The 576,716-nt window shown below is 46.0% G+C and overlaps 3 protein-coding genes and 2 pseudogenes across 8 annotated transcripts in view; 3 read left to right on the top strand and 2 right to left on the bottom strand.

Moving 5' to 3' along the window:
* PARD3B (par-3 family cell polarity regulator beta) overlaps positions 1-62,552 on the top strand; it is a 616,930-nt gene extending 554,378 nt beyond the window's left edge. For both annotated transcript variants that reach the window (XM_083705169.1, XM_083705170.1), the window contains 2 exons: positions 7,069-7,148; positions 56,793-62,552. In XM_083705169.1, the coding sequence (XP_083561295.1) occupies positions 7,069-7,148; positions 56,793-57,156 (444 nt within the window). In that variant the 3' untranslated portion in view covers positions 57,157-62,552. The remainder of the gene's footprint in view (positions 1-7,068; positions 7,149-56,792) is intronic.
* A 20,955-nt stretch (positions 62,553-83,507) lies between these two features.
* Positions 83,508-84,450, bottom strand: LOC310840356 (transmembrane protein 11, mitochondrial pseudogene; annotated as a pseudogene). Its single transcript has 2 exons — positions 84,124-84,450; positions 83,508-83,729 (listed from the first exon to the last, which is right to left on the bottom strand). The product of its transcript is annotated as a transmembrane protein 11, mitochondrial pseudogene (transcript).
* Positions 84,451-114,992: 30,542 nt separating this feature from the next.
* Positions 114,993-116,625, top strand: LOC310840934 (large ribosomal subunit protein eL32 pseudogene; annotated as a pseudogene). Its single transcript has 2 exons — positions 114,993-115,033; positions 116,177-116,625. The product of its transcript is annotated as a large ribosomal subunit protein eL32 pseudogene (transcript).
* Positions 116,626-148,930: 32,305 nt separating this feature from the next.
* NRP2 (neuropilin 2) lies at positions 148,931-398,344 on the top strand. 2 transcript variants are annotated; one of them, XM_083706659.1, is made up of 17 exons: positions 149,146-150,214; positions 199,670-199,847; positions 247,147-247,328; positions 256,711-256,941; positions 259,525-259,680; positions 261,243-261,412; positions 264,074-264,229; positions 285,078-285,222; positions 287,874-288,223; positions 292,028-292,172; positions 299,509-299,625; positions 303,224-303,376; positions 327,628-327,887; positions 331,269-331,365; positions 343,053-343,097; positions 386,944-387,012; positions 393,621-398,344. In XM_083706659.1, exons 1-17 carry the CDS (start codon positions 150,142-150,144, stop codon positions 393,926-393,928), a joined length of 2,835 nt encoding a protein of 944 aa, XP_083562785.1. In that variant the 5' UTR covers positions 149,146-150,141; the 3' UTR covers positions 393,929-398,344. The 2 variants fall into 2 exon arrangements, with proteins under 2 accessions (XP_083562786.1, XP_083562785.1); XM_083706660.1 differs by lacking the exons at positions 386,944-387,012; positions 393,621-398,344 and adding an exon at positions 356,604-359,781 and having other exon boundaries at positions 148,931-150,214.
* Positions 398,345-569,661: 171,317 nt separating this feature from the next.
* Positions 569,662-576,716, bottom strand: part of INO80D (INO80 complex subunit D) — a 44,328-nt gene continuing 37,273 nt past the window's right edge. For both annotated transcript variants that reach the window (XM_083706226.1, XM_083706225.1), the window contains exon 11: positions 569,662-573,110. In XM_083706226.1, coding sequence (XP_083562352.1) covers positions 571,939-573,110 — 1,172 coding nt within the window. In that variant the 3' untranslated portion in view covers positions 569,662-571,938. The remainder of the gene's footprint in view (positions 573,111-576,716) is intronic.

The raw sequence follows: 576,716 nt of genomic DNA on the forward strand, positions 1-576,716 counted from the left end.
ATTCCCCCCCCCCAAAAAAAAAGTAGTCTGGCCCCCCACAAGGTCTGAGGGACAGTGGACTGAAAAAGTTTTCAGACCCCCGGACTAGATGATCCACAGAGTCCCTCACAACTCTATTATTCTAACCTATGTCACAGGCTGTTGTGAGGGTATAATGTAAGCCACCTTGATCTTCTTCTCAAAATGATGGATAATAAATAATGGTATAAAAATAGTGTCATCTCATGGTGGAGTACACCTTGATCATCAAAGCGATAAAGGACTCCTAAACACTCCTTGGAGAGGTTTGGATGTGTGGAGCGTACTTTTTATAGTGAAAGAATAACTCCATAGTAACTCCATCGCGCTTGTCCAAACCCTGTAGAATGCAATCAGATTTCTTAACAAACTCCTATTGCCATGCCTTCTGGTGTCATCGTTCCATGACATAACCATAAATTCAAAGATGGAACATCACAAGGTCCTGAAATGCAGGTTCTTGGTTGCATATCTCCAAAGCAACAGCCAGGGCTGCTGGGAATTGTGAAATGCAAGGAATTAAATGAATGGATGGAATGTGGCTTGGATAACAAGACTGACTGAATCGGAGCAAAGGTTTGATAACTCTGTTACCCCTAATCCTGATGCATTTTTTGTCTCGGAGACTTCTGAGGAAGGAGGTCCCAAGCGTCTCCTCTTGCATCTCTATTTCCTGGGCTCTTTGCAGCCCCACATATGGGAATGTACCTTGACGGAACTTCCTTGCAAGTTCTACAACAGCGGTTCTCAACCTGTGGCTCCCCAGATGTTGTTGGACTACAACTCCCATCATCCCTGAGCTCTGGCTTTGCTAGCTAGGGGTGATGGGAGTTGTAGTTCAACAACATCTGGGGACCCACAGGTTGAGAAAGGCTGTTCTACAAGGAGAAAAGATGCTCCCCTCCCTGATCATTGTTGTCCTGGACTTGTGTGGGAAGCAGCGGAGCCTCGGCCTTCCATCTCAGTACTTTGGGAATTTGGCTAGCAGAGACTGTCGGGATTCACAGAATGCTGTGTGAGATACTAAGCCTGCAGGCTTGAGGTTTGCTAGCTGATGCAACTGGCTGATGTAATCAGCCTGCAATACTTTCTGGGGAAGTGATGGGTCAGAATGATGCAGTAGTAATGTGCTGTCAGTTGATTGGCTGTCATCGGTTTAAAAGAGAAATCTTGTCTAGCAGTAAGTGTGTGGTGTAGAGGAGTGTGGTCAGAAAGAGAGAGTTAGAGGTCTTCCTGTTTGCCTTAAGGTGCAGCCAGGTACTCTGATTGACTGTATGAACTGGTCGTGTATTATAGTCTGTAGATACAGTGGTAACTCGGGTTACATACACTTCAGGTACCACTTCATAGTACCATGGGTTAAGAACTTTGCTTCAGGATGAGAACAGAAATCATGCTCCGGCGGTGCAGCAGCAGGAGGAGGCCCCATTAGCTAAAGTAGTGCTTCAGGTTAAGAACAGTTTCAGGTTAAGAACGGACCTCCGGAACGAATTAAGTACTTAACCCGAGGTACCACTGTATTTGTATATATAAGGTAAAGGGACCCCTGACCGTTAGGTCCAGTCGTGACCGACTCTGGGGTTGTGGTGCTCATCTCGCTTTATCGGCCAAGGGACCCGGCATACAGCTTCCGGGTCATGTGGCCAGCATGACTAAGCCGCTTCTGGCGAACCAGAGCAGCGCACAGAAATGCTGTTTACTTTCCCGCCAGAGCAGTACCTATTTATCTACTTGCACTAGTGTGCTTTCGAACTTCTAGGTTGGCAGGAGCAGGGACCAAGCAACGGGAGCTCACCCTGTCGCGGAGATTTGAACCACCGACCTTCTGATCAGCAAGTCCTAGGCTCTGATTTGTATATATAGCTCAAAATAAATATACTTCACTGAAGAACCTGGAACTCTGAGAATTTCTGCTAAAGCACCGCGGAGAATTCATGACAGAGACTCCTCCTATTGTTCCATTTCCCAAAAACATTTCCTTCAGATATTGCAATTACTGTAAATTATTATGAGGCGTACCAGATGAGACATTTGTTATCCTTTATCGGGGACAGGCAGGAAGGTCGGTGGGTCCAGCTGACTTTATTTCCAGCTCCTAGCCCATCCATATGTGAAAAAAATATATTAAATCTAGTTTAACTCACCAACACACTATCATACAGGCAGACTTTCAGGTGTGGAAAAGGCAAAAGGGAAACATTAGTATCGAGACTCACACCACTTATTTCCCTGCAGAGTCAGCCAAAGTTTTACAATAAAGTTAGGCAATCCTACTTTTAAGCAACATCATCTGTTTTGACTGTGACATTTCTACACTGCGGCACAACCTCTGTGGTGTGATATGTGGCAAATACAGCTGAAAGACATGGGTGAAAATATGGGAAATGCTTTCATACAAATCCACCTCTACTAGTATTTTAGAATTAATGTTGAAAACCATGCAAAAATGGTATCTTAACCCCAGTAAAATTATTATGTATTCATAGGGATGATCAGGTAACCTGATGATGGGATGTTGTTGTTTGTTGTTGTTTAGTCATTTAGTTGTGTCCGACTCTTTGTGACACCCTGGACCAGAGCACGCCAGGAACTCCTGTCTTCCACAGCCTCCCGCAGTTTGGTCAGACTCATGTTTGTAGCTTCGAGAACACTGTCCAACCATCTCGTCCTCTGTCATCCCCTTCTCCTTGCGCCCTCCATCTATCCCAACATCAGGGTCTTTTCCAGGGAGTCTTCTCTTCTCATGAGGTGGCCAAAGAATTGGAGCCTCAGCTTCAGGATCTGTCATTCCAGTGAGCACTCAGGGCTGATTTCCTTCAGAATGGAGATGATGGGATAGAGGTAGCTATAAACATATCTGGTGGATGTGCCCCAAGTTGTCAGTGTTCTGGGATCATATATTTGGAGAAATAATCAAAATCACCCACCGATCTGTTTAAGAAGACTCCTGGATTTGCTTTGCTATACTTGTTCATGAATGACAATATTGAGCTGACAAATAAAGCTTCGATTAGCTATCTATTCGTAGTAGCACAGATGACAGTAGCCGCATTTCAGAAGGTTCTTAAAGCAGCTACTTTGATGTTATGGAACAAGAGGGTATGGCAGAAAGCTTTAATAGAAATACTTTCCTGTAAACTGTGTTTAGCTACAGGAAATAAACACAGAGACACATATGTTACCTATCCAAATGTTTCAGAAACAAAAGGGAAGTCCCTCAGGTATACTCCCAATTTATGGTTGTTATGAAACTTCATTTTTTCTTGAAGCTTTTGTTTTTATTTCTGTGCTGGAAGTGACTTCTGCATGGTTCAGAATTGGATGTCTCTTTTGGTACCGTTCTTGGTAGTTTTGATTTGAATTTTGCACCATCTTGCTTTTCTTCTATATATGGCTAAACACATGTTTCCGAAACCTATGAAAAATAATAACAAATAACTATATATATTTTAAAAGATGTTACAGTTACAGTAATTTTTATCACAAAGGCAAAATACAAGCTTCAGCATAACACAACTATCCTCAAGCAGCTATTCTTCAAGCAGGGCAGGGAGGCTGCAGGATACCCTTCTAAATTTTCCACAGTAGTGTTCTGGAGAGTGGTAGAAAATTAAAGCAGAAGTTAGACCAAGCCAACAAGTTTTCACAGGCCAGATTTGTTTTTCAAAATGAAAACGGCCCAGGGCAGGAATCAGCAGGGAGTAATATTAGATGTATACCTCACATCAAACTCTTTTGACAGGGGACAGACTTCCTGTGGTATCATAGTGATACAACCATTATGGGGTGGGACTTCCCGTGATGTCACATGATGTCAGCTGTCAAGCAGAGTTTGATATGTGCTATACACCACATGTCAGGTTCTGTTTTGTGAGCCAAATCACAATGTACTTTGCTCATAATCATTTCACCGTTGTGAATGAACGTCGTTTGTGAACGCATAAGCACACTCAGAGAAATAGGGCAGCCCTGGTGTCTTAGGGCTGTTGTTTCTTCCCCACAGGTTTGACCCAAAGTTTGGGAAGCACTCCTTTAATATAATAATATTGGTCAAGTTAGGGTGTTGTCCAGGGAAACGTGCCCGGAGAGTTTATGCACAAAACATTTGCATACAATGGTACCTCGGGTTACATACGCTTCAGGTTACATACGCTTCAGGTTACAGACTCCGCTAACCCAGAAATAGTGCTTCAGGTTAAGAACTTTGCTTCAGGATGAGAACAGAAATCGGGCTCCGGCGGCAGCGGGATGCCCTATTAGCTAAAGTGGTGCTTCAGGTTAAGAACAGCTTCAGGTTAAGAACGGACCTCCGGAACGAATTAAGTACTTAACCCAAGGTACCACTGTACAGAGGAACAAACCTTTGTGCAGTTTGTTTCACACAGCCTTTCTGTCACAGCAGCTCGTCTTCAGCAAAACGTGACACGCTATGCATAAATTGCAGGACTGGAAGAAGTGCAGTTTAAGCTGTAGAATCGTAGAATCCTGAAGAACATGCTAATTTTAGATTGTGTGTGCATTATGCATTATATGCAGAGACAAAATGAACACAATATAAAAATAAGTTTACATAAATTGTTAACAATGTTTCAAAAAGACATTAAATCCTGTCCCCTTTCTCTTCCGTTAATCTGCGCTGGAGGAAGGAGTGGAAGTAATAGAAAAAATATTTCAAATGGCCTCTTAGTACATTGCTTTATAAAAGTGCTGATTCAAGCGGTAGCAGGATGGGAACACATGCTAATGTAAGAAACAGGGAATCCAGCCACAGCAGCTCCTGCGTTTGCTAGAGAATTACAAGTACATTTGAAGAAGCCTCTTAATACTTTGAGTCATCAGCAGACATTGATCTCGTCCAGTCGTAATGGCAAACTATGGCAAACTCATACTTCACCTATCTTTTAAATTAACCATGGTTTATCCTTATTTCAATGCTTGAAATCATCATTCATTTTTATTAACAGCTTTCCTCCAACCTGGTGTCCTCCAGATTGATTGATTGATTGATTGATTGATTGGCTACAACTCCCATCAGCCTTGGCCAAGCCACTGGGGCTGATGGAGTCAGAATTCAACAACTTCTAGAGAGCACCAGGTTGGCAAAAGCAGGTGTAAGGAGCCAAACCAATATTGTATGCCATAATTTCAAATGGGGTGGTTACCTGGGAATCACATGCATTCTGTCGAGAGTCCCATGGCAAGTTATAAATGTAGGAAACGTGCTCTGTGGAGGACTGCCCTTGAGGTTGACTCAATGTATTGGTCATGACTTATCAAGTCCCGAATGACCTGGGACTTTAAAAACTTGAATGCCTCTCTAAATATAGTCCTGCCTGGGGGTGTGTTAAGATCAGCTAGGGAGGCTCAGACTTGCATTCTGCCATCGGGTGTCAAACATCATGCAGTGATCTGAGAGGGTCTTCTCTCTCTTTCCCATTTACATGCCAGGAGAAAGCATGACTAAATCACTCCGGCCTTTGGAAAGTTTTCATGTTCAGCTAGAATTTGTAGGCATTTGCATTTTGATGATTGATTGAAATATGAATTTTATTCTGCACTTAACGTGTTGTAGATTGGCGTTTTGAAGTGTAATTTCACTGTTCTTTGTCCTGAGATCTTTGCAGGGGAAGGTAGACTATTAATATGTCAATAAATAAATAACATCTGGGTTCAGCCATACCAAGTAACTGCCATTAACTTAAAATGGAAGCAAAAGCTTGTGTCATTGTGGCCCTGGCGAGGGGTGGGGAGGGAGGTAGTGATCAAGAGCCCAAATTTTATTCACATTAATAAGGCAATTGGATCAGTGTAGATAGCATGTCCACCCACAGTTGAGAATTGACAGGTCATGCTTTGAGATCAGCCAGCAAACCAGAATCAGAAATGATGGCTACAAAAAGGTTTTCAAACCATGGTGTGTGCTAACGTATGCTTTTCATTGCGTCTGAGTTGACAAACTATAGTTGTAGCTGGATGCTGCTGCTGCCTTGTAAAAAAATGGGAGCGATAAGGAGGTGGAAAGTGAACGCAGATGTGGGTTCTGAGCTATTTCAGTTAATGATTATTCCTTCCCAGTATACTTTGGGGGTGCAAAATATTTTAACACTAATTTATGTTGTCACCCTAACAATATTCCCATTTGTAAATTGGAGAACTGAGTTGGGGAGACTTGTGCACCCTATTGATTGCATGCATCGCAGTTCAGATATACCGTATTTTTTGCTCTATAAGACGCACTTTCCCCCTCCTAAAAAGTAAGGGGAAATGTGTGTGCGTCTTATGGAGCGAATGCAGGCTCCATGGCTTCAGCGAAAGCAACATGAAACCTCTGGAGTCCTCGGGAGCTCCTGTTGTGCTCTGGAGGCTTCACATTGCTTTCGCTGAAGCCAGGAGAGCAAGAGAGGTTGGTGCGCACCAATCCCTCTTGCTCTCCTGGTTTTGCTTCGCTGGAGAGGCGCAGTGCAGCTTTCCCTCTCTGCGCAGTGCCCCTTCAGCGAAGCCGGAGGAGAAATGGAAGGGGCTCCGTTCCTCCTGCCGCTTCACTGAAGGGGCGCTGAGCAGAGAGGGAGAGATTTTTTTTTTCTTGTTCTCCTCTAAAACTAGGTGTGTCTTATGGTCTGGTGCATCTTATGGAGCGAAAAATACAGTAGCTATCTTGGGCCAAGTCCTAAGATGGTCCAGAATGAACAATGGCTGCTTTCACTTCATCCAATATTATTCTTGATTCTTTTTCTTATTTTTTTATGGACTGTAGGATACAGAACATCTTTTTCTGTTGCCCCATGTTATGTACAAATTGATGGCATCTCTTCTGGACTGCAAAAAGAATGGCAAAACAAGGGAAACAAGCACTCTTTTGTCCTATGTATATATTTAATGTTAATAATAGTGGTAAGATTAATGTGGGTTCCCCTTGAGCCTCAGCGTTTTTTCTTTGTTGATTTTGGCATGCTGGCGCCTCATTTGTTCTCTGATTATCATTTTGAGAAACATTGTCAGTAACTGGGTTGAATAATTGATCGTCATCTCTAATTATGCTGTTCTCCACAGGTGCCTGGAAAAACTCCAGATGGGACTTCACAACATCTCCAGTTTGAGGGAAGAGAAAGACAGTATGCCTCCTTACCCAGGTAACTTCTGTTTTAGATTTACATACTCTCACTCTCTTGTATATACATACATGTATAAGCACACACAGGCACCCTGCTTCCGCAGGCGGGTTTTCTACTATTGTCGCACTGTTTAGCAAAATCTGCATCAAACAGACATCTGGCAACGAAATGAGAGATTATTCTGCAATTTTGTCGTGCTGCCCTTTTCCTGATGATTTAGTGCCATCTTTATAGCTGTGTTAATAATTTAGCAAGCCAATTTGGAGGGGGGGGAGGAAGAGTAAAGTCTCTCTCAATGAACATGTCAGCAAGAGTCATGATCTGCCGAAGAAGAATATGACATAGAGGGAGCTTATTCCACAAGAGTTATAGCAGGTCTTAGCAGAGCCTGAGACAGAATTTACAATGGAAAAAAAATCATAGCTAGCAAAGACAGAATTGTGCTGTGAAAAGTTCAGCAGTGCAGCCGTTTGTGGCTTCAGAGGTGAGTGAAAATAACTTGGTTTCTGGTTTGCTTCTCCCAATACACTAAGGTTGCAATCCTTTACACACTTACCTGGGAATAAGTCCCACAGAACTTAATAGGACAAACATCTGAGCACAGGATTGTAACTCTGCTCTATGACTAAAGAACATTGGAAGTGAGGAGAATTTTTAGAACTTCTCTTGATTATGGGGTGTGTGTAGTAAACCTGTAATCTTCAGGTGAAGGGCAGTATAGAAATTTAATTAAGAAGAAGAAGAGTTGCGTTCCTAATCAAAACTCTGCTCCTTTATTTTTAGAAGGTTACACAACCACTCCGTTCCTTCTCAGATTTGCAAAATCAGAACCAAAGATGCCCTAGGCACAGTGTGTGTTACTCATCACCAAACACCTGTTGGGTAGTACCTGCGACTTTCACACCTATGGGGTTGCTTCTCCTTTCCCTGCATAATCCCTAGACAGGTACAGAACCGTGAAAATCAGATTTGACCAGAGATCACAGTGACACACACCACATTGATGTGTGTGTCCTCTAAGTGGTGACAGCTCCACAGTACATCCTTCAAGTATCTGTAAACTTCCTGCATAGTTAACTCCATATCCATGGTCATGCGGAGAGCAAGTCAGCAGCCATTTGTTCTCCTCCCTCCCCATCCCTGCTACTGGCTTCCTGAGCTCACTGTGGCAAGGCAGGGCCTGGTGAGCAGAGTTCGGCCGAGCCCAGGTCAAATTCCAGGAAGACAGGTCCACAAACATGAATGCGGATGGTGAGTTCAGGTTCCAGGATGGCTAGCAAGGGGCAGGTTCCACAAACAAGGTAACAAGTGGAGGTCAGGTCTTGGAAAAGGATGTGGTTAGCACTACTGAATGGATGTGAAAAGGATGTGGTTAGCACCACTGAAGAAGTGTGCATGCACACGAAAGCTCATACCAAGAACTAACTTAGCTGGTCTTTAAGGTGCTACTGGAAGGAATTTTTTTGTTTTGACTATGGCAGACCAACACGGCTACCTATCTGTAGTTAGCACCACGGACAGCTCCCAGTGGGCCTGGAAACCAGAGAAGCCTTACTTGAATGCTGCTTAACAGCTAGCAATCTCTGAGGGAACGTTGAGTAGGTTTCCAGTTTCCTCTAGGTAGCCAGTGGCGTTCCGTGATGAATGAGGTCCCCACCTTAAAAGGGACCTGCTTCCTTCAGGAGCCTTTGCTTGTGACGACACAGAAGTGACCGCGGCTTTGGAAGCAGAGTGTGAAGGCAGTAATGTTTCCTCTTCAGACTGTATCACATTCTTTGAAATTCTAGCCACTTGATGAGCAAACAATGGTTTGTCTGAGTCAGGGAAAAAGAAATACTTCCATTTGACGTGTCACAACCCTCTCCTCAGGGACGCCTGGCACCAACTTGGTCATCATTTTGGAACCAAGAAAATATCTTTTCCTTCTCCCAGGCATTTGGGATTGGATGTTTTTATACTGGTTGTGGTTTTAATATGTATTTTCATTGTGGTGTTTTTCTTCTGGTTGTAAATCACTTTGGGACTATTGGTAGTGGAAAACGATAAATATCCTTAATAAACCTGACTCAGTCAGTGAAGCATGAGACTCTTAATCTCAGAGACATGGGTTTGAGCCCCATGTTGGGCAAAAGATTCCTGTATTTAAAGCCCTAAATGGCCTCGGTCCAGTATACCTGAAGGAGCATCTCCACCTCCATCATTCTGCCCGGACACTGAGGTCCAGTGCCGAGGGCCTTCTGGCGGTTCCCTCACTGCGAGAAGCCAAGTCACAGGGAAACAGGCAGAGGGCCTTCTTGGTAGTGGCACCCGCCCTGTGGAACGCCCTCCCACCAGATGTCAAAGAGAAAAATAACTACCAAACTTTTAGAAGACATCTAAAGGCAGCCCTGCTTAGGGAAGCTTTTAATGTTTAATAGGTTATTGTATTTTAGTATTTTGTTGGAAGCTGCCCAGGGTAGCTGGGGGGACCCAGCCAGATGGGTGGGGTACAAATAAATTGTTGTTGTTGTTGTTGTTGTTGTTGCAGGGGGTTGGCCTATATGGTCCTTGTTGTCCCTATCAACTCTACAAATCTTTGATTCTATTATTCTGTTTGATGGGCACCTGTCATGGATGCTTGAGTTGTGATTCCTGCATTGCAGGGAGTTGAACTAAATGACTCTTGGCTTCCCTGGCAGCTCTACAGTTCGATGATTCTATGTAACCGGTGCCTTTCTCTTAGTACACGGACAGCCAGCATGGTGCCTGCCAGATGTTATTGGACTACAACTCCCAACATCCCTGACAATTCGCTAAACTGGCTGGGGCTACAATTGGTGTTGTGGCCCATATCTACATGACACCATGTCGGCTATCCCTGTCTTAGTACTTCACCTTGAGAAGGATGGGTTCTGGTTAAAGATGCTTTGCTGGCTCCCTTGAGCAGTCCTACAAAACTGTTCAAAGATCTGGCGTCTGCTAAACGGCAGTGTGCCTCCAAACTTCTCCCTATTTTCCTGGCCGCCCATGTTTTTACTCAAGGAATCCTGTCAGTATATTTTTACAAGAAAGTGTTGCACTCTTAAGAGACTGGGTGTTACTCAACTATGCTTTGCTCAGAGTGGGCGCACTAAAATCAACGGCTCTAATGGAGCAATTTTCATCCATTTTAGTGGGTCTACTTTGAATAAAACTTAGTTGAATGCCACTCACTGTGTTCATGCCATGCTTTCATTGATGCAGTATAACAGGGCAGAATCCCAATAAAGGGAATTGGCATCTTAATTTCACTCCCCCTAGTATTTTGAATAGTGAGCAATCTGGGACATGAGCACCTTTCAGAAGTAATGCAAAAATGCTCTAAATCTAAGAGGTAGCCATCTATGTACAGCATTATTTTAGTTCTGTTTTGCATTATGTTTCCTAAAGGCTGTGGCTTATATTAAACAGTATTAAGAATATCAGTCTGGATTTATTGGGTCACTCCTGTAAGAAAAGTTTTCCCAGGCTTTAACTTTCTTTGACTATACACTAAGAACTGTTAATAATGTTCTCCAGTTTAAAGGGGATTTTTATATTTCAGACTATCTCTTTAATTCACATCTGTGACTAATATGGGCCGTAATTTGCTAACTTAGTATCAGAGGAGCTATCTTCCTTAAAAGTTTAGTTTGGCTCCCCACTGTTTTCCTGCATGCCTCAGGTAATGAGATATTTTCAAGATCCGTTTTTAATCTTCGGAAATTCTTCTCCGCTACTGTCCATTTGCGCTGTGAGTCCCACTGGCAGGTTATATATTGCAGAAAGTTACTAAAGTTTCCATAAAGGAGCAGCTTAAAAGGCTGAGCCAAACATACCCCTCCGCCCAGGTCTGTCCTTCCGTCCTTTGATTGCATCCTTCCACTCATTTCCTCTCTCTAACAGATCTATTCCATTCCTTCTGCGCCTTCAACTTCAAGTCATTTCTAGGCCTGCAGCCACTTCTGTCTTCCATCTCATCTCCAAATCCCCTCTATTTCTTTTACATCTGCTCTGTAATAGATCATCAGAACTGAATATAGTACCCAGCTGTGCATGTACTATTGATTTATATTACATAGGAGCTTTTTCAATATCATTTTCCATTCAGTTCTCCTCCACCTCAACATCTTGTTTACTACTTTGACTGCAGCTTCTGCGGGGAGTTTAGCAGATTTACATTGTTCACACGAACACAAAGATCTCCTTTCCTGATCGATTCTAAGTCTAAATCAAGCCATTAATCTTACTCTCTGCTTTTCCAAACTTCAGTTTTTATCTCTGTTCTGGATATGTATTTGGAAAAGGTTTAAGAAGCAATCAAGATGTTCCATAGCCTTTGCGTTTCTGAGGGCAGAAGGGGTTTCATTTTTGCTTAGTCAGTTGGAAGATTAGAGGCTGGGGCAGTTGTGGCAGCCTCTAGTTTAAGTAAGAATATCTGGAATGCCATCCTTTAAATAACATAAGCAAATTTAGATTATTATTTCTGAAAATTGATATTTCAGCTGGTACAAGATGTGAGGTTTTATATTTGATTTTATTTTTGTTTGAGAATTGTGTGGCAACAGGCAAATATTTCAGAATAAATGCAGAGCAGTTGAGTTACTCCTGCTGCTCCCTTGAAATAGCTTAGCAAATAAGGGGAGGAGAGGGGGGAAAGGCATGTTGCGTGAGGAAAAAGCCTCGCTCGGGTGGCGCTGTGGGTTAAACCACAGAGCCTAGGGCTTGCTGATCAGAAGGTCGGTGGTTCAAATCCCCGCGAAGGGGTGAGCCCCCGTTGCTCGGTCCTTGCTCCTGCCAACCTAGCAGTTCAAAAGCGCATCAAAGTGCAAGTAGATAAATAGGTACCGCTCTGGCGGGAAGGTAAACGGTGTTTCCGTGCGCTGCTCTGGTTTGCCAGAAGCGGCTTAGTCATGCTGGCCACATGACCTGGAAGCTGTATGCCGGCTCCCTTGGCCAGTAAAGCGAGATGAGCACCGCAACCCCAGAGTCGACCACGACTGGACCTAACGGTCAGGGGTCCCTTTACCTTTGCTTTACTCATACATTCCACAGTTAGCACTACCTTGAATTCCACCCCAATGCTTTGCTTTAGATTTACCTGCCAGGGACGGGAAGAGGCAGACTGAACCTCACTTGTCCACTCACCAGGAATACTTGGCAGATACCAGTTGAGAGTGAATCGGACAATGTTGGGCTTTGGCTTGACACCGATGATCCTCAAGTCTGAGTATCAATTACTCAGTTTGGTGGGGCTCTGCAAACTTAGGGTATTTGCTGAAAAACAGGCTATTGGACTATTGGCTAACCTTGGCAACAGCTTGGAGTGAATCAGACAAGGTTGCGTTTGGGGGTGATACCTATGACCTTCAGTTTCAGTTCAAATGACTCAGTTGGGGGGGCTGAAAATTGTGGAGTTTTCGCTGCAAAACTGTTGCCGAACTTTGGCACTGGTTTGAAGTGATTTGGACACTGTTGGGTTTTGGGGTGTTAACTACAAACCCTAGTTTGATGGATCAATTTCTGTTTTGGGGAGCTGCAAAATGACTGCAATATTTTGGCACGGGTTGGGAGGGAATCCCAGATTTTGTCTTTCATTAGCATCCAGGGACTGTCAGGAATGCAGGTTCACCCACAGGTCAGGCAAAGATGACATGAATGGCAATCGGCTTTTGTTCACAATACAGTGGTACCTCAGGTTACATACGCTTCAGGTTACAGACTCCGCTCACCCAGAAATATTACCTCGGGTTAAGAATTTTGTTTCAGGTTGAGAACAGAAATCGTGCAGTGGTGGCACAGCAGCAGCAGGAGGAAGCCCCATTAGCTAAAGTGGTGCTTCAGGTTAAGTACAGTTTCAGGTTAAGAACGGACTTCCGAAACGAATTAAGTACTTAACCCGAGGTACCACTGTAGTAAAAACACAATGGAGTTCATCTAGGCGAGTCTGCCCTAGTTGAAGGTGTTGCTGGAGCTGGCGTTTGGTCCCTGTGTCCATCTCTAGCCCTCTCCTTCTGGACTCATCCCAACCAGCCGTAGACTCTGTCGAAGGAGAGGGATTCCCCCCCCCCAGTGCCGGATTTATGTATAAGCCAAACAAGCTATAGCTTAGGGCCCCACCCTCTTGAGCCCCCCCCCAAAAAAAAATTAAAGGAAAAAAACCTGTATTAATTGTATATCAAACAATTACTTTGATAAAATACCGTATTTTTTGCTCTATAAGACGCACCAGACCACAAGACGCACCTAGTTTTTGGAGGAGGAAAACAAGAAAAAAAATATTCTGAATCTCAGAAGCCAGAACAGCAAGAGGGATCTCTGTGCAGTGAAAGTAGCAATCCCTCTTGCTGTTCTGGCTTCTGGGATAGCTGCGCAGCCTGCATTCGCTCCATAAGACGCACACGCATTTCCCCTTACCTTTTAGGAGGGAAAAAGTGAGTCTTATAGAGCAAAAAATATGGTACATATTTCGTTATGGGCAAATGGCTTTAGATACCTATTAGGTCCACAAATTACCATATAGCATATATTCAACACAAAAAACAGCGGCAATTTGTTGTTGACAAAGGACGGCTGGGCATATAAAGGGCCCCATTACCTTCAGTAGCTTAGGGCCTCATCAGACCTAAATCTGGTCCTGGGTCCTCCTCTGGGCAATGTGCAAAGCTCTTCATGATCTGGGTGTCAGTGGAGGAGGAGAGCCAGCTGAAGAGAGGCTGAAGCAGTTGCTGGCTCCCCTCTGCCAAAGTATGAACTCACCTTGACCATTGGCAATCAGCCCTGACCTGCTACCTTCACCTCCCAACTTTTCCCTTCCACTGACCTGGGTCTTAATCCTCTGTGAGACTTAGCCCACAGCGCCCACGACTCTTTGCCTTCCAGCCTGCCGCTGACACATAGTTAATAAGCCTGATGAAGGATTATCCTTAGCTATGAAAGGGGCTGGTGGAGATATGCAGTCATACCCTATTAAAGTGGGCGGGAATGTAGTGAAGCCAAAATCCACTGGCAATGCCATTTGTGCAGCCTGGTGGTATTTCTATGCAAAGATAACAAGTATACCAGATGTGCTCCGTGACAGTTTGCAGCACACTAATCAGCAAGATTGCTATCCCAGTTTAATACCAATGGTTGGGTGGCAGGGAGCAGGAAGGTAGGAGAAGCCTGCCTCTTCCTAAGCAAATAAACATGCTGATTAATTCAGTTAGCTGTTTTGCTTTGGAGGTTCTGCTTGTTAAATAACGTTGACTTTTTAAATAAGCATCAGTGTTAATGGAACATGAGTCCTAAGGTGGCATGGGTTCTCTGTTATGAAAAGCTGTAAAGGAAAATAACCAAGAGTCAAATCAAATCAAACGTGTCTTTTTTATTTTATTTTTAAAAACCCCAATACTAATAAAAATTTACAGTCATAATTTGGCAACCTAGTATGGGAAACTTTCTGCTAAGTCAGACCTTCCCAAGGGCTCAGGAGTGATGGATACTTATTCTTATACCGGATTGTGTTATTTAATCTCCAGAAGGGAAGGAAAAGCGTAAAAGGCAAAGCCAAGGATTTGCAGGAAAGATAAGAGATCTTCACACTCGCTAGTTGCTCTAGGGCTCTAAGGTGAATAGAGCAATGTTACTCAGCAATGTTAAAGCTTCCCACTTAGGAAGAAAATACCATGATTCTTGCCAGACATGCAGTGCTTTTTTGGTACCGTGAATTTAACCATAAGGCAAGGTAATGTTAATATACCTGAAAATCTTCCCCCTTTCCCCTCCAAACTGTTTTCTGGTTCCATTTGTGACATGTAAATACGTTGAATGGTTTCCATTTAATGGACATTATCCATTGTCGCTCATACTCAAGAGTAGACCCATTGAAATCAATGGACTTCAGTTATTTAAGTTTTGCTTTCACTGGGTGTACTTTGAGTATGACTGATGTTGAATATCACCCAGCCTTTATCTCTAGTTAAAATTAGCCTGCTTCATGATTTTGGCTCCACTGCAGCCTCCTTCTATACAAGGGATAATTAGGAGCATTCCAAGTTAGAGAACTGTTGGTGCCTTTAGATGTGAAAAGTTTCTCCTTTTGGACCCAGAAATAGACTCTTAACCAGAAGTAGAGGTCAGTCACTGGGACCTTTAATGATCGGTATTAATATGATGTATCTCCTGCACCTTGGCCACCTTTCTAGCAAGAAATGCTGATTCTTACAAAATCAATGTTTCGATTCTTCTCAGCCCTTGTGTTGGTTCAAGAACAACATTTTGTACCATAAAGGACACTGGAAAGACTAAAGGGTGAGATCTCATTGTGAAAATAACTTCTGGAGCAGTGAAGAAAATGGGTGAGGGGAGTTACTATGACGTTCCCATCTTCACAGGCTCATTAAAGTTTAAGATGGGCCTTATAAAGGACATCTAGACTTATCTCAGATAAATAGTTTGTCTTGCAGTAGCTCATGCCTTTGACATTCAGGACCTGCCATGGCTGCTATAGTTTCCCCCGGCTACTAAATAAGTGAAATATCCCAAGGGACTAGAGGCTTCCCTGCAGCATAATTTGTTACAGTAATTTAAGAGGAGCGAATCAAATAATAACTTGACAAAGAGGGGAGTCAACACTATTATACAACTGCTGTATTTGCATAAATTCGACATCCTTGCCAAACCTTGAAAGAATGCATTAATTCATGTCCATAATCACCCTGAGATTTCTTAGATTCATGTTCTTTCTTTTACACATTCACCCTTCCCATCCAGCCTCTCCCATGCCATTGTGCAAAATTAATCTGCTCAGTAGAAGGCATTTGTCTTCTGGAGTCACCTTACCATTTTGAATATTCCCCTTGAGGTTGAAGCAAGATGCAGAGTTTGCAATTACTTTTTTTTTTTTTTTTTTTGCAAGGTTACGTGCAGATGTAAGCTTCCGATAACAGCCACCAGTCTGAGTGTTTCATTGCCATCGCCAAACTGACGGATCTGTTATATATCTTCCTTAGCAATTTTTTGCTTGTTTGTTTGGCTTGATATATAACAGTGCAGTAAATTTATATTTGCTCAGCTTCTTTTCACCCCAGTAAATGCTGGGTCCCCAGTTTGAAACCGATGCTTATTGACTTTGTGGGCTGTATCAAACTAAGATTATGGTTGCCAGATGTCCCCGCTTCCCAGGGACAGTTCCTGGATTTACAAATCTGTCCCTGGACAAAATCCGTCCCCGGAATATCCCCGGATTTCATTTAATGTCCCCGGATTTATATTTTAAGTGTTGTGGATTTATTAGTAGGGAATGAATGTTGCATGATTGGTTCAATGGCACAAGACACATCATATGGGGATATCTGGCGAGGCAAAATGGCGGGCGCCATGGCAGCAAGCAACTCCTGAAGCCAGCCAGAGCCAACTGCACTACCAGGCTGGCTCCGGGCTGCTGAGACTGCTGCTACCACTGCCACTGCCGAAGGGGAACCAGGGATACCCAGCATGTCAACTGGGGGAACCGCTGAGCCCCCCCCCCCATGAGCCAAATTGAGCCAGGAGCGAGAGCACCCAGCCACCCGGCCGACTGCCCAGCAGCGCTCTGTGGCCAGTAAAACGCCAGAGCTGACGCAGGGAGAAGGAGGACAGGAGAAGGAGAAGGAAGAGAGTGAAAGAGGAAGGAGAAAAAAGAGGGGAGCCCCAACCTTGCCTCGCTGCTGCCGCCGCTGAGGAGGAGAGGTAGGAGAGCACCAGGAGGGCAAGGACATGTGGCCCGGCCCGAGCCTACTCCATGGCAGATAGTGTTCCAAGAGATCAGGCTGGGGCCCAGAGGAAGGCCGCATGAGAGAGGAGACCACAGAAGAGAAGATATTACTTCTTAATTTTCTTAAAAAATATTTGTTTTGAAATAACTTTATTTTCTCTCTTTTTTAAAAAAAAGTGTCCCCGGATTCTTTGAAAAAAAATCTGGTAACCTTAAACTAAGTCGTTCTGCTAGTGCAAGTACTTTGGGCTGTGTGGCAGAATGTCCTCTCCCTCTCTCTATGTGCCTCCCATATACCTCCTAAATGTGTTGTGGGTTTTCCCCTAGCCCTCCAGATCAGATTTAGGGAAAGGGAGGGGGAAGTTGTGTCGCGCAGCCAAAAGTACTTGGCACCAGTGAAATTGTTTGGATCCCACCACTGAGCCTCATGCTGACAGTCCAGTTCCGAGTTTCTCTGTTTAATTGAAGGCAGATTCCTGTTAGAGTGACATCTAAGACACTTCTGACCAACATCTGGGCCAGGGCTAGCTGTGACTGGCTGAAGGGAATGCTTGCCAGACGTTTGCCCTCACCCTCTGCTTGTTGGAAAAGGACTCAATGGAAGAGCTTGTGCTTTGCATGCAAAAACTCCCAGGTTCAGCCCCTGATGTCTCTCAGTCGGACTGTAGAATGCTGCTATCAGAAACTCTGGAGAGGCAGTCCCAGCCAGTGAAGATGATATGGAGCTATAACCTGACTTGATATAAAGCAGCTTCCTATTATTTCCCTATACTCACATAATGGGGAACATCTGCACAGTTCATGGGACTGAGCTGTCATCATTAAATCACATTCTTAACCAAGTCATTTCAACAGTGCTATGAGAAGGTGTTGCAGTCCAACCACAGCTTTCCATGTCATTGTTTTTCCACATAGGTCAAATTTACTAGCTCAAAGACAGTTTGATTTTGCTTACACTAGGATGTTGCATTCATCATATTGGGCATACCACACTGTTTCTTTTGTGTGTGTGTGCCTTTTTTGTTGAACCTTTGTCTCTTAAACTGAGTGCAAGGGATGGAAGCCAACATCCGTATTATGTTCCATCTGCTTGCAAAAACTTGGTCCAGGATGGAAAGAACAGCAATTGCTGTTGAAAGGAATGTAAAGATCTAGGGCCAGAACTGTGGCAGAGTTGCTAAGCAAGCTAGAAGGAACTGGAAGCAATCTAGACCAGTTTTAGAGATGTGGTCATGGGTTAGGACACCAGAGGTGGTTGTTGCCCATTGGTGCTGGTGAAGGAAGAAGCAAGGAGCACAGCAGTAGGGATGAGCCAGAGAGACAATGCCAGACAGAGTCGACTTCTGCTGAGTTTTGCAAGGGCAACAGTGAGGCGGAGGAGGGACAGGCTGACAGCCAGAGCCACCCTATGGACTGGTTAGTAGGGTGAAATGCAGTCGCCTCCAGATCAGTCATGGTTTGTGAGCTACCCCTAGGTAAAGGTAAAGGGACCCCTGACCATTAGGTCCAGTCGTGGATGACTCTGGGGTTGCAGCGCTCATCTCGCTTTATTGGCCGAGGGAGCAGGCGTACAGTTTCCGGGTCATGTGGCCAGCAGGACTAAGCCGCTTCTGGCAAACCAGAGCAGCGCACGGAAACGCCGTTTACCTTCCCGCCAGAGTGGTACCTATTTATCTACTTGCACTTTGACGTGCTTTCGAACTGCTAGGTTGGCAGGAGCAGGGACCGGGGCAACGGGAGCTCACCCCATCGCGGGGATTCAAACCGCCAACCTTCTGGTCGTCAAGTCCTAGGCTCTGTGGTTTAACCCACAGCGCCACCCGCATCCCTGTGAGCTACCCCTACCTAACCCCAAATTACTTTGAGATGAAGAAGGGAGGCTCTCCACTGTGGAGCAATTTGGTGCCCTCTGTGATGGGATGAAAGTTGTGAGCAAGCATTTAGTACAAGTGCAAAACTGACAGGAATGCCAGACCTAAGTGAGGCCGAAAGACCCTCTGGGGTTCCTCATATGTGCACCCCTTTCCATAAGATCCATCTTGCACAGCTTCCCATTTTTCTCTCCACAAACTGCACCTGACTAATTGTGTGAACCCATGCCTAAGTTTTAAAAAGTTTAAATGGCAGCTGCAAAGCTTGCCAGTCAGGATCAGGCCTGCGGCACACTGGGAGTGGGGCTCAACCCTTTACCCACCATGGCCTAGGCAAAGGAATATCCCTCCCCCTCTCCCCTCCCAAGAGCAAGATTTATTATTGAAATGAAATGTTTTTTGAGAGTGGTGGTTTTCATTCTGACCACAAGGTGTGGGGATGGTTAATAATAATAATAATAATAATAATAATAATAATAATAATAATTTATTATTTATACCCCGCCCATCTGGCTGGGCTTCCCCAGCCACTCTGGGTGGCTTCAAAAAAAAAAAATTAAAATACTATAATACATCAAACATTAAAAGCTTCCCTAAACAGGGCTGCCTTCAGATGTCTTCTAAAAGTTGTGTTGTTCTTTATCTCAACATCTGATGGGAGGGCGTTCCACAGGGTGGACGCCACTACCGAGAAGGCCCTCTGCCTGGTTCCTTGTAACTTGGCTTCTCTCAGGGAGGGAACCGCCAGATGGCCCTCAGTGCTGGCCCTCAGTGTCCGGGTAGAACAATAGAGGTGGAGACGCTCCTTCAGATATACTGGACCAAGGCCATTTAGGGCTTTAAAGGTCAGCACCAACACTTTGAATTGTGCTCGGAAACGTACTGGGTGCTCGGAAATGTACTGGGAGTTAAAAACTGCTGTACGCTGTAGTCCCAGTCCTGACACCACCACTACCTGTCTGATATGTCAAGTTTTTTAAATTGTTGCATTCACACAAGTAACTTTGTGTCTAGTTTGGTCACCACTGCTATGGGCTGTACTCTTTACAGCCTTTTAAACAGCATCCAGCTGTACCACAACATGCTTTTGTAAGTACAGAAGTGGCCTGGATTTGTGACCAAACTCTCTGGCTTCTCCTGTAAGGAAGTTCCCTTAGATCAAGGTATTCAGCTCAAACATAAAACAGGGAAAGACACTTATTGAATACGGACACCTCCATGCATAGATTGTCAGGTGTGTTTGCATCTGAAATCCGAAAGACTTTCTCTTTTAAGGGGAAGTAGAAATTTGATACAACCTACAAGAACAAAAAAGGGAAAAGGCTTGACGCCGATAATGGAAGGGGAATAATTTGTGCTTCCTTAATGTAAAGTGGAGCAAAGCCTGTAATTAACAAGTTGCCATTTTTTCTGAAAGCTGAATTGGGTCTTTTATACTGAAAGGCATTCTTTTTGAAGGAAGTCAAGGAGGTCACAAGGTCAAAGCATCAAGTCATGGAGTGCAGCTGTTCAACCAGATCTGTAATCTCCAAGGGAGTAACTAAAGAAATTTCAACTTGCGGGAGGGGCAGTGGTGTCCTGGTATCAATGAGGACATTTTCTTTTAAAAACCGAAACAAAACAAACCTCCCTGAACCCTTTAAAACCAGTTGTTCCAGAATAATACTTTGGAGATGTAGACTAAGATCAGAAAGGGAGGGGGAGAGAGAGAGAGAGTTGGATTTTGTCCGTTGCTCTCTTAATGGCTCTCTTAATGGGACACAGGTGGCGCTGTGGGTTAAACCACAGAGCCTAGGACTTGCCGATCAGAAGGTCGGCGGTTCGAATCCCCGCCATGGGGTGAGCTCCCGTTGCTCAGTCCCTGCTCCTGCCAACCTAGCAGTTTGAAAGCACGTCAAAGTGCAAGTAGATAAATAGGTACTACTCTGGTGGGAAGGTAAACGGTATTTCCGTGCACTGCTCTGGTTCGCCAGAAGTGGCTTAGTCATGCTGGCCACATGACCCGAAAGCTGTACGCTGGCTCCCTTGGCCAATAAAGCGAGATGAGCACCGCAACCCCAGAGTCGGCCACGACTGGACCTAATGGTCAGGGGTCCCTTTACCTTTTAATGGCTCTCGACTCATCCTCAGAAAGAGCCCGTTGATATAAATGAGATGGTTTAGAAGTCGGTTGGTTCCTTGTAACTAAACAGTTGAATAAATAGAAAAGGAGACAAATGTTGAAAATGGTTCCCTAAGTAGTACATTTGTACAAAGTGAAATTCTTGGGGGAACGGTTTTGTCTATCTTGGCATATGGCCCTCATGGCCTCAGAGCTAACTCTTAAGCATAGGTAGGGGAAAAGATCAGCCCTGAAAAGATCTAGGAAAAGAGCGCTCTCCACAGAAAGGCATGCTAGTACATATAAATAGAGAAATTATAGAAGTATTAAACCATTAAGAAAAGGATAGCATGTAACCACAGAAGTACAGCAGCAAAAATTATTTCTGAAAACAAACCATTTATGGTAGAGAAAGAAACACAAAATTTTAATGGAATATGCTTTTAGTCAAAAGGAAGGATTTTGCTCTCTCTCTCTAAAAAAAAAAAAAGAAAATTGGATGCAGATTAAAAAGAGAAAGATCAAATTAAAAAATAAAAGCGTTTGTCCCATAGAATACATCAAGAGGTTGGTGTGTGGAGAATACAGAGCTGTGCTGCAAAGCACAACCTTGGCATTGATAGCGCAGATACTGAAATCACTCAGGAGATGGGAGATTGAGAAGCTCAGCTGGCCGGCTTGAAGGGAATGTGCAAAAGTGGAAGTGGAGTGAAACAGCTATCTCGAGTGTTGTGGTGTAGGGGTTGAGGGTTGAATGCAGGAGACCTGGTTTCATGTTCCCCTTTATGTCAAAAGGGACCAAAGGTTGTGCATTGGGTCAGTGTGGCAACCAATCAGTGAGGCAAATCAGGGTAAACTGGGGGTCTTCCTTCCCCCTGAGTTGAAACATGACAGTGCCAGATTGCCAAAAGGCAAAGAAAGCACCAGCCTATAGGGGCCCCAAAACAACAGATCAAAATAATATTGATTTGCTCTTGAAAGAAAATTACAAAAACGTATTAGGAGATACCGTATTTTTTGCACCATAACACTCACTTTTTTCCTCCTAAAAAGTAAGGGGAAATGTCTGTGCGTGTTATGGAGGGAATGCCTACGGGTGGCATGCCTACGGATTTTCTTCCTCTAAAAACTACGTGCGTGTTATGGTCGGGTGCGTGTTATATTTTTTTTCCATTTTTTTTTAAACATTTTTTTATTGCTTTTTTTAAAAGTACAGAAATACAGAAAAAAGAATAAAGAGTGGTTATAAGAAAGAGAGATATAAATAACAAATTTCCATATTCTTTTTCCATCTAACCTATAGGACTTCCCCACATCCTCCGAACCCTGCGTTCTCTGTCTTATAAAGCATCAGCAATTTGTTAACTTATTTCAAAACTTATTGTAACTTCCATTTTATCATGTTCCCTATTTTCAATTTTACTGTCGCTCAATTCTTATATGTTTTATATTAAACACAATAAAGTTATTTCATTATTTTACCTCTGAATTCTTGTGTCTTAATTTTCATTCCAATAACTTACATTTGCTGAAGCTAGAATTTCCTGAAAGGTGCATTTTTTTTTTTAACATTCATACAACTTATAGTGTTTTTTCAAATAGTCCTTAAACTTTTCCCAATCCTCCTCAGTTGTTTCTTCTCCCGCGTCTCGGATTCTGCCAGTCATTTCAGCCAGTTCCATATAGTCCATCAACTGCGATTGCCATTCCTCCAGCGTGGGTAAATCTTGTGTCTTCCAGTATTTTGCAATCAGGATCCTTGCTGCTGTGGTAGCATAAGGATCCTTGCTGCTGTGGTAGCATAAAAAAGGTTCTGTCCTTCTTAAGCACTCTCTGGTCCACCATGCCCAGAAGGAAGGCCTCTGGTTTTTTAGGTAAGGTAAATCTCAATACCTTTTTTAGTTCATTATGGATCATTTCCCAGAAGGCCTTCACTTTCGGGCAGGTCCACCAGAGATGAAAGAATGTCCCTTCCGCCTCTCCACATTTCCAACATTTGTTGTCAGACAGATGATATATCTTGGCTAACTTGACTGGGGTCATGTACCACCGGTATACCATTTTCATAATATTTTCCTTCAAGGCAGTACATGCCGTGAATTTCAAACCGGTGTTCCATAACCTTTCCCAGTCTGCAAACATAATGTTATGCCCCACATCCTGAGCCCATTTTATCATAGCGGATTTGACTGTCTCATCCTGTGTATTCCACTTAAGCAGCAAGTTATACATTCTCGAAAGTAGTTTACTTTTTGGCTCTAACAATTCAGTCTCTAGTTTCGATTTTTCCACCTGGAATCCAACTTTTTTATCTATTTTAAATACCTCTTGAATTTGCGCATAGTGCAACCAATCTCGTACCTTAGTTTTCAATTTCTCCAAACTTAGCAACCTCCAATTGTCTCCAGTTTTTTCAATTATTTCCCAATATTTAGGCCAGTGGGCCTCCATGTTGGGTCTCTTACGTGCCTTGGCCTCCACCGGTGAGAGCCACCTCGGAGTTTTACTCTCCAATAAGTCTTTGTATTTTATCCAGACCCTCCAAATTGCTCTTCTGACAATATGGTTTTTAAACAATTTGTGCACTTTGGCCTTGTCATACCACAAATATGCATGCCACCCAAACGCATTGTCAAACCCTTCCAGATCCAGGACATCAGTGTTCTCCAATAAAATCCAATCTTTCAACCAGCAGAAGGCTGCAGATTCATAATATAGCCTCAAGTCTGGCAGGGCAAATCCCCCTCTTTCTTTCGCATCAGTTAATATTTTAAACTTTATTCGGGGCTTTTTGCCCTGCCAAACAAACTTAGAAATATCCTTCTGCCACTTTCCAAAACATTCCACCTTGTCCACGATCTGTAGGGCCTGAAACAAAAATAACATTTTCGGCAATACATTCATCTTTACAGCAGCTATTCGGCCTAACAAGGAAAGTTTCAGTCTTGACCATATATCCAAGTCTCTTTTGATTTCTGACCAGCATTTCTCATAATTATCTTTAAACAAATTCAAATTTTTGGAGGTCAAGTACACCCCTAGGTATTTTACTTTTTTAACCACATTCAACTCCGTTTCTTTGGAGAACTCATCTGTTTCTGTAGCTGTCAAATTTTTTGCTAAAACCTTGGTTTTTTGCTTATTTAACTTAAACCCCGCCACCCGACCAAAATCAGAAATTAATTCTAACACTCTTTTAGTGCTGGAGACTGGTTCCTGAAGTGTTAATACCAAGTCATCTGCAAATGCTTTCAATTTATATTGTTTCACTCCGACCTCAATTCCCTGGACCAACCGGTCCTTTCTAATCATATTTAGCAACACCTCCAGGACTGAAATAAACAATAGGGGGGATAGAGGGCACCCCTGGCGTGTCCCTTTTTCAATTTTAAACTCCTCTGTCACCACATTGTTTACTATCAATTTAGCTTTTTGTTCTGTGTAGATTGCTTCTATACCATTTTCGAACCCCCGCCCCACTCCCATCCCTTCCAAATTTTTCTTCATAAACATCCAAGAAATATTATCAAAGGCCTTCTCTGCATCAACAAAAATCAAAACCGCTCTGGTATTCAGATTTGTTTGTAGAAGTTCCAAGATGTCAATAATGTTTCTTGTGTTGTCAAACAAATGCCTACCAGGGAGAAAGCCAGCCTGGTCTTTGTGAATCACTTCATTTAGTACTTTTTTAAGTCTATTTGCCAAAATATCTGCAAAAATTTTATAATCCACATTTAGGAGTGAGATGGGGCGGTAGTTCTTAAGTTGGGTCTTTTCAGTCTCTGATTTAGGTACCAATGTGATGAAAGCTTCTTTCCACGTTTCCGGTGCCCTCCCTCCCTCCATTATCTGGTTGCAAACCTCCATCAAAGGTTGTATCAAATAGTCCTTTAAAACTTTATAATATTTGGAGGTTAAGCCGTCCGGGCCTGGGGACTTGCCAAGTTGAAGATTTTGAATGGCACTTTCAATTTCTTGCTGTGTAATATTACAGTTCAGGTTTGTTCTCATTTCCAGGGGTATTTTTTGTAATCCATTAGTTTTTAGAAATTGATCCACCTCTGAGGCTTTTTGCGGCCCTTGTGTATAAAGTTCTTTGAAGTACCTCTGGAAGCACTTTCTGATTTCCTCGGGTTTCTGAACCATTCTCCCTTCGATCTCTAGATTTGTAACCGTATTAAGCTTTTGTCTCTTTTTCAACTGCCAAGCTAGCAGTTTCCCACACTTATTCGCCGATTCGAAGGATCTTTGTTTCATTTGTTTAATTTTCCATTCCACCTCTTGATTTATCAGTTTTGAATATTGCGCCTGGAAGAATTTCACTTCTCTTAACACGTCCTTCGACTTAGGCCTAGATCTTAATTTTTTCTCACCTTCTCTTATTCTCTCCAATATCTTCTCCTTCTTTTCATTCCAGAGCCTTTTCTTAATCGTGTTTTGTTGTATTAGAAACCCTCTCATGACTGCCTTACTTGCGTCCCAGATTGTTCTTTTTTCCACAGTAGTATTCAAGTTTATCTCAAAATAGTCCTTTAGAGTTTTTTGGGCCTTCTTGACAATCTCCTGATCTCTTAGAATAGTGTCATTCATTTTCCATCTAAAGGATCCGGTTGTATTTAGTCTCAATTCCACTTTCAAAGCATTATGGTCGGAGCAGGTTTTTGGGCAGATTTCCACTTTTCTAGTCTTAGGTGCCAGTCCTCTAGTTGTCCAGATTTGGTCGATTCGTGTATGGTCGGGTGCGTGTTATAGAGCGAAAAATACGGTAATTTGCAATGGGGGGGAGCAAGATTTTGACTGCCTAGGGGCACTCCACAGGGTTTAATCCAGCACTGAACCATGATGTCAAGATTAAGGTTACCAGATTTTTTTTTTCAATGAATCTGGGGACACTTTAAATAAATAAATAAATACTACACGTTCGGAACGTTGATGCTGCAGCGATGGCGATGGCAGAGGGGCGGCGACCGCCTTGACCTCAACCACCATGTTTCCCCTTCCTCCAAGGCTTCTGTCTCCTTTCTCCATGAGCCTGGGCTGCCCCTGAGTTGTTCTTCGGTGGTGGTGGTGGGGAAGTGGTGTGCGGTGGGTCAGGCATGGAAGGCGGAGAAGGAGGGCCGAGAGCGGCAGCAAAGCTCAGGCAGCGCGATGCCTCCCTTCCCATTGGAGCAGCCCCAATGCCATTCCTACTTGCATGCAAGTAGGAGGGGCGAAAGGGACACGGGTGGCGCTGTGGGTTAAACCACTGAGCCTAGGACTTGGCAATCAGAAGATCGGCGGTTCGAATCCCCATGACTGGGTGAGCTCCCGTTGCTCGGTCCCTGCTCCTGCCAACCTAGGAGTTCAAAAGCATGTCAAAGTGCAAGTAGATAAATAGGTCCCACTCTGGCGGGAAGGTAAACGGCGTTTCTGTGCACTGCTCTGGTTTGCCAGAAATGGCTTGGTCATGCTGGCCACATGACCCGGAAGCTGGACGCCGGCTCCCTCGGCCAATAAAGCGAGATGAGCGCCGCAACCCCAGAGTCAGCCATGACTGGACCTAATGGTCAGGGGTCCCTTTACCTTTAGGAGGGGGCGAGGATCCCTCAGCTGGGAAGTGAGGCTTCACACTGTCTTTCGGAATAGCCCCATCCCAACTCCCACTTGCGTGCAAGCAGGAGGGGGTGGAGGTCCCTCAGCTGGGAAGGAAGGCTTCCCGTTGCCTAACTGAGAGATCCCTTCCCCCTCCTGCTTGCACGCAAGCTCTATAGGCAGCGTGAAGCCTCCCTTCGCAGCTTAGTTGCTGGGGTCAGGGAAGGTGGAGGCAGCCCGGAAGCTGCATCTTAGAGCCCCTGCACCACCATCATATGGGGACTTCTGAGCAGCTCCTAAAGCCAGCCAGAGCCAACTTCTCCGGGCTGCTGAAACTGCCGCTGCTGCATTTCCCGGGGACATTAGATGAAATCCGGGGACATTCCAGGGATGGAATTTGTCCAGGGACTTCCTCGCAAATCTGGGGACTGTCCCCGGGAAACAGGGATGTCTGTTAACCCTAGTCAAGATCCATTACCCTCAAGAACTTTACAAGACTTTAGTTTATGGTTGCCATTAATTTTGATTTTAATTCATTTTTATAATGTTTTATAATGTTGTACTGTTTTAGTGTTGTTAGCCGCCCTGAGCCCGGCTTTGGCTGGGGAGGGCGGGATATAAATAAAATTTATTATTATTATTATTAAGGACACAAAGCTCTCTGATGCTTTGTTTTTTCCTGTATAGTGGTACCTCGGGTTAAGTACTTAATTCGTTCCAGATGTCCGTTCTTAACCTGAAACTGTTCTTAACCTGAAGCACCACTTTAGCTAATGGGGCCTCCTGCTGCCGCCCCGCTTCCAGAGCACGATTTCTGTTCTCATCCTGAAGCAAAGTTCTTAACCCGAGGTACTATTTCTGGGTTAGCGGAGTCTGTAACCTGAAGCGTATGTAACCTGAAGCGTATGTAACCCGAGGTACCACTGTACTTTCTGTACAGAATAGCATATATTTCTCTAGGTTCATGGGCTTTGCAAGAAGGAGACAGTCTACAGTGTTTTCTGTGGAGCACTGCTTGCTGTTAAACACAACACCGAGGGGAATAAGTGGGTCTTCTAACCAATCTCAGCACGCTTAACAACTCTGCAGCCCCCAGAATTCTTCAAGAAAACCCATAACTGTTTCAAGTTATGCTGTAATGTGTTAAAAGTACCGTATTCTTCAGTGTATAAGACGCCCCATGTATAAGACGACCCCTATTTTTTTGGACTGCAACAAAAACTTGGGGGGGTTGCTGGAGGGGGGGATTGCCCAGAGTTGTTAAGCTTTTGGGGGGGTCACCACCACCAATCGCTCTACAGCCTGTCCGCCAATGAAAATCATACGCATCGCCTCAGCCGCCAATTGTCTGCACTCTTGTATTATACACAGAAAGATACGGTATAGTGGGAATGTGGCCGAAGAGGTTTACCCTGCGTGATGTGACGTTATCATCCAAAAGAATACTTTGAAATTTTTTGGGAGGGTGAAGATTCAGGACAATATCAGTCCACATGGTTAAATCAATGGAGAAGGGGCATCAAGGCAACACACACACACACACACACACACACACAGAGAGAGAGAGAGAGAGAGAGAGAGAGAGAGAGAGAGAGTTGAATCTTTTAATGAATTGAGATACATGGAGAAACAGTTCACAAAAATAACACTTACTTTGACACCTGTTTGGCAAATGTTTCTGTGATTCCAGTGTTATTGGACCCATTTCGTCTCTGTTTCAAAGATCACCTGAGTCAAACCTGAATGCCAAGTGCTGCATTTATGATACGTTTTTCAGCATGCATGTGCTGTTGCGCACTGCTTTCAATTTCACTGTCCCCTTTTTTTAAAGCCATTTTCCTAACGAAAGGTAGAAATTAATAAACGCTTGAGAGCTTGCAACGGTGCCAGGAGTATGATCTTGTGCTGAAAAGCTTTAGGTGACGTGTAACTAAATTAAAGTGCGACTTTATCCTGTTGTGTGCATGCTTAACGAAGTTCTTGCTGCTTAACTTTCATCTCTTAATAGTGATGTGCGTCTCGCATTACTAGGCTTTTCGCTCCTTCTTTTGCCCTCAGAAGACTGAAATGCATGCAATCCTGGGAGACCCTTGGACAAATGTTAGTTTAAAAAGAGTTAATCCCCTCTGAACCAGTAAAATAAAAGGGGGAAAGGGAAGTCAGGAAGCCCTGACTCAAGAGGAGTCCAGGAGGCATGAATTTAAATGGCAAGGCGTTTGATAGGGAGGTGAGAAGTAATGTTAAACGGAGAGACGTTATTCAGGTCAGCATCCTTCGTGAGCAAAGTAATTGATATCCGGTGTTTTTGCAACAGCTGAAAAAACAGCATAACATGCTCTACACGACTTAACAGCCGTAGGAAGTGAGAGGAAGGAGGGTGTTACCCTTGAAGGAAAGTGAGTTACCTACCAGTTTTGTTCCACTTCAAAGTTAATTTAGTATGGAGAATGCAAAATGCACATTCAGCTATCTGTTAGGCCGTGTTCTAGAAATGGGCTCGGCATAATCTACGGAGCCGAGGAAGGCAAAAGCTAGTGTGTATTAATTCCGATTGGCTCCTGATGGAGAAAAGGGCTTGGGGGAGCACCCAGGGAATCGGGGGTGTATCATGAGAAATTAAATGGAAGCTTTTTGCTTTCACTCAGAACCTTTGCTTTCTGGGCGAAACAAGGTGTGATCTGTAGAGCGAGCGGCTATAGATAGCAACAACATTTGGCAAGAGTAGGCAATCTCAGTGGAATTTCACAGTTGAAACTCGGTGCAAATGACTTTTTACTTGGATCAAGGTGCCACAGCAACTGTATTATATGACAGCATTTGACATTTTAGTTATCCATTTTCATTTTTTTTAAAAAAAATAAAGTAGAGGGCTTTTTTATTGAAGTAGCAGGAAAACAAACATGAAAAAGGTATGTTGCGCAATTTGATGTGAATAACCTAGTGAAAAGAAGGAAATCCACATCTCATTTATGGGCAATATTTTCTGTTGCTTAATAAAACTCTCTCTTTTTTAGAAACACAGAGAATTCAAATAATATCACCTGACATTTATATAGAAGCGTCTTTCTAAACATCCTGGAATAGCCAAATACAGGCTGTGTTTCCATGAGAGCTGAGGTGTGTCTGTAACGTACATCTCTTACGTACTGTCAGCCCTCAAGACATCTGGAAATCGGCATTAGGACAGTGAAAAAGTTGTACCGTTTTGAAGAAAGAAAGATCCCTTCAAAAGAAGCCAAACTGTGCAGTCAGAAACCCTGAGACTGTTGTTAGTGAGCAGAGCCGATTGTGTCCTTGTATGCTTTTATGGAGCAGGCAGACAAAATATTATGAACGCTTCTAGGCTAGAATCAGATTTCAAAGTCTTTGTGTCTCACACAGATGTCTAGTAGCTGAGAGAGAGTTGGGAATGTTTCTTTCTGTTTTGCTTATTTTTCATAGATTCTACTGTTCCAATATGACCCATTTCTGCTGCAAAACAAGCTGGCATAGCTCAGTCAGTGGAGCATGAGACTCTTAATATAAGGGCCGTGGGTTCGAGCATCGCGTTGGAGGGGTTGATTAGATGACCCTTGTGCTCTCTTCCAATTTTATTTTATTAAGACACTTTAGGAGTGTGACAAACGGGGGAAACACTCCCCATGCTTCTCACAGCGAAGACATTGTTCCTCTCCGACATGTAGTCTTGCAAAAAGAAATGTCTGTTTGTAAAGAGAGCATGCAAAGTTTCAGGTAGCAAGCCAGTAATAACAGCAGCAGCAGAATAATCAAAGCACATTGAAGGGGTGCTGGGCTGAAATGTTTTGCCAAGTGATTTTCATAGAGGTTTTTGGAGGCTGGGATTTTTATGGATTTCCCGGACTCGGGATAAAGTGGGGCTTCTCTGATAGATAGGTAAAGGTAAAGGGACCCCTGACCATTAGGTCCAGTCGTGACCAACTCTGGGGTTGCGGCACTCATCTCGCTTTATTGGCCGAGGGAGCCGGCGTACAGCTTCCAGGTCATGTGGCCAGCATGACTAAGCCACTTCTGGCGAACCAGGGCAGTGCACGGAAACGTCGTTTACCTTCCCGCTGGAGTGGTACCTATTTATCTACTTGCACTTTGACATGCTTTCGAACTGCTAGGTTGGCAGGAGCAGGGACCGACCAACAAGAGCTCACCCCGCCATGGGGATTCGAACTGCCAGTCTTCTGATCGGCAAGTCCTAGGCTCTGGGGTTTAACCCACAGCGCCACCCGCATCCCTCTCTCTGATAGATACAAGATGGCAATAGGTTTCCGTCCTTTAATTGTTAAAAAATAATAATAATAAATAAATGATAGCAAGCATTATCCACACAGCATTCCTCATTGAGGATAACTTATTGGGAATGATACCATGTCGTGGCATGGTGTGTTCCCTACGCGATTTGCTAAATATTTTAAACAGTTGAAAGAGAAACTAACTAAAACCCCTTTCCCCCTCGATGAACCTATTTGCCTTCTTAAACCAACAGTTGCACAAATACAGTGGTACCTTGGGGTTAAGAACGTAATTCGTTCTGGAGGCCCATTCTTAACCTGAAACCTTTCTTAACCTGAAGCACCACTTTGGCTAATGGGCCCTCTGGAACCACATTCAAAAGATACTGGTAAAACAAAACCATTCCTCACCTTATTTTTTTCATACCAATGCAGTTTCCCTATTGTTTGAAGCCACCCAGAGTGGCTGGGGTAATCAAGTCAGATGGGCGGCTTATAAATTTATTATTATAATTATTATAATTATAATTATAATTATTATTATTATTATTATTATTATTAGTTCCTGGTTGTTCTGCAGCACCCTCTGGTGTCAAACTTTAATAACACATTATTAACGTTTCAAGCAAAGCATAATGTGTCCATCTACGTTATGAAAATCATTCCTTAACCCTTCCTTAACGTTATAAACCACGAGTGTAGATCTGCCCCAAGATTCATACCAAGATTTTTAAAAAAAACCCTCAGATTATGGCATAGCAACTATTTATATGTAAATCAGCAAGGAAACTTGCCAACTGTGTGTCAGGGTTATAAAGAATCAAATCTGTCCAGTGTTTTATGTAGCAGGGATCATAATATTGGGACCTTGATCCTCTCTGGTCTAGTTTCTAAATAGGAGGACATCAGGGCAGGTTTTAGAGGGAAAGGACTGAAATTTGGAGGCAGTCCTTTGAAGGGAGTGTATCAATGCATGTCCCTTCACTCATCCTCAATGCCTCTACACACACACAGGCACACACAGAGATATTTCCTGCTTAGAAACAGGAGACAGCAGGAAAGAGCAGCAGTTGCAACACAGTATATATGGGGGCGGGACACACAATAAAGGCAGATGCAGTCGTACCTATTTTTTTCCCCTTTTATTTTGACTGTGTCAGACCAACACGGTTACCTACCTGAATCTAGAACAGTGGTACATTGGTTCTCAAACTTAATCCGTTTACTGTTGGGAGATGTAAAAACGGCTGTAACTTCTCCACCCCGTTTTGACAGAAGCAGATAAAATTTGCAGGCATATGTGCCCCTTCAAAGTAGGCAAAGCCTGCCAAACTACAGGCAAGTACAGTGGTACCTTGGTTCTCAAACTTTATCCATTCTGGAAGTCCATTTCAAAACCAAAGCGTTCCAAAACCAAGGCACGCTTTCCCATAGAAAGTAATGCAAAATTGATTAATCCGTTCCAGGCTTTTAAAAACAACCCCTAAAACAGCAATTTAACATGAATTTTACTATCTAACGAGACCATTGACCCATAAAATGAAAGTGATAAACAATGTACTGCAGTCACACACACAATCAGTAGCTGAAGAGTGCTCCACACAGTCACAAAAAGAGCTGCAAAAACAAAAAAGCAAAATAAATAGCAAAGACAGACAGATCTCAGCGTAACACTCAAAACGGAAGTGTGGCACTCAAATCAGAAGCATAACACTCAAAACGGAGCACATTCGGCTTCGTAAAAAAGTTCGCTAACCGGAACACTTACTTCCAGGTTTGCATGTTTGGGTTCCAAGTTGTTTAAGTCCCAAGGCATTTGAGAACCAAGGGACCAGTGTGGTGTAGTGGTTAAGAGCGGTGGACTTGTAGTCTGGCGAACTGGGTTCGATTCCCTGCTCCAGATGCAGCTGCTGGGTGACCTTGGGCCAGTCACACTTCTCTGAAGTCTCTCAGCATCACTCACCTCACAGAGTGTTTGTTGTGGGGGAGGAAGGGAAAAGGAGATTGTTAGCTGCTTTGAGACTCCTTAAGGGGAGTGAAAGGCGGGATATCAAGTCCAAACTACTACTACTACTACTACTACTACTACTACTACTACTACTCTTCTTCTTCTTCTTCTTCTTCTTCTTTCTGGTTTGTGGTGAACATTGTACCTTGTAGCACTAACCACACAATCAAAGTCAACAGCAACAAAAAATCCCACGTCCCAACTCTGGAGATATCTTCACCCTTGTAATTTCTACGTAATAATGGCACACCTCTCTAGAAATAGGAGGAAAAGGATACAGAAATAAATTATCATGAAATGCATATATTAGTGTAAACTCTGGCAATATATGGATTTCCTGATAACTGGTTTTCTTTCTTTCCCCTTTATTTTGCTGGAGTGTGGTACCTGTCCCCAGTAAGGTTCACCATGTGCAAAAATATCTCATGTTTTGTTCCTCTTGCTAGCCATAACTTTCATGTTAGCTTTTCAGTGAGGGCTGCTTTTTCTCCAAAACACACTTATGCAACACATTTCATGATACACCAGCAAGTTCTAGAGGCCAAAATTACCACCTCGTTAACTATAGGTACCTCACCTTTTGAAAAATTGCTCAAAGCAGCTTACAGAAATTCTAACCAGTGTAAAACAACGAGAGTCTCTGCTTTCTCAGGAAGCCTCCAGCTGTGTTCTCTGGTTAGTGCAAAGATGCATATTGATGACCAAAGTGGTTAAATGTACCAATCACGAATCACTGGTGCACTTAATGCTTCTTGATTGTCGTTATTAACATTGGTATATCGTTGCTAATTAATGCAATCAGTTTTCTTTTAACAAATTAAGCTCTGTAAATATCAGTGAATTATCAAAGGTGAATGGGCTCCCTCTCTTCAACGCTACCATCTTAATTTTGCCTGATTGCGGGGGGGCGGGGGAGATTGGGAACCTACTCTTTGGTTGCTTTAGCCGTGAAACCGTTTCTGGTGTGAGAGTAGAAGAGAAGTATGAGAATCGTAGTTCTGATGGACAAAGGAGGGATGCTGGCAAACAGTGGTTGCGTGTCGAGATCCCCAAGCCACCCCTCAAAATAATTCACAATTCACACATAAGTTTTATTTAAGGTTTTTGGCATAATTTTGGCCACAACTTTATTAAAATACATAATCTGTAAGTGGTTGCTTAGGCATTGGTTAAGACTATCTGTCCCCCGACCTGGGACAGAACTGACTTCCGAATTCCCTCAGAAGCCAGTGAAGAGAAAACAACATTGGGGAGCAATGGAGCTGAGTCACAGGCCCTCACCGCTCACCCAACCTGCTCCCCAGGGCTTGCCGGCCCTGGTCCCATTTCAGGGATTGGACGAAATCGTGGCAAGCCCCTGAATTCCTTTAACGGAATTCCCTTCCACACCACCATTGGAGGGGCAGGCCCAGCCTATCCTTACCCCTCCTCCAACCAATTTTTATAACCAATGCCTAACTGCAACCTTACAAGTTGTGACTAATTGCTAAGTAGTAGGCAAAAACCAAATGGCACCAGCCAATCAGCCAAATGGACAAAATTCCTACTAGGCCCCTGCCCCAATGGCAGACGACCCCATGACAGGCATAGCAAGGTCAACCAGAACTCAGGGCGGGTGGGCGGGTGAATTTAAAGCCTCTGGTCCCACCCACCACATTGCAACATGCAATTTGCCCCAGCAACCCGGCTATCCAATCGTTGCCCCAGGCCAGCTCACTTTTACCTGCCTGACAATAGAGGGTTGGCTTGGCAGACCCCACCGCAACACGTGCTCTCATTTCAGGGAGAACATGCTTTGCTTTCAGTAGATGCTTAGAGCAACATTAGTTTGGCTTTCATTGGAACTGCTTTCTCTTGAATTATGGGGGGAGAGCTGGTTACTAGATTGGTGGACTGTTCAGGTATCTACAAGAATGTGTTGGAATACCAGAAAAATGGCTGTATAACGCTTAGAGAGTGCTGTTACACCTTCATATATAGGTGTGTCTGAAGATAGGAATGACATGCTAACTAGCAGAAATAGAAACATGATTAATTGTTTGTGTTACCTGTTTAAGGGCACAGCTGTACACTTGAGGTCTAGGCAAAAGCATGAACGGTAATATCTAAATAAAAGCAATGACAAAACTTTTTTTAAAAAAAGATTGTGAACTTACTTTGAGCTTAAACTGTTTTCTTTTACCGCGTAGATGAAAAAATAAAAAGGCACATTTTAGTGAGTTCAATTGAGTTACTATATCTAGAAATAAAATAATAAAGCAGAAGGGAAATACAATCTGTTCTGGCTCTGTATCTTTGTAATTTATTGAGGCGTATTTCTTTTAATCACAGAATATAGCTAAGGAGGGAGAATACTGACAGCAAGGAGGGAAAACAGAGGGAAAATGCTTTGATTTAGATGAAAGATAATGTTAAAAATAAGAGTTGTGTAATAGCATTAATAACCTGCTCTCGTGCTGCTTTACGCAGCCCCTAAATATCAGGCTGCGTATTAATAGTAATCCAATATTTGAATAGCTAGAACCTCTGCACCAGTTGTTATTACTTAAGGAGACTCTCTAATGGCTTCTATTATTTCTTGAAAATCATTTTAACAATGTGGCTGAATGTTCATTGTGCTTTAAATTCGTTTCATGTGTGGAATGAGAACTGATTAAAATGTGTTTTTTTATGTGACTTTCAAAGTGCTTTATAGAAAGATTTGGATACTTGCAATGTAGTGAATGCACAGGCAAAGGGAAGAATTATTACATACATTGCGTAGCTCTTCATCAGTCTCATTCCTTAGGCCCAGGGTTGTTCATTTCCTTCGTATGTGAGAGGATGGTTTTCGTCAGCACACCAGCAGTGCTCGTCTTAAATACAGAAGCAACATCCCCTTGGAATCTTGGCAAATCCCAGCATGCAGTTTCCTGATCTGTTGGACTTGCTTGCTGTCATCTGCTTCTATTTAATGTGAGGTGTAACACAGCTTGTCCTTCTAGTTATATCTTTTCTGGTCAGGTGTTTAGTTACTCAGGACTGCCATAGGTCTGGATTTCCCTGAACACATCTGGGAATTGGACAACATTTTGATGTCTGGGTGGATTTTTGTGAAATCTGCAAAAATTATCCGGGGAAACCTGGACATATGGCAAGGGGGATAAATATTTTTTTCATTAAACAAAAACTAAAAAAATATGTTTAAAGTCACCAAAGTTAATTTTTTGCCATGTCCCCCCCCCCAAAAAAAAGCTCCACAACCCTAAATTACTGGACTAGGAGATATACAGCAAGGGAATACATTTCACTTCATTTTGGTGCAGGAGAATCTTGCATTCTCCCATGTTAGACCTGTAAGTAAAAGGTAAGGGGACCCCTGACCATTAGGTCCAGCCGTGACCAACTTTCGGGTTGTGGCGCTCATCTCCCTTTACTGGCCGAGGGAGCCATGTGGCCAGCATGACTAAGCCGCTTCTGGCGAACCAGAGCAGCTCACGGAAACGCCGTTTATGTTCCCGCCGGAGTGGTACCTATTTATCTACATGCACTTTGACGAGCTTTAGAACTGCTAGGTTGGCAGGAGCAGGGACAGAGGAACGGGAGCTCACCCTGTCGCGGGGATTCAAACCGTCAGCCTTCTGACTGACAAGTCCTAGGCTCTGTAGTTTAACCCACAGCGCCACCCGCGTCCAAAAAAAGAATATTTTGTACCTACTTTTCCCATCAAGAACAGGGGTCAGCAACCTTTTTTTAGCCATGGGCCGGTCCACCGTCCCTTAGACCATGTGGTGGGCTGGACTATATTTTGGGGCAGAGAGAACAAATTCCTATGCCCCCAAAATAACCCGGAGATGCATTTTAAATAAAAGCACACATTCTACTCATGCAAAAACAAGCTGATTCCTGGACCGTCCGCGGGCCGGATTTAGAAGGCGATTGGGCCGCATCCAGCCCCCAGGCCTTAGGTTGCCTACTCCTGGTCAAGAACAATACTGCGTGATGAGAACATGCCCAGTGAATTTTATCAGCATCCCCCTTGGGATCAAGGTCCCAACAAGTTGATACCATCTCCTTGCCTATTACTTACAATTTCATGTTCATAAACATGGTACCCAAAGGTAGGTTCCAGGCAAGAGTTGCTCCAGTTAGCAGCCAAAGAATTTTCGCCGCCCAAACACGACGCAGAAAAATGCCTTCCCTTTAGCTAAAAGGTATTGGGTAAGATTTCTCTAGCAGGCTGAGCGGAAAGGTTAATTCAATGAGATGCAAAGCACCCTTTTCACAAGACTGGGTGTTTTTCTCTACATAAAGATCTCAGCCTCTGCTGATCCAAGGAACAAAAGGCCAGAGACCCCAAATCCTAATCCCGGGGCTCTTTAAACAGGGGCTGCAACACAAAAGGCATGAATAGTTAGTATGGAGACAGGAGCCGGTGGTGCCAAGAGGTTAATGACTCTCAAGGTATTACACAGGGCGGAATAATGTGCAACATACAAAATGACACATGTTGTTAATTTAAGTAGCCAGCCATTACAATCTGCTTTTGCCCCCTTTTGCTTTTGAAAAAGTCTCAAAATAGCTTCACGTTGCTCAATGGGTTCTTTAATTCCACGCAGCCTCCCGGCATTGCTTGAGATGATCTGTAGGCTAAGGAAGGTAAGCAGAGCGCTCACTTTCTCTTGTGTCCAGAGTCTATGCAAATCTCATTATTGCCTTTGTGTCAAGGAGGGTGACAGTAGAACACCAGCCACCATCTTGAGCAGCTCAAACACAGGGAAGGGGTTGTCAGTGTTAAGTAAAAGGTGTCTTTCTGACTTCCTGGGCTTGATCAGAAGAAGAAGAAGAGTTTGGATTTGATATCCCGCTTTATCACTACCCAAAGGAGTCTCAAAGTGGCTAACATTCTCCTTTCCCTTCCTCCCCCACAACAAACACTCTGTGAGGTGAGTGGGGCTGAGAGACTTCAGAGAAGTGTGACTGGCCCAAGGTCACCCAGCAGCTGCACGTGGAGGAGCGGAGACGTGAACCCGGTTCCCCAGATTACGAGACTACCGCTCTTAACCACTACACCAAACTGGCTCTCAATCACTCAATCACTCACTTGTGTTGAGGTGTTATAGGGAAGAGAAGGGGTTTTGAGAGGGCGGGAGACCTTTCCTACATTTTCGCTCCAACCCGGTTCAGAAGGAAGCTGCATTTTGTTCAACAAATAAGACTGAAAAGCTTTCCCCGGCACTTGCAGTATTTTAAATCTAAGAATATAGGAAACTGCATTATGGTCTGTCAAACCATTGACCTACCTTGTGCATGCGCTCTACCGCTAAGCTATGGTCCTTTCTAATCTGATTCTACTCACCCAGTGAAGACTTCTGAGCCTCAACTATATGTGGCAAGTGCTCTTAATACAACCGGTTCACACTCCTTTCCATCTCCCTCGATTTTCACATTTTGGAATGGCATTCTCACACGGGTAAAAAATGACTGCCCCACATGACGCGAGGCACCTTAGACAACCATGTCACCACGGCAGGACAGAAGTAGGTTACAATTAAATCTAAGAACCGTCTGTGCCGTTACTTTAATGTTTGTTCCCCGGGGATACCACTGCTTGGTTTTCCCAGTTGAAAACACATTTGATTTAGTGTAAAACTACTCCGAAGAATTGATGCTTTTGAATTATGGTGCTGGTGGAGACTCTTGAGAGTCCCATGGACTGCAAGAAGATCCAACCTCTCCATTCTTAAGGAAATCAGTCCTGAGTGCTCACTGGAAGGACAGATCATGAAGCTGAGGCTCCAATACTTTGGCCACCTCATGAGAAGAGAAGACTCCCTGGAAAATGGGGAAATCTCATAGGCTTGTGGGGGCGAACTCACTAAAGATTATAAAGCACTTTGCAAATTAAAAATAATATGGAAATGATAAATGGTGGCTGCTCGGTTCAGAACTACTTGCCCATCTTCTCTTTGTGCAGAGGCTGGAAAAGATGCAAAAATGCAAACAGCCTATGTGCCACAAATGCTTTCACCACGAGGTTATATACATGTGACATTTGTTTCTTGGCACAATCAAGAACTACGCTTATAAAACCACTTGTCTAACCATCAGGTGAGAGTTTGTGCCTTAAAACTTAGGACTAGTTCCTACCCACTGAAGCGTACGAGTTGTTTCGCTTCACCTCCTGAAGGAGACTCACCTAAGGGCACGATCCTTCACACAAAAATGTGTCAGGTTTTTATTTTTAAGCTGCCTATATTCTCACAAACCTAGACAGCATCTTAAAAAGTAGAGACATCACCTTGCCAACAAAGGTCCGTATAGTAAAAGCCATGGTTTTCCCAGTAGTAATGTATGGAAGTGAGAGCTGGACCATAAAGAAGGCTGATCGCCGAAGAATTAATACTTTTGAATTATGGTGCTGGTGGAGACTCTTGAGAGTCCCATGGACTGCAAGAAGATCCAACCTCTCCATTCTTAAGGAAATCAGCCCTGAGTGCTCACTGGAAGGACAGATCCTGAAGCTGAGGCTCCAATACTTTGGCCACCTCATGAGAAGAGAAGACTCCCTGGAAAAGAACCTGATGTTGGGAAAGATGGAGAGCACAAGGAGAAGGGGATGACAGAGGACGAGGTGGTTGAATAGTGTTCACAAAGCTACCAGCATGAGTTTGACCAAACTGCGGGAAGCAGTGGAAGACAGGAGTGCCTGGCATACTCTGGTCCAGGGGGTCACAAAGAGTCAGACACGACTAAACAGTCAGTCACGTGAGTTGCACTTGCAGTTAAAAGGTTACTACCCTAATAAGAACAGGATCTCAGATTAAGTACCGCTTGCAATTTGCAAACTAGTTCCGAATTCTTCCTTACACTGCACAAAATTGCTAAAGTAATGGCAGTTACGGACATTTAGGGAGGAAGCCAGTGTTCCTCTACTTGAAAATGGGGTTTTGGCTAAATAACTCCCCCCCCCCCCCCCGCCGTCCCCAGAATGGAAAAAGGTGAGCAAGGCCTACAATAAACAAGTATCTCCCCACACTATCCATACTCAGCAGAAATCAGGCAAATTGTGCAACCTTGCAGAGTGAGGAGATGGTTCCACGCAGTTCATAAGAATATCCATGCACATGCCGAAATTCTGGCTCAGGCAAAATATCTTAGGAATTCTGAAGTAACTTAGAAAGGAACATTATCCTACCTAAATTGGCAGTTTCCAGATGTTTCAGTGCAGAACGCATTGGTTAGATGTATAGTATTATATATTATATTATTTGCTCAAATAACCCCAAGTTCATAAGTGTGTGTTTGGGGGAAGGAACTTGTGGGCGGGGGGGGGGGGGGAGAGGCCTGTTTCTAGAGCACAGATTTCCCGATAGTGGGGTAGAACCTGCCAGAAGGTTGCGAAATCCTTGCCAGACCTCTGCTAATTCACGTTGAAGAACACAAGCCCGGAGTTTAAAGGAGCTTTCTTCTGAATGAGGGGGTTGTATTGGCAGGTTGAACCTGAACAAAAAGAAAATTTCTGTGGGTGAATCGTCTCGGTAAGAAGAAAGGGAGTCTCCGATGTGTGTGTAGGGAAAAGACTGTTGGCCACAGCTCATTAAAATCAATTTTGTAACCCAAGAAGTCTCTGATACTGGCCTGCTATTCATCAAGTGCTCTTTGTTTTAGTAATTTTAAAACAACATTTACAGAACAAAGGGGCATGCTTTTTGCATTTTTAAAAATTGCAGGAACACAAACGGACTCGCCGTGCTAAAAGGAAAACGTGTTCTGCGATGCCCTGTTCTTTTTGCTACTGCTGATGTCGAAGAAAGACTACAAAACAGATTTCCAGCACATGCCACACACGTATTATTTATAGGCTGCTCTGGTAAAGGTGCTTTCTTCTCCTGCACTTTATCAACAACGAGTGGCTAACTTCCCCTACCCGATAATGTAAACTAATGCAATCCCAGGGCTCTCACACAACACAGGCCTGGCTGCAGGGGAGCTGTTTTCAGTCTGAGGATTGCAATCGGAATTCCTAGCGTGTCAGATTTCCAGTTACCAGACCCGAAATCCTGGTCCCAGGCACGACTGTGGTTGAGCAGGATTAGTGGACCACTCTGCAACGTTATGTATTACATAGCTCTGCCTTCTTTAGGCTTTACACATCCATAAAAAATAATGGTCATTTGATGACCTAAGCACTGAGTGGAAAACAAATAGTGAAAGAGAAAAAGGTATTACATATGCTACCTGCTTTGGGTTGCATGGAGCTGAAGTTCCCTCACTATTTGCCAGCGGTGTAATTAATTCAAGCAAGGACACATTTTTAGCCAAGCTGATCGATAAAGTGGTGGACTCCCAATTGACAAAACTGCACTTAGCTGCAGCTCCACGGCCATCCCTAACACACTCTCGGTGTGAAAAAACATCTCAGCTCCAAAATACTTTGCATCATTTTCTTGTTCCTGACTACAGAAAGAAAACAAGCTGAAAAACTTCCACTGTGCTGGCTGGCTGGGAATAGTCAGTGCCTGATTAGAACTTACTGAAATGGGAAGCTGAACCTCCAGTGACAACCCTTCGTATTAAGGGCTGTCAAATAAAAATCAACCAGTGCAGCTGTTTTAGCTGGTTGGCACGTAGGATTTGAAAACTCAATGCTAACCAACTTCAGAACGCGGAAGAAGACTCTGCTCTGGTAGTGTAATGAGATGCAAAGAAGAACCAAGGCTCCTGTGAGTGTAATAGTCATCTAGAAGAGAGATGCTCCCTTTTTCACACAGCTGCTGTTATTAAGCCATCAGAGCTGTTTGTCAGCACCTGCTTACCCTGTGCTCCAGAGCAGTTCTGGAAAGACATATTGTGCCTTTTGTGTGCATGCAATGCAAGCAGGTATTGGGCAGCGTACTTTGCAACTGGTTTACTGCTGGAACTAACGAGTTCTGTTGCCACTTTAGTGCACTCCAGGAGTTGTTGTTGTTTAGTCGTGTCCGACTCTTCGTGATAATTCAAAATTCTAGATGAATGCATTAGTGGAAATGGCTTTTAAGGTGCCTGAGCCACTGTTTCCTTTTACAGTCATACCTCGGGTTACAGACACTTCAAGTTGCTCATTTTCGGGTTGTGCACCGCGCAGAACCCGGAATGGGTTACTTCCAGGTTTCGGCGCATGTGCAGAAGCGCTAAATTGCTCTTTGCACTTGCGCAGAAGCACCAAATCACAACCCGCGCATGAGCAGATGCGGTGCTGAGGGTTGCGAACGCTGCGGGTTGCGAACGTGCCTCCCGCATGGATCACGTTCGCAACCCGAGTGTCCACTGTATTTGGTTTTACAACTTACAATCTTGCGGTGTTTGGGAAGATTCACATGACAGTTTCACATGGTACTGAATGATCCCCCCCCTCCTGAAAAAAAAACCCCACCACAAGTTGTGAATGCTGTAATGTACATTGGAGAACATGGCTTACCATTTTAATTGAACTGATTTTTGAAAATACCTTAAAGCGTTGTTTTTTTCAAATTTGGGACCCACCTTTAATCCAAACATGCATTTGGGGACCCATGTCTTAACTTTTTGCAATATATATATTTTTAGTGGTGATGCTAATGTTGTGACTTACCTTAGATCAGACGGTGACCAGCAGTGGCTCCTGACTCACCAGCCTTGAAGATTTTTTCGAATTCTGTTTGAGAAAAGGGCTGGTTGAGATCTCAGTTCTTGCTGGTGCATTCACAAGAGCAGTCATTCTCTCTTTCCCATGTGCATTCGCACAAACACACACAAATGGGCATTTCACTTCATTAAAATAAATGGTGGCTGAATCAGGCCAAATCAGGCTTTTCCAGCTAGGCTTCTTCCTCCAGAAACAGCAGTTCTTGGTTATTATTGTTTGTATGTTTGATTAATTTATGAGTTGCTTCTTATGAAAAACATCCTGAAGAACCTTGACAACAAAAGCATATATTGGAAACCATTTCAAGTCCAATACAGAGACGTGCTGTGTTAAAAACCTCCTCTTAAAAGGTTTGTTGGTTAAGGGTGGTTTTCAATAGGCACCGAGAAGTTAATACCGAAAGCATCATGTTATCTCCATGTTGTTTAAAGCCCAGCCTACTAAAACCTTTCATAGGAAGGAAGATCATTGAGCATAGGATTAGCAGTTTTCCCTTTGTGTTTTTATCGCTGTGGGATTCATGTGTTGGAGGGAAGAGTATTAAACCCAAAGCTATTACCACCAATGGAAAAAATTGCTACAGGATTTTTGGGGATTAGTCCTTTGCATATGTGAATAATCTCAAAGTTACAGGCGGATCCTCAGATCAGTCAGTCATCTGCCGCCCTTCTGATGCTTTTGGTCGCAGCACGATTCTTTCCCCCATTTCGCCAGAGTGTTTGGGGAGCTGCACCTGTAAATTTCTACCCGCACATCTCTGTTGGGTGCGAGGGGCAAACCTTTGTTGCCACAGAACAGTGTGAAGCCCCAGGTGGCTCAGACCAGGGACTCGGGGGGGGGGGGTTGTGTGGAGAGATTCTCTTCCTTTAAATTCCTGGGCATTTACCTTAGTGAAGACCTCACTTGGAAAAACAATATAACTCGGGTGGTTAAAAAGGTAAAGGGACCCCTGACCATTAGGTCCAGTCATGGCCGACTCTGGGGTCATGGCGCTCATCTCGCTTTATTGGCCAAGGGAGCCGGCGTACAGCTTCCGGGTCATGTGGCCAGCATGACTAAGCCGCTTCTGGCGAACCAGAGCAGTGCACGGAACCGCCGCTTACCTTCCCGCCGGAGCGGTACCTATTTATCTACTTGCACTTTGACGTGCTTTCGAACTGCTAGGTTGGCAGGAACAGGGACGAAGCAATGGGAGCTCACCCCATCGTGGGGATTTGAACCACCGACCGTCTGATCGGCAAGTCCTAGGCTCTGTGATTTAACCCACAGCACAACCCGCGTCCCACTCAGGTGGTTAGGAAGGCCCAATAGAGACTCCCATTTCCTCAGGGTCTTGCGAAACAACAATGTTAAACAATTGATGACCTCCTTCTACTGTCCTCTCATATTGTATCACAGTGTTGTACATTGGCTTGACAGCCACGGACAGAAAGTCTTTACAGAGGGTGGTGAACACAGCACATGATATCATGGGCTGTCCCCTGAGCCCGCTAGATGACATCGCATGGGATCAATGCCTTAGGAGAGTGAGAAAAATTATCAGGGGCGATTCACACCCCGGCCAGCACCTCTTTCATCTTCTACCCTCGGGCAGGAGATATAGAAGCATAATCAGTCGTAAAGGTAAAGGTAAAGGTACCCCTGCCCGTACGGGCCAGTCTTGACAGACTCTGGGGTTGTGCGCCCATCTCACTCAAGAGGCCAGGGGCCAGCGCTGTCCGGAGACACTTCCGGGTCACGTGGCCAGCGTGACATCGCTGCTCTGGCGAGCCAGAGCCGCACACGGAAACGCCGTTTACCTTCCCGCTGGTAAGCGGTCCCTATTTATCTACTTGCACCCGGAGGTGCTTTCGAACTGCTAGGTTGGCAGGCGCTGGGACCGAGCAGCGGGAGCGCACCCCGCCGCAGGGATTCGAACCGCCGACCTTTCGATCGGCAAGTCCTAGGCGCTGAGGCTTTAACCCACAGCGCCACCTGCGTCCCATATAATCAGTCGTACCAACAGGCTAAAAAACAGTTTCTATCCGTGGGCTGTTAGGCTGCTGAACGGAGAATAACATAGGGCAACTGACATTTGGGGTTGGTGTGTTGTGCGACAAGCACACAGAGTGCAATGAGATTGAGTGTTTGGGGGGGAGGGAGGCTCTGTTAATTTCATTATATACGGGTTGTACATTGACAATAAAGGTATTATTATAATTATCATAATCATCATCATCACATCCAGGCATGGGTGGTCACATCCAAACACCATACTTTCAAGGCACATGGCTTCCCCCAAAGTAGCCTAGGCACTTTAGTTTGTTAAAGATGCTGGGAACAGCTCCGTCGGTAAAGAATGAGACTCTTAATCTCAGGGCTGTGGGCTTGAGCCCCACATCGGTCAACAGATTCCTGCATTGCAGGGGGTTGAACTAGTTGACCCTCACGATCCCTTCCAAATCCACAATTCTAAAGGGTTGACTGCGGTTCCCACAACTGAGGGAAGCATTGTGCTTAAGGTGTGTGGCATGAATGTAACCTTTGTCTTTCCGCCACAGTTTTAGCTGGCTCCTTGATCTCAGAAACCCGTTCAATCACTGCCAGCCTGCTTAGTGCAACTGCTAGCTTAACTCTATACAGTGGTACCTCTAGTTACGAACTTAATTCATTTCAGAGGTCTGTTCTTAACCTGAAAGTGTTCTTAACGTGAGGCGCGCTTTCACTCATGGGGCTTCTTGCTGCCGCTGCGCCGCAGGCACACGATTTCCGTTCTCAACCTGGGGCAAAGTTCTCAACTCGAGGTAACTCTTCCAGGTTAGCGGAGTTTGTAACCTGAAGCGTTTGTCACCTGAGGCGTTTGTAACTCTAGGTACCACTGTATTGCCAGCCTGACAGACAAGTGATTCTATGGTTGTTGTTGTTGTTGAGTCGTTTAGTCGTGTCCGACTCTTCGTGACCCCATGGACCAGAGCACGCCAGGCACTCCTGTCTTCCACTGCCTCCCACAATTTAGTCAAACTCATGTCAGTAGCTTTGAGAACACTGTCCAACTATCTCGTCCTCTGTCGTCCCCTTTTCCTTGTGACTTCAATCTTTCCCAACATCAGGGTCTTTTCCAGGGAGTCTTCTCTTCTCATGAGGTGGCCAAAGTACTGGAGCCTCAGCTTCAGGATCTGTCCTTCCAGTGAGCACTCAGGGCTGATTTCCTTAAGAATTGATAGGGTTGATCTTCTTGCAGTCCATGGGACTCTCGAGAGTCTCCTCCAGCACCATAATTCAAAAGCATCAATTCTTTGGCGATCAGCCTTCTTTATGGTCCAGATTCTATGGTTATAACCATCTAATTGGAAGAGCCTAGCAGTTTTCAAGCCATTCATCTGGGAAGTCAAACCCACAATGGTGTTGGGGCCCATGCTCTTCATGCATAAAGGTGCCATGATCAATCCTAGCATCTGAGCAAAGGAAAGGACAAGAATTTCTGCCTGAGACCCTGGATGGAATGACCATACCGATTCTGTATAAGACAGCTTTCTATCTTCCTATGTCCTCTTTGGCTTGCATCCAGTCCCTTTCCACGCTTTAGCTAAGGAAATCGAAGAAGGACAGACACTTCTCGTCATTTCCTACTACAGATAACGTTCCTCACATGCCTTCTGGAGTGGATGGGCTTGAAGCAGCCAGGTTGGATGTGGCCCGGAGGTCACAAATTTTCCACTTCTCAATGGTGGCCTGGCAGACATGTGTACCCTCCAAATCATGGGTCACTGGAGAGGCATGAACCAAGCATCTGAACTCTGAGCTCCCCAGGAGCCAACGAAAACAAAAAGTGGGGGCAAAATTCATTAGGACTTCCTCAGACAGAGGATGCAGTCCATGTTTTATCAATCATTGGAATGGTGGTGACCAAAGCATGCACATGAACTGTGTGCGAGTGTGTGATTAGTTAGGCTTTTTAGAAAGAAAACAAGTAACAATTTAGGCTTTTTCCAAGGCCAAGTAGGATCCTGTTATCGCTTTTGACCGGGGTGGGTGGGGATTGCTTGTAAATCTCCCCTAGCGCTTCCCCTGTTTTCAGTGGAGTCTGATCTCAATTTTCTGTTTGATATCAGAGGTCAGGACTACACTGCAGGCCACACACAAACTGAAACAGCAGCAGAAAACGATGTCCCCCTATTGCATGGGTAGGCAAACTAAGGCCTGGGGACTGGATCCGGCCCAATTACCTTCTAAACCTGGCCTGCAGACGGTCTGGGAATCAGCATGTTTTTACATGAGTAGAATGTGCCCTTTTATTTAAAATACATCTCTGGGTTATTTGTGGGGCCTGCCTAGTGTTTTTACTTGAGTAGAATGTGTCCTTTTATTTAAAATGCATCTCTGGGTTATTTGTGGGGCATAGGAATTTGTTTATTACCCCCCCAATATAGTCCGGCCCCCCACAAGGTCTGAGGAACAGTGGACCAGCCCCCTGCTGAAAAAGTTTGCTGACCCCTACAGTGTTACCTCAGGTTAAGTACTTAATTCATTCTGGAGGTCCGTTCTTAACCTGAAACTGTTCTTAACCTGAAGCACCACTTTAGCTAATGGGACCTCCTGCTGCAGCTGCACCACTAGAGCCCGATTTCTGTACTTATCCTGAAGCAAAGTTTTTAACCTGAAGCACTATTTCTGGGTTAGCAGAGTGTAACCCGAGGTACCACTGTATTGTGTTTCCTTTTGAAATGGACAGAAAGAGGGTTCTGCTACGGCATGTCCTGATGTCATCAGTAGGACATGATGAGAGAGTTGGCGATCCACCCCAGGCACAGATTTTAACAGTTTCAACTTCATGACCTTCCCAGAAGCCATAGCAGAGCATTGGGTTTGCAGCGCTGTGCAAAAATAAGTGATTTTGAAAGTAAAAGTACAGGGAGGGTATAGAACTGTCACCATGTGGATTTTTGCTCACGTAATCCAGCTCTGCGTTTGCCATAGAGGGCTGCTTTGCCATAGCCCCTCGGTTGTGTTGAATTTAGCATCCTGCAAATCATCTGTTTTCACTTTTAAAAAAGAGGAAGATATACTGCAAATATATACAAAAAAAGCAGAGAAAAGGCTGGGCAGTATTTGGGGTCAGGGAGTGTACCGTGTAGTGCTTTGTGTCTTCCTACATCTAAGAGAAATAATGTTATGCCCAAAAAAAGGGTTTTAATAAAAAAAAAATTATATCCTCTCCTTTTTCTACACAGAGTGCACTCAAAACTACTCACACTTGAAGTGCATTTTAATAGCATTGCGGTGCAATTAAAAACAGGCAGAATTTATACCAGTCAACTTTGGTGCAGAATTTAAGAGCGAATGCCTATACAGTGACCGCCATGGCCTTCGTAAGGGTCAGTAGCACATGTGGCTGAAATTCAATGCAATCATGGTTTGGGGGCTCCAAGCAGTCACTTCCTTATCCTAGCCAGTGATTTCGTTATTCTCTCGGGGGTCTGTGAGAAGTATGTTGCGTTATCTGTGCTCAAGGAGTCAGCCAGAATTAAGATTTCCTGTGATGTCACAGTCCTCTAGAAAACGCATTTATAACAGCAGTGACATTCCCAATCCCTCCCAAGCAGCAAAGGTTAATAGATCCACTTCCTGCCCAAATTAGCTCAGGTGGACACTTGACACTGGGCCTTATTTATGGTCCCAGAGAGAAATAAAAACAAGTAGGTCGTTCTGGATCTCCAGGGCCATGATGAGATTTTGATCAAACCACTCAAGAGAAGGATTGCAAAGTCTATCCTGGGAACCTTCCTACTCTCAGTAGGCTTAAATAGACTTCCTTGCTCTATTTCATAAAAACACACACACACACAACCCAGGGTCAATGTTCATGTTTCACGTTTATAACCACAAGCCCCGTTAAACCAGCTGCCTAGTTTTTTGTCATCTACCTGATTAGACTAGTGGGACTTTGTACTCTCCCTCCACCGTCCCCCCCCCAAAAAAACCCCTCTTGTTTGCCTTTGCACAGAATGTAAAGGTAAAGGTAAAGGGGACCCCTGACCATTAGGTCCAGTCGTGACCGACTCTGGGGTTGCGGCGCTCATCTCGTTTTATTGGCCGAGGAAGCCTGTGTATAGCTTCCGGGTCATGTGGCCAGCATGACTAAGCCGCTTCCGGCGAACCAGAGCAGCGCACGGAAACGCCGTTTACCTTGCCGCCAGAGTGGTACCTATTTATCTACTTGCACTTTGACGTGCTTTCGAACTGCTAGGTTGGCAGGAGCAGGGACCGAGCAACGGGAGCTCACCCCGTCGCAGGGATTTGAACCACCAACCTTCTGATCAGCAAGTCCTAGGCTGGTTTAACCCACAGCGCCACCCGCGTCCCATTTGCACAGAATGTAGTTTACTGCAAAAACACAATCTCAGTGACCTCTGATTTGAGAGGACAATTATGAGGCAGTCGTATTGCCATTTAGATAAATTGCTCTTGGAGCTGAGCACTTTGTGGACTTAAAAATATTCCGTAGTTGACAACATAATAATTTTAAGAAAAGGAAAATTGTTGGTTGTTCCCTGTTTTTTGCCCTCCACTGTCTGTCTTGTTTGTGTAGTAATGTGCTGCCCCTGCCACACATACACACACCTCTGAGTGTACTATAATCTAACCTGTGCCCCCGTCTCACTGAGAATTGTTTGGCACAAAGTGAAACGTAAGGTGCATTTTTCCGCTGCCCCGCTCACTTAAGTCCACAGGACGGATCACCGATGTAGGCAATGTACCAACATTATCTGCCTTGAAATGAACCTACAGCTCTCCCCCTGGAATTGCTTTGTGCAAACGTTTCCTGTTTAAAGTGGAATAAGAGAGAGGCGAAGAATTCCAGGCCTTGGACTTTCAGGACCCTTGTCCTTCCCCAGAGATTTTTCACTTTAAAAACAGAATGTTACAGAAGACAGGCCCTCCCAGCACTGAATGAGAAACTCCAGACAAAGTGCTGAAGGACTCTGAACCCACCCTCGGTGATACCGAAAGGACGCTGAAGCCACACTTTGTGGAGACCAGTAGAAAAAAGACAGTCACAGAACCGAAAACGTACACAAAACCAATGAAATACCATGAAAATCCCTGAAACGATCAGTCTTTAACATCAGCAGTAACATCTAGACCAGTGTTTTCCAACCTTGGGCCTCCAGCTGTTTTTGGACTACAACTCCCATCATCCCTAGCTAGCAAGACCAGTGGTCAGGGATGATGGGAATTGTAGTCTGAAAACAGCTGGAGGCCCAAGGTTGGGAAACACTGATCTAGACCATAGGAGCGTTTCAGCCCTGTTCTTGAGTTTGTTTAAACTCTAAAACAGCTTATCATGTATTCCTTTCTTTGAATTTGTGCTATGTATGGTAGGTTTTTGAAACCTTTTTGTAAAGGCAATACTAGAGTTTTCACAGCCGAGTCCTCAACTCCTTATTACCACTGTTTGGCTTTCTTTAAATAGGGCTGTTTCTAAAACTTGCCATTTAAGTTTTCAAACCTTTTTTGTAAACTCAGGGGAGCGTTTCAGCCCTTTTCTTGAGTTTGTTTAAAATCATTTAAGGTTTATGATTTCTCTATTTCCTTCTGAGGAAACTGAATAGTTCAGTGAAATGAGGTTTGTAGCCGGCATTCCGTTAAGGCTTTGTTCAATTCTAGGTTTTTCTAATTTTTTCCCTTAAACTTTTTGCTTTTTGTTATTTAGTTTAATTCTATAAGATAATATTTCTAGCTGATTACTTCTCATTTCCGGGATTTTCACGGAATTTCATTGGTTTTGTGTAAACACTTTGTTGAGACAGCTACTATCACTGCTTGCTCTACCAGGGCCAGCTACAAAACCCACATTTCAGCAGCAGGGGTGGGACATTATTTTATTTCTATTGCATACCGAAGGTGGACAAAACCAGTAATATTGTCCAGTCATATTCTTTTCATTAAAATGAGGAAGCTTATGTTTTAGCTGCAAGAAAAGGAACGGCTCTTCCACACTGGCATACAAAATAATGGGAGATGCTGTAGTGCAGTACTCCCAGCTAACGTGGGGAGCCAGATCAGATGCAACAGACTTGATAATACAGTATAAGCCACGGTTTATCAGACTGAGTACTAGTGTTGTAAGGAACGCGGGTGGCGCTGTGGTCTAAACCACTGAACCTCTTGGACTTGCCAATCAGAAGGACGGTGGTTCAAGTCCCCGTGGCGGGGTGAGCTCCCTTTGCTTGGTCCCAGCTCCTGCCAACCCAGCAGTTTGAAACCACACCAAAAATACAAGTAGATAAATGGGTACCGCTCCGGCGGGAAGGTAAATGGCGTTTCCATGTGCTGCTCTGGTGTTGCCAGAAGCGGCTCAGTCATGCTGGCCACATGACCCAGAAAAACTGTCTGTGGACAAACGCCAGCTCCCTCAGCCAGTAAATCGAGATGAGTGCCGCAACCCCAGAGTCAGCTGCGACTAGATGTAACTGTCAGGGGTCCTTTACCTTTTTACTAGTGTTGTTGTCAAATGGGTTGATCTGGTTTTGTAGTCTGATTAAACCAAAGCTTCCCATTTCAGATGTGAGAAACTATGGTCTAACAAACCTTCTAAGTACTGATTTAAGGCTTGGTAGGAAAAGGAGGAGGGACCATGAGGGAACAAAGCTCATTCTGGTCTAATATCTGGAGTTATTGCTGCTAAATATATATTTTGGTGGAAGGATCCAGACAGGTTCAGTCAATGCTCATGTTGGCTTTTCACCAGATAAGTGTTTTTCTAAGAGATTAATGGAAGAGGGGAAGTTAACTTTCTTATCTGGAGATGCTTGCTGCATCTAGATTAGGGCTGCCATACATCACTAAAATTTTGAAGTCGGAATTGACAGGGGGAATTTCCTTTAAAAAGCTCAACAACTTCTGGGGTGTCCTGGTGTTTACTTTTTGAAATATGGCAGCCCTAAGGATATTCTGGGTCAGGGACTAGAGCACAATCTTAGGCATATTTACTGTGAGATCTTGCAGAGTTCACTACGATTTGCTCCTTAGGATTGCAAGCCAAAACAGTAAGCAACTCCTCCCACCCCCAAACCAAAACAGTTTCTGCACTTTGAAGCAACATGTGCTTCTCATAGTGTGATGGAAATACTTTGCCCCCAATTTGATAACAAATTTAAACCACTGTTGCCAATGACCCCTTTGTGGTAACTGAATGACCCCACAATATTATATCCACATCTGGAAGCACCCTTGAAGGCAGCCCCACGTGGAGCAGGGAGGCTGTGAATCATCTCAATTCTCTCTTCTTCTGTGTGTCCCTTCCAGCCTAGGGATCTGTAGCCATCTGCCCACAACATTCCCCTTCCAGAGAAACTAGTGGCCAGCCCCGGAGAGCGGGGTATTCATTCCATGCATTTATTTGATAAGAGTTGAGCTGCTGCTGAAGTTTAGACTTTTGCCCACAAAAATGGGTGACACAAGAGCACCAACCACTGCTGGGAAACCATCCAGGTGCGCCATTATTACTAAATCGGTTTTATGCGCTTTTTCTATTCAACTGCTGGGCTCATAAGGCTTTGGGGCAAGTGGGTCTTTGTGGCCATTTCAGGAACAGGTCACCACAAACCATGGTATTGCATGTCACGTTGGTGCAGCTTCGGCAGAGATGGGCCGGGGGCTGTTTGAGGTTGCTAAAAAGGCAAAGCCCTTGTCAGCCAGGCCTGCCTTAATTTTGGTGTTATCAGGTCATGTTGACTCTGGAATCTTGACTGTATGGCCTTGACAGTAAGAGCTTTTTCCGACAGTAAGAGCTGTTGGACAGTGGAACAGAGATGGTAGACTCTCCTTCCTTGGAGGTTTCTAAGCAGAGGTTGGATGGCCATCTGTCATGGATGTTTAGCTGAGATTCCTGCATTGCAGGGGGTTGAATTCGATGGCCCCTGGGGTCCCTTCCAACTGATGCTATCATCCCTGGAGGACTTGGAGGGGTGATAGTGATACCATGTGCCTCAATTGGGCATGCAAAGAGGAAAATAGGGAAATCCAAGTTGCCTTTGCAGGTCTTTAGGGTGATGCCCACCATCAACAATGGTGATCACACACTTGGGGTGGTTTGTGTCACTGGGTTCCACTCATCTCGGTTCCACACATTGATGCTGAGCTGGCCAAGAGGATTAGCAAGGCAGCTACAGCAATGGCTCACCTCTCCAAAACAGTAAAAGAGAATGAGTTGCTAATGTTCACTACGAAGATGAAGGCCTACGAGGCTTGCATGTTGAGCATGCTGCTTTTGGGAAGTGAGTGGTGGACCACATACAACTGTCAGGAGCGACGCCTCAAAACTTTCCACATGCTCTGCAACAGGGAAATTTTGAGTAATACATGGCAGAACAGTTTCAAACAGAGCTTGCTTTTGGTAGAGTAACAGGAGAAAGGGCTAACCAGAGAGCTTGTGCCTCCACACACACAAACAAATATGAAGCAGTCTCATCATCAAGGCTGACCCAATACATTTTGGCACCTGAGGCAAACCACAAAATGGTGTCTCCTCACCAGGACCGAGAGTCTACTGTTGAGGCTGTATTTGTGGGGTGGCTGCCAAGGAGGCAGCAGATGCAGTCTCTGGAGGCATGTCCCACAGCTTCCCTGCTACTGCTGCCTCTGTGGATCCTGCCGCCTGAGGCACTCACCCTGTATTGCCTCATAAGTGAGCCGGCCCTGCTTATCTTGAGCTTTGTTTATTTGTCATTCCATGGGGTTATGAAAAATGTCAATGACTGGCATGGCTGTAATCGTAATCATCCGAGCTCCCTATTTAGTCTTTGGTGACTGAGCTCCTTTGCAAAGTCCCTCTTACGGGCTTCCTTGAGAGACAATAGGAAGGATTCGTTTTGGCCCGAGAGCACATTTGCTTCACTGGCGAAGGAGCCCATCTCATTCCTCCTTGACAGTTTATGAATAAAACCACTGAGGTGTTAAATAATAGGATGATGTGCTTTCCCCTGATATTCTGAATGCCAGGCGGACAGTTCTCTGCTCCAACCAATTGATACTATTTTGAGACTTTGCCCTCCATAGGCACAGGGACACACATCCATTCTTATTTACAGCATCTCTGGCTCTGTTGGGTGACCAGACTCAGATCTGTCAAGTAAAAGCTGTCGCTTTAGTGATGACTAAACCTGAGCCAGGAGTTTGCAGGGGTGAGTGGGTGGATGTTCAGCCTTATTTCTCACTGTAGTCTGCTGCTGGAATTGCAAAAGAAAGAGCAGCAACAGTACATTGGCTTTGCCCGCTGTGCTTTGATACCAGCAGGCCTGTGAGGTGGAAGTAGATAGTACCACAAGCTGAATTGCATCAAATCGCGAGTCTACAGTGTTTTATTTTCTGCCTTGCTGTCATGTGGGTTTTTTTTCTCACCAGTAAAACTTGTGCTACTCAGATCTCAATGGCCAGCGCCTAATGAAGATGACTGAAAACTGGATTAGTCCAAGCACTATTCCTGATGGGCAAAGGACTCAATTTCCTCACTGCAGTCTCTGCAGCATTTAGAGAAGCAAATCACTAGGAACAGGAGATGTATAATACTTGTGGTACCCAAGGGATGCCAGTTCACATATATGAGCTCTTAATTTTCCATTGGACGCGGGTGGTGCTGTGGGTTAAACCACAGAGCCTAGGACTTGCTGATCAGAAGGTTGGCGGTTCAAATCCCTGCGACGGGGTGAGCTCCCGTTGCTCAATCCCTGCTCCTGCCAACCTAGCAGTTCGAAAGCACAAGTGCAAGTAGATAAATAGGTACTGCTCCGGCGGGAAGGTAAACAGCGTTTCCGTGTGCTGCTCTGGTTCGCCAGAAGCGGCTTCGTCATGCTGGCCACATGACTCAGAAGCTGTACGCCGGCTCTCTTGGCCAATAAAGCGAGATGAGCGCCACAACCCCAGAGTTGGTCACGACTGGACCTAATGGTCAGGGGTCCCTTTACCTTTAATTTTCCATTATGTCTTACTTCACAAGCTGGAAGCACAACTGTCCTTTTTCAGTTAAGTGTATTCCTTGTGTAACCAAGTTAAAATGAGCTGGAGATGAATCAGCGAAATCAGCAACATTTCACAGTTCTTTTCTTTCCATTTACACCGGTACTTTCAAAACATTTTATCAGTATCTGTAAAAGGGCCATGGGTGTCCACAGCAAATGTGTTCTTCTGGGTCCATATATATCCTGGTGGTGATTTGCTGTGGTTTCTTTGCTTCCTGGGCTAGTATTTGCTGCTGTTCTCCTATTAGAAAACATAAGTGTTATCTGCAGGAATTGAAATTGGGGTGGGATTGAATTTTCAGAAGAGTGAAGGCTCTTCTCCACAAGGGCTCAGGTTGTATGGCAGAATGATGAAAGGAAAAGAAAAAAGTTTCACCAACTGTCTGATCAAGCAGGACTCTTCTTAGATTCTTTCTAGGTGAAAACTTTTTAAATTTCCCACACCTCTTGAATCTGCTGGCTTTTCCTTTCCTTTTGTGGATTTAGGTTGCCGTTGTGTAAATCTTTATTGCTCACTCTTACCAATTTTACTTGATACTAATATGATGTTAAAGGGATGTGGGTGGTGCCCACAGAGCCTAGGACTTGCCGATCAGAAGGTTGGCGGTTCAAATCCCCGCGATGGGGTGAGCTCCCGTTGCTCGGTCCCTGCTCCTGCCAACCTAGCAGTTCAAAAGCACAAAGTGCAAGTAGATAAATATGTAGCACTCCAGCGGGAAGGTAAACAGTGTTTCCGTGCGCTGCTCTGGTTCGCCAGAAGCGGCTTAGTCATGCTGGCCACATGACCCAGAAGCCGTCTGCGGACGAACACCGGCTCCCTCGGCCAGTAAAGCGAGATGAGCACCGCAACCCCAGCGTCATTTGCAACTGGACCTAACGGTCAGAGGTCCCTTTACCTTTACCTTTTATATGATTTTAAATGGTCGTATGCTGCACCTTGGGTTCCTCTGGGTTTTTCTGTTTTGTTTTTGATGATCTTCCATAAATGCACAAGGAGCAAGGTCGGTCCAGGGATCTGTCGCTGTCTGAGCTCTGCTTTCCGGTTGTGTGTGTTATATCTTGTGCGGCATTTCAGAAGGTACAAGTTTTTCCACAATTGGCCTGAACAACAATGACCAAAAATATCTCCCTGGCTAGAGTCTTGCCTCTCCTTCTTCTTATTGGAGGCTGCCTCCAATTTGCTTGTAATTGGCATCCGTGTATCGGAGTTTCCATGTGCCGAGATTGCTTAAGGTGGAAGATAAGCTTGGTTTGTTCCAAGGTTCCCCACGTTTTTCTGGGAAGCTGGAGCAGATTTATGGGGGAGAGGAGAAGGGGTGGGATTGCAGAGATTCAGCATTTGCTTTTGTTTTGTTTTAAATGACACATTAAAAAAATAGAAGCCAGATCACTGCAGGTCCAAAAAAGAAAGCGTATATGTGTGTGGGGGGGGGGGGAATATTCAGCACTGCATTGCAGGGTGGTGTCTGGTCTGCAAAAACCAACACACTCCAGAAAGCATGGTATCTATTTTTGCATCTGAAAAAATGTTGCCGTCAACAGTTCTCTTCAGAGCTAGTCAGCATTCTTTCTGTAACCGAAGAAATATTTTAGCCTTGAAGAGAACAATCTCTAATCACACAGAGGTTTTTTGTGTGTGTGTGTATGTGTGGCTTCTGGGTTGACATCTACATAAAACAGTTATTTATTCCCTGTAACACTTATCCCGGCTTTACCCTTAATAGGGAGAATCCCTTCATTAATGTAAATCCTGGAATTAAGACAGAGAAAACTACAGAAATTACTCCATAATTGGCATTGGCATTACATGGTCACACATGTTGCTTTTCACATGCACCAGAGCTTGTCAAATCCTTATTGATGCAGACACGTTGCAGATTTAGGCCCTCCTACTCACACCCATGTGTGTTTGAGTCTGTTCTTTTCCACTGAAACAGTGTTGGCAGCTAGCCCACTAAATGCAGATACAATATCCTCATATCCGTACTGTTTTCTTCTGGGAGTTCCAGGCTTTCCAACTGCGAGGCTTGGAGAGTTTTTATGGACTGACATGTCTGAGACAAGAAAATTGGCGAAACAGCTTTGAGGTGTGAATATTGGTGTTCGTGAGCCTTGTGGGGCTCGCCAGGATACAGACCCAACTCATCTGTTTATCCTCAGGCTAGATAAGACACAGTCCGACGCACATCATTGAAAGGGCTCTTTGTTTTCCATTATTGCAAGAGGATCGTGAGGAGCTCGCATTGTGAGGCGGAGGATTCCAGTGGTGCCTTTTTCTAAAGGAGCTGCGATGTGCGCTGGACCTTTGCGCCAGCTTCCGGTGTGTGTTTCACCAATCTAGCAGCATGCATCTGCCAGGAAGTCTTTATTCTGTCTTGACTCACGTTGGCCGGTCGCTAGAGCTTGGTGGCTTTTCTTGTCCCAAACAAATGGAGAACTTCAAATGGAAGCTTTCTATTTACAGCTCTCTTCTTTTCTTTCCCTCCCAGGCATGGACCCATAGAACCCATGGAGTATATAGCAGGACAACGGGTGATGTACAAAGACAGAGATCTTCCTTACTATCAAGCTGGCCACCCACCAGCACATCCCTCCAAAGGGAGCTATGCTCTGCCACAAGATGGCCCGAGGGCAACAGAGATATGGTATCCTCAGTGTGGTCTCCCACAACAACCAGTAGGCCAGCACAAACGACCCCTCCGCCAAGATGTGCCACCCTCCCCGCCTCAAGGCCACAGGGGGCTGCCTTATCATGAAATGGGCAGACCCGCTCATCGCCGAGCCGGACCCGATCAGTACCAATACAGGCATCAAGATCCTAGGCAGAAGGACCCCATGACTGCGGCCGTATAGCCTAAAGCCGGACTCCTGTCGACATCTCACCTTGCAGCCGTTACCACTGATCTTGCCTACCCCAGGGGAGAGATGTCGTTTCAGCCTGTCCAGTTTGCACCCAGGACACATTCGTGAACATAACTGCGAGCTCGCAAAAAGCGGTACAGTGACTTTTGGGCACCACCAGTGTATCGGAGTGTGTGTTTTAACGCTTCCTCAAACGTAGAAGGCGGGAGGCGAAGAGTAAGCAGAATTTCCTCTAAGCACGCCTTAAAAGTGCTACTCAGGGCTGTTTGCAACAAACTACACAAGCACATGCTAGATGCCCACATTGCAGGGAACTATTTTGGACATTGTTTCAGAAAGAGTATTCCATGGGTGCCACTGTGTGTGCCCCCAGTATGGCAGACCCTTCTTTTCTATGACCTCTGATTGGAGAATTATTTTAAGAGTGGAGATGGGCTCACGGTGTGACCTGACATTTCTCTCTGTTGTCCTAGGGAAATACTGTTTTGCTCTCATCCCGGTCATATTTTTTAATTGCCCCTTCAGATATTCACTGTTTCTGTCCCCCTCTTCAGTTTTTGTCACATGGAGACCCTTTGGAGAATCTTATTTGCTCTCCCCAGTTGCCAACTCAGAGACGAAAGGGTTGTAGGGAGGGTGGCAGTGGCTGTGTAAGACAACTCGCCCCCAGGACCCAATTTTGCAGGAGTGATAGCGGGAGTCTGCCCCTCCCGTACAAACAGTTGCTGGCCAGACAGGCACAGCACCCGGCTATCCTTGCGTTGGTTTTTGACTTCAAAGTGTCTCTTGTGAAGGCTATTCTTCTTCAGATCCCACCCCAGGAAGGAAGGTCAGGGGATACCAGGGCCCCTGTTGTCTGGCAGAAATTCTGCAGGGCTGCAGCACTCAGGGCTTGGTGAACCTGTAGCAAAGGAGGCTCCTTCTGTTTTAAAATGGTGGATTATCAGATGGTCATTTTAAGAGAGAAGACAAAAACACAGTGAAAGGAGGAAGCTCAAGTGGTCCCTGGTGTTCCTCTAGTTTGCATTTCTGAGGGAGATGGTCCTGTTTGCAGGTTATTGACTGCGGGGGACGTGGAGGGTCTTTTTGGTTCCGTTTATTTTTACTTGCCACCCTGTCTAACAAAGCCTCTGAAACTTTGATGAGCTAGGAATTCTGAGCATCTCCAGTATCATTTTTTTAAAACACCCCCCTTTTTAAAAAAATTAAAATAAAAAAAATAATCCTTTCCTTTGAATGGCTTTCAAGGCTATTTATTCCATAGCCTTTTTCCTTTCAAGGAAAAGACCTTGGGGCCTGGCCACAGAAGGAGCTGTTGGTTTCCTTTTGGTATGCAGCAAATTAACAGGATTCATTACACAGGTCGTCTCATAATTATTATATATTGCACAGAGGGGTCATCTACCAGGCACAGCCATTTATCATTTGCCCTTTCTGAAATGGCTTCATTATACCCACTGGCCCCTGGAGACTTGGCGCTTAGTGAATCTGTCACACACACAAATTTGTGTTGCTGCGTTTGAAAGGACGAGCTCCTCCATTGCCCATGAAAGCTTCTATGGTGTCGCATTGAACCACTGGCCTAACATTGTTGTCCCAAGTATTAATATTCATATAAGTAATTGATTTTTTTGTTTGTTTGTTTAATATGAAAAGGAACAAAACCCAAACCTAACAGCCTCAGATTCAAAGTAGCAAATAGCAGGGTTGGGATCCACGGTTGTGTGTCTCATAGCCTTCTCTAGGTCATTTACTCTCTAGGCAGGACTAAGCAGGAAACAGTTTTGCGAGGACAGTTGTGTTTCTACCATTAATTCCAGCAAGAAATCGTCACCAGGGAGTGACTTTTCCCTGTAATTATTCTCAGACAGCTTGTTCCTAAAATGGCAAATACATATTATAGCCATGTAAAAGGCCAATATATATTTCCACCAGATGAATTTCAAGTGGCTGTGAATAAGTAAGCTGAGAGGCTGATATTTTTGGGAAATGTATCTGTATAAAATACCCTTAAATTTTGTCCAGTCCACTTTTAAATGGGCAGCTAAGTCCCTCCCAGTAAGTGCAGTCGTGTCTTCCTTAACATTTGCAGGCTTAAGTAGAGTGTGAACGTCGAATTGTTTACTCCTTGCTAAGCCTAAGTTCCTGTTGAATATCTTGTTTCATATCTGAACCAAGGTAAGATACCACACAGAAGACAGGAAATAATGGCCTGTTGTTATCACTGGTGTAGTGACTGGTCATCCAAACTAGATCAATCATGTTAAAATGTTACTTTCATTCTTCCGTCCTGGTTTGGTGGAGGGAGGACAAAGCTCTTCCTTGTTTCTCAAACTTGGGTCCCCAACTGTTGTTGGACTACAATTCCCTTCTCCCTGACGGCAGGTCCTGCTAGCTAGGGATGATGGAAGGTGTAGTCCAACAACAGCTGGGCACCCAAGTTTGAGAAACACTGGGTGGAGTTCATTATGAAAAAAGAGATTGCTTTCTATCTTCTGTGGCCCTGTAGTCTGTACCAGCCATTTTGCTGGTATTTACAGCTTCACCTGCAACAGTGGAAGTTACCCCAAATGTGTGACGTTTTTCAAGTCACTTGGAGTGCCTGGTGGCTCCCGAACAATATGACCCGATCCCCCAGCCTGTGGGGGAATTCTCTGTGATGAAATTCTTCGGCTTTATCCCTTGCCTTGTGAACTCTTTTGAAGAGTATGGAGGTGGACCTTTGTCTCAGGTGCATGCAGGCAATCATTTAATTGAGATAAGCTTCAACTTTGGATCTGAAGCAAGACTGATACTGAGAAGGCCACTCTCAAACAACCACCCCATTCATTTCCCCTTTGGGGCGTAGTACTAGTGCTTCCCCCTCAAAGATTTCTGTAAATAGACCATATGTAAGACAGATGAAGATAGGCAGATGTTCCAGGAGTGCAGAAAGGCCACTAGGAGTGAGGTGAACATTTTAAAATGCACTTTGTACAAATATAACCTACGATACGTTGGATCCTCCAATAGAAGAAGCTAATGTTGATGACAGTGGCTTTATTCTCTAGCCTGATCACAATTAAGGGGAGCTTTGGAAGATAAGCTCCTGCCTTATAAATCACCTGCCTCCTAACCCCTTTCTGGTGCCATTTCACTCCCATTCACAGAGATAACTGACAGCATTTCAGGAGCTAGGGATAAATCCAAATTGAATGGAAAGAGCCTGTCTGGATTATTTATGGCCTTTGAAGCTCGTGCTCAGTTGTTTTCCATGTAACATGAAACACCCTTCTAAAACTCCCATTGACTGCAGCGGCTCCATTTGGTAGGACAAGGCAGGTCAAGAGACGACCCTTCTCAGCTGTTAATCTTAGCCAATGGGGTATTCAACTATGCTTCTGATTTCAAAGCTATAGGAGACTTTTGCTCCTTTTGGTTTAAAAAAAATAGATGCAGTGCTATATAGATGCTTCATGCTTTGCTGAAAGGAGCAAAAACTCCTGGCCTGGTTTTGGGGGGACAGGAGCAAAGGAAACTGAATTTCATTCCCATCAGTCTGAAATGCCCCCATGCTTCTAATGGGGAGGGAGAGCAGTTGGCTGATTTAAGTGACTCACAGAAGAGTGTGGGTGTGGGTGTGTGCACACACGCATGTATATGTATATATATCCTGCTTCTCTGGAATAACGCAAAACAAACTATCGGCACCATATTGCAGACAAATGTGTAGCGCACACACATATCATAAGGTGCTGTAGCTGGTGGATCAAAATATGTATCACTTGCACGCAAAACAATTCCACACGAGCCATTAAGAAAACAAGTTGCTCTTTTCTCGCATGCACCCGTATGTTTGCGAATATTAATGGATCTGAGAGGGTTCTTTGCTATTCACAAAGGCCTCACGTGCTAAATGTCCGTACCAATCCGACAGAAGCCATCGCAAGTGAATTTGGGTGGCTCTGATCTGCCCCTGTGGGATGCATTTTCACACGCAAGTTCAAAAATGGGCATCAGTGTGCTTGTTGATTAGGTTTGCTGTGTCGGCCCCACCCTGTGAAGAAGACAGGTGCCTCCGACTGCAGTCCCAATTTCCCCTTGCTTGAGAGATGAAGATCAGGCCAACAGATATGGATGGATGACCAGATTCATGCCCGTATCCTGACAAGAGGTAGGGAGAACGTGTCCTATCATAAAGCACAAATATGAGCTGCACAAGCCATCTATACCTTCCCACCTTAACCCCCCAAATGGCTAAGAAGGAGCACATTGCAGTCGCTAGCCAACTCTGTGATGTGCTCTCTTCAAAGGCTGCATCTTCAAAGGATAAGGCTCCCTTGCGAAGAGGGGCAAAGGTTTTGCGCATGCCAGCAGGGAAATCGTAAGGACAGCACAAGGGATGGGGGCTGCATAACACTGGTTTCAGACCAAGCAGTCAAAACGGCTAGATACAGCTTTGTACATTTATTCCCCGAGTGCTGAGCTGGCTTAGGTTTTGCATTTGGAACAGAAGCCTGGCTGAAAGCCCACTGAACTTACTGGAAACATCAGTGTACTTTGGAGCAAATTCCTGTTGCATTTTTAAATTTTATTTTATTTTTGTTACGAAAACTAGATTTGACGCATTAACTGTTGAGTGACTGGGTGCTCCGTGCAGACACCCAACAGTTCCCTGAACCATCTGTTGACATTATTAGCTGGTGGGATGGAGGATCAACTCTGGCTGCAGCAACTGAAAAGGGCGAGTAGTCCAAAAAACAAGGAGAGGCCGTGGAAAGTCAGCTTTCCAGATTCTCTACAAAACCCCAACATTCCAAGTGCTACCCTTAGCCAGATATAAAGCTTCACATGCTGCCTAATCTTTGTATACTGTTGAAACGCTACCTCCTTCCTTTCTGCCTTTTTAAAAACACTAGACGTTCCATGGTAGATGTGCTCTGGGGTGAACATATCCTCTCCCTTGTGGGAGCTAAGATGCACGGACAGCAGCTTTCCCAGATCAGGCTCTCGCGTATAACTTTTTGCAAGAGCATTCTAGCCATCTGTGCACTTACTTGAGAGACGTTTGCCTCTCAGTGCAGAAACCAGAACCTTTTTCTTATACATACGTATTTTTAAGCCTTCATTCACAAGACAACAATTTAAGATTATTTCTGGCGCAATCCCACAAATGGTAATGGGAATTGCTCGTTTGCACACCGCTGTCCTTTTCTATTCTTTCTTGTTGCGCATATGCGCCTATATTTGTGTGTGCTTTTTTAAAATTGTTTAAAAGTTTGGGAAATTTATTGGGGGGGGGGTTAAGAGATCATCTGGTACCACTGTTTCACTTTTTGTTTGTTGCATATCACAATATAAATGCTAAACAGTTTTATTTTGCATTAAAATAAAGGCTTTAAGAACAAGTGCCAGGGGCTCTTTTTGTGTGATCTTTTGATCCCCATCAACTGTGGTCAGCCCTCAACAGAGACGCTCTTTGAGAAGAAACATAATGGGGGGGGGGATGCAGGCAGTTGCGACAATGGCTAGTTTCCTTCTTGCCATTGTTTTGCACACCACAAACCTCCAGGCTGCATTCATCCAGCAGCAGGATTAGCTCAAAACAGCTTCATTAAAGTGTGACCCCGAAATTCCAGATCTCCCCCCAAAATAAAAACCTGATGCCAAAGTTCAGTACCATTTTTGTGCCGCGAACCCTGAGTTTTTTGCCACCACACCACCCCAAACCAGGTAACCGACACAGCAAATTTGGGTCCCCAAATCCAACCTTGTCACATGTTAACGAAGCTGCTCAAAACTGCTTTTGTGAATGTCACAGATACCAAGCAAATCTAAGCATACCAGATTCAACTGAAGCCAGTGGTGCCTTATTTATAGGGATTTTCTAGTCCCTGTTCCTGGTATATGTATAAACACCAATTTAGGAAGAAGAAGAGAAGAAGAAAAGTTTGGATTTGATATCCCGCTTTATCACTATTCTAAGGAGTCTCAAAGCGGCTTACAATCTCCTTTTTCCCTTCCTCCCCCACAACAAAAACTCTGTGAGGTGAGTGGGGCTGAGAGACTTCAGAGAAGTGTGACTAGCCCAAGGTCACCCAGCAGCTGCATGTGGAGGAGCAGGGAATCGAACCCAGTTCACCAGATTACAAGTGCATTGCTCTTAACCACTACACCACACTGGCTCTCCAATTGCTACCATTTGAATTAATTGCTACCATTTAAATAGACATACAGTACATCTCAGCATAGGGCAGAAGACTAACCTGATGAGCAGCTTTCCCTGTTCCAGGATGGTTCTTCAATCCAGTCTTGGAACAGATGACTATCCTCTGTGGAATTGGGCAAACAGCTACCCGGTACTTCTGCATTATAGGCACTGCATCTCTGAATACCAGCCTCCTAGAAACAAGTGCAAGAAATGGCTTAAGTAGGACAATGGCTTAAGCACAGGACATTAATTGCTATGGCACCATTAGCCCAAATGTACAAATATGTTAAGGTACGCGGGTGGTGCTGTGGATTAAACCACAGAGCCTAGGACTTGCCGATCAGAAGGTCGGTGGTTCGAATCCCCGCAACGGGGTGAGCTCCCATTGCTCTGTCCCTGCTTCTGCCAACCTAGCAGTTTGAAAGCACGTCAAAGTGCAAGTAGATAAATAGGTACCACTCCAGTGGGAAGGTAAATGGTGTTTCCGTGTGCTGCTCTGGTTCGTCAGAAGCAGCTTAGTCATGCTGGCCACATGACCCGGAAACTGTACGCCGGCTCCCTCGGCCAATAAAGCGAGATGAGCACCGCAACCCCAGAGTCGGCCACAACTGGACCTAATGGTCAGGGGTCCCTTTACCTTTACAAATATGTTACTTGGGCTGACCCATAATATTGCAGGTTGGATGGAAAACAGAGCACCATATGCAGTGCTTTTTTTTCTGGGGGCACACATACCCCTAAACATTCTGTGAATCTTAAATTTGGCCTCATTGAGGGGCAGTATTTCAATAAGAGTAGGAAAATGAGAGTACCCCTAAACATTTTTTTTAGGGGGGGCAGGCACTGACCGTATGTAACAGTAAATGTTGCAGAATATGTTCGAGATGCTTCTGTTCTTTAAGGACAACCAAATAAATTGGGGAAAGAGAGGTTTTTAAGTATTGGAGGGGTTTTGTTTTTTACAAAAGTGAAAGCACGGTCAATTTACAGATATCAGAGTTGCAGAATAAGCAGCAAGCAATGTGCAATAGGGACACAGGTGGCACTGTGAATTAAACCACGGAGCCTAGGACTTGCCAATCAGAAGGTTGCGGTTTGAATCCCCGCAATGGGGTGAGCTCCCATTGCTCGGTCCCTGCTCCTGCCAACCTAGCAGTTCGAAAGCACCTCAAAGCACAAGTAGATAAATAGATACCGCTCTGGTAGGAAGGTAAAGGGCGTTTCTGTGCACTGCTCTGGTTCGCCAGAAGCGGCTTAGTCATGTTGGCCACATGACCTGGAAGCTGTACGCCGGCTCCCTCAGCCAATAAAGTGAGATGAGCGCCGCAACCCCACAGTCGGTCACGACTGGACTTAATGGTCAGGCGTCCCTTTACTTTTAATGTGCAATAGGAGTTCAGTGGGTTGGGAGGGTAATCAGGCAAAGAGAAAAAGGGTGACAGAAATGCACACGAGCTTGTCACTGTTTTCAGTGTTCAGAAGATACATTTTCCTTCTGCATAAAATACCATGCATCGTTTCCAAACCGCCACTTCACTCTTCAGAAATATGGAATGGGCTTAAGCATGTGACAGAGACATTGCATTCTAACATGAGTGGCTGCCAAGTTTAGCTCTCTTAACCTAAGCCTCTGTCACTTTTTACAGGAGTTTAGATGTGGTCTGGCATCGTCCAGCCTGGGACTGCTTTTTATCTGCCCAAATCCCTCATGTAGTCTCAGTTACATATAGATTACTTCCCTTCTGGTCTTGTAAGCTTCTGCTCTGTGGTTTGTAATCAGTAAACCCACCAAGCGAGGTTGTGGATGTTTTAAAAGTAGATACAGGGGGGGAAAGGGGACAGATTTCACACTAAAGAGAAGCAGTCAAGACAGATGTCAAAAGAATATATAATACAGGTCCACATCTTTGAACAGTTAGAGCCACTATTTGAGATGTTGCGGCCTGGCAAAAGCACCTCAAAGAAGCAGAAAAGAAAACGGAATCCTCTGTAGCAGTCAGTAAAGAGATTATTCCCACACTAAATAAAGCCTTTCTTCCTTTATGATATTCAGCGAACAAACTGAAGGATGGCGAAACCTCAACCCTGGAACATGAGGAGGTCTTCAAATCTATCCAGGTTGTGACTGGATTCATTAAAACATATTCAGTGCTCAAGAAAATCCAGGACATATATATGCAGAGTTTGACATTTATACCCAAGGCACAGGCAACATTAAGTTGGTTTTAGCACATATTAAATGATAATCCGTGTAGACAGCAATGTTGAAGGGGATTTCTGTCAAGTGTGTTGCACTTTTAGCTAAATCTACATAGGTAGATAAAGCTCTAATGCTTTAATTCCCCTTCTCCCCACCCCCACCCCCGCTAATGATATAAACAGATGAATCAAGAGAACAGGAAACAAAAGAAGTCTTTTAAGCACAAAGAACCTGGTGACTGTGCTTTTTTTCCTTTTTAAGCTGCTCTTAAATCTGCTGTACTCCATGCTGCCGCTACACACAAAAACAGAAGCTTGGATGCTGAGATAAGTTAACAAGAACTTTGAGAGAAGAAAAGTTCCTGTCCCCTGCACAGGGGTCAAAGTGTCCCCTTGAACAATGTGAATGGCGGATGCTAAGGAAAGAAAATCCTTGAAAATTGCCTTCGCTTCAGCAGCAAGCTAAGGGTTGCGTTAAGAATCCCAGCCAAAAAAAAAAATGACAGCAAATCAGTGCACCGTGTAATCGTTGCACAGTGAGCACTCGTGCCATTTTCACACGTGATTGTGCACAAAGTTTTGGTTTGGATAATCTCTCTTGTGCAGCCAGAAACAGAAGGATTTAGTGAGACATTCAGTCTGAAGTGGTATGACCCAGGACTTGCAAACTCAGTAAGAGATAGGCAGTATACCGTATTTTTTGCTCTATAAGACTCACTTTTTCCCAGAACAGCAAGAGGGATTGCTGCTTTCACTGCGCAGTGATCTCTCTTGCTGTTCTGGCTTCTGAGATTCAGAATATATTTTTTCTTGTTTTCCTCCTCCAAAAACTAGGTGCGTCTTGTGGTCTGATGCGTCTTATAGAGCGAAAAATACGGTATCTCCCTGGGCATTATACAGATAGTGTGTTGCCAACTCACCTTAATTACATGGTGAGGGAGCATAATATAATCAGACCAGAAGGTGGACTGATGCTCTCTCATACCAGAATGCAGGGACAATACAAGTGGGATTGAACTTGAGGAGATGGAGATAGAGGCTGACAGATGAGCCCAGATGACTCAGCCAACATGCAGCTTCTGAGAGGCTGAGTTGTTGTTTTTCCCCAATCATGTTAATATACTGGCCTTTGTTGTTGTTTAGTCGTTTAGTCGTGTCTGACTCTTTGTGACCCCATGGACCAGAGCACGCCAGGCACTCCTGTCTTCCACTGCCTCCCGCAGTTTGGTCAGACTCATGCTGGTAGCTTTGAGAACACTATTCAACCATCTCGTCCTCTGTCGTCCCCTTCTCCTTGTGCCCTCCATCTTTCCCAGCATCAGGGTCATTTCCAGGGAGTCTTCTCTTCTCATGAGGTGGCCAAAGTATTGGAGCCTCAGCTTCAGGATCTGTCCTTCCAATGAGCACTCAGGGCTGATTTCCTTCAGAATGGAGAGGTTTGATCTTCTTGCAGTCCATGGGACTCTCAAGAGTCTTCTCCAGCACCAGAATTCAAAAGCATCAATTCTTCGGCGATCAGCTTTCTTTATGGTCCAGCTCTCACTTCCATACATCACTACGGGGAAAACCATAGCTTTAACTATACGGACCTTTGTTGGCAAGGTGATGTCTCTGCTCTTTAAGATGCTGTCTAGGTTGGTCATTGCTTTTCTCCCAAGAAGCAGGCGTCTTTTAATTTTGTGGCTGCTGTCACCATCTGCAGTGATCATGGAGCCCAAGAAAGTAAAATCTCTCACTGCCTCCATTTCTTCCCCTTCTATTTGCCAGGAGGTGATGGGACCAGTGGCCATGATCTATGCCCTATGTTTTAAATATAACAAGATGTCATTGGTAGAAAGGTGAGCAACTTCTAGAGTACTGTTCTGACTGAGCCCTTGGCCCATGCTATAAGAAAAATGCCAACATGCATAGGGCCTGGAAGAAGACAAGAGTGGGATCACCAACAAAAAAATTTGTTCCAATAGCTGGAAAAGGAAACCGATGGAGTCTACCTATCCTGTTATACCCTGAGCACACTAGTTTGAATTATACTCTATAGACATAGAACTTTGTAAAAAGTTATTTGGCATGGCAGATCGAGTTGAATTGCGTGTGTCAGTGGCCGGAAGAGTTTCTACAATCTAGATTAATGTTGGTTTTTATTCGAAACAGTTCTCGAACATAGAAATACAAATTTCTTGAAAAAGTTGCAGCCCGTGGGACACAGCTACAGCTGGAGTGGCACAAACCTCTAGTGGCAATTATAAGGAGACCAGAAGCCAGAACAATTCCAACTTTGTTGTGCAGTTGCCGTAGGTGTTAGATTGCGCTACTAAAATCAAAGAGCGAGCACTAGATTGGTATGATTTTTAGAAGGGATTCCACTATACACCCTCTGATCAAGCAGAAACAGACTATGGACCACAATTTGTCCAGTCATGAACAACCTAAAACTACAGGGACCCACCTCATAATAGCTCCTCATTTATCTCCTATGTCCTTAGGGAGAGAGCCGAGAGCTTTTAGCTGGAATTAGTTGAAACCTGGGGGCACAGACTGGAGGGCTGGCCAGCTTGCTCTCTGGGGGGCCTTGAAGGGAGGAATGCTTGATGGCTCTCCACGGATGTCCTACTTAACTACTGTTCAGGGCTCTGCACCAGCCACAAAGTTCAGTGTTTTGGGAAACAGTCTGCATTAGGTGCTCTGCAAGCTGCCTGATTCAGCTTGGGGTTCATTTGAGTTCAGAATGTCCCTCTTTACTCTTAAGAGATTTTTAAACAGCTGTAACTTCCCCACCCCGTTTTGACAGAAGTGGAGTGCCCTATCTGGGTGGATGGAGCAGCCAAGTAATTCTGTTGTCCCTGAGAGGGGGCAATGACAATAAAGATATTATTATTATTATTATTATTATTATTATTATTATTATTATTATTATTATTATTAAATTTGCAGGCATATGTACCCCTTCAAAGTAGGCAAAGCCTGCCAAATTACAAGCAAGTACAGTGGAACCTTGGTTCTCAAACTTTATCTGTTCTGGAAGTCCATGCCAAAACCAAAGCGTTCCAAAACCAAGGCACAGTTTCCCATAGAAAGTAATGCAAAATGGATTAATCCGTTCCAGACTTTTAAAAACAACCCCTAAAACAGCAATTTAACATGAATGTTACTATCAAACGAGACCATTGATCCATAAAATGAAAGCGATAAACAATGTACTACAAACAATGTACTACAACCAATCAATCAGTAGCTGAACTGGGTTCCACACAGTCACAAAAACAAAACAAAAAAGAAGCAAAAACGCAAAAACTTTTTTAGCAAAAAGAGACAGATCTCAGCGTAACACTCAAAACAGAAGTGTGGCACTCAAATCGGAAGCGTAACACATGGAGTGGAGCACATTCGGCTTCCAAAAAGAGTTTGCAAACTGGAACACTTACTTCTGAGTTTGCAGTGTTTGGGGTCAAAGTTGTTTGAGTACCAAGGTGTTTGAGAACCAAGGTACCACTGTAGGCAAAGGGCCTTTTATGCTAGACATCGTTACAGTTTGATTTTAAAGAGGGGGGAGCTTGTTTAACTTTATTATTAAAAACTAGGTGTATTTGGATAAAATTCAATGGCAAGGTTGCCATTTGTAAGGTGGTGAATCCTGCCAAAGTCAAGAAGGGTGGGGAGAACGAGAAAGGATCTGCTTCCCAGGTAAAATCATTCTGGTTAAAAGGGACCATGGAGTTCTCCCTTTCACTACTCTAAATTGTCTGTTGTCCCTTCCTCCATCACCCCAACCAGTTATGGTAAGCTTAAAGACACTGCTTTTGCTTGTAGCTGATGACTGTCTCCAGCATTTGCTGAAAATATCTGGATCACTGAGGATCACACAAACCGCTTCAGGAGTCCCCACTTCTACTTCCCCCTTGTACTGATCCTGCTTCACTTAAAACAAGCCAAGAAATCCCTCAGAGGCATCCCACTTCACATTGGTTCTTGGAATTCATTCAAATATTGAGGCAGATCATCAAGCAAATGTTTGAGATATGCTATAAGCTTCCAGTTCATTCTCAGCCAATGAAAACCAAACGCATATCGTGCTTGTGGGATAAATATCAACCTCATATAACCAGCATGCTTAGCACTAGTTAATGCATGAAAGAGTTAAGACCATAGAGTAAGCAGTTCTGCCAAATGTAGCTAGGTCACACACCCCTCAGTTTGGGAGTAATGTTTGTCAAAAGCCTTTGTTCACTCTCTTCCACCATATGAAGCCAACCAGAAAAGATGTCTGGGCTGGTCACTCTAAGCCCAGACCATGTGGCTTTAGCAAGTCATATTTGTGTTTCTATACAAATAATTTAGAAACCTTTACCGATTTTGAAACGTAAGTTTTGCTGCCTATGTTTTCTTGCTGTTGTATGGAAAAGCACAGGAATATGACTTTGAGAGTTTGTAAGTAAACCACTATTAACATTTACCAAACATCGGTCTCTTTTGGTACCAAGGGAATTAAGGGAAAGATTTGGAAATAAATTTAGAAGGGGGTGTTTTAAAGATCTAACAGTCTATATGCCCATGCTTTACTTTGCTGCATGTTTTGTGATTTTAAATCTTTGTTGGGACTCTCACCAAAAAGTACTTGCCCCAAACCTGAATCGAGGCATACAGGGAATTCTCCTTTTATTCTCATTAACCAAACACCCCAAACCAACAGTGCTTCCATTCGAACTTCTCACTGCTTGGGGAACTGCAAAGCTGAGAAGAATTCTTTTCAATCAACTTCCTCTTTTCTGCTTATCTTCAATCTGAGCTTCCTGTACATAATTCTCAGGAGCCTGGTTGCATTATTTTGTATTTTCCTTCTCTTCCTGGGCTCTCCACTCCACTGGCACCAAATTTGTTAATTAAACCAAAGACCAGGATATCTTTACTACCGGACATTCGCCTTCCTCCTCTGTTATCAAATGCATACACTTCCCTAAGACACCTCTCTTCCTTTGCACCGCCCCCCCACCAGCTGTTCCTGTCTAACCCTTCTTCCTTTCCCCTTTCCTCCATCTTGTGTCATTAATTAGACTGTAAACCTGTAGGCAGGGGCTGCCGTATTCCTTGAAAAGTATGGTATATGCCTTTGCAGTTCAAACTCCTGGTGGAGATTGATGTCTGAAATAGGAAGGGGGCCCAGGAGCGGTGGGGTGGAATCAGAAAAAGAAACATACAAAGTATTCAAGTATAGCCATATATCAAGGGTAAGAATGTAGAGACTCTTGGATTTTCTTCCCCCTTTAGTGGAATGGGGTGTCCCACCAACTGTCTGTTCCAAAGGTTCAGTTGTATGGCATATGCTCTTGCAGATTTGAAATCCAGCAGAAAAGGAATTCAAGAATCTTACCTGCTGTAAAATAAAATAAAAACTACACATTGAGAGGAGAGGAGCACCATAGCAAAAGGCAAAATGTATATACAATGAGTGAGGTACACAGAATGCTACTGGAAGAAGCAAAGAACACCAGCGTTGAAGCAATGATTCTTCAACATCAACTTCGTTGGACTGGTCATGTTGTGCGGATGCCTGACTATCACCTTCCAAAGCAACTACTCTATTCCGAACTTAAAAATGGAAAGCGTAATTGTCAGGGGTTCAGAAGGAGAGACACAGGAGGGGGAGCAAATGGAGAGTGAGGAGGAGGAGTACGAGGGGGGCGCAGGCAGTGACAGTGGCCAGAGTTATTCCACAAGCCTCTCTAGCGAATCGGAGGACTCACAGAAGGGAGCGCCGGTGGCCAGAGCAAGGGAGATTCCAAGGGAGAAACCTCAAGAGGGAGGGGCCAGCGGGGAGTCCCTGAACAGCAGCTGGAGATCAGGGCCAGCGTCTCCACCAGAGCGCAGTGGGGAGGGGGAGTCCCAGGAGTCGGGACCAGTGTCCTCACCACCAGAGGGAGGAGAGGAGTCAGGTTTGGCAACACCCACATCAGGAAGCGGGGAAACGGTCAGAAGGAAAGTCACCGGCTGGGCGCGCGCGCCAAGTTCAAATGTACAGGAGCGCGGCACAGCGGGGAGCCCGGGAAGGGAGCCAGGTCCTAAAGCCCGCCGGAGGGAGGGGCAAGACTCAGGAGGCTCCGCGTCAGAGGAGTCCAGGAAGGAGGGAACCCCAGAGGGCAGAAGGACCCAACGCAGGAAAGAGCAGCACAAGAGGTGGAGCCGGGCTAGAATCTTAAACTGGTGTGGGTGGAGCAGTGAGTCAGAGGGGACTTAGCCGGTCTAGCGTTAAGACGTGGGCCTGCGCGCCCAGAGCTTGGAAATGGAAACTAAACTTCAATAAAGACTTTTGTATATAATATCCACTGGGCGTTGGTCCTCTGTGAGCTGGGACCTAGCGGCAGTCCTGACAGTAAGTCCCCTCTCCATTTTCACCAATTTTGCAACCTCGTGGAGTGCGGGAAAGCAGCGAGGGGTGAAGATTGGTGCTTCGCGAGCTCACGAAAAACAGGGAAATGACTACCGAAGAGAGGATAGCGAGTTTGCAAAACGCAGTGACGCAGTTGACTGCAGAAATTGCGGCTTCCAGAAAGAAAGAACAGGAAGCAGCTGCTGCCTGCCAGGATCTGCGAACCAGGTTAGAAGTGCTAAGTACACAGAGGCTACCCGCCACCAGACCAGAAGGGATTGGGCTGGGAAACAGAGGAGGGAGCCTGGTATCTCACTTCAATGGGGACCTGCAGGAGTATCCTAACTTCAGAGCAGATGTGATTTATGCATTGCAGCTGCTTGACAAAGACTTTAAAAATGAGGAAGAGCGAGTGGGATTTATTATTTCGCATTTACGGGGGGAGGCAAAATCGTGGCTGCGCAATCTATGGAGAGACAAGGATCCAGCCCTCCAAAATGCGACTGCCTTCATTAAAGTGATGGATGCGTGTTTTTTGTCTGAGATTGATGTGGATATCGCTAGGAGGGAGATTCACGGACTAAGACAAGGTAAAGCCACTGTGAGGCAATATCATTCACGTTTTTTCGGATTGGTGAATGTACTAGCCTGGGAGAAAGAATCGCCTGCCGTCAGAGACCTGTTCTGGGAGGGGTTGAGCGGAGCTGTGAAAGACGAGATCGCAAGGGGGGGAAGACCCCAAACCACCAAGGAAGTGGTGGAACGGGCACTCTCCATTGGGGTTCGGTTGGAAGGACGCCCTTGGGGCAGGGAGGAAGGGCATTTGGGACGCACGCCAGCGAGAGGACTGCCTCCCTTCCCCAAGGAGGCGGCGCGCGCTCGATCCATGCCTCCGCTGGGAGGGGGAGAGGAGCCGATGGAGATAGGTGGTGCTAAGGCTCACTCCACAGTCGGAGCCCTAACTCCGGGAGCAGTCAAGATGAAGCCTCCTAGAGGAACCAGGAAGTGCTACATCTGCGACAGTGCTCAGCATATGGCAAAAGAGTGTCCCCAGCGGTTTCACAAGCATACTGCAGCCGCAGCGACAGTAACAGACGCAATTCAGCAGAGGGAGTCGCAGCAGGAAAACTCCACTGTCTGGCTGGAGATGGCGTCTCTGGGGACCAGCCAGACAAGTCAGTGAAGCAATCCCCAGGGATCTTACAGCCCACCGACCCCCTCCCACCCAAACCAGTAGTGCAGCTCACCGCATCCCTTCAGCTCCCCAATGGGCTACTTGTGGAAATTCCCATCACCATCGACTCGGGGAGCAATGCAGATTTTATAGACATGCAGTTCCTCCAGCAACATGGCATAGCCCTTCTGCCAGCGGCGGTACCTCTGAAAGTCGTCACAGTGGACGGCAGGGAGCTACTGGGAGGGCAAGTGCTACAGCAGACGCCGCCAATGGTGATGCGCATTGGAAACCACCGTGAGGTCATCAGCTTCAACGTCACCCGCCTGTCAGACACGCCCATAGTGTTGGGAATGAGTTGGCTGGATAGGCACAGCCCGGCATTAGCTTGGTACCAGCGGCAACTGACCTTCGGCTCCTCTTACTGCGCAGAACACTGCATCCTGGCGGACTTGGAAGATGAGGGGTACGAGGATGGACCACAGCTGAACTTGGGCATGTTGCAAGCGGTGCCTAACAAATACAAGGAGTTTTTGGAGGTCTTCTGCGAGAAAGAGGCGGATAAGCTGCCACCCCACAGACCCTACGACTGCAAGATCGACCTCCTGCCCGGGGCGACGCTCCCGACGGGGAAACTGTACTCCATGTCTGAGGATGAATTGCAAGAGCTCAGGGAGTTCATAGATCACAACCTGAAGCGGGGATTCATCCGGGAGTCCAAGGCGGCAGGAGGCAGTCCAGTGTTCTTTGTAAAGAAGCGGGACACGCCCCAAAAGAGGCTGGTCGTTGATTTCCGCTTCTTGAACCTCAAGACCAAGCCCTCAGCCTTCCCTATGCCCAAGATCGATGACCTGCTGGCGACGGTGAGGAAGGGTCGCATCTTTACCAAGTTGGATCTGCGCGGAGCGTACAATCTCATTCGCGTACGGGAAGGCGACGAGTGGAAAACAACCATGTTTACGCCGCTGGGCACTTATGAATACAGAGTTATGCCTTTTGGATTAAAAAATGGTTCTCACTGCTTTCAAGCCTTCATGCATCATGTCTTGGCGGGTCTCCTCTACAAGAAGTGCGTCTGCTTCCTGGATGACATCCTAATCTTCTCGGAATCGCCGGAGGCTCACGTGAGAGATGTTAGGGAAGTTCTGCAGAGGCTGCGGGAGCACAGGCTGTACGCCAAGCTGGAGAAGTGCCAGTTCGACTAGACGGAGGTGGATTTCTTGGGCTACAAACTGTCCGACAAGGGACTGGCTATGGACGGTGCCAAGGTACGTGCAGTACTGGATTGGAAGAGCCCACGCAATAGGAAGGAAGTACAGAGGTTTGTCGGTTTTGCCAACTTTTATCGCAAGTTCATCAAGGGTTTCGCCATGCAGACAGCGGCCATCACCGACACCCTCAGTTCCAAGAAGAAGAGGTTCATCTGGACGGAGCAGGCAGAGCAGTCCTTTCAGAAGCTCAAGCAGCTCTTCGCTTCCGAAGAGAACCTACTGCACGTAAATCCCAGCAGGCCCATGAGAGTGGAGACGGACGCCTCAGACAGGGCTGTGGGAGCCGTTCTGTTGCAGCAAGACCACCAGGGGGACTGGAAGCCGTGCGCTTTCTACTCCAGAAAACTCAGCAAAGCGGAGCAGAACTACACCATTTGGGACAGGGAGTTGCTGGCCATACATGCAGCCTTCAAGGCGTGGCGGCACTTCCTCGTCGGAGCCAAGCACACGGTGCAGGTCCGCACAGACCATAAGAACTTGGAGTACTGGCGCACGGCGAGGTTCCTGAACCAGCGACACATCCGCTGGGCGGAGTTCTTTGCAGATTTCGACTTCAGAATTGAGTACATCCCAGGAAACAGCAACGTCTTGGCGGACGCGCTGTCCAGAAAACCGCAGTATCTGGAGGCAGAGGCACCGGCGGCGGCCAAGCACATTTTCACACCACAGGCGTGGGCATGCGCGTCAGCCACGGTGGACCTGGACGCGGTGCGCCGCGCGCTGCAAACGGACTCGTTCGCCCGAGCCAAGATGGAGGAGGTGTGCAGTGGCAAGGCGAGGGGCGATGAATTCCAAGTGCGCGACGGCCTGCTCCTACGCAAGGGAGTCCTCTACGTACCAGGAGACAGCCTCCGCGCGAAGGTCCTGCAACAGCTGCACGACGCGCCCAGCGCGGGGCACTTCGGCAAGGAGAAGACGGTGGACTTAGTAGCCAGAGACTTTTGGTGGCCTAAGATGCGGGGGGATGTCGCGGACTATGTCAATAGGTGCGACACCTGCCAAAGGGCTAAGCCTGTGCACCAGCCGCTGGCGGGCCTGTTGGAACCGCTACAGACACCGTTCGTACCGTGGGAGAGGGTGGCCCTGGACTTTGTCACAGATCTACCCAGCTCAAGGGGCAAGACGGCAGTGCTCGTGGTAGTGGACCTGTTCACCAAGATGGCCCACTTCATTCCGTGCGCGAAGGTGGCCACGGCCGAGCAGACTGCTAAGATGTTCATAGACCACGTGTTCAAGGTGCACGGCCTACCACGGTCTATTTTGTCCGACCGGGGGCGCCAGTTCATCTCCAACTTCTGGCAAAAGCTGATGGGATTCCTGAACGTCAAGGTCAGCCTGGCGTCGGCGAGACACCCGCAAACTAACGGGCAGGCGGAAAGGGTCAACGCCATCATGCAGCAGTACCTGAGATGCTACGCGAACCAGCAGCCATCGACCTGGGTGGACTATCTACCGTTGGCCGAGTTTGCCTACAACAACACGAAGCACGGGTCCACGGGGGTGACCCCATTTTTCGCCAACTACGGGAGGCATCCCAGAACCTTCCCGGGTCTGGACACAGTGCGGGAGGGGGAGCCACAGGGAGCAGAGGAAGTGGCAGCGGAGTTGCAGGAGATCCACGAGCAGCTCAGGAGGCAGTTAGAGTTGGCAAAACAGGCTTACAAAGTGCAGGCAGATCGACACAGGAGGGTTGGGGAGGACATCCAGGTGGGAGACTGGGTCTGGTTGGCAGCACAAGCAGTTCCAGCCAGATCGTTAGCCAAGAAGAAACTAGGGCACAAGCAGCTAGGGCCTTACCAAGCAGAGGCGCAGATCAACCCAGTGGCCTTCCGGTTGACACTCCCGGAGGGTTCCAGAATGCACCCGGTCTTTCATAGATCAGTGCTCACGCCCTACAGAGAGCCCCACAGGTTTCAAGCACCGGGGAAGGCGCCAGACCCGCTCAGAGAAGCGCCCAAAAAAGGGGGGTCGCCGAAAGGGGAGCCACTTAATGAAGCCACTGAGATTTTAGACTCAAGGTGGGGGGAGGACGGGATTGAATATCTTCTCGCCACAGAGGACACCCCGGCCAGCGCCAACAGGTGGGTGCCGGATTACGCAGTGGAAGAGCAGTTGCTCAAGGAAGAATTCCACACACTTTTCCCGCACAAGCCTATGCCGGCGGGCTTTTTCGAGGATTGTTTGTTCACACCCACACTCTCAGCCAGCACTTTCCGGGGTTTCTCGTCAGCTGAGGACTCGGCTCCGGGAGGCAGCTCTCCGGAGGGATCACTTTCAGGTTTTGGCACGGGGGGATCTTATTGGTGGGAGGACCAACCCGAAGTGGGCTGGCGCAGAGACATGCCGAAGGGGCCCTGGGAGGTGGACCCCCATCAAGCAACAGGGGGAGGAGGGCTCTTGGGTGATTTGGGGTCGAGCGCAGATTTCGAGCACACCGCGCAGGAGATGGAAGCGGAGGAGGTCGTCGTCGACGAGCCCATGGGGGACTTCCCGGACTTATCTCGATGGTTGCAAGCCTCAGGGGACGAGCTGTATCCTGGACTCACCCCTACAACAATGGAGCACCCGGAACCCGCACCGGAAGAGGGGGAGGGGGGAAGGGGGGGCTTCGAGGGGGGGATGGATGTCAGGGGTTCAGAAGGAGAGACACAGGAGGGGGAGCAAATGGAGAGTGAGGAGGAGGAGTACGAGGGGGGCGCAGGCAGTGACAGTGGCCAGAGTTATTCCACAAGCCTCTCTAGCGAATCGGAGGACTCACAGAAGGGAGCGCCGGTGGCCAGAGCAAGGGAGATTCCAAGGGAGAAACCTCAAGAGGGAGGGGCCAGCGGGGAGTCCCTGAACAGCAGCTGGAGATCAGGGCCAGCGTCTCCACCAGAGCGCAGTGGGGAGGGGGAGTCCCAGGAGTCGGGACCAGTGTCCTCACCACCAGAGGGAGGAGAGGAGTCAGGTTTGGCAACACCCACATCAGGAAGCGGGGAAACGGTCAGAAGGAAAGTCACCGGCTGGGCGCGCGCGCCAAGTTCAAATGTACAGGAGCGCGGCACAGCGGGGAGCCCGGGAAGGGAGCCAGGTCCTAAAGCCCGCCGGAGGGAGGGGCAAGACTCAGGAGGCTCCGCGTCAGAGGAGTCCAGGAAGGAGGGAACCCCAGAGGGCAGAAGGACCCAACGCAGGAAAGAGCAGCGCAAGAGGTGGAGCCGGGCTAGAATCTTAAACTGGTGTGGGTGGAGCAGTGAGTCAGAGGGGACTTAGCCGGTCTAGCGTTAAGACGTGGGCCTGCGCGCCCAGAGCTTGGAAATGGAAACTAAACTTCAATAAAGACTTTTGTATATAATATCCACTGGGCGTTGGTCCTCTGTGAGCTGGGACCTAGCGGCAGTCCTGACAGTAATGCTGCTGGTCAACAAAAGAGGTTTAAAGACTGTCTCAAGGCAAATCTTTAAAAATGTAGTATAAGCACCAACAACTGGGAAACAGTGGCCTACGAGCGCTCCAATTGGAGAACAGCCTTTACCAAAGGTGTCATGGGCTTTGAAGATGCTTGAACTCAAGAAGCAAGGGAGAAACTTGCTAAGAGGAAGGCGTGCTTGACAAATCCACACCATGATCAACTCCCACCCGGAAACCCATGTCCCCACTGTGGAAGGACGTGTGGATCCAGAATTGGCCTCCACAGTCACTTACGGACTCATCGTTAAAACTGTGTTTATGGAAGATAATCCTACTTGGCTACAAGTGATCGCCAAAGAAGAAGAAAGAAGAAACATAGAATTCACATTTTGGCTTTCCTTTGTTCTTCAAAAGACACAAGGTCCAAATCCAGGAGACAGAGAATACAGTATATTTCGGAAGTCAAACGGAATCCGTTCGGGTAGTCTGTTTGGCTTCCAAAACGTTCAAAAGCCACGGAAGCCACGTCGGACGTTTGGAAGAAGAAGAGTAGAAGAGTTTGGATTTGATATCCCGCCTTTCATTCCCTTTAAGGAGTCTCAAAGCGGCTAACATTCTCCTTTCCCTTCCTCCCCCACAGCAAACACTCTGTGGGGTGAGTGGGACTGAGAGACTTCAAAGAAGTGTGACTGGCCCAAGATCACCCAGCAGCTGCATGTGGAGGAGCGGAGACGCAAACCCGGTTCCCCAGATTACGAGACTACCGCTCTTAACCACTACACCAAATTGGCTCTCAGGGTTCCAGAGAACGTTCGGAAACCAGAACACTCACTTCTGGGTTTGCGGCATTTGGGAGCCAAAACGTTCAACTCGCAAGGCGTTCGGGATCCAAGGTACAACTCTGCCTACCTATTGTAAATATACATTGTAGAGGGCATGCAAAGTACATGCAAAGCCAACTTTGAATGGTGTGGTTTACTGCTGGCTTGCTCTTTGACATGTGACATGAAGTCTGGCAACATCAACCCCACTGTGTGAGAATCCCTTGCAGATTACCACGGTGTGTGGAGACGGGTAGTCAGGGAGGAGTGCAGAGAGAAGAAATGTCGGGGTGCATGTGCACTGAGAGAACTCTTCCATTGTCTCCCAAGACAGAGGGATGCCAACCAGGAAGTTCCATCTGACATGGGGCTTATAAGAGCAAGTCAACAGCAGGCTGAAGGGAGAGAGAGCTCTTGCCATTGGCTCTGCCTCCTTAACTTGCCACAGTGCCCCGCCCTCTTCTCTCAGAGTCTCCAGGGACCTGGTAACCCTCCGTAGAAACTTATAACTCCCGCTCCCAGGAGAACATCTGCATCTGAAAGAAAATAAATTTCTTAGGGAATCTGCGCCGTCAAATGAAAATGCAAAATCAGACACTCAGGGTAGATGCTATATAAAACCATGCCCTTTGCCTCCAACACACAATGAATAATAATAAAAAAATGATATAAAGAAGCAATGAACATTCAATGTTTCATATTTAAAATATGTTTTTGTGAGGGAAAACAATGAGGCATAGAAATGGAGCTGAAAGGTTCTCAAAGGATAATGCCAGCTACTGCAAGATGTTAGCGGCATTGTCATCCAGGTTTCAAGGCAGGTTTTTAATTTTCTCTTATGAATTGCAGCGGCTGGGGCGAACGCCGCCATGAAAATTCATTAGAAAAAGGGGGAAGTAAACTTGCACTAAGTTCCGCTCCACTCTTTGAAAACTTTCTGCACTTGTTTTTAGGGGAGAGCGAGGTGGTCTGATCGCCGAAGAATTGATACTTTTGAATTATGGTGCTGGAGGAGACTCTTGAGAGTCCCATGGACTGCAAGAAGATCAACCCTATCAATTCTGAAGGAAATCAGCCCTGAGTGCTCACTGGAAGGACAGATCCTGAAGCTGAGGCTCCAATACTTTGGCCACCTCATGAGAAGAGAAGACTCCCTGGAAAAGACCCTGATGTTGGGAAAGGTGGAGGGCACAGGGAGAAGGGGACAACAGAGGACGAGATGGTCGGACAGTGTTCTCGAAGCTACCAGCATGAGTCTGACCAAACTGCAGGAGGCAGTGGAAGACAGGAGTGCCTGGCGTGCTCTGGTCCATGGGGTCACGAAGAGTCAGACACGACTAAACGACTAAACAACAACAACAACAACAAGGTGGTCTTCCTGCCAAGCTTCACCTGCGTCAAGTGATAATCTACCCAGAAATGCTGCGAAATCAGGAGCTTCTTCTGTTTCATAGCAGCCCCCAGAGGGTATTTCTCCTCCTCTAGAAACAGGAAAGTGATTAGAAAAGATGGCTTTGAAAATAATAAGAGAAATAAAATTCTCACTGCATATTTCTCACTCGGAGCCTTAATTGTTGGCTTATCCAGGCAGAACAAGTGGGGCAGAAGCAGGCGACAGCGGTAGCGGCTCCTTTTCTCGCTGAATCAGAGCATCCTGTTTAGCACTGATGTAATTTCTACCGTATTGAGTAAGTGGGAAAGTGATGTAATTTGCCTGGTTTATGGCCTGCTGTGAAGCGCAGGGGGTCCATTTTTCCAGCATGAACATCCTCAAAACCCAAGCAAAGAACCACCTTTACAAGCTAGGGAAGACCAGACCAGTTGAAATTTGTTCCATGGCCCCAATAGGTCCATTCCAATGGGGTTTTTCCCCTGAAGACTTTTCAAAAAGAATACGCGTGCACACACATACACACAATTATCTAAATTGTATGCACTCTTCCTATAAAATAGCAGTTTTCAGGTGTTTCCATGCATTTCACCCTATAGCGGGGTGGGGGGTTGCACACATTTTTAACTTAAAATACACATCTTTGGGCACATTTTTGGGACCAAACTAGCATCTCGAAATCCGGAGAAATGCTTAATCCAACCGATAGCTGGGTGCCAATCCACAAACATGTCCAGGAATGTCAAATTGGCAATTAGGCAAGCACCATCACTATAGATACCTGTCTGTTTTGGTGTGCCTGTCCAGACTCTTCTTCTTGTTGTTGTTGTTACACCTGTTCTTAAATCTGTTTTAGACATTTTGTTGTTTTTAGATGCTTTAAACAGTTTTTAAATGTTTCAATAATGGTTTCTTTACTTTATATTTAAATTGTATTCATTGCAGAAGTGTTTGCCACCCTGGTCTGTTGCAAAATGTGGGGCCGAAGAATTACTCCTGTAATTCGCTGCCTGTAGCAGTTTCCCCTGACCTGTTGCCTTCCAGATCTCGTTGGGCTCTCAGCTCCCATCAACCTCAACCAGCTTGGCAGATGGTCAGGATGGGAACTGGAGCTCAACAACATCAGGACAGCACCTATGGGATGGGGGATACCCTGCCCAGACCTTAGAGAAGTAACGGTCGCTCAGCAAAAGGGCTCTCAACAGAATTTCTGGTTGGAAGAACAGGGGGAATAGAAGGCATCTTTTATTTCAAGTGTATCCTGACCGAGCAACTGTGTGGGTAGATGAAAAAAAAAGGAGTCCTCTTTATCCTGAAAATAAGATACCTGCACCAAATGAAAGAAATGGCAATGCTGGCATATGAAGCCCTTCCTATTATTGTGAAGGAAATTATATATAATATATACCAATATACTTTAAATTCTTTAACTGAAATGCTTCAGCAGCCAGCCATTTCTTAGGAGATGCAGGGAGTGTCAATTCTTTTATTGTAAATGGAGCTTTACACTATCTAAAAAAGGTAAAGGACCGCTGACAGTTAAGTCCAGTCGCAGACGACTCTGGGGTTGCGGCGCTCATCTTGCTTTATTGGCTGAGGGAGCTTCCGGATCATGTGGCCAGCATGACTAAGCAGCTTCTGGCGAAACCAGAGCAGGGCACGGAAACTCCGTTTACCTTCCTGCCGGAGTGGTATCTATTTATCTACTTGCACTTTGACGTGCTTTCGAACTGCTAGGTTGGCAGGAGCAGGGACCGAACAACAGGAGCTCACCCCGTCACGGGGATTCGAACCGCCGACCTTGGCAAGGCCAAGAGGCTCAGTGGTTTAGACCAGTGTTTCCCAACCTTGTGCCTCCAGATGTTTTTGGCCTACAACTCCCATCATCCCTAGCTAGCAAGACCAGTGGTCAGGGATGATGGGAGTTGTAGGCCAAAAACATCTGGAGGCACAAGGTTGGGAAACACTGGTTTAGACCACAGCGTCACTGTCTACTCAGAAGTAAGTCCCATGGTATTCAGTGGAACTTACTCCCAGGTAACTGGGCAGCCTTATGCTGCAATTTTAAGCATCTTACTCAGAAGTAAGTCCCACTGAGTTCAATAAAATTTACACTCTACTACTGTATGTCCCTGAGCATTGTCACAGATATTATTATTATTATTATTATTATTATTATTATTATTATTATTATATTGTACCTTCTTCCCTGACATGGAACTCAAGGCAGCTTACAGCTAAATTTTTATTTCATTCTATTTATGTGTGGATGGTGTTCTACACAATCCCTTTCCTCACAATTTTTTTTACAACAATCCTGTGAGGTAGTTTCAGTGGAGAGGTTGCAATTGACTCAAAGTGACTGGCAAATGTGCATATCAAATGTGTGTGGCAAGATCAAAAGCGGGGGAATCTTCCTAATGTCCCTATTTTCATCAGATAAATGTTGGAGGGTATGGCATATAAACAATAAAGGGGGGAAAACCTGCCCCTTCATAATACCCTGCTGTGGAATTTCAGTGGTAAAAAGGTAAGCTCTTGACTGGTGAAAATGCTAACTACTGATTACATTTGCAGGTCATTGAAAGGATCTGCTGTGGCCAATACACACCCAAAAAACCCACACAAATTGTAGTGCCTTCTTTCCTCACAGATACCAGACCCATTAACTACAAACTCCCAAATTCGGGATCCTCGCCAAACCCATGCCTAAGTTTTGCAGTTTTTTGGGTGGGCTTTGGTAATATGGTGATTTGGTGCGCACCTCCTAATATTTCTTATTTTTGCAATAATTCATTTGCTTTTTTATGGATCTTCTCAGTAGGTACCCATATCAATATAGATATTAATTAATAAAATAATAATAATAATAATAATAATAATAATAATTCATTTGCTTTTTTATGGATCTTCTCAGTAGGTACCCATATCAATATAGGTATTAATTAATAATAAAATAAAATAAAATAAAATAAAATAAAATAAAATAAAATAAAATAAAATAATAATAATAATAATAATAATAATAATAATAATAATAATAATAATAATAATAATAATAATATTTTGGTCCCCCTAGGCTCAGCACCATGCTCAGGGCATTGGGCAAGATTCAATCAGCCCCAACCTGGGCACTACCAAAAGGCTCTCACACAGACACAAGTGGTTGTTTGTTTGTTTGTTTGTTTGTTTGTTTGAAATTCTCATCCTTTAATGAACGGTCAGTGATAACTTTGAGCTGGTTCTGTAGAATACAATTAAACAATATACTTAAAGGTTTCTTCCCTCTTAGGTTTCTTTCCATTCATTGACATTCCATTATTGACTTCCTTTTCACTGCAGATCCATGTCTGAGATGCAAGAAAACTGAAAATTCCCTCGTCATGTTACCTTTGTTCTAAAATTAACAAAATATACATATATATGAATAAACCAAACTGCTTCCCAGGCACCACTTCAAGAAGAGAAGTTGAATGTCACTGTAGGAGTTTTAATACACACCCCCTTGGGGGGGGGGGTCTTTGCAGATTTCTTCTTCCTCTGCCGCAATCATACGACATAAAGTTCATAAATCTTCTTTATGCAGTACAACAGAACAGCGAGTGCTATCGTGTTATGCCATCTTTTTTTGTGCATGTTGTCCTTCCTCAACAAAACCACGGGAGTGAAGGAGGCGAGTGTGTGCAGGAGCAGGCCAAAGATCGTACTCCACTTGGTACTTGCAGCAGGGGTCGAATTGCCAAGAGATCTCATAGAGCAGGCATAGGCAAACTTGGCCTTCCAGATGTTTTGGGACTACAACTCCCATCATCCCTAGCTAACAGGACCAGTGGTCAGGGATGATGGGGATTGTAGTCCCAAAACAGCTGGAGGGCCAAGTTTGGCCATGCCTGCCACAAAGGGTCAGCAGGCTATGCTGAGGACGCCGGCAGGCAAAGAGATGTACAGCGGTACCTCTGGTTACGTACTTAATTCGTTCTGGAGGTCCGTTCTTAGCTGAAACTATTCTTCACCTGAAGTACCACTTTAGCTAATGGGGCCTCCCGCTGCTGCCGCACGGCCACCGCGTGATTTCTGTTCTCATCCTGAAGCAAAGTTCTTAACCCGAGGTACTATTTCTGGGTTAGCCGAGTCTGTAACCTGAAGCGTATGTAACCTGAGGTACCACTGTAATGGGAGTAATCGACGGGAACAGCTGGGGTGTGTGTGAAAAGGCAGGCTGTGCAGCAGGCAGTCTCGTTCCCCAATATGCATGGGTTAAATCACAATGTATTTGTACTGAGCCTCCAAGGCCTGCTCCAGCTTCCATTCAAACAGGTCCACAGCATTCTTGTCATTGTAGATTTTGCAAACAACGTAACAGTCAGTGGCAGAAAAGGTGACCCTCTCCCTCCCGCTGGCCTTGCTGGGGACCATGTGCCTCCTTCCCCATGCAGCCATCTTGGAGAGAGTCACTTCGGAAAAATCCCATATACGTGGTTTAAAACTGTTTTTAATATTGTGTTTTCATGTTGGAAACCACCCAGGGACCTTAGGGCAAAGGGCAGGTACATTAATTGTTATTGTTTAGTCATTTAGTCATGTCCGACTCTTCGTGACCCCATGGACCAGAGCACGCCAGGCACTCCTGTCTTCCACTGCCTCCCGCAGTTTGGTCAAACTCATGCTGGTAGCTTCGAGAACACTGTCCAACCATCTCATCCTCTGTCGTCCCCTTCTCCTTGTGCCCTCCATCTTTCCCAACATCAGGGTCTTTTCCAGGGAGTCTTCTCTCCTCATGAGGTGGCCAAAGTATTGGAGCCTCAGCTTCAGGATCTGTCCTTCCAGTGAGCACTCAGAGCTGATTTCCTTAAGAATGGAGAGGTTTGATCTTCTTGCAGTCCATGGGACTCTCAAGAGTCTCCTCCAGCACCATAATTCAAAAGCATCAATTCTTCGGCGATCAGCCTTCTTTAAATTAATAATAATAAATAAATAATATGGGGGCTGCATCTCCTGCTGGCGGGATGTCATCGCAAACCAGAGGCAGCCTCACCCTGATAACAAGCCCCATTAATTTCAATGGCAAAAAAGGAAGTCTCTGTGGGGCTTTAATGACAGGAACACGCTTAATTTCTTCTGTAAAGCAACAAGGACTCATGAAATGAGCTTAGCTCCTGGAGCCTCAGTAATGAGAAGGCCTTTCTCTAGGCTTGCCTTTCCTACTTGTCATAGGAGAGATGATAACAAGAGTCCTCCTTAATCCCTTGACTTCCTTTGAAGACATTACAGAGTTGCTCTTCACTCCTGAATTAACCAGCTCAAAACAAAGGTCTTTTGTACCCACTTGCAGAGGGAGTGGCACCCGTTGCCAGAGCCTGAGTTTTCCAAGGAACCTGGAAGAACACACTAGTAAAAATCAGACAGATATCCCGGTACAGTCCTCAGTTACTTGGAGGTGACTTCTAATTAAAAAAGTGGCATATGGTTAACCTTTCTCCAGCAATTCCCCCACCGTCTACCGCAATAAAAATGACTCTGATATCATAAAGCATTACGGCTTCATTTTCAGCCCCAGCACAAAGTGGCCGTAGAGATGTAAAACCTAAGATAGTGAAACAATTTCCATCAGCGACTCTCCCTTTATATCTTGGTTTTATTATAGCTCAAAGTACTGACGCAAGGGGGGGGAGGGAAATGGACTTGTTAGCAAATTATATGTTCGGTCTCAGTACAGATCCCATATTACACATCTTTAATGTCCATAACTAGCTGTAATGGACCTGACTGGTGCAGGGCTATCAGGGGCCCAGGAGATACTTTATAATGGGCGAAAAAATGAACTGGGAACATCAAAGGGCAAACTCCACTCTGTCGTGTATCTCGCTTGGTGACCTTGGTCCAGTCTCTACCTCCCAGCCAAACCTGCGCCACCTGGTTATTGGGATAAACTCAGAGTGAAGGGGCGATAACCCCATTTCCTCTGCCCTGAGATCCTTGTGATAAGATCATCATCATCATAATTTATTATTTATACCCCGCCCATTTGGCTGGGCTTCCCCAGCCACTCTGGGCGGCTTCCAACAAAATATTAAAATACAGTACAGTGGTACCTCGGGTTAAGTACTTAATTCATTCCGGAGGTCTGTTCTTAACCTGAAGCTGTTCTTAACCTGGGTCCTCCTGCTGCCGCTGCACTGCTGCTGCACGATTTCTGTTCTCATCCTGAAGCAAAGTTCTTTAACCCGAGGTACTATTGCTGGGTTAGTGGAGTCTGTAACCTGAAGTGTATGTAACCTGAAGCGTATGTAACCCGAGGTACCACTGTAATCCATCAAACATTAAAAGCTTCCCTAAACAGGGCTGCCTTCAGATGTCTTCTAAAAGTCTGGTAGTTGTTGTTCTCTTTGACATCTGGTGGGAGGGTGTTCCACAGGGAGGGAGCCACTACCAAGAAGGCCCTCTGCCTGATTCTCTGTAACTTGGCTTCTTGCAGTGAGGGAACCGCCAGAAGGCCCTCGGCGCCGGACCTCAGCATCCGGGCAGAATGATGGGGGTGGAGACACTCCTTCAGGTATACTGGACCGAGGCCGTTTAGGGCTTTAAAGGTCAGCACCAACACTTTGAATTGTGCTTGGAAACATACTGGAAGCCAATGTATGGATATCCCCTGTGGTAGCTCATAATCTGAAAAGAGGCCTTTAAGAAGTACCTGCCTCTATAACTGGCATAGGGTGGGTTGGTGGAGGAAAAGATTTCAGGCTTGTGCCATCTGATTTTGTGTTTTAGCAAAACCCTGAGATCCACCAGTCACAACCAAGTGCAAAGGACAGAATTATGAAACAACATGTTGCTGCTGCACATGGGGATTTATTTCTGTGTTACACTGTGTCAACAAAAATCCATTCCTGGTTACCTCTGCCTTTCTTCATCTCAGCAGCCCTACTGAGGTAGAGACCTAGTTATTGTTGCTATTGTTAAAGATCTATTGTTAAAGATGCTATTGACCTTGCCAATCTACTGCAAATCACCCAGAGACCTATCAGAAGATCCAGATCTACCTTTTCTACAGCCCTGGCATAAAGCAGCAAGCTTGCTATGTGATGTCCTCCGAATGCACTATTTGCATGGAAAGGAAACCCGCCAACCCATAGTCATCAACTTCAGAGGGAAAATATTCGTCAGGAGGACAGCAGGGGAGGAAAGGGTTAAGCCCCCTCTCCCCTGCTGTGATCCTGATGGTTACATACTGTTCGTCTCAGGATTGCATGAATATTGTTTGTTACTGGGTACTGGTGGCACTGTGGTGCAAACCACAGAGCCTAAGGCTTGCCGAAGGTTGGTGGTTCGAATCCCCGCAACGGGGTGAGCTCCCGTTGCTCGGTTCCTGCTCATGACAACCTAGCAGTTCAAAAGCACGTCAAAGTGCAAGTAGATAAATAGGTACCACTCCAGCGGGAAGGTAAACGGCCTTTCCGTGCACTGCTTTGGTACACCAGGAGCAGTTTAGCCATGCCAGCCACATGACCCGAAAAAACTGTCTGCGGACAAACGTCTGCGCCCTCGGTCAGTAAAGCGAGATGAGCGCCGCAACCCCAGAGTCGTCTGTGACTAGACTTAACGGTCAGGGATCCCTTTACCTTTTACTGGTGCTATACTGCCTTCTCCACTTTTTCTGCATGCTTGGTGGTTCTTAAAATTGTTAGTGCAAAAGCAACCCTCAAAATGCCCCCAGAAAGTTCTGCAGTTCACAGACAAGTTCTTTCCTTGAAGGAAGGAAATATTAACAATGCTGGAGCAGACAACATGAACTTTGCATGATGACTACTGAAGCTTCTGACCTGAAGTCACTGTTTCCTTGGAGATACCATACTTTTCTGTGTATAAGACTATGTTTTTTCCTTTAAAAAGTGGGGGTCGTCTTATACACAGGGTGGACGTTTGATTGGCTGTTGCTGAGGCTGTCAGCGGCTATTGTGTGTGTTATTGGTTGCTGCATCAATGGGTGATGTTGATTGGCTGACGCTGTGGCAGTTGGGCAGGCGATTGGCAGCTTCTGGTGGCGATGGGACAGATGGGAGGTGGATTTAGTGACACATAAAGGTAAAAGTAAAGGGACCCCTGACCATTAGGTCCAGTTGTGTCCGACTCTGGGGTTGCGGCGCTCATCTCGCTTTATTGGCGAGGGAGCCAGCGTACAGCTTCTGGGTCATGTGGCCAGCATGACTAAACCACTTCTGCCGAACCAGAGCAGCACACGGAAATGCTGTTTACCTTCCCGCTGGAGCGGTACCTATTTATCTACTTGCACTTTGACGTTCTTTTGAACTGCTAGGTTGGCAGGAGCAGGGACCGAGCAACGGGAGCTCACCCCGTTGCGGGGATTCGAACCGCCGACCGTCTGATCAGCAAGTCCTAGGCTCTGTGGTTTAACCCACAGCGCCACCCATGTCCCTATTTGCGACACATACGGGTCAGCAATTTTCGACAATCCCCCCTAAAAAAACTCAACAACACTGTGCCATCGCCCCCTATTTTCTTACATTTGAGTCCCCAAAAATAGGGGTCGTCTTATATATGGGGTCATCTTATAGACGGAAAAGTACGGTAACTTTTCTATTAATAAAAAATAAAAATGCCGCCCCATTCTCATTTTATACAGACAAAATATTGGTAGCTATTGGGTTAGATTCATCCCAAGGCATGTGAGCACAACCATAAAATTGTTTCCATGACAGCAATGGCTATCCCAACTGCCACAGGGAAAGTCCAAGCACATTTACAGACTTAATTTGAAACTGTATGTCACAGGCTCAGGTTAAAGGTAAAGGTAAAGGGACCCCTGACCATTAGGTCCAGTCGTGACCGACTCTGGGATTGCGGCGCTCATCTCACTTTATTGGCCGAGGGAGGCGGCGTACAGCTTCTGGGTCATGTGGCCAGCATGACTAAGCCGCTTCTGGCGAACCAGAGCAGCGCACGGAAACGCTGTTTACCTTCCCGCTGGAGCGGTACCTATTTATCTACTTGCACTTTGACGTTCTTTTGAACTGCTAGGTTGGCAGGAGCAGGGACCGAGCAACGGGAGCTCACCCCGTTGCGGGGATTCGAACCGCCGACCGTCTGATCAGCAAGTCCTAGGCTCTGTGGTTTAACCCAGAGTGCCACCCATGTCCCTATTTGCGACACATACGGGTCAGCAATTTTCGGCAATCCCCCCTAAAAAAAACTCAACAACACTGTGCCATCGCCCCCTATTTTCTTACATTTGAGTCCCCAAAAATAGGGGTTGTCTTATATATGGGGTCATCTTATAGACGGAAAAGGTAACTTTTCTATTAATAAAAAATAAAAATGCCGCCCCATTCTCATTTTATACAGACAAAATATTGGTAGCTATTGGGTTAGATTCATCCCAAGGCATGTGAGCACAACCATAAAATTGTTTCCATGACAGCAATGGCTATCCCAACTGCCACAGGGAAAGTCCAAGCACATTTACAGACTTAATTTGAAACTGTATGTCACAGGCTCAGGTTAAAGGTAAAGGTAAAGGGACCCCTGACCATTAGGTCCAGTCGTGACCGACTCTGGGATTGCGGCGCTCATCTCACTTTATTGGCCGAGGGAGCCGGCGTACAGCTTCTGGGTCATGTGGCCAGCATGACTAAGCCGCTTCTGGCGAACCAGAGCAGCGCACGGAAACGCCGTTTACCTTCCTGCTGGAGAGGTACCTATTTATCTACTTGCACTTTGACATGCTTTCGAACTGCTAGGTTGGCAGGAGCAGGGACCGAGCAACGGGAGCTCACCCCGTCGCGGGGATTTGAACTGCCGACCTTCTGATCGGCAAGTCCAAGCACATTTACGGACTTAATTCGAAACTGTATGTCACAGGCTCAGGTTAGACAACAGCGATACGGGTTAGACAACAGCAAACAAAGTAAGTCTCTTCTACCAGCTTCGGGGCTCTCAGGTTTTGCCACAATGGTTTGTTTTTTTCCCCTTCCTTATCTAGGCAACATACGTGGCTGCCTGATACATCCAAAACAAATCAAAGACATGACAGACATTTCTAAGATTAGTACAGTGGTACCTCTGGTTACATACGCTTCAGGTTACAGACTCCGCTAACCCAGAAATAGTGCTTCAGGTTATGAACTTTGCTTCAGGATGAGAACAGAAATCATGCTCCGGCGGCGCGGCAGCAGCAGGAGGCCCCATTAGCTAAAGTGGTGCTTCAGGTTAAGAACAGTTTCAGGTTAAGAACAGACCTCCGGAACAAATTAAGTACTTAACCCGAGGTACCACTGTAATTGCATTCCAATGAAAAGAGGCAACAATCAAGCTGTGTTTTTGAATGCAGGGGCTTTCAAATGTGTATGCTGAGGGCAGAGGCTGCAGCCAAAGTCCTGTGTGGTCACCACCACTATGCTGCTGCTCCCTGTTCTACCTGTTGGGCTGGTCTCATTTGTTAGGTAAAGTAAAGGGGACCCCTTACCATGAGGTCCAGTCGTGACCAACTCTGGGGTTGCAGCGCTCATCTCGCTTTACTGGCCAAGGGAGCTGGCGTACAGCTTCCGAGTCATTTGGCCAGCATGACTAAGCCACTTCTGGCAAACCAGAGCAGCACACGGAAACACCGTTTACCTTCCCGCTGGAGCGGTACCTATTTATCTACTTGCACTTTGACGTGCTTTCGAACTGCTAGGTTGGCAGGAGCAGGGACCGAGCAACGGGAGCTCACCCCGTCGCGGGGATTCGAACCGCCGACCTTCTGATCGGCAAGCCCTAGGCTCTGTGGTTTAACCCGCATCCCCATTTGTTAGGTAGGACAAGGCATTGTCCTTGAGGCAACAGATTTCATAGTTGGGGGGAGCATCAATCCCTTTGGGAGTTTTGCTTGGAGTCACAGAATATCCTGAGCTGCCTCTTCAACCTTTCCTTCTTCATCGCTTCCAAACTTTTGCCTTTCTCCTCTCCCATTTTGACACCTCCTGTGGCAAGTGCTATTATTGGATGCAGCTAGAGCCCGTTTCCTTTAGCTGAATGCATTGTGCACCCCCAAGCCCAGTCCTCCCCCCTCTCTCCAGGCACAGGGACCTCTAACACCCATGCTGTGTTCCTCGAACAAATTTTGTAGTCCATTCCCCTGGCCTCTCCAAAAGCTATGAAATGCATTTGCAGAATAACTAAAAGACCAGCATTTTTTTTAAAATATAAGAAATGTTTCAAAGCATGTTAGGGCATGGATGTGCATATATTGGGCATTTTGAATTGGGAACAACATACGAGACTTTTCTCCAACTGCCTTTGTTGTTTGTTGCAACACATTTGTGTGTGTGTGTGTGTGTGTGTGTGTGTGTGTGTGTGTGCTGCTTTGATGGCTCACTTGGGTGTGAGATTCCCTCCCCCCAGCTTTCTCAAACCAAGAGATTTTGTGTCGTCCTTATCATCCAGCGCATAAACATCACATTGTGGGACTGTAAACACAGGAAAAGTTCAAGACAGAAATGAATTCAGGATGGTGCTGTTTTTGCCAGGACATTTTTGTTCCTAACAGGATATAGCCTTATAAATCTTTAGGCACGTGCATATTAAAACCATTTAAAATGTCACTGGGCAATCTGGGAACTGAAAACTCAGGGTGCAAGGCCATACAGTGCCAGATAAGGCAATGCTAAATTCACTGGAAACAAAACAAGTATGAGTTCAGAAGATAAATGTTTGGCTTGTGGGCTCAAAGTATGCTGTGCTAACGAGCCATGTTGAATTATTATTGCTTTAAAAACTCTGTATTTATCTGGGGAAAGGTTTATAAGACTGCAGAGAAAAGGAGAGGGGGAGATGGAGGTCGCTCAGGTTGAAGATGTTATTCTCAGCCTCTTTGTTATAAGAATTTTAAGGTCTTATATATATATAAAGTAAATGTTCATAAATGTACCAAGCAAGCGCATACATAAATGTATAGACCACATGACTGAGACCCACAGAAAAAGTCCTGAAACCATTTGTCTCTTCCAAATAGACCTCAAATATTTCTCTGCAAGGTCGAAGGAAATGGGGCGCTTCCTCATTGTCTCTTTGCTCACAAATCCTGTTTCAAGGGCACAGTTAAGATATGAATAGGCTGAGCCTGTGACCTGTGACCTGGATTCAGGAATTGAGTAGTTATCATAACAAAATAGTGGCCAGGATGCCCAGGTAATCCAGTCGGGTAACCTGGCAGGCAGAATAAAATCAATGCACTCAGATTTCTGTTGTAGTCTGCCCCTTCTCTGATGTACGGATGGTGTATTGGAGGGTAGTCTTGGGCTAAACACCTTCTGTGATGTATGTATGCTGTATGGAGGGGTGGTCTTGGGCTCCAGGGTGGGCAGTTCAAAAGTCTATATTTGTTGTTGTTTAGTCGTTTAGTCGTGTCCGACTCTTCGTGACCCCATGGACCAGAGCATGCTGGGCACTCCTGTCTTCTACTTCTACTTCTGCCTCCCGCAGTTTGGTCAAACTCATGCTGGTAGCTTCAAGAACACTGTCCAACCATCTCGTTCTCTGTCGTCCCCTTCTCCTTGTGCCCTCCATCTTTCCCAACATCAGGGTCTTTTCCAGGGAGTCTTCTCCTCTCATGAAGTGGCCAAAGTATTGGAGCCTCAGCTTCAGGATCTGTCCTTCCAGTGAGCACTCAGGGCTGATTCCCTTCAGAATGGATCGGTTTGATCTTCTTGCAGTCCATGGGACTCTCAAGAGTCTCCTCCAGCACCGTAATTCAAAAGCATCAATTCTTCGGCAATCAGCCTTCTTTATGGTCCAGCTCTCACTTCCATACATCACTACTGGGAAAACCATAGCTTTTACTATACGGACCTTTGTTGGCAAGGTGATGTCTCTGCTTTTTAAGATGCTGTCTAGGTTTGTCATTGCTTTTCTCCCAAAAAGGGTATGTAAGGGCTTGCAAACCTTTGTCTGGGGTCCCTCCTGCGTTCTGCGTGTGGCAGTGAGCACCCTATTGCAACAATTAATAAAGATCAGGCTTTTGTATATCCTGGTCTGGTCTCTGTTCATTTCGTGACCGGTTTGAACATTAAAAGGTACGCTCTCTCCGAAGGTCCAGTCTTCCTTAAGGTGCTGAACCCCTTGAAGGGACCCCTCAATATTCTTGTTTCACCATTACTTACAAAGAAATTATGGGGGGGGGGTGGAATGGCATATGCAAGATGAACAAGTGAAATCTGTAATGATTGAATGGGCCAGGGATGTGGGGCACAATATCATGATGGTGGATTGGGGGAAATAGTGGAAAAAAGGAATTAAATTTACAGCTTGTAATGTATTAACAGAAAATTTGATGAAGATGATGTATAGATGGTATTTAACACCAGTGAAGTTAGCAAAACAGGCCCCCTCTATCTGCACTTTTTGGAAATTTTCTAGATTTTTTTTTACTCTAAGAAGGCTTCTCAGCTGGATGAATAGGTCTCTACTGTGGGTGTCTACTTGGTAATTGTTTTTTTAACTGCTGCAATTTTCTGTATCATTTTAAACCCCTTTTCTCCCCTCATTGCATTCTGTACATTGCCTTGAGACTTGCCTGGAAGATGAATTAATAAATACAGTGGTACCTTGGAAGTCAAACGGAATCCATTCCGGAAGTCTGTTCGACTTCCAAAACGTTTGGAAACCAAGGCTCAGCTTCCAATTGGCTGCAGGAAACTGGAATAATCACTTCCAGTTTTCAATCGTTTGGGAGCGAAAACATTCGACTCCCAAGGCATTTGAAAACCAAGTGTCAGGGAACTGCCATTGGAGCCAGATGCGGAGGGAAGGCTCCAGAGGGATGCCGGAGAGGGTCCCAGTAGGGAGAGAGGCAGCCCATCTGCTGGGGAAGGAAATCAGCGTAACACCAGTGGAGAAGGGGGGCAGATGGGGGAATCGGAGAGGAGGCTCCAGGACTCCTCACCGGAGACCAGCGGGGAGAGCACGGGTTCTCCGCTGCCCACACCCACCCTGCGCAGAAGACTTCCGCGCAGGGAGAGTAGGAGGAGACTTGGCGCCAAAGAACTTCTTTGCTGGAAGAAGTTCAAGAAACGCCCACTGACGGATTCTGCCAGTGACTGAGACGGCCACGGATGAGAGGCTGTCCAGACAGAAAGGGTTCAACCAGGTAACCTAGCCAGGAGTGGCAGCAACTTACGCATGAGCAACCCCTAGAACCCTTACACCAAGGTACGACTGTAAATGAACTAGCTTATAGGGTAGGGCTGCACCTTCTTTGCCCTCCCTTTTGGGGGAACATCTTGCTTCCCAACAGCTTCCCAACAGAGGACTGGGAGAACTGAAGCAAGGTAGCCTAAGCATTGTTCCTTTGTGTTGCTTTGAAGTGGCTAACTGCTTTCAGGGTATCGCATGTTCAGACCCAGAGATCTCCCCCCTAAATAAAGACACATTTGACTCAAATTTTAGTTTTGGTTTTTGGCAGAATTTAGGCCACAACTTTATTGATTACAGAAAAGTGTGTGGCTGCATAGGCTCTGGTTCGACTAGTCCCCTACACCCTTGCAGGTAGCGCTGACCCAGAGCTCTATCATAGGTCAGCCAAGGGTGAACACCTGAGCAGGTGAAAAGCCTGGGAACAGACTCTGTTCACTGCCCAGATACTCCCCTGGACTCAGGCATAGGCACAACCCCCTTTCGGGGGTTGACCAAACCAAGTTGAGTCCCTGGATTCCTGGATTCGGAATACCCTTCACATAGGGATGGCGAGAGCGTTCTCCCATCCCTATCACATGAACCAATGCCTGTCCACAACCTTACAAGTAGTGACGAATTGCTACGCGGCAGGCGAAACCCAAATGGCAACAGCCAATCAGCCAAGTGGGGGAATTCCTGCCCCTGTCCCAATGACAGATGACACACGACGGCATAGCAAGGTCAATCGCAAAAGGCTCTAAAATTAGGGAGAGGTGGGCAATGTTCCGATGCACGAGCCAAAAGAGGAAGCTCTGGGTCACGTGCATGGGTTTATATAGGTCCCTCGATCTGTTTAGACTGCACCCCATTGGCCAGATCAAACCCAGCAACGAGGGACCTATCAATCGGGAGTTGTGGCCATCCAATAGACCCACCCACAACCAGGAGGTCAGTCTCCAGCTCTCACCGCAACACGTGCCCTCTTTTAGGTAGGACACAATTTATTATTATTATTATATCAGATTGTACCACCTGCATATTCATTCCCATCCCACAACTGCCTGCCAAATCTCAGCAGGGAAGACAACAGAAAAACAATAGGAAGGTTTGGACATAAGTCTTATCTTAAATCAATACTAGGGGGCTCACAGTGGGATCCTTTGTGACTACAATGCTTTCTGGAGGAGGCTGCTGCTGTTGTTTTTCCCCAGCAGCTGCTGATCTTGCAACCCTCCTCAGCAGAGGACAGGAAAAGTGCTGCTCCCTCAATACAGAAGGAGGAGGAGGAGAAGAAGAAGAAGAAGAAGAAGAAGAAGAAGAAGAAGAAGAAGAAGAAGAAGAAGAACTACTTCAGGCAAATATCTCAGAGCACAGAGCAATGCCAGTGTCAGTTCAAAGGTTTTTCAGTCCAGACTAGAGGGGTTGTGGGGTGTTTGACTTGCCCCAGGGGCAGCTGCTTCTCCATTTCTGACTCCCCAGTAGGTAGTTTTGGAATGCAATGCAATTTTTTTGCAGCTGTGACGTTCCTGCAGGACTTGAAACCCAAGAGAAGCAAGGTGGGCTCTTGCATGTAACTTGGATGAGAAAAAGGGAGAAGCAAGGGTGGCCTGTGCTTCCTCTGTTGGCACAGCTGGTGTAATGTCAAAACTAAGCTATCAGGAATGGATGTGCATGCCTTGGAGGCAGAAAGGAGTTCACACATCTCTCCCAGGAACTCTGCTGCATCAGTCACAGGCAGACAGAAAGCTCAACCCATTCACTCCCTTGCATAGGCACACACCCTTGGAAGACATTTGTCTTTGAATCAATCCCTGCTTAAAATGCTTTGATTATCTATTAGGAGCTACACAAAACTCTTCCTCGGGATGAGAATTTCAAGCTAAACTTGTCTCTGTAATGTACCTGGCCATTCTTGGTTGGCCATGAATCCAAATGGGTAGATGCTGGCCAACTCATGCCTCTCCTTTTTCACATAATTCATGCATTGACAAGATGATCTCATGCTTAGGGTGGCTCCAGACAGTCACTATTTTGTGGGAGGGATTCAATCACACTCCAGAACTTTAAAGGTAAAGGGTAAGGGGACCCCAGTTGTGGCTGACTCTGGGGTTGCGGTGCTCATCTCCCTTTATTGGCTGAGGGAGCTTGCGTACAGCTTCTGGGTCATGTGGCCAGCAAGACCAAGCCGCTTCTAGCGAACCAGAGCAGCGCCGTTTACCTTCCCGCCGGAACGGTACTTATTTATCTACTTGCACTTTGATGTGCTTTCAAACTGCTAGGTTGGCAGGAGCTGGGACCGAGCAACGGGAGCTCACCCCGTCGCAGGGATTCGAACCGCCGACCTTCTGATTGGCAAGCCCAAGGCTCTGTGGTTTAACCCACAGCACCACCAGCGCCCCTTTCCAGAACTTTAGGCTTGCTCAATTACAATGGATGAAAGCACTCGGTTGCCCTACTGCAACAAATCCACTTTAAAAAAAATAAATGTACTTTCTGCTGTTTAAGAAAGTGATAAGGAAATTTTTGGGGAAAACAAATTAATAACAGTAAGACCTGTACACAAGCAAATCAGAATGAACTATCATTGTCATGCAACCATCCCATAAACAAATCACAATGAGTGCTCAATAAAAATCAGATATAGTCAAACGACTGGGTAAGCAGATCAGGATGGATGCAAAAAGGAAAAAGGAGGAAGACAAAGAAAAAAGGAAGAGCCAGGAATAGCACCACAAATGCACACCCTCCTTTGTCCTCTCACATCTTACTTCCAGACTACTTGTTTTATTTCAAATTCACCACGATTAGTTTGCACAACTTGGCTGTTTATTCTGCTTTTTTTTAAAAAAAAAAATATTTATTAAGAGTTTAAAGAATGAAAAAAAAGAATTAAACAAATCAATATAGTACAATACAAAAACAAAAGCAAAAACACTACATAAAACATTGAATTAACAAAACAAAACAAAACCAATTAAAAACACTTCCAATATTTTCAATCTTAACTTTCATTCACTTGTTTCATTGCCTTCCTCACGCCTCCCTTTTTGTATTCCACTTCAATTACGGTAACTATTTCAGCAATTCCTTTCCATCTTCCTCTATTTTCTGTCCTGTAATTAATCTTAACATATTCTAACCTTGTTTTTATTCTGCATTCATTCTGATTTGTTTGCAGGGAGGTTATACAAGGTCACGTCAATCCATTGTTAGCTCACGCTTTCCCGACTGCAGAAATTTGGGGTTGTCTTTTTTAAAAAATAACAACAATAATAAAAGCAGGTTTGTTGCACAACAGCAACAAAACTACTTCAGATGTGCAACCCAAATTTGCTGGTAATTGAATCCCACCTTAAAAATCGGAACTTAATAGCTGAACTATACCCCATATATTTAGAGACATCACCTTGCCAACAAAGGTCCGTATAGTAAAACCTATGGTTTTCCCAGTAGTGATGTATGGAAGTGAGAGCTGGACCATAAAGAAGGCTGATTGCCGAAGAATTGATGCTTTTGAATTCTGGTGCTGGAGGAGACTCTTGAGAGTCCCATGGACTGCAAGAAGATCAAACCTCTCCATTCTGAAGGAAATCAGCCCTGAGTGCTCACTGGAAGGACAGATCCTGAAGCTGAGGCTCCAATACTTTGGCCACCTCATGAGAAGAGAAGACTCCCTGGAAAAGACCCTGATGCTGGGAAAGATGGAGGGCACAAGGAGAAGGGGACAACAGAGGACGAGCTGGTTGGACAGTGTTCTCGAAGCTACCAGCATGAGTTTGACCAAACTGCGGGAGGCAGTGGAAGACAGGAGTGCCTGGCGTGCTCTGGTCCATGGGGTTGTGAAGAGTCGGACACGACTGAATGACTAAACAACAACAACAACATCCCAATATATTGGTGGGGGTGGCAATATTGGGAGGGGGGAAGATTTCCCAGTCACCTGCAATGTAAAACAGAGCCAAGAGACTCGGGTTTCCACTCAAATGCTTCAAGGGAAAGCAACATTTACCCTTGATAAAAGGGTGGGTGGGTGGAGGCCTCAAGATGGGAACATACCACTGGGTGAAAGCTGGAACGAGAAGTCGAGATGCTTCACAGGAGCTTTGAACAGCCATTATACCCCGCTTCACATTCCTGCAGATTTGACAATAATACGGTTTTGCAGTACAGCTGCACTTTGCCTGCCCAGCTCCCCACTGAACCGCCTGCACGTCCCCTTTCTGAAATCTCCCACAGATGCAGCTTTTGGCTTTCCAGCATCTGACACTGAAGCATCCCCTGTGAAGTTCCTTCCTGGCGGGCGCCCTCTGTTTCCAGGGCATTGCAAAGTGCTCTCCCTGCTTCTGAAGTTAATTCATCTATGTCTCCATGAAAACAAGCACGGCTAAAGAGGCTCCTTTCATCCACTCATTATCCCTTTACCGTAATAACCTCAAACAGGGAGACTTCAAAGTGGCCTGGCCAAGTTTGATTCTAATTTGCTACCAGATTGGAGGCAAGGCAAAAGCAGACCGGAGGGTGCTTTCTCTCCCACCTCCGAGAGGGCTTCAGTCATCTGTTCATCGCAAGACACAGTCTGGTGTTTTCTTTCTGATTTGTTGGTTCCTTCTCATTCAAGACCCCCTCCTGCCTGCCCCCACGCAAAAACAACAAAGGTTGAATCCCCCCCTCCATCACTCCATCTTGGTCTAGTGACAATCCTCTTGCCAGCAGCCCATTTCCAACTATTCCTCCAAGAATCTCTGCAGAGGTCCACTTTGTTAACAACCGGCCTCTGCTGTTCACCTCCATTAATTGGAGCAATAATTAACAGAGTTGAGGTCTAGGCTGGAAAGGGCTAGGGGAGCATAAAAGCCCTTTGGTGTCAAATCTACTATCATGAGCCTGAGGCAAAATTCTTTTAAAGGGACCCAAATCCTGCCATTGGAATAAATTAACAAGACAAAACAAGCATGCAGGAAATCATCTACATGCTGCCTTAAGAAAAACAACCCCTTCCCCCCCAATTTTCCTTTGCCAAGACAACAGAAATGCGGGGGACAAATGCTTATCCACCCCCCCCCATTATTGCCCTCCCCATCAAAAAGCTGGTTTAAGAGCCTGGTTGGGAAAAAGACTTAACATTCATCTGTTTTCTTTTGCATTGATATCCAAGTTGCTCAGCACAGCATACCTGGTGGTCTGCTGTGTTTTGTTCTCAAAACGACCTTCTGAGGTATGACTGACTCAAGTCACCTGTTGAGCTCCATGACCGAGCATGGATTTGAATGTGGGCCTCCCTAGTCCAGAATAGGGACACGGGTGGCGCTGTGGGTTAAACCACAGAGCCTAGGGCTTGCTGATCAGAAGGTCAGTGGTTCAAATCCCTGCAACGGGGTGAGATCCCATTGCTTGGTCCCTGCTCCTGCCAACCTAGCAGTCCAAAAGCATGTCAAAGTACAAGTAGATAAATAGGTACCGCTCTGGCGGGAAGGTGAACGGCGTTTCCGTGCACTGCTCTGGTTCGCCAGAAGCGGCTTAGTCATGCTGGCCGCATGACCTGGAAGCTGTACGCCGGCTGCCTCGGCCAATAAAGCGAGATGAGCGCCGCAACCCCAGAGTTGGTCACGACTGGACCTAATGGTCAGGGGTCCCTTTACCTTAACTTCCCTAGTCCAACAACAACAATAATCACCACACACTCCGGCTCCCAAATTGGGAGACATTTGCAGGGGTGAAATGGTGGAGGTGGGGGTTAAGCGCCTTCAGGCCGCACTTCTCTCCTGCAGATGATCCCCACTCCTCAATCTCATATGGGGAAAATATGGGTTGGAAAGTTAGGAATCAAAAGGACACTGGGAAACACTGGGAGCTGGCACTGAAAATTTCTTCTCTGAGGCCAGGGTGAACTTTGACCAAGACACTCCTGCAATAACAAACCTGTCGTCTCAGCTGTCCTGTGCTATTGTTTGCTATCCATTTAGTTCAGGCATGTCCAAAGTCTATTTCGGGGGCCTAATCCGGCCCCTGTGGCAATATATTTTCTGAGGTAAAATCCTAAAAACCTCAACAACTTCAATCCTAAAAGAAGCTCAACAACTCCAACCCCAAAAATAAAAGCTCAGCAACTTCAGTCCTAAAAAAAAGCTCAGCTAAGGGGGTAAAATCCTAAAAAAAAGCTCAAGAATTTCAATCCTAAAAAAGGGTCATCAACTTTGGTCGGCCCTTTGGTCGGCCCTTCACTTCATCGAATCTGGCCCTCTTTGAAAAAAGTTTGGACATCACTGATTTAGGCCTTGTGGGAATTTCTTGTGCAAGAGCCATTCCACGAATTGTTGCCAAAATTTCAGCCAGAGCTTGGGGTTAGATACAGGACAGAAAATCTAAATAGTTAGGTAGGCAAACCTGGCCAACAGGAGAGCAGTTTGAGATGGGGCAAGGCTGGCTTTAGGGTTGTGGGTGCTTTCAGTCCACCTCATGGGTGCTGACCACCCTCTTATTCATAGGCAGGTGAGCTGTTCCTGCTTTGCTCCCCTTCGTCCCCATTGCTGCCAAGCTGACAATTTGCCTGAAGGCTGATGGCTTCATCCCTGCACACCATTGCTTAAAAGTACCACACAAACTACACTGGCTGCCAATTAAGTTTCCAGACCTAATTCAAAGTGCAGTTTTTGACCTATAAAGCCTTAAACTGCTCAAGAGCGCAAAACCTCATGGGCCACCTCTCCCCATATGAACCTACTCAGCGTAGGTGCCAACTCCCGGAGCCCTGGGTGCCCGAGCACCCACAAATTTCCCCATGAAGAGGCCGTGCACCCCCAAATTTCGGAGCCAGGGCCATGCACGCTGCATGGCACCCATGGTCGCAGGGCCAATTTGGCATTCCTGCTACTCAGACCCCAAGATAATCCTCTGAGGCCCCTTTTTGTGTGCCTCTTCGACAAGAGGTCCAGAGCAGGCATAGGCAACCTCGGCCCTCCAGATATTTTGGGACTACAATTCCCATCATCCCTGACCACTGGTCCTGTTAGCTAGGGATAATGGGAGTTGTAGTCCCAAAACGTCTGGAGAGCCGAGGTTGCCTATGCCTGGTCCAGAGGGTGGCAACATGAAAAGGGGCCTTTTTTCCCAGTGGCTCCCCATTCGTGGAATGCTCTCCCAGGGGAGGTTTGTCTGGTGCCTTCACCTTTAGGCACCAAGCAAAGACGTTCCTCTTCAACCAGGCTTTTGGCTGAATAATACCTTATACCCCTTCTGTCAGGGAACTGCCATCGGAGCCAGAGGGAGAGAGAGGGCTCCAGAGGGATTCTGGAGAGCGTCCCGGGATGGGGAGAAGCAGCCCATCTTCTGGGGAAGGAAATCAGCGTAGCACCAGTGGAGAAGGGGGGCAGATGGGGGAATTGGCGAGGCGGTCCCATGACTCCTCGCCGGGGACCAGCGGGGAGAGCACGGGTCCTCCGCTGCCCACCCCCTCCTTGCGCAGAAGGCTTCCACGCAGGGAGAGTAGGCGGAGACTAGGCGTCAAAGAGCTTCTTTGCTGGAAGAAGTTCAAGAAACGCCCACTGACGGATTCTGCCAGCGATTGAGACAGCCACGGGCGAGTGGCTGTCCGGACGGAAAAGGTTCACTCAGGGAACCCAGCCAGGTGTGGCACCAGTTTACACACAAGCAACCCCTAGAACCATTACACCTTCTAAATGTGTTTAGGGAGGGGTTGGTTTGTGTATTTTGTTCTTGTTTTTTTATTATTTTATTATGTATTTTGTGTTTTTATCTTGGATTTTAATATTGTGAACCGCAGTTAGAACTACAGGTGTAGGTATAGAAATTTGAAGAAGAAGAAGAAGAAGAAGAAGAAGAAGAAGAAGAAGAAGAAGAAGAAGAAGAAGAAGAAGAAGTAAACACCACAGAGCTCAGTCAGGATTTCCTCCTGAGTTAAGTTGCATAAATCAGATGGGGCTATAAAAACACAACTCCCAAAGCCCCCCCCCCCACCACACACACATTCACACACTCCTAACAGTACTGACAATGTCTCTCTCACACAGGATTAAGCTGCCCAGATCATGTTGTAGGGTTTCTGTCCCAATGGTGGAGTTTTTTTGAAGCCATTAGGCAATGATGGTGAGGGGGTATGCCCAATTCCAAAGAGACCAATAGAGAGGCCTAAGAGGAGCTGCATTGGGGCCTGAGGTTCTCCACTTCTGGTGCAGAGGGAGCTTGCAGTGCCCACTTGAGACTGGGCTGTTCACCTGCTTGATCCCTCCAGCCCAGGGGTGGGCAACTTAAGGCCCATGGGCCAAAAGCAGCCCACGGGGGTCGTTTAACCAGCCCATGAGCCCCCCTGAACCTAGCTGCCCGCTCTGCAAGTCCCTGCGCACTGCGCTAAACTAGCTCAGCACAGGAACTCGCTTCTGCTGTGACGAAAATTGCGTCTGCGCAGGCACAGATGCTGAAAATCAGATCTGCGCAGACACAGACGCCGAAAATTGTGGGGTGGCCACGCGCGATCCAGCCCACAGAGGGATCTCCGCTGGAGTGAACCAGCCCAGGTGAGATAAACCTTGCCAACCCCTGCTCCAGCCCCACCTACAAGGGAGGGTTTGCGAGTGTTAGCAAATGACCAGCCAGCCATTTCCACCCTAAATTGATTGCCAGCATCACCACATCTCATCTTGGTCCGCAAAAAACAGCAACAACAAAAACTCTTGCATTTGGGGTTGGCAAGCAGGTCACAGCTATTAGAACTTTGACCCTGTGCTCTCCCTATTACCCCTTCTGGCACTCTTGTCAGTGGCAGACGAAGAGGAGTGCGGAGGGAGCACTGCGTGATCCCAGGGGGGGCCATCGCGGCTCTTCCCTGCCCGCGCTGGTGCCACACCCCCATAGGTGCCATGCCATGCCCCCAGGATGCACGCCAGCCCCACCCCCACCTGCTCTCCGCCCCCTTCTTCGGTGTTGGAGCATGAAGCTCCACCGCTGACTCTTGGATAGTTTGAAAGTCCTAATTGTCTTGCATTGTTGCATCGATGCAACACTGGAAAAGGTACTATGATGCATATATGGTGGAACTGTTTAAACATCAAACAATTTTGGGAAACGATATATAACGAAATGGAAAAAATGTTCAGATATTCATTTAGGAAAACACCAGAAGGTTTTCTGTTGGGAATAGTACCAGGAAGTCTAAAGGAAGAAGACAAGACATTATATTTATACGCAACAGTAACCGCAAGGCTATTGACTGCGAAAAATTGGAAAAGTGGTATTATACCGACAAAAACAGAGGGGCTTGCCAAATTATTGGAGTATTACAATATATCCAAAACAATGGGAGAATTGGAAGGATCTCAAAAGAGAAGATAGACAGGGACTGGAAGTTGTTTAAAAGATACTTGCAAAACCATATTGAAAAATCAGAATTCCTATTAGAATAAACAAGTTCCGTTTTAAATACTGAAATACTAAGTAAGATGGATAACAATGTGTAATAGAAAAAAGGAGCATGGAATTAGGTTAAAGGTGTGTGAAAGAAAGTAATAGAAGTGGAAAGAAACTGCAATTGAGTTGATTGGAAGTCTAACACAAAGGTGGGGTGAGGGGTGGTGGATGGTGATGGGAAAAGGAATTATCTGTGGGACTGAGTGTAGGTATGTTTGAACACTTTTAAGGATTGTATGAAATGTATGTTTGTACGCTTGTAATATGTGTGCATTAATGCTGAATTATTTTAATAATAAAAACTTTATTTTTTTTAAAAAAGTCCTAATCGTCTCATGAGAAACAACCTTTCAGATGGCAATGTGAATGATTTCATTGACTCTGGAGTGGGGTTAAACCACCTGCTCTTAGGCCTATTATTATTATTATTATTATTATTATTATTATTATTATTATTGCCCCAGCCACTCTGGGCAGCTTCCAACACACATAGAAACATACTATGTCCCACAATGGCACCACTGAACCAGGGAAAAGCCTACCTTGATCACCTAGACTCTTCTTTCTGTGCCATTTTAAGGGTTCTCTTGCTGGGGTCCCCAAAGAGTGAAGGATCTGGAGCTGCCCAAATCTCCAGAAGCCAAAGGGGTTTCCTTTCCTGTTTTTACAGCTTCCCTGTCTCCACACCTGAAGCCAATAGCTCAGAGCAGGTCCTCCCACCAACCTGATCAGCTGTGCTTAAACTCCCCTTCCTATTTCCTGCTGTAGTTTGACAAGACAGCAAGATTTCCTTTGGCCCATGAAAACCCTAAACCCAAAGAAAAGGAGAGAGGGAGGGAGGGTTCAAGGAGAGATGCTTTCCCTGAAATATGAAACAGCTGGTCAGGCTGCTGATCTGGTCACCACCACCCCTGGGAATTTTCAAGCACTTACTTGTCAGAAAGCCTTTTAAAAAGTTGGGTGGATGCTACCGATTTCCAGACAACCAGCTTTGTTCCCTCCTCCCCCTCCTCCTCTCTCTCCCCCCCCCCCCACTTGCCTCTTTTTTGGGGGGGGGATGTTGTTTTGAATCAAATCCACATGGCACCGAAATCCTGGCTTCCCTTTACACGTGGCACCAGAACGCGTTCTGGAATTTAATTTCCCTCTGACTGATGGAAAAGAAATTGGGGGTGGGGGTGGGGGTGGGTAGCAGGGAGCGGTACAGAAGGACTGAGAGCTGAGGTGGGTTGCAAAGCAGAGAGCCAAGAAGCAATTCCGTTGCCGTGTTTGAAAATAAATAAATAACAACAGAAGCAGAAGTCCAGGTGCAGTTTTCCCATTGCAGCGACTGTGAGCCTTTCAAGCAGATGTCTTTATGTAAAGCTCACAGTGCCACCCTGTTCGCTTTGTGAGCCGGTGCACCGAGGGCTAGAATGAAAAACAATATAAATTAATATCTATTGGAATGACAGCTGTTTATGTGTTTTGCACAGCCAGGGACACGTGCCTTAGAACTAAAATTGAATTCTGGTAAGGCTGGCGTGGGATATTTTGTGATTTACTGCAGAAAAGGGAAAAAAAACAAGCCTTTTATTTTTTCCTTTAGTTTTCCTTCCTAGCAAGGGGATGGCATCCTAAGCCAAGAAAAAATGATGGTACATATTTGTTGTGCAAACTCTTCAAAGGCTTTCTAGGCTGGTTTTCAGATGTGCTGGGAACCAGCCATTTCTGATGGAGTCCACGGTTCTTTGATGCAATCAGCACCTTTGAAAGTCATTGTTGCTTTATCTCTGGCGATGCGACACAACAGTGGGAGGGAATCAGATTCAAGCATGGAAGACAAAAAGCCGAAACAAGATCTGATTAGCTGTTGCTTCTTAATGTACAAGTATGTAACCATGCAGGGGAAAAACACACAACAGCAACCTGATTGTACCTACAGCCATAAAGAGATTTTTAATTTTGTTTTGTCTCTAATTGTCTTTTTCTCCCTAGTAAAGCAATAAGGCACTTGTCAGATGAGTGTCCAATTAGTAGCCATAATGAGTTACAGTAATATGACGGCAGCTTCCATTCCAATTCCTTAGCAACTGTAATTGCAGAGACAGATTGCATGATTCTTTTGCCCTAAGAATAAGTTGAGTTATTCCGAGTGGTATTTTTTAATGAAAATACTAATGGGCTAAACAGTAATGTTCAGCTGGTCAGTGACCCCGCAACAACAGTCTGCACTAGCAACCAGTCACTGATGCTCAGAAAATTCCCTTTTAATAGCAGTGATTCAGAAAGATAAATCTTTAGCTGCCTTTCGACCATGGAAATAAATAGCGAAGGACTTGGATGTGTAACCCATTCCCACTTCCACTCTAAAGAATGGGTTGCCCCACTAGCCCCAACTTTGCATATCAGGTTATGCAAAGCCTCCCTCAAGCCTAGAGCCAGGACATTTCAATACTGTAATAAGAATCTAAAGTGACAATTGTTCTTGTTTAGTCGTTTAGTCATGTCCGACTCTTCGTGACCCCATGGACCACATCACGCAAGGCACTCCTGTCTTCCACTGCCTCCTGCAGTTTGGTCAAACTCATGCTGGTAGCTTCGAGAACACTGTCCAACCATTTCATCCTCTGTCGTCCCCTTCTCCTTCTGCCCTCCATCTTTCCCAACGTCAGGGTCTTTTCCAGGGAGTCTTCTCTTCTCATGAGGTGGCCAAAGTATTGGAGCCTCAGCTTCAGGATCTGTCCTTCCAGTGAGCACTCAGGGCTCATTTCCTTCAGAATGGATAGGTTTGATCTTCTTGCAGTCCATGGGACTTTCAAGAGTCTCCTCCAGCACCATAATTCAAAAGCATCAATTCTTCAGCGATCAGCCTTCTTTATGGTCCAGCTCTCACTTCCATACATCACTACTGGGAAAACCATAGCTTTAACCATACGGACCTTTGTCGGCAAGGTGATGTCTCTGCTCTTTAAGATGCTGTCTAGATTTGTCATTGCTTTTCTCCCAAGAAGCAGGCGTCTTTTAATTTCGTGGCTGCTGTCACCATCTGCAGTGATCATGGAGCCCAAGAAAGTAAAATCTCTCACTGCCTCCATTTCTTCCCCTTCTATTTGCCAGGAGGTGATGGGACCAGTGGCCATGATCTTAGCTTTTTTGATGTTGAGCTTTCAAAAGCTCTAGCTCCCCCCAAAAATATGAAATAAAGTCAAACCATTTTTGCAGGCAAATAAATAAATTTCAATTAGGGGGGGGGGCATGACAAGAAATTTTCCGCTCCGGGTACCACCTGACCTTGCTACGCCACTGTCACTATACCCAAGCTGAAGGTGGCCATTGTAGTCCTCCACACTTTTCCAGGAAGATTAAACAAGGGCCCAATGCCATCAATTCCTGCCTCCTTCAGCTGCGCTCTCCCCCCTGTTTGGGCTCCACACAAAACACCAGTGTGGTATAGTGGTTAAGAGCGGTAGTCTCGTAATCTGGTGAACCGGGTTCGCATCTCCGCTTCTCCACCTGCAGCTGCTGGGTGACCTTGGGCCAGTCACACTTCTCTGAAGTCTCTCAGCATCACTCACCTCACAGAGTGTTTGTTGTGGGGGAGGAAGGGAAAGGAAAATGTTAGCCGCTTTGAGATTCCTTCGGGTAGTGATAAAGCGGGATATCAAAACCAAACTCTTCTCTTCTTCTTCTTTTCACACTTGTGTCTTATGGTCTGAAACACAGGGTGTGGAAGGATGGCCCTCCAAAAATGGCGCCTTCCTAATCTTTCCTGTCAGGTTTTCTCCCCTGGTTTCCCTTCGCTCCCCACGCCTTATCTCCTTTGTTCTCCACACACCTCCCTGAAATCCTCCTTCTTTTCCTGCTCCTTGGTACTTCGGGATCCCTGTGGCTCAGAGACCGGCTCAGAGCAATCTATCTAAATTTCTCTCTCTTTGTTTAGGCAGTGGCCAGTCACTGTTTTCTCTGCTTCCTTGCTTCTGCCAGTCACCCATGACACTACCTTGAACTTGCCCTCCTTCGCCCAGCCTCTTCTTCGCAGCTGCAGCTGCTGCCTCGCTCTAAACCCCTGGTCCCAAACTCTCCACAACAACAGTTTCAGGAATGATGAGGCAATTAATATGCATGCTTTCAATAGAGCAGTAGAACAACAAAATGTTTTTACAGCTACTCTCCAGCCAGAGCCGCTTTCACTATTGTGAAGCAGAAAACCCTAAGAAATGGCAGCTGTAAAATATATTATAAAGTGTTTTATTCATTCCTCTCACAATGTGGCAAAAGACACTAAATACAGCTTTTCGTTTGTTTTACCAAAAGCTGCCATTCCACAGTCTCTTTAATGGTAATGATCCTCCGGCTTACAATTGAACCAGCGCGCGCACACACACACACACACACACACACACAAACTTCAGATTTTATACCAACTTTGCCTGGTGAAATATTGATGGCTGGATCCCACTAAGGCAGCACTTTGACAAGAAAGCAGAATGCTTTGCATTCTCCTGCTAGATATGTTGAAGTAATGAAGCACAAAAATGAAACGGACCTGCTTTCCTATGTTGTTGGGACCTCTCCATCTCAAGAGACAATGGAGTGCACAAGAGCCAGTGTGGTGTAGTGGTTAGGAGAGATAGACTCGTAATCTGGGGAACCGGGTTCGCTTCCCCACTCCTCCACATGCAGCTGCTGGGTGACCTTGGGCTAGTCACACTTCTCTGAAGTCTCCCAGCCCCACTCACCTCACAGAGTGTTTGTTGTGGGGGAGGAAGGGAAAGGAGAATGTTAGCCGCTTTGAGACTCCTTAAGGGGAGTGAAAGGCGGGATATCAAATCCAAACTCTTCTTCTTCTTCTCCTGGGGTGAAGCCAGACCTCTGCGTCAGCAGCACCAAAGTGACCTCCTCAGGGTGCAAGCCTGGGCTGGAGGTCCTGGGCTGTCCAGATGAGAAGACCCCCCCCCCTCGGCCTCGCTGATGTGGTCCAAAGGAAAGCAGAGTAACATGTTTGGCACCAGCTTGGCTGCAGGAGTTGCCAGAAGGAGGTGTACAAGGAGCCACCCAACCATCTTGGGGACTCCACTCTGGATTTGTGGAGGGTTTACTCCTTATGCTCTTCTTCTCCTGAAGATATCCTGCAAGGCAGCAGAGATTTAGGATCAGAGTTTCCTAGGCCCTTCACGGCCTAGGACCCTCGTACCTACGGGACCGCCTCTCCCGGTATGCCCCACGGAGGACCTTAAGGTCCATACATATCAACACTCTAGAGGTGCCGAGCCCTAAGGAAGTCAGATTAGCCTCAACCAGAGCCAGGGCCTTTTCTTTTATATATATATATATATATATATATATATATGCTTTCGTAGATTTTCACAACACCAAAACCTGCATATATATATATATATATATATATGCAGGTTTTGGTGTCCTCGGGTGTCTTCCCGTGTAAAAGTTGGGGTGTCTAGGCGACGTTTCGACGAGGTCTCACTCGTCATCTTCAGGCTGGTGCTTTCGGCTTCTTGTTACTGGAACAGAGCGGGATCTCAATGTTTGAGTTCCTATAAATACTGTAGAGGGGGTGTGGTGTCTAGCCTCCAATGTTCTGGGCAGAGAGGAAGTTCCCAGGCTAGTGTGCCTTTTCTTCTTTTGTTCCTTAATTACTTGAGAGATACCTTGAGTGATTTCTTGAGTGATATCCTGAGTATCACTTAGGTGGGTCATTAGGTGTGGATTAGTTGCTAAAGTCTTTGTGTCTTGACCTCTTGAACTTTGTGAAGAGTTTTCAAGAAATCACTCAAGGTATCTCTCAAGTAATTAAGGAACAAAAGAAGAAAAGGCACACTAGCCTGGGAACTTCCTCTCTGCCCAGAACATTGGAGGCTAGACACCACACCCCCTCTACAGTATTTATAGGAACTCAAACATTGAGATCCCGCTCTGTTCCAGTAACAAGAAGCCGAAAGCACCAGCCTGAAGATGACGAGTGAGACCTCGTCGAAACGTCGCCTAGACACCCCAACTTTTACACGGGAAGACACCCGAGGACACCAAAACCTGCATTCCTGTACCCGTGAAAATCTACGAAAGCATATATATATATAATTTTTTATTAATTTTCCAATTTTTAACACAAAACAACAACAACATACAAACATCAACAAATACAAACAAACACAAAAATATCATTTCTTAACCTCATTTTCATACGCCTCTTTTCTCGGAGTTCCCCATACCTCACCCTTTTTGCATCCTTATTTTACAGAGCCAGGGCCTTTTCAATACTGACTCCCACCTGGTGGAACGCTCTGTCTCATGAGACCAGGGCCCTGCGGGATCTGATTTCTTTCCGCAGGGCCTGTAAGACAGAGTTGTTCTGCCTGGCCTTCGGCTTGGAATCAATTTGATTCCCTCCCTCTCTTCTTTTCCTTTCTGCTCCTGTGATGGAACTCCTATTTGGGGACTTCCCTGGCTTTTTTCTGGCCCATGTAGGACCAATCTGGAAAGTTAGCCTTGTTGAAGACTTGACGTTTTCATCCCCCAAAAGGTTTTTGATTTGAGTTTCCATTGAAATGAGGCTGTATTTTAATGTTTTAATGTTGTATTTTAATCTTGTTTTTAAGTTGTATTTCCATCAATTTGTTTTTAATATCGGGTGTTAGCCGCCCTGAGCCCAGTCTTGGCTGGGGAGGGTGGGATATAAATAAAATTTCTTCTTCTTTTTTTATAATGATATTTTATTAGAATTTTCAGAATAAGACAATAACTGGAAAAAACACAGGATAAAATACAAAAGCACAAAAATACAAAAAATACAAAAAAACAAACAATTAACATAATAGACAGAAAAAAAGAATAAAAAGAAAAAAGAATGACAAAGAAAACACTCTTTTTTTTTAATCTCTCTTCTTTGGTTAACTTATTTTCCTGACTTCCTCACGCCTCCCTTTTTTGTATTCCACTTAGAGACTTGGTTCAGCAAATTCATCCTATTGGTCTATCCTTAATTATTTTTTCTCACATATTTAACTTTAAACTTTCATCTAATATCAATCCACTCTTGCATAATCTTTTACCTTATTACTAGAACCCCTTCATTTCATTCCAATGTCATCAACATTCAAAAATTTTACAATGTTTCTGTAAGTAGATTTTAAATTTCCTCCAATCTTCTTCTACCGACTCTTCTCCCTGGTCTCGAATTCTGCCAGTCATTTCCGATAAAATTTCTTCTTCTTCTTCTTCTTCTTCTTCTTCTTCTTCTTCTTCTTCTTCTTCTTCTTCTTCTCCTCCTCCTCCTCCTCCTCCTCCTCCTCCTCCTCCTCCTCCTCCTCCTCCTCGATGGGCTACCTTCCCAAGTTGACGAGTCCCATCTGTCCCTCACATGCAGAAACTGATTTCTTGACGGTTGGACCCAATATTGGTCTCATTTACTCAGTCTGCTGGAGCCTGTCTTCGCATGCAGGGCAAGTCCCTAACTCACTGAGGGCTTGAGACCCATTGGCTACCCTCCTTTGGGCACTGTAAGATTGACTGTAAGCCTTGCCCAAGAAAGATGGCACCAGGACTGTCAGAAATGGGCACTCCTGATGCTAAAGGCAATCAGGTTGTGGCCACTGATCACGCCAAGGGCCACTTGCTGCCAACGAAAACGGCCCTCGTGTTTGAAACCTGCTGCCCATAGGAATTCTCCCACTTAGAGCAGGGTTGGGAACCTGTGGCCTCCCAGATTGCTGCTGAACTCCAACCACCAGCAGCCCCAGACAGCATGGTCAATGGCCAGCGATGGTAGGAGTTGTGGGTCCACCGCTGAGTTAGAGTCTCCACATCATTTACCATGCGATTGTGGCTGTCACTGAGATTAGGGCGACCCACACATAATGAGCAGCTTTCACTTGTCGCAGCCTCCCCTCTGCTCCCCACAAAGAACTTGCCCGATGGAAGCATTTTAGCCGCCTTGGTTTGGCAGCCAACAGCATTTGAATCGGCTCCTAAGCCTGACGCGCAGTCCTCTGGCAACTAGCCACTTGGGCGTTTTGGTTTCCTTTCCCTGGGTTGGACAAGGCGTCATAAAATCTCGTTCCCAAATGACTATTTCCTGCACTTCCTTCTACAAATGCACCGCTTGGTAGTTGGAACCTCTGTTCCTGGTAAGGCTACTGTGTGTTTAACAGCTTTGTGACTTGCAGGGATTCAAGTGGTAGAGATTTCCCCAGAATGTAGGTATGGGGACAGGCTTCACCTCCTGAACTTCTGCCTGGCATGGAAACAGGTAAAGAAAGGCACAGTAGGCCTGCTTTTTTGGAGGGGGTGTTAAACCTTTACCTGGTATCATAGAATCATAGAGTTGGAAGAGACCACAAGGGCCATTGAGTCCAACCCCCTGCCAAGCAGGAAACACCATCAGAGCACTCCTGACATATGGTTGTCAAGCCTCTGCTTAAAGACCTTCAAAGAAGGAGACTCCACCACACTCCTTGGCAGCAAATTCCACTGTTGAACAGCTCTTACTGTCAGGAAGTTCTTCCTAAGGTTTAGGTGGAATCTTCTTTCTTGTAGTTTGGATCCATTGCTCCGTGTCCGCTTCTCTGGAGCAGCAGAAAACAACCTTTCTCCCTCCTCTATGTGACATCCTTTTATATATTTGAACATGGCTATCATATCACCCCTTAACCTCCTCTTCTCCAGGCTAAACATGCCCAGTTCCCTTAGCCGTTCCTCATAAGGCATCGTTTCCAGGCTTTTGACCATTTTGGTTGCCCTCCTCTGGACACGTTCCAGTTTGTCAGTGTCCTTCTTGAACTGTGGTGCCCAGAACTGGACACAGTACTCCAGGTGAGGTCTAACCAGAGCAGAATACAGTGGCACTATTACTTCCCTTGATCTAGATGCTATACTCCTATTGATGCAGCCCAGAATTGCATTGGCTTTTTTAGCTGCTGCGTCACACTGTTGGCTCATGTCAAGTTTGTGGTCAACCAATCAATTTTCTCAGTCATTGGCAACTGAACCCTAATGTACCTACTGCTACCAGGACCTTTTCCTTCCTGTTGTATGATGCTGGCGGATTGTGAAAGGTTAGGACCTTTTGTCCAAGCAGTCAGGGACTCCCAAAGAGGCCCATCGAGTCACCTAGAGTGTCCTCCGTCGTCAGATCATATGCCATAGGTACTCCCAAGTTACTTATGGGATTCCACTGAATTTCTGAGGAAACGCCACTGACAACCTCCGAGAAAACACCATCCTGGTTATTTTGAGTTTTGAGGCCCTTTTTCCCGCCATTCCCCACAAAGGTGAACTGTAGGCCACCCAGAATATCACCCCTGATTGTGCTGCCCGCGTATTTAGCTGCCAAACTCCACCACTTCTTTATCATCTGCAATTGCTTCAGCTTTGGGGAGAGAACATGTATCTTCAGATCAGGGGCATGACTCCACAGGAGGTGAGCATCTTCACGGCCAGCTCTCGTCCTACCACACACTGTTCTGTGCCTCCCCAGAGCCAACAGAGGGGGGACATGGGGTACAGAAGGAGGAGAGAGGGGAACCCTTTGTTGCACTAGCTGGAGCCCCTGCACTGGTTTCTGCTAGTGGTACCCATAAGTTGAATTTCACCCTACAAGTGTTAATTGGTTTACCAATGCCAGAATGCCTGCATTATCAACACAAGTGGAGTGAGTGGGTGCCATATCATAGGGTTGCTATCCGGATGCAAAAGTTGTTGGACTTCTTTTTTCTTGGCACAGTAAGGTAAAGGTAAAGGGGCCCCTGACTATTAGGTCCAGTTGCGGCCAACTCTGGGGTAGCGGCGCTCATCTCGTTTTATTGGCCAAGGGATCCGGCGTACAGCTTCTGGGTCATGTGGCCAGCATGACTAAGCCACTTCTGGTGAACCAGAGCAGCGCATGGAAACACTGTTTACCTTCCCACTGGAGTGGTACCTATTTATCTACTTGCACTTTGACGTGCTTTCGAACTGCTAGGTTGGCAGGAGCAGGGACCGAGCAACGGGGGCTCACCCCATCACGGGGATTCGAACCACCGACCTTCTGATCGGCAAGTCCTAGGCTCTGTGGTTTAACCCACAGCGCCACCCGCATCCCTTTTTGGCACAGTAGTTGAGCTCAAAAATCTCAAAAAAGAAAACTTTGAGCTATTTCTAAGGAAATTCGCCAAAATCTATTGCGATTCGTCCGGACTTTCCTGAACATTTCAGCGATTTTCACCCGGACACTTTCTGACAACCGAATCCTGACTATGTCCAGGAAATTCCGGACACATGGCAACACTACACTATTTGTGCTTTTCTGCATTTCCTTTCCTTCCTTCCCAATCCCCTCTCCACGCCCCTTGTAACTCAGGCTAACCCTTTATGCATCTTATAAAGTTCACACAAAAAGCTCATGCCGCAACAAGTCACCTGTCTTCACAGCGCCAACAAACTGCCGGGGGCTAACACAGCTACCCTTCCAGAAACCAGTAGTAACAGTTGTGTGAGACCATTTTGTGGCGGAAATGACTGGCAGAATCCGAGACCAGGGAGAAGAGTTGGTAGAAGAAGACTGGAAGAAATTTAAAGACTATTTACAGAAACACTGTAAAATTAAGGAATGTTAGAGGGATGTTGGCATGAAGCTATGTGGTTTTAGCAATAATGTTATTAAGGGGTATGTAAAAATGGATTGTTAACAGGTGAAAATGTAAAGTTACAATATATTAAGATAAAAAATTAAGATAAAAGCAAAAAGGGTAAGGACTTGCTGAAACAACTATTAAACAAGAATATAAAAAAGGGAGGTGTGAGGAAGTCAGGGAAATAAGCAAATGAAGGACAAGACATGGAAAGACTGATTTATTTTCAATGGTTTCCCCCCCCTCTTTTTTCCTATTTTTTATTTTTATGTATTTTGTATCTTTTGCTTTTTTTCTTCTCTTTTTTTCTCATTTTTTTCTTTCTCATTTTTGTAACCTTTTTGAAACTTTAATAAATATTATTAAAAAAAAAAAAGAGTGAAACCATTTTGCTCTACCTGTTGTGGCAGGGACCCTCCAAGATCTCCAGCTGAGAAAGGAGGTTCTGCCTCCTGAGAGTCGTTTAACTGGAAGCAAAGCCGGGCCGTTCTGTATGCGGTGCATGCCTGCACTCTACCACTGAACCATGGCCCCTCCCCAAGACGATCTAATAGGATGGTTAATGTATTATATTGAAGACCGACTGCATACTAAAGCTTTCCTAACCCTCAGAGGTGTTTAAATTGGGGTCTGAATTGAGCTCTTTCCTCTAAACGTAATTTGAAAGAGCAACCTCCTGATTCCCCTTAGGCTGGCAGAAGCAAAGTGTTTCATCTTAGTTTTCCTTTCAAGCTGATTCATGAAACATTTCTGCGGTGGGGCGATGGGGCTTCCCAGGCACCAGGTAGTGATAGTGATTAGCTTTCAATCCACGGCTAAGTGGCCACTCGGCCAGTTGCCCACCATGAGGCTCCACAGCAGGCGTTGCTCAACCCACTTCGGCAGGTGGGTGAGGGAAGAGAGGGAGGGAAAAGAGGCTGTGTTTTTCATTCCTGGGATGGCTGTTTTCACCAGCCATGCCCTCAGGAGCCTTTGGAAAGACAGAGCTGCCCAAATAACTGTAAGGGAGGTTTCTGACATTCTGAGTTCATCATATAAAAGTGTCATGGGGCTGGGGGAGAAAGTTGCAAACCCTCCAAGGACCATAGCTGTCAACTTGCAGCCTTGAAAATAAGGGACCAGCAGCCAAAATAAGGGACCTGCAGCCTCACCTGTTTCAGGCACTCCAGTCTTCCTGTCCTCCTACAGTCTGGTCAAACTCATGCTGGGTAGCTTCGAGAATACTGTCCAACCAACTTTGTAACCAGAGGTTCAACTGAATAGAATCTGAATCACATGCACCACAAGGCCTATGCAGCCTCAACTTAAGATGGCTCCCCGGCCTGGCTTTGCACTGCAAAGTTTGCAGCAGCACATGCAACAGAATGGCGTCCAGCATTCAAAAAACCCCTCAGCTTGCATTAACTAGCCACACACAAGGCATGCAAGCTCCACCCCCCAGTCGTTCTTAGACTTCTTATTGGGTGAGCAACACAGCCAAGCAACACAGTTGGAGCCTCCCTCCTCCCTGGCTGGCGGGGGGGGGGGAGAGGAGCTGCTTCCTTTGAAATTTAAGGGACATCCATCAATAAGGGACAGCGGCGGGACATGGCGCTGGAATAAGGGACTGCCCCTTCAAATAAGGGACACTTGACAGCTATGCCAAGGACAGTCCCAGATTTACAGAAGCTGTTCTGGTTTCTGATTTGATCTCAGAATGTCCCGCTTTTTGGCTCTTTCTCTCTGCGCTCCCTCCCTGCATGGGTGCCGCCATTCTCCAGCAGACACTATGCCAGCCCTCAGTGTTATGTACTGAAGTTCTCACCCTGGGCCAGCAGGGGGGTACTGTAGATAGTTTTCACTCAGGTCCACATATGCAAATAAGGAATCGAAAGTGACGTTCAGTGATTGGATAGTTACAGAAAGTTGTTACTGTTGCTTTGTAGTGGAGCTCCATATAAGCAGGTTGGCTGAACCCTTCAGCCCAGTTCTGTTCTGGGCCTGTGAATAAACAAGAGCTCTTTGAAGAATCGCTGTGTCGCCTGATAGGTTCACCCACAACTTAACACTCAGACCCCTCAGCAAGCCTAAGATCGTCAAGAAGAGGACCAAGAAGTTCATCCGCCATCAATCTGATTGCTATGTCAAAATTAAGCGTAACTGGCAGAAGCCTAGAGGTATTGACAACAGAGTCCGCAGAAGCTTCAAGGGCCAAATCTTGATGCCCAGCATTGGGTATGGTAGCAGTAAGAAGACAACGCACATGTTGCCTTCAGGATTCAGAAAGTTCCTTGTCCACAACATCAAAGAGCTGGAGGTGCTGATGATGTCCTATTGTGCAGAGATTGCTCACAATGTTTCATCCAAGAATCGGAAGGTAATTGTGGAAAGAGCAGCTCAGCTTGCTATCAAAGGCACCAATCGAAATGCCAGACTGCGCAGTGAGGAAAATGAATAAATAGTTGCTCTTGTACAACTGTATTTAATAAAAAGGAAAAACAACAACAATGTCCCGCTTTTCCTTAGGACGTTTCTATCTTCATCAGAGAAAATGCATGGAGTCATGCAACCTCTGGGCCAAGGAGATAAGGAACTTTGAAACCTTTAGAAGACATCTGAAGGCAGCCCTGTATAGGGAAGTTGTTTAAAGTTTAATGTTTTATCATGCTTTTATATATGGTGGAAGCCACCCAGAGTGGTGGCGCAACCCAGTCTGACGGGCGGGGTAGAAATAATACAATTATGATGGTGGTGATTATGGAATAGGATGTCCTTATTTTCATCGGAGAAATGTTCGAGGGTATGGAGTTGCTAGTTAATACTGTCACTAGCTTTAGGGTTCCTTTGGGATATTAATTGGCCTGTTGGTAAGCTTCATGCTCACTTAATTTTCTTTTATATATTTTAAATGGCTTGTTAATTGTTGAACTGCAGTGAAAGTAAAATACTAAACTGAATTACATATCACGGTTGTTGTATCATTGCATTTTAGAGTGTCATTTTTGGCAAACCGTTTTGAGCACCACTCTGCTGGAAATGTGGTATCCTGTATAGCTGAACTGGATTAGAGGAGCTCCAAAAACGATCTCTCTCGACTGGGTGGCATGGGATTGGGGTGGGTGGGATAGGTATTAAAATGGTAAATGTGACTCAGTGCAGACCCTCTACGTGTCCCTATTTTCCAGCCATGGTCCTGGATTTACAGAAGCCATTCCGGGTTCTGATTTGATCAGAAATCAATGTGATTATAATTTTTATTGAATTTTCTGTTTTACAGTTTAAGATTTTACATCCTTAAGATATCAGTGACTTCCCTTCTTCTGTTCCCATGGTTCATTCTACATAATATAAATCCCTGCATATTTTACAAAAAAAAAAACCCTATACCATTCATTATTGCATTATTGCATCCATCAAAACTTCTTCGCACTGTTGAATTTATCTTAATGCTGCCAGCGTTTTCAACTGTACACAATTATTTCCCTATATTCAATAAACATTTTCCAATCTTCTTTAAATGTATGTCCTTCTTGTTCTCTTATTCTACCCAGAATGTGATTTTCCTGTTTTCATCAGAGAAATGTTGAAATGTATGGAATAGGACATCCCTACTTCTTGGGAGAAAAGCAATGACAAACCTAGACAGCATCTTAAAAAGTAGAAACATCACCTTGCCAACAAAGGTCCGTATAGTAAAAGCTATGGTTTTCCCAGTAGTGATGTATGAAAGTGAGAGCTGGACCATAAAGAAGGCTGATCGCCGAAGAATTGATGCTTTTGAATTCTGGTGCTGGAGGAGACTCTTGAGAGTCCCATGGACAGCAAGAAGATCAAACCTCTCCATTCTGAAGGAAATCAGGCCTGAGTGCTCATTGGAAGGACAGATCCTGAAGCTGAGGCTCCAATACTTTGGCCACCTCATGAGAAGAGAAGACTCCCTGGAAAAGACCCTGATGTTGGGAAAGATGGAGGGCACAAGGAGAAGGGGACGACAGAGGATGAGATGGTTGGACAGTGTTCTCAAAGCTACCAGCATGAGTTTGACCAAACTGTGGGAGGCAGTGGAAGACAGGAGTGCCTGGCGTGCTCTGGTCCAGGGGGTCATGAAGAGTCGGACACAACTAAATGACTAAACAACAACAACAACAACATGCTCAGACCAGTGTTGAAATGCTGTTTTCAGCTGAGATCATCACAGCTCCAAAAAGGTTATTGTAGAGCTGGAAATTTTTCAGAAAAGGGCAACCATGGGACTAGAATTCCCCTGTGAGTCAAGGGACGTTTTTAGCACAGAAAAATGGTGAGTAAGGCAGGGGGGGGGGCTAGAGAGGAGTTTCTCTTTCTCTCTCGTTTCTTTCTCTAGAGCCCGGGGTCATCCAGAGAACCTGCATGTTCACCCGGTTTGGAAAGATGCAGAATAGGCACATAGGTAAAGATAAAGGTAAAGGGACCCCTGACCATTAGGTCCAGTCATGGCTGACTCTAAGGTTGAGGCGCTCATCTCACTTTATTGGCCGAGGGAGCCGGCGTACAGCTTCCGGGTCATGTGGCCAGCATGACTAAGCCGCTTCTGGCAAACCAGAGCAGCACACAGAAACGCCATTCACCTTCCCACCGGAACGGTACCTATTTACCTACTTGCACTTTGATGTGCTTTCGAACTGCTGGGTGGGCAGGAGCAGGGACCGAGCTCACCCCGTTGCGGGGATTCGAACTGCCAACCTTCTTATCGGCAAGTCCTAGGCTCTGTGGTTTAACCCCCAGCGCCACCCACGTCCCATAGGCACATAGTTAAACCATCGCATTTGCTGCCGCTAGGTTCAATGACGGTAATCAACGTAGGAGCCAACTTCTAGAGGCCAAAGTCCCTTTGCCTGCCCCCCAATAATATATTTGAGGGGGGCCCCAAGTTGATAGACATTGCCATTCCAATGGTGTGAGTGTACCATGTCATGTGATCGATTGTGCCAGGCAGGTTTACCTGGGCCCTCCCAATATTTTATTCAAGTTGGCAGCGGCACCCCTGGTCACCAACTTGGATGACTTTAAAGGAGATCTGGACCTTAATCATGGCCTCTTGACCATACTGCTAGCAATGCTGAAGTGGTGGCAGTAGGCATCTAAATGAAACAGATGAAAAGAAGAAGCCTTCACGCTTTGCTTGCAAGCTCCCGAGAAGTATCTGTTGGGCTAGATACACCTTTGCAATGACGCAGCGTGGCTACGTTTATTTTCCTCAGTTGTATTCAAAGGGTTGTGATGGCACTTTCTTTCTGACCACAGATCGTGGCTCACAAGGCTGACCTTGGCCATTATTATTATTATTATTATTATTATTATTATTATTATTATTATTATTTTATTTATTCAACTTACACACCGCCCTATACCAGGAGGTCTCAGGGTGGTTCACAACAAGACCATAATGTATAAAATCAAACCCAAAGTGTTGGATGCCAATAAGACCAACCAAAAAGGTAAAGGTAAAGGGACCCCTGATCGTTGTGGCCAACTCTGGGGCTGCAGCGCTCATCTCACTTTATTGGCTGAGGGAGCCGGCGTGCAGCTTCCAGGTCATGTGGCCAGCATGACTAAGCCGCTTCTGGAGAACCAGAGCAGTGCACAGAAATGCCGTTTACCTTCCCGCCAGAGTGGTACCTATTTATCTACTTGCACTTTGACGTGCTTTCGAACTGCTAGGTTGGCAGGAGCAGGGACCGAGCAATGGGAGCTCACCCCGTCGCGGAGATTCGAACTGCTGACCTTCTAATCAGCAAGTCCTAGGCTCTGTGGTTTAACCCACAGTGCCACCCGTGTCCCTTAAGATCAACCAAAGGCCTGGTTAAAAAGGAACGTTTTTGTCTGGCGCTTAAAGGTGTATGATCCCATTCAACACTTAACAAATAAGGAATAGGTGCTGTTATGTGCTAAGCTTGGATCCTAGAACAATAGGCAAGTAGGATCCTAGAATGCAACAACTGATTGGCTTGCAGGAAAAGACCAATCAGGCTCCAGGAGGAAGTTAATCAGCCTATTAGGCTGGTAGGATACTAGAATGCAATGACTGACTGGCCTGCAGGAAAAGACCAATCAGACTCCAGGAGGGAAGCTGAATCAGCCAATCAGACAGGACTCATTGTGTAGATAATGTATATAAAAGCCTGAGGTTTGGGGGCGCAATGCAATCACTGTTTTAGAAGCTGCAATAAAGAGCATGAAATCACTACAGGACTCAGAGTATATTTCAGGTGCACAGTCCAAACTAAACTATGGGTCCAGTTCACACACAGACACACATGGACGGAGACACAACAATTTTCAGAAAACACACACACCATTTCAAGATCCGAATGTGACAATTTCCCCCTTGGCTTGCAGAGCAATATGGATTTGGAGGTTAGTGTTTCAACATTGATTTGGCCAACTTTGGTATGGCATCCCACAGGAGTAGCTAATTTGCTTTGTTCGGAAGCATACAACAGACCTCCTGTTAGCGTACTGCAAAACAAGCACATTTGTTTGTAACGTATTTTAGTGTATGTGTGTGTGTGTGATGACCCTTTCTGTTTTCAAGCATAAATATCTATAGTGTTTTCTTGAATTTGAACAGCTCCCTCCGGGGACCCTTTGCTTTCTTCCCCTCTTTTCACACTTAGTTTGTGACATTGTGTTTAATGCTGAGAAATTGCCTCCAAACAAGATGGATCAAGAAATCCTTAAATGTATTATCTGAGTGACTGTGAAAGTGAAGATGTCACTTAGCATCCTGCCTTCCCCCAGAGATAACAAGCAGGGGTGGCATTTCAGATCGGGGAATTGTTCTTGCTTAGGCAATGCATCCAATGTGGTGTAGTGGTTAAGAGCGGTGGACTCGTAATCTGGTGAACCGGGTTCGCTTCCCCGCTCCTCCACATGCAGCTGCTGGGTGACCTTGGGCCAGTCACACTTCTCTGAAGTCTCTCAGCCCCACTCACCTCACAGAGTGTTTGTTGTGGGGGAGGAAGGGAAAAGGAGGTTGTTAGCCGCTTTGAGACTCCTTAGGGTAGTGATAAAGCAGGATATCAAACCCAAATCCAATGGCCCTGTGCCCTGAAACTGGGGAAAGTGTTTCACAGCCTCTTGTAGTAACACGAATGGAGTTAATTTCTACTAACGGCCATGCATTATCTGAGTGTGGTAGGATGAAAATATACTCCAAAATGTGTGCAAATATTGGGGAGATGTGGGGCGCAAACGAAAACATAGCAAAATTGGAACGAGGTGGGGGGGGGAAAGAGAGATGAAGAGAAGGTCGTTGAAATATATGTAGATATTATTGCCAGGGCCCATCAAATGGAGAGTCAAAAGACTGCAAATCACACTTTTTTAAAAAGCAGGGGTGGGGTGGGGGATGGAGGAGAAGAAAGATGGGGGGAGTAGGGGAGGGGAATCACTTCTGGCCCGGTAATTTATTTGCTAAGTTTCAGACAGGAGGGAGATGAAATATCCCTCTGATAATTTGGTTTAGGGATCTGTTTTTTATGGCAGTGTTTATAACAGGGCTGCTGGCAGAAAAATAAATATAAAATAAAATACTGCACAGACCTTCTGACACTTAGTTCTCTGCCCCTGGACTCTGAAATGAGGAGGGTGGCCTCCTGGAATGCCGCGAAGAGACGTGAAATGCAGCTAGGAGCACAGCTAAATCAAAGGCAGCCTGTTCCTTCTAAGAACAGTAGCAGGAACTGCTGCAGAAAATGAAAGGCTATTTATAAAAGTGAATATGGTGTGTGTGTGTTTTTTGAAAAAAGAATCTTTACAGCTACTGGCTATGTTTCTGTGCCTGTACTGCTTTGTGCTTGAATTTCTGTATTCCCTGCTTTCAGGAGTGTGGAGCACAAACAGTTTAGGTATCATTCATTCAACCACCTGATAGGTCTTCACTCAACCACAGCTTCCTCTCTCTGTCTGTCTGTCTGTCCATCTTCATCCCACCCAGATCATTCCCAGGGCCCATACTTTTTAAAAGGAGTTTTATACAAAGGGAAGAAGAAGAAGAAGAAGAGTTTGGATTTGATATCCCGCCTTTCACGCCCTTGAAGGAGTCTCAAAGCAGCTAACATTCTCCTTTCCCTTCCTCCCCCACAGCAAACACTCTGTGAGGTGAGTGGGGCTGAGAGACTTCAGAGAAGTGTGACTGGCCCAAGGTCACCCAGCAGCTGCCTGTGGAGGAGCGGAGACGCGAACCCGGTTCCCCAGATTACTATCGCTCTTAACCACTACACCACACTGGTGGATATTGGCTTGTTTTTGCCGGATTTTGTATTTTTCTGTTGTGAACTGCCTGGGATCCTTGGATGAAGGTTGGTATACAAATTTAATAATAATAATAATAATAATAATAATAATAATAATAATAATACCTCAAAATGAGTCCAGTGGATGTTCACATGGCCATTGACCACACTCAGTGGTCAAGAAGTTCCCTATTAATGCAGATGTTTAGCTTGGAAAAGAGGGGACCGAGACAGCCATTTTCAAATATCTTACGGGCTGTCACATGCAGGATGGAGCAAGAAGATGAAGAAGAAGAGGTTGGATTTGATACCCCGCCTTTCACTCCCCTTCAGGAGTCTCAAAGCGGCTAACAATCTCCTTTTTCCCTTCCTCCCCCACAACAAAAACTCTGTGAGGTGAGTGGGGCTGAGAGACTTCAGAGAAGTGTGACTGGCCCAAGGTCACCCAGCAGCTGCATGTGGAGGAGCGGGGAAGCGAACCCGGTTCACCAGATTACGAGACTACCGCTCTTAACCACTACACCACACTGGCTCTCTTGCAAGCTTGTTTTCTCCTGCTCTGGAGGGTAGGACCGAAAGCAACGACTTCAAGTTTCAAGAAAGGAGGTTCCAGCTAAACATCAGGAAGAATGGACTCTTAAGTGAGATGGTGGACTCTCCTTCCTTGGAGGTCTCTAAGCAGAGATTGGATGGCCATCTGTCATGGATGCTATAGGTGAGATTCCTGCATTGCAGGGGGTTGGAATGGATGACCCCTGGGTCCCTTCCAACTCTATGATTCTGTGACATATTTTTAAAGGGTTTTAATGTTACATACAATCATAGATTACTTCCTGTTCTACGGTGTTTTCACAACGTTATCACAAGGGGAGCCACATGCTCACGTCCTGAGCAATACTTCTCCTTTTTGACTGTGTAGTTGGAATTCCCTGTTGATGGGAACTCTGCGTGATGGGGCCCTCGCTCTGGTCAGTATTGATGGCAAGGCAGCCTGCAGGACATATATAGAAGAAAAGCAGGTTCCGTACTGGGCAATGCTCGCAATAAACCACTGAGCTTATTGGGCTTGCCGATCAGATGGTCGGCAGTTGGAATCCACGCAACGGGATGAGTTCCTGTTGCTCTGTCCCAGCTCCTGCCAACCAAGCAGTTCAAAAGCATACCAGTGCAAGTAGATAAGTAGGTACCGCTTTGGCAGGGAGGTAAACGGTATTTCTGTGTGCTCTGGTTTCCATCACGGTGTCCCATTGCACCAGTAGCAGCTTAGTCCTGCCTGGCCACATGACCCGGAAAGCTTTCTGTGGACAAACGCCAGCTCCCTCAGCCTGAAAGCGAGATGAGCACTGCAACCCCATAGTTGCCTTTGGCTGGACTTAACCATCCAGGGGTCCTTTACCTTTTACCCATCGCCTTTGCAATTAGAAGTTGTTGTATTTTTAATTACTATTTTTTAAAAAAAACCAAAAACCTATGGTTGCAGATTTGGTAAACCCTGCTGAGTGCTGGTGACAAAGATGTCAAACCCAAAGTCTCATTAAAGGTGCACTGGATGTCAAAGCTACAGTGTAGTTTTCTTCCTTTTCTTTTCCTTTTCTTTTGAATTCTGGTGCTGGAGGAGACTCTTGAGAGTCCCATGGACTGCAAGAAGATCAAACCTATCCATTTTGAAGGAAATCAGCCCTGAATACGCACTGGAAGGACAGATCCTGAAGCTGAGACTCCAATACTTGGGCCACCTCATGAGAAGAGAAGACTCCCTGGAAAAGACCCTGATGTTGGGAAAGATGGAGGGCAGAAGGAGAAGGGGACGACAGAGGACAAGATGGTTGGACAGTGTTCTCGAAGCTACCAGCATGAGTCTGACCAAACTGCGGGAGGCAGTGAAAGACAGGAGTGCCTGGCGTGCTCTGGTCCATGGGGTCACGAAGAGTCGGACACGACTAAACAACTAAACAACAACAAGTTTTCTTCCTATTCTAGTCAACAAGAATAAAGAGCATACATTCAAAGATTTTAGTGATTAATTTAGGTACCAATTTGTAAACCCCCATTCTGCTTGTTGACAGTATGGGGTAATGGTTAGAATGCAGAACTGGGTGAGGGTTGCATTATAATCTGCACTCAGCCCTGATGCATACTGGGTGACCTTGAGCTCGTTCAGATGCCAGGAACCTTTTCAACCTGAGGTTCATGCCTGCTGAGGTTCACCCAGTGCTTTTTTTCTAGGGGGACGCATACCCCTAAACATTTTGTGAACCTTTGTACTTTTGTGCATTTACTGTATTTATTTATTCTGATTTGAACTATAAAATGGCGATTTTCTTGAGTCAAAATGGGAGTACCCCTAAACATTTTTCTAGGGGAAAAAAGCATTGGTTACACCTGCATTGTACTCTGCTTTACTCTCAGGTAAGAGCCTCTGCTGCTATGTCTGGGGCAGGAGCCTCGACAACTTGCTTACTATGGTTTATCAGGGGTCCTGATTTGTTGTTCCTTAATGCACCAGAACTTAAGGCCAGCGTGCAATCCTGCCTTCTTAGGGAACAGCAATTTGTTTGTTTATTTAATAACATTTATACAGTGCTTATGGGACGCAGGTGGCGCTGTGGGTAAAAGCCTCAGCGCCTAGGGCTTGCCGATCGAAAGGTCGGCGGTTCGAATCCCTGCGGCGGGGTGCGCTCCCGCTGCTCGGTCCCAGCGCCTGCCAACCTAGCAGTTCGAAAGCACCTCCGGGTGCAAGTAGATAAATAGGGACCGCTTAGCAGCGGGAAGGTAAACGGCGTTTCTGTGTGCGGCTCTGGCTCGCCAGAGCAGCGATGTCACGCTGGCCACGTGACCCGGAAGTGTCTCTGGACAGCGCTGGCCCCTGGCCTCTTGAGTGAGATGGGCGCACAACCCCAGAGTCTGTCAAGACTGGCCCGTACGGGCAGGGGTACCTTTACCTTTACCTTTACCTTTTATACAGTGCTTGATTGGAAAAAAATTCTCAAAGCAGTTTACGAAAACGAAACAAAAACATGCTACTGAGTTTGGTTGTCATGGGAAGCCAAGCTTACCGTATTTTTCGCCCTACAGGACGCACTTTTTTCCCTCCAAAAATGAAGGGGAAATCTGGGTGCGTCCTATAGGGCGAATTCAGGCTTTTGCTGAAGCTTGGAGAGCGAGAGGGGTCGGTGCGCACCTACCTCTCTCGCTCTCCAGGCTTCAGGAACACATCCGCAGCCTAAGCAGCCCTGCGGGAGTTCCCGCAGGGCTGTCTAGGCTGCGGATAGCAGTCTGCTTCCCGGAGCGCTGGGCGCCCTGAAAGCAGAGCGCCTGGCGCTTCGGGAACACATCCGCAGCCAAGGCAGCCCTGTGGGAGGTCCCCGCAGGGCTCCCCACGCTGCGGATAGCAGCCTGCCGCCCGGCGCAAGGGGCGCCCTGAAGCAGAGCGCTCCGGATAGACATCCGCAGCGTGGGGAGCCCTGTGGGAGTTCCCACAGGGCACCCTACACTGTGGATAGCAGCCTGCCGCCGGGCGCGAAGGGCGCCCTGAAGCAGAGCACCCCACCCGCCAGACAGACATCGGCCAGCCCCACAAGCTCGGGGGACAGCAAGGAGGCGTAGTGCCGCCTTCCTGCTGTTCCTCAACCTGGTTTGGTTTCTCCGACCTGGTTTTCGGGGGGAAATAAAGGGGGGAAATTTCCTTTATTCCCCCCCCCCAAAAAAACTAGGTGCGTCCTATGGGATGGAGCGTCCTATGGGACGAAAAATACGGTAACTGTATCTTCCTATATACATATAAATATAAGGCTGTTGCCACGTAGCCCCCATTGGAGGATTTCAATTACCACACCAAAATCCTGGATTTGAATGAAGAAAAACCCAAGGGGCCATGAAGAGCATACCTAATAACTGCATGGGGTGGAAAGGCGAAGTTTAGGGAGCTAATGTTGGGGGGGGGGAATTATTTTTATATTATTTGTTGTATTTATATACCTAGAGGTCCCTATACCAGAGGTCTCCGGACAGTTCACATAGCAGCAGGGTTGGTTGGTGGAGTGCAGCCCCTAGCATACAGGCAACCCCCATTTGAGGCGCGAAAAATATGTGCACAATCGCACACAGCACCAAACCCAGAAGTGACCTGGAAACGTCATAAAAAATATGTCACTAAAAGGGAGGGACGGGGAGGGGGAGAGGAAACGGGGTATTTCAATTGCACGTGATTTTGCACAAGTCTACAATGCCCCGGAACACAACCCCCTAGCGCAAACCAGGGGTTGCTTGCTTACATAACTATAAAAGCTAAAGGGACCGCTGACCATTAGGTCCAGTCGTGGCCGACTCTGGGGTTGCGGTGCTCATCTCGCTTTATTGACGGAGGGAGCCAGTGTACAACTTCCAGGTTATGTGGCCAGCATGGCGAACCAGAGCAGCGCACGGAAATGCCATTTACCTTCCCGCCAGAGCGGTACCTATTTATCTACTTGCACTTTGAGGTGCTTTTGAACTGCTAGGTTGGCAGGAGCAGGGACCGAACAACAGGAGCTCACCCTGTCGTGGGCATTCGAACCGCGGACCTTCTGATCAGCAAGTCCTAGGCTCTGTGGTTTAACCCACAGCGCCACCTGCGTCCCTATATGACTATAGGTGGCTAGAAATGTGAGGGGACTAATTTGCCCATCCCGCCAATCCTTTAGATTTCAGGCCTTCCTTGTAGGAATGCAGTGAGTTTTGCACACAAGAGGAAAACCCACACCTTCTCTCCCAATCTCTGCAAGAAGAAAGTCGAGGAAGCCCAGTCAGACAAAGCTTTGAGGCCGCAGCTGCTGCATAATAATAATAATAAGTGGAACTGGAAGGGAAATACCATCCATTGAGATTCCTTATCACAAAGAGGTCGGTGGCAGACTGCCTAGCGAGTCTCTTCCTTCTGTAGAATCCAGTTTTTTAAAGATTCTCCCGTTCAGTTACATCTCCAATCCCCAGGGCTGCGTCTTCCTAAGGGTCTGGGGCCTTGTTTTGCGGACCATAATTAATAGCTCCTGGAGGATCCCATCTCCTGTCCTCCAAGACCCCTTTTCTCTCCCCCTCCCAACCCGCCCATGCGTTCCATTTCCCCGGTGTAAAACATCCGTTTACAATCATCCCACAGAGGGTTTTTCTCTGCCTAATGTAGCCACCCAGTAGGGAATCCCCGTAAACATGAAAGCGGCTGAAGGGAGCCTTTAATGAAGTTAACCTGCTGGAACCAAGAGAGGGCTTGGGATGAAGTACATCTTGAAAGCTTCAGATTATACAGCAGCTGCCTTGAAAAAGAAAAAAAGGGAAAAGAAAAGAAAAGAAAGATCCATCGCCTCCTTTTAAACTGCTGAGGTATTGAGAGAAATAACACGGGCACCTTTCTTATTCAGCCCTATTGAGCCAGCTTGCTAAGGTGGGAAAGCTTTTATTATTATTATTAACTCCCCACTCCACCCTCTCGAAAGACTTAAGCCTCCCCAGTTCAGCTGTGCTCAATTCCTTTCCTCTCATATGATTGCATATTTCACCCTGATTAATTCAGAGGGTTCCCCCCCCCCAATTTGCCTCTTATTAATTTGTTGCTGTTTTTTTCATTCCGTTGTATTTATGCCACTTTTCTCTTTCCTTCTCCACCTCCTCTTTCTGTAGATATTCCCTGTACTTTTAATATATATAACTTTATCCCATGTTTCTCTCTTTTAATACTTCATTCTGTCCTCTTTTTTCTTACTTATTCCCTCCCCCCCCCCCCACTCCATTACTCTGGCTGTGCTCTTTTCTGGTCACAGCTGCCCCCTAATGGTTCCTGGGCACATTACAGTTTCAAAGCCCTGGAATGGGGGTGGGGGAGAGAAAAACAAGAAACTATATTTAATATGGACTTCTAATAATGCTAATTCGTCTGAAGTGGAGGTAGGGAGCATTGCATTCAGATGCACTTAAAAAAAAAAGTTGCTTTCTTTCATTGCAAACATTACTATAAAGAAAGAAAGTGAATACACACCTGACCTGATGTGACTTCCAGGAGCCAGAGGTTTTCTGGGCACCCAGAACCCAATAAGTCAGAACTAACTAGCATGATAAATGCGAGTCCAAGTTCCTAGTCCGCTGCAAAGTGAAGACTGGAGGCAGCATGCTGGTTAAGGAGGAGATCGTTCTTTCAGCACCAGGTGGCCTCAGGGAAACCACTGGCTTTCTGCAATGTCAATGTAATAATATTGGCCAAACTGACAGAAAGGTGGTAAGGATTGCAAGAAGGCCTGGATACGATGCCTTATGAGGAACGGCTAAGGGAGCTGGGCATGTTTAGCCTGGAGAAGAGGAGGTTAAGGGATGATATGATAGCCATGTTCAAATATATAAAAGGAGGTCACATAGAGGAGGGAGAAAGGTTGTTTTCTGCTGTTCCAGAGAAGCGGACACGGAGCAATGGATCCAAACTACAAGGAAGAAGATTCCACCTAAACCTTAGGAAGAACTTCCTGACAGTAAGAGCTGTTCGACAGTGGAATTTGCTGCCAAGGAGTGTGGTGGAGTCTCCTTCTTTGGAGGTCTTTAAGCAGAGGCTTGACAACCATATGTCAGGAGTGCTCTGATGGTGTTTCCTGCTTGGCAGGGGGTTGGACTCGATGGCCCTTGTGGTCTCTTCCAACTCTATGATTCTATGATTCTAAGGCAATTCGTTCAAAGTGCTTCCTACAAATCATTACGTACTCTATAAATGACCTAATAGACAAAGAAAATAGGTGTTTTTAGTGAACTGTGCCACAATGAAATAAGCCTCAAAATGCAGATTTTTTAAAGGATCCCATAGTGCTATATGTGATCTAAATCAAACTGTCAGTTACCAACCATAGCATGGGTAGGCAAACTAAGGACCAGGGGCTGGATCCGGCCCAATCGCCTTTTAAATCCGGTCCACAGACAGTCCAGGAATCAGCGTGTTTTTACATGAGTAGAATGTGTCCATTTATTTAAAATGCATCTCTGGGTTATTTGTGGGGCCTGCCTGGTGTTTTTACAAGAGTAGAATGTGTGCTTTTATTTAAAATGCATCTCTGGGTTATTTGTGGGGCATAGGAATCCGTTCATTTTTTTTCCTCCTTCAAAATATAGTCCGGCCCCCACAAGGTCTGAGGGACAGTGGACCGGCTCCCTGCTGAAAAAGTTTGCTGACCCCTTAAATGAACAACTGAATTACACGGCCCCTGAAATAATAGTATCAAATGGGATTATCCTGGAGAAGCACAATAAAGGGCGATGAATTGAAAAGCTGTCCCAACTCGCTGGCATGCAAAGTAAAAGGGATTTCTGTCCCTCCAAAGAAGCCCTGCCCCAACTGCATAGCTGTCAACTTTTCCCTGTTTTTAAGGGAAATCCTATTCGGAATAAGGGAATTTCCCTTAAAAAAGGGGAAACGTTGACAGCTATGCCCAACTGTGACCTTTGACTGACATCTCTGCAAACAGTGTAGGAGTAAAGACTACATTGGCTATTGGTTTGGCCCACTCAGAAGGCTCTTCAGGACCAAAAAAGTCATTTCCCCTCTATCCTTCTCTCCTCATCTCCCCGCTCTTGTTCCCCTTACTCCAGCCTCGAAGCTATTGATTTCACACTGGAACAATGGCTAATTAAGCTAACAACAGTTCGCAAGTTTAGGAGGAAAGCAAGTCAGAACCAGGTATTGAGCAACATTCTGTGTGTGTATGCATCTGTCTTTATACAGTGGTACCTCGGGTTACATATGCTTCGGGTTACATACGCTTCAGGTTACAGACTCCGCTAACCCAGAAATATTACCTCGGGTTAAGAACGTTGCTTCAGGATGAGAACAGAAATCGTGCTCTGGCGGCGTGGCGACAGTGGGAGGCCCCATTAGCTAAAGTGGGACTTCAGGTTAAGAACAGTTTCAGGTTAAGAACGGCCCTCCGGAACGAATTAAGTACATAACCCAAGGTACCACTGTATTTACATTTCCCCAAGAAATCAGGCCTGGTTTAAATAGGAATTTGATGGAGGTGATCTGTCATTTTAACTTTCAACATGGCTGTGCAATTGGCCAGGAAAACAGCTTGTTATCTATCATCACTTGCCCATAGTCCCACAGATCCAGGGATAGTTGCTAGAGCGTGAGACTCTTAATCTTAAGGTTGTGGGTTTGAGTCCCACGTTGGGGAAAAGATTCCAGTATCGCAGGGGGGGTTGGACTAGATGACCCTCAGGGTTCTCCTTATGAAATTTACATTCTTCAAAGAACTTACGGTGACTCACATCGCCCCCCTTCCCTTGTGTCCTCACAACAACCCTGTGAAGTAGGTTAGGCCGAGAGAGAGCAGCCGAGAGTTTCATGATCACGTGGCTGTTTGAACTTGGGTCTTCCCAGTCCTATTCCACCAGCTCTAACCACCTCAAACCAGACCAGCAGCAGATGGTAATTCCAAATAACTAATGTTTAGCCTTCCAATTGGATCAGCCACAGAGGGTGAACAGAATCGGGCAGCCTTCCCTGAGCCTGATTTATAATTGGCCCATTTAAACTGAGCTTAATTAAGAGGTCACCTGCTGAGCACCCGAAATTAATTTCTTTTTTTAAAACGAGCCTGTTACAAATTGGCAACGGCTCTGGGCCCCAGTTGTATCCTAACAATGCCAGGCAAGCCAGGCACTTCTGACTCCCCCAAGTCGCATTTCAGAAAATTTGGTGTGTTACTAGTTGTTGTAAAGAGTGCTGTATTTTAAAATTGTGAACAACTCTTCGTTGGAAGATTTCCATTTGCCTTGCAGTTTACCAAATGGCCAGGCAGCATTGATAAGCATTTTCAGTCCTTATTTGGTGTGTTTATGTTGGTATATGTTTGTGGGTCTGTGTACTGGTGTCTTACTTTTCTGCTATGATACTTTGAGTTCTTCCAGCAACACTGCATTATGATGTACAGTATTTTTTGCTCTATGAGACTCACTTTTTCCCTCCTAAAAAGTAAGGGGAAATGTGTGTGCGTCTTATGGAGCGAATGCAGGCTGCGCAGCTATCACAGAAGCCAGAAGAGCAAGAGGGATTGCTGCTTTCACTGTGCAGCGATCCCTCTTGCTGTTCTGGCTTCTGATATTCAGAATATTTTTTTTCTTGTTTTCCTCCTCCAAAAACTAGGTGCGTCTTGTGGTCTGGTGCATCTTACAGAGCGAAAAATACAGTATACAGTCTTAGAGGGGGAACTTGGTTCCCTTAGATCTGGTTTCCTAAGCTGAGGCTGTTGATACTTAAGCTCACATAATGGACTCAAGGTTAGACGATGACTTGAAACCCATAATTTTGCCATTGGCTCCTTGCCTTGTGCTCTCACTGCTACGTTGCTTCTGGTTCCTTGCCAGAGGGAGAAGTTTCAGCTCTGCACATTTTTGTGGCCAAGCGAATCTTGTGTTTGGCTTTCGGTCGCGCTAATCTCAGCCCTGCCATTTTGTTTGCTGCTTTGGAATGGTGTCAAGGGTCTGTGATAGAAACAAGATGTGGTGTGACATAACAGCGGCTTATCTGGGCTCTGTGGCCTCAAAAGCATGACGTAGTCCTGATTTCTATAAGGAACTTATTTTGCATGTGAGCCTTCAAGCAACTCTGATATCCACAGAGAAATGTCGGGATATCAAAATAACAAACATAAGAATGCAAGTTTCCCCACAAGTTTCAGTTCCTTGTCCTATCCCAGAATTCTTCAACTTGGCACCCTCCAGATGTTACTAAACTACAGCTCCCATCATCCCCCACTCTCTTCCATGCTGGCTGTGACTGATGGGAGTCTCTGGAGACCAACATTGGAAGGGAACCAGGTTTGGGGAAAACCGCTCTATACTTCCAAGCCAACTCTTTCCCTCCCTTCAGGGTCTCTGTTTGCAGTGGCGTTGTGGGGGGGGAGCACAGGGGCAGTTGCCCCGGGTGCAAAATTGTTAGGTAAAGGGACCCCTGACCATTAGGTCCAGTCGTGACCGACTCTGGGGTTGCGGTCATCTCGCTTTATTGAATGAGGGAGCCGGCATACAGCTTCCGGGTCATGTGGCCAGCATGACTAAGCCGCTTCTGGCGAACCAAAGCAGCACATGGAAATGCTGTTTACCTTCACGCCGGAGCGGTACCTACCGTATTTTTCGCCCTATAGGACACACTTTCCCCCCTCCAAAAATGAAGGGGAAATGTGTGTGTGTCCTATGGGGCGAATGCAGGCTTTCGCTGAAGCCTGGAGAGCGAGAGGGGTCAGTGCGCATAGGAGGTCTTGCGGAAAGCAGCCTGTTCTGGGGGCTGGGGTCGGGGGAAGCTCGGGCTTCCCCCGCCCCAGCCCTGTGCCTGGGGGGGGGAAATAATTTTTTTTCTTTATCCCCCCCAAAAAAACTAGGTGCGCCCTATGGGCCGGTGCGCACTTTGGGGCGAAAAATACGGTATTTATCTACTTGCACTTTGACGTGCTTTCAAACTGCTAGGTTGGCAGGAGCTGGGACCGAGCAACGGGAGCTCACCCCGTCGCGGGGATTCAAACCGCTGATCTTCTATCAGCAAGTCCTAGGCTCTGTGGTTTAACCCACAGCGCCACCCGTGTCCCCTGCAAAATTGTTAGGGTCACAAAAATTCAACACCCAACACTGCCTTAATACAGCTGTGTGCTTCTGTTGCTGCACTCCGTTGAAAATGGCTTCTCCATGCGAACCAGGAAGTGACCTCTCCAGACAACAGAAAGACTCTTCTTTTCTTATCTCTGCAGCTGCAATCTCCTGAATACACATGTGTACTCTGTCCATTTCCCTTCCTCTGCACAGCCCTGGGCTCTGGCAACCCATGCTATGCCACTGCCTGTTTGGGCAGGCAGTGAAACCATTGCCACTCCCCTTAGGGGTGTTCTGGGGCATTATACCCCACACTGCATTTCCCAGAACCTTCTCCCAAGCTGCTGTTTGCCACCATTGCGATGTAAAGGGATTATTTGGGAGCAAAGGCCTTCTGTAAGGAACTTGTCCCATGTGGCGGCAGGCAATGCAGCCTTTATTGCCTAGATCACCACAGCCACATAGACTGAGCATGGGAGGGAAGACTTGTGTCCCATACTGACCCGGACACTGTCTGTCTTGCTTGGGTCCTACACTGATATGGACAATTTACAGCAAAGTCCATCTCTTGGCAATTCCATAGGGTAACCAGCCTGTTTTAGGTTGGGTATATGAAAGTGACACCTTCCCAGATGTTCGACTGCATATCCCATGATATCCACTTACCGTTGGCTGTGCTGAGAACAGGAGTCTGACAACATCTGGAGAGCCAGAGGTTCCCAATCTCTGTTTTAGCCATATAGACACAAAATATAAGTCCCGGAGCCAGTTTCTATGAATGCAATTTTTCTGTCTTCTATCAAGTGAGGTCACAGAGTGGCATGGCACCATTCAGAGAGAAAACTTTCTCACCGCAACTTCTTAAGAGACAGGAAGAAAGGAAAGGTGAGATGCTGGAAGAGGAAATCCTTTCTCTCAGGACAGGAATAGAGAATAATGGGGGAAAATAGGTTCCATACTTGAAGAAGCCTTGCCGCCGCCCCCACCCCTTCAGTGAGAGGAAATTCCATCCCATGCAAACTGCAGCCAGCACTTCATCTGTGAAATTCTTCCAACCAAATTTAATGCAGATGGCGAAGTAAACAAACTATTAAAGAGCAATTAAATTACAGATTGTCCTATTTTCAGTGAGGTTTCGTGGATGTTTCTCATATACTGGGTTGCAGAAGGGAGACTTCAGCTTCCAATAGTGCACTGATAACATTTGCTGAGCCTCTGCATTCCAGTGGAAATAACATGAAGGGACTAGAACTCCTCTAGCCTTTGTAAGCGGAGCTCTTGCTGAAGTCAGTGGAAAAGCAGAATCCGGGACCAGATTAAGACCGGTTGCCCTGAACAGCCACCTCCACAGCTGGATTCCATTTGATACATCCGTAGCCATTGATTCCAAGGCAAAACTGGTACCTACTGGAAGCCAACAAAGGGTCTTTAGCTCTGTGCAGCCAACAAAGGGAAAGTAAACCAGATACATGCCTAACGCAGATAGAGATCTCTTCTCTTCTATAGCTGTAGATAATGTCCTACAGCAACAGCTGTTCTTTTTTCTGTGGCTCCTCTTGCATGGAATCCCATGTGGGATCTGGCACAGAAGTGAGATTCCAGAGGATCTTAATTCTCATTCATTAAAGACAACGTTAAGATTCTCATGGTTGTGGAGAGAGAGATATCTGGGAGGGTGCTGGGCGGGGGGGGGGGGAGAGAGGGAAAAATGCTGGCGGCTGTAACATTGGGGGAGAAACAGAGCATCTGTATTGCTGGCACCCACTTAGAGGACCTGCCAATCTGTACCTACCCCACACCTCCAGCAGTAGATGCCTTCAGCCACCCCTGTGGTATTCCAGGCTTCCTGCCCCCTAAATTCTGCCAAAGGGGGGGGGGAATAAGGTGGTTGGTTTTTTAAATAAAATAAAAATAAAAAGCACACCTAAGTACAAATGGTTGTTGAATGGTTTTGGTTGTTGAACGGAAAACATTTCTTTAATTGTATGGGGTGGGGAATCACTTGAGTTATATATGTGCAGTCAGCTGCAGTGGGAAATCTAATCGAGAGCCACTGTCAGTCAGATCTACTGGTCTGATTGCGGAGCGTCCCGGGTAGATTGTGGTCGACAGCTTTGGGTTTTCCTGCCCCCCCCCCCAAACCCTCAAGACAATGGGTAGATCACTGCCAGGTTTGGTTTGGTGGGAGTAGTCTCTTGGAAGTTGGACATCTCTGGAGTAGACAATGTTGTTGTTGTTTAGTCGTTTAGTCGGGTCCGACTCCTCGTGACCCCATGGACCAGAGCACGCCAGGCACTTCTGTCTTCCACTGCCTCCCGCAGTTTGGTCAAACTCATGCTGGTAGCTTCGAGAACACTGTCCAACCATTTCATCCTCTGTCGTCCCCTTCTCCTTGTGCCCTCCATCTTTCCCAACGTCAGGGTCTTTTCCAGGGAGTCTTCTCTTCTCATGAGGTGGCCAAAGTATTGGAGCCTCAGCTTCAGGATCTGTCCTTCCAGTGAGCACTCAGGGCTGATTTCCTTAAGAATGGATAGGTTTGATCTTCTTGCAGTCCATAGGACTCTCAAGAGTCTCCTCCAGCACCATAATTCAAAAGCATCCATTCTTCGGCGATCAGCCTTCTTTATGGTCCAGCTCTCCCTTCCATGCATCATTACTGGGAAAACCATAGCTTTTACTATACGGACCTTTGTCAGCAAGGTGATGTCTCTGCTTTTTAAAGTAGACAATACTGAGCTGGATAGACCAACGCTCTAACTTGGTTGGAGGCAGCATTCATATGAATAGTTCTCATTAGCACATGGTCAATTTAAAGGAACAAATGGCTGCATTGTGGCTCATTAAAATCCGGTTGTTTCGTGGCTGCCACCAATGGTGAGCTGTTGATATATTGTAGGAGTGAGGAACCTGCCTTTTGGTCTCCTGCAACTCTACAATTCTATGACCATCAGTGGCCATTGGCCTTGCTGGCTGAGGTTCTTGAGAGTTGAGGGTCCAACAACATCTGGAGGGCCCTGAAATATATTTATTTACTTTTATTTATGAGGTTTCTTACTTGCCCTTTGCCAAAAAATTCCCAGGGCATGCTACAACAATACAATGTACAAGTATAAAAAGAAATGAAACAGCTACAATTAAAGGAACAATGTTTCAGCCACAGAAGAACATATGTGTTCTATATGTGTTTTGTTAACACCACAGTGACATGGTGTCTGTCTAACCATAGTTTCCAAGAACAGCTACCAACTAGAGGAGAACACTGGATATCAACTAATAACTTCTGTTTTAGCTACTGATTACCTGCTTTAGCAGATGCATCATGTTGCTCTAGCTAAATTTATGTACGTGCCTTTCTAATCACATAGTAACGCTCCCATTGCAGTTGAGGTATTTATTTTGCCAGCCTGTTGGAAATACTTGGAGATCGTGCCAATATGTTTCAGACTCGATTCCCTTCATTTTAGTGCCACGTTCTCTTTTCGCCAGCACATCTGTATCCAAATAGGGATTTCGAAGGTTGTGCAATTATATAGAACATATAGAACACACAAGCAGCTCTGTTATGGTTTCCAGGAGTGATTTATATACTAAAATAAACCAGCCTCTTGACTAGTTTGATAGTTGTTTAGCCATAAGCTAGCCATTAAAAAGTCACACGTTTCCATCCTGAAAATTTGGTGAATAAAGGACCTGATTATGCTCCAAATTTTATTAATGGTGGCCAGTGAAACAGTCCCAAACTGAAGCGTCTGTAGGAATCCGAGTAGAAAAATACCACTGAGCCAAGTTAAAAATTATAATTATCTCACAAATTGGGCCTAAGCAATCCCTTGACTTCAACATGAAGCAAAGCCTGTATGTTAGAAACAGAAAGATACCTTCTGTTTATGGTGGCTCATGGCAGTATCTGGATATTATTAACTTGAATAAACCAACAAAATTCACAACCTTTGTCCATCAATCCAAACAAATGCCGATAACTTTAGTCTAGGCATGTATTTCTGAAGCTACTTTGTAGAACATGAGCGCTCACACCTTTCTTGTGGGCACCCTTTGCGGGACTGCGCGCAGCAATGCGGCCCCTCAGGACCCACCAGCTGACTGGGCTGGCCTCCCTCCCTCCCTGTGTTAGTCATTGGAGGTTCCTGACAAACCTCAGTTAACCATTCAGACCTGCAGGGAGGCGGGGCCAGCTGCTTAAATAGGAGGCGGAGCCAGCTCTGGAGCTTCACCCACCCACCCACCCACCCCTCCCTCCCTTTGTTTAATGCTTTTTTGCAGGTTAACCATTTTCTCTCCTGTTTAGCGGGCGCTGCTACGGTCTTTTGATGATTGCCGCTGAAGAACCGGGAAGGAATTTCCCTGCATTGGCAGGTTTCGTCTTCCCCGTAGCAATTTGCCACAACTTTGGCGGTTATGGCCTTGGGTGGAATCCTTTAGTCTTTTCTTACCTATATGGGGGGGGGGGTGAAGTGGTGATTTACCACCACCACCACGGCGGCAATTCCAGGGTCCCCTCTTAAAGGGGTTTGTAAAATGGGAGTCACTGACCATGCACGGAAAGATTGTCAGTGAACTCCCCTGCGTTGCGGGGATATGGGGTGGGCTGCCAGTGTACACAAATTGTCTTGCTGTGCACCCGCCCATATTCCATTCACCCTGAGGATCCACAGTTCCCCTGGCTGGGGGGCTGGGAGGGGTTCACGCCCAATGCCTAAGCCAAGGTCTTCCTACATCTGAAAAATTTAATAAAGTTGTGAGCTCCCGTTGCGCGGTCTCTGCTCCTGCCAACCTAGCAGTTGAAAGCACGTCAAAATGCAAGTAGATAAATAGGTACCACTCCAGCAGGAAGGTAAACGGCGTTTCCGTGCACTGCTCTGGTTCGCCAGAAGCGGTTTAGTCATGCTGGCTACATGACCCGGAAGCTGTACGCTGGCTCCCTCGGCTAATAAAGCGAGATGAGCACCGCAACCCCAGAGTCAGTCACGACTGGACCTAACGGTCAGGGGTCCCTTTACCTTTTTAATTTTTAATTCCATAACACGTTGTCACGAGTCATTATTCCTTCTGGTGGTTTCTCGGCACAGGGGGGGTCTCCACCTGGTATAGCCGTCAACTTTCAGATTTGAAAATAAGGGATCAGCAGCCTCACCTGTCCCGGGGACTGTCTACGGGATATCTAACAATCCGGGATAGCAGCGGGAAGCAGCGGGAAACGGTGCTGGAATAAGGGAAATTCCCACAAAAATAGGGAAGGTTGACAGCTATGCCGCCTGGCACTCAAAAATTGTAAGCTGGTTGATTCTCCTCTTTCCAGGTCAGTGGCGTAACGTGGGGGGGGGGTGCAGGGGGGCCCGGCTGCACCGGGCGCAACATCTGGGGGTTAGGGTTAGGGTGCGCAAATCCACGAGTTAGGGGGCGCAAATTACTTGCCTTGCCCCGGGTGCTGACAGCCCACGCTACGCCACTGTTCCAGGTGCACCGTACCTGGTTGTGAACAGACTTTGAGACAGGGGTAGCTACCCTATGGCCTACCAGGTGTTGTTAGACTACAACTCCCATCATCCCTGACCCTACTGGTTTGGAGCTGAAGTCCAGCAACATCTGGAGGACCACAGCGCCCCCCCTGAAAAGAACTAAAAATATCTCAGCCACCAAGGAATCCATGATTTGGATCCATATCACCACAGAGCTTCCAGGTCTCTCAGACTTCTTGCTACTCGTGGGCAAAAAGTAGCATGTGACCCATCTTGAGACACAGCAGATTTCGTTATATTAATGGCTGAGAAACTTCCTCCGTGTCCCCACCATTCCCCAGTTCTTCCTGGTTTTCAAAATGCGAACAAAATTGGCCATTGCGATGTATTAAAAATTATCCTTAGACATCTGTGACCGACTAAATAAAGTTTCCATTTTTTTTAGAATTTTGTGAGCAGGTGTAGATTGTAATGAAGACAAAAATATGCCCTATCAGATGTTATACTTTAGGGAAATACTTGCAACAAATAACTCTACTGACAATGGGCCCAATCCACTGGAAAGTTATTCTGTTCAAAGGCCTGTATTCTTTCTGCCTAGATGCAAGTCCCAAAGTAGTCCACTGAGATGCTTCCACCAGACTTAGAAATTGCCTACCAAACTCTCACTGCTTGAACCAACTGCAAGAGACCCGGGCAGCGATTCTAAACACACTTACCTATGAGTAAATGTCACTGGACTCAATGGGATTATGCTGGCAATTAAATTTGGTCACAGATTTTTTTTAAAACGCGGGCACTAATTTAATTCACGTTCATGTTCAGCTGACCTCACCTCTTACAGCCATAGCTGTCAACTTTTCCCTTTTCTTGCGCGGAATCCTATTCGGAATAAGGGAATTTCCCTTTTAAAAAGGGAAATGTTGGCAGCTATGCTTACAGCGTGATTTTTCTCAACTTGCAGACTAGCTGAACTGATCCCCTGTGATCTCATGAATATCTCAGAGAGGTAGCCATGCCAGTCTGTGCCCGCAAACATAAAGTTTACTGTGGCATCTTAAAGATAAGAAAAATGACAGTGTGACCCTGTGCATGTTTACTCAGAAGCAAGTTCTCATTAAGCTCAATGAGACTTCCTCCCAGGTATGCGTTATAGGATTGCAGCCTTATTGCAACATAAGCTTTATTGTGACACCATCAATCTGGTGCTTTTAAGTTGCCATAGGATTCTTCATGAGATGTTTAGGTAAGAGATCCCATGCCTATAACATCTCATTCATTATATTGTGCCTGGAGCTGGTTTCAGTGTGAGCAAGCCCTTTAAATACTCTACAGTGCTGTATAAATGCTAAGTGTTCTTACCGCAACACTCTTCCTGATATATTCCTACCGATTTCAAATGTTATATTATCCCAGTAAGTAAGGGTAAAGGTAAAGGTACCCCTGACCATTAGGTCCAGTTGTGACCGACTCTGGGGTTGCGGTGCTCATCTCACTCTATAGGCTGAGGGAGCTGGCGTTTGTCCACAAACAGCTTCCGGGTCATGTGGCCAGCATGACAAAGCCACTTCTGGCGAAGCAGAGCAGCGCACGGAAATGCCATTTACCTTCTCACCGGAGCGGTACCTATTTATCTACTTGCACTAGTGTGCTTTCGAACTGCTAAGTTGGCAGGAGCAGGGACCGAGCAATGGGAGCTCACCCCGTCGCGCGGATTTGAACCACCGACCTTCTGATCGGCAAGTCCTAGGCTCTGTGGTTTAACCCACGGCGCCACCCGCGTCCCTTATCCCAGTAAGTAGCCGGCCTCTATTGTTGATTTCCTTTCTTGCACTCAGGGAGGGCAGTGGCTTCGAGAAGAGCGGGCTGCCCATGCTACTGATTCTTTGGCTGTGAAACTGAAGACCTCTTAATTCATAGTTTTAGCTGCTGTTGTGCACCAGACTGTATTGGTAGTACATTGGCGAGAGTAGGACGCCACCTTACAGCCTTGGTCCATCAAAGCCAGCACTCCCCACATCGACAGGCAGCAGAGGTTTGCAGGGTTTCAGGCAGGAGCCTTTCCAAGCTCCTACCTGGAGTTGCCAGGATCCGACCCTGGGACCCTGTGTGCAGTGGAGATGCTCCGCCAATGAGCTACGGTTCTCCACCGGCATACTAATTCAAACAGGCGGCCTAAGTATATCTCCTGCTACAGGCTGCAGACCCATTGCACCCCAGATGGTACGCCTATAAAAACAACCTAACATGTTTTGAGTGAGAAGAAAATGGCTGCGTGGGATCTGAGGAGAGAGGCAGGAAAGGAGATGAAACTGGCAGGAGGGGAGGGGAGCTGGGTCCACTCAGGGCTGGATTTAGGTCTGATGAGGCCCTAAGCTACTGAAGGTATTGAGGCCCTTTATATGTCCAGCTGTCCTTTGTCAACAACAAATCATTGCTGTTTTTTTGTGTTGAATATATGCTATATGGTAGTTTATGGACCATTTGCACATAACAAAAGATGTATTTTATCAAAGTAATACACAACACAAAACACTGTTGCTGTATATAGGTTTTGTTTTATTTTATTTGTTTTTTATCTTATATTTTGCAAATGTACCGTACATCCAGGTGGTTTTTTCCTTTACATTCTTTGGGGCCCTCAGTAGAGTGGGGCCCTAAGCTATAAAGCTTGTTTAGCTTATACGTAAATCTGGCACTGAGTCCACTGTATGCTCGAGGGAGGTGGGCAGTATATCTGAACTTCCAGTGATTAAAAATAGATAAAAATAAATTCAGGAATACCAAGAGCTTGGCTTTTATCAGCACAAACATTCACTCTTGCCTCTTTCCTGGAGGTGTGTGTGTGTGTGTGTCTGTCTGTCTGTGTGTGTATGATGATAACATCCAGTGCAATTAGTAATTACCACTGAGAGATCTGAAAGTGTCCTCGTTAAGGAAGAAGCACCAGACAAAGGCCTGAGCCCTACAGTTGTGGAATTCAAAATAACAACTTTCCCAAGAAGACTAGGTAAAGGTAAAGGGACCCCTGACCATTAGGTCCAGTCGTGGCCGACTCTGGGGTTGCGGCACTCATCTCGTTTTACTGGCCGAGGGAGCCGGCGTACAGCTTCCGGGTCATGTGGCTAGCATGACTAAGCCGCTTCTGGCGAACCAGAGCAGCACACAGAAACGCCGTTTACCTTCCTGCCGGAGTGGTACCTATTTATCTACTTGCACTTTGACGTGCTTTTGAACTGCTAGTTTGGCAGGAGCAGGGATCGAGCAACGGGAGCTCACCCTGTTGTGGGGATTCGAACCGGCGACCTTCTGATCGGCCAGTCCTAGGCTCTGTGGTTTAACCCGCAGCGCCACCCGTGTACCGAGAAGACTACCTGCTTCTAAAACAAGGAGGGGAGCTCTAACAGCTGCCCTACCTGCCTTGCAGCGCCAGATGTTGATATTGGTACTGTGCTTTTCCTAAGTGAACAAAGCACTTCACACACATTATCTTGGAAATCCTTATCACCCCCCATTTTTAGGTGAATGGTCTACGGATCAAAGATAAGGGAAGGTGTGGGAGAAGTGAGGACTTGACTGTGATGAAGACTGGAGGAAAAAGGGGAGAATCACATTCTCCTTGGAAGAGCACGTTTTACAGGTTGTCCCTGAAAGATGGAAGATGGATGAGGAGGAGCAATTCATTCTCTTCCACCTTTACGGTCTAAAACAATGACACTTGAATTAAAATCAGATGCAATTCCTTCTGGGGAGGGGAAAATAAAAATTTGATGCGCAGAATATAAACGCCCTACCTATTCTTTCAGAAGTAGTAACCTGGTAGGGGGTGTGTGTGTGCATTTTGGATTCTCTGGAGCTGCCCTACCAAGGTTTGACATGGTCCGATCCGTCAGGTGGACATTTGGGGACAAATCCAAGTGTCTTGCCTTTATTCACAACTAGGGAAGGCTGCACAGTCCCCTTTAGACAACAGTTCCAGCTATATCTGCTGGTCTTCACAGTAGAGGAAATTCGAAGCTCATGCCTACCTCCCAGAACAGAGAGCGGGGCCTATTCGGCTCCTTGTTCCTGATTGCTTCTGCTGCCACGGCCAAGCCTCCCAGCTGACCAATAGGGCCGGCTGGTGGGCGGGGCTAAATGCGTTTAAACAGCCGCGGCAGCGCTCTGCTCCCAGTCTGTTCCTGCTTTCTTCGGATCTCCCTCCCTCTTAGGTCAGCTTCTTTTTGCGTATTGACCTTGCTATGGACTTCGGTTGGTTGCCTTGGTTGCCCAAGGGGCCTGGTAGGACTTTTTTATCCATTTGGCAAATTGGCACCAGCCTCTTGGTTTTTTCGCCTACCTCGTAGCAATTCGTCACAACTTTCTGGTATTGGCGGTCAGGCATTGGAATATGTGTGCTGTGTTGGAGGATTGGGTACGCACCATCATCTACCCCTCCTTTTTTGGGTATTCCATTAAAGGAATCCAGCGGTCGTGGATCCTGTCCGATGCCCTGCTGGTGGCTGCGGCAGCTAGACTAGTGACTGGGAGTGGCCGCTGGGACCACATAACACCGGTTCTGAGAGATCTGCATTGGCTCCCAGTACGTTTCCAGCACAATTCAAAGTGTTGGTGCTGACCTTTAAAGCCCTAAACGGCTTCGATCCTGTCTACCTGAAGGAGCGTCTCCACCCCCCATTGTTCAGCCCGGACACTGAGATCCAGCGCCGAGGGCCTTCTGGCGGTTCCCTCATTGTGAGAAGTGAGGTTACAGGGAACCAGGCAGAGGGCCTTCTCGGTAGTGGCGCCCGCCCTGTGGAACGCCCTCCCACCAGATGTCAAAGAGATAAACAACTACCTGACATTCAGAAGAAATCTGAAGGCAGCCCTGTTCAGGGAAGTTTTTAATATGTAATGCTGTACTGTTTTTAACACTTGATTGGGAGCCCCCCAGAGTGGCTGGGGAAACTCAGCCAGATGGGCGGGGTATAAATAAATTATTATTATTATTATTATTATTATTATTATTATTATTATCCGTGTGTTTTATTATAATCCTATGCGGATAGAGGGTCCTCGACTCACAATGGTAACTCTGCAAGAAGTAAACTACAGGGCCTAGAATTAGGAAGAGACGTGCTTTGAATGTGCTGTTAAGGCATAGCGTGTACACAATCTCAGTATTTATGTCTGTCTGTTGCAGCAAGACTGCTGGGAACCCGCAAGTCTCGCTTCGGTATTCAGAGGGGAAGCTGAAGTGTTTTCCAATCTGTTAGCCCTGGGTCTCTGTGTGAACTTGTGAAATGTACACATGCACCCACACAGTTTAAAAATACTTGGTAGGTACAAGCTGTCTATCTTTGGAATACCATATCACCATAAAAAAATATATTAAAGGAGAGTTTCTCTCACATTTCTATTTCACCCTCCTCTACCCGTATTTATTTCTTTCTGAGTTAGCTGCATTCCTTTTTCCTTCAGATTAATGGTATCGTTTTATATTGTTCCACTGAGAGCCAACCCAAATCTTGGCTTGGCAAAGGTATCCTTTTCTTCCCCAAGCATATGTTTAAGCGCACACACACACACACACACACACACACAGAGAGAGAGAGAGAGAGAGAGAGAGCGCGAGCGTGAGAGAGCACAGCATGCAACAGTAAGTTATTTATTAAATTTATATCCTAGCAATCCTCCCAAAGGACTCTAGGGCAGCAGTGAATCAATGCATGTCCTTATCACAATAACAAACAAGGTTTTAATTATGTGGCTCATTAGTATTAAATGCTGCTGTGTTACCTTTCGCTTCAAAGGGCAAAGAAACTGATCTGAGTCGCTGCGAGTGAGCCCAAGTCAGGGAGGTCCCTTGGATGGAAAGAGATTGACTGTTAAGCAACTCTGAGCTTTGCATCTTTGGGAGGGGATTAAGGGTCTCCTAACAGCTCTCATCATGGGACGCTGGTGGCACTGTGGGTTAAACCACAGAGCCTAGGACTTGCCGATGAGAAGGTCGCTGGTTCGAATCCCCGCCACAGGGTGAGCTCCCTTTGCTCGGTCCCTGCTCCTGCCAACCTAGCAGTTCAAAAGCACATCAAAGTGCAAGTAGATAAATAGGTACCACTCTGGCGGGAAGGTAAACGGCGTTTCTGTGCTCTGCTCTGGTTCACCAGAAGCGGCTTAGTCATACTGGTCACATGACCCATCAACGCTGTCTCCCAAAATTTTTACACATCACTTGGGAAGACAGGCGAACTAATACCAGTGTACTGGAAGAAGAAAAGATCACCAGTGTCGAAGCAATGATTCTTCAACATCAACTTCGTTGGACTGGTCATGTTGTGCGGATGCCTGATTATTGCCTTCCAAAGCGACTACTCTATTCTGAACTTAAAAATGGAAAGCGTAATGCTGGTGGTCAACAAAAGAGGTTTAAAGACTGCCTCAAGGCAAATCTTAAAAAATGTAATTTAAACATCAACAACTGGGAAACACTGGCCAGCGAGTGCTCCAACTGGAGAACAGCCTTTACCAAAGGCTTTGAAGACTCTCGAACTCAGGACGCAAGGGAGAAATGTGCTAAGAGGAAGGCAGACTTGGCAAATCCACACCGTGATCAACTCCCGCCCGGAAACCAATGTCCCCACTGTGGAAGGACGTGTGGATCCAGAATTGGCCTCCACAATCACTTACGGACTCATCGTTAAAACTGTGTTTATGGAAGGCAATCTTACGCCCTCCCAGCAGATGTCAAGGCAATAAACAACTATTTTACTTTTAAAAGACAACTGAAGGCAGCCCTGTTTAGGGAGATTTTTAATGTCTGACGCTGTATTGTTTTTAATATTCGGTTGGAAGCCGCCCAGAGTGGCTGGGGAAACCCAGCCAGATGGGTGGGGTATAAATAAATTATTATTATTATTATTATTATTATTATTATTACTCGGCTACGAGTGATTGCCAAAGAAGAAGAAAGATAGATGGTGCCTCTGAGCTGCCCTCATCACCCCAGGTTATAGGAGGATGGGTCTATTCCCACATCTTGGACCCAGCGCAGCACCCCTTAAGCACATGTGAAGCCCGGGCTTATCCATATTTATTCAGAAGTGAGTCCCACTGAGTTCAACAGAGTTTCTTCCCCAGAAAGGGCATTCAGAATTGCCTGTTTGTTGTTGTTTAGTCGTTTAGTCGTGTCCGACTCTTCATGACCCCATGGACCAGAGCACACCAGGCACTCCTGTCTTCCCCCGCCTCCCGCAGTTTGGTCAAACTCAGGCTGGTAGCTTCGAGAACACTGTCCAACCATCTCGTCCTCTGTCGTCCCCTTCTCCTTGTGCCCTCCATGTTTCCCAACATCAGGGTCTTTCCCAGGGAGTCTTCTCTTCTCATGAGGTGGCCAAAGTATTGGAGCCTCAGCTTCAGGATCTGTCCTTCCAGTGAGCACTCAGGGCTGATTTCCTTCAGAATGGAGAGGTTTGATCTTCTTGCAGTTCATGGGACTCTCAAGAGTCTCCTCCAGCACCATAATTCAAAAGCATCAATTCTTCAGCAATCAGCCTTCTTTATGGTCCAGCTCTCACTTCCATACATCACTACTGGGAAAACCATAGCTTTAACTATACAGACCTTTGTTGGCAAGGTGATTTGTGCCTAAATGTCCATTCACAGGCTCTCTGTGCCTCTGATGATGTATGATCAGCAAGCACAACCACATACTGATTTGAACACTCGGCCCCTAGGAAGTATTTTGGTGGTGTGCAAAAGCATTGCCACTGCTGACATTAATTGCTCATGTTACCATTTCACAAGGAGAATTACGGAGGGACTCCTGATAGAAACTGAGCGGGTCCAAGGACAAGTTCTTATCACAATCTCAGGAATGGTAGCTACAGTCAGGGTCGGCCCACCCATGAGGCAAGGTCAGGCAACTGCCTCGGGCAGCAGGATCTACAGGGGCAGCTGATCTTTATTCCACCCCTGTTCCTGATGTAGAGCTTCACTCACCCCTTCTTCCCTGGTGACGAGGGTGTGGGGGTGCCATTTTGTGGTTTGCCTCAGGTGCCAGAATGTCTTTAGCTGATATGGAAGCATGGGAAAGATTGTGGAATACGGATATAAAATTTATAGCATGTTACGGCTTAAGAGAAAATTACGTGAAAATGATGTATCGATGGTATTGAACACCAAGTAAATTGGCAAAAATGTGTAAATTTAAATCAAGGGTTGGAAACGTAAAGAGAAAGGAGGTTCTTTTTATCATATGTGGTGGTCTTATAGTAAGGTTAAAGCTTATTGGGAAATGATATATAATGAAATGAAAAAGATGTTTAAAAACCAGAAGCATTTGTTTTGGGAATAATAGAGACAGAACTACCTAAATGGTATAGAAATTTATTTATATATGCTACTACAGCAGCAAGAATGTTACTTGCCCCTAAACGGAAAGAAGAAGTCCCAGTAAAGGAAGAATGGATACAAAAACTCATGGAATGTGCAGAAATGGTGAAACTTACCGGAAGAATAAGAAATCAAGCTAACAAACTTTTACTAAAGGAATGGAAATGGTTTATTGAATATTTACAAATAAGTTGTAAACAGATAAAAACATTAGCAGGATTAATATAATAACCTGCAGTTTTATATGAGTATATATCTACAGTAGATAAACAAATGAGTAAGTTAAATGAAATTGGATAGAAAAAATGAATTTAAGGAACTGCAGAAAGAGGGGGAAGGAAGTCAAATTTTGAAATGTTAAATGGATTGTAAAAACTAACGAAATGTATAAATTTGAAAACATTAAAAACAAAAACAAAAAACAGAATGTCTTGGGCTGGAGCTGGCTACAGTGCATGCTAAATTCCATCCGCCAGCGCCATATGTGGAAGAGCTTATGTGTCTGGCTGATGGCGCACACTGCTTTTGGGGACGCAGCCAGGTGCTCCTAAAGCACAGAGGGACCTGCTAAAAGTCAGCCTGCCTCACGTGATCCCTTCAGCACCAGCACTTCACTGACATAGGTGCCTTCAGTGTCAGATGTGGTTATGGGAATCAGCCTCCCAAGTCAAGGCTGGGGAAATCTGTTGTCCTGCAAGAGACTCCTGACTCCCATCAGCTCCAGACAGCATAGCCAATGGCCCAGTATGATGGGAGTTATAGTCCAACAACATCTGAGGGGTCACGGGTTCCGTAAAGGTAAAGGGACCCCTGACCATTAGGTCCAGTCGTGAACGACTCTGGGGTTGCGGCGCTCATCTCGCTTTATTGGCCAAGGGAGCCGGCGTACAGCTTCCGGGTCACGTGGCCAGCATGACTAAGCCGCTTCTGGCGAAGGTAAATGGAAACGCCGTTTACCTTCCTGCCGGAGTGGTACCTATTTATCTACTTGCACTTGTGCTTTCGAACTGCTAGGTTGGCAGGAGCAGGGACCGAGCAACGGGAGCTCACCCCGCTGTGGGGATTCGAACCACCGACCTTATGATCGGCAAGCCCTAGGATCTGTGGTTTAACCCACAGCGCCACCCATGTCCCTTTCATGGGTTCCTTAGTCCTCCTTTAAGTTCTACCAGTTATGACTAGGTGTTAATTGCAGGTCAATGGCTCTGAGGATTGTGGAAGGAATGGGAGATAGATAAAGCCACTTCACTGAGACCTAGGCATAAGAATGCACGCATTTCCATATTACACTGAGGTTTTCATGCTAGCTCAGTCGGGAGGGGAGACTCTTAATCTCAGGGTTGCGGGTTTGAGCCTCACACCGGGCGTTGCAAAGGAGGGTGGACTCACTAGATCCTCGTGGCCCCTTCCAATTCTATGGTTCCGTTCTGCCTGATGAAGAGTTCTGTGCAACAGGAAAGCCTGCGCAGTGTTACCCTTTAACAGCCTCCTGGTGCGTTGCAGTTTTCTTCCTTTACCATGCAGACTCTGTCTCAATCTCTTTATAAGGCTGAGTCTTTACATACTTGGCCTTATCCCAGAGGTAAATTTATTTATTGAGCTGCTGCTGGCAAGTTTTAAGTAAAAACCCTTCCACGGTGTTATAGCAAATAACGTGTCTCCTGCCAGCCTCTTAAGTGTTATTTGTGTGTCTCACTCCGTGTGGGCGGGTGTTTGGAGCTCAAGGCTTCGCATTTTTGCATTCCAGCGCGATCACCTCGCCCCTTCTCTCCCTCCTGCAGCCCCGTTTCCCGGCCGTAAAAATAATGTGCTCTTAAAAATAATCCCAGCTACATAATAACGTGTCATACGCAGATCCAAGCCACGATAACCAGGGTAGCCCTGCAAGAATCGCCCAACAGCCGCCGCCAATATAAAGCTACCTACGCAGCGCAGGATGCTGTAGTGTGTGTGTTTGTGTGCAAAGCGAGAGGAGCATTTGCCCTGGACTTGTTGCTCCTGCCAAGGGCGAGGCGCGGATTGCAGCCGGGAGCGCAGGAGTTGGGGGGGGGGGAGCACACTCCAGTTTCTGCCGCCACCGCCGCTTTGATCTTGCAAGGGAATCCAGAAGAGCTCTGCTGCCTCGGCTCTTCCTCTCTCCACCCTCCCTTTTCCTCTCCTTCTCCTTTTTCGCTGGATCGCGGCCGAGTTGCGAGCGTGGCCTGCTCGGCGTTCCCGGGGCTCTGCCTCCTTCTCCCCCTTCCCCTCTCGGCGCGTCGGGCTTAAATGAGAAACATCGAAGGGGCGGGCCCTGCGAGAGCGTGTAATCGGAGAGCTCTGCCTTTCTGTCTGACATGCACATGCCGCTCTGCCTGAAAAGGCGGCGAGCGAGCCGAGAGGCAGGCAAAGCGAGGCGACAGGGCGCCGGCAACGCTCAGCTCCGGAGGGGGAAAGCCGCGCAAAGCCCAGGAGGAGGAAGGAGCTGCAGCAGGAGAAGCAAGGCGGCGGCGGCTTGGAGCAAAACTCGAGCGCCAGCCCGGGGATTTCTGCATCTGGAAGGCGGCGGCTGCAACAGCAGCAGCAGCAAGCAGCACTTTCTCCTTCCTTCCCTGAGCTGCATCCGGAAAACGCCTCTAGCGTGAAACTGACCACCACCAGCAGCAGCAGCCCTTGAGCGCAAAGGGGCAGCAGGCGGCGAGGAGGGACAAGGGACATCGCCGGACTTCGGGGCGATGCTTCAGCAGCATTGGCCAGAACCCGTTACCATCTCGCTCCGGATTGTGTGCGTGTGGACGTCCATCTGAGGCTGAGCCCGGCTGCTGGCGATGCCCAGGCGGCACCTTTCTGTCGGCGGAGCGTTGGCAGCGCCGCCGCGCTAAAGGGAACGCCACTTTGAAGAACTGGCGCGCTCTCCCTCTCCTGCGTAAAGGCGTGCGCGCGTGCGTCTCCGCCTTGATCCCCAGCGCCGTGTGCCATTCGGGCGGGTGCGCGCGGCTTCCCGAGCAGCTGCCTGCGCCTCCTTCCTCTGGCGAATGTGAGGAGTTTCCCTCCGGCGTCCTGATCCTTTTTGGAAGTGGGTTTTGCGCGCGCGCGTGCGTGTGTGTTTAAATCAGCGAGCGGCGCGCAGGGAGCACCGAAGGGGACTCGAAGTCTTGGCGAAGGGGAGTCTCCGGCTCGGTGTCCCTTCGGAGAGGAAGAGGACGAGAAGGGAGTTGCGAACACCTCGCTCCCCCCCCCCCCCGTATCCACTCGCGTCGCCGAGCCCACGCCGCTTGGGAGGAATCGCCCTTCTGCCGCCGAACATTTCCTCCCCAAAATGGATACGTTTCCTCTCCTCTGGGCACTTCTGCTTCTACACCTGGTCGGATCCGGAGTCACGGGGCAAGCAGGTAAGGCAAACCAGAGTATTCCCAACGTTCCTGTCAACGATTTCGTATTTGAGGGGTGTGGGTTGGGGGTGAGGGGGAGCGAGCGAGCCCCCTTTGCGCCGCCAAATTTATCCAGTGGATCTGCTGACACCCACGAACCCAGAACTCTTCTCCTTCCCCCAGATCCAACTTTCACCTCCAGTAGAGTTGGCTGTAGCGGGGATGGTACGCCTTGCAATAGGCAGGAGGAGGGCTGTTTAGGATTTCCCTTTTATAATGCTGTTGTCACATATGGAATAAATCAAAGGTCTGAAAATACTACAAAGTCTCCTCGACTTGCAATTTTTCCGGGGGCGGAGGCAAGACTCTTTTTCTCCCACCCCACCCCCTCGTCACTCCGCTTATGCGGAGCGTAATTCCCCGGAGAGCTGCCCAGAAGAGCTCTCTATCTTTGAGCAGAAAGACATAATAAATCATTTATATGTTTGGGATGCGTTTCGCAGATTCCCCACGTTTTCATCTCATGCAAATGAAAAGGGGGAACCAGCGGGCTTCCAGAAGTCGGAAAGCTGGTGGCGTTTTCTGAATACAGTTGAGGAGGGGAGTGTAAGAACATCACACCTTTTTCGCCTGGTATCTGACAGCTGCAGTAACTGGGGAAAGTGCTGGTGTCTCCCAGCCCCTACAAACACCCGGTCCTGTGGCTTTGCTTACAGGGGGAGAGAGAAGCAGAAAAGAGCCCGCTAAAGAGAAATCATTATCAGCAAAGCACAGACAAACAGGCAACAGGACAACCTTGCAAAGTAGGATGTAAACTTTTCTTGGTGGAGCTGACCAACGCCCCCCCCCCAAAAAAAAACCAACAGGCGGAGGTGGAAGGAGAAATAAGTAAGGCAAGGCCATGCAGAGATAAGGAGAGACTGCTTCCCCCAACCCAAACCGCAATGAATTATTATTACCAAAAGTAAAACGGTCTTGTTTCTTTAAAAACAAAAACAAAAAAACCTCCTCCAGTCTTGTTACTGAAAAAGGAGTCTGGAGCTAATCCCCGCTTACTGGCGAAGAGGGCGCACTAAACCCGTCCGCCTTAATTACTCCATCGGAGAGCTGACACTCATTTCCTCCGAATTAGCCACCGAGCAGGCAGTGAAAACTCAGATAAGGCAGATTAGAAGCAAAACAACAGGATTTGGGAGAGGGAGGGAAGACGAGCGAGGCAGTACCAGCCTTGGAGAGGCGCTCAGAAGGCAAGGGAACGATGCTCGTAGCCCGCGCTATCCCTGCAGCTTGGGGCGAGTGGTCGGCATCCCCGCCGCGCGATTCTTCCAGGCTTGTCTTCTTAGAAGCCAGCCCCGCTCTGTTCATTGGGGTTTCCTGGCGAGTAAGCTTGCTAAGGATCTCAGCGGCGCTTGCCTGCGCACGGTTACGCGCAAGCAAGCCTCTCCGACCTCTGTGGGGCTGGCGGACCCCCAGGTAAACTGCGCCCACCACGGTGCCAAGCGTAACCTCAGCCGGTCATCCTCGCGCGAATCCTGGCGAGGGGTACGCGTGTTTAATTTTGCTTTAAAAAACAGACGCGGAAACCATTTTGCTGGTGAGGAAACTAGGGTGTAGTTTGAGCCGGGGATCTCCAGGCCCCGGAAAATCAAGTCGTAGGGAGCGGCCCTGAGCATAAGCAGAGTGCCTTTCTCGCAGAGCACCTCGGCCCACGCAACTAGAGGCGGAGAGCGCGCGGTCTCCGCCTCAGAGGCTGGGCTTCTTAAGTCGGTTTGAGCCCCGGGCCCTCTCCGAGACAAGGAAGGCATGGCGGAAAACCAGAGAGAAAACCCCACTAGGCGAGATCTGAACCCATGCCGCAAATCGCAGGCGGCGGCGGTTCCAAAGTGTTAAACTGGACAGCTTTGGCACCCGGTGGGTGTTTGTCTGGCCACAGAAACCCCTGCCAGCATTCAAGGGCGGCGGCAGCCGATTGCAGCAAGCGAAGCGTTTTATTGGTGGGTGGGCGGACGCCCTGTTCTAAATGCAAGCTGTATATTATACCCCCCCACACACTTATTTTTCTCTTTGTATTACTGGACGTTCTCTCCCCCCCCCCTCACTCGTTTCACGCCTAGCTGCAAAGCCTCCGGCCGGTCCCTTGGCCAGGGCCGCTTGCGTAAAACGCCCGGCGCCGAGCGAGCGCGCTCTTCCCGGGTCTCTCCCGGCGGCGGTGGCGCTTGGTGCGGCGGGCGCAAAGCGTGCTGCACGCCGCCAGCAGCAGCAGATTCTCCCTTTTGGCAAGGCTTGAACCTTGCGGCAGTGCCCGCCTCTCCTCGGCTGGGCGGCGTGTAAACAAATGCATCAAGTCCCGTCAGGAGAAGCTGGCTTTGCCAGGCTGCTTTTGCTTCCTTCCAGCCTCTCTCTCTCTCCACCCCCCTCTCCACGCCAGCCGCTCTACCATCACTCCGCCCCTCGCTTAAAAACAACCCCGCAGCTTTCCTTTGCAAAAACAACGCCTTTAGGAGAAGTTACCAGCTCACTTGCTGAAGGCAGGGTTGCGCACCTCCGCCTCCCCTCGCAGGGCGAGAGGTTTGCCGGCTTGATCTTTACCCCTGCTAGGGCGAGAGAGAATGGATGGCTGGAATGCCCGCCTGGCCTGCCATGTTTTTTCTCCCTTGTGTGTGGCTAGCTGCAAACTCCGCTCTCGTCGCTGTAAAGACCAGCTACTACAGTATATAGAGAAGGGAGCCTTCTCTATAGATGAATTAAATGATCTATGAAACAGGCGAGATGAGAATGGACTGGCCGAAGAGACCCAGTTGTGGTCCAGGATGAGGGATGGCTACATTGCTTTGGTTCCCAAAAAAGGAAAGCATAAAACTGCTTGAAACATCCCCAAGCCTCCACACCCAGCAACCAGCCAACCCAAACAACATCTAGAGGGTAGAGTGTGAAGCATAAGTGTTGGCAGAAGGGTTCAGGGGAGGGAGACTCAGTTCGGATTCTTGTTTCTGCCTTCGGTTATCCCTTAAGGGTGCTCTTAACTTGCTTCAGTGGCTCATTTGTTCAGAGAGTAAACCAGGGCACCAAAGGAATGGAAGGGAGGGAAATAGGCCGGGAGCAGAAAGGGGCTCTGCTCTCCCATTTGGACTGGGCATATGGGGTAAAAGTGATGCGGGATAATGAAACACGCTTCCTTGCTCTCCGGAGCTGTTGGCCCTAGCAATCACCTCGGTTTAGCATGCCTGCCTGAAGTCACCTCTGAAAAGCTGATGTGCACATTCCCAAGAGCTGCTCCAGAGTGGATTTTTGACTCCTGGGGATAAGCAAGGTGGTTGCCGGGAGCTGTATTTTCCCTTGCAAAACCCCCTCTCCTCTAAGTAGATTATGAGCCATCTCATCGCCACTGTTCTGTGGAATCCCTCCAGGGGATCCGCTCCTCTCCCCCCACCCCGCCAGATGATTTAAGTGAAAACGGCAGGGGAAGCAGAAACATGTGATTGAAGTAATGGAGGCGGGGGGGGGGTGGCGAAGAAAAGGGGAAGCGGTAGTAAAATACAAGCTTGTCCCTGGATTCCTGGCACTCGTGCTGTGCTGCGGAGATGGCTCCTGTCTTGGAGACTGCAGTGGAACCTCTGTTTGGCAGCCACCAGGAACCTAACAAGCCACTTTCCCAGAGGCCCAGCACACACAGGCAGGCTGAAGTAAGGGGGTGGAGAGGGCTGGGGGTGTCAGGTGAAGATTTGCAGGCAGTAGTAGTACCCTTGCCTCCCTGCCCAGCTGTTGAGCCCTGGAGAGTACCCATTTAGGCAGAGCGCAACAGCTGCCGAGCATGGAGGAGCCTCATCGGAGCTGCCTGCCCCCTTCCTGCTTGACTCTCTGGGGCAGGCCCCAGAGCTCTTCGTGGGCAGGATCTGTAAGCATGTGTGGGGCAAGCATGGCTGGCGAGAACTGGAAATTGTGGCAAGGGGTATCTTGGCGGGTTAATCTGCCACAGCACAAACTTGCTTTCGGCAAGTCAGGTGTTGCTTGTCCAGTCCGTGTTGTGCCCTGTGAACCTCAACAGAAGATTGTGGCATATATTTTGTTGGATTCATGGAATCGTAGAATTGCCAGAGACCCCAAGGGTCATCTAGTCCACCCCCCTGTAATGCCGGAATCTCGACACGCCGTCCCCCCACCCGATTAGAAACCATTAAAGAAACCATTTGCTTTGCAAATAAAAACGTAATTGCATACCAAAAAATGTGATTTTTCTGGGTTTTGAGCATGTGGATGGCTTGCTAGGGCTGCCTGCAGCAGATGTACCTGCTTATGGCTCACTGCGGGTTGCAGAGATGTGCGGGGGGGGGGGTAGGGGGAGAAGGTGAGGTTGCTGAATGGAGGCTCAGGATTGGCCGAAGCAGCCTTTGGAGTCCCTCCCAGCGCTTATGATTCTGTGAATAAGAAGCATCTCCGTTTGGGCTCTGCAGCTGTGGTGTTCAGAGAGCCCTCTCTGGCGCACGTGGAGAGATTTGCTGGCAGAAATGCAGGTGTCAGGATTCCATCCCCCGCCGCAGTGCAATGATGTAACTTTTTCTCCCAGCCGCTCTGGGGGGATTTTCTGTATGCTTAAGTTCCAGCTAACGCTTGATGCAAACCAAATGGCATTGCGAACAAGAGTTAGGGAGAGGTGTAAGAACAGGTGGCTTGGATTCTTCGTGGCGGCTGCTGGAGAAGACAAGAGCTAACTTTGCTTCCCACGTTGTTCGTGGGTCGAAATGTATCGGCACATAAAGACTGGCGTGTGGTTCAGGGGTTTTCTTGTGCTTAGTCCAGTCCTTGTGACTGACTCTCCTTTCGGGCAGGGAGGGCTGCTGTCCCTGTTTGTAGCGAAGAACAATCTCTTTTTACCACTTGGCATTGATTTGCTTAGGCCGCTGAAGCGGAAACAAAACCCAGGCAATCCATAAAAATTCTATTAAGACAAAGATTACCCACCCAAACAAAATAGAAGAACACGGGTAAGACAAATCAGCTCAGAGTCCCTAAGTGGTACCTTCTAATGGGCTTCCCATACAGGATTGAGGCTTATTATGGCTAGGGGAGCTGTAAAGGGTTGGAACAGCAAAGTTGGAATGCAGGAAAGAAGACTAGCGATTGTTCAGCCGCAGTAGCTGAGCTGAGAGTTCTAACATCATATAAGAAGGATTTCTTAATTTTAATAAGACGGGGGTGTCCTGTGCGAATGTGCCTGGGCAGCATCTGTGTTTGCTGTCCAAAGTTATTGCTGGCTTGTTTGCAGCCTACGAAATGCTGCTGCTGCTTTTAGGGAAACTTTCCTTGCACCAATTTTGATTGGACTGCCTAGTCCTCAAGGTTTCAGAGATAAATTAGATGCTGCTGGCAAACAGATGTGAAAGCTTTCAGATTCCAGTATGCAAGTAAAAACAAAAGAAGCCTGCCGCCTTTAGGTTTCCGAACTTTCAGCTTCGTAGATTAGAAGACATATTAAGACTTTTCAAGGACTGCTGCAAGATTTCTCCCCCGCCCCCCCAGTGGAGCTTCAGATCAAGAATCTGTGCAACATGTCCACCAACTGTAGTTTAGCATCTGCCGTGTTTGTGAAAACGATATGCAGATTGCATTAATTAGATGTAACGATGGTGTGCGGCTCTCCGGCTTACGATATGCTTTCACCATGGCCTTCGGTTCTGCTCAGCAAATTCCCAGCCCTGGCTTTCAGTGTAAGTGTAAGGGGGGCTTAGGAACCCAAGGAAGGGGGGGCGATGTATTGCAAAGGAAACTCCCTCATTCTTGGAGCTGAACCGTTCTCGATCTCTCGCCACCCTCAGGAACAATTTCAGTTGCAAATGAACCTCTGCCTGTTGTTCCTTTTCCCACGTGAGGAGGAAATTGTGGCTAATGCTTCATTTCAGCTGATTGATTTCTCCTTAATACCGGCATAAAGTTAATAGAGGGGAGCAGAGCTGTGATTAAGCTATATCGCCCCAGCCGCTTGACTTAGTTTGATTGAATCTCTGTTCTTTACAAATATAATCAAAGAGGCCCAAAACTTGCTTTGGATGAGCAAAGCTGTTAATGATAAGGAGGAGGAGGAGGAGGAGGAGGAGGAGAAAGGGAGCAGCTTGTAGGTCAACCTGGTGTAATACGGTAGACATCAGTGGAACTACTCCTGTGTAAAAGTTACTTGGCAAGGCGCCCCCCCCAAGGGGTGCAGATTCAAGATAATCGAATGTGCTTGAGGATTATATCCTTTAAGGCAGTGCATTCACTCTTTCAGACTTGCATGGGGGTAGTTTTAGGTGGGACTCCCAGCTAGTTTCAATGCCCGTAAATCTAATACGGTTCTTTATTTGTGAATACAGAATTGGCAGGGTAGCGATGGCAACTCCTCTGTGGCTTAGCTATAACTGTAAGTAAAAGGCTTCAAAGTCGACCTCCCTGCTTAAGCAAATGTGAAAACTCATAACCCAGGAGAATAGCATGCTTATTTATTTGATTAATTTAATTTAAATATTTATAAATCCACACACTTATAAAGCGTTACACACACACGCATTATGTAAATGTATATGTATATGTATATGTATATGTATATAGGCACCTTTCACCCTACAAGCTAGGCATTGGAGGTCCTTTGTTGCTGGTGGAGATTTGTCTTTGCAGCAATTTGCGTTTAGTGTTTATTGAAAGCGGTCTGATTGATAGTCCTGGAAGGTGAAGCCCAACCTCCCCGCCTGCTGCTCCTCCCCTCCCCTGCTTCTTTCTGCTCTCTTCAGAAGGAAGTCGGTGGCTTTCTTTTATTGCCCTGGTCCTGACCCAGGCAGACCACATCTGAAGGCGGTGGTGGTGGGAGTTTTGTCTCCAGGGCTGTTTATCCCTTGCCCTTTTGGCTCACACTTCCAATGTAGCTCTCGTAGCAAAGAGGCCATCTGCTGGTTTAGGAATCGGGTGCAGACTCGGAGGAGTTTTCAGTTCGGGGAGATTGCCTGTGCGGTGCTGGCCTTCAAGCTCCAGAACTTGAGCCCGGACTACTCAATTGACTGAAGATAAAGAAACGTCTCGTAACTCGGAAGCTCCCTGCCTTTAGAAAAGCATGCGACCTACATTAAATCCACAAGGGAAGCAAAGTGCAGGGGCTGTGACGGCCTGGTCCTGTCCCTGTTGCGTCTCCGATTACTACAATTTGAAGAGATGAAAAGCTACCGTTTGGCCAACCCCCTTGTTACAAGGCAAGCCCACGTGGCCACCTGTGGCTCTGAATCTCAACCCTGCAGCGTGCTCCGGTCAAGAGAGGAGAAAGTGGAGAAAAGTGACTAAAGGGCAGAAAAATGTTTGCATGACATAGCCGTGTGCTGCAATGGGAAAGCAAAACCGAAGCCCTGTTGTGGCGCTCATCTCACTTTATTGGCCGAGAGTACAGCTTCCGGGTCATGTGGCCAGAATGACTAAGCCGCTTCTGGCGAACCAGAGCAGCACATGGAAACGCCGTTTACCTTCCCGCCGGAGTGGTACCTATTTATCTACTTGCACTTTGATGTGATTTCGAACTGCTAGGTTGGCAGGAGCTGCAGGCCTAGTCACGCATTAATTTGCGGGGAGCGAGGCTGTGGTTTTAATCTCATCACTGCTGTTGGGTGATAATATTCCTGCAACAGCAGCATGTGAGGTGCAGTTTCTGGCAGAGAAATTCACACTCACAAGCACTCTGGTGTAGGACTGTTCCAATTGCACAGCACTGCGATGTATGAGAAGGTGTAGGCAGCCATTTTTGTTGAAGGAGGAGGACCAAGTGATGAAGGCCAGGCCAACAATGTGGCCCGACTTGTCAGTCAGCACAGATATCTCTAGGGGTGATGTAACTTGGGGAAGTTCCTTCCCTACTCCAGTTACTCCTCCAGAATGACCAAAAATGCTTAAAACATACTTTTTTTTATTCCACTGGTTAAATTTGTAGACCACCCTTCGCAGCATCAGAGTGATGCTCTTCCATCACTATCAAAACACACACAACAGATATATCAAATACACAACAGCAATTAAAATAATCAATTAGCGAAACTACCAATAGGACCAACAGCGTGAGAGCGCTTAACACCAGTGGGTGGTCTTACTGATTTCCTACAGAAGACTGGGAGAATGAGATTGATGGATTTCCGCCAGCAAATGAAAACAAAGCTTCCATCATCCATTCTGCCATTTTGGACTTTAGATACAGTGACAATTCCATAGTTGTGGGGCCACAACAAAGAAGGCTCTTGAACATGTCGCTATGTAGCAGCCCAAGACCACTGACGGGACAACAATAAGAGTTGTCCCTACTGATCACGTGACCCAGAATGGATGGTAGGGGAGAAAGTGCTTCACCGAATACCTGGAACCCCGGGCCATGCGGGACTTTAAATACCAACACTTAATTTGGGCCTGGGACACGGGTGGCGCTGTGGGTTAAACCACAGAGCCTAGGGCTTGCTGATCGGAAGGTCGGTGGTTCGAATCCCCGCAACGGGCTGACTTCCTGTTGCTCAGTCCAACCTAGCAGTCCTGTTGCTCCTGCCAACCTAGCAGTTCAAAAGCACGTCAAAGTGCAAGTAGATAAATAGGTATCGCTCCGGCGGGAAGGTAAATGGTGTTTCCATGCGCTGCTCTGGTTCGCCAGAAGCGGCTTAGTCATGCTGGCCACATGACCTGGAAGCTGTACGCCGGCTCCCTTGGCCAATAAAGCGAGATGAACGCCGCAACCCCAGAGTCAGTCACAACTGGGCCTAATGGTCAGGGGTCCCTTTACCTTATTATATGAAGCAGGCCCTGTGCCCCGTTCCCCGTTTTGTTTCATTCAAATAGGAGGCGAGGGAGGAGGGTATGTTTGTATTTGAGACCAGGCAGGTGTGGCCTCGGCTTTGAATCCCATGGCCTTGTTAGGTGGCTTCAGCAATAATCCTTCTCTTTCAGCCTCAGTTCCCCATCTATCATATGGGAATAATAATGGCTAGTCTTGCTGAAATGCATGGGGTATGGAAGGGAGTGATAACGATGATGCATTTTGCACAGTAAAAACGTTACATCGGATGATGATTATTAATAACTAGAAACCAATGGCTGGTTGGAATCAATACATGAAATTCTGCACTCCTTTATTTCCTCCGCATCCCGTCTTTAACCAGCGCTCTGTTCAGCAGTCTTGTTGCTGTGTATAAATAGCTGCTTCTTTGTGTCGGGTGGAGAAGAATGAGACATCTGCATTCTAACCCACCTCCCACCAAACCCCCAAGGGCAAAATCTGGAGTATGAGACTCTTAATCTCTTTTTTATACTTTATTTTTGGGTTTTCGAGTTTACAAACAATCACAAAGGAATAATCAATAAATTCCCTCCTCCACTCATCTAAACCTTTCCTCCTGCATCTCACCTGTTACTTCAGTTCTATCAAATCTTTAATTAATCTATAAATGAGACTCTTAATCTCAGGGTCATGGGTCCGAGCCACACATCGGACGAAAAATTCCTGTATTGCAGGGGTTGGACTAGATGATTCTAATGGTCCCTTCCAGTTCTATAAGCCTGTCATTCTGCACTCAGTGTACATCCCTGGAGCCGGCGTACAGCTTCCGGGTCATGTGGCCAGCATGACTAAGCTGCTTCTGGCGAACCAGAACAGCGCACGGAAATGCTGTTTACCTTCCAGCCGGAGCGGTACCTATTTATCTACTTGTACTTTTGACGTGCTTTCGAACTGCTAGTTTGGCAGGAGCAGGGACCGAGCAACGGGAGCTCACCCCGTCGTGCGGATTCGAACCGCCGACCTTCTGATCCGCAAGTCCTAGGCTCTGTGGTTTAGCCCACAGCGGCACCTGCGTCCCTTCCCACAGCGCCACCAAACTATTTAACCAGCAATAAATTGTAATGTGGGAAGTTGGATTTTTCCAAATTCAGACATGCCTGTTAGATTTTTTTATTGGGGGGGGGGGATATTAACTTTTTAGTGATGTTTCATGGATGGAGTCCTTGATATTGTTGGATATGCACCTGTAAGGTGATTGAGTTTTCCAAATATTGAGGATACTCTGGTCTCAGAAATGCCCAATGTCTTTCTGAAAAAGGATGGGAGAAATTCAGAAACTGTTGACTCTTTAAAAAAAGGAGGGGGGGGGCCAAAAGTTGAGAAGCTGTTAATAATGCAATCCCAGAAGGCCCAAACGTATTACTATATAATTCCAAGAAATTGGAATGTATATATTAGAAAACGCACAGCTCCCTCGTGCTGTTTCCCTTGAGTCCTCCTCTCTCCCATTCCAACCCTGCAGTTAAGCAACATTTATAAGCACAACACATTACTGCATGAAAGGTTCAGTATATTTTACAAGAACAAATGTAAACATTCCCAGCAAATCTACTTCAAGTAGCTTTCTTTGCCAAGTGCCGCTGCCTCACTGTGGGAATGAGTGAATAGTTACATTTAAATAAATAGGAAACCAAAAGGAAGCAGGCCTCGCTTCCTTGGCTTGCCAGCACACGGGTGTGCAAGGCAGGAAACGGTGGGAGCCTGTTTGGTGGTGCGATGAGGATGTGATTCAAAACCAATCAGCTTGGAATCAAGTTCCATCGAAATCAGTGTGACTTTTTAGAGTAGTCCTGTTGGTCATGGCAGAATCGCAGTGTACACCTAAGGATGTTTGAAGCATTGGCAAATGCAACGAGATTTGCTCTACTTAAGTCTGTAAGCAGAGGTTGGATGGTCAACGGTCATGGATGATCTAGTTGAGATTTCTGCAGTCCATTCCAACTCAGTTCTGTTAAAGAAATAACTACAGTGGTACCTCGGAAGCTGAACGCAATCTGTTCCGGAAGGATGTTTGACTTCCGAAACATTCCATTTCCAAGGCGTGGCTTCTGATTGGCTCTTGCAATCGGAAGAGCCAATCAGAAGCCTCTTGTCTGCCACGCTGGATATTCAGCTTCCGAAAAACGTTTGAAAATGGGAACACTTACTTATGGGTTTTCTACGTTTGGGAGCTGAAACATTCGGCAACAGAGACGATCGAAAACCGAGGTTTGACTGTAGAACAGACTGGAGACAATCTCTTTGCAAAATACAGCAAGGATCTTTGCCCAGTGAAAGCAGAATTGTGTCTAGAACTCATAGAATTGCAGGCTTCCGTTACAGTTTTGCAGCCGGTCACATTCCATTAAAGGTAAAGGGACCCCTGACCATTAGGTCCTTTTGTGGACGATTCTGGGGTTGTAGTGTTCACCTCGCTTTATTGGCCAAGGGAGCCGGCGTACAGCTTCCGGGTCATGTAGCCAGCATGACTAAGCCACTTCTGGCGAACCAGAGCAGCGCACAGAAACACTGTTTACCTTCCCGCCAGAGCTGTACCTATTTATCTACTTGCACTGATGTGCTTTCGAACTGCTAGGGTGGCAGGAGCATGTTCCATTAGGAAGAGGCAAAGTTTATGAAGGTTGCAAACCTAGACGAGCAGAGGAGAGGGTAGCAGCCTTAGGTTATTGAGAGAAGAGGAGTCCTGGGTGGAATTCGTGACTAGATAGGAACAGGAAGTGGAATTGCTTCAGTTTGCTATCTGCTGTCTCATCACATGGTACCTTATTAATGAAATCACTTCCCATGTTCAGCTGTGAGTCATCTGGTTTTCAGTCATTTGTGGGCTGGTGAATGTGGGGCTTCCTGTTTTGTCTTCCTTCTGAACTGTGGCCCTATTTCTCACCCACTGCTATGCCATTTTTTTTTCTTGGGCCCCTGCCAGTCTCCTGTTATTTGAAATAAAGGGGGGCGGGAGGTCTTGACCTAGTGCTGGATCTGGTAATTAAATCCTAATCCTGTTTATATCGGTCGGGCTCCATCATCAAAGAAATGAGTGTGATATCCGAGATACTGTAATGTGACTTCGCTACATAATCTAGCAGGAGATAAAGATAAATTGTGACAAGGAGGAAGCCCTGACTTCACCACAGATGGCTTTGGTAATTAGCAAAGCAGAGTAAGAAAACATGCTGGAGGTAGATAAATTTATGTCAAAATCTGGTGTATTTGAAAGCTTTCCTCCATTATGAAAGCCTGTCTCAGCTCCCCAAAGGGATGTAAGATGAGAAGAGGAAAGAGTTTTAAATAGACAATAATATGGTAATGTACATCAAGAGAAAAATGCCTTCTGCAATTTTATATACGTAAAAAAAAAAACCTTTTAAAAAAACGAGGTAAACAGTTCAGCTGCCAATTTGTATGTAGTCAAGCAAACAGTTAGGACATCGGTTTAAGGCAGCCCGTTGGAGATGAAGGATAAAATCAGGTGTTTGGACACAACTGGGTGTTTTTGTCATCTCTCTGGGCTAGTTAGAAAAAGGAAGGGGAGGGTGGAAAACTGGGTGACCACAGCAGAGATATTGTTTATGCAGCTCTGAGCAATGTGCACTCATAAAGACTTCGAAATGTTTTGCTAAAAGCTAGTATTTTTAGAAATGGCCTCCACTAAATCTAGCAGAACATATTGCTGCAGAGAGGCAGGCAGGCCTGCAGCAAATATTTTGTACACACTAACTGGTAAGTTTGGTTCTGCGGCTTCTGAAATCTTTGTACGGAGGGGATTTGCTTTTTTTAAAAAATGGGAAAAGAGGAATCGCAACAGGAAATGGACAGCTGTCGGAAGCACCGTTGAAACAGCCTAGCCTGCCTTTAATTAAGAATGTTAATCAACTTTATTAAGTCAGCGATATTAGCTTTGTTAACTTCCCTGGAGTAGGGATAGCTGCAAAAGCAAGGAGACGGAATTCCCCATATGGTTTAAAATGGGCTTGGCCCTGATTTGGAAACTCCTGATAGTGCCTTTTGTTTAGATTTGTCACCTTCCTTGTACCCCAGAAACTCTGTCCACGCTTGAACAGCTCTTTGAATAGCTGGCAAATATGCTTTTTTAAAGCTGTCCAGGCTTCCACAGGAGAGCATAACCAGCCCTTTTTTTCTGGGAGTCCCCATGGGTAGGCAGTGCCGGTACCCACCCCAAAAAATAATATTAAATATGTGGCACTTACTGTAGTAACTTCATGGTGAGTACTTTCCTCCAAAACACTTGTAGGACCTGAGAGAGTTGGGTGTGCCTGCATAAATCGCTCTCATTGGAAATAAGTGAATTTTTAAAGAAGTGCTTTAACTGTGACTGTCTTGCGCCCCAATTTCATAAGGTGTGCATAATAAAAGTTGTGTAGGAAAAACAGCATCACTCAATGCGTTTCTCAGGGAAGGCGCCTTAATACTGGAAACCGCTGCTAGAGTTTTGCCAAAGGAGTGCCTTTTAGGAGAGATGGACGTAGGCAGCTGCCTTATAACCCCTGAGTGGATTATGCATGTTAAACCCTTTTCTGTATTATATTTACAACATGTTTAAGATATGGGAGTGAGTTTTCTCACACCCACACACCCACGTGGCGTTGGAACAGCTCTCGGTGGCAGCCCCATCTGGTCAGCAGTAGGCAAAGAAGAGTAAAGGAGCTCATGGAAATCTCCTGCACGACAGTAAACTACTTCTGAGTAGACATGGCTGGGATTGTGCTGTAATTCAGCCTTTTCTCGTCGTGAAGGGGAGTGTCGATACACAAAAGAGCTGTGTAGATTTTGCTCCCATATTTTGTCAGGCATGGCCTGTGCACTTTCAGCTTTTGCAGGGCTAGACACTTGCACTCTCTCTCAAAACTTTTTTTTTAAAAGAAAACCTTGCTATTACAGTGGTACCTCAGATTAAGTACTTAATTCGTTCCGGAGGTCCGTACTTAACCTGAAACTGTTCTTAACCTGAAGCACCACTTCGGCTAATGGGGCCTCCTGCTGCCGCCGCGCCACCGGAGCCCGATTTCTGTTCTCATCCTGAAGCAAAGTCCTTAACCTGAAGCCCTATTTCTGGGTTAGCGGAGTCTGTAACCTGAAGCGTATGTAACCTGAAGTGTATGTAACCTGAGGTACCACTGTATAGATGAATTCCACATACAGTGGTACCCCGCAAGACGAACGCCTCGGAAGACGAAAAACTCGTTGGATGAAGGAGTTTTTCGTTTTCTTAGCCGCTTCGCAAGACGCATTTCCCTATGGGCTTGCTTCGCAAAACGAAGCTTGCCCCGCAAGCTCCGGGGATAGCAGGGAACCGCAGCGCGTCTTCCCCGCTGTCCCCGGACCTCTTTTGAAGCAAGGGGCGGTAGGGAGAAGATCGCTTCTCCCTGTTGCCAGCCCTGCAATCTCCGGGGAAAGCGCGCGCCTTCCCCTCTCTCCCCGGACCCCTTTTGAACCAAGGGGCGGCAACGGGGAGAAGCGATCTTCTCCCCTCCGCCCCTTGCTTCAAAAGAGGGGACAGAGGGGAAGGCGTGCGGCGCTTCCCCTCTGTCCCCGGACGGTCTCCATAGGAACGCATTGATTGATTTTCAATGCATTCCTATGGGAAACCGTGCTTCGCAAGACGGAAAAACTCGCAAGAAGAAAAAACTTGTGGAACGAATTAATTTCGTCTTGCGGGGCACCACTGTAATTCTACCACCGTGTGCTTTGGGTGTGTGGCTAAGGCCATAGGGATATTATAGATCAACCTCAAGACTTCACCCAGAAGCCACTTCCCTCTCTAGAAGACAGCCATTGTGTACGCGTACATAAATTAAAGAAATGAATAAGAATAAGGAGGAATTTGCTTTGGTTTCCTAACAGGATTCCAGAGCAGTTGAGTTTCAGGACACAGCGGCCTTGTTCCGCCGATAGCCTTAGAGGATAAAGTATCCTTCATAGGGTTTAGGAAGCTGTCAGGTTCAGATAAGCCTGGGATCCTATCCTGTGGGACCCCCAGTAGTATTAATAAGGAAAAATTAATTTTTAACAACTGGGATGGCTGCCAAATCATGTGACCTTTAGGCAGACCAGCAGCGGTATGAAAACAAATTGCAGATCTCTAAGAACCTGGGGGTGGGAATGCAGGGGGTTTGGGGGGGGGACGGAGAAGGACCGCATCTCAAAGCAGACAATTTATCTCTTATGATAGAGGATGGGTGCAGTTCTGTCCTAAAGAAGAGAGAGAGAGAGAGAGAGAGAGAGGAAAAACACCACCAACAAACTGGAAATCTGCTAAAGCCTCTCTTTCTCTCCCTGCTCAGTGCATCCCCCTTGAGGTCCCAGATTACAGTAGTCTAATCCGGAAAGTGTGGCTCGATGACAGCCAAGGCACGCCCAAGGGAGAGAGGGGGCAATAACCAATTTCAGTTTTCCCCTCACCCTCGCCGCAGCCCTTTGACACTTCTAATTAATATACTTGCAAGCCAAAGGAAAATTGGGTTCTTTGCAAAAGCAACATCAACCCTCAAAAACAACTTTTTTAAAAAAACAACACACCAACAACTCTGCTTTCCCCACATCCTGGATTCCTGCTAGCCATGATCGGCTATTGTAAATCACTGCAACTCCTGTCATGGTTTTAATACTGGCGCTTAGCAGAAGCAAAATTCTTCTAGTCACCATGTTGTAAAATAAAGGGCAGAGACCCTTTGAAGTCAAAGTCAAATCGAACCCTCAAAGGACCGGCTCCAATGTCCTTGTGCTTCTTGATGTGTAATTACAGACAGAAAAACCACACACACACACACACACACACCCCTGAGTGAGGTAGGAGTTTGCCTTAATCAAGTCTTCTGGAATGGGCTGGCATACATCAGTGTATACTTTCAAATACAAGGTTCTTATCCTGTTTTTGTTTCTCCTCTATCAAAGTCTCTCCCGGTGCGGGAGACGTTTTTTTCTCTGAATCGTGAACTCTCAGCATCATGCTCTTACAATGGTTTCCTCCCCAAACACTTTATGATCCTTCAAAACTGCTATCTCCAAGCTCAGATAAGAGGCTGGCCCACATATTGGGTAAGTGGGATAAGGGGCCCAACACACTGTGGGTGCCCAATGTCTGCAAGCACTGCGCCGCACTGTAATGACATCGTGAGGGCACAGCGCATATGCTCTGATGCTGCAGCTAAACTGGGGCCTGCACCTCCACTGTTGGGCCCGCATGGTGGAGGTGCAGGCCCCCATCTAGTTGAGCCCATGGCAATAAAATGGGGGTGCCTGGGACCCCAGGGCCCCCTGGAGGTGGCACCGGTAAGAGGGAATCTTGTCCCTTGTCCCAGACTCATCGTCAGCCGGGTGGCACTGCTGCCGTTGCCATTCGTTGCATTTCTAGGATCCTTCGCCAGTATTGGGGTGCAAGGGAAAGAAAGGTTCTCTGTGGTTGCTAGGAAACTACGATAGACAAGCCAATTCTCCAGCTTTGATCACCAAACTCCTGATTTTTAGGTGAAACCGCTGCCCTCCCCTTCTATCTTCCATTTCCTTGCAGGGCCTAGGCCAGGGCATTTTGCTGCCTGAGGTGGAGCAGAAAATGGTGGCCCCCCCAACCCTAATCCAAGGTGCAAAGTACCCATGGTGGGTCAAGTGATTTTGGCACCCGAGGCACAAAATTATATAAAAAAATCTCCCCTTCCCTGGCGGTAAAAATGCAATAAGGACAACTGTTATTTCTAAAATTTGCAGTTCTTTCACGACGTCCAAAATCAAGTTGCTTCCTCGCTCCGCCTAATGGGAGGGCTGGCCCCGATTTCTTGGCACGCTTGCCGTTGTCTGCGGACATGATCTCCTGCCGAAGATTGCCAAAGGGTTTGGATTGGGACCTGAACATTTAGGCAGACTGTGAGCTAAGCGATTGGGAGGAGTGATGGTGCTCTGGCCAGAACTCAGGCTTTTGGTGGTGTCGAGGTTCTGGGCCCAAAGCCACTTTTGTAATATTTTAAAACCTTTCTGGCTCTTGAGGAAAAGGCCTAGGATGGGGGTAGCCAAAGTGGTGGCTTCCAGATGTTGATGGATTCCAACACTCATCAGCGCCAGCTGATCCTATGCTCCCAACACTGTGACCACACCATACTGAACTCCCCACTGCCTTGCCTTTCCCCTTTTTCGCATGGCGGCCATGGGCAGCATTGAGAAGGCCAGGAGACCAACACATCCTCACCTGCCTAGGTCTGCTGGCTACTACAATTGTAGCTTGGTCCTCAAACGCTTTGGTAGTCAAACAACTTGGAATCCAAACACTGCAAGCCACTTTTTGGGGAGCTGAACATGCTCCATTTTGAGTGCCACACTTCCGTTTTGAGTGTTACGCTGAGGTCTGTTTGTTTTAGTGCCTCCAGCTACGAACTTAATTTGTTCCAGAGGTCTGTCCTTAGCTGAAACTGTTCTTATCCTGAGGTGTGCTTTCACTAATGGGGTTTTCCACTGCATGTGCGCATCTCTGCCATGCAATTTCCACTCACATCCTGGGGCAAAGTTCGCTTCCAGGAGCAACTACTTCCGGGTTAGCGAAGCGCGTTGCCCAAAGCGTTCGCAAGGAGGTTGGTATGTAACCAGAGGTACTACTGGACTTTGAGTTTTTTGTTTCTCTGGCTCTTTTTTTTGTTTTTGTGACTGTGTGGAACCCAGTTCAGCTACTGATTGATTGACTGTGTGATTGCAGTACATTGTTTATTGCTTTCATTTTATGGATCACTGGTTTCGTCAGATAGTAAAATTCATGTTAAATTGCTGTTTTAGGGGTTGTTTTTAAAAGTCTGGAACGGATTAATCCATTTTGCATTACTTTCTATGGGAAAGTGCGCCTTGGTTTTGGAACGCTTTGGTTTTGGAACTGACTTCCGGAACGGATTAAGTTTGAGAACCAAGGTACCACTGTACTGATCAGGGATGTCTGGGCAAGGCAGTGTTAGAAACTCAGATATATAAGCTAGGTGCCAAATGGCTCCTTAGACCAGGGTTGCAGTTGCCAAAATACAATGCCTAGTTGCCATTTGGGGGCTAAATGAAAGTTGTATTTTTCAGTACGGCTTTTGGGTTCCTGAATGAAATTCATTCCAATTCTGCAGATGAAATATGATGGATAGAATTCTACAGGAAGCGATGCTGGCATTCGAAAACTGTCACGATCTGAGGATCCCCAGGGATGCACCTCCAGAGGGTGGAGACGTCAGGCGCCATCCTGGCACCCGGGCATCTTCGCTCTGTCACAAGTGGCTGATAGTCGGGTGCAAAATGCGCCTGATGAATTTTGGACACTTGTCCAAGGGACTAGATCCCCCAGCTTGGTTGTGCAGCAGTTTGCAATCGTTTTCAGAAGTAGTTTGCAGTGATAATGGCATTAAAGTAAAGGTAAAGGGACCCCTGACCATTAGGTCCAGTCATGACCGACTCTGGGGTTGCGACGCTCATCTTGCTTTATTGGCCGAGGGAGCTGGCGTACAGCTTCCGGGTCATGTGGCCAGCATGACTAAGCCGCTTCTGGCGAACCAGAGCGGCGCAGGGAAACGCCATTTACCTTCCCGCTGGAGCGGTACCTATTTATCTACTTGCACTTTGACGTGCCTTCGAACTGCTAGGTGGGCAGGAGCAGGGACCGAGCAACGGGAGCTCACCCCATCGTGGGGATTCGAACCGCCGACCTTCTGACCTGCAAGACCTAGGCTCTGTGGTTTAACCCACAGCGCCACCCACGTCCCAATAATGGCATTACCCAGATCTTAAAGACCTATGGCTGGTTGCCACACATGTTTGAGCTGATATGCACCCGCTGACTTAGGAGTAAGTCCCACTGAGTTCTGCGGGACTTACTTCCGAGTAAACATGTTATAAGATGGCCCGGTGAGATAAATCCTGCAGGCAGTAGTTCATCCCCCAAACAACCATCGAGGAACCATGGAGAGAGGCTTGTGAACGTGCATCCATGGATGAGCAAAAATCCCCTTCCTTTTCCCGGTTCCCTTTTCGTCCTGATTTTCCTATTTCCTTCCTGTTACTGCGAGTTTGCTCAGTGGGAAGCGGTGTGTTTAAGGCAGAATGTGTAATAAAGTCTGCTGCGGCATTGAGGCTCCGAGCAATAGCTGAATTGGAGAAAGTCATCATAAAAGACAAAATAGCTCTCTGCCCAGCAAGGCTCTTAATAATCCGTTCTCCTCCTGTGTCTCCACAGAAAAGCCCCAATCTCTTCCAGCAGAGTTGGGGTGGGGGATGGGGGAAACAAAGATGGCTACAGGGAGCATCTCCATAGTGGCACATTAGCACATTGCTGATCTGCCTGCTGGACAGCCTCCTGCCAAATGCTCAACAAGAAGTGTGTAAGTTGCTGGTCCTCCCATTATAGCAATTCTCAAATTCTCAGAGTCTTGGGTTTTTTCTTTTGACATGCCAGTGTTTCTGAGTAATAATAATAATAATAATAAATTTTATTTATATCCCGCCTTCCCCAGCTGAAGCTGGGCTCAGAGCGGCTAACGACAGTAAAATGATAAAACATTATAAAATCATGTCATTATAAAATTAATTCCAATCAGATTAATGGCAACCATTGGGCTAGAGTTCTGTGAGGATTGCCAAAGGAGGGGGTCAGGCTGTGCCCTGGCCAAAGGCCCGGTGGAACAGCTCCGTCTTGCAGGCCCTGCGGAAAGAGGTCAAGTCCCGCAGGGCCCTAGTCTCTTGTGACAGAGCGTTCCACCAGATCGGAGCCACTGCCGAAAAAGCCCTGGCTCCGGTTGAGGCCAGCCTAACCTTCCTGTGGCCTGGGACCTCCAAGAAGTTTTTGTTTGAAGACTGTAAGTTCCTCTGTGGGACATACCAGGAGAGGCGGTCCCGTAGGTATGAGGGTCCTAGGCCATATAGGGCTTTGAAGGTTAAAACCAGCACCTTAAACCTGATCCTGTACTCCATTGGGAGCCAGTGCAGCTGGTATAGCACTGGGTGAATGTGATCTCGCAGCGAGGACCCCGTAAGGAGTAGCGCAGCAGCAGATAATTCTGGGCTTGGAGCAGAGAGCTCTGGGTTCAAGATGCTCAAGACATGAAGTTTGTTGGGCTATTCCAAATATCAACTCACCTGGACTTCCTTGGGAGAGGGTGGGATACGCCTGTGACGAATAAGAACAGAGTCACGCTATAATAGGCGAGGTTTTCAAAAATCCAACAATGCATAAACCTTCAAGGGTTATCGTAGAGTTGGAAGGGGCCCCGAGGGTCATCTAGTCCAACCCCCTGCAATGCAGGAATTTTGCAGACCTGGGATGGCATGCGCACCTAGAATACTGTTGGCACACAACATCTGTTTACTAGTGGGGAGGACTGGGCCAATGCCAAAGAAACCAGGTTCAGCAAAATCTTGCTTTCTTCCCTGTATGTTTCTAGCTCTCGTGGTGGTCAGGTTCAGTGGGCAGAGTGTTCCGCAAAATTGCTTCTAGTTATATGTGCTACTGCTTCTCCAGTTGGCTGATTCGGACATTATTATATTTCGGGGTACAGTCATACTTCATGTTACATTCTTTCAGGTTACATCCCACGGCGACCCAGAAGTACCGGAAAGGGTTACTTCTGGGTTTCGCCACTCGCGCATGCACAGAAGCGCTAAATCGTGCTGCGCACAAGCCCCAAATTGCGCTGTGCACCAGCACATATATGGCACTTCAGGTTGCGCTCTTTTCTTGTTGTGAACGGGCCTCCGGAACGGATCCCGTTCGCAACCAGAGGTAGCACTGTATGTTATATTACTTAGGCATGGACACTTGCAGTGTGCCCTTTTTGAATGGTGTGAGTGTGTCTGGAATTAAAAGTTATGGCTGATGTATGTTCGTAGAGGAAAAGCAGACACTCCACATTCTCTCTCTCTCTCTTGTAAAAAATGCTTGACATGGCAACATGGTCTGGTGAGTTTCTCCACCCCCACAAGAGAAGAGAGAGGAATGAGTGTGGCCACCACTTCAGGCAGCAGCCAAAAGTCCGCTGCAAAATGTGCTTCTAGCCTAAGTGACTGGGTTTCCCTGCAACAAATCCCGAAACAGCAGGCCAAAGCCCTGTTTCCACAGATGTCGTGGGATAATTCGAACAGTTGCACAGTGCACCTGCACCAGTCACAGCTGATGCCTTGCCAGCACATGTAATTTGTACTCGCGCATCCGTATCAAAGTACCAAACGTGCAGTGTGTATTGGCCCATATCAGTGAAGTGGGCCATCTGCTATGGAGTTTAAATCCTCGGATCTAGAAGTCGTTACAAAGCAAGTTCATGTATATTAAGCAAGTCAATGCAAGGCAGGTAGATTTGCATGCATTCTATTGATTTTTATAGTTTGTTTCAAGCATGGTATATCAGCTTCCTTGGCAGAGAATTTGTGTTTCCTTTGGAAAGTGCACTTATATTGGCACAGCCTCCGTACATTGTTGTATATACTGAACTGGAGTCGATCCAGGATCCAGGAGCTTTATCCTGTGCTTGCAAACCTTGACGATGTGCAACCCTAAAGCATATGGCAGAATCATATGTTAAAAGCTGAACAAAGACAGGAGGGGTTTCTTAGTAGCATTCGCGTTTCTCTCGAATTGGGATCAACGTTGCTGATTAGATTGTTGGCATTACCTGCCCAGATGTTGTGGTTCTGGACTGGAGGAACGAGCAAACTTTGGTGTGACAGTATTTCTTGATGAGAATCAGGATTGTGGAGTTGGAAGAGACCTTGAGTCATCTGATCCAACCCCTTGCAAATGCAAGAATGTGTATAAGTTCTGAACACAGAATATTGGGAAAAATCAGGTCCTTGTTATGAGTCAGTACAGGATCTATAGAAAGTGCTGTGTATAATATGTGAAAGGTTGTTGTTTAGTCGTTTAGTCGTGTCCGACTCTTCGTGACCCCAAAGACCAGAGCACACCAGGCACTCCTGTCTTCCACTGCCTCCCGCAGTTTGGTCCAACTCATGCTGGTAGCTTCGAGAACACTATCCAACCATCTCGTCCTCTGTCGTCCCCTTCTCCTTCTGCCCTCCATCTTTCCCAACATCAGGGTCTTTTCCAGGGAGTCTTCTCTTCTCATGAGGTGGCCAAAGGATTGGAGCCTCAGCTTCAGGATCTGTCCTTCCAGTGAGCACTCAGGGCTGATTTCCTTAAGAACGGATAGGTTTGATCTTCTTGTAGTCCATGGGACTCTCAAGAGTCTCCTCCAGCACCATAATTCAAAAGCATCAATTCTTCGGCGATCAGCCTTCTTTATGGTCCAGCTCTCACTTCCATATATCACTACTGAGAAAACCATAGCTTTTACCATACGGACCTTTGTTGGCAAGGTGATATCTCTACTTCTTAAGATGCTATCTAGGTTTGTCATTGCTTTTCTCCCAAGAAGCAAGCGTCTTTTAATTTTGTGGCTGCTGTCACCATCGGCAGTGATCATGGAGCCCAAGAAAGTAAAATCTCTCACTGCCTCCATTTCTTCCCCTTCTATTTGCCAGGAGGTGATGGGCCCAGTGGCCATGATCTTCGTTTTTTTGATGTTGTGATTCAGACCGTATTTGGTGAAAGGTAGAAAGTGCTTTTATTCCAAGGGTGGAGAACTTGTGACCTTCCAGATGTTACTGAACTTTTCCAAGTCCTCAACATCCCTGACCACTGACTGGTGGCTGGAGCTGATGGAAGTTGGAGTCCAGTAACATATGAAGGACTCCATTTTCCTCATCCCTGCCTGACACTATCCTGATGTCCACACCTGTGTCTTAGTAAGCCAGGACAGGTCATGTGGAAATGGTGATATCCCTGCTCTTTTTAGAGAAGCGATGTGTGTCGCCTCAACTGCCTCGGAAGTTTTGCTGAGCACCCCAGCGCAAAGGTGTAACACTCTAAATGCAAACTGAATTGCGCAACGTGATCCTGAGCGTGTTTACTGCGAAGTCAGTCCCATTTTGTTCAGCTACTAGTGTTTCAGATTGCACTGTCAAGATGCTGGCTACCAGATAACCTATAACCCAAATGCAGGCCACAAATGGCACCGAGAAGCATATCTCAGTATGGGGAGAAGAGGTTATAATTAGCACAGCATCATAAACGGCCTCGGTGCAATATACCTGAAGGAGCGTCTCCACCCCCATCATTCTGCCTGGACACTGGGGTCCAGTGCTGAGGGCCTTCTGGCAGTTCCCTCGCTGCGAGAAGCCAAGTTACAGGGAACCAGGCAGAGGGCCTTCTCGGTATTGTATTTTAATATTGTGTTGGAAGCCGCCCAGAGTGGCTGGGGAAACCCAGCCAGATGGGCCGGGTATAAATAATAAATTATTATTATTATTATTATTATTATTATTATTATTATTATTACAGCAAAGAATAAATTTGTATGTGGCTTTGATTGTATCTTTTCACAAGTGAATCGCAGGTGAACACAAAATGCAGGAGATTTCATTTGCTGTTTCTGAACTGTCCATTTCTATTGCACACCTGAGGTTGTATTCAAAGTTGTGCTGAGTAATGCGTCCCCTAAGGGCAAGAGGACTTCCCTCCTCTCCTCTCCCCCTGCCCCAAATCTGTTCTACGGGTTTCCCGCAACCCACTGGAGCAAAATTTAGGAAAGCAACTCTGGATTCAGCATCACCCATGTTGGTGAAGCTGTAAGTATGTGAACTCTGAGAGCTGAAATTGTGCAGGGCATCAGAGCTGCTCTGTGTTAAGGCAGAACCAATGATTGATGGTTGTCAGGACTGCCGCTAGGTCCCAGCTCACAGAGGACCAACGCCCAGTGGATATTATATACAAAAGTCTTTATTGAAGTTTAGTTTCCATTTCCAAGCTCTGGGCGCGCAGGCCCACGTCTTAACGCTAGACCGGCTAAGTCCCCTCTGACTCACTGCTCCACCCACACCAGTTTAAGATTCTAGCCTGGCTCCACCTCTTGCGCTGCTCTTTCCTGCGTTGGGTCCTTCTGCCCTCTGGGGTTCCCTCCTTCCTGGACTCCTCTGACGCGGAGCCTCCTGAGTCTTGCCCCTCCCTCCGGCGGGCTTTAGGACCTGGCTCCCTTCCCGGGCTCCCCGCTGTGCCGCGCTCCTGTACATTTGAACTTGGCGCGCGCGCCCAGCCGGTGACTTTCCTTCTGACCGTTTCCCCGCTTCCTGATGTGGGTGTTGCCAAACCTGACTCCTCTCCTCCCTCTGGTGGTGAGGACACTGGTCCCGACTCCTGGGACTCCCCCTCCCCACTGCGCTCTGGTGGAGACGCTGGCCCTGATCTCCAGCTGCTGTTCAGAGACTCCCCGCTGGCCCCTCCCTCTTGAGGTTTCTCCCTTGGAATCTCCCTTGCTCTGGCCACCGGCGCTCCCTTCTGTGAGTCCTCCGATTCGCTAGAGAGGCTTGTGGAATAACTCTGGCCACTGTCACTGCCTGCGCCCCCCTCGTACTCCTCCTCCTCACTCTCCATTTGCTCCCCCTCCTGTGTCTCTCCTTCTGAACCCCTGACATCCATCCCCCCCTCGAAGCCCCCCCTTCCCCCCTCCCCCTCTTCCGGTGCGGGTTCCGGGTGCTCCATTGTTGTAGGGGTGAGTCCAGGATACAGCTCGTCCCCTGAGGCTTGCAACCATCGAGATAAGTCCGGGAAGTCCCCCATGGGCTCGTCGACGACGACCTCCTCCGCTTCCATCTCCTGCGCGGTGTGCTCGAAATCTGCGCTCGACCCCAAATCACCCAAGAGCCCTCCTCCCCCTGTTGTTTGATGGGGGTCCACCTCCCAGGGCCCCTTCGGCATGTCTCTGCGCCAGCCCACCTCGGGTTGGTCCTCCCACCAATAAGATCCCCCCGTGCTAAAACCTGAAAGTGATCCCTCCGGAGAGCTGCCTCCCGGAGCCGAGTCCTCAGCTGACGAGAAACCCCGGAAAGTGCTGGCCGAGAGTGTGGGTGTGAACAAACAATCCTCGAAAAAGCCCGCCGGCATAGGCTTGTGCGGGAAAAGTGTGTGGAATTCTTCCTTGAGCAACTGCTCTTCCACTGCGTAATCCGGCACCCACCTGTTGGCGCTGGCCGGGGTGTCCTCCGTGGCGAGAAGATATTCAATCCCGTCCTCCCCCCACCTTGAGTCTAAAATCTCAGTGGCTTCATTAAGTGGCTCCCCTTTCGGCGACCCCCCTTTTTTGGGCGCTTCTCTGAGCGGGTCTGGCGCCTTCCCCGGTGCTTGAAACCTGTGGGGCTCTCTGTAGGGCGTGAGCACTGATCTATGAAAGACCGGGTGCATTCTGGAACCCTCCGGGAGTGTCAACCGGAAGGCCACTGGGTTGATCTGCGCCTCTACTTGGTAAGGCCCTAGCTGCTTGTGCCCTAGTTTCTTCTTGGCTAACGATCTGGCTGGAACTGCTTGTGCTGCCAACCAGACCCAGTCTCCCACCTGGATGTCCTCCCCAACCCTCCTGTGTCGATCTGCCTGCACTTTGTAAGCCTGTTTTGCCAACTCTAACTGCCTCCTGAGCTGCTCGTGGATCTCCTGCAACTCCGCTGCCACTTCCTCTGCTCCCTGTGGCTCCCCCTCCCGCACTGTGTCCAGACCCGGGAAGGTTCTGGGATGCCTCCCGTAGTTGGCAAAAAATGGGGTCACCCCCGTGGACCCGTGCTTCGTGTTGTTGTAGGCAAACTCGGCCAACGGTAGATAGTCCACCCAGGTCGATGGCTGCTGGTTCGCGTAGCATCTCAGGTACTGCTGCATGATGGCGTTGACCCTTTCCGCCTGCCCGTTAGTTTGCGGGTGTCTCGCCGACGCCAGGCTGACCTTGACGTTCAGGAATCCCATCAGCTTTTGCCAGAAGTTGGAGATGAACTGGCGCCCCCGGTCGGACAAAATAGACCGTGGTAGGCCGTGCACCTTGAACACGTGGTCTATGAACATCTTAGCGGTCTGCTCGGCCGTGGCCACCTTCGCGCACGGAATGAAGTGGGCCATCTTGGTGAACAGGTCCACTACCACGAGCACTGCCGTCTTGCCCCTTGAGCTGGGTAGATCTGTGACAAAGTCCAGGGCTACCCTCTCCCACGGTACGAACGGTGTCTGTAGCGGTTCCAACAGGCCCGCCGGCGGCTGGTGCACAGGCTTAGCCCTTTGGCAGGTGTCGCACCTATTGACATAGTCCGCGACATCCCCCCGCATCTTAGGCCACCAAAAGTCTCTGGCTACTAAGTCCACCGTCTTCTCCTTGCCGAAGTGCCCCGCGCTGGGCGCGTCGTGCAGCTGTTGCAGGACCTTCGCGCGGAGGCTGTCTCCTGGTACGTAGAGGACTCCCTTGCGTAGGAGCAGGCCGTCTCGCACTTGGAATTCGTCGCCCCTCGCCTTGCCACTGCACACCTCCTCCATCTTGGCTCGGGCGAACGAGTCTGTTCGCAGCGCGCGGCGCACCGCGTCCAGGTCCACCGTGGCTGACGCGCATGCCCACGCCTGTGGTGTGAAAATGTGCTTGGCCGCCGCCGGTGCCTCTGCCTCCAGATACTGCGGTTTTCTGGACAGCGCGTCCGCCAAGACGTTGCTGTTTCCTGGGATGTACTCAATTCTGAAGTCGAAATCTGCAAAGAACTCCGCCCAGCGGATGTGTCGCTGGTTCAGGAACCTCGCCGTGCGCCAGTACTCCAAGTTCTTATGGTCTGTGCGGACCTGCACCGTGTGCTTGGCTCCGACGAGGAAGTGCCGCCACGCCTTGAAGGCTGCATGTATGGCCAGCAACTCCCTGTCCCAAATGGTGTAGTTCTGCTCCGCTTTGCTGAGTTTTCTGGAGTAGAAAGCGCACGGCCTCCAGTCCCCCTGGTGGTCTTGCTGCAACAGAACGGCTCCCACGGCCCTGTCTGAGGCGTCCGTCTCCACTCTCATGGGCCTGCTGGGATTTACGTGCAGTAGGTTCTCTTCGGAAGCGAAGAGCTGCTTGAGCTTCTGAAAGGACTGCTCTGCCTGCTCCGTCCAGATGAACCTCTTCTTCTTGGAACTGAGGGTGTCGGTGATGGCCGCTGTCTGCATGGCGAAACCCTTGATGAACTTGCGATAAAAGTTGGCAAAACCGACAAACCTCTGTACTTCCTTCCTATTGCGTGGGCTCTTCCAATCCAGTACTGCACGTACCTTGGCACCGTCCATAGCCAGTCCCTTGTCGGACAGTTTGTAGCCCAAGAAATCCACCTCCGTCTTGTCGAACTGGCACTTCTCCAGCTTGGCGTACAGCCTGTGCTCCCGCAGCCTCTGCAGAACTTCCCTAACATCTCTCTCGTGAGCCTCCGGCGATTCCGAGAAGATTAGGATGTCATCCAGGAAGCAGACGCACTTCTTGTAGAGGAGACCCGCCAAGACATGATGCATGAAGGCTTGAAAGCAGTGGGAACCATTTTTTAATCCAAAAGGCATAACTCTGTATTCATAAGTGCCCAGCGGCGTAAACATGGTTGTTTTCCACTCGTCGCCTTCCCGTACGCGAATGAGATTGTACGCTCCGCGCAGATCCAACTTGGTAAAGATGCGACCCTTCCTCACCGTCGCCAGCAGGTCATCGATCTTGGGCATAGGGAATGCTGAGGGCTTGGTCTTGAGGTTCAAGAAGCGGAAATCAACGACCAGCCTCTTTTGGGGCGTGTCCCGCTTCTTTACAAAGAACACGGGACTGCCTCCTGCCGCCTTGGACTCCCGGATGAATCCCCGCTTCAGGTTGTGATCTATGAACTCCCTGAGCTCTTGCAATTCATCCTCAGACATGGAGTACAGTTTCCCCGTCGGGAGCGTCGCCCCGGGCAGGAGGTCGATCTTGCAGTCGTAGGGTCTGTGGGGTGGCAGCTTATCCGCCTCTTTCTCGCAGAAGACCTCCAAAAACTCCTTGTATTTGTTAGGCACCGCTTGCAACATGCCCAAGTTCAGCTGTGGTCCATCCTCGTGCCCCTCATCTTCCAAGTCCGCCAGGATGCAGTGTTCTGCGCAGTAAGAGGAGCCGAAGGTCAGTTGCCGCTGGTACCAAGCTAATGCTGGGCTGTGCCTATCCAGCCAACTCATTCCCAACACTATGGGCGTGTCTGACAGGCGGGTGACGTTGAAGCTGATGACCTCACGGTGGTTTCCAATGCGCATCACCATTGGCGGCGTCTGCTGTAGCACTTGCCCTCCCAGTAGCTCCCTGCCGTCCACTGTGACGACTTTCAGAGGTACCGCCGCTGGCAGAAGGGCTATGCCATGTTGCTGGAGGAACTGCATGTCTATAAAATCTGCATTGCTCCCCGAGTCTACGGTGATGGGAATTTCCACCAGTAGCCCATTGGGGAGCTGAAGGGATGCGGTGAGCTGCACTACTGGTTTGGGTGGGAGGGGGTCGGTGGGCTGTAAGATCCCTGGGGATTGCTTCACTGACTTGTCTGGCTGGTCCCCAGAGATGCCATCTCCAGCCAGACAGTGGAGTTTTCCTGCTGCGACTCCCTCTGCTGAATTGCGTCTGTTACTGTCGCTGCGGCTGCAGTATGCTTGTGAAACCGCTGGGGACACTCTTTTGCCATATGCTGAGCACTGTCGCAGATGTAGCACTTCCTGGTTCCTCTAGGAGGCTTCATCTTGACTGCTCCCGGAGTTAGGGCTCCGACTGTGGAGTGAGCCTTAGCACCACCTATCTCCATCGGCTCCTCTCCCCCTCCCAGCGGAGGCATGGATCGAGCGCGCGCCGCCTCCTTGGGGAAGGGAGGCAGTCCTTTCGCTGGCGTGCGTCCCAAATGCCCTTCCTCCCTGCCCCAAGGGCGTCCTTCCAACCGAACCCCAATGGAGAGTGCCCGTTCCACCACTTCCTTGGTGGTTTGGGGTCTTCCCCCCCTTGCGATCTCATCTTTCACAGCTCCGCTCAACCCCTCCCAGAACAGGTCTCTGACGGCAGGCGATTCTTTCTCCCAGGCTAGTACATTCACCAATCCGAAAAAACGTGCATGATATTGCCTCACAGTGGCTTTACCTTGTCTTAGTCCGTGAATCTCCCTCCTAGCGATATCCACATCAATCTCAGATAAAAAACACGCATCCATCACTTTAATGAAGGCAGCCGCATTTTGGAGGGCTGGATCCTTGTCTCTCCATAGATTGCGCAGCCACGATTTTGCCTCCCCCCGCAAATGCGAAATAATAAATCCCACTTTCTCTCCCTCATTTTTAAAGTCTTTGTCAAGCAGCTGCAATGTATAAATCACATCTGCTCTGAAGTTAGGATACTCCTGCAGGTCCCCATTGAAGTGAGATACCAGGCTCCCTCCTCTGTTTCCCAGCCCAATCCCTTCTGGTCTGGTGGCTGGGAGCCTCTGTGTACTTAGCACTTCTAACCTGGTTCGCAGATCCTGGCAGGCAGCAGCTGCTTCCTGTTCTTTCTTTCTGGAAGCCGCAATTTCTGCAGTCAACTGCGTCACTGCGTTTTGCAAACTCGCTATCCTCTCTTCGGTAGTCATTTCCCTGTTTTTCGTGAGCTCGCGAAGCACCAATCTTCACCCCTCGCTGCTTTCCCGCACTCCACGAGGTTGCAAAATTGGTGAAAATTGAGAGGGGACTTACTGTCAGGACTGCCGCTAGGTCCCAGCTCACAGAGGACCAACGCCCAGTGGATATTATATACAAAAGTCTTTATTGAAGTTTAGTTTCCATTTCCAAGCTCTGGGCGCGCAGGCCCACGTCTTAACGCTAGACCGGCTAAGTCCCCTCTGACTCACTGCTCCACCCACACCAGTTTAAGATTCTAGCCTGGCTCCACCTCTTGCGCTGCTCTTTCCTGCGTTGGGTCCTTCTGCCCTCTGGGGTTCCCTCCTTCCTGGACTCCTCTGACGCGGAGCCTCCTGAGTCTTGCCCCTCCCTCCGGCGGGCTTTAGGACCTGGCTCCCTTCCCGGGCTCCCCGCTGTGCCGCGCTCCTGTACATTTGAACTTGGCGCGCGCGCCCAGCCGGTGACTTTCCTTCTGACCGTTTCCCCGCTTCCTGATGTGGGTGTTGCCAAACCTGACTCCTCTCCTCCCTCTGGTGGTGAGGACACTGGTCCCGACTCCTGGGACTCCCCCTCCCCACTGCGCTCTGGTGGAGACGCTGGCCCTGATCTCCAGCTGCTGTTCAGAGACTCCCCGCTGGCCCCTCCCTCTTGAGGTTTCTCCCTTGGAATCTCCCTTGCTCTGGCCACCGGCGCTCCCTTCTGTGAGTCCTCCGATTCGCTAGAGAGGCTTGTGGAATAACTCTGGCCACTGTCACTGCCTGCGCCCCCCTCGTACTCCTCCTCCTCACTCTCCATTTGCTCCCCCTCCTGTGTCTCTCCTTCTGAACCCCTGACAATGGTGTTGATACAAATTGTAATTCCAGAACTATCAGCAATGGCCCCAGAATTGCATTTGCAGTAATGCTTGGGCAATAGTGGACACAAATACAAATTAACACTTACGAAATCACATGTTCTATTGGAATTACATTTGTTTATGATATAAGATGACAGGTAACGATGTTAGCGTAGGTGGCATTGTGGGTAACTCAGGATGTGAAATCGCATCGGTTACATTTGTTAAAAAGCAAAATGTGAATATTAAAAGATAAATTATGGGTTATCTCTCTAGCTTCCTGCAAATGGCTTTACGCCATTGACTTCCGTAATGGCCAACCTACACATTATACACAAGTATATCGAGCCGCACAACTCTCAGCAGCTTTCTAAAAATTCGGTGAATAGAAGATTCGGAAGAAGGAACATTTAAAAGTGTGGAAGCAAGAGAATACTTAACTCTTTCTCTGCCTTGGTCCTCCCCCCACTGCATATTACGCTTCCCAGTAGCTTTCTACCCTGGGAGGTTCAAAAGGCTTGTTTGTTGTTGCCAGTGCATGGATGGAAGTCTCCGGAGTTGAGAAATTGGGGAGAGATTTGGAGAACAAAAATGGCTTTTTGGCAGGTGGGGAGGAAAGGGAAAGTATTCCTCTATTCCACTATTCCACTATTCTTCCCAAATAAGGCTTTTTTTATTAAATAAACATATGGCCATTGAAGCGTTCTTGCACAGGTTCACACCTCAGATTACGGGTTGCAGGTGTGCTTTGTAGATGTAGCCAGCGAGAAGTTTCTTGCTTAGGTGTCCGTTTGCTGAAAGTTGCAAGTCGTGTGTGTGTGTGTGTGTGTGTGTGTGTGTAGGCACTCACTTGTCCGAACAAGAAATTCCAAATACAGTATGCTGATGCGTCAGCGTAGAATGCTAGCTACTATCAGGGCCAGATTTAGGTTTGATGAGGCCCTAAGCTACTGAAGGTAATGGGGCCCTCTATATGTCCAGCTGTCCTTTGTCAACAACAAATTGTCACTGTTTTTTTTGTTTGTTTGTTGAATATATGCTATATGGTAATCTATGGACCTACTAGGTACCTAAAGCCATTTGCACATGCAGAATGTAGGCACCCTATATATAGAAAGGAGCAAACCAGTGATATTTTAGGGAGCAGGCTAGCAGGCTGCTATTACTTACATCATAGGAGCCTACACAACACAAAACACTGTTGCTGTATGTCGGTTTTATTTTATTTATTTTTTTATCTTATATTTTGGAAATGTACATCCATTTTTTTTCCTTTACATTTTTTTGGTGGGACCCTAAGCTATAGCTTGTTTAGCTTATACGTAAATCCGGCACTGGCTACTATACAGATGTATACTTACAGATGTAGGGCAAAAGATAAAATGAACTCCCTTCTCAGAGTTGGAAGGGGACTCTAGGGTCATCTAGTCCAACCCCAGGCAATGTAAGAATCTCAAGTATCCATGACAGATGACCATCCAATCTCTGCTTAGAAACCTTCAAGGAGTCTACCACTTTCTGAGGGAGTCTGCTCCACGACCGAACAGCTCTTTCCGTCAAAAAGTTCTTCCTGATGCTGAGTTCGAATCTCCGTTGTCGTAGCTTGAAGCCATTGGTTCAGGTCCTTTCTCTCCAGAACAGGAGCAAACAAGCTTGCTCCATCATTGGGAAATATCCCTCCCAGGATTGTAATTCTTTCTCAGATCTGGGAGGAAGATGAATTTCCCTTGTTGATATTATTCTTAATCATATTTGTACTCCATCCATTGGTATGACGTACGCTGGGTGATTTGGGGCCAATCTCACCTCGAAAGTTTATGTAAACATCGTGAAGTTTGGGATGAAAACGAATACATTCATACTTTGAACTCTGGTTGAAATAAGCATTCCCAAGTCTTTGTAAGAATGGGATATTAAATTCGTAAGAAAATGTGGCTTGTGTTTTGTTTTTTTATAAAAAAAAGAGAGTTCTTTCTATCTTTGTTTTGGAAAAGAAGATTTAAGTTGATTCCAGTTCTTGAAAGCTTCCAGGAAAAATAAAGCCATATGCTGAGGTTTCAGGGAGTTCATTTACACCCCCCGCTATCTTGTGCTATAAAATGAATATATTATACCCCTTCCTAGATTGCCTTAGGAAGTGGTCAAACGGCCACATTTTTGTTCTGATAGATTGGCTCCTCTCCTCTCCCCAAATCCCAGACATGGCATTTATGAGGTTGTCTTGTGACAGACTGAAGTCATTTTGAATAAAACAGAATCCCACTTCAGACTGGAAGGAAAGGAATACCCTTTAAAATCAGCTTAGCTGTGTCCCTAGCATGAAATTAAGTTAAAAATCTGTCTGAAGGATTTATTAGCAATACGGGTTGGATTTCTAGTTTATAAGCTGCTAATGGAAAGTTGTGTTTCTATATATGCTGCCTTGCATTCTGATTTGGTTACAAAAGGCCTGTGACTTTGTGACATTGGTAAAGTGTAACACGTTTGGGAGTATTTCTTTTTCTTTATTCCACCCCCCCCCCATGTTATTAATTTGTTTCAGCAGTCTCTTAAAAACTACCCCACAGCTCAAATTAAACCAGCGCGACACATCTCTTAAAAATGACCTTTGCCATCAAGCCTGAAACTGTCTTTTCTCTACCTTATTAGTGACTCCTGTCTTGGGTGTCATTCTTTGATAAATTACTTTCATAAGCGCTGTTGTTTAAATCAGAGGATGTCAAATTTACATTATTCGATCCCTGTTCATGCCTCTAGGCTGCAATTCTCTGTTGGGATTTTGTCTCTGTGATCTTTAGAATATTTTTGCCTCTGATACTTCTAAGTGAATGTACAGAAACCTAGATCACCAGTTCCTACATCTTGTCACAGCATCGCGGGAGATGCCTTAGAACAAGGCAAATGATTTATTTAGCATTTAGTTTAATAAAGGGAATGTGGCTAATTCACCCCAAGATTCCTTACCTTGGTGAGCAACCCCAAGATGGCCTTGTTGAAATCCAAAGATTTCAGAAAATTTAGCAACAATAACAACAATAATTTTATTATTTATGCCCTGCCCATCTTTATGCCCAGCTTCCCAAAGCATAATATAACATTGTACATTAAAAACCTCCTGATACAGGGCTGCCTTCAGATGTCTCCTAAAAGTTGCACAGTTCTTTATCTCCTTGACATCTTACGGGAGGGTGCCACTGCCGAGAAGGCCCTCTGCCTGGTTCCCTGTAGCTTAGTACCTTTTATATCTCGCCATTCTTCCGTCAAGGAATTCAAGGCAAGTGTGTATCTATGGGACAGATTCCAACCAAACGGAATAGGCACGCTTCACATTTGCAGAGTGGCTGCTACCCGTCTCTTCAGATTTCGTTGTACCCTTTCCATAGCTGTCAACTTACAGATTTGAAAATAAGGGACCAGCAGCCTTGAAAATAAGGGATCAGCAGCCAAAATAAGGGATTTTCCGAACACAGGTATGTTCAACTTCTGAGCCCCTCCCAGCCAAAGGCAGAAAACCCAGCCAGCAGCCAAACGAAGCCTCAAGCGGTGGTTCCCACAGCGCAGCAACCCGTCAAAGGGGATGCAGTGAGGAAAACCACCGTCAGCTCTCCGCTGGGAAGCGCTGAGCAAAGGCGAGTCCCCAGGCAACGCGGCCGATTTGATCGGCACAAGGCATGCAAGCTCCACCCCCCAGTCGTTCTTAGACTCCTTATTGGGTGAGCAACGCAGCCAAGCAACACAGTTGGAGCCTCCCTCCTCCCTGGGAGGGAGGGAGAGGAGCTGCTTCCTTTGAAACCCGGGAAATTTAAGGGACATCGTCAATAAGGGACAGCAGTGGGAAACGGCACTGGGATAAGGGAGTTTTCCGCCAAATAAGGGTCGGTTGACAGCTATGACCCTGTCTGCTGCAGCAAAAACAGCAGACAAGTTTTGCGGCACCTTAAAGGCCAGCAAGTTCATGGTAGCATCAGTTTACGTGGACCAGAGCACACTTTCTGGGATACCTGCAGTGTTTACCTTCAGTTGAGGGTCATCTACATAAATCTCTATCACGTACAGACAGAGAGATAGTCAATAGCTTGGTTGTCGAACGCCTTGGGAGTCGAATGTTTCGGCTCCTGAACGATCGAAACCCGGAAGTGAGTGTTCCGGTTTGTGAACTTTTTTTGGAAGCCGAACGTCCGATGCGGCTTCCACAGCTTCTGATTGGCTGCAGGAGCTTCCTGCAGCCAATCAGAAGCAGCGCTTTGGTTTCTGAACGTTTTGGAAGTTGAACGGACTTCCGGAATGGATTCCGTTCGACTTCCGAGGTACGACTGTACTAGAGGAAGATGACTCTGAAAGCGTCCGAGAGAGGAGTCTTTATTCCACAACAAACTTGCTAAATCTTTAAGGTGCTAGTTATCTTTAAAAAAAGACCCCTTCCCAAGTTACGGGTTTAGCACATCTCTTCAGTAACGCTTGAATGGTGTTTCCATCTCTGAAAGTTGTGGCTTCAAGTGTGCATATGCTCCCTGTGTGGTTTCGTACCTCCAAATACCCTCCAGACATGGAAAAATCTGCGGTCAAGCCGCATCTTCGCTGTGACATACAGATTGCCCATGAGCAAATAGGTGCTTAAGTGCCGTGCAGAACAGTGCTGGGGGATTGAGATTTTAAGCTACTGATTCACAGAGCTTTAAGCACACTTCTATGCATCTGTGATTTCTGAGCTGTGGTAGGAAAGTTCATGGTTTGCAAAAGGGAAGGGTGTTGGAAGGCCTGATCAGGTTGGGGTGCTGGTCACTTTCCAGCCTCACTGCCAGCCTGGAGAGTTGTTTTTTTTGTGTGTGTGTTTTTGCACGAGGCACTCAGCCTTAACTGGATGAAGTCTATAGTGAGCTATAAATGGACACCCGTGCTGGTGTAGAAATCTGCCTTCGGGAAATCTTCCCGCTCTGTGCTGAATTGCGATGAGCAGAAAATCTCCTTTTTGCTTGGGAGGCAAGCAGGAGCTGAGTGTGAACCCGAATGTGCGTGGCATTTAGAAAAGAGTAAATAAGGAATTCAGCTTAAGGGGTTGGAGCTCTGGCTGCTCAGAAATTCTGCTTTCTGTACTTTTTCTTCCTTTGCAATTACACTCCGAGCATTTGGACAGAGCATCCTCGGTAGCCTGTATTTCTCGCCATAATTTCTAGGAGAGGTGTTTTTTTTTGGGGGGGGGTCTTATACCAAGCTTTAAACCAATAAATCTTAATTGCACATTTGGCTATTGTTTCTTTTCTTTTAGGTCGGCTGGTATGTGCATTTTATGGGAATGGGTGGAGCTGCACCTGGGATCTGAATCTCCAGCCCCACACCTGGGCAAATCTTTGCTGTTTAACAGATGCTCTCTAGTTAGTTGCAAGGAGCTTTAAATCCATTATCCAATTCACCCTCCTCCGAAACAATAACACAAAAATCATCTAGTAGTTTTATGTCTCCAATTACTGGGAGCCCTTTCAAGTAAGGCTGTGAGATTCAAGGGAAAAGACTTTCTATTCAATAGGTCTTGTGCATGTTAATACTATTTTTTTAATGTGTGTGATTTTTGCTGGGGATTCTCATGTAGAAATGCACCAAGAATGTGCTAGTTTTCCAATCTAGTAGGAAAAGAAAACCCACTCATCTTAGAAGTGCTGCTAATCCAATGCAATCTCTTCTTTTTCCTCTATTTTTGCATAGGATTCTGTATTGGTTGTTCGTTGACATGGTTATAAACGTCTCTTGTTTTAACAAGTTCTGTAACTTTTGGAATTGGTACGTTTGGAGGAAAGGGATGTGGGTGGCGCTGTGGGTTAAACCACAGAGCCTAGGACTTGCCGATCAGAAGGTCGGCAGTTCGAATCCCCGCAACGGGGTGAGCTCCCATTGCTCAGTCCCTGCTCCTGCCAGCCTAGCAGTTCGAAAGCACGTCAAAGTGCAAGTAGATAAATAGGTACCGCTCCGGTGGGAAGGTAAACGGCGTTTCCGTGCGCTGCTCTGGTTCGCCAGAAGCGGCTTAATCATGACCCGGAAGCTGTACGCCGGCTCCCTCGGCCAGTAAAGCGAGATGAGCGCCACAACCCCAGAGTCGGTCACGACTGGACCTAATGGTCAGGGGTCCCTTTACCTTTATGTCTGGAGGAAAAGAAAACAACTTCTCTTAGAAGCACTTAGAATATGTTTGTTCTTAGTATAAGAAACACTTGATGACTTGTGGAGCAGATGAGCCAGACCATTTTGTTTTGCGCTTAGCAGCACTCTTGGCTGTCTGGTTGCTCAGACCAGATAGCACAGGGTGACTCAGGCACACAGGGAGTTACAGAGAATCTCATTGGACGTTGGCTACATCCACAAGGAGCCTTGCATGCCTGTGGTATCTTCTCCCAAAACCCTGTGGTCATGACTGTGCAGAGTCTTTCCCTGGCCTTGCATTCCTAGGTGCCCTGATATAAGATCTGCTTTCAATGTGTTTCCCATCTGTGAGAGTCTGACTGCGGCTGATGAGTTTTGACTAGCTATTGCCTTCATTTCCCATGTATGTGGCCCACAGGGCTTGATCTGCCAGATATCTTTTCCAGGTATCTGGAAACTTGCAGCACTTCTGTGTCCACCTGGGACCAAAGTGAAATGCTCATTTCAGAAGCTCCAGCTCCAGGTTTGGGGGTGTTATGATCATCCTACTCTTGTGTAGGACCCTGGCAGAGACACATGCCCAACTGGCATGTTCTCTCCCTCCTGGTCAATCATTCGGGAGCTTCAAAAGCTTTATTCTGCCTGAACATCACAGCGACTGATGCCCACGGACATCAACACACTCGGGGATCCGCAGAGTTTTTGCAATTGGCGTAACAGACCTCAGCAACTCAGCATTTTGGCTAATCTACGTTTATTTACATATAATACACTCGGAGCATTCTAACTTGGCTCCTCCCTCTTTCTCACCAGACAGCAAAGAGAGAGAACAAAGGACAACAATCCCATTTCATGGAACATAGTAACACAAACATCCTGTCTCCGTCACTTCCCACACTGTGGAATGAAAACCTATACAGTCATGTGATGGAGAACAATCTCATGACTGCAGACACGGGGGACTGAATCTCCAACAGGGGGTTCCTTTGGCAAAGCGCCATTTGTACACCCTGTGTGGATGTGTTGATGATTGGTTTATCTGGTGGCAGTGGAAGTGGTAGGGATCCAGAATGCCGTGGTTTTGGGGGGCATTGAGGGAAGTTTTAAATGGCGGCTCATAGCCAACCATTGCTGGAGACCCAGGGCAGGGATCAGTGGTGCTGAGCCCGGCCAAGTCACTGGGGCCCCTGGCATCTGCCTGTGCTTCCCAAGCTATCCACGTTTTTAAAATGGGTAGAACATGGAGGTCCAGTCCGTCAGGGATAAGAGCACATCATTTGTCAGGATCAATGTCCATCAGTTAATGGGTCTTCGGTCGCAATGCTGGGAACAACTCAACCTGGAGCCATGAGCAAGGGCTTCTCTTGCTTCTCAGAGGAGGCCAAACTGGGATAGAAGTATCTGAGGTCTGACTTGGTAAAGGACAATTTCATACGGTCTCTGCCTTTTGTTTTGCACCCTGTTAAAAAACGGGATCACACTTCATTGTGAGATTCATGTTCCAGTACAGGCTCTACGCAATCAGTGGCGCTTAATATAATGGTTGATCCAGTCCTGTGCTGATGTATTGTAGAGAGGGCCATTCTTTGGTCCAACATCAGCATGGAATCTGGGGACGTGGGGTGGGTGGACAGAATGCTCTAATACCGTGTATAAGACCGTGTTTTTTTATTCCAAAATCGTGTTCAAAATTAGGGGTCGTCTTATACATGGGTGGGACGCGGGTGGCGCTGTGGGTTAAACCACAGAGCCTAAGACTTACTGATCAGAAGGTCAGCGGTTCGAATCCCCGCAACGGGGTGAGCTCCCGTTGCTTGGTCCCTGCTCCTGCCAACATAGCAGTTCGAAAGCACATCAAAGTGCAAGTAGATAAATAGGTACCGCTCCGGCGGGAAGGTAAACGGTGTTTCCGTGTGCTGCTCTGGTTCGCTAGAAGCGGCTTAGTCATGCTGGCCACATGACCCGGAAGCTGTACGCCGGCTCCCTCGGCCAATAAAGCGAGATGAGCGCCACAACCCCAGAGTCGGCCACGACTGGACCTAATGGTCAGGGGTCCCTTTACACTTTACTTTTACCTATGCTGATGGGACAGAGGATAGTTTGCTATGGTGAGACGTGCGAGTGGCATTGTTGGTGGTCTAAAAAAAGCTCAACATCTCTTTCTCTCCCCCCGCCCAAAAAGCTCAACAACTGTGGGCAAAAGCCCCCCCCCATTTTCTTAATTTTGAGTCCCCAAAAATAGGAAATAGGGGGAAAGTACGAAGTTCCCAGGACACAAGCATGAAACGCAGCAAAGCATATATCTGCAAAACTATGTGCACATTGTGCTCTCCCCACAATGGAATGTTCATCTGATCTAATCTTGACCCTAGTACAGAGGTAGCCAATGTGTTGCTATCCAGACGATAATTGGAATTCTAACTCCCATTGTTCCTCACTGTTGGTAATGCTCACTGGGGCCAATGGGAGTCAGCTTGTGGAAAGTGCCATATTGGCTGCTATTGACTTAGCTGCTTAGCAGTAGGCAGTGCTTTTTTTCCCCCTCCCCATGCCCACGCCACCCTATAATAAGTTGGTACGGGATAAATTTCAAGCAATTTAGCTCCTCCATAAACCTTGCCTGAATTGTTAGGCAGCGTGGGCCTTTGACTCTTCTTCTTTTTCTTCTTTTTTGGTCTCTTAAACAGTCCTCAAATAACCCTAGCCATCTGGGCATTTACAAGAGAGAGTTTCGCAAGTTTGATGGCACGTATGGGTTCAAATATATATGTTTTAATGAAATGTGTGACACCCAGAAAATATGTACAGATTTGTGATAGTTAAAATGTAAGCTTTTTGGGTTGCAGGAGGTTTGAGAAGTGCTGAAGGGAATACTGCTAAGGTCACGTAGGGGAAGGATTATGCCCTCTGAAGCAGTTTGCATATTTTACTCATTAGATTTGTTATTCACTAACATACTGAAATCTTTTCTTCACGCCATGAAAGGGGTGGTGGTGAAAGTTCTTTCAAAAATGCTTTAGGTAGCCGAAACACTTTTGTTAATACATTTGAAATAGAGTGGTACCTTGGGTTACAGACGCTTCAGGTTACAGAAATAGTACCTCAAGTTAAGAACTTTGCTTCAGGATGAGAACAGAAATCGTGCGCTGGTGGCACAGCGGCAGCGGGAGGCCCCATTAGCTAAAGTGGTACCTCAGGGTAAGAACAGTTTCAGGTTAAGAACAGACCTCCAGGACGAATTAAGTTCTTAACCTGAGGTACCACTGTAAAAGGCCAGAATTAAAATGCCCCGTCTCCCATTTTCCATACTTTTAACTTCTTTGTGGGAACGGCAATATAGTTAATGAGGTGGTTAGAGCATGGGTGGCTATAATTTTGGGCCAAGGGCCACGTTGACCTGTGGTCAGCATTTCAGGGGCCGAAGGGTAAAAGTGACTGTGGTCAAAGTGCAAAAGTTTTCATGGTCCAAGACCATCCTATTGTTGGGTAGAGTGAAGAAAGGCCATAGCTTAGTGGTAGGGTAAGCTATGAACATGTTCGGTCCCTGGTATTCCAGGTAGATGGGACGCAGTGGCGCTGTGATCTAAACCACAGAGCCTCACGGGCTTGCCGATCGGAAGGTTGGTGGTTCGAATCCGCATGACGGGGTGAGCTCCCGTTGCACTGTCCTAGCTCCTGCCAACCTAGCAGTTTGAATGCACACCAGTGCAAGTAGATAAATAGGTACCGCTACGGCGGGAAGGTAAATGGTGTTTCTGTGCGCTCTGGCTTCCGTCACAGTATCCTGTTTCATCAGAATTAGTTTAGTCATGCTGGCCACATGACCTGGAAAGCTGTCTGTGGACAAACACCAGCTCCCTTGGCCTGAAAGCGAGATGAGCGCCACAACCCCATAGTCGCCTTTGGCTAGACTTAACCGTCCAGGAGTCCTTTACCTTTACCTATCCCAGGTATGGGCCAGGAGAGTCTTCCAGTCTTAAACTATGGAGAACCACTGACAGGTAATATAGAGCAATGATCTGATTCAGCATAAACAGCTTCCTCACACAACAGATGAGGGGACCAGTGATATCAGACTCTCCAAGTGCCTCTGTTTTCCAGGGACAGTCCTGGATTTACAGAAGCTGTCCTGGTTTCTAATCTGAACCCGGAATGTTTTGCTTTTCCTTAGACGTCCTTGTTGTCATCAGAGAAAGCTTGGAGGGCATGGCGACCCCTGAGCCAAGGAGATAATTATACAACCTTTAGAAGACCCCTGAAGGCAGCCCTGTATGGGGAAGTTTTTATTTTAATGTTTAATGTTTTTATATATGTTGGAAGCCACCTAGAGGGGCTGGGGCCACCCCCTTGCATGCAGGCAACAAAACGTCTTGGGCCAGCCCTATGTGCTCTCCTTATAAAAGTGTGGTTTCACTTCCCCATGTAGCTATGTCATAAAATCATGTATTTCCTCCGCTACGCGACTGACTATTTTTGGAGGGGAATGCCCGATTTTGCGACGTCATGTTATGAGTAAGTGACACTCCGTGTCACAAGGAGAGGGGAGAATGTTTTTTTTCCTCTCCCAGAGTGTAGCCACCCCATGTCTGCTAAAAGCCATAGTTTGTCTCCTGAGTCGACTGCTGGAACACACTCTCAATTATGGAGATGGTAATAAAATAAACAATGCAGAATCCTGCGTATTCTATTTATGGTGACCATTGTCTTTGGGCTATGCTCAGTCCTTTCTCCTGGCACCTGGGTCATCAGGTTCATTTGTCTTGAGCAGAACCTGGAATTTGACACGCATCCCCAAACTTTTCCAACGCACATCAAGTGGCCACATGTACAACTATAGGTGCTGAGGTGCCGATCAAGTCCTCTTCAAACAGTACAACTTTAGAGGTACAGTCATGCCTCGGGTTACAGATGCTATAGGTTGCGTTTTTTCAGTTTACAGACACGCCGAAACCCGGAAGTACCGGAACGGGTTACTTCTGGGTTTCAGCGGTTGCGCATGCGCAGAAGTGCCAAATCGCAACCTGCGCGTGCGCAGACGTGCTGCTGCGGGTTGTGAACGTACATCCCGCACGGATCACGTTAACAACCCGAGCATCCATTGTATATCAAATATGGTTTTAAGTACAGGCCACAACTGTTTTCCACAAGGGTTTTGTTCCCTGACCCTGTGTGTGTCTGTGTAGCACATATAAGCCCGTTGTGCCCCCTTTTCTAACCACTTCTGGGTTGCAGCAATGCACACGTGCATGGTCGCACATTTATTGAATGCCTGTATAACAACTAAAAATGTAAACTTTGGATGCAGCAGTCGTGTTGTTTCTGGTCATGACTAGAGATCAAAGGGTCTGTCGTTTTTGGCTCTCTCCATTTCTCGTTTTTCCAATCATAAATTCAATTTCCAATTTGCAAGTTTTTGGTTTTTTTAAAAACTCACATTTTATGAATTTATTCCAATAATACATTTTATATGCAGTCTTGACTAATGTGCACATTTTTGCAGGCAAATTCCTTTGAATGCAATTGTGTGTGCTATTTTTTTTTTTTATTTCATTTCTATACTGCTTTATGTTTTCACCAATATATCCATTTTTAGCCACACTTTCCTTTGTATGTGCATTTTTGTAACATTGGTTTGAGAACTGCCTAACAAAATTCCCATAACTGCAGATTTCAAAGGAAAGCTGTGTTTCAGTTTACACATGGTTTCAGAAAATGTGGATTTCGTAGATTCAGTTTTTCATGAGACCTGAATTAAATTCCTCTCCCATTTCTAGTTCATACTGTTATACAGATAAGCTTCTTAAGGAGTCAAGATTTATTGCCTATGCTTGTTGAGGGTATAATCTTGAATAACCTTTTGTGGAATGTCTGAATCACCCTAAATGCTTTAGGGAAAAAACCTGATGAATCTTGAATTCTTATAGCCCAGTGGCGAAGGAAGTAATCAGAACTGCTTAGGAATAAGTGGTTTGGAGTTTCAGGCCGACCTGTGACAGGGAAGATACTTTTCAGACTTTTGTTGTTATTGTTGTTGTTTAGTCGTTTCTGACTCTTCATGATCCCATGGACCAGAGCATGCCAGGCACTCCTGTCTTCCACTGCCTCCCGCAGTTTGGTCAAACTTTTGTTGGTAGCTTCGAGAACACTGTCCAACCATCTCGTCCTCTGTCGTCCCCTTCTCCTTGTGCCCTCCATCTTTCCCAACATCAGGGTCTTTTCCAGGGAGTCTTCTCTTCTCATGAGGTGGCCAAAGTATTGGAGCCTCAGCTTCACAATCTGTCCTTCCAGTGAGCACTCAGGGCTGAGTCCCTCAAGAATGGATAGGTTTGATCTTCTTGCAGTCCATGGGACTCTCAAGAGAGTCCTCCAGCACCAGAATTCAAAAGCACTTTTCAGACTTACTTTTTCATATTCTAAGAGTACGTGAGAATCCTGTTATGACCTTGTGAGGGATGATGGAGTGTTGAAAGTGCAAACACTTTGCCCGAAGCCTTTGCCTTGTTCCAAGCAAAACATAAAACGCTGTGTGAATGTTTTTCTTGGAAGGCTTTCTTGCTTGTGCAAATAGAAAGTGATTGTTTTTACGAGGAGGGTGCAAACGTGTGTACAGGACGGAGGTGTAAATTGCATATACATCTGCACCCTTCGAGTTAGCTGAAAGATGGGCGTGTAGCTTTTCTGCGTTAAATCTAAACTGACACGCAGACACGTTTGTGTGTTTTGCTTTGCAAGCGAAGGGAAGAGATTTTGGTCAGAACGGTGGGTTTGTATAAAAAAATGTTTCTGCCTTGAGAAAGTTCTCTCTGTGGAACAAAAGCAGATGTTTTTATAAGTTCTTAGTACTTAAATACTTTCTCGTGATTTCTGTAGAATTAATCTCCACCTCTTTCCTGAAAGGGGAAGGTCGTGTCAGTTTTTTATTATTATTATTATTGCAATGGCATGTGAAGAGGAGAAAGTATTCAAACAACCGAGTGTTTTAGAACAAAGCAACACACACACATGCAAAGGAAGACCGGCTTTATTTGTGAAAGATAAAAATAGTCATTTCTGGGATAGGAAGTGATGACTCCCTGGCGAGGCGGACAGAGGGAGGGAGCCTCCTGCGATGCTGTTTCCTGTTGCCATTGTTCCCTTCCGCAGCTTCTGTGCAAAGCGGGGTGCCTTTCTCTTAGGAAGGGGGGTGATTTTTCTCCTAGAGATCCCTTGCAGGGATGGGGAGGGGCAGGTGGGGAGAAGCAAAGCAGTTTGTAAAGTTTAAAGAGCTTTTCAGGCCCTGCTGGCTCCCTTTCCTGAGGGTGTTGGCGTCTGGCTTTGCTGTTCCCCTTGGTCTCGCCATGGCATGCGGGATGTTGACTCCAGGGTCGCGGGTTCCCTGCCAGCTTTTTTTGCAGAGGAGCATACAAATTGGAAAATTACACCCTCTGCAGCTTGAAAGCCAGCTGGCACCTCCTTGTTGGGTTACACCTGGAAGGGCCAGCAGATCCCGATTGAGTGAAGTCAGTGTGTGGCTCGGAAGCCAGCGGAGGTGTTTTGGCCTTGCCATTCTTCTGTGGTTTCAGAAACACACCCTTTCTGGTATTCAGGGGAGAGTGCCCAGGCAAAAAAGAAATATAATTTGGTTTTGCTTGCAACCTGTGGTGGATTTGAGGGAGGGGGGCGGTCAGAGGCAGCATGAAGAGAAAGGGAGCTTGGTTGATCAGAAGTGGGGTGATTTGCAAGGAGCTAATTATCTCTTGATATCTCTGCCATTGTGTTAGAAGCGGTGTAATTGTAAATCTGTGCCAGAGAGCAGACTCCCTTCTGTGCGTAGGGGAATGTGTTCACCCATTAAAGGCGATGGCCTGATTTTGTTGTGTGACTTAGTAGGCAGCTTAGTTTACCACCTTCTCAGCTTTATAGTGAGGCTGGGCCACAAGAAAGTGGAGAGGTTTGTGGTACCCAGAGCCCATCTTTTCCCTTTCCCTCTTGCATCTTGACCCCCTCAGCACCAGACCCTGGAAACGCTGGAGGCAATCACTCTCTCAGGGTTTTTTTTGGGGGGCGGCGGCGAGTGAAATGGCACCTATAGAGAAGAAACCCCCCCCCCCCGGTCCTCCTATTGAGAGGTGGCTGCTGAGAAGTAATATATAATTCACAAGGCCATGCTGTTTCACGCAGATGGTGATATTCAAGCATGACTGACGTTAAGAGGAGCAAAACCTCTGAAGCCTTTCTTTTCTTCACCCTTTCTCCTTCCTCTCCTCGCTGCGGTCCGCTGAAGCTCTCGACGTTAAAAATTGCCCAAACCTGGGCACTTCAGGCACTGCATAATTGTACAGTAGCTTCTGCGAGGCTCCAATTTCAGACGTCTATCCAGCCGAAGCGACGTTTCTCCCCCCCCCCCCCACACACACACTCTGAAAATATATATATATATTTCATCCTTATTTTGTGTCTGGAGGGCCATGAGGTCACCCGATGTATTTGGGTAATCAGAGGTTTGGGAAAGTGGGACTGTTATTTTTGCAGGGCTGTGCTGGGAAAGCAGAATGCAGGGAACGTGCAATTAAGCTTTTCTTGGTGCTCCTTGTTTTAAAATATATTCCTTATTCTAGAATGCTGTGTCTTTGTGGAACTAGAGCCATTGCCAGAGAGAGATTGGGTGGGAAAGGTAGAGCTCATAAGCAGTGTTAGAAACTGAAAGAGGAAAACTGGAGCAAAATGGCACCTTGAACCTGGTTTATGGGCACAACAACAGAATGTCTAGGCACCCTTTTTAAATAACAATAATACAAAGCTGAAAATGAATGAAAATATTACGTTCATTTTCCACATGGTCTTGTCATTCCCCTGCACACACCCCTAATATTCTTAAGTGGGTCTCTTCTCCAGAGACTAGAGACTCTAGTTTTTTGTTATGTACTGAAGTTCTCACCCTGGGCCAGCAGGGGGATACTGTAGATAGTTATGCAAATAAGGGATCGAAAGTGACGTTCAAAGATTGGATAGTTTTAGAAAATTGTTACAGTTACGTTGTACTGGAGCTCTATATAAGCAGGCTGACTGAACCCTTCAGTTCAGTTCTGTTCTGGCCTGTGAATAAACAAGAGCTGTTTGAAGAATCGCTGTGTCGTCTGATATGTTCACAGGCCCAGAACAGAACTGAACTGAAGGGTTCAGCCAGCCTGCTTATATAGAGCTCCACTACAACGCAACAGTAACAACTTTCTGTAACTAGCCAATCACTGAACGTCACTTTCAATTCCTTATTTGCATTTGTGGATTTGAGTGAAAACGAGAACTTCAGTACATAACAATGGGTGTAGCCAAAGGGGGCCAGGGAGGGGCAGCTGTCCCCCCCAAATCAATAAAAATACATAACTAACTGAGGTTTGCTCTCTCCCCCCCCCCAACAAAAGGCCTGCACCCCCCCAAACAAAAATCCTAGCTGTGCCCATGAGGCAAGCTGAGGTGTACAAGGAGAAGGGACAAGCTCTTTCGAAACCTTTCGTTGCTTTTCAGACTAGGGAGGTGGTGCTCGAAGGGTCTGTAGCGGGAGCAGAAAAGCCCCACAAGAGCCTGGCTCTTTACATCTTAGGCCTAGCCCAGAAGTGGTTTCGGGGTGGGGCGGGTGCAACAACAAACGCGGTGAGAGGGTGCCGAATTTTCGCAAAAAATGATTTGCAGAAAAGAATTAGTCGAGCCTGCCTGTAATAATAATAATAATAATAATAATAATAATAATAATAATAATTCTTTTATTTATACCCCACCCATCTGTCTGGGTTTCCCTAGCCGCTCAAGGGGGACCCCAGCAGAACACTAAAAACAGAATAAAACTCCAAACATTAAAAACTTCCCTATACAGGGCTGCCATCAGATGTCTTCTAAAAGTCAGGTACAGTGGTACCTTGGGTTACATACGCTTCAGGTTACAGACTCTGCTAGCCCAGAAATAGTGCTTCAGGTTAAGAACTTTGCTTCAGGATGTTAACAGAAATCGTGCTCCGGCGGCGCGGCAGCAGTGGGAGGCCCCATTAGCTAAAGTGGTGCTTCAGGTTAAGAGCAGTTTCAGGATAAGAACGGACCTCCGGAACGAATTAAGTACTTAACCCAAGGTACCGCTGTAGTTGTTTATTTCCTTGACATCTGATGGGAGGGCGTTCCACAGGGCAGGTGCCACCACCAAGAAGGCCCTCTGCCTGGTTCTATGTAACCTCACTGAATGATGGGGTGGAGATGCTCCTTCAGGTATACAGGGCCGAGGCCATTCTGGGCTTTAAAGGTCAGCACCAAAACTTGGAATTGTGCTTGGAAACGTAGATCACTCTCGACTCTTAGGTGACTGTATTTCTCAAGGACCACCTAGGCAGACGTTCCGTTATCCCTAGCCATGAGGCCTATCATGAAAGTAGGAAGACTAAGGACCATCTAAGGACCTCAACAGGTTGCTTACAAGGGCCTGTTGGCTGTGGTGCAGTCAAGACCCAGTGAAAATGAAAGCAACCTGCCATACAGATGGACGTTCTGTGGGAAAAGGGAGAGAAGAGAAGGGGCATTGTTGGGATTCTTTAGTATGTTATCAATTGTGTATATGATGCAGATTCCCTCCCCCGTCCCTTAGCCAGTAATGAAATAGTAAATCAGATTTGTGGCATTCGTAAGATGAAATGTTTACTTGAAGATGAAATCGCCCTCCTGGGTCTCTTGTTATAACCAAGGGCTGAAAGTGCTTCGCTCGCTCGAGATGTAATTGTTACCAGGCTCTTTTGTGGGCCTGCACCACAAAAACCACCACTGTTGATTATTGCAGTCTTTTAATTCCAACTGCTTAGCTTGGCTTGGAACGTTGGAGGAGGCAGGGAGGAGATGGAGGCAAAGCTGAGAGGGAGAGGGAGATTTGGAAAGGAGGCAGATACGGGTGTGCAAACTCAGTCTTGTGGTTGGAACAGAAATGAGGGATGCCGTAATGCGATCTGGAAGCCATTTTTTCAGTGGTGCCAGAAGCTGCCTGTGTGGGCCCACCTACGTGAGACATGCACACCATCTCACAGACAAAGCCCTAATGTTGGACGGGGCGGAGGCTGCTTTGCAAAGGGCCACCATGTGGTTTAGTAATTGCTTGGGTTGCTTCTCAGTCAGTTCAAAGTTTGCAGGGGCAGCGTTTGTCTCAAACCACACATGATTATTCAATGGGTGGAGAACCTTCATTTCTTGTTCCATTCAGGCCTACGTCTGGCCTTAGAAACTGAACAGGCCAATATTATTTGGTAGAATGGCCAAGAGCCGTTGGTCTGTAATGGTTGTTGGAGTGTTGGACTAGGAATAGGGAGGACCTGAATTTGACTTCCCATTTGACCAGGTTGTTAATGGTGTCAACGTTGATCCAACATACCTAGTGGTGTTTTCTTGAGGGTAAAATGGGGAGCCCTGTAAACTGTAATGCATTCTTGGAAGAAATGGAGGGATAAAAATGAAATCCTTTTGGGTCTCTCTCTCTCTCTCTCTCTCTCTCTCTCTCTCTGTGTGTGTGTGTGTGTGTTTTAAAAGGAAGACTGTTCAATCTGTGCCGATCACATTGCTGTAATCATTTAAAAAAAAAATCACATGCCATTTTGCAATCTTTCTATAGAAATTTCTTTGTCCTCCCATCTTGAATCTTCAAGCATTTAGATCAGGGGTGACTAATCCCTGGCCTAGGGGCCTGATCCAGTTCCTCAAACATTTTCCCCCCACCAATTTGGGCTATGGCAAAAAGGAAAGGAAAAAATACTGAGAGCAAGCCTACTCCTCCTGGTGGGATCAGGACCCTGATGGGGATGGGGGATTGCCTTCTCAGACATTGGATCGATTGATTGGGGGAGGCTGGATTCGCACAGATGAACTAAAGAAGGGAGACTAGTTCAAGAAGGACACTGACAAACTGGAACGTGTCCAGAGGAGGGCAACCAAAATGGTCAAAGGCCTGGAAACGATGCCTTATGAGGAACGGCTAAGGGAGCTGGGCATGTTTAGCCTGGAGAAGAGGAGGTTAAGGGGTGATATGATAGCCATGTTCAAATATATAAAAGGATGTCACATAGAGGAGGGAGAAAGGTTGTTTTCTGCTGCTCCAGAGAAGCGGACACGGAGCAATGGATCCAAACTACAAGAAAGAAGATTCCACCTAAACATTAGGAAGAACTTCCTGACAGTAAGAGCTGTTCGACAGTGGAATTTGCTGCCAAGGAGTGTGGTGGAGTCTCCTTCTTTGGAGGTCTTTAAGCAGAGGCTTGACAACCATATGTCAGGAGTGCTCTGATGGTGTTTCCTGCTTGGCAGGGGGTTGGACTCGATGGCCTTTGTGGTCTCTTCCAACTCTATGATTCTATGATTCTATAGAGACTGGTTTTCTTGGGTGTCCTAGCCATGGGTGCTTGTGAGAGTACAGAGTGGCTGCACCCAGCTGGCAGGTGGTCCACAGAAGGTCGGTTGATGATGAAGGTTAGTAGACTCTTCAGTGCTAGGGAACCACGGGAGAGACCCCTTTCTTAAGCAAATGGCAGCACTGAAGCATGGAAGTGACTGCTATGTGAGGGGTACCCAATTATGTGCTGTCACGTAACTCAGGGAAGGGAACAGGCAGGCGCTGGAGTTTGGAAGACAGGGACAGGCATCAAACGTACTGTACATCGGTTAGACTAGCTTCTTCACATGACTGTCCTTGTTTTGCAAGGATGGGATTCTCTTTCGTATTTTGCTAGAGCAGCGCTGAGCTTGGGTCTAGCAATGTTTGTGAGGTGCTGTTAGGGTAACAGTGGAAGAATGCCACAGGAATGCTTGTAGAAGAGTTAGCGGAAGGGAGGATGTAAAGGCAGTTCACTCTGTTTCCAAATAATCTGATGTCTGTGTTCTCTCTTTTTAAAACAAAACAGTAGTTTGGGCCCATTTATAGCTGTTCTCCTCTCCCCACACCCCTTTTCTGGTCTGTCTGAGCAGCGGTATGTGCTTGTGTGTGGGGAAGACTGTGGTGTGTTGTAATCACCTTCCAGAGATTTGTTTTGTACTTGGGAGATTTACATGGTTGTAATATACATGTCTGTTAAAAAAACACACACACTTTTTTCTCCCTTAATGCAGCCCAGAACCTAGGCATCTTCTGGTACAAACCCAGAAGAATAAGCCATAAATGTGTTTGAAATTCAGTGCCTGTTCTTACGTTAGGTTTTGTTTTCTATTTGTTTGTAGCGCAACCATGTGGGGGCCGCCTGAATTCCAAAGATGCTGGCTACGTGACTTCACCTGGGTATCCGCAAGACTACCCCTCCCACCAGAACTGTGAGTGGATCATTTATGCTCCGGAACCCAACCAGAAGATTTTCCTGAACTTCAACCCTCACTTTGAAATTGAAAAACATGACTGCAAGTAAGAGATTACCCCACATCCTCTTTCTCTTCTCTCTTTACTCCCTGCCCCCCACCACTCACCACCACTCCTATATATATATATATATATATATATATATATATATATATACACACACACACACACACACACCGTATTTTATGCTCTATAGGAATCACTTTTTCCCTCCTAGAAAATAAGGGGAAATGTGTGCGCATCTTATGGAGCGAATGCAGGCTGCGCAGCTGTCACAGAAGCCAGAACAGCTTTCGCTGCGCAGTGATACCTCTTGCTGTTCTGGCTTCTGGGATTCAGAATATTTTTTTTCTTGTTTTCCTCCTCCAAAAACTAGGTGTGTCTTGTCGTCTGGTGCGTCTTATAGATTAAATACCATCTTATAGATTAAATACGGTGTGTGTGTGTGTGTGTGTGTGTGTGTACATATATATATATATATATATATATTGCTGTTGGGACTTTTTGCTGTCTTTAATCTTGCAGTACAAGGAGTACTGTGCTACCCATAAAAACTGGAGTAAACGTGTGTGTGAGGTTGGAACTGAAATGGGAGTTTCCTGTAATATATCACATATGGTGCACTGTTAAAAATACGCGCAGGGGTGTCTGATGAGCCATTATTATATCTCATCAGCCTCTTCCGCAACACACGCTCAAGCTGTAAACTCCAGCGCTGCATTTGCAACCCAAGATTGCATTTCTGCTCTGCAGGAGGATGGAGATTAAAGGGAAATGTGTGGGACCGCATTCTGCGTTCAGAAATGCCGGCGCCCCTTAAACGCTCGTTTTTGCTTTTGTCCAACTAAGCGCTTGTGTCTAGAAGGCCTCAAATTGCCCACGTTCGGCGAACGTTATCGGCACTTCCAGTTTTCTCATGGCTGGGAACCGGCTGTTCAACAGATGTCAGAAGGGAGAAGCCACTTTCTTCTGAGCTGTAGGGAAATATAAGCGGCTCAGGATAGAGCAGGAGTGGGGAAGCATTTGCCTCTCCAGATGTTGCTGAACAGCCACTCCCATCTGCCCTAGCAATCATGGCCATGGGCTAGAGATGATGGGAGTTCAGCAGTATCTGGTGTTCCCTGCAGCTGGTGTAGAATCTCATCATAGCAAGGGCCCTAATTTGGTTGGAAGCCCTATTGTTGAAGCATGGTGTTTGTTTGTTTGTTTGTTTAAAAATATATACTCTGATCCAGGGGTCAGCAAACCTTTTCAGCAGGGGGTCGGTCCACTGTCCCTCAGACCTTGTGGGGAGCCGGACTATTTTTTTGGGGGGGGGAGAATGAATTCCTATGCCCCACAAATAACCCAGAGATGCATTTTAAATAAAAGCACACATTCTACTCATGTAAAAACACACTGATTCCCGGACCATCTGCAGGCCGGATTTAGAAGGCGACTGGGCTGCATCCAGCCCCCGGTCCTTAGTTTGCCTACCCATGCTTTGATCCTAAGCAGCAATTCAGGAGTAAATCCTGTGGAGTTCAGCAGAGCTGAATACCATGCTTTGAATAATTTCGTTCACATAATGTACTGCAGTCACTCAATCAATCAATCAATCAATCAATCAATCAATCAGTAGCTGAACTGGGTTCCACACAGTCACACACACACACACACACACCGCCTCCCTGCAAAAATAAAAACGCAAAAGAAATAGCAAAGCCAGGCAGACCTCTATGTTAACACTCAAAACGGAGCACATTAGTCTTCCAAAAAAAGTTCACAAACCAGAACACTTACTTCCAGGTTCGCAGTGTTTGGGTTCCAAGTTGTTCAAGTAGCAAGGCGTTTGAGAACCAAGGTACCACTGTATTGTATGGACTTCTAACTTTGAGGTAGCCAATGCTGCTCCCTTCAGATGTTACTGGGCTACTTTTTTCATGACCCATGGCTACTGCCCATGTCGGCTGGAGGTGTTGGTGGCTGGAGTCCTTTGGCTACCCCTGCTGTAACTCTTCGCTGCAACAATCAGATTCTGGCAGGGTTTACCAAATGCACAGAGCGTTATTGTTATTTTTTAAAGCAAGTGCTTCTTGTCATTCAGGAGTGAGAAAAGCTGCAGTTGCCAAGATTTCTTCTTCTAAACCCAAAATTCAGGAGCTCTGCTCGTCCCGTCCCCCGCTGCTTGTAGATTCTGCTGCTATAATGTGCATTCCCCTAAGAAGACAAGGTGTTTCCTCTTTTCTATCGCAAATACGACAGATTCTGCTGCATTTGGTGAAATGTAAGACTGGGAAGCTGGATGTCCAAGAAAAACAATTAGCAGCTAGTAAGAAATAATTAACAGCTTCAGTGAGCACCATTAAAAGCATGAATTAATGAGGTAGTCCCTTGGGTCTGTTAGAACGTCTGTGGTCGAGAGGCTGTCTAAAATGTTCAGCTTTTCTTGTGCATCTACAACTGGGTGTTATCTTGCAGTCTTTTCTATGTGGTTTTGCATACTGTTTTTCTTAAAGGAGTGGGAAATAGTAATTGATGGGCAGGCTACACCAATACTCTCTCTCTCTCTCTCTCTCTCTCTCTCTCTCTCTCTCTCTCATCTTCCAATCCAAATATGAAACAGTGCAATGGTTGCAGAAAACCTGGCTCTGGTCCATAGTGTCCTGATCTCTGTTCTAAAACTAGTTGTTGTTGTTGTTTAGTCGTTTAGTCGTGTCTGACTCTTCGTGACCCCATGGACCAGAGCACGCCAGGCACTTCTGTCTTCCACTGCCTCCCGCAGTTTGGTCAGACTCATGCTGGTAGCTTTGAGAACACTGTCCAACCATCTCGTCCTCTGTCGTCCCCTTCTCCTTGTGCCCTCCATCTTTCCCAACATAAGGGTGTTTCCAGGGAGTCTTCTCTTCTCATGAGGTGGCCAAAGTATTGGAGCCTCAGCTTCACGATCTGTCCTTCCAGTGAGTACTCGGGGCTGATTTCCTTCAAAATGGATCGGTTTGTTCTTCTTGCAGTCCATGGGACTCTCAAGAGTCTCCTCCAGCACCATAATTCAAAAGCATCAATTCTTCGGCGATCTGCCTTCTTTATGGTCCAGCTCTCACTTCCATACATCACTACTGGGAAAACCATAGCTTTTACTATACGGACCTTTCTAAAACTAGTAGGAACCACCAAAGGCAATTCAAGTAAAAACAGCAGGGGGGGGGGGTTCTTCTACATGGCAAGAACATGGGTTTATTTCAGACATCAAGTCATGGTTTCTGCTAACCATAAACCAGGGGTCAGTGAGCTTTTAAAGCCGTGGGCCGGTCCATCGTCCCTCAGACCATGTGGTGGGCCGGACTATATTTTGGGGGGAAAAATAAAAAATGAACAAATTCCTATGCCCCACAAATAACCCAGAGATGCATTTTAAATAAAAGGACACATTCTACTCCTGTAAAAACACGCTGATTCCTGGACTGTCCATGGGCCGGATTTAGAAGGCGATTGGGCCGCATCTGGCCCCCGGGCCTTAGGTTGCCTACCCCTGCCATAAACCAACACAAAGCATGATTTAAAGCTGTTCAGCACTCTCCTTTCAACGAATCAAAAGCTTGTTGAGGCAGCACAGCAGCCATAACTATGATATAGTTCACACATGTCAAATTATAGTTGCTCCAAACTGTGGTGTACAAGCCAGTTTCAAGCCATGGTTTCTCATTGTGGTGGATCACAAACCATGGTTTGTCAATTCAGACAAACTCCAGTTAAGATTTGGACTGATAAACCTCTGGCAGCATCCTATCCCTCTTACAGTTCCAAGTATAGCTTTGCTGCTAGGGTGCTGTTCCCCATTTCAGAACAAAGAATAATGGGAGATCTACACTCTGGCACTAAAGAAAGAAATGACATGGCTTAAAAGACAACTAAATTTAAAACGTAATGCAAGAGGAAGCTCATGAAATGGTGGGAGAATGTCTGTTGGGAGAGGATGGTGTGATCCTAGTGGGAAGAGAAGCTTATTACAGCAGGTCTGTCTAACGTATCTGGGTTTAATGTGGTCAGCATAAACCTGTGGCCTTTCAACTTTGTTAAATGCACTTTGCGGCTCTTTCACATGGCTATTTCTTGAGAATTTGGTGCTGCTCATGGATGCAGATTTGGCGCCGTGTTTCCACAGTGTTACCTTAATCAAAATGCCAGACAGTGTAATTTTCTCATATAATCTAGTTTTACTATTTCCTTTGAAAATTCGAGAGGTAAAAAACAACAACAACAAACCAATGGAAACAGTAAATCCAAATGCGGGTGGTGGTGGTGGAATAGGAGATGACATTTTGATAAGGCAGATGTCGTGTGGGCACTGCAAGATTTCATGTTGCTTCGGTAGTGCCCTTGTTTACCTTTTCAAAACACATATGCAAAGTGGTTAAAAAGCACACCTGTGTCTTAACTGCACTGTAAGTTGCTGTTAAACTTTATCTGATGCTGTTTGCGGTGCTATGATGAGGGACTCATTCGCTTGTGGAAATGTTAATTGGCCTTCCTGCGTTGGGGCTGCAATGTGATTGCGTGTAATTAGTATATTCATAGAATAAAGCTATTAATCCTTCAAAGACAGATGCTTGTAATCAGATATTACAAGATATTCAAAGTGCTGGTGCTGACCTTTATAGCCCTAAATGGCCTCGGCCCTGTAGACTTGAAGGAACGTCTCCACCCCCATCGTTCAGCCCGGACACTGAGGTCCAGCTCCCTCACTGCGAGAAGTGAAGTTACAGGGAACCAAGCAGAGGGCCTTCTCGGTGGTGGCACCTGCCCTGTGGAGCGTCCTCCCGTCAAGGAAATAAACAACTATCTGACTTTTAGAAGACATCTGAAGGCAGCCCTGTTTAGGGAAGTTTTAAATGACTGATGTTTTAATGTATTTTAAATCTTTTGTTGGAAGTCGCCCAAAGTGGCTGGGGAAACCCAGCCAGATGGGTGGGTGGGAAATAAATAGATAAGGAAGTAAACAAGCAAGCAAGCAAGCAAGCAAGCAAGCAAGCAAACAAATAAATAAATAAATAAATAAATAAATAAAGTAATGTAGTTTTCATTATGGCTAAATAGAAAATGGCTTCATATTTTCAGCAAAGTGTTTAGTTTAATGCCCTTAATCTCAAGCAACCTCATGTCCCAGGTGACATCAAAACTAATTCGCTTGGTAGCGTATTGTGATGTTAGCCCGGTTCTCTGTATGATCCCTGATTTGGTGGCATAAGCTGTGTGACTAATTCAGAAAGAGGAAATTAGTAGCAGCCATCGGAAGAAAATGCCGGTGAAGTAGCTGAGGTCAAATTGTACTGAACAAAACGGCAAACCTCTACCCCGTCAAAATGGCTTAATGGTTTCCACAGATTGAGAAATAGTTGGCACAGGTCTAGTTTTGCATTCTCTGCAGACAAAGGTGTGATTTGCACGACTGCCATGGCAGGTTCAATCGAGTGTGCTATTCACGTTCCCCTTTGGGTCCACTTTTTTATGGGGGCACATTTCATTCATTCATTCAAACGGTTAATCTCGGAGGGGAGGGTTCTCTCTTAGGAAAAGACTCTTGCCTTCCCCTTCCCCACCATGAATGGAATCAACTTGGCACAATCAAAGCAACTTTCACCCCCACGGCTTCCATTTCTGCTCCAGGAAAGCTCCTTAGTTTTGGAAAGCACTTCAAAAACCCAGAAAATTGGCTTCCTCCTGTTCTTGTGCCCTGTGTGTGTTCGCGATCGGCGCAGCCGGGACCCTTAATACTTTGCAGGATGGGCACTTTTCTCAAATGAAGGCTGGAAGCTGAGCCATTGTCTGCACTGCTGCCCTTCAGAAGCAATGACACAGCAGTAAACCAAGAGCAAAAGGGGAAAGAGGGGGGGAACAGAAGCTCTGATTAGAGGCGTGCCAAACTATTCGGAAATAACTGTAATAGCCCCCGTCTGCTTGCCATTTCTCCCTGCGAGTGCAGCTGCCGTTTTCCTACGGCTGCTCTTCAGCCCCCTCCGTGCCGTGGGGATTGGGTATCTGCTATTTGAACCGGGAGTTTGAAAAGAGCATTCTGCTCCTTTAAAAGGTTGCCATTCTGTCACGTTACATCGGGCAAAAAAGCCCTGCTGCCCTGCCCATGCCAAGGTTTATTTTTGATCTCGGGAGAGACTCGGGCAAGCCTCTCTGGAGAAGGGTGAGGGGGACGGCGGCGACTTATTTGCCCCCCTTTCGCAAAAGAAAGACCCGCTTGGTCATGTAGCTGTCTTGCCTAGTCTTCTATGATCGCTGCTTCTTGGTCCATTGCCTGCTGCCAGCGTTGGAAAATCTGACTCTGAAACCTCATCCGTATGTGAATCACTGCACAGAAAGGGCCCACCTTTTCCATTCCCTCGCTCCTTCCCACAGCATCTTTCAAATTCAAAGTTTCGCTTTGGCATTCATGTGTGTGCATCATCGCTCCTCTCAGCCCACCTCCCCGCCTGTCCAATTTCTGAATTAATGTTGCCGAAACGTGCCACCCACTGTTCCACACTAGGATTGTATTGGGTGTTCAGTGGGCTTTGCATCCCAAGTCAGCCTTGCATAAACATATTCATGCCACATCACAGCGGAACAGTCTCTCTCTCAATCTCTCTCTCTGCAAACAAAGACATTTCGAAGAATGGATCCATTAAAAAAAACAAAAAACACACAGCCCAGCGTGTTTTTCCCCCGTCATCATTTACCGAACATGACATTCAATTGAGTTATGAGCAATCCAGCATCCACCCTGCCTCTGGAATTCTCCTACTCACATGTGTAGCTTGCAGCCCCACCTGGTGGTAACATGCCAAAAGAGGACACATGATCTCTTGGGACCGTATGTTTCCCCAAAGGGCTGTTGAGAATGGGTGGCTATAGCCAAAGGGATGTTATGAGATGAAAAGTTGGTGACTTCCGTCGGGAATTCCAGACAGGAGTGTTCACCTCAAAGAGAAGTGTGCTTTTGTTAAAAACAAAAACAAAGGACCAGGAGGAAAATTATGTTGCACATCATCCTGCTGTCTAGTGACCAAATCTTTGAAAGTCTAGTAGTGTTGAGGCTTGAGAAAGCAGACTTTGAATGTAGCCTGCACTACGCATATTATGCATTGTTCTTTAAAACTGCTGTCTTCATCCTGGAAAATAGATCAGCTGCCTCCAGAGTATATTAACAGCATTGATTTAAAACCCAATCTCTTTCTTCTTTCAGTGTGTTAATGTTGCTGCTTAATTATTCCATCCCAGCTTGTTTTAAGGGCCCGTATATTGTAGATAGTGTGCAGGAAGAGGCATTCTGTGGCCGTCATTTTTTGGGCATTCTTTTGGACCCTATCCACTAGACCAGGGATTGCAAATCGGTGGCTCTCTATATGCCGCTGCCCTCTAATTCCAATCAGGTCCAGGCAAGCATGTCCAGTGGTCAGGGATGATAGGAGTTGTAGTCCAGAAATAGCTAGAGGACCACAGGTTCTCCATTGCTGCACTAAAGGTAAAGGACCATTAGGTCCAGTCATGACCGACTCTGAGGTTGCGGCGATCATCTCGCTTTACTGGCCGAGGGAGCCGGCGTACAGTTTCCGGGTCATGTGGCCAGCATGACTAAGCCGCTTCTGGCAAACCAGAGCAGCGCACGGAAATGCCGTTTACCTTCCCGCTGGAGCGGTACCTATTTATCTACTTGCACTTTGACGTGCTTTTGAACTGCTAGGTTGGCAGGAGCTGGAACCGAGCAACGGGAGCTCACCCTGTGGCGGGGATTCGAACCGCCAACCTTCTGATTGACAAGTCCCAGGCTCTGTGGTTTACCCCACAGCGCCACCCACGTCCCATCGCTGCACTAGATTGCATCTTATTATGGCTCTGTATCCGATTCTCTCACAACATCCAGTCTTCACAGTTTGCCAACACATCACAACTGAGTTACACAGTGTTGCCGCCCAAGGTTTATACATGGGAAAAATGAATCCAATGAGGCAGGCTGCTGTTTATAAAGAGAAAGAGAGAGGGTGCAATTCTCAGCATTTTAATTTGGAAGTGAGTCAGACTGAAGTCGGTGAGGTCTACTCCAAGAAACATGTCCAGCTCTTAGGTATATAAATGACTTCTTCAAGATTCCTGTTGAAGCCTCTGACTGAACCAACTGAGCTATAACAGCTTTCTGGAAGCCATTTCTTCAAATGCCCTCCTTGATATGATAAAGTCCTACTGCTCGCTTTGATTTCACTAGCAGATGTTATCGGCATAGGGCAGGAAATCGTTGAGAGTACTGTTACCATATAGTCACTGAGCTACATGTTCTGTCTCAACCCACATATCTCCAAATGCGTGTTACTGCTTCTCCAAGGCAGCTGGGAGAGCGCCGCTCATTCATTTATACATACAAGCAAACATTCATATCTTACATTTCCCCTCTGAAAGGATGCACCCAAAGTTGCTAACAAACCACAAAAAATAATTTTAAAAAGGGCCGTACTCAGTGTCTGGCAAGTAGCTGGTAGCTCCCACAGCAGATCTTTAACTTTGCACCACAGTAAAAGGTAAAGGGACCCCTGACCATTAGGTCCAGTCGTGGCTGACTCTGGGGTTGCAGCACTCATTTCGCTTTATTGGCCGAGGGAGCCGGTGTACAGCTTCTGGGTCATGTGGTCAGCATGACTAAGCCGCTTCTGGTGAACCAGAGCAGCACACGGAAACGCCGTTTACCTTCCCGCCGGAGTGGTACCTATTTATCTACTTGCACTTTGATGTGCTTTTGAACTGCTAGGTTGGCAGGAGCTGGGACCGAGCAACGGGAGCTCACCCCATTGCAGGGATTCGGACTGCCAACCTTTTGATCGGCAAGCCCTAGGCTCTGTGGTTTAAACCACAGCGTCACCCGCGTCCCACAGAGGTTGGAGGTATCTTGCTGCTGCAGAGTGCCACATTCTTGTCCCTGATTTTGGGCCAATTCCCTCTCCCCTCTGCTGCAGCCCTGTACGACATAGCTCACAACATTGGATAGTTCACCCTGATCCTCTGGAGTTTAATTTTTGGAGGGTGGGGGAGTTCAGAGGACTGCAGAGGGGGGAGGGAACGATCCATTGCCCAAGCTTTCCTTCCCATAATTAAGAACAAAAAGAGCATTTAATATGGGGCCTTATAGACCAAGGCGAGCTGTTAATAAAATTAAGCAGCAACCAAATCAAAGGCTTGTTTAAACAGAGAAGTTGTCAAATGCTGGCAAAACACAGATAAAAGAATTCCCATCCTTTTTTGTCTCCCACTGTTTCTCTGCAGCTCCTCTCCCCAGGTGATTTTTCACCGGTACGGGATCCAGTCTTGCAACAGTAGTTTTTTCAGGTCCAGTATTATAAGGCTCTGCCAGCCTTTAAGGTAGTGTGACTCCCCAGTGAAGGGAAGGGGGAGGCTGCAGAGGAATCGCTTGTACGAGGTACCCCAAAGTGAATTACACTACAATAACATACATCAAACAGTTGCATATACAGTGGTACCTCTGGTTCATAGCTGTCAACTTACAGATTTGAAAATAAGGGACCAGCAGCCAAAATAAGGGATTTGCAAATCACAGGTATGTTCAACTTCTGAGCCCCTCCGAGCCAAAGACAGAAAGCCCAGCCAGCAGCCAAACGAAGCCTCAAGCGGTGGTTCCTACAGCGCAGCAACCCAGCAAAGGGGATGCAGCAAGGAAAACCACCGTCACCTCTCCGCTGGGAAGCGCTGAGCAAAGGCGAGTCCCCAGGCAATGCGGCTGGGCACAAGGCATGCAAGCTCCACCCCCCTGTCGTTCTTAGACACCTTATTGGGTGAGCAACGCAGCTAAGCAACACAGTTGGAGCCTCCCTCCTCCCTGGCCGGCAGGGAGGGAGGGAGAGGAGCTGCTTCCTTTGAAACCCAGGAAATTTAAGGGACATCATCAATAAGGGACAGCAGTGGGACATGGCGCTGGGATAAGGGACTTTCACGCCAAATAAGGGATGGTTGACAGCTATGCTCGGGTTACAGACGCTTCAGATTACAAAAGCTTCAGGTTACAGACTCCACTAACCCAGAAATAGTACCTCGGGTTAAGAACTTTGCTTCAGGATGAGAACAGAAATTGTGCGGCAGCAGTGCAGCAGCAGCAGGAGGCCCCATTAGCTAAAGTGGTGCTTCAGGTTAAGAACAGTTTCAGGTTAAGAACGGACCTCCGGAACGAATTAAGTTCTTAACCCAAGGTACCACTGTATAAAAACAGCTAAAACAATTTCAGATATAAAAACAATTATAAATATATAAAAACATAGAAACAGTTCAAAACACCCAATAGCACATACATAAAATTGATTCAAATCTAACACAGATACCAGATGGTATAAATTTTTTAGAAGCCTTACTCAAAGAGGACTGTCGTTTGCAAGCTCTGAGAAGTCAATAGAATAGGCTCTAGAGAATCCATACCTTTCGCCGAAAACTAACAGAAACTGGTGAATGCCTTAGCAATTTGCACTGGCATTACTTAAAAGTAATGAGGTGACGATTTTCTGACTGCCCACGTCTGCAAAATGTTCTCTCCGAAAGAATGGCATAACTGATTTCCAGATGTTGTAACCTCTTCCAGTTGCTGACAAATGTTGAAATTGCTTTGGAGCCTATTTATGCCATTTTCTTCTGTTTGAGGGGTAGTTTGACACAAGGACATGGGTGGTGCTATGGGCTAAACCACAGAGCCTAGGACTTGCTGATCAGGAGGTCGGTGGTTCGAATCCCCACGATGGGGTGAGCTCCCGTTGCTCGGTCCCAGCTCCTGCCAACCTAGCAGTTCGAAAGCACGTCAAAGTGCAAGTAGATAAATAGGTACCGCTCCGGCGGGAAGGTAAACGGCATTTCCATGCGCTGCTCTGGTTCACCAGAAGCGGCTTAGTCATGCTGGCCACATGACCCGGAAGCTGTACGCCGGCTCCCTCGGCCAATAAAGCGAGATGAGTGCCGCAACCCCAGAGTCGGCCACGACTGGACCTAATGGTCAGGGGTCCCTTTACCTTTACTTTGACACACACAAAGTGCTAGTAGCGGGCTCCCTCCCCCATCATCATTGCAATGAGAGGCATATATTTCATGTCTAAGGTGAGAAAACTGTAACAAGAGAGGTGTAATGAACTCACGAAGTGAACTAAAGTAATTATCTCCCAGCCTTACTTTTCTGCGATATGGAGTTGGCCTATTTTACAGGATTGTTGTGATTGTTGGAAGTGAGAGCTGGACCATAAAGAAGGCTGATCGCCGAAGAATTGATGCTTTTGAATTATGGTGTTGGAGGAGACTCTTGAGAGTCCCATGGACTGCAAGAAGATCAATCCTATCCATTCTGAAGGAAATCAGCCCTGAGTGCTCACTGGAAGGACAGATCCTGAAGCTGAGGCTCCAGTACTTTGGCCACCTCATGAGAAGAGAAGACTCCCTGGAAAAGACCCTGATGTTGGGAAAGATGGAGGGCACAAGGAGAAGGGGACGACAGAGGACAAGATGGTTGGACAGTGTTTTCGAGGTTACCAGCATGAGTTTGACCAAACTGCGGGAGGCAGTGGAGGACAGGCGTGCCTGGCGTTCTCTGGCCCATGGGGTCACGAAGAGTCGGACACGACTAAACGACTAAACAACAACAACAACAGGATTGTTGTAAGAATTGCTAAGATACTATTGATTGTAGGCAGCGAAGTTGTCCAGTTTGCAATGGGACTTCCACTTCCACAACATATCTTCTCTCTCCTCCCTTTGCACACAACTCCCCCTTCCCAACCCTCTGGAGCTGATTGAGGGGCTCCGAGGAGGACATATGAAGAGAGGAAGTCCTGGTATACCAATTTTGTAACATGGCTGTGGGTGCATCTTATGTGAATCTGGATTTTGTTTTTTGTTACCCTTTTTACGTTGCTTAAATGGAAGGAAGCGGAAGATAAAATAGTGAGTCAGAGAAGTATGGTTATGAGTTGACGACACACACACATACCCAGACATCAGCTGATGATTATAATTTCAGACCATCCAGCGTTTGCTGGATCCTTTCTACACAAGAATGCACTGTTGCAAACGGTTTTCTTTCCAGCAGCTCAGGTCAAAGAGCAGTTGAGGCAGTAATTACTGGTGGATAATTAGTCCCTGTTTTGGAAATTGATGAATAATTAGCTGATGTGTAAACATTTGGGAAACAATACAAATTCATCTCTAGAAATGGAACTGCTGCTAGAAATATAAACCATACAACTGAAGATGAGATGAGTTTTCTTCCTGCTTTAAAGAAAACATCTGGCTTGTTATATATATACTCTGTGTGTGTGTGTTTTCCAAACTTAAACAAATTGTTTTGATGTGACATAGAACTTTTTGTTCTTATAAATTTGGTGGAAACTGGTTTGTGTCCCCCCGCCCCACCAGATCTTGTTCATGTAAATATTAAGTGTATAATTTGTAAAATTGCTGCTGTTGATAGAAAGTGGTTTTTGCTTTGTTACTGTTGTTGGAAGAACAAAAGTTTGTTCTGAAATCAAGTTAGAAAAGTGCATGAATACTTTTTGTTAAATTATTTAACCGAGTTTGGCGGGAATGTAATTTGTGATGCAAACAAAGCCTTTTATTCATATATTTGCTTACTTCAATAAGTAACATAAATAGAATGAACAAAACTTAATATATAAAATTGAAGACTTAGGATGGTATCCACCTAAGTCATATTCAGAGAGGACCAACCGAGTTCTTAGTCTGAGAATGAATAATATTGGATATCAGCCATAGAATTTATATAGAATTAGAAAGTTGTTTCTAAAATCTCCAATGAACTAGAGCTATGTTTTAAGTACGTAGAGTCAACACATACAGAACTGCAAAAGCATTGAGCTTAGTCAAACAAAAATTATTTGAAAATGGAATCAAAGCGGAAAATATCTAGCTCAATATATTTATTACCAAAGAATGAAAAAAGACTGTTTCACGCTACGAGAAATTGTAAGATGCAGAGGCCAATGCAGAATAATGAAAAAAATGATCATTGGTTCTTTTTTTTTTTGGTTTTGTTTTTTTTAAAAAATAGAGATCTGTATCTATCTAATACTACTGATATAAGAAATATTAGAAGCTTTCCCCCATCCTAGATTAAATAATATTAATAAATGCTTCTTATATTTAATTTTAGTTGAGGCAGAGGTCTCTGACCATTCTAAAGCTGAAAGCAATATACTATAACTTATGAATTGGTTGGCTTGCTTTGTGAATATTCTTAAACCTTTTCTGATACAGTGGTACCTCAGGTTAGGAACTTAATTCATTCTGGAGGTCTGTTCTTAACCTGAGGTACCACTTTAGCTAATGGGGCCTCCTGCTGCTGCCACACCGCCGGAGCACGATTTCTGTTCTCATCCTGAAGCAAAGTTCTTAACCTGAAGCACTATTTCTGGGTTTGTGTAGTCTGTAACCTGAAGCGTCTGTAACCTGAAGCGTCTGTAACCTGAGGTACCACTGTACTTTGAATCAACCACCAACAAAACTCCATACAAATGTTTGGAGAGATTCAGCACTCTGAAATGATGTTAAGAAGAACTATGTTTTTACACAGACCAGAGAAAGACCCTAACACATATATAAATTTCACTTTTACGTCCGGATTATAGTATATCTTGCTGTAGGCTAATGTGTTAAACAATATACATAACTGGTAATAATGGGTATTAGGAGCAATCTGGCTTTGAGGGCTACAATTATCAGCCGACACTAGAAGAGGCCGATCAATAATTAACCAATGCAAGGAGACAAAGGAAGTTGCTGCATTGAGGTTCATTGATGCAGAAAAAGCTTTCAACAGGGTGAAGTGGCAAGCTCCTTTTGCCACACTGCAGAGTTTTGGAATAGAGAAATAATCCCTAGAATATAAATCTTGGGCAAAATGGTTAATTAATGGATAACACTCCAAACATTTGTCTACAAGCTGCACCTATCAAGGATACCCTTCAACCATATTGTTCCTGATTCATTTGGACAAGTGGATGAAACTGAACATATTATGGTTTAGCCGCGTTGCCACTATTAAAATGAACATGTTCCAAAATCTTTTATTTGTTAATTGAAAATGCACCATTTAAGTAGCAACCAGCCGCTGAAATCTTAGCAGAATATTCCTCTCCCCTAATTTTATTGGAAAATATAACTAAACAAGTACCGTATTTTTTGCTCTATAAGACTCACTTTTTCCCTCCTAAAAAGTAAGGGGAAATGTGTGTGCGTCTTATGGAGCGAATGCAGGCTGAGCAGCTATCCCAGAAGCCAGAACAGCAAGAGGGATTGCTGCTTTCACTGTGCAGCGATCCCTCTTGCTGTTCTGGCTTCTGAGATTCAGAATTTTTTCCCCTTATTTTCCTCCTCCAAAAACTAGGTGCGTTTTGTGGTCTGGTGCGTCTTATAGAGCGAAAAATACGGTATATCTGGGGCTAACCTGCTAAATCCTAAACATAAAGAGGTTGTCAACCTTCTTAAACTGGCTTGCGTATCACTATGCTACTAAATTAACATGTATATATATTTAAATTTGCAAGTTCCACATTATAGCATAGAATAGGACTGCAGTAAAACGCCCTTCTGTGGTGGTGTTGTTTTAAAACCTGCATTTCTATCCTCATAGCAACATGGTTGAGAATCCATATTTCCTGATACTGTCATGGGATGTGCATGCTGTACTGAAAGCAACTATATCTGGATTGAGTTCTCTGTGTGTAACTGCTGCATTTGAGAAACTACCTGAAGCTGGTTACATGTAAAATACCTGCAAGATTTCTCTGTGTGTGACATGACATGACTCTTGAGGGTTGTGCCTTGTGTTTCTTTTTCTTATACAGATTTTTAAGGCCAGGCTTATGGATAGTAGAGTCACAACTGCCAGTGTGGTGTAGTGGTTAAGAGCGGTAGTCTCATAATCCTGGGTAACCGGCTTTGCGACTCCGCTCCTCCACATGCAGCTGCTGGGTGACCTTGGGCCAGTCACACTTCCTTGAAGTCTCTCAGCCCCACTCACCTCACAGAGTGTTTGTTGTGGGGGAGGAAGGGAAAGGAGAATGTTAGCCGCTTTGAGACTCCTTAAAGGGAGTGAAAGGCGGGATATCAACTCAAACTCTTCTTCTTCTTCTTCTGATAGCAGTGATGTGTTGTCTCTTTTCTTACCCCCAGTAATTTGAATATAAGGGACCAGCAGCCTCGAAAATAAGGGATCAGCAGCCAAAATAAGGGATTTTCCAAGCACAGCTATGTTCAGCTTCTGAGCCCCTCCCAGCCAAAGGCAGAAAGCCCAGCCAGCAGCCAAACAAAGCCTCAAGCGGTGGTTCCCACAGCGCAGCAACCCTACAAAAGGGATGCAGCAAGGAAAACCACTGTCACCTCTCCGCTGGGAAGCGCTGAGCAAAGGCGAGTCCCCAGGCAATGCGGCCAATTTGATCGGCACAAGGCATGCAAGCTCCACCCCCCAGTCGTTCTTAGACTCCTTATTGGGTGAGCAACGCAGCGAAGCAACACAGTTGGAGCCTCCCTCCTCCCTGGCCGGCAGAGAGGGAGGGAGAGGAGTTGCTTCCTTGAAACCCGGGAAATTTAAAGGACATCATCAATAAGGGATAGCAGCGGGACACAGCGCTGGGATAAGGGACTTTCCCGCCAAATAAGGGACAGTTGACAGCTATGGCACCATCATGTTGCAGGTTTCTCTTCCCTATTACCACTAACCAGTGAAGTAAAGCAGATATGGTGAAACTTGGAACACAGTGATGTCATCACACATTTTGCATTACTAAATACTGCCGGGAGGTGAGCAAAATAAGACGTGAAGCTGCTGTTTTTGCCAGTAGCCTGTCAGTTACCATTTTAGCAACTCGTTCTGGACTAAGATGTGTAGAAATGATCAGGCAATGCAAATCTTTGTAATTCATCAGATATCATCATCATCATCATCAATCTTTATTACGGTCCAGAGACCCAACAAATCATTACAAAGCAATACACAATTCACACAGCCTACCTCCAGGTTAAACAAGCATTTTGTTCAGAATATAGGGATTATTTGTTCTTGCAACCACCGATAAAAACTTTGCCACTGCTAATGTTCTAGCATTTGTCCAGTCTTCCAATAGGAACCTGACATAGTGAGCCTCTGATTTTCCTGGGAAAGGTACCAGGAAGGGTAGTATCAGTTCAGCCCTGGCTTGCTCATATTTTGCACAATGCAACAAAATATGTTTTATGGAATCGATGTCTTGAGCACACGAGCAAAGTCTGTCCTGGTAGGGAACTCCTCTCAACCTGCCATCCAACACTGCAGAAGGAAAGACGTTTAGTCTGGCTTTGGTGAAAAGCCTTCGATAGTTTGGTACTGTCAGGTTTTTAATGTAAGATGTTAACTTAAAGACATACCCATATTGTACTCCTACTGCCAGCGGACTACAGAGTGCGTGTGAATCGCAAGTCACTGTGTGCCTTATCCCATAATCTTTGCTTTAACATCTTTTGGGCGCATCAGATATCAAACATGCGGGGGAGGGGGAGTCTAGTTTTGATTACACAAACAAACCCCAGATTAAACAGGCAGCGACAGAAATCCAAATATTTCACTGTAAGAAATATCTAAGATGTGCAGTCTTAGATGTGGCAACCCTGTAACAATCTGTGACCAATTACTGAGATTATTCAATACCACTAGAGAAATTTGCCAGTCTTTATGGCAGTTGTTGGTGTCTATTCTCTACTGCGTGTAAGAGGGAACATTCTGGTAATAATAGAATTATTTCTCAGCTAATCCTAGCACACTGCTCTTTTCTAGCTACTTGAGGATTAAGTGGCGTTAACTCAAGAAGCTTTCTAAATATTGGCATGGAGATTATTATCTTTCAGATGCCTGCTCCCTTCTGCAGTTTGCAACCCTAGGACAAGTTGATGGAACCTATAAAATTCTGTGGTTCTCCTCTTTTGGTGGGATTTTCTATGTGGGATTTGTGGGTGCATGTGAAAAGTCAGCAGATAGCAGCATGTGTACTTTTCTTGCGATAGTTTCACAGTATTTTTGGGGGGAATTGGGAATTGGCTCTGTGCTAAAAGCACATTATGCTAGGAGCAACGTTGGCCCTGTGTTTCGAAAAAGAAGTATGAATAGTTGCTGAGTTCACTTTGCACCGTTGGTAGCAAGGGGATGTTCATGTAAGACTAAAGAGATATCAAAGCACAGTCGTGTGGCAGATAAGTCACTGCTTACTGGGAAGTGTAGGAGCAATGCAGCAGTAACCTACCTCTGTGTGGTGGAAACACACAAATGGAGTCCATTTGGTCTTCCTGCTGCCGTGTTTGCTCAGTGCTGCCTCAGTCCTCCCTGTAAGCAGCAGCGACTCACCTGCTGGGAGGTCAGGTAAGCTGCCTCTGCCCCATCATGTTGCCTGCTGCCGCCGAAACATCAGCAGCGTATGGAGGAGGAATAGAGAGCAGAGAGAAACCAATTAAGGAAGAGGCAGCTTCAGTGATTCTCGAAAGAAATTAGTACCTTGGATCCCGAACGCCTTGCAAGTCTAACGTTTTGGCTCCCGAACACCGCAAACCTGGAAGTGAGTGTTCCGGTTTGCGAACAACCCAAACGTCTGACATGGCTTCTGATTGGCTGCAGGAGCTTCTTGCAGCCAGTTGGAACCCGTGCCTTAGTTTTGGCAGGACTGTTATGTACTGAAGTTCTCACCCTGGGCCAGCAGGGGGATACTGTAGATAGTTATGCAAATGAAGGATCGAAAGTGACATTCAGTGATTGGATAGTTTGCATGCAAATGAAGGATCGAAAGTGACGTTCAGTGATTGGCTAGTTACAGAAAATGGTTACTGTTGCATTCTAGTGGAGCTCTATATAAGCAGGCTGACTGAGCTCCTCAGTTCAGTTCTGTTCCAGCTTACAAATAAAGAGCTGCTTTGGAAGAATCACTGTGTCGTTTGATATGTTCGCCCACAACTTAACAAGGACGTTTTTCTCTCTCCCACACACTCCAGTATTAAGTGAAACAGCAGGAGTAAATTCCCAGCTGTCTCCCGGCCATCCAAAAAACGAATCCATCCCGAGTCTGGATTGGCTTCCTAGGCTCTAACATTGCCTTGGTCCAGGGCCTGAGAGAGGTTGAGGCTTAGAACTTTCAGGATGTGAATTGGGGCTCCTACCTTACTCCCTGGAATGCGGGTGGCGCTCTGGGTTAAACCACAGAGCCTAGGACTTGCCGATCAGAAGGTCGGCGGTTCAAATCCCCGTGATGGAGTGAGCGCCCGTTGCTCGGTCCCTGCTCCTGCCCACCTAGCAGTTCGAAAGCACGTCAAAGTGCAAGTAGATAAAAAGGTACCACTCTGGCGGGAAGGTAAGCGGCATTTCCATGCGCTGCTCTGGTTTGCCAGAAGCAGTTTCGTCATGCTGGCCACATGACCCGGAAGCTGTATGCCGGCTCCCTTGGCCAGTAAAGTGAGATGAGCGCCGCAACCCCAGAGTCGTCCGCGACTGGACCTAATGGTCAGGGGTCCCTTTACCTTACCTTACTCCCTCTTTCATGTTAGTTACTGAAGGCTCTGCAGCTGCAGCCCAAGACCCTGATGCTACCTTAATTTGTGAATGGGAGCCCTTCTTATTGCCTCCTGAAAAATGGCATGAAGCAGTAAGGAGAGATGCTGACACTGGGGGCTCAGTTGCATATGATCGCCTTAGCAATTTTTATAGATATTTTCTTTTTTTCGTTTCTTTTTAAACTCCCCAATAAACATTTATACATCATTTATACAGCGCTCTCTGTTTCGTTTGTAACAAAAAAGAAATTGATAGCAACTGAAGCAAAGATACTTTGTATACCTCACAATACACATGACACTACAATTTATGAAAAAGTGAAAAAGTAAAATAAATAAAATAAATAAAAATAAAGAAGAAGAAAAAGTAGTTGAGACTTCCAAACATTCTCATTGTACGTTATCTGTTAAATACACTTTTACCACACAGTTACTTATTTCTTCTATTTTTTATCGTATTTCTATGTAAATTGTCAATTACCTTTATATACTACAAGGCTCAGTCTAAGTCTGCCAGGAGATTACCATTTATACCATGGTTCATCAAATATTCTTTAAATATTCTCCATTTTTATGGATGTTTTTGTGAGGAGGCTCCTATCTTGAGTTCAGAGCTGGGTGTTTTAAATAGCAGATGACCCAGGAAAGTATGGGCACTTTGCGTATTTTAAATATGGTATTTCCTGTGATGTCTAACCATTCAGGAGGAGGTCTTTCTTCTGAACCTGGGATCGTCTTCCTCACCTCCCCCTTTCATCTGTAATCTCAAGAAGCGCTAGAGTTGTAAGAGGGTTTCCGCACGGCGGAGGGAGTAATTGATTTCTGTCACACACATAGATATAGAGACAAAGGCAGAGAGGCAGACAGGTCAGACTGACAGACACACAGGCGCAGAAAGAAAACGTTTGCATTAGAATTATTTTGCCTTTGGTGGCAGTGGATCTGAACCAGACGTAAGGGGGGGGGGAGACATCTGGGAAGTGAAACAAAGCATTGCTTTTTACATAAAAATAGGAAGCTACCACTAAACAAGGCACTGTCAGGATTCCTTTATTGTGAGCTAGAGAGTGAGGAGCTAGAGAGTGAGATGCTTGCCTTGTGCAGCGGAAGGCTCCAAACCTCCCTTAGTTACAGAGCACTGTTAACGGAGAAATCTGAGGGCTCCCTTGGACGAAAAACAAGGACACCAGCCAGGAATACCAGAGCAAAACAGCAGCCAGTAGGCTTGGTTTTTATTGAAGACTGTCGCCAAAGGACTCCCACCTGCCACAAGGTGGAACAAGATGGAAGCCCCGAACAAAAGAGCCCCCAAACTTTTATTAGCTGCTAATCCCCATGTTAGGTAAAGGTAAAGGGACCCCTGACCATTAGGTCCAGTCATGACCGACTCTGGGGTTCATCTCATCTCGCTTTACTGGCGCTCATCTCGCTTTACTGGCCAAGGGAGCCAGCGTACATCTTCTGGGTCATGTGGCCAGCATGACTAAGCCGCTTCTGGCGAACCAGAGTAGCACACGGAAACGCCGTTTACCTTCCCGCCAGAGTGGTACCTATTTATCTACTTGCACTGGTGTGCTTTCGAACTGCTAGTTGGCAGGAGCAGGGAATGAGCAAACTTCCCAATAAAACTTTAGAGTGATTATTGGTTTGTAACAAGAATTGTCCTGCAGGGTGCCATGTGTTTCCATCGTATTCCTCAAACTTTTAACACATAAAGCTGCCTTATAGTGAGGTAGGGTCTTGGTCCATCTAGCCCAGTTTTCCCACCTTGTCTGGCAGCAGAGCTCTCCACAGAGAGGGATATACTTCGCAATATGCTTTTAAATGGGGTTGCCTGGGATAAAACTTTCTATATGCAAAGCTCTATCGCTGTGCTGGGACGTGGGTGGCGCTGTGGGTTAAACCACAGAGCCTAGGACTTGCCGATCAGAAAGTTGGCAGTTTGAATCCCTGCGATGGGGTGGACTTCCGGAGGCGGCGCGAAACAGCAATGGCGGTCCTCTTTGCGTTGTGAAGAGGGGCTCCGCGAAAAAGGGTCGTCCGCTGCGGCAAAGCGGAGACCCATTAAGAAAAACCGCAGGCAGAGCGAGCCTGCGGCCGTGGGACTCGGCGGGCGCCTGGAGCCCCCCCAGAAGCGGGGAAGGAGCCTCGTAAGAGGCTCCGGAACGTGAAAGGGGGAGCGGCGCTGTGAGTTCATCGCTCTTTTCGTGGAAGCAAAGCCGCGCTGCTGCTGCTGATGAGCGCTGACCTTTCTTCTTGAAATTATCGGATTTGGAGCAACATACCCGTGAGTAAGGGACCTAAATTTTCTAACTTAAATTGAAGAAATTCGGCTGAAAGCGGGAGGCGAGTAACAGGAAGTCCGCCTCCCGACTCTGCTAATCAGATCAAAGCAAGGGCTCGGAAACGAGCTGAAGTATTTAAAAAGGGATTGTAAAAGTGGAAAAAAGGGTGCATTGAGAGACTCTGCATTTTGAAGATAAAAAGGAAAGAACTGTGGGTTGTATAGACTTTTTTTTCTTTAGAACCATCCTCCAATTTCTGGGCTAAACGGGGCTGAAAGAGATAACCCCGTCATCGGGCTGCCAGTGTATAGAAAAAGAACTGTCAAACTGCTGTCAAACTGACGACATTGTTGCAGAGACCGAAATTGTCGCATAGACTGAGATACTAACATTAAACATTGTTGCATGGACCTGTATCGATACTTTATGGCTGGATTTTAAGAGATTAGAAGTTCTGGAAACCTTCCTTTTGTGTTTGGGAATTATAAAACTCAATATGGCGAATTGAGGAACTTCAATGGCGGAAAATAGTTCCTTTCTTTTTTGAAACTTTGAAATACTCCCCCTATAGGACTGTGGAAATATAGTTGCATGGGAACTGAGCTTTATTGAAACTTTTTGTGGTTCTTTTTATTTATATTTGGGACTTGTTTTTCCCATGGGACAAAAGACCATTTGACCTTGAACAGAGGCAGGTGTGGAATGAGCGGCACAGGGAGAACAAGAGCAGCTAAAGCTAAAGATAAAGAAAAAGAGAAAAAATCTGGGCAACTTTTGCAAAAGAAAGACAAGCCCAGAGACTGTTTGGTTGCTCTGAGATCAAGAGAAGAAAGGGATAAGATATTAGGCCTACATTTTAAGAAATCTTTGGAGGTAGAAGGCAAAAGGGCCGAAATTTACAGAGATATACCCAAATATCTCTTGGAACTTAGGACTACCTATATAGATTTGACCAAATTGTTGAGACATAACGGAATTCCTTACAGGTGGGAGTTTCCACAAGGACTTTCATTTACTTACAAAGGAAGGAAAATAAAGATTAAATCACCTGAAGACCAGCAGAAGTTCCTACACGACCACGAGGAGGACCTGCAAAAAGGAGCTGCAGCTTCTTGGCCTCCACCACCACCGGGACCATCTCCAAGAGTTATACCACCAGGATCAGGACCAGCATTACCTCCCCCGGGATCGGGAGGAAGCTTAGATACCCCATTGTAGAACCCGTCAATTGATTCAGGATGTCTCTACAGCTTCTTAGTTGGAATATAAATGGCGGAAATTCCCCGGAAAAAAGAAGGAAAGTCTTTCACATCATGAAAAAGGAACAACTGGACGTTATCTGCCTACAGGAAACACATGTGACAAGGCTCCATAGAAAAGTGTTAATTAACAAAAGACTAGGCCAAGAATTTATTTCTTCGGACAAAGTTAAGAAGAGAGGAGTGGTGATTTACGCAAAGGAGAGCCTGTCACCGAAATTTTTATTCAAAGATGAATATGGCCGAATTTTGGCGATTGAAATACAGGCGCAAGGAGAAAAAAATTTGATATTAGGAATGTATGCTCCAAATGAGGGAAAGTCAGAATTCTTTAGGAAGCTGCATGAGACTATGCCGGATTATTTGGACTATAGTAACATCATTATGCTGGGTGATATGAATGGGGTTGTGTCTGTAAATATGGATAAGTCACAAAGTGCCAACATATCGAAAGACGGCAGACTACCCAAAACTTTTTTTGAAATGACAGACAATATGGACTTAGTAGACATTTGGAGGGTTAAGAACCCTCTAGGGAAAGAAGGGACTTTCTTTTCTGAAGCTCATCTGACATGGACACGAATCGACCAAATCTGGACAACTAGAGGACTGGCACCTAAGACTAGAAAAGTGGAAATCTGCCCAAAAACCTGCTCCGACCATAGTGCTTTGAAAGTGGAATTGAGACTAAACACAACCGGCTCTTTTAGATGGAAAATGAATGACACTTTATTAAGAGATCAGGAGATTGTGAAGAAGGCCCAAAAAACTTTAAAGGACTATTTTGAGATAAATTTGAATACTACTGTGGAAAAAAGAACAATCTGGGACGCAAGTAAAGCAGTCATGAGAGGGTTTCTAATACAACAAAACACGATTAAGAAAAGGCTCTGGAATGAAAAGAAGGAGAAGATATTGGAGAAAATAAGAGAAGGAGAGAAAAAACTAAGATCTAGGCCTAAGTCGAAGGACGTGTTAAGAGAAGTGAAATTCTTCCAGGCGCAATATTCAAAACTGATAAACCAAGAGGTGGAATGGAAAATTAAACAAATGAAACAAAGATCCTTCGAATCGGCTAATAAGTGTGGGAAACTGCTAGCTTGGCAGTTGAAAAAGAGACAAAAGCTTAATACGGTTACAAATCTAGAGATTGAAGGGAGAATGGTTCAGAAACCCGAGGAAATCAGAAAGTGCTTCCAGAGGTACTTCAAAGAACTTTATACACAAGGGCCGCAAAAAGCCTCAGAGGTGGATCAATTTCTTAAAACTAATGGATTACAAAAAATACCCCCGGAAATGAGAACAAACCTGAACTGTAATATTACACAGCAAGAAATTGAAAGTGCCATTCAAAATCTTCAACTTGGCAAGTCCCCAGGCCCGGACGGTCTAACCTCCAAATATTATAAAGTTTTAAAGGACTATTTGATACAACCTTTGATGGAGGTTTGCAACCAGATAATGGAGGGAAGGAGGGCACCGGAAACGTGGAAAGAAGCTTTCATCACATTGATACCTAAATCAGAGACTGAAAAGACCCAACTTAAGAACTACCGCCCCATTTCACTCCTAAATGTGGATTACAAAATTTTTGCTGAAATCTTGGCAAATAGACTTAAAAAAGTACTAAATGAAGTGATTCACAAGGACCAGGCTGGCTTTCTCCCTGGTAGGCATTTGTTTGATAACACAAGAAACATCATTGACATTTTGGAACTTCTACAAACAAATCTGAACACGAGAGCGGTTTTGATCTTTGTTGATGCAGAGAAGGCCTTTGATAATATTTCTTGGATGTTTATGAAGAAAAATTTGGAAGGGATGGGAGTGGGGCGGGGGTTCGAAAATGGTATAGAAGCAATCTATACAGAACAAAAAGCTAAATTGATAGTAAACAATGTGGTGACAGAGGAGTTTAAAATTGAAAAAGGGACACGCCAGGGGTGCCCTCTATCCCCCCTATTGTTTATTTCAGTTCTGGAGGTGTTGCTAAATATGATTAGAAAGGACCGGTTGGTCCAGGGAATTGAGGTCGGAGTGAAACAATATAAACTGAAAGCATTTGCAGATGACTTGGTATTAACACTTCAGGAACCAGTCTCCAGCACTAAAAGAGTGTTAGAATTAATTTCTGATTTTGGTCGGGTGGCGGGGTTTAAGTTAAATAAGCAAAAAACCAAGGTTTTAGCAAAAAATTTGACAGTTACAGAAACAGATGAGTTCTCCAAAGAAACGGAGCTGAATGTGGTTAAAAAAGTAAAATACCTAGGGGTGTACTTGACCTCCAAAAATTTGAATTTGTTTAAAGATAATTATGAGAAATGCTGGTCAGAAATCAAAAGAGATTTGGAAATATGGTCAAGATTGAAACTCTCCTTGTTAGGCCGAATAGCCGCTGTAAAGATGAATGTATTGCCGAAAATGTTATTTTTGTTTCAGGCCCTACAGATCGTGGACAAGGTGGAATGTTTTGGAAAGTGGCAGAAGGATATTTCTAAGTTTGTTTGGCAGGGCAAAAAGCCCCGAATAAAGTTTAAAATACTAACTGATGCGAAAGAAAGAGGGGGATTTGCCCTGCCAGACTTGAGGCTATATTATGAATCTGCAGCCTTCTGCTGGCTGAAAGATTGGATTTTATTGGAGAACACTGACGTCCTGGATCTGGAAGGGTTTGACAATGCGTTTGGGTGGCATGCATATTTGTGGTATGACAAGGCTAAAGTGCACAAATTGTTTAAAAACCATATTGTCAGAAGAGCAATCTGGAGGGTCTGGATAAAATACAAAGACTTATTGGAGAGTAAAACTCCGAGGTGGCTCTCACCGGTGGAGGCCAAGGCACGTAAGAGACCCAACATGGAGGCCCATTGGCCTAAATATTGGGAAATAATTGAAAAAACTGGAGACAATTGGAGGTTGCTAAGCTTGGAGAAATTGAAAACTAAGGTACGAGATTGGCTGCACTATGCGCAAATTCAAGAGGTATTTAAAATAGATAAAAAAGTTGGATTCCAGGTGGAAAAATCGAAACTAGAGACTGAATTGTTAGAGCCAAAAAGTAAATTACTTTCGAGAATGTATAACTTGCTGCTCAAGTGGAATACACAGGATGAGACAGTTAAATCCGCTATGATAAAATGGGCTCAGGATGTGGGGCATAACATTATGTTTGCAGACTGGGAAAGGTTATGGAACACCGGTTTGAAATTCACGGCATGCACTGCCTTGAAGGAAAATATTATGAAAATGATATACCGGTGGTACATGACCCCAGTCAAGTTAGCCAAGATAGATCATCTGTCTGACAACAAATGTTGGAAATGTGGAGAGGCGGAAGGGACATTCTTTCATCTCTGGTGGACCTGCCCGAAAGTGAAGGCCTTCTGGGAAATGATCCATAATGAACTAAAAAAGGTATTGAGATTTACCTTACCTAAAAAACCAGAGGCCTTCCTTCTGGGCATGGTGGACCAGAGAGTGCTTAAGAAGGACAGAACCTTTTTCATGTATGCTACCACAGCAGCAAGGATCCTGATTGCAAAATACTGGAAGACACAAGATTTACCCACGCTGGAGGAATGGCAATTGCAGTTGATGGACTATATGGAACTGGCTGAAATGACTGGCAGAATCCGAGACGTGGGAGAAGAAACAACTGAGGAGGACTGGGAAAAGTTTAAGGACTATTTGAAAAAACACTATAAGCTGTATGAATGTTAAAAAAAATGCACCTTTCAGGAAATTCTAGCTTCAGCAAATGTAAGTTAATGAAATGAAAATTAAGACACAAGAAATTCAGAGGTAAAATAATGAAATAACTTTATTGGGTTTAATATAAAACATATAAGAATTGAGCGATAGTAAAATTGAAAATAGGGAACATGATAAAATGGAAGCTACAATAAGTTTTGAAATAAGTTAACAAATTGCTGATGCTTTACAAGACAGAGAACGCAGGGTTCGGAGGATGTGGGGAAGTCCTATAGGTTAGATGGAAAAAGAATATGGAAATTTGCTATTTATATCTTTTTATTCTTATAACCACTCTTTATTCTTTTTGCTGTATTTCTGTATCTTTAAAAAGCAATAAAAAATGTTAAAAAAAAAAATGAATCCCTGCGATGGGGTGAGCTCCCGGTGCTCGGTCCCTGCTCCTGCCAACCTAGCAGTTCGAAAGCACGTCAAAGTGCAAGTAGATAAATAGGTACCACTCCGGTGGGAAGGTAAATGGCATTTCCGTGCGCTGCTCTGGTTCGCCAGAAGCGGCTTAGTCATGCTGGCCACATGACCCGAAAGCTGTACGCCGGCTCCCTCAGCCGATAAAGTGAGATGAGCACCACAATCCCAGAGTCAGTCACAACTGGACCTAATGGTCAGGGGTCCTTATCGCTGTGCTACACTTCGTCCCTTCCACACCTGTGATCATCAGCATAAGACTAGGATAGGCCATTTGGCAGGTTGGGGTGAGGTATTCTGGTTGCCCTCGACTGTCTTTTTCAGCTGTAGCTGGTGATGGACAGGATGAGGCCAGGTAAGGTGGAAATGTTGACGCTGCAGGTCCATTTTGATAGTGTCGCAGTTGTGTTTTCACTGTTCGCTTTGCTGATGCTAGCTGTTTGTCTTGCGGAATAGTTTCATGAGAATTTATTTCAGTTCATACGTTACTACTTGATTTATGCTGCAATCCACTAGTGGTAGGTTAATAGAGCATGATTTTTAATGCTAAAACAATTGTTCACCTTCTGCCGTAAACTTACAGGATGTTCTTAAGCCCATCTGCAATGTGGGGAAAATTAATAATGATGCTTTGCTAAACTGTTGTAAGGAATGCTGAGATAATGAGGGAAGTTTTGAACTTTCCAAAAGTTGAAAATAATACCCAGTGGTGTTATTAGTAACTCTGCAGTTAAAAAAGGTTTCTCGTGGCTGATTAAATTTCTGCATTGGGTGAAACCACCCAATAACCATTCCCTGCCTTGCCAGGGACATTGGGTTGTTATGCATGACTGACAAGTCTATTCTGCTCCCTCCATAGCTGCCAACTGTCCCTTATTTGGCGGGAAAGTCCCTTATCCCAGCGCTGTGTCCCGCTGCTGTCCCTTATTGATGATGTCCCGTAAATTTCCCTGGTTTCAAAGGAAACAGCTCCCTGCCGGCCAGGGAGGAGGGAGGCTCCAACTGTGTTGCTTGGCTGCGTTGCTCACCAAATAAGGAGTCTAAGAACAACTGGGGGTTGGAGCTTGCATGCCTTGTGCCGATCAAATCGGCCGCGTTGCCTGGGGACTCGGCTTTGCTCAGCGCTTCCCAGCGGAGAGGGGACGTTGTTTTTCCTTGCTGCATCCCCTTTGCCGGGTTGCTGCGCTGTGGGAACCACCGCTTGAGGCTTCGTTTGGCTGATGGCTGGGTTTTCTGCCTTTGGCTCGGAAGGGCTCAGAAGTCAAACATAGCTGTGCTGGGAAAATCCCTTATTTTGGCTGCTGATCCCTTATTTTTGAGACTGCTGGTCCCTTATTTTCAAATCTGTAAGTTGACAGCTATGTATGGTCAATAATCTGGAAATTGTACCACTAATAGGAGGTGCCACTGTTTTATTCAACAAAACAGATCAACATTGTCCTCTTCCACTCCCTGACTTCTAGCCTGTGCTTGGGCTGTGTTTGACATTTAGACCCTCTGCCTAAATCAGGCAGAAATGCAGACAATGTATAGCCAGAATGCATTCCGCAGATATGTTAGTCATTTTGTGTTTGTATCTCTGCAGCCCAGCTATATTTTGATTGACTGAGATGGTCAGGATATTTTCCTGTTTTTAAGTAATACGTGTTTAAATGTTAGAGATGTGATTCTATTTTATTTATTTATTGGGGGGGGGGGAGAGAATACAATAAGCGATCTGAACAATAGAAGAAACTATTTACTGTATTCTACTGCTTGAAGTCCAACCAGTCTCCAACCCTCCCTAGGGCCTGGGAGGGGAAAAAATTAAATCTCCAGCCCAGTATTATTGTGTCAAGACTGCCTTTTATACCCAGCCAGAACAATGTCTTCATAATTCATCCGGCAAAGGAGGTGCCAAGAGTGCAAACAGTAAGAGAGCAAAGAAATTACTGAACGCGAAAGAAGCTATCTCTTCAAACCAGCCACTGGGAGATGCCTCGCACCCTTTTCACTGCCCTGCCACTAAAGAGAAAAAAGAGAAACAAACTGTTCCGACAATGAAGGCATCGTGGGGAGTTTCATGGTTCCCTTTTAGAGGATATTTAATTGTTTATTTATAGGCTTACTTACTGCACAGTAAACAGACCATGTAGGCAGTGGGCATAATGCACCCATAAAAGAGCATTAAAAATACTTAGTCAACTTCTGGACGGTGGTACACAACAATCGATGGTTGAGCTTTACATCAGAAAAGGCCTGTGGAAACAGAAGAGCCTTAAGCGGGCATCTGAAATACAATACTGATGGTGCTTGCTTAATGGTAGTAGGAAAAGGAGTTCCACAACATTTAGTTCTGCACTAAAAGCCTTCCATCTTGTGGAAAAAAGGTGTCTCAGCAGTGCCTCTCCAGTTTAAAGTAAACCTTGGGAAATTGCCTTACTAAGTTTGCAGAAGGCACTCACAGCCACTGGTGATGAACCCAGAAGAACCCCAAGGCTGTGAACCTGCTCCATCGGAGGGCGTTTGACCCCCCCAACCAAAACAGACCACCTTCCCATCTTCTGGACGCAGGAACCACTTACCCACAACACCTGTGTCTGACCGGGACTCAAAATTTATATTGGTACTCAGTGATAATTTTAGTGTAAGTTAAGCTGTATAAAGAGAAGTTGCTGAATTACAACTTATCACTAAACTGAAAGCTATGGAGAGACCTGGTCTTAATAGAGATATTGGAATCCTGTCTCATTTCATATGCTAATCATCTGCATATTATCCCTTGCTTTTCCCTGTAGGACTAATTGCAGTCATTAATAGTCGTCAACAGGTTTACCATACCCATTGAGTCAATCACCCATCTCCTACTACCCTATATATATATAAGGGTCTGGTGACTTCTGTTTCAGTGTATCTGAAGAAGTGTGCATGCACACGAAAGCTTATACCAAGAACAAACTTAGTTGGTCTCTAAGGTGCTGCTGGACAATTTTTTTTATATATTTTGACTGCGTCAGACCAACACGGCTACATTGCATAGAATAAGATGGTCGGCCTATTAAGGGCTAGGATTTGGGGCTATGCCAGTTCCAGCAGTTGGGGGTGTTACGAATATCTTATTGATTGTTTTAATCCATTGCATAGCAAAGCCAAGAACATTTTGAGGGGGAAGGTGACACATTTGTTACTGAGTCAAGAGGGTACATAATTACATCTCCATCAATAGTCAAAATGTATTTGCTCTTCTTATATAGTGGTACCTTGGGTTACATACGCTTCAGGTTACATACGCTTCAGGTTACAGACTCCCTAACCCAGAAATAGTACCTCGGGTTAAGAACTTTGCTTCAGGATGAGAACAGAAATTGTGCTCCAGCGGTGCGGCAGCTGTGGAGGCCCCATTAGCTAAAGTGGTGCTTCAGGTTAAGAACAGTTTCAGATTAAGAACGGACCTCCAGAACGAATTAAGTACTTAACCCGAGGTACCACTGTAACAGCCATTATTTTCTGGGTGTGTTCTGACGAGATTTGATTATATTAATAGCCCTCCTTTCTTCCAAGGGAGCTCGAGGCAGCCTTGGTGGTTCTGTTATCTCCACTGTAGTCTCGTAGAAACTCTGTGAGGCATATTAGGCTGAAAGATAGTGGCTGGTGCAAGCGGAGCTTCGACGGTGAGTGGGATTTTGAACCTGGACTTTTCCAGTCTGTTAGAATTCTCTGAGTGTGTCAACAAGCATATAGATTAGGGCTGCCATATCTTGAAGAGCAAAAAAAGAGGACAGCCCGATCTGGGGAAGGGGGTGTGTGGGTATGTGGGGCTGCCACCGTGCTCGTGGGGCTGCTTCTTTTGCTGGCTCGGGCTGGCAGCATCCACGGCACATGGAGCAGCCTGAGCCCAAGCCCCCAAAACCTGGACATTTCCTTTAAAATGTAAAAAAATCCACCCAGATGGGCATGTTGGCTCTCCAAAAGAGGACATGTCTGGGATTTCCCAAACATATGGCAACCCTGATGTAGGTACTATCACAGGAATCCTTGCCGGTTGTGTTTGTGACCACCCTGTTCACATTTGCTGAGGAGGGTCAAGGAAGCACAGCAAAAACATGTTGTGCAGTTTAGGCTGTGGAAGTGGAGAATATTCTGTGAAAGGGTAAAAGGCAAAGGACCCCTGATAGTTAAGTCCAGTCGCAAACGGCTCTGGGGTTGCGGCGCTGACCGAGGGAGCTGACGTTTGTCCTCAGACAGTTTTTCTGGGTCATGTGGCCAGCATGACTAAGCCGCTTCTGGCGAAACCAGAGCAGTGCTCAGAAACGCCGTTTACCGTCCCGCCAGAGCGGTACCTACTTATCTACTTGCACTTTGACGTGCTTTCGAACTGCTAGGCTGGCAGGAGCTGGGACCGAACAACGGGAGCTCACCCTGTCACAGGGATTCGAACCGCCGACCTTCCGATCAGCAAGCCCAAGAGGCTCAGTGGTTTAGACCACAGCGCCACCCGCACTCTGTGAAAGTGTGCCGACTGCTAAAAGTCCTCTGGTGCTGTAAAGTTCTCTTCTGAATTAAAGTCTCCCTGTTCCTCCGAAGTGTTCTGTGACGGGGAACTGGGCCTGTATATGATGAGGACGTTATTTTGAACTGGCCTGTCATCGATCCGTTTGCCTTGGTACTGTTCAGAGGTGAACATTATATAATATTTTATTGTGGGTTTTCCCCCCTCCCCATCTTTTCAGTGATCAAGTGCTACTGAGCAGTGACAGTGCAATGAAATAGAAAGCAAAGTCCAATTTTCTCCACAAATGGATTGCAGTAGCACTAGGAAGGTGCAAATATGGTTTCTTGAGGCGCCATATCACTCTGAGAGTTGCGTTTTCAAATGTGACTAGAGGATGGTGCCTGTTCTTTTTTTATGTTACAGAATGCAGAATAATGTGGAAATAGCAGCGTTCTGTGAAGTATATTGGATTTGTTTTATTACAAGCTCTTAGTTTTGGCCCAGTTCGGTTCCTGAATAGTTCTTGTAAGGAAAGAGCACTTTCGTGGGTTCTATGGATGCAAATAGCATTACCCAGCCATGTATTACTCAGGAATGACAAGTTGCAGAAAACCCTGAAGACGTGTGGTATTGTACCATGTCTCCATATACCGCATTGCTGAACTGTTTCCCAAATGTGTCCCATGTGAGGGAGAAGAGCAGTCTTTTCCTCTTTTGCCCAACTCTGTAGGATTTTGGCAGCAGTGCCCCTGGAGCACAGCCTAAGAGGGATGGAGGGAATTTGGAAGGAAAGTAATCAGCCGCAAAGGAAAAATGAAAGAGGAGCTATTCCTTCCCTCCCTCTCTCTCTCTCTAAACTGAATTGAAAATGAAATTTCATGAGACAAAATTAAAGCGATGTTTAATGAAGCCCTCGTTCTGATTTCTATCATGCCCATGTGCTGCCTTCTTTAAATCTGCACATGAATAGGTCTGATTCCACATGCCTTGTGGGTGGATTCTGTTTACAGTGGTACCTCAGGTTACAGATGCTTCAGGTTACAGACTCCACTAACCCAGAAATAATACCTCGGGTTAAGAACTTTGATTCAGGGTGAGAATAGAAATCGCAGGGCGGCAGCGGGAGGCCCCATTAGCTAAAGTGGTACCTCAGGTTAAGAACAGTTTCAGGTTAAGAATGGACCTCCAGAACGAATTAAGTTCTTAACCCAAGATACCCATGTACTACAATTTGCCACAATTGCTGTCTTGAGTCAACAGGGGGATTTTACTGCTTCTCCAGATTTCTAGCCAGGTGCAAAAAAATGTGGCAAAACTCACCATTTTGCAGGGTGATAAATAGAGGGACTGGTATACCAAGTGGCTACAGAGATGCATCATGGTCAGTTGTTCCCTGGTTAACAGCTATTTGCCATTGCTTCAACAACTCAAAACTTCTGATAACTTCACAGTAAACTGAAAGAATGATGGTAAGGTTGAATTCATCATGTTTATGGTGAGTTTTCACAGAGCTGCCTTCAGCTGGCTCGGGGGTCTGATAACGCCATACCCTCCAACATTTCTCTGATGGAAATGGGGACGTCCTAAGGAAAAGCGGGACATTCCAAAGTCAAATCAGAAACTGGAACAGCTTCTGTAAATCTGGGACCGTCCCTGGAAAATTGGGACACTTGGAGGGTCTGTTGGGATACCCTTACTCTCTTGTCTTGCCCTAGATTACGAAAAAGAAGGGCTCTACACATACCTGTGTAATCGTCGGAGGTCATATGTGTATTAGAGACTGCCTCTTCTCCACCCAGAGGTCAGAATATGGATGTTCTCTCATGTGATGTGGCGTTGGGGAAATGCTGGATAGTACAGAAATGTAAGTGGTGCTGCATTACCTATATAGCTTAGGGGACAGAACCAGGCATCCTGTTTTACTCTGATACGGTATTAACAGGATTAAGAGGAGGATATTCCCAGGTCTCCTCCTTTCACTAAAAAAGCCATGGGTGCATTCATTTTCCACTCAGAGCCTGCATAAAGGTAAAGGTAAAGGGACCCCTGACCATTAGGTTCATTCGTGGCCAACTCTGGGGTTGCGGTGCTCATCTCAGTTTATTGGCCAAGGGAGCCGGCGTACAGCTTCTGGGTCATGTAGCCAGCATGACTAAGCTGCTTCTGGCAAACCAGAGCAGCACACGGAAACGCCGTTTACCTTTCCGCCAGAGCGGTAACTATTTATCTACTTGCCTTTAGACGTGCTTTCAAACTGCTAGGTTGGCAGGAGCAGGGACTGAGCAACGGGAGCTCACCCCGTCACAGGGATTCAAACCGCCGACCTTCTGATCGGCAAGTCCTAGGCTCTGTGGTTTAACCCACAGGTGTATCTGGGTGGGGATACTGGATGGCGTCTCCCGTATCTTGCGCTCCTTGACGGAGGATAGACGGTGACTGGATGGGGAGATGGGAGGAGCGCAAAGTCGCACCATAAAGAATATGGTGCGCATGTCCGTGAACATGTATTCTAAGAGGTGATGTGGGAGAACAGTGCTGGATGTTTTGCCCTGTGAGGTCCCTTCACGCACAGATGCCTCACCTACATGTGTAAAGAAGACTGTGCCTCAGATCTTTCGTCAAAACATGTTGCATTCTGAAGACTGAATTGTATGCATATTTACTGAATTCTCCATAATTCATTTTGCTATGGGCACAACCAAAACCCAACCCTGACCACTTGACGTTCTTCTGGCCACTGGTTGAGGAAGAGGGGTAAGGGGGCAGCATACCGCCCCCGGCAGCGCAATCCTGGTGGGGTGCCATCGTGGCTGCCCCCCCCCGCTCTGGGCGCCACGCCCCTGCAGGCGGCATGCCATGCCCCCAGGATGCACCCCACCCCCACCTGCTCTTTGCCCCCCGGTGCTGGAACATGAAGCTCCTCCACTGCTTCTGGCTTCTGAAATCTGAGAGGGTATTGCCCCATGTACTGGCCTGTGGGCTAGAAGTTTACTTTAAAAAAAGGAAGCCCTGAGATATTTCACGATCCTGGCTACTGCCTACTTCTGTGCTGGCACAGTACTGTACAAAAGCGCAGAACACACACCACACTCTTGGAGTGTGGCACTATCACATGTTTTGATGCCCTTTGATCCAGCTCCGACTGCAGAATTGAGAAGTGCAAACAGTTATCAGAAACTTGCAAGATTAAGGTTTAACTGGTACCTAGTACCTTAATCTTTCTGTTTTCTGTTGCTTATCTGACACGGGCTTAGTCTCCCACAATATATGTCAGAACAAATCTCTGCTCTATTTCAGTCTCTCTTGCAAACTTCCTGCATGACCTTGGGCGAAATACTGACCCCGTCTTCTTTCCTCCCTCGACAGGGGTCTTGCGAGGATAAACTCGCTCTCATGTTTGCCGTGGGCTCAGTTAAGGCAGCGACAAGTGCCACAGAAATAAATGTTTGCTGATAAAAGTAATAACAATAAATGGCTGGAAAAGTTGGGATACACATTTGTGTGGCTTGCTCCCTTCCACGAGATAACAAGGCTATGTAATTTCTGGAGACAGGGTAACTGAAATAATAGGGCATATCTTATCTCATTTCTCCTCCTGCATGTGAGCAGTAAACTGTGAAGCACTAGGAAAGGCTATATTTCATGGGAGATCTTTAGCAGCAGGTTGGCTTTTTTATACTTTTACCAGCGAAGACGGATGGGATGCGTTAAGGAAGAATGGGTTAAGGCAGACTTTCAGAAAGCTGATGCAAGCAAGTCCTGATTTTCCTACGGCTGTGTTTTCAAAAGTGAAGGCCAAGGGTGAGGATCTGGAGGTAGAGAAGATGCGAAGAGGGTTGTTAAACTTCTCATTTTTGTCTAAGCAGTGTGAGTTCGGTGTGTCAACCCACTCCCGTGTAGGAGCTTCTTCTTTAAAAATAAAATAAAATGGCTGGTGGTTCAGTTTTAATTTTCCGTTGAGCAGCGTTTTCAGCTGGAGCAGCTGGTAGATTAGGAGAGGAATCTGACTCGCCTTTGCCTCCGACCAAGCACCTTTTGCGGAGAGCAGAAAAGGGATCCACATGATGCCATTTTTGATGTTGTCAATAACACCTGGTATTCCAGATTTATCATTGTGCAGGCAATATGATCTGCCTATAAATATGGTTTCTTTATTGTGAACCACTTTGACAATTGTTACGGTTGAAAACTGCTTTACAAGTATGGTAAAATAAGCAGATAAAGGACCCCTAGTTGTTCTCTCTGTTGAATGACATTTAATTATGCAAGCTGGCAGTTTGGTTCAAGACAGGTTGTTGCGTTCATTGCACATTCTTTACATGGACTGAGTTTCCAAAATTGTTTTTAGGGTTGTTACATCAGATTTATCTTTATCTTATGTTTGGTTGTACCAGAAAAGAACCAAGGGAGCCGTTTTTCAGATTACAGTTGGGGTTCAAAGACCTGCTTTCCAACATAGAATATTAAATTCTATATGCATTTTGTGTTTTCTTTTCATGTGGTCAGTTATCCTGAAGTGGAATGAAGTTGAGAAAAGAGGCCCATGGGTTCCTCTCTCAACTTCCAAGTTCTGATTTCCATTTGGACTATGTGGCACCATAGCAAAGATCTGAAGACAACAGTTTAGCCATTGTGCTTGGCTACATAATTCTTGCCAATAAGCCCTGAATGTGTGGGAAAGATTTCAGTTCATTTGCAAGAGAATAGTGTGTTTCTTTTTATTTTGCTTGGGTGATGCGCTAGAACCAAGCTGAAATGAAGTGACGGGTTTTCTCCTGAGTGCTATAAACTGGAGCAACAAATAAATGGCTTTGTTTGTTTGTTTCCTTTATTTTTGCCTAGAATGTTTTCAGGGCTAATGGAGAAAACAGAGGAATGAATTTCTGGGAAATGGATAAGTGTTAGCCACAAGAGATGGAAGAGACATTAGAAGTGGCTTGCTCTGAATAAGAAGAAAACAGAGTATCAGAATTATTTTCTCTGAGGAGAATGTCTGTGTAATAAAATTGGGATGTGGATATGCTTTCCTAGATAAAAGCATGAGAGACGTTGGGTTCTGTTCTTCAAGAGCCCACTGTGAACGTGTGTCCATGGAGGAATATTGCATTGTCTTTCACTGTGTGACCTCTTCTCCAGAATATTTTTTTGGGAGGTGTTTTTCCCTTCAAAGAAAAAAGTAGTTGATAAAGGCAGCCTTGTAAATAAGCCTAAAGAAGTTACTAGCCTGCAGCATTTTTTTTTTTTTTTACCAGTCTGCATTTCCATGATGGCTGCAAAAGAGGAGACACTTCTTTCAGGATAAAGGTAAAGGGACTCCTGACCGTTAGGTCCAGTCATGACTGACTCTGGGGTTGCGGCGCTCATCTCGCTTTATTGGCCGAGGGAGGCGGCATACAGCTTCCGGGTCATGTGGCCAGCATGACTAAGCCGCTTCCGGCGAACCAGAGCAGCGCACGGAAACGCCGTTAACCTTCCCGCCGGAGTGGTACCTATTTATCTACTTGCACTTTGACATGCTTTTGAACTGCAAGGTTGGCAGGAGCTGCGACCGAGCAACAGTCATTGCAGTCAGGATTTGATCTCAGCTGATCTCAGTGCTTTGTATTGTTACGGCTAAAATCTGGGTGCGAGGCTGCTCTGCCACCCAGCTCATCGGACTAAGTCCGTGGGTCCCTGCGGAGGAAAATGAGCTCAGCCGTAGACAGGAGCAAACTGCAGAAGATCCAAGCTTATTGCGCAACAGGTTCAAGGCGAGATTGAACAGCGAGAAAGGGGTGACATGAGTTTTTGAAACTCCCTCCATGTCCCAGAATACAGTGCAAAACACGTCATGAATACATTAAAGAGAGGTTTGGTTACACAGATTACATCATGAATATATTAAAGGGAGGTTGGGTTACACAGATTAACATATGGAGGAGGGAGGGGGGAATATGCAGAGCTGGAGATATGCACAGATAAACCATTCCTGGGGATGAGAAAACAATGGTCTCAAATATGCATAGTCTGCCACCTGACATTGCCTGGAGGAAAGGCTGATCAGAGCGATTTGACAGGATTAGGGTCTTAACACCTTGCTTGAGGGATTATGCTGGACAGGGGAGGTGTGATGGAGTCCTAGAGAAATTGAGCAAACTGGCACGTTGATTTTCTATGAATTTTATAGATTTTAGTCCCTTTTGACATTGACAATTGGAAATAAATTGATATATTGTAGCAAAGAAGAAGGTGAAGAAGACATGCCCCCCCCCCTTCCGTAACAGTATCTTGGTCCTATCAGTCACAGAGTGGAACATATTCCATAATTGCTGCCCAGGCAGAGTCTTTCCTGCTGTGGGTTAGCTGTGATTTGTTTTTTTGTTTGTTTGTTTTTTTGCTTCATGTTTTGACCAGAGTTCTTCTGAGCACACCTGTTATGTACTGAGTTGAATAGGGTCCAAAATGCAGCAGTCTGATTGGTCCTAGAACAATAGGATCCAGAATGCAGCAGTCTGATTGGTCCACAGGAGCCACCCAATCCAGCTCCAGATAGAAGTGAATCCGCAACTTGATTGGCCTACAGGAGAATCCCGGAATTAGCCAATCACTTGGGGCCCCTTGTGTAAATAATGTATATAAAGCAGACATTTTGGGGGAACTTCCATTCCTCCTCACCACTATGAGCTGAATAAAGAGCATGAAATCCACTCTAGACTCTGAGTATATTTCAACACCCTCCTAATTGCTGAGAAATCACAGCTATTCACCTTCCAGCTGGAGGAGGAGCAGTAGGTGAAGAAGAATAGCTCCAGGCAAGCTTGAATCTCTTGCACTCTTTACTTTGAAAAGTAAGCACCGGTTTTAACCAATGGCTCTGTAGTTTTTTCTTGAATTGAGCTGTCTCGTGATTGGCTGAGATAGCTCTGGATCCCATCATAGAACAAAGTTACTCCACCCAGCAATGGGTGAACTGAATCATAGTTTTTTTGAAAACGGAAAATAAAATAAAAGTAGTTCCCTCTCCTTTGCAGACTGAGAAATGAAAACAAAACCATATGAGCACTAGGAAAAACCCTTTGTTGATGTGGTTTTGCAGAGTGACATCAGTGTGTGTGTGTTTGTAAAAGCTAAAACACGAAGCAGCAATCATTGCATGTTGAAAACAAACTGGGATATTTCCCCAGGCTTTGGGAATTAAAGGGTTCTTTCTTCCTTCTCCCCATTTTTTTTCCTCCTGGAGGAAACACACATAATCTCTACCCAGGTGCCAGACAGCATCCTCTGTCAGCAGTAATTTCATGACAGAGGCTGTCTCTCACCATGCAGATCTCTTTAGGAGTGTGTTAAAAATATATATTGAAGAATTTTGAGCGAATGAAGACTGGAGGAGCTGGACAAAAAAAAGGGAGAGAAAATGGAACTGTGTTTACATAAATGCCACATTTGGTATATATTGGACATTGAGATCATTATCCACCCCCCACCCCCCATCTCATCTCTCTGATATATTTAGCTTTTCACATACTCATATTTTTTTTTAAGGAAGGTAGGAGGAAGCCTGCTTCACCAGGCCCCACACTTCCTGTCCTGAGGGTCCTTTTTCCCCACATTTGCAGGAGATTTGCCTCCTGCCTATGCAATGGAAGTGAGTCACAATATCCTCTAGGCTTCAGTTCCATTTTTTAAAAGGATGGTACAAATTAGTGGTGATTAATTTAAACCCCACTGAAACCATTGGGACTTCACTTTACAGTGGTACCTCAGGATGCGAACGGGATCCGTTCCGGAGCCCTGTTCGCATCCTGAACAGAACGTAAGACGCAACAGCGCATCAGCGGGTTGCGTTTTGCTTCCTCCGCGCATGACGTCATTTTGACTGTGCATGCACTAGCAGTGAAACCCAGAAGTAACACACTCTGTTACTTCCGGGTCTCCGCAGAGCACAACCCGAAAGCGCTCAACCTGAAGCGTATTTATCCCGAGGTATAAGGCCCGAAAAAGACCCAATATGGAGGCTAAATGGCCAAAATATTGGGAAATATTAGAAAAAGACGGAGATAATTGGAAATTGCAGAGTTTGGAGAAAATGAAGGATAAAGTGCGAGACTGGTTACATTACGCTCAGATTAAAGAAGTCTTTAAAAACGACAAAAAGCTAGGGTTCCAGGTGGAGAAATCGAAGTTGGAAACAGAACTGTTAGAACCAAAGACTAAGGTACTTTCAAGAATGTATAACTTGCTGCTAAAATGGAACACACAAGATGAAATGGTTAAATCAGCTATGATAAAGTGGGCACAGGACATTGGGTATAATATTATGTTCGAGGACTGGGAAAGGTTGTGGACCACTGGGTTGAACTTCACTGCATGTAATGCTTTGAAGGAAAATGTAATGAAAATGATATATAGATGGTACATGACCCCAGTTAAACTTGCTAAGATATACCATTTGTCTGATAATAAATGTTGGAAATGTAAAGAAAATGAAGGAACATTCTTTCACCTCTGGTGGACCTGCCCTAGGGTGAAGGCCTTCTGGGAAATGATATATAATGAGCTGAAAAAGGTATTTAAGTATACCTTCACTAAGAAACCAGAGGCCTTCCTTTTGGGCATTGTCGGCCAGAAGGTGTTAAAGAGGGACCGAACATTTTTCATGTACGCAACAACGGCAGCAAGGATACTTATCGCTAAGAATTGGAAAACTCAAGATCTACCCACGCTGGAAGAATGGCAGATGCAACTGATGGACTATATGGAACTAGCTGAGATGACTGGCAGAATCCGAGACCTGGGAGAGGAGAGGGTCGAAGAAGATTGGAAGAAATTCAAGACTTATTTAAAAAAACACTGTAATTTGGTTGAATGTTAAGAAAGGATGCTAGATCATAAATAATTGTGCACCACTAAATTAGATGGAATTAAGAGGATAAGTAAGTTTGAGGAAAATTTATAAATCTATTGGAGAACTAACAGATTATATTTAAATGAACCTGACACAAGACTGTAAAACAAGATGATAAATTGCGGGCAAGAATTGACAACGATGCAAATGGGAGCGGGAGGTGTGAGGGAGTCCAAAGATGTTAAGAAAGTATGTTATGATATATGTTATTCTGTTTCTTTATCTTTGCATTTTTATTCAAAAAATTTAATAAAATATTTATAATATATATATATATATATATATCCCGAGGTATGACTGTAGTTAAGGGAAGCAGGTGGCGCTGTGGGTTAAACCACACAGCCTAGGACTTGCCGATCAGAAGGTCGGCAGTTCGAATCCCCGCAACGGGGTGAGCTCCCATTGCTCAGTCCCTGCTCCTGCCAGCCTAGCAGTTCGAAAGCACGACAAAGTGCAAGTAGATGAATAGGTACCGCTCCGGCGGGAAGGTAAACAGCGTTTCCGTGCACTGCTCTGGTTCACCAGAAACGGCTTAGTCATGCTGGCTACATGACCCGGAAGCTGTACGCCGGCTCCCTCAGCCAATAAAACGACTGGACCTAATGGTCAGGGGTCCCTTTACCTTACCTGTGATTGTAGTTGGTTTGGAGGCCCTGTGTTTTGTTGATTGCTCCCCAAATCTCCCCTGTTGTTGTTGAATACAGTGGTACCTCGGGTTAAGAACTTAATTCGTTCTGGAGGTCTGTTCTTAACCTGAAACTGTCCTTAACCTGAAGCACCACTTTAGCTAATGGGCCCCCCTGCTGCCGCTGCACGATTTCTCTTCTCACCCTGAAGCAAAGTTCTTAACCCGAGGTACTATTTCTGGGTTAGCGGAGTCTTTAACCTGAAGCGTATGTAACCTGAAGCATATGTAACCCGAGGTACAACTCTACTTTGTGTGTTGCTGGCCTGAGCTGTGGTATGAATACTGGTTTTTGGGACCCTTCTGCATATTAATTTCCGTTTGTTGTTGAGAATCGGCTGCTCTGCAGTAGGAGGGATGTGAGGATGGAGTCAGTGTATAATCTAGCTATGTAGCAAATCGATGATAAAATCTGGCTCTCCTTCTGCGTGTAAACTGTCAATCAGCAGATTTTCAAAATCTTAATGTTTCAATTAGAATGGGGGGTGGGGAGTCTAAATCATGCCTTCTGCTGGTTTTGAGGTTTGTTGACAAATGTGGAAAGCACATACAAATAATCAAAATAGTCGGAAGATCAAGCAGATGGCTTTGTCTTACCAGTGCTAATAGCATCACCACCAAAAACAACAACTTCACATTCCCAAAACGCACCCAGTATCTGAAGGCCTTTTTTTTTTAAAAAAACGTAGCTAACAAAAACACACAATAAATGACAAACCATGTGTTTACCGTGGAGTCTACCATCCCCTCCTGGCAAATAGAAGGGGAAGAAATGGAGGCAGTGAGAGATTTTACTTTCTTGGGCTCCATGATCACTGCAGATGGTGCCAGCAGCCACGAAATTAAAAGACGCCTGCTTCTTGGGAGAAAAGCAATGACAAACCTAGACAGCATCTTAAAGAGCAGAGACATCACCTTGCCAACAAAGGTTCGTATAGTTAAAGCTATGGTTTTCCCAGTAGTGATGTATGGAAGTGAAAGCTGGACCATAAAGAAGGCTGGTCACTGAAGAATTGATGCTTTTGAATTCTGGTGCTGGAGGAGACTCTTGAGAGTCCCATGGACTGCAAGAAGATCAAAGCTCTCCATTCTGAAGGAAATCAGCCCTGAGTGCTCACTGGAAGGACAGATCCTGAAGCTGAGGCTCCAATACTTTGGCCACCTCATGAGAAGAGAAGACTCCCTGGAAAAGACCCTGATGTTGGGAAAGATGGAGGGCAGAAGGAGAAGGGGACGACAGAGGATGAGATGGTTGGATAGTGTTCTCGAAGCTACCAGCATGAGTTTGACCAAACTGCGGGAGGCAGTGGAAGACAGGCATGCCTGGCGTGCTCTGGTCCAGGGGGTCACGAAGAGTTGGACACAACTAAATGACTAAACAACAACAGCAACATTTCAATAGGAGTAGGAAAATGAGAGTACCCCTAAACATTTTTAAAGGGAAAAAGCACTGGTCCTATCGTGGGAGCTGCTCCATGGATACAGCAGTTGTGAGGTTTGGTTTTAGGTTCCTAGTGCTGATGTGAGGATACATATATCATCACCTCATGTCATCATGAGGACACCCCCCCCCCTCACTCAGCGCTTGCAGAGCAGCAGCTATCACCATTCCATAGAGAAACCAGATAAGGGATGACTCTCCTCCTTTTTTTGGAGAGGATTCTTGATTATAGATTGGCAGCAGTTTCAAGTCTGCATTAGCTTGGGGGAGGGTTCCTTCCACATGCTGTACTTTAGATCTAATAGTAAGTAGCTAGTGCATTTTGTTACTTTACTCTGAGACCAGTGTCTGATTGTCCCTAATGAGCACTTCCAGATTGTATGGCAGGAAATTTAGTACTTCCTTAAAAAGGTACTTAAGTCTTAGTACACTCTCCTCTATGATTTCTGGACAGCCAAGAGGCTGTATGTTGTCTTCCCTCTTGCCTGCACCACCACACCAAACCATAGCTGTCAACTTACAGATTTGAAAATAAGGCACCAGCAGCCTCGAAAATAAGGGACCAGCAGCCAAAATAAGGGATTTTCCGGGCACAGGTATGTTCAACTTCTGAGCCCCTCCGAGCCAAAGGCAGAAAGCCCAGCCAGCAGCCAAACAAAGCCTCAAGCGGTGGTTCCCACAGCGTAGCAACCCGGCAAAGGGGATGCAGCAAGGAAAACCACCGTCACTTCTCTGCTGGGAAGCGCTGAGCAAAAGTGAGTCCCCAGGCAACGCGGCCAATTTGATCGGCACAAGGCATGGAAGCTCCACCCCCCCAGTAGTTCTTAGACTCCTTATTGGGTGAGCAACACAGTTGGAGCCTCCCTCCTCCCTGGCCGGCAGGGAGGGAGGGAGAGGAGCTGCTTCCTTTGAAACCCGGGAAATTTAAGGGACATCATCAATAAGGGACAGCAGCGGGACACGGCGCTGGGATAAGGGAGTTTCCAGCCAAATAAGGGACGGTTGACAGCTCTGCACCAAACCTGTTTACAAAATGAATTTGCTCGGTTATCACTATTACTTATTTTCAAGAAGGATCCTTAGGATTCCAGAGAGTGCCCCGAGGCCAGCCCCCAAACTAAAGCAAGGTTGCCTGCCTGAATGAGGCCTGTGATTTAGCAGCAGGGCATCCTTCCAGAGTAGAGAAACTCTTTTATGTTCAGGAGCAGCTTCATGTTGACTCTTAATGGCAGGTAATGCACACTTCCTGAACTTAACTACTACTACTACTGTTGTTGTTGTTGTTGTTTAGTCGTTTAGTCATGTCCGACTCTTCATGACCCCATGGACCAGAGCACGCCAGGCACTCCTGTCTTCCACTGCCTCCCGCAGTTTGGTCAAACTCATGTTGGTAGCTTTGAGAACACTGTCCAACCATCTCGCCCTCTGTTCTCCCCTTCTCCTTGTGCCCTCCATCTTTCCCAGCATCAGGCTCTTTTCCGGTGAGTCTTCTCTTCTCATGAGGTGGCCTAAGTACTGGAGCCTCAGCTTCAGGATCTGTCCTTCCAGTGAGCACTCAGGGCTGATTTCCTTCGAAATGGATAGGTTTGATCTTCTTGCAGTCCATGGGACTCTCAAGAGTCTCCTCCAGCACCAACTTAACTACTTGTGTTGCAGAATTGGAGCAGTTAGGTCATTTTAGATTCTGGACTTAAGGGTCTTAGTGAGGTCAGGGTGGACTTTTCCCCATGGTTATGTGCATTACTCTGGTAACTTCCAAATCTTGCAAGCCAGCTCTGCTGCATTTGGTCCCATTCTACCGTTGGGGTATCTGGACGTCTGCCCCAAAGTGTTGTCCTGCTGTCTCACATCCTTTCTAGAGAGCCAGCATGGTGTAGTGGTTAAGAGCGGTAGACTCGTAATCTGGTGAACCGGGTTCGCTTCCCAGCTCCTCCACATGCAGCTGCTGGGTGACCTTGAGCTAGTCACACTTCTATGAAGTCTCACAGCCCCACTCACCTCACAGAGTGTTTGCTGTGGGGGAGGAAGGGAAAAAGGAGATTGTTAGCTGCTTTGAGACTTCTTCGGGTAGTGATAAAGCGGGATATCAAATCCAAACTCTTCTTCTTCTTTCTGGTAGCTTCCCATCTTAAGTGTGCCACTCAACTGAGGGCCATCCCTTGTAACGTAGAGCAGACTGCCCTTCTTCACCCTTCAGGGACATACCTTTTAGGCCCCTATCCTGGCTGGTGCGTTGGGAAGGAGGAAGATCTAATGTATCTAATGCTGGGAGATGTTTGCCACTCCAAAGGGTGACCTCTTCTGTCTCTACAGGCTCAGAGCCCAAGTCCTGGGTGAGGATACTTCCTGCTATTGACCAAGCCAGCAATTTCAGAAGATAAATCTCTTAGCGGAGTGTGTGGATTTAACCTATAGACAGAGAGTATATTTGCCTCAGGCATTTGTTTCTGGAGTGAAGCCTGATTAACTCCCAGAAAGGACTGAAATGAGGACTACTCCGTCGGCCAGCCTTTCTGGTAGCACATTGAGTCCCTGCAAGTTTGTTTAGAGTGGTTGTTTGGCATTGTGTGTCTTGCAGGAAAAGGAATGAGTCACATGAGATTTGTTTCTTGTCCAGCAAGCTATTTTTCCTTTCAACTCTCGATTTGCAGATAGAGGATCTTGTGACAAAGCCAGAATCCTGGCAGTGTATCACTTTTCTTTCCGCCTCTGCCCCTTTGAGGAGCAGATTGGTAACATGCTGTTTTAAACAGGTCAACACAATGCAAATAAATACAGGAAGGGAGACTGGCCTTCTCCTGCAAATGGTGTTATTGTGAGTGCAAAAGTGCTTACAATATGTATTCATGTTAGTACAAATTGGAGGGAGGTGAGAGAAGTTTATGTCAGAGAGTACACTAGATGAAAGTACATGGTATTCAGATGAACTGGGGAAAAAATCCAGAGAGTACATGGTATTCAGATGAACTGGAAAAAATAGCCAGCAAACTGGTCGTGCCTTCACACATGAAAATCCACAGTCTACTCCTTTATTTTGAGGAGAATATCCTCTTTTATCCTCTTGTCATGGATAGTAGAGGAAAATTGATTGATTGTGATCCCAGAAGCCTTCTCACTAGCGCTTTGCTTAGTTTAAAATGAACTTTGTAATTATCGTTGCCTACACAGCTTGCCCAATAACCTTTGCTCCATGATTGAATTGTTGCCTACAGTTTTGCAGAAATATTAAGCGAGAGGTTGAAAATATGAGTTACACCCACTCTCATATCAACCTTGATATAGCTAACCAGTCCTATAGGCTTTTTCACCTTGTGCTTTATCTGCTAGTTGCTTTCTGTTATCTCAGTATTTTCTAATCAACACCTGCCAAAATCATTTGTTCACCTGCATTTCACTTGTTGTATTGCTGTCTCTGGAAGTGTAAAGAAAGACTTAAAAAGACCTGGTTAAGCTTATATTGTTGTTACAGTGGCACCTTGGGTTACATACGCTTCAGGTTACATACGCTTCACGATGAGAAGAGAAATCGTGCAGCGGCGGTGGCGCAGCAGCAGCAGGAGGCCCCATTAGCTAAAGTGGTGCTTCAGGTTAAGAATAGTTTCAGGTTAAGAACGGACCTCCGGAACGAATTAAGTACTTAACCCGAGGTACCACTGTATTAGCTTCTTAATGCAGCTTAGTGACACCCGCCCCCACCCCGGGATTGGATTGTACCATAAGTTTTTACATAAGTTTTTTCTCAAATAATTATATTGATACGTTAGTGTCTGTACAATACCTGTTAAGGACACACACAAAATGCAAGTGTATGTGAGTAATCTTGCACATTCTGGTTAACACAAGGAACTTGGGGTTTGCCTAGCTGCTGGGATATGGTAACTTATCTGTAAGAAGCATATGGCAACACTCTTCAAATCCAGAACCCCACCATGGGCTTCCTGGAGAAATTTGCGCAAGACCACAGTGAGTGACAACATGATGAGCAGTTGAACGTGGCCCAGGAAAGATCAGTTGTGTGCTTGGAGCAGAGAACAAAGGCACAGCAAGGGAAGAGAGATCTTCATGATGAGGAGGAAGGAGATCTCAGCTCATCCCGGCCAGGATGGAAACTGAGGGGAGGGGAGGGCAGAGAAGCAATTTCTCCTCCTCTGTGCCAGGTCCCAGGCATTGAAGAGGCTCATATTAGGCTTGCTGTTGTCACATGATGGCAGCAGCACTGGCTCAGGATTCAGTAGATACTGTCTTCTCTTAAAAAGGTAAAGGACCCCTGACAGTTAAGTCCAGTCACGAACGACTCTGGGTTTGCGGCGCTCATCTATGGGCTGAGGGAGCTGGCGTTTGTCCGCAGACAGTTTTTCCGGGTCATGTAGCCAGCATCACTAAGCCGCTTCTGGCGAAACCAGAGCAACGCACGGAAATGCCGTTTACCTTCCCGCCGGAGTGGTACCTATTTATCTACTTGCACTTGGACGTGCTTTCGAACTGCTAGGTTGGCAGGAGCTGGGACTGAGCAACAGGAGCTCACCGGATAGTGGGGATTCGAACCGCCGACCTTCCGATCGGCAAGTCCTAGGCTCAGTGGTTCAGACCACAGCGCCAACCCCAAAACCCCACACTCAGTTGGGGAGTTTTCCCTGGCCACCATTAGATTGGCATTAATGGTTATAGCCTGCCTTGGCACTTGCAGGTGAAGGGCTGGCAATTTACTGAATAATTATACCACCCGGGATGTTGCCAGTGCTAGCTTGATGATCCTCACCGGTGGGGCTGGCAGGGCAGGGCAAGAGTGCCTCCTCCCCATCAAAACTCTTTCCAGGGCATTGACAGAGTATGAGTTTTGGGTTGCTCTCTATACTATAAACTGCTCTGCTCAAATCGAGCCTCAAAAATGTGCTCACTAGTTTCCTGCAGCAAGTTCTGAACATGTCTTTACAGCCACAGTGCTTGAAAATGTGATTTTTAAAATTTTATTTTTAATGAACGACAAGCTTCTATGGCGGATTATGAATGTTGCACGCAAAGATTCGGCAAAGACAAGCAGCTTGGATTATAAATAAGGGGTGGGGAGCGGTTTTTATAGATAAGTAAATAGCAAGGCCAAAGATTTATGAACTGTAGGAAGAGCGAGAGATCTCTCTGGCTCTGTATGTTTTACAGATTATGATGGCTATAAAACTTTATTCATCACAATAGCTCGTTGGGCATCTAAAACATTCAGATAATGAAATGTTTTGAATACAATGAGTAGAAGTGCAGATTTCTCAAAGTTTTGTTGCTTTCAAGCTATTTGGAAGAAACAATGTGAATTCTGATCAGCATATACTGATTGCAGGAGGTCAGATGTGAAATAGCGTGATAACTTATTAATTAGAATACAATGCTTTTTGCTTAATGTGTAAAGAAATACCTATAAAGAAACATTTTATAGAGCTGTGACTGGCATGACAGATGAGATAAATCAACATGTTCAAAGTATAAGCCATCTGTAAAATAGAACTATATTTTCATGGTAGATTTTTCTCTTAATTGTTTCTTGCTTTGTTTTCTCCACCCACTGACAGATACGATTTTATTGAGATTCGGGATGGAGACAGTGAATCAGCTGACCTTCTGGGCAAGCACTGTGGGAACATTGCTCCACCTACCATCACATCATCAGGCCCTTCTCTCTATATTAAATTCACCTCAGACTATGCACGCCAAGGTGCTGGCTTCTCTCTACGCTATGAGATCTACAAGACAGGTCAGTACCTAACTGTTCAGGAAAACCATAGCTGTCAAGTGTCCCTTATTTGAAGGGACAGTCCCTTATTCCAGCGCCATGTCCCGCTGCTGTCCCTTATTGATGGATGTCCCTTAAATGTCCCTTAAATGATGTCCCTTAAATTTCAAAGGAAGCAGCTCCTCTCCCTCCCTCCCTGCCGGCCAGGGAGGAGGGAGGCTCCAACTGTGTTGCTTGGCTGCGTTGCTCACCCAATAAGGAGTCTAAGAATGACGGGGGGGGGTGGAGCTTGCATGCCTTGTGTGTGGCTAGTTAATGCAAGCTGAGGGGTTTTTTGAATGCTGGATGCCATTTTGTTGCATGTGCTGCTGCAAACTTTGCAGTGCAAAGCCAGGCCGGGGAGCCATCTTAAGTTGAGGCTGCATAGGCCTTGTGGTGCATGTGATTCAGATTCTATTCAGTTGAACCTCTGGTTACAAAGTTGGTTGGACAGTGTTCTCAAAGCTACCAGCATGAGTTTGACCAGACTGCAGGAGGACAGGAAGACTGGAGTGCCTGCAGGTCCCTTATTTTCAAATCTGTAAGTTGACAGCTATGCAGGAAAACACCAAACTTCTTGATGCCCCTCAACCAAGTTGTTACATGTGCCTTGATTGAGCCAAGTTGTCTTCTCCTCATTGTATGTTGATTGACAGAACTGGTGCCCAATGGAACAGCTTCTAGGGCATGGTCTGAGGGCATATGATAAAGCAGCCTTGCTGGAGCTTAGCAGATCCAGTTCTGGTCAGCGCCTGGGGGTGTGTGTGTGGCTGCAGTGGAACCCTATGTACACTGCTGTCCAAACCACTGAGGGTCTTGGGCTTGCCAATCAGAAGGTCGGCGGTTCGAATCCCTGTGACGGAGTGAGCTCCCATCGCTCAGTCCCAGCTTCTGCCAACCTAGCAGTTTGAAAGCACACCAGTGCAAGTAGCTAAATAGGTACCGCTGCAGCGGGAAGGTAAACAGCATGTCCATGTGCTCTGGTTTCCGTCATGGTATCCAGTTGCACCAGAAGCAGTTTAGTCCTTCTGGCCACATGACCCGGAAAAGCTGTCTGTGGACAAACGCCTGCTCCCTGCAACCCCCTAGTCGCCTTTGACTGGACTTAACCATCCAGGGGTCCTTTAACTTTTCTACATTTACTTGAATATCCTGATGGAACAAGCTGTGGTTTTAATGTGGGGGGGGGGGGGACCAAAATGTTCCTCCCCCACCACGTTTTTGTCCAGAATGATTTGCTTTCCTGGAAAAGGCCTAAAACATGTAACAGGCTAAGGTAGCTTTATTTAAATATATAATCTACTTTATAGTATCCTGGAAAGCATGAGTCATTCTTTGCACCTCACTCAGCCCAGTGAGCTGCTAATGTAAACACAGAAAGGGAGTATGACTTTTATTCATTTATTTTATGCGGAAATTTATAAACTGCTCAGTCATGAAATATCCAAGCGGTGAACAAACATGTACAGAATGGGGTACTTTGATCCTTCGTAGATTCACAGAGACAAAGTTTGAGAGTCCTTAAAATAGCCATATAGGCCATATCAGCACAGTCTTTTTTAAGTTTCCCTCATCCCTTCCCTTATCTGTTTCCACAACATTTCCAAGGATGTAAAATATTTTAGCAACGCGCGGTATTAACGATGTGTTTTTATTTTTTACCATGACATGGAAAGCCAGCTTCTTCATTAAATTATCCCGTATGGTCTAGAACTACAAACAGTATATCTTTTCTCTGTGGCATATATTAAAAAGCTCGTTAAAGTCAAGGCTAAGCGAGAGTGGTCCTCTCTTAGATCTGCAGTGAGGTCTCTCCCCCACCCCTCTCCTGTGAATATGTGATTCAAGCACAGATCAATAGCCTTGTGTTTTCTCTTTTCAAGAAGCCAAGGGTTTTGCAACTGGTTGTAACACTGGCTGAAACGGGCTGCTGTTGGCAGTGCCATCAAGGGAGCAAGACGGGCGCCTCTTGAGCTCCGTATAAGAGGAACTATTCATCATGCCTTTCTAATACAAAACTATTCTTGGAGAAAGTGAAAAGCTAATCAGAGGCCTTTTAAAATTGGCTCTGTCTAAATATTTGTCAGATGGGTGGGTGTGGGGATGAGACTTTTGGAGAATTAAAAATAGTCTTGTGTTGTGCCTGCAAGCGTGGGTGAGGCGATGTTTTTAAGTGATCAAGGAGAGGCCTGGCTGTGTCTTGAAGAAGGATAGCGAGGGCTCTGGGTGGGCAGACATTCCGTTCCTAGCATCTTGCATGGGAGGTTTATGTCACAAGTAGAACATCAAGAAACTCTCCCTCACACACACAGAGAGAGAGAGAGATAAGGGGGGGGGGGGCAAACAAGCTTCCTAATCTTACTCAGAAACCTTAACAAATGGTGGAAGCATAAATTCAGAGACACACAAGAGATTCCGCTGTGTGGTCCATGCATAAAAAAAGGTAAAGGAACCCCTGACCATTAGGTCCAGTCGTGACCGATTCTGGGGTTGCGGCGCTCATCTCGCTTTATTGGCCAAGGGAGCTGGCGTTTGTCCACAGACAGCTTCCGGGTCATGTGGCCAGCATGACTAAGCCGCTTCTGGCGAACCAGAGCAGCGCACGGAAACGCCGTTTACCTCCCCCCCCCCCCCCGGAGTGGCACCTATTTATCTACTTGCACTTTGATGTGCTTTCAAACTGCTAGGTTGCCAGGAGCAGGGACCAAGCAATGGGAGCTCACCCCATTGCAGGGATTCGAACCGCCAACCTTCTGATCGGCAAGTCCTAGGCTCTGTGGTTTAACCCACAGTGCCACTAAACTTCAGCTAGTTCAGAATGAAACTTAAAGCTTCTGAGCAACTCCTTTTGGCTGTGCCAGAGGAAGGGGAGTGCAATCAAGGCTCATTCATGTATTGATAATCCATAGTTTATTGTTAGGTGAGTCTGCTCATGTGTGATGTTATAGTTCTGGGATCAGTTTTGTAGGTGTACCTGATACCTTTGCAAAACCCCTGAGTTATATATTTAAATACATTTCTTAATTGCATTTGTAACCTGCTCTTCATCCAACATGGACCATAAAGAAGGCTGATTGCTGAAGAATTTATGCTTTTGAATTATGGTGCTGGAAGAGACTCTTGAGAGTCCCATGGACTGCAAGAAGATCAAACCGATCCATTCTGAAGGAAATCAGCCCTGAGTGCTCACTGGAAGGACAGATCCTGAAGCTGAGGCCCCAATACTTTGGCCACCTCATGAGAAGAGAAGACTCCCTGGAAAAGACCCTGATGTTGGGAAAGATTGAGGGCACAAGGAGAAGGGGAGGACAGAGGACGAGATGGTTGGATAGTGTTCTCGAAGCTACCAGCATGAGTTTGACCAAACTGCGGGAGGCAGTGGAAGACAGGAGTGCCTGGTGTGCTCTGGTCCATGGGGTCACGAAGAGTTGGACACGACTAAACGACTAAACAACAACAACTTCATCCAACAAGCTCAGTAGCATAAGTGATGGTTTCCTCCATTCATTCTCATGACAGCAATGAGATAGAGAGGCCATCCCATTGCCACCCGTTGAACTTGACAGATGAATGAAGATTTGAACTTGGGCCTTCCTGGTCTTGTTTGAACTTGAGTTTCCCTTCCAACTCTAATCCATGAAGTTCAGGCTTCAGCACTGTTTTAAGTGCTGTAAATAGATTTTCCCATAAAGGCAATTCAGAAGGTTCAACTACTGTAAATTGCTGCCGTGCATTTCCTTGAAGATGTGAGTCAGCACATGCATATTCAACTAGTATTGTTACAGCTGCACTGGCCTTCGGGATGCTTCTGGGTTCAATTTGAGTAGTTGGCACTTAGCTAAGAAGTCACTGGGCCCTGCTGTATGCAAAGGGAAGATGATTGTGGGAAGGTCTTTATACCACTTGGCCACAAGGCTGCGAAATGAACTCACCTCCCAAGATCTGCGGTTCCTTCCTCTTTATTAGCCTTATTGAGGGGAGGAGTGCCAAATGCATATTTTTTGTTCCATCTCCAGTTCAGCTGGCAACTTTAATTTGTATTTGTTTTTCTGTTTGTGGACTGCTGTTCATGTTGTTTATTTATTGTCCCTGTGCACCGACTGGAGTGCTAGTGCATGAGTTTAATAAAACCAGCATGTCTGGACTTCTGGTTCGATTTGGGGAGGCTTGAACAATATCTTTCGTGACATGGAGAAATTCGCTGTTTGGTTTCTCCTGTATCAACTGTGCCTCCTCCTCTGGAATGCAGCTCGCTGGGGGAAATGTTAGCATGGGCTGAGCTCTTGGCAGATTCCTCCACCGCAATTCCCATTTGCAGGAATTGCAGGAAATGGTTGTGTGGCTAGGAAGACGTGGTATTGTGATTGTGGAACTGTTGAAAGCTGTCTTCATTTTACACTAGTCGGGATTGCACTCTTTGGCTAATTAACTGATTAGTTTAACTGCTCAAAACTGCTTTTGGTCAGTTAAACAAAAGTGCATTCAAATCTTCAGGCACCAGAGTTTCATGTAAAATTACATTACTTTCAAAGTATTTGTAAAAAACTGTAAGGTGAAACATGCCCCTTCATGTAGCAGGTTCTGTCACGAGGAAGGGGGTGCCTCATCAAAGATGGCGCCTTTGTCATGTATGCCTGCCATCATCTAAAAATAGAGTGTTTGTTTCCAACTGTTTGTTTTATTTATATGCAAATTTATGCAGTTTTAATCAATACTTAATTAAAAACCCCTATGACTAATCAACCAAGATTTATTCAACTGGGTTCCAGCCCTAACACAAATATTGCTTCCTAGCATTTGCAGATACATGTGTAGCTAATTGTATATTGAGGAAAACAAATGTGAACCAACTACAAAGAGAAGCTGGCAGGCTAGCATTTTTAATGTTGTATTTCAAATTGTTCTAACCTGCCCTGGGACCTCAGGGTGAAAGGTCGGATAATAAATTAAAATAATAATAATACCCATTTCAATTCTGTAGGTGTGAGAAACCCCCAGAACAACCTTTCCAGCTACTTATTTATTACACTTTAACCTTACTGTTAGTGGCTTATATCCTCATTGTTTCATGTTAGACAGGTCCAGCCCTAGTTAGCTTTAGCAATAGAACTGAGTCATGTGGCTTCATAATGGCCTTTGGTTTCCTCCAATTACTTTTGGACTCCTTTGTTACATTTGCCAAGGATGTTCTGCAGTTGATCAGGAAGGAAGTCTTTGCCGAGTCTCATTTTCCAAGAATTGTTCTGCTACTTTCCTCTCACCTAAGATTATGTCCAAAGTGCTTTTATGTCTGAAATAATGATGGAGCTGGTTTTCAACTTTGTGATATATCACCAGCTAAACATCACGATATACTGACATATCACAGTGTCTGAAATATGGATGGAGCTATGTATATGGTTTGAAGCTCAACATCAAAAAAACGAAGATCATGGCCACTGGGCCCATCACCTCCTGGCAAATAGAAGGGGAAGAAGTGGAGGCAGTGAGAGATTTTACTTTCTTGGGCTCCATGATCACTGCAGATGGTGACAGCAGCCACAAAATTAAAAGACGCCTGCTTCTTGGGAGAAAAGCAATGACAAACCTAGACAGCATCTTAAAAAGCAGAGACATCACCTTGCCAACAAAGGTCCGCATAGTTAAAGCTATGGTTTTCCCAGTAGTGATGGACTATAAAGAAGGCTGATCGCCGAAGAATTGATGCTTTTGAATTATGGTGCTGGAGGAGACTCTTGAGAGTCCCATGGACTGCAAGGAGATCAAACCGATCCATTCTTATGGAAATCAGCCCTGAGTGCTCACTGGAGGGAAAGATCCTGAAGCTGAGGCTCCAATACTTTGGCCACCTCATGAGAAGAGAAGACTCCCTGGAAAAGACTCTGATGTTGGGAAAGATGGAGGGCACAAGGAGAAGGGGACGACAGAGGACGAGATGGTTGGACAGCTTTCTTGAAGCTACCAGCATGAGTCTGACCAAACTGCGGGAGGCAGTGGAAGACAGGAGTGCCTGGCGTGCTCTGGTCCATGGGGTCATGAAGAGTCGGACACGAGTAAACGACTAAACAACAACAAACAACAAATGTAGAGCTGGGCGCAGCAACCTAAGGCCCATGGGCCGGAAGGGGCCCCCGGAGGTTGCTTGACCGGCCCACGAGCTGCCCCCAAGTTGCCTCTCTTACACGGCGCCGAAAATCGCGTCCTCTCGGACGCCGAAAATCGCAGGCGTGCGCGATTCGGCCCAAGGAGGGATCTCCGCAGGACCCATCCGGCCCCGGCAAGATAAACCTTGCTGACCCCTGATATAGAGGCATTGGCTGGCATTATAGTGTCCCCCGCAATTTTGAGTCACAATATAATACTGCCAGATCAAAATGATGAAACAAATATCATTTTTTAAAAAAATTATTTAATCGTTTTTTCAACGCAAACAACAACAGAAAAATATACAACAAAAACCACAATAACACTATTAACACAATTTAACAATTCAGATTTGAGTACTGATATACCTCTAACTACACCTTTTTAACAATATTTCCCCACCTCTCCTCCCCCTACTTCCCACCACTGTCCGTCTTATCGCTTAAGTATTCCTTCCAGATTTCTTCGTATTTATCCATTCTTAATTTGTGTCTATATGCAATTCGTTCGTAGGTAACTAGTCTGTCCATAGTGTCAATCCATGTGCTCAATGGGATCTTTTTGCGGCTCTTCCAATTCACCAAGACAAGTTTTTTTGCTTCTAGTATGGCGCGATACATCCATTTTTTTTGACCCCTTGTAATCTCCCACATTTCTGGTATATAATTTAGAATTAAATTCAAATCCCCTAAATAACAATTTCTTTTTATTACTCTTGCTATATATATATATATATATATATATATATATATATATATATATATATATCCTCACCTCCCACCAAAATGATGTTATTATTGGGCAGTTACTCATCATATGTAAGTTCACATTTTTACTTACACATATCCAGCATGAAGCCAGTATCATGATTTGGACTTCAATCTGGATTTGGATGATATACCACCCAGTTCTAACACACATCATTATTTACAATATATGGACTTTAAACTAGTTATGGGTGATATATCAATATATTGCCCAGCCCTAGCGGTGTTGTGTTCTTAGCGATCATGACTTCATAGGGAAAACAACTCATTTTGAAAAGGGCATTGGCTGCCTGGGACACAACTGAGAAATTCAAATGCACTCGGTCACCCGGTAGTTTACTAGAGAGTCATTCAGTGACTGGGATAATATCCCAAGTTTTATTCTTCAATATCCCAGACAGTCTCTATCTCCCCCCCCCCACCCCGCACCCCCCCCTCTCTCTCCTCCCTCACTCCCAGCTTTTCTCAATCTTGGATTCCCAGATGTTGGACTATAATTTCCAACCACCCTAGCTAGCAAGACTGTGGTCAGGGATGATGGGAACTGTAGTCCAACAACATCTGGGGACCCAACTTTGAGAAAGGTTACTTCACACTGTGGAATCCAATATCTATACACACATAAAGAAATCTTTTTTTAAAAAATTTTTTATTCAAAATTAAAACAAAACATATTATCCAGAAACATATCGTCCTTATTTCCACCCCCATTTTCCCTCCCTCCCCTCCCTCCCCCCACACAACCCACCCCCACCCCCCGTTTCCCTCAGTTCCAGTCTTTGATTTCTCTAAAAATGCTGTTTTCTGCATGTTACACAGTTGTATAGATCCTCAAACTATTTAGCTGATAATTATCAATAAAAAGTTTGTGAATGTTTATTCAAAACCAGCCAAGGAGTCCAGTTCGCTTTGTTGTGTCTTCAAATACTTTGTAAAGGGTTCCCATTCATCTTTAAAGTCACAGTTATCCTTGTCCCGTAGCTTATATGTCAGTTTTGCCAGTTCTGCTCAGTCCATCAATTTTTCTTGCCATGATTCTTTAGTTGGGGTTTCTTCAGTCTTCCATCCTTGTGCTACCAGAACTCTCGCTGCCGTTGTCATATACATGAAGATGTTTTTCAGCTTTTTTGGCAGATCTTTCCCTACAATCCCTAATAAAAATGCTTCAGGTTTTTTTAACAAATGTTAAATGGAACACATAAAGAAATCAAAACAACAACTCCTCCTCTTAGGAATACAAAATGTTATTTAAATATCAAAGCACTTTATCTCTGAATTACATATTCAAAGTATATACAGGTCGTGCAGGGTCTTCTGTTCTGTGCCCTTTAGTAATGGTTTTGAAATGAAAGGAGAATGGGAAGAAACCTATTACGTGTGGTCTGTTGTGTTAGCAAATCTGGCGATTTGTTTTCAGATGCCTATATCTAAGCTGGTCAACTAGAGTCTACATTGCCAGGCAATCCAATTAAGACCCACTCATTTTGGAAGTCATCTGATTAAATTAATTTACATAGCCATTAGTTTAACATTGCCATTGTCCATCTTTCATCTCCCTTAAAGGGGCCGAATCTTTTTTTCTCTCTCTTCTAAAATATAGCACAAACGCACACCCATGCAGCTCTGTTGCGGTGGTTGTTAGCAGTGTGTTAGGAATTGCTCACAGTTGGAGTTGTGCGTTTTTCTGAGCAAAGTCTGTGTAATAAAACAAAAGACGGAACAGTTGTGAAAGTTAATCCTCTGTTAAAGCAGTGGAACCTCGGGGTCTTGTAAAATTCCTTGTTCCAACCCCTCCCCTCCCAGTGACCCGTGGGCTGGAGAATTCAATTGTTAATTGTCTGGTCCCTACAGAGCGATAGTTTCTATGCAGTCATAGCCTGAACAGAATGCAACCCCTTTCTCCCCCAAGGCACCTTGGGTCAGCAAGAAATAGAAGGCACTTAGCCGGCTGGGGCACAATGGAGGGCAGTGTTGGGTTCACCGCTAAATAAGTGGTAATATTGTCTGTGCTGCTGGCAGTCTGAAAGCGTTCCATAAGGATGCAAATAACTTGCATTTCTGGCGGTTAGCATGGACAAGTGAGAAAGGCGGTTCTGTTTGTCCTCTTGACCAAATCCCTCATTCCTACCCCCAAAAAACGTTTAAAGCTAAGCCACTGTGCAAGCTGCGACTTATTTATTTTCCATTTTTATAGTGCTTAAGACGCAGGATTTCAGGTGTCACCTCAGTAAGGCTGCTTTGCTAATTGCCACTCTGATGGAAAATAAAACGGGGACAGCAATATTAATAATTAATACTTTTGCAAGGCTGTAGCAATTTTCCGCATGAGGGATTTAAGTGCTTTTTAAAAAAAAAAAAAAAAAACCACACACACAATTATGAATTACGCCTCTCAGCTTGGCTACTGTTAATGTTGATGCGGTATGTTAATGTCCCCTTGTTTCTCGCTATAGGCTCTGAAGATTGTTCCAGAAATTTCACCACTTCGAACGGAACTATTGAATCCCCGGGTTTCCCCGATAAGTATCCTCACAATTTGGACTGTGCTTTCACCATCATGGCCAAGCCAAAGATGGAGATCATCCTTCAGTTTCTAACCTTTGACCTGGAGCACGACCCCTTGCAAGTCGGGGAGGGAGATTGCAAGTATGATTGGCTGGACATCTGGGACGGTATTCCTCAAGGTAAGGATTAAAGTGATGTATCGCCAACGCTCTCTTCCGTGTCTGGCTACTGTCACACTAACAGCATCAATTTTGAGTCTGCGGAATTCCATAAAGGTCATAAATTGCTAACACTTTACGGCTCCATCCAATCTCACATGTTGTTGCCCTGTCCTTAGCAGGGACCAGAGCATAAATTGAACAGTGATAGAGTTGCTTTCTATTTCCTGTGCCGGCATGGCACCCTTACTGGTTCAGTGTAACTTCAGGTGATGTTAAAAATACATTAAGGCCTTAAAACAACCTGATTCATATAATCAGACCATTAAGTTCAGAAGTTGCCATATTTGAGAGTTCTCTGAAGTACTCTGGTCTCAGAGGTTCCCTTAGCCAGAAAGTGTAGAATAGACCATTTTCTACATTGATTGCATACAGAAAAGTTTTGTACGACACCCTGAGCACGATTTTTATGAAAAAGTTGCCAAGAAATGTTATCCATCAATCGATCAGTCACCGTTTTTCCTGCTAGCGAAACAACGTATGCACTAAAAGTGAAAATACCTGAAGGTTAGGCTTTTCAGTGGCGTGAACATGTATGATTACTTGCGTTGAATAAGAATCTCCACCAGGGGACCAGGCAGGAGAGCTCTCTATACCAGTGTTTCCCAACCTTGGGCCTCCAGCTGTTTTTGAACTACAATTCCCATCATCCCTGACCACTGGTCTTGCTAGCTAGGGATGATGGGAGTTGTAGGCCAAAAACATCTGGAGGCCCAAGGTTGGGAAACACTGCTCTATACAGTGGTACCTCGGGTTACATATGCTTCAGGTTACATACACTTCAGGTTACAGACTCCGCTAACCTAGAAATAGTACCTCGGGTTAAGAACTTTGCTTCAGGATGAGAACAGAAACCGTGCTCTGGCAGCGCGGCGGCAACAGGAGGCCCCATTAGCTAAAGTGGTGCTTCAGGTTAAGAACAGTTTCAGGTTAAGAACGGACCTCCGGAACGAATTAAGTACTTAACCCAAGGTACCACTGTATGTGATTTCTTTATTGCATAATCCCAGACATGTCTGCTCAGAAGTAAGCACCATTGAGTTCAATTGAAAGTACTCCCAGGTCAGTGAGTGGAGCACTGCAGCTGTAATCATTCATGGCCCCCCCCAAAAAATGGACCTTTACTGACCTATGCACAAAACCTGCTGCAGGCAGCATTTTACGCAACAGCCACTAAACTTAAGCATCTGTTTAGGCTGCTATGTTTTCAGAGAAGAGCTGTTGCAAATCTGGGGTACGGAGACACCCTTGTGGAAATTAATTGAAACAAGACATGTTTTCTATGCCACATCAATCAGTCTGCCAAGCACCCACAAAAGATGATGATTTGGGGATGCTTGTTATTATGGTGTCAGAAGCTGACAGCCAATAGAAGGAATCAGAATCATAGAATCCTAGAGTTGGAAGAGACCACAAGGGCCATCGAGTCCAACCCCCTGCCAAGCAGGAAACACCATCAGAGCACTCCTGACATATGGTTGTCAAGCCTCTGCTTAAAGACCTCCAAAGAAGGAGACTCCACCACACTCCTGGGCAGCAAATTCCACTGTCAAACAGCTCTTACTGTCAGGAAGTTCTTCCTAATGTTTAGGTGGAATCTTCTTTCTTGTAGTTTGGATCCATTGCTCCGTGTCCGCTTCTCTGGAGCAGCAGAAAACAACCTTTCTCCCTCCTCTATGTGACATCCTTTTATATATTTGAACATGGCTATCATATCACCCCTTAACCTCCTCTTCTCCAGGCTTAACATGCCCAGCTCCCTTAGCCGTTCCTCATAAGGCATCGTTTCCAGGCCTTTGACCATTTTGGTTGCCCTCCTCTGGACACGTTCCAGTTTGTCAGTGTCCTTCTTGAACTAGTCTCCCTTCTTTAGTTCATCCAAGTGAGGTCTGACCAGAGCAGAATACAGTGGCACTATTACTTCTCTCGCAACAATATATTGAGGTTCTACGAAAGAGAGTTATTCCAGAGCTGGAAAGGAGTCATTCTGACGGTACTGGGATACTGTAGCAGGACCTAGCCCCTGTCACACATCGAAAGCGGTGAAGAAATTCATAACAGAGCAGCAAATACAGATACTTGATTGGCCAGGGAATTCCCCGAACGTAAATCCCATTGCGAATTTGTGGGCTATTTGCAAAAGTCGCCTCCGTGCTGTAGACTGTACGACTATAGAGAGGCTCATTCAGGCACTGATTCAAGTGCAGTACAGGCATCCAAAAATCAACAGTGACGGTTCGAAACGAGTAGACTCCATGCCAAACCGTGTTCAAATCCTGTTTAAAAATAGCGGAGGTCATATCCATTACTAATGCACGTATATGTGAGTTTTGTACAATAAACTACTGTACTAAATTCATTGTTTGTTTCAATTAATTTGCACATGCGAGGGGTTTTCATCCCTGCATGTTTTGATTTTCATCTTGTAGCCTCTGATAATATGGATGGCTTATTCGTGCCTTCAAACCTTACCAAGCAAGGTAGGCAAGATGGCGACAAGTTTATCTAACTGAGAGTTGTGCTTTTCTTCTGTTTCTGTTGCAGTTGGCCCCTTGATTGGCAGGTACTGTGGAACTAAAACTCCTTCGGATATCCACTCGACTACTGGCATCTTGTCACTCACGTTCCACACAGATTTGGCAGTGGCCAAGGATGGTTTTTCTGCTCGCTATTACTTAGTTCCGCAGGAAGTGCCAGAGAGTAAGTTGGCATCTTGTTCTGTTCGAGGGTTCGCCAGTATTCCTCTAGTTCCAGATTCTGCACTGGGGAGCCTGAATAAAACAAACATGTAGCCACGTGTGGGTAACTTTTCTGAATTCCCCATCGGAATAATTTTTAGTTTTGCCATTTTAATTTCATGGCAGAGCTCAAAATTTGGTCATCTGGAGCCTCTCTTATTTGTTTTGTTATCTTTGCTCACTGCTAGCACCCAAGCTTCCGCGGCAGATTTAGAAATTGCTATGGAAACCCAAAACTCAAGATTAAAATGTCAAAATTTTGTGAAATACATTTGTTCAGAAATGTTTCAGATTGGAGTTTGGGGTATGCTCTGCATAGGAGAAGGAAGGAAGGAAGGAAGGAAGGAAGGAAGGAAGGAAGGAAGGAGAGAGAGAGAGAGAGAGAGAGAGAGAGAGAGAGAGAGAGAAAGGCACTTGAAGCCATATTGAAAAAGCATGGATCTGAACCATTAAAATGTTTAACAGTTGTCTCTTCCTCTAGTGCAGGGCTCAGCAGCAAGGCTTACCGGCCATGGGCTGGATCCCTCCCACGGAGATCCTCTGTGGGCTGGGCCGGTGCAGCACGACGCCAGAAATCGTGTCTGCACATGCCCAGACGCCGGAAATTGCACCTGCGCAGAAGCTATTTTCAGCGCCGGGCATGCGCAGAAGAGATTTCCGGTATCTGCGCGTGCACAGACGTGATTTCTGGCACCGCTTGGTGAGTCGCCGCACTGCACCGGTTTAGCACAGTGCGCGGGGGACTCGCTGAGCGGGCGGCTTGGTTCAGAGGTGGCTCGTGGGCTGGTAAAACGTCCTTCGTGGGCCGCATCTGGCCCATGGGCCGCACGTTGCCGACCCCTGCTCTAGTGTGTGACGTCATATCTAGGTTTTTTAAAAATCTCCTTTTTATGTCATGGGTTCAGAGCTTGTGCTACTTCAGAAGTTGTTGGACTATAAATCCCATCACAATCCCTGACCATTGAGCATGCTGGCTGGGACTGATGAGCGTTGGGAGTTCACCACATCTGGAGGGCCACAGGTTGTCCACCCCTGTTGCAGGGCAACAACAGCATAAGAAAACTGTAAATGCTGCAGACAACACCTAAGTTTAGAGATGATTTGGAAATTAGCTATGCACAGCTGCAATATATTTAATTACACTTGGAAAATTGAGGGCTTTCTTCAGGCTTTTAGTGAAGAATTCCAGTTTTCCTTGCACTTTGCAGGAGATTGCCAGGCAAGAACGTTCCTCACCTGCCATAGTTGCAGCCCTTTGATGCAGATGAGAAGGGATTTGATAGAGCTCCAGATGTGAGCTCTTCCCTGGCTGTTTCTGAACATTAATATTTCATCAGCTTTTCATAGGTGCATGGAGACAATTCTATTTTGTGCTCATTTTTGCAGACACATGTTTTTTTAATTCTTATTTCATTTGATAGGATGTTACGAGGCCATTAGCGGCGTTTCCCTTAGCGGAGCTGCACAGATTTTTTTGGGGGGGGGCACGCGTTTCTCTTCTAATCCACTCTCCACCTGCTGTAGACTTTCAGTGCAACAGCCCTTTGGGGATGGAAACCGGCCGAATCTCCAACGAGCAGATCACGGCCTCCTCTACTTACTCGGATGGCAGGTGGACCCCACAGCAGAGCCGGCTCAATAGTGATGACAATGGGTGGACTCCTAATGTAGATAACAACAAGGAATTTCTGCAGGTATGTATGCCCTAGCTCCAAGAGAGCAATCGGCAGAGGATAAGCGGTACTTGGTAACTAAGGAGGGAAAGCAGCACGATTCAGAAAGGCTGGTACCGAAACCATAATATCCGGCTTAGCAACAGTTGAATTGCCAGGCAACTGGTGAGATCTGATGTTCAAGCCTTTGTCATCAAACACATGGCCAGCGAGAGTCCCCAGCTAGCATTCTCCTCTATGAAAAGCTTGGCTTGGCATGGGCTGGCATGCTGTGTGTCCATGGGAGCAGGCTTGGCAGGGTGATGTGAGGGAAACAAGTGTCTTTGTTTAGACACATGGTTTGTCTTGGCAGGGAGTTGCCACTGCCCTCTGGACTTTCAGGTCACACACACACAAACAAACACACACACACTTTCTCCTTAAACCAAACTGATTGCCATGCTGTCAAATTGACTCCAGTACATGAAGCTTGTAGAATCTCCTTGTTGCATGCTGGGAATCAGCAGGAGGGCATTGAGCTGCTGTTTGGCAAAGGCGGCGTGACTCTTGCCTTCATGAACTGAAGGCAGCACTGTTAGGCCATTAACATTCCTACAAAAGTCTCGGCTTGACCTGGTGGCCCCTGAACCTTGATGGGCTTTTTCCAGAGGGCTAAGAGGAGAGAACATGCTGCCGCTTACATGCCCCGTCGACTCTGCGACAGATCGAAAGGAGCGGGGCTTTCCCGCATGTGCTAGGCGAGTACAGCTAGAACAATATTTATTCTGCTGGGGAATCTCAGTGCATACCAGCAGCTGGGAAAACCAACAGGAACGTACAGGAGGAAGGCTTTAGCAGGGGCTGCACAGAACCAGTTCATGGCAGCAAAAATGTTATATAGATTGGATGGTGGTGGGGTGTGCTAAAGGGCATTCAACACGGGAAGTACTGGAGCAAATGGAGCAACTGTCTGAATCTTCATGGCGCAGTTATTAAGCCAGCACGTCTCGATAAGCTGCTGTATCACTAAAAATCTCCAAAAAGAACGAATTGGGCACCACGACTTAATTTTACATGTGAAAAGGCATGGCCCCCCCCCAAAAAAAACACCAATGCATGTTGACCTCTTTTCCACTGCTTCACTTAATCTGGGTGAAGATTCTCTAGTTTGAGCTTTGATTTTATTTGGGTTTTAAGAACCTCAAAGCCAAAGTTCTTTATTCAGCTTAGGTTGCTCCCAACACAATACTAGCACATGCCTTGCCTGAACCAGAAAAATGCTTTTTCACTCCTGAAATCTGTCGGCATTTGCTTGCAACAGACTTAGCAAGGCATGGGGGGGCGGTCCCACTCTGTATGATTAATGACATAATGGTAAAGGGGCACACAGCCTGTTTTTGCTCAAATTACTTCCACTCCAATGCATAATTTTCATCATGGCTTGCAACTGAGGCTGGTACACAGTTGTGCTGGGCATTTTTTAAGAGACATAGTAAAGATTTCATCCCAGAGATGTTTACCGTTCAATCTGACGAAGCAACGGGAAGTGGGCGGGGGGGGGGGCACTTTCAAAATGTGCTTCCCTCCCTCAATTATGACCCTTGCAACAAAACTAGGCAGGCTGAAAACATTTCCTTCTATGGCTCACGGGCTGCCACATCTAGGGATGTTAACTCAGCTGGTCTGAAAATTGATCCTATTAAGTTCTTATACTGGAACAGAGCTCAGACAGAATAGGCAACTCTAAACATGGCCAGTGGCAAAAGCTACAGCTGCGTCACAGTGATCTACTAGAAATGAAATACCGCCATGCTAATTTATACCAGCTGAGCACCCGATCCTCAGGTCTACATTCAAACATAGCCTTCTTGAAGCAGCTGCAGCCCAACGTGGCGAGTCCTGAAGAATGCCTTTAGTAAAACACACTACTATTGTATGCTGTTGGTGGCCCTGAGATCCATTGTGGCTCATGATTCCATTTGTATAAGGTAAAGGTAAAGGGACCCCTGACCATTAGGTCCAGTCATGACTGACTCTGGGGTCGTGGCGTTCATCTCGCTTTATTGGCCAAGGGAGCCGGCGTACAGCTTCCGGGTCATGTGGCCAGCACGACTAAGCCACTTCTGGCGAACCAGAGCAGCGCACGGAAACGCCATTTACCTTCCCACCGGAGCGGTACCTATTTATCTACTTGTACTTTGACGTGCTTTCAAACTGCTAGGTTGGCAGGAGCAGGGACTGAGCAATGGGAGCTCACCCCGTTGCGGGGTTTCGAACCGCCGACCTTCTCATCGGCAAGTCCTAGGCTCTGTGGTTTAACCCACAGCACCACCCATTTGTATAGCCTGCCTTTATTGGCACCCAAGGCTGTGTACATGGGATCATGTCCATCGATCCAGGCATTGACCTGTCCCAGACCTGCTTCAGAACAGTGGTGGCCTCATGTGCCTTCAGAACAAACCCATATGTCTTCACGACTGCTGTCGAAGGATGTGCTCACTGCAAGTTCTGTGTCGTTGGGTTCCTCGTTCTCACCCTCTTGATCTGCAGTTTTGTCTCATCTGGCATCTGCAGACGCTGCTTCAGGAAGGTTGTATCTGCCAATGTTTCAAGCAGAGCAGGTCTACCTTATTACTGCTGAACTTAGGAAGCTCCTGTCGTTCTTCCTTCGCCCTCCTCCCCTCTCCTCCCCCCCCCCCACAGGTGGACCTCCGCTTTCTGACTGTCCTGACAGCCATTGCTACTCAGGGTGCCATCTCCCGGGAAACCCAGAATGGCTACTATGTCCGGTCGTACAAACTGGAGGTCAGCACAAATGGGGAGGACTGGATGATGTACCGTCACGGGAAAAACCACAAGGTAAGCGCTTCCTCTTCCCCACAACCCCCTCCCCCCAAAATACTGTATTTTTTGTTCTATAAGACTCACTTTTTCCCTGCTAAAAAGTAAGGGGAAATGTGTGTGCGTCTTATGGAGCGAATGCAGGCTGCACAGCTATCCCAGAAGCCAGAACAGCAAGAGGGATTGCTGCTTTCGCTGCGCAGCAATCCCTCTTGCTGTTCTGGCTTCTGAGATTCAGAATATTTTTTTTCTTGTTTTCCTCCTCCAAAAACTAGGTGTGTCTCGTGGTCTGGTGCGTCTTATAGAGCGAAAAATACAGTAATAATTCCAGAATGCAAAGGATTCTGTTGATGGTCGAATGGAAGGTCTAAATTAACTTGAGTTGTTGCTTTTCTTGCTGCCTTTTTTTGTTCGCTTACTGCCAAGATGCAAAACATGGAACTGTCCTCCCCTCCCCAAGTAATCTTTATTATCTCTTGAGGGTTGAGGAAACAGTGTTCCTCCTTGACGGTGGGGGGGATCTGGCTGCTGTTGTGCCTTTCTCAGTGGAGAGAGCCTGTGGTACGTCTGTGGACTGCAAATGAAGGGGGAAATGCTTCTGCATCCCGTGTTTTGCCATAGAAGATTCATTGAGCATTTATGGCCCGAGCCCCATCCACATGCTGGGTTAACAATCACAAAACCGCATGAAACTGCAGTTCAGGAGTTATTGAGGCTTAGAAAATGAAAGGGCACAAATCCAGAGAGGGGATCCCAGTGTCCTAGAGAATAAAGCCCGGCGATAAATAACGAGGAGCAATTCGGTTTGTCAGGGATAGGGGATCTGCAGCGGCGGCGGCAGCCGTTGGTTGGCAGTGATGCATTGACCTCTCTCTGCTTGTGCCTCCTCTGTCTATAAATATGGCTGTGTTGACCCTTGCTGATCCCTCAACCTCCGAATGCTTAGTGTTTGCTCAGTGGGGGGGAGAGAAGGCACTTACTTTGTGCTTTGGGCAGGTGTGCGAGAGAGCAGGCCGCATGGAGTGCAGCTGTTTATAATAAAGCTGTCTCTGCTCCTGGGATGGCATGGAGCTGTCATTCATCTTTGCCTTTGTTGTGGAGGCGCTTCTGAACTGACCCTCAGTGCTCTCCGCTGCAGAATACTGTAGAACATGAATTCAAACTTTGCCAGAGAAAACCCACCTTAAGCTAAGAGGGAGGGAAGCTTCTCGAAGATCCAGCGATTGCTAGCTAGGAGCGATAGAAGCTTCGGCTTGGCTGCTGCCAAGGGGAAGGTTTGGCGCACCTCTTTTATTCCCTCTTCATTTGTCTGTGATCCCGAGACAAGCAATTCCGCCCAAACCAAGCAGCAAGTAATTTCACCCAGAACCCAGCACCTTCAAACTCCCTCCCGTCTAATTTTGTAATCCAGAGCTGGGGGTTCAAGTGGGACTGTTTTTGTGGATCGCTATAGGGAAGATTGCTGTATTGTTTTCTTGGGCTGGGTGATACCTGGTTATCAACATCGCAATATAACACCAGCTGAACATTGCGATGTATCAATATACCACAATGTCTAAAATAAGGATGGAGCTGGTTTTCAACTTGGTGATATATCACCACTAGACATTGTAATACAGTGGTACCTCGGGTTACATACGCTTCAGGTTACAGACTCCGCTAACCCAGAAATAGTACCACGGGTTAAGAACTTTGCTTCAGGATGAGAACAGAAATCGTGCTCCGGCGGCGCGGCGGCAGCAGGAGACCCCATTAGCTAAAGTGGTGCTTCAGGTTAAGAACAGTTTCAGGTTAACTCCGGACCTCCGGAATGAATTAAGTACTTAACTGTATACTGATATACCACAGTGTTTGAAATAAGGATGGAACTAAGTAAAGGCATTGGCTGGCTTCATGGTTTTCCCCACATTGTGATTTTTGTATAGCATCATATAATGATCAAAGATTATGAAACCTATATCACGAAATGGATTTCCAAACCAGTTTTGGATGCTCAGTTTTCGATATTCTGCCCAGCCCTAATTGTTACCCTTCCTTGGAGTAACAGGTTAGGTTTCCCAAGCAACACACTGCAATTATCAGAGGTGATGTTTTGGCCTCCATAGAAAGGCCCAGGTGTGGCTTGAGGATGTGAGACCTTTCAGAGGTGTTCTGAGTGCTGCTCTGCCTCTTGTCTTTCAATGGCTGCAGATTTCCCTCTGCTCCAGTGCATGCTTTCTTTCTTCTGGGCTCCACGATTTAAAGCACCTACGATGCCCAAGTGGCTTTCAGTGGGATGTGGTCCTTCCCTCCTTCCTTTAATGCCCACCCACCGAACCTACCTGCCTTTGTTTTATCTTAGTTACATTTAAGGTAAAGGTAAAGGGACCCCTGACCATTGGGTCCAGTCGTGGCCGACTCTGGGGTTGTGGCGCTCATCTTGCTTTATTGGCCGAGGGAGCCGGCGTACAGCTTCCGGGTCATGTGGCCAGCATGACTAAGCCACTTCTGGCGAACCAGAGCAGCGCATGGAAACGCCGTTTACCTTCCTGCCAGAGCAGTACCTATTTATCTACTTGCACTTTGATGTGCTTTTGAACTGCTAGGTTGGCAGGAGCAGGGACTGAGCAACAGGAGCTCACCCCGTTGCGGGGATTCGAACCGCCAACCTTCTGATCGGCAAGTCCTAGGCTCTGTGGTTTAACCCACAGCGCCACCCGTGTCCCTGGTTACATTTAAGATACCCAGATATATATATATATATATATATGTATATGCTCCCATGCAGATCTCGTTAAAGGAAGGGAAATAATCCTTAGAGTTTTCATCATCAGCCCTTTGGATGAACCTGAGCCAAGGTTAACCTTCTGGCAGGATTTGGAGGGAGATGATTCATGCGAGATTATATCTGAAGCATTCACAGATCTGGAGAACTAGTTAAAAATCATGCTCGGGAAGAAAGGGCCATAAATTACTCGAGATTGTCACTTGTAGGAAATTTGCCGTTCACAGCAAAGGGAGTTGTGAGGTGGGTTTTGATAAGTCTTTCTTGTCACATCTGGTTCTCTGCTTCTTCTTAGCCCATTTAGTATGGTAAGCCTTGGTTGCTCTCATCTGGAGCAAATAGGGTGGAGCCAGTGACTTCGAAAGCTGATTTGTCCCAGCTGAGCAACCCCATCGTTTGATATTAATCCACTAATCTAATTTCCTTCAAAGCTATTCCCTCCCTACCCACCAAACTCAAGATTCCCCCCCCCCCATTTTAAACAAAATATACCCCTATTTTAAACTGGCCTCAGGCTGGCCTTTGACAGCAAATGTGGAATCGTGGGCAGGGCAGTGTGATGTTCGGGGGAAGGGGGAAAGAAAAGTTGACATGGGATCTGCAGGAGAGAAAGGTCAGGCAGGAGGGACAACACCTAAGTCTGCTCCCCACCTTCTGTCGATGGTCCTCTTTAGTTCCTTCTTCCAGTCCCTTTTCCCTGCTAAATTGAAAAACCTGGTCCAGCTGGGTGGGGACAGAGACTTGGGTGGATTGTGAAGAAGAAGAGTTTGGATTTGATATCCCGCTTTATCACTACCCGAAGGAGCTTCAAAGCGGCTAACATTCTCCTTTTTCCCTTCCTCCCCCACAACAAACACTCTGTGAAGTGAGTGGGGCTGAGAGACTTCAGAGAAGTGTGACTGGCCCAAGGTCACCCAGCAGCTGCATGTGGAGGAGCGGGGAATCGAACCTGGTTCACCAGATTACGAGTCTACCACTCTAAACCACTACAACACTCTGGCCGAAGGGGTTGCAGAGGAAAAGCAGCCTTCAGGGAAAGGATTAAGGCCCCCATCCCAAGTTGTGCTGATTACAGTGGTACCTCGGGTTACATACGCTTCAGGTTACAGACTCCGCTAACCCAGAAATAGTACCTCGGGTTAAGAACTTTACCTTAGGATGAGAACAGAAATCGTGCTCCAGCGGTGTGGCAGCAGTGGGAGGCCCCATTAGCTAAAGTGGTGCTTCAGGTTAAGAACAGTTTCAGGTTAAGAACGAACCTCCGGAACAAATTAATACTTAACCCGAGGTACCACTGTACATTGTTCCCCACCCCTGTTTAGCAGCTAGCCTCAGATTAGTTCAGCAGTTGCAGGCTGAATGTGGCAGAAGCTGGTCTGGAAGTAGTATTTTCAAGCCCCATTATGTGGCGGCAAGGGAGCTCAGTTTTACAACAACCGCATTACCAGACACAATTCAAAGCCTTGGTCAGACTACACCTGGAATACTGCGTCCAATTCTGGGCACCACAATTTAGGGAGGATGTTGACAAACTGGAACGTGTGCAGAGGAGGGCAACCAAGATGATCGAGGGTTTGGAAACTAAGCCTTATGAGGAGCTGGTTAGCCTGGAAAAGAGGAAACTGAGTGGAGATATGATAGCCATCTCCAAATACTTTTAAGGGCCGTCACATGGAAGAGGGAGCATGCTTGTTTTCTTCTGCTCTGGAGGATAGGACTCGAGGCAATGGCTTCAAGTTGCAAGAAAGGAGATGCGGGGAAAACTTTCAGACAGTAAGAGCTGTTCGGCAGTGCAACCGACTCCAACGAGAGGTGGTGGAATCACCTTCCTTGGAGGTTTCTAAGCAGAGGTTGGATGGGCATCTGTTATGATTTCAGCTGAGATGCCTTCATTGCAGGGGGTTGTTTGAGATGACCCATGGGGCCCCTTCCAATCTTTAATAAAGTGTTGGTCATTACCTTTAAAGCCATATATGGCTGTTGCCTAGGATATCTGAAGGACTGTCTCGTTCTGTCAGCACCTGCCCCTTTCATGAAGATCTACTCAAGTGGTTTTACTTGGTGTCCTTTGGGTGGTCAAGACGCAACTGGATGGACCATGGGAGTGGGCCTCCTCTGTGACTATGCCTAGTTTTTGAGACTCCCTCCCTCTTTAGTTCTGTCTTCTGCACCCTTGTCTTCTGCCCAAGACATTATTGTTCTGGCAAGCGTGTGACCTGCCAGGTCGATGGTCTTCTGGTGACCAAACCCATTGACTTTGGATTGCTTTGATTTGTTGCACCTACCTCTGTTTTTATTATTTTTGTTACGGTTTAATCCTTTCTCTCGCCCCCATTTTATTATTTTAAAATTGTTCTGGGAATACAGTGGAAGGGTGAGATGGAAATCTTTCAAATAAATAAACCCAGAGGGAGTTGACTCTTGTATGAAATGTGGGATAGAGAGAGCAGAGGTAGAGCAAAATGCTCATTTTGTGCCACTGCGGGTTTCATATTTGATGTTCAGGTACAGGGAAGGAAGAAGCTGGCTTAAGTGAAAATGGCCTGAATGTGTTGTTCGCTGATTGCACAACCTCTCTCTCTCTCTCTCTCTTCCTCTCTCTTCCAGGGTACTTTCCTCTCCTGTCAGGAAGCCCCCAAAGTTCTGAACTGAATGCACAGATTCCATGCTGGGTTTCTTTTGTGGTGCCTCAGTGCCGCACTCTGCATGGTTCAAATTGAAATAGCTACGCCATGCCAAATAGATTTGTCAATTCTGCCGCAGTGTGATTTGGTGCCATGGAGTGCAGGGAAAGAGAAGAGAGGAGGACTCTGTCAAATTTTGCTTATGCATGTACAGTATATATGTGCACATACATACATACATACATACATGTGTGTCTCTGTGCTAGCAGTGAGTCCCTTCTCTGCTCAATCTGTAAGTTGGGCTCAGAGCCAAATTTAACTGGTGCTACTGACAGGTCGACCAACATCGACATCTTCATAAAAGAAATTGAGACAGAGCCAAAGAGGCAGGGGGAGCTGCATGAAGCAAAGCTGGGAAAGAAAGATTCTATTTCCCCCAGAAAGTAAGAGAGCAACCCCCCGCCTTCAGTCATCGCTGGTACCAAGGGAGGCGAAAAGAACTGGTGTTGTTGGGGATTTCTATAAGCTGTGAAGACCAGTACACTTCCAATTCCCTGGCAGTCTTGATGCAGTGTGCCAAAGGCGGGGGACTAGGGATAAGTTGAATAAAGAGGAGGGAAAACAAGATTAGCAAGAGCTTTCAGCAGAAGGGGATGGTCGTGTTGTTTTTCATAAAGAGCAGCATTGCTTTCGGGGAGAAGGAGGGACGGAGTGGGGTGGAAAGGGATTTGCACACCTGATACCTGAGCTGAACTGATTGAATTCTCCAAACCTCACCTCTGCCATCAGCATCACTGAACGATCTTCGGGTCCTTCAGGAAGAGGAGAGTGTTTTCACCCGCAAAAAAATACTGGTCTGCCCATCTTGGCAAAGTCCCCCCCCCCTTTTAAAATCGGTGTGGAATAAACCACAGAGCCTAGGACTTGCCGATCAGAAGGTCGGCGGTTCGAATCCCCGAGACGGGGTGAGCTCCCGTTGCTCGGTCCCTGCTCCTGCCAACCTAGCAGTTCGAAAGCACGTCAAAGTGCAAGTAGATAAATAGGTACCGCTCTGGCGGGAAGGTAAATGGTGTTTCCGTGCACTGCTCTGGTTCGCCAGAAGCGGCTTAGTCATGCTGGCCACATGACCCGGAAGCTGTATGCCGGCTCCCTCCGCCAGTAAAGCGAAATGAGCGCCACAACCCCAGAGTCGGGCATGACTGGACCTAATGGTCAGGGGTCCCTTTACCCTTACTTAAATTATTAGTGCCATGCCTTGAGAGCTGCATGAAGCATATTCAAATACATTGCAGCAAGTGGGATCTGATGGGGGACAAAGAGGAGGAAATCTTCTATTTTTTCCCTTAATCTCCCCACCCCTAGAACTGGATTCGAGGACAGCCACTACCTTTGCAGCCCCTCAACTCAAGCCAGGAAGTGCCTAAGATGAGCAAGGAGGCGGTGGTCAGTTCCCCAAGCCGTCCTCCTTCTCAGCTTGGAAGTGTTTTTCTGTCAGCAAGGGATGGGTGAATCCACCAATTTCAAAAAGCAGATGAGGTGGAATGGCTTTGGCACATCTCCCACTCCCAAATAACCTCCAAATTCCAAAGGGGTGGCAGCTATCCTACCACTCCCTTCCAACTTTGTCTGACCATGGCTGCCCAGGCAAATCTTTTGTTCCAGAAAGGAGAGCAGGCATTGGAACCATAGCCAATGGGATCTGGCTATACATCTGCCACTGCTCCCATCCTTATTGCCAGCCCTCGGCTGGCTGATGGCCCACCCTGCTTGGTCCCTGTGACCTTTGATGTTTGGGAAGTGGGGTGTGTGTGTGTCTTTAAAAATGTTTTTATGTATGCGTCGGGGGACCCCAATGTCCCTGGCTGAAGGAACCATCTCCTGTAGGTCCAGAACTGGAATATACCAAAGCGCTTTATAGGGGACCAGCAGAAATAATTGGACTTGGCTTTGTTCATCTTTCTGAGAGACATTTTGTAAATGTCTGTCCACAGTGATCCATGCAATGGTCACCTCCAGACTTGACTACTGTAATTTGCTCTACACGGGGCTGCCCTTTAAGCTGTCCCAGAAACTCCAGCGGGTGCAGAATGCTGCAGTGAAGCTCCTCACAGGGTCTCTGCTATAGGACCATATTCACCCAGTGCTTTTCCAGCTGCACTGGCTCCCGGTAGAGTACAGGGTCAGATTTAAGGTTCTGGTTTTGACCTTTAAAACCCTTCACAGCCTAAGACCCTAGTACCTACTGGACCGCCTCTCCCGGTATGCCCCAGGGAGAGCCTCAAGGTCCATAAATAGCAACACCCTAGAGGTCCCGGGCCCTAAGGAAGTTAGATTGGCTTCAACCAGAGTCAGGGCCTTTTCAGCACTGGCTCCAGCCTGGTGGAACGCTCTGTCTCATGAGACCAGGGCCCTGCGGGATCTGATTTCTTTCCGCAGGGCCTGCAAGACAGAGTTGTTCCACCTGGCCTTTGGCTTGGAGCCAATTTGATTCCCTCCCCCTCTTTCTTTTTCCTTTCTCCTCCTGTGATGAGGCTGCATTTTAACGTTTTAATGTTTCAATATTTTAATGTTGTATTTTAATCTTGTTTTTAAGTTGTATTCATTCAACTTGTTTTTATTATTGCATGTTAGCCACCCTGAGCCTGGCCTTGGCTGGGGAGGGCGGGGTATAAATAAAAATTATTATTATTATTATTATTATTATTATTATTATTATTATTAAAAGTTCAGAGGCGCATCTCAGCAATGTCCAGTATCTGGACTTTCACTGCCAGGCAGAGTGACACAACCTTGCAGACTTTACGTACAGTTCATTTGCCTTGCTTACACTGCACTGTTTAATATGCAACAAACCAAATTACGTAAACAGCCTAAAAGTCAGGGCTTTAATTTTGTTTTTCATTTGAGAGGGGTCTATTTAATTTATTTGAGTTCTTAAAATATTTACATTCCACACTTCTGGTGCAAAATCCCCAGCCAGGGTGGCTTGGATTAAAATCACAATATCGCAGAACAACCACCCAAAAAGGAGGAGACAGGAGAAGCAGTAAAAACAAAGCATAAAAAAAAACATTATCTGTAGAAATTCACCAGGATGAAATAAAGTGCTCAGTAAAAAAATGAAAAACCTGGAAGAAGGGAGCCAAGTGTGCTAGGTGTAGCTGCTGAAAAGACACCCCCCCCCCCTCAATATATATACTGTTTTCCCTTTCATGGGTTTCACAGTCTCTGTGCAAATTAACATTTTGGCATTTAGCAACCATCCAGGCCTGTGTAGTGCACAGGGAACTAGAGTGACATTTCCAAGGCCAGAAGGTACATTGGTGCTCGCTGTGGCTTAGGCTGAATTAGTTGGTTCGCTCTGTGCCTCAGTTCCTTGTGCTAAGAGATGAGGCAAAGATACCCTTCCCACGAGCTTCGAAATATATTGGAGAACAGCAGCAAAGTGGTACTGACAGGCTCCTGAACGGTGTGCCTTTCTTAACACTCCGGGAGGCTGCGAATATACAGCTGGCAGATTGTGCTTGGCTTGGTGGTGCAGGCCTGTTCTGGCTGCTACTCCACATTGGATCAGTGATATAAATACTGCTATAGTGGACATCTGGAAGTTAACGTCTCCCTGTGATTGCTTAATGTACAGGACAATAGGCAGGGAGCTAAGGAAGAGAGCATGTGATTTCCAGTTACAGTGGTACCTCGGGTTAAGTACTTAATTCGTTCCGGAGGTCCGTTCTTAACCTGAAACTGTTCTTAACCTGAAGCACCACTTTAGCTAATGGGGCCTCCTGTTGCTGCCGTGCCACCAGAGCACGATTTCTGTTCTCATCCTGAAGCAAAGTTCTTAACCTGAAGCACTATTTCTGGGTTAGTGGAGTCTGTAACCTGAAGCATATGTAACCTGGAGCATATGTAACCTGAAGCATATGTAACCTGAAGCGTATGTAACCCGAGGTACCACTGTAAATCTGTCGAACCTCTACAAAGGGCCAAATGAGAGCTGAAGAGGACAGCCATGTTGGTTGTTCATGTGTCTTCCCTATTCACATGTAGAGGGGTGTTACACAAAAGTGTGGGTGGGAGCAAGGTTACAGCGGACTGGATGACTTAGTTAATTATTGTTTAATTCTGTTATATTATTTAATTGGTTAGGCGTGAAAAGTTCATACGAATTGGGGATATTACTATTACAGTGGTACCTCGGATTACATACACTTCAGGTTACAGACTCTGCTAACCCAGAAATACTGCTTCAGATTAAGAACTTTGCTTCAGGATGAGAACAGAAATCGTGCTCCGGCAGTGCAGCAGCTGTGGGAGGCCCCATTAGCTAAAGTGGTGCTTCAGGTTAAGAACAGTTTCAGGTTAAGTACGGACCTCCGGAACGAATTAAGTGCTTAACCCGAGGTACCACTGTATTAGATAAATGCATTTTATTGCACGTCATCTTGATATGGCTGCATTTATTGTTTTAGTCCATGCCATAAGCCACTTTCTGTGTTGTTTGGAGAAGAAAATTGAGCTATAAATATTAAAGAAAAGAAAAAACATAGACACACAAACACACACAGCTTTACCTTCCTTGATTTTCTCTGTCACTTCAATCCCTTTTCAGGAGGACAGGACAGGACAGGAGTAAAGAATTTGGAGACAGCTGAACGCAGGGAGCCTCCCTCACCCCTTGCTTTAGATGCGAATGGGGTAGACATTTGGTGTTACCATTGTCAGTGCCCAGAGGGGCATAGCTGTCAGCTTTTCTTGTGAGGAATCCTATTCGGAATAAGGGAATTTCCCTTTTAAAAAAGGCAACTGTTGACAGCTATGCAGAGGGGACTGGTCATGTGAGCGTGATCTTAAATTGCTTGCAAGTGCAGGATTGTGCTTCCAGTGCAGGATTCCCCAAACTGGAGTCTCCAGCTACTTTTGGACTACAATTCCCATAATCCCTGACCCATAATCCTGCCAACTAGGGATGATGGGAGCTGTAGTCCAAAAACAGCTGGAGACCCGAGTTTGGGAAACACTGTTAGTGGATAAGGGCTGATTCAGACACTCGTCGAACTGTGCCTGGCCTGTTCTAAAGACCGGTGGAAGGGGAATCCCTGTAAAATCTGAGACCAGTTGCAGGAAGTCTGTACAGTGGTACCTCGGGTTAAGTACTTAAATCATTTCGGAGGTCCGTTCTTAATAATAATAATAATAATAATAATAAATAATAATAATAAATTTTATTTATATCCCACCCTCCCCAGCCGAAGCTGGGCTCAGGGCGGCTAACAACAAACCTGAAACTGTTAAGAGTTAAGATAAATGAATGAGGGCAAGGATTTGCTGATTTGATTATGTAAATAGGATACAAAAAGGGGAGGTGAGAGGAGGTCAAGGAAACAAGCAAATGAGTTTAAAGTTATAAAAAACGGATTTGTTTTTAATTTTTTCTTATTTTCTTTTTTTCTTTTGTATGTTGTATTTTTATTTTTTTATATTTTTTCATGTATTTTTGTACTTATGCTTTTGTAAAACTTTAATAAATATTTCTTTTAAAAAAAGAAAGAAACTGTTCTTAACCTGAAGCACCACTTTAGCTAATGGGGCCTCTTGCTGCTGCCGCATCGCCGGAGCACGATTTCTGTTCTCATCCTGAAGCAAAGTTCTTAACCCGAGGTACTATTTCTGGGTTAGTGGGGTCTGTAACCTGAAGCGTATGTAACCCGAGGTACCACTGTATGCATGGAAGTTTGTATGGTCTATCATGTACAGTCATTTCTCATGTAAGTGCATCACTCATGTTGAAGTGTTAAGCGGTCGGATCTACACCCATATATAATGAAAGCCAGGCCAGTTCCTTGCTCCTCTTCCTTCTGAGTCGTTGCATGCCTGATGTTTCCCTGCTCTCCACCCAAAGCCCTGTCTCTCTGTAGCAGAAAGATAATCTCCACAGACTTCCCTCCTTCATTCTTCTCCCTCTGAAGTCCTGAACCCCCTAATCCTGTTAGTGTTTTTTGTCTCCACGGGGGGGGGGGGGGGGTTAACTTAATCCAAGTGGTCCAGGGAGACAGGCCGAAGCACGCACGAATTATGCACGGGAACTTTCTCCCAAACTCTGGTCCCCTCCCAGAAAACACAAACCCCTCTCCCTTTTAATGGCCTCAGAAACTCTTGACGAGAAAACCAGAAGGAAAAATAAATAAGGCGAAGGGTCTTTGGGATCATAAACTGCTTCTTGGATGTAATGTGTACTCAACCCACCTGGTTTGTTTGTTTTTTGTTTTGTTTTGTTTTGCTTTGCTTTCCCTGCTGATGCTGTCGCGGGCAGGGCTCCTCCCACACCCACTGGAACTGAAAAAACACACACTCCCCAAACTGACAGTGGGACATTTTAACATTGGAAGAGCAGCCTGGCCATGAAATCCAGTAGAGGGGTATTGGGGGGGGGGAGAGAAGGGAACGGGGGGGGGGGGGAATAAAGGCCCTTCATCCGGCCATGTCATTCTGCGCACTCCCTTGGTGTCTTAAAGCAAATTAATTATGTAGGTCAGATCTTTATTGACTATCGATACATGTCGACCCGCCGGATAGCGAGAACCAGCGGGAAATGTTAAGTATATGCATGAGGTGAAAGGCAGGTGTATGTATGTCTTGGGGGGGGGGCAGTAGCAGTGAAAAAAGGAAAGGGGGCGGGTAAAGCCGTTCATTTGAGTTAAAAGCTACAAATTGGGAAAACTACAAATCGAAATACAGTGGTACCTCGGGTTACATACACTTTAGGTTACATACGCTTCAGGTTAGAGACTCCGCTAACCCAGAAATAGTGCTTCAGGTTAAGAACTTTGCTTCAGGATGAGAACAGAAATCGTGCTCCGGCGGTGCGGCAACAGCGGGTGGCCCCATTAGCTAAAGTGGTGCTTCAGGTTAAGAACAGTTTCAGGTTAAGAACGGACCTCCGGAACGAATTAAGTACTTAACCCGAGGTACCACTGTAGTTGTTTATTATGTACCGTTTACGACTCTGCTGCTCCACCAACACACCTTCACAACCCAAACCCCACAGACAGCATCCAGAAAATGTTCCTTTTGGTCCTCCTCTCCAATCCTGGGATTTTTGTTGTTGTGTGGCTTCAACCCCTCCTTTCTTGGTCACCATATGCAGAAAGAGAAGAGGCTTGCAAGGGCAATTCTCTATACCTCCGGTTTCCTTGCATGCATAAGCTGCGATCAGGATCTGACAAGCAGACAGCAGCCCTCCCAGGATTCCTGTTTTAGCTGGTTTCCTGGGACAGCAGGAAACATGGTAGTCCAGGCCACAGGAAGTGGTTGGGAAGACTGGGGTTGGCTTGATGGAGCACAAGATCTGTAGATCCTGCACCACAATATGAGCTTCTTTCAATTCCATCTGCCGCCTTGAACTAAAGCATTATTTAAATTGCTTGAGAGTTGCATTCGGCTCATGATGGCTCTTACTAGGCCACTCGCCTCTTGAGAGTGGCTCATTGCTAAAGTCTTATTGTGCCCCCTACCACCTTACATTGATGTATACTGGGCGTGGAAAATAGTTTTGAGGCAGCTAAGGATCTGAAATGGCAGAGTATAGCTGGGATGAAAAATGTGAAACATGGACGAGCATGTGAAGTTAAGTTCAAATAATAATAATAATAATAATAATAATAATAATAATAATAATTTTATTATTTATACCCCGCCCATCTGGCTGAGTTTCCCCAGCCACTCTGGGCGACCCCCAATCGAGTGTTAAAAAGCCACTCCCGAGCTCAGGAGGGGGTGGTTGCGGGGCTCACTCCCTCAACCCACGTTCTCGCGGAGCTGCATCAGCTCTGCGTGACTTCAGGGATTCCCCCTAGCGCCCGCCCAACCACAACAATACCAGCCAATGGGCTGGGACCATGGGCGGGCTCAACTGGGGGCACTTAAGGTCGGGGCAGCCCGGTCTCGCTCCTCTTTCCTTTTCTCCAGCAGCGAGGTTTCCCCGCCCACCCGCCCTTTTAGGTTTGCTCTCAGACTTTGCTATGGGCTTCGGCTGATCGCCGCAAGGGGCCTGGTAGGAGTTTTTCCATTTGGCTAATTGGCTGATTTTGGAAGCCACTTGGTTTTTTTCGCCTACCTCGTAGCAAAACGTCACAACTCCTTGATTTTGGCGGTAGGCATCGGCAGGGGCATTGTCATGCAAATGAGGTTGGGGGGGAGGTTCGCCATCACCTCCCCCAATTTATGAAGGGTAGTTCGTTAAAGGACTCCGGGGGGCGTAGCCTCGTCCGAAACCGACGGAGGCTAGGGCCTAAAGCGCGCCCCCGAGCGGTAACCCCTCAGGGAGCGCTCAGGGATGTGCATCTCGAGGGCTCCCCCTGTTGGTGATTAACCCTTCCCGGTTAGACCGGATAGTCCGTTAGGGCCGATGCCTATAGCCAATACCGCTCTTACCTGTAATCAATAAAGTTGTGGCCATTTACGCCCATTAAACTTAATTCTGTTGTCCTGTGTCTTTATTGCTCCATCTGTGGGTGGGGGCGGGTATTGCCGCGCAAACAATACAGCATTAAATATTAAAAACTTCCCTGAACAGGGCTGCCTTCAGATGTCTTTTAAAGATAGGATAGCTGCTTATTTCCTTCACATCTGAAGAGAGGGTGTTCCACAGGGCGGGCGCCACTACCGAGAAGGCCCTCTGTCTGGGTTCCCTGTAACCTCACTTCTCGCAATGAGGGAACCGCCAGAAGGCCCTCGGCGCTGGATCTCAGTGTCAGGGCTGAACGATGGGGGTGGAGACGCTCCTTCAGGTATACAGGACCGAGGCCGTTTAGGGCTTTAAAGGTCAGCACCAACACTTTGAATTGTGCTCAGAAATGTACTGGGAGCCAATGCAGATCTCTCAGGACCGGTGTTATGTGGTCCCAGCGGCCACTCCCAGTCACCAGTCTAGCTGCCGCATTCTGGATTAATTGCAGTTTCAAACTTTTTATGCTTGTGAGACGACAACGAAAATGTTATTTTCTAGAAGCTCTGAGCGTTGCATGTTTTCCATTAATAATACATTGTGGTGTTATTTTATGCCTTGGGAAGCTGCCTGTTTGCATTTAGTTCCAATAAAAACGAGGAGGTTTGCCTCGCAGTGTGCTCTCAGCAGTAGATTTAAGTGCAAAGATTTCCCAGGGAAAAACCAGAAGTTGAGTTTTTCAGACGTGCTTTGCTTTTGAGGGAAAGTCTGAAGAGACTTGAAACAGTTGTGGTGTCCTGAGTGCACTGAGCAGTAAGAACAAATCCGGATACCAAACACTCCGAATTACAAGCAACTTGCTTCATTGTTGTTTAATTAATTTCTCTCCCTTCAGGAAGGGATACTCAAACCAGTCAGAGGGGCAGATGTTATTCACATCTGTATTTTTGTACCAGGGAAAATAGTGGAGCTGCCATTTTGCAGTCTAGGCATTTACATTGGCTGCCCTCATAGGTAGTTTCTTATGGGCTACTTGAATGAGAATAATTTGACAAAGGACACGGTCTAGTCCTTTTGTGCAACACAGGGCAGCTAGGAGTTTGAGGTACTCCAAACCCATAATACCCAACAGTTGGAAGAAGGCCATCAGACTGGAAGTGTCCTTTGTCGAGGAGGCTAAACATCAAGGAGAGTGATATGTGAAGCAATCTGTATCTTGAATTTAGGAAGTAGACTTAGGGCAGTAGAGGATGTGATCAAGATAATGTCTGGGGGGCTTTCAGTGGCAATAGTTCATGAGAAAGGCACTGTTATGCGGAACAACAAAGGTACTGGAGCTTTATAGAATTTAAGAGATAATTTTGTTACCGTTAAAAGCCCTCAGAAGAAATACCACAAGTAATTCACTTTGGACTCTGTGTGCAGGTAGCAGGGACTGTTATTGCACAGGAAAGAGTGAAGCCCTGGATAACAGCGGTTGCTCCCTGGCCTTTGAAATGACACAGCCTGTTTCGGAGCGCTCTGTTTGATTTTTATTGCAAGTTATGCATACCTAAATCCTGCCATTTCTGGAGGTAAGGCCAGGCTAAGAGGAATTCCAAAATCTTTAGGCCTGCCCATCTGTTTGGAATTAGACACCTGGCTGAATCTAATGAATGAATGTAGCCTGAAGTTGTGATGCAGCAGCTAAGGTTGTTAACACTATATTTTCCCCCTTCCCTCTTTGAAATAAGAGGCTGTACCTAAAGGCTGTTTATCAGCGTTCCAGAAAGGATTGATAAAGATGGTGAAGCCATAAAAAGAGAAGGGTGTAAACGAGGAAGTGAGAGTTGCTAAAGTTATTGGCAGCAACCCACTGCTTCAGACAAAGCATTGCCCCCTATAACTTTCACACTGCAAAGGAGGTTTGGAAAATAAAATAAAATTGGTGTGCAGACTGAAGAAACAAGACAGAATTAGAAGTGATCACCATATGGAACAAATCAGGGAAGAAGGTGGCTGAAAGGGGGAAAAGATAAATAAATTTCAGAGACACCTAGATACGTGTTTGGAGAAGGAAGGTTTTGCAGCAGAAGTTGTGAAAGCAGCAGAAGTAGGATTAGGAGGGAAATTGAAATAAGGGCAGGCGTGGGGGGCAGATGGGGTCCCTCTTGTCTTAGGTTCTTCGATGACATGCTGCAGATCGGCTTTGTGGGTTGACACAAAGCTACAGGCTTCAGCTTCAGTGGCGAAATATATCCTGGCACACAGAATCTTGGATATTGGCACACATGAAGGCCACTCACAGCAGACGCTGATGTTTCCAGGCCTCCTGCTGAAGAAAGGGTATTCTGCGACTGCTGAGCAGGCGAAGGGATAGGAGGAAGGAGGGGTCTGCTGGGATAAAAGTAGGATATTAAAAACACATCAACCACGCTGTGTTTCTAAACGGTACCAGCGTGATCCATATTCTCTGGATTAGCATTTCTGTTCAACTCTAAACCTGCTCCAGATCCCAATTACCAGCACAGATTTTTGCAGGCAAAGACTTCCTTGCTATACATCTCGCTTGACTTTGCTGTCCTAAAGACGGGAATCCACCACCGCACATACTTGTTTCGACTGTGGGACAGTTGTTGCTGATGAAAAAGGGCTCACGGATTTAGCAAGGAGTTTATTCAGCTCCTCATAGCACAATCTCCATTTACTGGCGTGCCAGAATCCCGAGAGAGATGCACTGCTGAGTTGTCTCTATAGGCTTTTAAGTATTTTAAAGTTTCAGATGCGGTAGTAGTAAGAACAATAATAAGATGTAATAGGAGCAATAAGCAACTCATCCGAACATGCCCTACCAATGGTGTCTCCCATTATAATAGTTTCTGTGGATGGCCATTCTGGGGATGGTCAGAGTCGAGCATTTATATTTCATTTCACTTTTCATTTGTGTACCACTTTCCATATTACTATACACAAGTCTTTTTACAAGCTGAAAAAAATAGAACAAAATAGACAACAATGATCACATACCTATTAACAATCTGATCCAATACAAAAAAGTCATAATAAAAACCTCACTTTAAAATAAACAACTTATATCAAATAAAGACGTATTAAAAAATCTATTACAATATAATAGTGAACAGTAAAATTAAATAATCCCACAATAATAATTAAACATCTTAACAATTGCAATGAAGAATTACTAAACTATAATGGCAAGTCACAATGCATAAATTACCACAAAACATGCAAAACCGTGTGAAAGGATCAAATTGAGAAACAATTGAATAAGAGGCACATCGTCACTCCTCACCGCTATCTTCCTTGCGCATCAACAGCCATTTACTTGGTGAGATCTATAGAGGTGGGTCTCATAAATAAGTCCCAGGAACGCTTACAGGGAAGGGTGCTCTGTAAACTCCCCTTAATGTAAGGCTTTTTTGAGGCTCCTCATGGTTGTGCATATGGGACGCGGGTGGCGCTGTGGGTTAAACCACAGAGCCTAGGACTTGCCAATCAGAAGGTCGGCGGTTCGAATCCCCGCGACGGGGTGAGCTCCCGTTGCTCGGTCCCTGCTCCTGCCAACCTAGCAGTTCAAAAGCACGTCAAAGTGCAAGTAGATAAATAGGTACCGCTCTGGCGGGGAGGTAAACGGCGTATCTGTGCGCTGCTCTGGTTCGCCAGAAGCGGCTTAGTCATGCTGGCCACATGACCCGGAAGCTGTACGCCGGCTCCCTCGGCCAATAAAGCGAAATGAGCGCCACAACCCCATAGTCGGCCATGACTGGACCTAATGGTCAGGGGTCCCTTTACCTTTACCTTTACTTAACTACAAATATCAGAAAATGATGCTTTGTCTGTTGTGTTTTACACGTGACTGTCTTCTTACAGCTAAGTCACTGGGGTCTCTTTTGATTCTTACATGGGTTCTTGTGCACCTTGAACAGAATCAAGAGTCAAAAAGTGTGCCCAACTCAGTTTGTGCTCCCTTTTCAGCGTGGTTCTGAAAAGCCAAGCTGTAGGCCGTCTCTCCACTGGGCATACCTTACTGAACTGTAATCAGATTAAAATAGCCTGCATAGCAGCTTCACAGGTTGACCCCAGAGTCGGCCACGACTGGACCTAACGGTCAGGGGTCCCTTTACCCTTTACCTTTATGGTTGTGCAGAGATAACATAATACCGAGGAGCAGTTTGGGACTGGGAAATGATATATAATGAAATGAAAAGGATGTTTAAAATAATGTTTGTAAAAAAAAACAACCCAGAAGTTTTTCTTTTGGGAATTATAGGGACAGAACTACCTAAAATGTATAGAAACTTATTCACGTATGCTACTACAGTGGCTAGAATGTTACTTGCCCCAAAATGGAAAGAAGCAGAAATCCCAGCAAAGGAAGAATGGATACAAAAACTTACGGAATATGCAGAAATGGCGAAACTTACCGAAAGAATAAGAAATTAAGATAACATTTTTAATATATATATATAAAAGAATGGAAATGGTTTATTGAATATTTACAGATAAATTATAAACAGATTAAAACAGTAGCAGGATTATTGTAATAACCTGCAGTTGTAAAGAAGATGAATAAATGAGCAAATTAAATTAATTTGGATATGCAGAAGATATTAAAAATGAATTTAAGGAACTGCAGAAAGAGGGGGAAGGAAGTCAAGTTTTGAAATGTCAAAAATGTATAATCTTGAAAAGTAAAAAATAAAAATACATTTTTTTTTTATTAAAAAAAAGGGTAGTTTTGGGACTAGGAGGGCCCACTGAGGGCCTTTTGCTGAAAGACCCACCAGGACTCCATCTCCATGTTGTGAACATTCATGGTTTGCATCCAGGCTTCTCTTCCCAGGCTTGATGCTGTGGGAACGACTGCCCCTTGCGTTCCTGCAGGGAGCAAGTTCACATAGAGGACACCACTGCAGTTGTGATACATGGACTCTGGCAAACTATTTCTGCCCCAAGATGATTAAAGTTGATTGTTACAAACCCAGGAAACATCTGCATTATCCCTTTAATGCTGGTTCCCCTGGAATATTAGTTGGATCTTCAAAAAAAGAGCCTTTTCTTGAATCCCTGGACTCTAAAGATTAAGTGATTTAGCTTCTCAGTGCTAGTCCCATTCAATTCTGCTTAATCCAGCATCGAAGCCACAAGCAAGGTCAGTGGAGATTTGCACACCTACCGAAGCTCACAAAAGGAAAAAACTTGGATTCTCTGGCCCGAAACAGATGAGAGTTCATCCATGAGGAGCCCTCGGATTCTGGCATGCAGGGAGTGTGTGTCCCAGGATGGCCGTAGCAGTTTTCTTTTTCAAACATCTCTTTTGTCTTTTTTCTCCCCACGTAGAAGATGAAGCCCCCAAAGAAAATTTGCTGACACTTACACAGGTTATTAAAATAGCAGAAGGGGTGGTGATGGTGGTGGAATAGTCCATATGGTAATTATCGATTCGGACCATCTGGTAAGACAGCCGTTTGTTTGAATAATACCGCAACATGCCTTGTACCAAATAAAGGTCTTCTTTTTTAAAAAAAGTTTTTATTTTATTTCTGGTGTTTGTACGTGTGCATTGAAGTGACTGACATGCTTTTATTCAGAGAGGTTGCTACTTCTATGGAGGAAACGAATGCGTTCCAATGGCAGCATCCATTAATGGGCTGGTTTTGAATCGGCAATGCTTACAAAAGAGAATTATGATGATTATTACGCCCACTTTGTAAATATTGAAGCTGAAGAACGAGTGGGTAAAGTCAGTAGTTCAACTGATAACGCTAATTGTTGCTCTATTTCAGGCAAGTGGGCTGTAGATTTGAACATCTTGCTCTCCTGGGAATTGCGCCAAAGTGTTTCAGGCTTGTCCATCTGAAATCAGAAGCTCTTTTTTATTTAATTGGTTTGTCTGGGTTTGCATTTCAGCTGTTGTCATAACAGAATAGGATAGAACTGAGGTACCAACTGACACGGAGAAAATTATCTTGGGCTATTCTTTTTTCCTTTAAAAGTTAGAAGATAGGATTAGGCGAAGATGTTCATGCCATGGAGTTAAACGTTTGTTGTTGTTGTTTAGTCGTGTCCGACTCTTCGTGACCCCCTGGACCAGAGCACGCCAGGCATTCCTGTCTTCCACTGCCTCCCGCAGTTTGGTCAAACTCATGCTGGTAGCTTCGCGAACACTATCTAACCATCTCGTCCTCTGTTGCTCCCTTCTCCTTGTGCCCTCCATCTTTCCCAACATCAGGGTCTTTTCCAGGGAGTCTTCTCATTTCATGAGGTGGCCAGAGTATTGGAGCCTCAGCTTCAAGATCTGTCCTTCCAGTGAGCACTCAGGGCTGATTTCCTTAAGAATGGAGAGGTTTGATCTTCTTGCAGTCCATGGGACTCTCAAGAGTCGCCTCCAGCACCATAATTCAAAAGCATCAATTCTTCAGCAATCAGCCTTCTTTATGGTCCAGCTTTCACTTTCATACATCACTACTGGGAAAACCATAGCTTTTACTATACAGACTTTTGTTGGCAAGGTGATGTCTCTGTGTTTTAAGATGCTGTCCAGGTTTGTCATTGCTTTTCTCCCAAGAAGCAGGTGTCTTTTAATTTTGTGGCTGCTGCCACCATCTGCAGTGATCATGGAGCCCAAGAAAGTAAAATCTCTCACTGCCTCCATTTCTTCCCCTTCTTTTTGCCAGGAGGTGATGGGACCATTGGCCATGATCTTCGTTTTTTTGATGTTGAGCTTCAAACCATATTTTGCACTCTCCTCTTTCACCCTCATTGAAAGGTTCTTTAATTCAAGACAACAGGAGTTAAACATAACCATTGGCAAACACCGAATGTGCAGGTTAGGTTGTTGTTAGAGGCAAAGAAATAGAGACTAACTGAAACTTTGACAACCTTCGCCCTAGCCAGTTATCCTCACTGGCATTTTGTGCAACCATTCAGGCAGTTATCTTTATTTCTCATTTTTCTCCTTTCACATTCCAGGCTTTCTTGTTCTGATGAATAGGAAAGGATAACACTAAATTTGCGCTTTCTCCTTTCCAGGTATTCCAGGCCAACACCGATGCCTCGGAAGTGGTTCTGAACAAGATTCATGCTCCAGTGCTGACTCGGTTTGTCAGGATCCGCCCCCAGGTTTGGCACAGCGGAATTGCACTTCGTTTGGAACTGTATGGCTGTCGGATCACAGGTTTGCGTTTTTAGTTGTCCTTTCCTGAGTACAGGGATGGAGGAAAATCTCACTTGGCCTGCATTTTTAGTTGTTCTGACTTAAGTCACACCTCCTAGACTATAATGTGTGGATCAAAACATAATTATTCTTTAGATTTTGCACTTCTTCAAATCCTGTTATATAGGTTTTTGGCTCAAAACATGTACCAAAATCCATAAACAAATGCATGCTTTGGGATAAAATTCCCTTAAATATGCATACCCTGAGATAAAATTTGTCCGGCTTGCGCATTGTAACACAATAAAAAAAAAATTGCCAGTTGTTTGCATGGATTAGAACAACAACAACAGAACTGGGATGGAATGAAATTGTTAATAAGCATGTGCACAATCGACACAGACCAGAAATAGACTGATCTGGGGAACAAGACTGCTGCGTGTGACAGAAGAGAGATCACCAGCTGTGGATTACCTAAATGTAGAATTTGACCCCCTGCAACCACTGTCACAACAGCCTCCTGTGCAGAGACACCTGGAATGCTTGTGGGAGTAATTCAGCTAGACTCAGGGGTGGCCAACTGCCAAGACACTGCAATCTATTCACAGAGTTAAAAACTGGCAGTGATCTACTCCCTTGGGGGGGGTCAGGTCTAAGTTGTTGAGCTTTTTTGCCCAGTTTTGGGGGGGTCAGGTCAAGGTTGTACAGCTTTCTTTAGGAAGGAGGAAGGCCCGTTTTTGGGGGGTGCAGGACAAGAATATTGGGCTTTTTTTAGAGGAGCAAAAGTTGTTCAGCTTCTGTGGGGGGAGCCAGTGATCTACCACTGACGTCCAGTTGATCTACCTGTTGGACATGCCTCAGCTACCTTATTCTGTAGAATTAAAGACTTGGGAGCTAACCAAGCAGCAACTAGCCTGAGGCCATAGTTCACAAACTGTGTGTAGTCCACAAATATCTTTCATCTGGATGGAAGCTCCCCCCACTCCCAGAAGGGAAGATGGTGGACGATCCTGACTATGGGGTGTTTGCTTAATGGAATTTGCCCTCGCTCTCCCTGTGCACCCTGAAATCTGTACTGGGGACCCCATCAACCCTCTGGAGCAGGGGGGAAGAGGGAGACACAAGGGTTGGAAGTTGTGCAAGCAGCTGTTCTCGTGCTAATAGGATGATTTCGTTGGGTGTGAGCCGGAAAGTGCCAGGTTCAGAACATGCCTCAAAACAGAAGCGACGCTTGTTGCTTTGCCCTTGCATAGTTGTTCTGTTCTTTCTTGAACAGGCAGCAGTGAGGGTAATGGGGTAGCAAGAGAGGCTTGGTTTGGTATCATGCCAGGGAAATGGGAGGCTTAAAGCACTTGGCCTCCACCACATTCCTGATCACCACAACTGCAGTTCACGATGTTGCCAGTCCTGCGCTAAAGCAGGATTCTCTACATCTCAACAGCCCAGACTTATTCTCCTCTGCTACCCAGATTATGCGATGTCACTTACGGAAGTCCACCTTCTTCAGTCATCAGCTGGGATGGCTCTGCTAATGGACCCTGCAAATCTAAAATTTGTAGATCTCTCCCATATATAAAAACATCAAAGCGGTGCACAGCAAAATATGCAACGACAACCAAAAAATGAAATGCCATTAAACAGTGCAAAATACAAAAGTATTTTCTAAAACAGGGCAGTGCTGGATGATGAAATGGAAGAGAAACATGACTGCCAAAAGATCTCCTGAAAGGAGTGAAAGAGAATATTCTAAATGCATTTGTGGATGTTCAGTTTCTCAGTGCTTGGCGCCTCTTAGTTTAAACCGGAATGTTTAAACTGAGGCCATTAAGAAGAGGGGATTATGGAAGTTATTTAGATAACTTTTTGTTCCATCCAGTCATTTGGTTGGTTGTCCAGGCAGCACCTCGGATGGAGGGAGACTTGTAACAAAAGAGGGACAACTCACAGGGAAACGACCCAGCTTCCCATTCTGTCTGTTGGTGATCTGTGATGATGCCTTGTCCGACATAAAATTCAATTCATTATTTGATGGTGACGGGACTCCTAAACGTTCTGACATGCAAAGTTTGCCCAAGCATCTCTTCTTAGCTCAATGCACATGTTACCTTCATGTATGGAAACTTCTGGGCCATGAACCGTAACTCAGATTGTAGCCTCGGTGGAGTGTATTCAGGACTGCTTCTTCCCTACATTAGGGGTTGTGGTTCCAGTGGTATTTTATTGCCACATAAAAAAAAAAAGCATTATGAGCCAGGCCGTCAGCCAAACTGTTTAATATTACTGTCTCCAGTTGCAGTTTATCTCTTGTTCGAATGGCCTTAACTGATATTTATTTTTTTAAGAGGACTAGAGCAGCAGCCAGGATGCTGTTAGTGGATGCGATTTCTACTGACTTTGGGAGGTTGGGGGCTGGGAAGGCAAGGCTGGCTAGCAAGCGAGAGCAATTTGGATGAAGATTGTAATAGCAGGGGTGTGCTGAGGATCTGTTGAAGGGCTCCTGCGGGCTGTGATGGCTGTTATAAAGCAAAGCATAGCAGGCTTAAGTGTTTTGACATTTCGGTACCTAGCAGTTAGTCGCGGTGGGATGTTTCTCCTCCTGTGCTTATATCACAAACTTGCTTTTTTGCCTGTGTTGCTTCATTCTGCCCCCTTCCCTGTTTCTTTGGACACAGATTCACCCTGTTCCAACATGCTGGGGATGCTCTCTGGGCTCATTCCGGACTCCCAGATCTCAGCCTCCTCTACCAGAGAATATCACTGGGTTCCCAGTGCAGCACGCCTGGTCAGCAGCCGCTCAGGGTGGTTCCCTCGCATCCCTCAAGCGCAGCCCGGGGAGGAGTGGCTGCAGGTCGACCTGGGCGTCCCCAAGAATGTGAAAGGCGTGATTATCCAAGGGGCCCGAGGTGGGGACAGCATCAACGTGGCAGAGGCTCGAGCCTTCGTGAAGAAGTTCAAAGTCAGCTACAGCATGAACAGGAAGGACTGGGAATTTATACAGGACTCCAAAACGCTGCAGCCTAAGGTAGGACCTTTCAGTGGAAATGCCGCAAGGGGTACAAAACAGTTGCATGCCCGTTTCTTAGCTGTTTCGTGCCCTCCTTGTTTTTGTTTCTTGTGGTGTAGTGGTTAAGAGTGGTGGACTCGTAATCTGGTGAACCGGGTTTGCGTCTCTGCTCCTCCACATGCAGCTGCTGCGTGACCTTGGGCCAGTCACACTTCTCTGAAGTCTCTCAGCCCCACTCGCCTCACAGAGTTTTTGTTGTGGGGGAGGAAGGGAAAAAGGAGAAGGTTAGCCGCTTTGAGACTCCTTAGGGCAGTGTTCCCCAACCTTGGGCCTCCAGCTGTTTTTGGACTACAATTCCCATCATCCTTGACCACTGGTCTTGCTAGCGAGGGATGATGGGAGTTGTAGTCCAAAAACAGCTGGAGGCCCAAGGTTGGGGAACACTGCATTAGGGGAGTGATAAAACGGGATATCAAGTCCAAACTCCTCCTCCTCCTCCTCCTCCTCTTCTTCTTCTTCTTGAAGTTTACTGTTGGTTGGACACATCCTAGTGAGAGAATGATGATGATGATGATGATGATGATGATTACTTATACCCCACCCACTGACTGGCCCTCTCCAGCCACCCTGGGCAGCTCCCAACAGAATACTACTACTACTACTACTACTAATAATAATAATAAAGCGATAAAACATCAAACATTTAAAAACTTCCCTAAACAGGGCTGCCTTCAGATGTCTTCTAAAAGTCAGATAATTGTTTATTTCCTTGACATCTGATGGGAGGGCGTTCCACAGGGCGGGCGCCACTACCAAGAAGGCCCTCTGCCTGGTTCCCTGTAGCTTCACTTCTCGCAGTGAGGGAACAGCCAGAAGGCCCTCGGATCTGGACCTCAGTGAATGATGGGGGTGGAGACATCCCTTCAGGTATTCTGGGCTGAGGCCATTTAGGGCTTTAAAGGTCAGCACCAACACTTTGAATTGTGCTCGGTAACGTACTGGGAGCCAATGTAGGTCTTTCAGGACCGGTGTTATATGGTATCGGTGGCTGCTCCCAGTCCCCAGTCTAGCTGCCGCATTCTGGATTAGTTGTAGTTTCCGGATCACCTTCAAAGGTAGCCCCACGCAGAGTGCATTGCAGTGGTCCAAGCGGGAGATAACCAGAGCTTGCACCACTGGTGAGACAGTCCATGCTTTAGGAGGGAAGGCAGGATCCCTTGTCTTCACTGTGAGTGCTTCACGGTGCCATCACGCAATGGAAAGAAATTTCCACACCTTGGAAAGGATTTTTGGTTGAATCTAGTTCTTTGTACAGCCCAGACGCAGGTTCATGGTGCAGGTGGTGGTGGAGGTGAGGAGGCAATGAGACCTAAGGCTGCAAGCAAGGAATATAATATTTTCTTTTTCCTTACAGGGAAATGGAAAGATTAACGTGTAAAATGTGTCAAAATGGCACATACTGATGTATGCAGGGTATGTTCAGTAAGCTAGGATAGTCCAGTAATTTTACCCATACTTGTAAATCATCCAGATTTACTGTTTCCTCTTTATTATGGGGAACCTTCGAAATCTGAAGCATTCTTGCATCCCTTGGCTTCATCTGTTTTCCGTGATGATGTTGAGGTAAAGGGAGAAAAGTTACTTCCTTAAAACAAGATTTCTGGTAGCAGATGAGGAGCCTGCAAAGAAACAGGACTGTTAGGTGAGTGCAGAAGGACAAATATTTCTTGGTGAGCAGCCATGTCTTCACACAAATTAAGACACTTGACCGTGTTATCATGCTGTGCTCTTTCTTAAGTAACACCTTGTCCAATGGGAAAATGTTTTAGGTACCGCATGTGAGGGAATGCTTGAGGATATTGAAGAGGTTCTGCTTAATTTCCACCCCTTACCCCCCAGTCCCCTTGAGCAATGTTCTTATCTGTAGAGGATTTGAAATATCTGAACTTTTGCACCATTGTAATAACCTTAATCCGAAGGACCCGGAGATCTGATTCCTACAGAAACAGAATTCCTTCTTTCTTGACTTAGTACATATGGCTTCAAAGGGAGACGGAGTGCTCTGGAAGTGTGGTGGGAAAGGCCCATTAAAAAACAGAGAGTCAAAAGCCAATCGTATTTACACAAGATGTCAGTAGAGCTATACCAGATTTGAGTCAGTGTATCTGGGATCAGGATCTGGCTAGGAGGACGTATGTTTCGTGCCAAAGCATGCTGTGTGGTTTTGTCAGATGGACTGCATAGTTGGCAACGGCATATGTTTCTCTTGTATAAAACTAAGTTGGCCACAACCTCTGGTAGGGTTGGGGTGAGAGGGAGGAAGGAGGAGGAGAGACACTGCTTAATCCTTATTCAAAGTTACACCGATGTAGTTCGACAGTCTAGGCTGTCTCTAAAATGCATGCCTTCCAGATCAAAGTTATTTTAATATAACCTTTTGGGCACAACACTGTGAGGTTCTAACCCTAACTACAAATGGGACGCGGGTGGTGCTGTGGGTTAAACCACAGAGCCTAGGACTTGCCGATCAGAAGGTCGGCGGTTCAAATCCCCAAAACGGGGTGAGCTCCCGTTGCTCGGTCTCTGCTCCTGCCAACATAGCAGTTCAAAAGCACCTCAAAGTGCAAGTAGATAAATAGGTACCGCTCCGGCGGGAAGGTAAACGGCGTTTCTGTGTGCTGCTCTGGTTTGCCAGAAGCAGCTTAGTCATGCTGGCCACATGACCCGGAAGCTGTATGCTGCCTCCCTCGGCCAATAAAGCGAGATGAGTGCCACAACCCCAGAGTCGGCCACAACTGGACCTAATGGTCGGGGTCCCTTTACCTTTACTTAACTACAAATATCAGAAAATGATGCTTTCTCTGTTGTGTTTTACACGTGACTCTCTTCTCACAGCTAAGTCACTGGGGTCTCTTTTGTTTCTTACATGGGTCCTTGCACACCTTGAACAGAATCAAGAGACAAAAAGTGTCCCCAACTCAGTTTGTGCTCCCTTTTCAGCGTGGTTCTGAAAACCCAAGCTGTAGGCCGTCTCTCCACTGGGCATACCTTACTGAACTGTAATCAGATTAAAATAGCCTGCATAGCACCTTCACAGGTTGATACAGTTCAAGGAAATGTTTGTCATTCACCTTGTCGCCTGCAACAGCCAGGTTCAGCTTTAAAAATCCCCAGCAAGGAGATGGTACAGCCTTCCTAGGTAGCTTGGCTCCATTGTTCATCCCTTTACCTACAGGTAAAGGAAATGTTCTTGATCATTCTAGCCAACCTCGGTAGAGCTTGCAACCTCTGCTTTTTGACCTCAGAGGCGATAGTAAATAACTATACTGTTTCTTCTTTATAGTCATGATTTAGATGCTTTAAAAAAAATCAAAAATCTGCTCTCATGCCATCTCCTGTCCTCAGATCAACTTGAAAATGCTCCAAGCCTGGATGTGTAAATAAGGCAGACTCCAGGGCTGTTTGTTTTTGGTCTGAAAATGCCTATGTTTGATGGAGAGCTTTTGTACAATGTTAAAAGCTAACAGAGAAGGGGTTTTGTGTTTTTAAATAAAGCAAATAGAGTTGGAACTGTTAACTGGTTGTTGTTTTTAAAGCATTCTCACATTTTCTCTTCCCAGTGATGGTTTTGTAACCGCATGCGTTCTGCAGGTTGTCTTGATTTATTACAGTAGACATTGCTGTTGCTCAATAAAACATAAAAGTTCAAATGAGCGGCCGCTGTCCCAGAATGCAGTGGCTCCTTTCAGTGCACCGGCGATTTGTTTTGTGTGGCTAGCGGCCAAGGAGGTTCTTGCTTAACCTTTTGTTTCTCTCTCGAAGATCTTTGAAGGAAACATGCACTACGATACTCCAGAGGTTCGAAGGTTTGATCCTGTTCCTGCACAGTACATCAGGGTTCACCCAGAAAGGTGGTCTCCCGCAGGGATCGGGATGCGATTGGAGGTGCTGGGGTGTGATTGGACCGGTAAGGATCCTGTGAATATACCTATATAATTAACTGACTGCTGCAGCTGTTTTGATCACAAGAACGTATGACTCTGTGGTCCACCTCCTCCCAGAATCCACCAGTGAACTTACAGCAGCACGAGCCTTATTGATGATGAGAGACAAATCCATGCAGAAGAAAAGGGTTCCTTAGGGAAGGAAGCATAGGGGAAACCATTCTGATGCTATAAGGCAGGCACCCCCAAACTCGGCCCTCCAGCTGTTTTGGGACTACAACTCCCATCATCCCTAGCTAACAGGACCCAGTGGTCAGGGATGATGGGAACTGTAGTCCCAACACATCTGAAGGGCTGAGTTTGGGGGTGCCTGCTGTAAGGGCTGTGGGGGCCATGTCAAGGATGCTCCCCCAAACGAGCACTCCTTTGTGAACGATCTCTTTGTGAACAAGAGCCAGTGTGGTGTAGTGGTTAAGAGCAGTGGACTCGTAATCTGGTGAACTGGGTTCGCTTCCCTGCTCCTCCACATGCAGCTGCTGGGTCACCTTGGGCCAGTCACACTTCTCTGAAGTCTCTCAGCCCCACTCACCTCACAGAGTGTTTGTTGTGGGGGAGGAAGGGAAAGGAGAATGTGAGCCGCTTTGAGACTCCTTAAAGGGAGTGAAAGGCGGGATATCAAATCCAAACTCCTCTTCTTCTTCTCTGCTCAATTCATAATTAGTAGAACTACTTGCCACACTGTTTTCTGAAGACACGCTAGCCCTTTGTGTCCGTATGGAGGGATGGGCAGAGCTTCACACACTCACCAGTCCCTCTCCTAGGGTCCCTGTTGGCTGCAGCCTCAGGCCTGGCACGTTCGGTGCCTGAGGTCTGAATGGGAATTCTTTGGACGTTTGACTGGAAGATCCATCCTACTGTTGGGATCTGCGATTGCAGGGGCGTTTCTGATTACAAGGAGAATTTAGCCAAGTGCACCAGTTCATCTCCCATAAGACCTTCCTGGTCAATACAGGAAGAGTTGGCACCGGCAGTGATAGGATGTTGGTGTTCGGGTGCTGCTCTCCATGCCTTCTTTGAATATATGGAAGAATAATACCCAAGCAGAGTTGGTATGGTTAACCTCTACTGCTACTCTATGCTCCTCACCATCATGATTTTTTTGGTTTATTTTTTTTTGGGGGGGGGAGGCAGGAAGATAGGTCAGGATCTACAGTGTGTCCTTTCCCCTGACAAGAGTTGCCAGCCAGCTAGCCCTGCTTTGCAGGATACCCCAATCCTTCTTCCATTTCCGTTTTTATTTTTCAGCTGATCCTCGACTTTCCATGGCTTGCTGGCCATGTGGTCCAGATCATGTTGGCAAGCTGGATGGTTTTGGTTTCGCCGCCTTAGACTTCGAAAATATATTTCTTTGTGCTTTTGCATTTCCTTGAAAGTGCCGATTCCTTCTTCCTGTTTCCCTGTGGCCCAACATGGACTCCATTTCTGCAGTTTGGTCAAACTCATGCTGGTAGCTTCGAGAACACTGTCCCACCATCTCGCCCTCTGTTGTCCCCTTCTCCTTGCGCCCTCCATCTTTCCCAACATCAGGGTCTTTTCCAGGGAGTCTTCTCTTCTCGTGAGGTGGCCAAAGTATTGGAGCCTCAGCTTCAGGATCTGTCCTTCCAGTGAGCACTCAGGGCTGATTTCCTTCAGAATGGATCCGTTTGATCTTCTTGCAATCCATGGGACTCTCAAGAGTCTCCTCCAGCACCATAATTCAAAAGCATCGATTCTTCGGCGATCAGCCTTCTTTATGGTCCAGCTGTCACTTCCGAAAGTTCTTGAGCTTCAATTATTTTTCCATCCATTAGATTCTTTAAAAATAAAAGAACTGTTCATCTTTACCTTTCGATATGTGCAGTTATAACCCATGAGAGCTGTCAGCTGAATTTAGCTCTCTAGCTTCCACCGCTTATCTGAAATGACCAAAAATAAGCACAATATACCAATGACAACAAAATCTTTTGTTGTTGTTGTTGTTGCTGCTGAATGTTAGGGCTGGAAAGTTGTTATTTCTCCTTTATTTTGTTAAGATGCGTCGTAACGTTCAATCTGCTTTCCAGATGTCACTGGTAAAAGAGGCTTGATTTCCATTTAGAAACCACATCTGTAAAAAGCGTTTTTGCATGGGCTGCTTCTGCAAGAAGCTCAAACGGAAGAGTCCATGCCTAGCCCTTCACTCAGTTGCTATTACCCTTTCAATAATTAAGCTGTACAAGATAACATACTGCAAGCATTCATCATCAAATTATAACACACACCAAAAAAAACAAAAAAACGGGAGACTTAAAAGCTTTAAACACAAATTGATAAGCTGCCTGGAGAGGGATTTCAGAAGGTTAACCTCCCTCTTTGTACATCTCACAATCACGTTACTGGGACAAGTCTCCTTGACCGTTTTTATCTATGCTACAGGAAATGGCTGCACCACAACCCTAAAATGGCTTAACATCATAGCATGCCCCTTCTTGCTCAGGAATTTTTGTGGGCATCTCCCACGCTGCCCTGATAGAGAGAAGTGTGGTCCTACCTATAAACACATTGCCAACACTTTATGAATGGGGGGGGTGGTGGTTTGGGGCAGTTGCCTCACAAGCTTCAAAATATGTAAATAAAGCCTTAAGATATAACGAGGACAGGCAGAGTTCCTGGCTGGGCTTGTCATGAGACCATGAAGGTTAGGCAGAATAAAAAAAGAAGAGGAATAAAGCTTGCTTGTTTTAAGATTATTGGATGGAGGACTCTGGTGGAGCAAAGACTTGGGGTGGGGGTGAGGGAAAATGCTGCTGTTCAGCCCCCCCCCCCCCCCCGCGCTGGCAAACGATGCTGGCATATGATTGTTGTTGTTGTTTAGTCGTTTAGTCGTGTCCGACTCTTTGTGACCCCATGGACCAGAGCATGCCAGGCACTTCTGTCCTCCACTGCCTCCCACAGTTTGGTCAAACTCATGCTGGTAGCTTTGAGAACACCATCCAACCATCTCTTCCTCTGTCGTCCCCTTCTCCTTGTGCCCTCCATCTTTCCCAACATCAGGGTCTTTTCCAGGGAGTCTTCTCTTCTCATGAGGTGGCCAAAGTATTGGAGCCTCAGCTTCAGGATCTGTCCTTCCAGTGAGCACTCAGGGCTGATTTCCTTCAGAATGGATAGGTTTGATCTTCTTGCAATCCATGGGACTCTCAAGAGTCTCCTCCAGCACCAGAATTCAAAAGCATCAATTCTTTGGCGATCAGCCTTCTTTATAGTCCAGCTCTCACTTCCATCCATCACTACTGGGAAAACCATAGCTTTAACTATACGGACCTTTGTTGGCAAGGTGATGTCTCTACTTTTATGATACAGCCTCCTATTTCAGCTTTGTTCTCACTGGAGTGGACTGTACCACTTCAGGCATCAGATTGGGACCAAATGGTCCTCTATTAAACCTTTGTCTCACCCCCAAACATGGAAAACGAGATGTACTAGCGATATGAGTTTTATGTGGAGCAAGTCAGTCGAGCAGCAGCCTGAAGCGGTACAGCCCAGCCACAGGTTTACCAACACCGTTAGTACTATGCCCTTGTACAGAGAAGTGGTCATCTGCCTTCTGGTTTAATGAAGCTGCACCCCGAGTGGAGTCACCGAGTAGAGACCTCGTACTTTGCCTTTCGGTCACCCATACCTACCCCTCACATTATGAGGCCTGTTAACCGACTTAACCAACCCCTGCAAAAATCAATTGTGAATTCCAAATATCAGCGCTTTGATATCTACTACAACAGTATATGTGCAGCACAGTGCTAGGTGTGGAGCAGGCACCCCTAAACTCGGCCCTCCACCTGTTTGGGGACTACAATGCCCATCATCCCTAGCTAACAGGACCAGAGGTCATGGATGATGGGCAATGTAGTCCCAAAACAGCTGGAGGGCCAAGTTTGGGGGTGCCTGGTGTTGAGGAACATGGCAATACTCGGGCCTCGTTTTTGCCGCCAAAGACAAGTAGTACTCATTGATTCAGTTACGCAATAAATGACCACTTCAAAGATGTGAATTTGCACAGGCACTTGTTCGCGAGGACAAGAAGTAATAGCTGAAGTAGCTCCAGTAGAGAACCTGCAGTCCAGGACCTAATTCACTGGCTGGTACTGGGGGGTGGAATTGAAGCAGTAGGCCAACAGCTGGCTTGCTTCAAGGACCTGCCAACATTTCCCCCCTCTGAAGATTGACGAACACGAGCTCGTGACTGGTCTTCCCTCCTTTGAACTTCCAAACATCTGGTTCCCATTGCTACAGAACTTTGTAACACGATCCACAGATGCCTTTTGCAAGCACACACACTGCACGGCAGGAGAGAGGCCACCTTTCCCTCACTTTTCATTCCTAGAGCCTGTTGCCTGTCCTGCTGCTGGAGCAAGTTTGCTTTATTCTGCCGTGAAACCTGTACAGCTCTATTGACCATGCAATACACTGGAGCGACTCTAAAATTACAGCGGCAGAGGATGCCAGCACAGTGTGTGGCTTTTCCTGTTCAAAGATCTCTCACACAGTTGTGCTCCTACTGTAAATCAGTGCACAAGGGGAAACGGTTTACTGTATCTGACTCAGCTTTGGACTTATTGCTTTCCCTGGGAGTTTTCAGTACTCAAATGCTTCAATTCCTTGCATGTAACCTGTTCTCAGATGCCTTTGGAGTTTGATGGCACTGTAAGAGATTTGACCTTGTAATTTTGGCAAGTTTGTAGTTGCACAGTATTCTGCCCAAAGCCAGAGGAGATGGTTGAAGGTTATTTGGAAGGTTATTTAGCGGCGAAGGTCTAGAATCTCCAAGCTAAAGGAAAGGTGTTTAAAGCAATTTTCTTCAGCTTTCAATTTTATTTAACGATAACCTGAAATTAGTAGTGAAATGTTTGCCAGCTTCTTTCATGCTGACTCCCATGAAAAGTGTTTTATCTGCCGCCGGATTTTGATGCTTCCATTTTTTAAAAAACAAGCAATCCCAGATTTCTTATATTTCATGGTGGTGGATATACATGTGAAAATGTGCAGGCAATATCTGATAATGGCTTCAATGTTCAAGGAACAAAACGTCAGTGTATTGTTTATCTCCCCCTGGTTTCCAGTCATAGGACGTATTCACACAACCTTTTGCATATACTTGGGCAAAGTAGACCTGACACTCATCTCATGTGCTGAGCTGTTGGACATGCCATGAAGCAATGAGATGGGTGCTTTACTAACACATGTCTGCAATGCACTCTCTCACTTGACCCACATGACAGCATGTGCAAAGGCTCATGTGTACTGGTCCATGTGTATTCTCTTCTCCTTAAAGTCCACCTGCCTCTGACTTACCCATACGTCTCTCTCCCTTTCATCAGTCCCAAAACCAATGCAAAAGCTCAGTTAATTGATAAAAGCCTTGAACGCATTTATGCAAAGCAATGAAACTCTTACCAGGCACATTGATTTCCACAGTCTATTTCTTTCACAGAATTTGTGTTTCCTTAGTTCAGAATTCCTGTTTCCATATCACAACATCTTTGATGTTTGTTTTGGCATTGCATTTGAACAGTCATGTATCACACCAACTTCCTCTAAGCTTGGGAGCATAATGAGATTCTTCAAAATGCTCTTCCAGCCTAATTCTCTCCTTAAGTGAAGCAGTAAGTGCCTGTAATATAAGTTACTGTTGATCTTAACTTCATTCATTTGTGGCTTCAGTTGCCCATGACACCTGCCATTAGGTAGTTTCATGGGGTCTTTTTTTCAAAGTTGCGGTGGGATAAAGTTCACAATTGAAGTGTGAAGCCAGATGCTTTTCGGCAAAGAGTCACAGAAATTCTTTTGCTCCCTTCTGTAGCTGCATCATTCCTGGTGTTGAGTGACTTGTTCCTTTACATTGCCATGTTCGGGGTGTTTATGTGGGTGCCGGTCTTTTCCACGTCTCATTTCTGTAAAGAAGGGAAAATAATGTGTTGCCTTGTGATCTCAATTTTCACGAAGCTGTAGCAAACCTCCTTGCTTTTTAAAACCCAAACCAAAATCAGTAGGAACCTAAGTACAAAGGAGATTGTTGTCCACTGGAGTCCAAACATGAAAGAATTCTTTATTTCCTCTACATCCATAAATCAAGCTTTACAAGGGACTTGAGCCATGTTGACATCTGTGGCATGTGAGAAACTTTTCTTCCCTCACCTTATTACGCTGCACATAAGGAAGCTTTTCTGTTAAGTTTCGTGACTCGAGTGCTGTGAGTCTGAATCCATTATTCTGATGGTTAAAATTTAGTTCTGGTCTATTTCCACGGTGTGCTTCCTGTGCTTGAGATCAACATCACTCCTTTTGTTGATATCCTTCCAGAATCCTAGCGTTGACTGCTTTGTTCTGTCTGCATAGAATCATGGCCACCTCAGTTCTTGGCAACTTGTCCTCTAAATATCTACCGTATTTTTCGCTCTATAAGATGCACCAGACCACAAGACGCACCTAGTTTTTGGAGGAGGAAAACAAGAAAAAAAAAATTCTGAATCTCAGAAGCCAGAACAGCAAGAGGGATCGCTGCGCAGTGAAAGCAGCAATCCCTCTTGCTGTTCTGGCTTCTGGGATAGCTATGCAGCCTGCATTCGCTCCATAAGACGCACACACATTTCCCCTTACTTTATAGGAGGGAAAAAGTGGGTCTTATAGAGCAAAAAATACGGTACCTCTTTCTCTTCCCATTGCTTCATACCTCGCATGAGTGCAACAGTTCTTGCCAATATACTGTCTCAGGATGCTTGAGATGCAAATTGCCATAAGGAAATAAGGTTTCAAGGATTGGGGTGTTGACAGAAGCAGAGAGCAGCTGGTGGTTAGGTGCATAGCAACTGACTGGTCTTGGGCTTTACCTCCAGGACAGCAAATTAGGGCCCTGAGGCTCGCTGGCTGGCAATCCAATTAAGCAAAACTGATCTTTTCCCAACTCCCTGTGTAAGGTAAGACTTTTCCTCAAAGGTAAACCACATCAACCCTTTTACTGTAGAACCCTCTGATTGCATCGTCCACCCACAGGCAGAAAGCGAAGATGAACTTTGCGCTCCATACAACAAAGGTTTTCTGAGGAACAGTTTAGCATAACGATCCGGTGTATGACTGTGTAATTAAGAACTTTACAAATACAGAGGGTTTTTTGTTCTGTAAACAAAAGGCCTCATGACTGGGGTTTGGACACATTCCCTTCTGCATTCTCTCAAGTGAGTGAAACCGCGTGCTGTGTTGCTAGCCTGTCTGCTTTCTTCTTTCCGAATCCAGTGAAATGATCACTCTTTGTCTCCTCTCTCCTCCCCCGCCTTCTTTTAAATGCAGATGTCAAGTCCACTGCGGAGACCCTGAAGCCCACCTTGAGGAGCGAGGAGACCACCACTCAGTTTCCCACAGACGAAGAAGCAACCGACTGTGGTGATGGCTGTTTGGAGAACGCAGGTATTTTCTGGGCCAATATTATTCTCCTACGTTGAAAAGGATGCGCAGGGGCCCCAAGCAAAAAAGCCGCAGACGAAAAAAATGTCTGTTTGGCCAAGAGCCACAACTTGCCCCTTGCGAAGGTTTCAAACATTGTTCTCAGCCTGAGCATTCGTACTCCAAGGGAAGCAGAAAGAATGACCTCAGCAGAAGCGGTTACTTCGCCATTCCTCTTGGGAGCTCTCTCTTGCAGCCTGCAGCAACTTAGATGAAGAAATGGTCTTTATAATTAATGCTGGAATTTCACCTTTCTCACCATAAAGTCAGGAGACAACTTTGGGTTTCTTGGGCCCCTTCTTCCTCCCTCCTCCCCACCTCTTCCATCCATTTCCTGTATAGTGAGCACAGATTCTTGGCCTGCTGCCTCGCACCTCTTTCTCACCCATCCCATAATTCCTGCACAGCTCAGTTTGGGAGTCTCTTGCTCCCCATCCTCCACTGACCCAGGTCATATTTCCAAGGAAGATACAGTCTTCCTGACAAGAACTATCACCAATATGTCTTGCCACGTTCCCTCTTCGGAGCTTGCCCAGTCCTAGCGCCAGGACACATGCTACTTTTGTCATGCCAGGGCCATGAGGAATGGCACCCGTATACCACGCACCTGCCCTCACCCATGCCCTGGCGGCTATAAAATGTACCATGTTCCCTGGCTCCTGCCCTACCCTCTCCTTGGCTGGGATAGAGCAAATTGTTTTGTGAACTATTCCTTCCTCAAGTTGGGTAGGAGTCAGGTTCGAACCTCTTGAGAGCACAGCTAAGCCCTGAGCTTCAGTCTGGCCATTCCAGTTATATTGTTGTCAATAATGAGTTTGCTGCTAAGTGATCCTTGTTGTTTTTCCTCGAGCTTCTTAGCCAGGAAAGCTGAAGATTGCGGGATGATATTACTAGTGACAGTTGAAGCTCTAGAGAAGTCTGATCTTATTTAATGGCAAGGAGTGAGTGACTTCACAAAATGCTGCATTGATTTACTGTATTGTTAAGGGTTGCTTAAAAAAATAAAAAAAAAGATGACTGATGTATTTATGTTCAACCTATATCGACCAGAGCTTATCCAGAGATTGCCTTGAGTAGCTTCTGAGAGAATGCTCCCTTCCAATCTCATTTATCAAATTGTCTGGGAGCATCCACATTATTTGGGTAATTTACATTGACATGTTTCAGCCTAACCTTCTCCTTGGCGTGCTAGTGTTCTACATGCAGGGATTTGTTTATTTGTTTGTCTATTTATCTATCTATTTATTTAGAGCAGAGAGGCAGCAGGTAGATGATAGATAGATAGATAGATGATAGATAGATAGATGATAGATAGATAGATGATAGATAGATAGATAGATAGATAGATAGTTGATAGATAGATAGATGATAGATAAAGTTAAAGGGACACCTGACCATTAGGTCCAGTTGTGACCGACTCTGGGGTTGTGGCGCTCATCTCACTTTATTGGCCAAGGGAGCTTGTGTACAGCTTCCGGGAGTAATGGGAGCTCACCCCATCACAGGGATTCGAACCGCCAACCTTCTGATCGGCAAATCCTAGGCTCTGTGGTTTAACCCACAGCGCCACCCACGTCCCAGATAGATAGATAGTCTTTTACAATAAAGACTCTCAGTGCCTTCTCTCCATCCTGTGCCTTCTCTCCCTTCGTTCCATCATTCCTTTATTTTATTTTACTTTTTAGCAATAGTAGATACCTTTCCGCTATGCAGCCATTTTATACATTCAATATAAAATTAGAGTTGTGTATGGTGTCCAGCAAAGCAAACTCTTGAGTTGGAAGGATTTCATTTCTTGCACTAGGTAGGCATTGCACCTCATTTTCTGTGTTTGGTGTGGTCCGTGATTTCTAGTGTTGGAGGGCTATTTGCTTTGCTGCAAGCATGGCCTAGTAGAACTCTTATTTGTCCTTTCCAAGTAGCCTGCAGCTACAACTTGTGTTTCTCACTCAGATTCTCATTGAGAAGGCAGCCATTGTAAGGGGAGGTGTTTCTCTTCACTCCCCCTCTGAGATTGGAACGGAAAAGAAGTCCCCGTTGGTATAAATGAGGACTTTCCCCTCTAAGACTCCAAGCCCCATGGTGGGGAAGATCTCCTTCAGTTCCACTGTCTACACAGTGAGAATTGGAGTCCTCTACCCCTGTTATTTATTAAGGAAAAATGCAGCATCTGCTGTCTGCTACATAACAAGAACACATCTGGTTTGGCCTTCAGTTCTATCCTTCATGGGAGGGCCAGTTCTGAAGGATGGCTTTCTATCCCGTATCTGATCACTTCTGCAAGTCATCCTGCCATATACACAGGCAAACACCTTGCAGAAGTGCTGACGCAGATAAAACAGATGTTCTGCTTAACCAAGGAGCACTGAACCAGCCTGAAATCTGTAGAGGATCAAGTCATTTCCATTTCTCACTCATGTAAGACATACCTTCATATGTTGGGCTTCAGCGAACTCTTTCACGTATTCTGGAGAGGTCAGGATTCTGCCAGTGCTCGGTTTATCCTTACCCATTGCACACTTTAAGCAATCTTCTTTAGTGCGGAACCTGATAATCTTCACTATAAAGGCCCTCAGGTGAATCATTCAGTGATGTCAGGAGCTCACAGAGAAGATTGCTAGAGTTCCCTTCTTCTCCTTGCTCCTGAACCCCCAAGTTCTGAAATTGTTCCTAATACTTGGCTTGAGAGCAGTGTTATGTGCCTGTAGGTTTTTTTGTGGCCTCCGTTTTACTGGCCCCCATGTCCTCTCCACCATATCAGTTGTTTAACCTGTTCACCAAGTCCTGCAGATTTGACGCAGACACCTTAATCAGCAATAGTTTGCAAAAGTGCCACTGCATCATCTTGCAAGGTCTCTGAATGCATAGCCCTCTTCACAGTCTGACTAGCTGTCTCTTAGTCCTGCTCTGCGTACTTGATTTGTGGACTAAGAAGACCGGAACGCAGAAACAGAAACAGCAAAGGCAGTTCTGAAATCAAATAAACAAATAATGAGCAGAAATGACTGAACATTCGCCCCCAAGAAAGGATCCTGTACCGAGGATGTAAGAAGGATTCTAGCGCTCCAAAAATTGCTACTGTTCAGGCTACCATCTTGGGCTGGAATCTTAGTGTTTTGATCATTATTCAGTAATCAGAAATACTGAGGCTTATTGCTGTTCCTTTCTTCTCTCTTTCTCTCTCTCTCTCTCTCTTTCTCCTCCACAATAGAGTGGTGGAGGGCAGCTGGAGAACAGCCTTGACATTTGGAAGGGGGTATGGTTTTCTGGAGGATAAGAAGAGAATGGAAACATTTGGTGCTTTTTCTTATATTTACTTAGCTGAGGGATGTGGGCATGTACATTTTGATGATTTGGAACAGAAGACTGATTCCCAAAGCTGCCGAAACATGAGACATGTTAAAAGTATCATGAGAGAGACAGCATGCAAGCACACATGGCAGAGACTTTATACTTCCTCAGCTATTTATGGTTTGCCAACTATGTTAGTTATTAAATAGCATTTCTCTGTGACTGGCCTTCCTTTAATCCTGTTTTTATGTTGTTCTGTTCTCGTTACCAGATTTCCAGATCCCTGTGGGATTCAACTGCAACTTTGATCTTCCTGGAGATATTTGTGGTTGGACTCACGATACATCTACAGGATTTACATGGATTCCTCATTCGAGAAACACCTGGACTGGCCATTCAGGACCAGGCATTGGGGCCTATCCGGGTAAGCCAATTCACATAATCCCAAAAGGAAGAAATGCATGACGCACAAACTATGGAACAAAATAATAAGTTCCTGAAATATGACATACCTTTAAAATTCTATGAATAGGCATTCTGAGTTATTATGCGGTTGAAGAGATGCCACACTGATTTCAGACAGAGATTACCATTCAGTTTTATATGTTGGTGGGGGGGGGGAGGAAATACATAGTACAGCCCTCCCAGGAAATCACATTAGTGAATACAGACACATGGGCAAATTTGCTGCAAGTTAAGTCATTGCATGTCAAAGAGATGACTGTGATATATGTAAGCCGTCCACATACATGGTGCTTTTGTCATCAAGCAGTATTCAATTTAATATAATATGCAATCTTTCCCGACCTGGCGTGTTGAATGGTGGTATTCTCCTAACTAAAGAAGCTGAAATGGCTCTGGAAAAGCTTTGAGCTGGAATATCTCACTCTGAATTTCCCAATATTTAGAAGAGTTTGCAACTCTGGCCCGTACTTTCTAACTCAGGCCACAGGACTTGGCATGGTTATTTGAACTCCTTTAGTATCTTCTCTCCAGCTATAGTTGCTAAATTGGAATCGGGCAGCTTTTCTGCTATGTGATTGTACATTTATCCCCAAGCCTGGAATTCAACATGGGCCTGTAAGTGGGGGGCAGGGGGCGGACTAAACTCCTGAAATTAGCATTAGATATTATGCTTTTTCTAAGACAGAGGCACGGGCTCATGGGCAAAAGAACTGAAGTACTGGGTTGTTGTTTGTAGTAAGGCCATTGCAATATGAGTTCTAGCGCAATGAGGAAAACCCAGGTTTGCCAAGAGATACCATTTCTCGCACTAGACTAGACGGATGCTCCCCTGTTCCGCAAACTTCCAGAATGGGACTGCGAAAGAACAGGAGAGGTTTGCTAGCTTCAAATAAATGCTTGCCCGGACTTGCTTAGTTTCCATAAACATGCATCAAGATTTTACACCACGGATCCAAGGATACTAGGAGTGGGCCTGCTGTTTAGGGAAATCCTTCACACTGCTTAATTTCACACCACACACACACCCCACCAGCTGCCTGCAGACACTAGTACTGATCATTGTAACATCTGTATGTGATGAGCGCGGGAATTTGATGAACCCAATTCATTCCCCTCAGTTTTCCAGTGGATCTTTCTTGACTAAAAAGGCAGCATTTTTGAAAACCAGACTGATGTTTCTTCTTGATTGCTGTTTGTTGGTGGAGATAACAAGACTGGTTTTTGAAAGGGAGGATAGCAAATGCCTCCTGCTTGGCGGATCAGAAATAAGGGAACGTGTGTTTTGTATATAAAGGAGAGCGCTTCTGATTAATTTGACTTCTGGCTGGTTAGGCTGTTTTGTTTGCAGCAGTGCGTTTCAAACTTTCTGTTTTCAAGGAACACTTTTCATGCGACATTTCTGGTGCACGAGCTCTTAAGTATCTGCCAAAGAACCCCAGTGCATTCGAAGAAGGTTTTGAAGGTTCTGGGGGACTGGCCTTGGACTGTTGGGCCTCTTATCTTCTCCCCTCGTGAACATGCCCCAAACCCCCTGTGTTCAGTGATGGCAAGATATTTCTCAGAAAAGCTTGTCTGACCTTCTCGTTGAGTAACTCCTAACCGGAACACAGCTTGACATGCCACTGAGCACAGAATTCCCTTTCATGGTGGTTGAAGGAAAGATTTGTTTTCTAACTAAATCCCCACTGCTTCTGGGTGATCGACTTTCCAGGTGAATCTGGGATCTGGGTTCTGGAGATCTTGGGGGGGAGGGCAGAATTGAATGTGTTGAATTGAAATACCAGAGCCTTGGGCAAGGGGGGGAGGAGAGAGAACTCTATACAGACTTCTGTTCCAGTCCTTTCCAACTTAACCTTTTCCCGGAGATTTTTCTAAGGCTCATGCCTGTCAAAATATGTCATACAAAATTATCACCCATCCAATACATTGGTAGAGAAAACTGAATAATTGGGATTTGGGGACAGTTGCCACCTATGTCTTTTCTATGAAAAGATTTATACAAAGAACCAATTTGCGCAACATGGCTTTATGTCCATGTGTGTTTTTATATATGCCGCTATAAAGCTATGGTTTTCCCAGTAGTGATGTATGGAAGTGAGAGCTGGACCATAAAGAAGGCTGATCGCCGAAGAATTGATGCCTTTGAATTCTGGTGCTGGAGGAGACTCTTGAGAGTCCCATGGACTGCAAGAAGACCAAACTGATCCATTCTGAAGGAAATCAGCCCTGAGTGCTCACTGGAAGGACAGATCCTGAAGCTGAGGCTCCAATACTTTGGCCACCTCATGAGAAGAGAAGACTCCCTGGAAAAGACCTTGATGTTGGGAAAGATGGAGGGCACAAGGAGAAGGGGACGACAGAGGACGAGATGGTTGGACAGTGTTCTCGAAGCTACCAGCATGAGTTTGACCAAACTGTGGGAGGCAGTGGAAGACAGGAGTGCCTGGCGTGCTCTGGTCCAGGGGGTCACAAAGAGTCGGACTCGACTGAACGACTAAACAACAACAACAAAAATGCTTACTGCTCTGTATGCTTCAAAATGTCACATGGAGATGGGTCCCTTACAAACTTCATGAAGGGTGAAACCCTTCATATGCTTGTGGGGGAGGTGTACTACTTTTAACACTAAATGAAGTGTGTGCAGTGGAAAGGAGTGAAATTTGCTTCCCCCCCCCCAATCCTCCATGCCCTGCTTCTTAAAGACCCCCACCCCAGTAGTTTCAGAGCTCGGCTTGGAGAGGGGTGTTAAGTACCAGAATGCGGGGAGGTCGGTGTGTGTCCTTTGCACAGTTTATTTGGTGGTAAAAGTATTATTCCACCCCTGCTTCATAGTCCCCCGTCCCCACCCTCTTGATAGCAAAACCGTTGAGTATGTGTGTAACAAAACACACACATTCCTGGCTTGGCCTTGACTCTTGCACTGTTGTTGTTGCTGCTGCTGCTGCGCCTTGAAGCAATCGTATCACTTAAAGAATAACCTGGTTTAGAGAGAAGCACAGGATGTCTGGGCATTTAGCAAATATCTCGGGTTGACACAGGGTCACTGTGTCTATAGCTGTGGGGGTAGGGGGTCGGAGAACCATTTTCATATTTCAAGTGTTTATCTCTTCAGCATTTAGAGTACTTTAGAAGATTAATATCTGAGGATGACTGGGGCCTCAGGCAACAGGAGAGAACAGTTACTGCCAACCCCAAGACTTCATAACCCTCCCCAACTCATTCGCTGTAATAATGTTTATTTAATATAATAAGCCTCCTGCAAGGTCGCCAAAATTACTTATTTTTATAACTCAGAGTCAATTTTTCAATCCATTTCCTCTCCCCAGACACTTTTTATAATTAATTATTTTCCCTCTCCCCACCCCTTTAAGCATTTATGTCTGCATATGTTGGGTAAAGAAGCAATTTGCTTTAGATTACTCTGGTACAGATTATTATTATTCTGTATGCTTAGTTAGAAGGTTCTCCTTATGCATCTCAGCCTTTGAGTGATACACCAAAACCCTTTCCAGCACATTGCAGCGCATGGGATCTATGTTGGGGGAGACACTAACCACACTGCTACTCATCCATCCAATTCTATTCCATTTTTTATTTTTTAAAACGTCTGCTATATCCAGTGTAAAATTTCCCAGAGACTTCTGAGATTTTTCTTTTTCTCATCACTTCCCACCACCAGGCCAGATCTTTGTGGAATTTTCTCACAATATGGTCTACCATTTTTTGTGGCATATTTTTCCTGGAGCAATTTATTGGGCCACTTGCTTTTGGTGGTTGTAGGGCACGGGTAGGCTACCTAAGGCCTGTGTGCTGGATGCAGCCCAATCACTTTCACCATCCGGCCCGCGGATGGTCTGGGAATCAGCGTGTTTTTACATGAATAGAAAGTTTGCTGATCCCTGTTTAAGAGTCTCAGAGCAATATCACAAGATTGGGACTTTATTAGATTTGCATCAGAACAGTCTCTCTCTGGCAAGGGACACATCATAATGGGTCACGCCAGCACCATCAAATTCTGAGTCTTCACACCCCTGATGCATGTTCCTTTTGGTGGACAACCTGCAGACCCAAAGGCTGCGACCCTCAGCCTAATTTCATGCGGGTGGCAAGGAGGAGGAAAGGAGAGGGGGAAATGGGCAGCAGAAAAGGGAAGAGATGGGATCTCCTGCCCACATCAGGCCCCACTCGCCAGATGCCCTACGACCTTTTTCAGCCGTGGGCCGGTCCACCGTCCCTCAGACCATGTGGTGGGTTGCTAGGTTGTCAGTGTTATTCTAAAGCAGCAATGCTGCAGCAAGCAAAGGCTCTAGCAGCTCAGTCTGCTGCTTGTGGCTGGAAAGCCAAACAGGAAGTATGTGACTGTTGCCATGAAAACGAAGGGGCAGTCCATTCTCCTTATTGAGCACAGGATGTGAGCTCAGGATGTGTCATATGACCTGTACAGGATGTACGTGGGTGGAGTTAGGAGTTTCTCTCTGTTTGTTGAAGAGAGCAGACATCTTTTACTGTATGACTGCTAAAGACAGGAATAAAAGAATGTAGTTACATTTCTGTCTGTGTCTGATTCCCCTCCCTGGGGATATGCAGGGAGCAGGGAGGAGGAGAAGCAGTTGGTGTGTTTTTCTCACAGCCTGAGGAAAATCGCCGGAACGGACCTCGTATGTTTTTCCTGCCGGGAGTCGCCGGAGGGAGGTCAAAGGAATTCAGCCGGTGCCTGAACAGATAGGCACATACCTCTGACCGGGCTAGAATTCCAACAGTCAGGAGCTGGGACAGAACAACAGGAGCTCACTCCATTGTGGGAATTCAACCTCTGACCTTCCAATCAGCAAACCCAAGAGGCTCAGTGGTTTAGACCACAGCGCCACCCGGGTCCCTTCATGTTGTAATAACATGATGCTGTGGGCTGCACACATCATATTTTGCTTGGAGGGTGCAAGGTGCCAAGGTGAAAGGCCGTTCGTTTTAAGAAACGGTAGGCAGAAGGCTTTCCTATTTACATTGCAACTATTAGATCATTTTTGCAGATTTTTTTTAGAAAGGCAATGTGCCTTTCTGCTCCCTCAGGTTATAAAAAGAACCTCTTGTACTATGCTAGCTGGAAGAAGAATAGTCATATTGTCTAGTTCACACTCTCACATATTTCAGAGGCTTTTCTGGGTGCCCCCTTTCCATGCCTATAAAACCAGCATCAGGCCCCAGGCAAGAAAGGATGAAAAAGTTCTTTCTGGTTGGAGAGTTCTTGAAATCTTGTAACCCCCACTTCCCCCTCTCTCCCTCCTTCCCTGCTAAGCCATTGGGCAAAGGACAGCAGCTGTTTTCAGTCCATGCCCAGGCCAGATGCTGTGGTTCTGAAGTGTTAAAGGTCCTCCTTCTATTAAGGGTCAAAGGTCCTGCAGTTGCAGGTTACAGCTCTTCTAAACTCTTCTTTAACTCTGTTAAAAAGTAGACACATCACCTTACCAACAAAGGTCTGTATAGTAAAAGCTATGGTTTTCCCAGTAGTGATGTATGGAAGTGAGAGCTGGACCATCAAGAAGGCTGATCGCCGAAGAATGGATGCTTTTGAATTCTGGTGCTGGAGGAGACTCTCGAGAGTCCCATGGACTGCAAGAAGATCAAACCTATCCACCCTGAAGGAAATTAGCCCTGAGTGCTCACTGGAAGGACAGGTCCTGAAGCTGAGGCTCCAATACTTTGGCCACCTCATGAGAAGAGAAGACTCCCTGGGAAAGACCCTGATGTTGGGAAAGATGGAGGGCACAAGGAGAAGGGGACGACAGAGGACAAGATGGTTGGATAGTGTTCTCGAAGCTACCAGCTTGAGTTTGACCAAACTGTGGGAGGCAATGGAAGACAGGAGTGCCTGGCGTGCTCTGGTCCATGGGGTCACGAAGAGTCGGACACGACTAAACAAAAACAACAACAACAAACTCTGTAGGCACATGGTCCGCTTCTAAGAGGCACTCAGACAGTGCTCTGGATTCTTCACAGCCAGCGATACGAAACAAGTATCTGCTTTAAAAGAAATAAAAGGGAGAGTAGGCAGCTCATACCAAACGCAGATGAGGTGTGGAGAGATGGAGAAGGGAAAATTTGTGCCGCAATTGTCATTTGACTAGTGAAGTCTATAGAAGAGAGCTTTCAGCCTACCTATGTCCTTTGGTTTCCATTTCATGCGTACGTGTGCATCTCCAGCTCTCCTTTGACATTGGGGATGACTCCTCGAGACACACGCTGCTTCCATTCCATTTTTTCCAAGATAGTCTTTCAGGCGGCTTCATGTTTCCTTTTTTAGCCCCCCATTCCTTGTACCTCCAGCTTCACAGATTATCTCCATGCCATCCTCCTGAAAGCTCCTGTTACAAATTCTGGGACCCCTGTTGGTGAAAAGGGAGCCAGGCAGGTCATTCATACATTCATATCCGCCCCCACCCCACCCCCGTCTCCCTCCCACCCCCAACACCCTATCAGAGCTCCAGCTGTTATCCAAGGCAATAGAATATGCAACCTTCAGTCCTCACGCCACCAGGAGGGATTGCAAACATTTTCTCCCTATGGATTTTCACATGCTTTCCGTAGGCAAACAGATTCCACTCTTAGTTGTAATGAAAGAGTGCCTAGTGGAATCGAAGTTGGTCTCTCAAAGTCCGCAATTCTCCTTGTGAAGTAGAAGAGCTCTATGTGGTATATCAATTCAAGAAGAAGAAGAAGAAGAAGAAGAAGAAGAAGAAGAAGAAGAAGAAGAAGAAGAAGCCGCCAATCAAGGAGGATACTGGGAATTAGATTGTATTACCATTTAATAGTTAGGCAGAATTTTGTGGGAAATGGAGTGTGACCTCAAAACGAATGGTACTGGTATTATTAGTATCGTCATTTGGGGGATTAGTTTCAGTGGTAGAACACGCTTTGTATGGCCTTGGGTTCAATCCTTGGAATTTTCAAGTGGGGCAGGACAGGAATCCCATCTGAGACCCTGGGTTGCTGCTGCCAATCTGTGGAAACAGTACTGAGTTAGATGGATGCCAGCTTGCTGTGTTGGTGTTGGCATCTGTCTGCCTTGAGAGGCAATGGAGTGCGCCTTCAGGGGTGAAGTCAAACCGCTGCGTTAGCAGCAACAAAGTGACCTCCCTGGGGCACAAGCCTGGGCAGTGTGTATGGAGGTCCTGGGCTTCCCAGATGACAAGACCATCATCTCAGCCTCACTGACGTGGTCCATCTCCAAAGGAAAACAGAGCAATACATTTGGCACCAGCTTGGCTGCAGGACTTGCCGGAAGGAGGCGTACAAGGCGCCATCCAACCGTCTTGGGGACTCCACTCTGGATTTGTGGAGGGTTTACTCCTTAGCGGGACTCAGGTGGCACTGTGGGTTAAACCACAGAGCCTAGGACTTGCTGATCAGAAGGTCAGCAGTTCGAATCCCCGCGACAGGGTGAGCTCCCATCGCTCGGTCCCTGCTCCTGCCAACCTAGCAGTTCGAAAGGACGTCAAAGTGCAAGTAGATAAATAGGTACCACTCCGGCAGGAAGGTAAACGGCGTTTCCATGCGCTGTTCTGGTTCGCCAGAAGCGGCTTAGTCATGCTGGCCACATGACCCGGAAGCTGTACGCCGGCTCCCTCGGTCAATAAAGCGAGATGAGCGCCACAACCCCAGAGTCGGCCACGACTGGACCTAATGGTCAGGGGTCCATTTACCTTTACCTTACTCCTTGGCCTTTTCTTCTCCCAAAGCTATGTAGTAGTAGTAGTAATAGCAACAGCAAGAACTATCGGTATTATTAGAATTGGCATTTATAGTGTACTTAGAGGGGTTCAGAGGGGTTTGTATGCATCATTGCAATATTGTTTATAATAATTTTGTAAGGTAGATCTTATCTTCAAGTTGCATTGCACAGCATGGGGTGCAAGGAGTTTGGTAAGGGCGTAGGGAGAGACTGGCTTGCCTAATGCCATCTAGTTCATGGCTGAATCAATATTTGAGCCAAGGACTTTCTGGCTCCCATTCCTAGCCATTACTGTAAAGTACATTGCAGAGCTGAGGTTCTTCCTCTGCATTAGGTAATTAGATGTTTTACAACTGGGGATGACAGTAAAAAAAATACTAGGCACAGAGCTCTCCGTAGCTATATGCAGTGGCATAGCGTGGGTTGTCAGCACCTGGGGCAAGGCAGGTAATTTGCGCCCCCTAACCCATGGATTTGCGCCCCCTAACCCTAACCCCCAGATGTTGCGCCCGGTGCGGCCGGCCCCCCCTGCACCCCCCACGCTACGCCACTGGCTATATGGGACCCATGGCATTCTTTAGTGTGTCCTGCCCATGTTCTTCCATGCCTTCTGGTTTTGGGAACATAACCTCTTCCAGGTGATCAGCACACATGCTATTAATAACTGTCTTATCCCAGCTGGTTTTTCATCTCATCCCAGTCCTCCCCACTTACCCTCGCAGAGGGAGGACAGCTTGCATTTAGTGTGAACATCACACAACAAGGGATGTTAGCCTGAGCTTTCAGGTATTGGAATAAGTTGTGGTAACAGAAGGACCACAGCTAAACTTAGTGGGAGCTGCAGTTGCCGGTCAGAGAAAGCAAGCTTAATTAAAAGTGATTGAAGCGATGGGCCTGATCATCTTACTGGCTCCCCTAAATTAGATTAAGGGCTTGATTTTGTGCCGACTTGCAGTGCTGTAAGTCTTCATTGATTTGCCTGATAGATGGATTTTTATTTAGAAAATAAAATGGTGATGACTTGGCAAGTAAATTAACAGGTAACTGAATTGAGAAGGTTTTCCCTGTGAGGCAAGATGCCCACCTGGTATAAATATCACATTTATTGATGACTGATCCATCTTTATCCAAGGAAGGTTACTGCAGGTTAAGAAGGATGCCACACAGACAGAAAAGGTAAAACTTTTAAAGCACCAGCTTAAGTTGGCCTTGTTGTGTATTTATTGTTTTGTAAGATCATTAAAACCATTCAGGGATTTCAGCCAGAATCCATGAGTTGTGGATCTGTTGTCCTCATTTTGAAGATCAGAGGAAGGAGTTGAGGAACGGTGGATCCTTGGACCTTCTCTCTGTAATATTAGCATCGGCTGGAGGGTAGACTTCTTCCTCCTTCTGCCCGAACAATTAAAAAATGTGTCTAAATTGTGGAGCAGCAGTTCAAAAACAGCTTTAGAGTCCTGTGTAAAAATGCCCCCCCCCCCCAAGACTTTACCTGGCCGGAACAGACACTGAGCCCACCGATCAAACACTTCTGTTACGTTGCACGAGATAAAGTCCAGCCACTTGTATTTCATAAGGGTCAGCCAGTCGATCTACTATATCTTTAAGAAAGTGCTTTGTCCAGATCAGGGGTCAGCAAACTACGGCCCGGGGGCCAGATGCGGCCCAGCAAGCTCGTAAATCCAGACCACTGACCCTGCCACCCACTTGGTCAGTCCTCGCTGATCTAAACCAGCGCGGCACAGCGTTTCTTTGAAAAGAAGCAGCGGATGCCTTGCTGCGCGGGGACAGACTTCCGCGATGCTGCACGGCTTTGGATTGGCCGCAGGAAGCTCCTGCAGCCAATCCAAAGCTGCAGATGCTTCTGGGCGGGCGGCTGACGCAACTTCCGATTGGCTGCAGGAAGCTCCTGCAGCCAATCTGTTGTTGTTTTTTAAATAATTTTTTATTGATTTACATCGAAAAAACAAAAAACATATTAGTTTCACATCAAATTTTTCGCAACTTATTTCTTTTTTGGACTTCCTTCAGCTTTTCCGTAAATCATCCATAGTTATTATTTATATTACGCATTTCTCAAATTTATATTGACATTGTTTATATCTTTCTATTCCCTTTAGACAATACTTCTTAATTTTTCACAGTGCTTCTTTAAATCCCTTTAGCGTTATCTGTCCCTCACTTATATGTTCCAGATATCCCACAAATATCCCCCAGTCCTCGATGAACTTTTGCTCTCTTAACTATCTGATCTTCCCTGTCAGTTTATCTAGCTCCGCATAGTCTAACAGTTTCATTCTCCATTCTTCCACAGTCGGTATTTCCTGTTGTTTCCATTTCTGGGCCAGTAACACTCTTGCTGCTGTTACTGCATATTGAAAAAATTTACAGTCCTTTCTTTTTATCTCATTTCCTAATATTCCTAACAGAAAGACTTTCCTAACAGAAAGCTGCAGATGCTTCTGGGCGGGCAGCTGACGCAACTTCCGATTGGCTGCAGGAAGCTCCTGCAGGCAATCTGAAGACTTGCCGCCTGCGCACTGAGGTAAAGCCGGTGCGGCTATGGAAGGAGAGTCCGGCGGGCGGGCAGCAGGTCTGGGCTGTGCCATGGGCATCGTGATGGGCGCGTTGCGGGGCTTCAGCCGGAGCTTGGCACGCCTGCTGATGCCCGGCTCGGTGCTGCTGCTGGTGGTGCGCTCGGCGGCCACGCTGGAGCAGCTGGAGGGTGATCTGTGTGCCGCCTGTCCGCTAACCTGGCCTTGGACGACGGGCCGCAGCACATGGTGCATGCCGCCTGGGAGCTCCGTGGGGACGGGCCAATGGAGCGGCTGCTGCTCGTGAACAATGCTGGTGAGCAGGCGGCACCAAGACGCACTCCTGAGCGCGTGCAGAGTGCGTTCCTCCCCCAGCTCCGGAGGCAGCTGCGGGACCAGCTTGCAGGGTATTTATATTTTTCAAAATATAGTCCGGCCCCCCACAAGGTGTGAGGGACAGTGGACCGGCCCCTGATTAAAAAGTTTGCTGACCCCTGGTCCAGATGCTCCCATCAATCTCCATATGAAGCTGTAGCTTGCAGAAGCAGGCAGAAAATCTGAGACTGGTTTGCCCTCAGTTCCTAGGATCACCCTTTTGAACACTGGGTGCCAGTTCAGTGGAAGCTTTTGCTATCTCTTTACTAAGAACAGATACCTTTTAAAACCAAAGAGTCAGCCGAGGGCTAAAATGTGCTACTGATCCCAGAGGTATTGATCAGAAACTTGCTGCAAAAATGCTTTCTTCAAATGGTTCGGTGTCAGGTAGGTTTTTTAAAAAAGTAATAATCTCCCACATCCCCTCAATTCAGGTACCTCCTTCCCTTTGGTGCCGATCACTATCTTTCCGTTTGCTGTGTCAAAAAAATATGAATTACTGGAATGGCTTGGCTGAGGCAAGCTGCTTTGGCAATTAGCTCTGCGGCCGGTCTTGTTTATTTGGCCACAAGGCTTTCATTAGATTCCTCCAGTCATTCGAGAGACCCGCCAATTTAATACTTAAAATTACACGAGAGCAGGTAATACCTGCTGCCTGTTCTGTACTCACCTCTCCAAAGTATATTCTGAAGCTCAGAAACACAGTGAACCAGATCCGCAGCTGTGTACAGATTCCCCTTGTCTTCCCCAAAGAATAAGCGTCTGCCCATCAAAGCAAGTCAAAATCAATCATTTTAGGGGAGAAAGAAACACATTCTCTCTCTTGTTTACTGACCATATGATATCTTTTTGTGATAGGTGTACATCTGTATTTAAGGTTAGTTGCAATCCCTGTGGCTGCCCTTAGATATTCTTTTGCCCCCTTTTCCCCTTCCTTAATGCCACAGGTGCCTCCCCAGTTCCAAATACTCTATATCCCACATGCTTGGCCTTGTCTCATCTGACTGTTCTAGGAATGGAGCTTTGAAATTCAGGTACAGTGTGAGTGTATAGTAAGGGTGGTGGGTGGCGCTGTGGGTTAAACCACAGAGCCTAGGACTTGCTGATCAGAAGGTTGGCGGTTCGAATCCCCGCGACGGGGTGAGCTCCCATTGCTCGGTCCCTGCTCCTGCCAACCTAGCAGTTCGAAAGCACGTCAAAGTGCAAGTAGATAAATAGGTACCGCTCTGGCGGGAAGGTAAACGGCGTTCCCGTGTGCTGCTATGGTTCGCCAGAAGCAGCTTAGTCATGCTGGCCACATGACCCAGAAGCTGTACGCCGGCTCCCTCGGCCAGTAAAGCGAGATGAGCGCCGCAACCCCAGAGTCGGTCACGACTGGACCTAATGGTCAGGGGTCCCTCTATCTTTATAGTAAGGAGAACTTCAGTCCGATGCTGCAGAACTATACTGGAAGAGAAGCACGCCCACTAAAATTCTCCCCTTTGTGCAACTTTTAAAAGTGCAGCAACATTTCCTCTTCAGATTGTTCAACACTTAGGATACAAGTCAGACACACTATCTTACCATGCTTGAGCTCTGCTTAGTGCCCCAGCATTGATGGAGGAAACACTGGTTATCCTAGCAGCTGTCCAGTGAACTCATCATCTAGTGAATTGTTAGAAGGGGTTAACACAACCACCAAGTCTTCCTGCCAGCGACACAGTAATTGCAGGACAGTAAGGAAAAGGAAAAGTTCTATTGGGGCAAATTTCCTCCTCCCTTCTACTTTCTCCTGATCAGGGACGCGGGTGGCGCTGTGGGTTAAACCACAGAGCCTAGGACTTGCCGATCAGAAGGTCGGCGGTTCGAATCCCCGCCATGGGGTGAGCTCCCGTTGCTCAGTCCCTGCTCCTGCCAAGCTAGCAGTTTGAAAGCACGTCAAAGTGCAAGTAGATGAATAGGTACCGCTCCAGCGGGAAGGTAAACGGTATTTCCGTGCACTGCTCTGGTTTGCCAGAAGCGGCTTAGTCATGCTGGCCACATGACCCGGAAGCTGTACGCCGGCTCCCTCAGCCAATAAAGCGAGATGAGCGCCGCAACCCCAGAGTCGGTCACGACTGGACCTAATGGTCAGGGATCCCTTTACCTTTTATCTACTTTCTGCATGCTGAATTGCTCTACATATGATGGCTGGCAGCTGGATATATGAAATCTACTGAGCAGTTTTGTGTCTAGTGATACCAAAGTTCTTTCTGAGGTATTCTATCTGCATTCACATAAGTTGCTTAATGGTCCAGCCATCAAGTAATGAACGTGTGGATCTCAGAAATTGTGAGATGATGCTGGATTGTTTTTCGCAGCAATTCGCGATGAGTTAATTTTCCTCCAAAAGGTGACAACGTGAGAATTATATAAGTTTTGCTAAGCGCTCTACAGAATGTTGGACTCTGCTGCAGGAAGCTAACAGTCTGGCTTGACTAATCTTCATTGAATTGCAGATAGCTTTTAAAGCTTCGGAGCAAGGAAACGAAGATATGACTAGATAGTGGATTTAAGAAAAAACATAGCATAGCATTTCAAAATTTGTGTCTTGCTTGGCAAAGCAGTTTTGTACTCGAGGTAACCATAAGATTGCTGCTTGGTTTTTTATTATTTTTGTTTTAATCATTCCTTAGGAAGGCTGATATTCTATCTTAAAATAAAAGAGACTTGCACTGCAAAGCTGGAAGGGACAATCACCCACCCTCCACTACTGCGGATCTCGTGCCATTTCTAGGTTTCAACATATGGTTTATAATCATTAATCTTCTTTAGATGCCTATTTGGACATATGGGCTGCCTATATCACTATGTTTGAATTAGGATTGATAGAACGTTCATAATAATAATAATAATAATAATAATAATAATAATAATAATTTATTATTTATACCCCGCCCATCTGGCTGGGCCTCCCCAGCCACTCTGGGTGGCTTCCATAGAAACCAAAAATACAGTAAAATCACACGTTAAAAACTTCCCTGAACAGGGCTGCCTTAAGATGTCTTCTGAATGTCAGGTAGTTGTTTATCGCTTTGACATCTGGTGGGAGGGCATTCCACAGGGCGGGCGCCACTACCGAGAAGGCCCTCTGCCTGGTTCCCTGTAGCTTTGCTTCTCGCAATGAGGGAACCGCCAGAAGGCCCTCGGCGCTGGACCTCAGTGTCCGGGTAGAAAGATGGGGGTGGAGACGCTCCTTCAGGTATATTGGACCGAGGCCATTTAGGGCTTTAAAGATCAGCACCAACACTTTGAATTGTGCTCGGAAACGTACTGGGAGCCAGTGTAGGTCTTTCAACACCAGTGTTATATGGTCTTATGGTTAATGTCAGCGGTCAATGGTTTGGTTTTATTTTTTCTTTCCTTTCGTTGCAAAAAAAGTACAATAAGAAGCAAGCTACAACTGATTCTTGCTTCCTCAGCTGATGCTCTGCCCAGGAATCTTTGTCTCACTGCAACATTTTGCAATCTGAATGAGTAAAGAGTGTATTCAGATGACATTTCCTACTCCTCTGGTACACATAGAAAGCAACACCCAAATTGAAAGGTGTCTGAGCCTTCAGCAGAGCCTGCTAAAAAATTCAATACAGGAGGAGCCTAATATGCACTCCTGATGCCTCCATGCAAGAGTTGACTTGGGATCTGCTTGACCAAAGAATTGGGCAAAGTGGTCAAAGCATCTTGGGCAAAGTGGTCAAAAGTTCTTCGATCTGCTGAACTTTAACCTGAAGCGGGTGATGGCCTAAGACACTATTGACCAATGGTTTTCAGTGTACAACGCAAGCATCGTTGGAGTTTTGTTTTTGTTGTTTAGTCGTGTCTGACTCTTCATGACCCCATGGACCAGAGCACACCAGGCACTCCTGTCTTCCACTGCCTCCTGCAGTTTGGTCAAACTCCTGCTGGTAGCTTTGAGAACACTGTCCAACCATCTTGTCCTCTGTCGTCCCCTTCTCCTTGTGCCCTCCATCTTTCCCAACATCAGGGTCTTTTCCAGGGAGTCTTCTCTTCCCATGAGGTGGCCAAAGTCTTAGAGCCTCAGCTTCACGATCTGTCCTTCCAGTGAGCACTCAGGGCTGATTTCCTTCAGAATGGAGAGGTTTGATCTTCTTGCAGTCTATGGGACTCTCAAGAGTCTCCTCCAGCACCAGAATTCAAAAGCATAAATTCTTCAGCGACCAGCCTTCTTTTTGTTCCAGCTCTCACTTCCGTACATCACTACTGGGAAAACCATAGCTTTTACTATACGGACCTTTGTTGGCAAGGACCTTTGTTGGAGCTTTACCCTCATAATCATTTATCAAGGGGCTCTTCCCTGACTCCTCATGCCTCAGTTCCGTCAGGAGATGGCCAGTTTGCTGTGTCCTCACCCTTTTTCCATTTTCCTTTTATCCGTACTGTGATCTGTTTGGCCGCTCAGTTGTGTTAGGTAATATAATGGGGAGATCAGTGGGGATTAAGCAGGCATCTTTTTAAAAATAATAATAATAATATTTATTAAAGTTTTAAGGGTTACAAAAAGCAAAAGTAAAAACACCATATTAAACAAAAGCAAGTCAACACATCACAATGAGTAAAAAAGAAAAGGAAAAAATGAAGGAAAAAAAGAACAGAAAAATACAAACAATTAAAAAGCACAGCAACTCTTCCCATAACTTATCTTTCATTAGCTTGTTTCCTTGACCTCCTCACACCTCCCTTTTTTGTATTCTAGTTCGGTTAGCTATTTCAGCAAATCCTTCCCATCTTTTCCAATTTTTGTCCTGTAATTTATCTTAATATTAATGTAACTTTACTTTCCCTCCACCAATTAACAGCCTGTTTTTTCCTAAACCTTTGTAACATTTCTGCTAAAACCACATAAATTCGTTCCAACATCATTCTAACATTCATTAATTTTACAATGTTTCTGTAAATAGTCTTTAAATTTCTTCCAATCTTCCGCCGACTCTTCTCCCTGGTCTCGGATTCTGCCAGTCATTTCTGCCAGTTCCATGTAGTCCATCACCTTCATCTGCCATTCTTCCTGGGTGGGTAGATCCTGTGTCTTTCAGTACTTTGCAATAAGTATTCTTGCTGCTGTTGTAGCATACATAAAGAAAGTTCTATCCTTCTTTGGCACCAATTGGCCGACCATGCCCAGGAGAAAGGCCTCTGGTTTCTTCAGAAAGGTATATTTAAATACCTTTTTCATTTCATTATAGATCATCTCCCAGAAAGCCTTAATCCTTGGGCATGTCCACCAAAGGTGAAAGAATGTACCTTCAGTCTCTTTGCATTTCCAACATTTATTATCAGGCAAATGATAAATTTTTGCAAGCTTGACTGGTGTCATGTACCATCTGTAAATCATTTTCATTATATTTTCTCTTAAGGCATTACATGCTGTGAACTTCATACCTGTGGTGGGATTAAGCAGGCATCTGTACCCTGGGGATGCTACATATGACAAAAGGCAAAACCACCCCTGTGTTGTCCATGTTTATTTCTACTTGAGAAAGCCTTTTTAAGTTGGGCAAATGTGTCCCATAGGCTACATGTGACCGAGTAGCAGAATTCTGTGCATTCCTTTAGTGTGTTTCACTGCTTCTGGGTTTGAAGGATATACACCTTGCATTCTCACAGGTCCTGCATAGGCCCTAAATAGATGTTAACCCACACAATCTGGGAAATGTCTGTGCAGTTTGATCTATGGGGTTGTAGCCAAAGGAGCACTAGTCGTGTTCCACTGATGCAACAGCACTTTGTTTCCTCTCCTACCCTGTGCTGCCCCCCCCCCCAATCTTCTCCAAAGGACCCCCCCAACCCTCTGGAGGGGGTTATGGGGAGGTGCAGTGGGCTGTAGAAGAGAGTTGGGGGAAATGTTGGGTACCACCCATGGACTTTTTAGGCACTGTGCAAATGTTAACACCCAATGTTTGAGTGTTTAGCAAGGCCAGAGACAAGATACAGTGGTACCTCGTGTTACAGACGGGATCCATTCCAGAGGCCCGTCCGTAATAACATGAAATGCCCACAACTCGAAGCGCTGTGTCTGCACAGGCGTGTGGCACGATTTAGTGCTTCTGCGCATGTGCGAGCGGCGAAACCCGGAAGTAATCTGTTCCGGTACTTCCGGGTTGCTGTAGGACGTAACGCAAAAAGACGCAACATGAAGCGGATGCAACATGAGGTATGACTGTAGATACGGTCAGTGGGCATAGTGTTGTTGTTGTTTAGTCGTTTAGTCGTGTCCGACTTTTCGCGACCCCATGGACCAGAGCACACCAGGCACTCCTGTCTTCCGCTGCCTCCCGCAGTTTGGTCAAACTCATGCTGGTAGCTTCGAGAACACTGTCCAACCATCTCGTCCTCTGTCGTTCCCCTTCTCCTTGTGCCCTCCATCTTTCCCAACATGAGGGTCTTTTCCAGGGAGTCTTCTCTTCTCATGAGGTGGCCAAAGTATTGGAGTCTCAGCTTCACGATCTGTGGGCATAGTAGACAAGCATAATACAATTTCTCTGTAGCACATAGCTTCTACAGAGAAACACTTTGGGGGATGGTCTCCTGTTCCACTACTGCACAGCTGCTCTAATCTCCTGGAAGTGTTTCCCTCCTATTGGTCATACTGGCAGGAAATTCAGAAGTGGTGGAGAGTCTTGACAAATTTCATTTGATTCCCTTGATACGGCTCCTCTAAATCCAGTGACACTTTGATTACATGTTTTTAATGAAGAGGGCTACATTATGATACTAGTTGCGTGGATGTAGAATTTTTTGATGCCAGAGTGACACTCGAGTGTCTGACACCTATTAATTTCATTGGAAGATAAGTGCCTAAGAGCCTTTGAAAAATGTACTTCTTGGTATCTGAGCTCTCATCAGCCTAGACGTCACTCACTTTTGAAGGCAGGGAATTATGAAAAATAGCTTGAGTCAAGTCAAAATCTACCATGAGCTATCCAGCTTATTGAACTAGGTAAGGGTACATAGAATCAGCTTCTTCTGGATATGAATTCAACCCTAGTTGAAGTAAGTTGCGTATTTGGATGACTTAACAGTGTTTGGGTGACTTAACCTCTCATCATATGGTGATTATTTGGATTCAAATGTCTTAACAACTTAACAATTATTATTTTTAGTTCCCACATGGTGGGTTCCAGTTTGCCTTGCTGAAGATCTAGATTGTTGACAACATGAGTACCAGGCATTGAACACATTAACGCGGTTCCTCTTAGTTCCATCTTACTAAGCATCAATCACAAAAAGAAATAAAATCCATCTCATTAAGAAAATTTGTTGTCTGAAATTCACCTGCAGATGAGTTGGAGTGAAAATAATATAATAAGAAAACGAAGTTATCAAAAGACACCATAGCCTTTAGAATGCATGGCAAGCATCTGAAGGATGGCTTGAAGGAGTCAAGCGAGTCTCACTCAGCATTGTTGTTGTTTAGTTGTTTAGTCATGTCCGACTCTCCGTGACCCCATGGACCAGAGCACGCCAGGCACTCCTGTCTTCCGCTGCCTCCCGCAGTTTGGTCAAACTCCTGCTGGTAGCTTTGAGAACACTGTCCAACCATCTTGTCCTCTGTCGTCCCCTTCTCCTTGTGCCCTCCATCTTTCCCAACATCAGGGTCTTTTCCAGGGAGTCTTCTCTTCTCATGAGGTGGCCAGAGTATTGGAGCCTCAGCTTCAGGATCTGTCCTTCCAGTGAGCACTCAGGGCTGATCTCCTTAAGAATGGATACGTTTGATCGTCTTGCAGTCCATGGGACTCTCAAGAGTTTCCTCCAGCACCATAATTCAAAAGCATCAATTCTTTGGCGATCAGCCTTCTTTACTGTCCAGCTTTCAGCATAGTGGGACATTAAAACAAAAATGTCTCTGAATCTGGTTATGGTTCTGTAGCATATAGCCAATTCATTTAAATATTATGCATTTTTTGTTTTTATGCTGTAAGCCACCCTGCGATCTTCAGATGAAATTTTAATAATAATAATAATAATAATAATAATAATAATAATAATATAAGGACAGTGTTTATTTGCCTGCTTAGCAGAGGCATAGCATTTAAGACCAAACTTTCCGAGGTTCAACACTAGCCAATTGGCAGCCCTGAAAAGAAGATAGTTCAAGATGTGACAACTCCATCCCAACACCAAGTTAGTTAGTTGTCCTTGATCCAATTGATTCGAACTTACTTGTTGTTGTTGTTGTTTAGTTGTTTAGTCGTGTCCGACTCTTCGTGGACACGACCAGAGCACACCAGGGACTCCTGTCTTCTGCTGCCTCCCGCAGTTTGGTCAAACTCATGGTAATAGCTTCGAGAACACTATCCAACCAGCTCGTCCTCTGTCGTCCCCTTCTCCTTGTGCCCTCCATCTTTCCCAACATCAGGGTCTTTTCCAGGGAGTCTTCTCTTCTCATGAGGTGGCCAAAGTATTGGAGTCTCAGCTTCAGGATCTGACCTTCCAGTGAGCACTCAGGGCTGATTTCCTTCAGAATGGAGAGGTTTGATCTTCTTGCAGTCCATGGGACTCTCAAGAATATCCTCCAGCACCATAATTCAAAAGCATCCATTCTTCGATGATCAGCCTTCTTTATGGTCTAGCTCTCACTTCCATACATCACTACTGGGAAGACCATAGCTTGAACTATATGGATCTTTGTTGGCAAGGTGATGTCTCTACTTTTTAAGATGCTGTCTAGGTTTGTCATTGCTTTTCAAACTTGCTTAAGCACACCTAATTTTGTACTAGATTGTGTCCAGTGTGCATACAAGGTCAACAATTGAGGGGGACACACACTCCTTTTAATTGTAATAGCAGTTTCAGTAATGCAAAGAGTCTCTGCTGCCCCAGGCTCAACTGCACGATCGGCTCCTATTCCTATTTCAAACGTTGACAAGTCAAATTCAAATTACTTTCAGTCGGTCCACCATGTAGACGTGCTTCCTCAAATCTCCTCACCTAGGGTTGCTATCTTGTTTTCTGGCAGGACTTTGGGGCAGAAGTTCAGCAATACACACCTCCCATGTTACCAGGCCTCTGCCTACTTATTTTTTTAAGGGACGCTGTGGAGAAACGATGGCCAACTAGCCATGGCTACTAGAGGGGGCAGAGTTGTTTTACCTAAAAACAGCCCCGTTTCGCCCTGAACCCCTGCATCACCTGATTGAATCACCTTTACTTAGATCAAAGATGGCAACGCCTTCGCCACACTGTTTATGCTTCGGGGTGGCCAGTCATCTGTGATATGAAGAAGTGGGGAGATAGAGAAAGGGAAAGATGAGGAGCTTCATTCTCCCTCGTGTATCATCAGTGAAATTGTCAGCCAGGCTCTGATTGCAAAGTATTTGCTGCTGGTGATGGGAGTGGGTTGGGGGGAGACCAGAAGTGGCAGGGAGAGGTCCCCTCCTCCCAGCTTGCCTTCCTCGTTCTTGCAATGTTGGCAAGGGGTCGGGATCAGCTTCTGACTCGTAAGCGGAGCAAATTTGAGGCAGAATAAATATGAGCACCCCCACCACCAATGTCATGATTACAGAGTCAATTTCCCCCTGCCGATTACAGCACTTTCACTTGTCCTAATTATGTCAATCTTTTGCCTTAAGCTTTTCGGTGTCTTAATCAGCCGACTTCCATGCTTATGGCTGCTGGTGAAATAGACGTTCTCCTTACTGATCTGTCTCAGTCAATGTAATCTGCCGCCTTTCCGTACACCCAGTGGATATTCTTGAGACTAGTCTCTCCCTATACTGGCTTGTGCAAGATATAAAACAAACAAAAAGGATTCATAACCCACAGGCAAGACATTTATGACGGCCGCCTTAGTAGTGGTGCCCACCCTGTGGAATGCCCTCCCATCAGATGTTAAGGAGATAACATTTAGGAGACATCTGGAGGCGGCCCTGTATAGGGAAGCTTTTTAAGGTTTAATGTTTTGCTATGTGTTTATATATGCTGGAAGCCGCCCAGAGTGGATGGGGCAACCCAATCAGATGGGCGGGGGGGGGGTTACAAATTATTATTATTATTATTATTATTATTATTATTATTATTATTATTATTATTATTTTAACCAACAGGTTGGGTTCAAACCGAAAGTCATATGCAAGTTACCAACTAGGTTTTAGTATGTTTGATTCTCAAATTTTTAAATTAAATTATTACAAATTATTACAAAAACAAGTTGAGGTCATTCAGAATGGTGTGAAGTACAGTGGTACCTCTGGTTAAGAACCTAATTCGTTCTGGAGGTCTGTTCTTTACCTGAAACTGTTCTTATGCCAGAGCACGATTTCTGTTCTCACCCTGAAGCAAAGTTCTTAACCCAAGGTACTATTTCTGGGTTAGCGGAGTCTGTAACCTGAAGCATATGTAACCTGAAGCGTCTGTAACCCGAGGTACCACTGTATAAGCAACAGGAGGAGGGAGGGAAAATACAGAAAATAATCTAAGCCCTTGAGATGCAAGATTCCAATCTTGGGGGAATAGAAGCAGGATTTGGTGGCCCATTTTCTTTTGGATATTAAGAGAGAGGGACAGACGAGAAACATTTGAACTTGGCAGGCTTAGAGATGCGATTTTATTGCAAGATATGGGACCCTTTGCACAAAGTCCTCCGCGCAAAGTATTAGCGACCATTTTGAAGGGTTCTTTTTCCATGTATTTGATAATAATTTAATGTACCAGGTTAGAGAGTCATAAATAGTAAATATGTAATTAATAAACTTGAATAAATTAAGATCAACATATGCATCATAATTTGTGTGATACACATATCTCAATTTCTTCCATTAATTATAATGACATATTCTGTGCCATATTTTCTGGAGGCCATATTTTCTCAAAACACTGATGTTTTCAAAAATTGAAGACTGGTGTTTTTTTACAGCCTGATCCTATGTATATCTACTTGCTCTGTCTAAGGATTTTTTTTTCAGTCAGTTCTAGCATGTAGAATCGCATGCAGAATCTGTTTCCCTTGCAAGGTTTCCATGTCTTTAATATCTGTGCAATAAGCAGAAACTGACTAGGTGAACTTTTCCGCATGTGCAAATGGAGTGATGGAGAAAGCTTCGGAAACCGAATTTCTGCTTGTTGCACACCTGTTAAAGATATAGGAACCTTGGACGGACCTATTACAATGTAAGTAATCCTTTGCTTTTGGAGGGAAGCGGGTGGTGCTGTGGGTTAAACCACAGAGCCTAGGACTTGCTGATCAGAAGGTCGGCGGTTCGAATCCCCGTGATGGGGTGAGCTCCCGTTGCTCGGTCCCTGCTCCTGCCAACCTAGCAGTTCGAAAGCACGTCAAAGTGCAAGTAGATAAATAGGTACTGCTCCAGCGGGAAGGTAAATGGCTTTTCCATGCACTGCTCTGGTTCGCCAGAAGCGGCTTAGTCATGCTGGCCACATGACCCGGAAGCTGTACGCTGGCTCCCTCGGCCAATAAAGCGAGATGAGCGCCACAACCCCAGAGTCGGTCACGACTGGACCTAATGGTCAGGGGTCCCTTTACCCTTTACCTAATCCTTTGCTTTAGCAGAGGTGTAGGTAGGCTTGTAGGATTTGGCTTCCAGCTGCCAGATATTGCCAACTCCTTTGGTGCTGGAAGATGCAGGAAAGCCCCAAGGAGTTTTGTTGCTGGTCAAGAAGGTTAGAAACCAATTTTGCATTAATAATAATTAATAATTAGTGTGCCGTGTTGAGTGCAGGAGCTTGAGGCAGTGTGTTACAATGCCACACTGCTGTTTCAAAGGAGAATAGGGTTTGTGGACTTTTAATGGTTGTTTAGAAGAGGGAATGTTAAAAGGTATAGCGTTTTGAATCCCTGCATGACAAATAAAAAGGGAAAGGGACCCCTGACCATTAGGTCCAGTCGTGACCGACTCTGGGGTTGCGGTGCTCATCTCACTCTATAGGCCGAGGGAGCCGGCGTTTGTCCGCAGATAGCTTCCGGGTCATGTGGCCAGCATGACAAAGCCGCTTCTGGCGAACCAGAGCAGCGCACGGAAACGCCGTTTACCTTCCCGCCAGAGTGGTACCTATTTATCTACTTGCACTTTGACGTGCTTTCGAACTGCTAGGTTGACAGGAGCAGGGACCGAGCAACGGGAGCTCACCCCATGGCGGGGATTCGAACCGCCGACCTTCTGATCGGCAAGTCCTCGGCTCTGTGGTTTAACCCACAGCGCCACCCGTGTCCCTTTTGCATGACAAATGTATCCTGTTAAAATCTCCTCTTTTGCACAGCTGCTGCAGGAACTCTTTCCTCCTGTAGATCACCCCATAGATAGGATCTTAGGTACAACAGGAGTCTGCATTGTAACTGTAGGCGACACGACACACCTTGATAGGAATCAAGAGCAGCACAACAAAATAGGAGGCGAGTCCCTGGCTTCAAGGAGGCAAATGACAATGTGCTGAAGTAGCATGTTTCACTCTGACCTTGTTTTTGCAGTGTGCTAGCTATTTGGTCCAAGTATGCTGAGACTATCTCCCTTTTTATGCTCTTGTGTCTCTTCTGGTTCATGTCAACCGTGAAATCCTCCATATTTTGTCTCATAATGAGCGATGGATTCTTTCTTTCCTGCTTTGTGGGCTTTCCGTGTTCTACCTCGTTTGCAGCCCGCTCCTCCTTCCTTCCCCAGTGATAAGTGGGCTGCTCTTAGTGGCGTTATTTTTGTAAGCTGTGGTTAATATGCTCTCCTCGATGCGCTACTGACTTTGCTGTGGTTTGCAATATCTGGACAAGGATAGATGTGGGGCTTTTAAGGACATCTTTGTAAGGGGCTACGTGCAAAGTTAGGAACAGGTCTTGAATAAGTGAATACAGTGGTACCTTTGTTTACAACCATAATCTGTTCCAGAGGTCCATTTGTAAACCAAAACAGGTTGTAACCCAATGCGCGCTTTCGCCAATGGGGCCTCCCAAAAAAATTTGTTCGTAATAATAATAATAAAAGGTTGTAATCCAAAAAATAGGTTGCAAAACGGGACACACACTTCCGTGTTTGACATGTTTGTAATCCAAAACTGTTAAATTGTGGGTGAACATATCAGACAACACAGCGATTCTTCAAACAGCTCTTGTTTATTCAAAGGCCAGAACAGAACTAAACTGAAGGGCTCAGCCTGCTTATATAGAGCTCCAGTACCATGTTACTGTAGCAACTTTCTAAAACTATCTAATCACTGAATGTCACTTTCGATCCTTCATTTGCATAAAAACTATCCAATCATTGAACGTCACTTTCAATCCTTCATTTGCATAACTATCTACAGTATCCCCCTGCTGGCCCAGGGTGAGAACTTCAGTACATAACACCAACGTATGCAAACCAAGGTACCACTGTATTGGTGTACGGAACAGAAGGTGAGGACAATCAGTCAATAGTTTGTTTGCTTTTAAAATTGATTTTTTTAAAAAAAAAAACCTTCCCAAAAAAATGAAAGAAAAGAGGTCCACAATGGGAGGAGTTGTGAACCGTAGAGATTGCTCCTGTTATCAAAGGGAACACGGTAAGCTAGTTACCACTTTGGTTTAGGTAGTTTATTATCAACCTCCTCCTTCAACAGATGGCAAGAATTATTTGCAACTGCAGAGCAGTGCAAGGAGAGAAAAGCAACACGCCCGTCTCATCAGCCCCAGGGTCTTCTTGCCCAGGAGTGCCGTGTGCATGATGTTCCGATACCAGGTATCCGGCCTCGGAGCGATGCTTCAGGTGCGTCGGGAAGCCATTCATGAGATCAAGCCACTGTGGATCATCCGGGAAGACCAAGGGGACGAGTGGCGAGAAGGTCGGATCCTTCTGCCCAGCTACGATATGGCATATCAGGTGAGCTTGGAGATTTTGGTTCAAGTGGGTATTTCTGCTGTGCTCTCATTTCATGCACTTCAACAGAACCCATTTCATTCATCATTAGAGAACATTGTTGAGCAGGGCCTTTTCTTCTTCATTGTGTTTTTCCATGTTGCTATAGTAACTAAATGACACTGTATTTGTTATTCAGAATTTGCCTATTTTATACATAGATTTAGGTCTTTGTTCATACGGTTGCCTTTTATGTTCCTAAAATCTCTCCTCTGCAAATATTTTCCACCCACCCACTTTCTCTTAGATGATTATCAGGTAGTCCTGTCAGGGAACTGGAAAACTCATGTGGGATAAGCACAAATGCATCGTGCAGATAGGAAAAGGGCTGTGTAAGAGCTTGTCTATGCTGTTTTGAGGGCTGTTGTTTTTTAAAGAGGGGGAGAGCTGTTTTGGAGGAAGGATGGAAGCAATTAGCACTTCCTCGGTTTGGGGCGTAGGGTTGTGCGAAATGAGCTTCTACTGCTCAGACGCCTTATATGACAGCAGAAGCCGAGTACAAATAAATAATTTAGGAAAGAAAACTAAAACACTGTCTCTGCTTCTTATATTCAAAATCCAACACGGAAATTGAGTTCCAGAGCTGATTTGAACATTTATTAAGAAAATCTGCTTAGGGTGATTGAAATATTTGTGGCCCTTTCTATGTGACAAATTTAAATCTGTTTTATATACCGCATTTTTCGCTCTATAAGACGCACCGGACCATAAGACACACCCAGTTTTTGGAGAAGGAAAACAAGAAAAAATAATATGCTGAATCTCAGAAGCCAGAACAGCAAGAGGTATCGCTGCGCAGTGAAAGCAGCAATCCCTCTGGCTTCTGGGATAGCTGTGCAACCTGTATTCACTCCATAACACACACACACACACACACACACACACACACACACACATTGCCCCTTACTTTTTGGGAGGGGAAAAGTGAGTCTTATAGAGGAAAAAATACGTTACTACTTTAACAATCATGGTTCTCCCTTCCAGAGATTCCTAGAATTTATGGTTTATGAGGATGCTTTGAATCATCTGCTAGAGATCTCTAGCACCACCTTCAGAGAACTACAATTTCCAGGGTTTCCTGGGAACAGAATAGTTATAAACAGTTTAAGTCTGAACAGTGGATCTGAGCTGAGGAAACATCAGACGTATCTGGATCATGCATGGGTCAGACCTACGGTGTCCACCACGGTTGTCTGCCTGTACCACACTGCTTCACACATGTTATCCTTGCCCCTTTCCCTTACTGCCTCCCGTTTACCCAGATTGTCTTTCTGTTCCTCGCACTGCTACTTGCCAGAAAATCCCGTAAAAACGCCAATTATCAGCTTGAGAATAAAGCATGGAAATTAAACCTGACAAGCGCATTTGCATACATTGCAGTGAGTTGCATAATTTAGCCGGGGCATGGAATTAATTTTGTTTCACTCTACCCCCCCCACCCCCCACCCCCCGCTTCATGCCAAGTTTGCATTTCCACATACAGTACCAGAATTTGGATTTGTGTAGCATGGAGACGCGGGTGGCACTGTGGGACCCGGGTGGCGCTGTGGTTAAACCACAGAGCGATCAGAAGGTTGGCGGTTCGAATCCCCGTGACGGGGCGAGCTCCCGTTGCTCGGTCCCTGCTCCTGCCAACCTAGCAGTTTGAAAGCACGTCAAAGTGCAAGTAGATAAATAGGTACCGCTCCAGCGGGAAGGTAAACAGTGTTTCTGTGCGCTGCTCTGGTTTGCCAGAAGTGGCTTAGTCATGCTGGCCACATGACCCGGAAGCTGTACGCCAGCTCCCTAGGCCAATAAAGCGAGATGAGCGTCGCAACCCCAGAGTCGGTCACAACTGGATCTAATGGTCAGGGGTCCCTTTACCTTTACCTAGCATGGAGTTCAAACAGGTCTGCTTCTTAGTAGTCAATGAGGATTGCTAAGAGATGGCCCTGGCCCCAGGCAAGACATTCTAGGTCTGATTTGGCAACTGTCCATAAGTGGGGAATGTCCTCAGGTGGTCCTCAGTGCAGTATTCTGGGTCTCGGGGAAATGAAAGCTACAGCTGAGTAACAAAGCAGGCCATGCCAGGCTTCCCAGTGGGAGCAAGCTGCTCTTATCACTTATGTAGCCAATGCCTCCTGCCACTGCCCAAAACGAAACAGAATTCAGCCCTAGGACTACCATTGTTGCACTCCCAATTGACTTGGTTGGGAGAGGTACCGAGACAGTAGAGGAAAGGAAAGGCAAGATGGAACACAAAGGCAAAAATAAACTGAATAATCTGGCGTCAACTTCTTGTTGTTTAGTCTTATCTGACTCTTCGTGACCCCATGGACCACATCACGCCAGGCACTCCTGTCTTCCACTGCCTCCCGCAGTTTGGTCAAACTCATTCTGGTAGCTTTGAGAACACTGTCCAACCATCTTGTCCTCTGTCGTCCCCTTCTCCTTGCGCCCTCCATCTTTCCCAACATCAGAGTCTTTTCCAGGGAATCTTCTCTTCTCATGAGGTGGCCAAAGTATTGGAGCCTCAGCTTCAGGATCTGTCCTTCCAGTGAGCACTCAGGGCTGATTTCCTTCAGAATGGATAGGTTTGATCTTCTTGCAGTCCATGGGACTCTCAAGAGTCTCCTCCAGCACCATAATTCAAAAGCATGAATTCTTCGGCGATCAGTCTTCTTTATGGTCCAGCTCTCCATACATCACTACTGGGAAAACCATAGCTTTTACTATATGGACCTTTGTTGGCAAGGTGATGTCTTTTTAAGATGCTGTCTAGGTTTGTCATTGCTTTTCTCCCAAGAAGCTGGCGTCTTTTAATTTTGTGACTGCATCATCTTACCAAGCTTATATTCAAGGTTCCCGTGCATTTGGCCGGCTCTTTGGTGCAAAATCAACAAGTGGGGCTGCTTGTGTATCGGAGGAAAGATGCAACATGGAATTTTCAGTCATTATACATTATGTCCTCTATAAGTGTTGTAAGGGTAAGAAAGGGAAAGAGTTGGTGACTAAGCATGTTGTAGACACCTAGTAACTGTTGAGTGTGCTTCTCAGACACTTGCAGGTCAAATCCAGAAGTAACTGGGAGTGGATCTTAAGACAGCTGAGCAACTAAACTGCTTTCCCCATTTCAACTGTGGCTGTTTTGGGAGTGAAGGCAGAATAAGTTGTGGGTTTTTTGCAGAAAATATTGTATAAAGTGGTGCAACTTCCATTGCCACTTGGAAGCTGGCTAAATAAAGGCAAAAACTGCACAAAGGGGATTCAGTATATTTTACCATATATCCTAAAAAAAAAAAAAGATTCAACAGCTGTTTGGACTGGATGTATAACAATCACTGTTCTGTTTGAATTCACTCCTAGATTGTGTTCGAGGGAATTATAAGCAAAGGACATTCGGGTGAGATTGCCATCGATGATGTCCGGATAGTCACTGATACCTCCTTGGAGAACTGTATGGGTAAGTCAACATGCATTGCATCTATAGCGGTTTGATAGGAGGAAGCAAAAAAACTCATTTCTGTGCAGGAGGCTAGGCAAGTTTAAAAGGCAACCATTGGTACTGAGGCTTTTACAATGGCATGTCTTGTTGCGCATAACCAGCATGGATGGCGCCAAGTGATGGGTGATGGTGCATGCAACCATCAAGCCTACAGGTCATGGCACTTCTGTTGTTGGGTTATATTCTTGTGGGTGCTCTATGTCATAGGTCCACTTCATACAAAGCAAAACAGCTGTTGTGTGGAGGCTATTTTGGTGACTGCTGCACATGCCAAACCATTTGTATATGTACAGATTGACCACGGGTGTGCACTGTTTTCTGTTATGGCAAATGCCAGCTGGAGTGTTTGGTGGAAGTATGGAGAGATCTGCACGGCAAGCTTCTCGCTTCAAATAACAGCCGCAACACTGATGCAAATGCTTGCTTTTTTTGGGTGCCAATTTAAAAAAATAATAATTACTGAGTTGCAAAAGCAGTTAGCTGTTCCTGTTCCTCTCCCCCAGTAAATACCATCGCAGGCCATGATAGCGATAACCCACAATTCACTCTCTCAATCAAAACTGGCAATCCTGGCTTCCGGAGTGCAAAAACAGGAGTCTGGGTTCTGACCAACATTGCACTACCTGTGCAAAAACTGTTCATTCACACAAATGGCATATTGGGGGTAGAAACCACTTTTGGTGAGGAGATTTCATGGCTGAGCATTCCACATGAGGCTAGTGGAGGTGAAAGTTGCACATATAAGCCTTGTCTATATGTAAGGAAAGGGACGCGGGTGGCGCTGTGGGGTAAACCACAGAGCCGAGGACTTGCCCATCAGAAGGTTTGCGGTTCAAATCTCCGCGACGGGGTGAGCTCCCGTTGCTCGGTCCCTGCTCCTGCCAACCTAGCAGTTTGAAAGCACATCAAAGTGCAAGTAGATAAATAGGTACCACACCAGTGGGAAGGTAAACGGCGTTTCCGTGCACTGCTCTGGTTCGCCAGAAGCGGCTAAGTCATGCTGGCCACATGACCTGGAAGCTGTACGCCGGCTCTCTCGGCCAGTAAAGCAAGATGAGCGCCGCAACCCCAGAGTCGGTCACAACTGGACCTCATGGTCAGGGGTCCCTTTACTTTATATGTAGGGGGGCTTTTGACTTCTCTTCTTATTTACATATGGTGTTCAGTCTCATACAGTCCCCACCCCTCTGGCGGTCTGATGCAGCCCATAAACAGAAAACCAGAAGTCTAACCAGAAGTGGGCAGAGGTAGCAGTGGCACACCTTATCTACCCCCCCCCCCCAATATCTCTTTGGTCCTGGGTTCAAACGCAGAGGCCCACTTTGTCTGCAAGATACATATCACTGCCTTCCATTGCATCAGTAAGTAGAGGACAGCGGTGGGATAGAATAAATGGGAATAGCTTTTCCCGTGGCAAATAGCAACTGAATAGTTAATATGTGGGAAGCACTGTAGTGCATCAGCGGCGAATAGACCACAAAGCAGCTTTCCTTGTTGGCAGTCGCTTTTTGAAGTTGCTAAGCAGACAGAGCCCCTGGCCTGCATTGTGGTAAGTTTCAGGAATTTGCTTAGCTTGTCTGTTGCTTCCCGAAGGAAGTCAGGGAGAAGGAGTGCCCAGGGAGCAGATATTGATGGTTTTGCTATCAACTCATTGAGAAAACACCGTGAGTCTCTGTGACGGCAGGCGATGGCCAGAGGAATAGGTAGGGGGACACCAAGGAAAAACATACGAAAGGAAAAGCACTTGAGGGAGGAAAACAGCTGTCGGTTAGCATTACATACTCAGAAAGGCTGATCAAACCACCGCCAGCCTTTAATTAATAGGAATAACCAGTGAGGACGTCTTCGAGCATTATTAATAATAACAAAACAGTTTCCTGCACTGGACTGGAATTTATCAGTCTCCGAGCTGGGACAGCAGCCAGACTGGACACTTTTATTGCAAGCATCAAGCAGTGATTTTATTTGAAATTGAATACCTCACAAATGAATTAAAATGTTGACGCGAGAACGTTCCTTCTCCTTTGCCGTCAGCCTGCCTTGTTCTTCTCCAGTTCCTTGTGTATATGGAGATGATCAGTGGCCGTAGCTTTTTATTTAAATATTGCTTTTGTGTTCCCTCACTTCCCCCAAGCAGCTTAGGGTGACATGCTTGTGACTGTGCCAATTATATCCTTGCAACAGCTCTGTGGTGAATGCTAGACTGAGCAATGGGGACCAGTTCAAGGTCCACCAGGGAAGGTCAGCAATGAAGGAGGATTTTGACCTCGGTATCTCTCAGCAAAGTCTGGTGCTCTGTTCACTGCAACACACCGGCCTCAGTTAACCAATTCAACCACCACAAAGCCATTTCTGACCTGGGAGGAGAGGGGGTTGCGGGCTAACCCCACACATGCGGGGGCTGGCCTTTTGCCCCCGCGTGAACAGGGAATCCCCGGGCGTGTCTTCGACCCTGCCCGCCAATCAGTGGGCCGGGGAGGCGGGGCCTAGCCTATTTAAGGCCAGGCATGCCCGGGGACCGCCTTCTTTCCCCTTTCCAGCTGAGCGGTTTTCCCATCCCACCCACCCTTTAGGCTTAGCTAGCTATGACCTTGCTATGGACTTTGGTTGGTCGCCACAAGGGGCCTGGTAGGAATTTTTCCAATTTGGCGCACTTCTAGCCTTTTGGTTTTTTCGCCTACCCTGTAGCAAACGCCACAACTTCCGCGGTATTGGCAGTTAGGCATTGGCAGGGGTTAATTGTTATGCAAATGAATGGGGGGAAGGAAGCGCCATCACCTTCCCCCAATGAAAAGGGTAGTCCGGTAGAGGACTCCGGGGGGCGTTGCCTTGTCCGAAACCTAGGGAGGTAAGGGCCTCCGGCACGCCCCCAAGCGGTGACACCCATGGGATCCTAGTTGGCGTACTTCAACAGGACTCCCACGGCTTGTGGATAACCCTTCCCGGTCTCCATGCCGGGTAGCCGATAGGAGCCAATGCCTAAGGCCAATACCTTTCAATTCTGTAATCAATAAAGTTGTGGCCTTTTTATGCCCATTAACCTTAAATAATGTGTCCAGTGTCTTCATTTCACATGGGGGAGGGGACTTGCCACGCAATACCCATTGCTATGGATTTTAACATTGCAGCAGCAGTCCTTCTCTGCTGCTTCCAAGAGACCATGGAAGGAGGTTGACTCCTCTTTTAAGTCTAGGAGAATTGCCATTGCTATACTTTGTACCTGTCTAATTACCATAAGCAGTGGCATTCTTCCCACTGACCTCAGAGGAATTGCTTCACACCCAAGACCTGCAGAGTGTTAGCAAGTCAATGAGCCAGACTGAAAAGCAGTGTATTTCCTCTCCAGTGGAAGTTATAAACTGTGCAAATGGGCCCTCCCTTCCAGCACATTTCCAAAGCGAAGCAAGATAATTCCATCACAGTAACTCAGCCTTTGCTCGTCTAGGAAAAGCGGCTGCCAGGCTAGGTTTTAGATTTTGGCTCTTTGAACTCCGCTGGCTACTGTGGATCTTTAATTTGTTAAATGCTCCATATGTTAAAATATTATGTGTCTGCATTTGACAAATAGTTTTAATCTCTCCACTGCCCCACCATAACACGATGAATAAGATCACCCCACAATTTTACAGTATTTTCAAAGGAGAAAATCTGAAATGTACAAAACAAATACCCAGTGCATATATTATTAAAAAGAACCCCTGATAGTTCTTGCTGTTGCTACTACTACTACTACTACTACTACATAGCTTTCGGAGAAGAAAAGGCCAAGGAGTAAGGTAAAGGTAAATGGATCCCTGACCATCAGGTCCAGTTGTGGCCGACTCTGGGGTTGCGGCGCTCATCTTGCTTTATTGGCCGAGGGAGCCAGCGTACAGCTTCCGGGTCATGTGGCCAGCATGACTTAGCCGCTTCTGGCGAACTAGAGCAGTGCACGGAAAAGCCATTTACCTTCCTGCCAGAGTGGTACCTATTTATCTACTTGCACTTTGACGTGCTTTCAAACTGCTAGGTTGGCAGGAACAGGGACCGAGCAACGGGAGCTCACTCCATCGCGGGGATTCGAACGACTGACCTTCTGATCAGCAAGTCCTAGGCTCTGTGGTTTAACCCACAGCGCCACCCGCGTCCCTGCATATATTATTAGGGGTGTCATATTTGGTAGAAAAGCAGCTACACAAACACACACATACATTTCTAATGGACAGAGGTGCTATTATTATTCCTGAAATAACTTGGTAGCAGAGCATATGTTTCACAAGGTCCCAGGTTCAGTTCCTGGCATCTCCCGTTAGAAGGATCGCGTAAGGAGTGCTGGGCAAGACCCTTGCTGATGCTGTCAGTCAGAGTAGACAGTACTAGGCTAGATGGACAAATAGTCTGATCTGCTAGAGGACAGCTCCCAGTATTGCTATGAACCACAGCTCTTCAAGGCTTCACCTTGGGATCTGCTTCCATAATTTCCCAAGAACTAACTATGAATGTTGTGGAGCACATGAACAATACCTTTTCTTCACCAAATAATTGCAACTAGTTGCCATATGTGATGAAAACCAAAGGTCCAAAACTCTGTTTCTTTAAGAAAACTCATCGTCTACCAGTCAAAACATAGGGTGATGATGATGATTTATTTGTACCCCGCCCATCTGACTGGTTTGCCCCAGACATTCTGGGCAGCTTCCGGCATATATCGAGAGAACCAGTGTGATGTAGTGGTTAAGAGCAGTGGACTCGTAATCTGGTGAACCGGGTTCGCTTCCCCGCTCCTCCACATGCAGCTGCTGGGTGACCTTGGGCTAGTCACACTTCTCTGAAGTCTCTCAGCCTCACTCACCTCAGAGAATGTTTGTTGTGGGGGAGGAAGGGAAAGGATATTGTTAGCCGCTTTTCATAGTAAAACATTAAACCTTAAAAAGCTTTCCTATACAGGGCTGCCTTCAGATGTTTCCTAAATGTTACATAATTACTCATCTCCTTAACATCTGATGGGAGAGCATTCCACAGGGTGGGCACCACTACCGAGAAGGCCCTCCACCTGGTTCTCAATAACAATAATTTAGGTGCTTATAGGCCAGGCATAGGCAAACTTGGCCCTCCAGATGTTTTTGAGACTACAGTTCCCATCATCCCTGACCACTGGTCCTGTTAGCTAGGGATCATGGGAGTTGTAGGCCAGAAACATCAGGAGGGCCAAGTTTGCCTACGCCTGTATAGGCCCTGCATTTTACTTGAATGGGATGTTTTCCCGTTTAGTTAAACCCATCTAGCAAGAACCCAAAAGGAGTTCTTCCCCAATTTAAATCCCTCCTTCCCTGATTTCTGTGAAGGGCTGGTGCTAAGCACCCATCTCCATGGGTTCCAGTCTACATGGTGGCATTCCATACCTCCATGCCCGCTTTGGACTAGGTGGTTGACCCAGGAATCATCACTTTTCTGTCACACAACATGAAAACCGGGTTGGTTTGAGTGTGTCTCTGCTGCCCGAGAGAACTCAGCTCGCTCAATTCAGCTCCACCTGACTGCACATAACATCAGTGCACTAATGTAGGGACTGTATTAGAGGAAAAATTAGTTGGAAAATTACTGCTTATTTTCTTTTGTACAGTTTCTGATATCTCTTACACCTTTATCTTGAATCATTTAATAAAATACCTTGAATTAGAATTCTGGAGTTGATTAAAGAGCTTTATGTATTCACAGTCTTGTCTGCGGCTGGCTGTTCTGCCTAATTCTACTTGGTTATTAGAAGAGTTGACTCAGTTCTGTTTCTTTGCCTTGCGTCTGAATCCCCCCGTGTTCAGAGTAAGGGCATGTAACATGGGTGATTTCAGCTCTCCCCATGAGTAAATAACATAAAGAGCACCTCCCAGCCTGTCTTATTTCACAAAAACGAAGCAACATACTTCTGAGGCTATTCTTTAATCTCTGGGCTTGCATTTAATCATTGGACCATTGCTGATTTTTTTTTGCTTGCTTTTACATTGTTAAGCCATTTGTGGAGGGGAAAGCAAGTATACTTGTTTTTTAGAAAAAGAAAAAGAAAAAAAAGAAAGAGCATTCGGTTTCCAGGCAGGCTTGGCCCATATACATGCTCACTGTTGGAAATTAAACAAGAAACAAAATGCTTTAGTGCAGTTCTACACTTTATAGAGGGACGCGGGTGGCTCTGTGGGTTAAACCACAGAGCCTAGGACTTGCCTATCAGAAGGTTGGTGGTTCGAATCCCCGCAACGGGATGGGCTCCTGTTGCTCGGTCCCTGCTCCTGCCAACCTAGCAGTTCAAAAGCACATCAAAGTGCAAGTAGATAAATAGGTACCACTCCAGCGGGAAGGTAAACGGCATTTCCGTGCGCTGCTCTGGTTCACCAGAAGTGGCTTAGTCATGCTGGCCACATGACCCAGAAGCTGTACACCGGCTCCCTCGGCCAGTAAAGCAAGATGAGCGCCGCAACCCCAGAGTTGGCCACGACTGGACCTAATGGTCAGGGGTCCCTTTACCTTTACCTTTTAACACTTTATAGACCAAATACAGTAAACCACAGACATGTGTTCTTAGATATCTCTGTAACCTTGCCTGGAAAATTAATTGTGTTAGGGTTCCACTGAACACACAATGGCTATTTCATGATCTAGGCAGGTCATCCATCCCATAGAAAGAAACTGAGGTTGCACTGGCATACGAGTTGCAAATTTTGTCTGCTGTGTAAAATGCGAACCTGTCTGAGGATCAAACGAGATGCGGCGGGAAATCTGTGAAGTGCAGCTTTTTTAAAATGCAAAAGCAGCCAGAGAGGTTTCAGATTGGGGTTGCAGCAGCTGAGGAGCAATAATTTAATCCTCTCCCTCATGTTGTCTTCCTGATTTAATCTGCACCCACCTCCCTGTAGCTCCTGTTTGCCCCACAGGGATGCTTGTCTCCAAAGTAGGGTTTTGAGAGCAGCTTCTTGGGGGGGGGGGGGTGTTGAGCTCAAGTGTTTGACTGCGAAGCTGGTTCTTCTGATGAATCATTCAGGATTTGAAATAATACCATAGGCAGAACTGTTCTGCGCATCTCCCCCCCACTCTCAGGACTATAAAAAGGAAGCAAGTGGAGTGGCACGCTACTGCTTCAAAATTGTCACCCAGAGAAGTAATCAAATTCCTTTTCAACTTGAGAAAAGGATCTAATAACTCACATTATTATTATTATTTTGTTCTTTTGACAAACCTGTCACTTGCATTCTGTGGAAGGGTGACTGTTTCAGAGCACTCCATTGAAACTGCACTGGAGCCAAGAGACTGCGTTCCCAGGCAGAATGCAGAAGGAAAATAATCACGGAATCGCAGAGCGTTGCTTTCCTGAGTGTTGCTTCTCTGGCCCGTTTCTTTCTAGCAGCTTGTTACTGAATAATAATAATAATAATAATAATAATAATAATAATAATAATAATAATAAATTATTTGTACCCCGCCCATCTGGCTGGGTCTCCCCAGCCACTTTGGGCAGCTTCCAACAAAGGTTAAAAATACATTAAAATGTCACACATTAAAAACTTCCCTGAATAGGGCTGCCTTCAGATGTCTTCTAAGTGTCAGGTAGTTGTTTATCGCTTTGACATCTGGTGGGAGGGCGTTCCACAGGGCGGGTGCCACTACCAAGAAGGCCCTCTGCCTGGTTCCCTGTAGCTTTGCTTCTCGCAGTGAGGGAACCGCCAGAAGGCCCTCAGAGCTGGACCTCAGTGTCCGGGCAGAACGATGGGGGTTGAGACGCTCCTTCAGGTCTACTGGGCCTTTGAGGCCGTTTAGGGCTTTCAAAGTCAGCACCAACACTTTGAACTGTGTTTGGAAACTTACTGGGAGCCAATGTCGGTCTTTCAAGACCGGTGTTATGTGGTCTCAGCAGCCGCCCCCAGTCACTAGTCTAGCTGCCGCATTCTGGATTAGTTGTAGTTTCCGGGTCTCCTTCAAAGGTAGCCCCACATAGAGCGCATGGCAGTAGTCCAAGCAGGAGATAAAATAAACACAACAATTTATCTGTCTCTGTTTCAGTGGGCACCTGGCTTGTGTGCCAGGGCTTTGGGAGCCTAGCGGGGAGGCAGAAAAGGTAGCCCAAGGAGAGGTGTGGATTGGGGAGCCTCCCAGCTCCCGTCAGTCCCAGCAACATGGCCAGTGGTCAGAGATGGTGGAAGTTGTAGTTCATCAACACCTGGATACCCACAGCTTCCCCATCACTAGTTTAGGTGGAGGAAACTTAAGTCCCTTTACCCATTTGCAAAACTGCAAAGCTTTTTATTTCGGTAAGGCAAAGGCAGTAAAGTGTTGACTCTTGCCAGGAGACCTGAAGAGGTCTTGACTACGTTTCCTCTTTCTGGGATGCCAGAGATGTTCAGATCATGTGGTTCCTTTTGTTTGTTTTTTTAAAATATATTTATTAGAGTTTTCAATTTTAATACAATAAAATTCAAAAAGAAAACGATAACAAAAATACAAAAATAATAATAATTAAAAACACACAAATTTTCCATAACTTATTTTCCTTTAACTTATTTCCCAGACTTCCTCATACCTCCCTTTTTTGTATTCCAATTCAAATTGTTAGTTCAGCAAATCCTTATCAATAAGCTTTAACCTACTTCTAAACCTTTTTTTCCATATTCTCTTAAAACATTACAGCTGGAAACCACTTAATTTCTATCCGACATCGTTCTAACATTCATTGATTTTGCAATATTTCTGTAAATAGTCTTTGAATTTCTTCCAATCTTCTTCCGCCGACTCTTCACCCTGGTCTCGGATTCTGCCAGTCATTTCTGCCAGTCCCATATAGTCCATCACCTTCATCTGCCATTCTTCCAGAGTGGGTCGATCCTGTGTCTTCCAGTACTTTGCAATGAGTATTCTTGCTGCTGTTGTAGCATACATAAAGAAAGTTCTATCCTTCTTTGGCACCAATTGGCCGACCATGCCCAGGAGAAAGGCCTCTAGTTTCTTCAGGAAGGTATATTTAAATACCTTTTTCATTTCATTATATATCATTTCCTAGAAAGCCTTAATCCTTGGGCACGTCCCCCAAAGGTGAAAGAATGTACCTTCATTTTCTTTACATTTCCAACATTTGTTGTCGGGCAAATGATAAATTTTTGCAAGGTTGACTGGGGTCATGTACCACCTGTAAATCATTTTCATAATATTCTCTCTTAAGACATTACATGCCGTAAACTTTATACCTGTGGTCCATAACTGTTCCCAGTCAGCAAACATAATGTTATGTCCAACGTCTTGTGCCCATTTAATCATAGCAGATTTCACCGTTTCATCCTGAGTATTCCATTTCAGCAGCAAGTTATACATCTTTGACAAAATCTTAGTCTTAGGTTCTAACAGCTCTGTTTCTAGTTTTGATTTTTCCACCTGGAAGCCAATTTTCTTATCCAAATTATATGCCTCCATTATCTGGTAATAATTAAGCCAATCTCGCACTTTGTTTTTTAATTTCTCAAAGCTCTGCAATTTCAGTCTATCTCCTTCTTGTTCCTTTTGAACAGCCTTGTAAAGTGGTACTGCGGCAAATGGTTGCCAACATCTTTCTGGCCTTTAAGAGTTGTAGGCTGCCTGCAAAATTCAGCAGGGAAAGCTTTGGCTGCCATTGCTGCCCTGGGCTAAGGAACAGCTTTATCACATTAATTTCTGCTTGCAACAAAGCTTTTAAAAGCAAAGAAGACCCGACTGGGGAGGGGAGGAATCACCCACCATAATCCTTGTAATATAATATCAGAGGTAAATGCTTGAGGCAGTTTAAGAGTGAGTCAGAATGTCTACGAAAAAATATAAACCCGTTTTAAGGATGATGATGATGATAATTATTATTTATCATTTATCCTCCGCTTCTCTGGCCCGTTTCTTTCTAGCAGCTTGTTACTGCTTAATAATAATAATAATAATAATAATAATAATAATAATAATAATAATACATTATTTGTACCCCGCCCATCTGGCTGGGTTTCCCCAGCTACTCTGTGTGGCCTTCCACAGAACATTAAAAACAGAATAAAGCTTCAAACATTAAAAACTTCCCTAAACAGGGCTGCCTTCAGATGTTTTCTAAAAGTCAGATGGTTGTTTATTTCCTTGACATCAGATGGGAGGGCGTTCCACAGGGAGGGTGCCACCACCGAGAAGGCCCTCTGCCTGTTTCCATGTAACCTCACTTCTCGCAGTGAGGGAACTACCAGAAGGTCCTCGGAGCTGGACCTCAGTGTCTGGGCTGAACAATGGGACGCTCCCTCAGGTATACTCGGGTTTGATATCCTCCCATTTGGAAGACTGTTCCTTTGAGCTCAGTTCCCCTTCCACTGGTCTAATGCATCCCAAACCAGCCAATCTTGTGGTCAGATAGCATGGTATGCTATTCACACTTTTGAAAAAAGCACGTTTAAACTGGTCAGCTTAATCTGGGGAGGGGGGGAAAAAGCAGCTGCGGAATCATGTTCTGGAACATACCTCTGATCTGGATTGGGCTCCTGAGCCAATTTCCTGCTGAAAAACGCTGCTCCTTTTTTGTCCCGAGGCCTGTTATTTGCAGCCAACAGCATCTTCAGGATCAAAGCAGTGTGGAGGTAGGAGAGGGTTTTCGGCAGCGGGCATACATTGCAGACCAGAGCTGTGTACCTGATTTTTTCTCTAAAATGAAATTGGCCAGCAAGCATACTTTCTTAAAAGCATGAGTAACATAGCAATGTTGCTTGGCGCTTAGTCAGACACTGGGATGAACACTCTCCTATTTGACTATCAAACATGTAGCATCAGGCACCACAGACCATGTGAAATTCAGGGCAAGAGGAGGGGAGAATTCATGCCACCTACAGGCTCATGCATCTGCGGAAGCTGCTAATATTATACATAAAAATCTCTTTCCAAACATCTCTCAGCTTGACTCCAGAAGGGGATATGTATTCTCTGTTGTACGTAGGGAATGAATGCTTGGACACTTTGATCTCGTGATGTCTCTAGAACAGGGATCAGCAACCTTTTTCAGCCGTGGGCCGGTCCACCGTCCCTCAGACCTTGTGGGGGGCCAGACTATATTTTGGAAAAAAAAAATAATGAACGAATTCCTATGCCCCACAAATAACCCAGAGATACATTTTAAATAAAAGCACACCTTCTACTCATGTAAAAACACCAGGCAGGCCCCACAAATAACCCAGAGATGCATTTTAAATCAAAGGACACATTCTACTCATGTAAAAACACGCTGATTCCCAGACCATCTGCGGGCCGGATTTAGAAGGTGATTGGGCCGCATCCGGCCCCCGGGCCTTAGGTTGCCTACCCCTGCTCTAGAAGGAAAATGTTGAGTCAGCCTATAACCCCAAAGACACTTATTATTAGGGGGTAAGGCCCATTTCACCCAGTGTGACCTACTTCCAAGTAAACACACATAGGATTGCTTTGTTAGAGATATGACTTCCAGCAGAGTTCTTAAGTTCAGGGGGGGGGGGATAATCATTTAAAACGGCAATTTGGGGGAAGCTGCACAAAGAGGCTCTTGTAGGTCTGAGCTTTCTGCATTTTTGCCAGGATCACATGTCGCTAAGGCCATTTTGGGGAATCTCTCATCTGTTGTCTTGGAGATCAGACTAAAGTTCAACTCTCCTGTTTCTTTACAGAACCCATCGCAGCTTTCCCTGGAGAACACACATTTGAAATTTCAGGTAAAACTGCATTTCTTTTAGCAGTTTCTTTCTTGCTGCATGATTTTTTTTTTATTTTAGTTTTAAAAAATTAATGTGTGTGTGTGCGCGCAAAAGAAAGAAACAGAAAAACTAACACAAGACCTGCTGCTATGCAAGATGTTTACATTTGCATCATCCCTTAACACCAGCAGGTGGCACTAGACTAGATACGGTCTGCAGACAAGGGGGCTAAAAGTAGCTTGGCTGTTATTTGCCCCATAAAACACAGAATAGTTTTTCTCCCGCTTTTATTGAATCCGTCTAAGTTGTCTGAAAGCTCGCGGAAGATTTTCCCAACCGAAAACCTGTTCCACGTTTTCACGTCAGTTGTAGGTGCCCCCAAATGAAATGCAAATAGGTGTACTTAATTGATGCATAAGTTGTGCTTCTCTTTAGTGCAAACTCTGCATTTTGGCTCCCAGGGGGGAACTGGAAGAAATTCAGGTGCCTTTTCTTTCACCTGGGTCAATATCCTTTGCTGCTCAGTATGTGAATACACATTTTTAGTTTTGTTTAGCTGCAGTGTGACAGGCTGAAGTTCCACAGGTGCATTTTTTCTCCACTGTATCTACTTCCAGATACAGTATTTCTGCTTGTCAACCGGATGTTAATGGCAAAGGCACCCTGTGAGAGGTGTCAGTGTTTGCAGACTGCAGTCTAAGAGCTGTCCTGCTCTGGAGTTGCCTTTATCTCCATCTGACACAGACTAGAGAGGTGAAGAAATAATAATAATAATAATTATTATTATTATTATTATTATTATTATTATTATTATTATTATTATTATTTTATTTATCTCCCGCCCTCCCCAGCCAAAGCCGGGCTCAGGGCGGCTAACAACAATAAAATAATACAACATTCTAAAATCATTTCATTATAAAAATAATTCAAATCAAATTGATGGCAACCATTGGGCTAGAGTTCTGTGAAGATTGCCAAAGGAGGGGGTCAGACTATGCCTCAGTCAAAGGCCTGGTGGAACAGCTCTGTCTTGCAGGCCCTGCGGAAAGATGTCAAGTCCCGCAGGGCCCTAGTCTCTTGTAACAACGCGTTCCACCAGATCGGAGCCACAGCCGAAAAAGCCCTGGCTCTGGTTGAGGCCAGCCTAACCTCCCTGTGGCCTGGGACCTCCAAGATGTTGTTGTTTGAAGACCGTAAGGTCCTCCGTGGGACATACCAAGAGAGGCCGTCCCGTAGGTACGAGGGTCCTAGGCTGTATAGGGCTTTAAAGGTTAAAACCAGCACCTTAAACCTGATCCTGTACTCCACTGGGAGCCAGTGCAGCTGGTATAGCACCGGGTGAATGTGATCTCGCAGCGAGGACCCCGTAAGGAGTCTCGCTGCAGCATTCTGCACCTGCTGGAGATTCTGGGTCTGTCTCAAGGGCAGCCCCCCACTTCTTGTCTGCCTAGATCAGAAGTGTTGCAACAGATCCCTGGATCTTCCAGGTGTGCCCCCTGCAGCCCGGTCAAAAACCTTTCACAAACCAACTTTAGAAGGACACCTGAAAGCTTTAGATTGTGGTCTTAACTCATCAGCTTCACTCAGATGTAATAAAATGGTAACAGGGATAAATGTGGCTACAGATAAACCCCTGTGCCTCTGCAGCGCCTAGGGAAGAGCAGTGAAGCTTTAAGATGTGGGGCTGGGGGAATGGACCGCAACCGCAGGGAGGCTTAACCCCCAAATCAGCGGCGAATTAGAAGTGCAATGAGGTGGGAATGATTAATATTTAGCACAGAGAGGTTTTGCATTCCAGCCAAAAAGTGGCAAGGCAGGGGCTGCGGTGGGGCTTTTAGGGACCACAGCAGCAGGGAGGGCGGGATGGGGAGGGGACTGGATCACAGGAGCAGCTGTCACCCTGAGTTTGAAGGCTGACATTTAGTAAGAGAGAAGCAGAGTGAAATTGTGCATTTAATAGCTTAATTCTGGCCTGGAGAAAAGAAAATGGGATGCCTGGAGTTGATAAAACCTTCAGAGGGAAACAAAAGGAGAGAGGGATTCGGAGAGACTGTCCTCTTCATTAAACTTGTTTCTGAGTCAGTGGAGATGCTGTGGTGTGGGGAAAGGAGCATGGCGGCTCCAGAGATTTTTCATTTCGTTTCATTGTGTAACGCTCTTTTCACCTGTGGGATGGTGAAAACCCCGGCGCGGCAAAAAGGCAGGGAGGGTCCGCCTCCAAGAGCTTTCTGCTTCTATTAAATCATTTCCTTTTTATTTATCATTGGATAGACTGCTCTTCCTGGAGCAATCTCTCAGGCCGTTACTGACGCATCGCCAAAGCGGCTGGCTTTGACTTCCAGAAGAGATGCCTTCTCAGTGGGTGGGAGAAGGTGGCTTCTCTTTGAAAAGTAGTTTGTAAAGTCGTCTGGCATTGAACACGGAGAGGCAGCGCATCTGTTGTGGCCAAGGGTGAAAGGTGCACAGACATCCATAAACCTCTGCTTTGATCTGGAAGTTAATGCTTCCAAGTTCCTTAGCAACCTAGTCATGATTATTTTTATACTTAGATTTTGCTGGCTCACTTATTATTTTCCTAATAGGAAGCAGACCCAATAGTTCAACCCCAAGTTTTGGCCACTGTTGGCGTGATGCTGACACTCTTGTGCTCTGGCCCTGCTTTTGGGATTCCCATGGGCTTCGGGTTGGTCACGGTGAGAACAGAATGCTGATCCAACAGGCTCTTCTTCTGTTCTTAAAATTACAAAGAAGTTACATGGGCGTTGCAAGCAAATCTGTAGCGTTAACAGGAATTCCCTTAAGCCTTCATTCATGAATGGCAGATAGTTAAACTTGGCTTCCATATAGTAACTGGAGTCGTCATCTGCATAATTTGTTGTTGTTGTTTAGTCGTTTAGTCGTGTCCAACTCTTCGTGACCCCATGGACCAGAGCACGCCAGGCACTCCTGTCTTCCACTGCCTCCCACAGTTTGGTCAAACTCATGCTGGTAGCTTTGAGAACACTGTCCAACTATCTTGTCCTCTGTTGTCCCCTTCTCCTTGTGCCCTCCATCTTTCCCAACATCAGGGTCTTTTCCAGGGAGTCTTCTCTTCTCATGAGGTGGCCAAAGTACTGGAGCCTCAAGCTTCAGGATCTGTCCTTCCAGTGAGCACTCAGGGCTGATTTCCTTCAGAATGGCTAGGTTTGATCTTCTTGCAGTCCATGGGACTCTCAAGAGTCTCCTCCAGCACCAGAATTCAAATGCATCAATTCTTTGGCGATCAGCCTTCTTTATGGTCCAGCTCTCACTTCCATACATCACTACTGGGAAAACCATAGCTTTGACTATACGGACCTTTGTTGGCAAGGTGATCATCTGCATAATATGATTGGCCAAATCACGCTGTATTTGTCAACCATCTATGATCTCAGGTCTTTCTATGCTTGCTGTACTTGTGCTAGGCTAGGAATCTCTTTCGGTCCTTCCACTGCCTTTGCGTTTGCATGTTACTATTATTATTTCAATTTATATACTGCCCTTTATCAATGGGAGTGGGAGGAGGCAGAGATGGACCAGAGAGTGAATTGCAGCCCTGCTACATATGAATGGCAGCTCAGCTTTTAAAAGCCTAATATTTTATTTGTAAGGGTCCTGGCATTTTGTTTGGTTTTAATGCGAGAAGTCAGAGCGGAGGTTCCCTGGTACAGCAGTCAGGCCGTGAACACACCAGTGATTCCATCTTCATTCAAAGTATGCTCAGGATGAAGCAAAGCATGCTGGGCTCTCAGCAGAGCACCTCTTTGAGGGCACTGCTTGCTCAAGTCCTGGGCATATTTGTTCAGAACTATTAATAAACCATAGGATATTATTTCAGGCATGCTCCCTTCTCACTCCAGTTGGAGGAGACAGAAATGGCGTTCTGAGGTCCAATTCTGACACATTTTCAAAAGACAGGAGGGCAGCCGTGTTCTGATGGAGAATTTGGGATCCACATTTCAATCTGTGATTGCAGAAACACCCAGCTATGATTCTGGCCTAGATCTCGCTGGTTGACTAGTGTCTCAGCTGTACCCTTTCAGGTGAAGTTTCACAAGCAGAAATGTTCTTCTGTGGTGGGGTGGCAATCCTTCTACATGACAAACAAAACCAGACATCTAGATGTGGGTGGCCCTGTGGGTTAAACCACAGAGCCTAGGACTTGCTGATCAGAAGGTCGGCGGTTCGAATCCCCACGACGGGGTGAGCTCCCGTTGCTCGGTCCCTGCTCCTGCCAACCTAGCAGTTCGAAAGCATGTCAAAGTGCAAGTAGATAAATAGGTACCGCTCCGGCGGGAAGGTAAACGGCTTTTCTGTGCACTGCTCTGGTTCGCCAGAAGCGGCTTAGTCATGCTGGCCACATGGCCCGGAAGCTGTACGCCGGCTCCCTCGGCCAATAAAGCGAGATGAGCGCCGCAGCCCCAGAGTCGGTCATGACTGGACCTAATGGTCAGGGGTCCCTTTACCTTTACTTTAGATGCCTAGTAGAAGTGTTCTAATCCAGCCTTCTCCTTGACGTGCTAGTTTCCTATGTGCAGAGATTCTTTTCATATGGTGGAATAGTCAGTCATGCAGCCTGAGGGCTCATCCGGACATCGGCTTGTCCTGCGGCTTTCCCCTGGGAAAACCCAATCTTTACTGCTGATTTGGAGCAAACATCAGTTGGGTTTTTGGCGGGTTGATATTTGCTCTGATTTGGTGCTTGAAGAGTGGGGTTTCCTGGGGATAGTGGCCGGGCAAACAGAAAATTGCTCAGACCTAGAGAGCATGGGTCAAGTGGAAATGTGGATGAACCCTGAACTGGTACACCCTAGACACAGATTTATCCCCACAGTGAGAACTCTGAAATGCCAGCCAGCCCTCTGCCTTGTATAAACGAAATGCTTCGTTGAATGCTCCTTAACGTTCTTCACAAAAAGTAAGGCAAATGCAAATTGTTAGTTACCCTTGAAAATGAAAACAAAAGCAAAGCTCCGTGTTTACTGGAAGCAGAGTTTAGAAACACCAGCCTAAAAGTAATTTTGTTGAACATATGAGATTGTATGGCCTGAGGGGTGGATTTTATGAGACGGCTTGGATGTGCTTTCATTCTGCTGTGTTTTCATATATGAGGCACCCTAACCTGACAGAAGCCCAGGCACAGCTGTATTCCACATCAGCCCAGCTCTGAGCGATTCGCAGGCCCCCGTGCAAGTTGCAACTGAAGGACGTGGGATGACTTCTACAGGCCATTTTTGTGTCAGAAAAGATCGTGTAAACATTTTGACGGGACTAAGCAGGACTGCCAGGTTGCAGCCCAGGGATTTCCTCTTGCGCTTTGAAAGTTTGCCAGGGAATCGGGAGACGAGGTAGCTGTGGTCCCTCCCCACACCTCAAGAGTTCTCTCCTCCCAGACCTTCACTGCATGTCCTTTCCAGACTAGTTGAAGCAGGATCCCACATGCACTACTCAGCAGAAACAAATGGAATAAGCTCTAGCTACCAGGTATTCACTGGGATAGGGGACGCGGGTGGCGCTGTGGGTTAAACCACAGAGCCTAGGACTTGCTGATCAGAAGGTCGGCGGTTTGAATCCCCTTGACGTGCTTTTGAACTGCTAGGTTGGCAGGAGCAGGGACCGAGCAACGGGAGCTCACCCCGTCGTGGGGATTCGAACCGCCGACCTTCTGATCAGCAAGTCCCACTCAACACTAGGGATGTTAAAAGATCAACCCGTTGTTGTTGTTGTTGTTCTGTTACTTTGGTTTCAGCCTGTAAGAGAAGAGCCTGTTACCTTTAGGAAACGTACACAAGGAGCTGTAGCTGAGCCCAGGCCAGCAATCCATCTCCCCTGGCCGCTTGTTAAAGCACTTCACCTGTTATGTTTCCTAGCCCTGCTACTTGAGACCCTTCTACTGAGCATTTCCCTGCTCACATAGTTGGCTATTTCTGATCAGGGGAGGGAAATGCTTAACATATTGATCATTAGGATGTGGGGGAGCGGGGAGGGTCGTGGACGAGAGAGAACGTGACATAGGTTGGCCATTTTCAGCATTGATTCTGACATGCAGCTTCTCCCAAAGGGACTCCGAGTGGCAGAGCAGCCGAAGCTCCTTGCAAGCTGCTGCCACCCAGAGTTGGTAGCACAAAGCAGGATGGACTGTTGGTTTAAGGCAGGTCTTGGTACGTGTATCCTAAAGGTGATGGAATCTGCAGTGTTAGTTCGGAAGGAAATGGGCAACTATTTTTAGCAGTAGGATAGTGTGACAAAGTCTGTTGGTCCCAAACTGGCTTTATCACGCTATAGAAGATGATGAGAGGAAAAAGAATTAGGGCACTTTGGAGTCACATGTACCATATCTACATTTATATACCCTGTGGCATCCGTTTATATGTTACAAGAGATGACTATGTACCGTATTTTTTGTTCTATAAGACGCACCAGACCACAAGACGCACCTAGTTTTTGAAGGAGGAAAACAAGAAAAAAAAAATTCTGAATCTCAGAAGCCAGAACCGCAAGAGGGATCGCTGCGAAGTGAAAGCAGCAATCCCTCTTGCGGTTCTGGCTTCTGGGATAGCTGTGCAGCCTGCATTCACTCCATAAGATGCACATACATTTCCCCTTACTTTTTAGGAGGGAAAAAGTGAGTCTTATAGAGCAAAAATACGGTATATGTACTTGCACCCGACTGCATGCTGAAAAGAAAGAGGGACAGAGAGAAAGGAAGTCACAGGCACACCTGAAACCACCCCAAGCAACTTTAGCAGCTAGGCACAGAATACGAGGGTCCATCATCGGCTGCAGCTGATTCATCAGAAGCATGATTTAATGATGGGGAATGTGGGGTGGTAGTGTGATCAGTACCACCAAAATTCTAGGATGATACATCCCTTTTGAAACGGTTGTCTTGGAGGGTAGGATCACAGTACCAGGCCCCAAGGAAGCTGAAAGAAGCTTGGAAAGTCTGTTAAGGTGAAACGACAGCAAGGAACCAGGTGCATTTATGAAATAAAAACGTTAGCTTGTGACCCAGGGTGATGCCTTGGAAATGCATTTTTATTTGTAGACTTCATTCCCCAGAAAGCAATGTTGCACAAATACAGATCCCTGGTCCACTATGCGACAAAAAGTATGGATTCTTTTCAACCCCATAAGGAACTTAAGTCTCCTTGCTTCCATTCTGTCCGGAGATCCCGTGAAACATTAAAATATCCCGTTCTTGGTACAGGTCTTTGTACCTTGCCACACCCCCCAGTGGAGGTTTCCCCAAACCCAAGAACCACTTGAACTTGATTTTTCCTGCTAATTGAGTCTAGATATGCACATGTTTTCCACGGACCTGAATATAGTTCAGTCATGATTCGCTGTGGGTCAAACCACTGAGCCTAGGACTTGCCGATCAGAAGATCGGTGGTTCGAATCCCCGTGACAGGGTGAGCTCCCGTTGCTCGGTCCCTGCTGCTCCTGCCAACCTAGCAGTTCGAAAGCACGTCAAAGTGCAAGTAGATAAATAGGTATCACTCCGGCGGGAAGGTAAATGGCGTTTCCGTGTGCTGCTCTCGTTCGCCAAAAGCGGCTTGGTCATGCTGGCCACATGACCCGGAAGCTGTACGCCGGCTCCCACGGCCAGTAATGCGAGATGAGCGCCGCAACCCCAGAGTCAGCCATGACTGAATCGAATGGTCAGGGGTCCCTTTACTTTTACCTTATGCACATGTTTTCCCCGGACCTGAATATAGTTCAGTCATGATTCTCATTCTCTGACTTCTACCCACACTGAAGGCAAGAGAAAGGGAAAGAGCATCCTTTTCCAGCAAGGTTTAATCATTTAACGGTAGAATAGAAGGAAGAAAGGTCATCATTGAGCCAGGAAGGACCCACAGAGTCGATTCCACCTCCCCCTTGGCATAGGGTTGCATTGCTGTCTCTGAGAATCCAGACCTTGAAGTGCCAGTGACTTGGCTACAAGAGGTTGGTGATTAAACTGCCATTTGTGTTTTTCATTCCTGGGCTGCCTGGGTGGCACAGCAGGGAGATCAACTGGAGATATTTACATCATTTGTCACTTTGCCGGACAGTTTGTACTTGTTCATCCTCCCTAAGGAGATAGGCAGCGTTATTACTCCAGTGTTGTTTTATGGCCACCTTTGTTAATGTTTCTTTTCTTGAAACAAGACGGAAGTTTCCACTAGAAAATGAACCAAATGTTCATTTGGGGGAGAAAGCAAGGAATGCAGAGAAGGTGGGTGTGAATCAGGCTAATCAGAAGTCCTCTGAATTAATGCGGGTGGCGCTGTGGGTTAAACCACAGAGTCTAGGGCTTGCTGATCAGAAGGTCGGCGGTTCGGATCCCTGCAACGGAGTGAGCTCCCATTGCTCGGTCCCTGCTCCTGCCAACCTAGCAGTTCAAAAGCACGCCCAAAAGTGCAAGTAGATAAATAGGTACCACTCCAGCGGGAAGGTAAATGGCGTTTCCATGCGCTGCTCTGGTTCGCCAGAAGCGGCTTAGTCATGCTGGCCACATGACCTGGAAGATGTACGCTGGCTCCTTCGGCCAATAAAGCAAGTTGAGTGCCGCAACCCCAGAGTCGGCCACGACTGGACCTAATGGTCAGGGGTCCCATTACCTTTACATCTCCCCTCTCCTACAACCCACAGTGCATAGACTGGCTATGAATTTGGCTCCCTCCGCCATCTTAACCCCCATTGATGGGATGGGAATTGCAACCAGTGAAATGTACTTAGCACTCCATCGTGGCCTGACTACCTCACATATTTAGGGTCAGGAGATTTCCTTGTTGCCTTCCCTTATACAGCATGGCTTGGCTCAGTTGTGTCATGACCCTGACTTTAGGCAGTTGCCAGGGCAGGGGTTCAGGAGGGGCTACAGACTCCAGTGACATGACTCCAGAGGCAACAGGGCACATGGCCCTGAGATGGAGCCAGAACCACAGAAGGCAGCACAATCTGGATCACGCGTACTCTCAGGAGTCACTCCCTTTACCCCCGAGGCCCTCGCAGTCTACACTCCCCATCTGGCATGGAGTCATCTGGAGCAGTTTGCTCTGCAGAGTCTACCCTCCTTCACTGACTGTGACCTGAATTTGGTCGATTGATTTTTTGAGATGCAGTGATCTGCCTTGGGAACTGGGAGTTAGACAGCTTTTGATGTTTGCAGCTCCATATTCTAAGCCCACACCCCTCACAATATCAATCTTAAAAGCAAAGCAAGCTTCTTATTAGTACCTTTAGTGAGTGAGTATGAGTGCAAGCGACAGATTGTAGAGCCTCCTCGCCGAAATAGCTGGAATGGCATCAAGCATTCTGCTTCTTAATCCTATCAGTTGACGAAGAATGAAGACAGGCAGGAACAGAACCTCCTCTCCCTCTCCTAAACTTTTCTTTATTTTATTTTGAGGGGAGAGGACCCTGCAAGCTGATACCTGCCAGAGAGGGTCTTAATATTCAAGGCTCTCTAGTTATGTCTGGAACAGGCTCTGCGCAAGGTTTGCCGCACGTTCTCATTCTGGGTCACTCCAGTCGGCCGCTGAGGGGGTCGTCTCTGGTGGAGGGCGAGAAGAAAGGTCACCTTTCTATTACCCTCTCCAATAAACGGCCTCTCTGTGGAGATGGGAGGTCATTGCTGATGGCTTAGATGGTGGCTTCTAGCTTGCGTGCGCCAGAAGGGGATTTCACGTATGTGCTACAAATCGAATCTTTCTTGCTGCTCCATTACAAATCCCTCAGTGGCTGCTTCTTTTTTTTCTGTTTCTGGAGAAGCACGTGTTCTGGAGTATAGTTTTAAACTTAATTTGGGGGCCCGGCATTTGAGACAACTGAACCAGAAACCAACCCACTGAGCAGATAGACCACATCGAAAAGAATTACTTACTGCACGGAAAGCAGCTTGCTGGAGTTGTACAACATAATCCTAACGCATGCTTACTCAGGAGCAAGTTCCCCTATGTTCAGTGGTGCTTACTCCCAGTAACAGTGCATAGGAGAAACATCTCTTTTTTAAAGAGTTTGTTTCAGTAGGGTTGTTTGCGGGAAACTTCTCTTTTCTGGGTTTATAGCCATGCACAGCCCTTCCCGTTTTATTCCCCCCCCCCCTCGTAAAATTCAGAGCATGTATAGAATGCACGCACAATCGGTTTCCAAGCAGCAGTCATTGCCGTTGCTGGATTGAGTAAGGAAACAAGAGCCCTGCTTGCAGAAGCCCAGCAACTAGCCATGGAAGGGAATACTCAATTTTGCGCATCCCTTCCATGACTAGAGAGAGTGAGTGTGGAATGCCCAGTGACCCACCCGCTCAGAGAGAGAGTGACCCAGTTGTGGAGTCCTCTTAGATTGGGCAGGTCCTTTGGACCCAAGGCAATATAATCTTGACTTCATATTTATTAATAATAATAATAATAATAATAATAATAATAATAATAATAATAATTTATTTATACCCCGCCCATCTGGCTGGGTCCCCCCAGCCACTCTGGGCGGCTTCCAACAAAACACTAACATACAATAACCTATTAAACATTAAAAGCTTCCCTAAACACGGCTGCCTTCAGATGTCTTCTAAAAGTTTGGTAGTTATTTTTCTCTTTGACATCCGGTGGGAGGGCGTTCCACAGGGTGGGCGCCACTACCAAGAAGGCCCTCTGCCTGGTTCCCTGTAGCTTTGCTTCTCACAGTGAAGGAACCACCAGAGGGCCCTCGGTGCTGGACCTCAGTGTCCGGTCAAAATGATGGAGGTGGAGATGCTCCTTCAGATATACTGGACCGAGGCCGTTTAGGGCTTTAAAGGTCAGCACCAACACTTTGAACTGTGCTAGGAAACGTACTCTTACCTTCACCCTTAAATGAATACGCTCAAAGATAGAGAAACGGTTTCCCCGCCATGATAGAGGCACCCTGCTCCCACGGGCAAGGGGGTCTGGGTGGGGACTTGTGGGGCTTCCCAGCAACAATGCTAGGCATGTTTTCCTTGCATCTTTGCATTCCATGCAAAATATAGCGTCTGAAGCATGCAGCTTTCTGAATAACTCAATATGGCCAAGGGGATGGAGCAACTGCCCTATGAGGAGAGAGGCTACAACATTTGGGGGTTTTTTAGTCTAGAGAAAAGGAGATGTGATGGTGTGAGCAGAGTGGATAGAGAAGATTTTCTCTCTCATACTGCTGGAACTTGGAAGATTCAGAACAGGCAAAAGAAAGTCCTCCTTCGCATAGTGCATAATAATAATAATAATAATAATAATAATAATAATAATAATAATAATTTATTATTTATACCCCGCCCATCTGGCTGAGTTTCCCCAGCCATTCTGGGTGGCTCCCAATCAAGTGTTAAAAACCGTACAGCGTTAAATATTAAAAACTTCCCTGAACAGGGCTGCCTTCAGATGTCTTTTAAAGATAGGATAGCTGCTTATTTCCTTCACATCTGATGGGAGGGCGTTCCACAGGGTGGGTGCCACTACCGAGAAGGCCCTCTGTCTGGTTCCCTGTAACCTCACTTCTCGCAATGAGGGAACCGCCAGAAGGCCCTCGGTGCTGGACCTCAGTGTCCGGGCTGAACGATGGGGGTGGAGACGCTCCTTCAGGTATACAGGTCCGAGGCTGTTTAGGGCTTTAAAGGTCAGCACCAACGCTTTGAATTGTGCTCGGAAACGTACTGGGAGACAATGTGGGTCCTTCAAGACCGGTGTTATGTGGTCCCAGCGGCCACTCCCAGTCACTAGTCTAGCTGCCGCATTCTGGATTAATTGCATAGAGATGGCTACCAAACTGGATGGCTTTGAAAGAGGATTAGACAAACTCATGAAGGGTAAGAATATCAGCGGCTGCTAGCCAGGATGGCTGTGTTCTGCCTCCACTGTCACAAGGGGAGAGGGTGCTTTTAGGTCCTGCTTACCTGCTTTTCATAGACATCTGGTTGGCCACTCAAGAGAACAGGATCCTGGACCAGGTGAGCCTTTCACCTGATCCAGCAGGGGAGCTTTTATATTCACTGCTTTATACCTGAACGGGGAAGACATGGGAACAAGTAAATGTGGTTGGCCTCTTCGCATCTCCTCTGGTCCTCAAGACACAACTTCGATGGGGTCAAAAAAACGTAAACATTGGAAATACAGTGGTACCTCGGGTTAAGTACTTAATTCGTTCCGGAGGTCCGTACTTAACCTGAAACTGTTCTTAACATGAAGCACCACTTTAGCTAATGGGGCCTCCTGCTGCTGCCGTGCCGCCAGAGCACGATTTCTGTTCTCATCCTGAAGCAAAGTTCTTAACCCGAGGTACTATTTCTGGGTTAGCAGAGTCTGTAACCTGAAGCGTATGTAACCCGAGGTACCACTGCACAGAGATTCCAGGAGAGTTGTAAAGCCTGAATTTGTAGCTTGCTGTAGTTGTTAAATAGTAACACACACACACACAGGCTGCAAACCTATTTACAGTCACCTGGGAGTGAATCTTATTGAATTCAACAGGTAGGAAGGAAAAGAACTGCAGCATGAGACTGTTACCATAAGCATTACAGTGGTGCCCTGCAAGACGAACGCCTCGCAAGACGGAAAACCCGCTAGACGAAAGGGTTTTCCATTTTGGAGGCGCTTCGCAAAACGAATTTCCCTATGGGGTTGCTTCGCAAGACGAAAAAATCTTGCGAGTTCCCGCGGTTTCCCCCCACATTTCCCCCCCTTTTCCTAAGCCGCTAGACCGCTAATAGCGCTAATCCGCTAAGCTGTCAATGGGCTTGCTTCGCAAGACGAAAAAACCGCTAGACGAAGAGAATCGCAGAACGGAGTCTTGCGAGGAACCACCGTACTTACTGGGGAGTAAACTTCACTGAACACAGGGCGTCTTACTTCTCCCCGGAGGTCTTGATTTAGCTGTGATTTGGAAAGCCATGCCCAAATTATAGTAGATAGGATTGCGGTGGGGATGGCCTTAAAAATTCTGGGTCTCTGAAGCATGATGACCTGCGGAAGGGCAGAGTCTTGCCTTCAGATTCCTTTTCCGCTCCCCTCCCTCCATAGGAACGAAGCGTGTTTTTCATCTCTAGAATCTCTTCTGTGATCCTGTCACAACCTCCTTCGTACTTGGCAATTAAACTCTTGTCACTTGTTTTTAAAAAAACGTGACGTGTTTTGTCATTGCTTGACAAACAAGTGCCACGCTGAAACAAGACGGAGCTGATTGTGGGTGGCTGTGGCAGGGAGCGCAAGGCGGTGGCAGGGGGGGCAGGGGGCGGCGCGGAAGCTGTTCCTTCCAAATATAATGGCTATGAACAACATTTGCATCCTCTCCCCCCCCTCCTCCTCCCAAGCCTAATTAATGAAATGCTTTAAATTGCCTGCTTGTCAAAAACCCAAATTACGTTCCCACCCAGGGGAAAGCTCGGTCATGCAGACCTTTATTTAAGTTGCTGAGAACTCTGAAACGCATGTATATGTGTGTGTGTGTGTGTGCTTTGATGAGCCTGCATGCATGCCACCTAGCAACGTTCTTCTGTCTCTCCCCCAGGGGGCACCCTTCTGCCAGGGAACGAGCCCACAGTGGACACGGTGTCAGTGCAGCCCATCCCAGCCTACTGGTATTACGTTATGGCCGCCGGAGGTGCTGTTCTGGTTCTGGTCTCCGTCGTGCTGGCCCTTGTGCTCCACTACCACCGCTTCCGCTATGCGGCCAAGAAGAGCGATCACTCCATCACCTACAAAAGCTCCCACTATCCCAGCGGGGCCCCTCTGGCGGTGGAGCCCACCTTAACGATAAAACTAGAGCAAGACCGCAGTTCGCATTGCTGAGAGCGGAGCCAGGAAACAAAACAAACACTTTTTAAAAAAAGAGACTTTCAGAGACGTTGCCTCAATTTTGCACTTTTCCTCCTCACCCAGCATATCTGTGAACTCTATAGACATCTCCCCTTGGTTCTCTTGACAAAAAAAAAAAACACTCTTAAAAAACGGTAATGCTGCATCGTGGATCGCGAGAGGAGACTTGCCTCCCTCCCACCCCAGTCTCTTTGAAAGTGAATGCTCCTTTTATTTCGTTTCTCAAGGACTCGTGGGTTTTTTTTTGTCCCCGGTAGACAACTTGCAAGAAGACTCAGTAGCGCGTCAGGAGGAGTATGCCAGAGTAAATTTCTGTGTGCTTGTATTATCTCTTACCTATCTATGTATGTAAGTGTGCATGTGTGGGGGGAATTGGCTGGATGGCTATTTCGAAAAGGTCTTTTGGGATTTGCTTGTGCCGCTGCGACCTTCACAAGGGAGTGCTTTCCCCCCCCCCCCTGCCCTGCCTTGTGGAAGCTCCCGGACACCTTTTTTTGAGGACAGATACACAGATTTGTTTACTAGGAGAAGTGAACGATGCTTTTTGTTGCCTTATCTAGCTCTGGCTGGGTTTACATTTGATATCCTTAATGAAAACGTCAGCAGGTTCATACTGATTGGGGGGAGGGAGGGGAGAGAGGCTGTGCCCCTGGAAAATTTCAAATGGCAAGCCTAAAGATAGGGCAAAAACAAAACGCCACAGTGTATGACGGGGGAGAACTGAGAAAGGATTGGAGACGGTCAACTTCAAGGTCTTATAGGGTTCCTTCACCCCCCCAGAAATCACAAAAACATAGCCATCGTTTTGGTAGTGGAATTAATCCCTCAACAAAACAAATATTTTTCAAGTTGCCTTATTAAAAATAGAAAGAAGCTTGTAATGAATGTTCAGTTTATCTGTTAAACCCAGCCTTAGAGAGATGCATAGATGCCAATAGATGTAAGGTTTTGAAAAACGCTATAGCTCCATGAATCTGAGGTTTATTTCATTTTATAGGTAAACCTCACTCTTGGTGATGCTTTCGTTTCTTATTTTTTTGCGAGAGCAAGGAAATGCCGCCATTGTGTTTTTACTGGTAATTTTGAAAAAAGACACAAAGAACGCTTTGCCCCCTTGTTTTCTCTCTCCATGTCGACATAAATGGCTGCCTGACACAATTTACTTTTGTGGCCATGTTGCTTCTTAAGATGTTGGTAGTGACATCTGTCAACCAAAGCCCCGAGAATAGGGCCTGCTAAAACCCAACTATCTCTGCATCTTTAACAAAGATGGTATAATGGAGCCTTTATCTATTGATTTTGCTCTGAAGTAATGCAATGGAAATGCCTTATATGGATTTATCAAGTGATAACACACAAAGGTGGTTGGAATGGTTAAATCTGACATATTTTCTGGCAAAATACATCTCCACTGAACACTTTGTTTGCTTAAAAAAAAAAATCCAGCCATGACTACTTGCTATATCCTTCTTAAAGTTCCTGTCTGCCATTTCTCCCTGATGTGAAAACTGAGAATTCAGGCGAGAGTAGCAGCGTTGTAATACTAGGGGTGAAAGTCATGAGTGCTTTCCATTATGGAAGCCCTACTAAAATGACTGGGGGCATATCCAGGTTTCCTCTTGTCCTGCTGCTCCCCGCTGGGGAAAACTGCTCTTTGGCGCTCATTCAGAGCAAACAGCAATCAGGTTTTCCACATATTTCTTCTGATGTAGAGAGTGGTTTTCTCTGGGAAAGGAGCTGGGCAAGGGAGAAACCACTCAGCCCTGTGTCTTGGGGGCGGTGCACACCTCTTTTTGCCCCATTCTTTCTAGACACGGGACAGTGGAAGTGTGGACCGGCCCCAAGACCTGTCCCTGATATAACCATGCGGGACAAACTCCCAGTGGGTTGAACCCTATGTATGTACAGGGTTGGCATGGGTCATGAAAGAAAGTGGATATTCTTTGCCAAGTTCCCCAAAATGAACACTTTGATCTAGGGGTGTCAATGTCACATCCTTCCGCCCTGTGTTATTCAGGTAGCATGCTCTAAGTGCATGTAGCAAATTTACTCTGTCCAGATGCTTGCTTAGCTGGTTTAAAATGCCACACAGTGCTGTTTATTAGGGAAATTGTTCTTTAAAGTGCAGAGTGCATATGGGGGGTGGGATTAGGGAAAGGAGTTTGTGTGCTTATAAACTGCATCTAGAAAGAAGGGATTTGTGAGAGCAAAGCGATCACCTGTCCCAGATCACAGAATATTTTTTTGGGGGGGGAGGGGAGAGACACCTTGCCTCTGAGCAAGGTGACAACTTCATCTTATGCCAGGAGATATGCAGTAGCCACCTTTTGAGATGTGATTTGTTCGTTCTTGTGGGTCCCAAGAGAACATCTTCCAGTGTGGAAGCAAATAATGTTAGTAAGTACCTTAATTTCTGTATCCCTGGTACGTGTGATTGGAAATCTCCAAAGTGAATTTGGCACCCTGGGCTCCTTTGGAAGGAAAGGTGGGATAAAAATATAATAAACAAAATAAAATGAGAAAAATGTAAACTTTCCCCTCCCACTGATTTTCCTGATCTCCCCACCCTAACCCCCAACAGCAGTCAAGTGTAAATACCTCCAGTTGTATTCCAGATTTCACAATAGTTCAAATATGCTCAGCCTGGGTATGTTTTAACCCGATTGAGAGATCCCATTTTTAGATATTCGCCAAAGACTGCCCTGTCACCCTCCCATGATTTTTACTGCCACTTTTCACTCCCGCCCCTTAACAGCTGTGACATTGTCAACATCACCCAGTTGCCTGTGTGTGAAAATATCTTGTGGAATTTTGAAATTCTTAACAATGTACTGTGTGGAATGTAATAAAATGATGATATTTTTTATAGATATATCTGGTTTTTGTCCCCCTTCTCCTCCCGATCGGATTGTAAGAACAGTGTGTCTGAACGTAAATGTATTTGCAAATATGTGTGTGTGTGTGTGTGTGTGTGTGTGTGTATTGTCTAGGGGGTCTTTAGATCTATTATTTCAGGGTTAGAGCCTTATCGGTGTGTTTCACCCAGGAGAGAGGGGGGTAATCAAAGGGGGGGACCAGCTGGTCAAATGGTAGGTGTGAGATTGGAGACTGGGGAAAACTGAATCTGCAGCACCACAAACATGGCTGAAGTAATTGTGGACTGAACAAGAAATGCAGGGCAAGAGTCCAGGCAAGATGACTAAAGACCGCTGGAATGTGAGGCTATGGATTTCTAACACCCAGGTGGGGAAATATGGAAGCTTATGAAGCCCTCTCCTCTCCAGGAGAACTTGACATTAAAACACTTTGATCACCTCCACTTTGAAATTGGAGGCTTAAATCTTAATACATTAAAGCCACTGATTTGAAGTGAAGGAAGGGTTGGAGGAGTTGGATTATATCACCACTACACTCCCCCCCCCCCAAGATTATGCTGCTGTTATCCCAGGAATAAAACAAATAGCCCCGATTTCATCTCACTAGAGTAGACCACAGCCACCACATAACCCCTAGTCATACTTTGGTCATCCTGGCGAATGCCGAGCGGACTTTGAAAAATTCAAAACCCGCTCTTGGTTATGAATGCAGAGAATGACTCAAGTTGACGGTGGGATAGCTGTTTCACACAAATTGATCTTGAGTGTGCAGCTGCTTACATGCCATCAGATAATACTGGAAATTAGTTTGTTAAGGGTGCTGAGGGGTAAATGCAATTACCGGGATTCTTTTTGGGGGGTGTAAATATGCTTTAGGAGGGACATGGGTGGCGCTGTGGTCTAAACCACTTAGCCTCTTGGGCTTGCTGATCAGAAGGTCGGTGGTTCGAATCCCCATGACGGGGTGAGTTCCCGTTGCTCGGTCCCTGCTCCTGCCAACCTAGCAGTTCGAAAGCATGTCAAAGTGCAAGTAGATCAGTAGGTACCGCTCCGGCGGGAAGGTAAATGGCGTTTCCGTGCGCTGCTCTGGTTTGCCAGAAGCGGCTTAGTCATGCTGGCCACATGACCCGGAAAAACTGTCTGTGGACAAATGTCGGCTCCCTCAGCCAGTAAAGTGAGATGAGCGCCACAACCCCAGAGTCGTCCGTGACTGGACCTAACAGACAGGGGTCCCATGCCTTTATCTTTAAATATGCTATAAAGGCATGGTGTCTAGTACGCAGCCTGAACAACAGGGACAAGGAAGCTGCTTCTCACATAACTACACATAAGAGTAGTTCATTGACAGCGCTAAGGGCAGTATAGAGTTGTGTTTCCCATGCTTGTCTTCAGCTGATCTGCAGAATTTCAGAGGCTCTGTAGAAGCATATGGGGATCACAGGGCACTGCCTTATATTGAGTCACACCTTTAGTCCATCTACCTCTGCGGCTTTACATTTTTATGGATGCAGTAAACCCACAAATTATGCGCATGGTAAAAAAAAATATACTTTAAAAGGGGCCGGGTTTCTGGGGGAAATTGACATTGGCAATCCCGCCCACCATTGAACCCAACGGACTTTACGTAATGTTGGCTTTAGGCGTGATCCCCGGAACGTAATCCCCACGTAAGCTGTGGGCTTACTGTATAAGGTAAAGGGACCCCTGACCGTTAGGTCCAGTCATGACCGACTCTGGGGTTGCGGCGCTCATCTCGCTTTACTGGCTGAGGGAACCGGCATACAGCTTCCGGGTCATGTGGCCAGCATGACTAAGCTGCTTCTGGCGAACCAGAGCAGCGCACAGAAATGCCGTTTACCTTCCCGTCGGAGTGATACCTATTTATCTACTTGCACTTTGACGTGCTTTCGAACTGCTAGGTTGGCAGGAGCAGGGACCGAGCAATGGGAGCTCACCCCGTCGCGGGGATTCGAACCGCCGACCTTCTGATCGGCAAGCCCTAGGCTCTGTGGTTTAACCCACAGTGCCACCCGCATTACTGTATAGGAAGTTCTAAACTTGCTGGTGTGTGTTTGGGGAGGAAACAGCTCACCTGGCGTTGTCTGTGCTGGCCCACTTCCCTTGGTTTTCCTCAGGAATCTTAGAGTATAATTAGATGCTACAACAGAAATGTGCTGCTGTTGCTTCTCGCTTCTCCTCTCCCCTGTTTAATTCAGTTGAGGGAAACCTTTGGCCCTCCAGATGTTGCCGAACTGCAACTCCCATCATCCCTGCCCATTGCCCAAGCTTGTCGGGACTGATGGGAGTTGTAGTTCAGCACCATTGGCTGGCAGGGCAAAGGTTGCCCACACCTGCCCTAACTGAACACCATGTGAGAGATGGCTTCATGTTTTGCTTTGGCTTGCTGTTGGCTGCACATCACTTGCAGTCCAGTCCAGCAGTCCATAACAAGAGGTTATGAAGAAGGAAGCGGAAGTGTGCAGAAGGGACACTCCTTCCTGTTTCCTAAGCCCTTGTGCCCTCCATTGGCCCTGCGTCAGAGGGAGAAGAGGTTCCTTTGCAAGGTAAGTGGAAGGCTTTTTCATGCATAGCAAAGCCTGGTGTGCCGAAAGTCCCCACCCCTTAGCAGAGACTATCTGAGTTTGCATATGCCTGCCTAGCTAAATTATGTGTCTGAATGTGTGTGTGTGTGTGTGTGTGCGCGCGCGCATGCGCACACCCAAGGAGGTGTGTGTTCTCCACATCCAACACCAGCATGTGGCTTTTGGAGAGCTGCCCCTGTAGCCTTATTGGAGTTCACCGATTGGGTCTGCGTTGCTCCCGGACAGGAGGAAGGAAGTCAAATGGCACCGAGGGTTGGTTCAGAGAAAGAGTTCTTTATTTCTGTTTTCCGGAACAGCAGAAAGGCACTTGCATGGTCAGTCCACAGCAAGTCCAAAGAAATGAGAAATTTCATGCAGTATATATATCATCCAGGCACCCTCTCCCTCCTTCCCCAGGAATCCAACCACATCAGCCTATACATGCAGGTTGACATCACATATGTTCCTGCTCCGATATTCTTAACCATAAACGGGTATTCCTTCCTGTACTTCTGACCATAAAAGGGTATTCTTGTTCCTACTCTTATCTTGGAGCAAGAGGTCACCAACTCCAAGAACACACTCTGGCGCTGTTCCCGGACTAGGTCTGTGCGTCAGAGTGTGGTAAGATAAGACCCAGACATCTCATCCCTACTCCACTGGAACAGCCAAGGTCATCCTTGCCGTCACAAACTGATAAAGGAGAGGGCTCTGAGCACTTGTTTATACAGCCGGGGTTTTGTTTATACATTGACTCAGAGCTCAAGTTAATGGATTTTAGCTAAGGAAAAATAGGGATTTTGGTGCCCATTTCAAAACTGCCTGCACAGTCAGTTTTTGGGTTTGGGAAACCCATTCCTTCACCCCCAGGCCCCAAAAGGTCAACCACCTATTTTAGAGCTGTGTTGGTCCACTGGATGACCTGGTCAGTTGCTGAATTAGCTGATGATCTTTCCAATGCTGTCTAGGCTGCAATTCCTTCATCAGATGGGCTCTCTCAGTAGCACTGAAATCTGGTCACAAGTAATCCCAGTTTGAGACTCCTGGTGCCTTACAGAACCCTGTCTCTTGGGCTGGTTCATATGTCACTTATGGCTCTTATCAATTCACACAAGTAGTCTACTCATTGTGAGCAATCTATCCGAGAAGGAAGGAGCACGCATAATACTGAAAATCAACTTGTGTGGGTAAGGCGTTTTTTGTTACAGCACACATCCTGCTCACAGAAGGTGATCTGGGGTATGACACTCATCCCCAGGTAAATTATACTACTCATGTCCATAGTCCAGCGGTCAGCAACCTTTTTCAGCCATGGGCCGTCCCTCAGACCATGTGGTTGGCCGGACAGTATTTTGAAAAAAATAATGAATGAATTCCTATGCCCCACAAATAACCCAGAGATGCGTTTTAAATAAAAGGACACATTCTACTCATGTAAAAACACGCTGATTCCTGGACCGTCCACGGGCTGGATTGAGAAGGCGATTGGGCCACATCCGGCCCATGGGCCTTAGGTTGCCTATCCCTGCAGATCTGGTGAGCCAAATGATGGCAGAAATTAGGTCTGATTTTTAGATGTAGAGAGGGCCAACGTTTACTCCAATATCAGCTTCTGGCAGAGCTAGGCGAAAGCTGGAAACAGCTGTAAGAAAGCCACACACACAACACACACACCCCACGACAAAGTTTAGGAAGGAGAATTGGTCTGATACTTTGAAGAAACTTGCATTGACAAATGGCTAGATCCTTGGGTTTTTTAAAAAATAATAATAACTAAAAACACGGCTTAATTTAAGATTGCTAAATCTTATTACCCAGATCCTGATTTCCAGTGTTGTGTCACTGAAATGACACAAATGGTGAAAAAGAACTGCTCTAGCCATATGCAGAATGTTTTCTCCTCACTAGTGAGTAACTATATCTAGCGTCGTTCTGCCCGGACACTGAGGTCCAGCGCTGAGGGCCTTCTGGCGGTTCCCTCGCTGCGAGAAGCCAAGTTACAGGGAACCAGGCAGAGGGCCTTCTCGGTAGTGGCACCCGCCCTGTGGAACACCCTTCCACCAGATGTCAAAGAGAAAAATAACTACCAGATTTTTAGAAGACATCTGAAGGCAGCCCTGTTTAGGGAAGCTTTTAATATTTAATAGGTTATTGTATTTTAGTGTTTTGTAGGAAGCCGCCAAGAGGGGTATAAATAAATTATTATTATTATTATTATTATTATTATTATTATTATTATTATTATTATTATTGCATCCATACATCTGGGATGGGGTTGGGTTCCAAGTTGAAGACGAAACCCTGATCATAATTCTTCTCTGTGTTGCTCTGCTGACTAATCTCAGACAAGGATCAAACCCCATTTACGCATAAGATTCAAGCCTCAGTGATAGCTTACCACTCCCAGGTTTTTTCCTTTCTGTCAGTGCTTGTTAGGAACATAATCATCTTGATCAGCTGAGCCAACTCATATGATTCATTTGGGATTCTGCTAAAGTGTTCAGTTACTGATTGTGATTATGCCAGATACCTCAGGAGAGCGTACCCAGGAGACGAGACACATCATTTCAAAACATCCCAGAGGGTTCAAGATAACTCAGCTACAGCAAAACAAGGCAAGAAGCTGCCATTCAAAAAGCACATTTGCAAAGAACCTTTGCTAATTAGGATGTGTATCTGGCTAGCTTGCCCACCATCAGATGCCTTTTGGGGGTGGAGGGGGTTGAATAGCTTAGCCTCGGCCGTTTCAGATCTGCATAACCCTAAATGAATTATGCGGGGGAAATGGAGCAGCACCCCAATTTTGAGAAACTATTCCTTGAGCTGTGCTGACCCTGACAGCAATGGGGACCCGAATGACTCCTCATTCTTAACCTGCAGCGCACCTCAATGTGCCTTAATGGGATAGAGCTCAAATGATGGCTTCGTAGTACTGTTGGTGCTGAGATTTTATGTGAAGTACATGGCGCTGTGGGTTAAACCACAGAGCCTAGAACTTGCTGATCAGAAGGTCGGTGGTTCGAATCCCTGCGATGGGGTGAGCTGTCATTGTTCGGTCCCAGCTCCTGTCAACCTAGCAGTTCAAAAGCATGTCAAAGTGCAAGTAGATAAATAGGTACCGCTCTGGTGGGAAGGTAAACGGCATTTCTGTGCGCTGCTCTGGTTCACCAGAAGCGGCTTAGTCATGCTGGCCACATTACCCGGAAGCTGTACGCAGGCTCCCTTGCCCAATAAAGCGAGATGAGCGCCGCAACCCCAGAGTTGGTCACAACTGGACCTAATTGTCAGGGGTCCCTTTACCCTTTACCTTACATCCGGTAAGTCAGGGTTTTTATGTGTCCTTCTCGGCCAAAACAGCTGAGGAATTTCTAGGGAAACCAAAAATATCAATGAGTAATGAAAACCATCAGATGAATTTGCACAAATACATATTGAATTTGTGAAGGATCCTTTTCTTAGGATAAAGGACTGGAATAGATCACATCCATGGGATGCTGTCTAGCCCTGGGGTGGGGGGAAAGTGGTCCTCAAGATGTTGCTGGACTACAACTCCCATGATCCCCAGCCAGCAGAGCCAGTGGTCAAGGATGGTGGGAGTTGTAGTCTAGCACCATCTCTGGTTGGTCAAAGGTTCCTCACTCCTAGTGTAGCCATTTGATTCTGTGCTCCTCGGGGTGTGTTGTCTCCCTTTATGCAAATCTGCACTCTTTGTCTAGGGCTGTGGATTGATTATTAGGGTCACTTTTTATTTAGAAGAGAATAATAATAATAATTTATTTATATCCCGCCCTCCCCAGCCGAAGCCGGGCTCAGAGCGGCTAACAACAGTAAAATAATACAACATTCTAAAATCATTCATTATAAAATCATTTCAGAATCAAATTAATGGCAACCATTGGGCTGGAGTTCTATGAGGATTACAGAAGGAGGGGGTCAGACTGTGCCTCAGCCAAAGGCCTGGTGGAACAGCTCTGTCTTGCAGGCCCTGCGGAAAGATGTCAAGTCCCGCAGGGCCCTAGTCTCTTGTGACAGAGCGTTCTACCAGATCAGAGCCACGGCCGAAAAAGCCCTGGCTGCAGTTGAGGCCAGCCTAACCTCCCTGTGGCCCGAGACCTCCAAGATGCTTTTGTTTGAAGACCGTAAGGTCTTCCGTGGGACATACCAGGAGAGGCGGTCCCGTAGGTATGAGGGTCCTGGGCCGTATAGGGCTTTAAAGGTTAAAACCAGCACCTTAAACCTGATCCTGTACTCCACCGGGAGCCAGTGCAGCTGGTATAAGAACTGATTCCATATAAATTTACCTATTTCAAAGCAGATAACTGTTTTTACAAAGGCAACAAACTTCTCAGATTAAGAGGGATGCGTCTAAATAAAAGGGATGTGGAGGTATCTGATAGATTGACTCAGAACCCTCTATACTCATATGCCACCAAGAAGCATGGGTTAACACAGCTGGTGGGATCAGCAGAATCTGCACAAGTGATTAACAGATCTGCACTTCGTTTTTTACAGACACCGTATGCCATACTTCCCAATTTAGCAAGGAAACTGCTGTTGAGTTGCATCTTACCCCGGCCAATGGATAATTGTTGAAAAAGTCATATTAAATAAATTGCCTGATTGAACTGAAAGCACCTAGATCATTCCTATCAACCCTTCAGCATTTAAAAGCCTTTTGCAAGCCTTAAACATCCCCATTCCCTCCTACCCACCCACTCCATGTTCAATGAAATGAATCAGTTCATTAGAGCAATTAGCTTTTCATCTTTCATATTGTCTTAATCTGGATAAAGCGCTAATGGGGAACAAAAATGGTCATGTTCTCAGTGGGTATCAGTTTTCATAATCCCGCTGCCTTCAGGCGTGTTAGATGGATTCACCAAAAGAACTTGATTGATTACTCTAGAGACGGAGGTAGCCCTGAGGAACAAATATGAGCAGTTAGAGGAATTCTGATGGGCAAGTGTTAGAAGTCAGAATGGCAAGGGGGTTGTTAGGGTCAGACTTCAAGCAGCTATAATTTTTCAACGGCAACATTCTTGGCTGCAAAATGCTTTCCACGTAGGAGAGGATAAAAAGACGAAGAGCTTCCGCTTGGACGAGAGGTGGTGGGACTGAATTATCAGCATTTAACTTATAATGAGCAGTTTGCAAAGAGCAAGTGGTGTCTGCAGCCTTTTTAAAAATAAAAATGTGCTGGAATCAAAATGAAATTTTAACACATGGCAGATTTAAAATAAAACAAGGCCGTATGTTTTTCATGATACACGGGGTTAGCTTCATTAACGCTTCAGGTATCCGTAATCCTTTTAACATTTACAGTAACATTTACAGGATGGAGTACTCTGTTTAATACAGTGAGCTGACAGAACTTGTGGAGGCATCTAGCTTGGAGCACCTCAAGCAATCTTAGATGCTGCAAGGAGAGCTCCCAACCTGTGAGTTGGCCTCCTCCGGCCATTTTCAGACTGGAAGGGGCATGCTTTCCTAAAGTACAGGGGCCAAATGTGCCAGATTGAGCCCTGGCGTTTGGGCCCTGCTCCTTCCCAAGTCTTCCACCCAACTTTCCCTTCTCCTGACTTGAGGCCAAATGGGAGTTCTTGCTCCAACAGATGGGAGAGGAGGGCAGGGGCAAAAGGACCCAGGGGGAAGTGAGGCAGAAAAAGTAATCGAAAAGGCAGTGTACATTGCTGGGGGTGCGATACACAGGGAGTCTCGGCCAATCAACAGTTCCCTGTGATGCCAAATAATATCTTCTGGGTGTGTCCTGAAGAGATTTTCAGGGGCCAGAGAGAGAGAGACCAGGGGTCCACATTTTTCCTGTGGGCCTGAGGTTCCCCTTCCCTGCGTCCCAGAAAGCAGCTTTGTCCACATTCTAACTTCTTTATGAGTTGGTGGCATCCTGTGTCCAAAGCTGAGATGGATTATATGTACAGCCGTACCTCGGAAGTCGAACAGAATCAATTCCGGAAGTCTGTTTGTATTCCAAAATGTTTGACTTCCAAAGCGTGGCTTCTGATTGGCTGCAGGGAGCTCCCTCAGCCAATCAGAAGCCGTCGAAGCCCTGTTGGACGTTCAGCTTCCAAAAGAACACTCACTTACTTCTGGGTTTCGATTGTTCGGGAGCCAAAACGTACAAGTTCTGGGGCGTTTGAGAACCAAGGTATGACTGTATAGAGACCGAGAGACCGACAATCTCATGTGGAAGTTCTCAGTATGTAGCACAACCCAGAGGTTGTCAGGCTGACACGAAAATATTTTGTTTTTGTATGAAGCTCTGTCCAAAACATTTCAACTTGGCTGGGTTCCTTTAAACATTTAAATTTGGCAAGAGGTTTTCTTTTTCTTTTTTTAGCCCTTATATAAACTCAAAAGAGTTTGCAAAAAGAAAGCTGGTTGTCATTGATCTGGCTGTACCAAATGCTAAGCCTGCGCAACAGGAGAATTACACAATATCTCTGTGTGTGGTTGCAATTCATTCCAGGCATTCAGAGAAAAGGGAGAAATGTTTGGCCTAGTTCACATAGAAAGGTGAACCTACCTTACCGTATGAAACAATAGGCAAACAGAAACATAGTCACCCTTCCATATGATGCATCTGTTAGTGAAAATAACATTAAAACGCATCACATTAGGGGAAACGGCTTGACAAAAATATATATGCATGCATTAGGCAAAATTGCTTGCAGAAGTGATCTTATTCAGAGAAATTCGCACTATAAAGCTGATGAAGTTTCATGAAGACCTTTGTGGGGGGGTGAGGGGGTGGGAATTACGACCTGCTGTGGAAATGTCAAATACCGAACTTAAGAGTGGAAAAACGAGAAACCGAAATCGAGAAACCGAAATTGACCCATCGCTCTCAGAAAAAACTGAGGAATATTGAATAGAATGTCAGACATGGACCTTGGAGAACCAGGCTTAAATTTCAACCCTGCCATTGAGTCCATGGAACGGTGCTGAGATCGAGACAGGGCTGGGCGTGGGCAGCCGTCTAGAGAGAGCCGTGAGCCATTGGGCAAGCGACTAATCTGAGAGCCAGTGTGGTGTAGTGGTTAAGAGCGGTGGACTCGTAATCTGGTGAACCGGGTTCGCTTCCCCGCTCCTCCACATGCAGCTGCTGGGTGACCTTGGGCCAGTCACACTTCTCTGAAGTCTCTCAGCCCCACGCACCTCACAGAGTGTTTGTTGTGGGGGAGGAAGGGAAAAGAGATTGTTAGCCGCTTTGAGACTCCTTCAGGGGAGTGAAAGGCGGGATATCAAGTCCAAACTCTTCTCTTCTAATCTGGACTGGAGCAAGAGGCAGGCCTGAGGCAAACCCAAGGATGCAGGAAGATATCAGAGACCAGGAAGACTGTGTTGCTTGAGGAAAGGCTCACTGAAGCAGAAATCCCTCTTATAGGACCCAAGGGGGTGAGCCTCTGCAGGTGGAGTCAGTCCAGGGCCTGATGACTGCAACCTGCAGTTCAATGGCCCACCACACGGGGCAGCGGACCATAGATCCCAGCAGCACCTGACAGATAACTGCCCTCTCCCCAGCGTAACAGGCAGGGTGAGCTCTACCATTTGACAAAAGTGAGGCAGCTTTTTATTTAATTTTATATTGTATTTAATTTTATATTTTATTTAATTTATTTATTTAAATTTAAATAAGTTATTTAATTTTATATTTTGATTTTCCTAGAATTGGAGTGAGGAAAAGGAGGGCCTTTTGCATGTTCTGCCTCAGGCATCAAATGTGTTGAGCTGCGCTGACACACAAGTTTGTCGTGAAGGTAACCCCAAATAGACGCATGAGCTCCTTGGAATGAAAGGAGGGGGGTGCAAACTAAAGAAGCAGATTTCCAGTTATCTCCCCTAGCCATAGGGCTGCTCTTGAGTAAATGGTAGCCTCTGTGCTTATGTGGGGGATTTTGTAAACTACAGTGGTACCTCGGGTTAAGAACTTAATTCATTCTGGAGGTCTGTTCTTAACCTGAAACTGTTCTTAACCTGAGGTACCCCTTTAGCTAATGGGGCCTCCTGCTGCCACCGCCGGACGATTTCTGTTCTCATCCTGAAGCAAAGTTCTTAACCCGAGGTACTATTTCTGGGTTAGCGGAGTCTGTAACCTGAAGCGTCTGTAACTGGAAGTGTTTGTAACCCAAGGTAATTTCCTTCCATCCAAAGTGAGGAACATCTCACAGTAATCCAAAGATGGCATGGGGAAAAGTCAGTTCCTACGGGACTGCCTCTCCTGGTATGTCCCACAGAGAAACTTACGGTCTTCAAATAAAAACATCTTGAAGGTCCCAGGCCACAGAGAGGTTAGGCTGGCCTCAACTAGAGCCAGGGCTTTTTCGGCTGTGGCTCCGATCTGGTGGAACACTCTGTCACAAGATACCAGGGCTGTGCGGGACTTGACATCTTTCCGCAGGGCCTGCAAGACAGAGATGTTCCACCAGGCCTTTGGCCAGGGCACAGCCTGACTCCCTCCTTCGGCAATCTTCGCGGAGCTCTGGCCCAATGGTTGCCAGTGGTTTGTTTTGAATTAATTTTATAATGAATGATTTTAGAGTGTTGTGTTGTACTGTTGTACTGTTTTATTGTTGTTAGCCGCCCTGAGCCCAGCTTCATCTGCGGAGGGCGGGATATAAATAAATTATTATTATTATTATTATTTCTCTTTGTTTCCCCACTCCCCAATGTAAAAATAATTATCTCAGGGTAAGACCTGTATGCACCTCCCTCAAAACTCTGATGCGTACCTTCAAAATACAGACATCATCTGTAACAAGCATGTTTGGAAAGATAATTGTGGTGTGCCACCTTTCCCCTTCCTCCTCTGCCCTTAAATGCAGAATAATTTTCTGCAATCTTTTTTTTCTTCCTGAAGCTTCTCTTGGGAGATGACAAGAGTCCCTTGCATTGCTGGCGCAAGGCTGGTGCCAAACGCTCCCTTCGCCCATTTCCCTGCTAATGCAAAATAGTCTTGGCTTAAGTCTCCGCTGTAAATCACCGTTCTTTTGGCCATTAATCTCGAGAACACCCTGCTATATTTTATTAAGGTAATTGTACGGCTTTAAAAGGCTCTCGTAGCAGGCTTCCCAGAACTCTGCGGCAGCTTCAAAGCTTCTCTGCATTTTTGTGTCCAAATGCTAGAAGAAGATGCAGTGCTGTGCATGTTTCTGTCAGCCCCTGGAGTCACTGATATCTGCTCAAGGGCACTGCAGTCAGCCTTCTTTACGGCTGCTTCTGCATTCTGCGGCAGATTATGGCCACATATATATAAGGTTTTTCTCCGGTGGGCAGGGCACGTTGCAAGGCATCACATGAGTGTGACTAAACCCAGGCTGTTCAGCAGCCAGAGCTTGAACAGAGGGCCTGGGATATTTGTTTTTTGACTCATTCTCTCAGACTGTGCTGGAATAATCAAATAAGCATGCAGAATAGACTGAACCACATTGTTGCTGTTTAGTCATTTAGTCTTGTCCGACTCTTCGTCACCTCATGGGCCAGAGCACGCCAGGCACTCCTGTCTTCCACTGCCTCCCGCAGTTTGGTCAAACTCATGCTGGTAGCTTCGTTAACACTGTCCAACCATCTCGTCCTCTGTTGTCCCCTTCTCCTTGTGCCCTCCATCTTTCCCAACATCAGGGTCTTTTCCAGGGAGTCTTCTCTTCTCATGAGTTGGAGCCTCAGGTTCAGGATCTGTCCTTCCAGTGAGCACTCAGGGCTGATTTCCTTCAGAATGGATACGTTTGATCTTCTTGCAGTCCACGGGACTCTCAAGAGTCTCATCCAGCACCAGAATTCAAAAGCATCAATTCTTCAGCGATCAGCCTTCTTTATGGTCCAGCTCTCACTTCCATACATCACTACTGGGAAAACCATGGCTTTTACTATACGGACCTTTGTCGGCAAGGTGATATCTCTGCTTTTTAAGATGCCTTCTAGGTTTGTCATTGCTTTTCTCTCAAGAATCAGGGGTCTTTTAATTTTGTGGCTGCTGTCACCATCTGCAGTGATCATGGAGCCCAAGAAAATAAAATCTCTCACTGCCTCCATTTCTTCCCCTTCTATTTGCCAGGAGGTGATGGGACCAGTGGCCATGATCTTCGTTTTTTTGATGTTGAGTTGAACCACATTAAGGCAGCCCATAACAGCAGATGGAGTGCGTCCGGTACTCAGCTATAAGTCATCATCGCTGAGTTTGCCATTGCCGCAACTCACACAGTTGAGCAAGGGGGTCCTGCCCCATGGCACTGGGCCAGGGGCGGGCTTTGGTTGTTGTTGTTTTTTGCAATATGGCACCCTGTGCGAGGCCAAAATTTGACACCCCCAAACAGATCATCACAATTATGCGTATTCTCCATTTGGCGTCCCCTTCGCTTGGCACCCTGTGGAACCACCTACACTGTCCTAAATCTGGCACTGCACTGGAGCACAACTGGTACACTAGTGTCTGGACTCCATCCCAGTCGCACTGGTGGATTTTGGTTGCTACTCCACTGTGCGGTGCAGTGCTATGAATATACCTGAAGGAACGTCTCCATCCCCATCATCCAGCCGAGACACTGAGGTCCAGCTCCAAAGGCCTTCTGGTGGTTCCCTCACTGCACGAAGCGAAGTTACAGGGAACCAGGCAGAGGGCCTTCTCGGTAGTGGCGCCCGCCCTGTGGAACGCCCTCCCATCAGATGTTTAAGGAGATAACTGTACAACTTTTAGAAGACATCTGAAGGTAGTTTTTAATGTTTTACTGTGTTTTTGTACAGTATTTGCTGGATGCTGCCCAGAAACACTGGGGCAACCCAATAAGCCGGACAGGCTACAAATAATAAAATTATTATGATGGTGATGTTTGGAACACATGCACCCTGGAAAAAGAATGTTACTCCTGCTCCTCTCTCATACTATACTTAAAGCAGATACAGAGAAAGGGGCTGTTAATTCAGGGGTTTAAGAAGCACCTAACAACCTTTTCGTGGCAGAGAAGGGCACACCATTACTGTTTGCTTTAAATAAACTATGCTTCAGAAAGCTGCCATGCAGGGAGTGGCATGTGGGTTTGCAGATCTGTTGTTGCTGTGGGGTGGCAAGGGTAGAAGAGACAATCTCATGCCCAGAAGCACATTTCTGTATCCCAGCTTCACACAACTTGGGCTTCAGCCTTGCTACTGAAAATAGTTCATCCCTAGTGAACCCTGGCACAAACGAGGTGTTGGATTTTGATAATTGGGGGACAGCTCAAGTGTTGCTTTGCCCTATATGGAGGATGGCAAACAGGGAGTCCATAAGTTTGCCCTGGGCTTCCTTGGCTGCCTGCTCTCCCAATACTGCCTCAACTTGGGAGTGTGGGGTGATCAGGAGAAGGCAGGAGACACCCTTTTCATTTTCCAGTTGGAGGGACAGCTGTAAGGTGCAGTGCCTTCTCACAGAGCTCTGGCGCTGGGGTAGGGAGTGTTTAACTGCCCTCTGTCTTTGTCTTCCTCCCAGTGATATTTTCCCAGTTAAATGACAGCCCCAAGCTACTAATAACCTGTTCTTTGGGGGGCAGGGAGGTAACATAGGGGCTTGTATTGCGCCCAGGAAGGCTATTCACAAAAGTGGAAGTGGGGGTGCTTTAGATCAGGGAAGCTGTCTATGTGATAAAGGTAAAGGCAAAGGGACCCCTGACCATTAGGTCCAGTCGTGACCGACTCTGGGGTTGTGGTGCTCATTGTGCTTTATTGGCCGAGGGAGCCGGCGTGCAGCTTCCAGGTCATGTGGCCAGCATGACTAAGCCGCTTCTGGCGAACCAGAGCAGCGCACGGAAACGCCGTTTACCTTCCCGCTGGAGCAGTACCTATTTATCAGCTTGCACTTTGATGTGCTTTCGAACTGCTAGGTTGGCAGGAGCAGGGACCGAGCAACGGGAGCTCATCCCGTCGCGGGGATTCGAACCGCTGACCTTCTGATCGGCAAGTCCTAGGCTCTGTGGTTTAACCCACAGCACCACACAGTTCAAAAGAAGAGCACCTTTATTAAAGAGGGGGAAATATTGGAAGAGCCAACAGACCTCATTCTTTTCAGTTCCCCTGACCTTGTTGGTTTTGAATAAAGGGGTGCCTGCCTGAGTCAAATTATCCTGTGCCAGAGGTCAGAGGCGATCAACCTGTCTTGCTATAAACCATGCTGGTTTCGTGTATGATTTCAGCCTAATCTCAGGAAAATCATCTAGAAAGGTCAGCACAGCGGCTCTGCACGTCCTTTCCCTGGCTCTCAGATGGATGTTTTAAAGCCTTCTACCTTTGGCACTCTTAATGCAAATGCCATTATCTCTCTTTTCTGATATTCCCAGCCATTTTCAGCTGCTACGTGAAATGTACTGTGGAGGTGTCCTGTGCATCGATTAAAATGCAGCCTTCCCCTTTCAAGATTTATAAATGATCCTTCCAGTGATTCGAGAAAGGCTGGGAGAAGCAGGAAAACAGCCATTTCATAAGACATCACTTAATAATGGCTTTATTGTTATTGCTCAGATAGTCAACATTGAACAGCTGTAATTCAGGACATGTTTAGGAAGCCCCCTACCTCCCCCCCACCCAAAAAAACATAATATTGATGACATTTTTTCCTCAATTTTGCTTCCTAACCTTGTCATATGTTTTGAAATATTAACCGAATTTGATCAAAATACGTGTGTGGTATTTCAGCTTATAGGTTATATCTAATGCTCTGATGTGCATAGACTTTCCCTTCCTACCCCCTGTAGCCCCTGGAGTGATTGTGTGTGTGTGTGTGTGTGTGTGTGTGTGTGTGTGTGTGTGGTGGCTGCAGATTTTGAAGGGTACACAGAGGGTTGCTGTAGGGAAGAGAGGAAGGGAAAATCTTCTGTGCCAGCAGCAGTCTGTCTCATGCATGCAGCAGCAACAGTATTGCACTTAACGTCTTATGTTTAAATGTTTGCAGCTGCTATTAAAACAACAGCAAAGGATTGACATATCCACTCCCCAAATTAGCTCTTGAAACAATGCACGTGCTTAGTTGCTTAAGTCAGAGGCAAATTGTGTTGGGTGGGTTTAATGCAGATACTAAAATCTTGAGGGGACAATGCATTATTATAACAACCTGTTGGTCAGTCAGAGTCCTGCTCCATTTGTGTTATGTACTGAAGTTCTCACCCTGGGCCAGTAGGGGGATACTGTAGATAGTTTTCACTCAGGTCCACATATGCAAATAAGGGATTGAAATAGTTCAGTGATTGGATAGTTACAGAAAATGGTTACTGTTGCGTTCTAGTGGAGCTCTATATAAGCAGGCTGGCTGAACCCTTCAGTTCAGTTCTGTTCTGGCCTGTGAATAAACAAGAGCTGTGTCGTCTGATATGTTGTTGTTGTTTAGTCGTGTCCGACTCTTCGTAACCCCATGGACCAGAGCATGCCAGGCACTCCTGTCTTCCACTGCCTCCCGCAGTTTGGTCAAACTCATGCTGGTAGCTTCGAGAACACTGTCCAACCATCTCATCCTTTGTCATCCCCTTCTCCTTGTGCCACCCATCTTTCCCAACATCAGAGTCTTTTCCAGGGAGTCTTCTCTTCTCATGAAGTAGCCCAAGTATTGGAGCCTCAGCTTCAGGATCTGTCCTTCCAGTGAGCACTCAGGGCTGATCTCCTTAAGAATGGATAAGTTTGATCTTCTTGCAGTCCATGGGACTCTCAAGAGTCTCCTCCAGCACCTTAATTCAAAAGCATCAATTCTGATATGTTCACCCACAACTTAACAGTTTGAATGTTATACAGTTTGAATGAATGGAGGCTGCCTGACTGAAAGATCTTTTCCCAGCTACATCCTCAAACCCATTAAGATGGGATGTTTGGGGGTAGAAACCTATAAAAATCTTGACCCGCCGATGCAAAAGCAACAAAGTCCTCCAGGGGATTTGCAACAGCTCGGATATGTGCAAACTCACAGCAGTCTCCACCTTATGGAATAAATGGAGGAAAAACAATAGGCAAGATGTTTCTGTGTGTGAAATGCTTCTTTGCAACACATTGCATTGTTAGAGGATGCGACACCTACATCAGCCTGTGAATCAATGTGTGCTAGCCATGTTGAGCCCTGGGGTAACAGCATAGCTTCTTCCAGCAATATTACAAATTGGCCTGCCAGTTATCCCGAAGCCAGTGGGATTAAACTGCCTTCACATGCAAGTACCATAGCTGCACTGGCAAGCTGGATCATGCTGAGAGAATGAAACACTCCTTTGTTTTGTGTTAAAAAAAGAAATCACACTAAAAGATAGCATTGGAAAGATGTGCATCACAGTGTAATTGTAGGCTGACCCTTCGCTCTCTCCATTCTCTGGTGATCAGATTTTATATTGTGTTCGTCCTGGCCAACAAATGTGCTGCATAATCCCATTCCCAAGCACTGCGATATGAATCGGCTAGAAACTGCATTGATGGTTACCCATCTATTGCTCCCAGATTTAGGGGAAGAACAGCAGGCAGGCTATGAAGCCTGCTAGAAGCTGTTGCCACCACGGTGACAGGAACCCTCGTGTATCAACAGTCAGTGGTAATTCAAAATCACAAGATTTGCTCATTTGGGAGGGGACCGACTTGGCCTGCTAATCGTGCCCCGCAAGGACTGGTTCCTGAATCCCCAAACAATTCCCCACTAAGTAAGTTTATGGCTTCACTACAGGACTGGACAGGGAAAGGAAATGGGATTGTGAAGGATAAAGCTTTTGATCAAACGCACAAGTGCCGGCAACATTAGCAAAGGGAATAGAGAAAATTGCTAGCGGAGTAAATAGCTTTTTGTGTAAATGTTCTCCTTATTCAAATTTCCCCCAGTGTATTTTTTTTTCCTTTTAAGGCCCGGAGAGTGAATTTTCTTTAGAAAACATTGATTAACTGATACCCTCACACAGTTCCCCGTGACTTTACACACACACACACACAACTGCAGAGAAGAGAGAAGAGCAAAGTCTCTGTGTCACATTTGCACCAACCACACATTTGCAGTTCTTAGCGGTTTCTTTCCTTGCACCCAACAGATGGTTCTCAGTGTCAGCTCTTGAAGGAAGAGGAGGAGGAGAAGGGTCTAGACTGGTAGGAAGTGGGAAACCGGGGAGGGGGCACCGCAGTACAACAGTAGGCACATGGTCTTACGTTCTTCGCACAGCAAGTAAGCCCCACACGCTCAATTTGAGGGGATTTTCTGTTCCCTCATAGCAGCCTCTTGTACATTCATTGTGGGAGGTCTGCATTCAGAAATTGCTTTCCATGCACAGATTATCCCTCGCTCAATTGGGGCAGTAAATTTTTTTCTCCCCAGTTAAATATGTGAGAAGAACCGAGAAACTTGAGAGAATCACATTTCTGGCCTGAAACAAAGAGGCAGAAAGGAAGGTATGGAGTACAAGATGGGAGAGAACTCTTCCACCTCAATTACCGTATTTTTTGCTCTATAGGACGCAACCAACCATAGGACGCACCTTGTTTTAAAGGGGGAGAACAAGAAAAAAAATTCTCCCCCTCTCTGCTCAGTGCCCCTTCATCGAAGCGGCAGGAGAAACGGAGCCCCTTCCATTTCTCCTCCCACTTGGCTGAAGGGGCGCTGCACAGCTCTCCCTCTCTGCTGAAGCCAGGAGAGTCTTGCTCTCCCGGCTTCAGCGAAAGCAACGCGAAGCCTCCGGAGCGTGGAGGGAGCATTACCTCTGCGCTTTGGAGGCTTTGTGTTGCTATCGCTGAAGCCAAGGAGCCTGCATTCGCTCCATAGGATGCACAACATTTCCCCTTAATTTTTGGAGGGGAAAAAGTGCGTCCTATAGAGCGAAAAATACGGTAATTAGCTAGCGTGTTTCTTCACTGCCCAACGCCTGGTTTGTAGAGAAAGGGATAAGCACCCCAAAAGATTTTGCTGGTGGTGAGTTTCATTGACGGTGGAGGCCTCGGCTTTTGTTAACAGGCAGCCAGACCCCAAACCGGCAGTTGCCAGGGGAAATGGACCGTTCAAAAAAGAACATTTGTGCGTTTTCAAAAATTCGAGCCATGCAAAAGTTCAGTTCTGTTTGGTGATGTAAAAACAATGTGGAAAATACCCCTAGAACCTCAGGCCCTGATCAAGCACGCCCATTTCTCTGCCCTCCCTGCTCCACCATTCTCTGCTGCTGCTCTTCACTGGGTTAATAATATGAAGTTATTTTAAAACACGGGTAACCCTTTCCTTGGGACGCAGGTGGCGCTGTGGGTTAAACCACAGAGCCTAGGACTTGCCGATCAGAAGGTCGGTGGTTCGAATCACCGCAACGGGGTGAGCTCCCGTTGCTCGGTCCCTGCTCCTGCCCACCTAGCAGTTTGAAAGCACGTCAAAGTGCAAGTAGATAAATAGGTACCGCTCTGGCGGGAAGGTAAACGGCATTTACATGTGCTGCTCTGGTTCGCCAGAAGTGGCTTAGTCATGCTGGTCACATGACCTGGAAGCTGTACGCCGGCTCCCTCGGCCAATAAAGCGAGATGAGCACCGCAACCCCAGAGTCGGTCACAACTGGACCTAATGGTCAGGGGTCCCTGTACCTTTACCTTTAACCCTTTCCTGGCAAGTCATGTGAAGCTACTACCACTGTTCAGATAAGGGTGGCAATGCCAAGAGTATCCAGTGCAACATGGAGGGAATGCATGGGCGTGTTGTAGCGGCAGGTCCTTTGCATGCAAATCATAGTATCCCAATTAAAGGTAAAAGGACCCCTGATCATTAAGTCCAGTTGTGAATGACTCTGGGGTTGCGGCACTCATCTCGCTTTACTGGACAAGGGAGCCGGCGTTTGTCCACAGACAGCTTCCAGGTCATGAGCAGCGCACGGAAATGCCATTTACCTTCCCGCTGGAGCAGTACCTATTTATCTACTTGCACTTTGACGTGCTTTCGAACTGCTAGGTTAGCAGGAGCAGGGACCCAGCAACGGGAGCTCATCCCGTCGCAGGGATTCGAACTACCGACCTTCTGATTGGTAAGCCCTAGGCTCTGTGGTTTAGACCACAGCACCACCCAAGCCCCAATATCCCAATTAGGCAGTTCTAATATTTTCTTTTAAAAAGCTCAGGTGAAGAGCACAGAGCAATCTAAGTTTTTTAAACGAGACACTAGACTGTCAATCTATACCAAATATTTCAAGATTCTGGATGGATGGATAGAATCTAATTTTGCATGTGAAGTCTCCAAAGTTTTGCATGTTAACTTAGCATTCTTTTAGGAGTCATTTGCTCACAATCTGTCCTTGCATGTGATTTGAGTATCCTCCAGCATTCCTCTGCCAGATTTTGGTCCATCTTGGGGTACCTGTGTGTGTGTATGTGTTCGTTCATGTTCCCACCACTGCTTTTATTTTCTTCTCTACTTCAGAGTTCTGTTTTCATTTCGTTTTTAATATAAAACCAGATTTGTCCTCAAAGCAACTCTGTGATGTAGGATGCTGTAATTCCTGTTTTTAAGTTGGGAAAATGAGGCAGCAAGTGACTTGCCCCATCAACCAGAATTTCTATAGCTCAGCAGGGAACTTGGATCTCAGGCCCAGCCCTCAATCCACAGGGCTACTCTGTAATTTTCTCTTTGTTTATTTCTTCCTCTGAATATGTGCTTTAAGAATTAATTCCTGGAGTGCAAGCCTTTGGCATTTGGCAAATTCCAGTGCGACGGGATGCATTTCTTATCTGCTAAATTATTCCTTCGTGTGCCGTGCGCCAACACGTCCCCCTGAAATGTAGGCTTTCCTGTGATGTGGGAAGACAAAAATTGCCCACCCAGCTTCTCAAACCACATGGCTGTAGTCATGACCTTCCATGAAGACAGCAGGCTCCTGTCAGCTGGAATGTCCACTAAAGGTCTTGTCTGCCACAGAACAGATCCGATTGAGATATGACTGGCACTGCAGTAAGCAGCTGGGGCACAACACACCAAAACTCGTGCTCAGTATATTACACTGAAGGCAAGGCCACTATGTTCCACAGGGAGAGGGGGTGAAATCCAGCCAAGAGGAGGCTTTTCCCTGCTGGATATATTATGAGGCATCTTGTCTTTGTTGGCCGAAGGAATGGATGACATTAGAGAATCCACATATTCTAGATCTAGAAGGTCATGATAATATTTTTGGTTGGCAAGCTTATTTATGGTATGAAAAGGTGAAAGTTCATAAAGGATTTACAAATCATGTAATTGGGGGCGGGAATTATAGAGTATGAATAAATGAGTAAATTAAGTTAATTTGGATATGCAGAAGATATGCAAAACAAATTTAAGGAACCGCAGAAAGAGGGAGAAAGAAGTCAAGTTTTGAAATGTCAAAATGATTGTAAAATTAGTGAAATGTATAAACTTGAAAAGTATGAATGAATAAAAATCCCTGGTGACAGCAAAAAAAGAGGGGGGGAATCTAGCCCAAGTCAAGCACAGTTTACTATAATAGGAACATTAGGCATGAACACTATTCTCCTCTTCCATTAAAACAGAAAATTGCTAACTTTGAATAGATCGTGTTCCTTCTGCTGATCCTATCCTCTTGGATCCAATGAGGTCACAAGGCTGAAAATCACTATTTGTTTTTAATGTATAACTGGCACATCAGGCACCCTCTTGAGCTCCCCCATCTTCCCCTTACTCAGTAATGCTGTCTGCGTTTGATTCTGCTTCCAAGAGGCACTTTTCAGCTCTCGATGCAGATGTTTCCATCTGGGTCTCTTGGTTCTGAAGTGGGATGAAAAATCTGATCTCACTTTTAAAATAATGACTTCCTGCAAATGTTATAGAGCTTCAACTTTTTTGTTGGGTTTTAAAAAACAACAACACCATACATGCTGTGTTCTAATTCCAGTTGTGACTAAACTGGAATTACCGTATTTTTTGCTCTATAAGACTCACTTTTTCCCTCCTAAAAAGTAAGGGGAAATGTGTGTGCGTCTTATGGAGCGAATGCAGGCTGCGCAGCTATCCCAGAAGCCAGAACAGCAAGAGGGATCGCTGCTTTCACTGCGCAGTGATCCCTCTTGCTGTTCTGGCTTCTGAGATTCAGAATATTTTTTGCTCTATAAGACACACCAGACCACAAGACGCACCTAGTTTTAGGAGGAGGAAAACAAGAAAAAAAATATTCTGAATCTCAGAAGCCTGTACAGCAACAGGGATCGCTGCACAGTGAAAGCAGTGATCCCTCTTGCTGTTCTGGCTTCTGGGATAGCTGCGCAGCCTGCATTTGCTCCATAAGATGCACACACATTTCCCCTTACTTTTTAGGAAGGAAAAAGTGAGTCTTATAGAGCAAAAAATGTGGTAATTATCCTTTGGATTTTGCACATGTCTGAATTTTGCACTTCGCTTCTCAGCTCAAAATACAAAAAGGGCATTTGAAATGCATATTCTAGAATAAGGTGCATTAAGAAATGCACACATAATGATGAGATGCTCGTGTAAAATGCGTTTTGTGACAAAAGATGCATTTTAAAGACTAATTTTATTGTGGGTGTTTTAAAAATTATGATTAATGTGAAAACAGAACCGGTAGACTTCATGCTAAATGGACACAGACTGGAGATAGACAGATCCACACCCCCCTTCTGAAATGACACTGACCATTTGTTACAAGTGACACTCTTTCCGACTTCCTCCTGCAGGAGATGAGTGTAGATGCCAAGAAATTTGCACTAATAATAATAATAATTTATTATTTATACCCCACCCATCTGGCTGGGCTTCCCCAGCCACTCTGGGCAGCTTAAAAAAATATATATTAAAATACTGTACTACATCAAACAGCGGGAAGGTAAACGGCGTTCCGTGTGCTGCGCTGGCTCGCCAGATGCAGCTTGTCACGCTGGCCACGTGACCCGGAAGTGTCTGCGGACAGCGCTGGCTCCCGGCCTATAGAGTGAGATGAGCGCACAACCCTAGAGTCTGGCAAGACTGGCCCGAACGGGAAGGGGTACCTTTACCTTTACCTTTACTACATCAAACATTAAAAGCCTCCCTAAAAAGGGCCGCCTTCAGATGCCTTCTAAAAGTCTGGTAGTTGTTGTTCTCTTTGACATCTGGTGGGAGGGCATTCCACAGGGAGGGCGCCACTACCAAAAAGGCCCTCTGCCTGCTTCCATGTAACTTGGCTTCTCACAGTGAGGGAACCACCAGAAGGCCCTTGGAGCTGGACCTCAGTGTCCGGGTAGAACGATGGGGTGGAGACGCTCCTTCAGATATACTGGACCGAGGCCGTTTAGGGCCTTTAAGGTCAGCACTAACGCTTTGAATTGTGCTCAGAAACGTATTGGGAGCCAATGTAGAACTTTCAAGCAGAGCAGTACAAAGGTAGCAGCTGCCCTAGCATGGAGGGCCATTGCCTGGAGACGAGTTGTGATGTTGCTGGTGCTGGCCATGCAGCAGGGTGAAATAATCTTTTTCGGGACACACCGCGAGGGGCAGGGGGGAGGAATTGGTGACTAAATACAGCAGCAAAACTTAGGAAAGCCATGGCCCTAGCGTTTGGGCTGTGCTTCAGGTAGCATGATGCTTTTGGCTGGCACTGGCTTCATCCCTGAAAGCCCAGCTGCTACAGAGCTGCTGTATCAGTTATTTTTGCTACAGCTGCTGGAACCATTCCTTTTCCAGAGACATACTTAGCTGGTGCCTCTTCCAGCAGCAGAGCCTCTTACGTATTTCTGCACAGCAATTCATGTCTAGTTTTCCTTGTGGCAAGTACATCTGTAGTTTTAATAATTGCTTGTAATTCCTGAATGTTATATCACCACATTGCTTGCGAGGCAAATTGTTTGTGCAATGCTTGTCAGGCACATATTCATGGTTTCACTTCATTGGCCTTACAAATTGTCGGCTGATTGTTTGTTTTTTGTTTGTGTTTCGACTTGTGTGAGAGACACCGAACAGCAGAATACATTTTTTCCTAGAATGGTAGGAGTGGCTCCACTCATGTTGCTTAGCCTAAGAGAGCATAGGGCAAAAAATTCAGTGGTTCTGCTCTTTGTCTTCAATCTTGGAGATGTTTTGAGGTTCAGCAACTGGAGATGGAGCCATCTTTGGCTCTGCTGACACAATCCAAATTCTTTTTTTAAAAAATTATTTTATTTTCAATGCAGAATCATAACATCATAACAAAAATTACAAACATTGAATCCAAAATAATACTGTACAAACAAGAAAGAAAAACAGAACACACACACAAAAAAACCAAAAACAAAACAAATCAAAAAAGCATGCTGTACATCTACAAATAAAACCATATCATTCTAATCTAGTCATTACATACATATACTTCCTTCCTTTGTTCTAAGACCTCAAAATTTTACTCTTACTGTATTGTTGTGTCTAATGTAGATTTCTACCATCTTTGTACTTTTTTACACCATTTTTCTTTTTCTTTAACCCTGTAAAGCATCATTCATTACATACCGATATGCTTACTCCAGAACAATGTTTTTTCATATACTTTTTAGCACATCCCCATGTTTTTAATAATTTCTGGTCCGATTGTCCCCTTATGAATGCTGTGAGTCTTGCCAGATTTATATATTCACAAAATTTAATCTGCCATTTTTTCATTGATGTTATTTTTCTCCCTTTCCAATTTTTTGCTATAAGCATCCTGGCAGCTGTCGTTGCATACAGGAATACTTTCATTTGATTGTCGGGAATATCGTTTGTAACTATACCTAAAAGGAATGCCTCCGGTTTTTCACTGAAAGATATTTTAAACAGCTTTTCGATTTCTTCAAAAATTTCATTCCAGAATTGTTTAATAGGTCGGCATTCCCACCACATGTGACACATCCAAATTCATCACCTGACAGCTTCAGTTAATGACTTGCATGCGCGAAAGCCGTCACAAATTAGACATCACAGATAGATTCTTCTCTGCAGACAGTCTTCACATTTAGGAGCAAGCTAGATATGGTGGTCTCAGTTGCTTATGCTTTCAAATGGATCTACGCCAGTCGTGTTGCAAGAGAGGGGAATGCTTTGAAAACAGTGAAAGGAGATCTGGGAAGGATTGCAGAGACTTCCTCTGGCTTCTGGCAAACATCCCCCAAAGCTACTTCCTCTTGAGCACTTTCCCTTCCAATCCAACACTTACGCAGCTGCAGGAAGTCAAACATCTCTCACCCCGAATCCCTTTGCACTGTTAAAAATGAAACTGCCTTACCTTGTTCTTACTACGTAAGTCAGGCCATTCTGTGTCAAAACAGCCAGAACTATTGCCCTTAGCTGTAAGCCATCAAGTGCCAAGAGAACAAGTGGTATACAGTGGTACCTTGGTTCTCAAACTTAATCCGTTCCGAAAGTCCATTCCAAAACTAAAGCGTTCCAAAACCAAGGCCCGCTTTCCCATAGAAAATAATGCAAAATGGATTAATCCGTTCCAGAATTTTGAAAACAACCCCTAAAACAGTAACATGAGTTTTACTATCTGAGGAGACCATTGATCCATAAAATGAAAGCAATAATCAATGTTCTGTATTCTAAAATAAATAAGATAGTACAGTCATACAACGGGTTACAGACGCTTCAGGTTACGTTTTTCGGGTTGCAGACTGCCAAAACCCGGGAGTACCAGAACGGGTTATTTCCAGGTTTCGGCGGTCGCGCATGCGCAGAAGCACCAGATCAGGTTACAGACGCTTCAGGTTACAGACTCCTCTAACCCAGAAATAGTACCTCGGGTTAAGAACTTTGCTTCAGGATGAGAACAGAAATCGTGCAGTGGTGGCAGCGGGAGGCCCCATTCGCTAAAGTGGTACCTCAGGTTAAGAACAGTTTCAGGCTAAGAACGGGCCTCCAGAACAAATTAAGTTCTTAACCCAAGGTACCACTGTATTGTAGATGATAAAAATAATTAAAAAAAAAAATTTCTCCTACCTTCACTGATGATAGTCATTGTTTGGATGGGGGGCTTTTATCTATTTCCACAGTCACAGTCAATCAGTCAATCAATCAATCAATCAATCAATCAGTAGCTGCACTGGGTTCCACACAGTCAGAAAAACAATTTAACCCCAAAAGCCTCAAAAACACAAAATAAATAGCAAAAACAAAAGCGCCAAACTTAATCCGTTCCAGAAGTCCATTAGACTTCTGAAATGTTCAAAATCCAAGGCACAGCTTTTAATTAGAGCAGGCACCCCAAAAATAATAGCCGACAGCCGCATCGGACGTTCAACTTCCAGGTTTTCGGCGTTTGGGAACCAAGGCGTTTGAGAACCAAGGTACTACTGTACATACTTATGAGTGTGAAATTAGACTGTTTGAAAATGTGGGACAATGCACACAGTGGAAGGAAACATATTATGGAACCCCAAAAAAACCATACATTGAAAACCTGCTGAAACTGAAATGTGCTGAAGTTTTATATCCAAAACTTTTATTTGATTGTTATCCGAGAAGATGCAGTTTCCTTTTGTATACAGTTTTTTCTTTTTACCTTGACTTTTTTCTTTTCTTTTTCTTCTGTGTTTCTGTTGTAAATGATTTTTTATGTCTGTATTTTAAACCGATAAAGATTATTATAAAAGAAAGAAAAGAAAACGTGCTGAAACTATATATTCTGCATATGTATACAGTGGTACCTCGGGTTAAGTACTTAATTCATTCCGGAGGTCCGTGCTTAACCTGAAACTGTTCTTAACCTGAAGCACCACTTTAGCTAATGGGGCCTCCTGCTGCCGCCGCGTCGCCGGAGCACGATTTCTGTTCTCATCCTGAAGCAAAGTTCTTAACCTGAAGCACTATTTCTGGGTTAGCGAAGTCTGTAACCTGAAGCGTATGTAACCTGAGGTACCACTGTACATGTTCTCCCCCCTTTTTAAAAAAATGCCTTTTGAAAACAACTTCCCAATGAGATGTACAATGAAATGCAGATTGTGATAGAGACCCAGCACCGATCGCAGTACTCTCTGGACCTATATTTTAACATGTTTCAAAGAACCTAAAGAAAAATCTCCCACACTAAAAGGCTCGGGTCACAGAAATAATTTTCATAAATACCTGATACCCATTTGTGGGGTTCTGCATCTCCTTAGTGTAGTCCGCTTTTATATTAATACCCAGGTGATGATGATGACACACATCACTCCATAAATCACTTTGAATTCACATGAAGCCCAGGTTGAAAGCGGGTCATTTGGGTCGTCACATCTGCTGAGAAGCACGCCAGATGATGGCATGCAGAGTGTGCCAAATGGATGTTGTGTTAATGGTGACTAATGATGGTCATTGTTGAAAGTTACAAAGATAATACCTGTGTCCGCGGTTGCTAATGAATTATAGCCATTATGAAGACACTACTGACAATGTTTCAACAGCAATCAGAATTATCTAGTTCCACTCCTTCCCCTCCCTCCCTTTCATTTTCCCTAAAAGCAGATTATTTGGTAGAGATGAAAGAAGAGCTCCTATGATATACATATCTTCCATTGTGTGCTCATGAATATTAGCGGAAGTTGGCCCTGGTTATGAATAGCCTCAAAAAAAAAATGTTTTCTCGAGCTTGCATATCTTATGAAAAGTGTATCGCTGCAGGTTTTTAGAGTAACAACAAAATATTTCTCATTCCAGTCGACTTCCCAGCTTTAGAGGATGACATTTCAATCAACGGGGAAGACTTTGGAGAAGACTCTGAAGATGGTGAGTATGAGATATTGTGGGTTGCATAACGCTTCAGGTTACAGACGCTTCAGGTTACAGACTCCACTAATCCAGAAATAGTACCTCGGGTTAAGAACTTTGCTTCAGGATGAGAACAGAAATCGCGTGGCGGCAGCGGGAAGCCCCATTAGCTAAAGTGGTGCTTCAGGTTAAGAACAGTTTCAGGTTAAGAACGGACCTCCAGAACGAATTAAGTTCTTAACCAGAGGTACCACTGTATTTTAAAAGCAATGTGCCTTATGCAGCCCCAGGAAAAGTACAGTGGTAACTTGGTTCTCAAACTTAATCCATTCTGGAAGTCCGTTCCTAAACCAAAGTGTTCCAAAACCAAGGTGCGCTTTCCCATAGAAAGTAATGCAAAACAGATTAATCTGTTCCAGACTTTTAAAAGCAACCCCTAAAACTTCAGTGTAACGTGAATTTTACTATTTAACGAGACCATTGATCCATAAAATGAAAGCAGTAATCAATGTACTGTACTATTAAATAAATAAGACAGTATTGTAGATGATTAAAAAATATATATCTTACCTGCACTGATGATCCATTTCCACAGTCACACAATCAATCAATCAGTAGCCGAACTGGGTTCCACACAGTCACAAAAACAAATTAACCAAAAAAGCCTCAAAAACCAAAACACAAAATAAATAGCAAAAACAAAAGCACAATTAAAAGTGTTGGTGCCTCGGCCCAGAATACCCCCATCGTTCAGCCCAGACTCTGAGGTCCAGCTCTGAGGGCCTTCTGGGAGTTTCCTCACTGCGAGATGTGAGCTTACAGGGTAACAGACAGAGGGCCTTCTCGGTGGTGGCACCCTCCCTGTGGAAAGCCCTCCCATCAGATGTCAAGGAAATAAACAACTACAGTGGTAAAAACAAAAAAAAATTCCTTCCAGTAGCACCTTAAAGACCAACTAAGTTAGTTCTTGGTATGAGCTTTCGTGTGTATCTGAAGAAGTGTGCATGCACACGAAAGCTCATACCAAGAACTAACTTAGTTGGTCTTTAAGGTGCTACTGGAAGGAATTTTTTTTGTTTTGACTATGGCACACCAACACGGCTACCTATCTGTAACTGGAACTACAGTGGTACTTTGGTTTAAGAACAGCTTAGTTTATGAACAACTTGGATTAAGAACGCTGCAAACCCGGAAGTAGGTGTTTTGGTGTGTGAACTTTGCCTTGGAAGCAGAACATGTTCCGCTTCCTGTTGAGTGTGTTCCATTTGTAAATTGAGTCCCCCGCTGCTATGGGAAAACACACCTTGGTTTAAGAACGCTTTCATTTAAGAACGGACTTCAGGAACAGATTAAGTTCGTAAACCAAGGCACCACTGTTTCTGATTTTTAGAAGATATCTGAAGGCAGCTCTGTTTAGGGAAGTTTTTAATGTTTTGTCGTGTTTTTAATATTCTGTTGGGAGCTGCCCAGAGTGGCTGGGGAAACCCAGCCAGATGGGTGGGATATAAATAATATATTCTCACCCCTTGCTTTTTCCTGTAAGACCTATTGCAGTCATTAAGAGTCGTCAACAGGCTCATCACAGCTATCTGCCAATCACCCATTCCCACCACCCTTCTGAGTAATACCCCTCCCCACCTTCTCACTATATAGAAGGGTCTGGAAACTTCTGTTTCAGTGTATCTGAAGAAGTGTGCATGCACATGAAAGCTCATACCAAGAACTAACTTAGTTGGTCTTTAAGGTGCTACTGGAAGGAATTTTTTTTGTTTTGACTATGGCAGACCAACACGGCTACCTATCTGTAACTATTATTATTATTATTATTATTATTATTATTATTATTATTATTATTATTATTATTATCAGATTGGCCCACAGGCCAGAGATCCCCTGCCCTTCTTTAAAAGTATGAACAGTACATGTGGAGTATATGAAAATAATGTCAGAAGGCATTTCAGTCTGGAAGTAATTCCCGGGATGGCTTGGAGGGTGAGACTTGTGGGCTTGAGCATAGGTCATTTAAATTAAAGGTCACACCGTTAAAGAGGATTGAGATGTAGTGAAAATCTTCAAGTGTTACGAGGCTTCATTTCACATTTAGAAATATTTGAGCCTTTCTTTCCATTTTTGCTTTCTGTACCCAGTTCACCATTTTTCATTATGTGGAGTGGCCAGTTGTTTAAATGGAGAGTCAGGTCACACTCGACGTATTTATTTACTTAGCTGATTAATACCCTGCTTTCTGATGGAAGTTCCCAGAACGGATCACAGCATTTATAAAATGCAGTTGATACATTACAAACATACACTTGAAACACAAAGCAAAGCAAAACCAGCCACGGAGGAGGTGGAGGAGGAGCCTGGTGTTGGCTTCGCCTGCCTCTCTCGAAATACCTTCCAACAGAGCCAACTAGTGATGGATGGCTATTGGAATTTCCCACTGGATAGTCAATCACGGCCTGTGCAGCTTTAGATAGGAACCTAAACTAGTTGGCTGAGAAAAGCCTCTCCTCCTTCCCAGCCAGTCACCCAGTCGGGAGACACCACGGGGGCGTGGTCTAGCCGTTCAAATGCGGCCGCGCCAGCTCTCCCCCGCCATTGCCCTGCCAATTTCTGCGAGTCACCCACCACTCCCTTTAGTACGTAGTTTCTCGCTTGACCTTGCTATGGACCCATGGCTGGTCGCCCTGGTTGCCCAGGGGGCCTAGTAGGAGTTTTTTTCCAATTGGCAAATTGGCACTGGCCTCTTGGTTTTTTCCGCCTACCTCGTAGCAATCGTCACAACTTTCTTGGTATCTGGTGGTTAGGCATTGGAATGTGTTGTTGGTGTATGGAAGGGCAAGGTGTGGCCATCGCCTACCCCATCACTTATGGGTATTCCGTTAAAGGAATCCGGCGCTCGTGGATCCTGTCCGATGCCCTGTGTGGCGGGGGGCCATGGCACGACCCCCGGTGACATCAGGGGAGAGCTTATAGTTGTATTTGCATCAACAGGCTCCCCCTTTGTTGTTGTTGTTTAGTCGTTTAGTCGTGTCCGACTCTTCGTGACCCCATGGACCAGAGAACGCCAGGCACTTCTGTCTTCCACTGCCTCCCGCACTTTGGTCAAACTCATGCTGGTAGCTTCGAGAACACCATCCAACCATCTCGTCCTCTATCGTCCCCTTCTCCTTGTGCCCTCCATCTTTCCCAACATCAGGGTCTTTTCCAGGGAGTCTTCTCTTCTCATCAGGTGGCCAAAGTACTGGAGCCTCAGCTTCACGATCTGTCCTTCCAGTGAGCACTCAGGGCTGATTTCCTTAAGAATGGATCGGTTTGATCTTCTTGCAGTCCATGGGACTCTCAAGAGTCTCCTCCAGCACCATAATTCAAAAGCATCCATTCTTTGGCGATCAGCCTTCTTTATGGTCCAGCTCTCACTTCCATACATCACTACTGGGAAAACCATACCTTTAACCATATGGACCTTTGTTGGCAAGGTGATGTCTCTACCAGTAGGCTCCCCCTACTGGTGGTTAACCCCTCGTTAGACTCACCCCTCATCCTGAGTGGGTAGAGTCAAATTGCTCTTGTCCAATGCCTAAGCCAATACCTTCTCACATGCTGTAATCAATAAAGTTGGGGCCTTTTTCTACCCATTAACCTTATATGCCATGTCCATGTGTTTTTTTTATTATTCCCAAGCGGGGGACGGGTCCTCGAATCATAAAACAATCTGATTTGGTCTGACCACCCATATCACTGCTCTAAGGACCACTGGAACATACCAAATTTTGATAACTACTCCCCGGTTGGCCGAAGCATGTTTTGACTTCGTAGATCTGTACGTCACAGGAACATAGCAAGCTGTTGCATACCAAGTCATCGCATTGGTCCACCTAGCAAACTGTTGTTGACACTGGCAACAGTTATTCAGGATCCCAGGCAAAAGACTTTTCCAGCCCTGCAGAGACACAGATCTACACCTCTTTCCTGAGAAATAGACTGTGCTGCAAATACTGGGGTACTTATCTGTTAATGGCTGGGACTATATACTGAAGTAGTTGCATATGACAACCTAGCCCTCAGAGAATCCCAACAGTCATAGAATCATAGAGTTGGAAGAGACCACAAGGGCCATCGAGTCCAACCCCCTGCCAAGCAGGAAACACCATCAGAGCACTCCTGACATATGGTTGTCAAGCCTCTGCTTAAAGACCTCCAAAGAAGGAGACTCCACCACACTCCTTGGCAGCAAATTCCACTGTTGAACAGCTCTTACTGTCAGGAAGTTCTTCCTAATGTTTAGGTGGAATCTTCTTTCTTGTAGTTTGGAACCATTGCTCCGTGTCCGCTTCTCTGGAGCAGCAGAAAACAACCTTTCTCCCTCCTCTATGTGACATCCTTTTATATATTTGAACATGGCTATCATATCACCCCTTAACCTCCTCTTCTACAGGCTAAACATGCCCAGCTCCCTTAGCCGTTCCTCATAAGGCATCGTTTCCAGGCCTTTGACCATTTTGCCGCTCGCCAGCATTTTAAGATCGCCCCGGGACAGCGGAGGACTTCTCCGCTGTCCCGGGGCGATTTAAAAGCCCACGGGAAGGCAGGCAGGGGGGACAAAGACTTTTGCCCCCCGCCAGCCTTCAGAAGAGGTCCTGGACCTCTTCTGAAGGCCGGCGGAGGGCAAAAGTCTTTGCTCCCCACGGCTGCCTTCAAAAGCCGTCTGGGATAGCGGGAAGCGCTTCCCTGCTATCCATGACTGCTTTTAAAATGCTGGCGGTGGGGAGCAAAGCCTTTCGGCCCCCGCCGGCCTTCCTGGACCTCTTCTGAAGGCTGGAGGGGGGGGGAAGGCTTTGCTCCCCACCGCCAGCATTTAAAAGAGGTCCCCGGAGATTTCCCTATGGGCTTTCTTCTTGCGAAGCAAGCCCATAGGGAAATTCGTCTTGCGAAGCAACTCGCAAACGGAAAACCCTTTCGTCTTGCGGGTTTTCCGTCTTGCGAGGCATTTGTCTTGCGGGGCACCACTGTATCTGGTTTTCAACAGCATGATATATATCACCAGCTGATATATCATGATGTCTGAAATAAGGATGGAACTAGGTAGAGCTTCACGGTTTTCCTCACATTGTGGTTTTCCGCACAGCGCGCGCGCGCACACACACACACATATATCATGATTCACAATACAGTGGTACCTCAGGTTACATATGCTTCAGGTTACATACGCTTCAGGCTACAGACTCTGCTAACCCAGAAATCGTGCTTCATGTTAAGAACTTTGTTGAGAACAGAAATCGTGCTCCGGTGGCGCGGTGGCAGCAGGAGGTCCCATTAGCTAAAGTGGTGCTTCAGGTTAAGAACAGTTTCAGGTTAAGAACGGACCCCCGGAACGAATTAATTACTTAACCCGAGGTATCACTGTATGTTGCCAGGTCAAAAATTATGAAACCGGTATCACGAGATGGACTTCATTCTTTATATATATATATTTTTTAAAAAAATTATTTATTTTTTCCTCCTTAAACAATATTTTCGACAATACAATAACAAACTTTCTGCTCTGCCGAGCATATGACTTCCCTTCAGCAGCTTTTCCGCTTTCAAGTCCTGTCTCGCAATTTAGCTCTTTAACTTCCATTGTCCGCATTGTAGGATTTATTTCAATCCTTCTAGGGTCTTCAAATTTTTGGAATTATTATTCAAATATACAATAAATTTACTCCAATCCCTTTGAAATTTTCGATCGCCCTGATCTCAAACCCTGCAGGTCAATCTGGCCAGTTCTGCAAAGTCCATCATGGACTTCAAACCGGTTTGGGACGAGATATCGCCCAGCCCTCGTGAGGACCACCTTGCCCGTGAGCTAGCATATGGGGCACAAAGATATCTCCTTTTCTTTTTCTTTTAAAAACTTTTTTATTCAAAATTAAAACAAAACATATTATCCAGAAACATATCATCCTGCCCCATTTTCCTCCCTCCCCCCACAGAACCCACCCACCCCCACCCCGCGACTTCCCTCAGTTCCAGTCTTTGATTTCTCTAAAAATGCTGTTTTCTGCATGTTACACAGTTGTATAGATCCTCAAATTATTTAGCTGATTATAATCAATAAAAAGTTTGTGAATGTTTATTCAAAACCAGCAAAGGAGCCCAGTTCACTTTGTAAAGGATTCCCATTCATCTTTAAAGTCAGTTATCCTTGTCCCGTAGCTTATATGTCAGTTTTGCCAGTTCTGCATGGTCCATCAATTTTTCTTGCCATGATTCTTTAGTTGGGGTTTCTTCAGTCTCCATCCTTGTGCTATTAGAACTCTCATGGCCGTTGTTGCATACATGACGATGTTTTTCAGCTTTTGGGGCAGATCTTTCCCTACAATCCCTAACAAAAATGCTTCAGGTTTTTTAACAAATGTTAAATGGAACATTTTCTTCAATTCATTGTATATCATTTCCCAAATTCTTAAAATTACATTACAATCCCACCAGATATGATAAAATGTCCCTTCCTTTTCCTTACACTTCCAACATGTTTTTGAACTAGTTTTGTACATTTTCCCTAACTGCACTGGTTGGAGTTATCAAAGAATAAAGAAAGATAACTCCTTTTCTAATCACCTGTTTCAATTATGTTTCAGACTACTTAGGCCCGGAGAAGAACAACAACACGCTGTTTTCAACAAACTCTCCGCTCACCCCAAAGATGGGCAAAGAGAAGAGCTGGCTGTACACACTGGACCCCATTCTGGTCACCATTATAGCCATGAGTTCCCTCGGTGTGCTCCTGGGGGCAATTTGCGCGGGTCTACTCCTGTACTGCACATGTTCCTACGCCGGCCTCTCCTCTCGGAGCTCCACCACATTGGAGAACTACAACTTTGAGCTTTATGACGGCATCAAGCACAAGGTCAAAATGAACCACCAAAAGTGCTGCTCTGAGGCATGACTGATTGCACCAGAATCGCATTTGACATTTCATTCCAGCAAAAGTGGCTGGTGAAGATTACTTTTTATATGGGAGCTGAATGCCATAATCTTACACGAAGCCGGAGCTGGTATACGCAAGTGGGGAGGAGTCACAGACAGCCCTGCCGTTTCACAAAAGGAGGAGGAATCGAGGACGGTGTAAACTTTCTTTTTTCCAGGGGGAAGGATGACCGTCGGAGAGAACTCTACGGCTTATTGTTCTCACGATAAGAACCAGGTTGGGGCGGGCAAAGGAGCTGCCATGCTTATTGTTGTTATGTCTTATTCAAGTGAATCAAATCCAGAAGAGTCCAAACGTTTGGTTAGCATTTAGGAAGTGAGAAACAGAATGTTGAACGTTATTTCCCACTTCTTTTCCCTAGTTGAGAAAACTCCAGAGAGTTTCTCCCCGCTCTCCCCACACCACACCCCCGGTTCCTCTTTCGGTGGCCAGGCTAATCTTTAAAAATTACACACAACCACACATGCGAGCCTATCTCCCCCACCCTACCCCAATTCAGCTTATCGCCATTCAGAAAGGCTCCTTGATTTTAAGGGATTTGTTCTTTCCTGTCGGTAAGACGAGCCCAGCAAGCTGCAGTTTATAGACACACCACCCCGCTCCCCCCCCCCAAAAAAGAAAGTATGTTGTTGCCTTTACCTTTTTCTGATCAGGAATTAGGCTTGCGGGTCAATGGGAGCAGCGGTGCTTTCTTCCCAGATTACAAAGCAAAAGAGAAAGGCAGCCTGAGGTGCGAAATTCGACAGAGGCGCCTCCTCAAGTGAGGCTGAAGAGCCTTAAAAGTGATTTGCGAATAAGAGCCATTTATTAAATCCAGATCATGGATTGAAACAGCAGAGGCCTTCATCATAAGGGCTGTCTTTTACTTTTCTTTCTGTCCTCCCCCCCCCCACCACCTGCACTTCCCTTTATAATCCCATTCCTTTTATTATAAGAAAATCGCAGCAAACAAAAGACACAATTATAAGATGCCCGGGAACTCAGGAGATGGCTTTTTATATGCTTTGAGAGGAGGACAGGCTGCTATATATATTTTTGTTAATGCTGTGACCACTCTCGTGGGGGAGGGGGAGGAGTGGAGTTTAAGGGAGGGGGAAGGAACAGAGCGATCCAGAGCCCCGATCCAGAGCCCCGATGGAGAGTGGTTGCAGATACCTCCTTCCTCTTAACAGGCATCATTTAAGTTTCTTCGTTTGCTAGGACTAAGGGCTTCATCCTGCAAAGACGTCTGGCCACTTGTCAGCGATAAAGGGAGTTGTAGTCCAACAACATCCCAACAGCAACAGATCCCCCCACCTCTGAGTGGCGCTGTTTTGAGCACATGCACAGCTGGCACGGCCCTGGTGCTTTATGCCCAGCCGAGGCATCACTTCTTTGCAGAGTTAGGCCTTTGGGTGGGAAGCAACCATTACGATCCTTTGCAGGGTATTGAGTCTTGTCTGATATTCCAGTGCGGTTGTCGGGGAAACAGAAAAAAAGGTCTGGACCAGTCTGCTGCCACCTTCCTATCCCTTCAGAACAGTGCAACTTGCTCCCTAGTGATTTGCAAGGCAAATTGTTTGTTTTCGAAGGGTTTTGTGTTCGTACGTGTGTGTATCTTTTTTTTAATCAAGTGCCTTAGAAAAATACTTTTCCCTTTACTTAGAGGTGTGTGCTGTATCAAAATACAAGGGAGGCGTTCGCCCTTTCCCCTGTTCCTCTTCCTTTGCATCCTCACGATCATCATCTTCATCATCATCATCGTGGTCCTTGGATCTCTACTGGGTAGAGTTTTGTCCTTTTAATTGGTCCAATATATTTCTAATGCTGTCATGCCTGAGGTGTGTCGCAGACCAGTAAAAGAGAAGTTTACAAATGCTAAGTTTTGATCTCCAATGCCTTTTGTTTCAGCTCTTGTTTCAGCCATCTTCAAGTGACTGTTTTAGGAGAAATCCAAGTGGCTGCTATGTAGGAACGATCTCCAGACTTGGTGGGGATCTGCAGCAGAAATTTCAGAAATCTGCTGTGGGTTGACACCCAACAGTAAACACGCATGCCGGGATAACGTTGCTGGGATGCTGACGCAATAGCATGTTTTGTGACGTTGTGCCAGCACAGCTGTTGAGATGCAGTCCCCTAGGCACATAATGTCAGCAAGCTTTGGGGCCCAGTTCCCATGTTTCACTTCTTTGGTGTGCACCCTGTCATGTGCACGTCAGATAGTGAACAGGATTTGCTTGCTGCGTAACATGCGGAATGGTTCTCAGAGCAGCTTTGGCATGTACACTTATCTTGCAGAATGAACAGAGCTTTTGGCACGTGCGATGCTTCTTTACTTCAGTATGCAAGTGGATGAGCAAAGCACTTACCGTATTTTTCGCTCTATAAGACGCACCTAGTTTTTGGAGGAGGAAAACAAGAAAAAAAAATATTCTGAATCCCAGAAGCCAGAACAGCAAGAGGGATTGCTGCGCAGTGAAAACAGCAATCCCTCTTTCTGTTCTGGCTTCTGGGATAGCTGCGCAGCCTGCATTCGCTCCATAACACACACACACACACACACACACACATTTCCCCTTACTTTTTAGGAGGGAAAAAGTGAGTCTTATATAGCAAAAAATACGGTATTTTCTGGGACGTGCCAATGCCACAATCCAGAACCGAGTTTTTTTCCTTGAACTCAAATGTTCCCAGTGCATTTAATTCTGTGGCAGACCCTGGGCCTTAAAACTGTGCTTTTTCATACCGTGCCCTAGGGAACCGCCGGGATTCCCTGGAAACTTTGCAGGAGTTATTTTTATACATCAGTAACACCCGAAAAACAACTTGGTCTACTGCTGCAAATCTTTCCTAAACTGCACCACAACATTGGGAAGCCTTGGGTTTTGTCCTAGAGCACATGCACGCAGTTCAAGCAAGGTAACCAACCCAAAGCCAGCATCTCTTGCGAACTGTGTGCGTGCTTTAAAAAACAGGCCTCGAGATTCAGTGCAGGAGTTCTTTGGCTGATGCTCACGGGGCATCTATCTCGGCAGAAGCTGATGTGGAATTTTCCCTGGTGGTAGAAAGTTTGAAAAACACTGCCTTTCCAGCAGTTTGGATGCAGCACCATAAAAAAGTCCATTTTCATAGAGGATTCCTGTGTCTTTCCGGCATATTCCACATACAAACTTCCCTCCCCTTCCCCCCTAATTTCAAGAGAAACGCAGAGAGTAATGTACAGGGTCATTTTGCAGACCAGATTGCTGCTACTGTCATTAAAGAAAGGGGCCTGAGCCGGCCAAAGGTAGCAGCTTTATTTCGGTCCCATTGATTTCAATGGGGGAGATAAGCACGTGCTAAACTCTGGCAGGATTGCGCCCCTCAATTTTTATTTCTCTTATATTTGTATGAAGGAGGACAGGCTGTATCTGTGAAGGTCACCTGACAGGAGTTAATAGATATATTAAAAGGTAGAGTCGCTGTCTATAGTAGACATGCAGAGAGTGAGAGTTCGTGTATACATATATTTCAATGCATATGTGTTTGCGCGTGCTTGTGATTTCTCTGTATGCGTTATGTATGTGCGTGGTCACGTGGGACTACTTGTACCTTTAAATCGGCAGCCAGAGGATGTTACTGACCTTGGCATGAATGCAGCGGGGAGTTTGGGCGCAAACTGTGTAGAAACGAAACCAGCTCCCTCTTGGAGGGTCCCGTACTTTGGTATTCCATGTTGGTTGCTACAGGGGCTTGGCTGTGTGCACTCAGTGAGCAGAATCAGGCCAAAATGCTGCATAGCTGATACCTCACTTACCTCTCTGCTGGGTGCTTTAGTGTTCTAATGCAGAAAACTTCACTGATTGTATTTTTAACAGGGCAAGGAAGGAAAAACGGTGCATACATTCATGTCAAATACATCTTCACCTGCAAAAAAAAAAAAAGGAAAAGTGTTATATTTGCTGATCCACGTTCTTTGGCAATTCTCCCCCTTTCCAAAGTGCACAGAGGAGAAAAAGAAGAAGGAGTCCAATCCTGCGTTACCAATGCCTTCGTTGAAATAGGTGTTACTCCCCACCCCCTCGAAGGCCTCTTTCTTGTGGCTGACAGGAGGGAAGGCTTTAGTGAAGCCGATCCTTGCTTTTGCAGGGAGGTGTTGACAAGGGAGCATGGGGATGAAAAAACGAAAAAAGAAAACCAACCCCCTTGGAAAAAAAGAGGTATGCAGGGAAAACAGAATTTCTCACATTTTACCAGCTCAAGGTAGTTTGACCATTTACTGGCTGAGCCAGGTCATGTGGACTTTAAAGCTTTTACTGTGATTCTTAGTGTTTAAGGAAAGACAAACTCAAACTGTGTTTCTATTATTTGTATAAAAGCCTTTTAAAAGTACTATTTAATAAACATTACAGTAGAGATCTCTCTATCTCTCTCTCTCGTGTGTGTGTGTGTGTGTGTGTTCGGTTCATTTCTTTTGCAGCTGGGGAGGCCTTTCAGTCTCTGTGCTTGCCACCTGGGTCCAGCAAGGGAGATCTGCATGCTAGAGTTGACTTCCATGTCTGCCATTGATGTGGATGGACCAGTTGAGCACACAGCTGTTCAACAGCCAGGTGTGTCTTTCGTTTGGCTGCTCAGAAAAATCACAGGAAGGCTGTTCCATGCATGCAACCACCCACCCATTTTCTTAGAGGACCAGCACCCTCCAGGTTAGGCATTCTGCCCAAGAATGTCTTTCAGAGGTTCACGCAGATACACAGAGAGTGAAAACTCCACACATACCGTGTTTTTCGCTCCATAAGACGTACCAGACCACAAGACGCACCTAGTTTTTGGAGGAGGAAAACAAGAAAAAAAATATTCTGAATCTCAGAAGCCAGAACAGCAAGAGGGATCGCTGCGCAGTGAAAGCAGCCTGCATTCGCTCCATAAGACGCACACACAGTTCCCCTTACTTTTTAGGAGGGAAAAAGTGAGTCTTATAGAGCAAAAAAATACGGTGATTCACACCCCTGGCTTTAATTAAACCACACACACAAAATGGTCACACTGGACCCAACAGTAGACCTGAAGGAGCGTCTCCACCCCCATTGTTCTGCCCGGACACTGAGGTCCAGCTCTGAGGGCCTTCTGGCGGTTCCCTCACTGCGAGAAGCAAAGCTACAGGGAACCAGGCAGAGGGCCTTCTTGGTAGTGGCACCCGCCCTGTGGAACGCCCTCCCACCAGATGTCAAAGCGATAAACATCTACCTGACATTCAGAAGACATCTGAAGGCAGCCCTGTTCAGGGAAGTTTTTAATATGTGACATTTTAGTGTATCTTTCATCTTTGTTGGAAGCCGCCCAGAGTGGCTGGGGAAACCAATAATAATAATATTATTATTATGATGGTGTTTACTAGAATGCCATACTCTTCCAAATTATTTGCAGTAAGGAAGTCAAAACTGGGCTCTTCCCTTTAATCTCACTGCATTTTAAAAAACGAAATTCCACAATGCTGCGTATGGGTGTGAGTTGCGAGCATTGAAATAAGGCTCAGAAGCGAACTTGTAATCCTCACATTTACTCCCCGCACCACGATGTCCTTGCAGCAAAATATTTGACATTTCTAATGTATTAATAATGCCTGCTGGCACCCAGCTATCTGCTATTTACAGAGAATATTTCCCTCTTATCTTTCTTTTCTCTACAAATGTTTACACAGGCCGGTGGGAAATGGTGCCAGATTTAGGCATGGCAGAGGTTTCAAACTGGAAGAGGTACAGGCATCAGCGGCTGGGAAGCAACGTGAGCCATCTGGATCCTGGGGCCATTCTAGCTCCTGTTGTATTTAGATGTGACACTTGGCTTTCCATCCTTGTTTCTTCCGTTCAGGCATATCACTTGCTGGAACCGGATCAAACCTTGCAGAATGTTTGTATCTCTGCGGAAGAAGGTTCATCTGATCTCTGCAGGAATGTGTGTTTGACCGGGCGTTTGAATTCGGTATACCTTCGTGTGGGACTGAGTTCTCATTCCCCCGATGCCTGGGTGCTGGAGGGTTGACCAGAGCTATGCAGCCTGTTTCTGTTGCCAAATCTTAGTCCTGAAGCATCCACTCTTTAATCTGAGCAAAGACTCAGGCTCTGTTCCCATTCCTGATACCATGGTTTAGCACCGAGATACAGGGAGTCAAATGTTCTCTTGTGCAGGCCACTTGCTTTGTATTTTGGGGGGGCAGAAAAACTTCTATAAGACATGGTACTGGGGGACTACATACAGTGTGTTGACTGAGAAGGTGACTAGCAATCATGTTTGTGGCTAAGTGATGTCACTTGTCTTATTTACAAGGCTCTGTGGGTTAAATCAGACTTGCTGATCAGAAGGTCGGCAGACCGAATCCCCGCATTGGGGTGAGCTCCCGTTGCTTGGTCCCTGCTCCTGCCAACCTAGTAGTTCGAAAGCACGGCAAAGTGCAAGTAGATAAATAGGTACCACTCCAGTGGGAAGGTAAACGGCGTTTCCATGCGCTATTCTGGTTCGCCAGAAGCGGCTTAGTCATGCTGGCCACATGACCCGGAAGCTGTACGCCGGCTAAAGGTAAAGGTAAAGGTACCCCTGCCCGTACGGGCCAGTCTTGACAGACTCTGGGGTTGTGCGCCCATCTCACTCAAGAGGCCAGGGGCCAGCGCTGTCCGGAGACACTTCCGGGTCACGTGGCCAGCGTGACATCGCTGCTCTGGCGAGCCAGAGCCGCACACAGAAACGCCGTTTACCTTCCTGCTGGTAAGCGGTCCCTATTTATCTACTTGCACCCGGAGGTGCTTTCGAACTGCTAAGTTGGCAGGCGCTGGGACCGAGCAGCGGGAGCGCACCCCGCCGCAGGGATTCGAACTGCCGACCTTTCGATCGGCAAGTCCTAGGCACTGAGGCTTTAACGCACAGCGCCACCTGCGTCCGGTTACCTTGGCCAATAAAGCGAGATGAGTGCTGCAACCCCAGAGTCGGTCACGACTAGACCTTTACCTTTTTTTGCCTTTGAGCATCTAAGACTACAGAATGACACCACAAAGTCACCACAATCATCTCGCCCACATCCAGAAAAAGCTTCCCAGTTGGAGCACAAATGCTTTCCAGGCAGATTCTCCACCCAGCAATTCTCTTTTTAGAAGTTACCGTATTGGGGGGGACTCCAAATTAAGAAAACAGGGATAATTGCCCATAGTTGTGGAGCTTTTTGGGGGGGTGATCCAGAGTTGCTGAGCTTTCTTTGGGGGGGGATTGCCAAAAATCGCTCACCCAACTGATGCTGCCACTTGCACACGTCGCAAAAGCCACCTATCGTCTATCCTCTTGCCTGCATAATCCACAAATCACCTGCCCAATTGCCACAGCGACAGCCAATCAACACCAGCCCTTGCCTCAGCCACCAATAGCATGCCCAATAGCCGCTGACAATCTCTGGCTGGCAGCAGCAACCAATCCCAAGTCCCTACTATGAATTATCTGTGTAGAAGATGACCCACAATTTTAAACATAACTTTCTAATAAAAAACTCCCTCATCTTATACATGGAAAAATACGGTAAGTGCTCACACAGGCTCACTTAAGCCCACTGGTCTCAACGGCCTTCAGACTGCAATCCTTATCTCTATTTAACTATTAACTGGGGGGAAATCCCGATCGAATTCCGTATAACTTGCTTCTGAGCAACCATGGAGAAGATAAGCTCAAACTGTAAGGGTGGCTAACTGCTGGACTGGAGCCCAAAATGCAGGAGCCTTGAATGTACAATCTCTGAGGTTGTGATGCTGAATGGGGTCATCTTGACCCAGCTTGAAAGCAACCTTTTGGAATGCTCTCCTTAAGCTCGGGGTCAAATATTTCCCGGTTTTGCTTTGGCTCATCGTTTGCTCACTGCTAATTAAGCACCCACTGCATAGAGGTCTTGCTGGTGAGTAGTTTTGAGCCCACCAGATGCAGTGATTTGATTAGATCAGCGGTGAACACAGCCTTAAAATTCAGTGAAGAAAAGCATGTCCCCTTTCAGCATCAAAATACTGTTTTAGCTCCCGTTGCTTTCGCCGGGATGCAAAGTCAAACAGATCGGACTTAATGGGTAGAGAATTGACTTGTACCATCAGGGAGCAAGTCTCAAGCAAAACAAAACCCCAACACCTTGTTAACTAGCTGCATACAAAAAGAACAGGAATCGGAGACTTATTAGACAAGGCACAACTGATGAGAACAAAACTAAGAGATTCTTCCTGCTCTGACTGTCTAACAAAGCATGCAAACAAAATTGGCATGTGTTTTATTCCCATATGGTATTAAAAGTACCATGCAGAATGCAAGAATTCAACTGATACTGCACACATATGTATGCACACAAATACCCCTAAGTGGGAACTGAACTCTGGTCTCCTGCATCCCAGCACAGCTCTAGCAATCCTGGTGAAACATGACTGGCCCAGGAAATTTAGACATTTTGCTACGTAAGGTGGGAAAGCAAAGTGCAGTGGCCTCACTCAGCCCAGTCGAGGTGCCTTAAGATCCCAGCTCTTCTCCTGAGGAGCTAAAATACAGCGGTATTAAATTAAACAACTAGCAAGTCCCACCATTTCATGACCCTCCAAATCTGCTGCCTGAGGCGGCCATCTCGCACTGCCTAACGGTAAAGGTAAAGGACCCCTGTACGGTTAAGTCCAGTCAAAGGCGACTGTGGGGTTGCGGCGCTCATCTCGCTTTCAGGCCGAGGGAGCCGGCGTTTGTCCACAGACAGCTTTCCGGATCATGTGGCCAGCAGGACTAAACTGCTTCTGGCACAACGGGAGACCGTGACGGAAATCAGAGCGCATGGAAATGCTTTTTACCTTCCCGATGCAGCGGTACCTATTTATCTACTTGCACTGGTGTGCTTTCGAACTGCTAGGTTGGCAGGAGCTGGGACAGAGCAATGGGAGCTCACTGTGTCATGAGGATTCGAACCGCCGACCTTCTGATCAGCAAGCCCAAGAGGCTCAGTGGTTTAGACCACAGCGCCACCCGCGTATGGCCGGCCCTCTTACCAAAACATATCACTTGGAACAAAGGCATAGTTCACATGTATAGGTACATCGCTTCAGCTCTCTGCAGTCGGCTGGCAGCAAAATGTGTGGAAAGCACTGGATATGAAAATCTGGCAGGCATTCAGAACTGGAGATAGTGGAGGGGGGAGCAGCATCACAGCTGGAGGCTTCACCTCCTACTGATGTGCTCATTTGAACATCTGAAGAGAACCCTGTGCATACTGATGTATTTTCAGAGGCAGGAGGTCTACCCACCCACATCCGTTCTGAACACTGGAAACACGGAAGGGATAACTCAGTCACTAGAGCCTAAGACTCTTAATCTCAGGGGCATGGTTTCTTGCCCCACCTTGGGAGGTTCCTGCACATAGCTGTCAAGCGTCCCTTATTTGGCGGGACAGTCCCTTATCCCAGCGCCATGTCCCGCTGCTGTCCCTTATTGATGATGCCCCTTAAATTTCCAGGGTTTCAAAGGAAACAGCTCCTCTCCCTCCCTCCCTGCCGGCCAGGGAGGAGGGAGGCTCCAACTGTGTTGCTTGGCTGCGGTGCTCACCCAATAAGGAGTCTAAGAACGACTGGGGGGTGGAGCTTGCATGCCTTGTGCCGATCAAATTGGCCGCGTTGCCTGTGGACTCGCCTTTGCTCAGCGCTTCCCAGCAGAGAGGTGACGGTGGTTTTCCTTGCTGCATCCCCTTTGCCGGGTTGCTGCGCTGTGGGAACCACCGCTTGAGGCTTCGTTTGGCTGCTGGTTGACTAAAATCCCTTATTTTGGCTGCTGATCCCTTATTTTCGAGGCTGCTGGTTCCTTATTTTCAAATTGGTAAGTTGACAGCTGTGTTCCTGCATCGCAGCAGGTTGGGCCAGGTGACCCCCTTGGTCCCTTCCAACTCCACACCTCTATGAAAATGTTCAATCTATCTGGTGTGCAAAGCACTCACATGTGCAAATCATCACGGAACAGTGTGCTCGTCAGGTGTGAACCAGCTTCAAGCGTGATCTTCTCCACGCCTCATTCTCATTTTAAGCTAGGGTTTTTTCCATTCTCTTTCGACAAGATCTGTTTCCATATGTTGCATCCCATGGCACTGCAAACGTAGGGGAATGATCTCTATATTGCGGCCTGTTGCACCCATTTATTGTATGGGTGCAACCAGTGCTTTTTTTCTGGGGGGACGCATACCCCTAAACATTTTGTGAATCTAACGGGAGAAGAAACTAAAAATTTTAGTTTCTTCTCTAGCACAGTGAATCGTCAGTTCTGTTGCTACCCCCGAAGGTGGCCTCATTTCCAGTCACAGTGTTTCCTGACAAAAAAAATTCCTTCCAGTAGCACCTTAAAGACCAACTAAGTTAGTTCTTGGTATGAGTGTTTCCTGAGTCTCAGACAGAAGCGAGCGTTTAATGTGTGAAGTAGGAGTTGGAATCTAGCGCAGTCATTGGCCCATTTTGTTGTTACCACTTCCGGTGGCGACTTCCTTTCCCTTCCCGGTATTTCCTGAGTCTCAGATGGAAGCGAGCGTTTAATGTGTGAAGGAATGTGGATGTGTGCTATTTCCCCCAATTTGAACTATAAGATGGTGGTTTTCTTGAGTCAAAATGAGAGTACCCCAATCATTTGGGGGGGGGGGACCGCAGGGTGCAAACCAGGAATTAAGAGACAACCCAAGTTGTGCTTTTTAGAATAGACACACACACACACACCCGCATGCCCATAATGATGATAAAGCATGGTCTATCCCAGCCCTGTCCATATCAAATCTTCCTTCCTATCCTCAACATGGCTGCTGAGCCTGGGTAGGCCTGGAACAGAGTTTGCGATTTCAGCCAAGCTGCTAATGTCAAGCGCTTCATTTCGTGGATGGCAAATATTAGTTTTCCCCTTGCATTAGCATTTCCCTAGATTATTGCTCAAAGGATCGATTGCCCCGGGGGGCAAGTTCAGGTAGAGCCGGCCAACTACAGGCAGATGGAGAGATCAAGAGTTATCCCTTAAAAGGGCTCCCTTCCCTTTTCTGCTTCTTCAAATATCACTTGTGTGTACAGAGGCTGATCAGCCTGCTCTGGTGTCAAAATCAAACACATGTCCTGCATCGAAGGCAGCCAACCTTTGTTCTGTCAGATTCTGCACAACCAGCTGGTGCCAGCCTCACGGTTCCTGGTACTTTTTGCTCTCTCCATCAAATTCCTGCCTCTGCCCTGCAGGTAGTGGAAACCTGGTTTTTAAAAAAGATATAAATAGTCACGCCTGTTCTAGCTATAATATTATCTGTGCCGCAGAAGAACCTGCCTTTTTGCCCCAATATAATCTGGGCTTGCATTGCAACTCGAACATAGGCACTCCCCCCTGCCCTGCCTCCCACCCTACAGTGTGTGCTTGCATTCACACAAGACCAAATGTCTTCGTTTCCCAAGGAATTAAGTGCCTGTTTTAGGAAAACAGTGTCGTGCAGATTGTAGTGGGGATGGACAAATCTGGCCATGCTGGTTTCTCGCTTTTCCAAATTCAGTGCACCACACCTCCACATAACTTGATAATATATGTACATGTTTGTGTGCATATGTGCGTAAACACACACTTATAGCACAGTCCTATGCACGTACACCCCAAAATAAGTCCCACTGATAGTTCAATTTAGGACTGCAGCTTGATGATACACAAGATTGTAAACACCGGCTGCATCGTTCTGCCCGGACACTGAGGTCCAGCGCCCAGGGCCTTCTGGCGGTTCCCTCACTACAAGAAGCCAAGTTACAGGGAACCAGGCATAGGGCCTTCTCGGTAGTGGCACCCGCCCTGTGGAACGCCCTCCCACCAGATGTCAAAGAGAACAACAACTACCAGACTTTTAGAAGACATCTAAAGGCAGCCCTGTTCAGGGAAGCTTTTAATATTTAATAGGTTATTGCATTTTAGTGTTTTGTTGGAAGCCACCCAGAGTGGCTGGGGGCACCCAGCCAGATGGGCAGGGTATAAATATTATTATTATTATTATTATTATTATTATTATTATTATTATTATTCTGCTTTGTACGATGCTGCTTAAAAAAAACCTCCCAAAAGAAAAACAACAGCCCAGTGAAGCCTTAAATATACACCCTCATGTTGCCTTCTCCTGCCTCTTGTGAGATCCTATCTCTTTAGGAATAAAGCAATCTGTAGTGCTTTCTCGGAGTCTCCTAAAATATGCAGCGTGACATAAAAGCCATCCATCTCGGCCACCATGTTGCCTGCTTCCCAATTTTTATCATTTCTCAGAGACGTGAGAAGAAAGCGCCATGAAGTCTGGGCTGGATTCAGTGGCTCGGATCCACAGCCTCGTTTGCACCATCGCCCTGTCCTTTCCTCCATGCCTGCCCCCCCCCCCCCGCCTTTCTTCATCAGCAGGGAAGAAATCCTGAACCAGTTACTTGCGGTTATTTTAATCATCTTACTTGCTTGGCTTATGACAAGACGCACGTAAACAAGAGATTTCTGCCTCCCCATCTTCTCCCTCCCTCCTGCCTCTCGCTCGCTGTGCTCCACCACCCCTCGACTCCAGCTCCAGCTTTAATCACATCTATTTTGTGCAAATTACAACGTGGGTTTCTGAAGATTGCCGTGACAGGCGGATGTGGCAGAGAGGAAGATTCACGTTAACTTGGGGACATCTGGGAAAGCGAGAGCCAGGGGTGTCCAGAGGAAGAAGAGTCGCCACAGAAAGTGGGGCAGTGCTGTTTCTGCACCCGGCCCATACTCCTCCTCTGGCGATGTGTGTGGCAAAGAGAGAGGTTCCTTAAGCAAGGAGGGCCAGCTGGCAGTTTAGATGAATATGACAGTCAAAATGCGACCCTGGCAGCTCTCCCCCTCACCTAGGCCCGGGGAACTGATGCGCTGATTGATACCTGCGGGGAAGGCTGTCATCAGGCCGGCCACAGAAAAGAGAGATAAGTGACTCAATCAATGTCAGGCCTGTCCTCCTGCAAGAGCCTGTAAATCACTTTGGCTCCAGATTCCCCTCCACTATACGGGAGAGCTAAAAAGCAGGTAATAGAAAAACAAGAGGCGAAGCAGCTGCGTTGGCTGGCTCTGTTTAAAGTCTAATAGATCGGGATACGGCTCAGGTGATGCGCCGAGCAGAGCGGCCCGCACTTCACGAAGCCTAAAAGCTTTTTCATTTAGCTCGAGAAGGCGGAACGTTGGCCTTTCCCTGGCGTCGCTTTTTTATTTTCTTGGGGAGGGGGTTGGGAGAGGAAGGGGCAAAATAAATAAGCAAATTTTGAAATGATCCAACACAGCATCTTTCCCCTCTGCCCCAAAACACACACACACACACAGCCAGTACTTTTACATTGGGAGGTGGGGGGGGGGGGACAAATAGCTGTGCTATCAAGAAGCTCCCAATACCAGCTGCCAAATGATAGGAGTCAATTTGATGCGATACAACGGTAATCAAAGGCTTAACGTTTTAATGAAAGTGATTTCTCTGTGTTCAGATTGCTCTGAGACCGGGATCCGTTTCTTCCAAAGCACCCTCAAGAGTTGATTACAGTCTGACAAATCCATTCTTCCTTCCTTCCTTTTTTTTTTTTAACTGTTCATAATCTTATCTTACAGGAGAGTATTTCTCCCCCCCCCCCCCACAACTTCCTCTTACAAAAACAACTTTGAAAAATATTCTGGACGGATGAAAACCCAAAGACTAGCATAATGAATGAAGCCATAATTAATTGCCAACAGGTGCAAGCAGGTAGACCAGCCTATGACTCGTTGCTACTCATTCTCTCCTAAGATCTTGTCGCGTTCCCATTTTAATTAATTTCTTGACACCTAGGCAAGGAATCTTATCAAATATTCCACTGAATCAAACAAACATTGCCAGCGCTTGGCTCTTACTCCTAGATGTCACCCAACCCAGACTAGAGTTCTCCTCACCCCGACGCTTGACTGTACCGGCTGCTGGCTGGGGCAAATAGTCCAAAACTATTAGCTGTTGTTTTTTAAGTAGAGACATCACCTTGCCAACAAAGGTCCATATAGTTAAAGCTATGGTTTTCCCAGTAGTGATGTATGGAAGTGAGAGCTGGACCATAAAGAAGGCTGATCGCGGAAGAATTGATGCTTTTGAATTCTGGTGCTGGAGGAGACTCTTGAGAGTCCCATGGACTGCAAGAAGATCAAACCTCTCCATTCTGAAGGAAGTCAGCCCTGAGTGCTCACTGGAAGGACAGATCCTGAAGCTGAGGCTCCAATACTTTGGCCACCTCATGAGAAGAGAAGACTCCCTGGAAAAGACCCTGATGGAGGGCACAAGGAGAAGGGGACAACAGGGGATGAGATGGTTGGACAGTGTCCTCAAACTATGAACATGAGTTTGACCAACCTGCGGGAGGCAGTGAAAGGAGCGCCTGGCATGCTCTGGTCCATGGGGTCACGAAGAGTCAGACACAACTAAACTAAACAACAACAACATTAGCTATTGTGGGATTTTTCACTGGGTGGCACCCATGGGGTGCTGCGATGGTGGGAAGCCGAATAAGAGCGGTAGTCTCGTAATCCTGGGTAACCGGGTTCGCGTCTCCGCTCCTCCACATGCAGCTGCTGGGTGACCTTGGGCCAGTCACACTTCTGTGAAGTCTCTCAGCCCCACTCACCTCACAGAGTGTTTGTTGTGGGGGAGGAAGGGAAAGGAGAATGTTAGCCGCTTTGAGACTCCTTAAAGGGAGTGAAAGGCGGGATATCAAATCCAAACTCTTCTTCTTCTTCATCTATCTGACATAATTATTTGCAAAGTAACCTGCAGATCAGAAGGCTGACCATAGATCAGCAGCAGCAGAGGACTTCTTTTGCATGCGCAGGAGTCAGGGTTCAATAACCTCTAACTGACTGGTTGAAAAAGATATCAGATAATAAGCCTGTGTACAGTCTAGATGAGATGTTTTTCATGCAATGTGTTGTTCTTGTATAAATGCCATTGAAACCATGGGGACAGCGATGGGATTTTTTTATCCCTTTGCCCTTGCAAGTTTAATCTAGTGGTTCCCTCATTGCGAGAAGTGAGGTTACAGGGAACCAGGCAGAGGGCCTTCTCAGTAGTGGCGCCCACCCTGTGGAACACCCTCCCTTCAGATGTGAAGGAAATACGGTAAGCAGTTATCCTATCTTTAAAAGACATCTGAAGGCAGCCCTGTTTAGGGAAGTTTTTAATATTTAATGCTGTACTGTTTTTAAAATTTGATTGGGAGCCGCCCAGAGTGGCTGGGGAAACTCAGCCAGATGGGCGGGATATAAATAATAAATTATTATTATTATTATTATTATTATTATTATTATTATTATTATCATCATCATCATCATCATCATCATCCCAGGCCCCTGCAGCTGCTATTAACTTTTAAAAAAATCACACAAGTGCACTAAACTGCTTTTGCTTGCCCTCAGTGGTACTAGCAGGATGACACCATTATGCTACCCATTTGATTCCTGATTGCCCCAGTTCACTCCAGGGGAGGGAAAGATGCATTAGCTTGGGAACAATAGCACCGAAGCAGCAGAAGAGAAGATAAATAAATGGCCGTGATTGAACAGGACAGACAGAAAGGTGAAGACAGAGTTGAGCTTCAACCGAGCCCTGGGATCTCTAGGCCAGATGATGATTTGCAAAGAACCACATCACTCTAAAGCACAGGTACGGAGACTAGTGCGAACAATCTCATTGGCTGGCAAGCAAGTGCCATCAGCATGGGATCTGAGGCTGGACATTGACGGTCGCCGTGACTGGGCTGGGGTCACCCCAAATCCTATAGCACTGGAGGAGCTCAGTATAGCTGGACAGCGGTGTTTCATCTGACTGGTGTTTCAGATGCCTGCTTCCTGGTTCAGTGGACTTTTCATGTGCATCCTGTCTCCTTATTAAAGTACAGTGGTACCTCAGGTTAAAAACTTAATTCATTCTGGAGGTCCGTTCTTAACCTGTAACTGTTCTTAACCTGAAGCACCACTTTAGCTAATGGGGCCTCCTGCTGCCGCTGCACCACCACTGCGGTACCTATGGACAGGTACCTATTAATCTACTTGCACTTTGACATGCTTTCAAACTGCTAGGTTGGCAGGACCTGCAATGCATATTATTATTATTATTATTATTATTATTATTATTACCTATAATAATAATAATAATGACAACCTCCTGCAATGCATGTACAGTGGTACCTCAGGTTAAGTATTTAATTCGTTCCGGAGGTCCATACTTAACCTGAAACTGTTCTTAGCCTAAAGCACCACTTTAGCTAATGGGGCCGCTACATGGCCACTGCACGATTTCTGTTCTCATCCTGAAGCAAAGTTCTTAACCCGAGGTAATATTTCTGGGTTAGTGGTGTCTGTAACCTGAAGTGTATGTAACCTGAAGCGTATGTAGAAGAAGAAGAGTTTGGATTTGATATCCCGCTTTATCACTACCCAAAGGCATCTCAAAGCGGCTAACATTCTCCTTTCCCTTCCTCCCCCACAACAAACACTCTGTGAGGTGAGTGGGGCTGAGAGACTTCAGAGAAGTGTGACTGGCCCAAGGTCACCCACAGCTGTATATGGAGGAGCGGGGAAGCGAACCCGGTTCCCCAGATTACAAATCTACCGCTCTTAACCACTACACCACACTGGCTCTCATGTAACCCGAGGTACCACTGTACTGTATTTTTCACTCCATAAGATGCACTTTTTTCCTCCTGAAAAGTAAGGGAAAATGTCTGTGAGTCTTATGAAGTGAATGCTGCATGGAGGAGGGACGTGTAAGCAGCTCCTGTCGGCTTTGCTGCTTTAAAGCGAGCCACAGAGGGAAGGAAGGGGAGCCATGGCTCCTGTCTGTCCCTCCTCCGTGGCTTGCTTTAAAGCAGCAAAGTGGACAAAAGCTGCCCACTTTGCTGCATTGGTTTAGTACAACATTTGATTCAGAATATTTTGTGTGTGTGTTTTCCTCACCTAAAAACTAGGTGCGCCTTATGATCAGGTGCGTCTCAGGGAGCGAAAAATACGGTACAGTGGTGCCCCGCAAGACGAATGCCTCGCAAGACGGAAAACCCGTTAGACGAAAGGGTTTTCTGTTTTGGAGGTGCTTCGCAAAACGAATTTCCTATGGGCTTGCTTCGCAAGACGAAAATGTCCTGCGGGGTTTTTTTTCTCCCCCCCCCCTTTTCCCCAAGCCGCTAAGCTGCTTATCAGCTAATCTGCTAAGCCGCTTAACAGCGGATCCGCTAAGCCGCTTATCAGCTGATCCGCTAAGCCACTTATCAGCTGATCCGCTAATAGCGCTAATCCGCTAATGGGCTTGCTTCGCAAGACGAAAAAACCGCAAGATGAAGAGACTCGCGGAACGGATTCTTTTCCTCTTGCGAGGCACCACTGTACCTGGTTCAATCATTCTCCTTGAGAGGGATGAAGTATGGGGACCTGCGGCTGCTGCTGGGCTTGGCTCTCTCATCTTGCTGTCTGCTTAACAGGCCATGGAGGAAAATAACCCTTGTAAGAACATCCGCGGAAGAACAAAGGAAGAACAAGGCAACACCCTTGCCTCTCCTCTCCCCAGTGGCCTTCTCTCCCTGCAATCCCTTGTCTTGGTAACTGATATCCTCCACTCCAACTACTGTTTTAGCTTTTTGAGGAGGGTGTGGGGGGAGGTTGGCTGCTTTGGTGCAGCCCTCTCTTGATCTGCCAAGCTTCTGTTTGTTTTCCTTGATCTGCAATGACTTCTTTATTGTCGTGTGTGTGTGTGTGTGTGTGTGTGTGCGCGCGCGCACGCACGCGCGTTCTCTGCCCCCAGCCACCTTTCCTTGTTTTCACGTTTCTATGCCTCAACTGCAAGGATAAATGAGGAAAGCAACAAACAGACCGTGGAAAAGTAAGGGGAGGGGATGTTTTATATTTTCTTCTTCTTTATTTAGAATGAAAGCCGTTTAACCCTTCCCACGCAGCATTTTAAAAATAAATAACAAAGCACACAGCCGTCGGGTGTGGGGTGCCTAGCTAAGCAGCAGCGCACGGGGAAAGGACCTCAAATTGAAGTCAGCCGCGAGTGGAACATGAGCCAGCGGTCTGATGTGCCTGCAAACAAGGCTAATGCAATTTTATGCTCCACGAGTCGAACCGTCGCTTCCAAATCACAAGGAATAATAATTCCATTTTATTCTGCGCTCGTGAGATCTCATCCGGAGTAACGCGCTGAGTTCCGGGTGGCACATTTGAGCAAGAACACACGCAAATTGAAATGAGTCTGGGAAAGAACAACAAAGATGGTCTGGAGTCTGAAATAAATGTGCCTTATGAGGGAAGGTGGGGGGAACAGGGCGTGTTCACGCTCGGAAGAGGCTCTTGTGGGATTTTCTGTCTCAGCAGCCAAAATAGTTTGGACAGCTTTGGGGGCTATGCACCTCGACTTGACATGGGTGGTGCCATTTCCTATTCTGGTACAGAAAACAAAATGCCTTGGGCTGGCCCTCACACCCCATGTGGCAAGGCTGGCACATAGAAGAGGGAAAATACTGGTTTTCTGCTGCCCCAGACTGGGTGGATTTAAGTTACAGGATTATTGTGTACTGAGTTGAATAGGATCCAAACTGCAGCAGTCTGATTGGTCCTAGAACAATAGGATCCAAAAGGCAGCAGTCTGATTGGTCCTAGAACAATAGGATTCAGAATGCAGCAGTCTGATTGGTCCTAGAACAATGCAGCAGTATGACTGCTTGGCAGGAACCACCCAATCATGCTCCAGATAGAAGTGAATCCACAACCTGATTGGCTTACAGTAGAATTCCGGAATTAGCCAATCATGTGCAGCCCATTGTGTAAATAATGTATATAAAGCAGATACTTTGAGGGGACTTTCATTCATTCCTCCTCACCACTATGAGCTGAATAAAGAGCATGAAATCACTTTGCGACTCTGAGTATATTTCAAGGATGGTAGATTTTGGGTGAACACTGGGAGAAACATCTTGACGGCGGAACCCATTTTCTAGAGGGGTGATGCGCTGTTGTTTGCTGGAGGTCTCCAAGCAGTAACTGAGAAGCCGTCGGTTGGAGAGGCCATAACTCTAGAGTTTGCGCACTGATAAGGAATTGGGACTACAAGGCCCCTTACAACTCTGTGCTTTTACCTCATTCATTTCAACGAGAAGAAAAGAACTTTGAGCAGCAATAGGGTGGACACACAGATCAGTTACAACAGTTGAAATAAATAGCGGAGTCACAGCCGCTTTGGTTAGAGAAATTCTACAAGTCCATCACTGCTCCTCAGTGGATTATTGTTTCATTCTTAGAATTGTAGAGTTGGAAAGGACCACAAGGGTCATCTAGTTCAATCTTATAAATTCTAATAACAAGAATAACAACAACAACCTCCTGCAATGCATAAAAAGGTAAAGGGACCCCTGACCATTAGGTCCAGTCATGGCTGACTCTGGGGTTGTGGCGCTCATCTCGCTTTATTGGCCAAGGGAGCCGGCGTACAGCTTCCAGGTCATGTGGCCAGCATGACTAAGCCACTTCTGGCGAACCAGAGCAACGCACGGAAACGCCGTTTACCTTCCCGCCGGAGCGGTACCTATTCATCTACTTGCACTTGACGTGCTTGCTAACTGCTAGGTTGGCAGGACCTGCAATGCATATATTATTATTATTATTATTATTATTATTATTATTATTATTACCTCCAGTAATAATAATGATGATGATGACAACCTCCTGCAATGCATATATTATTATAACCTCCAATAACAACAACAACCTTCCACAATGCAGGAATCTTTTGTCCAGCATGGGGCTCAAATTCACAATCCTGAGGTTAAGAGTCTCATGCTCTACCAACTGAGCTATCATCTACCTAGACTAGTCCCTAGAGGAAATCCACACACACCTTGCAAATCAAAGACTGTGCCACCCAGACAACATTTTGCATGCAGATGTTGGCCTCAGCACAAACCGTAGGTCATATCATAGAACGTTCCGGGTTGCTCTGCAAAAGATAGGCCTATGAAGCATATTTATCTCACATGCAGTGCTGAATAAGGAAGCTGAGGTGACGATACCCTTTCGTTTCCTTCAAGGGCAGTGACAGCCAAGCAAACTTCAAAGCCATATTTTAGAAAGACACGAAAGGTTGCTTAACTGGGCTGAAGAGTTCTTTATAGCTCAACAATAATCCACCATTGTAGCACAAAATCCTGACCATCATTTCCTTCCCAGGCCTCTTCGATGGAGAAGCTTTATTAACTTACAGCGTGAAAAAAAGTTTCTAAAAGCCAAAGCATCTCTTACCCTAGATAGAAGCAAGGGTAACTTTAGTAAAAGGCCATATACATTTCAGACAGAGGAGAGGAGTCAGAGAGTGTGTGTTTCTTTACATATCCCTTAGCTGACATCAGAGGGGGGAACCGTAAGCTTGGAATGCATTTATTAAAAAATGAAGTTAGGCAGCTGTAAAGCCAGATTTTCCAAGCCCTCTTTGTGATAAAGAAAAAACTTAAGCACAACAAGGCTTCAGCAAATCATAGCCTGGAAGGAAGGGGGAATGTCATTCCCTGTCAAGTTATGAGGAATTGTCTGTGCATATAGGAAACAAAACTAATTTGTAGTACTTGGTGTATGAGTGTGTGAGAGAGTGTTTTTTTTAAAAAAATATTTGTTAGTATTTTCCACACATCAACAACAACACGAAAGATATCGAAAAATAACAATACACAACACACAAAAATCGACATTTGAAAACTAAAAAAGCAACAACAAAACAAAAAACACACAAATCCATCTTACAAGTTAATATTATAAACACTAAAACAACCACAAGACATTGACTTCCACCAATCCCACAGCACCTCCTTCATCTCTCATTGTGTCTTCCTGTTTTCCTGTTTTCTTTATCATCTCTATCCTAACATCTAGATATAAATCCCTCTTTCATATCCTTTCACTTCACAAGGTTATTCCAGGCTCAGCCAGATTTCTGTCCTTGAACCTTGACTTTTGAGGTATTCATTTACGCACTCATCATGCGAAAGGCTGGGCTGGATGAATCCCAAACCGGAATTAAGATTGCCGGAAGAAATATTAACAACCTCAGATATACAGATGACACAACCTTGATGGCAGAAAGTGAGGAGGAATTAAAGAACCTTTTAATGAGGGTGAAAGAGGAGAGCGCAAAATATGGTCTGAAGCTCAACATCAAAAAAACGAAGATCATGGCCACTGGTCCCATCACCTCCTGGCAAAAAGAAGGGGAAGAAATGGAGGCAGTGAGAGATTTTACATTCTTGGGCTCCATGATCACTGCAGATGGTGACAGCAGCCACGAAATTAAAAGACGCCTGCTTCTTGGGAGAAAAGCAATGAAAAACCTAGACAGCATCTTAAAAAGTAGAGACATCACCTTGCCAACAAAGGTCTGTATAGTAAAAGCTATGGTTTTCCCAGTAGTGATGTATGGAAGTGAAGGCTGGACCATAAAGAAGGCTGATCGCCGAAGAATTGATGCTTTTGAATTATGGTGCTAGAGGAGACTCTTGAGAGTCCCATGGACTGCAAGAAGATCAATCCTATCCATTCTTAAGGAAATCAGCCCTGAGTGCTCACTGGAAGGACAGATGCTGAAGCTGAGGCTCCAATACTTTGGCCACCTCATGAGAAGAGAAGACTCACTGGAAAAGACCCTGATGGAGGGCACAAGGAGAAGGGGATGACAGAGGACAAGATGGTTGGATAGTGTTCTTGAAGCTACCAGCATGAGTTTGACCAAACTGTGGGAGGCAGTGGAAGACAGGAGTGCCTGGCATGCTCTGGTCCATGGGGTCACGAAGAGTCGGACACGACTAAATGACTAAACAACAACAAATTCTTTTTTTACTTCACTTTTTGGTTTTTGTCTTATTATGTCTGTCAATTTGGCTAATTCTAAGTATTCTGAAAGCTTACATAGCCACTCTCCCCTGGTGGGTAACTGATTCCCTTTCCAGTACTTAGCCATCAGGATTCTTGCTGCAGACGTTGTGTATAAGAAAAAAATAGTTTTGTCTTTTGGAATATCGTCATTTAAAATTCCTAAAAGGAATGCCTCTGGCCTTTTACTATATGATATTCTTAATATTTTCTTTATTTCTTCATGGATCATGGATCATGAGAGAGTATTTTTTTTAAAAAACAACAAAACAACAACAACTCGCCTTTCCCTCTTTTGGCCAACTATACACCGAACAAATCCACAGCAAAGTAATTCATGAAAATAGCCACAAATCACAGCACCTCAAAGGTCTGAGGAGGGATGAAGCTTAAGGAAACCGGAAATTTATCATTTTGAGCATTAAAATATTAAGGGATCCTTAAGAACAGCAAAGAATCTAGTTTGGGGAAAGTGTCACCGAGCAGAGATCAGCAGCTGGAATTCTTGACAATGTTTATAAATCTCAAACAGATAATGAACGCAAAGTGGAACCCTCTCCAGGGGAAAAAATGGCTAGTTGAAAAAAAAGTTGGAGGGAGGAGAAGAAGGGCTTGTGGCAAACCATTATAAATAAAGTGCAGATGGAAGGAAGAAAAATGGCCCAGTTGTCTTGGTATTTAAGAATAAAGTTTTGGAAATGTTCTCATAGTGAGGACCCTTAAATCAAGCCAATTATGTTTAGGCTTCTGTGACAAATCTGTGAATTATTTCCCTTTTTAATGGCACTTGCTCTTTGAAGTGCTAAATCTGTCCTCGGCCCTCACTTGTTTGCAAAAGTTATCTTCAAGATCTCCAGGTTTCAGAGGTGATCCTCCAATTAGATACGGTAAAGAAGCGGATTCTGCAGAACAAGGGAAGGGGAGCGAATGGGCCACTGCTTAGTTCATAGTTGTATATTTCTAAAGACCAAAGCATTTGAATTTTCCAACCCACACGTCAAAATGTCTCGGGCTGCCTTGGCTTCGTTTTAATTGCTGAATCGTCAAGATGGTGCCTCAGGATTTCTAAGGCTCATTCCACGCTGCAGCCCTTGGGGAAAGCTGAGGCCTTGCTTTTTCATAAAGCAGAATTAAAGCAGAAAGGGAAATTAAAGCGGAGATTCCATACAGCACTTAATATGGAGCTATAATATCCAGCAGAGCCTCTCCTCGTGGGCAAGATCCTGCTATAATCTTTACTTCCAGTTGCTATTTACTGTTCTTGTTGGCTACTCAATGTTAAATTAACATCCTGCTTTATTGCTTCCCAATTATCATTGGTTGGGGGATTAGTTATGAATATTCTGTTCCCCCAGGGAAAACTTTCGTAACTTATTTTCTCTATTATTTTTGTTCTTAAAAAAAAAAAAAAAGAGCACAACCAGTTCTATTTCATCATCTAAAATGAAAAGCGAAATATGCGAGGGAAATAGTAATTACCATATTGGCCCAAATATAAGCTGCACTCCCTCCCCCCAAATCCTGACCGTGAAAAGTTGAAGTCATTCCTGGGGGACTTGTAATAAACAAAAATCTGCCCTTATTCCCTTAGGGGGACACAAGAGTCCTTATAGAGTCCTTTGTAGGTTCTCCATCGGTTAAAGAAAATAACAGAGGCCAACCAGAGAATATTGAGAAGCAAAGCAGCTAGTAAGCCTGATCTTTATTGACTGTTGCAACAGGGTGCTCCCCTCACATGCAGGAAAGGTGTGCCCGCCCTTATATAGACATTTTAAATTGCCTGCCCTGGAGTCCAAGACCACCCCTAGAAACATCATACATACACCACAGAAAGGAGTGTAGCTGAAGACCACCCCCCAAATACATCACAGAAAGGGCGGTCTACAACAGAAATCTGAGTGTGTTGTTTATCTCCTGTCTGGCAGGTTACCTCTTAATGGTCACTTGATTGGATTACCTGGGGAGCCTGGCCAGTCTTTTGTAATGACAAATACTTAGTTCCTGAGCCAAGTCACAGGCTCACACCCTATTCATACACAGACATGCCCTTAAGACAGGCTTTGTGGACAAGAAGACAATGGGGAGGCTTTTCCATTTTCCTTTGACCTTGCAGAGAAATATTTGAGGGAGAGACAAAATGGCTTCAGGACTTTTTCTGTGGGGTTTCAGTCATGTGGTTTATATGTGCAGTTATGAACATTTATTTTATATACCGTATTTTTTGCTCTATAAGACTCACTTTTCCCCTCCTAAAAAGTAAGGAGAAATGTGTGTGCGTCTTATGGAGCGAATGCAGGCTGCGCAGCTATCCCAGAAGCCAGAACAGCAAGAGGGATCCCTCTTGCTGTTCTGGCTTCTGGGATTCAGAATATTATTTTCTTGTTTTCCTCCTCCAAAAACTAGGTGCGTCTTGTGGTCTGGTGCGTCTTATAGAGCGGAAAATACGGTGTATATATAAGACCTTAAATTTTTTATTTCAGGCTCTTGGGCAGGCAGCACCCACTACTCTTCCTCATCCAGCCAGTCCTTCGCAGGCAGAAGGCACCCACAACGAGCTACAGCAATGGGGCAGGAGCATGCAAGGCCACACCACAAACCACAGGCTCCCCCAGCACTTCATAACGTTGCAGGACATTCGAGTTAGGCTGAGCAATGACCCATAGAAGTCGGGAGGTGGGAGATGTCCCTGCTGACTATTCAGAAAAGGAAAGATGAAGGTGTTGGGCAGGAGGGAGCCCTGGAATGTCTACGAAAGAGATTGCTTTGCCCTTCAAAGCTGCCTCTCCCCTGACCTCTTCTTCCAGGGGAGCAGCCACTGTTTATGTTCTCCTGGGTCTTGGGTGGGCCAAATGGAATGCTGAAATCGTTTAGAAGAAATTGAAAAGATCGGTTTGGAGATCAGATGGAGGAGGTGACCCTAATGGCTCCCTTTGAAGTTAAAATCTTTCCGCTCTTTGACTCGTACCTGAGCTGGAACAGATCAGTTGCAGTTGTGTATGCCTGCTTTCTTGGAGGAAAATAGAAAGCTTCTTACTTCTCTCTCTCTCTCTCTCTCTCTCTCTCTCTCTCTCTCTCTCTCTCTTTCCTAGGTTGTTCCTTGTTGGAGCAGCCTGCACAAATCCTAGGCTGAAAAACTAGACAAGCTCCTGTGCCATTAGCAGATAACCAGATAACCAGACATTCAGCGGGTGATGTTTCTACAGACATGAAGATACGATGGGAATAGCTTCACCTGCTATGCTTCCAGGTATCATGATTCCAGGTATCATGTGGCTTTTAAAGGCATGGTAATAGAGCCAGGGTTAAACCACAGAGCCTAGGACTTGCTTATCAGAAGCTTGGTGGTTCAAATCCCCGTGACGGGGTGAGCTCCCTTTGCTCGGTCCCTGCCCCTGCCAACCTAGCAGTTCGAAAGCACGTCAAAGTGCAAGTAGATAAATAGGTACCGTTCTGGCGGGAAGCTAAACGGCGTTTCTGTGCGCTGCTCTGGTTCTCCAGAAGCGGCTTAGTCATGCTGGCCACATGACCCGGAAGCTGTACACTGGCTCCCTCGGCCAATAAAGTGAGATGAGCACGCAACCCCCGAGTCGGCCACGACTGGACCTAATGGTCAGGGGTCCCTTTACCTTTAATAGAGCCAGAAAAGGGTAGAATTGGCATCCCAAGGTTCCCAAAGTGTTTAGACTCCTCTTGAACGTATGCCAAATTTCTAACTAGTGAAAAGGATACATAAATTGTTGTTGTTGTTGTTTAATGGTTTGTTCCAATGTGGTGGAAAAGCTAACCATGGTATTGGTTTAACTCATTTTCAGCTGTTGATTCAGTAGATAGCTTTTGGGCAAGCTGCACTTCTCAGCCTCAGTTCTTCATCTGTAAAATGGGAATAACTGAAATGGGATTCAGATTCAGGAGACTATTTTTAGGATAAAGATCAGGATATTGTGTCAAGCTTTCCCTAGGGATGTGTTGTATATCTCCGGAAATATCCCTGCACCCCCCCTTCCAATGGATTAAAAAAACAACAACCCACTGAATCTTCAGCTAGTGATGACAAGATAGGATTTACACACAACAGTTGATTGACAAGGAAGCTCTCTGACCACAAACTAGGACAGAAGAACATGGCATCTCCTTAGATACTGTTGCAGCTTCTTTCAAAGCCTCCTGCTGTTTGGAGCAAACATTAAACCTAAGGAGGGCCAAATAATTTTCCATCTCTCCCTCTCTGATTGGCTTACGTGTGCAAAAAAGAAAAGAAAGAAAGAAAGTTGAAACTTAGTTACTTTCCACATCCCCTTCCTGTTTAAAAATGGAACCATCTATTCTGAATGAAAACTAAGTTAAACACGTGAGATGAATTAAACCGGCCTGTTTTTTATTTTTTGAGAGGCTCATTTGTATGAGAGATGAGGACAGATTTTAAATCAAGATGAGGAGCTGAAGCCAAAACTATTAGTACATTGGGAAACACAGGGCAATGCAGCCCAGGCTTATTAAAGGCTGTCTTTTCGCCAATCCTCTGAAACACTAAACAAAACCAACACTGATATATATTTCGAAGGAAAACAAGAAGCATCTGGTTCCCTTTGCTGGTGTACATAGCTGCAGAAAATGTTGGCAGGACATTTGATTACTATAAAAGATTTAGCTACGCACAAAGAAAGCCACAATACAGAGTCAAATGTCTGAATTTTGTTTTGAGTGCATATTTGGTCAAAATGTCCACAAAAGCTGGCCCAGGAAACGCAGGAGAATAAGCTAAGTGAACCGAGCCTCATCAGGGTGGAATTGTATGAAATTTTGGTGACAGGTCCTAGACTTCGAATAGGGACATGGGTGGCGCTGTGGGTTAAACCACAGAGCCTAGGACTTGCCGATCAGAAGGTCGGTGGTTCGAATCCCTGCAACGGGGTGAGCTCCCGTTGCTCGGTCCCTGCTCCTGCCTAGCTAGCAGTTCGAAAGCACACCAGAGTTCAAGTAGATAAATAGGTACCACTCCAGTGGGAAGGTAAACGGTGTTTCCATGCGCTGCTCTGGTTCTCCAGAAGCGGCTTAGTCATGCTGGCCACATGACCCGGAAGCTGTACGCCGGCTCCCTCGGCCAATAAAGCGAGATGAGCGACGCAACCCCAGAGTCAGCCACGACTGGACCTAATGGTCAGGGGTCCCTTTACCTTTTTGCCTAGACTTCAAACATGGTTTGCTGCTGAATTCTTGCACAGGGAAGGTGAGCGGTTTCAGATATAAATGCGGCACATGGGAGATTGAATGTTTGTCCACCTGCTACTTTTGCCTCCTTGTAGGATGGCGTGGGGAACCTGCACTTCTCCAGATGTTGTTGGACTCCACTTCCCATCAGCCCCAGCTAGCATGGCCAAAGGTCAAGGAGGATGGGAGCTAGAGTCAAGCAACATCTGGAGGACCACCAGTTCTTCACCCCACCTACATCTCACAGCTCTTGGGTGGTAACCCATGTCTGAAGACAAGAGTCAGCTGCAAATGTCATCCTGGGCAGCCCTCCTGTAAGCGAAGACAAAAATACCTGCCCAGCCTTCTCCATCAACTTCCCCTCTTCCCACACAGTTCAGTGGGTGTGTGGCAAAAATACAAAATGTATATTTTCTGAGCACTTTTGTGGGTGTAGGTATGCAGCTGTTGGCGGGCATAGTACTGTGCTACCTCGGGTTACATATGCTTCAGGTTACAGACTCCGCTAACCCCAGGTAGTGTGGTTGTTCACCTTGAGCCAGACATCCTGGAGAGTGAAGTCAAATGGGCCTTAGAAAGCACTGCAAATAACAAGGCCAGTGGAAGTGATGGTATTCCAGCTGGCGTGCTCTGGTCCATGGGGTCATGAAGAGTCGGGCACGACTAAACAACAAGAACAAAAACCCAGAAATAGTGCTTCAGGTTAAGAACTTTGCTTCAGGATGAGAACAGAAATCGTGCTCCGGCAGCGCGGCGGCAGCGGGAGACCCCATTAGCTAAAGTAGTGCTTCAGGTTAAGAACAGCTTCAGGTTAAGAACGGACCTCCGGAACGAATTAAGTACTTAACCCAAGGTACCACTGTGCATCCTTATTTTATTATTATTATTATTATTTTACAAAGTTGTTACTGTACTTCACCAGATCTTAACCTATTACAGTATTTGTAAGAATGGATTCCAAGTATCACTGAATTTGTCTATGGCAAGCCTGCATTTATATGCAAGTTGTTTATATGTTGCGATCTTCAATCCTATCGTAGAAGGGAACCGCGTTTTTATTTTTCCATTCATCCGTATCAGTCTTTTTGCTGTGGTAAGGGCACTCGTATTTGTCCTTTTGTGACGGTCCATGTGCTGGGTATATAATTCAATAGGATATTTTGCTCTGTAAATGTAAGGTTGTTCATACAGTTCTGTTGATAGTTTCAGTTACCTGCTGCCAAAAAAACTTTCAATATAGGACAATCAGGGCCAGAGGCTCTAAGTTACTGAAGGTAATGGGGCCCTTTATATGTCCAGCTGTCCTTTGTCAACAACAAATTGTCACTGTTTTTTTGTGTTGAATATATGCTATATAGTAATTTATGGACCTAATAGGTATCTAAAGCCATTTGAACATAACAAATGGAAGCCTACACAACACAAAACACTGTTACTGTATGTAGGTCTTATTTTATTTGTTTTTTATCTTATATTTTGGAAATGTACATCCAGTCTTTTTTTCCTTTAAAAAATTTTTGGGGCCCCCAAGAGAGTGGGGCCCTAAGCTATACGAAATTTGTATTGTTGAATGGCATAGGTGCCGAGTTGTGCCCAACATTGCGGGGGGGGGGGAATAGTGTGTGTATGACATCACACACACAATGCCCCGCCCAACCCAGCATTCCCATTCTAGTGGGGTGTGTGCACTGCGTCATGTGATTGATTATGTGAGGCAGGGCTTACCTGGGCCCCCACTATATTTTATTCAAGTTGGCACCCCTGCTGGCAGAGATCACCAGCACGTCTTCTGAGAAGGCACTCTTGTTGTTGTTGTTTAGTCGTTTAGTCGTGTCCGACTCTTCGTGACCCCAGAGTACGCCAGGCACTCCTGTCTTCCACTGCCTCCCACAGTTTGGTCAAACTCATGCTGGTAGCTTCGAGAACACTGTCCAACCATCTTGTCCTCCGTCGTCCCCTTCTCCTTGTGCCCTCCATCTTTCCCAACATCAGGGTCTTTTCCAGGGAGTCTTCTCTTCTCATGAGGTGGCCAAAGCTTCAGGATCTGTCCTTCCAGTGAGCACTCAGGGCTGATTTCCTTCAGAATGGAGAGGTTTGGTCTTCTTGCAGTCCATGGGACTCTCAAGAGTCTCCTCCAACACTATAATTCAAAAGCATCAATTCTTCGGCAATCAGCCTTCTTTATGGTCCAGCTCTCACTTCCATACATCACTACTGGGAAAATCATAGCTTTAACTATACAGGCCTTTGCTGGCAAGGTGATGTCTCTGCTTTTTAAGATGTTGTCTAGGTTTGTCATCACTTTTCTCCCAAGGAGCAGGTGTCTTTTAATTTCATGACTGCTGTCACCATCTGCAGTGATCGTGGAGCCCAAGAAAGTAAAATCTCTCACTGCCTCCATTTCTTCCCCTTCTATTTGCCAGGAGGTGATGGGACCGCTGGCCATGATCTTTGTTTTTTTGACGTTGAGCTTCAGACCATATTTTGCGCTCTCCTCTTTCACCCTCATTAAACGGTTCTTTAATTCCTCCTCACCTTCTGCCATCAAGGTTGTGTCATCTGCATATCTGAAGGTGCTCTAACAATCATCAAAGGAATGCTCTGCCTTGTAGCGTCCTTGACGATCCTCAAAATGGCACGACAAGGCCAAGCAACATCGTTCTGGCACATACTTTTGAGAATCGCTGTGGAATTGGGGGGATGGGTGGCCCCCAAAATATTCAGGGGGCTGATCCCCCTGGCCCCCTGTAGAATGGGGATTTGAAACCACATTGCAAATCTCCCCTTCTGAGAATTATTACTCTTCGTCTCACCATCATATACAGTGATACCTCAGGTTAAGAACTTAATTCATTCCGGAGGTCTGTTCTTAACCTGAAACTGTTCTTAACCTGAAGCACCATTTTAGCTAATGGGGCCGCTGCGCCGCTGCTGCACAATTTCTGTTCTCATCCTGAAGCAGAGTTCTTACTGTACAGTGGTACCTCAGGTTACATACACTTCAGGTTACATACGCTTCAGGTTACAGACTCCGCTAACCCAGAAATAGTGCTTCAGGTTAAGAACTTTGCTTCAGGATGAGAACAGAAATCATGCTCCGGTTGCGCGGCGGCAGCAGGAAGCCCCATTAGCTAAAGTGGTGCCTCAATTTAAGAACAGTTTCAGGTTAAGAACGGACCTCCTGAACAAATTAAGTACTTAACCCGAGGTACCACTATACTTGGAACAACAACATTACCAGCCCTCCTTCCCCCTCAAAATGAATCACTGAAAGTCACAGCTAGGATGCGTTTCTTTTAAATGGCTGTGGTTAGACCCCCTTTTCTATTTGCATCTAGGGGGTAAGAGGTCTTTATCCTCTATTTGAGAAACTCGGGATACCAGAACAAACGTTTTAAGTGAAGAAAACAATCTTCAGAGAATATGCTTCCTGGAGGAGGAAATGCTATATGGAGTTGAGTGCTGCTTTAAAACAAACAAACGAAAACCCCAACAACTTCAAATATACAAACACCTCTACTTTCCCAATAGCTTGTCCAATTTTTGCATTGAGCTGCATAAACAAACAGAAGACTTTAAAAAAGAAGAAGAAATGATTGAAAGTCCAGCAAGAGGGAGAGGCAAATGCCATTATTCTGTATGATAATGCGCACTGGGAATTTTGAAAGAGGAGAGAATCAATAAATACTAGTGGTTTGTACTGTTAGCATGCAACAGCTGGCAGCCCTGGCTCTATAAATACACACAGGCAGTTTGCAAAGAGGTCTGCACAGACTTACCCACAGCTGCAGAATTGTAGCTGCAGGCTAAAGGTAAAGTAAAGGGACCCCTGACCGTTAGGTCCAGTCGTGGCCGACTCTGGGGTTCCGGCGCTCATCTCACTTTATTGGCCAAGGGAGCCAGCATACAGCTTCCAGGTCATGTGGCCAGCATGACTAAGCCGCTTCTGGCGAACCAGAGCAGCGCACGGAAACGCAGGCTAGTGCACCCTTAAAAGGTAAAGGGACCCCTGACCATTAGGTCCAGTCGTGGCCGACTCTGGGGTTCCGGCGCTCATCTCGCTTTATTGGCCAAGGGAGCCGGCGTTCAGCTTCCAGGTCATGTGGCCAGCATGAATAAGCCGCTTCTGGAGAACCAGAGCAGCGCATGGAAACACCGTTTACCTTCCCACCGGAGTGGTACCTATTTATCTACTTGCACTCTGGTGTGCTTTCGAACTGCTAGCTAGGCAGGAGTAGGGACCGAGCAACGGGAGCTCACCCCATCGCGGGGATTCGAACCGCTGACCTTCCAATCGGCAAGCCCTAGGCTCTGTGGTTTAACCCACAGTGTGCACCCTTACCTAGGAGTAAACCCCCTTCAGTTCAATGGGAATCGCTGCTGCTGCCACCATGAGTGATGGAAGGAAGACCTGCTCCCTGCTGCAAGGCCCATTTCTACCTGCCCTATGGGGTGGGGCCCACACTCACCCAGAACAGCTGAAAGAGGATCCTGGGAGGCCACCGGGACTTTGCTGGAACAACTCTTGGGCTGGGGCAACTGGCTAAAATGTTTTAAAATGTTTTAAAAGGCTTTTTTTAAACTTATATGCAGAATTCATCATGCAAAAGGCTGGGCTGGATGAATCCCTAGCCAGAATTGCCGGAAGAAATATCAACAACCTCAGATATACAGATGACACAACCTTGATGGCAGAAAGTGAGGAGGAATTGAAGAACCTTTTAATGAGGGTAAAAGAGGAGAGTGCAAAATATGGTCTGAAGTACAACATCAAAAAAATGAAGATCTTGACCACTGGTCCCATCACCTCCTGGCAAATAGAAGGGGAAGAAATGGAGGCAGTGAGAGATTTTACTTTCTTGGGCTCCATGATCACTGCAGATGGTGACAGCAGTCACGAAATTAAAAGATGCCTGCTTCTTGTGAGAAAAGCAGAGACAAACCTAGACAGCATCTTAAAAAGTAGAGACATCACCTTGCCTACAAAGGTCCGTATAGTAAAAGCTATGGTTTTCCCAGTAGTGATGTATGGAAGTGAAGGCTGGACCATAAAGAAGGCTGAACGCCAAAGAATCGATGCTTTTGAATTCTGGTGCTGGAGGAGACTCTTGAGAGTCCCATGGACTGCAAGAAGATCAATCCTATCCATTCTTAAGGAAATCAGCCCTGAGTGCTCGCTGGAAGGACAGATCCTGAAGCTGAGGCTCCAATACTTTGGTCACCTCATGAGAAGAGAAGACTCCCTGGAAAAGACCCTGATGTTGGGAAAGATGGAGGGCACAAGGAGAAGGGGACGACAGAGGACGAGGTGGTTGGACAGTGTTCTCAAAGCTACCAGCATGAGTTTGACTAAACTGCGGGAGGCAGTGGAAGACAGGAGTGCCTGGCGTGCTCTGGTCTATGGGGTCACAAAGAGGCGAACACGACTAAACGACTAAACAACAACAAAGAAGTTCAAATAGGGAAAAAGAAATACAATTAATGGACAAAAGTACAAAGATCCATAAAATGTTTGGGGGAGTGTGTCCCCCCAGAAAAAAAGCACTTAGTATAACTGTAAACTGTTGATTGTTGTTGTTAGTTTCTATTGGTTTATTGGTTTATTTATAGTCTGTATAAGATATTCAGATTTTTTTAATGTTTGCTTTTTTATTATGTTTCTATATATGCCATAAGCTGCCCAGAGTGGCTGGGGAAACCCAGCCACATTTGGGGGGGGGGGGAGGAATATAAATAATAAAATGATTTTTATTATTACAGTATTAGCCACGGACAGCTGCCTTCTACTGGATTACATCATTTGTTTATCTAGCCCAGTATTGTCTAACCTATGCTTACCAGATTTTTTTCAATGAATCCGGGAACACTTTTTTTTTAAACTGAGTAGCAACAGGGAGTCATTAGTGGGGATGGTGAGGCAAAAGACTCTGGGCCCAAGCACACATGCATATTGTATAAATGTGCAAAGCCCTTCTTTCGCACCCTGTGAAACATAAATGCACAGAGTTTTTAAAAACTGGGCAATGGCGCACCGCCCACTTGTGACTCCCAAGCCTTCCCCAATCTCCTGCCCCCTTCCCCCTTTGTTTTGACAGAAGGGGCAGGAGATCAGGGGAGGCTCAGGAATTGTGGGCGGGTGGCCGTTGCCCAGGAGGGGTGCAATGCATGCAGTTTCTCTGCCAGGCAAGGTGCAAAGCCCTTCTTTCGCACCCTGTGAAACATAAATGCGCAGAGTCTTTTAAAATTGGGCAACGGCCAGCCGGCCGCAACTCCCGGGCTTCCCCTGATCAGTCAAAACAAAGGGGGAAGGTGATCTGTACTGCTGGACATCCCCGGTTCCCCTTCGGCCATGGCAGCATCAGCGTCAGTCAGCAGCCCGGAGCCAGCTTGGTAGCGCAGTTGGCTCTGGCTGGCTTCAGGAGCAGCTCACTGCCCGCCGCCGTGACACCCATTTTTCCTCACTGGATGTCCCCATATAATGTGTCTTGTGTGCAACACATCATATGGGGACTTCCGGCGAGGAAAAATGGTGGGTGCCACAGCAGCGAGCAGCTCCTGAAGCCAGCCAGAGCCAACTGTGCTACCAGGCTGGCTCCGGGCTGCTGAGGCTGCCACTGCCACATTTCCCGGAGACAGATTTGCAAATCTGGGGGCATTCCGGGGACGGAATTTGTCCGGGGACAGATTTGCAAATCTGGGGACTGTCCCCAGGAACCGGGGATGTCTGGTAACCCTAGCCTAACCTGCTCCCTGGTCCTTCCAACTGGTGATAATGGAAATTGAACCTCAAACCTTTGGGAAGCAAGGCAGGTGTCCACCAGCTCTGGCCCCTCTCAAACAGGAATCCTGGTATGGAAGGTTCCTACTGCAGAATTGTTCCTACCCCCCTGATGCTGTTTGTTTTAATGGAGGCTGTGTGGATTTAAGATGCTCTTTTGGTTGGGTCACCTTCCATGCCAACCAGCCCTAGAAGATTCCTTTTTCGCCCTGTTTCAGGACTCTGGGTAAAAGCTTTGTGCCAGGGGTGGTTGTTGTAGTTAACAGCCAGCATTCTGTTCATTCTGTTCATGAGGGAGATTAGATGTTTGAAACATATTGATTTCCCTGTTTTGGTCTGAGCTATGGACAAAAACAAACAAACAACATACCTGGTTGGTGCTGTTGTTTTTAAAAAGGTGCCAATCAGAGGGGAAAGGCATGAAAGAGAAGTCATTCACACCAAACACCCCGAACTCTACACAAATGCAGGAAATTATGGAAAACAGTCCCCATGCAATGGAAATATGGCACAACTGTTCTGGATCTTTCACAAATGTTGTGTGTTTTTTTGCGACAGAAGAAAAAGCAGCTTGATGACTAGAATATTCCAGAATCACAGTGGAATGATAATGACATCATGTGGAAGCATGCGGAAAAATCCGGCGGGCAGGGGTCAAGGAACCCTGCAAACACCATTGTTACAAATTCTATACAGTGGTACCTTGGGTTAAGTACTTAATTCGTTCCGGAGGTCCGTACTTAACCTGAAACTCTTCTTAACCTGAAGCACCACTTTAGCTAATGGGGCCTCCTGCTGCTGCTGTGCCGCCGGAGCACGATTTCTGTTCTCATCCTGAAGCAAAGTTCTTAACCTGAAGCACTATTTCTGGGTTAGCGGAGTCTGCAACCTGAAGCGTATGTAACCCGAGGTACCACTGTATCTGGAAGAGCCCTATGTAACTCTTGCTGCAAACTTGGTGCCTTAGTCTGAGCACCTGATAGCAACATGGAGACTGGACCTGGTCTGCTTGACCATGAATAGCCATGATGACCACATCTCCTGGTTTGGGTTTCATGTTTGCTTGATCTGGACTCTTGCACTGAGCCTGTCCTTAACCACATCATCTGCCCCTTTAACCCGTGGCCCACCTGAACAAGAACTGGCGTTTCCATTGTCTCTGAGTCTCCCAATTCCTGAGGCTCCCTCTCACCGTCTAGTTAAAAAGCTCAGTATTCTCTGTTTGGGTCAGGATAAGCAGTGGAAGCCAAGTCAGACAGCCGTGTTCATTCTTTTAAAGCCACATAAGTTATATTCCATTACGAAAAACAGAACTGGAGAGTGGCAATTGTTTTACATATGAGATTCTAAATAAATTCTGAATTCTCACACGGGCCGCGTGCCTGTTACACGCATTTTTGAATACCAGTGTTTCTGACCTGTGCGATACTTCCCCGCTTTGCAGGAATACAGCAAGATTAAATCTGCAACTCACTGGGAATTTTTAGATGCCGCAGTGATAAAGGGATGTAGTTAAGCATTCGTAGCACGGTTCACCAGCAACAGGCAACTCTGCTGCCTTGCAAGGATAACCAGAATAATAACAACAATCAGCAACAGAGTGAAACCTGCAGCAGAAATACACAATGGATAATTTACATTTTTTTCAGCTCTTAGGTCCACAGGGTAAAGCCTTCTTTGGGGAGGAATTGCCTAACTGAAGGAAGGCCCTCACCTACAGTTATGGGGCTAATATCCTGAGTGGGAAATGTTAACGGAAAAATCCGAGGGCTCCCTTGGACAAAAAACAAAGACACCAACCAGGATAACTTGGAGCAAAACAGCAGCCTGTAGGCTTGGCCTTTATTGATCTGTTGCAACAGGGTCTCCTCTCACTTGCAGGAGAGAGGAGGGACCCAGAAAAATGGCCTGCAAGGCCTTATAAAGACTTTTGAAATTGCCACCCTGTAGATCAAGACCACCCCCCAGAAACATCATACATACATCACAGAAGGGGTGTAACCTAAGACCATCCCTCAGATACATCACACCTACATCACAGAAAAGGCGGTCTAAAACAGAAATTTTAATATTGTTTTTCTCCTGTTGTTGTTTATCTCCTGTCTGGCAGGTTACTTGATTGGATTTCCTGGGTAGCCTGGCCAGTCTTTTGTAGTGATAAATACTTAGTTCCTGGGCCACGTCACAGGCTCACACCCTATTCAAACACAGACATACCCTTAAGACAGTATTTGTGAAGGAAAAGACAATGGGGAGGCTTTTCCATTTTGACCTTGCAGCAGTGGCGTAGCGTGGGTTGTCAGCACCCGGGGCAAGGCAAGTAATTTGCGCCCCCTAACCCTAACCCCCAGATGTTGCGCCCGGTGTGGCCGGCCCCCCCTGCACCCCCACGCTACGCTACTGCCTTGCAGAGAAAAGATTTGGTCAGTTTAGGAATCAAAATGGTTCCAGGTTGGCCTTCCTGTGCTGATCTATGCATGTGCTTGGTTGGTACACTTATGAACATTACCATATATCTAAGACCATAAAATTCCTATCACAGAAAGCAGGTCTGTCATTTTCTGGGCTAGATTAAACTTTACGTTAATTATGCTATAGAGCTAGTCCCTGTTCAAAGTGGGTGCCTGACCTAATTTGTCTGTGTATTCAGTAGTCTCTCTTCTCAAAAGGGCTCCAGCTATACTCCTCCACTCGGCAAGCTGATGTTATGTCTGTAACCTAGGAAACCATGGATCTTGGCCACAGCGAGTTCTGCAACCAGAGCGCAGGAGTGGTGGACTGCTTCCCATCTCCACAAGAAACGAACTGCCTGCTAAGCAAACAACCAACCCCAAACATGCCTCTTTGAACTCTTGGGAGGAAGATTGTGAGTATGTTTTTGTGTGCTAGTTTCTTTCCAGCAAAACCCTATTCATGTCTAAAGGTAAAGGTAAAGGACCCCTGACCATTAAGTCCAGCTGCGAACGTCTCTGGGGTTGCAGCGCTCATCTCGCTTTACTAGCCGAGGGAGCCGGCTTTTGTCCAGTAAGCCATGTTTGTTTTGATAAGATTTAAACCGTCCTAATCTGCAGGAAATCGCTCTGTTTCCATGTGAAGATTGGGAAGGGAAAAATCTGTCGATTTCCATTTATCTCGGTTTCTCATTTCCCGTCTTACATTCAGTTAGTGCCATTTCTGCATTAAAGAAAACCAAGCTATCTGCACGCATTTTCATGCACATATCTGTGATTTTGCAATCGCAATTTTCCTAGTGGATGGAATTTGCAAGCAACACCCCCCCCAACAGAATGCAATTTTGTTATTTTCGCTCCTGGGTGAATTCTTATGTGGAGGGCGTCAGTTGCCCAGCTCTCAAATGTGTGTGTTTAGTGCACCTCAGGAGCTACTGTAAGTTCATTATTTTTGTCAATCAATAATTAAACTTCTGACTGTTTGTCCTCCTTGGTCTAGGTGTACTCTGGACATATAAATCAACTGGGAATAGAAATAAAATAGGGTGCTGCGGGTGGGAAAGACAGGACAAATGCACAAAAGAAATAGGCACTGCATGAAATAATGTGGTTTTTGTTTTTCAAAAAGTATTTGCATCCCACCTATTTCCCCAAAGAGACAGAAGCTGACTAACAAACAGTCATTACAGCAGAGGAAAACAAACACAACCCTCTTTCTCTTCCCTTTTTACTCCCCCCACAATATATATTTCAAACTGGGAATATATATATTTCCGCTGGGAAGCGCTGAGCAAAGGCGAGTCGCCAGGCAACGCGGCCGATTTGATTGGCACAAAGCATGCAAGCTCCACCCCCCAGTTGTTCTTAGACTCCTTATTGGGTGAGTAACGCAGCCAAGCAACACAGTTGGAGCCTCCCTCCTCCCTGGCCGGCAGGGAGGGAGGGAGAGGTGCTGCTTCCTTTGAAACCCAGGAAATTGAAGGGATATCATCAATAAGGGACAGCAGCGGGACACGGTGCTGGGATAAGGGACTTTCCCGCCAAATAAGGGACGGTTGACAGCTATGAGTCCTTGAGGAGCAGTAGTACTGGAAAATGGAAGTTGAAGGCTGCAGTCCATAGGTGCTGGCTGCAGGGGGCCAAAGCTCTCTTTTTTTTCTTTTTTTGAGGGGGCCACCCCTCCCCCATTGTTGAGGCCAAATGCGGAGCCTTGCACAGGCAACGTCAGGACATTGTACAATGTCGCATGTGTGACGTCAGGACGCCATGCGATGTCGCCAGTGCAATGTCAAGCGTTGTGTCAGGCTCCCTCAATGTTCTTCAGAAGATGGTGCCTCTGCTGCAGTCCTAAACTCACTTGCTAGGGAGTAAGCCCCACAGTGGGGTACTATACCAGCTGCACTGGCTCCCGGTGGAGTACAGGATCAGATTTAAGGTGCTGGTCTTAACCTTTAAAGCCCTATACGGCCTAGGACCCTTGTACCTACGGGACCGCCTCTCCTGGTATGTCCCACAGAGGAACTTACGGTCTGCAAATAAAAACATCTTGAAGATCCCAGGCCACAGAGAGGTTAGGTTGGCCTCAACTAGAGCCAGGGCCTTTTCAGCCGCGGCTCCCATCTGGTGGAACACTCTGTCACAAGAGACTAGGGCCCTGCGGGACTTGACATCTTTCCGCAGGGCCTGTAAGACAGAGCTGTTCCACCAGGCCTTTGGTCAGGGCGCAGCCTGACCCCCCTCCTCTGGCAATCTGCACAGAACTTTGCTTATTGGTTGCCATCAATTTGATTTTAATTATTTTTTATAATGAAATGTTTTTAGAATCGTTGGATTATTTTGATTGTTGTTAGCCGCCCTGAGCCCAGCTTCAGCTGGGGAGGGCGGGATATAAATAATAATAATAATAATAATAATAATAATAATAATAATAATAATAATTATTATTATTATTATTATTATTATTATTATTATTATTACTTCCAAGCAGATGTGCTAGCACTGTCATAGTTCATGCAGGTGGGCGAATTCAAACTGCTTTGTCCATTTAAAATAAAATAAAATAAAAATGAATCCAAGAAGACCTATATCTTTCAGAGGGATTTTGTATCCAAATAATACTTGAAATGTTGAAGACGCGGCAGCATCGCCGTGAATTTGTTCCTATTTATTTTATTAAAGGGGGGGGGATGGCTTGGCTGGTTTGGAATTTGAAGCAGCATTAGAGAGATTGCTAACAGTTTTAGATCTTGACTGAAGTCCAAGCTTGCTATCAAAGTCAGCCCAGAAGGCGCTCCGATTCTGCAATGCACAGAACATATTAATGAGCCTGGCTGACCGGTTATCAAACGCCCAACTCTACAACACCGATCTAATCTACAAAGTTCATTAAAACATAGCAGTGTCGTAAAGGGAGCGTGGAGATTGGCGGGCTGGTTTTAAGCTTTCGGTTCACATGGTTTTTTAAAAAAACACCTTAAGATGCTCTACGTCTAATCTCTGAAGGATGGCATCTTTCGAACAGGGGCACCGGGTCCTATTTTGTCATCTGAGACAAAACAGGAAGGGGCTACCCTGCCCGGCTTGCCTGGCATCCACCCCTCTTGCCCCCACCCCCGCCAAAGCCTCACTTACTGAGGTCGCATGATTAATAATAATAATAATAATAATAATAATAATAATAATAATAATTTATTTGTACCCCGCCCATCTGGCTGGGCCTCCCCAGCCACTCTGGGTGGCTTCCATAGAAACCAAAAATACACTAAAATATCACAGATTAAAAACTTCCCTGAACAGGGCTGCCTTAAGATGTCTTCTGAATGTCAGGTAGTTGTTTATCGCTTTGACATCTGCTGGAAGGGCGTTCCACAGGGCGGGCGCCACTACCGAGAAGGCCCTCTGCCTGGTTCCCTGTAGCTTTGCTTCTCGCAATGTGGGAACCGCCAGAAGGCCCTCGGCGCTGGACCTCAGTGTCCGGGCAGAACGATGGGGGTGGAGACGCTCCTTCAGGTATACTGGGCCGAGGCCATTTGACATGACTTTGGCTTCTGAGTTTCATCTTACAAGAGCCCCACAGAGGCCACCCTTGAGATCCTGGTAAGTGAGGTGATCATGTGGGGCCTCTTCACAACCTCGCAGGGCTCTTGCAAAACCTCTCCAGAACCTGGAAGCCACCACAGCAGCTTCCCATCTCTTCTTTGGCAGTGGTGGTGGGGGGGAGCCCCAAAAGTTGCCCTTTGGATTCTGCGGTCTAAAGTGGCTTCCTCCGTCTGCCTCACGGACCCTGCTTTTGAATATGCTGGTGTGTTGTGATTTTGTAACAGGTCTGGGGTGTTCTCCCTCCCCCCCTTTAATTGTGATCCAATTCGGAGGTGTTGCAGGTGAGAATTCAGTACCGCACGCCCCCCCCCCTCGCAGCAGAGAATTTCAAAGGTGATTCTGAGAGAGGGAACGATTTCTCTGCGTCTGATATTTATGGAAGCGAAGGCTATGGTAAGCAGGACATTGCTCAATGACTTAAAAAATGAACAACTCTGCCTTAGGTTATCGTCTCCTGGATAATGACAAGGTTATGAATGCAGCAACGTTGCCGAAATTGAACAGATTCAGTATCCTGACTCTGGAATAAGTTATGATGATTCCCCAAGATACTTGGGGATGAAGCGGAGATGATGCTGATAAAATGCGCAGCGTGGAGAGAGACACTGACTCACGGCAGCTGCCTCCCCGACTCGGTAAGCCTGGGAAAAACACACATTTTAACAAGCTTAAATAAGGAGCCTGCAGTGTTTGCCCTATACCTGAGGGCTGCCTCGGCAAGGGGTGCGAGCAGGAACCACAGGCAACTGCAGAAAGGCTCCTGTTACACACACACACACACACAACACGGAGTGGATTCAGCCCTTGAAGCAAATTACACGCTAATCAACAAACCGTGTAGACAATCATCTTGTTTTACATTAAGTGCTGAACTGGACGTGCTTGATACTGAATCTTCCCACAACACCCCTCCCATACATAGCTGTCAACTTACAGATTTGAAAATAAGGTACCAGCAGCCTCGGAAATAAGGGATCAGCAGCCAAAATAAGGGATCACAGGTCCCAAAGTAAAGAGCTCAGCTAATAGCAACAGTTCTGTTACTCCTCGTTGCCAAAGTTGCTACCTCCCGCCCTTTGCACCCTGCTGCCCGCTACGGCCCCGCTTGCGCTGCTTTTCTCTTTTTTTTGCAAATCTATGCAATATTGCGCTTGACCTTCCCAGCTTGCCAGAGCCACCGGCGTGAGACGGGAAGCCGAGAGGAGAGCAGCAGAGCCGGCATGAGGCCCCAGCCAAGTGGGCGGGGCTCGAGCCGCCCGCAGCCCAGAAACTGGACGGGGATGGGAGCAGAGAAGAGAGAGACCCTGTCTGGGCAGAGGCGAGGTCACGTAGCGGGGAGCCGCGCTCACCTCTTGCAAAAGAGAGGGGATGGCAGAGGGTCTCTCTCCGACACGTCACACCGCCACCAAGCTCCTGGGCGTGCCCCCCAACACAGTTGGAGCCTCCCTCCTTCCTGGCCAGCAGGGAGGGAGCTGCTTCTTTTGAAACCTGGGGAATTTAAAGGACATTATCAATCCGGGACAGCAGCGGAACACAGCGCTGGGATAAGGGACTGTCCCGCCAAATAAGGGACAGTTGACAACTATGCTCCCATAATACCACAGAAGCTTAAATAAAAGTGCAGGAGAGAAAACCTAATAGAGTGGAATAGGCATGCAAGGGGGTGGGAAGTCATAGAATCATAGAATTGTAGAGTTGAAAGGGACCCTGAGGGTCATCTAGTCTAACCCACTGCACTGCAGGAATCTCAGCTAAAGCGTCCATGACAGATGGCCAACCTCTGATGGCCTTTTGCATCATCAATGCTTAATGTTAAATCCACACACACACCCAAATATTCCGTGGTTGCTTATGTCGCAACTGTAGCCTTATGTCATACATTAGTCCCTCGTAGAACTTAAGGAGTGTTGACTCTGGAGAAGCAACTTCTTCTTTCAAGAACCACAAGTTGTGAACGCCTAACACATGGGCAAGGGTGGAGAAGGGTGTGTGTGGTGGGTGCGGGCCACCCCAGGTGTCACCACTGAGGGAGGTGACAAAATGGCAGGTGGCACTCACCAACGGCTTTGTCCGCCGCTGCACATGGCCTCATGTTCACAAACAGATCTTCCTCGTGATCGAGACACCAGATGTTCCAGCTGAGCCTTGCCTGAGCAATGAAGTCTTTGTGACCCTTGTCATGCTCCTGTGTATCCTTCTTGCTGCTCTCTGGCCTGGCCTTATCCCTTGATTTCAGACTGCTCCCTATGTAGAATCATAGAATAGAATCATAGAATTGGAAGAGACCACAAGGGCCATCGAGTCCAACCCCCTGCCAAGCAGGAAACACCATCAGAGCACTCCTGACATATGGTTGTCAAGCCTCTGCTTAAAGACCTCCAAAGAAGGAGACTCCACCACACTCCTTGGCAGCAAATTCCACTGTCAAACAGCTCTTACTGTCAGGAAGTTCTTCCTAATGTTTAGGTGGAATCTTCTTTCTTGTAGTTTGGAGCCATTGCTCCGTGTCCGCTTCTCTGGAGCAGCAGAAAACAACCTTTCTCCCTCCTCTATGTGACATCTTTTTATATATTTGAACATGGCTATGTCCCAGACCTGACAGACGTGTAGATGGCTTGAACAAACTAGGCCAAAAGGAGCAGGTGTGTTCATCATCTGACAACTGCAAAATCAAGGAATGACTAGCAGGCATGAATAAGACATTACAGAGCCAACGCTACATTGAGCGTTCAGCTCCCAGAATGTCATATCAATGGCATTCCTTTCATAGTCAGCCCAAATGTCAACCTGGAAGTTCTCAAGGGATGTACATAGCCGTATGAACTGGCCCATTGTTAGAACACGAGGGAAAAGAGAACAAGACCATGGAATTTATGAGCATTCATTTATCCTTAAGAAACCTGTTTGATGTAACACCTTAGTAAGCAATCCTATCATGTACCAGGAAATCACTATTTCTCAGCCTCCCACTACTGAGGAATTATTATGCTAGCTTATCTACAGATTCTGCACGAAACATTTATTTTTAAGTTAACCAGTCTTGTTGCCTCTGCGGTAGTTTTCCTTGGTAGCATTCCATGCAGAGGTCAGAATTCACAAACTGGAAGAACTCGAAGTGTTGAACAGGGGCAACAAATTTAATACACCAAATTTAAAAATAGATTTCCAGGCACTCTTTATTGGAACCCTTGTGAAAGATTTGCCTAAATGGTGCCCTGATTCCACATTGTTGCAACAGGAGATGGAAGCCTCGAGAGGAGGAACTTCTCTGGGGATAAACAGATGTCTGCCGTTCCATTGTTAAAGTTGTTCTGACATGAAATTGCCTGCCACTATGATTGGCATATTTTTTGGCGTCTCTGTTACACTTAAAGGTAAAGGGACCCCTGACCATTAGGTCCAGTCGTGGCCGACTCTGGGGTTGTGGCGCTCATCTTGCTTTATTAGCCAAGGGAGCCGGCGTACAGCTTCCGGGTCATGTGGCCAGCATGACTAAGCCCCTTCTGGCGAACCAGAGCAGCAAACGGAAATGCCATTTACCTTCCCGCCGGAGTGGTACCTATTTATCTACTTGCACTTTGATGTGCTTTCAAACTGCTAGGTTGGCAGGAGCAGGGACCGAGCAATGGGAGCTCACCCCGTCATGGGGATTCAAACCGCCGACCTTCTGATCAGCAAGCCCTAGGCTCTGTGGTTTAACCCACAGCGCCACCCACGTCCCTTTTCTGTTACACTTAGCAAAATGTTTAGTGTCTTACTGCATATATTTCATTAGATGTTTTGTGCACGACTGAACAATAAGGGCATTTTGTTTTGGTTTTGGACCACTCCTGCACACACACAGGAACCTAAATCTATGCTAGCAATGGTCTGAACAGAATACATTTCAATACTCCTCCAGGCAGAATGGACATTCAGAGTTTGAAGATGCGCACACTGCCATCCTCGGATACAGGTTGTTTATGCCAGGTTTGGGTGAAAAGCTGTCAGCTGCAAAGTCATCTGTCACCGATACTATACTCTGCAAATGGAAAAGAAGAAGAAGAAGAAGCCATCATCAATATACACTTGATTTAATTTCTGCTGATCCTGCTTTTCCCCAGAGCAGAAAATGAAATTTATACAAACATCAGCCAGTTGGTCAGGTCAAATTAATGTGTCTCCTCCTGACTTAGGTTGCACATATTCTGTTTCTGTGATAGCCTTTCCACTCCTGTAAATTCCAACAGTAGCAAATGCTCTGCTTTCAGGATGATATACTTATACGGGGCTGGATTGTTGAATGTTGCAACCCTAAACATATTCTCTTGGCAGTCAGTCCCATTGAGTGGATAAGCAGTTGTTGGTTTCCACGTATGTTCATGTAATTATTGTTGGTTTCCATGTATGTTCATGCTGTATTGTTTTTAACACTCGATTGGAAGCTGCCCAGAGTGGCTGGGGTATAAATAATAAATTGTTGTTGTTGTCGTCGTCATCATCCTCCAGGAGCACCTTTATCTGTGCCTGGCTCTAAATATTGGGGGAAATTCTGTTTTGAACGAGTAAATGAACCTTTGAGGGTAGGATACTTTAAAAAGGTGGAAGTGGAGGGGGTAATTAATTGAGCAGGATAGATAACATGCTATGGTAATTAGACGAGAGGTAGAAAGAAAGGAAAACCACAACGAGCTTAGAAAAACACCCCACACATTTCGCTGTAATTCTTAATAAAGGAAAGAGCTGCTACAAATCATTGCTCCCTAAATCTGAAATGGTGCCAATATTTGTAACAGCAACTCAAAGAAACCGGTCAACTGGCCAGAGAAAAATGTGCCTGCTGGAAAATAATGACATGTGGACTGAAACACAAAAGGAAAAGACTACGAATTGATCCTTAAAAAGCACACTTAGGTTGTTTTGCTTTTTTCCAGCGAGGCAGAACCTGGGAGAGGCAAACAAAAGCACTTGTCTCCTCTCACAATTGCACCACAAGGTATCCTGCAACCAAATCAGTCCTTATTCCATGGAACTAGACAAATATGGATCACATTCTTTAAAATAACCCCAGGAGGACGAGCCACTGATCTTAATTCAAGGGAGCAATTCTTGGCCATTAGGTTATTTGTGGAAGTTGTAGCGTCGATGTTACTCGCCTAAGAAACACACCCTAAATTTACACACTACCGCCAGATTGACTGCTGTCTTTCAAGGTTATAGTTGCAAATTTCTAAGGGGAGAAAATGCTGAATCAATACTCACATTGATTTATGCAGAGTATGTATCAATATTACCCTCTTCTGATTTTTCTGTCTCTCACAAAGCTCATCATAGACTAGTCAGCAATCTGGGAATGTAAGAAAACAATTCCTTCAAGGTGATTCATTGTCTACTTGGTACCCAGTAAACCTCAGCAGGGTCTTGTGAATCAAAGAGTATTTGAGGGCAATGATTCCAAATCTTACTTAGATATACTATATCCCCTCATGCTGACAGTTTGTTTCCTGGCAACTAATGCATAAGGTTCCAGTTATTTGGGATAGATACAAACATTTTTTACCCCAACACTGATACCTGCAACTGGAGGTGTTCGATGAGATGAAAATGTGCACACCTTTTCTTCATACATCAAGTTATTGCTATATTTATACCTCACGTTTTAGCCAATATCAGTACAGTGGTACCTCGCAAGACGAAATTAATTCGTTCTGCGAGTTTTTTCGTCTTGCAAATTTTTCGTCTTGCGAAGCACGGATCACTAAAGTCTTCAAAAACCTCAAAAAAGGCTACCACGAACTCAAGTCGCAACTGCACTTCTTCAAGCAATGCACCCTGGGTATTAATGGTTTTAAGAAAAAGGAAACAAACTTGCAAGACGTCTTGCGAAGCAAGCCCATAGGGAAATTCGTCTTGCGAAGCAACTCAACAAACGAAAAACTCTTTCGTCTTGCGAGTTTTTCATCTTACGAGGCATTCGTCTTGCGAGGTACCACTGAACTCAAAGGGTGTGATGGACTGGGAATCGGATTCAGAGACTGAACCTGAGGAATCCCAGCCTGCACAGAAGGCCCCGCCTCCAGGGCCGGCTGAGCCGGGACTGGGGCTTGAACCTGAAGGGCCCTCACCTGTGCCGCATCCTCTTTCTGTAAGGTCAGGGTCAAGAAACCTGCTCTCCCAAAGGAAGAAGACAAGACATTATATTTATATGCAACAGTAGCTGCAAGGCTATTGATTGCGAAAAATTGGAAAAGTGGTATTATACTGACAAAAACAGAGTGGCTTGCCAAATTATTGGAGTATTACAATATATCCAAAACAATGGGAGAAATTGGAAGGATCTCAAAAGAGAAGATAGACAGGGACTGGAAGGTGTTTAAAGGATACTTGCAAAACCATACTGAAAAATCAGAACTCCTATTAGAATAAACAAGTTCCATTTTAAATACTGAAATACTAAATAAGATGGATAACAATGTGTAATAGAAAAAGAAGCATGAAATTAGCTTAAAGGTGTCAGAAAGAAAGTAATAGAAGTGGAAAGAAATTGCAATTGAGTAGATTGGAAGTCTAACACAAAGGTGGGGTGAGGGGTGGTGGATGGTGATGGGAGAAGGAATTATCTGTGGGATTGAGTGTAGGTATGTTTGAACACCTTTAAGGATTGTATGAAATGTATATTTGTATGCTTTCATATTTGCAATATGTGTGTATTAATGCTGAATTATTTTAACAATAAAAACTTTAAAAAAAAAGAAAGAAACCCGTTCTCCCTGCTGTGTCCTGCTCCCATGCCAATCACATAATAATGGCCCTGCCTCTTTATCACCTCAGGCAGCAACCTCATAATGGCAGCCCACCAGCAAGGAGAGAAGCCCACCATAGATTAGTTATCGCCTCCCATATTATGGATGCTTCATTTAAACCGGAACATGTTGTCAACATAGCCTCTGAGGAGCCACTAGGGTGCCGTAAAATACCTCAGGTGCTAGATGATGTGCCCTCCCCATTGTTAAGGGGTCAAAACTTACAGCTGGAAATGTCTGTGCATATAAAAGCCAGACTTCTGATCACTATTCTGATCATAGCTGTCAACCGTCCCTTATTTGGTGGGAAAGTCCCTTATTCCAGCGCTGTTTCCCGCTGCTGTCCCTTATTGATGATGTCCCTTAAATTTCCCAGGTTTCAAAGGAAGCAGCACCTCTCCCTCCCTCCCTGCCGGCCAGGGAGGAGGGAGGCTCCAACTGTGTTGCTTGGCTGCGTTACTCACCCAATAAGGAGTCTAAGAACAACTGGGGGGTGGAGCTTGCATGCTTTGTGCCAATCAAATCGGCCGCGTTGCCTGGCGACTCGCCTTTGCTCAGCGCTTCCCAGCAGAGAGGTGACGGTGGTTTTCCTTGCTGTATCCCTTTGCCGGGTTGCTACACTCTGAGAACCACCGCTTGAGGCTTCGTTTGGCTGCTGGCTGGGCTGTCTTCCGTTGGCTCGGAGGGGCTCAGAAGTCAAACATACCTGTGCTTGGAAAAATCCCTTATTTTGGTTGCTGATCCCTTATTTTCGAGGCTGCTGGTCCCTTATTTTCAAATCTGACAGCTATGATTCTGATACAGGCAGGCAGCGAATGGCCTGGTCCTACCGAGACAAACTTAGGTGAGTCCCAGTGAGTTTGCCAAGGGCTCATCCAAGCTGACTTTTTGCCCTGCTCTTTCCAAGTGCAGTTCCATGTCCAATTCCCCGCCTCCCCCTTCGACCTAGAGCTTTCCCCCGTACTTTCCAGGCATGGTCTGCACTTTAAAGCTCCCTCTCTGAGCACCCTTTCCCTGTGAAAACCCGCTCTTTAAAGCTGAGAAGCAATGAATGGCAATTTGTTTTTCCCCCCATGGATGGCTGTTTGTTCTGATTCAGCTTTAAAGAGTGGGTTTTCGTAGGCAAAAAGAAGGGTGCTAAGACTTGTTTCTGAGTAAGTGTGCGTAGAATGGTGACACTGCCCTCAACTCTATAGGACCAGTTGCAGGTATCAGTGTTGGGGTAAAAAATGTTTGTATCTATCCCAAATAACTGGAACCTTATGCATTATGCATTGCCCTCCGCCCCCTCAATATTTGTTGGCAGGGGGTGAGCCCCATCATATGTTGAGGGGGGCAAAGGACGCCTCCCCCTGAGATGTGCGCACGACATGGCATGTAGTCTAGCAACATCTGCAGGGTCACAGTCTCCCCCCCCCCCACTTTGGTCAGCCCTCCTGGACCCTTCATCATTTTCCTTTCCTTTCCAAATCTGGACTCTTGCAGAAATCAGATAACACTCTTCTACCGGCTTCAGGGGTGCTGATTATATTGCTATCGTCAATTTGTAAAGCTGAGGAGGGCGAAAAGTCGCAAATATTGCAAGGCAATAGCGAGGAACAGCCCTGGATCTGTTGATAGAGTTTTTGAACAAGCTGTTGGAATGCACCTCTAATAATTAAATTGTTGAAGAGCTCGTTTGCCTTGCAGCATTCTTGCTCTGAAAACTGGACAGCTTATTGCCATTTAAGGAGTAGGTTTAAAATTGCAAGGCAACTTCCCGTGTGTGTGTGTGTGTGTGTGTTGAGGTTTAGCAGCACAATGAGGGCTCAGAAGGCATCGAGGGAGATGAGGCCAGGGTTTCATGTATTCATGAACGAAAGGGAATGTTCTCAATGCTTTTTCAAATGCATTTATTTGTGCTTTTGCATTGTTTCTTTCCAAAAGGATAGTCACGGTGCAGGCCAAGCCTATGCATGTCCTCTCTAGGGTAAGTCCTGCTACGGTCAACGGAGCTTTCCCCATTGAAATGTCCGCAACATTCAAGCCAAGCAGATGAATCTATTGCGTTTTTTGCTGAGTTGCATGGGGCTTTCTCCCAAGGAAGTTTGACTAGGATTGTAATTTTAGAGTTTGCTCTCATTAACCCTTAACTCTGCACCTAGTGCATTCCCGTGGTGAGGAGGAATGGAAGTTCCCCCAGAATGTCTGCCTTATATACATTATTTACACAATGGGCCCCACGTGATTGGCTAATTCCAGGATTCTCCTGTAGGCCAATCAGGTTGCGGATTCCCTTCCACCTGGAGCTGGATTGGGTAGCTCCTGTGGACCAATCAGACTGCTGTATTCTGGATCCTATTGTTCTAGGACCAATCAGACTGCTGCATTCTGAATCCTATTGTTCTAGGACCAATCAGACTGCTGCCTTTTGGATCCTATTGTTCTAGGACCAATCAGACTGCTGCATTCTGAATCCTATTGTTCTAGGATCAATCAGACTGCTGCCTTTTGGATCCTATTCAACTCAGTACATAACACCACAGCTGGTTTTTTACAGCTGCATTCACACGCATTCAGAGTTGAACTTGTCGTTTCTTGGCAAATACTGCTGTTTGACGTCTAACCCTTCCCTCCCCCCCCAAAAAAAACCCCACCCTGTTTCAATCCATCTAGAAAACCAGTCATTTCGTCATGTGGAGTAAGTGGCAATTTGTGCCTCAGAGACAGACCTTACTCATGTGCAAGTTCATGGATGGTTTGGGGTTAAGGGGTGGCGTTGCAGGGGCAGGGAAACCAAAAAGGTCATGGGTGTTGGGTGAAGACATCTCTCAGACTCCAATGTGACACCTTGCAAAGGAGCTTGAAATGCAATGGGGGGGCAGGGGGTGGAGGGACGACCTTCCTGCATCTTAGGGTGCTAATATGGGCCTAACCTTAGGTTATTGCTGCGAGAAAGCAACAATCAAGTTTCTTATGGCACTTTAAAGGCTAATGGTCTGCTCAGTTTCCCAGATGCCTAGGAGCGTGACTGTTATTCATTCCATCAATCTGGCCAATTCAGTTGCCAATAAATATTGCTGCAAACATTTCTGAGGTCATGGTCTTTCCAACGAGTGGCTCTTGTCCAGGTTTCTTAATTGTCCTACTTTAAATGTCGTGAGTACCCTAAGGTAAAAGATAAAGAGACCCAAGACCATTAGGTCCAGTTGTGACCAACTCTGGGGTTGCGGTGCTCATCTTGCTTTATTGGCCGAGGGAGCCAGCGTACAGCTTCCGGGTCATGTGGCCAGCATGACTAAGCTGCTTCTGGCGAACCAGAGCAGCGCACGGAAATGCTGTTTACCTTCCTGCCGGAGTGGTACCTATTTATCTACTTGCACTTTGATGTGCTTTCGAACTGTTAGGTTGGCAGGAGCAGGGACCGAGCAACGGGAGCTCACCCCGTCGCGGGGATTCGAACCGCCGACCTTCTGATCGGCAAATGTGGTTTGGGGGTTTGGCAGGATATAAATCCAATAAATCACCATCAACATCATCATCATCATTATTATTATTATTATTATTATTATTATTATTATTATTATTATTATCTTTATATCACACCTTTTCCCCAGACTGAGTCTCAAGGTGGATTATACAAATTAAAACAGCGCAGATAAAATACAACAAGCAGTCAGGGGTGATGGTGAATTCTGGTCCAGCATTTGGAGGCTGCCTTGTTGGCGTACTGTTTTTCTCGTGATGCATTCTTTGCACACTTTTAGCTATGGCATGGTTAATGTTCGGCAGTGAGCAATGCCATGCAGTGGGGCGGGGGGAGAGAGTTAGAAAGCAGAGCATTTCAAACGGAAAAGAAAGTTCTCAAACATTCTAGAATGTCTGGAATGCTGGTGGCAGCGAGTGGGAGCTGGATCTGGATCTGAAGAGTCCGAGGTCAGCCAAAACTGAAACGGGCTGCACGAGGCAAAACATGGAAAGTTCATTGCGAAGACCTCTTGTCCTAAAAACTCCTGTCAAGGCAGGGCTGTTTTTTCCTTTCCTGTATGGGTCCATGGCAGCCAAAAGGCTACACCAGGGAATTAGAGCACAGTTCCTGTTACCAGAAACTTATTCAGCATGTCTAGTTTTCCAGAATGTTTTCACGTCTTTATATTGTTTGGCCTTCATCATCACATGCAGTTCATTGTTCTGGAGCAGAAAGAGGACCACTTTGAGCCCCAGAGCTCCAGACATCTCAGCTTTGAATCAGCCTCCACAACCTCAAGAGCTGCCGGCCACTGGTTGAGAAGCAGAACAATTCTGAAGGCTGCCGTGATTGCGTAATAATAATAATTTATTATTTGTACCCCGCCCATTTGGCTGGGTTTCCCCAGCCACTCTGGGCGGCTTCCACAGAGACCAAAAATACACTAAAATATCACACATTAAAAACTTCCCTGAGCAGGGCTGCCTTAAGATGTCTTCTGAATGTCAGGTAGTTGTTTATCGCTTTGACATCTGATGGGAGGGCGTTCCACAGGGCGGGCGCCACTACCGAGAAGGCCCTCTGCCTGGTTCCCTGTAGCTTTGCTTCTCTCAATGAGGGAACCGCCAGAAGGCCCTCGGCGCTGGACCTCAGCGTCCGGGCAGAATGATGGGGGTGGAGACGCTCCTTCAGAGGTATACTGGGCCGAGGCCATTTAGGGCTTTAAAGGTCAACACCAACACTTTGAATTGTGCTCGTAAACGTACTGGGAGCCAATGTAGGTCTTTCAAATGTGTAGATATTTTTTTCTGAAAAAAGCCAAACATTCTGGGTTGTTTGCAGATGAGAGTTCAGTTTGGAATCAGCACTACTCATGCATACAAGGCTTTGTTTTGTTTTTGCAGCTTCCACGCAACTACAGGCCAGCCTATACTTACCAAATCTTTAAATCAGATTTCCCCTTACCTCAAACAATTTAATAAGTCACAACAACCTGCTATAAATCTGCAGTTACCTCTGGCACGGAAACTCATTAATACATTGTGGGCGGATAGGCAGTTGGTCACTCGTATGGTGATGTTTGGGTGAGCAGTTGCTATCATCACCTCTCACTTCCTCCTCCAGTTTCAACCGAGCCATTATTTTTCCTGGGGGCCCATAATACTAAATAGAAGACACCTGCTTTTTACCAATTGACATACACTAAAGGTATGCCCAGAGGGACGCGGGTGGCGCTGTGGGTTAAATCACAGAGCCTAGGACTTGCCGATCAGAAGGTCAGCGGTTCGAATCCCCGCGATGGGGTGAGCTCCCATTGCTTGGTCCCTGCTCCTGCCAACCTAGCAGTTCAAAAGCACGTCAAGTGCAAGTAGATAAATAGGTACCGCTCTGGCGGGAAGGTAAACAGTGTTTCCGTGCGCTGCTCTGGTTCGCCAGAAGCAGCTTAGTCATGCTGGCCACATGACCCGGAAGCTGTACGCCGGCTCCCTCAGCCAATAAAGAGAGATGAACGCCGCAACCCCAGAGTCGGTCATGACTGGACCTAATGGTCAGGGCTCCCTTTACCTTTACCTTTAAAGGTATGCCCAGATTCTAACGAACCAGTTCAGAGGAGTTATTTTCTCAAGATCTCTACAGAGTAAACATGGATGATTACCTTGGAGCCCATGATCACAATAAACAGATCGGACTTTTAAAAAGTATAATAATCCTGAGGAGGTTTTTGTAAATAACTTTAGTATTCCATTGGTGTTGCGGTTCTATTGGTGGGGAGAATGCATCATTGAGCTGTTAATGGTTTTGGGGGCAATCTTTTGCATATTGCCACTCATCTCAGATCCGGACAGCAAATCAAAGAGCAGATCAATATAGCTAAATATCACCGTTGCACAAGACCTCAGTATTTTTTATTTTTTTTAAGGAAATGGATATTGCCCATGTCCACAAAACACAAAAGCCTTTATTTTTCCTGCTGCAAAACATAACTAAAGATGTTTGCTCTTGGCTTGTGGTTGTTTTTATTGTGATTATGCATTTTGTGTTGATATGGTCTGATTTTATTCTGTGAACCACCCTGAGACTTGCGGGTATGGGGTGGTGTATAGATAGAATAAAATAAAATAATTTTACATACCTATTTCAGCGGTGATGGTGGAGAAATATTTTAACAAATGTGTGCACACAGGAGTAGAAATACCAGCATGTTTGCCCAGAATGGGGAAAAAGTAGCAGATATTTGGGGGAAAGCAATTGGGGAAGAGACAAAAGACACCATCACTGAACATGTATTTTGTCAAGCTCTTCCCACTGGTATGGGTGGCAAGCAGAAGACTAGCTATAAATAACCTGTGATGGAAAAGAATGGAATGTGTGGCCGTTCGCATGCCAACTGGGCACACAGAAAAACCAGATCTGGACACCCCATTTGCTCCCATCGAGAGGCATCCTCTGCAGTCCGAGGAAAGATGGAGGAACTGCAGGCAAAATAGAGGATTGGATTATGGGACTGTATGGAAGTGCCGCAAAAAGTGAAGGAAGCACGACAAAGCCACTTCTGAACTGGAGAGGAGGTGGGGTTGCGGGCCCACACCTTCCCCATGCGTGCGGGGGCTGGCTCACAGCCCCCGCGAGAGTGAGGGAATCCTTGGGCGTGTCATCGCCCCGACCAGCCAATCGGCTGGCTGGGGAGGCGTGGCCTGGGCTATTTAGGGCTGGCGCCCAAGGATTTTCCTCTCTTTCCGGTTCCAGCTGCTCCGGTTTCCCACCCCGCCCTCCCTTAGGTTTAGCTCGCTGACTTTGCTATGGACTTCGGTTGGTCGCCGTCAAGGGGCCTGGTAGGAATTTTTTCCACTTGGCAAATTGGCACCAGCCATTTGGTTTTTCACCTACCTTGTAGCAAACCGTCACAACTTTCTCGGCATTGGCGGTTAGGCATTGGTAAGGGTATTGTTATGCAGATGAGTGGGGGGGAGCGCCATCACCTTCCCCCATATTGAAGGGTAGTCCGGTAAAGGATTCCGGGGGGCGTTGCCCTGTCCGAAGCCTAAAGGTTACAAAAAGAAAAAGTAAAAACACCATATCAAACAAGAACAAAACAACGCATCACAATAAGAAAGAAGAAGAAGAAGAGAGAAAAAAACACAGCTAATCTTCCCATAACTTGTCTTTCATTTGCTTGTTTCCTTGACCTCCTCACACCTCCCTTTTTTGTATTCTAGTTCAGTTAACTATTTCAGCAAATCCTTTCCATATTTTCCACTTTTTGTTCTTTAATTTATCTTAATATAATGTAACTTTACTTTCCCTCCTTTCACCAATTAACAGTCTATGTTTTCCTAAACCCTTATAACATTTCTGCTAAAACCACATTAACCCTTACCGACCTTCATGCAATTGGGCTGAAGCCGGTTAGTTGATAAGGCCAATGCCTAAGCCAATACCGCTCAATTCCTGCAATCAATAAAGTTGTGGCCTTTTACGCCTATTAACCTTAAATAACTTGGGACTTGCCACGCAACTGCCTCCAGCTAAAGCACCCTATGCTTAGGATCGCAGCCTAAATGACAACTGGCAGAAGGTAAGAGAGCAGTCACCTGCCTAAGGCCACCTAGTCAGTTCACAGCAGGCCAGGACTAGAACCAGGGACCTCCTGATTCAAGGCCCAGCAACCTCAGCTCTGCGCCACACCAGCTCTGACACAAGAGAGCGGACTATAGACTCACATAATTCATCAGGCAGAGCCCCAACCTCCTTAAAGGGCAGGCAATCAAGCCGGCTGACGTTGCGGCGAGTGTAAAATTTTCAAATAATTTTGGGAAAGTATCATTATCTCTCCAAGCTGCAGTGGAGAGGGCAAGTTCACAATCACACAGAATTCCCCCCAAACGCTCAACCAGAGCATGATCAGCAATTGTGAGGACTTTTCATTAGCTTTCGAAGAGGGAGCTTGTGCAGTTGATATCAGCCAGTTCCTACTTTTTATCTAAACTACTGATGAGTCCATCGTTCAGGAGTTAGCGGAACGAGTTGCACTTGAGTGGGTGTATAACAAAGAAAAGAGGATCTCTAGGCTGTTCTTGTTGCCGCTTTTAGCCAAACACATCAGGCTTTTCAAAAATGCCCATGTCAGTCACCCAGAATGATGGACTTGTGCTCCACAGACCTGCAGACTTGCTGGAAGCGAAGGCCATTCTTTCTTTTTTAAACAGTTTTTATTTATACTTTTCAAGTTTATACATTTCATTAGTTTGCAGTCATTTTAATATTTCAAAATTTGACTTCCTTCCCCCTCTTTCTGCGGTTTTTAAAAAACATCTTCTGCATATCCAAATTCATTCCCACTGCTCATTTAATTATCTACTATACATAATTTGCTCATTTATTCATCTACTTTAAATATATATTCTTGTGAAACTTCAGGTTATTACAATAATCCTGCTAATGTTTTTATCTGTTTACAAATTATCTGTAAATATTCAACAAACCATTTCCATTCTTTTATAAAAAGTTTGTTATCTTGATTTCTTATTCTTCCAGTAAGTTTCGCCATTTCTGCATATTCCATAAGTTTTTGTATCCATTCTTCTTTTACTGGGACTTCTTCTTCTTTCCACTTTGGGGCAAGTAACATTCTTGCTGCTGCAGTAGCATACATAAATAAATTTCTATACCGTTTAGGCAGTTTTCCCCCTATAATTCCCAAAAGAAAAGTTTCTGGGGTTTTTTAGAAAAGTTATTTTGAAAATCCTTTTCAATTCATTTTATATCATTGTATATGAAATTAAGCGAAAGTTATTTGGTTTCCCGCACAAGAACATTGAGAGTGCCAGCGATCTGGCAGATGTGAGGTGTGAAGAATGGGGAAGATGAGAATAAGGGAAACTGTATATCACATGCAAAGGGTTTGTCTCTTTCCAACTCCATCTTGGAAGAGAAATAAAAGTACAGTGGTACCTAGGTTCTCAAATGCCTTGGTTCTCAAACGCCTTGGTTCTCAAACTCCGAAAACCCAGAAGTAAGTGTTCGAACGTTTTTTGGAAGCCAAACATTTGATGCGGCTGTCGGCTATTGTTTCTGGGGCGCCTGCTCCGATCAGAAGCTGTGCCTTGGTTTTTGAACATTTTGGAAGTCAAATGGACTTCTGGAACTGACTAAGTTTGGCACTTTTGTTTTTGCTGTTTATTTTGTGTTTTTGTTCTAGAGGCTTTTGGGGTTAAATTGTTTTTGTGCCTGTGTGTAACCCAGTTCAGCTACTGACTGATTGTGTGACTGCAGAAATGGATAAAAGCCCCCAATCCAAACAATGACTATCTTCAGTGCAGGTCTGAAATTATTATTTTTAAAATTTTTTATCATCTACAGTACTGTCTTATTTATTTTATAGTCCAGTCCAGTGGTACTTCGGGTTAAGAACTTAATTCATTCTGGAGGTCCATTCTTAACCTGATTTCTGTTCTCATCCTGAAGCAAAGTTCTTAACCCGAGGTACTATTTCTGGGTGTCCGGAGTCCGTAACCTGAAACGTCTGTAACCTGAAGCGTCTGTAACCCGAGGTACTAATGTACATTGATTATTGCTTTCATTGTATGGATTAATGGACTTGTTAGATAGTAAAATTCATGTGAAATTGCTGTTTTAGGGATTGTTTTTAAAAGTCTGGAACGGATTCATCCGTTTTGCGTTACTTTCTATGGGAAAGTGTGCCTTGGTTTTGGAACAGATTTCCAGAACAGATTAAGTTTGAGAACCAAGGTAGATTAAAAGTGAGATGTGTTATAATCCACCCAAGTCAAGATGGCTAGAAACCTTGGTGGTTCATTTCCCTTTCCCTGCTGCACGTGGCTTGGCTCATATTATCGTTTAGCGCTACACACATGCAAGCTCTGTTTGGTCCAGATCACACTGGTGCAGTTAATGGGTCATTGCTCATCTTTTGGACAGGGTGTTAAAACTGGGAGCCATTGGGCACCATTCAGTTCTAAGATTCTGCGAATGATAGAAAAATAATTATTGCTTCCTTTGGAACAAGAGGAGACACACCTACCAATGAAAAGATAATAGAACAGAGCAACAACAACAACAACTTATTTATTCCCCAGCCACTCTGGGTGTCTCCCAACAGAATATTAAAAACACAATAAAACATCAAACATTCAAAACTTCCCTAAACAGGGCTGCCTTCAGATATCTTCTAAAAGTCAGGTAGTTGTTGACATCCGAAGGGAGGGCATTCCATTTGCAATTGCATGGTCATTTCTTTTCTTTATTTCCTTAAAAGCACAGGGGCAATTTTTATTGGGACTGCAGTGCAAAGAGAAGGATGGTTTACTCCTCAATGGATTTACTGCACTGCAGTTTAAAAAAAGAAATAGCCTTCTCACTGGCACCTACGGAAGCCTTTTTGCTAGCCATAACTGTGATTTTTTTTTTTAAAAAGATTACCGCAGGGGAGAGAAGGGTTAAATCCTTACCCATGTCCCAATAAAAATTGCCCCTCACATCTGTAATTAAATAAAGAAAAGAAAAACCCGAAGACTTGATTGCAAGTGACACAATTAGCATTGCACGTCGTTAGGCTCTAAATTGATTAGTGGAATACAGGAAAGACGAAGCGCTGGATTATATATGCTGAGTCATTACATAGTGTGCTCTCACTCCAGAGTATTTCAAAGGCATCAAAGTGATTTAGAAAGCAATGTCTGAATGAAGGTCAATGGGGTCTGAGGTGGAATTTCTAAAAATGCAGCCATATTTCTTGGGAGGATGAGTCCCTGGTTTCAGATGATGCTGGCAGGCGCAAGATGAACGCTCAAAGAATACATAGTTCTGTGCATCTCTGTGTCCCCCCCCCCCCTGATGCATTGCAAGTTCAAAAGAATTGCTTTTCATGACACTCAGCGGGTGGCTAACACATGTCATAATTGGGTTGCCGTACCATCTAGTGTTAAGGTACGCGGGGGGCGCTGTGGGTTAAACCACAGAGCCTAGGACTTGCTGATCAGAAGGTTGGCAGCTCGAATCCCCGCAACGGGGTGAGCTCCCGTTGCTCGGTCCCTGCTCCTGCCCACCTAGCAGTTCAAAAGCACGTCAGAGTGCAAGTAGATAAATAGGTACCACTCCGGCGGGAAGGTAAACGGCATTTCCGTGTGCTGCTCTGGTTCGCCAGAAGCGGCTTAGTCATGCTGGCCACATGACTCAGAAGCTCCCTCGGCCAATAAAGCGAGATGAGCACCGCAACCCCAGAGTCGGTCACGACTGGACCTAATGGTTAGGGGTCCCTTTACCTTTACCATCTAGTGATGATGTGTGAAGTGTGAATGAGCTATCACAGATCTAACAGTTCAGACAAAGCCATGGGTGCCAACTTGCATAAAATATTGCTGTGGCCCAGGTAAGTCCCATCCTACATAATCGATCACACACCATTTGGATGGCAACGCCCATTAACCTTTTTTGGGGGGGAGGGTCTTGTCTCCCTCTAATATTTTATTGGAGAATTATTGGCCCAAAAATGGAAACAAGAAGAGTTACTAAAGATTGAAGAATGGAGGATGAAGTTAATGGACTATGCAGAATTAGATAAACTAACAGGAAGGATTCGAAACCGGCGAGACCAGAAATTCACGGAAGACTGGAGTAAATTTACGGACTATTTGAAAAGTAATTGTGAAGAACAGACGATGTTTGTAGGGTTACAAGAAGTTTTGTGAGGAGTATTATTAGAAGTATTGTAAAAATGGACAAGGGGGAGGATAATTTGTTAAGAGATGTAAAGGCAATATAAAGTTAAGAAATGCATAAAACGGTGGATCATCAGAGGTGCTGATGGAAGTCCAAAAAGATTGAAAGACTGTATAAATGATAAGTTTTGTGGTACATTTTATAGTTTATATGTTAACATTAATAAAAAATATTATGAAATATTTTATTGGAGAGGGGCCAAAAGGACCTCAACCCCTAGGCATTGGCTCCTGTGGACAGAACTCTCATGTAGAATCAGTTCACACATGCGGCTCCAGATCATTGTGCAGAAATCAAGCGATTATGTTCATGTACGAACCAACCCCAAATTCGGATTCCATGCCTTCGTTGCTGCTACAGCTACCATGAGGAGGGAAACAATTATCACCCGCCAATCAAAGGCTTCTGTGGGATTTGAAAACATATTATTTGTTCCCACTGTTGCTTTTAACGTTGCTGTGCGATGTGGCTTCATGGACGAGAAAATATTTGGGAATTCCAGCTTTAGGTGGGGGAGGGGGATGGATCCACTGTTAGCATAATCAATATCTCCTGGTGACATTGGTGAGGTTAAACATTTGTACAAGAAGAGTCATCAGCAGTGAGGAACTGCCAGTGTTTTTTCCCTCCCCCTCCACTGATACACACAAATCCCATAATGTAGGTGAAGAAAGATTTGGGGCCATGCCAGGACTCTTTCAGTCCTGCGAGGTTCTTTATAATTAATCACGAAAATGCATCCTGTGACCTGAATTTTCTATTTTCTATTTTTTTAAAACCCTGGCTCCTTCCCAGGTGCCATATGTCAAATGGTTATGTACAGTCTGCGATGCTGCACAAAATCTTGGCTCGTGCCAGGGTGCTGCTGCGCAAAGCGATGGGGGCGGGCATGACTCATCAAGCACCACATTCTGTGACATTATGCAAAGCCCAAGATGCTGCCAGCTCTCAGTGAGGACCAATTGGAGGGTGCAAGGGAAGGGAACCGTGTGAATACACCTGCGCAGAGAATTCGTCCAAACGACGACAGGCTCGCCCAATTTGCTCAACTGCGAGCCACGGGCAGAGCAAATCCACAAGGGCACAGACCTCGTAACTTGAGCAAACCACGGAACCCACTGCACTGGGTCAGTTATCGGCGACATGGCGAATCTGAGACAAAATGCTAAGTCCTGGCTAGCAACCCCATGGCTAGAATCCTGCGCAAGAATGACTAATTAGGAAGCAGATGCTCTGGTTCCAAGGCTTTGCCAGCATACTGGAGAATCCGATTGAAAGGGGCCTACCGCATAATAAATCACAGGTATAGCTTTTGCATGTGTTGGAAGGACTCTGGCTTTTTGGTAATGTCTGTCGGGGTAGAACTGATCCAAATATAATTTTAGAAAAAAATATATCCAGGGAATTCTGGTACAAACTGCAACAGGGACTCCAAAGTGCAAAGGAGGGGAGGAAGGTATTTAGAACTAGGTAAAGGAGGACTCTTGAGAGTCCCATGGACTGCAAGAAGATCAAACGTATCCATTCTTAAGGAAATCAGCCCTGAGTGCTCACTGGAAGGACAGATCCTGAAGCTGAGGCTCCAATACTTTGGCCACCTCATGAGAAGAGAAGACTCCCTGGAAAAGACCCTGATGTTGGGAAAGATGGAGGGCACAAGGAAAAGGGGATGACAGAGGACGAGATGGTTGGACAGTGTTCTTGAAGCTACCAGCATGAGTTTGACCAAACTGCGGGAGGCAGTGGAAGACAGGAGTGCCTGGCGTGCTCTGGTCCATGGGGTCACAAAGAGTCGGACACGACTAAACGACTCAACAACAACAACAACAACAACAACAACAACAACAAAGGAGGAGAATTATGCCAGCCTTTCTTGAAGTTCATCGCTTCTGGCTGCCTGTTAGATGGTCCGCAAACATAAATGGGAGGCCTAAGCCCCAAGAATGATGGTTCCAAAAGTAAGATGAGCCCAATAAGGAACAGTTGCTGGGAACATACCTCTCAACAGTCTCAGTTTGAGCGGGACATCCCAGAATTACAAAAACCACCCCGGCTTCTGATTGGATCCCAGAATGTCCCTTTTTTTGTCTAGCACTCTCGTGCAAGTCAACAGGCACACGCCAGAGCGCAGGACCAAAAAGCGCTTGGTTTTTTGGTCTCCCACTCTGGCACGAACCAGCAGGCAAGCGCCGGGTGATAAGGCATTCAATTGGGGGGGGGGGTCCTCCTGCTCTCGTGTGAGTCAGACCAAAAGATGAACAAGAGAGTGAGACCAGAAAAAACAACAACGAGCGTCCCAATTTTGACCAGCGGAGAGAATGTGCACATATCAAGATGTGGTGAATAAAAAGGGGGCATTCAGCGTTCAAGGATCCTGATTTAGTAGCTGTGCCTAATTGGGTCCCTACAACACATGACAAGAACTACTTCTGGATTGTACCACTTCAGCCTGCAGGAGGACCATTTGTCTACTAAAATACTCTCTAACTGGGGTAGGACTGGGGACAAGAACTGCTACATAAAGGAAACTAGTGTACCTGGGAAAACTCTCCATTTATCAGGGAGCAAGCTACATCTCGTGCTTGCTGGCTTGCTTTTTAATAACAGGAGAACCCAGACACTCCCCCTTAAATTCTGAAGTGGTGCTGCCCAAGATTTTTGCCTCATGCTATCCATCTAGAGTGCTGTTCAGGCAGGAGCTTTCCATTAAAAGCATGGGGGAGTGGAGAAATTGCTTGTTTAATTCCTTCTTGTGTGTGGCAATAATGTAAAAGACCTTTAGTGACCCAGAAAAAAAAGCTTAAATAGACACACTTGCCACCTGTCATACCAAATCTGACCAAGACACTGGCCCTCATGGTGTCCTTTTTGGTCAGCCCCAACTGAACAGTGCGGGTGAAGGATTTAGAGCAGCCCACCATGTCTCTAAAACTTGCCTGTAGCCTCCTATCAAGGCAATGTGGAATTTTCTACTCCTCTGCCCTGCATTGTGAACTGCTAGCACATCTGCAAAGCTAAGCAGGGTCTGCTATGGTTTCAAATTAGATGGGGGACCGTGCGTTCCCTTCCAGGGGGTCCCTTGCAGCTCTATGATTCTATGAGTCTATGAAATCAGGTCTTGACTTACGGTACCATATTTTTCGCACCAGACCATAAGACGCACCTGGTTTTTGGAGAAGGAAAACAAGAAAAAAAATATTCTGAATCTCAGAAGCCAGAACAACAAGAGGGATCACTGTGCAGCAAAAGCAGTGATCCTCCTTGCTGTTCTGGCTTCTGAGATAGCTGTGCAGCCTGCATTCACTCCATAAGACGTACACACATTTCCCCTTACTTTTTAGGAGGGAAAAGGTGAGTGTTATACAGCAAAAAATACGGTAATTTGCTGTTCTGTTGCAGAGCACCTTGCCCTGTAACGCCTTTTACCAGGGGTAGGCAACCTAAGGCCTGTGGGCTGGATGCGACCCAATCGCCTTCTCAATCCGGCCCGCGGACGTTCTGGCAATCAGCGTGTTTTTACATGAGTAGAATGTGTGCTTTTATTTAAAATGCATCTCTGGATTATTTGTGGGGCATGTTCATTCTCTCCCCCCCCCAAAAAAATATATAGTCAGGCCCACCACATGGTCTGAGGATGGTAGACTGGCCCATGGCTGAAAAAGGCTGCTGACCCCTGCCTTTTGCCTTGCCTCGCCTTGCCATATGGGACAAGGTTTGATAAAAATGAAACTGGAGGAGATGTACGCTGCAAAACATACGAGGTGCAGCTGGGAGAAAGTGGGTGGGCTGGCAGCTTGGGTGGTTGGAAAGCCCATTGCCACTTCCCCCTGCTGCAGGATGGTGCGGCTGGGCCACGATCCCCATTTAAGGGCCCCCGGGGGGCAGCTGCAAAACACCAGCCGGTGACTGTTCCCCAGGAACCATCTGCTCAAGGGAGTTTCTGCCAAGGCACAGTGTGCCCTCTCGTTTCTGCCTGATGGGCCCTTTTCTGTGCTCCTCCCTCTTGTCCGGACAAAAGCGTAACCCACCAGGGCTGGGAGTGGGGAACGAGTCCTCCATGCCAACTCTTTGTGGGAAACACGCACACCAGCCAAAAGACCGGCAGGCTGTCCTTACTTTCTGAGGAGAGCATCTCTGCTGCCTCGCCCTGTTATCGCCCTGGATAAATCGCCATTTAAGGCAACCGGATAAAGAAGCCTGGGGGGAAAGGGATGGCACTGGGTGACGAGTGCTTCTGGCCACCGTACAAATAATTAACTTGCTAACAGCAGCATATGTGCCTACGTGAAAGCAGCAGAGGGGCTGCTGGTGCCAGCGTGACATATTTTGTTATGTTTCCAATAGGGAGGATTTCAATTCCACGTTAATTGCTCTCTTGCAGATGGCATCTGCGTCTACCTTGCCATGTCCATCAACGTTTTCCATAAGCAGAAAGCCACGGGGGGTGGGAGAGGCTGTCGGACATGCCAGCTGTACCAGAGGCACTGGCAGGGTTAAGTGGGTTGGGCTGCCTTTGCCATCTGGCCAACGCAGAGCAGTCCTAGGTCAGGTGCGGTGGCGGCGCCCATGCGCCAGAGGACAGGTTGTGAAGGCAGTCATTTGCCCTGGGTCACCCAGGTCTCAGGTCAGTTGGATCTGATCTTTTGCCGCTTTGATCCTGGAAATATACATGGAAGGGACCTTTCAAGGATGCAACGCTGAAAAAGAGCTAATTGCTAATCCAGACTGTCAAGCGCGAGACTAGAAAAAGAGGCGTTTCGTGAGATGCAAAACATTTCAGTCTCGAAACAGGAAGGCAAAACGATAGCTTATGTTTATCTGGCTTCTGTTGTGGCATGCGGATTTGACAGGCCGGGAAGGGGAAAGCAAGCTGCCGGTGCTCATCCTGCTACCATTGTTTTTCTCAACAGGTTTTTTTGTTGTTGTTTTTGCTAGAAATGCATCAAATTTACCACCTGAAATTGTACTGGCGGAAAGGATCTAGAACTGAAGAATTCTGAGCTCAGGGATTTATTCTGAGTACCAGAACTGAATGGATCTCGCCATCCTGCCACACAAAGACACAACCTTGGCACCCCAAAACACACTTTATTCAACTCAGCAATATAGTTGGGGTGGGGCAGCGCTAGCTACAACTTGTGAAATAGCAAGCTCTGCACTGCACAGCGCTGAAGGGCATGTTTACAATTGCATACTTGAGAGATGTTGCCACTGCTTTCTTACCAAACACAAATAGCCGCCAGAGAACAGAATGTTGCCCCACATTTCACAGTTGTAAACATGCCATGTAGCTTGTCCCTTAGTGCTCATGTGTGTGCCTTGACATGCGTGTGTCATGCTCAAAGTGGGATGGGAGGACAGCCTCCTTTTTCTCAGGAGGCCAGAACTGAGTCTGGTTTAACCATCCCACTTCCACCTTGGAGACCATGCAACTTTTGGCACTGTGCAGGATGCGAACTAGACACACCTCTCCACTGCCTTCTACCAGAGGATGATGGTTGAAGCATGAAAGGCCACACTAATAGCATTTTATCAAGGCATCTCCAAAAGATGACCCTGAAAAGGGAAATTGGGGCAGTGCTTTATTAGGGACCTTTACCAGAAAACTGGGGACGCGGGTGGCGCTGTGGGTTAAACCACAGAGCCTAGGACTTGCCGATCAGAAGGTCAGTGGTTCGAATCCCCGTGGCGGGGTGAGCTCCCGTTGCTCAGTCCCTGCTCCTGCCCACCTAGCAGTTTGAAAGCACATCAAAGTGCAAGTAGATAAATAGGTACCACTCCGGTGGGAAGGTAAACGGCATTTCCGTTTGCTGCTCTGGCTCGCCAGAAGTGGCTTAGTCATGCTATCCACGTGACCCAAAAGCTGTACGCCGGCTCCCTTGGCCAATAAAGCAAGATGAGTGCCAGAGTCAGCCACAACTGGTCCTAATTGTCAGGGGTCCCTTTACCTTTACCTTTTACCAGAAAACTGAGTGTGCCCAGTAAAGAAGGGCATTGGGATCTTATGGTGACTAGTATCATCAACGCTATCATTTATTATTATTTATATGCATGATGCCAACATCCCCTAGCAGCAGGCTATTCTCCTCCTGCCCCTATTATATGGGAATGGAGATATTGGGCTATTGCCACTGAATAAGGATATATTGTAGTAAGTAGAAATATCTCTGGTTCATGCTTGATGGTGCACACTTGACGCAGGAAAAGCCCCATAGAATTGGAAGGAGACAACAGGTCATTGAGCCCAACCGTTGCTGTGAGGAAGGGCTATCGAGTCCTGTCAAAATCTGCCTGCACAGGCTAGGTCACAGCATGACAAGTAGATGTGCTGTTATGTTTCCCCCTCCCTGTCTTTAAACTGCGGTTTCCCATTTTTCTTTTGGAAGTCTGTGCAGAACAAAGGTTTTGAGCTAAATTTGTTTCCCTGTTAGCGTTTTATTTTTTATAAAAGCAGCATCTTGATATAGTCGTGTTCTGACCCCCACTCCCCTGCAATGATCCCAGGTGCATGTGTTTCCCTTTATTTTTAAGTGCAATTTGTAAGCACTGCTGAAAACAGACCACTTAAGCGCTTCTTAGAGCCACACTGTATTTCCCATGATGTGTTGGGTTTGCTTCGGCCACCTCGGTGTTTGTTGCAGCAATAACAGCAGGCGTGCATTGCTAAATATGCACTGAACACAGCGGCAGCACCAGATTTTGGGGGCTGTGGGTGCTTTCCTCACCCAGGTTACCAACCAGAGGGGATTAATAATAATAATAATAATAATAATAATAATAATAATAATAATTGTTATGTACTGAAGTTCTCACCCTGGGCCAGCAGGGGGATACTGTAGATAGTTTTCACTCAGGTCCACATATGCATATGAAAGTGACGTTCAGTGATTGGATAGTTACAGAAAGTTGTTACAGTTATGTTGTACTGGAGCTCTATATAAGCAGGCTGGCTGAACCCTTCAGTTCAGTTCTGTTCTGGCCTGTGAATAAACAAGAGCTGTTTGAAGAATCGCTGTGTTGTCTGAAATGTTCACCCACAACTTAACAATAATAATAATGGATTATGATGAAAATAAGAAATATTTAAGGGGGCGCCAAATTTTGTCCTGTGCCCTGTTACCAAAGTCCACCCCTAACAGCGGTCCCTGGTACATTCTCCCAGTTGCTTAGGGGTGCATGTCTGCTGTTATATGCCTTCAGTGTTAGGGGGTGGGAAATGATGTCCCAGCAGTGTAGTCCCAGCAAATATAATTGCTACACTGAATGTGAAGAATGTGAATATGCCTTTTGCATCCGATGGATGCCAGGTGTATTTCTGACACGAGCGCACTGTAAAGCAAAGTGTTCAGATAAGTGAGACTTCTGTAGGGATACTCTGGAAATAAGTGGCAGGGTGCTCCAGCGTAAATGTGGGTGGTATTTAGCTCTAATGACTAAATCGGCACAGATCAGAGATGTTTAGGACAGCTTGAAGTACACAGGCAACATCTAATGAATCCCTCTTCCTAACACATAATAGTAAAAGCAGCTTGAAATCAACCACTGTCTCTCACACACATATGAAGTGAACATTGTCATTAAGAATTCTTTTCATGACACTTCCAGCCAGCAGTTCATTAATCCTTGCTCACTTCAGTGTAAAAAAAAAGTTTTGCATTAAAAAAAATATGACACACGCACATACAGAGGATAAGACAAATCAAGAAAAAAGTGCACGAGGTTAAGAAAAGAGATAGTATTTGACTTTTCCCTTTCGAGGATAATTGTGATTGCATGCTGTGTCAAAGAACACATTTTTCATGCGCAGACGGGGCTCTCGAGGGCAAGAGACAGAGGGTACTACCAGATGAAGATTTATTGTAGAATTGGTGCTGCTAGTGCACACAAGGACTCCTCCCCATTCTCACACCCTGTTGTCGCCAAAATGCCAGTCCATGGGGTGGAGGTTTCTTACCTTTAATCCAGATTTCCTCATTACCATTCAGTAAGATTAACTTGTTCTACATGTGAAGTCACCATAAGCATGGAAGCTCATTAGCACTTGGGGGGGGGGCAGTTTTGTCGTGTGTGATGTTTTGGAGGGTGATCTATGTCCCCACATCCCTCCTTCTGGTTGTTCCCATCTTGAGGTCCAGCTCCAAGGGCCTTCTGGAACTTCCCTCACTGCGAGAAGCGAAGTTACAGGGAACCAGGCAGAGGGCCTTCGTGGTAGTGGCACCCACCCTGTGGAACGCCGTCCCAGCAGATGCCAAGTAAATAAACAACTATCTGACTTTCAGAAGACATCTGAAGGCAGCCCTGTTTAGGGAAGTTTTTAATGTTTGATGTTTTATTGTTCTATTATTATTATTATTATTATTATTATTATTATTATTATTATTATGTTGGGAGCCACCAAGAGTGGCTGGGGAAACCCAGGCAGATAGGTGGGGTATTAACAACAACAACAACACAACTGAAACATTTTGCTTCTGGCCTGTATGCCATCTTCTGTTTGCTGCATTGCTGAAGGCCTGCTGAATTTTCAGCACCTCGGTTTGAAGAAGCTTGGAGATCCTGATCGCAATGCATATATATATCAGGACTTTTGAAAAATGTTGAGAGAGAGAGAGGTCTTCTGCAAGATCTCTTTATTGGAGTTTCAGTATAGCTAATCATCAGCTTCGTGCAAGTCCCCAAACACCAAAAAACAAATAACATGGATGCTGTCTTCTCCAACCCTCAGCCCAAAATAGCACAGGCCTCCATTGTGCCCATTTCATTAAGGGCTGGCAATCTTTGGCCTTGCACTATTGCACACTTCCTATGTTTATTTTTTTAAGTGCACATACAAACCCAGAAATGCCTGACCACATGCCCACTATGAGAAGAGGCAGTGGAAGGCAGGAGTCTTCTTACTGAAAGCATGGAAGCATTCTCTCAAGGACCCTCCACTGGTACCCATCCAGACAATCAAAAAATGTGCATCCCACTGGGGGCAGCTCAGAGATCAGGGGTGATTGCAGTGGTTACCTGTAGGACTCCCAAGGAGAGGGGAGAGGAGAAGAGGTTGACGGAACACTCCATCAAGGAGGGTGTTCGAAAAGGGGTGAGGGGCTGCTGGCTCTGCAGGCAAGGGGTGATATAACTGGGCTCCTGAGCCCCACAGGGGTGCCGCAGAAAGAATGCAGTTAGTCAAGTGAGCCATGGACTCAAAAAGGTTGGAAACCTCGGATTTAGAGTGTTGGACTAAGATCAGGAGACCTCAGTTCCCAGTGAACTCACTGGGTGACCTAGGGCCACTCAACGTCTCTTAGCCTACCCTATCTCACAGGCTTGTTGTGAGGATGAAATGGGGAGAAGGGGAGCCATATATGCCCCCTTGAACTCCTTGGAGGAAAAGGTGGAATATGAACACAACAAATTCAAAGTAAAATAAATGCATGCATGTGTTAAAAGTGTCCTGGTCCATTAGCTGAAGAAGACTAATGGATTAACCAACTCGACCAAGACACAGAATCATAGAGTTGGAACGGACCACAAGGGTCATCTAGTCCAACCCCCTGCAATTCAGGAATATTTTGCCCAACATGGGGTCTCGAACCCACAACCTTGAGATTAAGAGTCTCATGCTCTACCAACTGAGCTATTCCAGCTCATGGTTATATATTGTGTCGGGTTGCCATATGTCCTCTTTTCCCCAGACATGTCCTCTTTTTCAAGGGTAGAGTCGTCATAGCGATCCATAGTTTAAAAGTGAGAAGTCGGCAAACGTGTCCTCTGTTTTGCTCTTCAAAATGTGGCAGCCCTAACTGTGGAGTTCCTCTCTCCTGTCCCCCTGATTCTCCAGCAGATAAAGAGACTTTTTAGAGGGATATTTCCAGCACAGAAATCTTCATCCCACCCTCCCCCCGCCCTCTGTTCCATCCTAAAAAAAGCAGGGCAGTCATCAAACTAATAGGCATTATTCAGTTTGGGAGCCTTCGCTTTTGTCCTGCTTCTTATCCTCTAGCCTGCTTCAGGATCAGAGAGTATTTGGGCCATCAGAAGTGGCTTTTGCAAGAGCTCCTCCGTGTCTCCTTTGAGCCAGCCAGCCATATCGCCGCATGGCTTTTCTTCTCCCAAAGGGTTGAACAAAGAGCTCGGCTTTTCCTTTTCAGAGTGCAGCATCTGGTGGCATGTCCTGGCTCCAAGAGGTCAGGAAGCTTGGGATAGCCAGGAGTGCATTTATTATTATTTTGAATGGAGATTAAAAAGGAGAAATGTTCTGCCTTGCTGGATTTTCAGCAGGGACTGGCATTAGGCAGTGCCTTCAGGAAAGCAGACCGTGGACGCCCGTCACCAGCTTTCCCAGCCTCGCCAATCTTCCTCCATCTAATACTTTCTGCCCTCACATGCCAGCCCTCTTGTCAATGGGGAATGATGTGGAGCATAAATAATTGGACGGCAGCGAGACAAATAGTTGCTTCCAATTGGGAATAAACACCCCCTCCCACCCTGGAAACGTGGACCCAAGATGTGTGGAATATGGCACTTATGGAGCGCTTAACTCATCATCGGAGGGCGATAAGAGGGAAAGCAAAGAAAGATGGGTTTGACTCCATATGGTTTTGATTTATATCATTTATTAACAATAGTACAGTAATCTCCCTTCTGTCTCCGTCGCAGCAGCCTCTGTGGAGAAATTATCTTAATGCTTTAGACTGAAGCATATACCCTGCGGATGTGAGCAGACTCCGTAATGCGAGAGATTTTCCAAGTTTGTTTTGATGCCACGTGGATGACTGCATACAAGATTTAACATCTTTACATGCATTTGTCTTGGAAGACAACACTTTGAGTTTGGCATTGTTTTTAAATTCTCCAATAAAGTTCGTAAAGCAAAAAAATTGGGGAGAACCCAGATTTGCATAAAATGAGCATATGCTGATTTATATGTATAGATGAGTTTTTGGAAATGTTGGAGACTGATAAATATTGAGAAATCTGGAGATGCATATTTTAAGAGGATGCGTTATCAATTAAATATCTGACATTTGGAGAGCTGGCTGTGAGGTGTGGTGTGCCTGGAGAGCTCGGCTGGAGAAGTTATTGCTGCTCTCTGCAGGCTCCTAGGTTCCAGCAAGAACAAAGTTTTGTTCTACCATTAGCTCAGCTTATAGTGAGTTTCTAAAAAGTAGAGACATCACCTTGCCAACAAAGGTCCGTATAGTAAAAGCTATGGTTTTCCCAGTAGTGATGTATGGCAGTGAGAGTTGGACCATAAAGAAGGCTGATTGCTGAAGAATTGATGCTTTTGAATTATGGTGCTGGAGGAGACTCTTGAGAGTCCCATGGACTGCAAGAAGAACAAACCTCTCCATTCTGAAGGAAATCAGCCCTGAGTGCTCACTGGAGGGACAGATCCTGAAGCTGAGGCTCCAATACTTTGGCCACCTCATGAGAAGAGAAGACTCCCTGGAAAAGACCCTGATGTTGGGAAAGATGGAGGGCACAAGGAGAAGGGGATGACAGAGGATGAGATGGTTGGACAGTGTTCTTGAAGCTACCAGCATGAGTTTGACCAAACTGTGGAAGGCAGTGGAAGACAGGAGTGCCTGGCGTGCTCTGGTCCATGGGGTCATGAAGAGTCGGACACGACTAAACGACTAAACAACAACAACATAGCGAGTTTCTATGCAAACAGTAGAAGACAACACAGAGATGGTATCTAAGTGATCTATGTTCTGGCTCAGCCTGCTCTGTCCAAGTTCTCACTGTCGATGGACAACCCCCAAGGTCCCTCCTGCTCTCCCTTCATATTGGTCTTTAAATTAAACTTGGACTGGACAACCCTGCAAGGAAAAGACTGTCCACCTAATGACCCACCCAAAGGCCGATGGACAAAGAGGCAGAGCTGATAGCAAGAATTCCCCTTTCAAACAGAAACCATAAAACTTAAGCGTTTCTCGTGAGCACCAAGAGAAGGAAACGAAGACTCACGTTCAGGTTAAGCCCTGAGCCCTGACAACCCTCAGCTCTGGCAGCGCAACGAGGATGGCTGGCTTGATTGATGGGAGCTATTATGGCTGGTCATGTGGCAAAGGAGGTTGCTGCATTTGAATAAGCCAAGGCCTTTAACAGATGCATAGTGGGATTACAGTCAACAGGTGAAGCTTTTTTAGCATGGAGGTGCAGTGCAAGGCCCTGTGGAATTCTTCCCCCCCCCCAATAATATTTCTTGAATACACATTACTTCAATAAAACAAAAATAAGAAAAATAATAGTAAAAGAAAAAAGAAGAAAGTGAAATAATACAAACCTAACAAATAATAACCAAAAATACGACCATGTACACAATTACAATGAAACTTAATTAATTAGTTAAACTTCCAACTTCATAAACATATTACCTGACTTCCTCTAATCTCTTCCATCTGAATTTCCTTGTAACTGAATGTAGCAGTTTTCCAATATCATTATTCAAAAAACAATATTCCAATTATGATCAAATTTCTTAACTTTTTTATTGTTCTATTTCTCATTTCTTTATTTAATCCTAGGCCTATTTAGTTCTTTCAAGTAATTACTGATCTTTAATGTTACAATATTTGTTCAAATAATGTTTAAATTTCTTCCAGTCTTCTTGATATTCCTCTTCTTTCTGGTCACAAATTCTCCCAGTGACCAGCTCCATAAAGTCCATCATCTTCATCTGCCATTCTTCCACAGTTGGTAATTCTTGTGTTTTCTATTTTGGGGCTATTAAGATTCATGCAGCAGTTGTGGCATACAAAAATACCTTTATATATTTTCTGGGCAATTCAGAACCTAATATTCCAAGGAGAAAGGCCTCTGGTTTCTTTATAAATGTATATTTCATCAATTTTTTTTAATTCATTATAAATCTTTTCCCAGAAGACTTTTACCTTGGGACAGGTCCACCACATATGATAAAAAGTACCTTCCTTTTCTTTACATTTCCAGCATAGATTATCACAGTTATGATAAATCTTAGCTAATTTAGCAGGCCCTGTGGATTTCTATCTGTTGTGCAGCTCTGAAAGGCATGGAGAGTATGCCTTTGCGTGAGGTGGCTATGACTAAGGCAGGCCCAACCAGCCTCGTGTCCATGGAGACACCCGGCAGGTTTCTCACTGCTCTGCACCAATTTCCTTTTATCTGACCCCAGAGGCACACAGGAATTGGCTGGTCTTTTGGAAGCGACCGTTTCAAGTGCTTTAATCACTCTCACTCTGCTTATGGCACTTTATATTTAAAAAAAGAGATTTGAATGGCTTAGAGTGCTTTTTAAAAACCAGCGATTGTGCATGCGGCTGATCCTAGGTCAAGTAGTTCGTGGCTGCGTCGTAAGGGCGTTTTTACCCCCTTCAGCTTTCGATTGCTCTGTAACGCAGGCGTAAGACTTCCACGGACTGCTCAACCGACCAGGCAGCTCCTTCGCAGCATTCATTGGTGTGCGGCACAAAAGAGACAGAGGAAGCACAAAAGCTTGTTTAAGACCTACATGTTCACAAGAAGCTGTCTTCTACTGAGCCAGGTCATGTGATCCACCTAGGTCAGTATTGTGTACAGTTCTCCATCTCTGCCCCTCCCTTCTTGCATAGATCATTCTTAGTTGCGTGGCGATTTCCCGCCTCCCCCCAGTGTAAATAAAGACACATGACACCATTGAATAAGGTTAAGGTAAAGGTAAAGGTACCCCTGCCCATACGGGCCAGTCTTGACAGACTCTGGGGTTGTGCGCCCATCTCACTCAAGAGGCCAGGGGCCAGCGCTGTCCGGAGACACTTCCGGGTCACGTGGCCAGCGTGACAAAGCTGCATCTGGCGAGCCAGAGCCGCACACGGAAACGCCGTTTACCTTCCCGCTGGTAAGCGGTCCCTATTTATCTACTTGCACCCGGAGGTGCTTTCGAACTGCTAGGTTGGCAGGCGCTGGGACCGAGCAGCGGGAGCGCACCCCGCCGCAGGGATTCGAACTGCCGACCTTTCGATCGGCAAGTCCTAGGCGCTGAGGCTTTAACCCACAGCGCCACCTGCGTCAATAAGGTTAATGGGCTATAATTGGCCACAACTTTATTGATTACAGGTAAGAGCGGTATTGGCTTAGGCATTGGTCCTATCCAGCTAACCAGCTTCAGCCTGATTCCTTGAAGACCGGGAAGGGTTAACACCAGCGGGGGGAGCGCTGCTGATGCACATCAACTAGGAACTCCCCCGGGGTCACCGTTCAGGGGCTCGCTTTAGGCCCTGGCCTCCACAGGCTTCGGACGAGGCCACGCCCCCCAGAATCCTTTAACGGACTACCCTTCAATATTTAGGGGAAGTGATGGCCCTCCTCCCCCGCAATACATCTGCATAACAATACCCCTACCAATGCCTAACCGCCAAGACCAAAGAAGTTGTGACGATTTGCTACGAGGTAGGCGGAAAAACCAAATGGCCGGTGCCAATTTGCCAAGTGGAAAAAATTCCTACCAGGCCCCTTAATGGTGACCAACCGAAGTCCATAGCAAGGTCAGAGGAAAGCCTGAAAAGAAAAGGAGCGGGTGGGTGGGAAACACGAAGAGCTGCGCTGGTCAAAGAGGGAGATCCCGGGGCTGCGCTCGCCTTAAATCAGGCAAGCCACACACCCCAAGCTGGCTGATTGGCCGGCTCGGGGGATGATGTGGATTCCCCTTATCGTGCGGGGCTGGAAGCCAGCCCCCGCGCTTGTGTTGGGGGCGTGGCTGCCCGCAACACCACCTCCTCCTGATGTCGGAAGTGGCTTTGTAGCCCAAGGCAAGGCCCTTCCAGACTGGTTTTTGTTTGTTTGTTTGCTCGCTTGCTCGCTTGCTTGCTTGCTTGCTTGCTTCTTTGTTTTGCTGGCATGTTCTGCAACATGTCCTTGATGCATTAATAGTGCATCCATGGTGGATTTATACTGGACCGTCCACACATAATTCTGCTTTGTTAGTTGTTCAATGATTACTGCCTGGAGAGGTGCTCTTGAGCTATAGTGTAACCAAAGTGGGACAGAAAATGAACTGGAATAAACAGTTAGAGGATTTCAGCAAATCAGGTTGGCACCAACGGGAAACAAAGGAATATGCTGGCCCCAGAACTTCTGCAGGTGCAAATGGGATCCTGTATAATTGCCCCCAACATCATCACAAACATGAATGATTGCGAATGTGCAATAAAAAGGACATTGAGGGCGCCCAGTTTGATTTGAGTTGAAATACTGTATTTACTCGAGTCTAATGGGCCATTAAATCTAATGCGCACCTCAGAACTTTGAAACAAAAAAAACCCTATTTGCTGGCAAATGTAAATGTGCGATTGAATGTAGCACCGTAATTTTCGCAACATAATTTGGCCAAAAAAGGTGAGCAATAGATCTGAGTAAATATGGTAGCTTTATGGAAAAGCATCATATAGGTCAATGATACCTGGTATCCCAGGTATCCCGGGTGGCACTGTGGTCTAAACCACAGAGCCTAAGGCTTGCCGATCAGAAGATTGGGGGTTCAAATCCCCGTGACGGGGTGAGCTCCCGTTGTTCGGTCCCTGCTCCTGCCATTCTAGCAGTTTGAAAGCACGTCAAAGTGCAAGTAGATAAATAGGTACCGCTCTGGCAGGAAGGTAAACGGCATTTCCGTGTGCTGCTCTGGTTCACCAGAAGCGGCTTAGTCATGCTGGCCACATGACCCAGAAGCTGTACGCTGGCTCCCTCGGCCAGGAAAGCGAAATGAGTGCCGCAACCCCAAAGTCGTCTGTGACTGGACCTAACGATCAGGGGTCCTTTTACCTTTACTTTATCCCCATATTATATGGGAAACCACGGCTGTCTTTACCCCAAAAAAGCTCAAAAACTTTGAGTTGCCCCCCCAAAAAAAAATCTGGGGGTGGCTAAACTAAATTTGGGGACACTGGGCGGATCTTTACACCCCGGTGGCACATATGCTAAAGATGGCTCTGTGGGAAACGTCTGTATTCTGAGGAGCTTCACATGGTGGTTCGGGGCCTTGAGGTGTGTTTTGCACCACAACCTCAGACCCCCTCAAAGGTGGTCACCTCCCTCAATCAATTTTCCAAGCAACCTGAGAATGGCTTAACAAAACCTAGAGAGATCTAAACTGCAGGAGGTCTCTGTTTCTCACAACTGTCGACCGCAGATTCTTTTTTTACAAGACTGAAACTATGGACAACCTTTTTACCACACCTTGATTAAAATTTGACAGGGGCCTTGAGGGCTTCCACCACTGCTATTATAAGGCATGAAAAACAGAAAATCAGAAGAAAAAACCCTAGTGCTCCGCTAGAGTTAATATGCCCTCGATGGCACTCTGTTTTTATACTGGTCCCTAAGTTCTAACTCAGTTGCCGGCTAGACTTTCCCACATAGCCAATCACACATGGTTTCCTCCTCAGTTACAGCCGAAAGGAAAGAGCAAAGCAAAGGTTATGGATTCTTCCCCAAATCACTTCCTCTCTCAGCAGGACCAAATAGACATTGCAGACTTGTGTGTGTGCGGGTTTTTTTTCAAGTTCCTGGAGGGCTAATGAACATTCTTAAGCCTGTTAATTAGTCAAGAAGGCAGATTGCTTCGAGGTCTCTTCACCGACAAGTCATTGCAGGTTCCTGTGAGAGAAAAAAACCACAGTGGAAGTGCCAACATCTATGCGACATGCTTTAAAATGGTGCTGTTTCTTCTCCGCCTCCCCTTATCTACTAATTTAAGATGTGCGCTGTGTCACAAAGAGCTGTTGTAATGACCCGAGGTTGCAAACTATAAAACTCTTATATGGAGAACACAGATCGCCTTCCACGCTAATATAAATTGAATGCAAATGTGGTCCCTTGCCATCTTCGTGGATGCAAAGCGCTTTGACTGTTCCACAGCTGCTCCTGTATCAAAGGAGACATCCGCCTTAGGAGAATTTTCCTTTCCAGGTACCCTGTGCCATTGGACCCCAACTCCCATCAGCACCAGTCAGCATGGAAATGGTGAGGGGTGATGGGACCAGTAGCCTAAAAACATCTGGAGGGCCACAGATTCCCCACCATGGCTTTATTCTGTTGTGTTACCCTACAAAAGGGGTCTGCAAAGATGCTGGTTCTTTTAACCAAATAAAAACATACCCTATTTTTTTGCTCTATAAGACTCACTTTTTCCCTCCTAAAAAGTAAGGGGAAATGTGTGTGCGTCTTATGGAGCGAATGCAGGCTGCACGGCTATCCCAGAAGCCAGAACAGCAAGAGGGATTGCTGCTTTCGCTGCGCAGCAATCCCTCTTGCTGTTCTTGCTTCTGAGATTCAGAATTTTTTTCTTCTTGTTTTCCTCCTCCAAAAACTAGGTGTGTCTTGTGGTCTGGTGTGTCTTATAGAGCGAAAAATACGGTACATCTTTGTGAAAAGAGATAAGATTTATTGCACTCTACAGAAAGCATAAAATGGTGCAGAGGATTTCTCCAAATTCTGGACCTCGAATACAAAATTCAAGACACTTTTATAACATTATGTGAACAATCCTTTCCATGGCTCCAATTGGTCATCAAAGCACGTGGACAACTTGTGAACACCCTTTGGCCAAAGTTTTTGAGCTGTTTTTAAGGACAGTCATCACAGTATTCCGGATGTGTGCAGGAGATTCCAGACCCATGGCAACCCTAACAAAAATATGCTTCTGCCAACTACACACTATCATAACAGCACATTGTTTTAAAACAAAGTTATAAATCCATCCATTCTTCTGTCTCCTGCAAAATGTTTTGGTTGTCTGTTACATGACATGGTCAGTCTGAGTGATTGTTCTGAGAGATGTCCTGCTTGTTAGCAAAAAGACAAAAGTGCTTCTTCTATTCATGGGGGGAGGGTGTGCATGGAGAAGAGAAAAACAGTTTAAAACTCCAATCTATGATTCAGACTCTACAGTGTAAGAACACAACAGGGTCCCAATCCTTCCTTTACTCGATTGACAGAGATGATCAGAATGATACTGGGCACTTCAAGCTTTGAGACTTAATCAGCATGACATTAAGTGTGTAAAACAATTGCATTAAAAATCTCTGCTTAGCTAGGTATCTGCTTTCATACAGGACAATGGCACAGATAACGTTGTGGCTGTGGCTGTGAGAATGTGTTTATGCAAACTCAACACTTAGCAGGCTGAAGGCAGTTGTGTATCAAAAACAAGTTCTGTGACAGAGGGTGAGAGCATAGGGTTCTGACGTACAGTGGTACCTCGGGTTACAGACGCTTCAGGTTATAGACGCTTCAGGTTACAGACTCTGCTAACCCAGAAATAGTACCTCGGGTTAAGAACTTTGCTTCAGGATGAGAACAGAAATCGTGCGGTGGCAGCGGGAGGCCCCATTAGCTAAAGTGGTACCTCAGGTTAAGAACAGTTTCAGGTTAAGAACGGACCTCCGGAACGAATTAAGTTCTTAACCCGAGGTACCACTGTACTTCCTGCGCCAGGTCATGACACCCAGGTATCCGTTGCACATTTGAAGATTCAGAGAGTCAACTCTTCTGCTGATTAAAGAAGGAAAATGATTAAAGAAACTGAAATGGGAAAAGATCTCAAACCCACACTTGCTATAGTATCATAGAATTGTAGAATTGGAAGGGATCACAGAGTTCGTCTAGCCCAAGTCCCCACAATGCAGGCATCTCAGCTAGATCATCCATGACAGATGGCCATCCGACCTTTTCATATAAACCTCCAAGGAGGCACCACAACCTCCCAACTGAACAGCTCTTACTGTCAGAAAGCTCTTCCTGATGTTGAGTCACAATCTCCTTTCTTGTAGCTTGAAGCCATTGGTTTGAGTCCAGAGCAGGAGAAAACAAGCTCGCCCATCTTCCGTATGGCAGCCCTTAAGATATTTGAAAATGACTATCATATCTGCTCTCAATCTCCTTCTTTCCAGGCTAGACATGTCCAACTCCCTCAGATGTTCCTCATAAGGCTTGGTTTCCAGACCTTTGATCATCTTGGCTGCCCTCCTCTGCACATGTTCCAGCTTGTCAACATCCTTCTTAAATTGTGGTACAGTATCTGACATGCCCATTTCTGTGTGAAGCAGAGGGGCACCAAAGCAAACATTTGGGCCGCGTGTAGAAATATCTCCCCTGACCTCTGCTACTCTCATCTCCCCGCTTTCTGTTATTCGCAAAGCTACCCACTTCGTGCCAGATTTGACTCTGCAACAATAAGGGCTAGAAGCATACCCTTCCAAACAGAAACAAAACCCTGACACTACGGAAGCTCAGCTTTTTACAGATTTTGTGTTAGGTGTCGAGTCTCGTGCTCTGTGGCGTGGCCCCAAGCCTCAAATTTACCACCTAGCCAAGAGGGGCCTCAATGTCAATCGTAGCCTTTAGGACGTGCAACAAATTGGTCTGCAGATAAATTATTCCACCCTAACCTAACCTCCTTGCCACAAGATGTGATCAAACTGCCAATTGCAGCATGTGTAATCAATCTCTGTATGAGACGTTTCATTTTTGCTGTGCTGTGCATTAAAAGAGAGGCTGTGTTTTGTTGCTGTGGAGGAAATATTGCTTTTTCTCTCTTTTTTAAAAAAAAAGTCCCCCACCCACCCACCCCGTTCTAAGATCTACAAAAAAAAAAAAATCCCTCCTCCCTTTTTTTTGCAATCAGATATAGAGACATGAAGAAACCAAGCTTGATTTCATATATCCAAGGGTAGTTTAAACAACTGTGCCTGTTGGCCGGGTAGTGGGGAGACAATTATTTTTAAACATCATGCATCTGAAGGGGAGGGAAGAAAAAACCTTGAACAACATCTTTTTTCCCCCTCTCTCCCTCTGGCCACTTGTTGCTTTGATTAACGAGCCCATCTCTTCAGCTGCTATTCACACAGCTCGATAAAAACACTGTGGGATAGTTTAAGATTCTTTCTGGCATCTTGTTCAATATTCACGCTGTTTTCCATCAGCGTTATTAAAAACCAGATACAAAAGGAAGTTGTTTAAACAGGGCGGGGGCGGAGGCGAGGGGGGGAAGCCTCCCCTTATATCTGCCTGTTCAAATAGCAGCGGGTGCGTTTTCTACCCAGGTGAGAAAATGGTGTCATTTGGCTGGCTTGGGGGGGGGAGCTCTTTGAACGAATGAACGAAGCTATAATGAAGAGGCCTGGCCCAAAACTGGCACGTTTCCCAGGCCCCGAAAACGAGCGAGCGCAGTGGTGTCCTCACAGAAACCTGGCTTCCTTTCAGCCCAGAGACTTATTAGGTTTGGGTGCCTCCCGCCATGTTTTGTTCTGCAAATCCCTTCTTCTGAAGAATTATGTGGCGAACTCCAAGGAGCACCGTCCTCTTGGTCACCATAGTAACCCAAGAGCATTCCAGCTAGGCACTGTGCGCCAGATACAATATTCAAGCAATCTGCCCTCCCCTGGCCATTGCACAGTCGCCTACCCAGAGAGCGACTAAAGAGGGCATTTCTGCGAAACAGCCGTTGGCAAGGGGCACAAAGAGTCCGTAATAGCACACCCCACCTGGGGTTAGCCTAATGCTCACTGCTAAGCCCTCCACCGGCTTGTTCCCTGCACAACGTCTGCCCGAAAACCTCAGGTAGCCAGATTAAGCGTGACAAAAGAGAATTTCGGCAGAAGCCGCTTCTCCCTTTGGTGTTGGTGGTTAAGCATATGAGCTGTTAAGTCCATATGCACACGCGGACACTCAGAGATAATAAACCAAGTCTGCGTGTTCTGTAAATAGGTGTCATGTTCCAGAGCCATAAATCAATCCACACTACCCCTCAACCCCACATCGGTATTATGTGCGGATGTTAACAGCACCAGTCTATCTTGCAAGACTGCAAGAGGGATTACTGCGATAAAAGTACTTAGATGCTATCGAAGCTCTCAACATCATTACAGCAGCGGCTGATGGAACGGCGCTGCCAAACGTCCCGTTCATTTAGAGTTTTTAAAAATTCCATACAACTTTTGCATAAAAAACGTGCGTGCTCCCGTTTGCACAACTGCTAAGCCTCGGCAGCTGCACTTGGCCTGTGCGGTAATTTGTTGTGTTCGTAAAATCATGTACAGTATAAATAGGTGACAGCTAAGCTATTCCTGGCAGGGACGCGGGTGGCGCTGTGGGTAAAAGCCTCAGTGCCTAGGGCTTGTCGATCGAAAGGTTGGCGGTTTGAATCCCCGCGGCGGGGTGCGCTCCCGCTGCTCGGTCCCAGCGCCTGCCAACCTAGCAGTTCGAAAGCACCCCCGGGTGCAAGTAGATAAATAGGGACCGCTTACTAGCGGGAAGGTAAACGGCGTTTCTGTGTGCTGCACTGGCTCACCAGATGCAGCTTCTCACGCTGGCCACGTGACGCGGAAGTGTCCAACCCCAGAGTCTGTCAAGACTGGCCCGTACGGGCAGGGGTACCTTTACCTTTACCTTTTAAGCTAGTCCTGGGGACGCGGGTGGCACTGTGGGTTAAACCACAGAACCTAGGACTTGCTGAACAGAAGAGCGGCGGTTTGAATCCCTGCGACGGGGTGAGCACCCGTTGCTCGGTCCCTGCTCCTGCCAACCTAGCAGTTTGAAAGCACGTCAAAGTGCAAGTAGATAAATAGGTACCTCTCCAGCAGGAAGGTAAACAGCGTTTCCGTGCGCTGCTCTGGTTCGCCAGAAGCAGCTTAGTCATGCTGGCCACATCACCCGGAAGCTGTACGCCGGCTCCCTCGGCCAATAAAGCGAGATGAGCGCCGCAACCCCAGAGTCGGTCATGACTGGACCTAATGGTCAGGGGAGCTAGTCCTGATGTGGTCAGCCCTAGCCTGCAGGACTCTTGGAAACATAAATTGGAGGTGCACGGGCCCCAGTCTGGATCAGGAGCCTGGTGTGGAAGCTGGCAACGCTTTAACCATCGCTGCCACTTCAGACAGCGGACCCCGTTGGCACTTTCCGTCTTGGGGCTGCCATGCTGCAAACACTCCTCCCCCATTGCTTCACCCTGTTGTTCAATGGGGTGGGGGTACCTTTTTGCAACTGCATCCCCTCCAACAGTTCTCCAATGAAAATAGGGACTACCCATCTGTCAGGGAAGTGACATCAGAGAGAAAAGTGGAGGCAGGGCTCCAGAGCGATGCCGGGGAGGGAACCAGTCGGGGGGAAGGAATTCAGCGTGACACCAATAGAGAGGAGAGGGAGATGGAGGAATCGGTGTCAGGGCTCCAAGACCCTTCAACCGAAACGCCCTTGCCGTCCCCTTACTTGCGCAGACGCGTTCCGCGCAGGGAACATAGGAGGAGACTTGGGGTCAAACAGCTTTTATGCTGGAAGAGGTTCAAGAGACGCCCACTGTCGGATTCTACAAGTGACTAACAGGTCACAGAGGGCGAGCTCTAACCCTAAACATGGCTGAGCAAACGATCTAACTGAACTGGGAGCAATTTACGCACGAGTAACCCACCCAGAACCATTACACCATCCTATAATGATAATTTTACTACAGTGGTACCTCGGGTTAAGTACTTAATGCATTCCGGAGGCCCGTTCTTAACCTGAAACTGTTCTTAACCTGAAGCACCACTTTAGCTAATGGGGCCTCCTGCTGCCGCCACGCCGCCGGAGCCCAATTTCTGTTCTCATCCTGAAGCAAATTTCTTAACCTGAAGCACTATTTCTGGGTTAGCGGAGTCTGTAACCTGAAGCGTATGTAACCTGAAGCATATGTAACCCGAGGTACCACTGTATTTATATCCCACACGTCTCAGCCACCCTGGGAAGCTTCCAACATATATAAAAACATAATAAAACATTAAACTTTTTTTTTTAAAAAAAACCTTCCCTATACAGGATTGCCTTCAGACAGCTTGTGGGTCGGATAATGCCATACCCTGTAACATTTCTCAAATGAAAATAGGGACGTCCTAAGGAAAAGTGGGACGTTCTGGGATCAAATCTGACACCAGGGCAGCTTCTCACCCCAACTCACCCCAACTTCGGCTTAGACTCACTCTGACCCCTTATATGGGATTTGGTATATAAATTTTCCCTTGGCTTTTTTGCTGGGCCATGTAGGACCAGTGTGAATAGCTGGCTCGGGAGAATATCTAATGTTTCCTCCCTTTATGGTCTTGATTTATGGGCTACTCCTGCCAACCTAGCAGTTCAAAAGCACGTCAAAGTGCAAGTAGATAAATAGGTACCACTCCGGCGGGAAGGTAAGCGGCGTTTCCGTGCACTGCTCTGGTTCGCCAGAAGCAGCCTAGTCATGCTGGCCACATGACCTGGAAGCTGTACGCCGGCTCCCTCGGCCAATAAAGCGAGATGAGCGCCGCAACCCCAGAATCGGCCACGACTGGACCTAATGGTCAGGGTCCCTTTACCTTTACCTTACTAAAATGAGGCTGCATTTTAAGCTGTATTTTAAGCCATATTTTAATTAACTGTTTGTTGTTGTTGTTTTCGATTACATTTTATTGTAATTCATATTTGTTGTTAGCCGCCCTGAGCCCAGCGCTGGCCAGGGAGGGCGGGGTATAAATAAAATTTTATTATTATTTTTTTTTATTATTCTCTAAATCAGGGGCGGCTCTGGAAAATAGGGACACTTGGAGCGTCTTCTGCAACAGGCTCAAATAATAATAATAATAATAATAATAATAATAATAATAATAATAAACTTATTATTTATACCCAGCCACTCTGGGTGGCTTCCAACTGAATGTTAAAAACAGTACAGCATTAGACATTAAAAACTTCCCTAAAGAGGGTTGCCTTCAGTTGTCTTTTAAAAGTAAAATAGTTATTTATTGCTTTGACATCTGGTGGGAGGCCGTTCCACAGGGCAGGCGCCACTACCGAGAAGGCCCTCTGCCTGGTTCATAAAGAGTTTTATGATTTTAAGTCGGTCTTAATAAGGAATGCATTGCTTGAGAAGAATATGACAGTTGTGTGGCATATTTGGGCAGTATCCTTCACTCCCTCAGAGTTATTCATGGGCTTGCATTTCCCTGACCAGATAAGTGAATTATTGGATGTGGTATGTCGCTGACCTGTCAGAAGCAGTTGTGCGGCCTGATTTAAAGCCTCTATAGCTGGGACGCGGGTGGCGCTGTGGGTAAAAGCCTCAGCGCCTAGGGCTTGCCGATCGAAAGGTCAGCGGTTCAAATCCCCGCGGCGGGGTGCGCTCCCGCTGCTTGGTCCCAGCGCCTGCCAACCTAGCAGTTCAAAAGCACCCCCGGGTGCAAGTAGATAAATAGGGACCGCTTAATAGCGGGAAGGTAAACGGCGTTCCGTGTGCTGCGCTGGCTCGCCAGATGCAGCTTTGTCACGCTGGCCACGTGACCCAGAAGTGTCTCCGGACAGCGCTGGCCCCCGGCCTCTTGAGTGAGATGGGCGCACCAACCCCAGAGTCTGTCAAGACTGGCCCGTATGGGCAGGGGTACCTTTACCTTTACCTTTATAGCTGGGGGAGCTGACCATGGATAAGAGTTGAAATCCAAAAACATCTGAGGGCACCATGTTGCCTCCCCCTGCCCTATGGTGTGGCAGCCATTTATTTCAGCATTGTCTTCTCCTGTTCTGCCCCCCAATTATGCATGTAAACAAGCACCGTGTCGGTAGATGGGACCAGTGCTATTTTTCTAGAAAAAAGAGGTGCTGGAACTCAGCACGAAAGCTTCCCTCATTCTCTTTGAATGGCAATGGCACCCGCCTGAGAGGTGATGGAACTGAGTTCCGGTGAATTCTGACTGGGGAAGAAGCAAAAGGATGGCGGTCTAGGAACTTGCCACCTCACCCCAACCATGGCCTGCTTGTTTACCTCCATGACCAGAGAGACACGAGGAGCGGTGCCAAACGCAGCTGCCATGCCACAGCGGCAATATTTGTTTCAGTTGGCCCTGAACCTAATCCTCGTTTTGTTGTAAACCAAGTGGCGCTTAAGCTTTTGTGTTTCAGATGTCGAGCCTATGTTGGCTACAGAGTACACCCAGTCTGAAAAACAGGCCTCTCGTTTCTCTCGCACTGACCATATTCAAAAGTGATGTAAGAAGAGGCCCTCCACTTTAGTTGTGTGAAACAACTCCAGGACCTAGGACCTAATGAGGTGAAGCGGATGGTGACAAGGCAGAGGGGCCATTTCAATGCTGTGCCCCTATAAAGGAATTCGCTTTCTCCAGAGAAGCTCACCTGTGCCTGGGATGGTGTCCTTTTGGTGCCAGGTGAAGAACTTTTGGTTCCCTCAGGCCTTTTAATGATCAATAATTGATGCATTTTCATTTGTAGAACTATTGTGTTTCCTCGCGTTGGGTTTTAGTGTTCGTTTGCTGGTTTTGTGCTGCTTCTTATTGTTTTATTTTTGTGTGTGTGTCTGTGTACTAGGTGCAGCTTCTGATTAAAAATGAGGGGAGGGGAGGGGACCCTGAGGGTCATCTATTACTACTTCCAGCAATGCAGGAATATACATCTTCCTTTACAGGGTTCGAACCTGCAACCATGGCATTATCAGCAGCACGCTCTAACCAGCTGAGCTATAAATGCAGTTGATTGTTGATTGTATTTGTGTCTTATTGATTTTAACTTGGCACTCAGCCAGAGGACATGGTTAATTAGTTGGTGTATAAAATGCCATAAATGAGTAAACAAATATCTCTGCCGCATATCTGAGCTGCCTTTCTCCTGAGGAACTCTGGCATTCCCACTTTCTAAGACCCTTGAGTGTCCTATCCTGGCCCCACATGCATGACCCAGGTTCTTCGGATAGTTGAGAAGAGCTTTGGCTGTGTTGTGTATTTGACTGTGTTCCTTCAACCCTTAATCTTGGGGGGGGGGGGTTATTCTGAAAGGTTGTGAAGATTTTGTGGGATGTGAAACACAGGAGCAGTCAATTACAACATTCCTAGAGTGTACATTTTTAGACATGGGGAGGGATGTTTGTCCAGCCAGCAGGTAAACTTCCTGTGACAGACTTCTTCCGCATGTGACTAGAGGTGGGTGTGGCCTCACCTGTGCAGGTAATGATAAAAGCACAAGGCAGGGGCTGCCATCTCTCTCTTACTCTCTTACCTCTCTTGCCTCTCTTCCATCGAAGAAGCAACCTCTGCTAAGCTAAAGATGCCCTCTTGGCTCCCAGCCAAGAGAGGAGAAAGGGACTATCTTCTTATAAGATAGAATCCAAATGTATATTACTTCACTAAGTTTAAGTCTGCCTTCTGGGATCCGATTGTGAACAGAATGTGAGTAAAACTCTTTTTATACTTTTGTAAAGGACTGTGTCGTGTCTTCTGTTTTAAGAAGGAATAAAGGGGAAATTACCAGAGTGATTATTATAGAGGCTTAAGCAAGCCTGAGCACATGCTGCCGTTGCAAACTTAAATAAAGGGGAATATTTTACTCTGCTGATATTTTGGGAACTTGTTAACATAAGTTGGATAAGGATATAATCTCACAATATATCCTCTCCTGCATCCCTGAACATTCCCACAGGTTTTGAATGAAGATGGCTTCCTTCCATTTGGGAGCCCTCTTCATTCACAGAAACTTGGCTACCTGCATGTCTTGGCAGCCATATGAAGAGATCGTAGCCACCTACAGATGTGCATGCGTCACATGCCTCCACACACGGGGGGATGCTGTGCCACTCAAGATTTGGGTGGGGGAATAACTAGTGCAATCCCAAAACTCTCTCCTGCACTGAAGGAACATTCGGTGAGGGAGTTCAAGTGACAGTACGTAACTGAACATTTACCCTCAAGTCTTCCTTGAGCCAGTGTGGTGTAGTGGTTAAAAGCGGTGGACTCGTAGTCTGGTGAACTGGGTTTGCGTCTCCACTCCTCCACATGCAGCTGCTGGGTGACCTTGGGCCAGTCACACTTCTCTGAAGTCTCTCAGCCCCACTCACCTCACAGAGTGTTTGTTGTGGGAGAGGAAGGGAAAGGAGAACGTTAGCTGCTTTGAGACTCCTTTGGGTAATGATAAAGCAGGATATCAAATCCAAACTCTTCTTCTTCTCTAAAGTACAGTTACCTACACTCCAGGTTTTTTGCTGGAGCCATCTGGAGGAACTGTGACTAAATGAGCATACCTTGTTGTGGAGGTACTGGGCACAGTCCAACATTAGCCTGGAAAAGAAGAGACTGAGAGGAGATATGGTAGCCTGCCACATGGAAGATGGAGTAAGCTTGTTTTCTCCTGCTCTAGAGGGTAGGACATTAACCGATGGGTTCAAGTTACAAGAAAGGAGGTTCCAACTAAACATCATGAAGAACTTTCCGAAGGTAAGAGCTGTTCAACAGCGGGAGGTAGTGGACTCTCCTTCCTTGGAAGTTTTGAAGCTGTGATGGCCTGGGACCCGGGCTCGGACTCGGAGCCAGAGGAGTCTCAGTCTGCACCAGATCCTTTGCCTCAGGCGGCATCTGAACCTAGTCTGGGGCCTGATTCTGAAGAGCCCCAGTCTGCACAGGTTCCCCTGAAACAAGCACCAGCTGGGCCGAGTCAGGGGCCTGAGCCTGCCCTGGCTCCAGATGCAGGGATTACCTCGTTGCCTCCAGCTGGGCCATCACTTACAGCTGCTCCAGTACCAGTTGGGTCAGTGGAGGCTAAGGCGGCTTCTGGGTCTAGTAACCCACCGACATCTCCTGAGCTGCAGAGACTGAGGTCTGAGTGAAGGAGAGACCTGAGTACTCACAGGAGGAGTGCTCGCCTTCAGGCGAGACAGTGAGGTGAGTCACCGGGGGATCAGGACCGGCCGTTACCCTGACAGAGATAAAAGGCTGTTGGACCCCGCCCCACGTTGTGGGAGCTATGTTGCTGTTTGTCAGAACCTGCCTGTGATCCTGTGCCTGACCTTGCCTGCTTTCCTGCCTCGTGTCCTGCCTCGGCCCTGTCAGACGGACTCCTCACAGAACCCTTGGATTCGGGATCGGACCTGAACCGCGTTACTCGGGTTACCCCCGGGCCCAGTTCAGAAGCAATGGTTAGATGGCCATCTTTCATGGATGCTTTAGCTAAGATTCCTGCATTGCAGGGGGTTCGACTCAATGACCCTATGATTCTATGATCCTATGATTCTATGATTCTCTGCTTGCAGAGTATTATGAACCAGGCTCCCACTCGCTGGATCATCACCTTGTCGTGGTGAGTGGGCTTGCATGTTCCTGTGACCCTTGTGAGCGAAGCCGTCGGGAATCTCGTACTCCCAGCAGGGTCAACCAAGGTGGTAAGCTCAAAGGGAAGGAGCTAGACAAAGAATGATCCAAGAAGTACTCAATGGCAGAGCAGGCAGATGACAACAAGCAGCATGTTACAACGGCTGTGAAGGCGGATGAAGGCTGCAGCAGAAGGAATCTACTTGTTTGTCGTGACTACTTCGTGCCATCGGAACAGAGCCCTACTGTGAAGAATGTGCGTTGGTCAGCGTGCACTGATCTACACACATTAAACAAATTCACACACAGGCGCATAGCTGTCATCATTTCCCTTTTTTTAAGGGAAATCCCTTATTCTGAATAGGATTCCTCACAAGAAAATGGGAAAGTTAACAGCTATGCACAGGCATCTTCCAAAAACCCAAAACCGTGTCTATGGAAGACAATCTTACTCGGCAAGAAGAAGAAGAAGAAGAAGAAGAAGAAGAAGAAGAAGAAGAAGAAGAAGATGAAGAAGAAGAAGAAGAAGAATCTGGCTCTGTTTAGTAGGCACTGTTTAATAGTATAGCATATACCTTGTTGTTATTTGTTTTAGTCTAATGGAAACAAGAGATTCCCAGCAGTGGAGACTGGTCCATGGGGGGGGATGGGCCCATCAAACCCAGTCTGCCCTCAGCTGGCCCCCACTTGTTACAAGAGTCTGGGGTGAAATAGCCAGCCCCCTTCATCCCCCTTTATCTCAGTGTTGCCTCTTGTGCTCCGCAGGGAAAGAAATGAGGACAAAACTATAATTAATGAGCTCTGTCATTGGCCCCAGCACCACCCACCAGTGGTCTCCTTGTCTCCTGCCATAGCAGTCCCAGTGAGCACTAACCACCGCTGATTCCCAAGAAATGAGAGGTCTTGCTTGCTCTTGTTTCATTTCAGGATAGGTCTCTGCGAGAACAATGGCTGAGTAATTATTTGGAGATACGAAAGAAGGAAAGCAGAGCTCAGGATTCTCCAGTGCTGTTCTGACCCACAGAGTGGACTGATAATAATGAGAACAAGATGATTTCTGGCTAGAACTAACTGGAGTTCTTGCCTTTGTAAACAAGAGTTGATGATTCAAGACAGCAAGCTTGTTCCAACAGCCCCTAAAAGAACCTTGGATCATCCCTAATGTTGTTTAGCAACACCTGGTGTAAACCTTTAAAATTGCACTGGACGGCACAAGGAATTGACAGCTTGTACAGGAATTGCGGGTAATGAGAAAACCTGGTTGTTCTAACACTGTCTAAAAGGTGTCAACAATGCTGCCTAAATGGTGTCAGTTTAACCAAGGACTCCATTACTGATGAGATGGCATCATTTAGCACGGGCTGCAATATAACAGATGGATGGTGAGTCCGACTGGAGTCAACATCTGGATTTATTGACTGAGACAGACATAATAGAGCAAGGGTTTGCCTCACTCAATATTTACCAGTAGAGACCATAAATCTTGGCATTGACCAACAACAAAAGTCAATATGTATGCATTGTTACATACTTTCCTTTTGGCCAAAGCAGCCGTTCTCGATATGGATTTAATTAAATATAGCTTAATACTGAGTTATAGCATGGCTGGAGCATGACAGTATGTGCAGGAAATGTGGATTTGATAACATGGCAGCCACCTTTGGTTTGCTGTAATCCCACAGCTAGCGAGAGAGGAACAAGTATTGCTTTGAGACTAAAGAATTTTTTGTCCCTGATGGCCGTATATCAGCAATTGGGCTTCAGAAGAACCATGTTAAACAAGATGATGTCATTCTGTTTGGGAGAGTTTAAGTCCCCTGTGAATATCTACAGGGTATTTGGCCTGCATAAGAATCAATTATAAACAAGACAAATGGTGCATTAGAACAGACTATTGGTGCATGTCTTATTTGTAATATATGTTGTTCTGCTAAGTAAGAAATTATTTAGAGAAACCCTAAGCAGGTCATGTTCCATCAAGAAGCTTTTTTAAAAAGGAAAGAAAAATTATGTGGACAGTGATTATCTTGACCATGGGACCAGCAATCTGGCAGAAAGTTGTGAAAAGATTCCCTCCTCTCTTCTAAGAGTTTGGAAGTTTGTAGGGACTCTTAACTATGGTTTCACAGTTCCAGAGACCTCAAGCTGACAGATTGGTCACACGTGAGATTGTGTGATTCTACACATATAATGAGGTGATAGCCCCATTACGGTCTTTTCCCAGCCCCCAGTCTTGATTAGCCAAGACTAAGCATGACAATCAGTAAACCAGAGAGAGTGATTTGTGTGTTTTACTTGCTGCAAAGTGCCTTGAGTCTTTGCTGGAGGAATTTAATAAACTTAAACCTAATCCTGTGGCCTCCAGCAGCTCCCATCATGAGAACCATCTTCAAATTCCTCAAGGTCTGTCGCGTGGAAGAGGAAACAAGCTGTTTTCTCCTGCACTGGAGGGTTAGGACACAAACCAATGGATTCAAAGTTACAGTAAAGGAGATTCCGACATAAGGAAGAACTTTCTGACAGTAAGAGCTGTTCTATAGTGGAACGGTCTAATAAAATACAGGATTCTCAGCTAACATCTCCCTCAGAAGGTGGTGGACTCTTCCACATTGGAGGTTTTTAAGCAGAGGTTGGAAAGCCATGTCATGGATGCTTTAGTGGAGATTCCAGCATTGCAGGCGGTTGGACTAGATGACCCGGGGTCCCTTTCAACTCTATGATTCTACGATCCCTGCCCATTGGCTGTGCTGCCTGGGGCTGGTGGGAGTTGGAGTCCCATTGCATCCAGAGAGCCCACAAATTCCCTAGCCCTTTCTAGCCCTTTCTACCCCTTTCCATCTGACACCCTTTATTGCACACTTCTGAAGTCTCTTTGATTTCCTTCTCTGTCTTGAAATACAATACAAGAAAATGCAGCCGGGCACTCCAGCTGTGACTTGTGTTACATGGTTCCAAGATCAACCTTGTCTCAGATGCTCTGCTTCTGCAAATACTTGCTTTTTTGGATACAACATCAAATGCAATGAATTGTGTGTGTGTGTGTTTGTGTACCTTTCTCAGGCCGTACATTTTTCAAGTCAGAAAACTTGAGAATTTCAAAGTGATGGGTCCTAAACGTGAGTTGAATATGTCGCCTGCCTTTTAAAATATGCTCTTATTTTCTGATCTCCCTTAGAACTTCTCTGGATATCTTCTAGCACGAGATGTTCCACTATCCTAGTCTTTAATGTGAGACTAGTTCATACTGAGCTGCTTATCAAAACATTTCTTTCCTTCTTCAAGTTAAAGTCAGTGGAAACAAATCGTCAAGACTAGTTTTTAGCTCTCTGTGTAAGAAAGACTCTCCTCCCTGAGAGGGGAGTGGTTGTGGGCAGGAGCCCGAACACCGCTCCTAGCAGGGGGCGTTGCCCCCTGCCTCCAGCTCACCTGGCTGGTGCTCACGCCCCCCCCCCCGGTGGCCGTCCAACCAGGTTCCATGGGGGGGCATGTCCAGCAGCCTTGATGCTGCAGTGCCAGCCTCTCCCCGGCCTCATTTCTCTTTGTCGTCCTGTGCGAGTCACCCACCCTCCACTCCCTTTGAGTTAGGGCTTAGGTCATTGGCCTTGCTATGGACCTTAGGTTGGTCGCCCCGGTTGCCCGGGGGGCCTGGTAGGAGTTTTTCCATTTGGCATTAGGCGTTTTGGTTTTTTCGCCTAGGTAAAGGTACCCCTGCCCATACGGGCCAGTCGTGTCCGACTCTAGGGTTGTGCGCCCATCTCACTTAAGAGGCCAGGGGCCAGCGCTGTCCGAAGACACTTCCGGGTCACGTGGCCAGCGCGACAAGCTGCATCTGGCGAGCCAGCGCAGCACACGGAAACACCATTTAACTTCCCGCTAGTAAGCGGTCCCTATTTATCTACTTGCACCCGGGGATGCTTTCGAACTGCTAGGTTGGCAGGCGCTGGGACTGAACGACTGGAGCGCACCCTGCCACGGGGATTCGAACTGCCGACCATGCGATCGGCAAGTCCTAGGCGCTGAGGTTTTACCCACAGCGCCACCCGTGGCAATTCGCCTACCTCGTAGCAATTGTCACAACTTTTTGGTGGTATTGGTGGGTAGGTTAGGCATTGGAATAATGTGTTGTGGTGTGTCGAAGTGCTAGGTGTGGCCATCGCCTATGCCTTCAATGTCTAGGGGTATTCCATTAAAGGAATCTGGCGGTCGTGTATTCCGTCCGAAGCCTGCTTGGCGGGAGGCCATGGCACGACCCTCGGTGACATCAGGGGTGAGCCTATAGTTGGATTAGCATCAACAGGTGATGAACCCCTGGTGAATAAACCCACTTGTTTCGTGATCCAATGCCTAAGCCAATACCTTTTCATTGCTGTAATCAATAAAGTTGTGGCCTTTTCTAGCCCATTAACCTTATATCACGTGTCCCTGTGTCTTCATTTTACTTCGCGGGGGTCGGGTCCTCGAACCACAACTATCCTTTCAGAAGTGGCTCCATTGTAGGAAGCAGGCGAATTATGGAGAAGTATGTGTCAGAAAATGAAACAGGCACTTCTCCATACTTTTCGCTTGGTTTTCCTAGATCACCACCCAGCTGAGCGCATAACACTTCTCTTTGGTTTCTATTTGCTTCTGAATGTCGGTGGCAAGGCTCAACTGCTACTGAAAATCAGCAGGCAGAATCCAGTGGCTTACAATATCATTATGCAAAGTGATGCCCTTGCAAAACAGTAAAATGGATGGCATCCAGTGTAAGAGGCTGCTGCAGCTCTGCTTGAGTAAAGCTAGAATAAAGGCTCTTCACGCATCTTATGCTCAGGGCCCCTTTCCCCACATCAATTCCTCTGCCATGGAGTTCCCTTTCCTCTCTCACGAAAAATTACTGGGGTATGTTCTAGATGCAGCCAGCTCTTCCCTATAAAATGCATTGCAGGGGGCTTAGCAAAATAAGCAGGAAGACCCCCAAAACCAAGAAGTACACGTGTCATCAGACACTCTGCACATGCCCCGAAATAATAATAATAATAATAATAATAATAATAATAATAATAATAATAATAATAATAATAATTTATTATTTATACCCCGCCCATCTGGCTGGGTCCCCCCAGCCACTCTGGGCGGCTTCCAACAAAACACTAAAATACAATAACCTATTAAACATTAAAAGCTTCCCTAAACAGGGCTGCCTTCAGATGTCTTCTTAAAGTTCGGTAGTTATTTTTCTCTTTGACATCTGGTGGGAGGGCGTTCCACAGGGCGGGCGCCACTACCGAGAAGGCCCTCTGCCTGGTTCCCTGCAACTTCGCTTCTCGCAGTGAGGAAACCGCCAGAAGGCCCTCGGCGCTGGACCTCAGTGTCTGGGCAGAACGATAGAGGTGGAGACGCTCCTTCAGGTATACTGGACCGAGACCTTTAAACTTCATTTGGCAGGTAACTGTACGGGCAGAGGACCTCTGGAATAAACCGTCTGCCCTCACCAAAAAGAGATTGTTTGTCCTCGTAGGAATGAGAGGCGCAAAATCTAATGCCTAAATGTGTGCATGATCATTTGCTCACTGCCAACATACCTATGTTTGGACTCCAGTAGCCCTGGGAATAACAAAAGCTTCCTCATCCATTAACTCAATCCAGAGCTATCTGCATCTCCTAAGGTTAAACCTCCTTCTCCTTCATGTCCAATACGGGGCACACTTCAAATCAAATACCTTTATTGGCACCACAGTATAAAACATTTCAAGATACTGCAGCCAATCAGAAGCCGCACTTTGGTTTCCAAATGTTTTGGAAGTTGAACAAAATGGATTCCGTTTGACTTCCAAGGTACGACTATATTTACTTAGAGCAGGCATAAGCAAACTCCAGGCCTCCAGATGTTTTGAGACTACAATTCCCATCATCCCTGCCCACTGGTCCTGTTAGCTAGGGGTGGTGGGAGTTGTAGTCCCAAAACATCTGGAGGGCCGAGTTTCCCAATGCCTGATTTAGAGGTTCATTCCATCCCGTTTCTGCAATATTGCCATAGGGGGTCTGATATTCAGGGCAAATGTAACATCTAGACAGGTTCTGAGTGACTCTTTTTTTAAAAAATAATATTTTATTAAATTTTACAAGAAAAAACAAGAAAATTTAACAGTCCAACATAAAAATCCACAAATATTACAAAGAAAAGACAAAAAAAGAAAAAAGAGAAAAACACATAAAAAAGAAATTTAGCATTAAAAAGAAACTCTCCTTCAAAAATTGTAACCTTCAAAACCTTATTTCCCTTACTTCCACCCGCCTCTTGTATTCCATTCAAAAATTTATTCAGCAAGATCATTCATATTCATTTTCATCCTTTATCCCTCCCTTTACACTCTTGTTTAACTTAATCACTAGAACCCCTTCTTTTCCTTTTCAATGTCCTCAACATTCAAAAGTTTTACAATGTTTTTGTAGATAGACTTTAAATTTCTTCCAATCCTCTTCCACCTGCTCCTCTCCTAGATCTCGAATTCTGCCGGTCATTTCAGCCAGTTCCATGTAGTCTATTACTTGCATCTGCCATTCTTCCATGGTGGGTAGGTCTTGCGTCTTCCAATGCTTTGCGATGAGTATTCTTGCTGCTGCTGTAGCATACATAAAAAAAGGTTCTGTCCTTCTTTGACACCAACTGGCCGACCATGCCCAGGAGAAAGGCCTCTGGTTTCTTCAAGAAGGTATACTTAAATACCTTTTTCAGTTCATTATATATCATCTCCCAGAAAGCCTTAATCCTTGGGCACGTCCACCAGAGGTGAAAGAATGTCCCTTCAGTTTCTTTGCATTTCCAACATTTATTATCGGGCAAGTGATAAATTTTTGCAAGCTTGACTGGGGTCATGTACCACCTATATATCATTTTCATAATATTCTCTCTTAAGGCATTACATGCCGTAAATTTCATACCGGTGGTCCACAACTGTTCCCAGTCAGCAAACATAATGTTATGACCAACATCTTGAGCCCATTTTATCATGGCAGATTTTACCGTTTCATCCTCAGTATTCCATTTCAACAGCAGATTATACATTCTCGACAATATCTTAGCATTGGGTTCTAACAATTCTGTTTCCAACTTTGATTTTTCCACCTGGAAACTGTTTTTCCTATCCAAATTATAGGCCTCTGTTACTTGAAAATAATGTAACCAGTCACGCACCTTATCTTTAAGTTTCTCATAACTCTGCAGTTTCACTTTATCCCCCTCCTGCTCCAAAATTTCCCAATATTTAGGCCAGTTAGATTCCATGTTAAGCTTTTTCAGGGCCTTTGCTTCCATAGGTGAAAGCCACCTTGGGGTAGGTTCTGAGTGACTCTTGTCCTTCTGAAATGACAAGCCCTTGGCCAACAAAGGGGATAAAGTACCAGCAAGGTTGCTGTAGACGTATTTCCTTACATGATGGATAGGGGCCTTATGAGTTTTGACTGCATTTCGATTAGGTAGAACCCCAAACAGCAATGTCACATCCATTCAGCACTTACATCTGTTCATCCAGCCCAGGCTCTTTATTAAGCTGCACAGTTTTCCCCTTTATTCCTGCTCCAAGACTGTCTGAATATTATAAGCTTTGCTCTCTTTCATTTTTAATCTTTTGAAATTCCTCATTATGTGAAGACTAGAGCAGTGAGCTTCATCCGCTACATAGCCAGATAACAAAATTTCAGCAGACTTGTGGCTGTTAGAGTTCTATAGTCTTGTGTGTGTTTTTAGAAGAAAGGAGACCCGGACTTTGCTGCAAAGCTATCTTAGTCATAGCTACGTGATCAATACATGAAAAGCGTGTCCCATATGTATTGTTAACACAGCATAACACAAGGGCTTCATCGAGGGCACACCAACCCTCAATGAATGAAGATGGTCAGAGATACATCAGATCTATTCCAATGCATTCTAGACTCCTGCAAGCCCATAGCAGACCCTTTACACCCAGTGTCATGACCCATGATCTGTGCCCTGTGCAAAAGGGGGGGGCGAGACTGCAATTCCATTCATAGGGGAAGAACTACCAAGACCTTCCTCAGGACTTCCCCAGTTGGAGGACATGGACCTGCTGTCCTCAGATGTAGAGGACTCTCCCTTGCCTCCCTAGTCCCTTGAGAATCAAAGATTGCAAAATAAGGAGAGAACTCTTTAACAGCCAGCCAACTCCTACAGGCCCAGTCAACACATATAGGGCTTCAGTTGGGTCTAGGTGTTTTCAGACATGATACAGTACAGTGATGGGAGAGCGGTTGGCACTGTGGTCTAAACCACTGAGCCAATTGCACTTGCTAATCGGAAGGTCAGCAGTTCGAATCCACACGACAGGGTGAACTCCTATTGCTCTGTCCCAACCTAGCATTTCAAAAGTATACCAGTGTGAGTAGATACAGTGGTACCTCTGGATATGAACTTAATTTATTCAAGGGGTCTGTTCTTACCCTGAAACATTCGCATCCAGAGGTGTGCTGTTCTGCACAGGTGTGGGCGGTGGTAGATCACTTCTGCACAGGCACAGGCAGCAGAAACCTTTCCTTTACTTCTGGGTTTGCTGCGTGTGTAGCCTGAAGCGTTCGTAAAGGGGGTGGTTTGTATCCAGAGGTACCATTGTAAATAGATGTGATGGGAAGGTAAACGGCATTTGCATACTCTCTGGCACTCATCACGGTGTCCATTGCACCAGAAGCAGTTTAGTCATGCTGGCCACATGACCCGGAAAGCTGTCTGTGGACAAACGCCGACTCCCTCCACCTGAAAAGCAAGATGAGCACCACAACCCCATAGTCATCTTTGACTGGACTTAACCATCCAGGGGTCCTTTACCTTTTGTTGCTGTTTAGTCGTTTAGTCGTGTCCGACTCTTTATGACCCCATGGACCAGAGCACGCCAGGTACTCCTGTCTTCCACTGCTTCCCGCAGTTTGGTCAGACTCATGTTTGTAGCTTCGAGAACACTGTCCAACCATTTCGTCCTCTGTTGTCCCCTTCTCCTTGTGCCCTATGTCTTTCCCAACATCAGGGTCTTTTCCAGGGAGTCTTCTCTTCTCATGAGGTGGCCAAAGTATTGGAGCCTCAGCTTCAGGATCTGTCCTTCCAGTGAGCACTCAGGACTGATTTCCTTCAGAATGGATACGTTTGATCTTCTTGCAGTCCATTCCTTTACCTTACCTTTACCTTAAAGTGCCAGGATCCCAGAAATGGGGAGCACTCCGGAGAGGAATCCTGGCTCTCAAGGAGACCCTTCCCAGAGCCCAAAGAGGACATCCTCTGTAAGGAGGGTCTCCTTGTGAACAAGAGGCCTCCCTGCCTAACAGCTGACATGCGGGGTAGTGCAGCAGCAGCCTCTTGCCCCCCTATCAGCTGTGTGAGAGCCAAGCTGTCCCTCCTCTTGCACACATGAGCCAGGGGGACAGCACAGATCTCACACAGTTGATTGGTGGGTTTTGGGTTTTTTCCTTTTCTGTTTTGCGCAATTTGGCATATGCACACAGGGGTTCGGATCCAGAGTCGCCTGTAGATGTATGGTTGCCTTAACAGGACCCTGGGAGATATCCAAGGTCCTGCAGGTACTCTGCCATAGATTCTTGCCTTGAATTGCTAACTCAGTCTATTGACTCAGTCTCAGACTATTGACACAAGCTCCGGATGGAACGATGCTGGCCTTTCTCTGTGAGCCTTGAGCACTTGTGAAACAGCACACGCTCTTGCTGATGTCTGCACAGCATTGCTGCCATTGTGAAATCAGGGCAAGCTAAGCAAGAACCCGGATCCCCCTGTGCGAAAAGTCTTCAACCGGTTCAGACCCAGAGCCCACATTTAACCCCAACTTGCAATATGGGACCCAGAATAAATTTTTCAATATACATGTCTCTCAAATACCCTTTCAGGCCTCTGTACTCCTAAAGCAGGGGTCCCCAAACTAAGGCCCGCAGGCCAGGTAAAGCCCAAGAGACTCGTTTCTCTGGCCTGCGGCGACCCCCGCCACCCACTGCCACCACCCACGTGCTGCGCTGCACGGCTGCCCACTTCTGGGTCGGAGGAGCACCAGAAATAGCTTGTGCACATGCGCAAGCATTATTTGTGCATGCGCAAGCGTTATTTCCCATGCACATCCAGGTCGGAAGAGGCCCGTGCACATGCGCACAAGCTTTTTCCGGTGTTCCTCCGACCTGGAAGTGCGCTGGAAATAGTGTGTGCACACGCATATGGGCACGCGCTCCCCCACCCTCAGGCCCACCGTGTGATCGGCGCTGGAGACACCGGCCCGAGACACAGTAAGTTTGCTGACCCCTGTCCTAAAGCCATGATTCCCAAAGAGATTACTACGGATTACTCGAGCGGTCATGACTGAATTGGCTTTAGGAGCACTGGACACACTGTTTCAGAGCACCACGAATATACTTACAAGCAACTGGGCCATTTGACCCATGGCAGAGGCATGAATGGAGATCAGTTGGATTTGCTCATCCCGGAAGTGTAACCAATTAACTTCCCTGATCTTTATTGCCTCAGATGAATTCTTCCAGTGCTTGTATCCACATATTGCTTTTTAAATGAAAATCCTTGTGTTTAACTCCTCTAGGAGAAGTTGCCACTCTGAAATCATGAAGGACACACACACAACAACAACACACCTATACAAATAACATGTGAGAGTTGAAGAATCCATCGCCGCAGATATTTTAAAATAGTATTTGGATATTTATCTCCCCTAAGATGGGTTTTCTTTTGTGAAAATCCAACTTAAGGCTCACTTCATTCCACAAACCAGTGCACAAAATTCATTGTTATTATAGCAGGGCAAGAATGCTGTATTCCTTTGCGCAAGCGGCAAGCACACTGCTTGTTCCTTCGGCTTGCCATACATCCCCATCTGTTATCTCATTACTTGCGCATATGTCCACATAAGTGATCACCGGTCTCTGTCAAAGGTGCCACTTCTCACTGCTGGGTAAATGTCATAGATGGTAAGAAGCAATAATTAATGATGACGTACTTTTTGACAACAGGTAATAACTGTGCCAGATCGTGAAACTGACAATAGCAATTATTACACAACAGTAACATGTGTGACTGCATCTGTATACAGAGACTACATGCTGCTTCTGAGGGGACCATAGATATATAGGAAGTCTGTCTCTCTGGTTTTGAAACCTGCCTTCAAGGAACCAGTTCCACCTCAGCCATTTCTGCAGAGGAACCCTTGTTTTGGGCTGGGGTGTTCTGGGGAAACATTCTAGAGAGCAAACTCCACTGATGCAGGGAAGCGACCACTGTTCAGCCTCGCCATATTGCGTGGCGAGTTCCCGCCTCCCCCCAATGGAAATAAAGACATGTCACAACATTGTATTAGGTAATGGGCTAAAATTGGCCATAACTTTATTGGTTACAGATAAGAGTGGTATTGGCTTAAGCATTGGTCCTATCAGACTATCCAGCTTCAGCCTGTTTGCTTGAAGACTGGGAAGGGTTAACACCAGCAGGGGGAGCCCTGCTGAGGCACATCAACGAGAACTCCCCCGGAGTCACCGCTCAGGGGGGCACTTTAGGCCCTGACCTCCATAGGCTTCGGATGAGGCAACGCCCACCGGAATCCTTTACCGGACTACCCTTCAGTATATGGGGGAGGTGATGGCACTCCTCCCCCCCCCCCATCTACATAACAATACCCCTACCAATGTCTAACCACCAAAGCCAAAGGAGTTGTGACGATTTGCTATGAGGTAGGCAAAAAACCAAATGGTCGGTGCCAATTTGCCAAGTGGAAAAAATTCCTACCAGGCCCCTTAACAGTGACCAACTGATGGCAGATGAAGGTGATAGATTATATGGGACTGGCAGAAATGACTGGCAGAATCCGAGACCAGGGGAGAGAGACAGCGGAAGAAGATTGGAAGAAATTTAAGGACTATCTTAAGAAACATTGCAAAATTAATGAATGTTAGAATGACGTTGGTTTAGAAATCACGTGGTTTCCAGCGGTAATGGATAAGTAAAATGAAAAGAAAAGCTAAAAATTAAATGAAAAACAAGGGAAAGGATTTGCTGAATTAATAAATTAGAAACTGGAATACAGAAAGGGGAGGTATGAGGAAGTCGGGGAAGTAAGTTATAAGAAAATAAGGGAATGAAATTATACTTGTTTTTACTTTTGTCTGTTTGTATTATTGTTTTGTTTTTATATAATTTTTGAAACTTTAATAAAAATCTTTAAAAAAAATAATTGGCCACAACTTCATTGGTTACAGGTAAGAGTGGTATTGGCTTAAGCATTGGTCCTATCAGACTATCCAGCTTCAGCCTGTTTGCTTGAAGACCGGGAAGGGTTAACACCAGCAGGGGGAGCCCTGCTGAGGCACATCAACGAGAACTCCCCCGGGGTCACCGCTCAGGGGGGCACTTTAGGCCCTGGCCTCCATAGGCTTCGGATGAGGCAACACCCACCGGAATCCTTTACCGGACTACCCTTCAATATATGGGGGAGGTGATGGCACTCCTCCCCCCCATCACATCTACATAACAATACCCCTACCAATGCCTAACCACCAAAACCAAAGGAGTTGTGATGATTTGCTATGAGGTAGGCAAAAAACCAAATTGTTGTTGTTGTTGTTTAGTCGTTTAGTCGTGTCCGACTCTTCGTGACCCCATGGACCAGAGAACGCCAGGCACCTCTGTCCTCCACTGCCTCCCGCAGTTTGGTCAAACTCATGCTGATAACCTCGAAAACACTATCCAACTATCTCATCCTCTGTCGCCCCCTTCTCCTTGTGCCCTCCATCTTTCCCAACATCAGGGTCTTCTCCAGGGAGTCTTCTCTTCTCATGAGGTGGCCAAAGTACTGGAGCCTCAGCTTCACAAAAAAACCAAATGGTCGGTGCCAATCTGCCAAGTGGGAAAAATTCCTACCAGGCCCCTTAACAGTGACCAACCGAGGTCCATAGCAAGGTCAAAAGAGAAACCTTAAGTGAGGCAAGCTACACACCCCGAGCCAGCTGATTGGCTGGCTCAGGGGATGACGCGGCCCGAGGATTCCCCTGATCGCACAGGGGTGGGAAACAGCCTCCGTGCGCGTGTTGGGGGCGTGAAGCCCGCAACCCCACCTCCTCCTGATGTTGGAAGTGGCTTTCTGGCATGAATTAAGAGTGTGTCCAGTAAGACACCCAGGTCTCCCCTGTAGCTGCATGTTCGGGAGAAGATTGGTCGAGGGAGACAAGCTGTCTTGACAGGGAAACAAGACCGCTATTACTGGTTTTGTCACTGAAGGACTCCTGATAAAATTCTGAGGCCATCCCAGGCTTCCCCCGAGGAACACATTTTGAAAGCTATCACCTGGCTAAGACCAATCCATCAATACACAGACATAGTACAGGAACTTCCAGCACATCTACAGCAGAACAAATATCTGACACTACTGGTCACGGGGAGAAATCCAGTTCGGTAAGGATTTCAGCGTGAACCAACCTAATTTGCGCTGTCTGAAACAATACGCAAACTCAAACACGGACACCCTTCATAATCTGCACTTTTCTGAGTTCTGCAGTGTAGTCCTCCAATTAATAATGTGTACAAAATGTATATAATAATAATAATAATAATAATAATAATAATAATAATAATATATTATTATTATTATTATTTATATCCCGCCCTCCCCAGCCGAAGCCGAGCTCAGGGCGGCTAACAACAATCAAATAATCAAACAGTCAAATAATCACACATTCTAAAAATATTTCATTATAAAAATTAATTAAAATCAAATTGATGGCAACCGATTAAGCAAAATTCTGTGCAGGTTGCCAGAGGAGGGAGTCAGGCTGCGCCCTGACCAAAGGCCTGGTGGAACAACCACCAGAGGAAATGCACGTGCATTTATGCATATATTAGTGACAATCACATATTAGGGTAACTTGCATGGCCGGACAAAACTGCACGGCAAAAAGAAAACGCTGGCAAATTTTCATGAGGTCTAAAAAAAAATATCACAAGAACTGTGAAAAAAATGAGAAACCAAGAGACACTGAAGCTGACAGATTCCGCCATCCTTAAATTATAACCCCTGAAAGAAATGCTAGTGAATAAATTATAGGGCTACAAACTCACAGAAGTATAATCTGGGGAAAATTTGGTAACATGGCAGAGGTTTCTGCAATAGGAGGTTTCCCTATACAGTGGTACCTCAGGTTAAGTACTTAATTCGTTCCGGAGGTCCGTTCTTAACCTGAAACTATTCTTAACCTGAAGCACCACTTTAGCTAATGGGGCCTCCTGCTGCTGCCACGCCACCAGAGCACGATTTCTGTTCTCATCCTGAAGCAAAGTTCTTAACCTGAAGCACTATTTCTGGGTTAGCGGAGTCTGTAACCTGAAGCGTATGTAACCTGAAGCATATGTAACCCGAGGTACCACTGTAATCCCTCTCTTTCTCTCTCTCTCTCTCTCTCTCTCTCTCTCTCACACACACACACACACACACACACACACACGAGTTATTCTTGGTCAGAGGACATCTCCATCCTTTCTGAGGCAGCACCGATCAAGAACCTCTGATCCAGAGGAAGCCATGGATCCTGGTCATTGAACTGATGTAAAAGGCCTCCACACACCTTCGTTTAGGTTTTAGGTCCCCTTTGCATGCATCAGAGACAGAGCAGAATTTTAATAAACACATTGGCATCAAATTCCCCCAACCTTGCCAGACATTAGTGCTTTAGCATATCAGGGCCAGCTCTTTCAGGAGAAATAGCTTTCTGCTTCCCAAGCTGTCAGGATCTGGCATAAGTTCTTTCTGCTGATGTCAAAAGGAGGAGACGGAAAGGGGAAGGCTTTAAATAAGCATATTAACTGGATCCGTCCTGACGGTTCCATGTTTTGCTTTGCTCTTGGATTAATTTCACAAGAAAGTCTTCGGGAATGGGAAACAGAGGACACAATCCAGCCAAACTTAAGCACTGTTGAAGCCTGTTGGGTGCTTAAATGCCCCACTGATATCAGCGGGCTTAATTTGGGGCCAAGTCGTGCCCGTAGCCTTCAAGATTTTCCCTTCAAAGGATTTCTCTGTAGACTTCTCTTTGTTCATATGAGTTTATGCAATTACAGTGGTACCTCAGGTTACATACGCTTCAGGTTACAGACTCCGCTAACCCAGAAATAGTGCTTCAGGTTAAGAACTTTGCTTCAGGATGAGAACAGAAATCGTGCTCCAGTGGCGCGGTGGCAGTAGGAGGCTCTGTCCCTGCTCCTGCCAACCTAGCAGTTCGAAAGCACCTCAAAGTGCAAGTAGATAAATAGGTACCGCTCCGGCTGGAAGGTAAACAGTGTTTCCATGCACAGCTCTGGTTCACCAGAAGCGGCTTAGTCCTGGCCACATGACCCGGAAGCTGTATGTCAGCTCTCTCGGCCAATAAAGCGAAATGAGCGCCGCAAACCCAGAGTCAGCCATGACTGGACCTAATGGTCAGGGGTCCCTTTACCTTTACCTTACTTCCCCTGGAACAAAGGACACTGAGGACCATCTATTGCCACAGTCCCCACACACGCACCTTCTATCATCTGTATAACAAAATTTTGGCCTTTGCTACTTCTTTCTGCCCCATAATTGCTTCTTCTACACTTACTTTTGTCCCTCAAGATGAGTTATTGAGAAAAAGAGTGAAGTGAATACGACCTTGATTGCGTAGCTCAGTCAGTCAGAGTGTGGTACTCATAAGGCCCAGGTTTGATCCCCCATAAGGAACAGATACATATTCCTACATTGCAGGGGGCTGGACTACATGATCCTAAGGGTCCCTTCCAGATCTACAGTTCTTTTTTAAAAAAATAATAATTTTTATTATTTTCCAACACAAATATACAATTATGCCAAATTTTCACAAATTTTCACAAAATTGATTCTTCTTAGACTTCCTTCGGCTTCTCTGACAATCATCCATAATTACTTCTCAGTTACGCATTTCTCTGTTTATATTGCCATTCAACTTCCCTCCCACTCCTATTTCTTTTTAACAATATATCTGTGCTTTCACAGTGCTTCTTGAAATCCCACCGGTGTTGTTTGCACATCACATGTTCTTTTCAGATATTCAACAAATTTCCCCCAGTCCTCGATGAACTTTTGGTCTTGAAAATATCTAATTTTTCCGGTTAATCTGTCCAACTCTGCATAATCAGTCGGCTTCAGTCTCCAATCTTCTATTGTCGGTATCTCCTCTTGTTTCCATTTCTGGGCCAGTAGAATTCTTGCTGCTGTGGCTCCAGATCTACAGTTCTATGCTACTACTGCCACTAATTCCACAGTAGGATTGTGACAGCCACACCAAGATTTCAGAATGTCCTCACCCACTCATCAGGAAGTAGGACCCATTGACTTCAATGGGTCTTAATTCTGAGGAGACATGGTTAGGATTGAACTGTTTGCTCTTGAAATGACCAGTTCAGGTTTGGTCCAGACTCTGACTGGAGCTATTGAGTGATCTCCAAAATACAATATGTCATTGTAGCTTTAACCTTGCTATTGCTACTTTAATGTGTTCTGCAGGGCCACGCCGCCATCTTAGATGGCTTTAAAGGGGAATGAGACAAATTAACGGAGGGCGAGTTAGCTGGAATAGATGGGCAATTGGATCTGTCCTAACTGGGGGTGCAATAGGACCCTGTTTTCCATTCCCTGTGTATCACATGCAGAACCCTTTCCATTCTGCTGCGGGTTGTCTTCTGCCAAAGACCACACCATCCATCTCGCTGCCCGCCGTGATGAAGTTACCTCACTTACGCAATTAATTACATGAATTGCAAAAATTGCATTGTCAGCATGCTGTTTCACCCCATCCATTTCGATGCAAAGGAAATGCAATGCAAATGAGGGGTGGAGGAGTGATCAATTAGGTATCGTTTTGCAGATGGAAAGCAACAACAACAGCAAACGCTGGTTGCTGGGTTGATTTCTGTTCTGGCCATGGGGCAAATAAGTGAACATTAGTGGTTTCCCCTCTGGTTTTCACTGGAGTTCTTATATAGTCCTTATACAGGGGTACCTCGGGTTAAGTACTTAATTTGTTCCGGAGGTCCGTACTTAACCTGAAACTGTTCTTAACCTGAAGCACAACTTTAGCTAATGGGGCTTCCTGCTGCTGCCACGCCGCCGGAGCCCGATTTCTGTTCTCATTCTGAAGCAAAGTTCTTAACCCGAAGCACTATTTCTGGGTTAGCGGAGTCTGTAACCTGAAGCGTATGTAACCTGAAGCGTATGTAACCTGAGGTACCACTGTATAGTTCTTCTGATGGTCTTACTTCTAAAAGCACCCATTCATTAATTAGGTGATTAACTGTTCAAGTTTAACAAGATTTTCATCAATACCATATCCAAGGCCTTTAACTGTCACTCAGCACACAAGCGCATCCCCATTGTTTGACCCCCAAATGCAGCCCAGGTGCAAACGATCTCTCCTGCCCACTTGCTCACAGATTGCTTCCCCAGCTGCTTCCCATCCACAGCTCTATCTGTTTTATGTTCTGTTAGCAATGAACTAGGCTGCTAGGTTGTTAAGTGAGTCTTGCCGCACTTTCCCTCCTCGCAAACGCTGTAGCAGTGGAAGTTATTATTACTGAAACATCCATTCCTCGTCTCTTTTCACAGGCTGCTGACATTCTGCGGAGGGAAAAACGTAGGTAAAAAGAGTTCCAGACTTGGTGATAATCCAAGACCATGTTTCTTTGAGGGCTCCTTCATTTATTTTATTTTATTTAAAAGCCTTTCTTCCCACTGCGGAATTGTCTTCTGGCCAACCAAGGAGTCTTTCTGTTTTATCTGAAAAGGGATGAAACATGGCCAATGCAGGGGATGGGGACAGGCAGTGATGCCTTCTCCTAGGCCCACAAAGGCATGAGGGGCCCACGCTGCGTTGGTGGGCAAAGGAATATTTCACCCTGGAACTCTCACAGTAACCATCCTCTGCCCTCCCTCTCATTTTGAGAGGTAAAACAAAGGGACGTGGGTGGCGCTGTGGGTTAAACCACAGAGCCTAGGACTTGGTGATCAGAAGGTCGGCGGTTCGAATCCCCGCGATGGGGTGAGCTCCCGTTGCTCGGTCCCTGCTCCTGCCAACCTAGCAGTTTGAAAGCACGTCAAAGCGCAAGTAGATAAATAGATACTGCTTCGGCGGGAAGCTAAACGGCGTTTCCATGCACTGCTCTGGTTCGCCAGAAGCAGCTTAGTCATGCTGGCCACATGACCCGGAAGCTGTACGCCGGCTCCCTCGGCCAATAAAGCGAGATGAGCGCCGCAACCCCAGAGTCGGTCATGACTGGACCTAATAGTCAGGGGTCCCTTTACCTTTTTAGTTAATAACAATTCTTGTAGTTTTGTATGCTACTTCAGCCTAAACGTATAACAGATCCTCCAAGTGTCCTTATTTTCCAGGGATTGTCCCAGATTTACAGCAGCTGTCCCAGTTTCTGATTTGATCCCGGAATGTCCCGCTTTTCCTTAAAGGTAAAGGGACCCCTGACCATTAGGTCCAGTCATGGCCGACTTTGGGGTTGCGGCGCTCATCTCGCTTTATTAGCCGAGGGAGCCAGCGTTTGTCTGCAGACAGCTTCTGGGTCATGTGGCCAGCATGACCAAGCCACTTCTGGCGAACCAGAGCAGCGCACGGAAATGCCGTTTACCTTCCCGCCGGAGTGGTACCTATTTATCTACTTGCACTTTGACATGCTTTCAAACTGCTAGGTTGGCAGGAGCAGGGACCGAGCAACGGGAGCTCACCCCGTCGTGGGGATTCGAACTGCCGACCTTCTGATCGGCAAGTCCTAGGCTCTGTGGTTTAACCCACAACGCCACCCGCATCCCTCGCTTTTCCTTAGGATGGACTTATTTTCACCAGAGGTATGATAAGGCATCCCTGTTTTGATCAGAGAAATGTTGCAGGGCATGCTACATTATCTGTTTGTCCAGCGACCACAGTGGAACAGACAAAATGACTGCATGTACCCATGAACTCGTTTTCCCAGAGAGCTGAAGGTAGCACGACAAGTGACGTGAGCCAGCCTGCAGAACTTTGTGCAGAATTCACTGGCTCCAGTGCCTGGTGAAGGTTAGACCATTCACGAGTGTATCCTGGCCTAGTGCCAGTGATGTAGATGGTTAGGCCCAACCGCAGCCCCTGAAGACCAAGGGGGAAGACTCCTCAGTGCATCTAGGGTTTAATTTAATGTTATATGCATACTGACTTGCTAAACTGTTTTAACACAGCCTGTGACTCCCCGTGGCATGCAAATTAGATCAGCATGATACAAAATATTTACCACCATGAGCAAACATTTTCAGATGGCGGATCTGGCACATTGATTTTATCCAACATTAATGATTTGCAGCCCTAATGTGTTTTAAAGAAAAGTGGGTTATCTTCCAAACAAAACCGAAATTTCAGCAACAGCTTCAGTTGCCTTTAAACTAAATTGCCGATGAGGTGTAAGAATCGCTGCTGAGAAGCAGTGGCTAAAACTTAATACATTTGTTTGTTTCAAGCGATGCTTTTTGTTCTTTTTAATTCTCCCCTCTCCCTCCCCACAAGTTGCCTTTTTTCCCTTTTTTCTCTCTCTCTCTTCTTGCTTAATTCCTTAGTCAACAGGAAGATCACTTAAATTAGCAAAAAACAGATTTCTGCTTCATTAGCTCTGAAAAGACGCCTTTGATTTATGCACATATTGTGCATAATTGCACATGCATTTATTTCAAAAGTGTAATATTGATTCGAATCAAAATCTATTGGCCACCTTCTCTGAAAAATGTAATAAAACATCCACTGACTACCAGGAGAATTGCTGCAAAACAACAAGAGCAGCAGCAGCAGCAGCAGCAGTGAACCCCAGACTTAAATAACTAAAAAACAAACACTTTCTAAAAACAAGATGCTGGAAGGCTAGTGCTTAACCTTGAGTCTCCCTTCCCTATAGCACTTTTGTTTCACTGGGCACAATAAACACTGCTGATACACTAGTTGTGTATGGGGCATTGGGGGAGAGGTAGTACCCCTGGAGGGACGCGGGTGGTGCTGTGGGTTAAACCACAGAGCCTAGGACTTGCTGATCAGAAAGTCGGCGGTTCGAATCCCCGCAACGGGGTGAGCTCCCGTTGCTCGGTCCCTGCTCCTGCCAACCTAGCAGTTCGAAAGCAGGTCAAAGTGCAAGTAGATAAATAGGTACCACTCCGGTGGGAAGGTAAATGGCGTTTCCGTGCGCTGCTCTGGTTTGCCAGAAGCGGCTTAGTCATGCTGGCCACATGACCCGGAAACTGTACGCCGTCTCCCTCGGCCAATAAAGCGAGATGAGCGTCGCAACCCCAGAGTCGGTCACGACTGGACCTAATGGTCAGGGGTCCCTTTACCTTTCAGTACCTCTGGTGGAGGACACGTTGTAGTCCTTCTGGGGTAGTTGGTCCACCTTTGGCCCCCAACCCACACTCAACTCTCACCTGTAGCTCCTAGAAGCTGTCATCCCTGACCTTGAGTTCAAGGCAGGGTAGCAGGGTTGCCCTCTGGCACCTTGAAGGATAAAAAGCAGAGAGAGAAAATGGCTTGGACCTCAGAATCCTCAAAATGGAAGGTAACTTTCTCACTGCCTCCTCTTCATGGAAGTTCCCCAAAGAGAGTTGCACTCACAGAAGGTGCCTTCCGCTGATTTTCCCATATCTCCTCCTGGGATCTCCTGCATCTAAAGCGTATGCTCTCCCCCTGAGTCTTAGCCCTTCCCCTCCAATCTAGTAGCCTATGCTGTGAGCTATGAACCACAAATTCCCCAGATGCAATGCCACCTCTGCAATGAGCTCGCCAGGTTACCTTTGAAAGTCTCTCTTGGCTTCAGCGCCTCTCCCCAATCTGAAACCGAGAGATAATAATGCAGTGTTAGCTTAGGGGGTTGTGGAAGATTTACTGAGTTAGTGTATGTGACACGCTTGGAACACTCTGAGATGCTTCATAAATGATGCTTGTTATTCCCAGGGATACGCATTCTGCATTTATCATATTCCAGGCTCTAAGCAAAATGCCACACATTGAGAACAGAAGAGCATGGAGATGCCCACTGCAATAAACAGAAGTTGGCTTTATATTTTTATTTTTGTGGTGGTGTGTGTATGTGTGTGTTAACAAAAAGAAATTACTTAGTAATTTAGGAGTCTATAGGGGTCTCTCCTGCAGAGCAACCTTAGCTCAGGTTTATTAATGCTGCTGTATTGCTCCCCCTTGCAAATGAGAGTTTGATGGAGAAAAGCCTCACAGCATCTCAATCCGCCACACCACCACACCCAACCAACAAGATGTGTTTGAATACAAAACAGCCACCTGGCCCGATCCCTCTCCGCAGATCAGCAGTGAGCGCTGTACAAAGGGTTAAAATTCCTTTAGCATCTTAAGTACAGTTAAGAGGCTGAAACAAAGGCCTAGTTATTTTCCAATACTATACACTTCCATAGCTTGCTGAAGAGTTTGCAACACTGATTAAGCACTCAACTCGGGCTGATGAGGTGTTCAATAAAATCAGCCCGTTGCACTTCACGGCGCCGAAAGAAGCAAAATGAACAGAGCTCCACTGAAGAACCTTGTTTTTCTCGTAATTGGAAACACAGTGAATCTTTCCTCTCAAAATTAGTTGTAAATTTGGATTTCCGTAGCTGAGATTGCCACAGCACGGGCAAATCATTCAGGCTATCAGCAGAGAATAAATATCTTCCCTTTCCCTTAGGCTGAGTCCAGCTCCCACAGGTGTTTCAGTCCCAACCTCTTGCAGAACTTTGGGCAGTTCTTGGCAAAGTGCTTCATTTTTATTAGTTCCTGCATCTCTCTTATCCAATTATCAGGCTGCAATCGGAGAAAGGGCTCCCGCCGGTGCTAGGATATATTGCAGGATTCCAAAATGGGTGCTTGTTTCAAAATTGGGTGGCTTTTATGCATTTCCGTTGAATCGCCGAAAAGCATAACACTCTAGTTAACGGCTCCAAGCAGAACTGATTTAGGTTCTTGCCATTTCTAGGAATGACTTTGAACACAGAAAGCAGCTCCTAAAGGCCCCTGCTGGTTGGCCTCTCTTTGTCTGGCCACAGCATATAGAGACCCTGGCCAAAAAAAGCAGCTCTGCCTCTTAAGAGCCTAAAATCTAAAGAGGCAAGACAGAAAGAAAGAAAGGAACGAGAGGTGAGGCCGTTTGCCAAAGCAACAGGGATGTGGCCAGAATACAGCTCTTGGGTGAACACATCCACTATACCAGGAACCCTCCCAATGCATTGATAGAGTGTGCATTTGTGTACAACATCCCTCAATCCCAGCTATAATAAGTGTATCCTTTGTCAGCTTTAGCGCTTTATTCAAACCCTGTAATTGAGGCTGTCTGCCACCGCTGAAGCATCACACACAGTTCCAAATATCTGATTGTGGACTGAGGTTTGCATAAAATCGGGTTTAAAAAAACGAGTCTGGAACGCCATAAAAATAAAATAAAATGGCCAAGCTCAAAGCTCTGTATTTCTTTTCCGCTGGCATAATAACTCGGAAACTTATTATCGCTGGGAGATTTGGGTCTCTCTCTCTGCTGACAAGTCCCCGGAGAGAAATGCTAGTGAAAAGAAAAGGTTTTGATTTTAAAGGAAAACGCCTCCTTTAGAAAAGGAAGTCTAACTTCTAGAAAACCTAAATGGGGGTTCTGGCGGGACTATGGTGGGTAAATCAGGGCAGCGAATGCGGCAGAGTTGTTAACACTGCTTTGTATCTGCATAGGATCTGGTCCGTGATGCACAGGAGGAAACACAGAAGCCTGTTCCTGTGTTCTCTCTATTCCTTGTTTTTCTTCCTCTGTGGGAGAAACCTGTGTTAGTTCCAGTACTGCAAACTTTGATAGGCAAGAGTGATGGATGGCTGTTGCAGCCTAGGAGGCATTAATGGGAGAGAGAGAGAGAGAGAGAGAGAGAGAGAGAGAGAGAGAGAAGTAACACACAAGTAAAAACACTTACCAGGACTATAGATCTACTTAACAGGCTAGCTTGATAATGTATCAACACAGCTGGAAGATGTCTATAAAGGGAACTCAGGCTTGATTTAGGATAACCGTCTGGTGGCATTCGACTGGTGGCTTTTAGGGAACGCTTTCCCGCACAGCGGTGGAACGCCGACCCCAGGAACTCCTTCTGCATCTCCATTAGTGATTCCTTCCTACCTTGAGGAACAGCACGATGTACAAATAAGGATACGCTTTTCAGAAAGCATCTCCTGGCCCCTGGGGGTCAGATTGCTTTGCTTTTAGAAAAAGTAGGGGCGATCAGAGATGTGGTTTAACATTTAGTCCTACAAAAAGCTTCTGGGAAAGTGTTGCCATCAAAAAGGGAACCTTTTGAAAATGACTTGATCCAAGCCAATTGATGGTGGAGACTTGAAGACTATAATTTGCTTGATGTCGGCGGTTGGCTCTGAAGGCTGCTTGAAGACTACAATCAGTGTAGCTCTCAAGGAGGAGGCAGACCACCGTGGACCTATTGCGATGGGGTTCTGGCTCCCAGAGTCTGCACTTGGCTTCCTGCAGCCTTAGAAGGCTCAGTCCAAAAGACTGGTTGTCCGGGTCATGAACTCTAAAGCTCCGAGCAGCTTGTGTCCATATATTTTGGAGACAACTCCCAGAGGAAGAGCTGTCTGTGTCAAGTCTGTTGCAACGAAGCCAACCAAAGGGCCTTATAGCCTCTCAAAGGTGAACAAATTTAGCATGGTGTCCGCTTTTGTGAATTATAGGACACTTCCATCTAGGGAGGAACAAACAGGTCAGTTTTGGTTCCTCTCATTTCTCTAGTCCTAAATTCAGTTATCCAGATTTCCACATCAGTTTGCAATAATAATAATAAAAAGACCTAATGAAAATATATCAGTGTTTTAGTGCACTTCTCCTAATACATATGTTTTTTTGTATTTTTGCATACAATTTCCCATCATATAAATGCATTTTGGCACACTTCCCACTAGTATGTGTATTTTGGTGTACACTTTTTGGGTTAACACACTGCATCGCACATTCAGAAAAGTGCTAGCTTCCAACGATTGCTGCATTTTTGTTTGCAAACTTTTTCAGCAGGGGGCTGGTCCACTGTCCCTCAGACCTTGTGGGGAACTATATTTTGGGGAGGAAATGAACGAATTCCTATGCCCCACAAATAACCCAGAGATGCTTTTTAAATAAAAGGACACATTCTACTCATGTAAAAACACACTGATTCCTGGACCGTCCGCAGGCCAGATTGAGAAGGCGAATGGGCCGGATCTAGCCCCCGGGCCTTAGTTTGCCTACCCATGGCATATTGTTTCAGGAAGTGTAACTATCAGCCCAAATGCCATCCCCACCCTACTTGCAATCAGTCAAGTGGAATGTTGTGTTAGTATTTGTAATGTAATCTCATTGGGAATAGATTTCACAAAGAATAGATGATATTGGGGCAAGGAGGTGGCAGTTGAAAATTTGAAATTGGCAGGTGGGAGTTGACAGCTGGCGGTTTGGAGTTGGTTGGTGATTCTGTAAATAATGCTTGTTGTTCAATTGTTGCCAGCCTGACAAGTAAAAAGATTTATATTCAACTATTTGTGTAAGGCATATTATTTACACACACACATAGTTCAGGACGCGGGTGGCACTGTGGGTTAAACCACAGAGCCTAGGACTTGCCGATCAGAAGATCGGTGGTTCGAATCCCCACAACGGGGTGAGCACCCGTTGCTCGGTCCCTGCTCCTGCCAACCTAGCAGTTTGAAAGCACGTCAAAGTGCAAGTAGATAAATAGGTACCACTCCGGCGGGAAGGTAAACGGCGTTTCCGTGTGCTGCTCTGGTTCGCCAGAAGCAACTTAGTCATGCTGGCCACATGACCCGGAAGCTGTACTCTGGTCTCCCTCGGCCAATAAAGCGAGATGAGCGTCGCAACCCCAGAGTCGGTCACGACTGGACCTAATGGTCAGGGGTCCCTTTACCTTTACCTTTAACATGTAGTTCATGAAAACTTATGCCATATACTACATTTGTTAGTTCTTAAGGTGCCATAAGACTCCTTGTTGTTGTTCTTAGAAACAGCCTCCTTCTTTCTGGAGAGATCTGACCCCCATCGCAAAGAACCGAATGAGCAACCAAACCCAAATCATGGCACGTTAACTGTGCCATTCATGTACCAAGTCTCAACTCCGAGAGCATTCTTGACAATGTGCTCCACAATCAGAAGCAGCCCAAGACATTTTGCTGCCTGAAGCAGCACTGCCAATGGCCCCCGGCCCCCAAGACGAGGTGCATGGCAGCCTGGTCAAAGGAAGTAACTCAACCATTTGTTGCTATTTCGTGACACCCAGATCAGCTGCTGGAGAACAGCTGCCTCACTCTGTCCAATGGTAGGGCAGAGAAGGAACCACAAAACTAGGAAAGTAACAGAATAAGTCTTCCTCTTGGGTATGGCTTATTCTCCCCAAAGTGCATAAACCACACTACTTCAGTGGTACCTCTAGTTACGTACTTAATTCGTTCCAGAGGTCCGTTCTTAACCTGAAACTGTTCTTAACCTGAAGCACCACTTTAGCTCATGGGGCCTCCTGCTGCTGCCGCGCCACCCGAGTACGATTTCTGTTCTCATCCTGAAGCAAAATTCTTAACCCGAGGTACTATTTCTGGGTTAGTGGAGTCTGTAACCTGAAGCGTATGTAACCTGAAGCGTATGTAACCCGAGGTACCACTGTATCACTAATCAGTACTCAGGCCATGCCCCTACATAAGGGTGGTTTTGAAATGTGTTGGTGGTGGAGATACTGTTTTTCTTCAAGCAACTGGAGTTCCTTTCTCTATTTTCCCCCCTAATGGGCAGGCTATTTTCTTCTCATGACAATGTTGGATTTGCACCCCTGTCTGCAGAACCTCACCTGCAGTAGGCAACAGGGCACGGCCAACTGTATCTGAGACTCTCCCTTAATCACCTGTGGAACAGATTACGGGTGCTGAGTCTCTGTCTATCCAAAATAAAGGGACTACAGGAATGAGCTCTAGGTTTGTAAAGTTTGAGAAACACTGGTGAACATGTCATTAGTCTTCGTGTCAGCAAATCCCTGCAGCCATTTATATATAATTAAGGGTCTGTAGTTACATGCCTTCAGAAATTGCTCCTTATGCCAGAACTAGGAACAGACGCCTCTTGTCAATTCCATTTTCTCTCAGCACCTCCTTTTCCCGAGCTTTCTGTTTAGTATTTCCACGTCAGTTTGCCATTTATTTGTGTGTGTGTGTGTGTGTGTTTTAATCGCTCGCAAAAATGTGCCAGCATTTGAGCACTCATTTCTCTTAATGCACACATTTCGATATGCAATTTTGCAAGCATTTTTCTCCAATACAACGCATGTTTGTATGTCCTTTTCATTACTAAATGCATTTCAATCCATACTTTCTCCTAATATATGCATTTTTGTACACATTTTAGGGCATTGGAGACTTGCATCACGTAATCTGCAGAAGCTGCATTCTGCTTTGGGTACTATTTTGAAAATTGTAAATACTGTAAGGTCGGTTTGAATTTGACCCTCCCACCCTAGGTAAAATCCTGGGTGCCAACAGATTTTTGGATGGCAGACATTTGTTTAAATTGTGTAAGGGGATAGGAATGTGTGAGGCTTTTCTATTTATTTCCACAACTACTTCTGTCTTAGTGAACAGGGGCATGCTATAATGTTCCGGAGATTTATCTACAAAAGCTACCAGTTGATTACCTTGTAAAAGTGGCTTTTGTTGTGTTCGCTAACAGTGGTGGGTCCTGTTCCTTCCTGGCTCTAGTTTCTTGTGGGAAATTTAACTCTTCCCTCCCACAAGTACTACAAAGAGGTCAGATATAACAGCTAACTTGGCATTCCCTGAAACTGTTTAGGAAAGTTTCCATTTGCTCATGAGCTCCAAAAGAACGTCAGTAGCCATGCATTCCCTGCCCTCTGAGCTGGTCAGCTGAGTTCTCCATGCATCCCACATAGTAAAGGTAAAGGGACCCCTGACCATTAGGTCCAGTCATGACTGACTCTGGGGTTGCAGCGCTCATCTTGCTTTATTGGCCGAGGGAGCCGGCGTTTGTCTGCAGACAGCTTCTGGGTTATGTGGCCAGCATGACCAAGCTGCTTCTGGCAAACCAGAGCAGCACACGGAAACGCTGTTTACCTTCCCACCGGAGTGGTACCTATTTTTCTACTTGCACTTTGATGTGCTTTCAAACTGCTAGGTTGGCAGGAGCAGGGACCGAGCAACGGGAGCTCACCCCGTAGCGGGGATTGGAACTGCCGACCTTCTGATCGGCAAGTTCTAGGCTCTGTGGTTTAACCCACAGCGCCACCCGCGTCCCTATTCATCCCACATACAGTCCTGCAAAATCACGCCATGTACCTGGGGGTGCTAAGAGCCACCAAAGACACCTTTCCAGAACTAATGAAGCTGAAATCAGTTTTTGCTCATTTAAGTGATCTTCGTGTTGACTAAGGAATTAAAGGAAGGAAGAAACGCTGGTTGGGCAAGAGATCATAAGAGCAAAGAGAATTGCCAGTGATACTGGAAAGTAGTGACCTCTCCAACGGAAACTTGGATCTCTTAGACCTGGCAGGGAAGGAGCATGGAGCCATTAAATAGATGAAATGCTAACATCAAATTTAACAAAATTCCAGGAGCTGATCAAAGTTTAAATCCCTCTATAAATGTGTCTTAACAAGGTGTGTGTGTGTGATGAGAACCAGTGTCGGAGAAGGCATAGCTGAAAGTCCTATGCATCTTCCTTGTATACAAACATGCCTTGTTAAGATGTAAGTATGTAAGTGTGCATGCCATGTTTGTCTGTTTTCATGCTCGTGTTTCGCGTTACACCAATCTGGTGTAATTGCGTTACACCAATCTGGTGAAATTGGGCGATGAAACTTGTGGAAAACGTCCAGAGTCCAATGGAAGACTGACATCAGCGCTTATACTGCCATGAAGATCAGGCCCATTAAGGAAACCAAGGGTGCTATGAATTGAGTAAGAATGGAATATGTAAGAAAACCAATGGCAATGTGATTAGAACATTCAAAGCTAAACTTGCGTATCGAGGTCCCGTGACCACCCTGTTCCCCAAGGTGCAAATAGCTAGACAACACACGGCATATTGGTTTTGGGAATCAAATAAGGCCACAACTTTATGGGTTACAGGTGTGAGGTTTGGCCATAGGCATTGTGGTAAGCAGTGGCGCATGCCACTCCCCTCCGTCAACTGGGAGTGTTTCTAAGGGTGAAGCTGGTGGTGGGGAAACACCCTATGACCTACGTCAAATCGGGGCATCCCCCAAGCAAGTCCCCATTGGAGGAGTGGTATGGCCCTGGCACCCATCTGGACATTGGACAGGAGCCACTCCTCCCAGATCCTTTTAACAGGACCCCCTTACCTGTGGAGGGGCAGGAAGAGGCTACAACCTCCCCTCAAACCAAGACTAGGCTTACCCAATGCCTATCCGCCTTCCCAAGTTGTGACGATTGCTATGAGGTAGGCGAAAACCCAAATGGTGGTGCCAATTAGCCAAGTGGGGAAAATTCCTGCCCGACCCCTGAAAATTAGGCGACCGACATTGTCCATAGCAAGGTTATGCCATCCGAGAAAAACCCTAATCTGAGGGAGGATGGACAGGAGAACTGCCACAGCGAGAGAGAGACAGAAAGGCCCCACAGACCAGGCATTTAAACTTCCCCTGGGCACGGCACCAACAGTCACAATTGGTCGGCTGGTCCCACGACCTGGGGAGTGCCCCCTAACCCCCGCCACCGTTGGCCCATTTGGTGGCAAGAAGCCAATCTGTCCTGTGATGGGCCGGTTAACTAGGGAGGCCTGGGGCCAGTCCACAAAACTGCCCACCCAATTTGGGGGCAAACGGACATGCCAGAATGTGGCTGGCATGTGGTTTTTTGGGGGGGAGATTTGGCTGTCGAGAAATGTTTTCCATTAAGTTATCCTTTCAATCTATAACCTGCTTAAATTGTCAAAGACGTTTTATTAGCTGTCCCGACCATCCATTGATTTGTACCTCTAAAACATATGAGCTTATTGTTTTCTGCGTTTGAAAAGCAACAGGCAGTCTGACCTACAAAGCAGGAACTGAATCACCGTTAAATCTTGCACCCCCAGGAAGCCATTTAGGTGAGGCATGCCGGGACGCGGGTGGCGCTGTGGGTTAAACCACGGAGCCCAGGACTTGCCGATCAGAACGTCGGTGGTTCGAATCCCCACGATGGGGTGAGCTCCCGTTGCTCGGTCCCTGCTCCTGCCAACCTAGCAGTTCGAAAGCACATCAAAGTGCAAGTAGATAAATAGGTACTGCTCCGGCGGGAAAGTAAATGCCATTTCTGTGCGCTGCTCTGGTTCGCCAGAAGTGGCTTAGTCATGCTGGCCACATGACCCGGAAGCTGTACGCTGGCTCCCTCAGCCAATAAAGCGAGATGAGTGCCGCAACCCCAGAGTCGTCCGCGACTGGACCTAATGGTCAGGGGTCCCTTTACCTTATGTAAACCTGGCCAGTCCCAACAAGAGAGCTGCCTTCATGCTAAAGGAAAACAGGATACCTGTTGAAATGTTCCACTCCATTCCACCGATGACCCTAGCTAGTCATCAGCACAAAAATTAGAGGACCAGGTTCACTGACACACGCATGTGCGCCTTGCATTCCAGTGGCGTGTGGTAATCAATAGAAATGGTGATGAAGCCTTGAGCGGGAAGAATGGGCAATAATTCAGCCATTGTGCTTCATCCAGAGCTGGAGAAAACAAGAGGATGTGGAGCTGATTAGCTGGACTGGAGAAACTGTAGTCTGTTAACCTGGAGCTCCATCAAGTGGACTCTATATAGAAAAACACCAAAGGATGGCTAGTGGAATCTGTGAGTTTTCCGGCCTTTCCAGAAATCATTCGTCTCATCAGCATGCAGGCCTCAGGCTACAATTGTTCACCCTAAAATGCACAGTTGTTGAAGTATACACCGAAAAGCATGACATGTCAATGCTGCGATGGAGTAGTCAGAGGATTCAGTAAAGTGCGCCCTTCAGAGGGCTCCTCGTCAATTTCATGTGTGGTGGCAGATCCAGATTCATGCTTGCATAGCATGTAAAGGTCCTTTAGTGGATTTTGACGCACAGCTCCTTGGCAGAATTACATGCTCTGAACACATTTCCTCTTACGTTTCAGGTTGTGTTTCTATTGCACACTTTCCCCTAACACTCAAGCTGCATTTTGTAACTCGCAAAATGCAGGTTCCCGCCTACGTGTGACCACTGAGCGCCATCTGGGATGTGGCGGCACAATAATTCAGGGTGCCAAACGTCAGGGTACCTCAGCAACAAGAGCAAATAAATTCCTCAAATTTTACCTCAGCTGTTTTCTTCTCCTGGCTACGCCAGCCCTTTTCTGTGAAATTGATTTTGTCTACTCAGTAAAGGCAGAGAATCCAGACGATGGATTCGCCCACATTTTTGGAGAGGGACAGTGGGCACATTTGCAAAAAGGTGAAACTATCGTGGGCATCGCACCTTCCCCTCAACCAAGCACACACCACAATATATTCTAGTCTACTGGCTACAGCACAACACTTCTTTTGAGCCTAATTTCAGAGTGGAGGGAGACCCTGCGGGTGCCAGCAATGGTAGACCTTGGCCCTGTGCGACGCCAAAATCCAGCACCTCACTCTGTCACACAGCTTCCTTTTTTATAATATTTTTTATTAATTTTAACATATAAATTATAAAATGTACCACAAAACCTATCGCTTATACAGTCTTTTTAGACTTCCATCAGCACCTCTGATGATCCACCGTTTTAACCACTTCTTATGCATTTCTTAACTTTATATTGCCTTTACATCTGTTAACAAATCATCCTCCTCCTTGTCCATTTTTACAATACTTCTAATAATACTCCTCACAAAACTTCTTGCAACCCTACAAACGCCGTCTTCAAATAGTCCGTAAATTTATTCCAGTCTTCCGTGAATTTCTGGTCTCGCCAGTTTCGAATCCTTCCTGTTAGTTTATCTAATTCTGAATAGTCCATTAACTTCATCCTCCATTCTTCAATCGTCGGTAACTCTTCTTGCTTCCATTTTTGGGTCAATAATATTCTTGCTGCTGTTATTGCATATAAAAAGAGCTTACATTCCTTTCTATTTATGACACTCCCCACAACACCCACTAAAAATGCTTCTGGTTTCTTTATAAATGTATATTTCAACATTTTTTTCAACACATTATATATCATCTCCCAGAAGCATTTCACCTTTTTACATTCCCACCACATGTGATAAAATGTTCCCTCTTTTTCTTTACATTTCCAACATTTATTACTGACTTTATACATTTTCACTAACTTGACAGGTGTAATATACCATCTTTTCATTTTCACCACATTTTCTTTTAGGGCATTGCATGCAGTAAATTTTAAACCTTCCTTCCATAATTTTACCCAATCACTCAGCTGTATATTATACCAAAAATCTTTGGCCCAGTGAATCCTGCCACACAGCTTCCATTGGATGTCATAGTTGCAGCGACACGTGAGCTGTTTTTTTTGTGTGTGTTTTTAAAGAACTCACATGTGGCCATTTTCTCCTGACTTTCAACACAATGGCTAAACATAGCCCTGTGGTAAAGGGGCATTTGGAAAACTGCAATGGCTGGGGAAAAAATAACATCTGATTAATGAGAGGCTGTTGAAGGGCAAGAGATTTCCATGCCTTTATTTTATGCACAAATGAGAAAGATAGGCAGTATCTAACCTCCTTTGCGGCCCCGAAACTACAGAGATCATTTCTGTAAAATGCCATTTTCTGTGATCCATCTCTTTAATTTAATTAATTGTCTGCTTTGATTTTTATGTGCCTTTTCCCACAGGGGATGAGGTGTTTTGCCTTTGGGTTGTGTCAGGGGTATAAAAATGATTCAGTTATTAATTTGAAAATAAGATTAATTAACGTAAAGGTGATACATTATTGTACCAAGCCCAAGAACTACAAAAATGAGTGGCTGGTTATTATGTATGTGGTTGTATTTTCTCCCGCACGTAATTTATGCTGTTGTTCATTGAAGCACATTAATAAAACGTTAGAAATAAAACGAGCAAACGATGGCAGAGAGGGGGCAGGTGAGGGAGGTGGAGAAAGACCGTCAGCCCCAGTTTGGAAGCCCCAGCCTTGCCCTTGAAGAATCCTGCTGCAGCCAGCATGGTGTAGTGGTTAAGAGCAGTGGACTCGTAATCTGGTGAACTGGGTTCGCTTCCCCGCTCCTCCACATGCAGCTGCTGGGTGACCTTGGGCTGGTCACACTTCTCTGAAGTCTCTCAGCCTCACTCACCTCACAGAGTGTTTGTTGTGGGGGAGGAAGGGAAAGGAAAGGAAAGGAAAATGTTAGCCGCTTTGAGACTCCTTAAAGGGAGTGAAAGGCGGGATATCAAATCCAAACTCTTCTTCTTCTTCATTCCGGAGCCAGCCTTGCTCTACAGCAAGGTGAAGAGACTTGCCTCAGGGGCACCGTGAGGGAGAGGTAGATGAAAGAGGGAATTGCCATCGGGATGGTGGAGCTCAACTGTGTTGGGTGTCACCATTTGGGCTCCGCTTCTGTCAGCGAAATGTCCTGCCAGCCCCTCTCCCTTGGGCCACCCCATCAAATAGTGGGAGAAGGCAGTGTTCTCACCAAGTGAGCCCCGAGGAAGGGGGAGAAGGGCAGACATTGGAAGGGATGAGACTTGGGGAGCAGCCAGAAAGAAGATCCTGGCACAAGGGTTGAGGGAGAGCGGAGAGGAGCAGTCGAGTTGCCGCCATTTTGCACAGAGCGGCTGAGAGAAGCACCTGGCAGCTTCGGCAGCTCCCTCTGGTGTGCTTGCTTGCTTTAGAGGTAGGGAGCTTCATTTCGATTTCATTTGCGCATGGGCACTAATACATTTGTTATTTAGCCATTTATTTGTGTCTGACTCTTTGTGACCCCATGGACCAGAGCATGCCAGGCACTCCTGTCTTCCACTGCCTCCCGCAGTTTGGTCAGACTCATGCTGGTAGCTTCGAGAACACTGTCCACCCATCTCGTCCTCTGTCGTCCCCTTCTCCTTGTGCCCTCCATCTTTCCCAACATCAGGATCTTTTCCAGGAAGTCTTCTCTTCTCATGAGGTGGCCAAAGTATTGGAGCCTCAGCTTCAGGATCTGTCCTTCCAGTGAGCACTCAGGGCTGATTTCCTTCAGAATGGAGAGGTTGGATCTTCTTGCAGTCCATGGGACTCTCAAGAGTCTCCTCCAGCACCAGAATTCAAAAGCATCAATTCTTCGGCGATCAGCCTTCTTTATAGGCCAGCTCTCACTTCCATACATCACTACTGGGAAAACCATAGCTTTAATTATACGGACCTTTGTTGGCAAGGTGATGTCTCTGCTTTTTAAAATGCTGTCTAGGTTTGTCATTGCTTTTCTCCCAAGAAACAGGTGTCTTTTAATTTTGTGACTGCTGTCACCATCTGCAGTGATCATGGAGCCCAAGAGAGTAAAATCTCCCACTTCCTCCTTTTATTCCCCTTCTGTTTGCCAGGAGGTGATGGGCCCAGTGGCCAGGATCTTCGTTGTTTTGATGTTGAACTTCAGACCATATTTTGCGCTCTCCTCTTTCACCCTCATTAAAAGGTTCTTTAGCTCCTCCTCACTTTCTGCCATCAAGGTTGTGTCATCTGCATATCTGAGGTTGTTGATATTTCTTCCGGCAATCTTAATTCCAGTTTGGGATTCATCCTGCCCAGCCTTTCGCATGATGAATTCTGCATATAAGTTACATAAGCAGGGAGACAATATACAGCCTTGTCGTACTCCTTTCCCAATTTTGAACCAATCAGTTGTTCCATATCCAGTTCTAACTGTAGCTTCTTGTCCCACATAGAGATTTCTCAGGAGACAGATGAGGTGATCAGGCACTCCCATTTCTTTAAGAACTTGCCATAGTTTGCTGTGGTCGACACAGTCAAAGGCTTTTGCATAGTCAATGAAGCAGAAGTAGATGTCTTTCTGGAACTCTCTAGTTATTAAGCTTACCAACATCATAGAATCACAGAACTGTAGTGTGGAAGAAAGCCTGAGGATCATCTAATCCAACCCATTGCAATGCAGGAATATGCAGCCATCCCATATGGGAATTGAACCTGTGACCTTGGCATCATCAGCAGCACACTCGAACCAACTGAGCTATCCAACTGAGCAAGAAAGGAATAAATTCAGGTAGGTTACCTGTGTGAGTAAATGATCCATTAATTATTTCAAGAGCTTCTTATTTGAATTATGCAAATGTTTGATCACTTCTGCTCTTAATTTTAATAAATGCAAATCATATTAATAGATCTATGATGAGTCATAATTTGCTGGGATCGCAAGATATTCCTTTTGCATCCCATTATAGTAGAATGCCTGCCTAGTATATTGGCATCCACGGTTATTAATGAATTTGTTATCATTAAATGCTACTTACTAAGCTATGTAGTACGTTTCATTATTATGTCAATATTCTGTGTACTTAAAGATGCTACGTAGTCTCTTGACAGAGGTGGGGGGGCGTGCAGCAGAAGCCTCTCACGTTGGCCCTACCAATTAGTATTATTTATTTAGCAAAATGTATAGCCTGCTTTAAAATCACATGGCTTCCGATAAGGGCTCTGTGCCACAGGGAGGAAGCGAATGCTAAAGGGAATTCAAGAAAAGCAGGTCTTAGAGGAGAAAATGGTGGCAAAAATGGTGGAGAAAAGTGGCAACGAGAAAATGCTTACCGTGTTTTTCTGTCTATAAGACAATGCTTTTTTGCGTTAAAAAAAATTAGGCAAAAATTGGGTGTTGTCTTATACACGGATAGTGAGTGTCTGGAGGCGGTTGGAGGATGCATGGCAGCTAACAGATTGAGGTTGAATCCTGACAAGACATAGGTTTTGGGGGGACAGGAGGTGGGCAGGTATGGAGGACTCCCCAGTCCTGAATGGGGTAACTATGCCCCTGAAGGACCAGGTATGCAGCCTGGGAGTCATTCTGGACTCACAGCTGTCCATGGAGGCTCAGGTCAATTCTGTGTCCAGGGCAGCTGTTTATCAGCTCCATCTGGTGCGCAGGCTGAGACCCTACCTGCCCTCTGACTGTCTCGCCAGAGTAGTGCATGCTCTGGTTATCTCCCACCGGTACTACTGCAATGCGCTCTACGTGGGGCTACCTTTGAAGGTGACCCGGAAACTACAACTAATCCAGAATGCGGCAGCTAGACTAGTGACTGGAAGCGGCTGCTGAGACCATATAACACCGGTCTTGAAAGACCTACATTGGCTCCCAGTACGTTTCCGAGCACAATTCAAACTGTTGGTGCTGACCTTTAAAGCCCTAAACAGCCTCGGTCCAGTATATTTGAAGGAGAGTCTCCACCTCCATCGTTCTGCCTGGACACTGAGATCCAGTGCCGAGGGCCTTCTGGCAGTTCCCTCACTGCGAGAAGCCAAGTTACAGGGAACCAGGCAGAGGGCCTTCTCCGTAGTGGCGCCCACCCTGTGGAACGCCCTCCCATCAGATGTCAAAGAGAAAAATAACTACCAAACTTTTAGAAGACATCTGAAGGCAGTCCTGTTTAGGGAAGCTTTTAATGTTTAATAGGTTATTGTATTTTAGTGTTTTGTTGGAAGCTGCCCAGAGTGGCTGGGGGGACCCAGCCAGATGGGCGGGGTATAAATAATATGTTGTTGTTGTTGTTGTTGTTGTTGTTGTTGTTGTTGTTGTTGTTGTTGTTGTTGTTATGATTGCAGATTAATGGCTGCAGCAAGCAGGAGATTGGCAGCGGTGATTGGGCGGGTCATTGGTGGCTGCGGCAAGGCCTGCTGGCAATTGGCTGTGGCTGAGGCAATTGGGCAGGAGATTGGCGGATGCAGTAAGTGGGCAGGTGGGCGGCGAGAGGGTAGACAATTGGCGGCTGCGGTGTGGTGTGTGATTGGCAGTGGCTGTGGCAAGCGATCAGCAGTGGTGGACGGGTGGATGAGCCATTGGCAGAAGTGACCCCTCCCCACTCCACCCCAAAAGCTAAACAACATAATTTCTTAATTTTGGGTTAAAAAAAAAATAGGGGTCGTCTTATACATGAGGGTGTCTTATACAGAGAAAAATACGGTAACTCCAGGGCCAGCCCACCCATGAGACAAGGTGAAGCGAGTGTCTGAAGTGGCAGAATCCCTAGCGGCAGCAGATCCTGATGTAGATCTATATTCCACCCCTTGTTCTTGAAGTGGGTATTCACTCACTCTTTCTTTCCAACTGGGAAGGGAGGCACCGTTTTGTGGTTTGCCTCAGGTGCCAAAATGTCTTGGGCTGGCCCTGCTTGACTCTTTCCCCGCCAGCCGTTTTTCTCCACAAAATGGTCCCCTCTCATCCACACACACACACACACACACACACACAGCAGTGCCAAACGCGACCAGAACTTCATTATGTTATATGCATTTGCATATAAGGCTCAACCGGAAGACTCTGGTGAGGCGTTTCTGAGCATGACTTGAGTAAGTTGTGCTATGTGAGATAAAGAGTTGCGTGAGGATAAGACTTCCCAATCCCAAGGACATGTGCTGAGGGGAAAGGGTAGAGGAGAACAGGGTCCTTCAGGCCGAATGCCTCAGTGCGCATGAACGTTTTTAGGTGAAGTCACCCAGAGAACGGAGGGCTTAAGCCTGCATATCCCCTCACTGGCTGTGGTGTGGAACCAACACAATGTCAATTTGGGTGAAAATTCATTTTTAAAAATTGCTGCAGCTGAGACTCATTAACCATTCTTTGATGCTGCAGGTTCAGAGGCCAAGGTAATGAAAATCTCCCCGTACAAATTTTGGTGAAAATGTCTAAAACGCAATGATTCCCACATTGGTTTTTCTTTGATAATCAGAGTGCTGCTGTAGTCTAGTGAATACTCTTATGTACTGAAATTAATGAAAATTCCTTTTTAAAACTATCATTTTCTACAAGGGAAGGGTGGTTTCGCCTGCTCAAAATTAACGGTTCTGTGGTTTTGGGTGTGTCCTACTACATCTGATTGCTGTTGAGTAGATGGCGTACGACAGATTTCGCTTTCCTGTGTAACACATATGTAGGGTTGAAGTACCATTATGCATCATCACATAGAACAAGAGGCTAGCTTAATAGATGATAATTGGTGAACTGATAACCACTTCTCAATCTCATTGTGGGCGCTTAAGAGACTGTGAACAGGTGACGTGAATCGTTATATTAACAAAATCAAATAATAACTCACAAAATGCACTTGGTGGGAACTCCGCTCACTTCAGTTATATGGCCTTAACCTAGCAGTCAGAGGGTGACAACACGTAGCCCTCTCTGATCACAATTGTATCTCTGTCATCAGTTGTGTAGTAGATGACACTCAAATCTGCTTTTCTTTCCCTTCCTTCCTGAATGGCAAACTGGAATCACTGCACTGTTGATCTCCCAGAAAGGATGACATAGAATAAGGTCAGATTATGGACAGAGTCTCTTGAAAGGGACAGTGAAAGGAGAGTAAAGTCAAGATAGAAGAAGAGATGAAAGAAATAATGAAATGTGTTTAAGCTAGTTGGAAAAATAAAGTAGCGTAACAAGAACGGCTGGAAGTCAAGTCACTTGGTGGGTGTCTATGTGGGGTAGGTGTGTAGGTATGTTGAGGTGAACAGTATAGGCAGGTATTATATAGAGTAATGTGGGTATGTTTTATGTTATGAAAATGAGGTAGTGTGTTGTATATTGTGTAAATGTATATGTATGTGTTTTATATGTTAATAAAATTTAAAAATAAAAAAAATAAAAGAAAGGGACAGTGGGCCATAGATTATGGTTTATCCCAGGGGTAGACTGTTGAAATTCTAGCCCGCTCAGAGGTATGTGCCTATCTATTCAGGCACCGGCTGAATTCCTTAGACCTCCCTCCGGCGACTCCCGGCAGGAAAAACATACGAGGTCCGTTCCGGCGATTTTCCTCAGGCTGTGAGAAAAACACACCAACTGCTTCTCCTCCTCCTCCTCCCTGCATATCCCCAGGGAGGGGAATCAGACACAGACAGAAATGTAACTACATGCTTTTATTCCTGTCTTTAGCAGCCATACAGTAAAAGATGTCTGCTCTCTTCAACAAACAGAGAGAAACTCCAAACTCCACCCATGTACATCCTGTACAGGTCATATGACACATCCTGAGCTCACATCCTGTGCTCAATAAGGAGAATGGACTGCCCCTTCGTTTTCATGGCAACAGTCACATACTTCCTGTTTGGCTTTCCAGCCACAAGCAGCAGACTGAGCTGCTAGAGCCTTTGCTTGCTGCAGCATTGCTGCTTTAGAATAACCTAAGGCCTGGGGGCTGGATTGTTCTAAATCGCCTTCTAAATCTGGCCTATGGACGGTCCAGGAATCAGCAACCAGCTGATCTATGGCATTTGCTATCTTATGTTGTGAACCAGCCCGAGATCTACGAATGTAGGGTGGTAGACAAATTTAATAAATAATAATAATTATGCGGTTCACAATCTATATCTTTATCTTCTTTCTATGCAATAATTGCAATGAAACCATGTCACACAACTCACGTAACAAAATACATAAACAATATCCGTATTCACAAGGCGGTATAATATTGGCAAACAAACCTTGCTAAATATGTAAACAGCCCATTTGCAAATAGTTCCCCCGCCTCAAAGCACCCGCAGTCTTTCTCCAGTCACTGGTTTTCAACCGGTGTAAAAACGGTACATGGAAGATGGGGATAGAAGGCTGCTCTCTGCCAAATCTCAGTTCAATTCTACTCAAACCCATATGTACACACACCTGTATACAAACACAGTCTGTGAGAGAAAACGGGGGTGGGATGGAGAGAGAGAGAGTTTGGGACAAGCACAAAGCCCATCTAATAGTTTGTGATTCACTTGAACTAGCAGGGATGAAATTTTCTTTTCCATGGGATTAATGAGTAAATCAACTCCTGAGAGGTATTGGGAAAGCAGAGGGGGAAGCAAGACACAAAATGTTATCCTCCGCTCCATCTTTCACACCAAGTGTCCCAGAGAGGCTTCATGGCACAGAACTAAGCCAAGACCCAGAAATGATAAAGGAGAGACCAGTGCGCCACGTAGAAGCAAATCAATGTGGGAGATTCGGGCAATCACTCAACCAGAGGGTGTAAATGCCGTGAGGGGAATGAGGTAAGACACTGGCAGACACAGGAAGCCTGGCTTTCAGGGAGCAATGGGTGGGTGGGCTTCCCCCTTCTTCTACAATTTATTGTAGAACCATTTATTGCAGCATTTGGCAATGAAGCTATGTTTAAGATAGATACACACACACACACACACACACCTCAACATTACTGTAAAGGGGAATTTGCCTTGCAACTAAGGCTGGGCAGAACTGTCAATAATCTCTCAATTTCTCATTGTTCCAGTCTTCACTTCTGCACATCCAGTTGTGTGTGTGTTTTAAAAAGTCCTCATGAAAATTCATCAGCGTATTAGTACACCTTTGTCCCAATATATACATGCAGTTTCCCCTAAGACTCACACTTTTGCAAAGCAATTTCCCCTCCCATAACAGATTTTTGTATATTAGTTTGACTAAAGTATACATTACTGGGCTGGAAAGTGCATTGTGGAAGCGGTACAATTGCAGATTTTTTCAACGGATATCTGGGTTTTATTTTGCATATTGTTTCGGAAGGTGCAAATTAGGTGGGTTTGCTTTTAAAAACGAGCGGAATCTAATTGCACAAACACATGCCCCTTTCATCCAGATATAGACACAAGCTGCTCAGCATTGCTCTTAGGGACGAAGAAGAAATTCGATAAAGCGTGTTCTCCTTCATGGAGAGCTCGTGTTGCGGTGGGGTCTGCTGAGCCACCCCTCTGTTACCAAGCAGGGTCTCTAAAGATGGCCTGGGGCAGTGATTGGTTCACTGGGTTGCTGGGGTAAAAGTTATGTTGCAATTTTGGTGGGAGGGGTAAAATGTTTAAATACACTGCATGCAGCCTGGAGCTTTCTCTTTGCTGCGTGCAACGGATCACCCGCCCACCCGCCCTTGAGTAAGGGGTTGTTGCATTGACCTTGCTATGCCTGTCATGGGGTCGTCTGCCGTTGGGGCAGGGGCCTGGTAGGAATTTTGTCCATCTGGCTGATTGGCAGGGCCATTTGGTTTTTGCCTACTGCGTAGCAAATTGTCACAACTTGTAAGGTTGCGGTTAGGCATTGGTTATAAATTGGTGGAGGAGGAGTTAGGATAGGCTGGGCCTGCCCCTCCATGGTTGCTGCGGAAAGGGAATTCCATTAAAGGAATCCTGGGGCTTGCCATCTTTTTGTCCAATCCCTGGAATGGGACTAGGGCCGGCAAGCCTTCGGGGAGCATGCGGATGAGAATTGAGGGTCTGTGACTCAGCTCCATTTCTCCCCGACTTGCTTTCCCCCGCACTGTCTTTCGGTGGTGCCCGGAAGTCAGTTCTGTCCCAGGTGGGGGGACAGATAGTCTTAACCAATGCCTAAACAACCACTCACGGTTTTGTATTTAAATAAAGTTGTGGCCAAAATTATGCCAAAAACCTTAAACAAAAATTAAGTGTGTGTTGTGAGTTATTTGGGGGGGAGTGGCTTGGGGACCTCGACACGCAAACTGTGCATTGATAGCCAAATTTACCAAATCGGCACTTTCCCAAGCAATATGCAAGTCCGAAACAGAGCCGGCCTTCAAAATTTTCACTTACCTGAATTTTGCAAAGAAGTTCTCCAACCCAAACCATGGGTGGATTAGAACATAGTGCTAAGGATATGCTTCTGTGAGGAATTTCTGCCTGACAGACAGACAGGTCTTCCGTCTCCTCCCTCTGCATGCTCTTCTGGGAGTTTCCCCAATTGCCCCCCCCCAGCAGATTTGGGGGAGATTTTTAGGAGGGAAACCCCATTACGCTAGCAGGAGTTATTGTGCAGACTTCAGAACAGGTTAGTTGAATCTGACCCAGTGCTTACTAAAACACATTTTCTAGAGGAAAGTGTGCATAAAAATAAAGAACTTATTGAAAACAACATACAGAAATGCATTACACTATGGGGAAATGTGTCCCTGAGTCAAAACACATAAAAATGAGAAATTCACACTGAATGCTGATGAGTTTTAATGAGGATTTTTTAAAAAAAAAATCATAGATGTGGAGAACTGAATTTAAGATCGGAAGAAAGAGAAACAGAGAGAACCAGAACAGAAAAATCCTTCCATACCTAATTGTTGTAAATGGTCCTTTGTGTTACAACCTGCTTTTTATGGTCCCACAAGTAGCTTAGTTTTGTTTTAATAAAAAAAAATCCACAGAGTTCATCTTAAAGGAAGCACACGTTAAATTCTGAACATCTGGGTAGTTTATTCAAGCTCCAGCTCAGAAAGGCCTATGGAGGTCTACGGAGAAGTAAGCCCCATTGTTTTCAGTTGCCAGGCAAGTCGATCCCAGATTAATGAATTCCTAGCTGAAGATGAATTGAAATTGGTAGCAATGGGAGCAAAGGATGCTTCACTTTTGAAAGCTGCTTTGCTTCTGGTCTGTTGCTTCAATAGGGAGTGAGTAAAAAGGTAAAGGTAAAGGTACCCCTGACCGTTAAGTCCAGTCGCGAACGACTCTGGGGTTGCAGCGCTCATCTCGCTTTACTGGCCGAGGAAGCCGGCGTTTGTCCGCAGACATTTTTTCCGGGTCATGTGGCCAGCATGACTGTCAGAGCTGCCTCTAGGTCCCAGCTCACAGAGGACCAACGCCCGGTTGATGTAATGTACAAAAGTCTTTATTGAAGTTTAGTTTCCATTTCAAACCCCAGAGCGTGCAGCCCTACGTCTTGACTCTAGATCGGCGAAGTCCCCTCTGAGTCACTATCCCTTCCGCACCAGTTTAAGATCCTAGCCCGGCTCCACCTCCTGCGCTGTTCCTTCCTCCTCTGGGTCCTTCTGCCCCCTGGGGTTTCCTCCTTCCTGGACTCTTCTGACGCTGACCCCCCTGAGTCTTGCCCTTCCTTCCGGCGGGCTTTAGGACCTGGCTCCCTATCCGGGCTACCTGCTGTGCCGCTCGCCTGTACATTTGAACTTGGCGCGCACGCCCAGCCTGTGACTTTCCTCTTGACCGTTTCCCCGCTCTCCGATGGAGGCATGGTCAATCCTGACTCATCTCCTCTCTCTGGGACTCCTCCCCCCCCCACTGCGCTCTGGTGGGGAAGCTGGTCCTGATTTCCAACTGCTGCTCAGGGAGTCCCCGCTGGCCCCTTCCTTCTGGGGTTTCCCCCTTGGCACCCCCCTTGCCCTGGCCATCGGCGCTCCTTTCTGTGAATCTTCCGATTCGCTGGAGAGACTCGTGGAATCTCTCTGACCACTGTCACTGCCTACACCCCCCTCGGATTCCTCCTCACTCTCCATTTGCTCCATCTCCTGTGTCTCTGCTCCTGAACCCCTGACAATGACTAAGCCACTTCTGGCAAAACCAGAGCAGCGCATAGAAACGCCGTTTACCTTCCTGCCAGAGCAGTACCTATTTATCTACTTGCACTTTGACATGCTTTTGAACTGCTAGGTTGGCAGGAACTGGGACCGAGCAACGGGAGCTCACCCGGGGGATTCGAACCGCCGACCTTCTGATCGGCAAGTCCTAGGCTCTGTGGTTTAACCCACAGCGCCACCCGCGTCCCTTAAAAAAGGAGAGGTGCGCATTGCCAACTATTCAGAGGCATGTGGTAGACACTGACCAGCAAGCCCAAGGCTCAGTGGTTTAGACCACATATTAAAGATGGACTTTTCTTCCAGCAGTGGGTAGTTTATCAAATTGCAAATCCTCTTCCTCCTCTGCCTCCATCAGCATCTCAAAAAGGCATCTTTGCTGAGGCTCTGATTATATGCTAATTTATTTGAATTTAATGAAATAATTCATCAGTTAAAGGACAGGTGGTTAATCAACCAAAAAGTCCTTAATCAAGTGGCAGCCTGAAGAGTGCAATCCTAGGCATGCCTACTCAAAAGTAAGCCTCATCGGGTTTGTTCCAACTTACTCCCAGGGACGCATATACAGGATTGAATCCGTAATAATAATTGCTGCAGATGACAAAGTTACAACCTAGACACAAACATTCTCAGCAGTTAATCTTTCCGTAAACAATATTTATTTTGTACCCCTTTATTGTATTCATCATGCAATTACATTTTCATCAATGATACAGGTAGTAACGTGAGCTCGTATTTCTTCTGTGCTATTTTTTTCAGTGCCATTAAAGGTAAAAGTAAAGGAACCCCTGACCATTAGGTCCAGTCGTGACCGACTCTGGGGTTGCAGTGCTCATCTCGTTTTATTGGCCGAGGGAGCTGGCGTACAGCTTCCGGACCACGTGGCCAACATGACTAAGCCGCTTCTGGCAAACCAGGGCAGCGCACGGAAACGCCGTTTACCTTCCCGCCGGAGTGGTACCTATTTATCTACTTGCACTTTGAGGTGCTTTCAAACTGCTAGGTTGGCAGGAGCAGGGACTGAGCAACGGGAGCTCACCCCGCGGGATTCGAACCGCCGACCTTCTGATCGGCAAGTCCTAGGCTCTGTGGTTTAACCCACAGCGCCACCCGCGTCCCTTAAAAAAGGAGAGGTGCGCATTGCCAACTATTCAGAGGCATGTGGTAGACACTGACCAGCAAGCTGTGCTTCTCCGGCAAGTATACTTAGATACAGTAACCTGCCCTTTATGGTGTTCGCAGGCAGCAAACATAACTGCTGCTTAAAGTGTAAACCAGTCCTAAGTTCCCCTGAAGTCCAGGAGACTCAAACATTTCACGGTTGGCTTTCATTCTATTGATTCATTGAGGCTTTAATTGCACCTGTCACTGGGTCGTGCACCCATTATGTCTTTGCATCGTTTATACTAGGTCACTTGCCTCTGTCCATGTACAATGTTGGAGACAAGCCTCACTTCCCTCTTGGCTGATTTCTGCTTAGTTCTAGCCAATACCATTGACGGAAACTAGGTTTGCATCTAATGGAGGACAGTGCAAAGGAGCCGCTTAGAAAGCCATGCAATCTGTGATGGCCTGGGATTTGGACTTGGATGCTGAACCTGAGGGATCCCAGCCTGCACAGGAGTCCCCGCCTCCAGAACCAGCTGAGCCAGGGCTGGGGCATGAGCCTGAAGGGTCCTCACATGTGCTGGATCCTCAGGTGCAGGCACCAGCTGAGTCTGCTCTGGGTCCTGAGGTGATGGAGGACCCATTGCCTGCAGGTGCTCCACTCTCAGCCCCGTCAGAGGAAGCTGAGGTTGCCTCTGGGTCCAGTAACCCTCCAGCCTCTCCTGAGCTGCAGAGGCTCAGGGCAGAGAGGCGGAGGGAACTAAGTTCCCCCAGGAGGAGTGCTCGTCTCCAGGCCAGGAGAGGTGAGTCACCTGTGGACCGGGGCCGCCCTATGCCTTGGGGCCGATAAAAGCCAGCCAGCCCCAGTCCAAGTTGCGGGAGCAACATTGTTGGTAGCCTGTTCCTGCCTGCACCCTGTCCTGCTCTTCTGCCAGAGTTCCTGACCTCGCCTGACTCCCTGCCTTGGACTCTGCCTCACCTTTGATGGACAGCCTCCATACCGTACCCTCGACCTCAGACTGGACTCAGACCTCACCACACAGTTGACCCTCGGAACCAGCACACAATCATTATCACTTGATGCAGTAACCCCGTTGTGTAGGCTGTAACATTTGCACACAACTCTTCTGTTGAAGATGGGACCTATTCAAACATCTAGCTGAAGGGGTACTTATCATTTAGTAAGTCTGCATATATTATTTCCTTTTTTATTTAAAAGCATTTATAGTCTAGCATCTTCTAGATCTGCCAGAAGATCTCCAAGCACAATTCAAAGTGTTGGCGCTGACCTTTAAAACCCTAAATGGCCTCGGCCCAGTATACCTGAAGGAGCATCTCCACACCCATCGTCCAGCCCAGATACTGAGGTCCACCTCTGATGGCCTTCTGGCGGTTCCCTCACTGAGAGAAGCGAAGTTACACGGAACCAGGAAGAGGGCCTTCTCGGTGGTGGAACGCCCTCCCATCAGATGTTAAGGAGATAAGTAAGTATGCAACCTTTAGAAGACACCTGAAGGCAGTTTTTTATGTTTAATGTTTTATTATGTTTTTGTATATACTGGAAGCCATCCAGAATGGCTGGGGCAACCTACCCATAGTCAGGTGGGGTACAAATAATAAAACTATTATTATTATCATCATCATCATGTTAACAATAGCAAATGTTGTTGTTGATGATGATGATGATTTCACAGCAAGGCATGTCTAGAGACACAATACCACCCAAAGTGGACACTTTCTCTAACCAACATTAAAAGCAAACAGAACCTTTTAGAGTCTCCGCCACCAGACCACCCCTCATGGACTCTGCCTCCTTGTGGAGAACTTAGCTTAAAGGACCAACCCTCTGGCCTGAAGCTGATCAGACCTCCTATGGCATGGGTAGGCAAACTGAGGCCCAGGGGCCGGATCCAGCCCAATTGCCTTCTAAATCCGGCCCAAGGATGGTCCAGGAATCAGCATGTTTTTACATGAGTAGAATGTGTGCTTTTATTTAAAATGCATCTCGGGGTTATTTGTGGGGCATAGGAATTGGTTCGTTCCCCCCCCAGTATAGTCTGGCCCCCCACAAGGTCTGAGGGACAGTGGACCGGCCCCCTGCTGAAAAAGTTTGCTGACCCCTGTCCTATGGTCTCCTGATCTCCAGAACCCTGGACAGATCCCAGCCAGAGACTTCTGACTGCCGTTGCGATTGTGGCTGGGCGCTGTGATCATGACATGAGCACACTAATTCTGACTTGTCTCTTCGCAGCAGCAAGAGGCAAGTACAAAACATAATGCCCCCCCCCCCGAAAGTGCTCAACAAATTGCACGAGTGTCGCTAACAACTACTGAGTATGTCAGAAGAGTTCAATAATTTCTCATTTGGCGACGTGAGCACTTGGAGGGGCTTGGATAACTTGATTACAGGTTTCACTGAAATCCCGACTCTGATTACTAATTGGAGAGTCCAGAGATAAAGAGGTTGGTCGGGGAACTCTCTGTTCCACCTTCCTGTCCCCACTCATGGAGTCAATTAGTGTAATTATCGGCGAGGTTTAGGGGTTGCAGCCTGTGCTCCTCTCTGTACTGAGGAGGCAGGGCAAATCGGGACTTTGCAGAAAGGAGCTGATCCAGGGGTTCAAGAGGGCCTATGAATCTGCTTTCCACTGAGTCTGCCCAGCAACCCTTCAGGACTTCCTGTAATAACTAGCAACAGCTCTCTGTTATCTCAGGCAAAGGAAGGTCTTTCCTGATGCCCAAGAAGACCCTTTTAGGTGGAGATGATTCAACCTGGGGTCTTATCCACCCAAAGGAGGTGCTCAAGTGACATGGACCCCTCAAGAAACTGTGACACCTCTGGCAGAAATGACTGGCAGAATCCGAGACCTGGGAGAAGAATCAGTGGAAGAGGACTGGAAGAAGTTTAAAGACTATCTGCAGAAACACTGCAAAGTTTATGAATGTTAAAATAATGTTGGGTTTGGAAATAATAAGGCATTAGTGACATAGCTTAAAAAGTATGCAAAATGCAATAGAAAAGGAGGAAAGATTAAAGTGATATTATGTTGAAAGTAAATAATATTATAAAGGTGATTAAGTACGAGGAGAAAAGATTGGTGACATAATAGAATGAACTTAATAATTAGAAATGAGATCTGAAAGAGGGTAAGGATTTGCTGTATCTGATTGGGTAAAGAGGAACACAAAAAAGGGAGGCGTGAGGAAGTCAAGAAAGGAAGTTAATTAAGTATGATCGAAAAAGTTGGAGTTTTTATGTTTTTGTACTTGGTTGGGTGGAATTTTTCTTTACTGTATTTTATATTTTTGTGTTTTGATCTGTTCTATGTGTTACTTTTGATTATGCTTCATTTCTTTTTACATTTTTTCTACTTCTGTGGTGGTTATGTACTTTTCTTTTTTGTAAAAACCTAATAAATATATTTTTTTAAAAAAGAAACTGTGACACCTCAAAATGCACATAAGGAATTATTGTTGGGAAACACTGATGGCTGTGTACACACTGCACACAGTGTACACTGTGTACACACTGAAAAATTTTGCACATCACTTGGGAAGACAGGTGAACATCCAGTGTACTGGATGAAGCAAAGATCACCAGTGTCAAAACAATGATTCTTCAACATCAACTTTGTTGGACTGGTCATGTTGTGTGGATGCCTGATTATCATCTTCCAAAGCAACTGCTCTATTCAGAACTTAAAAACGGAAAGTGTAATGCTGGTGGTCAACAAAAGAGGTTTAAAGACTGTCTCAAGGAAATCTTTAAAAATGTAGTATGAACACCAGCAATTGGGAAACACTTGTCTGAGGGCACTCCAGTTGGAGAACAGTCTTTACCAAAGGTGCCATGGGCTTTGAAGACACTCAAACTCAGGAGAAATGTTCTAAGAGGAAGGCAGGCTTGGCAAACCCTCACCGTGATCAACTCCCACCCGGAAACCAATGTCCCCATTGTGGAAGGACGTGTGGATCCAGAATTGGCCTCCACAGTCACTTACGGACTCATTGCTAAAACTGTGTTTATGGAAGACAATCTTACTCAGCTACGGGTGATCTCCAAAGAAGATGACGACACACCACAGTCACATTTAAAGTACATGCCTCCCCACTCTAAGAATTCTGGGAACTGTAGTTTATCTCCCTCAGAGCTATAGTTCCCAGATCCTTTGTTGTTGTTTAGTCGTTTAGTCTTGTCTGACTCTTCGTGACCCCATGGACCACATCACGCCAGGCACTCCTGTCTTCCACTGCCTCCCGCAGTTTGGTCAAACTCATGCTGGTAGCTTTGAGAACACTGTCCAACCACCTCGTCCTCTGTCGTCCCCTTCTCCTTGTGCCCTCCATCTTTCCCAACATCAGGGTCTTTTCCAGGGAGTCTTCTCTTCTCATGAGGTGGCCAAAGTCTTGGAGCCTCAGCTTCATGATCTGTCCTTCCAATGAGCACTCAGGGCTGATTTCCTTCAGAATGGATAGGTTTGATCTTCTTGCAGTCCATGGGACTCTCAAGAGTCTCCTCCAGGACCAGAATTCAAAAGCATCAATTCTTCGGTGATCAGCCTTCTTTATGGTCCAGATCCTTAAGGAACCACAATTCCCAGGAGTGCTCGGGTGGTACGGCCCCCTCATTCAGTTGTGCCATCTCAAAATGCACATGGGGATTTATCGCCAGCCAGTCTTTCCCTATCAAAAGCTCCCCACTGTAGAAGCTGCTTACGCATCAGAGAGCAGGCTTGAAGCTTCGGAGAGCCATGGCTGGCGAAGGTTGGCACCGCAACCCCTTCCTGGAGCCTTTACTCTTCTGCACGCTCCTCCAGCCTTCATCTTCATGTCACAACAATACAGTGTTTGAGAAATAATGCGAAACAGATGGGGAGGGGGGAGACGGCAGACACGTTTTGATTTGCTCTGCTAATGAGAGCATAGTCTTCAGTTTCCAAAGTGGGGTTTTTGAACTCATCTAAGCCACTATACTTTTGATTTTGAAAGTTGCTTCTTGCAGGCACATCTGGACAAGTGCTCCGAATTCTGGCCCTTAATATGCTCAGGGAAGAGGTGTACATGGGAGAAGAGTTAGGAGCATAAGTACTAATTGGTCCCACGATAAGAACTCCTTGCATGCTTAATTGCAAAGATGTTGCAAACAAATTCATTTACATCTACAATTCCATCTGTGGGTGTCTAGCCACATCTTGATAAAGAGAAACGTGAACCATGAAAATATCCATTCGTCCTATCTCTAAGTAAGGTAAAGAGTTTGGAAAATGTCAGATTATTTATAGGTTTGCTGTTATTTTCTAGTATGTGATCTCTAACTGGATAGACATGAAAGGGATTTTGAAACCACCTCATCTCTGCCCTGTTGGAGGCGGGGGGAGGCGGGAGAGACTTCATCATCAAATACATTCCAGCTATTATTTACAACTCTGAGTCCAAGGCTAGAGCACATCACACAAAGACATGCTCTTTGACCATAAAAGAAGCAAAGCTTTTTGGATTCTTATATACTTCCAGTATGATGGCTTGAAACTGCTGAAACTTATTATTTTCCTTATTTTAGTTTATGAGAAACAGAATAAGAAAGAAGAACAAATATTCTTTATTGAATATATTACATGCATCAACTAAAAGGAGAGGCCCACAGTATTTCAGAAGACATTTTGCACGTATTCCCCAAACTGCAAACTCAGGTTCTGCAGAATCAAGTGTACAATTCCCCTGAAAGTGTTTGTTTCCTGCATTGCACAGAGTGATCAATTGTCCAAGGGAAGAAAGGAAGGAAGGAAAAGATGGACCTTTTGACCAGGATGGTACAAAGAACTGACAAGCACACACAGAAGATAAACCCACTGCAGGGGAGAATGGTTGCTTTTTAAACGGAGCAGTGCCTTGACTTCTCAGCTGTGGCAAAATGATGGCGAGAAAAGAAGTGATACTTCTTCCATGTCCAGAGGACAGAGCGTTGGACACAGACTTGGGAACTGCTGAGGGAGGATGGTTAAAACCACCAAGTGCTTCCTCCTGTCATCTAGTCAAGATGTCTGAGGGAAGAACAATATGACAGGAGGTGCCTTGCCCACCTGTTCCAGATGCTATAACTCTTCGTCTGCCCCTAGATCTGATCTGAAAGAGAAGAGTGTCGGAATCTCTGTAACGACCGAGCTGATAAAGCTCATCCGGAATCGCCTCCAACGATAATTAACGACCTGAGCCTCTGATGAGGCCTCCAGGCAAGTTCCCATTACATAGAGAATCAAAGCAGCAGAAGTGATGAGATTTATGGCTACATCGCTATGCTTTATTTTCTAGCTACACAGACAGAAAAGAAATATACCCTCTCTCTGTGAGAGCAGAGAGCAACTGGGAAAACGAAGGAACAGGAAACCCGTAATGTCAAATCCATCTCCTATCTTCCATGAGACTTCCAACAGCCTGGAATTTCTCTGGAATGTAAACAGAGTCTTGTGACTCCAAAGCACTGCACAGTGGCAAACAGAAACTAACATCCTCCCCCTTTCTGTGAACACCACTGGGCGGTGTGTCAGTACAATCTCAGTACAAACCCAGTTTCTGTACAGTTTCTGTACATCCCAGGAGGAATACTGTAGCACACTGTTCATCCTCCCCCCTTCGAGTGCCCCAGGCGAATGAATGAAAGGAAACCAGAACTACCATTGACATCAGTGAGGGACGAGGGTGACTCCATCTTCTATCCACTTCTAACCGCCATCCTGTCAACTGTCAGAGGGAAGAACGGACAAGGGACGGCCTGTTCTTTGTTTTCAAAAAGAGGCTGTCTCCAGTATTTATGCACTTTCTCACATTGCCAGACCACAGGAACACGCACATCTGGAATACTGTGTCCAGTTCTGGGTGCCACAGTTTAAGAAGGATGTTGACAAGCTGGGAGGTGGGCAGAGGAGGGCAACCAAGATGATCAAGAGTATGGAAACCAAGCCTTAAGGAGGAACGGTTGAAGATTTAGCCTGGAAAAGAGGAGATCGAGAGGAGGTGTGATAGCTATCTTCAAATATCTCCACATGGAGGATGGAGGAAGCTTGTTTTCTTCTGCCTGGGAGGGTAGGACCTGAACCAGTGGATTCAAGTTACAAGAAAGGAGATTCTGACTGAACATCAGGAAGACATTTCTGACAATAAGAGTTGTTTGACAGTGGAACGGACTCCCTGAGAAGCTGGTGGACTCTCCTTCCTTGGAGGTTTTTAAGCAGAAGTTGGATAGCCATCTTTCATGGGTTCAGATTCCTGTATCACAAGGGGTTAAGACCAGATGACTCTAGGGGTCCCTTCAACTCAAAATTCTATGAATACATGATCCTGTGATTCTTAAGTTCGCCCTGAGACAACTATACATGCAAATTAGCATATGCAAATGAACAAAAAGGGAAAATATGGATGTGAAAGACTTGAGATACTCCCTACTTGCTAGTGAACCTTTCACTGCAAGTTAGAGCTATCAAAATAAAAGCTGTCAAGATAATTGAGGGGGAAGCAATTTCCTAAAGAGTAATGAGATAAAGTGAGGGAAATGTATATTCTCTTTCCAGAGCTCCCTGCATATTGGGAGATTCTAGTGAGACATTGTGACATACATCACTCTGGCACGGAGGAAAAGCAACCTCGTTTTGATGTTGGTGGTGGAATCAGAAGCAGCAGATTCAGAAGAGGAAGGATGAAAAGAGTCCAGATGGACTGAGATAGGTGTGACTTCTCCACGGTGGTGTTTACACTGTCAGCAATATTCCACCGGGAAAACAAATCCTGCCAGAGGGACACAAAGGAAGTCTGTACTTGGATGGAATTCGGAGCTAACATAAAAGCACAACCAAAGACAGGAAATGCTACCAAATATGAAAAATGAACACAGGCAACTCTTTGAGAAAGTAATAAAGATATTTCACCGGCTGGCTTTTTCTATTTCCTTATCTCCTCCTTTCAGCTTTGCCATAACTCCGTCACTGTAACTATTTCCTGGGCTGAGAGTGTTAATTGGTTTAATGGACAGATTGATCAACAAAAGCTCTAGTTGATTAATTAGTGGCAGCCCATTTTAACTGATGAGGCTGCAAATTAAGGGTAGACGTGTTTATTTTTTGAGGCTATTTTAGTTCTGGCATATTATACTAAACTAGGAAAGCGGGGGGGGGGGGAATATGATGGTTGGCCTTACTTTCTGACTATGAGTGATCAATTTTGTTTGTTAACCAGTCAGAAATATTCTACCTCCTTCAGCATCTCAAAGGGGCACCTGAGGTTTGTAAAGACAAAACATAATTTTGATTTAATAAATTCATTTTTATTATAGTGGAGACATTTGATTTCGTTGCCGCAGCCTACTGTGATTGATTGGGCTGCCTGGTGATTGATTAATAAAACAAGCAGAGCGATCCAAAACCTATTTGCATGGGGCTGGGGATGGACTAGTGGAGATCTCCCTCTGCCCAGCCCTGCTGAGCTCCATTACCCTCCCAGGCAGCTTGGAGCCCGGGGAGCGGTGGTGAGACAATAATGAGTTTGAAACTGCACCAAAATCCCTATTTTTCCTTAGCTAAAATGCTTTAACTTGCGCTCTTGAGCCGAAACCCAGCTGTATAAACAAGTGCTCAGAGCCCTCTCCTTTATCAGTTTGTGATGGCAAGGATGGCCTTGACTGTACCAGTAGAACAGGGAAGACACGTCTGTGCCTTATCTTATATCCTGACCACAAAAGACGCACAGACCTAGTCTGGGAACAAAGCCAGAGGGTGTTCTTGGAGATGGTGACCTCTTGCTCCAAGATAAGAGTAGGAACAGGAAGATCCTTTTATGGTCAGAAGTACAGGAAGGAATATCCTTTTATGGTTAAGAGTGCTGGAGCAGGAACATCTGTGATGTCAACCTGCGTGTACAAGCCGACGTGGCTGGGGAAGGGGGGAGAGGGTGCCTGGAGGATATATATATTGCATGTAATCTCTCAGTGGAAGACAGGAGTGCCTGGCATACTCTGGTCCATGGGGTCACGAAGAATCAGACACGACTAAACGACTAAACAACAACAAATCTCTCATTTCTTTGGACTTGCTGTGGACACACCATGCAGGTGCCTTTCTGCTGTTCCGGAGAGCAGAAATAAAGAACTCTTTCTCTGAACCAACCCTCAGTGTCATTTGACTTCCTTCTTCCTGTCCGGGAGCAACGCAGAGCCCACCAATCAGAGGGAAAAGACAGGGAAAAAGAGATGTCAAGAGCTGAAGATGTAACAAGGCTTAGTTAGCTGGGAGAGTCTGCCAGAGAAAAGTGCAAAATCAGAGACAGAACCTGAAGCAGGAGAGTGCAGAAAAGTCGGAACTCAGTTCTGGCACCTCTTGGGTGGGCACCATTGTCATTATAAGAGAATGAGGTGAATTCATGGTGAATTTCGGCACCTCTTTTTCTCGAAAAACAACACTGAGCGAGTAGAAGGAGGGAGGCCAAGAGGCAGCGATGATTCAGGCTGGTGAAGAGTCATGGTTATCTCCCCATCTTGCTGTGACAAGCTTTCCTTCTCACCTGACTCCCGGGACTAGGAGAGGCATGAAACAGGTGGAGCAGAGGCAGTCTGCACGCAGGTGCCGTCTCTGCTTGCTTGGAAGAAGCCCTGGAGAGGAGACAGATGGCTGTGGGGAGGCAGGGACCTTTGGTCTCAGCAAACGATTTCATTGAATAAGACCTACAGGAAACAAACTGTTGTGGTCATTAGTAATAATAATAATAATTATTATTATTATTATTATTATTATTATTATTATTATTATTATTATTATTTATACCCCGCCCATCTGGCTGGGCCTCCCCAGCCACTCTGGGCGGCTTCCATAGAAACAAAAAATACAGTAAAATATCACACATTAAAAACTTCCCTGAACAGGGCTGCCTTAAGATGTCTTCTGAATGTCAGGTAGTTGTTTATCGCTTTGACATCTGCTGGAAGGGCGTTCCACAGGGCGGGCGCCACTACCGAGAAGGCCCTCTGCCTGGTTCCCTGTAGCTTTGCTTCTCGCAATGAGGGAACCGCCAGAAGGCCCTCGGCGCTGGACCTCAGCGTCTGGACATAACGATGGGGGTGGAGACACTCCTTCAGGTATACTGGACCGAGGCCATTTAGGGCTTTAAAGGTCAGCACCAACACTTTGAATTAGGCCTGACACAAGTCTGTGAAGATACTGTGTTTGCAAATGAAGAGTTAGCTCCAACTTCAACTGCATGATTTGCTGGCTGTGATGGCCTGGGATTCGGACTCAGAGGCTGAACCTGAAGAATCCCAGCCTGCACAGGAGTCCCCGCCTCCAGAACCAGCTGAGCCGGGGCTGGGGCCTGAGCCTGAAGGGTCCTCACCTGTGCTGGATCCTCAGGTGCAGGCACCAGCTGAGTCTGCTCTGGCTCCTGAGGTGATGGAGGACCCAATGCCTGCAGGTGCTCCACTCTCAGCCCCGTCGGGGGAAGAGGAGGTTGCCTCTGGGTCCAGTAACCCTCCAGCCTCTCCTGAGCTGCAGCGGCTCAGGGCAGAGAGGCGGAGGGAACTAAGTTCCCGCAGGAGGAGTGCTCGCCTCCAGGCCAGGAGAGGCGAGTCACCTGTGGACCGGGGCCGCCCTATGCCTTGGGGCAGATAAAAGCCAGCTAGCCCCAGTCCCAAGTTGCGGGAGCAACATTGTTGGTAGCCTGTTCCTGCCTGCACCCTGTCCTGCTCTTCTGCCAGAGTTCCTGACCTCACTAGACTCCCTGCCTTGGACTCCACTTCAGCTTTGACAGACAGCCTCGACCTTGGAGTGGACTTGGACCTCGCCGCATGGTTAAGCCTCGGGACTAGCACACTCACTCTGTGACAGCTCCTCCTCCTGCCCACCAAACATGCCGCAGAGTTTACAGGGGCAAGGAAGGGAGTAGCTGAGCCAGCTCAGGATCCAATCTTGATTGCTGAGTCAGTTCCTACCTCAATTTACCTGCCTCCCACTTCCATCCTGGCCACTGTGTGTCACAGAGCTGTGAAGCTGGCCCTGACACTCTGATCAGGGGACGCGGGGAGGGTAGGCTTGCTCCCCAGTTTGTTAGATGGCAAGGGACTGCCATTCAAAATCTCGTTTTGTTTTTTATTTAAAAAATCCATTGCAAAGACTTCTGATAACTGTTCAGCCCAGGGAAATGTAAACACAGATTGAAAACCACGGAGCTACTGGTTCATGAGGCATGGCACTTCACTGGCTGCACAAACGATACGCTCATAGTTTCTGCTCAAATTTTGGCAAGGTCATCTCCATGAATACAGACAGCGAGTTGCAAGGCTGAATTAGATGCATCACAGTCAGTGCCTGCAATTTACAACTGCAAATAGTGAAAAAAAGGAAAGGAAAAAAACGATGTAGCAGTATTTGGGGAAGGCTTCCAACTGAATTTATTTGTTTGTTTTTAAAGGATATGTGCAACCAGCTTAATAGGAAAGAAAAATACATTTAATAAAAACATTTAATAAAAACAATTTGTCCATTAAAAAACAAAATAAAGCCATTAACCCCCAGGCTGTGATGATGAGAAAATAAAATTACCAAACGCAGTGGTACCTCGGTTTAAGTACCTAATTCGTTCCAGAGGTCCGTACTTAATCTGAAACTGTTCTTAACCTGAAGCACCACTTTAGCTAATGGGGCCTCCTGCTGCCGGAGCATGATTTCTGTTCTCATCCTGAAGCAAAGTTCTTAAACCGAAGCACAACTTCTGGGTTAGCAGAGTCTGTAACCTGAAGCATATGCAACCTGAAGAGTATGTAACCTGAGGTACCACTGTACAGGGTCCCGTTTCAATTACCAAATTCAGTGTGCCAGAAAACCGTAGAGAACAGGCATAGGCAAACTCGGCCCTCCAGATGTTTTGGGACTACAACTCCCATCAACCCTAGCTAACAGGACCAGTGGTCAGGGATGATGGGAGTTGTAGTCCAAGACATCTGTAGGGCTGGGTTTGCCTATGCCTGGTAGAGAACTTCCTAGCTGGTGCTAGATTGAGAAGCGGTATGGTGTGGTGGACGGGGTGCTGAAATTAGGCTAGGGAAAGCTAAGGCCCCTGAGGGATCCACAGGGCTCAGGATCCAGTGGATTCTAGGCTTCTGGTACCCTGCCTCCAAACACCTTGTTTCAGGGGAAGCCAACTCCCCCTACTCACCCCATATCAACATCGGTGGGTAGGATTGTGCTGTCAGTAACTCAATAGATTAACTGAGTTTTGTAGTCTAAATTCAGTCAGGTTGGTAGTGTGTCAGTGATCTGTGATTCACAGGAGCCTATCCAGGGTGGAATCTACACACACATAAAAAAACACTATGAAGATGCTAAAAAAAAAAAGTTTTGAAGAATACATCAAACGTGGCGTAGCTCACTGTCGCCATCTAGTGCCGCATTTGTACATTGCACTTTACAACACATTCAAAACGTTTTATTTGCAGCTGTATAATAGCTGAGTCCAGCTCCGTTTGGCCACACATGTTCGATTCAAGCTTCTGGAATGTATTATTCATTGCTGGAAAATAAAGGATCTCACTTTCTCACTCTGACAACTTCACACAAGAAATTGAAGCTATAAAACAGTAATTCCGACATGCACCAAAGCAAAATAATATCGAGAGAATTTCCCATCAGGACTGAAACCAGAGGAAACATTTTCTTTCAGATGGATCAAGTGAAGAAAGAAAGCAATCGGACAGAAACGTCAAAAAAAACCTGAAAATAATATTGGATGTGTTACTTTTGTAGTCCTAGAAAGGACATAAAATGTAAACTGCCAGGCAGAGGAGATCAATGTTGCTTGTTTTGGTATGTATACCCCTAAACATCAACAAAATAAAACCATTCCACTGCAAATCAAACCATGAGCAGTTAATGGGGAAAGAAAGATGACAGAATGGGACTGAATTATGGATGATATGGGGGGGGGAGTGTTTTATGGCGCTGAAGGATTTATAATGCCCCCCAAAAAGAAAAAAGATGGAGGAAACCCTTTTTTATGTATAGCTTTTGCTCGATTTAAGAATTATTCATCAGACAATAGTTTCTGAGCCTAGATACATAATGAAAAGCTATAAAAAAGAGGGGGAAATGGAATGTGAAAGAAACTGATCAGGTCCTATCAGAAAATAAAGTCTAGACTGGGGGGCGGAATAGCTTTCGTGGTGGGCAGAGACGGCGCACACTAAGTTTGCGAGAGAATTGGAGACTTGGGGTGGGGGAAATAGGACATTGAGAGCATGGTGAAGAATCCAAAGTGAATTTTTCGGGCTGTAACGACTCGAAGAGTTGAAAAGGAGCCAACAGAAAGGAAAGGATTTGTTCAAAGTCAGCAGAAGTCAGGCAGGACCAGCCCTGATTCCTGCCAGTAAACAGAGCAGCCTTATTCAATCCATTGCCCTCCAGATGTTTTGAACTACAACTCCCATCATCCCTGGCTGGGGTCCATACTCTGGAGGAGGCTAGTGGAAGCAGGAGTCCAAGACATCTGGAGAGAGCCAGTGCTGGTTTTGGGTGTCATGATACAGTAGCAGATTGCTAGACATTTGTTTTGGTTTTTTTGGTGCTGTTGTAATTTCACGCCTAGGGAGAAGCGCTTGGGGCGTTTCCCTCCAAAATAATCTGGTCAGCCTTACGCCCGATGTACCTTGACTGGGGTTGGGTCGGAGGTGCCATTTGCTTTTCAACATCAGGCTCTGAAATCAGGGATGACGTAAAAGGGTATGAGACAGGTATGTCTTGCTATCGCCCTGAACGGTTAAGTCCAGTCAAAGGCGACTCTGGGGTTGCAGCGCTCATCTCGCTTTATTGGCTGAGGGAGCCTGTGTACAGCTTCCGGGTCATGTGGGCAGCATGACTAACCCGCTTCTGGCGAACCAGAGCAGCGCACGGAAACGCCGTTTACCTTCCCGCTGGAGAGGTACCTATTTATCTACTTGCACTTTGACGTGCTTTCGAACTGCTAGGTTGGCAGGAGCAGGGACCGAGCAACGGGAGCTCACCCCGTCGCGGGGATTCGAACCGCCAACCTTCTGATCGGCAAGTCCTAGGCTCTGTGGTTTAACCCACAGTTCCCCGTGTCCCTTTCAGTGTAAACCTAGCTGTACTTAATTGAAAGTTATCTTCATCAAAGTTAATAGAACACACTTCGCAGAAATATCTTTAAGATGGGATCTCTAATATGAAATATGTCAATATTTCTCTTTCAGCAATCCAGTAATAATCAAGATAAAATATAGGAAGAGAGTCAAGGGACAACAGGGGCAGTGTGGAATAATCTGATCAGTTACAGAAGGAAGAAGACCAACACAAATCATTAAACTGAGCTAATTTTTCATATGAGGGCAACATTCAGTCAGCTGAAGCAGGGAAGAATGTCCAAAACAGGCTATAGGAAAAAAGATGTACATTAAATGTTTCTGAAATGCCCTGGGCGAGAGCAATGATAAAAACAGAACAGCTCTTTTCAAATATTTCACACCGGAGGGGCTGAAAAACTGTGTCCAAAGTATGCCGCCCATCATAGGAAATTTGGACCAAATCAGGCAAATTTTCAAGGCATTCCTACTCAGTTAGGTTTAATTCTGCAGGTTAGGAAGAAAATTGAAAATAATTTTAACAGGCAACATCTTTTCCCCAGAATGACCTTCATTAATATACATGATGACTCTCTGTTGATAAAAACCAAAGCAGATTGCTTTATGGAATGATTGAACTTATCTCATGCCAGCTTTCTGCAGCAACAGCAGTGTAAACTCAGGAGCAGAGTTTGACCCATAGCCAGCAGCAAAATGCAGTTCCCAGACCTTTCTCAGCCTTTGATACGACTGCCAAGGAAAATATAGTTAGGCATGTGAATTTTGGACCAATTTTTGTTTTCCTCTGGTTGAAAGCAGAACAAACTCCATGCAGGCCTTGTTTACACGGCCAAGGATATCAAGGGTATTGCGACTCATTTGACATGGCTATAGCGAAACTTTTGCTTATCGTCTGTCCTCGGGTCATTTGGGGGTCATGTACAGGAACATAGGAAGCTGCCTATATCATGCAGCTCAGTCTGCACAGACTGGCAGTGGGTCTCCAAGAATTCAGAAAGGAGCCTTTTCCGTCCATTTAAAATACAGTGGTGCCTTGCAAGACGAAAATAATATGTTCCGCGAGACTCTTCGTCTAGCGAAGCAACCCTATTAGCGGCTTAGCGGATTAGTGCTATTAGCGGCTTAAAGGTAAAGGTAAAGGTAAAGGTACCCCTGCCCGTACGGGCCAGTCTTGCCAGACTCTGGGGTTGTGCGCCCATCTCACTCAAGAGGCCAGGGGCCAGCGCTGTCCGGAGACACTTCCGGGTCACGTGGCCAGCGTGACAAAGCTGCATCTGGCGAGCCAGAGCCGCACACGGAAACGCCGTTTACCTTCCCGCTGGTAAGCGGTCCCTATTTATCTACTTGCACCCGGAGGTGCTTTCGAACTGCTAGGTTGGCAGGCGCTGGGACCGAGCAGCGGGAGCGCACCCCGCCGCAGGGATTCGAACCGCCGACCTTTCAATCGGCAAGTCCTAGGCGCTGAGGCTTTAACCCACAGTGCCACCTGCGTCCCGCGGCTTAGCGGCTATTAAAGGCTTAGCGGCTTAGCGGCTAAAAGGCTATTAGCGGATTAGCGGCTTGGGGAAAAGGGGGGGAAAGCGAAAAAAATCGCAAGACTCGCAAGACGTTTTCGTCTTGCAAAGCAAGACGTTTTCGTCTTGCAAAGCAAGACGTTTTCGTCTTGCAAAGCAAGCCCATAGGGGAATTCGTCTTGCGAAGCACCTCCAAAACGGAAAACCCTTTCGTCTAGCGGGTTTTTTGTCTTGTGAGGCATTCGTCTTGTGGGGCACCACTGTAGAGGTAGTCTGAAGATACAAAGCCCCATGCAGAGCCACTCAACTAGGCTGGACCACACGCAAAAACACATCACATTTTTATTGCATGTGGAGTGGGGAGAATGGGCACTCTAATTTCACGATAGCAAACATTTAAACCTAACTAGGGGTGGGGTCCAACCTATTTTTAGTTGGCTTTGTTTTATGAAACCCACGTCAAAAGAAATTGATTTATCCTATTACACTTAGGGACACGGGTGGCGCTGTGGTCTAAACCACTGAGCCTAGGGCTTGCCAATCAGAAGGTCGGCGGTTCGAATCCCCACGACAGGGTGAGCTCCCGTTGCTCGGTCCCTGCTCCTGCCAACCTAGCAGTTCAAAAGCACAAAGTGCAACTAGATAAATACCATGTTTTTTTGCTCTATAGGACGCACTGGACCATAGGACGCACCTTGTTTTAGAGGGGGAGAACAAGGGGGGAAAATCTCCCCCTCTCTGCTCAGCACCCCTTCAGCGAAGTGGCAGGAGAAACGGAGCCCCTTCCATTTCTCCTCCCACTTGGCTGAAGGGGCGCTGCGCAGCTCTCCCTCTCTGCTGAAGCCAGGAGAGTCTTGCTCTCCTGGCTTCAGAGAAAGGAACCCGAAGGCTGCAGAGCGCAGTGGGAACTCGCTTCAGGCAGCTATCCCTGAAGCCTGGAGAGTGAGAGGGGTCGGTGCACACCGACCCCTCTTGCTCTCCAGGCTTCAGCGAAAGCAACGCAAAGCCTCCGGAGTGTGTAGGGAGCGCTCCCTCTGTGCTTTGGAGGCTTCACGTTGATGTTGCTGAAGCCAAGGAGCCTGCATTCACTCCATAGGATGCACACACATTTCCCCTTAATTTTTGGAGGGGGGAAAGTGAGTCCTATAAAACAAAAAATACGGTGGGTACCGCTCTGGCGGGAAGGTAAATGGCGTTCCCGTGTGCTGCTCTGGTTCGCCAGAAGCGGCTTGGTCTGCTGGCCACATGACCCGGAAGCTGTCTGCGGACAAACGCCGGCTCCCTCGGCCTATAGAGCAAGATGGGCTCCGCAACCCCAGTGTGCTGGTCCAGGGGGGAGGCTACCATGGGGCAAGGTCCAGGACCTGAGTCGAGGGTCAACAGACAATCCTCCACGGGCGACGCGGGGTCCACAGCGAGGAACCGGGCAAGGACAGGAACTCTGTGGGAACAGGATTGGGTGCTGGCCGATACAGCTCTTCAACGACGTTGCTCCCGCAACCTGGGACCGGGCTGACTGGCCTTTATCTTCTCTGAGGCCAGGGGCGGTCCCGGCCCCCAGGTGACCCACCTCTCCTGGCCTTAAGGCGAGCACTCCTCCTGGGAGAAACCAGTTCCCTCCACCTCTCTGCCCTGAGCCTCTGCAGTTCAGGAGAGGCTGGAGGGTTACTGGGCCCAGGGGGAGACTCACCTGTAGGCACTGAGTCCTCAACCACCTCCGGAGCCAGAGTGGATTCACCTGGTGCCTGCTCCTGAGGATCCGGCACTGGTGCAGGCGCTTCAGAATCAAGGCCCTGCCCCAGCTCAGCTGGCCCTGGAGGCGGGGACTCCTGTGCAGGCTGGGATTCCTCCGGTTCAGCCTCTGAATCAGATTCCCAGGCCATCACACCCAGAGTTGTCCACAACTGGACCTAACAGTCAGGGGTATCTGTACCTTTTACCTATTACACTTGGGGCAGCCTTGAGAATACTACTAATCTGATAAATGAAGGAAATGGTCTCTGCCTTTTACATCTATCTTTAGTGGTTGGGGCTCTTTGCAGTTTTAAACTACTTTTAAAACTTAAATGGCAATCCATCCATCAATGAATAATAAATACATAAATATGCTAGCCTTTAAAATATTTTACTTTGTGGTACCTTACCTCACATGTTATTTTGGGGAATGGGGGTTTATTTTTGGAACTGCATCAGGACCCCCAACCACCTTAACCCGGCCTTGTATGAAACAGAAACAACTGAAAGCAAATTGGAGTGGAGGGCTTAAAAAAGGAGAAGTTTTTGCAGAGTATTCACCTGCGCAGGTGAGGCATTCTCAGGTGAGGAACAAAAAAATCTGGTGTACAGTGACTCTGGCTGCTAGGCAACACACTTTGGGAAAGGAGGGGGGCTATTTTGAAAATTTTAAAGAACAAAGCTCTTTTTAAAAAAATAAATAAAATATTTATTGTGTTTTCATTTTATTGCATTGTAAGCCAACTTGGAGAGCTGTTGTTAGGCAGGAAAAACATAAATACTGAGGAAAAGGCATCTGAAGGAGCACAAGAATGAAAAAATGGGAGGAGTCCCTTTGATCACTTGTATTTTCGACATGCGAAAGTGGTACAGAATTGTGACTTGGCTGGGAAATCGCAGGCCTATCCTATGTTATGTACTGAATTTCTCACCCTGGGCCAGCAGGGGGATACTGTAGACAGTTCAGGTCCACATATGCAAATAAGGGATCGAAAGTGACGTTCAGTGATTGGATAGTTACAGAAAGTTGTTACAGTTACGTTGTACTGGAGCACTATATAAGAAGGCTGGCTAAACCCTTCAGTTCAGTTCTGTTCTGGCCTGTGAATAAACAAGAGCTGTTTGAAGAATCGCTGTGTCGTCTGATATGTTCACCCACAACTTAACAGTCTAGACTTTGTTACATCCAAACCTACAAGCATGTCGACCATCTACAGATATCCTACTAAATTTAGGATCTTTTGCTGGAGTCAATACACACATTCATTATGAACATACATTTGCCCTTATCCCTTTGTGGCCATTAAAGAAGTTCACACACCAGAGAAATAAAGAAAGTTTGGTTTATTACATGAAGTGAAAGAGACAGGTCTTAGGAATTTTAAATGACGATATTCCAAAAGACAAAACTAAATTTTTCTTATACGCAGCGTCTGCAGCAAGAATCCTGGTGGCTAAGTACTGGAAAGGAAATCAGTTACCCACTAGGGGAGAGTGGCTATGTAAGCTCTCAGAATACTTAGAATTAGCCAAATTGACAGACATAATAAGACAAAAACCAAAAAGTGAAGTAAAAAAAGAATGGGAGTGCCTAAATGAATACCTCAAAAATCAAGGTTCGATCACAGAAATCTGGCTGAGTCTGGAATAACCTTGTGAAGTGAAAGGATATGAAAGAGGGATTTATATCTAGATGTTAGGATAGAGATGATAAAGAAAACAGGAAAACGGGAAGACACAATGAGAGATAAAGGAGGCGCTGTGGGATTGGTGGAAGTCAATGTCTTGTTGTTGTTTTAGTGTTTATAATATTAACTTGTAAGATATGGATTTGTTTTTGTTGTTTTGTTTTTAGTTTTTGAATGTTGATTTTTGTGTGTTGTGTATTATTATTTTTTGATATCTTTCGTGTTGTTGTTGTTGTTGTGTGGAAAATACTAATAAAATTCATTTTAAAAAAAGAAAAAAGAAAGTGTCAGGTCCCAAATACTGTATGTGGGCAGCAAACCATACAGTTAGGCAAGAAGACTGTAACCGGCCCGAGGTCACCCCAAAATCCATGTGATCCAGAGATCTGAACCCTGGACTCCTAGGCCTGTGAATAACTACTACACAAACACACTTTGCGTGCATCTGTGAAAACTATTAAAGTGATATATGCAAACGTGAGACAGAAGTTCGGAATCAACTGAGAAAGAATATGGCAGGGGAAACACTGGAGTAAAAATAGTTCTGAAGAAGAAAGAAATCCAGAAATAACCCTCAAGGTATGGTAAACACAGGATTTCATCTTTTCAAAGCAGGAGTCGCAGCTTTGGTGTCCCTTCTGCAGGCAAGGAAGCGTTGGCGGCTAGTGGGAACATGAGAATATTTATTGTTGGAAGATGGGGATGTGCTGAAAGTCATCCAAGACGCCAATCAAAGCTCCCAGCAATTGGCAGCACCCGCCTCATGTCAATAACTTGAACGTACAGCAATCGGAAATGGGATCCTGAGGCAAGGGCACTGGGCGGCAGACCAAGCCGTGTGGGTTCTGTGCTCAGTGAAGTGCTGGGAGACAGATAAGCCACCTCAGCTGTTAGATCTTCTTCTCGGGGCTTGAGCAGAGTGGGGAGAGGGGTCAAGCCCTTGCAGCTGCTACAGGAGCTGTCGTTGGGCCAAAAGACTTGAATCCACCACGCCACACGTCCCCTGCAAATGTGCATGCAGGGTTGCATTAGAAGAAGAAGAAGAGTTTGGATTGGATATCCCGCTTTATCACTACCCGAAGGAGCCTCAAAGCGGCTAACATTCTCCTTTTCCCCTTCCTCCCCCACAACAAACACTCTGTGAGGTGAGTGGGGCTGAGAGACTTCAGAGAAGTGTGACTGGCCCAAGGTCACCCAGCAGCTGCATGTGGAGGAGCGGAGACGCAAACCCGGTTCACCAGATTACGAGACTACCGCTCTTAACCACTGCACCACACTGGCACGGAAAGAAGTCATGCTGCAACCTATCTTTGAGCATCTGCGATATGACTTTCCCGCACAAGTGGGTCACCCATTTGCATCCTCTGGGATCTGCCGAGGGGCTTGCCAAATAAGGCTCGATCCACAAAACCAACTGTGGTGATCACACAGGGTCCCTGGACGTTTGATCCCTGTGCCACCACTGTGATTGCTTTTTTTGCTGCCACCAACCCGTATCTCTCGGGTACACACGGAGTCCAGACAGCTGTTAACATTAAACCAAATAAACAAGCTTATTTTATAAGCATGAACAAGTTTATGGTTTCAGATAATTTTTCTTGTCAGTTTCTTAATCTTAGTTTCTTTACCGGCCTAGACCTTCCTAATAACTTCTAACTGATTATCCCAGCTGTCTATCTGACTCCTCTTAACAGATTCTCTCGCTCTCTCACAACAAACTAACCCAACCCATAGACGTATCCTCCCTCTCCCTTCTCTAACACCCGAATGACTCCTTAACAACACTAACTCTAACTCTAACTCCTCCCCTTGGGTTCCCCCTGGCCAATCACTTCACACTCATTTAACCCTTTCCTTATGACCCAGCATGATGTCACCTAGGAGGACAAACATCACACCTTCCTTCCTTCCTTCCTTCCTTCCTTCCTTCCTTCCTTCCTTCGGAAAACGAGCACCAGTGTTGAACCCTTCAGAAATCCCCCTTACACTCGAGGTGCAAAATGATCTTCTCTTAAGACTCCTGTGTAGCTTCCTTGACAGCCGTATTCAGCCGCTGAAATGGAAATGCTGTCCGTGGAGCAGAGAAGCCAGAGTTGCACCATAGGACAGCAAGGGGGGGGCGGATTGGGTGCCCTCCACATATTTGCTGAACTGCAGCACGCTTCATTATGGTTACCAGATTTTTTTCAGTGAATCCGGGGACACTTTTGTTGTTGTTGTTTTGAAGCTGAGTAGCAACAGGGAGTCAGCAGTGGGGATGGTGAGGCAAAAGACCCTGGGCCCAAGCACACATGCATATTGTATAAAGGTGCAAAGCCCTTCTTTCGCACCCTGTGAAACATAAATGCGCAGAGGTTTTTTAAAAAAACTGGGCAATGGCTGCCTGCCCACGGCTCCTGAGCCTCCCCCAATCTGTCAAAACAAAGGGGGAAGGGGGCAGGAGATTGGGGGAGGCTCAGGAGTCATGGGTGGGTGGCGCGCCGTTGCCCAGTTTTTATAAAACTCTGCACATTTATGTTTCACAGGGAGCGAAAGAAGGGCTTTGCACCTTGTCTGGCAGAGAAACCACACGCAGAGAAACCCACAACTCCTGCGCCTCCCCCATCAATCAAAACAAAGGGGGAAGGGGGCAGGAGATCTGTACCGCTGGATGTCCCTGGTTCCCCTTTGCCAGTGGCAGCGGCAGTCAGCAGCCCGGAGCCAGCCAGAGCCAACTGTGCTACCAGGGTGGCTCTGGACTGCTGAAGCTGCCACTGCCACATTTCCCGGGGACAGATTTGCAAATCTGGAGACATTCCGGGGGCAGAATTTGTCTGGGGACAGATTTGCAAATCCGGGGACGTCTGGTAACCCTACCCTTCATCCCATGCTGGCTAGGACTGGTGGGAACTAGAATACAACAACATTTCTGGAGGGCAACCGTTGGGCTAACCTTGCACTGGGGAAATTAATGCTGTTTTAAAGACTAGCATCTGAACAAACACAACAACTCGCGTTATGATTAAACCCAACAAGAACTCACATTTCATAAAATATTATGAAAAAGTCAGATGTCTTTTGGCAATTGAGCTGATCTGGCCCCAGAAACCCTCACAGGGGACAGCAATCTTTTCAGGCCCATGGGCACATTCGGGTTTTTGAAGGAGTGCCACCTCTGGTTACTTTTCTTCCCCCTTTCCTAGACCAGCTCTCCCCCAAAAAAGCAGGCATGTGCTTTTCGTTTGCACAGTTTGTGGAGAGGTTATATATACAGCAATCCCTTTTCACTGAGCATCCAGGCCTACTTGTTTGCACAGAGGTGATATAAGACATCAGATCAGGCTACTGTGATCCCCGACTCTTTAGTGCAATCTGAATTTGCCTGTAGATGCCTGCATCCCACCTCCAAAATAGCAACAGTCAAGAAGTGTCCTAAGTAGATATCGCTGCCTCACCACACAATGGGCAGCCCCTTTTCTGTAATTCCATACAGATTTTGGATTTGTGGAAAACAATATTTTTGGATTTCCTCGTTGTCATGTTAACATATGATAGAGTGCTGGAGGTGAAATAGGTAAACAGGTTGCCTGGTCAGGACCCAGGGGGTGGAGTCAGTGGGACTATAAAACCAGCTCTGGGAGGGGCAAAGGGGGGGTGTTTGTTAAGAGTTCGTTGAGGAGTTCATTGGGAGATGGGTGGTTGGTTGGAGTGGGAGTGAATTGGGATAGAGTTTGTGGGTAGGTTGAGTTAGTGTAGAGAAATAAGCTGAGTCAGGAACAGTTAGGAGCTAGGAAGACAAGTAAATATCTGAGAGGTGGTTTAGTGAGTGAGAGCAGGTAGCGGAAGTTAGAGGTCTGGATAGGCACCCCATGAATGTAATTGACCGATACTGTTTATGAAACCACACGCTTGTTAAACTGCAATAAATAACCAGAAGTTTATGTTCCAATTTAACCCTGACTGGATTCAGTATTGTACCAGGTAGGGCCTGGGTGGTGGCAACGAGAAATAAAGTGGTGGCACAGGGATCAATAGATGGTGAAACGTCTGGGGACCCTGTGTGATCGCCACACTCATGCCTGCCAATCACGCCGGGCCTGACTCCCAATTTGACCCCTGAGGCCGTTTCCCTCAAGCCATGGTGCCCACCTGCCCATCACCGGATATCAGAAGGGCGCTCCCAGTTGTTCCTTGGCAAGCAAGGTTTGTTGCGTGTCGAGATCCCCAAGACACCCCCACCCCAATAACACACACTTCACACAGAATTTTTGTTTAAGGTTTTTGGCATAATTTTGGCCACAACTTTATTAACATACATGGATGTGAATGGTTGCTTAGGCATTGGTTAGGTCTATCTGTCCCCCCGCCTGGGAACAGAACTGACTTCCGGATTCCAGCGAAAGTCAGGGAGGGGAAACAATGTTGGGGGAAACTGGAGCTGTGCCACAGGCCATTAGCTTCTCCCCGCATGCTCCCAGGGGCTTACGCGGCCCGAACCCAATTCCAGGGGTTTGGACGAAAGGATGGCAAGCCCCTGAATTCCTTTAACGGAATTCCCTTGCAGCAGCAGCATTGGAGGGGCAGGCCCAGCCAATCCTTACCCCTCCTCCAACCAATGTGAATCAATGCCTAACCGCCAACCTTACAAGTTGTGACGATTTGCTACGCAGTAGGCAAAAACCAAATGGCACCAGCCAATCAGCCCAATGGACAAAATTCCTACCAGGCCCCTGCCCCAACGGCCAACGACCCCATGACAGGCATAGCAAGGTCAACACACAAGACCCAAATTAAGGGAGGGAGGGAGGGTGATCCGGTGCACGCAGCGTAAGAGAAAGCAGATTGCTGTGGGCACTGTTTAAAAAACCTCTGTTCCCACCCCCAAATTGGCAACATCAAAATTACCCCAGCAACTCAGGCTACCAATCTCTGCCAGAGCCATCCCATCCCAAACTGCCTGGCAACAGAGGGGTGTCTTGGCTGGCTCCCACCGCAACATGCGCTCTCTTTTAATGAGAACATGCTCTATCAGTGCCCATCAGTGGACCAGCGAGGACAGTAACCCAGCTGGAGATGGGGAGGAGAAGGACGTTTTGCTAAATCATTTTGGAAACAGCACCAGGGCCTCTGTTACGCATAGCTGTCAATTCTGCTCTCATGGGCTTTGGCCACGTTCCTCTGCTGGCTTCAGGATTTGGAGGCATACAAACTGAGATTTCCCTTCGGCTGCTTCTGATCTTTGTAGGCACTTCGTGAAAAGTGAACATGGTAGCCCTGTTAAGGCAGTTCTTCCTCTGCTGGTCTGGCAAATACCCAGCCTCCCCGCTCTCTGGAACCAGTTCATTTCCAGTGTCACTGTTAAGTTGTGGGTGAACATATCAGACGACAATGCGATTCTTCAAACAGCTCTTGTTTATTCACAGGCCAGAACAGAACTGAACTGAAGGGTTCAGCCAGCCTGCTTATATAGAGCTCCAGTACAACGTAAATGTAACAACTTTCTGTAACTATCCAATCACTGAACGTCACTTTTGATCTCTTATTTGCATATGTGGATCTGAGTGAAAACTATCTACAGTATCCCCTGCTGGCCCAGGGTGAGAACTTCAGTACATAACAGTCACCACCCCATTCCTTGCCAAAAAGATTACACACGTTGTAAAAGTTGCTCTGGATCAGGTTCCGAACAAGGTGGTAACACGCTTGCATGCAGGAAACATGTTTCCGCCATTTATTTTGAGGACAGAATTTGAGCTTCGTCCACGCAGAATCTGGGGCATTTTTTTCCTTTCTGGCGCATGTCCATGGCTGGAATATCAACAGCTCTGTCTATGGACTATAATAAATCCGTTCTGTTTATTTAATAAAAGCCAGTCAATGCCCAAGGATGTCAGTTCAGCATCTTTTCACAACCACAAATTCAGCAATAATATTAATAAAACAGGAGACACTTTCTGTCTGGCAAGAAATGGGATGATTACAGGCTAGAGAGCTTAAATAACAGAAACAGCATTAGCACGCCCATTCAAGAAGTGACAGTTGAAAGTACCATTTTCCTTCTCATGCTGCCACTCATTTGAAATTCCTCATTGCACGACTATTTTCAAATCTCTCTCTCTCTCTCTCTCTCTCTCTCTCTCTCTCTCACACACACACACACACACACACACAAATATACACATTTCTAGGGATGCCGTTTCTTGTCAAGCTCAATGTTGTGGCTTTCCTAGGGATGGGGGGAAAGTTTGATTCAGTTTGTGTTTGAAGGTGAAGCTACGTTAATTCAAACATTCCGAAACAATCAGCAAACCAAAGCACAGCTACCACTCAATCTTAGCATTTCTACGGAGTTTGCAATGCAGTTTCGCAGCCAGGCAATGCAAGTGAAACTGTGCATGAAAATGCATATATTAGTGGAAATAACGTACGTTTGGGATGTTTAAGGGAAAAGCAGGGAAGTTTGCTTGACAGAAATGCATATATGTAAAGCAAAATTGTGAATAAAATTGTGCATGTTGGAGTAAAATTCACTCTAAGATTCTGGTGAATTTTCACAAGGCTTGGCTTGTTTGTTTTAATTGCAAACTGATGTGAAAATGAGGATAACTGAATTTAAGCCTGGAAAACTGAGAAACCGAGAGAAACCAAAACTGATAAATTCAGCCCTATCTGCGGTGAGGACTGTTTGGCATGGACTATCCTAAATCCCAGGGACACAGCTGGCGCTGTAGGTTAAACCACAGAGCCTAGGACCTGCCGATCAGAAGGTTGGCGGTTCGAATCCCTGCGGCAGAGTGAGCTCCCGTTGCTCGGTCCCTGCTCCTGCCAACCTAGCAGTTCGAAAGCACGTCAAAGTGTAAGTAGATAAATAGGGACCACTCTGACGGGAAGGTAAACGGCGTTTCTGTGCGCTGCTCTGGTTCGCCAGAAGCGGCTTAGTCATGCTGGCCACATGACCCAGAAGCTGTCTGCGGACAAATGGCGGCTCCCTCGGTCAATAAAGCGAGATGAGCGCCGCAACCCCAGAGTCGGTCACGACTGGACCTAATGGTCAGGGGTCCCTTTACCTTTATCCTAAATCCCAGTGCAGCTGAGGGACCGCAAACAAGTGGGGCAGAAACTGATGAGTTCTGGGAAATTCACAATTGGATTTATGGTCTCTCCCATTATGTCTTTTTGAGCACTGGGGGAAGCAGGGTTAACCCTCCCTCCCCACTGGTGTTTCCACAACCTAAATAACCTCCTTGGAGATACAATAGTGCTACCTGTATTTTTATGTTTTGTGTTATTTCTGCGCACTTTCCTGGGAGCCACTGGATAGCACTAAAGCAGGTTATAAACATAAACCTGCTTGGCTCCTTGCTGGGAGCAGCTACGAAACAGACGAATGCAGCCCAAAGGCACATACCACAGGTTTCACTTCAAACATGAAAAGGTTTAACAGGTACCAGTCAAAATTCAGCATGCGAAAAGCTTCGTATGCCAAAGTTTTTTAAAAAATAAAACAACACTTGCATTCCTCCTCCTTCAACATTTTCTCCCCTTTGTTTGGCCTGACCATGGGTAGGCAAATTAAGGCCCGGGGGCCGGATCTGGCCCAATCGCCTTCTAAATCCGGCCCGTGGACGGTCTGGGAATCAGTGTGTTTTTACACAAGTAGAATGTGTCCTTTTATTTAAAATGCATCTCTGGATTATTTGTGGGGCATAGCAATTCGTTCATTTCCCCCCCCAAAAAAAAATATTGTCTGGCCCCCCACAAGGTCTGAGGGACAGTGGACCAGCCCCCTGCTGAAAAAGTCTGCTGACCCCTGGGCCTGACAATAACAATAGGACTTGCATCTAATCTGAGCCCTCAGTTAAATAGTTTCTTAGGCTGCAATCCTATTTATACTTCGGTGGAAGTTGGCCCCACTGAACTCAATGGGTCTTACTTTAATAATAATAATAATAATAATAATAATAATAATAATAATTTTTTATTTATATCCCGCCCTCCCCAGCCGAAGCCGGGCTCAGAGCGGCTAACAACAGTAAATTAATACAACATTCTAAAATCAATTCATTATAAAATCAGTTTTGGAGTTTAGGCAGTGTCAGGGAACTGCTATCGGAGCTAGAGGCGGAGGCAAGGCTCCAAAGTGATGCTGGAGAAGGGCCCAGCAGGGAGAGAGGCAGCTCATCGGCTGGGGAAGGAAATCAGCCTAACACCAGGGATAAAGGGGGGCAGATGGGGGAATCGGCGAGGGGGCTCCAGGACTCCTCACTGGAGACCATCGGGGAGAGCACGGGTCCACCACTGCCCACACCCACCCTGCGCAGAAGACTTCCGCGCAGGGAGAGTAGGAGGAGACTTGGCGTCAAAGGACTTATTTGCTGGAAGAGGTTCAAAAAACGCCCACTGACGGATTCTGCTAGCGACTGAAACAGCCACGGAGTGAAGGGCTGTCCAGACAGAAAGGGTTAAACCAGGTAACCTAGCCAGGAGCGGCGGCAACTTACGCACGAGCAACCCCTATAACCATTACAGGCAGGCACAGGCTTGTGCTTTTAACTCTGGGCTGCATTCGGTCCACAGCTACAGAGCTACACCAGCAGCCGTTGAAACTCCTCATCATAAATACAGTGGTACCTCAGTTTACGAACTTAATCCGTTCCAGAAGTCCGTTCTTAAACCGAAACCATTCTTAAACCGAGGCACGCTTTCCCTAATGAGGCCTCCCGCCGCCGGTGCCCTTCCACCATTCGGACTCCGTTCTTAGACTGAGGTAAAGTTCGCAAACCGGGACACTATTTCCAGTTTTGCGGAGTTCATAAACCAAATGGTTCGTAAACAGGGCTGTTCTTAAACCGAGGTACCACTGTACTCACCATTCTTCCTCAGCCCCTTCTGGACGTTGCTGCTCGTCTCTGAGCAAGCACTATAGCATGACATACAGGTGAAACTCGGAAAATTAGAATATCGTGGAAAAGTTCATTTATTTCAGCAATTCAGCTTAAAAGGTGAAACTAATATATGAGATAGACTCATGACATGCAAAGCAAGATATGTCCCCAAATCTCTTTTCTGATGAGAGCAGCTTTTGCATTTCATTTGGAAACCAAGGACCCAGAGTCTGAAGGAAGAACGGGGAGGCACACAATGCCAGATGCTTGAAGTCCAGTGTGAAGTTTCCACAGTCTGTGTTAATTTGGGGGGCCATGTCATCAGCTGGTGTTGGTCCACTGTGCTTCATTAAGTCCAGGTTCAACGCAGCCGTCTCCCAGGAGATTTTGGAGCACTTCATGCTTCCTTCCGCAGACGAGCTTTATGGGGATGCTGACTTCATTTTCCAGCAGGACTTTGGCACCTGTCCACACTGCCAAAAGTACCAAAACCTGGTTCAATGCCCATGGGATTATTGTGCTTGATTGGGCAGCAAACTCGTCTGACCTGAACTCCATAGAGAATCTATGGGGCACTGCCAAGAGAAAGATGAGAGACATGAGACCGAGCAATGCAGAAGAGCTGAAGGCTGCTATTGAAGCTTCCTGGTCTTCCATAACACCTCAGCAGTGCCACAGGCTGATAGCATCCATGCCACGCCGCATTGAGGCAGTAATTGATGCAAAAGGGGCCCAAACCAAGTACTGAGTAGATATGCATGCTTCTACTTCTCAGAGGTCCAATACTGGTCTATTTGCAATCCTTGTTTTTCTGATTTCATTTAATATTCTAATTTTCTGAGATTGTTAATTTGGGGTTTTCATCAGCTGTATGCCATAATCATCACAATCACAAATAAAGGCTTGACATATCTCACCTTGCATGTCATGAGTCTATCTCATATATTAGTTTCACCTTTTAAGTTGAATTACTGAAATAAATGAACTTTTCCACAATATTCTAATTTTCCGAGTTTCACCTGTATATTTGAGTGAGAGGAGACTCCCATTCATCAGAACATAAGAAGAGTTTGGATTTGATATCCCGCTTTATCACTACCTGAAAGAGTCTCAAAGCGGCTAACATTTTCCTTTCCCTTCCTCCCCCACAACAAACACTCTGTGAGGCGAGTGGGGCTGAGAGACTTCAGAGAAGTGTGACTGGCCCAAGGTCACCCAGCAGCTGCATGTGGAGGAGCGGAGACGCAAACCCGGTTCCCCAGATTACGAGACTACCGCTCTTAACCGCTACATCACACTGGCTCTCTGATCAATCTCTCTCTCCTTCAACATCCTCTTCTCACAGTGGCCAGCTAGATGCCGGTGGGAAACCAGGGAAACAAAAAAGATCCCCTGTGTTGCAAACAGAACAATCTGACAGTCCAAAAGCAACACGGTAGGCTAATAATATACTTACACTACTTTTATATCACTACTGAATTATGTCTTAATTTACACTCAGATATTTGAATTGTCAGGTAGGAAACCAGAGCCAGCCCATGACATTTTGACACCTGAGGCAACGGCACCTCCCTCCCTGCCATGGAAGAAGGGGTGAATGAACAAGGGAAGAATAAAGATCTACATTGGGATCTGCTGCCCCTGTGGATCCTGCTGCCTGAGGCGGTCGCCTTACCTTGCCTCACGGGTGGACTGGCAGCAACTGCTTCCAACCCTGTAGGCACAGCACAGCCATCACAGCCAATAGTCTCATCGTCAAATAACGGGTGCATTGTTTCTGTAGCTGTCCTGTTTCCTCTGTCCTGGGAATAGCTAGAATTCTGGTCCTTCCCACTCTCATCTGCTGCTTATTGCCATCCTAACTCCATCTCTCTCCTCATCTGGCAGGCTGCATATGTACTTTTTCAAGGTGACATGCTTGCCGCCTTGCCTCCATCTTAATTGTTCATCTCCCACCCCTTTTTTCCTGGAACCTCTTAAATTGGGAGTCCTACGTCACAGGCTTCAGCGACGTTGTGGTTTGCTCCTATTTGCAGAACACACTCAGAGTGCAATTCAGCAATATATTTAAGAGGCGTGTTTTCTAACATTTGTGCTGGTCTTGGTTCCAGGTGTAGCCTGTGAAACAGAATTTAAGCAGGGAGAGCTTTTTGCACAAAGATTAACATTTGCAAAAGCTGGGACTCAGATACATTAGTAAAGAAACGATTTAACTGTGCAATAGTGGTCAGAGTGGTGCATGAGTGGTTATCTCTCGCTTGGACTCTCACCAGAGTGGTGCATCCTCTGGTTATCTCTCGCTTGGACTACTGCAATGCGCTCTACGTGGGGCTACCTTTGAAGGTGACCCGGAAACTACAATTAATCCAGAATGCGGCAGCTAGACAGGTGACTGGGAGCGGCCGCCGAGACCATATAACACTGGTCTTGAAAGACCTACACTGGCTCCCAGTACGTTTCCGAGCACAATTCAAAGTGTTGGTGCTGACCTTTAAAGTCCTAAACGGCCTCGGTCCTGTATACCTGAAGGAGCGTCTCCACCCCCATCATTCTGCCCGGACGCTGAGGTCCAGTGCCGAGGGTCTTCTGGCGGTTCCCTCACTGCAAGAAGCCAAGTTACAGAGAACCAGGCAGAGGGCCTTCTCGGTAGTGGCGCCCGCCCTGTGGAACGCCCTCCCACCAGATGTCAAAGAGAAAAATAACTACCAAACCTTTAGAAGACATCTAAAGGCAGCCCTGTTTAGGGAAGCTTTTAATGTTTAATAGGTTATTGTATTTTAGTGTTTTGTTGGAAGCCGCCCAGAGTGGCTGGGGGGACCCAGCCAGATGGACGGGGTATAAATAATAAATTATTATTATTATTATTATTACTACTACTACTACTACTACTATTAATGTGCAACGCCAGATGGTGCCAGAGAGCAGGAAAATTTTATACTTTTTTCCCCATAGGGTTTTTAATTTTACTTTGTTATAATTTCTGACTTATTTATAGCTTTTTTTGCCTGTGTGTAGATCCACCTCAGTTTATATTTGCATCTCAGGCTGCCATTAAGAACACAGGTTTGGGGCTGGCATTATAAATCATCTAATTACCAACTTTATGATGGATTCTGCTTTTGTGTCATTAAGAGCAGCTGGCAGAGAGAAATTTAGCAGGTGACGTTTTTCCTTCAAAGAGGAAACACCTTCACCTGCTTGGTTTCTGAACACCACGCAGCTCTGTACTGACTTCCCATTTGACAAAAAGTTTGCTGATGTCCGCATGAAAAAGAATTTGAAGGTCCTGGTGGATTAATACCACTGTTTCCTCACTTCTGACTACAACTAAACAACAGAACCGGGTAAAAGAAATCTCTTCAAATGTTCATTAAGTACCAGATGGAGCAGTGCAGCTTTGAGTGCAGACTGAGGCCTAGAGAAGGAATCCGAAAATGAATGTTCTCACAAATGACCTCTGGAAATTCTCCACCTTATTTGTGGGCTGAGAATGTGGAGAGACCGGTTCACTGAATTTATGCAGGGGGAGGCTGTGGCGGCCGATGGCTGCTCCTGCCGCCACGAGCCCCCGCGGGGTGACTTCTTGTCACCCGCGCAGACATGGAACCCGGGGCGTACCACCCCTATGACCCCCCGTTGCGACGCCACTGGGGGGAGGCAAAACTGTCCAAGTTTCCTGATGGTGGAATTTGCTATTAGAAGCAACACAGCTTCCCTTCACCCCAAGGTTTGGGAGTTTTTGCTGCTGCAAGCATCACCATTTTGCATTCTCCACACTGGCCTGGACCCAGCATCACTCCAGAGCATTCTGGGAAGAAAATGGCAGCTCACTGCCACCACTCCCCCTCCCTGGCAAATGAAATAAATGGTGGAGGTGATTAGGAGAACAAAGTGGCTTTTTTCTAAGCAGATTGGGGGGGGGGGAGTAACCGGTTACTCAGAAACATGTCTTCTGAGAACTTTCAGCTCACCAAACTGAAAAGCACAAGAGGGACAATCTGGAATGACTGTTGCTACTGGAGCACAATGCACTCTAGTCCCAGGCAGAAATTGAAGCATTCAAGATTGCACCATTCAGCAATTTGATTTCCAGTCCCCTCAGAATTTGATTTCTACCAGCACGAGCCCATGATATTACAGAATGAACTTCAGCAGTTAGAAATTTCATTCTAGGAGAACTCATGGAACTCTCAATTGACTTGTATGTCTGAATGACAGAGATAGATCTATCATTGTCAACACCCAGTTACCTTTCAGAATAAACAGAGGCAGCGGCTACAGCTATGCCAGATACTTGCTTTGGCATGTGTGGACGTAGAACTATTTATTCTACCAAAAGGCTGTGGGGAGCTGGCAAAATTGCTCTCAAAGTTTTGGAATATGTTGCGGTGAGGATGGCAACTGGGCGACCACTGGAAATTCAAGATCATTTTGAAACTTCAGCTCAGCATCTTTCCAGAAATGTGGGGCTGCTAAAGTTCTGCAAGGGGAAGGAGCTGAGCAAAACAGACAAGTCTGCATAATGTGTATAAATGTTTCAAGTGCTTTTATTCACCTGGAATAATGTTCATTTCAGCCTTTTATAATCCCTCATGGAGTAAAAATGCCTCTTGCTTTGAACTGCTATAGCTAATCTGCATTGTATTACATCCTCCTGAGGTGAGCCCTTCGTGCAAGAACATAAAATTTGCCCATGCATTTTCCAGGTTCTTCTCCTGAGGGCTAGAAATTTGGAGAAAAACAAAAGAAAATAATGAAACCCCCCAAATCCTCGGGATTCTGTGAGGACTCCCACAAGGGAGTTTGAGGCCACATACATAGGATTCTTTGATATAATCAATTACCAATGCACACCTTGTACATTATGCATATTCTGAGCACTGCCATTGAGAGCAATATGACTGGCCTTCAAAGTAGCAGCTTATAAATCCTTTAGGTGAGGTTTTCACTCTAATAAAATAAACCAAGGCTACTTCACAGCAAGATTTATTAATACATCCAAAAGAAAGAAAGAAAGAAAGAAAAATCATTTTCTCACACTATATACAGATAATACATACCAGTGTTTTATACACATATTACATCCGTTTTTACACAAGAATATACATAAAAATGTAAACTTCTGTATACAAAAACCCTTAAACCAATTAAAACAAGGACCAGATAACCAAAGACCAATCTTATAATTTCATTGATTCTTTTTTTCTTTTCTCTTTTTCATGGTAATACAGTACATTCATTGAGAAGTAAGAGGAACATGTGGCTCTTCCAATTTAAAAAGCGCAAAGGGCAGCCTCGTTATCCACCTCTGGAATGCTGCCTTGGAAACTGTGTTAAAATGCGGATTTCTAGCCACACTGGATTTTTTCAGGGATACAGGTGTTGTTCTCGATTGTTGTCCCCATCCACTCGTATTTAGATTAGGCATCGTATCTGCGGTTTGTGTGTGTGTGTGTGTGTGAATGCGTGCCACGTCAACGGAGTAGGCTCCCTTTAAACGGTTGCTTAAAGGTTTTCGTTGCTAAGAAAAACACAAATCAGCAGGTGCTGGGATGGGAACCGATGGGCGTAGGCTGCTAATCCTTGCTACCGTGCAGGAGTTAACTCTGGAGGACATGTTAGCATTAGCAAGCTGCACCACCCACAAGGCGCTGCTATCTCACCTTGCTTTTCCCACTGCAAGTGGCTTTTGTGTTAGAAGGCTTCTTCTGATATCAAGCTGTTAAGGACATTAGCTTTGAAATGACACAAATGCACACTTTTTCTAGGACAACCTTAAGAAAAGACGAGAGCATCCCTTCCCCTTTTCTGGCCAGCCCAATTATTTGATGACTTCCTCCATTCCAGCTTCACCTGGACTGTGAAGGTATTTTGGCTTTGAACAGCTCAAACCGGCCATGCTTTAAGCATACGTTCTTAAATCCCCACCCCTCCCATCATTTTGTACCTGAACACACTCGTTCGTTCCGTTTGGACGTAGGAAAAGAGAGCTACATAAGAGGATGGTGTAGAAAACGGGCCCAGAAATTCTTAGAAACGGTTCTCGCCGAAGAACTTTCCGACTGAATAAAAAGTATGACTCATTTCCAGACATTTCTTTGTAAAAAATAAAAAAAACCTGCACCCTTGAACGGGTTGTTAATTGCGGTAGAACAATGAGGCAATATTGTTTTCCTGTAGAGGCATCAAAAAATACCATCTCCTCAGTGAAACCAATGCTAATAAATGCGTAAGGTATACATTGATGGAAGCATGCCGGTTGTAGGAAAATTTGGAGGGAAATTCTTCACAGCAAAATGCAAATCTTTACAGTTTTAAAAATAGGGTTCAAATGAAAGGCAATTTATTACAATCAACGGGATCCCACACTAAGAAACAGGCACCTTCCCTTTTGACACCAGGCAGCATTTAACAAATCAAATTCCTTGTTAAGAGACAATTTCAAATGGCTTTTGATAATCATAAATATTTTCTTCTTTCATTTATGACATATAACTGCAACTGCAGCTTGGCTACTCCAGAAGGGACAGCATTTTGCTAAATGTCAGAATTGGACCAAAATCCACATAAAACATAGCTATAATCTCATGTATTCATGAATTTAGAATGAGATTTGGGGGGGGGGGAGGGAATTGCATACATATATATTTATGCCCTGAAATAGTGTGTTTTTTATATATACATATACAAATACGGAAACATTTAGCCCTACAATATTGACTCTTTTGTTGCGCATGGACACAAGGGGATGTCGGAGGCCAGAAGTTACTTTTAGTGCTGGGGGTGGGATACAGATTATATGGGAAGACCTGAGCATTGAAGCCCAGAAAATGTAAAGGGGTAATTATACTTTGGAAATGGTTATGAATTTTAGTGAGATTTATGTGCTATGGAAGGGGCTGGATCGTCTATTGAGAACTACAGAAATCCAATTTAGAGGTGATTTTTCCATGACCGTTTGGCTCAACATTTAAAGCTTAAGGTGAATTACATCTGGCAGCATAGGGAAGTGGTCCATTGGACAGCCAACACAACTGAGCTCCCCTTTCTGCATGAATCCTTTGTCATGTGCTGAAAAATAAAGATGGATAAGCCATGGACCACTAGGATGAGACCCGCTGTAATGATGTATTTTGAACCATCCCAGTCCTGCTTTGTCCTTTTGGCCATGCGAACAGGTCTTTAGTTTAAAACGAACACAAGACGGTCTAACATGAAGAACCTATCTGCAGACAAGCAGCTGTGTAACACTAAACTGAACCATATTAAATATCAATGACCCGGACTTTATATTGCCTCCATTCAAGGTGGAATTTCAGGTCAATTTCCAACATCCCAAGCAATGTATTTAGTAGGTAACTGTAAGAACTGGGAATTTTAAGAGGAAAAAGGCTGCCCTCTTGCACGCCCTGAAGAAAACAAAGGGGAATATAGAAACAAAAACATCTGAATATATATATATATATATATATATATATATATATATATGCTTTCGTAGATTTTCACGGGTACAGGAATGCAGGTTTTGGTGTCCTCGGGTGTCTTCCCGTGTAAAAGTTGGGGTGTCTAGGCGACGTTTCGACGAGGTCTCACTCGTCATCTTCAGGCTGGTGCTTTCGGCTTCTTGTTACTGGAACAGAGCGGGATCTCAATGTTTGAGTTCCTATAAATACTGTAGAGGGGGTGTGGTGTCTAGCCTCCAATGTTCTGGGCAGAGAGGAAGTTCCCAGGCTAGTGTGCCTTTTCTTCTTTTGTTCCTTAATTACTTGAGAGATACCTTGAGTGATTTCTTGAGTGATATCCTGAGTACCACTTAGGTGGGTCATTAGGTGTGGATTAGTTGCTAAAGTCTTTGTGTCTTGACCTCTTGAACTTTGTGAAGAGTTTTCCTGAGAAGATGGCTGTATTGCACTTAGTTGTGCTTTGGCTTGGCTTCGTGTATAGGGGCGAGCTGTGGTTTTGTGGCTTGTGTCAGCCAGATCTGTGTAGGGATTGCAGGGGGGTGCAGCATCCGGAGGTGCCACCATGGATTGGCTACTGGATGGTGTCAGTAATTCATCTGTGGAGAGGGTCTGGGTTTGGGTCTGGTGTGGTTGATTGGTGTTGGCGTTCTGTGTGCCTCTGGATCTGGTGTCAGTTTTTGTGGGGAGGGCTAATTTCCAGATGTCTGGCAAGCGGGATGTGTCGTCACGCTTGTTCATGTTGTGAGGGTGTTTCTCTATCTCGATGGCTTCCATGATTATTCTCTTGTGGTGATGTTCCGTGTTAAAGAGCAATTTGGAATCTGCAAAATTAATTTCGTGTCCTGTTTCTTTCATGTGTTCACAAAGTTCAAGAGGTCAAGACACAAAGACTTTAGCAACTAATCCACACCTAATGACCCACCTAAGTGGTACTCAGGATATCACTCAAGAAATCACTCAAGGTATCTCTCAAGTAATTAAGGAACAAAAGAAGAAAAGGCACACTAGCCTGGGAACTTCCTCTCTGCCCAGAACATTGGAGGCTAGACACCACACCCCCTCTACAGTATTTATAGGAACTCAAACATTGAGATCCCGCTCTGTTCCAGTAACAAGAAGCCGAAAGCACCAGCCTGAAGATGACGAGTGAGACCTCGTCGAAACGTCGCCTAGACACCCCAACTTTTACACGGGAAGACACCCGAGGACACCAAAACCTGCATATATATATATATATATATATGGGTTTATTTATGCTTCGGCATAATAAACCAACAAGACATATGCTTTGAAAATAAAAAAAAAGTTGATTGGTTAAAGTGACTGGATTTAAAATTAGCTGTTTTAAGAAAGGAGTAGCAAGACTGGACTTACTGTATTTTTTGCTTATAAGACTTACTTTTTCCCTCCTAAAAAGTAAGGGGAAATGTGTGTGCGTCTTATTGAGCGAATGCAGGCTGCGCAGCTATCCCAGAATCCAGAACAGCAAGAGGGATTGCTGCTTTCACTGCACAGCAATCCCTCTTGTTGTTCTGGCTTCTGAGATTCAGAATATTTTTTTTCTTGTTTTCCTCCTCCAAAAACTAGGTGCGTCTTGTGGTCTGGTGCGTCTTATAGAGCGAAAAATACGGTAACTTGGACTATACTGAGTGGAAGCTCCTGTCTGGTTTGTCAGGACTGGGACAGGGCCAGATGAAAGAGGGGGCACTGAGGGAAGGGCCACAGCTATGGAAAAGGAGGAGGGAATCTGGAAAATAGCTTAGAGGGCTTTCATATTAGAAACAAAAGTCCATGCTAACAAAAGGAGTGGCCATCAAGCAGTAGTTTTAAGTCATCCCAAACCCCTCAAACGGAACTACAATTTCGGCTTTCTACACGTAGAGCTTTATCCCAGACACATAACTCATTGTAACATATCTTGTATATGTGTGCCGCATGTATATCTAGCATGTGGACACAAACCTGCTCACATCTATAGATCTAGAAGTCTCACATTCATATTATCTTTTCTACATGGAAAGGGCAATTCCACATTCAGCGAAGTGCTGCCACATCTGATATACAACTCTCTGTACACGTATACACAAAAGGAGTCTACACTTCCCCATAAATAAATTTACTCTGGTACTTCCCGTCTTCCCCAACTCACAGGAAGCAAAGACCATAAACAACCCCACGTTTCCTCTTTTCGCTGCATGCATATGTACAAAGAATATGGCGTTCATAAAAATAATTGGGGGGTGGGGTATTGGAAGGGGGGGAATCAGGCTTAAGAAATATATATCCCCTGTTTTGCAATGAAATCTGTCCTCAGAAACCCTGTAATATACATGTGTATGAACAGTAATTTGGGTGAATGGAGATGTTTTAATGACATGATTTTCACAGCACCAGAAACTTGCAGCATAAAAGGCATAGCTGTTTTCAGCTTGGGTGTTACAGTTTTGTGTATCCAAATGAGAAAGGGACTGAGCGAAAATGGTTTGGGTCTCTTGCGCACAATTTTTAAGGACCGTGCAGGTGCAGTACGGTCATACCTCGTGTTGCGTTAGGTTCATGTTGCGTCTTTTCGGCTTGTGAACGCGGCAAACCCAGAAGTGTATACTTTCGGGTTTCGCTGGGCACGTGTGCACAGAAGTGTTCTGCATGCTTTGCACATGCGCAGAAGTGCTCTATCGCAAACGTGCGCAGAAGCGGCGCTCTAGTTATGAACTTTTCAGGGTGCGAACGGCACCCCGGAACGGATTGAGTCCGTAACTAGAGGTACCACTGTATTGGCTTGCCTGCAAAGTGAAACTAACAATGTCAAAAATGGGCCTTGGGACACACTTTTCCTCCCCACAATCTCCCTAGAGTGACCTTCTACATCCTTCTACAGCACTTAAGCTGTCTGTCAGCACATAAAGAAGCTGTGTTTCCACAAAACACTAGACCATAATTCATTTTGATCCCCAGGCGTGGCTACTTCCTTTCCCCCTTCTGGCACAGCTGAGAGAAAATGATCAGAGGTATTTGATTCCACTTTCAACAAACTGTGATTTGTCATCATTTCTGAACCTGGACAAACCACGGTTAGCATATAGTTAATGCTTATTGAAACAAGTCGGTTTCAGCCAATGTCTGAAGTAGTCGGACATGGACTCTGGAATTTTAAGAAGGCTGATTTCATAAAGTTATGGAACTACGAGGTGAAGTCCTGTGGTCAGAAATACTCAAAGAGAAGGGAGTCCAATATGGATGGGAGTTTCTTAAAGGTGAAAATATTGAAGGCACAAAGGCAGACAATTCCAAGAAGAAGGAAAAGTGGGAGGCAGCTAAAGAAACCAGTGTAGCTGCATAAGGAGCTTAGAGATGATAGGAGATTTAAGAAGGGCATATATAAGAAGTGGAAGAAAGGGGAAATCACAAATAAGGAGCATACATGAGTCGCCAAGAGTTACAGGATGAATGTCATGCAGGCTCAGAATGAGATCAGGCTTGCAAGAGAAGTTAAAAATAACAAAAATAACGTTTATTTGGCTATGTTGAAAGTAAGAACAAGCAAGTGGTAGGTCCTCTGCATGGAGAAGGTGGAGAAATGCTGTTGGGTGACAGAGAGAAGGCGGAACTGCTCAACACCTACTTTGCCTGTCTTGACCCAAAAGGAAAGTGATGCCCAACCTGGTGACAACAGAATAAATGATGTAAGGAGGGAGCTGCAGCCCGAGATAGGAAAAGAACAGGTGAGGTCCCTGCAGACTGGAAGCAGGCAAATGTTCTTCAAAAGGGGGGGGGGGGAGAAGACTACCAACCAGTGAGCTGGCCATCGATACCAGGAAAGGTTGTAGAACAGATAATTGAACAGTCTTTGAGCACTTAGAAAGGTATTCTGTTATTAGCAAGGCCCAGCATGGGTTTCTCAAAAATAAGTCATGCCAGAAGAATTTCATTTCTTTTTTACAGAGTTGCATGTTTGGTAGATCAGGGGAATGCTATGGATGTAGTTTATCTTGACTGCAATAAGACCTTTGACCATATCCTTGTGGAGCCATTGGTAAAATGTAGACTGGACTCAGGTGGATTTGTAGCTGGTTGACTGACTGAACCCAAAGCGTGCTCAATAATCGTTTCTCGTCATCCTGGGATAAAGTGGCAAACGCAGTGCCGCACAGTTCTGTCCTGGGCACACTGCTCTGCAACATCTTTATAAACAGCTTGGATGGAGGAATTGAGGGGATGTACAACCAGGGACGCGGGTGGCGCTGTGGGTAAAAGCCTCAGCGCCTAGGGCTTGCCGATCGAAAGGTCGGCGGTTCGAATCTCCGCGGCGGGGTGCGCTCCCGTTGCTTGGTCCCAGCGCCTGCCAACCTAGCAGTTCGAAAGCACCCTCGGGTGCAAGTAGATAAATAGGGACCGCTTTCTAGCGGGAAGGTAAACGGCGTTTCCGTGTGCAGCTCTGGCTCGCCAGAGCAGCGATGTCACGCTGGCCACGTGACCCGGAAGTGTCTTCGGACAGCGCTGGCCCCTGGCCTCTTGAGTGAGATGGGCGCACAACCCCAGAGTCTGGCAAGACTGGCCCGTACGGGCAGGGGTACCTTTACCTTTACCTTACAACCAATTTGCAGACGGCATCGAACTGGGAGGGGTAGCCAACGTGCTGAAGGCAGAATCGGGATTTCAATAGGGACAAATGTAAGGTTCTACACTTAAGCAGGAAGCAGCAGCTCACACGTATAAGATGGGGGACACCTGGCTTATTTAGGAAAAGGATCTAGGGGGCCTTAGGGGACCACAAGCTTAACATGAGTCAACAGTGTGGTGCAGCAGCAAAAAAAAAAAAAACCTAATACTATTCTAGGCTGCATCGACAGTGGTTTCCAGATCAAGGGAAGTAATAGTTCTGCTCATTTCTGCCTCCACACTTGGAATACTGTGTCCAATTCTGGGCACCACAATTTAAGGATGTTGACAAGCTGGAATGTGTGCAGAGGAGGGTGACCAAGATGATCAAGGGTTTGAAACCAAGCCTTACAAGGAAGGAAGAGAATTGGGTACTTAGCCATCTTCAGATATATAAAGGGCTATCACATGGAGAATGGAGCAAGCTTGTTTTCCGCTGTTTCAGAGGGTAGGACGCAGAACAATGGCTTCAAGTTACAAGAAAGGAGATTCCAACTAAACATCAGGAATAACTTTCTGGCAGTAGGAGCTCTTTGACAAGAGTAATGGATTCCCTTGGAAGATGGTGGACTCTCCTTCCTTGGAGGTTTCCAGACAGAGGTTGGATGGCCATCTGTCGTCGATGCTTTAGCTGAGATTCCAGCATTGCAGGGGGTTGGACTAGATGACCCTTGGGGCAGAGGGGTCCCTTCCAATTCTACAGTTCTGTAATTTGATGGTTCATAATTCTGGTTTGATTAAATAGATGATACTTACTACCATTCCAGATTTGAACATTAGCCATATTTGGATGACCCTATCTTGGCTTAGTAAGTCAAGATATAAGTAAGTATTTTGCCCAGGCACATATGGTAGCTCCTCCCTTCCAACTTATTGGGGATTTGTCAATGACCCAGTTCAGATGTCTGTATCTGGATAAGCCAAGATATGAATGTTTTTGTCTGCATCCACAGCCCCATTAATTTTTTCTTCAGGAAGACTCTAATTAAACATAGTTTCCTGCTTCATTCAAACTGGAAAAGTACGGTTATTAGCTTCAGAACAAGCCAGGATCCTAAACCATCTCCAGACCATGGTTTAAGCTCCTCATTTGTTCTGAAGCTGCTAACAATAGTTTCTCCGTTTGGACAAAACAGGAAACTGAGGTTAATTAGAACCTTCCTGGTACGGTTGCTTAATCTGTGGAATGAAAAATCTGTGTACATAAGAGGCCTGTTCATTTCTTGGCTTATTAAGTCAAGATATGATCATCCCAATCAGATGATTTACAAACTGCAGTTAGTTGAAAATGGAATCAGGTGCTTCCAGCCTTGTTCTTGTGCCTGTGCTGGAGGAGAAGAGAGCTAGATCATGCACAAAACGTTAAATTACAGTTTAGTGTGACACGCAAGCCACATGTTTGTGTTTAGTGATACGTGCAAACCACATGCTTTTTTGTGGTTAAGGCTATCTGCAGTTTCCTTTAAACTAGAAAGGGTGCCAAGTGAGTTTGAGAACCTGGCTCAAGGCATATCCCGGATGTGCCTTAGCAGTGATCAGTACTGGTGCTGACAAACTGCTTAAATACTACGAAAGGAAGTGAGGCATGCAACTTTTCTCCACGATGGGATGTGCCGGGGGAAAGAAATGTGCACAGTCTTCTGCAAACCATGGTTAGCAAGGAGCCAGAGTTACACCCACATTGACCCAAGTAAGAATTCCAGTCCCCTCAAAATATCAGTAACTAAAATGGTTATTAGAGTGGGTTTCTTTGGGATTGAAAGTAGCATCAGTCCTGTATAAAAGCCCCAACCAAATATTTTTCAGACACTTTATCTCCTTCTGAAATACACTATATAGAGCTTTGATGTGAACATCTACTATGGAGACAAAAACCCATCTACCATGAAGGTTCAAAATAATCTGATAACAAGGACAGTGTTTAAAAACAGGAGGAAGAAAACTCTAGGACTACCCTGAAGTAGTACAGCAGGTTCCCATGGCTGACATTCCCACCAGAAATATATCCATTTTAAATTCTCCTTCATCAGCACACGCTTTATTTAATCTATATTTGTAAAAGGCTGTCTTGGAAAAATGGCATTTTCTGTCATTTAAACGGGGCTCAATGCAGTTGGGAGTCAGAGATTAGAAAACAAACCAAGCAAACGAGCAACATGATATCAGAGTTAGCCTTGGAACAGAAAACTGTACGTAGTTTGGTTATTTGAACAACGGTGAGCACGAGAGGAGCCCCAACTAAGTGATCACATTTCCACGATATATTCTATCACCCCTCAACTACTTTTCTCTTTACAAAGCAAAACAAAAACAAAAAAGCCCCGTAACCTACATACAATATACACATTCATGTATCACACATACAGTTCCCCCAATGCATATTTTGTGTGTATACAGTAAACATACGTGCACAAAAGATACCTAAGTTCTATTTATAAGTCACAGTGGGGATTCCTTTGAGAGGAACGGAGGGGGGAAATTTCCTGAATAAGACACTGTGGATCCCTAGATTTTAACATTTCAACCTTTGAACTTCCAACTTGCAGAGCTAACTGGAAATGAATCTATCTGAAGGTCAAGGGGAAGGGAGTCTTACAATCTTGGTTCGCAATTCCCAGCTGCAGTAATTGGATTTCAAATTTGATCTACTTACCCTGTAACTAAAAGCACCTAACCATCATAGGTACAAACCACAGATAAATTATTGCAGAATAACTAACGTCTTCAGAGGAAGAATATATGGGTCAAGAAGGGTTTTATGTTTTGTCAATGTGAGAGACCATTTCCCCCCTTACATGTTTTAGATTTTATTTATATATTTATATCTGCAAGGTAGCAAAGAATAGCTGTACACCTTGACACGGCAAAGATATCCAGTGTAAAAAGGTGCTTCGTTGAGGGTAAGGGCAAATTGTTCTTCTTTTTTTAAAAAAAATGTGTATAATTTCATAGCTATTAAAACACATATGCAACATAATTCATTACACTCAATAGCTTTTTAGTATAAAACTTATAATTTATGAGGTGATGTTAATAGCATAAATTAATATACCTTTTCTCTTAAAAATCTACAATAAGTATTCTGAACACACGTGGTGCAGGCAGGGAGGAAAGGGAAAGGGGTGTTCTTAAATAAAAGCTTAAAGCTAAGCATTATGGGATGGGGTGGGGGAATATTTTGTACGGTGGACTTGAGCACAGCTTCCACAAGAGAACAGCCACCAGGCCATGAGACCCAGAAACGAATTCACTTTCTGGTGTTCATGCTTTGATGACGCTCTCCTGCAAAAATTTCTTCTTCGCAACTACTTTTATTTTAACTGCCTTTATTTCCACAAGGAATCCCTGAGACATGCCCAAAAGTGGACAGTGATAATCACCATTCAGAGAAACTGGTTCAACCCTCTTCCCTCAACAGAAATGAGATACTCCTTAGCATAACACAACTGACCATCTTTTTCAGGCTGGGTCCATTTCCTAGTTTGTTTTCTTTTAAAATGCTAAAATCCAGGAGTGAGCTGCACTGTCTTTTTTTGACAACACAGATTTGAGGACAATGACTGTGGGATTAAAAAAAATTGGGGCCCGCCAACCAACAAGACGGTGAAGACACACCAGCAGACCAAGTTCAATGTATTAATCCAGCTCATACAATTTAGAGTGTGTGTGTTTATTTGTGTGTGTGCGCGCGCGCATGAACACATACATGCATGTGTGTTATAAGGGGTTAGAAAGGAGTTGCACTGAATTGTTATTTTTCTCTTTTTTTCAGCCCTGAGTTTTCTCACTCTAGTTCCCTCACATTCTAGGAAAGATATTTCATAATTATAGACTGTGTGTTATAGACTTTCCTTATACTGCCCTCTAGTGGCAATTCAAAGCTGGTTCCTTTCTTACGCATTACCACGTGTTCTTAGTTCTAAACTGGAAATCTACAATGTACACAACCAAAACAACAGGATTCACGCAGCAGACCGTTTACAACAGACATAAAATAAAGCAAGTTAATAAGTTCTTACTTTCAGACCTGGATATCAAGAGGAGAGAACCACCGATTCTACCTCTTTCTTTTTCTTAATGCATAAAATACTAGCTTACACAAACAGTAGGTGTGTTAAACGTTACTATTTGTCTTTGTTCATAAGGCAGGGTTTATTGAGAACCAACAAACAGTTAAGCATCCTGGAATAAAGATTTTTTTTTTTGGGAGGGGGGGGTTCATACAAGCACCACACCTTAAGCAGGCATTCTTTTCAAGCGATTTCATTAAACTTTCTGAAATGATGTCCCCGAGGGACATTCCTACTTTACGGGGAAATTACTTTTAGAGGATTTTATCCTCGCACATCATCTTGCTTAACCACATATGGAAACATCGTGTTCTCTATTAATGAAAACCATGTCATGACACTAGGTACGATCAAAACTCCTTAAAAGAAAACGAATTCACAAGAACAAGATTAAAAGCGAAGGGTCATAAACCGAATTTTGCTAGGAACCCTGAAAATTCCAGCCTCTTAACAAGACAGATTATAAGGAAATTATCCATGCAGTAAATTTGTGGCCCATAATTTAACTATGAGAGAACAAAAGGGCGATGTTTAGAAAGGGAAGGATTAGTAACGGAAGCAGCATTAGGAAAATGCGATGGAGAAACAGGATCTGCTGCAAGACACTTTTGATACGAACAATGGTGTTTTCTTACGGGAAATATGGAAACTGTAAAATCCTGCTGTGAGATCAAAACAGGGACCTGAGCTTCCAAATCTGACTTGATTATAGTCTCTCTTCCGCCTAGATGTGTAGCTGCTGTAGCCTTGTGCATTTTCCCACTATGTCACATGCAGAAGGCTGGCGTCTTTGTGTTAAGTTATGCATGCAGAACTTTGCCCTGAATGTGAGCAAGAACCACGCTGGCTTCTTTTTAAAGACAGGCTGTGAACATCACTGAGAAGGAGCAGAAAGGTTTGCTGCAAATTTTGCAACTGGTCTGTTTTGCACTCCAAAATGCCTGTGCATTTTGCCTTCTGGCAGCAACCCCCCAAACTGCATGGAATGTGGTCTTGGAAGGTCCCCCAAACTTTAAGAGGCTGCAACAGGCATGAGGAGGCTGAAAAGCCCTTGCACATGCCCAGAAGACATCAGTCTTCAGATCCCAATCATTCTGCCGTATTTTCAGGTACTGGAATAATATAGCACCAAATGATATTTATAAAGAGGAGTTTTGTAATTTGCCAAACCAATTCACTTTCCTATGAGAGCTAATCAGTTCTTCAATTTGATTGGAAACAAAAAGAGGGAACTGAATGTGGCTTCCCCCCCCCTTCCTATTTAGCACAAAAGCCAGGGGTTTTTTTGGAGGGGGAAAATCATTTCACAATACATTTTGCACTAAAATAGAATAAAGAAAAGGCTTTTCTTCATCTCGTTAACTGGCTTAAAACAGATACATTACAAATATAATTTGGAACACACTTAGATGTTTATTATACAGTTCAATTTCAAATGCAGGGAGGGATTTCACAAGGTTAAAAAGCATAAAAATGTTTTCCAGCAACATGTACTTTTATTTCCAGGGGCAAACTCCCTGATCCTCTCAAAATAATAAGCACAGCTTTTTAAAAGAAGGCAATAGTTCAAATTTATGGGATTCAGATAGGCAATTCCTGGAACCCTCCCCTGCCCAAAGGTCTGGGAGGAGGAGGATGCCTGTACCAGATTCTCACTTGAGCACCATTTGAAAGCGGAATAGAAAAGCTAGACAGGAAACAACTGCTTCAGTCACAAAGAGAAAGTTGAGCTCCCTCTTCAACCCCCATAGAAGCCCAATTAAAATACTCTACTAGAGTGTGCCTTCTTCTCTCTTCGTATCTTTTTAAATATATTATAAAAAGTAGATGAAATTATGTACAGTCCAAACCTCTTACCATAAAATATAATGAAGCCCTGCTCTTAGGAGTAGATGGTCGTTCCTTCCATGTCTACTCCAGAAAACAAGAAATGATTGCAAGGATTGGCCTCCACTGAGCAGAACTGGACTTCATGAGAAATAAATGGTATAATCTACTTTTCTTTTGAGAATCAGCACAGCTACAAGCCCTGTTTAAGGGGGGGGGGGGGCAGCAGAGACCTTGTAGCCTGCTTAATAAAGAACTTTTTGTGGAGGAAGCAGTCCTTATTCTGACAAACTCCTTACAGTTTGATTGCTGTGGATCTTCAGGGGGCATGAAGTGATAACAGTAGAATCTCTGACTTTGAAAATGTATTTATTAGCAAGACCACTGATTAGAGATAGGAGAACGCCAGCACTTTTCTTTTTTTCCATTAACTTCAGTAGCATGTGTTGTTTAGCATGCCTGTTCTTTCTTCTCAGACCTCACTCTGCACAAAAGATTTCTAAAAATATCTAAATATTCCCAAAGTATTCCAGAGCACCCTAAGGGCTCACAGCTGCTGTAGGAATCCCCAGAAGCATTAAGTATCTGGAGACGGCTACAACTTTGTAAGATCACCCAGCAGCTCTGATCTCACATTGGTTTGAGTGGGGAAAGGGGCCCATGACACAATTCTGCCAGTTTCGGTTGAGACTTGGCTATGTTAAAAGTAATGCTCCATTGGAAAATGCCAACCCAACAACACTACTGTAATAATTGATCAGCTTTAGGAATTAGCATATGTTTTATCTGAGCAGGTACACCATTGCGATTAATTACAGTACTCAGTTCTGCTTTCTGTTCTACATACCAATGATATATATATTTTATTTAAAACTCCCCACCGTCATAGATACTCTGAACCAACAAGTACAATCTCATGTCCTACAAATTCATCCTTTCTTCCATCCAACCCAACTTCAAAAACCAAATTAGCTTGCAGTATGAACGGTCGCTGGTTTCAAGATGGTCTTTCAGAACAGGAAAGAAAGGGAGGGAAACAACCTGTCATTTACCCATCAAATACACGCACGCACACAAATACACACACAAACCCCTGCGCTCACAGAGGAGGTTAAGAGCCCAGTGTTAAGCTGACAGAATTAACAATTGAACTATGGTGTTGGTTTAAGTCTGCAGGGCCCAGTTACCAAATCAAAATGTTGATCCCCCTTTCATGCCATTTGCATTCCTTGAAATAAATCAACTCCTCACCTCTTGCCCAGATGCTCACGGGACTGGATACTCTGATTTGAGCCTTAGGAACCTGCATTAGTTATATTTGAGGTATCATCTCACTTTTGGGTCTAGAGTCCATTGCATCTAACTTCTCATTTATCAGCCTAAGGCAGGACTAGCGAGTCTGCGGCCCTCCAGAGTCGCTGGGACTCCTCCCAATTTGCACCAGCAGCAGGCAGGATGGCCAGTGGTCAAGGACTATGGGAACTCGAGTGCAGCAACACCTAGAGGGTCACAGATTCCTCATCTATGGTCAGTTACATCATCCGGGACCTGTGCTGTATTCTTTTATCTGGGATATTTAACTGGCTAAGTATAACAAAATCTGAAAGGGGTAAATGAGCACCAATACAGAAACCAGCACATAAGATCAAGAGAGCAGAGCAGAGCAACGGGGAGACCCTGGTCTGCACTGAATCAGGACTTTTTGCCCCCTCTTTTTGTTTTAAATTTAAACGAAGTCTTTAAAAAGGAGATGACAAAAATCAGGAAAAGAGAAGTGGGCCAGGGTGGGGTGAGAGGGAACGTAAGGTCCCCCCAACTGCCTGAATTTTGCAGACAGACGAGCTCAGCTGGAGGTGGTGAAGGGAGCAGATGCGTTATTGGTACTAGTAGCTGTGGCACCTGTTACTGTGAAGCCTGTGGGAGGCGCTATGGAGCTGTGGCTTGGCTGCAGGTCCTTGGGGATGCCGCTGTGGGAGCTCAGCTGGTGGCCAAAGGCGGCGCTGAACTGAGGGAGCTGTTGCTTTGGGGAGGTGGAGGCCATGAGTTCAGAGGACCCAGGGCCCATGCCGCTGAAACTGGTCTGCGGCAACCCCGGGAGCACGCTGGAGCTGTTGGGGGTGACGGTGGCGAAGGCAGGCTGCGTGGTCTCTGAGTGCGACGTGCTGGGTGGCGTGGACAGGGAGGTGGAGAGCAGGTGTCCGTCGGCACCGAGCAGGTTGCTGAACGGAGAAGGGTCGCCCAGGCTGACAGGGAGGCTCCCCCAGTGAGTTCTGGGGTTCACCACACCACCGAGCGGCACCTCCAGCTGCGAAGGGAGCAGATGTTGTGCTATGATGGGCATCTCTGCGGAGAAGGTAGCTGCCAAGTTATCGCCAGAGTAGGAGGCGGCATGAGGGGACGTGATATGGTCACTGTAGGGCGACGGCACATGCTCGCTGTCGTAATGGCTTCCATGGGGTGAGGAGTGTGAATGGTCACTGCTGTATTGCTGTCGTGAGGTGATTAGGTCGTCTGCCTTGCTTAGCAGCTGGGCAGGGTGTGGCCTCTGGGAGGCATGGCTGCCATCGTGAAGTCCTTGAAATTGCCCTGGGAAGGCTCTCTCCCCAAGCCCACTCTGACTTATCAGAGTGGCAGAAGTAAGGCCAACGTTGGCTGGGGCAGAGAATTGCCCCTGAATCTGCCCTGCCAGGGGCGTAGGTGGGTTGGATAAGGTAGCAGAGCGGAGCAAGCTATCATCCAGGTCCAGGCTAGAGAAATTCTCGTCATGCACTATACGCCCATTCAGCAGCTCACCTAGATCCGCGTTGACTTCCCGGCTCAAGGACTGAATTCCTGAAGTTTCAGCACCCGTGGAGAACACCCCTATGCCTCTGTCCGATAGTTCTTGAACCGGCACGCCGTCTGTCTGTGTGAGCACTCCTATAGTACTCAGGCACTCAAGAGAAGTCACAGCCTGCAAGGCCCGTTCCAGCTCCTCTGCCTCTTCGGTCGTAGGGAGGAGGTCTCCATTTTTACCTGCGTTAAATTAAAGATATGTTAAGCAGTTGGCATACCTCTCGTAGGGGCATTCTTCCACAATTCATGCAATGGCTAGTATAACATCCAGTTGGACCTTTAAAGGTAAAGGGACCCCTGATCATTAGGTCCAGTCGTGACCAACTCTGGGGTTGCGGTGCTCATCTCGCTTTATTGGCCGAGGGAGCTGGCATACAGCTTCTGGGTCATGTGGCCAGCATGACTAAGACGCTTCTGGCAAACCAGAGCAGCGCACGGAAACGCCGTTTACCTTCCCGCCGGAGCGGTACCTATTTATCTACTTGCACTTTGACGTGCTTTCAAACTGCTAGGTTGGCAGGAGCAGGGACCGAATAACGGGAGCTCACCCGGTCGAGGGGATTCGAACCGCCGACCTTCTGATTGGCAAGTCCTAGGCTCTGTGGTTTAACCCACAACACCACCTGTGTGCCCAAGTCTGACCTTTAGCTGTTCATTTTTTTAATTAACTTTATATGTGAGTGCATGAATTTATTTGCAGCCCATTGGAAGTGTTACCAGCCTGTTAGCATAAACCTACATGTCATAGGGTGGCTGGAGTGTATGTCTACCAAACAAGGCCATGTTCACACAGACAGTTTGATTACTTGATGACTGCAGCACCAAGTGGCAACTTGCATGTGTGAAAGAGCTGCCAAGGCAGACTTTCATACCACTTCATTTTGCCTTAACAGCAGGCTCTGTTTCCACCACGGCGTGCTGCAAGTCATCAAATGCAAAAAACAAAATAAAACTGAGCGGTGCACATACAACTTTAGTCAGAAAACTTTATTACTGACAGGCAAGGCCTACCACAGTTCAGAAAGGAAGCTTAATTGGGTTTAATACAAAGAAGAAAGCTCTCCCCTCTCAACTGACATTAAGATCTTCAGAGAATCATTTTGTTTTAGAGGAGACGACATTCTTTCAACTGAAAATGCAACAGATAAAAAAAACAAGCAACATACATTGAGGTCCAGCACCGAGGGCCTTCTGGTGGTTCCCTCACTGCGAGAAGCCAAGTTACAGGGAACCAGGCAGAGGGCCTTCTCGGTAGTGGCGCCCTCCCTGTGGAATGACACCAGATGTCAAAGAGAACAACAACTACCAGATTTTTAGAAGACATCTGAAGGCAGCCCTGTTTAGGGAAGCTTTTAATGTTTGATGTATTACAGTATTTTAATATTTTTTTGGAAGCCGCCCAGAGTGGCTGGGGAAGCCCAGCCAGATGGGCAGGGTATTATTATTATTATTATTATTATTAATAATAATAATAATAATAATAATAATAATAATAATAATTACTACTACATTGGAACATTATTTGATTATTTGTCAGGGCTATGTTTCTTCCATGGGATCGTTGCAAAAAATATGTAATACGCTATCTACTGGAGAATTTGGTATCCTGAGACACTGTTGGATTTTTAAATGCTGAGGGGCATGGTTTACAGAGCCTTACCTACATACTATAGTATAGGCCGTGATAAAGGATGGTCGTACATGGATGCAGCCAAGATCACGATCAAAGACCAAAATAAAGGAGCCATAGTAAAAGCCAGCAATAGCTCTAAGCAAATGTTTATGTGAAGTTTAACAATTGGCGCTGCACGCCAACCAATGCTGGTTTGACATGCTTCTGTAAGGATGCAGGCACACAAACGCCCCAGTGTGAGTAAGCCATAATTTCACAATCTATACATCGGAAGTTCAATTTACATGGATTTTTGTGGTTTGGACCTACTTGTGTTGGGCTCACTTCAACTTCTAGCCCCAGACCTATTAACTTCGCTGACCACAGTGGAATGATATGTGATGTGTAATGAAAGAGGAAAAATCCCTATGCTGCAATCCAATAATAATAATAACAATAATAATAATAATAATAATATATTCATATCCCACCCATCTGGCTGAGTTTCTCCAGCCACTCTGGGCAGCTTCCAACAAAAGATTAAAAATGATACTGGACTGCTCATATAAGATATTTCCAGATTGGGAAAGATTTTTCTCTATTATTCATAAATGGGTCCGAGAGAGGGGGAGACGCTCAGCTGTTTCTAGAATTGTGCACTGCCTGCACCTGTCTCTGAACTGCTTTTATTTATTTATGTAGTATATTTATATCCTGCTCTTCCAACAATGCCCTTCAGGGCACCTGATAATGAAAAAATAAAAACATGCAATGAAAACCCTCAATAAAAAACACAGGATTAAAAAAGAGCATGTTAAAATTGTATTGATGGTTAAAACAGGCTTGTAAAATGAAAATGGGGTGGTATTGAAGTAATGGGAGAAAATGAAAACAAAAGAGGAGCCTCCAAATTTGCAAAGACAGGGCACTGCAGCTAAAAAGTCCCTGTCCTTAGTCACCCCCACCTTAGTTCAGAAAGTGGGCAAGGGAGGAAAATACAGTGGTGCCTCGCAAGACGAAATTAATCCGTTCCGTGAGGCTCTTCGTATAGCAGTTTTTTTACATTTTACAGGGATTCGATACAAAACATGGTCTTTCCTGTTAAATCATGTGGAATGTCTTTTCATTGCCATTTTAGCATTTGTTAAGGATATACGGTATATATCCCTAAGGAAGTCAGACTATCCTCCACCAGGGCCAGGGCCTTTTCAGTGATGGCTCCAACCTGGTGGAATGCTCTGTCCCATGAGACTAGGGCCCTTCAGGATTTAACCTCCTTCCGTGGGGCCTCTAAGACAGAGTTATTCCGCCTGCCCTTTAATTTGAATTCAACCTGATCTTTTATTTCCCTTCTCTTCCCTCCCCCTCCCCTTTTATGAAGATTACCCGCTCTGAGACCCCACAGCTAATTCTCCCCTGGCCTCCTTACTGGCCCAAGTAGGACTAATTCCGCCAGCTAGCCCTGGTGGCTATCTAATTCTTATTAAATGGATTTCCCCCAAACCCGCAGGAACTCGCAAGACATTCTCGTCTTGCGAAGCAAGCCCATAGGGAAATTCGTTTTGCAAAGCGCCTCCAAAACGGAAAACCCTTTCGTCTAGCGGGTTTTCCGTCTTGCGAGGCGTTCGTCTTGCAGGGCACCACTGTACCCAGATAAAAGACTGTTGTTCGGATATTTGAGTAACGCAGCGTGGAATTGTTATGTTTTTAGGCAGTGGAGCAACATGGACAAACACGCCTAGATTTTTCAGTTCATAATGTAGGAAGCTTGGTCTTTTCAAAGTTAATATAATTAGATAGTTTTTATCTTTTCCAGCTGCACTGGCTCCCGGTGGAGCACAGGGTCAGATTTAAGGTGCTGGTTTTGACCTTTAAAGCCCTTCACGGCCTAGGACCCTCGTACCTACGGGACCGCCTCTCCCGGTATGCCCCACGGAGAGCCTCAAGGTCCATAAATAGCAACACCCTAGTGGTCCCGGGCCCTAAGGAAGTTAGATTGGCTTCAACCAGAGCCAGGGCCTTTTCAACACTGGCTCCCACCTGGTGGAACGCTCTGTCTCGCGGAAGTTGGTCGCCCGCTTCACCGGCCCGTTTCCTATCGTGGACCAAGTCTCTCCTGTGGCATTCCGTCTCCGGTTGCCCGCAACCCTGAAGGTTCACCCGGTCTTCCACAG

Source organism: Podarcis gaigeae, assembly GCF_964106915.1.
Source record: "Podarcis gaigeae genome assembly, chromosome: 1".
In the NCBI taxonomy this organism is placed as follows: domain Eukaryota; kingdom Metazoa; phylum Chordata; class Lepidosauria; order Squamata; family Lacertidae; genus Podarcis; species Podarcis gaigeae.

What these genes read in the sequence shown, in the direction of transcription:
- NRP2 (XM_083706659.1), top strand. Translation starts at nt 150,142, where the DNA reads ATGGATACGTTTCCTCTCCTCTGGGCACTTCTGCTTCTACACCTGGTC. An exon ending in ATTGAAAAACATGACTGCAA is followed by an intron (nt 199,848 to 247,146) that starts GTAAGAGATTAC and finishes ACCCACTGACAG; the next exon opens with ATACGATTTTATTGAGATTC. An exon ending in CTCCTTGGAGAACTGTATGG is followed by an intron (nt 331,366 to 343,052) that starts GTAAGTCAACAT and finishes GTTTCTTTACAG; the next exon opens with AACCCATCGCAGCTTTCCCT.